The sequence below is a fragment of the Rhinichthys klamathensis genome, unplaced genomic scaffold (genome assembly GCF_029890125.1).
Source record: "Rhinichthys klamathensis goyatoka isolate OS25496 unplaced genomic scaffold, OSU_Roscu_1.1 h1tg000111l_1, whole genome shotgun sequence".
Classification (NCBI taxonomy): domain Eukaryota; kingdom Metazoa; phylum Chordata; class Actinopteri; order Cypriniformes; family Leuciscidae; genus Rhinichthys; species Rhinichthys klamathensis.
In genome coordinates, this window is record NW_026606649.1 from 708,387 (window position 1) to 1,285,102 (window position 576,716).

General features: G+C 38.5%; 2 protein-coding genes and 1 long non-coding RNA gene across 5 annotated transcripts; all 3 read right to left on the minus strand.

The window, feature by feature from the left end:
• Positions 1–26,534: 26,534 nt before the first annotated feature.
• LOC130087791 (male-specific lethal 3 homolog) lies at positions 26,535–301,136 on the minus strand. 3 transcript variants are annotated; one of them, XM_056254269.1, is made up of 14 exons: positions 300,878–301,136; positions 300,082–300,164; positions 299,782–299,877; positions 291,965–292,065; positions 291,727–291,824; positions 235,645–235,773; positions 234,509–234,669; positions 126,179–126,337; positions 79,616–79,926; positions 46,927–46,983; positions 34,709–34,821; positions 31,121–31,220; positions 30,953–31,037; positions 26,535–27,268 (listed from the first exon to the last, which is right to left on the minus strand). In XM_056254269.1, exons 1-14 carry the CDS (start codon positions 300,974–300,976, stop codon positions 27,169–27,171), a joined length of 1,692 nt encoding a protein of 563 aa, XP_056110244.1. In that variant the 5' UTR covers positions 300,977–301,136; the 3' UTR covers positions 26,535–27,168. The 3 variants fall into 3 exon arrangements, with proteins under 3 accessions (XP_056110244.1, XP_056110245.1, XP_056110246.1); XM_056254270.1 differs by lacking the exon at positions 46,927–46,983 and having other exon boundaries at positions 300,878–301,134; XM_056254271.1 differs by lacking the exons at positions 299,782–299,877; positions 300,082–300,164.
• A 2,609-nt stretch (positions 301,137–303,745) lies between these two features.
• Positions 303,746–304,515, minus strand: LOC130087792 (uncharacterized). Its single transcript, XR_008807393.1, has 3 exons — positions 304,398–304,515; positions 304,178–304,265; positions 303,746–304,084 (listed from the first exon to the last, which is right to left on the minus strand). It is a non-coding gene; the product is annotated as an uncharacterized LOC130087792 (long non-coding RNA).
• Positions 304,516–313,807: 9,292 nt separating this feature from the next.
• LOC130087729 (zinc finger CCCH domain-containing protein 13-like) lies at positions 313,808–314,762 on the minus strand. Its single transcript, XM_056254213.1, has 3 exons — positions 314,422–314,762; positions 313,992–314,311; positions 313,808–313,884 (listed from the first exon to the last, which is right to left on the minus strand). Exons 1-3 carry the CDS (start codon positions 314,718–314,720, stop codon positions 313,808–313,810), a joined length of 696 nt encoding a protein of 231 aa, XP_056110188.1. The 5' UTR covers positions 314,721–314,762.
• Between the last annotated feature and the right edge of the window lie 261,954 nt (positions 314,763–576,716).

Genomic DNA, 576,716 nt, shown 5'->3' on the forward strand with positions numbered 1-576,716 from the left:
ACCCCGTACACACTGTTGTAGTAAATTGAGCACGCGTGATTGTTGCATAAAGATTATGCTTGAATTTTATCCATAGCCTTTGCAAGGGACGGGTAACGTTAGTCCTCAGATGTGATTGCTTTACAATAATGTGGTACAGGCGCTCTTAACAAATCTGTCAGAATCTATTTACATATTGTAAATGTTTACTACATCTATGGAAGGATCTGGAAGTGTTTTGTTCATTATCGTTTTATGTCGACTTAAACTATTTGTATTGTTTTTAATTACTTTGTCTTTGCATAAAAATACTTCTTGATGTTAAACACCACGGGATATAATTTAAAATGTATGTTTGTCAAAAGAAAAATCATCTGTATTTTAAACACCGCTTTTCTCAAAACATTGTGTCAGACGTATTTGCTATCATTATGCTCTTGGTCAAAAGAACCAATGGCTTTGTGAAAGTACACATCTTGTCTCTGAAAATGTGTGCAAATTTCTAAAAGATACAACATACCCCTTTAGAACTTGAAGAACTAAAATGGGTGAGTTTCACATATTTTGTTTTGACTGTAAATGTATAAACCATTGTGCTATCTTCAAGTGCTAGGAATTATCTTTTCAGAAAAAGATGACTTTCAATAAATTACAGTTATTGGCCATTAGTCTGTGTGTGTGTGTGTGCGGTGTGTTTGTAAATGTATAAAATTGTTTAATTTAAATAGACAAATGATAGAAACTTGAATAAATTACTGATTTTATTGAGAGAAAAAAAATCGTAATAAATAAATAAAACTACCACGTTTAAGTTGAAAATTAACTATAATGCACATATACAAGTATGTTTGTGCGTGACATGGAGTTGCATAGTTTTCATTTAGGATACTTTTTTCATACGCGACGCACTCATATACAAATAGCCTACGTATACATAACTTTACATACACCGCATGCTAAGATACTCGAAAGAGTATTCGGCCATCCACCTCCCAAGTTTCATAAAAAATCATCCCAAACACCTCACCTGTTGTCTACCGCTTGAATCACTATGTTTTTGTTCGTTCTTTCTTTTATTATTTACGCTGTCCAAAACACCCTGTCCTGTTGCGCTCCGTATCTCTCTCTGTTCAACATTCAAATCCTTCCGCGACCCCGCTCTGCCAGAAAGCTGGCGTCATTTGCTGGCGGAAAGCCTGGAATTACCGTAATAAGCCGTATATTGTCGAATGCATCCATTTGAAATGTTTTGATAGTGGAAAAGGCTAAACAGTTACGGTAGCAGGAATACTGCTTGCTGTTGTGTGTCGATGGACAAAATACTGCTTACATATCTTTGTATAAATTAGATCTAAGACGACAAAGCACAGTTTTGCATTAAAAATGTAAAGTTTTTGAGCAGATACTGTTAAGTAAAATCCCCATTTAAAGATAAACTTTATTCAAAGCTATTCATTTAGATTGTATAGGCTACCAAATGTAACAATTTAGTCTCATCTAATTATGGTCTTATGTGTGGCATTGGTGATTCGTTGTGTCATTGGTGTTACTGTCTTTTCTGTCATGTTAATGTCACATGTGACATGATAATAATTTTACATCCATTTAATTCTGATGCTCTCAAAGTTAAGATTTAAAGGAATGCATCATCAGTGCAGATTAACTAACATCATTCAGGCATACTTTTAACAAACCTGATCAAAATAAATAAAACATAATCTCCTTATTTGTTGCACTAATATTATGTTCTGTGACTCTGACTACATGTGCTGAAAAAAATAGAAATAATATTTCATAAAACCTTTAATATTATCAAAGAAGTAAGGTATCACTAGTCAGTGTCAGAATGGTATGCCCACATGCATACTTTAAATAAATGCACAAAAATATAAAAAATCGTTAAGATGTCATTTATGTGTATTCATAAAAGTCAGAGGGTGTTCTAATGTGTAAGTTTAAATGTTAGAAAAATATACCTGCTCTTCAGGGGTGAGGTGTCAAGAAAAACAGGATGGGGACAACTCCCCAGGAAATAAGGACAATTTATCTTATCATCACAATCAATGGATAAGAGTAGGCTATATAATATGTAACTTTGCGACCATTTTGTTTTGACTTTTTCCTGAAGATGCCGGTATAAACATCTAATTGTATTGATCTTACAGCCTGGTCCATGTGAAGTGTCAAAAGGGCCCCATTTTGGGGTCTCCCCGCCAGACAGGAATCCTTCAGATCAGAAGATTTGGTTGGAGACAGTTGTGGTCTTTGATTGTAAAACACCATGTGGCCGCACTATCTTTTAATTGCTTGATGTTTTCTGAAACAAACTTCTAATGCTATTACCTAGCATAAGATAGCAGCTACACAGAGAGGAAGGGGCGGACCATTGCCCCGGACATGATAGAAGCGATCTTCATTTTCAACTTAGCAAACGGAGAGCAAACACCTCAGAAATTCAAGGATCTGTGATTTTAACCAGAGCCAAAAAGACCTCCTAATTTCACCAATGGTAGGTACACTTCAACATACGTTTAAAACTAGTTTTAAATACTTAATAAAATGTCATCTTATTTCGTATAAACACTGTTTTATATGTTTTTTTATCTGTGTAAGGCAGTATATTGTTGTGCATTAGATTAAAATGCTTATACTTTATAATTTAATATCTTATTTCAAATAATATGACCTCTTATTCACTATATTATATGTTTTATTTATCTGTGTAAGGTCGTATTTCGTGTGTATTAGATTCAAGTTTGTATACTCGGTAATTTAACAGTTTGTTTAAAATAATATGTTTCACTAATTTATATGTTTTATTTATCTATGTAAGTCAGTATATTGCAGACAACATAGTGGTCAGTGAAGTGAAGATGCAATAGAATATTGGAACCTAGGAACCTGTATTAGATTAAAATGTGCATACTTGGTAATTTAACAACTTATTTAATATAACATCAACTATTATTCGCTATTTTATGTTTTATTTATCTATGTAAGGCAGTATTTCGTGGTGTATTAGAATAAAATACGTAATAATTTAGAATCTTATTTCATATAATATCAACTATTATTCACTATTTTATTTATCGGTGTATAAGAAAGTATATTGTGCGTATTATATTAAAATGATTATATACCTGATAATTAGCATCTTATTTCAAATAGTACAAACTATTTTCACTATTTTATGTTTTATTTAACTTTGTAAAACCATATATTGTGGATAATTTAACCTCTTATTATATATTATATAACCATAATAATGTGAACTATAATTCATTACTATTATATAACTAATATTATATAACTATTATTCATCACTATTATTTATCCGTGTAAGCCAGTATTTTGTGGTGTATTAGATTAAAATACTTGATAATTTAACTTTATTTCATATAATATCAGTTATTATTCACTATTTTATTTATTGGTGTAAAACAGCATATTGTGATGTATTATATTGTGTTGTATTAGATTAAAATACATGATAATTTAACATCTTATTTCACATAATATCCCCTATTATTTAAAATTGTATATGTTTTATTAAACTGCGTAAGACCCTATACCACTGATGTATAGATTAAAATGCTTATAGTCAATTCGACATATTGTTTCAAATAATGAACTGTTATTCACTGTTTTATTTAAGACAGTATATTGGGGTGTATTTGATTAAAATGCTTATAGTCAATTCAACATCTTACTTCATTTAATAACTAATTCATGTGTTTTATTCGAGCACAGTGCTTTTCATTTCTTAAAACTGTTTGGGATATTTCATCTGCTCAGAAAGACTTAAGAATCCGCAACAATATTCAGACGCATAAAGGATAGCTAATTAAGTTCAGCACATGTTAAACCTTACTTTAAATGTGTAATAAAATTAATCACTATTTATGTGCTTTATTCAAGCACAATGCTATTTCTTTAAACTCATTTTTGTGACATTTCATCTGATCAAGTTCAAAGCACTTTATTTGTCCCCAAGGGGAAATTTGATCAGAAAGGTTTAAGAGTCTGTGACTAACCAGATAGACGCATAAATACCTCCTCATTAATTTCCAGAGTTGTTTTAAAACTTTGCTTTAAAATATATAATGAAGTTTTATTGTATAAGCTTTTATTTGTCATCAATGCTATTTCTTTAACCTCTTAACCTTCTCCAGAGCGTCGGCGCACTGAAGCGTTTTTTTTTTTATTTAGTTCAAATATACTATCAGATTTAATGTTATACCTTGACAAACTATACATCATTAAAAAGATATAAGACTCAAGATTCAGTATTTGACCACTATTGTATTCTGAGAAACTTATAGTGACAGTTATGTCTTAATTTGTGTCAGGAGTTATGAAATGAAAAAAATGAGTCGATACCTTTAATATGAATTATGAGCGTCAGCCGGTCCATTCATAAAAAACACTCCGTGCTGTCGTCATGACAGCGATTCACAAAACAACGTCCCTGAGGGCTTTTAGCTCAACAATGTGCAGATGTGGAGAAATATTGATATATTCTCATAGATTCACATCATATTTCTATAGACAGGAATAATATTTATTGAATTTATACCCAAATGCGTCGATGTAATCATAATGATCGCTTCTTACTGAGATGTGCTGTGTTTTCCATTCATACCAATAGCATGGGGGCGCTATTATGTCCAATAAAAGTCCATATATGGATCATGAAGAAGACACATAGTCATGTGACATTCCAGGACGTCACTGAGTGATACAGAAAGTACAGAGATCGCTGTAACATGCAGATAAAGATGTTTTGAAGACAATAAACATGATTGCAATGATATTTGAGTTACCTGTGTTCTTCAAGCCATGCCAGGTATTTCATAATAATAGATTATATTTATAATGTAATGCTAATCGATATAGATTTCATCATCGTTCAGAACACTAAATAATACATTTTCTGTCTGATTTTTTTTTATCTGAAGCCAAGTTAGATCACAGAAGATTATTTAAAACACTAGACTTGCGTTATATAGTGAGTTTGGAGCGCAAACATAGTTTTAATCTCATAAATGGTCGTGTATTGATGGTGTGCTAAGCTAACATGCTAGCGAGCCCAGGCGCACCTGCCACGAGCAGTTATTGTTTTATGATTTTTTTCTAAATAGGAATGCTTACTGAAATGTTTCAGTGCATTTGATACCAGTTTCAAATATTTAGTGAGAACTTTGATAAAAGAAATTAGGGTTTGAAACCCTATGAATAGCTTGTGAATAGCCAGTCGTTAGTAGCTATAATGCAGACAAAAGAAATGCATATTTAGAGCCATAATAACCAGTCTGGAGAGGTGTAAATGTGTGCAGGGGAGACTGAGACTGAATGGGGCACCACAAAACAATAGAGACAATAGACTGAATAGATGACTCAGAAGATGACTAAACATCAGTTTGCTAATAGAGTCTAATCAAAATAAAGTAATTTGACATGATCTTGAAAAACATTTAACTAAATACAGAGCTTTATACTTATCATTTTCAGATTTTAAATATAAAATGGTCAGACATGTGGCTTTAGCTGCAGTGCATTTCTAGATTGCTCCAGGGCCAACTTCAATTTTATTTTCATGAAGATGTTTCATAAAAATAAATTTCTAATAACTTTACAAAACTTTGAAGCTATTTAAAATTGTTTTTTTTCATTATGACAATAATTAATTCTACATTTACAATAAACAACCAGGTGTCAGCTTTCAAATGAGATCATACTTGTGCTTTTAGTGCAAAGGATTCATGAACTGTATCTGTTTCAGTTTGTGTATGTCATTTCTGGGGATTTTTCAAAAGTGGGCTTGAAGCTTAACAGGTTAAACTCATTTTGTTTCATTCTCCTCAGCAGGCAATATGGATGATGCAGTGCCGGCTGAAAATCCGTGTCAGACCTCTTCATGTTCATAATTTCGGTGTTCTGTGAACATTATCCTGATATAATAAAAACTTTCCCTGAAAACATTCCTCTCAGTCACACCAAGCAAATTGCCCCGTCATAAACACACACACACACACACACACACACACACCATTCCTCAGTCACACAGCCATAAACTCCGGAAACACATGGTCGGGGTCAAAAGTTCACATACCATCTGGTGGTCATAAACCCCCATCCCTGCTACACATCCTGTCATAAATATTTCATAATCATATTCATAATCATAAATCATAACCTGTCATAAAAATCATATTTATATTTTTGACACAAGCTCCCTCATATATACTACTGTGCTATCATTCTTTGGACTAAATATGAAGTCACACTAGGAGGTTGTTCTGTGCATGATAATCCATAAAGCAGTTCCTTTTAGGGAGGTAGCAGAAAGCTACATCACAGTTGTGACACTTCACAGGAGAATTCCGGTGACACACCTTACATTTGCGTCTACCTGCCCTGCTGTCGTTGGTGATGTGCACGGGACTGTGACACCCACAAAAAGTATGAGAAGGAGGGTCAAAAACCTTGCTTTTGGTGGGATGTCCTGTCAGCTCCTGTCTCTTTCTTCCGTTCTTTCCTCTTGAACTTCTGGATGCAGCTGAAGATGTTGCAGCCACACACGGACGCTTTCATGTTGTCCAGAGGCCTCTGGTACCCTCGCATCATCTGAAGTTTCGTCACTGTTGAATTACACAAAAAGGATTAGAAATACACCTAACATAACTGATTATCTTACACATAATTAAATATTATTGCCTTTTCAAATCTGAAATTCAAACAATCATTCACATACAGCAATCTACCTCTACACCCACTCTATTGTTGCCCTGATTGCACATTTACACTACCAGCTTACAGATTTTATATTCAAAAATAATTCACATACAGCAATTCTCCTCCATACCCACTCTATTGTTGCCCTGATTGCACATTTACACTACCAGCTTACAGATTTTTTTATTCAAAAGATCATTCACATACAGCAATTCTCCTCCATACCCACTCTATTGTTGCCCTGATTGCACATTTACACTACCAGCTTACAGATTTTTTTATTCAAAAGATCATTCGCTTACAGCAATTCTCCTCCATACCCACTCTATTGTTGCCCTGATTGCACATTTACACTACCAGTTTACAGATTTTATATTCAAAAAATAATTCACATACAGCAATTCTCCTCCATACTATTGTTGCTCTGATTGCACATTTACACTACCAGCTAATAATGCAGACTGTAATCAGACAATAATAATGCCCTCAAATGCTTTTTTTTTTTATCTCACTAAACATTACTTTACTTGCTTCACGTTATTTGCTTACCACAAAGTGCTGGGCTGTCTCTTTCTTCCGTTCTTTCCTCTTGAACTTCTGGAGGCAGCTGAAGATGTTGCAGCCACACACGGACGCTTTCATGTTGTCCAGAGGGGTTTCTGGTACCCTCGCATCTTCTGAAGTTTCGTCACTGTTTAATTACACAAAAAGGATTAGAAATACACCTAACACAACTGATTACCTTACACACATATAATTACATTTTCTTCTCTGAAAAGTTTGGTTTTGTAAACTTCGTCTTGCGTTCTAACTTACACACAAAACAATAGCCTATAGCTAACATTACATGTCATAGAGTAATATGTTCAATGTTGTACAGGGTTTCTTCTAATTCAGCGCTTGAATCACAACGAATTTTCACTGTTTTTCAATGTACTTATAAGCCGCAATAGTGCAGAAAATCAAAACGAAAAAGCAATATTATACAAAGTCACTAAAATGTTTAGACACTTACCGATCTGAAACTGATCGAGTCCTTCCAAAAACATATCCTCTTCTTCAAAGTCGACACTGGCTAACGTTACAGCACTCTCTTCTGAATATTCCACGCTTTCTTCATCACTGCTTCGCAGAAATTCCTCCAATGCAGCAGCAGGAGAAAATAACTTCTTTCCCCGACGTGAACGCATTGCAGCAGGCTAATGTACACAGAGCGAGCGCGAGTGCTACTGTGCTAGCGCGAGCAGGTGACCTCTGTGCGTCATGACTGTCACGTGTGCGTAAATTTCCAGGGAAGCAAATGGTTGCGCACACAAAGGAACACTGTTATAAACGCGAGATTATGCAAATCAGCACATGTGCGTATTCGTTATGGCATAGGCTTTCACTTTGGATGACAACACAACAGTTTCCATTGCTATTGGTTTATTTTTTACCACACATATTTGCATTATGCATGATCATACGTCACCAAAAGCGTCTGACATCCTTCAATTCTTTCTAAAATTACATGGCCAGTTTTTATCGGACATCTTTTGGACCGATCTCATTCATTTCCAGACACTCTACTAAAAACACTGATATGTTATGTTTCATTGAATAATGCGCTAGATGTGGATAGTTCGTCGAATAAACGGGACAACGCCCTCGTGATTAGCAAATTTCAGGATGTAAACAATAGAAGTTCTATGGATATTTTTAACAGTTTGCATATTTTTGGACAAATTTTTACCATGGACATCATATACTGGACTCTTCCCATGGTAAAAAGATCGATGTCATCATTATTCTGCCAAGCATTACATTTCAACAACACAAAAAAGGTGAGCCCCCCCCCCCCCCCCCCCCCCTCCCCCTCCTCTTCATAGTTGTATCACATTGTTTATGTTGATAAAGAATAACAAAAACCGGTTGCAAAGTTATCTTGATTGTATAATGCTTATAACGAGACGAATATACAGTGTCGTATCTTTCAAACAATGTATTGGTTAACCTTATTACTTGACAAAATGATATTGTAAACACGCGATCAATGTAAACAATGTAAAATTTGGGATCACCAGTGATCCCTGCGGCTCAAGGGGTTTTAAGTCACTACTGTTAACTACTAAGGAAGATGTGTTAACTAATCAGTATGTAAAAGAATGTTATGATTGTGTTAAGTATCAGTTAGTTAATCAATAACTAATTAATTCTGGCATACTTCCTGAAGAACTAATATTAACTATGGTTCAAGAAAAATAACTATGAAGTAACTACTAATGACCAGTCATACACAGTACTTGTCACGGCTGGTACAAAAAAGGTGCGAGGACTCAAGTGCAGGAGAATGATCTTTATTTACAAAAGAAAACAAACACAAAACAAAACCCATGAGGGGGAAAACACAACTAATAAATACAAAACAACAACAGAACCTGAAACGTGCTGGATGATCACGGGGAACGGAAAACATTAGACAACGTACCGACACAGAATGCAAACAAGAGGGGACTTAAAAAGGGAAACTAATCAGGAGGGAACAGGTGGATGAACTCAAACAATAATCAGATAACAAGGGGGAGGGATCAGACAACGACACGAGCACATGGCCCAAAATAACAAAACACCAATGTGCAGCACAAGACAGGACAGGCATGTGACATTACCCCCTCCCTACGGAGCGGCTACCAGATGCTCCATAAGACCAGGACGGGACGGTAGGGACAGACCAGAATGGAACAGGAGGGACAGACCAGGGCGGGACAGGAGGGACAGACCAGGGCGGGACAAGAGGGACAGACCAGGGCGGGACAGAAGGAACAGACCAGGGTGGGACAGGAGGAACAAAACGTTTAGGTTTGGGAGGCCAGGGCGGCTCGCAGAGTTCGGGGGGCCAGGGTGGAGCAGGCTGTGCAGATGGCCAGGGCGGAGACTTTCCCTCGGGCGGCCAGGGCGGGACAGGAACAGGCACCCGCTGCTCAGGAACAGACCCCGGCTCAGGAACAGGCCCCGGCTCAGGAACAGACCCCGGCTCAGGAACAGACACCGGCTCAGGAACAGGAACAATCTCTGGATCGGCAGACGTGACGTGAACAGTCTCTGGATAGGCAGACGTGACGTGAACAGTCTCTGGATCGGCAGACGTGACGTGAACAGTCTCTGGATCGGCAGACGTGACGTGAACAGTCTCTGGATAGGCAGACGTGACGTGAATAGTCTCTGGATCGGCAGACGTGACGTGAACAGTCTCTGGATCGGCAGACGTGACGTGAACCGTCTCTGGATCAGCAGACGTGACGTGTCTCTGGGGTGGCGCCGGCAGGGCGAGCAGCTCGAGCGGGGCCGGCAGAGCGAAGCAGCTCGGGCGGGGCTGGCAGAGCAGGGCGCCTGGGCGGCGCGGGCAGAGCAGGGCGACTGGGCGGCGCAGGTAGAGAAGGGCGCCTGGGCGGCGCGTCAGGGATGGCAGTCATCCTCGGGATGGTCTCTGGGTTAGGAGCCACCAGACAAGTCGTTGAGGAGACCTTTCTCCTCCTCCGTCTCCGGATCACCGGACTCGGGACCACCGGACTCGGGACCACCGGACTCGGGACCACCGAACTCGGGACCACCGGAACTGGGACCACCGGACTCGGGACCACCGGACTCGGGACCACCGGAACTGGGACCACCGGAACAAGGTCCACCGGAACAGTCACAGAGGGAGTCTTCCTTCTCCTCCTCCGATTCGGGACCACCGGAACAGGGACCACCGGAACAGGGACCACCGGACTCGGGACCACCTCCATGGCAATTCTCTTCTGATGACGAATGAGACCCTCCACCATCGCCTCAAAACTTTTGACTAATGGATGTTGTCGCCTAGAGTTTTTGCTTCAAAATGATCTGAAAATCATCCTGCCTAATCATTCACATAAAATACATTGATTTAAATTTTGTAAGACGTGGGGGCGTGATTCACACCTGAGAAGACAATGACCTGCATAATGACCCGCATAATGAGCTGTATAATGAGCCTTTCATTCAGGTGTGTCACTGAGCCACAAGAAAGAATGCAAGGACTGGGGCTGCGTTCCTGTCCACTTTTAGACACGCATTTGCGAACTTCCCTAAGCACTTCCCCTCGGGGGAATCCCTGCTGCCATTTTGAAGTGCGTTCCACTTCGTGAAGTGGACGAGGGAAGTTTATATGAACAGACACTTGTTCCCTCGATTTTGACAGAGGGAGCGAGTCTACTTCATATGTTCACTTCAGGCAGCTCCATATACCACAATGCAACACAATTGTGACGTCACCGCAGATCTTGTCTAATCACCACCACCACAAACAACTCTGATATATTAATTATATATATTTTTAATTTAAAACAACCCAAACACACCTATATACATTTGGATGCTGCATTAAACAAATTCTTAAAGGAAAAAAAAAATTAAATAATAAATCAACTCCATGGCTGATCAAGGGCTTAGGACGTTCCAATTCAGCCAATTGCAGTTTCCGCCAGTAGTGGGCACTCGTACAACATAAGCAATGACGTACATCCGAGTGAACAAGACGGAGGGAAGTTAGCGAGTGAAGGGCATGACAATTTTGGACTGGAACGCAGCCAATATATATATATATATATAGATATATACCAATTTTGTAGTATGTAATATACATATATATATTACATACTACAAAATTGGTTCACAGTTGGAAACATCTCAATTTTTTTTTCACTTGTATTTTTGCTTGCAAATTGTATAATATCCAAGGTACAGTGGTGAACAGTAACGAAGTAAATGTAATTCGTTACTGTACTTAAGTAGCTTTTTTGCGTATCTGTACTTTACTCAAGTATTTCAATTTTGGGAGACTTTTACTTTAACTCCACTACATTTCAAAGTCAAATATCTTACTTTTCAAACGAGCCACCAATCACAGTACAGCGCGCGCGCTTTGTTTTGAACTTTCCTTGGCGTATCTACTAAGCGCGAACCAGAGCCGTTAAATATGAGAGTTGTGAACATAGATGGTTTTGACAGTGATCTCGCCGCCGCGCGGTCACGTTATTCGTGTAGCTCTCAATAGTTCCAAACAAATCGCGTTGACAATGATTTTAAGCGGGACAGAGAGCAGCAGCTATTATTGCAGCAATTATTGGTAAGTATTGACGCATAATGACTGTACATTGCTTACGTTGCCACTAAAATGACTTGCATATTATAGCTTTTTTTTCTGGGGAGTAGCCTAGCAGAAACACTGCATTAATACGTTTTTGTGTTTTATTTTGGAGGGAAATTGGCTGCTCCCATAACATAGAATATATATATATATATATATATATATATATATATATATATACACTCACCGGCCACTTTATTAGGTACACCTGTCCAACTGCTCGTTAACACTTAATTTCTAAGCAGCCAATCACATGGCGGCAACTCAGTGCATTTAGGCATGTAGACATGGTCAAGACAATCTCCTGCAGTTCAAACCGAGCATCAGTATGGGGAAGAAAGGTGATTTGAGTGACTTTGAACGTGGCATGATTGTTGGTGCCAGAAGGGCTGGTCTGAGTATTTCAGAAACTGCTAATCTACTGGGATTTTCACGCACAACCATCTCTAGGGTTTACAGAGAATGGTCCGAAAAAGAAAAAACATCCAGTGAGCGGCAGTTCTGTGGGCGGAAATGCCTTGTTGATGCCAGAGGTCAGAGGAGAATGGCCAGACTGGTTCGAGCTGATAGAAGGGCAACAGTGACTGAAATAACCACTCGTTACAACCGAGGTATGCAGCAAAGCATTTGTGAAGCCACAACACGCACAACCTTGAGGCGGATGGGCTACAACAGCAGAAGACTCCACCGGGTACCACTCATCTCCACTACAAATAGGAAAAAGAGGCTACAATTTGCAAGAGCTCACCAAAATTGAACAGTTGAAGACTGGAAAAATGTTGCCTGGTCTGATGAGTCTCGATTTCTGTTGAGACATTCAGATGTTAGAGTCAGAATTTGGCGTAAACAGAATGAGAACATGGAACCATCATGCCTTGTTACCACTGTGCAGGCTGGTGGTGGTGGTGTAATGGTGTAGGGGGTGTTTTCCTGGCACACTTTAGGCCCCTTAGTGCCAATTGGGCATCGTTTAAATGCCACGGCCTACCTGAGCATTGTTTCTGACCATGTCCATCCCTTTATGGCCACCATGTACCCATCCTCTGATGGCTACTTCCACCATGTCACAAAGCTCTAATCATTTCAAATTGGTTTCTTGAACATGACAATGAGTTCACTGTACTAAAATGGCCTCCACAGTCACCAGATCTCAACCCAATAGAGCATCTTTGGGATGTGGTGGAACGGGAGATTCGCATCATGGATGTGCAGCCGACAAATCTGCGGCAACTGTGTGATGCCATCATGTCAATATGGGACCAAACTCCCTGAGGAATGCTTCCAGCACCTTGTTGAATCTATGCCACGAAGAATTGAGGCAGTTCTGAAGGCAAAAGGGGGTCCAACCCGTTACTAGCATGGGGTACCTTATAAAGTGGCCGGTGAGTGTATATGTATATATGTGTGTGTGTGTGTGTGTGTGTGTGTGTTTGTTTTTGTGATAAATGAGGACACAAATGTGTATAATGACATGCATATTACACTGGTATTACAACTTACACGTGATATATGAGGACATTGCATGTGTCCTCATATTTCAAATAGCTTAAAAAACATAAAAAACAATGGGTTTTTTTTTATGTAAAAATGCAGCATGTCTCCTGTGATGGGTAGGTTTAGGGATAGGGGCAGTGTAGGGGGATAGAATATACAGTTTGTCCAGTATAAAAGTCATTACGCCTATGGAATGTCCTCATATATCACAAAAACAAAGCTGTGTGTGTGTGTGTGTGTGTGTATATATATATATATATATATTTAATGGCGTTGTGCAGGTTTATGTGAATGTATCATAACATTAAGATGTTAATAATTATGACCATAGGTGCTGGATATATATATATATATATATCAGACTAATTAATGTCATTTCATTAATAGATTGGTGTGCCAAGAGTGACATTAGTCTTCACTTAGACTGAGTTAAGCAAGAGTCTTGTGACAAATTATAATAGGACATTATAGCCATAAAAAAATCAAAGTACTTGGATACTTAAGTACATTTGAAGGCAAATACTTTTGTACTTTTACTCAAGTGAATGTTTAAAGGCAGCACTTCTACTTTTACTTGAGTAATATTTTACCTTGAGTATCTTTACTTTTACTCAAGTACATGGTATGTGTACTTCGTCCACCACTGCCAAGGTAAACATTTCTAGTAATTGTGTAGTTAATTCACATACTGTATTTTCAGAAAGTTTTGGATATGTATCCTCTCCCCAAATTTGTCACTAATAAAACACAATAAAAAATTATTTAAAGAGAAGGCTTATAAGAATTTGTTCTTTTAAGAATTTTATCTTTTAAGAATTTGTTTACATCTACCTCGTAAATATATTCTTTGCTATTTTATTAAAAAGGTTACAATTACAACAACAATTAAAATTGTCAAGTGTAATCTTTCTTTGTAAAAACTAAAGTATACATTTTATCATATGTATTTCAAAGTTAAGGATTCATTAGTTTGAATAAAGCCTACATTAGAACAAACAATATAATAACATCTTAGTTGATGACTTTATTTTTGACAAAACATATATTTAACATATGAGCAGAAATTGGCGAAAAAAAGCTTATTTGATGTGGCAGTATTCTATTTTACAGTAAAAACTTTATAATCTATCCAAAACTAGTCAACGAAATGTTGTCTTTCATATTTCGTCTGTAACATAGGCATATCGTTGCGATCTCATGAAAGTGCGTATCTATAGTACGAATTCAATTTCTCGTAACATTTATATGCCAAAAATAGTTTTTGCGTGCATATGATACCAGTTTACGCGTGCATATGATACGCACTTTATGGCGTGTAATACACACGCACTCCACACCCCAATCCTACCCAAGGGGTTTACAGTGCGTATAATTTGCACGCAAAAACTATTTTTGGCGTATAAATGGTACGAGAAATTAAATTCGTGCTTTAGATACACACTTTCATGAGATCGTGTTGTTTTTATGATATTAGGCATATAAATGTTAATTTGCAGTTTAATATGTTGCTTATACAAAGACATTTTATTTCAACATATTTCAGTCGATTTTTACTCATCTCAGTATAGTAATATAAAGGTAAAAGCTGTTCATTCATTCATACACAGATGCGATTCATATTTAAACAGTCTTTTTGCGGTTTACATACACTATTCCATATCGCGATTTGAACAAAGCACTTAATAATAAAAAAATTACTATTCACAATCCTCAGATGGTTCCGTTGCTCCTAGAAATTAATTTAAACCAGCACTTTAAATCATGCGCCGACGCGTTTGCCGACCCCAGAGGGTTAAATCATACTTATTTGACCGTTATCAGTTTGTAGCAGTAAATGAAGAGATGTCTTATCGATCACAAGTTCAGTATGGCGTACCACAAGGCTCAGTACTAGGACCGTTGCTGTTCACTCTGTACATGCTACCCTTAGGAGATATTATACATTAGGAAGCATGGCATTAGTTTTCACTGTTATGCTGATGATACTCAGCTCTATATTTCTTCACGCCCTGACGAAACTTAACAATTCACAAAATTAACGGAATGCATTGCTGATATAACAAAATGGATGACTAGCAACTTCCTACTACTTAATTCTGAAAAAAACAGAGATTCTAATTATTGGACAAAAAACTTCCTCACGTAATAACCTAGAATACTGTCTAACATTTGATGGCTGCTCTGTCAAGTCTTCGTCGTTGGTTAGGAACCTGGGTGTGCTCTTTGATACCAACCTTTCATTTGAAAGTCACGTGTCTAGCATCTGTAAAACCGCATTTTTTTATCTTAAAAATATATCTAAATTGCGTCCGACTGCTTGCGGTAAATCCTTTTCCTATGTAACACCTCCTTTTAACAAAGATGAAACATCTGAGGGGGATCAACAGAATTCGACTGGTACCGAAATTTCAAACCACTTCACTCAACAAATATTATTTTCCTATTTTATTTCCCATGTACATATAATTGCCCACAATAATAATAAAGAATAGAATGACACCACCAGTCTTTGTCTCTGTGTAAATGATACAATTATAAACACAACTTATCGTCAGTGTCCAGTCTTTAGAAGGGTTGAACTGATGATGGTGAAGAGATATTTGAGATCGACGCAATGATATAAATCCAATAATCCAGTATGAGAATGAGATGAAGGTGTCAATGGCCTTTGATGCCTCGCTACAGCGTGGTGATATCCTACGGATTCCTACTCCTCTCTTCCAGGAGACGTATAGATCATCAGATCATCCAAAACAATGCAGGATAATAAGTGTGGTTTGAAACAATGGTGACAAGTGGTTAATTATGAAAAGTCCTTTCTACAAAAAGAAAAACAGCTAACATAAGACTTATTCATGACAATAACACCAACATTTTTGATTAGAAGACACATTTAGAACATACTCACGTTTGAGCTTAAACTCCCTGAGTTCTCAAACCAGGACTTCAAATGTATCAGCAGATAGCATTTAGATGAACCATGCGGTTTCCCTCTACCAAACTGAACTGACTTCTTCATTGCTTACCAGGCTTATATCTAGCAGGCCCCACTCACTAGTGCCCCCAAACGGGTTTTAGTGGTACTACCACTTGACCCAGGTAATTTCCCAGGCAATAGTCAGAAAATAAACTATAAAAAACTCAGGTAACATTTAAACTGTTACATACCCCTCCCCGTGGTCTAAAAATTTGACTCATGGTAAATTTTTAAATTCTGGGTATGATAAGTGTCTACCTGAACAGGATCAGACAACATGGCTACCTTGTAGTTTACAGGTCCTAGCTTTTTCACAATCTTAGCTGGGCCTTTCCATTTAGGTGAGATCTTAGCCATGAAAGCATCATCTGCACTAGAAAGAGGGTGTGTTCGCACCCAAACAAAATCCCCCTCATTGAAGTTTTGAGCTCTTCTCTTGAGGTCGTAGTACTTTTTTTGTTTAGTTTGTGCCTTCTCTACATTCTCTCTTACTGACTCGTACAGAACCTTTTGGCGTTCCAGGAGACTGTAAGCTGGTTGGTCCGGATCTGGTGGATTCTGTAAGGCTCTCTGCAGAGGACCTTTAAGTTGTCGGCCTAGGGCTATCTCAGCAGGTGAATACCCGGTACTCTCATGCCATGCGGTATTTAGTGCAAATCTGAACTCACATAACCACTGATCCCAGGTACGGTGGTTTTGGTCGACGTACGTGGCAATCATAGTTTTCAAATTACGATTGACCCGTTCAGTGAGGTTTGACTGAGGATGGTATGCGGTGGTGAGTTTTTGTGTTACTTGCCATTGCTTACATAACTGGGCTAAGAGGTTTGAGGTGAATTGTGCACCTCTATCAGACACGATGAAGGCTGGTGTTCCCCATCTTGTGAAAACCTCCTCTATGAGAATTCGCACAATGGTTGTAGCTTTAGCAGCTCTCATTGGGAAAACCTCTACCCACTTAGTGAAATAGTCCACTATAACCAGAAGATAATTATTCTGGCGAGTGCTTCGTGGAAATGGTCCCATGATGTCCATTCCCAGCATATAACCAGGTTCAACTAGTGGTACACTTTGTAAGCCCCCAGCAGGTTTTAAGTTAGTCGGTTTGTGTTGCTGACATTTCTGACAATTCTTGCAGTGTTGCCATACATCTGTACGAATTGAGGGCCAATAGGCGAACTCTAAAAGTCTCATCAATGTCTTAAATTTACCCAAGTGCCCACTCAGAGGATTGTCATGTGCATAAGTTAAAATTGCTTCCTTCAACTTTGCAGGAATGACAACTTGGATTCTCTGACCTTCTTTGGAGTCTGGTACACTCCTAAATAAAACTGCGTTCTTGAAAACATAGTGTGTTCTCTTCAAGTCAGTGGATTTCTGGTTTTCGGCTTTAACCATCAATTCTTGACACTCTGGGTCTAGTTTCTGTTCTGCTGCAATTTGTGCCAAATCCACTGGCAGATCACATGTGACAGATGAGTGCAACAACACAGCTGGTGACTCAGCTGCATACCTTCGGGACAATACGTCAGGCACATTGTCCTCTCCGATACCGTACAGTAAAGTGATACCCTTGTAGTCTGATCGTCCATCTTTCCAGTCTGGACGAGGGTTTTGGATGTTGGAAAAGCCAGACTAAGGATGCATGATCAGTGATCACCTCAAAAGCTCTACCCTCTAGGTAATGGTGCCACTTCTCTACAGCCCACACTACCGCTAGACATTCCTTTTCTGATGTCGAATAGGACTTCTCTGCACCTCTGAGCAAACGGGATGCGTATGCAATTACTCTCTCTTGGCCATCCACCTCCTGTGTTAACACAGCTCCTAAGCCCACATCACTTGCGTCAGTCTGTACTTTAAAAGAAGCCTCGAAATTAGGTGTGGTTAAAACAGGAGCCTTAGTGAGTTCATCTTTAATAAGCTCAAACGAACATTGGCACTCATTAGTCCACTTCCACTTCGCCTCTTTTTTCTTCAGTGCGTGCAATGGTGCTGTTTTACTAGAAAAATCAGGGATAAAACGATGGTACCAAGCTGCTAGACCCAGAAATCGCTGAACCTCTTTTAAGTTCTTAGGAGTGGGAAATGTCCTGATCGCATCCACTTTATCTACATTCATCTTAACTCCATCTGCAGTGATAGTATGTCCTAGATAGTCCAGTGAAGAACAGATGAACTTACATTTTGTGAGGTTGAGCGTGAGACCGGCGATGTGTAAACTCTGGAACACCTGCTCGAGATGGTGCATGTGAGACTGGATGTCTGGTGAGTATATAATGATGTCGTCGATATAGACCATGCAATATTTGTTCTTGTGCTCTCTCAGAACTTGCTCCATCAACCGTTGGAAAGATGCTGCGGCGTTTTTAAGGCCAAAGGGAAGACACAAGAATTCATATAACCCTGAAGCAGTAATGAAAGCGGTCTTTTCCATACTTGCAGAATCCATTTCAACTTGCCAGTATCCGCTCTTTAAATCCAGCGTGCTGAACACCTTGGCTCCTTGGAGAGAATCAAGAATATCCGTGATTTGAGGCATCGGATACGCGTCGAGGTGTGTCTTTGCATTCAGTCCACGGTAATCAATGCAAAACCGGGATCCTCCATCTTTCTTATCCACTACCACCACAGGTGAAGCCCACGGAGACGTAGAAGGTTTGATGATTTTTAATTGAAGCAACTCCTTAATTTGCTCTTCAATGAAATCATTCTTCACTTTCGAAGCTCTGTACGGTCTCTTTCTTATAGGAAGTTCGTCAATAGTTTTAATATCGTGCTTGATCAGGCTTGTACGTCCTAGATTTGTGGTACAAACTGAAGGCCAATCACACAAGAGAGCTTTCAATTGACTCTTTACCTTGACTGCAGCATGAGAGTTTTCCACGACTTGGTCGATTAACTTCGACTTCTCATCGCACCCCAACTCATCTTTTCCTTGGGCAGCATAAAATCGTACAGCAGGGTGCTCGTGCATTTTATTAAAACACATTGGATGACTAGAGTTAGTATCAGGCAGGCATATACGTGAGACATTAAAATCGATGGTGACCTTGGCTTCTCTAAGGAAATTCAAACCTAAGATGATAGGCACTGCCAAATCTTCATCATTCATCACATAGAATGTGACCTCATGTTTTGATCCGTACATCTCACATTCCCAGAGTACTTTACCCTGAGCTTTTTGACTCTGGCCATTAGCCAGCATGAATGTCTGAGCGCTACTGGTCAAAAGCTCATCCTTTCTCTTTAGTCTCCGCCATACTTTCTGCTGCATCAAAGAAAAAGTGCTTCCCGTATCAATCACGGCATTGAAGAATGAGTGATTTAAAACCAAAGGCGCCTGCAGTACATTGTTACACTGAGAGCCAGCAGCAGGATCCATCAGCATCAAGCGATTAGGCTGATTTTTTCCACCAGCAGAACTCTTCTTCTGTTCCTCACCTCTCTCTTGACTCCATCTTCTCTTATTCTCAGTCCAGTCCTTCTCTATTTGGGTCCCGAGACGAACCAGCTCATCAATAGTTTTCACCGTTCCCCTCAACAGTGACGCCAACCGTGGATTGCAGTTTCTTAATGTTGCCTGCACTAATTCGACTTCAGGCAACAAAGGGTTAATCTTTAGCGACATCGCTCTATAATTAAAAGCAAAGTCTCTCACAGATTCGTCGACTCTCTGTCGATAATTTGCCAATTTCTGTGCAGCTACTTCCTTGTGGTCTTCGTTCAAAAATGAAAACAGGAATTTCTCTTTGAATGAATCCCAATCTCTAATATGCGGTTTCTCTGCTCTCCACCAGCTCTTAGCGGTTCCCTTAAGACTCACGGACAATGCAGCCAACACCTCTTCGTGGGACATGGGTCTCAATTCATTATACTCTTCAAAGCGATCTATAAATTCAATGGGCTCTTCTGAAATCAAATTACTAAAGGTAGGTAAATCCATTTTAACAGCAGAAGGATGAGATGTTGAAGAAAGATGTGTTACTTGCCTCGACGTATCTTGTGGTATTGAACTAATCTTAGAGGAGGCGTGAAATTTTCGTTGAGAAGTATCTGTGCTGAAATGAACCGGAGTTGACATGGCCGGTTGGATAGTCTTGAACCGCTGCTCCAGCTGGTTATCACGTCGTTTCAAACAATCCACCATGCTCTTAGCTAGATCATCAATTTTGCCATAGCATTGTTGGTGAATTCGATCTATCTCTTTCTTAAGATGATAATTCATTCTGTCTTCATATGCTCTCAGTTCCATGCTCAAAGTCTCTGAGGTAACGAAGTTACTGATTCTGTGTTCAAGATCATGAAGGTGCTCTTCTATACTACTCATTCGTTGGCCTCTTTCATTACTGCCAAATTGTAACTCATCTTCTTGGAAATCCTGAGGCGGAGGTGGTAAGGGTAAGTCCCTAGTTTTATCATCTTGTTCAATTCTCAGGTCTGGTGACTCAGCTCTACTTTCTCTTTCTTCCTCTGTATCTAAATACAATTCGCTAAAAGTATCTATCAAATTTGTCACTGGATCCCTACGCTGAACGAAAGCTTCATCAGAAAAATCAGTGATATGCTCTCTTTCTTCCATAGCAGATGATAGTAAGGAATATTTGTTTGTGAAGGGCTTTCAGTACCGTCGAAATTTATTTTTAAATACAAGGAATCCCGCAAAAGTTCAAGCGGGTCCCTGTTCGGGCGCCATCTGTAACACCTCCTTTTAACAAAGATGAAACATCTGAGGGGGATCAACAGAATTCGACTGGTACCGAAATTTCAAACCACTTCACTCAACAAATATTATTTTCCTATTTTATTTCCCATGTACATATAATTGCCCACAATAATAATAAAGAATAGAATGACACCACCAGTCTTTGTCTCTGTGTAAATGATACAATTATAAACACAACTTATCGTCAGTGTCCAGTCTTTAGAAGGGTTGAACTGATGATGGTGAAGAGATATTTGAGATCGACGCAATGATATAAATCCAATAATCCAGTATGAGAATGAGATGAAGGTGTCAATGGCCTTTGATGCCTCGCTACAGCGTGGTGATATCCTACGGATTCCTACTCCTCTCTTCCAGGAGACGTATAGATCATCAGATCATCCAAAACAATGCAGGATAATAAGTGTGGTTTGAAACAATGGTGACAAGTGGTTAATTATGAAAAGTCCTTTCTACAAAAAGAAAAACAGCTAACATAAGACTTATTCATGACAATAACACCAACATTTTTGATTAGAAGACACATTTAGAACATACTCACGTTTGAGCTTAAACTCCCTGAGTTCTCAAACCAGGACTTCAAATGTATCAGCAGATAGCATTTAGATGAACCATGCGGTTTCCCTCTACCAAACTGAACTGACTTCTTCATTGCTTACCAGGCTTATATCTAGCAGGCCCCACTCACTAGTGCCCCCAAACGGGTTTTAGTGGTACTACCACTTGACCCAGGTAATTTCCCAGGCAATAGTCAGAAAATAAACTATAAAAAACTCAGGTAACATTTAAACTGTTACACCTATTTAGCACCAAAACTTTGGAACAATCTTCCTAACATTGTCCGGGAAGCAAACACACTCTCTCAGTTCAAATCTAGACTAAAAACACATCTCTTTGGCCTAGCATACACATAACACATTATAGACTTTTATAATTCAATTTAGGCTGCATAGTTTAGATCAGCCGGAACCGGGAACACTCCCCACAAATCCTGATGTACTTGTTACATCATAAGGATGGCGTCTATGCTAATATTAGTCTCTCTGTTTATCCAAGGTTTACCGCAGATGGTGGACCTGCACCTGGACCCATCCATGACGCATCCCTGAAGTGCCAGCCTCATCAGCCCTGTGAAGGCCTCATCAACACGACAGCCATCGGCACTGATCCTCAACAAACTTGTCTCCATACCGGCGTGATGACTCCGACTTCCAACCAGATGGAACTGGATTAATTTTCTGAATGTTCTGATCCAATCTGACTGATCCAATAATCATACACTGTTTGCTAATTGGCCAGAGGAGAACTGGCCCCCCGACTAAGCCTGGGTTCTCCCAAGGTTTTTTTCTCCATTTTGTCACCTGATGGAGTTTTGGTTCCTTGCCACTGTTGCCTTGGCTTTTGGCTTGCTTAGTTGGGGACATTTAATATTCAACTATATTATTGATCTGCCTTACTTAAGGTGGACGATGACGCAATTTTCTTCTAGAAACAAACTTTGTTGTATTAATTTTTATGTTATCACTGTGAAGCTGCTTTGATACAATCTGCATTGTAAAAAGAGCTATATAAATAAAGGTGACTTGACTTGACTACACAGGATGGTTTAGGTGTGAGTAGTGCCAACTAGTCCTGTGAACGTCTTAAGAACTCAGCTATTCTAAATAGTTTAGAGACTCATCTTGCTCACCTCTCTACATGTCAACGTGAGGATGTGATAAGTCTAATTAATAGATATAAAACTGTTTTTATAAAACTACTATGCTGTTTTCAGATGTTCCCAGCCAAACTACGGTCATTTGTCATGACATTGATGTCGAAAACTCCCCACCTGTCAAACAACACCCTTATCGGGTTAACCACCAAAAGCGTGAGTTAATGAAAGTGGAGGTGCAGTATTTATTGCAACATGATTTTGCTCAGCCCAGTCAAAGCCCCTGGAGCTCACCCTGTCTGCTGGTACCGAAGTCTGATGCTACGTATTGATTCTGTACAGACTATCGCAAAGTTAAGTCTTACCAAGCCAGACTCCTTCCCATTACCTCAGATTGAGGATTGCATGGACCAAGTTGGTGCGGCTCGTTACATTACCAAACTTTACTAGAATAAAATGCAGTGTGCCTTTTAACAAGTCATGCATTTATCAAAAATGAACATCAAAACTATACGTGTGTTCAGCTATAGATACACAAATACATGAATGAAAATACATGTTTTTCGTGTTCTTTATTCTTGTTCTTCAAAGTTCTTTAATGACGAGTTAGTTGTATAACGATGAGTTTTAAATAAATAAATACATGTACTGCAATCATTGAATCAATGAACTTTATAGATTTTACCTTTCACTTACATCTGTTCAAAGATTTTCTTTGAGAGTCATGCATCGTGGGGGGAAAAAAAGCAGTGAATGCTGGATTCATCCTTGTGCCTCAACTTTTCCTCTTCCATCGCTTGAAGAAGACTTACACCATCCTGAAATGAGGGTGATACTCAAACCACTCTTGCACCAGTGCTGAATGGTGAAATTGGACATTGTCCCACACAACTACACAATTTCGCTCGATTTGCTCTTGATCACCCTGCAAAAAGTGAATTTCATTGAGGGAGTTTAAAAAAATTAGGATCCTTTCTATGTTGTGCCGCCCCAACACAGCGTTGTGTGCCACAACACCAGTGGATTGCAGCACTTGCTGTCCAGGGACATTGACTGTGGCACAATGTTTATTTTGGGCTGAACTCTCTGTCCAGCTTCTCTCAAGCAAAGACTATCATTTGTGACATGGACAATTAAGGCTCTGATTTGAGCTGGATGGCGAGATGGATCAATCAGAATCAAGTATTCCACAGAGCCGTGTAATAATCCCAGATAACAACCGCTGAAAACAGAAAACACAGGCTCATCTGGGTTACTGAAGTCAGCAGCGCTTGTTAGGAACGTTTTTTCTTTGTGGAAGTTTTGCATTTGGTGAGCTAATAAAATATTAAAACTCTGTACACGAAATATTGATTTGATTGTTTTAATTATGACATCCAATATCGTGGACTCGCTCTCTCTTGTTTCACACAAACGCAGATGCTGCCATTTTGTGACTATTGTTTTGTGCACTGTTGGACTACAAGATACAAACAGGTATAATTTTAAAACAGTTTAATCTGAAATCAATACCTCTTATCTCCATAATTATTTATGTGGCGAAATACTGTGTGGTATAACTGTGTACAGTATCTCTTAAATGTCCGGCGTCTAGTTTGAACTTGCCGCGCTAGCAACTGCTCTCTCCGCGGAAGCTTTGCGTTTAAAGACCTAATAAAATATTTCAATATTTCGTGACTAATTATTTACTAATGTGGCAAGTAGCTGTGTAATAAGCGGGATAATGTACATCCAGCCGGTGTGCGTCCCCCTGTTCGGGGGTTTATTCTGAGATAACAACCGGCTGGATGTACATTATCCCTTACACATTATAGATTCAGAAAAGGGTGAAGATCTCAACAACTTTACAAATAAAATGTCTCATCATGAACTCAAACATTTCTACCATTGTGACAAATGTAAGACCACTAGAGTCTCTAGGTAAGGTGAAAACTATGAGCACAGTATATGATGTTGTTGAGGTTTCTTCTGAGTCTTTAAAGGAGACAACTGGAGTGATCTAGTTTCTCTAGCAAAAGGAGACAAATATATTTTCTAGTGTGTTTAGAAAATGTGCTGCATATTGGGCATTGAAGAAAAAATCAAACTAGTAACCCTTAATATTCTGAAATGTATAATGGTTTTTAAATTATAGTTTCAGTATTTACAATATTAGGAATATTCTTATTTATTTAATTCTTTCAACCTCTGAGCAATAAAATATTCTTGAAAGAGTCTTGAAAGAGACGACAGTAAGACTATAAAGAGATGTTGTATGTTTCTTCTACCACATTCTCAGTTTTAACTTCTTGTCTCTCAAATATTTCTCGTGTCTCATTTGTGTCTACTTTTATTTCTCCTAAGCAATTTTAGGAGAAACATTTGAGACGCTGTTGATACTAAAATGAGAAATATATTGAGAAATACAACTAAGTTTCCTGAGCTTAACCCTTGTCCTTCCCTCACGTTTTGTAACACATATTTCCCCTTAAATTATACTTTTTTTTCTGTCCAGAAAGCTTATTTAATTTAATTTAGATAACATTTTTTCTATTTTATAATGCAGTCCTTTTTGGAGATTTTTTGTTATTTTTTATTTTAATTACCTTTAAATTACTAGATTTGATTAATAAATAATAAATAAATGGTACTTTAAGCACATTCCTCACATTCTAACTTAAATTCAAAATAACACATTTTCATGCAAACCCTTTTAATTCAGCTCAAAATATCTTACATTGCCGACATCTTTGCCGACCTCTTGTGGAGAAAAAATAATATAACATGATATTTCATGACTCTAGCCACTAGATGGCCTTATATTTTTTAAATTTCAACCACAAAACTCTAGTCTAATCCATTCCTTTTCTTTTTGTGTGTATTCGTGGTTCAAGTGCGACAAAAGTCCTAGGGTCTTGCCCTCTGATAAACACTAAAACATTTTTAAAAGGTTAAAAAGAGCAACCTCTGAGCAACAAAATATGGCAAGACAATAAAAAGTTGTTCAATGTTTCTTCTACCACAATCTCAGTTTTGACTCTTTTTCTCTCAAATATTTCTTGCATGTGTCTGTATCATTTGTGTCTATTTGTATTTCTCCTAAGGAATTTTAGGAGAAACATCTGAAATGTTGTTGATACTAAAATGAAAAATACATGAGAATCACAACTAAGTCTCCTGAGCTTAGGAAAAGCAACCACTGAGCAATACATTTTTCCTCTGGGTATGCTTGGAAAAACATCCCACTGATGAAGGGTTGAACTCGAAAACGTTTTGCTCACCTTGCACCTTTTGCACTTTATTTGTGGCCTCTGGACAATAAACTCGAGTTTTTTGGCCTATTTTTCATGTGCTTATTTTGTCCTTTTTGAATTTTGAGTTACCTTGGATACCTTGATCTACTCTCTGCAACGAGTTTGTTCATTCATCTGGTTTGGACTAGTGTTTGGAGCTACGCTTTTCCATTCTCTTAAGAGAGTTTTGTACGTAATATTTACAGACACTAGTGATTATACAAATAGTTTACCTGTGAGATTTTCAAGGTTTGAAATGAATGCCAGTGAAGTAAGCAACAAAGCAGTATTTTTCTTACAACAGTGACTAGTTTAGAGGTCTTTTAAACACTGTAAACAAAAGTTTGAATAATGTATTGGTTAATAAACTGAGAAATTAAGCACCACCAAGTGACATTGACAGATAATCTATGACACCATGGAAAACAAATACACAGAAAGAGGAAAAAATGGGAATAATGAGACTATAATAACTTAATCATAATAAATGGGGGTGAAAAAACCCTCTATATTGTTTAAACCCAGTCTTATCCTATTTTTACACAAAAGAGATGAAAACTTTTTAATAAGAAGAACTTTATACAGATTAATTTACATAAAGAAAATATCATATCATTTTGAGTGTGATCACTGATAATTGCATTGTTGTCATTCAAATTCATAATTCAAAGAATTATATATAATTTATAACAAAGTTACTACAACAATTCTGTGTGGCAAAAATGGAGAAATGTAATAAACATCTTATGCTGCTTTTGTTTAGTTGCCGGTTTAAGCACATTCAGAGGGAGGAGAGGTAAAGCACAAGATAGAAGACAACTGCAGCAAAATAAGGAAGACAAAAGCAAAATAGTCAATTGTTCAGTTTTAGATGGAAAAAAATCAAGAGCACAAGAGGTACTGGTGGCTTCATATAGCATTAAAATCTATGAAACAAGAAAATGTTTCATCATTTTTGTGAGACTGAATTCAAAATGCTTTATAAAAAAAAATAAAAAAAAAGATTGTCAAGAAAGCTTTGCCATAAATCAACTGAACATGTAAAAATGGATCAGAGGAAACACTCCAGGGAAATTGTTAGGATTTACAAGTAGAAAGAAAAAAAGCTCAACATTCAGTATTAGGGAGTACCAGAAGTTCAGGGGAGCACAGTACAGAAGAAACTCTCTCCCCAAGGGATTTTTAGAAGACTGAGCGTGGTTGCTTCATGCTGTAATGGGCTTCAGTTGCAGACACATATGCAGACTCTGGAAAGAAGTCCTCATGAAACTCTGCCAAAAACCTGAAAAAAGGAAGCAGCATATGTAAACTCGATAACACCACTACTACTACTACTAATAACAGTTTTCAGGTGAAAGTTAAGACACATTAATTACATTCTCCCAGCCTGCAAGGGTGAGACTGTAACAGATCAACCACGTTCTGGGTCTCAGAGAGGCAGAAGACAAACAGACATTTGCAACAAAGTTAAGCTCAGGAGAGCAAATCTTTACTTCAAGTTTCCTTTGTTTGAGAGTTCCAGATTGTTAAGGACCTAATTTCAGGGCCTCATCTGTGTGTTCCAGATTTTAGGACCCTTTGGTGTTCCAGGAGATCAGCATCCCACAGATCTTCATGTTCAAGGCTTTTTGGTATCACTTTACCAAACCTCTTTCCAGAGAAAATGGTTGCATATTATCAGTATATTATTTTCTAATTTACATTAGAGAGCATATGTCGTTCAGTAATATTCTTAGGATTGCATGCTGCAACCGCCTCCTTCAAATCCCACCAGAGATTTTCTATGGGGTTCAAATCAGATGACTGTGATGGCCAGCATTGGCCACTGTCTTCCAGAATCTTCCAGGACTTCTTCTGCAACCAAGCCTGGGTGGTTCCTCACTGACGGCACAACGTTTTCTCCTAGGATTTCCTGATATACAAAAATGAATCCATCTTGCCTTCCACATGCTGCAGGTTTCCAGTGCCAGAGGATGCAAAGCAGCCCCAGAGCATCACAGAGTCACCACCACGCTTGACTGTAGGCAGAGTGTTGAACCAGAACCAGGAAGTATGACCATATGGTCCCATATAGCCCCGTTCTGTCAAAACTGCATTGGCTCCCTATTAAACATCGTATACATTTTTAAATATTGCTGATTACTTACAAAGCATTAAATGGTTTAGCTCCCCAGTACTTGAGCAAGCTCTTAACGCATTATAGTCCTTCACGTCTATTGGAATCTCAAAATTCCGGCCAGTTGATAATACCTAGAATATCAAAATCAAATGCTGGCAATAGATCCTTTTCCTATTTAGCACCTAAACTTTGGAACAGTCTTCCTAACATTGTTCGGGAAGCAGACACACTCTGTCAGCTTCAATCTAGACTAAAAACACATCTCTTTGACCCAACATACACATAACACATTATAAACTTCTATAATTCAATGTTAGGCTGCATAGATTAGGTCAGCCGGAACCAAGAACACTTCCCATAAATCCTGATGTACTCGTTGCATCATAAGAAGAATGGCGTCTACTCTAATATTAGTCTCTGTTTATCCCGAGGTTTACCGCAGTCCGCCAGATCCAGGCCATATCCAGATCTGATGAAGGACCTACGCCTGGACACGATGACAACGCAGTCCTGACGTGTCAACTAGTCTCTCCCCTGTGAATTCCTCCTTCCCTTCCCTTTACCTCTGTACAGATAAAACGTTGTCAAAATTATTCCGGTTCGCATGGATGTGCGGAAGTGACAAAAATTCTGTTTTATGAATTTTTAAGGCCAGACAAGTCATTTGGTGAGGTCAATTTGTAAAGAAAGACTATGCGCCTGTGCACATATATATTCAAACGCGCATACCTATAGACTGAACACGTGATATGCATGTACACGTCGTCAGCGTTTTCACAGGTTCGCGTTTTTGAAGCTTGCAACATGGTGCAACTAATGAAGCCCTTGATTAGTTGTATCAGGTGTGCTCGAGACAACACCTGTTTTGCAGATTTGTGTAGTTGTGAGGGTCAAGTCAAGTCATCCTCATTTATATAGCGCTTTTAACAATGTAGATTGTTTCAAAGCAGCTTTACAGAGATAAACTTAATATAATTTAAGGTAACACAGATTGGTTTGGTTTTATAGCGGTTCTTGAATAATGTTATTTTCCAGCTAAAGTTAGTTTTGATTGATTCACTTCCGGTGAAATGATCATTTGTTATTAAAATTAGGTGCCGCTAAGATGACACCGTTCTCTCTAAACAGACTTTAAACGCGAACCTGTGATAAGCGCTGATAGCGTTCACATGCGCATTAAGAATTGGTTCTATAGTTATGTGCGTTTGAATATATGTGCGCAGGTTTGTAATTCCCTACAAACCATGCCTAAACAAACTACTTGTCTTGCCTATAAATTTTGATACAGAATTTTATTTTATTTGATCACTTCTGGGTTGGTACGTGAACCCTAATTTCCACAACGCTTTATCTGTATAGTGAAAAAGGGATTCTCCATAGGGAGAGGCTAGTTGGCACTTCAGCACTGCGTTGTCATCGGTCCAGGCGAAGGTCCTTCGTCAGATCTGAAAACGGCCTGGATCCGGCAGGCAGCGGGAAAACCTCGGGATAAACAAAGACACTAAAATTAGCATAGATGCTATTCTTCTTATGATGTAACGAGTACATCAGGATTTAAGGGAAGTGTTCCCAGTTCCGGCTGACCTAACCTATGCAGCCTAACATTGAATTATAGAAGTCGATAATGTATTATGTGAATGCTAGGTCAAAGAGATGTGTTTTTAGTCTAGCTTTGACCTGACAGAGTGTGTCTGCTTCCCGGACAATGGTAGGAAGACTGCTCCAAAGTTTTGGTGCTAAATAGGAAAAGGATCTACCGCCAGCAGTCGATTTTGATATTCTAGGTATTATTAACTGGCCGGAACTTTGAGATCACAATAGACGTGAAGGACTATAATGCGTTAAGAGCTCGCTCAAGCATTGCGGAGCTAAACCATTTAGAGCTTTGTAAGTAATAATCAGCAATATTTTGAAATGTATACGATGTTTAATAGGCAGCCAATGCAGTGTTGACAGAACCGGGCTAATATGGTCATACTTCCTGGTTCTGGTAAGAACTCGAGCTGCAGCGTTTTGAACTAGCTGTAGTTTGTTTGGTATCGTGTAAAACAGCCCCTTTAAATTAAATCAGAATGATATGACACTACATGCTGTTACCAATTAAGTTAATATTAGGTTACATTGTTGTGTGAAGTCTGAATGACTGTCTTTATGAGTGAGTCATGAATCATTACTCAACAAATTTGTTAAAACAACACTGTTTGTGACTAAAAACACTAGTGACTTTTTGCTTACTTGTGTCCTAATTTATGTATGCACTCTATTTGTGATGATAAAGTACATACTTTTAGGTGCGTAGAAGAAGAGTATGCAATGAAGTGATGAAGCACAGTCAGTCTCACGCACTATAGCCATTTTTTATTCATGTTTGTAGTTTCCAACTGAAATATCACAAATTCTCATTTGGGTTTGTGATCAATGCTAGCCGCTAGAATGTGCAATCAAGGAATCTGCAATCTCACTAACTTATATAGCAATGTCCCAAATTGTACGGATGGAGCAACATTTTTAATTTCCCTGTAAATTTGATAGTTGGAAAGTACCCCTAGTCCTAACTTTGTTGACTTGGGCTTCATTGAGAATCATATTTCTATGGCTATGTCTTAGATGTCTTCTTATAAATTTTAGTAGATAGGACACAAGTTGAAATATAACTTGTATTAGAACTATAATCAATATTTGTTTTATCCATCTCGCCTGTGTGTTCTCTATTAAGTGATTAGCAAGAACACCTTGAAACTACAAAAAAATGATTTACAACTACCTCTCACACATTTCACTTAGATAAAGTATTTATGTGCATTCAAGTTAATCATGTGCATGCAATTCTTAAAAAAAATTCTGCACCTGAGGAAAAGCTCAAAGTGTTTCACTAGTGCCCTCAGGTTCTTTTCTGGTATATGCATCTTCCTCAGGATTTCTGGAAGTTTCACTAAAACAAAAAGGCATAAATAAATAAATTAAATAAATAAATAAATAATTTAACACTTTTGAACATAAGAAGCTGATATTCACCAAATAGCCGAAGCAGGTGCTGAGAGCCATAGAGGTAAGAGGGAGGTGGAAGCTGGTCGCTCTGGGGGTAGTTATCCGGTGTCAGTCTCCAGCTCAGAACCTAAAGAAAACGAAAGACAACATAGAGGTGAGCCAATTTAAAGGATTACTTCACCTCAAAATTAAAAATTTCCTGACAATTTACTCACCCCAATGCCATCCAAGATGTTCATGTCTTTCTTTCTTCAGTGGAAAATAAATTCTGTCTTTTGAGGAAAACATTTCAGGATTTTTCTCCACACAATGGACTTCAATGGTAACCAAATTGTTGAAGTCCAAATCAATGCAGTTTGAAAGGGCTTTGAAGTGCTTCAAAGGGCTCTTTTTTTTATTGACAAGAAAGCAACATACAAAACTCTCGTAGGGGAAAGAGAGCTTCAAAGAGCTCTGCACGATCCCAGCTGAGGAATAGGGTCTTATCTAGCGAAACGATCGGTCATTTTCTAAAAAAATAAAAATGTATATACTTTTTAACCATAATTGTTCGTCTTGTGCTGGTCTGCGACGCGCCAGGCATTATGTTGGAAAGGTCACGCAGGACGTAGGCGGAAGTACCGCCCCGTTGTTTTAAACATCCAGGATACGCACACGAAAGGACCATTTTAAACAATAAACTGACACAAAAACATAAATATGTCATTCAACATACAATAAAATTGAACAATCCTCCTTCTCCACGCTTGTAAACAATGGGGCGGTACTTCCGCCTACGTCCAGCGTGACCTTTCCAACGTGATTACGTAATGCCTGGTGCGTCGCAGACCAGCACAAGACGAACAATTGTGGTTAAAAAGTATTTACATTTTTTTTTTTTTTGTGAAAATGACCGACCATTTAGCTAGATAAGACCCTATTCCTCAGCTGGGATCGTGCAGTGCCCTTTGAAACACTTCAAAGCCCTTTGAAACTGCATTGATTTGGACTTCAACAATTTGGTTACCGTTGAAGTCCATTGTGTGGAGAAAAATCCTGAAATGTTTTCCTCAAAAGACTTAATTTCTTTTCCACTGAAGAAAGAAAGACATGAACATCTTGGATGGCATTGGGGTGAGTAAATTATCAGGAAATTTTCATTTTGAGGTGAACTAATCCTTTAATGAGCTAATTCTGTAAATGAGATTACAGGCATACAAGCAGTATTGCACCAGATCATGATAAGAACAGGTCCTACATCTCTAACAGTGCGAATATACACAAAGATAATGTTTAAAACTGTACAGAGAATCAGTGCAGCTAGGCTGATCACAACCTTAAAATCAATAGCAGAGAAATTTTCAATGCCAATTTTGACACCACAGCAAAATCAAATATTCTACTCAACAGATGTCAACTATCTTGGGAGTTTGCAGTGCTGCTGTTTTGGTGATTTTAGTGGGGATTCAGACTCCCCTCTGTTAAATGCATGCATCAAATGTCTGAACCTGTGGTTCCTTTTGTGGGAGCATGATTACCATTGCAACATTTTAATCAGTATAATAAAATGATACATAGTTGTGATGCAATACTTGCCAACCACAAGCCATTTACCACACACTTTATTAACTTTTCTGTCACCTACTGTTTAAAAACCCCAAATCCAGAAAGATTATGGGCACCCACATTCACAGTCTGTTTGTAGTGAAATCAAGAAAAAAAAAGGTTTTGACAAAGGCTTTTGACACTCCGCTTTGCTATCTTTCCAGAGCTTGCTTAATATTTGCACTTTAAGACAGTGACATTTAAATTTATATGTATTTTCAAATATTTGTGCCATTTTTTTTTACTTGTGTATTATTTAAACTATCAATTCAATTTATTAAATGTTCATGATAATCAAAAAATGACTTGTGCTACTTTAAAGCCTAAGTTGGTGTTTAATACCAGGTGAGAAAAAACATTAATCTTGGTTGGCCAATTCAGATCATCAGATCACCAAAAACACATCCAATGCCAAGTGATTTTTGACAAGTCTTTTAATACCCCTTTAAGACAGGAACTGCACCACCATAAATAAACAATAATACAAAAACAAATTCAGGATTAAGTTTTTATTAAAGATGAATTGTATTTGTTTTATCAAGTCATTTAATTCATTTATTTTCCTATTATTACATGTATTTTTCTATATATATATTTTTTTCTGCAGGTTTGGCCCTCCATAGCCCTGCATTCCTGTGCTCGGGATGTTTCTGGGCTGCAACCTTTGGCCAGTGAGTGTGTCGCTCCAGCCAAAAACGGAATGCAGCGCTTGTAAGGGTGGGAATTTTTCTTCTGTGTCTAAAGCTTGGGAAGCCCCTCTAAGTTATCCTGTTTCGACACAAAAACCATTAGCTAATGTTGCAATTGCTTTGTTGACTGCTGTCTGTTACAGAAAAAAAAAATGCTATTTATGCATGATAAACAGTACTTGAAAAAATATTTTCAACATAGCTCATCACTCATCTTCCCACTGGCATTCTCTTGAGTCGGTCGAGCTGCATGTGTAACTAATATCAGGGAGAGCGCATGTTCTTCTGGCGGTGTTCCACCCACAAGGAGGGGTCACGTTTGAATGTTGTGTTTACAAACAGTAACTGAAAATTTGTGCATAGTGCACCTTTAAAGGAATAAAAGAGCATTGGATGAGTGCAAGTTAGAAATAACAGTTTAATTCTCTCTTTCTCGCCTATGCTCTTCAATACCCTGCACTAGGGATGCTCAGGGATGTTCTTCGAACATACATTTCCAACAGAATGGCCACTGTATGTAACCATCCACTAATTAAAAGTCTCAAAATTGTATTATCATTTACTACATTTTCATTATTAATAGTGATCTATGTACTAGCTCTGTGGAAATTAATTTATTATTTCAGTAATCTATCAATCTATCTATTATTTGTCATTTGATACCTCAGGTTTTTATGGCTCATATAGTAGGATATAGCAGAAAATGGAGCTCATACTCAAGGGAAAAAAAAACACCTCAGTTTTATTCAGAGGCAGAATCTGAGCAAAAATATGCAATTGGTGCAGTGTCTGATATTTAAATGGTCTCAAAGTAAAATTAACTAATGATAGCTTTATGTAAAAATAAATGAGATCAGTAAAATTATACTTAAATGCTTAGTTTCAAAACTATACATATACAACTTATACAAAACAAGGACATATAAACAAGTATTCAGTATCTGTATTGGGTATTAAAAATCAATCTCTAATATCATCTCTAATATACAATTAAACTTACATTGCAATAATAACTTATTATTTAACTTATAACTTCAAATATATCTGTCAGATTAGTATTTCATGGAAATTTTAAACTTTTCCCAGGTTAAACACGTAAAAAACAAATCTATTAATACAATTGTTATTTTCCTATAATTTTGTTATAAACACATTCATTCCATTTGCCATATATATATATATATATATATATATATATATATATATATATATTTAAATAAACAAGTGCAGTATGTGTTTGTCAGATTCAGATTTTAAATCAGATTTTAAGTCTAATAGGGTCTTTTTACTATTGACAGTAAAGCAAGACTTGAGGGTTCTTGCACCTGGGTTTAGGACTCACTTCATTTAGTTCGTAGTTCCTCTGGGTTTCCAGCCCTGAGAAAAGCCCTCCAGTGTAATCCTTGCTCGGTGTCAATGGTAAAGGAGAGGAGGAGCCACTGTGAACAGGAGTCCCTGTATAAGTAGTAGAGAAACATATGCAATTTTAAGGTTTAAAAAAAAAATATGCATTGCAATTATGGGCACCGAAGACCATATTTAAATCTCTGGGGCTGACGACTGCACCGGCGCGGTTTGGTGGATTGTTTTCACATAGCAGTGAAATCGACTTATGGTCATACATACTGTATAAAAGCAATATATCATTCGAAACTGTAAAGGGTCTACTTACAAAACATTGTGCTTTTGTAAAATAAAGAAAACAAACAGGGTTTACTTTCTGACATCTCTGTCTCCGTGAACTTTTTTCTGGAGGACATCACAAATTAAACAAAACTCAGCGAATACTTGTCACACAGACATGATCAATATATCTAATAGGGGTGTAACAATACATCGATATGGATCGATACATCGATCAAAAGTCTAACGATACGATGCATCGATGCCACACATAAAATATCGATTATACGGTACCTTTATTTTGACACTCTCCACATCCTCACGTAATTTTTCTCAGCTGAAATAGACGCCTGACAAGATTGACTGAACCCTTTGTCACAAAAGCCGGTATTTTCCACTGTCAAGGCATGGCGAGTTCATCTTTTACAGCAGAAACGACAAGCACCCTTGTTTGTGAAACAGTGCGCAGTATTCAGGTCAGGTGACAAGCCTGCTAGTCACTTTGAAAAGACGCGCTAGCTGAGAGGAGTTTCGTCAAAGCTGATTAAAAGTGATCGAGGATGGATTTCAACGAACTTGATGAACCTGTGATATCTTCTTCGGGGCATAAAAGGATATAAGATCTGAAACTTTTTCACGGAATCTTGCTAAAACGGCAGGTTAGTGGTGAGGGAAAAGCTCTCTGTATCGCGTGTACGTTATTCACAACAACAAAGTTTGACAGGCGTCTAGATGTCAGCTGAGGAGATTAACATTACAAAGATTAAGTGTTTTATTAAGTATCGTAGCAATTACTAGGCTTTGTTTAACTCTGAAACATGAAATGTGGAGTTATCTGCTTTTGCCACACACAAAAAATATATAGCTATAGCCTATATATAAAAAAAAATACTTTCAATGCACTTTAATTTAATAATTTACCTGTATTTTTTTTTTTGTTATTATTACTTAATCAAAACAACCTCTTCTGTTAGTTCATTTGCAAAAACAGATAACTCTGTTTTTACTTGTAACTTGTAACAAACAACTTGTAAATGTCCCAATTGGGAGAGGGTGTGCAATTTTCAAAGAGTTTAATTAAACTTTCATATATTTTTAGATGCATTTGTGAGTTAATAAACGTAACTGGTTGTGTAAACTTGGCACATAATATCTAAATATCGATAAATCGATTGATAACCCTGAATCGAATCGAATCGTAATCGTATCGCGGAATTTTTTGAGGTATCGGCAATAATCGTATCGCTGGCTGCGAGAATCGATATCGTATCGTATCGTGATGAACTGTCCGATTTACACCCCTAATATCTAAACACATTTAATAGTCTACATTTAAAATATCCAATTCAAAACGAAAACAAATATTCTCGGTTTATGTAATCTGAATGGAAAGAGAGAGAGAGATGTCAGTCGTTATGTCTCATTTTGTAGTCTCATTATCCGCTAATTTGTACATGCCTACTGACAGCGCGCACTATTCATGCAGTAATGATCTGAGGAGATCAATGCAAACAGAGTCAATGCCCACATCTACTCGATAAAACGCATACAACTTTCATCAGATTTATTTACTTTACATCATTTTGGGATGCGGTGAGGAATAATCCTGAAAGAATTCACCTCAGAAGAAGAGCGCGGCGTTTTTTTTTTTTTTTTTTTTTTTTTTTTTACATAAACATGTACATATTGACTAGTTTGGCTTTTCCCAAATTGCTATACAGACAGAGATGAGTGAAATCGACTGAAATATGTTGAAATATAAAGTGTCTTTGTTACAGTGTCTTTGTAATCAAATTTATTCAACCCCCATTGCAAATCAGGTTTATTGGCAAAATTTACAGACTTTCAGCTGTTTGGAATGAACAAATCATACAAAAGTAATTTAAATATCTCAACACAACAAATGTTTCAAGTGGTTTCCCCAAATTCAACTGAAAATGCAACTTTTAAAGCTGCAGTCCGTAGCTTTTTTGGGTTAAAAATTATCCAAAATAAATTTGAGAAAATACATAACCAGCCAGTGTTCAAAACTATCTGCTTGCCTTAGCTCGATTCAAAATGGTAAGCTTGTAATAATGTTTAATTCCAGTGGTACTGGTGGATTTCCGCATTACGTCACATCTGTACACATAAAGAAGGAGTCTCGGCTAGTAGGCTATAATGCGAGTGAGGATGTTGGAGGTGGAGATTTATAGCCTTTTCTCACAGCACTTGATATAATTAAACTTATCAATTTGATGGCAGATCCAGAAAGGTTCAAACGACAATCACCAGTGACAACTGGAGATTCACCCGCTGTAAAATGCAAAAGACTTCGTTCGGACTTCGGAGTGGCTACAGAAAAAAAGAGACTGCAACCGGACCCATGCGAAAACAAGGATACATATCGGAAGGACATTACATGTAGTCACACAATGCTGATGTTGTTAACATTAACAATTTGAGAACAAAGTATAATTTGCACGGTTTTACGTGATATGATAAGCGATTGTTAGATTTAATCAGCGCGATTTACTGCAATGTCAGAACCAGAACAAAAGTGGATGTTTGTTACTTGTTCAGATGACATTTTCCGGTAAAAATTATTATGTTGGTCATACTTCCAAAAAGAATAATCTGTGATTCTGAATGCCAGTATCTACAACGGCGCGGCGACTGACAGCCGCACAACATTGGATTCATCTGCGCTGTGCCGTGTCGAGGTGCAACTCACGTAAAGTTGATAATTCCGCGAATAACTGCAATTGCAGATTTCGAACAGAGATGGCTACAAAGAGTAAAATAAAAACTGCGGACTGCAGCTTTAATGACTTCTGCAGTAGGGGTGGGTGATATAGCCTCAAAATTATAACACGATATTTCAAGAATATTTGCGATAATATTTATGACAATATAGGGAATTTTTTTTTTTTTTTTTACATTTATCTCACCTAAATGTTTGCTCACTCACTGAGTTTATACAATGGGGTAATTTTGTTGTTAAGAGTTCACACAACAAAAGGAAGCTTGATTTCAATCTTTGAATTCAATTTTAAAAAGTAGCAACAATTTATACAAAATAATAAAGATACAAATAAAGAGAAATAAAAAGAAAAGTTTTTGGGTAGGTCTAACACTAGTATTCAGAAATACTACAGAAACTGAATAAAGTAATCAAATGTAAAATAACACTGATAGTCTTTTAGTCCTGACTAAATTAAATACATAGCTTTAATTGTAAGGAATCAGAATTAATAGCTTATCTTTTGTTGTTTTGACGGCAACACTAATGACAGACACATATAAGTGCACGGACTGTTTTCATTATACTGTCTGTCCAGTGTCACGTTTTATGCTTATTTAAGACATAACCGATTGTGTTTACGATTATACTAACCAAGACCAGAATTGTGACACAATTTTGCGTGTTTTTTTTCCCAGTTAACCCTCTGGGGTTATACATCATTCGATCCTGTTAAGTGTCTATTTTTTTTGTGTATACTCACAATAAAAACAAAGTGCTCTGCTTTTTGTCAAATAAAGAAAAATAAACATGATGCGCGTTCTGCCTTCTCTCTGTCAGTGAAGTCCATTCTGAAACGCATCCGAAAACTGAACTGTAACTAAGTAAATACTTTATGAAGCTGAAATTCTCTTCTTTTAAATGAAGTAATTTATATAAAAAACACATTTTCTCATTTTATGTAATCTGTACGAAAAGAGAGAGATGATAGTCGTTCTCGTCTCAGGTCATTAAAGTTAATTTGACCACGCCCACGGAGCGCACGCTCTATTCAAACACAAATGCTCTGAGGCGATCCACGCCCACACATCAGCTGGATAACCAACCGAAAGAGACTCATATTTACGACGCTGTGAGGAATAATACTTAATAATCTTAATAATACTAGGAAAAACTAGGAATAATCTTAATAATAATCCTGCAAAAAATTACCTCAGAAGTGCAGGTAGTTTCATTTTGAGGAGCAACGGATCCAGCTGAGGAATAGGTAGGCTACATTCTTTATTTTCAAGTGCTTTGTTCTAATCGCGATATGAAATAGTGTCTGTAAACAAAAAGACTGTTTGAATATGAATCACATTTTTGTGTGTGAATGAATGAACAGCTTTTACCTAACTATATTCCAATACTGAGATGATTAAAAATCGACTGAAATATGTTGAAATAAAATATTTTTGTATAAGCAACGTATTAAACTGCAAATTAACATTTATGCCCTAATCATAAAAACGATATGTTACATATGAAAGACAAGATGTCGTTTTTACTGTAAAATACTGCCACATCAAATAAGCTTGTTTGCTAAGATGTTATTATAGTGTTTGTTCGATTGTAGGCTATATTCAAACTAATTAATCCGCAACTGTGAAATATGTATGATAAAATGTATACTTTAGTTTATACAAAGAAAGATTACATTTGAAATATAGTTAATTTTAATTGTTGTTGTAATTGTAACCTTTTTATTAAAATAGCAAAAATATATGTACATATAAATAAATCTTAGGTAAATCTTAAAAGCTCAATATAAGCCTCCTCTTTAAATTATTTGTATTGTGTTTTATTAGTGACACATTTGGGATATATTCCCAAACTTTCTGTAAATACAGTATGAGAATTAACTGCACAATTACTAGAAATGTTTACATTTGATATTATACAATTTGCAAGCACAATTTGAAAAATAAAGAAATAATTGGAACTGTGAACCAATTTTGTATTATATAGGCCTATATATATATATATATATATATATATATATATATATATATTGTCATTGCATTCTTGTGGCTCAGTGACACACCTGAATGAAAGGCTCATTAGTATGCAGCCCCATTATGCGCTCATAATGCGGGCCCATTGTCTTCTCAGGTGTGAATCACAGCAGGTCACACCCCTGCGCATATTGCCTTTCCAAACAAAAAGTGTCATTTTTAAATTTAAACCAATCTATTGTTTAATGTGAATGATTAGGCAGGATGATTTTCAGATCATTTTGAAGAAAAAACTCTAGGCGACAACATCCATTAGTCAAAAGTCTTGTGGACACATATTTAGTATGTGTTTTGTGGCCTTATTTCAGAAACTTTAAGTTTTAGTTTTTTCAATAACCACGCATAAACAATATTCTCTCAAAAATACAAACATGTACATACATGTTGCTCACATATTATGGTAGCCCTGTTTGTGCTAAATAGAGTGTAATTACACCTTTGCCAGTCATTTGTTTATAAGCAACTGAAAAAAGCACAAATGTCAGAGTATGTCAAAACATCTCAAGGACCCCAAAAACACCTTAGACCCCAGAGAGTTAAAGCGATATAATCCGAGAAAAATAACTTTTGTTACTCGCAAGCTGTTTGTGAGGCGGCTTTATGCATGTACGCGAGTACTGGATAGTTTAAAATCGCTTGAATCTTTAAACTGATCAAACTTAAAAAGACGTGAAAATTATAAACTTTAGTTATGATGCACTGCTGGGCCGATTATGCAAGTGACAATTCCGTCATGTCCCGACTCCTAAACACAAGAGTCTAGTATTGCTGCTTGCAGCGCGCTTGACGCTTGCCTTGTGCAACCCATTTTGAGAGTGAGAGAGAGAAGGACGGTGTTGAGACAGGTGTTGTTGTTGTGCGCGCTAGGGAACGTAAATGCCACATACGTCATCGCGTCGCTATATCATTGATATTGCGATATGACACTTTTTATCATGTAAAAATTTATACCGGTGTTATAGTGGACGGAATGCTATGGCACACCCCTATTCTGGAGTCTCAAAATTATTTAACCCCCTGAATAGAATCCCCTTACAACAGCACAAATCTGCAAAACAGGTGTACAACACATGAAATACCAAAACTGGTTAGGTTTGTGGAGTGTCACGTTTGATTGTATGTTAGAAATATTGCTAAGTCAAAAGAATGGTCCAAAAAGTTAAGAGAAGGGAAAGGTCATTACCCTTCACAAACAATGAACAGGATACAAAAAGATAGCGAAGGCACTAAATGTTCCTAGAGACACCCTTGGAATCATAGTTTGCAAGTTTAAAGTTAAAGGAACAGTGGTTACACTACCTGGGTGGGGCAGAAAAAGGAAGCAATCAACGGCTGCAACCAGATTCTGAGAAGGCGGGTTCAGAAAAAAACATTGAGTGACTGCAAAAGACCTGCTGCAAGACAATGAGGTTTCAGCTTGCACAGTAAGGTGCGTACTAAACGCAGATGGTCTCCATGCCAGAACTCCAAGACTACACCACTACTGACCCAAAAGCACAAGAAAAGTCAGCTCCAATTTGCTCAAAATAATATAAATAAGCCACAGAAGTGGGTTTGAAGTTTGGGATTCTGTTCTGTGGAGCAATGGAACTTTTCGGCCCTATGGATCAGCGGTGTGTCTGGAGCAAGAAGAATGAAGCATATGCTGAAAAAACACTGCCTACAGTCAAGCATGGTGGTGGCTCAGTGATGCTTTGATGCTCTGGCACTGGAAACCTGCAGCGTGTGGAAGGCAAGATGGATTCATTTTTGTATATCAGGAAATCCTAGGAGAAAACGTTGTGCCGTCAGTGAGGAACCACCAAGGCTTGGTTGCAGAAGAAGTCCTGGAAGATTCTGGAAGACAGTGGCCAATGCTGGCCATCACAGTCACCTGATTTGAACCCCATAGAAAATCTCTGGTGGAATTTGAAGGAGGCGGTGGCAGCATGCAATCCTAAGAATATTACTGAACGACATATGCTCTCAATGAAAAATGCGGAACAGTTAGTTCATGCATTCATGACCTCAAGGCTAGATTATTGTAATGCTACTACTGGGTGGTTGACCTGCACGCTTAATAAACAAACTCCAGCTCCAACTGGTCCAGAACCCAGCAGCTAGAGTTCCTACTAGAACCAGTAAGTATGACCATATTAGTTGGGGACCTGTAATGCTGCCTGAATCATAATCATGCACTGTTCGTTTATAGGCCAGAGAAGAACTGGCCCCCCGACTGAGCCTGGTTTCTCCCAAGGTTTTTTCTCTCCATTCTGTCACCTGATGGAGTTTTGGTTCTTTGCCACTGTCGCCTTTGGCTTTTGGCTTGCTTAGTTGGGGACACTTAACACCCTGGGGTCGGCGGTCGCGCCGGCGCGACCAGCTTGCTTTTTTTCTTATCAGTGCAAAAGAGACTGCATAACTCCGTCGATGTTTGTCATATAGGCAAGTGTTATACATCATTCAAAACTGTTAAATGTCTTCTTTTATTTGTGTTCACTAATAATAAAAACGAAACGTGTTTTTCATAAAATAAAGAAAATAAACATGATGCGCGTTCTGCCATCTCTTTCAATGTGAAGTTCATTCTGAAATGCGACAGAAAATAATCTGTAACTCAGCGAATGCTGGCCACACTGACATGAGACATGTCTTTACAAAGCTTGAAGTCTCTATTTATAAATGATGTAAATCATATCAAAAACAAGTATTCTCTGTTTAAGTAATCCGTATGAAAGCAACGAGATGTACAGTTTCTCATTATCTCTAATGTGACCACACCCACGCGCGCACGAGCAATTGACACGCAAATCGGCCACGTGAATGAACGCAGACCTGTAAACACCCTCATTACCTCAACAACAAAGAATCAGAGACTTCAGTACTCATCTGCTTTTCATCGAGTTTGGAAGACTGTGTTTGTGCTGTGCAGTTTACCTTGGATTTACCTCAGAAGAATTAGAAGAACGCGATTTGAAGATGAAAAAGATGTTTAAGGTAAGAAATTTCCACTCATAATAGTAAGCATGTTATTGTTGCATAAACTTCACATTGTAGCTAGTTAAACTGGTGCTAGACCAAAATGTATGTATATATATTTTTTTTTTATGGCACAAAGGTGTGTGACTGTTCAAGTCTCTGTCTTTAGATCAGTGTGTTCAATAATGTGCCTTTTTGTCCTTTGTTGTGTATCTTTGAATTAAGGTGTGTTGTAAATAAATTCAAACAATCAAAAAGCCATTCTTTTTAAAATCTCTACTCATTCTTTGTTCTGTTCCCACCTGATAGGGCCATTATGAGAGGGTCTTTGTCTTTCTTAGGTGTGAAACACATCAATATTCATGAAGATTATTCCTCGCCCACACCTCCTCGCATAAAGCTTTCTTACACAAAACATGTCTTACAAATTTTAAATCAATATATTGTTTTATCTGAATGAGTATGCAGGATGATGTTCACATAGTTTTGAAGCAAATATTCTAGGCTACGTGATACAATTTTCAAAAGTCTTGTGAAGAAATAATCAGTATGGGTTTCATGACCTTATTTCAGTGACAATATTTTTAAATCTTTTCACAAACTACACATAATCATCATTATCTCAAAACTACAAACTTTTACATACATGCTGCTGACATATTATTGTAGCAGCGTTTGTGCTGGATACAGTGTAATCAGACTTTAGCCATGAAAATGTCACAAGTAACAGAAATAAGCACAAATGTCAGAGCATGTCAGAACACCTCAAGGGCCCAGAAAACACCTCAGACACCTCAGGGTTAAAGGTGCTGTATGTAATTTTTTTACTCTACTAAAGCATAAAAATACCATAATATGTTTGCAGATATTTAGGAAACATTCCAAGTTCACATACTCGTTTCTCTGAAAAACAGTTCTATAGCCAGTTATTAGGGCCCAAGCCCTGAAAGGGCGCAGAGCCCTATTGTTCTTCTAAGTATTATTAGGGCCCAAGGCCCTTGAAAAGACGAAGGCCCTATTGTTTTCCTTAGGATTATTTTTTTTCTATTATTAGGGCCCAAGCCCTGAAAGGGCGCAGAGCCCTACTGTTCTTCTAAGGATTATTTGTTATTAGGGCTCAAGCCCTGAAAGGGCGAAGGCCCTATTGTTTTCCTAGGGATTATTTATTATTAGGGCCCAAGCCCTGAAAGGGCGAAGGCCCTATTGTTTTCCTTAGGATTATTATTATTATTAGGGCCCAAGCCCTAAAAGGGCGCAGAGCCCTATTTTTCTTCTAAGGATTATTAGGGCCCAAGCCTTGAAAAGGCGAAGGCCCTATTGTTTTCCTTAGGATTATTAGGGCCCAAGCCTTGAAAAGGCGACGGCCCTATTGGTTTCCTTAAAAATAGTATATATGTTTATACATGTGTGTATATATGTATATTAGTGCTGTCAAAGGAATAAAATATTTAATCGTGATTAAGCGCATTAATGTCATAGTTAACTCATGATTAATCGCAATTAATCGCACATTTTTATCTATTCTAAATGTCTCTTGATTTCTTTTTGTCCCATTATTTTTTCTAATTTTAATGCTCTTATCAACATGAAAAAGTGGATCGGCTTGCTTTGTGCAAATGTTTTTTATTGAAAACAACATTGGCATATACTGTGTTCAATTTCACACTAACATTCTCACTTGGAGCAAATAATCTCTCACAGAATGTAACACTGTCCATCAATAAAAGGGTGAAAGAAATACTGACGAGGTCCTGATATTGACGAGGGGGCGGAGAATTCGCATCAGCTGTGTGTGTGTGTGTGTGTGTGTGTGTGCTTGGCCATCAAGTGGTATTTCAGACTGGACGTGCTGCGATGATGATAGCTCAGTTCACAACGACAAAACACACAGATCTTTGGTCTTGTCAATGTAACCATTTGGCAACTTTTTAAAGTAAACTTTCAATTCAGAATCTTATTGGCATCCATTTCGGCGCATCGCACTCGTCATCCACTCAAAACGTAACTACTATTTGGCCGGCTCGCAACAAGTGTGTTTCCGGTCTAGCTAGATCCGGTGCTTTCAGACAGGACGCGGAATGTGCGGCGCAGTGTTAATTTTGTCATTAAATTTTGATTTAGTTTTAGTCTTAGTCTTTTGACTAAAATGCCATTTAGTTTTAGTCATATTTTAGTCATCTGAATTGTTTTAGTTTTAGTCTAGTTTTAGTCGACGAAATACAATAACATTTTAGTCGACTAAATCTACAGTAGATTTAGTCGACTAAAATATAATGGGTTTAGTTCAATTGTAAATGCGTTAATTTAGAATTTCTCTAAAATGGCCAAACCCATATACTCCCGGAGAAAACATCTATTAACCTATTAATATGAATGATTTTTAAGTTTGAACATGCAATACAGATACAGATTTAACTGCTGTTACTTAAAAAATATCTTAAAATGAAATAAAACCACTTTTCCTAAAGTACAACACAGTCTTCTTTACAATGAATGATATATTCATTCCTTATAACTACTTACACATCATTCTTTATTCTTTCAAGCAGACATATTTATTTGTATGAATTAAATATAATTAATCCTTATTAAAGCTATTAACAAACAGTGAATGCTTTTCTCTTTTTCTTTTGTTGCTTGATCAAAATTAAGGACACGGACCGCATTCGGTTTATTGCCACTGTCACTTTAAGACGTCGGATCATGTCCAATGACATGCGGATACAATTGCACTGATGCACATCCGACACACTCACAGTTTAAGACATAACCAGCATAGTTTACATGAATACTCTCCAAAAAGGACATTTAGACATACTGTTGTGTATTTCTCCATTCAGACACGAAAGAGAGCTCAATTCAGTAGCCTACTCGCGCGCTGTAGGTGTTTTGTGCATGACTGCACGCTTCGGGTTAGGTGTGTGCGCACAGAAAACCGCACCAAATAGAGCTCTTTTTTGCATCGTCACTCTTATTCAGAGATCTATATGTCTGCTCTACTCATTCTCCCAGACGTTCACATTTTTTAACGTTTTATGACCGCGGGGTAGATCACGTTACAGTAGCCTACAAATGTGCGCATCTACCACACACGCAGGACATCAGTTCTGACGGATCGCTTCCCAAATCGTCACTATCTAACATTTTCGTCTAGTTTTTATTCGTTGACGAAAATGTCAATAGATTTTCGTCATAGTCTTTGTCATTCAAAACTAGGTTTTATTTAGTTATCGTCTCGTTTTCGTCTGTGAAAAAATGTCGTTGACGAATAATTTTCGTCGTTATTTTCGTCAACGAAATTAACACTGGTGCGGCGCTACGTCAGTTTTCAAAACTTTTTGGATGACAAAACGTTTCTATTGGCCGCCCTGGTAATCGTCACAGCGGCAAAAGTTGAACTATTTTGAACTTTGACCGCGGTGTGCGCACCGCTGCGCTTGCGCTTTGGTCGACAAAGCAACGAAACCCATGCCGCGTCCTGTTGCAAAAGCATGTGAAAAAACTACAAAGTTTGTTAGGCCAAAAAGACCGTTAATCGCGCGATAAAAAAATGTATCGCGTTAAAATGGGTTTGCGTTAACGCCGTTAATAACGCGTTTAACTGACAGCCCTAATGTATTTATATATATATATACACTCACCTAAAGGATTATTAGGAACACCTGTTCAATTTCTCATTAATGCAAATATCTAATCAACCAATCACATGGCAGTTGCTTCAATGCATTTAGGGGTGTGGTCCTGGTCAAGACAATCTCCTGAACTCCAAACTGAATTTCAGAATGGGAAAGAAAGGTGATTTAAGCAATTTTGAGCGTGGCATGGTTGTTGGTGCCAGACGGGCCGGTCTGAGTATTTCACAATCTGCTCAGTTACTGGGATTTTCACGCACAACCATTTCTAGGGTTTACAAAGAATGGTGTGAAAAGAGAAAAACATCCAGTATGCGGCAGTCCTGTGGGCGAAAATGCCTTGTTGATGCTAGAGGTCAGAGTAGAAGGGGCCGACTGATTCAAGCTGATAGAAAAGCAACTTTGACTGAAATAAACACTTGTTACAACCAAGGTATGCAGCAAAAAATTTTGTGAAGCCACAACATGCACAACCTTGAGGCGGATGGGCTACAACAGCAGAAGACCCCACCGGGTACCACTCATCTCCACTACAAATAGAAAAAAGAGGCTACAATTTGCAAGAGCTCACCAAAATTGGACAGTTGAAGCCTGGAAAAATGTTGCCTGGTCTGATGAGTCTCGATTTCTGTTGAGACATTCAGATGGTAGAGTCAGAATTTGGCGTAAACAGAATGAGATCATGGATCCATCATGTCTTGTTACCACTGTGCAGGCTGGTGGTGGTGGTGTAATGGTGTGGGGGATGTTTTCTTGGCACACTTTAGGCCCCTTAGTGCCAATTGGGCATCGTTTAAATGCCACGGCCTACCTGAGCATTGTTTCTGACCATGTCCATCCCTTTATGGCCACCATGTACCCATCCTCTGATGGCTACTTCCAGCAGGATAATGCACCATGTCACAAAGCTCGAATCATTTCAAATTGGTTTCTTGAACATGACAATGAGTTCACTGTACTAAAATGGCCCCCACAGTCACCAGATCTCAACCCAATAGAGCATCTTTGGGATGTGGTGGAACGGGAGCTTCGTGCCCTGGATGTGCATCCCACAAATCTCCATCAACTGCAAGATGCTATCCTATCAATATGGGCCAACATTTCTAAAGAATGCTTTCAGCACCTTGTTGAATCAATGCCACGTAGAATTAAGGCAGTTCTGAAGGCGAAAGGGGGTCAAACACAGTATTAGTATGGTGTTCCTAATAATCCTTTAGGTGAGTGTATATTAGGGATGCACCGAATATTCGGCCACCGAAAAATTTCGTCCCAAAATGGCCCAAAAGTGCATTTTCGGTTTTCGGCCGAAAGACTTTTATCACCGAAACAATACGGCCGAAATGTTGTGATGATGCAAACAGAAACCGCGACCTGCACGTGCTTGTCTGAAGCAACATGACTGCGGTGTGTATGTATTTCAGTATATCTGAACCTTTTTACAGTCTATGATCCGAACCCGCGAGGAGACAGAAGTCTTGGTTATACTTTTGCCTGCCTTCGCAGCGCGAGTCTCCACAGACAGCGCGCGCACCTCTCCAAACGGTCGAGGCGTTTATACTTGACATGCTCGCCGCTGTACTATTCTTTGAAACGACAGTGAAACGACAGGGGGCGACTCAAGTAACTGTCCTCTAACCATCAGGAATCGGTGAGAAGAAGAAAGATAAACACGTGACAATGTTTATTTTTTAGTATACCACCACCAATACAAAAATCATCATGTAAAACCCAGTAAACCCTGAGATTATTACTTGTGACATTACAAAAAAATATGTATATGGAACATGTATGTATACAACCAAATTAACGCTCTCTTAAATATTTTCTAATTTCACTAAACATATTTCATTAAGTTTCATGTACATTTGTATTAAACATGGACCTTTGTTCATTAAAAAGGCTTTTTATGCTATTTTATGCTCATTTTTTAAAATGTAAGCAACTAATTTAAACGTGCAAACTGGGTGCTGGTGTGATGAGAAGTTCGTGCTCGGCTTTGTTTTTATGAGAGAACATTTAATTTTAAAACCTTTCTGCAGGCCAGTAGATTATTATTTAATGTACACATGAGTGGGGTCAAGTTAAACATTTTAGTTTGAATTTTATTTTATACTGTGCATTGTTGCAATGTGCTAAATAAATATTTGCATAATTTGTAATTGATTTATTCTTTGAAAATTTTATTTTAATTTATGCAATTGCAATGCCTTGATTTTAGTAAAGTTTGTACACAGTCATAGCCATAAATGCAATGGCACTAATAATTGGCATAATTTCTTTCAGTGTTTCGATTTTCGGCCTTGGTTTCCTCTTTTTCGGTTTTCGGTTTCGGCCAAGAATGTTCATTTCGGTGCATCCCTAATATATATATATTATATACTAATATGGCGCTATAACTTTGACTCACAATAGTCACATCCATGTGATCGGCTTCTTACAACTAACACACTGCTGAAGTTTCATCAAGATCAGTTAATGTATGCAGAAGTTATAACACACTTCCTGTTTCACGTTTCTCGCCATAATTTCGTTTCCTCGCCATGGCCAAACCGTTCGAGATATCAAAAATCTGCTGGCAATTTTTCATCCTCAATGTCTTGACTTCACGCTGACCGAGTTTCGTGGCATTTGGATCAATTCTCTAGGGAGGAGTACTTTAAATTCCATTGCATGCGTTTTCCAAACAACCCTAAATAGCCGTCTTCCTGCTGGGCTGGCGTAAAACTTAGAGCAAAAAATGGAAAACGACACGAAAGTGGAAAAATGTTGCCTGGTCTGATGAGTCTCAATTTCTGTTGAGACATTCAGATGGTAGAGTCAGAATTTGGTGTAAACAGAATGAGAACATGGATCTATCATGCCTTGTTACTACTTGTGCAGGCTGGTGGTGGTGGTGTAATGGTGTGGGGGATGTTTTCTTGGCACACTTTAGGCCCCTTAGTGCCAATTGGGCATCGTTTAAATGCCACGGCCTACCTGAGCATTGTTTCTGACCATGTCCATCCCTTTATGGCCACCATGTACCCATCCTCTGATGGCTACTAAAATGGCCCCCACAGTCACCAGATCTCGACCCAATAGAGCATCTAATGCACCATAATGCACCATGTCACAAAGCTCGAATCATTTCAAATTGGTTTCTTGAACATGACAATGAGTTCACTGTACTAAAATGGCCCCCACAGTCACCAGATCTCAACCCAATAGAGCATCTTTGGGATGTGGTGGAACGGGAGCTTCGTGCCCTGGATGTGCATCCCACAAATCTCCATCAACTGCAAGATGCTATCCTATCAATATGGGCCAACATTTCTAAAGAATGCTTTCAGCACCTTGTTGAATCAATGCCACGTAGAATTAAGGCAGTTCTGAAGGCGAAAGGGGGTCAAACACAGTATTCGTATGGTGTTCCTAATAATCCTTTAGGTGAGTGTGTATATATATTAGTGCTGGGCAACGATTAACATTTTTAATCGTGATTAATCGCATGATTTTCTTGCGATTAATCGAGACTGATCCTCGGCTCGCTGTTTGTGAGTTTCCAATATTTAAATAGTTATCAGGACATCAACAGAAGGGAATTCACATTGCAGAGCATCCCCGCTAAACTACACGCAGGCACATCAGGTAAAGTTATGTATAATTTTAATTTAGGTTAAAAAGACTACAGCTGCACAGAAGCTGTTGCAGCTGTAGCTGAGTTGAGCTGCACAGTTCAACGGCACAGAAGCCGTTGCCATGTTACTATCCATAGAGCGCCTGTCATTCACTCGCGGAGTGCTGTCTCCCTTTCTGTTCACCTGAGAGAACCTGCCAAAGCCTCTCTCCACTGCTGGTTTGGGTGGGTTATTTGCTGGCTGACCAACATCCCACCCCTCCTGTGATCCATGGTTTGACTGTAGGCCTATGTCCTATTCAGAGCCAGTGTGCAACGGACTTTCAAAATAAAAAACTAAAAAAAACTGCGTTAACGTGCGATAAAAAAATTGTCGGCATTAATTAATAAATGCGTTAACGCGATAATAACGCGTTAACTTGCCCAGCCCTAATATATATATATATATAAAAGAATCCGGTGGCACCGCCACCCTGGTGCCTTTAGGGTTATTGTGCACGACGTGCAAAAACGTAACCCTGCTTTGACTGTCGAAAAAGAAGTGTGCTGTAGAGCTTGCATCAATGTGGCCTAGGGTCGGAACGGTACACAGAAGTCACGGTTCGGTCCATACCTCGGTTCAGACATCACGGTTCGGTACGATTTTGGTACAATGGAGGGAAAAGCAAAACAAAAATGCAGAAGGCATTTTTATAAATGTCTTAAGCCTTGTATTTTTTAAATAGGTTTTATTAATAAAGGCATATAACCAGTTTATTTGTAGTCCACTGACAATAGTTTTATACAATTAGTTTATTAATTAAATTAATAAAAAGACCTTGAGATATGTTTGGTAATTGTACCTGAATGAATTTAAAATTAATTTGCTATATTTCAGATCAATATATTTGTTTTCCTTAATTTTAATTAACCCTAACTTTATTATCATCTGAATTCTAAATAATTGATTTCTGTATAAAATAATACTACCATTAAAAACACATTTGATTTTCTTTATTAATCAATGTAGAATGTGTAACTTAAAAATAAACAGATTAGTGCTGGACTCGAGGACAAGAAATGAAAACCAATGCGATATGATGAATGTCCAAAAGATGGCACCCACAGACTGTTTTGATGGATAAATATGTTTTGCTTTTAAAACTCGCTCTGTGTGTGTGTGTGTGTGTGTGTTTGGTTGGGTGACAGTTGTAGGTTACAGTTTGACAAGAGTTTAGAGTGTGACAGAAGCACAATGTTGTGTTTTATTGCGAGTGTACACAAATATAAGTAAACACTTAGCAGTTTGAATGATGTCCTGTATGAACAAAATGACGGAGTATGTTTTTATGTTTCCACTGTTCGATCGCGCCCGCGCCTCTCTCTCTCTCTCACACAGACACACACACACACAGTTCGATCGCGCCCACGCCTCTCTCTCTCTCTCTCTCTCACACACACACACACACAGTTCGATCGCGCCCGCACCTCTCTCTCTCGTGCGCGCGACACGTATGCACACACTCCAGCATTGCAATCTTGACATCGCAGCCTGTTAATTATGCTGCGTTCACACCAAACGCGAATAGAGCAATATTTATCGCTATTTAGAGTTTTATTTATTTATTTTTATACCGTGTATTCTCAGTGCAAATTCGTGCACCGAACCGTGACGCCCGTACCGTTTCGGTTCAATACGAATACATGTACCGTTCCACCCCTAATGTGGCCTCTGCAAAAGTGCGCATCGAGGGCACATATCAACCACAAAGTATGCGTGAGCAACCTTCTGAAACCTAAAATAAAAAATGAGACACCCTATGGTCTCATGGATTTAACGGACACATGAAATAAGTACACATGACTGAAAATTCATATAAAGTGTGCCATTTGGGACAGTGCCTATGATCGTGAACCACAATAGCCACTTATATGGATTTTGCCCGGCCATCATTTCCCATGTTTGATTTCTGTATTTGACCGATTGTTTACCATTGCTGACTACTTTCTGCCTGCCCCGATCTGGATTGTTTATTGGACTCTGATTCTTGCTGCCTGCCTCGGCCCTTTGCCTGTCAACCTGGTTTGTCTCTGCCTTTTCTGTTCTGCCCTGTTTGCCATTGCTCACCCTTCCTATCTTGACCATTCTTAATAAAAAGCTGCAAATGGATCCCCCTGGCCTGACCCTGCCTCGATACAACACATATGCTGCACCTGTTCGCTATCTGCCAAACGGCTCTGGTAGTACCGCTTCAGCACTGATGATGTAGAAATAGTGCGCTCTGGTTGGTCTGGATTTTTTATTTTATACAGAAATAAGTTATTTATAATTCAGATGAGAATAAAGTTAGTGTTGATTAAAATGAAGGAAAACATTGATTGTATTGATCTGAAATATAGCACAATAATTTTAAATTCATTTAGGTTCAATTACCAAACATACAATCTTAATTTAATTTAAAGCAAACAATACATTTAAAAGATATAGGCCATGAGACGGGACCCCAAATTTGGGCTACCGGTACCATTTTGAGGGATTAAATTTCTTTTTGATTTTCATGAAGGTATACATCTCTAGTGTTGGAAAATGTGTGATAGCATCCGATCCATGGTAGCTTTCATTAGAAATCAACACTTATATCATCCTACCTCAAGGTAAGGTGTTCAGTGACTACAAGAGAGAAAAATTTATCCTTTTATAATTTAAAAAATTTATTAAAAATTTTATAATTTTTTTATTATAAAAATTTATAAAAATTTATAAAAATTTTATACAATTTAAAAATGTAAAATTTATTTAAAGATAAATTCATTTATCCTTTTTCTTGACATGTTTGAAAATCGTCCTCCGTAATCAAAAACTACCTTGAATCTAATGCTATCACACATTTTTCAAATACAGGGTAATATACCTACACAAAAATCACCATTCGGTTTAATCCCTCAAAATGGTACCAATCAACCCTCTGTCTCACGGCCTAATATGGGTTATATGAATATTTTGAAAAAAATAAAAATAAATATATATATATATATATATACACATATATATAAATATCCAAAAAGACAAGGCCTTAAACTTGAACAAGGGTTAAACTCTTGTCACTAACAGACACCAAGGCACACAAACACACACACAGATTAAAAGCAAAAAAATATTTATCCAACCCCATTTAAAAACAGTCTGTGAGTGCCATCTTTTGGACATTCATCATATTGCATAGGTTTTTATTCCTTGTCCTCAAACAGAGCACTGATTTGTTTATTTTATTTTATACAAAAAATTACAATTCTGATGAGAATAGTGTTAGTGTTGATTAAAATTTTAAGGAAAACATATATATTGATCTAATATATATAGCACATATATATAAGGCTATAATGAACAGGCTTGCAATGTCAAGATTGCAATGCTGGAATGTGTGTGTGTGTGTGTGTGTGTGTGTGGGTGGGTGGGTGTGGCGCGGGCACGATTGAACAGTGTTACACATAAAGACATACTCCGTCATTTTGTTCATACAGGACATCATTCAAACTGCAAAGTGTTTACTTATATTTGTGTACATTCGCAATAAAACACAACATTGTGTTTTTGTAAAATAAATTCATCAATACGTCCCCCGAAATGGCGCTAATTTTAAAATTAAACTAAAATGCTCACGGCTGCACGGGCATTCATAACTGTGACCGCCCACGGCGAGGAACGAGCAGAACAGAGGGAACGTTTTTTAGTTCATTCCTACTTCCACAGGAATTAATTGAAAACTCTCGCTCTACTCCGCACCATTATTAATGTCTTGTGCGGACGTCCGTATTTTACTTTCGCTTTCAAGTTAGCGATTTAAAAGCCCCCAGCGGTGTCACACGTTGATTAACCAGTGGGAAAATATTCCCATAGTCACATCCCTAATATATTTATATATAAATCCATTAGGCCTACCTGATTTTGAACACAAGAGGGCAGTATAACACTATGTATAATTTTTTTTGTTTAACCAAATAGCACTAAATAGCCTTGTTTTAAACTTTCATACTTCTTGAATTGAAAAAAATAATAAAATGGGTTTAGTTCTAATATTTGTATAATTTTCTAAAAAAATAAATGGTGTATAATTACATTTTAGAAAGATATGAGACATTTCCTGATTCTTTTTTTGACATTACTTTAATCCCTCACCATAGCAAAACCGTTTGAGATATTCAATATCCATTCACAATTTAGCATCTTTAATGTATTTTCATCATGTTGAAAAAGTGGCGTGAATAAAATAAACTACTTAGGAGGAGTAGCTAAAACTCAGAATCTGAAATCCACATTCAAACCAAAATATCTGACTTCCTGTTGGTCATAGCTAATGACTGTAAATTAGAAAGTTGTCTGGCTCGAGGAGCACAATATACTTGCCAAGCTTTGTTACTGTAGAAGAAACTAACCCCCCCACTTTTGTCAAAAGCATTTAGAAAGTGACACACTTCCTGCTGCCAGTTGGTGGCACTATAACTTTGACTCACAATAGTTACATCCATCTGATTGGCCTCTTACCACGAACACACTGCTGAAGTTTCATCAAGATCAGTTAATGTATGCAGAAGTTATAACACTTCGTGTTTCTCTTTTCTCGCTATAAATTCGTTCCCTCGCCACGGCCAAACCGTTCGAGATATCAAAAATCCGTCCACACTTTAGCATCCTCAATGTATTGACCTCAAGCTAACCGAGTTTGGTGGCAATTGGATGAATTGCCTTGGAGGAGAAGTTAAAATTCCAATGCAAGCGTTCTCCAAACAACCCATAATCTGGAAACAAGACAAGGGACCATATTGCTCCGGTACTTGAATCTTTACACTGGCTCCCTGTCAGATTCCGTGTTGATTTTAAAATCTTAATGCTTACTTATAAGGCCTTGCATGGACTGACACCTCATTATCTAACTGAACTTTTAACACCCTACACACCAGCACGTGATCTCCGCTCTTTGGAAGCTGGCCTTTTAATTGTTCCGCATACCCGACTAAAATCCATGGGTGATAGGGCCTTCTCATCGAATGCTCCAAAACTTTGGAATTCCCTGCCTATTGAGATTAGGCAAGCCAAATCTCTTAGTGTTTTTAAAACATCACTTAAAACTTATTTGTTTAGGGTAGCTTTTACATAATTGTTTATAATTGTCTTATTATTATTATTATTAATCCTATATTTTCATAATGTTTTTATTTTTTTGCATTTTATTACGTTTTTCTGTCAGAAATCCATAGTTTGTTTAATTTTATGTTTTATGTTTTTATTCTTGTGAAGCGCTTTGAGATACTTTTTAAAGGCGCTATATAAAATAAAGTTTATTATTATTATTAATTCCAGGGGCATGCGTTTCCAAACAACCCATAATAGCCGACTTCCTGTTGGGCTGGCGTGAAACTTAGAGCACGAAAATTGTTTGGCCTGATGAGATTTATACGTGTACCGAGTTTCAAAATAATTCATGCAAGCGTGTTTGAAATATGGATCAAGTTTTCAGACCCCGTTCAAGGGGGCGCTGTTGAGCCCCCCTGCCACGCCCGGGTACCAGCTTCAGCCCGGCCCTGATGGCCTTGGGTTCTGCCCTGTGTGCAAAGTTTCAAGAGTTTTCGAGCATGTTAAGGCCCCTAAAAAATGAAACTTTTTTCCGAAAACCAAGTTTTCGGACCACGTTCAAGGGGGCGCTGTTGAGCCCCCCTGCCACACCCGGGTACCAGCTTCAGCCCGGCCCTGATGGCCGCGGGTGCTGACCCGTGTGCAAAGTTTCAAGAGTTTGAGCACGTTAAGAGCCCCAAAAGTGCCCAAATAGTCGTAAGAAATAATAATAATAAATATAGCTGCGAGCAGCGATTACGGGCCCAAGCCGGTGGCACCGCAACCCCGGTGCCTTTAGTTACCTAAAGGCACCGGGGTGGCGGTGCCGCCAGCTTTGGCCCTTCATCGCTGCTCGCAGCTATATATATATATATATATATATATATATATATAAAAAGCCGGTGGCACCGCCACCCTGGTGCCTTTAGGGTTATTGTGCACGATGTGACACAAAATATCTGCTCGCTATCTGCCGAACGGCTCTGGTAGTTCCGCTTCAGCACTGATGATGTTGTAGAAATAGTGCGCTCTGGTTGGTCTGGATTATTCGGAATTTTGTATTTTATACAGAAATAAGTTATTTATAATTCAGATGAGAATAAAGTTAGTGTTGATTAAAATGAAGGAAAACAAATATATTGATCTGAAATATAGCACATTAATTTTAAATTTATTTAGGTTCAATTACCAAACATACAATCTTAATTTATTTTAAAGCAAACAATACATTTAAAAGAGATGGGTTGCATGCACTTTTTTTTAATAAATAAAAGATATATATCCAAAAAGACAAGGCCTTAAAGGGTTAAACTCTTGTCACTGTAACAGACACAATCTCTCTCTCTCTCTCTCACACACACACACACACGTCAAGTCACTTACATTTTAGATGCAATATTGAATAAGCAGAAAAATCGGATTTTCTGCTCTGAAAATATAAATAAGCATAAAAATTGAATAAGCACTTTGAATATTCTAAACAGAATAAGCACTAGTCGCTAATGAATAAGTACTAGTACTTAATGGAATAGATACTAGTATCTAAAAAATAAGTACTAGTAGCATGAAATAGAGACTAGTAGGTTAAAATGATTAAATGTTAAAACGGCTTGCCATATTGGCTCAGAGAGAGAGAAAGAGAAAATGACCTTTTAGATACTAGTACCTATTAATAGATACCAGTACTTATTCATTAGCTACTAATACGTATTCAAAAGAATATCTAAAGAATAAGCACTAGTATCTAAAGAATAGGCACTAGTACTAAAGAATAAGCACTAGTCGCTAATGAATAAGTACTAGTACTTAATGGAATAGATACTAGTATCTAAAAAATAAGTACTAGTAGCATTAAAATAGAGACTAGTAGGTTAAAATGATTAAATGTTAAAACGGCTTGCCATATTGGCTCAGAGAGAGAGAGAGAGAGGCTCACCATATTCAAACCAAAATATCTGACTTCCTCTTGGTCTGAGCTAATTACGGTAAATTAGAAAGTTGTCCGGCTCGAAGAGTACAATATACATATCGAGTTTTGTTACTGTAGATACAACTAACCCCCCCACTTTTGTCAAAAGCATTTAGAAAGTGACACTTCCTGCTGCCAGTTGGTGGCGCTATAACTTTGACTCACAATAGTTACATCCATCTGATTGGCCTCTTACCACGAACACACTGCTGAAGTTTCATCAAGATCAGTTAATGTATGCAGAAGTTATAACACTTCGTGTTTCTCTTTTCTCGCCATAAATGTTTCCTCGCCACGGCCAAACCGTTCGAGATATCAAAAATCCGTCCGCAATTTAGCATCTTCAATGTGTTGACCTCAAGCTGACCGAGTTTGGCGGTAAACGGATGCAATCTCTAGGAGAAGTACTTCAAATTCCAGAGCAAGCGTTCTCCAAACAACCCATAATAGCCGACTTCCTGTTGGGCTGGCGTAAAACTTGACCGAGGGAAAGTTGTTCGGCCCGATGAAATCTATGTGTACTGAGTTTCATATTAATTCATGCAAGCGTGTTTGATCTATGGACCAAGTTTTGGGGACCCCGTTCAAGGGGGCGCTGTTGAGCCCCCCTGCCACGCCCGGCTACCAGCTTCAGCCCGGCCCTGATGGCCGTGGGTTCTGACCTGTGTGCAAAGTTTCAAGAGTTTTTAAGCATGTTAAGGGCCCCAAAAGCCCCTGAAACCTTGAACACCATTAAAATAATAGTCAAATTCCCCAAACCCCCCACACACAGAGACAGAGGGAGAGGGAGGGAGAAAATTCTCCTGAAAATCACATTCAAACCAAAATATCTGACTTCGTGTTTTTCGGAGCTAATGACTGTCAATTAGAAAGTTGTCCGGCTCGAGGAGAACAATATACATACCGATTTTTGTTACTGTAGGTAAAACTAATACCCCATTTTTGACTAAAGGTGGCGCTACTGAGCCCCTCACCACGCCCGTTTCTGAAACTTTGCACATGTCTACTAGCTAATAAATGAGATGTGTCTGTCGAGTTTCATGCAATTTCAAGCATGGCAAGAGTCTCAAAAGCATCAAACAAGAATATTAAAGTTGGATGCGTTGCCATGGCAACATTATCTTAGATATTAAATAATCCTTTCACAGGTCTACATCTGGCGTGTGTTTACATTATACAGATGAAGTTTGAAGCAAATCGGGTAAAAATAAGAGGGTGATTTCAAAGCATTTTGAAAGTGACACACTTCCTGCTGCCAGTTGGTGGCGCTATAACTTTGACTCACAATAGTCACATCCATGTGATCGGCCTCTTACAGCGAACACACTGCTGAAGTTTCATCAAGATCAGTTAATGTATGCTGAAGTTATAACACACTTCCTGTTTCCATTATTCGCTATAAATTCGTTTCCTCGCCACGACCAAACCGTTCGAGATATCAAAAATCCCCTGGCAATTTTTCATCCTCAATGTCTTGACTTCATGCACACCAAGTTTGGCGATGATCAAAGGAATTCCCTAGGAGAAGTGTTTCAAATTCCTGAGCATGCGTTTCCAAACAACCCTAAATAGCCGACTTCCTGTTGGGCTGGCGTAAAACTCAGAGCGCGAAAGTTGTTCGGCCCGGTGAGATCTATAAGTGTACTGAGTTTCAGATTATTACATGCAAGCGTGTTTGATATATGGACAAGTGTTCAAACCCCATTCCAGGGGGCGCTGTCGAGCCCCCCTGCCACGCCCGGGTACCAGCTTCAGCCCGGCCCTGATGGCCGTGGGTTCTGACCCGTGTGCAAAGTTTCAAGAGTTTTCGAGCACGTTAAGGGCCCCAAAAGTGCCCGAAAGGTAGTAAAATAATAATAAATATATATATATATATAAATATAGCTGCGAGCAGCGATTACGGGCCCAAGCCGGTGGCACCGCAACCCCGGTGCCTTTAGTTACCTAAAGGCACCGGGGTGGCGGTGCCGCCGGCTTTGGCCCTTCATCGCTGCTCGCAGCTATATTTATATATATATATATATATAAAGCCGGTGGCACCGCCACCCTGGTGCCTTTAGGGTTATTGTGCACGACGTGACACAAAATATCTGCTCGCTATCTGCCGAACGGCTCTGGTAGTTCTGCTTCAACACTGATGATGTTGTAGAAATAGTGCGCTCTGGTTGGTCTGGATTATTCGGGATTTTTTATTTTATACAGAAATAAGTTATTTATAATTCAGATGAGAATAAAGTTAGTGTTGATTAAAATGAAGGAAAACAAATATATTTATCTGAAATATAGCACATTAGTTTTAAATTTATTTAGGTTCAATTACCAAACATACAATCTTAATTTAATTTAAAGCAAACAATACATTTAAAATATATGGCGTGTATGCACTTTTTTTTTTATAAAAAAAAAAAAAGATATATATCCAAAAAGACAAGGCCTTAAAGGGTTAAACTCTTGTCACTGTAACAGACACAATGTCTCTCTCTCACACACACACACACACACACACGTCAAGTCACTTACATTTTAGATGCAATATTGAATAAGCAGAAAAATCGGATTTTCTGCTCTGAAAATATAAATAAGCTTAAAAATTGAATAAGCACTTTGAATATTCTAAACAGAATAAGCACTGGTCGCTAATGTATAAGTACTAGTACTTAATGGAATAGATACTAGTATCTAAAAAATAAGTACTAGTAGCATGAAAATAGAGACTAGTAGGTTAAAATGATTAAATGTTAAAACGGCTTGCCATATTGGCTCAGAGAGAGAGAGAGAGAGAGAGAGAGAGAGAGAGAGAGAGAGAGAGAGAGAGAGAGAGAGAGAGAGAGAGAGAGAGAGAGAAAATTACCTTTTAGATACTAGTACCTATTAATAGATACTAGTATTTAGGCTCTAGATCCACTCCGAAAGTCACTTCGTGATCATTTAACCGCTTCATTTGAGAAAAACTATCATTATGACATAAACAAACAAACTCAAAATGTCTTCACGGCAACCCGTCAAAATAAAAGTTCGGTTTAACTTGACAGAAATATATTACCGGTGTACAGTAGAATTTAGATATGTCCCAATGTAATAATACTAACACTAATCCAAATAAATTATCATCAAAACTGAATTTAAGGAATAATCCATGTTTTAATTTTAACAGTAAAGCTCATTGTGCAGCACGTTATTTGACAAAAAGTTTATTTAATTTCATATGATTAAAATTGATGATAAATGATAAAATTTGTGTTTTATGTCTTCATTTTATTACCAGAAAAAACACAACACAGAATTAGTGTGACATTTTTTTTCATATATTTTTTTAAATATTGTATACGTTTAATGATTCATAATACACTATTTCAATTAATTAGACATGCTTTTTGATTGCTAAAAAATTTACACCACGTATTCGTAATACACCTGCTCCGCAACACTAGCAGTTCCCCCAATCCCCCACCCCCCCCCCCTGAAAAAAAATCCTAGGGGAAACACTGGGCATTCATAACGGTGCGCGTCCATGGCGACGAGCGAGCAGAGCTGAGCGAACGTTTAGTTAATTTATTCATTCGAGCGCTCTGCAAGCGCCACCATTATCAATGTGGACGTCCGTATTTAAAAGCTCTCGATCCTCAGTCACATACCAAATATGTATATAATTTTGAACACAAGAGGGCAGTATGGCCCTATGTATGAGTTGGTGTTTAAACTAAACTATCACTCAAAGAGCCCCTTCCCCCTTCCCCCTTCCCCCCACAGACACACACACACACACACAAACAGAATGGCAGGGGGACAAGAAATCCATTCAAACTACAATATCTGACTTTCTGTTGCTCTGAGCTAATGACTTTAAATTAGAAAGTCGATTGGCTTGATGAGAACAATATGTGTGGCAAGTTTTGTAACTGTAGGTAAAACGAGCAAAGTTATAACACACTTTATGTGTCCTTTTTTAGTCATAAAATTAATTTCCTCGCCACGGCCAAACCGTTCGAGATATCAAAAATCCCTCCGGAATTTAGCATCATCAATGTCTTGACGTCATGCTGACCGAGTTTGCTTGAAATCCGATCAATTCCCAAGGAGAATTAAATAGAATTTCAGGGGTATGCGTTTCCAAACAAACCATGATAGCCGGCTTCCTGTTGGGATGTCGTAAAACTTAGAGCACGAAAGTTGTTCAACCCAATGAGATCTATAAGTGTACCGAGTTTCATATTATTACATGCAAGTGTCTTTGATTTATGGACAAGTGTTCGAATCCCAGTCCAGGGGGCGCTGTCGGTCCGCCCTGCCACGCCCGGGTACCAGCTTCAGTCCGGCCCTGATGGCCACGGGTTCTGACCCGTGTGCAAAGTTTCAAGAGTTTTAGAGGATGTTAAGGGCCCCAAAAGCCCCCAAAACCTTGATCAACAATAATTAAAAGCTTTGTCACTCAAACAGACACATCCCCCTCCCCCCACAGACACAGAGGTATGCAGAGAGAGGGAGAGAGTGACAGAGATTACTCCAAAACATCCCATTCAAACCAAAATATCTGACTTCCTGTTGTTCGGAACCAAAATCTGTAAATTAGAAAGTTGTCCGGCTTGATCTGAACAATATGCCTACCGAGTTTTAAGATTGCAGGTAAAACTATGAAACTAACCCTCTCACTTTTGTCAAAAGGTGGCGCTACTGAGTCCCTGCACCACGCCCGTTCCTGAAACTTTGCACATGTCTACTGGCTAATATATGTGACATGTCTGTCGAGTTTCATGCAATTTCAAGCATGCTAAGAGTCTCAAAAGCCTCAAAAAAGAATTTTGAAGTTTGATGTGTTGCCACGGTAACAGTATCAAAGATATCAAGAATCCATTCACAGGTCTACATCTGGCGTATGTTTACATTATAGTAGTGAAGTTTGAAGCAAATCGGGTAAAAATAAGAGGGTGCTTTCAAAGCATTTTGAAAGTGACACACTTCCTGCTGCCAGTTGGTGGCGCTATAACTTTGACTCACAAAAGTCACATCCATGTGATCGGCCTCTTACAGCGAACACACTGCTGAAGTTTCATCAAGATCAGTTAATGTATGTAGAAGTTATAACACACTTCCTGTTTCACGTTTCTCGCCATAATTTCGTTTCCTCGCCACGGCCAAACCGTTCGAGATATCAAAAATCCCCTCGCAATTTTTCATCCTCAATGTCTTGAGTTCATGCTGACCGAGTTTCGTGGCATTTCTTTGAATTCTCTAGGAGAAGTACTTTAAATTCCATTGCATGCGTTTTACAAACAACCCTAAATAGCCGACTTCCTGTTGGGCTGGGGTAAAAAGTAAGAGCATGAAGTATATATGAACCGATGAGATCTATATGTGTACCGAGTTTCATATTCTTACATACAAGCGTGTTTGATTTATGGACCAAGTTTTCGGAGCCCATTCCAGGGGGCGCTGTCGAGCCCCCCTGCCACGCCCGGGTACCATCTTCACCCCGACCCTGATGGCCGCGGGTTCTGACCCGTGTGCAAAGTTTCAAGAGTTTTCGTGCACGTTAAGAGCCCCAAAAGTGCCCGAATAGTCGTAAGAAAAATAAAAGAGGAGAAAAAAAAAAAAAATAATCCTAAGGAAAACAATAGGGCCTTCGCCTTTTCAAGGCTTGGGCCCTAATAAGTCGGAAGAAGAATAATAATAATCCTTAGGAAAACAATAGGGCCTTCGCCTTTTCAAGGCTTGGGCCCTAATAAAAAAAAAAATATATATATATATATATATAAAATATAGCTGCGAGCAGCGATTACGGGCCCAAGCCGGTGGCACCGCAACCCCGGTGCCTTTAGTTACCTAAAGGCACCGGAGTGGCGGTTCCGCCGGCTTTGGCCCTTCATCGCTGCTCGCAGCTATATTTATATATATATATATATATTAGAGCTGGGGCTTTAACGCGTTAATTAAGATTAATTAATTACAGACTTTAACGCGTTAAGATTAATTAATTACACAAAAAAATTTTTACGCATTTTAATCACACTTATTTTTGCACCGCGGAACGCTTCTCACTGGGTGAGTTTCGGCGGACCGATTATACTGGAGCACCAACTAGCATTCATGACTTCAGACAACAACAAACCACAGTGAACATGAACGAAGAAGCTGACGAGACCGCTTTGGTTGGCCCCGTGGATGGGAAATTTTGTTATAAAAAACGAACGGATGGAAGCGTCGATAAGAGCATGGTTGTGTGCAAGCTATGCAACAAGGAATTCGCATATCACCGCAGCACATCGAGCCTCAAGTAACGTGATCACCTCAATGCAAAACATACAATTGCACTGGTCTGCTGGACTTAGTTGAACAAAAATAAACAATATTTTGTTGCTTAAGCTTATGTATTCAGTCATTTTTCAATGGTATACTAAAAATCCATAAAATCCAAAAATTACTTCTCACTGTTCTCAGTTCAAATATTTATGCAATTAAAATGCGATTAATTTCGATTAATTAATTACAAAGCCTCTAATTAATTAGATTATTTTTTTAATCGAGTCCCGGCCCTAATATATATATATATATAAATAAAAACAAGCCGGTGGCACCGCCACCCCGGTGCCTTTAGGGTTACTGTGCATGACGGGCAATAACGTAACCCCTCTTTGACTGTTGAGAAGATGTGTGCTGTAGAGCTTGCATTGGTGTGGGCTCTGCAAAAGTGTGCATTGAGGGCACATATCAACCACAAAGTATGTGTGATCAACCTTCTGAAACCTAAAATGAAAAATGAGACACCCTACGGTCTCATGGACTTAATGGACACATGAAATAAGTACACAAGATTGAAAGTTATATGAAGTGTGCCACTTTGTTTAAAGCTTTGTTCAATTTATATTGTTAATCATTTGACACAACAAATGGATAAAGTATTATTTTAACTTTTAATACTCATCCATTATACAACTAACTTTTTTTCACAGACCAAACACAACATAATTTTGGTTTATCGTATATTCGTGTTCGAAGGTGTCATGCTCCTCGTACGTTCACAAAAAAAATGTACGAAGTATGAGCGCAGTGCTTTCCATCTTGAGACTCAGCGGGGAGCGCGCTCTGGACTACCACGAAGTGCTGAAGGCGCCTGCGAAGTATTGGCATTCTACCAGCTATATATATATATATATTTTTTTTTTTTTTTTTTTTTTTATATTCATATGACCCATATCTTTTAAATGTATTGTTTGCTTAAAATTAAATTAAGATTGTATGTTTGGTAATGGAACCTAAATGAATTTAAAATGAATGTGCTATATTTCAGATCAATATATTTTTTTCCTACCCAACAGAGAAATCCCCCTCCCCACACAGACACACAGACACACACACACACACAGAATGGCAGGGTGCACTCTCTCAGTCAGAGAGAGACAGAGAGAGACAAAATCCACATTCAAACCACAATATCTGACTTTCTGTTGGTCGGAGCTAATGACTGTAAACTAGAAAGTTGTTTGGCTTGACGAGAACAATATACATGCCAAGTTTTGTAACTGTCGGTAAAACTAACTAAGTTATAACACACTTTATGTGTCCTTTTTTAGTCATAAAATTCATTTCCTCGCCACGGCCAAACCGTTCGAGATATCAAAAATCCGTCCGCAATTTAGCATCCTCAATGTCTTGACTTCATGCACACCGAGTTTGGTGGTGATTGAAGGAATTTCCTAGGAGGAATACATCAAATTACAAAGCATGCATTTTCCAAACAACCCATAACAGCCGAATTCCTGTTGGGCTGGCATGAAACTTAGAGCACGAAAGTTGTTTGGCCTGATGAGATTTATAAGTGTCCCGAGTTAAAGGTAGTAAAATAATAATAATAATAATAAAAATAAAAAGAAGAATAATCCTAAGGAAAACAATAGGGCCTTCGCCTTTTCAAGGCTTGGGCCCTAATAATAATCCTAAGGAAAACAATAGGGCCTTCGCCTTTTCAAGGCTTGGGCCCCAATAATAAAAAGAAGAAGAATCCTAAGGAAAACAATAGGGCCTTCGCCTTTTCAAGGCTTTGGCCCTAATAATAATCCTAAGGAAAACAATAGGGCCTTCGCCTTTTCAAGGCTTGGGCCCTAATAATAATAATCCTAAGGAAAACAATAGGGCCTTCGCCTTTTCAAGGCTTGGGCCCTAATAAGAAGAAATATAGCTGCGAGCAGCGATTACGGGCCCAAGCCGGTGGCACCACCACCCTGGTGCCTTTAGGTACGCCCTGATTTGAGCGTAGTCATTAGCAGCGAGGGGAGATAAACAGCAGATGCGCTGATGCAGCTCAGCTGAGTGATCGCTGATGAGACCGTGTTGTCGGCCAATAGCGTTAGCAGCATCTTGACTACCTGGCCTGCCAGAACTGACGCTGACGCTCAATTTATTTTCCTTTTTAATGCAGGCCAAATCACACAGCAGTGAAATGGTTTATCTAGCCCCCCTCCCCCCCTCACACACACACACTCACACACTGTTTAAAAGCAAAACATATTTATCCAACCTCATTTAAAAACAGTCTGTCGGTGCCATCTTTTGGACATTTATCTTATTGCATTGGTTTTCCTTTCTTGTCCTAAAACAGAGCACTAATCTTGTTATTTTTTACACATGCAACATTGATTAAGTATTATTAAGTGATAAGAATTTATTAAGATACAGAAATAAATTATTTATAATTCAGATGAGAATAAAGTTAGTGTTAGTTAAAATTTTAGGAAAATAAATATATTGATCTGAAATATAGCACATTAATTTTAAATCCATTCAGCTTCAATTACATAGGAATTCATTCGAATTCATGCGCCATCATTATCTTATTAAAGGTGACCTATAATTCAAAATTGAATTTACCTTGGTATAGTCAAATAACAAGAGTTCAGTGCATGGACATGACATAGAGTGAATCTCAAACTGGACTGTTTTCACGTTCTCATTTAATTCACGTTTATGAAAAACACCCCTGAAAAACGGTCGGTTCTCCACACAATACCGACTGTGACGCAATAGTCGGGATCATTAATATGTACGCCTCCAAATATTTGCATAATGCCAGCCCTCAATGCCAGGCGGAACTGCGCAGCCGAAGCATGGCAGTTGCTCAGTGTGGATGTACACATGAACACAAAAGTATTTTTTAGTTCCTTCATCTGAGCCTCTGAAGAAACAATGGGTTCATTTTATTTTCTCTGGAAATTTTCAAACATTTCACCGACTGTTTCCTCAACTTGGGCCAATACAGAGCTGGCCTCGGATCGAGCTACCAAGCAACACTTTCTGATGTGTAATTGTTCAAGTTCAGACAGGTAATCTTTCTCTCAAAATCGTTCAATACTGTTTATGCATCAGTAAGTCAAGCCAGTGACTAAAATATCAGCTTCACATCGTTTCTTTTAGTAGGATGAAAATAATCGTATTTAAATTGTGAACAAATTATATACAGAAAGCAATCAAAGAACAATCTTTCCACACAGCGCGGGTTTATCTGGACACTTGCCAAACTCGTTATGAAATCAATGACGCACGTTACTGCACAACGAAGCTCTTACTGTATTTACATCATCGTGTTTGCATTGGTGAAAGCAGAGAGAGAGCAGAAACTGCTTTGCAATGATAAGATCTTCATTCTCGCGATCAACACACTGTCATCTGCTCAATGCTCATCACGGCAACATTTTATGTGATGGGAATAGATCTAAATACTTTAAAAACATCTCACGATTCGTTAATCTCGATAGCTGTTATAGTAAAAACGTATAATAGCAGTTGTAAAAGTATTCGGGAAAGAGTTTCACATGTAATGCGTACTAGCTATTTCATATGCAAGCATGTCAGCCAATCACAGCAGTGGCCGCGGTTACACTGAATCCCACAGCAGACACGCCCCTTCAAACAGAGTGTTCAAATCAGAGGCTAAAAGCAGGCTAGGAAAAATGCCATTTATTTCTAAATTATGATTATTTTTTATCTAAAAAACATACTAACATTATAAGGGTAACCCAGGAAACATTATAAAATAATAAAAAAAAACATTCTAGGGCACCTTTAAGGCTATAATGAACAGGTTTGCGATGTCAAGATTGCAGTGCTGGAATGTGTGTGTGTGTGTGTGTGTGTGTGTGTGTGAGTGTGTGCGTGGGTGTGGCGCGGGCGCGATTGAACAGTGTTACACATAAAAACATACTCCGTCATTTTCTTCATACAGGACATCATTCAAACTGCACGGCCAAACCGTTCGAGATATCAAAAATCCGCTGGCAATTTTTCATCCTCAATGTCTTACACGCTGACCGAGTTTCGTGGCATTTGGATCAATTCTCTAGGAGAAGTACTTTAAATTCCATTGCATGCGTTTTCTAAACAACCCTTAATAGCCGACTTCCTGTTGGGCTGGGGTAAAAAGCAAGAGTACAAAAGTTGTTCGTCCCGATGAGATCTATATGTGTACCGAGTTTCATATTATTACATGCAAGCGTGTTTCATTTATGGACCAAGTTTTCAGACCCCGTTCAAGGGGGCGCTGTTGAGCCCCCCTGCCACGCCCGGGAACCAGCTTCAACCCGGCCCTGATGGCTGCGGGTTCTGACCTGTGTGCAAAGTTTCAAGAGTTTTCGAGCACGTTAAGAGCCCCAAAAGTGCCCGGATAATCGTAAGAAAAATAATAATAAATATAGCTGCGAGCAGCGATTACGGGCCCAAGCCGGTGGCAACGCCGGCTTTGGCCCTTCATCACTGCTCGCAGCTATATTTATATATATATACTGTATATAGCACATATATATAAGGCTATAATGAACAGGCTTGCGATGTCAAGATTGCAATGCTGGAATGTGTGTGTGTGTGTGTGGGTGGGTGTGGTGCGGGCGCGATTGAACAGTGTTACACATAAAAACATACTCCGTCATTTTCTTCATACAGGACATCAATCAAACTGCAAAGTGTTTACTTATATTTGTGGACACTCGCAATGAAACACAACATTGTGTCCATCAATACGTCCCCCGAAATGGCGCTAATTTTAAAATTAAACTAAAATGCTCACGGCTGCACAGGCATTCATAACTGTGCGCGCCCACGGCGAGGGACGAGCAGAACAGAGGGAACGTTTTTTAGTTCATTCCTACTTCCACAGGAATTAATTGAAAACTCTCGCTCTACTCCGCACCATTATAAATGTCTTGTGCGGACGTCCGTATTTTACTTTCGCTTTCAGGTTAGCGATTTAAAAGCCCCCAGCGGTGTCACACGTTGATTAACCGGTGGGAAAATACTCCCATAGTCACATCCCTAATATTTTTATATATAAATCCAATAGGCCTACCTGATTCTGAACACAAGAGGGCAGTATAGCACTATGTATGATTTTTTTGTTTAACCAAATAGCACTAAATAGGGTGTTTTAAACTTTTTCATACTTCTTGAATTGAAAAAAATAATAAAATGGGTTTAGTTCTAATATTTTTATGATTTTATATAAAAATAAATGGTGTATAATTACATTTTAGAAAGATATGAGACATTTCCTGGTTCTTTTTTTGACATTACTTTAATCCCTCACCATAGCAAAACTGTTTGAGGTATTCAATATCCGTTCACAATTTAGCATCTTTAATGTATTTTCATCATGTTGAAAAAGTTTGGTGGGAATAAAATAAACCACTTAAGAGGAGTGAGTAAAAATGTAGAGGCTGGTTTTGCAAAACATCCACATTTAGACCAAAATAGCCGACTTCCTTTTAGGCTGGCTTAACACTTAGAGCACGAACGTTGTTTGGCCCGATGAGCTCTATATGTGTACCGAGTTTCATATTATTACATGCAATGGACCAAGTTAATTTAATTAATAAACTAATTATATAAAACTATTGTCAATGGATTACAAAAAAAAAAAAACTGGTTCTATGCCTTTACTTTATTAATAAAGTAAAGACATTTATTTTCCTTTTTAATGCAGAAACTCCACACAGCAGTGAAACAGTTAAACTAGCCCCCCTCCCCACAAACACACAAACACACAGACACACACACACACACACACACACACACACACACACACACACACACACAGACACAGAGACAGACAGAGAGAGGGGGAGAGAAAATGCTTGAAAAATATGATATCTCGAACGGTTTGGCCGTGGCAAGGAAACGAAATTATGGCGAATAATGGAAACAGGAAGTGTGTTATAACTTCAGCATACATTAACTGATCTTGATGAAACTTCAGCAGTGTGTTCGCTGTAAGAGGCCGATCACATGGATCGATGTGACTATTGTGAGTCAAAGTTATAGCGGCAGCAGGAAGTGTGTCACTTTCAAAATGCTTTGAAATCACCCTCTTATTTTTAACCGATTGCTTCAAACTTCACCTGTATAATGTAAACACACGCCAGATGTAGACCTGTGAAAGGATTATTTAATATCTAAGATAATGTTGCCATGGCAACGCATCAAACTTTAATATTCTTTTTTGATGCTTTTGAGACTCTTAGCATGCTTGAAATTGCATGAAACTCGACAGACACATCTCATTTATTAGCAAGTAGACATGTGCCAAGTTTCAGAAACGGGTGTGGTGAGGGGCTCAGTAGCACCACCTTTAGTCAAAAATGGGGTATTAGTTTTACCTACAGTAACAAAAATTGGTATGTATATTGTTCTCCTCGAGCCGGACAACTTTATAATTTACAGTCATTAGCTCCGACCAACAGGAAGTCAGATATTTTGGTTTGAATGTGATTTTCAGGAGAATTTTCTCCCTCTCTCCCTCTCCCCTCTGTCTCTGTGTGTGTGGGGGGTTTGGGGAATTTGTCTATTGCCTTTAATGGTTTTCAAGGTTTTAGGGACTTTTGGGGCCCTTAACGTGCTCGAAAACTCTTGACACACAGGTCAGAGCCCACGGCCATCAGGGCCGGGCTGAAGCTGGTACCCGAGCGTGGCAGAACAGGGTCCTTGAACTCAGTACACATATAGATCTCATCGGGACGAACAACTTTCTCTCGGTCAAGTTTTACGCAAGCACGACCGGAAGTCGGATATTATGGGTTGTTTGGAGAACGCTTGCTCTGGAATTTTAACTTGATTAACTGGAATTTGACTGATAACCCAGGGTAGTTATCAGTCAAATAAATTTTTTACTTTGTTTATATAGTTTTTTTTTTTTACCCAACAAACATAAGGGTACAAACAAAAAAATCAAGTGCAAATACAAATACAAAAATAAGATGGTTCTTAATGATCACCCTTTATTAAATGTATGAACACAGAAACCCCCTGTTAACAGGTTAATGTCACGTTTCCCATTTCATGACTAGTAAAATAATCGCAGCTAGATAAATAATCGGGCTAGATTAACCATTTCACTGCTGTGTGGTTTGGCCTGCATTAAAAAGGAAAATAAATGTCGTATTTTTAAAATAAGTTTTATTAATAAAGTAAAGGCATATAACCAGTTTAATTGTAGTGCATTGACAATAGTTTTATATAATTAGTTTATTAATTAAATTAACTTGGTCCATAAACTTGGTCTGAAAATTTGGTCCATAAATCAAACACACTTGCATGTAATAATATGAAACCGTGCTCTAAGTTTTAAGCCAGCCCAACAGGAAGTCGGCTATTTTGGTCTAAATGTGGATGTTTTGCAAAACCAGCCTCTACATTTTTACTCACTCCTCTTAAGTGGTTTATTTTATTCCCACCAAACTTTTTCAACATGATGAAAATACATTAAAGATGCTAAATTGTGAACGGATATTGAATATCTCAAACGGTTTTGCTATGGTGAGGGATTAAAGTAATGTAAACAAAAATCAGGAAATGTCTCATATCTTTCTAAAATGTAATTATACACCATTTATTTTTATATAAAATTATACAAATATTAGAACTAAACCCATTTTATTCTTTTTTTTTCAATTCAAGAAGTATGAAAAAGTTTAAAACAGGCTATTTAGTGCTATTTGGTTAAACAAAAAATCATACATAGGGCTATACTGCCCTCTTGTGTCCAAAATGATATCAACATAGTACATAAAACTATTTTATCAGGTATGCCTATTGTATTTATATATAAATATATTAGGTATGTGGCTGTGAGGATATTTTCCCACCGGTTAATCGACGTTTGACACTGGCGAGGGCTTTTAAATCGCTAACATAAAAGTGAAAGTAAAGTACGGACGTTCGCACGGACATTGATAATGGTGGCGCTCGCAGAGCGCTCGAATGAATTCCTATGGAAGTAGAAATTGACTAAACGTTCGCTCAGCTCTGCTCGCTCCTCGCCATGGACGCGCACCGTTATGAATGCTAGTGCAGCCGCATACATTTTAGTGTCACTTTAAAATTAGTGCAATATCGGGGGCCAATTGCTTGAATTGTGAGTTCAATAGTCTATTATTTTTCACGGAAAACACAACAACAAAAGAGTACAATGACAGATTCGCTTAAATAGGTGCTTTTACACAAAATAGCCTATTCCGTCATCATCTTTTCAGTCAGCTCTTCACTCTCGTGATAAATGAAATTTGACTCCTGTTGCTGATCTTTGCTGCAACTTTCGTTCAGCTCACAATTTAGTAAGCAAACACGTTCAGGTTTTAATTGTAGTGATTAAATGATTTTATTATACACACACACACATCAAATTGACGGTGGCGGGCAATGGTATATTTAAATCTGCATAATGTAATATCTGCAGGGCACCCCTAGTCTAGTCTTATTAAATGTATGCTTCATCTTTCATTTTTAATTTGTAAATTTGATCAACAAATTCAATTATTTAGAATAATAAGACACTATAGGGCTGTTACCCTAGGTAGGGCTGATCAAATTAAATCGTTTACACTGAAAAATAACAATGCATTAAATAATGTTATGAGATTGTTTTAAATATGAGTTAATTAACTATCGTTGGAAAGAATGATACTTTTAAACATAACACTAAACCGTCATTAGGTGTCGCCAGGCACCATTGATTCATTCATTCAAACGATTCGTTCGAACGACTGAGTCATTCATGAATGAAACAGATGTTTATGGATTGGTCATTGAATCTTTGAGTCAACCGATTCGTTCAAAATGCTGGATCATTCGGTAATGAGAAAACACGTTGCTGTGAGATGCGCGATGGTTCTACTGTGATAATTGTTTAACTATTTTCGCTGCTGAAACAGAAAAAAAGTCAATATTGCATCTAAAATGTAAGTGACTTGACTTGTGTGTGTCTGTGTGTGTGTGTGTGTGTGATTGTGTCTGTTACAGTGACAAGAGTTTAACCCTTGTTAAAGTTTAAGGCCTTGTCTTTTTGGATATATATCTTTTTTTTTATTACAAAATATGCATACAACCCATATATTTTAAATGTATTGTTTGCTTTAAATTAAATTAAGATTGTATGTTTGGTAATTGAACCTGAATGTATTTAAAGGGTAACTAAACCCCTGGTCAGAGCCTGACTCCACCCACTGGCAATATTTGAAAAATGCTTGAAAAGTGGGCAGAGCCCAGCGGAAAGGGGGGGGGGGGGGGGGGCGTGCACCTGAGACAGGTCTCTCTGTAGGCAAGGGCGTGGTTAGCTGGTGCCTGCTTACATCACAGGGCACCACAACTGTCAGTAGGAAAATTCAACTGCAGTAGCCACCGTTCAACCTGAAGAGGGCAGCACTCAGACGTTTTTACACCATATATTGTAGAATTAAAACACTTTATACCCAAATGTCAAAAAATTTACTTGAATCAATGAACAGCATTAATAAAGCCCCAGTCTTACAGATCATTAACTAAAAAAAGTTGTTTTAGGGTTTAGTTACCCTTTAAAATGAATGTGCTATATTTCAGATTAATATATTTGTTTTCCTTAAAATTTGAACTAACACTAACTTTATTCTCATCTGAATTATAAATAATTTATTTCTGTATAAAATAAAAACACATTTGATTTTTCTTTTTTAATCAATGTAGAATGTGTAACTGAAAAATAAACAGATTAGGGCTCTGTTCGAGCTATATGGGGAGGCTGCAGACCTGGAGGCGGCAGATATACGCCCCCGGCAGTTTTACGCCCCTGGCAGTTTTACGTCCCTGACAGTTTTACGCCCCTGTTGTTCCTGATGCGTCCAGTAGGGGGATATACTGCGAAATAACATATTAAATCGACTCTTACACATTAATAACCCGTCCATAGACTTGACCATTTTTTTGTTCATTTAAATATAAACGTTACAGTGTAGATCTGCACGGATTAAAATATCTGTAGCTATTCAGTTGGGCTTCACTCTCTTCACTCAGCCTACAGAAGACTATGTGTTTTTGTGAATTGAAAAATAAAAAATACACAGTTGGATCAACTATGTCAACTTCCACATGTAATAACCTAGAATACTGTCTAACACTTGATGGCTGCTCTGTTAAGTCTTCGTCGTCGGTTAGGAACCTGGGTGTGCTCTTTGATACCAATCTTTCATTTGAAAATCACGTGTCTAGTATCTGTAAAACCGCAATTTTCCATCTTAAAAATATATCTAAATTACGCCATATGCTCTCATTGACAAATGCGGAACAATTAGTTCATGCATTCATGACATCAAGACTAGATTCTTGTAATGCTCTGCTGGGTGGTTGCCTTGCACGCTTAATAAACAAACTACAGCTAGTTCAAAACGCAGCAGCTCGAGTTCTTACCAGAACCAGGAAATATGACCATATTAGCCCGGTTCTGTCAACACTGCATTGGCTGCCTATTAAACATCGTATACATTTTAAAATATTGCTGATTACTTACAAAACACTAAATGGTTTAGCTCCGCAGTACTTGAGCGAGCTCTTAACGCATTATAGTCCTTCACGCCTATTGCGTTCTCGAAATTCCGGCCAGTTGATAATACCTAGAATATCAAAATCGACTGCTGGCGGTAGATCCTTTTCCTATTTAGCACCAAAACTCTCGAACAATCTTCCTAACATTGTCCGGGAAACAGACACACTCTGTCAGTTCAAATCTAGACTAAAAACACATCTCTTTGGCCTAGCATTCACATAACACACTACAGACTTCCTTAATTCAAAATTAGGCTGCATAGTTTAGATCAGCCAGAACCGTAAATCCTGATGTACTTGGTACATCATAAGAAGGATGGCGTCTACGCTAATATTAGTCTCTCTGTTTATTCCGAGGGACCCTCTATGGTGGACCTGCACCTGGACCCATCCCAACTCATCCTGAAGTGCCAGCCTCATCAGCCCTGTGAAGGCCTCATCGACACGACAGCCATCGACACTGATCCTCAACAACTCGTCTCCATACCGGCGTGATTACTTCGACTTCCAACCAGATGGAAATGGATAAATACTCTAAATGTTCCGATCCAATCTGACTTGTAATGCTGCCCGAATCATACACTGTTCCTTCGTTGGCCAGAGGAGAACTGGCCCCCGACTGAGTCTGGGTTCTCCCAAGATTTTTTTCTCCATTCTGTCACCTGATGGAGTTTTGGTTCCTTGCCACTGTTGCCTTGGCTTTTGGCTTGCTTAGTTGGGGACATTTAATATTCAACAATATTATTGATCTGCCTTACTTAAGGTGGACGTTGATGCAATTTTCTTCTAGAAACAAACTTTGTTGTATTCTTTTCATGTTATCACTGTAAAGCTGCTTTGATACAATCTGTATTGTAAAAAGCGCTATATAAATAAAGGTGACTTGACTTGACTTATGGCAAGTATATGACCTACTCCAGTTATAGACCTATTCACCGTAGGTTTTTATATGGAAGACTGAGTGAAATATGTTGTTGTGAATTTATAGTTACATTTAAATATTAATCAAATTTAGCCCATTAGACATACAGTATACCGTGTAATCATATGGATCCTTGATTAGCTGTACTATTCTCTATTGGTCGTCATACAGCTAAAAAACAGTGCCCTACACAGCATTTTATGAAGACAAACACAATTTATCCCTTTTCTAAAATTCCAAGGGCCATTTAAAAGAAAGACACAATATTGTTGTTCACAATTAGTTTTTTATTAACACCATTTATGAATTATGATGACTCCCCTATGGTTTGCCCCTCTTCTTTAACTATTTTTTAAAAGGACATCCATGGTGATTTTATTTGTGTGTGTGTGTGTGCGCAGAATTGATGTCAGGTGAGTGTGGATTGCATCAATTTGCTCCTGATCTTTAAAGTACAACGGCACAGGCACTTGTTGGTGGAACAATAGTGGAAAAATTGTCAAGCCACTTTGATTTATTTTGGCCACCAATGATGGACTGTGCAGAGAAAATTGAAAATGACATTAAAACCATGTCCATGATGTATGTCTCTGTAAGTTGTTTATTTTGTAAGTAGTAAAAAAAAAGATGGGTGTTTATAAGTTTAGAGAGAGATTTTCATTTTCTTATAGCTAAAGCAAACACACACCTTTATGAGATGCAAGTTTAAAATAATTTGGTAAAGACAGAGTATGATAAAACCCACATTAAATGCACATACCCTACATTTTAGTCCAGACAAGTAAGCTATTTTAAGAAAAAATGTATTTTAAGATATAAATTATATAATTAGATCATTTCATTTATAAGAAACAACTCAAACCAGAATTTACATTCAAACCATATTGGAAAAGTTTTTAATGTGGGTTTTATCATGTGATGTTGGAAATAATCAAAATATTTGAGTGAGTGTGCAGTTCAACTCTTTACTTGGAGAGAGAGATTTACATACAAAATGTGTCTTTTGTGTGTTCACACCATAGACTGTAAAAAAAACAAGTTCATATATTTCCAATATCTACTGTAATGTTGCCCCAGAAACCATGTGGAGTAGGCTATGTTTTAATGCAAGGAGTAAACAGGGTCTTACCAGAAGAGCCCATCTCACGGCAAGCTAAAGACAGGCAACAAAAGAAAATTAAAAAGAAAATGAATTTTAAAGTGAGTCGAGAAGACTAGGGGCAGCTAAACCTACATGTGGTAAGCTAAGTTTAAGCCAGATAGAACATAAACCTGACCGTCAAGAACTTTTTGTCTCTCGAAATAAATTATAGACCCATCCATTCATATAGAAATTAATTGATATCTACCTACCAAGCTAATCGTTTATAAATAATAAATGTTGCATCATTGCTAAACAACAATAACTTTAGCAGATTATTTAACATACAAATTACAGAATCTATCATTTTTTGTCAGATTTTCATTCTAACGATAAAATCTTGATTATACGGTATTATTACTTTTTCTTTTGGGCAATATTCATCTTCATAAAGACAGAACCATTCAATGATCCTGATTTAAGAATATTCCCCTCTGATATAAAGTCCCCTTTTTCTTCTTTTAAGAAAATGTCAAAACCTTTAAACTCAAAGGTTTCTAAAATAAATAATATCATTGAGTCTGTTGTAAAGAACCTTTCATTTTTTATATTGACAAAATGTAAAATTGTATTGATTTGTGTAGCCTTGTTCAATCTCTTCTGATGTCCCCCTTGTTTGTTTTTTGTTTTGTTTTTTCTCTTCTCACTGTTAATGTCTTGTATCCTTTCATTTGCAATACAAAATTAATTAATTAATTAATTAATTAATTAATTAATTAAAAAAAAGATTATTTAACATAACTCAATTCGTGTCACTGTACAGCTTCCCCCTACTGGACGCACCAGGAACAACAGGGGCGTAAAACTGTCAGGGGCGTAAAACTGCCAGGGGCGTATATCTGCCGACTCCAGGTCGTAGCCTCCCCTTACTCTGTTCGAGGACAAGAAATGAAAACCAATGCAATATGATGAATGTCCAAAAGATGGCAACGACAGACTGTTTTTAAATGAGGTTGGATAAATATTTTTTGCTTTTAAACTGTGTGTGTGTGTGTGTGTGTGTGTGTGTGTGTGTGTGTGTGTGTGTGTGTGTAAGAGATTTTGGTTGGGTGACAGTTGCAGACCTGCCAACCCGTACGCATTTTGTGTAGCGGATACGCATTTTGACCTCAAAGTACGTTGGTACGATTTGTCACTCTAAACTACGCAAAAATCTGGTGATGCTTCTGTGCACGCGCAGTCCTCAAATCAAGCAACAGAAAAATTCGACCAATCATAGCGCTGGGTTCATTCCCCAAATAGCAAGCGGGTATGATTGACAGATGCTTAAGGCCTATCATTAAAAAGAGACTGAAAATCGACAGCAATAAAGAATCCCGCTCGATCCCGCTTCCACTCCCACGGCGCGCCGTCTGACTGAGTTCATAAGCGAGGACAGTAGTCACAGTACTTCTGACTCCTGAAGGTAAACGGGCTGGGGTGGATGTGGAAAGTTGAAATATTGTTTTTAGTTAACTTAATCTGGATTCGATGATCACACGTGAGTGATCGCAATCGCATGGGTTGTCTTAAAATAGTCTGTCATTCATGGTCACTCAGATAAGGGGAAAACATCTAGCCTGGGTTTCCCCATACTGCCTTTGCGCAGCGCGATTTTATTCACGCTGCAAGGCAGTATGGATACCATGGTCCAGATTTTCGCCTCATCTAGGGAACCAATCACAGAACGGGGAGGGAGCAGCAAGACGATGACGACACACTGAAGCAGTTTGTTTATATCTATGGATCCAACATGGCAGGAGACGCAAAGTTACCTTTCGATGCAGCCTTAATTAGATAGTGTTCTAAGTAGTTTCATGGTAGTTTCGTGTACACATAAATCTCTGACCCATCGTCGTCTTCCTCGTCGAATTTCTGTCACTCTACATACGTCATCTGGTATAATTGAAATGATTGGCTATGAGCTACGTACAGGCGCATTTGATAGACATTCGTAGCACCCAATAAACGGCTCTGGGCATTCGTAAACCACGCCTCAAATACGAGAATTCTCAATGATACGTGGTCTGGCGTTAGCCAGGCTAGAAAACATCATTCAGCCATGCGAATTATAAAATGCTTAAGTAATACTGAACAATAAATCGCTATGGCTTAGTGATTATGAAAGTTCTGTGATTTGTGGATTACTGAAGCGCGAGTCTGGAGAAACAGGCGTTTATTTATTAGCTAATTCTCAGTGTTGAGAAACGTAGCCTGCATGTTACGTTATTGTGTTAAAAATAACTAAAGTAGGCTACCTAATTATGTTACATATTTATTTTGTATGAACTAGCGCGTTAGTTACTTATGGATTAAAAAGTACCATTGTATCAGAACTGCGCAAGCTCAAACACTGACGCACGCACACAGAGAGAAGATAATTGTAAAATCAAAATTGACGGGCAAAGTTTAAATTTTGTTCTTGGTTGTGTTTTTTTCTGTCAAAATGTCAGAAAGCATTTTTGTATTATCCATCCGTGTTTTTAAAATTCGTTAAATGACGGACGTTTTACTATTAACACAGCCCCATGTCGGATTCGTCTAAAGTGATTCGTTTTGCTATTATTGGCCCTGTGACAGGACTCCTGTCTATTCATTGTCAACTGTTTTCTATAAGTATGTATATAACGTTTATTCAGCTAATGCGTGTCCTGTTTAAAATGTGCAATGTTCAAATGCAAAGACAGCACATCACAAACTAAAGCCCTTTTTTCCTGTGGGATTTACTATCATATTTGGATATTGCCATGGAATAATAAATTAAGTAGCACTATCTTAAATGTACACATCTATTTGTTGTTGTTTTTTACTGTTTTCTAGGGATTTCTTAATTTTAGACTAGTTGACCAGCACACATTATATGCAATGCAAGTTAAATTTTAAAACTTTAGAAGTCAAAACTAGAATTATGGAGATAGGGATGTGTTTGTGTGTTTTGCATTGTCTCAAAAAATTAAAATTGTCTCAATTTTGATACTTTTGCAAGTACTGATAGTGTGCGGGACTTTTTCTTTTTTGATTTTAGACTGGCTTTTTGGTCTTTTCTCCTACAGACCTATCTATTACCTGCAGGTGTGCAAGGGTAATTGTTAATTAAATTTATTTTTTACGAAAACTTAAAAACTGTTAAAGACAGACCTAATGGAAGTAGACCTACTGTAACTATTGTATCATTGTTAATCGATAGTCTATAAGTTTGTTAACATTATTTCAACTTGTTTTTTAAAGAATACATATATTTTTATTTATTAGAATTATATTTTACTTATTTATTATATTATACTTTTTTTTATATATAGAATGCTGTTGTCACTCCTGCAAACTCCCATATTTACAAATAATTATTTGAAAACTATCATTTTTGTGCAGCCAGTAACTTGGCCCCTGGGCCTGTGCCCATGGAAGCCTGCGTTAATGCGACCCTGGTCTCAACAGGTAAATGTAAGTGTCATTCAATAAAAGGTCCAACATATTAAGAATACTTTAAGCTGTGTTGCTATGTGTCATGAGAGTAAGCAACTAAGTAGCTAACACTGTCTAGAGCGAACGCGAGCGTCTTACTTATAATAAACCCATCCAACGTATCTGCATCAGGCACTTTTTTTTTTTTTTACTTTCTTAACGCACCAGGTTACATTAGTTTAATTGGAAATAACTTAAAATTGCGCACAGAGTTACAGCTAAGAAATGAAACCGGACACAGAAAGTGTGACTCACTCTTCTCTAGGTTGAGGAAGAACTTGGGTAGTGGAGTTTGCACCTCAGTAAGCCTTCGCTTTGGTTGCGGAGAGGCATTGCTGCTGCCTCCACCCCCAGCTTCTGCTGCCCGATCCCCTCCGGATGTATTGCGCGTTGAACGACGCAAGGATTGTGTGGCATCGGAATCCAGGTAGCCACAGCGTCTGCGCTTAGGCGGTGTTGCCATAATGACAGGGACACAGGATGTTTCGCTCAGAGCTGCTTGGCTGTCTGTGGACTGGGGGGTGGAAGGATTCTGTCCAGGGCTGGGGGAACGTTCTCGAAGATTCCTTTAATAAAAATGTAAATTATGAATAATCTTATCTGATCTTAGATTCTAAAAAAGAAAAAAAGATGTAACATTAATTAAAGCTTTTAAACATTCTGACTGTTGCATGCATTCTATGATAATGCAAAATATCTAAAGCATAAACATGCAAAAGAACACTCTGAATTTCAACGGAGTCAAACAGAGAAGGTAACAGAGATGACCCACAACTTCTGGCATATGCAGGGGTAGACATGTAGGTATTAGGATATTCAATTTGAGCATCATTATAGACTTGACACTTTCTTTTATACAGCAGGGTTTTAGGATATTTTGTTGATCCAGTTTTCAAATGGTGGATATGTTCGTTAAATTATTCAAACAATTAATTTCAAGTGACTCCTGACTATAGTCAGCAATATGAATAGCTATAAATATATACATATACAGGTCCTTCTCAAAAAATTAGCATATTGTGATAAAGTTCATTATTTTCCATAATGTAATGATAAAAATTAAACTTTCAGATATTTTAGATTCAGTGCACACCAACTGAAATATTTCAGGTCTTTTATTGTTTTAATACTGATGATTTTGGCATACAGCTCATGAAAACCCAAAATTCCTGTCTCAAAAAATTAGCATATTTCATCCGACCAATAAAAGAAGTGTTTTTAATACAAAAAAAAAAAGTCAACCTTCAAATAATTATGTTCAGTTATGCACTCAATAGTCAATACTTGGTCGGGAATCCTTTTGCAGAAATGACTGCTTCAATGCGGCGTGGCATGGAGGCAATCAGCCTGTGGCACTGCTGAGGTGTTATGGAGGCCCAGGATGCTTCGATAGCGGCCTTAAGCTCATCCAGAGTGTTGGGTCTTGCGTGTCTCAACTTTCTCTTCACAATATCCCACAGATTCTCTATGGGGTTCAGGTCAGGAGAGCTGGCAGGCCAATTGAGCACAGTAATACCATGGTCAGTAAACCATTTACCAGTGGTTTTGGCACTGTGAGCAGGTGCCAGGTCGTGCTGAAAAATGAAATCTTCATCTCCATAAAGCTTTTCAGCAGATGGAAGCATGAAGTGCTCCAAAATCTCCTGATAGCTAGCTGCATTGACCCTGCCCTTGATAAAACACAGTGCACCAACACCAGCAGCTAACATGGCACCCCAGACCATCACTGACTGTGGGTACTTGACACTGGACTTCAGGCATTTTGGCATTTCCTTCTCCCCAGTCTTCCTCCAGACTCTGGCACCTTGATTTCCGAATGACATGCAAAACTGAGCAACAGTCCAGTGCTGCTTCTCTGTAGCCCAGGTCAGGCGCTTCTGCCGCTGTTTCTGGTTCAAAAGTGGCTTGACCTGGGGAATGCGGCACCTGTAGCCCATTTCCTGCACACGCCTGTGCACGGTGGCTCTGGATGTTTCTACTCCAGACTCAGTCCACTGCTTCCGCAGGTCCCCCAAGGTCTGGAATCGGTCCTTCTCCACAATCTTCCTCAGGGTCCGGTCACCTCTTCTCGTTGTGCAGCGTTTTTTGCCACACTTTTTCCTTCCCACAGACTTCCCACTGAGGTGACTTGATACAGCACTCTGGGAACAGCCTATTTGTTCAGAAATTTCTTTCTGTCTTACCCTCTTGCTTGAGGGTGTCAATGATGGCCTTCTGGACAGCAGTCAGGTCGGCAGTCTTACCCATGATTGCGGTTTTGAGTAATGAAACAGGCTGGGAGTTTTTAAAAGCCTCAGGAATCTTTTGCAGGTGTTTAGAGTTAATTAGTTGATTCAGATGATTCGGTTAATAGCTTGTTTAGAGACCCTTTTCATGATATGCTAATTTTTTGAGACAGGAATTTTGGGTTTTCATGAGCTGTATGCCAAAATCATCAGTATTAAAACAATAAAAGACCTGAAATATTTCAGTTGGTGTGCAATGAATCTAAAATATATGAAAGTTTAATTTTTATCATTACATTATGGAAAATAATGAACTTTATCACAATATGCTAATTTTTTGAGAAGGACCTGTATATATATATATATCTAAGCTATATGAAAGTTAGACTGCTATTATCAAACTACAGCTACTTTTTTCCCTGATAACAGTGGAAAGAACTTAAAATACTCTGTCATTTTTGGTCATACAGACAAGAAAAACATCATTCAAAATGGTCTGTACTTTTATTTGTGTATACAATAACAACTGAACTTTGTGCTTTTGCAAAATAAAGACGTCAAACAGCTTTCTCAGCCATCTGTCTCCGTGAACTTCTTTTTGGAATATGGCACAAGTGAATACTTGCCACACAGACATGAGAAATATGTCTATAGACAAATGTTGAAATCTGTAATGTTTACACCCACGTGCAGCGCAGGCTATTCATTCGCTAATCATCTGTGTGAGCCAGGCGAACATGTAAAAGCTCCATCACCTCAATAATCAAAACATCAAGCTTCATCAGGTTCATCTACTTTTAATTGTTTTTGGATGAAAAGACATTGAGGAATAAGCCTTGAATTTACCCCAGTAGTAGAACCCGATGTGACATGCAGCATGATACATAATATCAGAAGCAACTTATTCTTACTTATATTAGTTAACATGTTATTTTGACATAAACTTGTACACATTTTACTAGTTAGGCTTTTCCCAAACTATATTGTCCAACTTAAAATGTGTGAAATTGAGTGAAACATGTTAAAATATTAAATAGATAGGCAGATAGGCAACCTTTCATTGCATCTATATGTCATATGAAGCAAGGGTGTTTTTTCTATAATATAATATAAAACATAATACAATATAAAAGCAATTAAGGTTTTTACACTGTAATATGATGAATGTTACAGTCTAAGGCCGGCTACACACAGCACAATTTTCAAAATCTTCTCACACTACACTACACTGTACCATTTAACTGTTGTGTGCACATTACATGACGAATAGGCAGCAGGGGGTCACACATTAAACAACATTTCAATAGGAAGAATCGCTGACAACTCTGTCTGGTCTACAATCTACATTTCACAACCAAACACCTGGGAGAAGTGATACAGGAAATAATGTAAGATCACAAACTTCTTGCGTGCTACCATTTTTAACAGGAAAAAAATCCAGTTTGAATCTGTGTATCACGCTTTTTTTTTTTTTTTTTTTTGAAAAATGAATGATAAGTAGTACTTAAAGCTGCAGTCCGTAGCCTTTTTGGGGTTAAAAATTATCCAAAATACATATTTGAGAAAATACATAAGCCAGTGTTCAAAACTATCTGCTTGCCTTAGCTCGATTCAAAACGGTAAGCTTGTAATAATGTTTTTAATTCCAGTGGTACTGGTGGATTTCCGTGGGAGATTCCGTGGGAGATTCACCCGCTGTAAAATGCAAAAGACTTCACTTGGACTTCGGAGTGGCTACAGAAAAAAAGAGACTGCAACCGGCCCATGCGAAAACAAGGATACATATTGGAAGGACATTACATGCAGTCACGCAATGCTTACGTTGTTAACATTAACAATTTGAGAACAAAGTATAATTTGCACGGTTTTGCGTGATATGATAACTTATAAGCGATTGTTAGATTTAATCAGCGCGATTTACTGCAATGTCAGAACCAGAACAAAAGTGGATGTTTCTTACTAGTTCAGTGAAAATTCTTATGTTGGTCATATTTCCAAAAAGAATAATCTGATTCAGAATGCCAGTATCCACACTGGCGCGGTGACTGACAGCCTCACAGTCTCCTCAAACATTGTGTTCATCCGCGCTTTGCCGTGTCGAGGGTGTTGAAGTACAACTCACGTAAGGTTGATAATTCCACGAATTACTGCAATTGCAGATTTCGAACAGAGATGGAGACAAAGAGGAAAAACGCCGGACTGCAGCTTTAAACAAGTAGAAAATTTTGAAAATGCTGCCTTTTTCATTTTTTTTTTTATTAAAAAACAAAAAAGCTGTTCAAGGTTAGAAAAATTAATAAACTTGAAATAATATAATAATAAGCTTGAATATTCAATCTCTATATGTAGGCAGGAATGAAACGACAGGATCATTCGCTGATGATCAAACCGTGCCATCATCAGTTGTTTCTCAGTTACATGCAACAGAATGATAGTCATCCGCTGCTACAGTTTTACGGTTCTTAAACCATTTATTGCAACTACATTTAATCTCTTTCTCACTGAAGAACCAGACTAACGAATGGTTTTACACAAACTCTACTGTGCCTAGACAGGGCTTTCTTCTGTGTAGACATAGGTTCACTATGGCTAACTACAAGTACCAGAGAAATAGGGTAATATAGGTGTTTATTTTAGAAATATGAATGTACCTCGCATCTGCTCCCGTACATTACCCAATAGTCTACTTCTGCTCACACTTGCCCATTTAATGTCAGAGAATGGTGACATTTAATTAAGTTGCAATTGCGGATGCAAATGAGTCATAAATAATCCCATGCAACCCGTGCTGTATATCCCAAGTGTTCTGAAGGTAGAGTTTGGAGAGAAACAAACGGAAAATGTAATTTATTAAGTGAAAATCTTGGCGTTGCAGTCCCTGTGTACATTCATGTGCACAGTAGTTTGCGGCGCTCTCAAGCGCATCTGTCGCTCAGCGACAACGGCTTCTAGCTCTAGCTCCCGAAAGACTACTTCCTCCGCTGGAAGGTCCATGGCGGGCGTGGGCTCAGGCTCTGGATTCACGGTGGGCTTTGGCTCTGGCTCTAGGTCTCTAGTGGGCTTTGGCTCTGGCTGTAGGTCTCTGGTGGGCTTTGGCTCTTGGCCCATGGTGAGCTGGGTGTTTGTATTGGGACGGCCTCTAGATGGATGGGTCCTGGAACTCGAGGAGTGGGCATGCTGGTGGTGATGACAAAGTCCTCTTTGATCACCCCCACCGTCATGGAAGAAGCCACAGCGCCTAATCGATCATCAATAGTAGCTGGCCGTCGAGCTCACTCCAAAAGCAGCTCTTAAGGGTGTTATTACAGAACACACAATGACAAAGGTCCAAGAACTCCTCAACATAATCCTCCAGAGGACGTCCATCCTGGAGTACATCCATTAAACAGTCCACTGGGTAAAGGGAAGCAGCTGGGTAGCAATCTATTAATAGTTCTGTTAAAAGTTTGGTGTTCTGTCATGTAGAGTTGGAGAGGAAGATGGAGGTGAGGAAATGGATTGCTTGCCACTTAAAGGGATAGTTCACTTTGAAATTAATTTTTGGTATGTTTTAGCTTACCTCAAGGGCATCCAAGATGTAAGTGTCTTTGTTTCTGCAGTAGTTTCAATTTTGATATTTTTAGGTCAAACCGTTCTTGTCTGTCAGTTATATAATGCAGGTCTATGGTCACCACCTCAAAGAGCATGCACAGAGAAGTCCAAATTAAACATGATTTAATGACTCGTAAATGTAAGTACACATTGATGGCCTAAGACACGAAACGAGCGGTTTGTGTGAGAAAACGAACAGCATTTATATAGTTTTTACCTCTTGTAACTTCGGTCTGCGCAAGCGCCGGAAGTGATCTCTCACGTGTGTACGTCACTCATTGTTTACACAGAGATTTCGGAAGTGTTACCTTTCACTGTGAAGATCTAAACATATTTAGATATACAGGAAATCGCAATGGGAGACGATTTCGATATATCAACAGACAACGTTGAATTTTTTCAGAGAGATCACTTCCGGCGCTATCCGGCGCTTGCGCAGACCGAAGCACCCGCGCCCTCAGATCACTTGGACGTGGCTGTGGTTACAAGAGGTAAAAACGATATAAATACTGTTCGTTTTCTCACACAAACCGCTCGTTTCGTGTCTTAGGCCATCAAAGTGTACTTACATTTACGAGTCATTAATCATGTTTAATTTGGACTTCTCTGTGCATGCTCTTTGAGGTGGTGACCATAGACCTGCATTATATGACTGACAGACAATAACGGTTTGACCTAAAAATATCAAAATTGAAACTACTGCGAAACAAAGACACCTACATCTTGGATGCCCTTGAGGTAAGCTAAAACATTCCAAAAATTAATTTCAAAGTGAATTATCCCTTTAAGGTACTTAAAACAAAATAAATGAAAGAGGGTAATCCAGAGGTCTTCAACCCTGCTCCTGGAGGCCCACTGTCCTGCAGAATTTATCTCTGACCCTAATCAAACACACCTGAAGCTGCTAATCAAGCTCTTTAGGATTGCACAAGCAAAAGCAGGTTGGATATAAACTTTGCAGGGCAGTGGGCCTCCAGGAGCAGGGTTGAAGACCTATGGGGTAATCCAAACAAGAGGAAATCCAAACAGCAACGCAACAGCTTTCACACATATGGTAAGACAACACTGAACAAGAAACTGTGCATGACAATCTGTAACCATGACAACTGATGAGTGATAGGAACACAGGAAACTGAAGGCACCATTTGAAAACAAGGAAGGTTAACTAATAATTAACTAGAATACAGGCAAACACAGAGACAAAGAAAACCATGACTAGAATTAAACAAAAGACAATGAAACTAAACAATCCTGACAGCATCATTTTGATTTTGATTTTAATAAAACACAAGGCCTACACTTTAAACCTCAGGTGAGTATGTATGTATTTTTATACAATCTCTTTTGTGCTCCAGTTAACAGTTAGAATGGACATAGGTTCTTGCATGAACATTATAGTACAAATAATGTAGGCCTATAATATACCCAAGGCAATTTATTATTCAGTATTAGTAGACTGTCTGCTTAATATCTGCAAACTCTTTATTGTGATGGTCCCCCAACAGACATTCTACTGACTAAGTTGCCAAGTAACTTGGCAACTACGTCAACTTGTTCTAGCCCTAACCCCACCAGTCTACTAATAATCGACTAACACTCTAATGAGAGTTAGTATACATGTAGGTGCAACGTAACTTGTAATAGAATACTCAATATGTAATAGAATGTGTTAAAGAGACCATCAACATAAAGTTAAACCTAGTTTATGTCTTGATTCATTTCATTTATATTGATTTTGGTAACACTTTCTATGAAGCTTATATTTATAATACATTTGTTACGTATGGGTTGTGGGAAATGGAGCGAGGACTCAAGTGCAGAGGAGAAGTTGTGTTTAATTAAGTAAAACATAAATCAAACAACCAAAACAAAGAAATACAGGTCTCATGAACTAATTACAGAATCCAGGAACATGGCACAGCAGGCAAAGAACAAACACAACTCAAAACTCAGGTAACATTAAAAAACGAACGAGCACCAGACAGCAAACACAGGGAGACTAAATAGGAAGGCAAACAAGGAGGGAAACGAGGGAAAGCAGGTGGGACAAATAAACCAATAACGAGGTAACAAGATGGGAGGGGCTAGAACATCGACAAGAGCACGTGGCACACAGAAATCACATGATGGCCATGTGCTCACCACCAACAAGACCATAACATAAACACAAGACCAGGCATGTCACAGCTCTGGCACAAAACCAAGAATAACCAGAACTGTAGTGACAGAACCGTGACACTACCTCCCCTCTAAAGGAACGCCACCTGGCGTTCCTAAAGAGAGACATAAAACGAGACAGGAACACCAGATAGACACAACCCAAAAACACCACAACACGAAACCAAAACAAATATCAAAAGTGAGGGAGCAAACAGGGAGCAAAAAATAAATAAAAATTCACAAAAGTCCAAAAACTTGGCCAGGGAGGGATGGGAGGGTTAAGCCAAGGACCCTCAAGCTTTTCAGGAGTCCTGGCAAGGATCACGGTGGACCAGGCTGTGCACGGTGGCCAAGATGAGCAGGCAGACCATCGGACAGCCAGGACAAAACAGACAGTCCATCGGGCGGCCAAGGCGGAGACAACCCCTCGGGCGGCCACGGCGGAGACGCCGGCTCAGGAACAGACACTGGATCAGGAATCGACACCAGCTCAGGAACAGGCACCGGCCTTGGAACAGACCCCGGCTCAGGGACAGGCTTCGGATCAGCGACAGACACCAGAACAGACACAGCCACAAAAACAGAAACAAACACAGGGACAGAAACAAACATTGGTTCAGGAACAGACAACGGCTCAGAAACAGGAACCATCTCAGGCCAAACAGACAGGACATGAACAGTCTCTAACTGGGCAGATGGGGTGTGAACAATCTCTGACTGGGCAGACGTGACGTGAACTGTCTCTGGAACCGTAGACCTGACCTGAACAGATTCACGCTTGATGGATGGCGCCGTCAGAGCGAGGCGCTTGGGTGGCGCCGTCAGGGCAGGGCGCTTGAGTGGCGCCGTCAGGGCGAGCAGCTTGGGCGGGGCCGTCAAGGCGAGCAGCTTGGGCGGGGCCGGCAAGGCGAGCAGCTTGGGCGGGGCCGGCAAGGCGAGCAGCTTGGGCGGGGCCGGCAAGGCGAGCAGCTTGGGCGGGGCCGGCAAGGCGAAACGCCTGGGCGGCGAGTCAGGGATGACAGTTACCTCCGGGATGGTCTCTGGGTTAGGAACCACCGGACCAGTTGTTGAAGAGGCCTTTCTTCTCCTCCGTCTCCGGACCACCGGACTCGGAACCACCGGAACTGGGACCACCGGCACAGGGACCCCCAAAAACGATTCCTCCCGGACCACCGGGTTAGAGACTACTGAAGACGAGTCCTCCCGGACCACAAGGCTTGAGACCCCCGAACTTGGGTCCTCCTGGACCATCGAAGATGGGTTCTCCCATCTCACAGAACCAGGAGGATCTATAAGACGTTCTAAGAGTCTTATGAACTCCTTAAACGAAAATTCCCCCAGATCTCTCATAATCTCAAAAGGGATTGGGTCATCAAGGGCATGGTTAAAAAGATCCTTCAAAGCTGCATCACCAAGATTTAATCCCTCTGCCGCTGCAGAAAATTTCTGGGCAAAGTCGCACACCTTTGCCTCCAGTTGCCGAAGAGAGATCAACTCCTTAAATCTCACCATCCGTTCATATGAAGGACATGACAATGGGAGAACAGGTGACCCCCTCGACCTCTTCCTCCGCTGAGTCCTCTTCATGGCTCGTTCGTTCTGTTACGTATGGGTTGTGGGAAATGGAGCGAGGACTCAAGTGCAGAGGAGAAGTTGTGTTTAAGTAAAACATAAATCAAACAACCAAAACAAAGAAATACAGGTCTCATGAACTAATTACAGAATCCAGGAACATGGCACAGCAGGCAAAGAACAAACACAACTCAAAACTCAGGTAACATTAAACAACGAACGAGCACCAGACAGCAAACACAGGGAGACTAAATAGGAAGGCAAACAAGGAGGGAAACGAGGGAAAGCAGGTGGGACAAATAAACCAATAACGAGGTAACAAGATGGGAGGGGCTAGAACATCGACAAGAGCACATGGCACACAGAAATCACATGATGGCCATGTGCTCACCACCAACAAGACCATAACATAAACACAAGACCAGGCATGTCACAGCTCTGGCACAAAACCAAGAATAACCAGAACTGTAGTGACAGAACCGTGACAACATTAAAAGAGTTTTCTTAATGCATTGTAATACATGCATAATGCCTTATTAACAACCTTATAATATGTTGTATCACCTTATTAATAATCATAACAACAGTTACAATATATAATAATACTTACCTATTTGCAGTTATGACTTTTAAGAGTACAATGCATCATAGCACCAGATGAAGCCTGCATTTATAATGCATGAAAAGGTTATTCTTTATGCATTATAATGCATGCACAATGCCTTATAAACAACCTTATAATGTGTTGTTTCATCTCATTAATAATCGTAACAACAGTAATATTACTTACCTATTTGTGGTTATTTCTATTAACAGTATGATGATTTATAACACATTTAACATTTTATTCACTTAAGTTATAATGGATTATATATCCCATAGTTTCGTATCTTATACTTTTCCAAGTCTCATATACAATGAACTGCGTTACAGTGACTATTTACCAAGAATATTGTCGGATCATGGCCCTTTACTTATATCAATGGAACATTCTCCGGAATTTCCGAATTGTAAGCTTGGCAATTTAGCATTGAGCTTCATAAATAATAATATAGACAACTTTATGATTACAAACAGGAACTCAGCTTCTTCGGGAATAATTTGGGAGGCTATGAAAGCATTCTTACGGAGTCAAATCATCTATTCTTCCAGTAAGAAAAAACAATATCAAAAAAGGTTACAATTACTCGAAAAATAAATTAACAATGGAAAGAGAACATTTTCAGACTAAAGATGCTAAGCTGGTTCAACAACTGCAATCTAATGACATCTAAAGAAGCTGAAAATGCGCTTCTCGGATCACGACAGAAATATTATGAACATGGGGATAAGATTGGAAAAGTGTTAGCATGGCAAATAAGAAGAAATTAGTAAAACTATAACTACAATACATTCGTCAGAAAATAAAAGTATTAAACACCCTAAATTAATTCGCCTTTGGCTAAGCCACACCCTAGAATGTAGATTGACCAATCACAGCGCAGCCAAGAACGAGCTCCCACAGAGGTCCGACACTTTTTCACAGCGCTCCATTGACTTTAACACAGGCGTCTCATATTTTTGGTCTCGGCAGGCTCTTACCGTCGTAGTTTTATCAAAAATATGGTTAAACGTTGTGCCTGGGGCATTTGTAACACAGATACGCGTTTCCCAGAGAGGTTGGAGGGGGGTGTGCGTTTTTTTCCCTTCCCAAAACCGAAGTCAAATCCTGACAAGTGTCGTCTAGCATACGCTGCTAATAAATACAACGTTATACTCGCGTAGTCCGTTTGCTTTGTAATAACGATTATAGAAGTGAATAGAGACCTACCCAGCTTTGCATGAACAGTGTTGCTCCTTGATATTGTTAGTCCCAGCCTCTGTCTCGATTAGTAGGATATGCGGTGGTTCATTTTGACTGTGACCGGTATGCTTTTGCCTCTATTTTGGATGCCTTGTTGTTCCTTGCGTTTCACCTGTATGTCGTGAATAAAGCCTTCGAACGTATATTGTAGCCCCTTTTGCCTACTTCTATTGGACACTTTATTTGCTGCTTTATAAAAGTTTGATAAAATTTCAGCAGGAGGAGCTGTCACAGCATAAGCCATGTTGATACCAGAGCCCAGATGAAGTTTGTTTGTCGGACGTAGCAACAGTAACTAAGGGGGGGCGGGGCTTAGCCAAAGGCGAATTAACCAGGAATTCTTAGATTTTTATAAATGGCTGTATAAATTTATTATATTTTTTACAAACTCTTCCGACTATCCCCAAAAAGTTTTTTTTTTTATAATCGTAATAGTTCGGTTAAACTTATTTGGAATAATAAAGCTCCGAGAGTTAAATTTAAGACATTACATATGGCATTTAAAAAAAGGAGGATTACAACTCCCAGATTTTTGCTTTATTTCTGGGCAGCACAAATGAGAGCAGCATGGTTTTGGCAGCTGAATAGTACATCCCCACCTCCATTAATACAAATTGAAAAATATCATGAAGGAGAAATACCTCTCGAAAAAGGCTTTATTCATCCCCCTGACTTGTGTTACGAAGGAGGTTAATAACCCATTTATTAGACACACTTGCAAATTGGGACTTGAGATCAAGAAAACATTTAAATGGCTATTACCAGTATATAACAATACTCAGCGCAACCCGGCTCTTTCTGAAGTACTAAAAGATGCGATAACACAATATTGGTTGAAAAGGGGCATTCAAGTGTTTGGAGATTTACAGTAGTCCACGTATGAATAGCCCACACTGTGCATGGGTGTGGCCACATTACAGATAATGAGCAGAGACGTGAGAAACTGTACCTCTCGTTCGTTTCATATGGATTACATAAACGGAATATTTGTTTTTCGATATGACTTCATTTAAAAGTAGATACTTCAAGCTTTCAAAAGACATATCTCTCATGTCTGTGTGGCAAGTATTCACTGAGTTTCAGTTTATTTTTGTGACTCGTTTTGGAAAGATGTTCACGGAGACAGTGACTGCAGATAGCGCATTTATTTTCTTTATTTTACAGAAGCACATAGTTTTGTTGTTATTGTGGGTGTACACAAAAGTAGACCCTTTACAGTTTCTAATGATGTCTTTCAAAAATGTCTGACCAAAAATTTTGTATTTTAACCCTTCTGGGGTCTGAGGTGTATTCTTGGCCCTGTAGGTGTTTTGACATTCCCTGATATTTGTGCTTATTTCTGTTACTTATAACATTTTCATGGCAAAAGTCTGATTACACTGTATGCAGCACAAACTCTGCTACAATAATATGTGAGAAGCATGTATGTAAAAGTTTATAGTTTTGAGAAAATAACATTTATGCATGGCAAGTGAAAAAAATATTTTTAAGTCATTGAAATAAGGCCATAAAACCTAAAGCCATACTGAATATTTTTTAGAACTGGGTCTTGTAGCCTAGAATTATTGCTTCAAACTGATGCGAAAATCATCCTTTTCCACTCATTCGCATAAAACAACATGTTTTGTGTCAGAAAGGCTGTATGCAAAGAGGCATGACTGATCATAAATATAGATTAGTTTCACACATGGAAAGAAAGAAAAAAACCTCCCCCTAATGACCCTATCTGTTGAACAGGATTGTGCAGGAACTAGAAGAAAGAATGTAAGATTAAAAGAATGTTTATTTTTATTTTTATTTACAACACAACATAATCACAATATATTTATACTAGGGCTGTCAAATGATTAATCGTGATTAATCACATCCAAAATAAAAGTTTTTTTTACATAATATATGTGGGTGCACTGTGTATAATTATTTTATATATATAAATACACACACATGCTTGTATATATTTAAGAAATATTTTCATGTATATACTGTATATAGATTTATATATAAATTATATTATATATAAATATAAATATTTTATATATAAATAATATTTTTTTCTTAAATATACATGCATGTGTGTGTATTTATATATATACAAAATAATTATACACAGTGCACCCACATATATTATGTAAAAAAAACTTTTATTTTGGATGTGATTAATCGTGATTAATCATTTGACAGCCCTAATTTATACATAAAGGACAAAAAAGGGACATTATTGAGCACACTGATCTAAACACTGAGACTTGAACAGTCACACACCTTTGTGCCATTCCTTAAACAGTTCCTGTTCAAAATACCTGGCATTTCCAAGGTGCTTGCTTTTTCTTTTGCCATGCACTGAAGAAAAAACTGCCCTGCCATTAGTAGTCAGTGATGGAGCTTATTTTACCACGTTCATGTAGAATATCAGTCCACTGTAGTTGAACAGCTTGCTGATGTTGGTACAGCGCTCTCAGATTAAAATAGTTTGAAGAGACTTGCGTGAAAGTTTGAATCAGCAGGACTCATCAGTGGATTCTGGTCCCTGTAAAAAAACAACAACAGCAAAACAACTGTGAACATGCTGATATCAGGAGCAACTAGGGATGCACACTTTGGGGGGAAAAATCGAATTGTGATTTTTTTTTTTTTTTTTTTTTAACTGTTAAAACTGTGATTTAAAATTCACAATTTGGCCCACAAATTTTGTGCTTAAATATCAATATGACTAATATAATTATGATTGTTATTAGAACTAAAAAAAATTTAAAAGAATATTACTGTAGTAATAACACCATTTTATTATTGAAAATACTATAAAATACTATAAGTTCTGCCCCATTCTGTGAGAAGCCAAATCAGTTATTTCAAACTGGTTGCCATGAAAATGTTGTTCCTTTTGTATGCAATGATGTGATTTTTTTATTTTATTTTTTTTATTTGACATTGCATTATTTTATTTTTTTCCAATATATCATTATTGTGAATTCTTTTGGCCACAATAATCGTGTAGTGAAAATGTGATATTGTGACAGCCCTAGAGTCATATGACATTTAGATCCAGAGAAAGGTTGCCTATCTGCCTATATATTTCATATTTCAACATGTTTCCCTCGATTTCACACATTTCAGTCTGACAATACAGTAGTCAACATTTGAAGTGGATCAAAACCTTTAATCAAAGTTATACATGAATTTTGAACCATACCCGCTCTTGTCTTAGGACAACTTTGATGAACTTTTTTGATCCAATGTTGACTACTGTAGTTTGAGAAAAGCCCAAGAAGTAACATGAGTACAAGTTTATGTAAAAATAACAAGTTAACTAAAGTACGTAAGAATAAATGACTTACTCGTTAGAAATTATATCCTCCGCTGGATCAATCTGCGCATCTGAAGGAGCTCTTCTGAGGTAAACTCAAGGCTTATTCCTCACAGTCCCTCTTCTTCCAAAAATGATGAAAAGTAGATAAACTAAATGCTTTGTTTGATCAAGGTGATGGGAGGTGTTTACATGTTCATCTGGCTCATACAGATAGTTACTGTAAGAATAGCCTGCGCTGTGCGTGGGTGTGACCACATTACAGATAATGAGCTCAGATGGGAAAGGCTGTAAGCACTTGCGTTGGTTTCATATGGACTACATAATCAGAGAATATGTTTTCAATTTAAATTAGTTCAATTAAAAGTAGACATTTCAATGTCTGTGGCAAGTCTTGAGTTTAGATTCATTTTTGAGACACGCTCCAGAAAGTAGTTTATGGAGACAGAGACAGCTGAAAGCGCACCCTGTTTGTTTTCTATATTTTACAAAAGCACAAATTTTTGTTGTTATTGTGAGTGTGCACAAATAAAAGACACTTTACAGTTTTGAATGATGGTTTGCTCTTATCTGTATCGCCAAAAATGACATCAATGTAAGTCTATGGGATTTTTTTTTATTTAACACCCATAATGTGCTGGGCACATTGCCATTCAAGTCCACTCCCAATCCTATTGAATAGGCCTGACCAGAGTCAAATACTGCCTTGCTTGAGTAGGAAATACTCCTTAGTATTGTGTTGTGGCTGGAAAAACAACATACAAACAAAGTATGACAATGATAATCTCAGGTACTGATTATGTGCTTTATTTAATGTTTTAAGAATTTAATGTGAGCTTGAATATCATTTTGCATGGCCTTTATAGACATACTGGAAACAACAATAGATAATTCATCTGAGATCTTGAAAATATTTGAAAGGAAACAAGAATGTCCAAACTGCCAACAAGGTGAACAAACAAGAGTATATTACAAAGATTGTTTCAGAATGTTAATAATGTTAAAATGGTGTCATATTTATTAATTTGATTATGCACTTATCCATATTGTTGCGAGTGCCGTGTACTAGAGGTCTGCTACCCGACCCGAGCCCGACGGGTCCCGAAAAATGTGCGGGTTTCGGGTCGGGTTCGGGTTAATGTTAATGAACAGCCTCGGGTTCGGGTCGGGTTCGGGTTTAACTAAGAAAAACGAAATAGGCTATATATAGTTTGCGTGCCGTGTGCTTTGCCTGCTTGCTGTGTTGTGGTGACCGGCACGCGCGAGAGAGAAAGTATAGGCTACGTCCGCAGATGTGCAATATGTGCATACAGGCTCTCTCTCTCAAATATAATGATATATGAATATAATATTTTTAATTATTTGTTTTATTTTATCATATCATTTATATCACAAAACTGTTTTGCGCATGTGCTACCGCTCTCGCGCGCTATTTCAGTCACAATACAAACAGCCGACGACAACAAGCAAACCATGAGTCTGATAAAGCAAAAAATTACTTGGTAAGTTTTTTCTCTTACTGCTGTGCTGCCTGCTGATAGGGCCGCTGCGCCTACATGTATTTGTTTAATATGTCAAGCAATCATTAAATACAACATAGCATATTGCAAAAATGGTATTGCTGTGAGAAACAGAATGGACCTCGGGTTCGGGTCGGGTTCGGGCTTAATATGTAAATGTAATTGTCGGGTCGGGTCGGGTCGGGTTAAATGATCGCGGGTACGGGCCGGGTTCGGGCTTCAGTTTAAAGCCCGTGCAGACCTCTACCGTGTACCTGCAAAGAGAGATTGCCCACATTCTCTTCTGATTGGCTGTGATTTCTGATTGATTTTGTCAGGTCTCTTAAGCCGGGGACACACTTAACAGTAAGGGCCGATTATGAATGTAATTTGATACTTACGACTGATCATGGCCAACGCGCCGAGTCGCATTCAGTCGGTGTTAAAAATCTGCTACAGTCGATGGAAACAGTCTGTAAGTGTGTTCAGTCAGTCTTAGAATGTTTCAGCTAGTCGTTAATGTTTCCCCGGCATTAGTCGCATCACGTCTGGTGTGGACAGACAAACTGCTTGTCACTGGAATCTAATTGCATCGCATCTGGTTAGAACATGGTGTAGTGCTGTTTAAAGAGTATACAAAATACAATATATAGGTGTATCACTGATAAACCTATATATTGTATTTTGTCTACTCAGGTCTACTCAGGTTTATCAGTGATAAACCTATTCTTACGATAACTGTTCTGTTAATTATCCTCTGTTGATTCAACTGCCCATGAACAGGGACACAAAAATGCTATCAATCTAACTTTACTGACATTTTTGAACCGGAACAAAAACTTGAACTAATTGCACTGGATAATGACAATACAGTCTTCTGTCGAGCAGCTTTTGAAGTTGTGTATGTAGATGTAATGTATAAAGCACTATATAAATGTGAAAAAGGAGTGGTATCAACTCTACTTTGTATTGCGTTACTTTAGCTAGTAACACTTTTAACACTTTAAGCTGGCTGTTATTTAACCTCCTTTAAAAAAACTTGATCCTAAAGAATTAGTTAATTACACAGACCGATCTTGAATCTACCTTTTCTGTAAAAAATACTAGAAAAGACAGTATCCTCACAACTTTGCTCCTTTTTTAGAAAGAAATGGTATCTGCGAGGATTTCCCGTCAGGATTTAGACCAGCTCAGAGTTACAAATGATTTGCACTTATCATCCGATCGTGGTTGTATTCCTCTATTAGTGTTACTGGACCTTAGTGCTGCATGTAAGTATAGACCACAACATTCTCTTTAGAATAGACTCAAAAATTACGTTGACATTAGTGTTATTGCATTGGCATGGTTCAAATTATACTGATCTGACCGTTACCAATTTGTAGCAGTAAATGAAGAAGTGTCATTTCAATCACAAGCTCAGTATAGAGTAAAGCAAGCCTCAGTACTAGGACCGTTGCTTTTCACCCTTTACATGTTACCCTTAGAAAGTAACATTAGGAAGCATGGCATTAGTTTTCAGTTACGCTGATGATACTCAGCTCTATATTTCTTCGCACCCTGATGAAACATACCCATACACAAAATTAACGGAATTCACAAAATTAACAGAATGCATAGTTGATATAAAAAAATTGGATAACTAGTTATTTCCTCCAACTTAATTCTGAAAAAACAGAGATTCTAATTATTGGACCAAAAACTCCACACATAATAACCTAGAGTATTGTCTAACACTTGATGGCTGCTCTGTAAAGTCTTCGTCGTCATCCTTTAGGAACCTGGGTGTGCTCTTTGATACCAATCTTTAATTTGAAAGCCAAATAAGCATCTGTAAAACCACATTTTTCCATCTTAAATTATATCTCAAGGCTAGATTTGAGGTCTAATGCTCTTCTAGCTGGTTGCCCTGCACGCTTAAACTCCAGCTGGTCCAAAATGCAGCAGCCCGGTTCTGTCAACACTGCATTGGCTCCCTAGTCAAGTCAAGTCATCTTCATTTATATAGCACTTTTAACAAAGGATTGTTCCAAAGCGGCTTTACAGTGATAATAGGAAATTAAAGTAACAGAGATTGTTTTGGTTTTATAGCAGCTCTAGAATAAAGTTATTTTCCAGCTAAAGTTTCACTTCCGTTGCAACGATCATTAGTTATTAACTTAGGAGCCGCTAACACAACACTGTTTTAACAGAAAACTCTTAATCTCTCTACGCAAACTTCAAAAACGCGAACGATGATGGCGCACACACGCGTATTAAGAGCCCACTCCACAGGTATGCGCGTTTGAATATATGTGCGCAGGCATGTAGTCTTTTCCTTAAAAAAACAACCCTCAACAAACTACTTGTCTGGCCTTAAAATTCGGCCTTAATACTTCGGCGTAGCCACGTGAACTGGAACTATCCCCACAACACTTTATCTGTAGAGAGGTAAGGGATGGGAAGGATGCCTTCACAGGGGAGGAACTAGTTGACACTTCAGGACTGCATTGTCGTCGCGTCCAGAAGCAGGTCCTTCATCAGATCTGGATACGGCGACTGCGGTAAACCTCAGGATAAACAGAGAGACTAATATTAGTGTAGATGCCATTCTTCTTATGATGTAACAAGTACATCAGGATTTATGGGAAGTGTTCCCGGTTCCGGCTGACCTAATCTGTGCAGCGTAAATTGAATTATAGACGTCTATAGTGTGTTATGTGTATGCTAGGTCAAAGAGATGTGTTTTTAGTCTAGATTTGAACTGACAGAGTGTGTCTGCTTCCCGGACAATGTTAGGAAGACTGTTCCAAAGTTTTGGTGCTAATAGGAAAAGGATCTACCGCCAGCAGTCGATTTTAAAATTCTAGGTATTATCAACTGGCCGGAATTTTGAGATCGCAATAGACGTGAAGGACTATAATGCGTTAAGAGCTCGCTCAAGTACTGCGGAGCTAAACCATTTAGTGCTTTGTAAGTAATCAGCAATATTTTAAAATTTATATGATGTTTAATAGGGAGCCAATGCAGTGTTGACAGAACCGGGCTAATATGGTCATACTTCCTGGTTCTGGTAAGAACTCGAGCTGCTGCGTTTTGGACCCGCTGTAATTTGTTTATTAAGCATGCAGGGCAACCACCCATAATAGCATTACAATAATCTAGCCTTGATGTATAACTAATTGTTCCACATTTGTCAATGAGAGTATATGACGTAATTTAGATATACAGTCGTGGTCAGAATTAATGGCACCCCTGGTAAATATGATCATCGTGGATTCTATCAAATATCAACAGATAAAAAATCAAAACCTGACGCCTTTTGCTAGAAATCTTATAATGGGCCGTGGTTGGATCTTCCATCAGGACAACGATCCAAAACAAACATCAAAATCAACACAAAAATTTGTTATGGAGCACAAAATGAAGCTTCTGACCGTCCCAGTTCCCTGTCTGATGAGTGGAGTGAACTGAAGAGAAGCACCACCAACGTGGATCTGGGAATCTCATTTGCAGAGATTCTGTATGGAGGAATGGTCTCTGATCTCTTGTCAGTTGTTCTCCAAACTCATCAGGCATTATAGGAGAAAACTCAGAGGTGTTATCTGGTCAAAAGGAGATAACAAAAGGTATTTAATAAAAGGGTGCCAATAGTTGTGGCCAACGTGTTTTGGAGAAAAACATTTATTTCATAATGTGATTTTCCCCACTTTCAATTCTTTTACTTCAATGAAAGTTTCGATTTTTGGCAATTTTTTGAATGAAAGATCAAAAGGATAAACGATGCAGATTTATTTTTTACAGCCAGTTTTGATCATATTTACCAGGGGTGCCATTAATTCTGAGCACGTCTGTATTTTTAAGATGAAAAAATGTGGTTTTACAGATACTATTCACGTGACTTTCAAATGAAAGATTGCTATCAAAGAGCACACCCAGGTTCCTAACCAAAGACTTGACTGTCACTATTCCTGTCTTGTGTTTTCCTTGTCTTGTGTGGACTTTTGTTATTTCCTGTTCTGTGCCATGTTTTGTAGTCCTTTATAGTTTTTCTTGTTTATTAGTCTCTCCAGGTATTTCTAATTAGCCCCGCCCCCTTGTTATCTTGTTTGTCTGTGTATTTAAACCTCTGTGCTTCAGTTGTTAGTTGTCGGTCGTTGTTGCTTGTAGCGTTTTCCATGTTCCTGTCCTGAGTTCCGTGTTCCTGTCCTGAGTTCCGTGTTCCTTTGTATGACCTGTTCACTTTATTAAAATAGTGCTTGCTTTTGGATTCTCTCTCTGCTTCGTCCTTGCCACATCATTACAGAACGACCGACCAAATATGAATCCAGCTGCACTAAAGGGGAATCTCCAGCCAAGTAGGCGACGCCTGATCCTTATTCCGAAGATGGCCGGCGCCGAGCCAGTGTCTATGGACAAGATGGCCGCCGCCGAACCAGTGTCTCCTGACAAGATGGCCGCTGCCGAGACCGACCTGCCGGAGCTTATTCCTGCCGAGCCTTCGTTTCATGTCAGCCCTGTCGAGCCTGAGCTTCACGTCGGCCCTGTCGAGCCTGAGCTTTACGTCAGCCCTGTCAAGCCTGAGCTCCACATCAGCCCTGTAGAGCCTTCACCACTGGTTCCGTCCAGTCCAGAGCCTTCACCGCTGGTTCCGTCCAGTCCAGGGCCTTCACCGCTGGTCCCATCCAGTCCTGCCGAGCCTGCACTTCACGTCAGTCCTGCCGAGCCTGCGCTGCTTCACGTCAGTCCTGCCGAGCCTGAGCTGCTTCACGTCAGTCCTGCCGAGCCTGCACTTCACGTCAGTCCAGCTGAGCCTACGCATCACGCCAGGGCCATCGAACCTGAGACTGTTCACGTCGCGCCTGCCGCACAAGAAACTGTTCACGTCGTGCCTGCCGCACAAGAAACTGTTCACGTCGTGCCCGCAGCACAAGAGAATGTTCACGTCGTGCCTGCCGCACAAGAAACTGTTCACGTCCCGTCTGCCGAGCCAGAGACTGTTCACGTCACGTCTGCCGATCCAGAGACTGTTCACGTCACGTCTGCCGATCCAGAGACCGTTCACGTCACGTCTGCCGATCCAGAGACTGTTCACATCACTTCCGCCGAGCCAGTGTCTCCGGACAAGATGGCCGCCTCCGAGCCAGTGTCTCCGGACAAGATGGCCGCCGCCGAGCCAGTGTCTCCGAACAAGATGGCCGCCGCCGAGCCAGTGTCTCCGGACAAGATGGCCGCCGCCACGCAGTCTGTTCCTGTTCCCGAGCCGGTTCCTGTTCCCGAACTGGTGTCTGTTCCTGCTATGATTCCGTAGCTGCCCCCAAGAAAATTTTGGGGGGAGGCAGTAGGTCCCGCTTTGGGACCATGGAGGCCGCACCGCCCTGGTCTCCTTAACTGCCGGTTCCACCGTGGCCGCCTGAGGGGTCTTCTCCACCATGGCCGCCCGAAGGGTCTTCTCCACCGCAGAGATGCTCACAAGTCTCTGAGCTAGAGTCCAAGTCAAGTCTCAAGTCTCTGATCTAGAGTCCAAGTCAAGTCTCAAGTCTCTGAGCTAGAGTCCAAGTCAAGTCTCAAGTCTCTTGTGGTTATAAGTGTTCATTTTAAATAAACGTAGAGCAAGCTAATCAGTGTCTGCTCGTTTATACAATAAGTTGTCCCCCCGTCACATTTGACTCACGTCATAACCGTCATCACCAAATCTGAAACCGGCACACCCCTATACTCAAGCGAAAAAATGTGCGGAATCTCTCTCAGCCGCGTGCGGCTTGTGATTTCCCCGCCGCCATCACTTGCATGTAATGTGCACTGCCTATGCAACTAATCATAGCTTATAAACTACTGTAAGTCAACACATCCCAGACTCTCAAACCAGTGTAACGTTATAACTAAATGAAACTGTAACGTTACATGATCAACAATAATCCTGTAACCTGTTTGTAGACAACGGGCAGCCAGCGGCACGTAAATGATTAACGTTGCGTTAATCGACCACCACAAGTTTGGCAATTAAACAAACACTCATTTATATTTCATAAGGAAGACAGTCGGAGTTAACCTCCCGTAACGTTAGGTAGCTAAAGCAATAAGCAAGCTAACGGTAGATGGTCAATGCTGAGCTAAACATATTTACTCACCTATCAGGGTGCGTTTTCAGATGCCTGATAAAATTAGATGTGGTAGAGTCAGAATCTTTTATCGTGATACTGCATATTTTGCATTGAGCGCTTCTTTTGAGCGTGTCTTGTTTGAAGTTTTTGAACCCAAAGCTAACGATGAATGGCACAGCAGCGGCCGGTGCAGTCGATATTTTTGTTTGTTATCCTCTCATGTGTGGTCGCGCTTGCGCTGCCAGCAATAGGCCACGTAGTACGTGGTTACGTAGGCAGGTTATAGGTAACGGAGGGAGGGGGATAACAGCGAGCTCATCAGACGTTTCCTAAAAATAAACATTGAGTCCCGCAGCTCGAGTCCGAGTCGAGTCTGAAGTCTTTCGAGGACGAGTCTCAAGTCGAGTCTGAAGTCACTGTGTGTGCGACTTAAGTCGCACTCGAGTCCGAGTCTCAAACTCGAGTCCCCATCTCTGCTCCACCGTGGCCGCCCGAAGGGTCGTCTCCACCAGGGCCGGGAAAAAAATGAAATGTCTGACAAAATTAAATCTCTCCGGTCAAATTGTCCGATTAAAATTGCCTAATAATCCTGCCCCCCTAACACAATCTGAATTTGAGAATGAGCCTAAAATGTATAAAGCAAAAATACACCGACCTTTGGCTATGTTATAAAGGAACAGGCTCTACCGTTTGAATGTTATTAACCCTCTGGGGTCTGAGGTGTTTTTGGGGCCCTTGAGATGTTTTGACATGCCCTGACATTTGTGCTTATTTTAGCTACTTAAAACATACCATTTGCCAACATATAAATTTGCTGTATTCAGCACAAACTCTGCTACAATAATATGTGAGCAAAATGGATGTACATGTTTGCATTTTATAGAAAAAAAATATTATGCGTGGTTAGTACGTTTTGGGAAAAAAAAAATTCACCGCAATAAGGACATTTAACACATACTGAATAGTTGTCCACAAGACTTTTGAGTTACTGTTCTTGTAGGCTAGAATTTTTACTTCAAAATGAAGTGAAAATCATTCTGACCACTCTTTCACAAACAACAATATAACGATTTAAATTTCTTACGTCAGTTTTTGGTCAGCACTGCTGTATGCGTGGGAGTGTGAATGGCCATGAATATTAATGTGATTTACACCTGGGTGGGAAGACTAAAGACACTCCCCCAATTGCCCATCAAGGTGCTGTGAGGCAGCCTGAACTAAGAATGATTCACTGATGAATAAAAAGTTAAAAAGAACAGCATTTATTCAAAATAGAAATCTTTCCTAAGAACGTAAAGACTTAAAGTCATTCCTATCACTTAACACATCCTTTCAAAAAAACAAACATAAAAAGACCAAACTTGTTTTTTTTTATAAAAAAAATAATTATTCAAAGAATCATAAAAAAAACTATTACAGGTTAAAAAAATTAAGCAGCACAACTGTTTCCAACATTGATTTAAAAAAAAAAATCATATCAGAATGATTTCTGAAGGCTGATGGTTAGTTAGGTAAGTTAGCGGTACATCTCACTGATGCTGACATCTGTCCATTTATATTTGCTGCCTTTTGCAGTTGCCTTGGCAGCCTGGGTAATAGACTAACCAAAACTGAACATTTATATATAAAAAATATATTGTATTTAGACAGTATCACATATTTGCATAGGCGTCGATTTCGGTGGGGGCGGTGGGTATGCATCCCCACCAGATTTCGTCATGAGTCATTTTGTACCCACCACTTTTAGAAACATTGAGGCACGGATGTACCTAATACAAATAAAACATCTCCAGTTAACTAGCAGAGCATTCATTTAGTCCGCTCTTAAATAAGAGATCTAGCGCTAAAATGTTTTGTTTTTGAACTCAAGCTAAGCGCTCGTGTCCGCTGCTATCAGTGTCATTGATACAGTGTTCTCTTGTGGCGGCGCGCGCGCAGTCTTCACTCGGACGCGCTCTTCAATCTATCGCCGTTGCGGCGGACACTATTCATTCCGGTGAAATCACAAAATAAAATGCACACAAACGTGTGTCTGATATAGACTGTAACCACTGATGAACATATTCGGTTTTGATGAGAGAAAAAAAACTATACCGAGGGCGGATTACAATCCGTAACCTCTGACACGCTTGGCAAAAGATCTGCCACTAGACCACTGAAGTACTCAAGCAAAACTTGCGGATCGATATATTTCACTAAATCATTATAAGCTAAGCAGTTATTCAAAAAGTTTACACGAGCGTATAGGTAATATTTCCTATATCAAGAGCTAGGCAAAATATAGTCTGAAAATTCATTTGAGCTCTATGATCAGAAAAGGAATTATATAACACTAAACAACTTACTCCGAGCTTGTATCCTCGGCGGGGTCAATTTGTTCTTCAAAATGCAGCCGATCGTCGTGAGTTTCAAATTCCTCTGAGGAAAAGGTGAATTTTTCCCTGCTGTCCATAATCATCTGAAGGAGTAGCGTGCTGCCATCCTCAAAACTTGATGAACTATCAGTGATTCTGATGAAGAAAGTTACTTCGTGTTGTTATGGCATTGATCGGGGGTGTGCCGCGTGTGCGATGCATAAATCGCCTATTTACCATGTGAAAAGCTCTGGGGGCGTGGCGGCCTCAGCTAATTAAAGATAATGAAGGGAGAACGAAAAAACTGTACCTCTCCTTGGTTTCAAACGGATTACATAAACTGGAAATACTTTTTTTTTTTATAAATTACTTCATTTAAAAGAAGATAATTTCAGCTTTATAAAGATACATCTCTCGTATCTCTGTGACAAGTATTGACAGAGTTACATTTTTCGGACGCGTTTCAGAATGGACTTTACTGACAGAGAGAAGGCAAAACGCGCATCATGTTTATTTTTCTTTATTTGATGAAAAGCACAACACTTTGTTTTTATTGTGAGTACCCACAAAAAAAATAGACACTTAACAGGATCTAATGATGTACAACACTTATATGTAAGATCAAAATCAACAGAGTCATTTGATTCTCTTTTGCACTGATAAGGAAAAAAATCGAGCTCGTTGCGCCGGCGCGACGGCCGACCCCAGAGGGTTAAACAACATCGCATGCTGCATTTCAAATAAAGCGCACGCCTAAAACGGCTGTAATATAGACAAACAACGAATGATTGAGTGAGACGTTTCAAATATGGCCAGGCCCAGGCAGACTAGCCTTAAAAGCTTTTTTCAGAGGCCAGACGCGACGGACGATGGTGAATCAGGAACGCCTGAAGCGTCAGATGTCCAGAGCCAGACAGCTCCACCACCACCAGAGAAAAAGCCAAAGTGTAGGGCACATCGGTCGGAATGGAGTGACAAGTTCCCATGGCTAAGATGTGAGGTAGTTGATGGTAACGAAAAAAATTTCTGTTCGCACTGCGAAAAGGCAGGATGACGCAACGGATTCACAAGAGGGTCGAATAATTTGAGAATGTCTGCTCTCATTGAACATAGTCGGAGCAATGACCATGTTGCGGCGCTCAATTTAACGCCACAGCAGGTTGCGATGAAAGGCCACTGTGACAAGGCCACGGAAACTTCTAAGAAAAAACTATGCTCTCAGCTCAAAATTGTATTCCACATGGCAAAACATGATCTCCCATCTAACCATTTTGTAGCACAGACTGAGCTACTGCAAGCTCTCGAGGCTCCAGATTTTGTCACCACCGATGGCATTTATTGCCACAGCGACTCTGTGGATGATATGGAGAGGGCATTAGAACACATCGTGGTGGAACAGATCCGTGAAAAACTGAAAAACAGTGACTTCATTGGAATAATAATTGACGAAACTGTAAATATCACTGTGAACAAAAAGTTAATCATATCTAAAGCTGGAAATAAAAGGAAAGGTGGAGACATGCTTTCTTGGAAATTATGATGTGGACTCCGGGACCGCAAGATGCATTTATGATCGCGTTGTTGCGGTGCTTCGCGAAATGGATATAGCACTGTCCCGTGTCATTGGCCTGGGTTCAGATGGTGCAAGTGTAATGATGGGAAGGCATGGTGGGATGGGTGCTTTGTTTAAGCAAGCGAATCCCTTTTCTATCCAGGTGCACTGCGTTGCCCACAGGGCTGCACTTGCTGCGCTGGACGCAGCGAAAGCTGTGGAAAACATCAGAGCTTACAAAAACACGATCTCCTCAGTGTACTCCTTCTACAGACACTCTGCCACCAGAACATCCTGGCTCCGCCAATTACCAGCTGCACTCAGTGATGAGGACATGGTCAGCCTCAAGCAGCCGTGCGCAGTCCGCTGGCTATCCCTACACAGGGCTGTGGAGGCCATGAAGCACAACTGGGCAGCTGTGGCCATGGAACTTCATGAAGAGGCCGTGGGAGGAAATGCCCAAGCACAAGGGCTGCTTGGTCAAATCCAGACCTACAGCTTTATAGCCCTGACTCACGCACTGGCCGATCTACTACCAGTGATGACAAAACTGAATTTAGTTTTTCAGAAAGACAACGTCAATCTTTCCAGCATCCAACCAATAGTGCAAGCATCTGTCGCGGCATTTACACAGTTACGAGATGTCCCAGGTCCAGAAGAGGAGACATTCCAGGCGAGCTATAAAGACGGCACATACAAGGATGTCAAAGTGACCAATTCAAGCGACCGCTCCATTCAAGTTTTCAAAAAAGCCAGGGAACGCCATGTTCAACATCTGATAGATGCCTTGCAAGATCGGTTCCCCGAGGATTGTATGGATCTACTTCACTGCCTCGATGCCCTTCTGAACCCCTCTAGATATCCGCAGACACATAGTGGTAAGTAGGATGTGTTGATTTATAATACGGGTCATTCTACAGAAACGTCCCCTTTTGGTATGGCAAGATGTCTTCATTTATTTATTTTTCTAACATTTAAACTTACACGACATTATTAGATTACTAAAAATTTTAAATATAAATAAAAAGGTATATTTTTGTGCATTTATTTAAAGATGGCATGTACCTTTTTGTGTCACTGCGGTGTTACCTTACTTTGGCAATTTCAAAGGTTTTTATCAAATATTATTTCTAATTTTTTTCAGCATAATGTAGTCAGAGTTACCTAATAATAATAATAATACAACAAATAAGGAGATTATGTTTTATTTATTTTAATCAGGTTTGTTAAAAGTGCTTGAATGAGGTTAGTTCGTTTGCAAGTTCAGAATTAAATGGATGTAAAATTATTATTGTCACATGTGACATTGTATTTAATGTGACAGAATTGTTTTTATATTTTATAGTATAAATATAATATCAAATATATTTGATAGTTATGTATACATTATTGTATTTTAAATGGTGTAAAAGAAGGTGTAATTTTTCAAATAACATGGTTTTATTTTAAAATGTAAAGAAATTGTAACCCTAAAGTGTTTAAGTGTAATATTTTTGTAAAGGCTAGGGACAGAAAAATGGACATTTCCATGGAATGGCCCATACAGGCCTATTTAGGCTATAATAAGCGCAGCATTCTTTTGTAGGCCTATAATTCTAATATCGTTCTCACCTATTATATTATCGTATAGCTCTTCAAGAATATGCAGAACCAGCGATCAGAAGGGTTATTTCCCATTTTACAAGCATTGAGTCTGCGGACACCGCTCCTCTTATCGATGCCGTAAGCCTGCGACGTGATGCGACGTCAAAGCGAAGTCGCCTTGCGGAGAACAAGGTTACGCGGCTTATGCGCATTGCAAGTTGTGGAGAGACACTGGGAAGTTTTGATTTTAAGTCGGCAGCTGCACATTTCAGCACTACAAAACAGCGTAAAAAGTAGCCTAAAATGACACGAGACAGTGTTATAGGCCTAGTCATTTGTTTGTTCCAGTTAATTTGACAAGCAGTCATTTCACGGTGGCCAATTTAAATGTTACCAGCTAAATGAGATGCTACTGAGAGTGTATATGATTAAGTTCGCTTGAGTAAAAACAATAGGCTACTATTCAGATATTGTATGTGGGGAAGGGGGATTGGTTTGTTAAACTAATGTGAAACCATAGTAAAAACTATTGGCGTTGATTGACGTCAATCGGACGTTCATGTTTTCATGGTTTCCGTCTATTTGAAAGTTAGGCTAATAAACATGTTGCATTCTATACGGCCTGATTATGTCATTTTTTAAGTTACATAGCCTGCCTCCAGTTTTCCTCAACTTGACTAATTAAGAGGCGATATTTGACCGGCATATCATCAAAATGTCCGTTAAACTAAACCTCTGCCGGTCACTTTGACCGGCACCATTTTTTTCTAGCGGAAACTCTGCCCTGGTCCCCTGAACTGCCTGGTCCACCCTGGTCACCCGAACTATCTGGTCCGCCCTGGCCGCCTGAAGGGTCCTCTCCGCCCTGGCCGCCTGAAGGGTCGCTCTTTTCCGCCCCTTTTCCGCTCCACGGGCCTGGCCCTCCACCCCGCCCCCGGGTCCGCCTCCGCTCCTCCTGGACTGTTTTCATGAGGAGCGTCTGGAATCCGCTCCTTAAGTGGGGGGCTATGTCACGATTCCTGTCTTGTGTTTTTCTTGTCTTGTGTGGACTTTTGTTATTTCCTGTTCTGTGCCATGTTTTGTAGTCCTTTGTAGTTTTTCTTGTTTATTAGTCTCTCCAGGTGATTATAATTAGCCCCGCCCCCTTGTTATCTTGTTTAGCTTGTTTGTCTGTGTATTTAAACCTCTGTGCTTTAGTTGTTAGTTGTCGGTCGTTGTTGCTTGTAGCGTTCTCCATGTTCCTGTCCTGAGTTCCTTTGTATGACCTGTTCACTTTATTAAAATAGTGCTTGCTTTTGGATTCTCTCTCTGCTTCGTCCTTGCCGCATCATTACATTGACAGAGGAGCCATTAAGTGTTAAACCGTATTCTAAGTTATTGCGTGAGGAAGTTTTTTGTCCAATAATTAGAATCTCTGTTTTTTCAGAATTAAGTAGTAGGAAATTACTAGTCATCCATTTTTTTATATCAGCTATGCATTCCGTTAATTTTGTGAATTGGTAAGTTTCATTAGGACGTGAAGAAATATAGAGCTGAGTATCATCAGCATAACAGTGAAAACTAATTCCATGCTTCCTAATGATATCTCCTAAGGGTAGCATGTACAGGGTGAACAGCAACGGCCCTAGTACTGAGCCTTGTGGTACGCAATACTGATAAGACATCTCATCATTTACTGCTACAAACTGATAACGGTCAGATAAGTATGATTTAATCCATGCTAATACAATTCCACTAATGCCAACATAATTTTTAAATCTATTTAAAAGAAAGTTGTGGTCAATAGTATCAAATGCAGCACTAAGATGCAGTAACACCAATAGCGAGATACAACCACGATCGGATGAAAAGAGCAAATCATTTGTGACTCTAATGAGAGCTGTCTCGGTACTATGGTACGGTCTAAATCCTGACTGAAATTCCTCGCAGATATAATTTCTTTCTAAAAAGGAACATAGTTGTGAGGATTACTGCCTTTTCTAGTATCTTTGACAGAAAAGGTAGATTCGAGATCGGCCTGTAATTGACTAATTCTCTAGGATCAAGTTGTGTTTTTTTAACAAGTGGTTTAATCAAAGCCAGCTTAAAAGTTTTTGGTACGTATCCTAGTGACAAAGATGAATTGATGATATTGAGAAGAGGATCTATGACCTCTGGAAGCATCTCTTTCAATAGCTTAGTCGGTATAGGGTCTAACATGTTGTCGATTTAGATGATTTAACCCTCTGGGGTCGGCGGTATCGCCGGCGATACCAGCTCACTTTTTTTCTTATAAGTGCAAAAGAGACTCAAAATACTCTGCTGATTTTGATCTTACATATAAGTGTTATACATCATTCGATCCTGTTAAGTGTCTATTTTTTTTGTGTATACTCACAATAAAAACAAAGTGTTCTGCTTTTTGTCAAATAAAGAAAAATAAACATGATGCGCGTTCTGCCTTCTCTCTGTCAGTGAAGTCCATTCTGAAACGCGTCCGAAAACTGAACTGTAACTAAGTAAATACTTCTCTTTATGAAGCTGAAATTCTCTTCTTTTAAATGAAGTAATTTATATAAAAAACAACTATTCTCAGTTTATGTAATCTGTATGAAAAGAGAGAGATGTCAGTCTTTTTCCTTTCACCTAATTATAGCTTATTAAGTGTTAATGTGACATGCCCACGGAGAGAGCGCGCTATTCAAACGCAAATGTTGAGGCAAGCCATGAAAATGCCCACATCAGCTGGATAAAACATCCAGTTTAATAAGAATCTTGTACTTTACCTCGTCTTGCTACGCTGTGAGGAATAATACTATCGTAATAATCCTGGAAAAGTTACCTCAGAAGTGCTGGTAGTTTCATTTCGAGGAGCATCCTAATTCAACTGATGCAGTAAGTTCTTTATTCTTAAAGTCGGCATGAAACGGAAGTTATGATTGTCATTTTTTCCTTGTTGTGACTTATATCCGAGTGAAACGGCTTCTGAAATTAGAAAAAAAATGTAAAGCGGGGCTTGATTTCGTCCTTCGGGAATTGATTGGATCGTTGGAGGTTGGGCGTTGCAAACAAAATGGAGGCAGATTTGAATGCCAGTTTACATTCAGTTGTGGAGGATTTCTCTCCACCGGACTTCCCCACCGTTACCCTCCCATGAAGGATTTTTTATTGAGGAGCCCGGCGACGAGAACGAGGACGAGCAGCTAAATTTTCAGGCAGGAATCAGCCCATATTTATACGAGCCTCCTGCGAACTGATAGGTTTTCTGAGAGGCGGTGCACCGATAGCCGCACCCTCATCGGCTCTGGCCGCACCCTTTCGCCATGGCACGTGACCGAAAGAGAAGAGAGGTCGTTTCGAGGGGGGAGGGAAGGGTAATGTATTTGATTAAAGATTATAAGGGTACATGAATTTAAAAAAAATAATGAAGTGCACAGACAAATAATTTATAATAAACACTACAATATTACATATAAAAAGAAGATTTGTCAAATTTGATTTCATGCCGACTTTAAGTGCTTTGTTCTAATCGTGTTATTGAATAGTGTCTGTAAACTGAATAAAGACTGTTTAAATATGAATTGTGTGTCTGTGTGTGAATGAATGAATGAACGGCACAGACACGCGCGCACTGTGCCGTTCATTCACTCTCGCTCCTACATTATTTTACATGAACACATCCAAACTATATTGCTATAGCCTACTGAGATTTGTTCTAATCACGATATAGAATAGTATCTGTAAAACCAAAAAGACTGTTTAAATATGAATCGGGTGTCTGTGTGTGTGAATGAACGAACGCACAGATGCGCACTATTACAGACGAAATATAAAAGACAATATTTCGTTGACTAGTTTTGGATAGATTACAAAGTTTTTACTAATAAATACAGGTCCTTCTCAAAAAATTAGCATATTGTGATAAAGTTCATTATTTTCCATAATGTAATGATAAAAATTAAACTTTCATATATTTTAGATTCATTGCACACCAACTGAAATATTTCAGGTCTTTTATTGTTTTAATACGGATGATTTTGGCATACAGCTCATGAAAACCCAAAATTCCTATCTAAAAAAATTAACATATCATGAAAAGGGTCTCTAAACGAGCTATTAACCTAATCATCTGAATCAACTAATTAACTCTAAACACCTGCAAAAGATTCCTGAGGCTTTTAAAAACTCCCAGCCTGTTTCATTACTCAAAACCGCAATCATGGGTAAGACTGCCGACCTGACTGCTGTCCAGAAGGCCATCATTGACACCCTCAAGCAAGAGGGTAAGACACAGAAAGAAATTTCTGAACAAATAGGCTGTTCCCAGAGTGCTGTATCAAGGCACCTCAGTGGGAAGTCTGTGGGAAGGAAAAAGTGTGGCAAAAAACGCTGCACAACGAGAAGAGGTGACCGGACCCTGAGGAAGATTGTGGAGAAGGACCGATTCCAGACCTTGGGGGACCTGCGGAAGCAGTGGACTGAGTCTGGAGTAGAAACATCCAGAGCCACCGTGCACAGGCGTGTGCAGGAAATGGGCTACAGGTGCCGCATTCCCCAGGTCAAGCCACTTTTGAACCAGAAACAGCGGCAGAAGCGCCTGACCTGGGCTACAGAGAAGCAGCACTGGACTGTTGCTCAGTTTTGCATGTCATTCGGAAATCAAGGTGCCAGAGTCTGGAGGAAGACTGGGGAGAAGGAAATGCCAAAATGCCTGAAGTCCAGTGTCAAGTACCCACAGTCAGTGATGGTCTGGGGTGCCATGTCAGCTGCTGGTGTTGGTCCACTGTGTTTTATAAAGGGCAGGGTCAATGCAGCTAGCTATCAGGAGATTTTGGAGCACTTCATGCTTCCATCTGCTGAAAAGCTTTATGGAGATGAAGATTTCATTTTTCAGCACGACCTGGCACCTGCTCACAGTGCCAAAACCACTGGTTAATGGTTTACTGACCATGGTATTACTGTGCTCAATTGGCCTGCCAACTCTCCTGACATGAACCCCATAGAGAATCTGTGGGATATTGTGAAGAGAAAGTTGAGAGACGCAAGACCCAACACTCTGGATGAGCTTAAGGCCGCTATCGAAGCATCCTGGGCCTCCATAACACCTCAGCAGTGCCACAGGCTGATTGCCTCCATGCCACGCCGCATTGAAGCAGTCATTTCTGCAAAAGGATTCCCGACCAAGTATTGACTATTGAGTGCATAACTGAACATAATTATTTGAAGGTTGACTTTTTTTTTTTTGTATTAAAAACACTTCTTTTATTGGTCGGATGAAATATGCTAATTTTTTTAGGCAGGAATTTTGGGTTTTCATGAGCTGTATGCCAAAATCATCAGTATTAAAACAATAAAAGACCTGAAATATTTCAGTTGGTGTGCAATGAATCTAAAATATATGAAAGTTTAATTTTTATCATTACATTATGGAAAATAATGAACTTTATCACAATATGCTAATTTTTTGAGAAGGACCTGTAGACATCAAATAAGCTTTTGTTAGACAGTTTCTGCTCATTTGTTAAATATATAGTATGTTTTGTCAAAAATAAACTAATCAACTGTTACAGTGTTTGTTCCAATGCAAGCTAAATCAAAATAATGAATCCTTAACTTTGAAATATGTATGATAAAATGTATTGGCCTACTTTAAAAAATAATACTTTATATGGAAAAAGAAAATTTTCTTTTCAAGATGTTTCCAACTCTAAATTTGAACCAGTTCTATAGAATGGCCCATATAACCTATTTGACCAGGATTTGTTTCCAGGTATGACTAAAAAATGTGCTTTTGACTTTCATTTATATTTTGATTTTATATATATATATATATATATATATATATATATATATATATATATATATATATATATATATATAGTCCTTGCATTCTTTCTTGTGTGAAACACCTGAATGAAAGGCTCATTATTATGCGGGTCTTTGTCTTCTCAGGTGAGAACCACCTAATTATTCATGAGGGGGTTGGGCCGTTCACGCCCATTCGCATATTGCCTTTCCAAACAAAAAAATGTTTTTCACAATTTAAAACAATCTATTGTTTTATGTGAATGATTAGGCAGGATGATTTTCAGATCATTTTGAAGCAAAAACTCTAGGCGACAACATCCATTAGTCAAAAGTCTTGTGGACACATATTTAGTATGTATTTTGTGGCCTTATTTCAGAAACTTTCATTTTTAGTTTTTTTCAATAACCATGCATAAACAATATTCTCTCAAAAATACAAACATGTACATACATGCTGCTAACATTATGGTAGCCCTGTTTGTGCTAAATAGAGTGTAATTTCACCTGTGCCATTAATATGTTTATAAGCAACTGAAAAAAGCACAAATGTCAGGGCATGTCAAAACATCTCAGGGACCCCAAAAACACCTTAGACCCCAGAGGGTTATTGAGTTTAGACAATTCTTCCTCTCCTATAGCAATGAATGAATCGAATTTTTCCTTAGGGAGACTACAATGCACTTCCTGATGCGATACTGTAGTAGACGGTTGCATAGTTATAATTTTTTCCCTAATATTATCAATCTTGTAAGTAAAGAAGTTCATAAAGTTATTACTGCTGTGCTGCTTGGAAGCTTCTGGGCTTGAAGCTTTATTTTTCGTTAGTTTAGTAACTGTTTCAAATAAATACCTGGGGTTTTGTTTATTTTCTTCTAATAGGGTTGAAAAATAAGAAGATCTAGCAGCTTTTAAGGCCTCTCTGTATGCCCTGAGGATGGTCTTTTGACCGAAAGCTTGGTCTATTAAATTTGCTTTAAGGATTTGAGTTTATTTATTAAGGCCTCTCTGTATGCAATCGAGCTCTCCTTCCATGAAATTGTAAGGACTGGGCTAAAAGGGTGAATCTGAAAGGACTAAATACATCCTGCTAAAGACCCAAAAAGCCTGGAATGTAAATTTACACACACACACACAGCCACACACACACACGCACGCATCCCCCACAAGTGAAGCCTGCTCAGGACAGAGCGTGGTTTCCTGTTACGAGACACTTGTATGACTGACTTGTAATTTGATGTTCAAAGAGAAAGAAACTTCTTTTCTTTAAAAGACATTTAACCCGATATATTCGATGTGTTTTTATGTGTGTCCATTTGCCCATGTCACATTGTAATGACTATAATTTGTCCGTAACTTAAAAGTGAATTATAAATACCCTAGGTGTATTTTTAATGTAAATGTTTACCTATAACAGTCGTGTTTGATATCGTAAAAATGCCCTGGACTTGACTCAGCCAGATATATGTATGAACACACCGTAAAAGGTATGATTATGTGCATAACACGTCTCTGCAGTAGAAATGACCCTTCCTAACACAGGTCATAATTTAATTAGACAAGCAGTCTGACAAGACAAAGAGAAATAAAACCCAAAGTCCCGCCTGTAAACTTCCAACCCTCTAACTGGCCAAGCCAACAGGAAGCGGCTGGATTTCTCCAAAAGTGATAAATGACGCTTCTCCCCTTCGCTCGCTCTCTTCCTCCCGTGTCCTCGTGTCATGATGTAACGTCTCGCCTCCGGGCGAGTTCTTCGCCTTTCTTTTATTTGTTTCTAGTTTAGTTTGTGTTTTCAGTTGTAGATAAGTCTCTATGTTTAATTCCAATCGACGATTGAAAAGAAAACCCCGTGACATATCTCTTCAGCAAATCCATCTACAAGGGACCTTTAAACGAGCGCGCGCTCGCTTTGAAGGAGAAACACGCGCACGTGACCGCGTGACGCGCCGGACCGAGCGAAGCACGCGCTTCTTCGCCAGCCATGCAAAGATGTAACGTTAACTCCGCGTGATTTCCCCGTAGAGATCTCTATTTTCTTTGGTAATGTTACCTCCAAGACTTTAAACCTCTGTTCAACACGCGCGCCAAGCAGCACCACGTGATGCTTCCACACGAAGGACTCCGTTCACGCATGCGGCCAAACAGGGCCGTACAGGAATGCCTCGACACAGAGACCATAACCTAACTTGTGCAAGTATAATCTCTTTATAGAGCTTCTAAGAAGCTTTAAGATGATGTTTCGTGTTGTAATCGGAGAGGTGAATGTCTTAGGAGCAATCCTGCCAATGTTCTCTTTCCTCCCTTTCTCTCTCTCTCTCTTTCTCTCTCTCTCTCTCTCTCTTTCTCTCTCTCTCTCTCTCTCTCTCTTACTCGCTCACGCGTGCAAGTTATCCATTGTCCAAACTTTACGCATTTCTCGTTCATTGATGTCTTATTGTATTGTTCGTTGGTGTCTTATTGTATTGTTCATTGATGTCTATGTGTTTGTAAATACATATATATCCCGTGTAACCGTAGTAAATACATAAGTAGTCATGCCTTTATTAAATCCATTATATTCATTTTGATTGATGTTACTGTGTCTGCTCATACTCCAGGTCTCTGAAATGACTAGAACAAGCTACGGCTTTAGAAATTAAAGATACTTTGAAGAGTATGTGTTTATAGGGCAGAAAACCCAGTTCTTCTGGCCAGAGAATTGCGTTTCCTGAAATCCTATGAAGTAAGATGATATGTGGGATTACCCCAATATTAATCTGACAATTGAGCTAATTAAATTTTACCTATCTGTAAAACGTGATCTATGCAATCAACTTGTAGTTAAAATGCAAGGATACACGTATGCATGCAGGTAAAATGACAGATCCTCCCTTAGAGGGAGATTAAATTTAATGTAAGACTGATCTAATCCAAACTTGTATGAATAATTATTAATTACCAATTATTAATTAATTTATGCAAATTCCCCACGGATTAGATCCGCCCTGAATCCTTACAAAATGCAAAATACCTCTAGTTTAGTTTTCTTCCAGTTTCGCTCCATTTTTCTGGCTGCTCTCTTAAGGGCCTGAGTGTGCTCATTATACCATGGCGTTGGACAATTTTCTTTAAGCGCAACGGAGCAAAGTGCTGGAAAAGAGAGAGTTAAATGTTTCTGTCGCAATATCGAGTTCTTCTAAGCTATCTGGGATGCTGAGATGATGAAACTGATCATGAAGATTATTAATAAAGCAATCTTTAGTGGCAGAAGTGATAGGTCTAACATATTTGTAACACGGAGTCGGCTTTGCAGCCATGGCTAAATGAAGTTTACATGAGACTAGATAATGATCTGAGATGTCATCGCTCTGCTGCAGAATTTCAACAGCATCAACATTGATTCCATGTGATAATATTAGATCTAGAGTATGATTACAACAATGAGTAGGTCCTGACACGTGTTGTCTAACTCCAATAGAGTTAAGAATGTCTTTAACCCCCTGGGGTCGGCTATCGTGCCGGCGCGATTGTCTCGCTTTTTTTCTTATCAGTGCAAAAGAGACTCAAAATACTCTGTTGATTTTGATCTTACATATAAGTGTTATACATCTTTCGATCCTGTTAAGTGTCTATTATTTTTCTGTATACTCACAATAAAAACAAAGTGTTGTGCTTTTTGTCAAATAAAGAAAAATAAACATGATGCGAGTTTTGCCATCTCTCTGTCAGTGCAGTCCATTCTGAAACGCGTCCTAAAATTAACTATAACTCTGCAAATACTTGTCATACAGGCACGAGAGATTTTTCTTTATGAAGCTTGAATTATCTTCTTTTCAATGAAGTAATTTATATAAAAAACAAATATTCTCAGTTTATGTAATCTGTATGAAAAGAGAGTGATTTCAGTATTTTTTCCCCAGCTCATTACACTTCATTACGCGTTAATGTGACACGCCCACGGAGGACGCGCGCTATTCAAAAGCAAATGTTGAGGCAAGCCATGACAACGCCCACATCAGCTGTTCCACCGCGGCGGTAAAATGTGGGGTGTATTTGCTGCCTTATACCGCTAAGAGGCGCTACAATCATAGACTCTGAAAAGTGTTCATTTATTCTCTCTATTGCGTAATCTGCTGCCGCGCCGCGGCTCATTCAGAGCGATTGGAAGCTGGTAGCAGATGAATTCAAGTGAAACGTAGTTAAAATAATTAATAATCACAATACTGAAATTAGGCTACTAAAATTAAATTGAATAAATAATGAAAACATTTCAACATAAAACATTGCAATAAAACCATTTAGGCTACATCAATGAGGCTTTCCAAGAGCATAAGACGTTAACTTTAACAGCGTGCAGACGGTAGCTCAGTGATCAACACAACAACACGAGCTTCGAGGAGCTTCAATCGACCCGAGATTGAATCTCAATATTGCATACATGTTTTTAACCGATGTTGGCCGACAGCGTTTATATTTTACCACCTTGATGCTTAAATAGGTAACTGTTTATAACCGTTTACTTATTTAAAGTCAAGAGTTTTGTTTAATTATCATTACAACATACATTTGCTACATTCCTGTAGAACCGCAGCTGCTGCACAAACGACAAAACTGATGAAGGAAGATTGTCAGCCGATTGCATCAGAAAATGAAAATGAAGAAGCTTGTCTTTAGTCTGCTAAATTATTGTGTAATGTAAAAGAACACTAAAATTACTTAAGTTTGAAACCAAGTTCGAACATTTCAAGGTTTAAATAAAGTGTCGGGACAGTTTTTAAAAAAAAAATTAAAACAGGGTTGCATCGAGTTTAGAGTTTATTTCTTTAGCGATGCAAAATAAGAAACACTAGGCTAATCTTATTCTTGCGACATTTTAAATTTGTATTGCCAAAGAAATTACAGCTAAATTAAACAATTAAAACAGTACAAAACGAAAATTGTCCAACGCAACATAGCCTAATTAAATTAAAAACATGCGTTTTTCTTTGCCTCTCTCGCGCTGGATCTCTTTTTTAGCAAGTTTATTTAGTCTCCCTCGCTGCGCGCGCCGGGTTTCTCTCGAAATTAAACATTTAAAAACATGTAAAAACACATCATACAGCTGATAATTCTGTATATGTCGCTGCGTGTCAGCCATACAAATCACGAAAAAAAATATTTAGCCTTTAATTGTTGCTTCAAAGACACAGCATGCCTTGTTGAATTCACCTTACAATAACTTCAATTGAAATTTTGTGTAAAAAAAAAACTTTAAATAGACTACAATAAATAAACTACAATATTTATAATTTAATAAGATATGGGGCCTACATTTGGACACATCGAGAAATGTATCCTTACAATAATTTTGCCTGCTCATCGGCTGGTTATCCGACACTCTCCATATGAAAGAGGAACATTAACACCTATTGTCCAGCACTGAACTGTCCCTCCAACCCCCCCAACAGGCTATCTGAGTCTGACTTAACACAAAGAGAAGTCGCAATTCACACTTGAATCGCTATTCTAGACAGTGTTGATAATGAAGGAATTAAATGATTTAAGTTACATGTAGCCTAGTGATATTTATGTCATAAAAGTTTATTAAATATTTCATTATTTCAATAATTGATGAAATAAAACTGGTTTGGGCCAGCCTTTTCCAAGCAAAACTAAATATAATCTGAAAAAACGCATGTTAATGTGTTGTCATGAACAAAATGTTCAACTCAATATTAAATTCTACAGGGATCTTTGGATCCTTACAACCAGGCATGCAATTAATTAATTTTTTTTTGTATTATTCAAATAAATATCGAACCACGGTGCTTCGTGGTAATGCTGCTAAATTAAATAACATTTATAGAATAATTATGAACTTAAATGAAACAGTATCGCAACATTTCGACAAATAAATTATTTGATCTGTTTTTACATTTTAATTCAGGGCGATCTAGCCTACATAATTAGAGCGAGATTTTCACCCTTGTCTTGTCATTTTCTCATTGGGAAGCGCTTACATTGCATGTTTGAGTAGATCCTCTGTACCTCTCGTTTTCATATGAATTAGAATTACATAATCAGATAACATTTATTAGCCTAAATATTTAGACATTTAAAGGCTTTAGACATAGCCGATTTCTTATCGTGACTGAGCTGAAGTGGCTTTTGGTTCATTTTTGTGACGCGCAGTTCCCGGAGACAGAGACGACAGATAAACTTTTGTCGTTAGCCTAATAATATGAATACAAGTTTACAGTTTTGAACGATGTAAGCAACTCTACTCTTATCTGTATGACCAAAAAATTACGGAGTCGCCTATTAAGCTATTTTAGCTGTAATGAGAAAAATAAATTAATCTAAATGAACGCGCCGCCGCGTTTGTCGAACACTAACTCAACATGCCAGAATAAAACCCGACTTTAGAAAAATGCATTGGGCCACTCGGCGTGGTGTGCCAAAACACTTATAAACTTCAATATTTCATTCAAAATAATCTCAAAACGCTTTGTGAAATTTGAAAAGCCGTGCATGCATTAAGGCCACTTGAACTAATGAACAACTGAAACGCTGGTTTTGATTTTATTGTTTGTCGTTTAAACGTGCCTGTTGCATATCTCTATTTTATATATTTGATATTGGTGAAGTAGCCTATAGCATTGATTACTGTGGAGGGAGGGGTGTGGGGATTAAAATAATTCAGCAGAAGCAGGGATGTTTAGACCAGAAGGAAATCCCCGTCCCCCCTGGCAAATCACACTTTACTTAAAACCATGTTTTTAAAAAAACTCTAGGTTGTTAGCCTGTGAGTGTAGGCCTATAGCCTACTACATGAATAAAAGTAGACCTTTTACCGTTTTAAAAGATTATCTTATCTGTATGACCAACAATTACGGAGTAGGCTATAGCCTATTAAGTTCTTAGCTGTTATGAGAAAAATAAATTCAAATGAACGCACCGCCGCGTTTGTCAAACTCTAATTCAACATGCCAGAATAAAGCCAGATTTTAGAATAATGCATAGCGCCACTCGGCGTGGTGTGCCAAAATATCCTAATTATAAACTTCAATATTTCATTCAAAACCATATCAAAACGCTTTGTGACATTTTAAAAAGCTGTGAATGTATTAAGGCCACTGGAACCAGGATTGTAACTGAAACGCGCTGCATGTCTCAATACAGGAGCAGAAGCGCTGGTTCAGATTGTATTGTTTGTTGTTTAAACGTGCATGTTGCATATTTAAAAATATTTGTTTAAAAATAAATGTTTATTGTAGGCTTATTTGGAAATTACCATAACTTGTAGTATTTCATCCTTACTGTTAATTGCCCCACTTACGTTTTGCTAAATGTCCCTTTGCGCCACCTGGCGGTCATTTCGCGAACGACTTTGAAATGCGACTGGTTTATTTTTACGGCGGTGGATTTGCCGCGGCGGTAATAGGCATTCTGGTTGACTACCTAACTGTACATTAGTAAACGTTATTTTTATATGAACACATCCAAACTATATTGCTATAGCCTACTGAGATTTCTTCTAATCGCGATATACTAGTGTATGTAATGACAACATTTCGTTGACTAATTTTGGATAGATTATAAAGTTTTTAGGCTATAAAATAGACATCAAATAAGCTTTTGTTTCTGCTCATATGTTAAATATATAGTATGTTTTGTCACAAATAAACTAATCAACTGTTATAGTGTTTGTTCCAATGCAAGCTATATCAAAATAATGAATCCTTAACTTTGAAATATGTATGATAAAATGTATTGGCCTACTTTAAAAAATAATACTTTATAAGACATTTATGGAAAAAGACAATTTTATTTTCAAGATGTTTCCAACTCAAACTTTGAACCAATTCTGTAGAATGGCCCATATAGCCTATTTGACTAGGATTTGTTTCCAGGTATGACTAAAAATGTGCTTTTGGCTTTCATTTATATTTTGATTGTTTGTATATATATATATATATATATATATATATATATATATATATATATACAGTATATACAGTATATATATATATATATATATATATATATATATATATATTTATTTATTTATATATTGTCCTTGCATTCTTTCTTGTGTGACACCCCTGAATGAAAGGCTCATTAGTATGCAGTCTGCTCAGGTGAGAACCACTTAACTATTCATGATAGGGGTTGGGCCGTTCACGCCCATCCGCATATTGCCTTTGCAAACAAAAAAATGTTTTTCACAATTTAAAACAATCTATTGTTTTATGTGAATGATTAGACAGGATGATTTTCAGATCATTTTGAAGCCTAAACTCTAGGCGACAACATCCATTAGTCAAAAGTCTTGTGGACACATATTTAGTGTGTGTTTTGTGCCCTTATTTCAGAAACTTTCATTTTTAGTTTTTTCAATAACCATGCATAAACAATATTCTCTCAAAAATACAAACATGTACATACATGCTGCTAACATATTATGGTAGCCCTGTTTGTGCTAAATAGAGTGTAATTTCACCAGTGCCATTAATATGTTTCTAAGCAACTGAAAAAAGCACAAATGTCAGGGCATGTCAAAACATCTCAAGGACCCCAAAAACACCTCAGACCCCAGAGGGTTAAATGCCAATCCAGATGGATCATTATTTACATGTATATTAAAATCGCCAACAATTAGGACTTTATCTGCAGCCAGTACTAACTCTGATAGAAAGTCAGCAAATTCTTAGATAAAGTCTGTATGGTGCCCTGGTGGCCTGTATACAGTAGCCAGCACAAATCTCAAACGTGATTTATCATTTACACTATATATTGTTACATTAAGCACCAACACTTCTAGACTACTTAGTAGTTGAAACTTGAAACTAGACTTCTTAGTAATTTTGAAAGTATTACTATAAATTAGAGCAACACCTCCCCCTTTGCCTTTCAGACGAGGTTCATGTTTATAACCGTAATCTTGTGGGGTGGACTCATTTAAAGTAATGTAATCGTTTAGTTTTAGCCAGGTTTCTGTCAAACACAGCACTTCTGGGTTATAGTCTGTAATCATATCATTAACAATAAGTGCTTTTGAAGTAAGGGATCGAATATTCAGCAACCCAAGCTTTATCATTTGCTCATTTGTATTATATTTGTTTTTTATTTGTTGAACATCAATTACATTTTTAACCTTAAATGGGTTTGGAAATTTTTTGTATTTCCTAATTCGGGGAACAGACACAGTCTCTCTATGATGATATCTAGGTAAAAGAGTCTCTATGTGATGGGATTTATCTGACCTCAGTGACATGAGACAGCTAGCAAATGTTCGGTTTAGCCAGTCTGTCTGCTTCCTGACCTGAGCCCCAATTCATGTTTGAGCTCTAAGACTATGTGCCATATTACTAGAGAGAAGAGCAGCACCATCCCAGGAGGGATGAATACCATCTCTTTTCAACAGGTCAGGTCTGCCCCAAAAACTATTTCAAAATTGTCTATAAATTCTATATTATTTTGCGGACACCACTTAGACAGCCAGCCATTGAGTGAGGACAGTCTACTAACTATCTCATCACTCCTGCGAACAGGAAGGGGGCCAGAGCAAATTACAGTGCCTGACATCATACTTGCGAGTTCACACACCTCTTTAACATTAATTTTGGTGATCTCCGACTGGCGGAGTCGAACATCATTAGTGCCGACGTGAATAATAATCTTAGAGAATTTACGATTAGCATTAGCCAGAACTTTTAAATTTGCTTTGATGTCAGGCGCTCTGGCTCCCGGCAAACATGTGACTATGGTGGCTGGTGTCTCTATTTTCACGTTCTGTGTAATAGAATCGCCAATAACTAGGGCACATTCAACAGGATTCACAGTGGGTGTTTCACTAAGAGGGGAGAATCTATTTGAAGTTGTAATCGGAACGGAAAAGCGGTGTTTTGTCCCCCGACTACAGCGCCTCACAGTCACCCAATTGTCCTGCTGCACGGGTTCTACTTCAGCCGGAACCGAACAATGTACAGAGTTCACTAAGCTAGTTGGATCCAAAGCAGTATCTAAAGCCGTATCTAAAGCCCTTGCACTCTTACAATTAACCTCAATTAAAGTTTGGATGCGTGTCTCTAGTTCTGAAATCTTCTCCGTCAGCCTGACTATCTACCTGCATTTATCACATGTAAATCCTATGCTGACAGAGAAGACTGTGCTATACATGTTACATGAAGTGCAAGTGACAATAAGCGGAGAAGATGACATAACTCACCGTGTTTGTTGACTGATCCTACTTACCACAGCTTTGATGGATTTGTAAAAAGCGCGAGCGAAAATGAATAAATAAATAAAGAGCGCACGGATGGCACGCTAATAGGCTATCGAATTACTAGCGTGTTGTGCTAGCAGCAACGATTTAGATTGAAGCTAGCGATGTCAGGTTAATATGTCATGTTGAGTAAGTTATATTTAGCAGTATAAACAACAGGGAATGATAGTAAATAATGATTCAAAACAGAAATATATATACGAAGCTACAGCGCAAACCAACTTAGCAGAGCAGCAAGGCAGGCTATTAAACATTGCATTAGGGGTGTAACGGTACACAAAAATCACGGTTCGGTACGTACCTCGGTTTTAAAGTCACGGTTCGGTACATTTTCGATACAGCAAAAAGTAAGAAATGCCAAAGAAATTTCCTATTTGTTAAAAGAAAAAATATTTTTTAAATAAGTGTGAGTTTTCCTACATCTTGAAACTTTCAGGTTTATAAATGGGTGTCATCTTTGAAGGATGAACAAATAATGTTTTGGTCATCACATTAAAAATAACATTTACATATATGAAGAGTTCAGATGCAAAAGCCATTTGAAATTTTCTTCTAGAATGATCATTTTTATCAAGCTTGTATATTTAAGTTCAGTAATTTCACTTAAATGGCAATGAAGATTACCTGTTAATTGTCATTTGAGTGAAATTACTGAACTTAAATATACAAGCTTCATAAAAATGATCATTCTAGAAGAAAATTTCAAATGGCACTTAGAGGCTTTTGCATCTGAACTCTTCATATATTTATTTATATAATATTTGAGTTTTGAAGTGCTGGAAAAAGATGTGTGAAGTACTTGAAAGCATTTCACTATTCCAGCCAAACTGGTTACAGTTAGTGTTACTATATTAAATCCATGGTGAATGTTGCTGGTCTGTGGACGTAAAGTATTACTAGTTCATTCACGGCACAATGTTTCTCCTGGTGTCCACGTCAGCGCTGTTTGATCTAATAGAGATTTATGGTTAATAACGGAGAAATGTGAATGCTTCTCACTAGATCTGTGTTATTACTGATAGCGATGTTATTACTTCAGTGGCGAATTCAAATGTTTTCTTTACTGGATCTTAGCGCTGTGTTGTAACAGTGTCGCTTGATCGAGATCGGCTCGCGCTGCACAGATGTTGCTGGTCCGAACTGATAAATGGTCCGTTAAGCACAATATAATGAGTAGCGCAGTTTCGTTCCGCTTTCATTACGCTTGCCATTTGATGTTGCGCAACGTTGTGGTGGTCGCGCCAGCGCGAATTTTGTCGGCAGGAAAAATGGTCCAAGGAATCGTTCAGTTTGTATGCGTACCGAACCGGAAGCCTCGAACCGAAACGGTTCAATACGAATACATGTACCGTTACACCCCTACATCGCATACATTTTAAAATCTTGCTAATTACTTACAAACCACAAAATGGTTTACCTCCTCATTACTTGAGCAAAGTCTTGACGCGTAATAGTCCTTCAAGTGTATTGCAATCTCAAAATTCTGGCCAGTTAATAATACCTAGAATATCAAAATCAACTGCAGGCGGTAGATCCTTTTCCTATTTAGCACCTAAACTCTGGAAGCAGACACACTCTGTCAGTTTAAATCTAGACTAAAACACATCTCTTTAACCTGGCATACTCATAACACCTGATCAATTCTACTGTATTATTCAAATCAGTTAAATTATTGTTAGACTGCATAAATTAGGTCAACCGGAACTGGGAACACTTCCTATAACACCCAATGTACTTGTTACATTGTAAGAAGAATGGCAACTACGCTAATACTAGTCTGTCTGTCTTATCCCAAGGTTATCGTAGTCAGCCGGATCGGGTCCGTTTCCAGATCAGATGGTGGACCTGCACCTAGACATGACCAAAACGCAGCCCTGAATGCGAGCAGAGACCGTGTCAACTAGACGATCCCCTGTGAAGACCTCGTCGAAATTACAGCCATCGGCACAGATCCTCAGCAGAGACCACCAGAACCAGACAGGTCCTCCGCACAGACCCTATGGCCAGCTTCGGCTCCATACCGGCGTGAAGAATCGCTCTTCAAGCAAAAGGAACTGGATGAATATTTGAATGCTACCGATCCCAATCTGAATTCTGACTTGTGAATGCAGCCTGAATCATAATGACACCGTTTTCATTCGTTGGCCAGAGAATTGCCCCCCACCTGAGCCTGGTTTCTCCTAAGGGTTTTTTTCTCCATATTGATTTTCTCCTGATGGAGTTTGGGTTCCTTGCCACTGTCGCCTCCGACTTGCTCAGTTGGGGACACTAAATATTCAACAATATTATTGATCTGACTGTACTAACGCTGTTGTATAAGAACTGAACTGAGCTGGAGAATGACACATTTTTTTTGCAGAACTGCTTTATAGATAAAATGAACTAATTTAATAATTGATGATTTTTACAGCCGAAATGCATATTTTTAACTGTTATCACTGTAAAGCTGCTTTGAAACAATCTGTATTGTATAAAGCGCTATATAAATAAAGGTGACTTACTGTACAGTGAGACATAACTAAGGTGACAAGACATTTGTATTAACTACTGAAAATCTGGAATCATGGCAACCCCAGATCATAGTATAAATGAGTTCAATCCAAGATCCTGTACAACACTGGTTTTCAATCCTGGTCCTGGGGACCCACCACTCGGCACATTTTGTATGTTTTTTATTCTGACACACTTCACAGTTAATTGAACTCTCACCTATTCACCTAATGAGCTGATGATCTGAATCAGGTGTTAAATAAAATACATATAAATTGTGCGAAGCAGTGGATACCCAGGACCAGGATTGAAAACCACTGCTGTACAGTGATTTTTGCATTACTTTAGTTGCATCAAGTTATTTAAAAAAAAAACAAAAAAAACATAGTATTTTAATTTCCTTTAATTTGATAAAACATTTGTGAACCATAAAAAAGTAATAAAAAAAACATTAAATTTGGAACTAAATTAAATTAAGTCATTTAAAAACAAAATTATGTCTTAAGTACATTTTATGAAGTTAACTCTTACCTACTAGTGCAGGCTGCGCTGTCAGTAATTGGCTGGAAGAACTTGGAGGAGCTGATTTTTTTGAACTGAGCTTGTTCGTTTGGGTACAGTAGGATCAATGGAAGGGTAAAGTCGAATGTGATCCTCAAACCATCCACCATTTCTTTACAGAGCTCCTCACTGTAATGGAAGAACAAAGAAAGGCCATTTAGCTTCAAGATCTGAGTAATTTCTGTAAAATTTCAAGTAGACTTGTATCAAATGGCATCTCTTCACATAAGAGGTTAGAAAGACAAATGTATGCATCTGGATAGAATGAGAAGCCGTACTGTATGGGTCATGGGTGAGGGGGGTTTTCACGACGTGAATAGCATCAGTAAACCGCAACAATGTTCCCCACGCTAGGAACATTTCCCTAACAATATCGGGCGACTACTGAATTGTCCCTAGCATTAATTTTGATCAAACAATTAAAATATATTTATATGCAGCCACTGTTGTTGTAATTTTGGCCACATCTGAAATGGGTCATACCATTGACATTACCTGAGGAGTCAAAGTAAATACGTTAGTAAGCTGCATGCTCTCTTTCAAGACCATGCATTTAATGCATGAACAGAGAACATAAGGCAAGTGTTTAAACATGTGTACAGTTCAGTTGAATGATAAAAGTTACCTTCTTTAGCTTTATGTTGTTAAACTCAATGTACGAGGCTAACTGTTAAAAATCAAATTAAAAACAACACTGAAAAAAACTCAATTAAAAACAATGAAATAAAAGCGTGAGGTTTATCTGTTAAACCCCAAGTGGTCGGCTGGTTTCTTATCAGTGCGAAAGAGACTCAAAATACTCCATCGATTTTGGTAATAGAGATAAGTGTTGTACATCATTCAAATTTATTTATTGTACACACAATAAAAACAAAATATTGAGCTTTTTGCAAAATAAAGAAAAAAAAAACATGATGCGGGATCTGCCATCTCTCTCTCAATGAAGTCGATTCTGATACACATCAGAAAATGAACTGTAACTTAGCGAATTCTTGTCACACAAACATGTGACCTGTCTAAATGTTCCGATCCAATCTGACTTGTAATGCTGCCCGAATCATACACTGTTCCTTCATTGGCCAGAGGAGAACTGGCCCCCTACTGAGTCTGGGTTCTCCCAAGGTTTTTTCTCCATTCTGTCACCTGATGGAGTTTTGGTTCCTTGCCACTGTTGCCTTGGATTTTGGCTTGCTTAGTTGGGGACATTTAATTTTCAACAATATTATTGATCTGCCTTACTTAACCACTTCAGCACGGCATAACTCTGAAAAAGCCGAGACTCTCAGCAATCCATAGACACGTCGATCATGCCTCTAGACCATTCAGGGACCGAGATATCATATGACAAACTGGAGGAGGCGGGACCTCATCTTGATATGTCAGCGGGTGCTAGTGGTCATCGCAGACGAGTAGGAGTTGAGTTCGGGATAGTTTGGTGGTTTGGACAGTGTTTTTTCGAGTTATTGCGTGCTTTTTACAACTGGTTGGAGTGTTTTGTCTTTGGACAATGGCTTCAAGGAAGGTTTTAGTCGGCGTGGAGGCTGTTTTGGCGGAGCTTGATCGAGAGAGCGACACTGAAACTTGCAGCAATGCAAGTTTTGACATTGTTAGACAAGCTGCTTACAACTCTGGTGAAGATCCAGAATTTGAGTAAGTACACATTTCGAACTTATAAACGTTATATTTGTGTATTTCATGAACGAATGCATGCAACAATTGTACAAAATATCCATGCAACAGACATCGATAAATATCACAACCCATGCACGCTCTAATTCAATGTAGCATGGGTGGTTTTGCTAACGCATGTGCGTTTTTTTTTTTGTCGCGTAAATGTTTGTGCATGTATATTTGAGATTTATTTTGCACCCAAAAACATATGCATGCAATAATAAACGAGCATAACCATGCATATATTCATGCCATAGGTCAAATATGCTTGGGAGCTTTTGCTAAGTTTTTTTGTGCTGTTTGGTGCACACATGTGCTAAAGTTTTTTTTTCTTTCTTCATATTTGTAGTTTTGCACGTGGTGTTAATCAATTCCAATGGTTGCATGGAATGTTACCAGGTGTTGCTCATCAGTTGTATTGATGCTTGCAGGTGTGTCATGTATCAATAAAACTGATGAATAAATGCCTGGAAAAATACAAATCTGCATGTAACATGTTTAGCACATGTGGGCACCAAAAGCACATGCATCACTTACATGCATGCACATATTTTTTCATCAATTGCATTGATGCATGCGTGTGTGAATATGTGTCAAAAAGCAAATGCTCACAAGCTTATTTGAACTATGGCATATATCTATATCTTTTTACATTTTATTATCTATACATGAAATGCATTCTACATGTTTCTGTCACATTCATATTTTAATTGGTGCATGCATGAGTTGTGCTCCTTTTATTTTTGCACACATGTATTTGTGTATCTTATGTGAATATGCAAATTATAATCTTGTATCTGTTATGTGCATATGTGAATTATTTTTGTGTGTAATATTAGCATGCATTTCTGAATACAATGTGGATTTATAAATTTGTTTTGTTTTGCAGTCTGGACAGTGGTGATGAGTGGCAGCCAGATCTGCTATGCACCAGCAGCAAGGAGGTTGTTTGCCCACCTCACACCTCCAAGACCCCCACACCCTCTGTTGGTGATTCTGTGAGGCGGCCACAGAGAGCTGGAACTCCCAGCAAGCAGACCAGAGGGAGGGCTCATTCTGTACGGGGGACGAAAAGGTCAGCAAGTGCAATGTCAGAGGATGGTGGCACAGAAAGGTGGAATGACTGCAGTGTGGAGGATGAGGTTCCAGCGCTACCAAATTTCCTTCCAAAAAGAAACCCAGGAGCACAGCTTGTAATGGACCGGATCTATTCCCCGTTGGAGCTCTTCCAGCTCTTCTTCACAGGCTCTGTGGTGGAAACCATTGTGATGAATACCAACAGCTTTGCACAAATGAGGTCGGAGGCTGGAAAACGTTTCCTTTGGTTGCCTTTGGATGCACACAAACTGTATTCGTACGTGGCACTTGTCATCTACATGGGGCTCCTCGGTGCAAAGAACATCATTGATTACTGGTCTGGTAAAGAAATTTACCGCTTACCCTTCCCAAAATCGGTCATGTCCAGGTCCAGATTTCAGGCCATTTCTTGGAACCTGCATCTTTGCGATCCTGAGGATGATCGAGACAACTCTAGAAAAAAGGGGACTGAAACCTACGACCGACTTTTCAAGATCAAGCCCCTGTACAACGACATCGTCTCGGCATGCAAGATGTATTTCCATCCAGACAGACAGCTAGCAGTGGACGAGAGGATGGTGGCTTCAAGGGCGCGAATCGGCATCAAGCAGTACATGAAAGACAAACCGACCAAGTGGGGCTACAAACTATACGTGCTGGCTGATTCTGCCTGTGGTTACACGTGGAACTTCTTTGTCTATGAAGGCAAGTCTTCCCCGGCCACTGGAAAAGGGCTCAGTTATGATTCTGTCATGCAGCTCCTGGATCTGTCACTTCTCGGCAAAGGCTACCAGCTTTTTATGGACAATTTCTACACGAGCCCATGCCTTTTGATGGACTTGCTCTCAAAGAAGACTCTAGCGTGTGGCACTATACGCACCAACCGGCGGGGCTTCCCCAAAACCAAGGTAAATGACATCAGCCGCAGAGACCAAAGGGGAACCATTCGATGGCTCCGAGACGGGAAGCTTCTGTTTGTAAAGTGGATGGACACGCGAGAGGTGACAATGTGTTCTACAATGCACAAGGCATATGACGGTGATGAGGTCCTCAGGCGTGTCAAGAATCCCGAAGGTGTATGGGAAAGGCACAGAGTCCCGATTCCAGCGGCAGTGAAGGACTACAACAAACATATGGGAGGTGTGGACCTGTCAGATGCCCTCATTGGGTACTATAATGTCCTGCACAAAACGACGAAATGGTACAAGACTTTTTTTTTTTCATTTTGTTGACATTGCGGTGGTAAACAGTTTTATTCTTTACCAGCACCTCTGCAAATCTCAGAACAAAAGTCCTCTCAGCCAGAAGGAGTTTAGAGAGAGACTTGTGTCTGAGCTGGCCACACAGTCCAGCACTTCAGATGCCCCAGAGCTGCCCGCATCCACATCGCATGCTCCAGAGCCGCCCGCTTCCTCATCGCATGCCCCAGAGCCGCCCGCATCCACATCGCATGCCCCAGAGCCGCCCGCTTCCTCATCGCATGCCCCAGAGCCGCCCGCATCCACATCACATGCCCCAGAGCCATCTACATCTGCCACATCAGCAGGTGAGCAATGTTGGCCGGAGTACTTTGGGTCAGATGCCGCAAGTGGGAGGAGAGTTTGTGCTTTGTGCAAACTTTCAGGGCTTAAAGTAAAGACTCCTATGTACTGTACGAAGTGCAATGTACCATTGTGCTTGGTGCCATCAAGAAACTGTTTTAGAAAATGGCACACTGATGGACACTGTAAAATATAATGTCTTGGTGTGCTGTTTCGTCAACAGTTGCAACACTTCAACGGTTGCAATAAAAAAAAAAAACTACAAGTTGGGCTTGTTTCTCTATCTTCTATTGTATATTGTGTTTTTGCACATTTTAGTTTATATTTGTGTATAATAAAATACAAGAAATGCTACTTTCTCATACCTCACTCATTTTTCTAATATATTACATGACATGGGTTAAGTTAGGTGATAAAGTGTTCATTCTCTTGTTAAGTGTGACATGGTAAAAATAGTATTTTATAGATAAGTCTGCTTTTGTAATAAGTGCAATAATTTGGGTTTATGGAGTAAACGTGGAGACTTGACTAATTTCCAAAACTTTGTAGGATTATTTAAATTTTGATTTATTGTAGACAGATAATAATCACGTTTTGCACTTTTGATTAATTTTGTGCATTTATTTCGTAAAGCTCTGTAGGAAATCCAATCTAAAGAATTGTTTGATTTCTTTGCCTTAGCCCAAGCAGCATTCCTCTGTTTGATAAAAGTAGAAACAGTATCTTTAAACCAAGGGTTATCTTTACCACTTATCCTAAATTATATTAATGTTAATACAATAGTTGCTATGATCCTGTTATCAGTATGCTCACAGATGTTTTTTTTCTTTCTTTTATCTCACAGATTTGAGAATCATAGTGACCAGATACTGGACCACATTGGACATATTCTGCATAAATATGGTGAAGGTGAGCTCACTGACTGGAAGCAGGAACATTTTTTTTCTTTCAGTGCATAGAAACACCAAACACCTTGGAAATGCCAGCTATGTGATGTGATTCATGTATGTGATTTCTTTTGTCCTCACATTTTTTTTTTGAGGCAATTGTCTTCTCAGGTGTGAATCTCAGCATTATACAGGATTATTCACGCCTCCACACATATTGTCTTTCTAAACAAAAAATGTCTTACAAAATTTAAATCAATACATGTGAATGAGTAGGCAGGATGATTTTCACATAATTTTGAAGCAAAAACTCTAGGCTAAAAAATTTAGTTTTCAAAAGTCATGTGGACACATTTAGTATGTGTTTTGTGGCCTTATTTCAGAGAACATTGTTTTAGTTTTTTCCAATAACCACGCATAAACGTTATTCTCTCAAGAATACAAACATGTACATACATGTTTCTCACATATTATACAAATAGCATGCTTAGTGAAATAAATAAAGATGGGTTAAAGATGGGTAGAGGGCCTAAGAGCATGAGGCTACGAAAAGCCCACACCCCCCAGGGGGATCCTGAGAGATGAAAAGCTGGTTGCTCCTTCTTAAAGAGCTAGTCCTGTCCAAGTAAACCCGCAAGGCACGTATAGGACACAAAGCGCTCAACCTCTGATCCTCAGTGGAGGAGAAAGGAGGTGGGTGAAAAGCGGAAAGCTCAATCACCTCGCATGTGAACGGTGGGAAGCATTTTGGCATAAAGGCCGGGTTGGGCCTGAGAAAACCCTAATGTCTCCTAAGAGAGAATTTAGTGCACGAGAAATGAACAGAGTGCATGCAAATCACTGACACGTTTGGCTGACATCAAGCCCAGGAGCAGAGAAAGACAGAAGCTTCAGGGAAATATTTCCTAGGGGCTCAAAAGTCTGTTAAGACAAAGCCTCCAGTACCATGGAGAGGTCCCACACTGGAACCACTCTTCTAGTGACTGGAAGAGATCGGCGAGCGCCCATTCATAAATCTATGAATAAGGGGGTGTTGCCCCACCGTAGCGCCGTCAAACCCAACATGACATGCAGCAATAGCCGCTAAATAGACCTTAATAGTAGAAAAATATTTTCCACCATCCATAAGGTCTTGCATAAAAAAACAAAATATCAGAAAGAGAACACTGATATGACACCAGCCAGTACCCCCTTAAAGGGATAGTTCACCCAAAAATGCAAATTAGCCTATGATTTACTCAACCTCAAGTCATCCTAGGAGTATATGACATTCTTCTTTCAGACGAATACAATCGGAGTTATATTAAAAAAATGTCCTGGCTCTTTCAAGCTTTATAATGGCAGTGAATGGACGTATATTTCCATCAAAGTCCATCCATGATAAAAGTGCTACACACTGCTCTGGGGGGTTAATAAAGGCTTTCTGAAATGAAGCGATGCGTTCGTGTAAGAAAAATATCCATATTTAAAACTTTATCCACTAAAAATACTAGCTTCCGGCAGACGGCCTACGCAAGTCGACTTACACTAAAAGAGTAACACTTGATGATTTATAACGTAGGATGTAGGAGTAGCGCAAGCTTTGACGCCTTTCGCGGTTCAAACTAACAGGGCTGGGCAACAAACTCAAGCTCCCTCCAACATTTCTCTTTAAAAATTGTCGTTTTAGACTTCCAATTCGTGACTGGTGTTTTGCTTTGCTCTATCCTCTGCGCTTCCGCGTTCGTCATTATGTTGTGCGTCAAGGTCAAGGGTTACTCTTTCGCCATAAATCAATGCGTATGGCCGTCTGCCGGAAGCTAGTTATTTTAGCCGGTAAAGTTTTAAATATGGATATTTTTCACTGCCATTATAAAGCTTGGAAGAGCCAGGACATTTTTTAATATAACTCTGATTGTATTCGTCTGAAAGAAGAACCTAGGATGGCTTGAGGGTGAGTAAATCATGGGGTCATTTTAATTTTTGGGTGAACTATTCTCACCCAAAAATTAACACCACTCCTCAAACACCACTTACAATCATAAAGGGTCCATATTGAAGAGGCATTAGCATTCTGAAAAGTAGCAATAACTGGGGGGGGGGACGAATGGGCCAGTGTGTCCATGTTGAGGGGGGCATCCTTGTCCCGTAGCAAGAACAACAAGTTATAGGGTGGACATATCACATATCACAGCTTGTTTTCACCAGTAGCAGTCAACCACGGCAGTGGAGATTACAGTAAAAATCCTATCAATTACATTTTTAAAAATCACATTCGCATGACTAAATATTGTAGTCAAAAGCCAATGTAAGCATTTGTTGTTTAGAACACTTTCAAACAGAACAGTAAATGTCAAAATTGTATTCTGTGCCTCCTTTTCCATGGACCGTAGTTACATTCCACGTGTGTTTTATGAATATTTTGTTTTTGTTTACTTTTTTCGCTGCCCCTGTCTTTCTCTTCCCCGCTGTTTCTGCATTCAGTTTCTAGGTTCACAAACACTGGCCAACATAACTGTCAATCATAATGTGATGACATGACGCTCGACCAATCCACTGAGGGGCAAGCTGGATAAAAGTCCTTGATTTCCACTGCTTGAGTAGTGAGCCAGATCAGTGTCAGCCCTTGTTCACTCACTAATCCTCACTTGCCTTCAGTCGAGCCTCATATTTCAGTCAGTGATGATTAGGGATGGGTACCAAAACCCGGTATTAAACTGGCCCCGGTGCTAAATTATGAAAGACAGTAGTATCGACAAGCTCTGACGCTATCGGTTCTGCTTTCGGTACTGGAGAAATTAAGAAAATATATTTCCTGTTAATTATTGCTTAATAAACATTATCTTGCACATTTTCTCTCATCAACCAATTTGCGATAATATTAAGACATTTGTCTGCATATTCGTTATTCACAAAGTTCCAGAAGTCAGATCTCTCATGCTCGAAGGCTGTCTATGAAGGTATATTTGGTGCAAATCAACTGAACGCCTGTGGCAGTTGTAGTTGCATTTGTAGTTGTAGAGAATATCCACACGTGTGTATCAGTAAATTTGAAGTCACAGAGATAAATGTTTTAAGAGTTGCAAACTTGTAGACTTTTTTTCTCTTTCACAAACACAACACAACAGTTACACCTTCTCAAATTCTTCATTGCAGGTGCACAAATCCTATTCTACAAATCACAAATTAAGAAACTCGTATGCTCACATTTTTGCTAGTTGCTGCAGTGAATATGGTGCAAAACGCATTCAGACACCTGCATCAAAAAATGTGAAGTCACAGAGAAATTTTGCTTATCCGCAAATCTGTATGTGAATTCATCCAATGAGAGTTGCACACTTGTAGAATATTTTCTCACAAATATCTTGTATATTTTTCTAGCACAACACAAGTACATAACTACAGCTGCTTGAATCTGCTGCAACGAATCTCAAACACTGTTTTTCGCTTTCAAGTGACAAGTTTCGCGCGCTCTCCCTTTTGCACCGTGAAATGTGGAGTTGAGTTGTGCATCTGTAGAGGCAGTGGACGGGGCCTACATGAATATTCATGAGTTTCCCGGGCATGCGCGTGGAACTGCTCATTTTAGTTCACGCTCCTCATTTCTCAGCAGGTTTAATGGATTATTTCCAAAAAGGTAAATATAGTTTCAGTGCGAACTTAAACTACAATTGTGTATCTTTTCGTGAAGTTCATAATGTTTTTATTAATTTGCACGTTTTGTGCATTCGTCAATGACTGAATGACTGTAGGCATTCACTTCGTGTAGGCCTATATAAAGCACAGCAAACTTCAACTCGTCGTATAAATTGCACCTTGCGAAGCTTCAAAGCAACACTAAGTAAGATTTTTTACCTTAAAATAATGTTTCCAAAATCGTTTCAGTGGTTCATTAAGTCGTAACAGGGTGAAAGGCACTTCTGGATTCGCTTTGCGGTCCTATATCTGCTATAACCACGCTATGTAAGATTGCCAGATCGGGTCGCGTGATTGTTCTTAAATTCTTGTTCATTTAAATAAGCCAAATCATTTAAGCCCACACACAAGCATGAATGTGTGCTTTAATACTTAAGTACAATTTGGATTAAACAAAATTGTATGGACAAAAGTGGATAAATTACATTTGGTACTAGTGTTGTCAAAAAACTCGGTACTTCGGTACCAAGTCGGTACTAAAAAAAATTAACGGTTACGGTACCAGCTTTTCTAGGTACCGAGTACCGGGTTAATCCGGTTCTTGATGCGCTGTCCGAAAGGTGCAGAGTTGCGTCCTCTTCATAAAAACACTGAGACATGGCGACCGGCGGTGCTGCTAATGCGTTGGCTCTGAATCCACTTGTTGACAAGAAAGGAGGAAAGAGCCACATAGGGAAATATGTTGAATTAGGCTAATGTCACGTTGCCATTAAGGGCCGTTCACACGTTCACATAGCACGTTTTTTGCGCGTGCAAATTTCAAATGTAGGCGCGCGGGAAGCGCGCTCATAATAGAAGCGACGTGCGAGCTTGTTTTTCCAGGCGCGTCACTGTTTATGGTTGCATAGCGGAGACACGCGAGAGCGAGCGCTTGTGGAGAGAAGGAGAAAGCGGTGCAAACTGCGCTCTCCGTGATGACGAAGGAGTATCAGCAAAGAATTAATTGATTTCTAGCCCTTGCATTAGAAATCAGCTACAGCGTTCTCAAGTTTTGAAGACAGGCAAGAGTGACATTTTTGGCAGTTTTGGATTAAATAAAAGTAGGCTACAGTTAATAAAACATGTTTTATCTCCTGTATAGTTTGGTAACACTACAATAAGATATTCATTAACATTACTTAATGTGTTAACATCAACACATTGAGTGAACAATATATTTTTACAACAATAATTAATGTTTGTGAATGTTATTTAATACAAACACTTGATTGTTCATGTTTGTTCACTTCATTCATTGTGCATTAAATAATGTTAACAGATAAAACTTTTGATTTTAAAAATGTATTAGTATATTTTTAAATTAACCCCAAGGACAATAATTGCTATGTATATAACTATGGTTTATTGTTAGGTCATTTTATCTAATGTTATCTAACAAATAGAATCTTATTTTAAAGTGTTTAATACTACAGTTTCCATCTTTGTAACTGTGATATACACTTTAATATATGTAAATTTTATCTAAATTGGTACCGAGAACCGTGGATTTTCACTGGTATTGGTACCGAATACTGAAATTTTGGTACCGTGACAACACTATTTGGTACAATTAGGTTACTGTAAATGAGGGAAAAAAAACAATTAACATTCTTTTACGGAATATAATAAGCAACCAATTTGATGTTCTAAAAAAATTATATTTACAAATATACATACTGGCAAAATAATGTAACACTCTTTTTTTAATGTTTTGGTTGCAAGGTGTGCTTGTGCTGGTTTTGATATAATAATATATACACTACTGTTCAAAAGTTTGGTATTAGTAAGGTTCTAGGTAGGGTACCAAGACATTTATCAGAAAAACAGTAATATTGCGAAATATTTTTATCAACTGTTTTCTATTTTAATGTTTTAAAAAAATGATTGTGATGGCAGAGCTCATTACTCTAGATTGCAGTGTCACACAACGCTTCAGAAATCATTCTAATACTGATTTGCTGCTCAAGAAACATTTCTGATTATGATCACAGTTGAAAATGGTGGTGCTGCATAACGTGGAAATAATTATGGAGCATATGTTTTCAGGATTGTTTATGAATAGCAAGTACAAAAGAACAAAATTTATTTAAAATGATCATTTTTTTTGTAACATTATAAATGTCTTTGCTGTCATTTGTGATCAATTTAAGGCATCCTTGACCTTGCCTGCTATAAAAGTATAATTTTTTTAAACCATAGTGATTCCAAACTTTTGTCATGCAAATCTTAAGTGATGAAAATGCCAGATGTGGTGAGGCACATGTGTGCCAACCTTAAATAACCACATGAAACCGTTTGTTAATCTGTGTTTGTTTTATTCTAGTGGCAGTCACATGAAAGGTGCACATTCCATGGTGACTGTTATCAAATTAGAACATACAAGGTGAAATGGAGCAAACAATGTTTTAATACATGTGCATATCCCTTTGTCTTACCGGTTCCTGGAAATGCCTAGTAGGAGGGGCCGCGAACAGGAAACCAACTATATATCATCCTGAAGGGGCGAAGTTGGTCTATTAAGAGAATTTAGACATAAAACTCATGAATGTTTGAGTGTAAAGGTTTACTAAATGATAATGTAACTGCTTATAGATAGACATTGTCAATGTATAGTTGGTAAGCTGGACAATGCTTTGTGAACTATGAAAGATATAGTTAATAACTGATGAAGAGTTATGATTGGTCCGTTTGAAAATGAAGGAGGAGATTTAAAATTATAAAAGAACAGATGAAATGTTTGGGGGGAAAAAAGGGCTGTTTGGTTGGATCAGTAGCCAACTGTGTAACTTACACTTTCAATGAGCTTGTTTTAGTTATTTTTGTTTTGTTTTGTGTATTGTTTTTCTTTGGGATGAGTTGTACTCTGAACAAATTATTTTGTTAATTTGTTTTCCCGCTGAATTTCTGAGTAACTTGGATTTACAAAGGACATTTTGCTTGGACTGTTGCTGCACTTTTTTTTTGGAATTTGTAGCACCCTGAAATTAAATGATAATTTTCCATGGACATTTTTGAAGTTTTTCCATTTTTTGCTGCTTGTTTAGCCAACACACTGACCGTCCTCACAACAAATGGTGTCAGAAGTGGGATAGTTGTCTTTGGGGAGTAACTGGCAGTAGAAGAGGGAAGTGTCAAAACCCCAAGATGTCGACTAGAGAACATGGAGATCCTCAAAGGATTACCCGAGCTCACCCAAAACTGTTTTCAGAAGGGGAGGAGGACACTGTTGAAGATCAGCTGGGTGATTTGGAGTTGGCAGCTGGGGCATCTGAGGAAGCTGGGACGGACTTTTTTTCTGTGGGGAATGTTCAATATCCTGAGACTGAACCGGTGGTAAGACCCAAGACCAGTAAAGTTAGCACACCTGGAGATGATGCAGAGCGTGTCATGGTGGGTCAAGATTTTCTTTTTGACATGAGGAACTTTATGCAGCAACAACAAAGGAATGAAAAAATACTGTTTGATGAATTGAGTGGGTTGAAGTCTGCTATTTTTCAGAAACCTAAGAGAGACTGGGAATCAATCGAACAGTTAAGTCAACATACTGATTACCCCTTACCTACACCCAGAATGCTTCCGCAGGCCTCAAGAAGAAGAGCGTTGCTTCCAGAACCTCCTCAAGCTCAACCGGAAGACCATGTGACGACTGGGTCACCGCCACCGGTACCATTTATTAGACGCCATCATGAACCTCGAATTCCTGATTTCGTAGAGGGTGAGGATGTGGAGAGTTTTTTTGTGCGGTTCGAATGCATTGCTAGAACATGGGGATGGCACATTGATGAGTGGGCAGTACCAGTAACTTTATTGATAGGCAAAGCTTTGGAGGCCTATGCGGGCATGGACGAACTACGTTCCGGTTCCTATGATGACATCAAGGCTGCGGTCCTGTCCAAATACAACGTGACTGAGGAGACATATCGTCTGCGTTTCCGAAGCCTTATGATACCAACTGGAGAGAATGTGAGGGAGACTTACAATCGCATAAAAGGCTTGTATAAGAGGTGAATGCGACCCGAAACAAAGAGCAAGGAACAGGTGGGAGAAACCATTATCTTGGAACAGTATTTGCGAGTGTTGCGTCCCGAAGTGAGAGTTTGGGTCAAAGAAAACCAACCACAGACTGGTGAGGAAGCTGCAAGGCTGGCTGAAAGGTACATGGCTGCTCATCGAGAGCTACCACGAACCAACAAAGGTACTGTGACTATGGGGAAGGGAAAATTGGAGGAACCTGTTGATAAGACTGTGGGACTGTCAGGGAAACATTCTAATGTAACATTCATTTGTTTCTATTGTCAACAACCAGGACATAAGGCGTCTCTTTGTACCTTAAGAAAGCCCAAAATGACTAACATGTGTTAGTAACATGTTCCCAGGAATGAGTGCTTTGGTGAAGCAGTAAAACCTACAGAGAAACATAGCCACCTTATAACGGCCTGTTCAGGCCTTGGGTCGATACAGGTAGTACACAAACTTTGGTGAAAACTGACTTGTTGAATTGTGAGATGCTGAACTACAAAGATACAGTATGTTTGGGGTGTGTACATGGGGATGAAAGAATCTATCCTACTGCTGATGTCTCTGTAGTGATAGAAGAACAAGCATACCTGTTAAGAGTGGGGGTGGTTGAGAAAACTATCATAAGGCACGAAGATAATGCAATGTGCTTACTAAACATAAAGATAAGAACCGCCCACCATTGTTTTTTTATGTTTTTTATACCAAAATGCTGAATATAATATGAAAGGTTGGTGCGTTTTACAGTGGTTTTAAGCACGCCCCCTCCCTTCCACTAGGCTGGGCGTGACGTCATAAAAGGTACTCCAAGCTTTTACTGTCTATGCTCCAGGCCTGGAGTTACGTTATATTGGAGACCTAGCTAGCAAAAATGGTTAACTATTGTGTTTGTGCGGGATGTACAAATACATCAAAAACTGGGGAGAGGCTCCACAAGTTCCCCAAGGACCAACGGCTGATTCGTGCCTGTAAGTGTTAGCATAACTTACCCGAGGTAGAGCTTAGATCAGGCCCAAAAAAATCAAGCAAGACCCTACCCGAGCCCGCTGTGTCCGAGCCCGGTCCGGCCCTGCCCGACACATTAACTGTAATTATGAGCCCGGTTTAAACCAGACTATTTTTTAATACGTGGGTCGTTATAACTGACGTTCTCAACTACTTTCTATATTACTTTCTCCCGCCCGCAACATTTATGTTTTGTCCCGCTCCCACCCGCAAAAAGACTTTTTTTCTGTACCTCCAAATACTTTCAAGTTAGCCTACTTGTCGCCACCATACACATCAGCATACATGCTCCTGATCACTGTTATAACATAAAAGCAAGCGGGCTACTGCGTGCATAGTCTGGCATGACTGCGCGCAAAGTGCGCTCCCATAATAATTCCTAAAAAGCTGACATCAGTTCATCGCGATCTCACACATCTCTGTTATTATCAATGAATCTTTCATAATATATACACTATGTTTGTTATAATTAGAGGATTTGCCAGCATACAGAATTCAGCACTGAACAAAAAGTCAGTTTTGAGCGGTGAGGGGAGTCCATCGTAAATGCTTCTGATTGGCCATTATTGCGTTCAAGAAATCAACACATATGTCTGTGATTGGCTACATCGCTCAACGCTGCAGACATGTTAGAAATAGAAACTCTGCCTGTAAACCGTTTCTATTTTGTTTTAGTTGTTCTTATTGCTTTTCTGCAACAGATGAATAAAAATGTATTCGTTTTTATGTTTTATTCATAGATATTCTAGTTTGCGGGTGTCCCGCGAATTGTTTTATTCTCCCTCAACCAGCACACACAGAGTGAGTGCATTACCGCCCGCGCTCCCTTTTATGACGTCATCACCCAGTTACGGTAAAAAACATGCTACCTTTGAAGAAATCCCAATAAATGTTACTTTAACGCATTTTAAGACAGAAATTTTTACATATATACACATTGAGCACTTTAATTTACACATTAATTGGTTGTGGTGGTTAACCTGCAATTTACACTTTAACATCCAAAATGTGTGCAGTGGTTACACGGTCCCAGACCAAGGGTTTACAACCCCTTCCTAATGCTGATGCTGATTTATTTTCTTCTGTAGGAAAGAAAAAAAAAAGTAGAAGACAGAGGCGATAAGAAAAGCATAGAGGGAAGGAAAAGATACAAGGGAGCATCCCCAGTTTTACCGACCACCCTGGATCTGAGATGATTAACGACCGTTGGCAGGTCCCTGATAATTTTAGGGAGTTACAAAAAGCAGACGCTGGTCTCCAACCCCTGTTTCAAAAAGTGTGTGAGGTAGATGGCAACGCTGTGGGAGTAACAAAGGTGGGGGGGACAGGTACATTTTAAAGAACAATCTTTTGTACCTGGACGATATGGAGATCCCTAGACTAGTTCTACCCAAGGCTCTACATCAGATGATTTTACATCTGGGGCATACCATTCCTTGGTCAGGGCATCTAGGCCAACAGAAAACATACGAACGGGTTAGTCAACGATTTTATTGGCCAAGAATGTATCAAGATGTGCAGGAATACTGTAAAACTTGTACTGAATGTCAAAGGGTAGCGCCAATTCGGAACGCTGATAGAAGTTTTCTGCAACCTCTGCCTATTATTGGAACTCCATTTGATCGTATAGGGATGGATATAATAGGTCCATTGGTAAAGAGTAGTTCGGGCCATCAATTTGCATTGGTGATCTGTGATTATGCTACCAGATATCCGGAGGTGTATCCCTTGCGTTCAATCCAAGTTAAGCACATTGTGAGATGTTTGGTTGATTTGATTTCAAGGGTTGGAGTTCCTTCTGAAATTATCACTGATCAGGGAACAAATTGTATGGCTAAATTGATGAAGCTACTGTACAAACAACTAGGCATTAAGGGAATCAGAACTACACCATTTCACCCTCAAACAGATGGTTTGGTAGAACGATTCAATGGTACATTAAAAAACATGCTTAAGAAGTTTGTTGATGAGTCTGGAAGGGATTGGCATAAATGGCTTCCTTTCATACTTTTTGCCTATAGAGAGGTTCCTCAATGCTCAACCGATTTCTCCCCATTTGAACTTCTGTTTGGCAGTCAAGTTCGTGGTCCCCTGGACGTGCTCAAAGAGGGATGGACAGCAGAGGAACCAGCCCAGTGCAGTATCGCCTCATATATATTACAGATGAGGGACAAGTTGGAGAACTTTAGGACTCTGGCTAAAGAGAATTTATCTGTTGCCCAGAAAAGGCAAAAGGTATGGTACGATACACATACCAGGGAAAGGGACTTGGAACCGGGACAGAAGGTTCTGGTACTGCTTCCATCAGGTACCAGTAAATTGTTGGCCAAGTGGCAGGGTCCGTATGTCGTGACACGAAAACTGGGCCCAGTAACCTATGAGATCTTGTGTCCCGAAAGGAAGACTAAACAGGTCCTACATGTTAATCTTCTGAGGGAATTCAAGGAGAGGGTGTCTGATCTTAATGGTCCTGCAGATGTTAAAGAACAAGCGATGATGGTGAGGGCCATAGTGGAGGAAGAGGATGAAACCGATATGGAACCAGTGCAATCACCGGAAAAGGCTCCAGGATGGTCGGCACATTTGAATAACCCTCAGCAACAACAAGAACTAACTGAGGTACTTCAAACATTTCCCTCTCTTTTCCAGGAAAGACCAGGCCATACCGAGATCCTCACACACAAGATCATCTTGAAAGACACTGCTCCTGTTCGACAAAAACCCTATCGAGTCCCAGAGAAGATGGTAGGACGGTTAAAGAGTGAGATTGAGGCCATGTTGGAAATGGGGATTATAGAACCGTCCAACAGTGGTCAAGTCCCATACTACTCGTCCCTAAAAAGGATGGAGGAATCCGGTTCTGCACTGACTTCAGAAAATTAAACAGTGTATCTTGTTTTGACTCTTATCCAATGCCTCGTATTGACGAGTTGATCGAGAGACTGGGTAAAGCATCCTTTATGACTACTTTAGATCTGTGTAAAGGATATTGGCAAGTGCCCCTTGACCCGTCTTGCAAGCCCTTCACTGCCTTTCGATTTCCCACAGGGTTATATCAGTATACAGTTATGCCCTTTGGGTTACATGGAGCACCGGCCACGTTCCAAAGATTGATGGATCGCGTACTTGCGGGATGTGAGCAGTATGCAGCCGCATATTTCGATGACGTGGTGGTATACAGTGGGTCTTGGCAAGAACACTTACAACATCTTGCAGATATTCTGAGGAGGCTTCAGGGAGCTGGGCTCACGATTAACACCACCAAATGTTCATGGGCTCGGACAGAAGTGAAGTATTTGGGCTATTTACTGGGGCATGGCCAGATCAAACCACAAGTGGAAAAGTTACAGGCCATCCAAAACATTACTCGGCCCCAAACGAAAAAACAGGTGAGGTCTTTTCTGGGGTTAATTGGTTGGTACCGCAGGTTTATTCCCCATTTTGCATCACGTTTTGCAGAGTCCTAATTTCTCTAAGAGATTTATTGTACAGGTAGACGCCTCTGATGTGGGCTTGGGAGCGGTACTAGTCCAAGGAGAGGCTCACGATGAGAGACCAGTGTTATTTCTGAGCAGAAAACTCTTTGAAAGAGAGCGGAAATACTCAACCATTGAGAAGGAAGGTCTTGCCGTTAAGTGGGCTGTGGACTCCCTGCGGTACTACTTGCTTGGGCGTGAATTCACATTAAGAACTGATCATCGTGCACTGAAATGGATGCAAACCATGCAGAACAGTAATTCAAGGATACTGCGCTGATGTCTGGCTCTGCAGCCTTATGTCTTTTCAATTGAGCACTGTACAGGTAAAAAAAAAACTTATCGCTGACTATTTATCCCGTTTGCCTAATTTAGACCATCCAGAGGGGTGAAGGGGAGAAAATGTGGTGAGGCACATATGTGCCAACCTTAAATAACGTACTCGGTTACTAACGTAACCTCTGTTCTCTCTAGAGAGGGAACGAGTACTGCGTAATATCTTACGCTATGGGGAAAACCTCTTTTCCACGAGATATCGAAGCCAAAAATTATCCTTAATTTTTAATCAATGCAAAACGCTTTGCGGCAGCATGCAGACATAGGCGAGGCAGCTCGCGCGCCTATTGGCTGCCCTGCGGCAAAAGCAGCAGCCTATCGAGAGCGGCTCTGCGTGACGTCATGACCAATGGGGGCACTTCGCGCCCACTTCGTCACGTCCCGCCAGAAAGGGCGTGGTCTTGCCCTATAAAAGCAGGTCGATAGGCTGATACAAACTGGTTTTCATCGCTGAAGCGAACCAGAGCGTATTTTAAGCACGGCAAGATACGCAGTACTCGTTCCCTCTCTAGAGAGAACAAAGGTTACGTTAGTAACCGAGTACGTTCTCTTACGAGAGTATCTCTCGTACTGCGTAATATCTTACGCTATGGGGAACACAGTGTAACACGCCATGCATACAGGGATCCAACACCAAAGTCCCAAGGGCAGAAGCCCGGGGCGCATATAGTGCATAATCACCATAGACTCACAGAGAGTGAAGGAAGAGGGGCTAGAAGCATCATTCCTTATACAGTAGCATCCAGAGGAGCTAATCAGATAAATATTATCCCACGCAGCCAGGGTGAATAGCTTTCAGCCTAAACCGGGTGGCCATACTTGTGTCAACACTCTTGGAGCTGCTGTATCGGTCAGTGAGCGATACACAGGCCAAACTCAGCATCTGGGCCGGCACAGCGGGGCAGATAGCACTGAGTTCTAGACCGCCAAAAGCTTAGCTTGTAAGGCGGGAACCTCCAGGTTATAGTATTTTATAAATGTAGACGGCGAGGCCCAGCCCGCGGCCGTACAGATATCTTGCAGGGTAATCCCGCTAGACCATGCCCACGAAGAGGCCACGCCTCTCGTGGAGTGCGCTCTGACACCCAGGGGCCACTGCAGGCCCTTAGAGGTGTAAGCCAGCGCTATGGCATCGACTATCCATCTGGATAGGCTCTGTTTTGATGCGGCAAGTCCCTTAGAACGCCCGCCAAACAAAACGAAAAGCTGCTCAGTCTGTCTAAAACCAGACGAGCGGGACACATAAGCTCTTAGTGCCCTGACAGGGCAAAGGAGACTCGCGTCCTTCTCCTCATTGAGAACCGGAAGGGCGGACAGGGAAATCACCTGGGCCCTAAACGGTGTGTTGAGGGATTTTGGCACGTACCCGTGCCTAGGTTTGAGTATGACCTTTGAGTCATTAGGCCCAAACTCCATACAGGACGCGCTTACCGAAAGTCCCCTACGCGCTTCATTGAAGCGAGAGCCATAAGAAACATCGTTTTGAAAGACAGATGTTTCATGTCTGACAAATGGATTGGCTCGAATGGGGCACCTTTCATGGCTTCCAAAACCGTGGAAAGGTCCCACATCGGGACTGAAGGGGGCCTGGGAGGGTTCAATCTCCGAGCTCCCCTGAGGAAGCGCACGACTAAGTCGTTCCCTCCCCAGTGACTGGCCAGACACCGGTTTTGCAAACGTTGCTATGGCCGCCACGTATACTTTGAGCGTGGATGGGGTTCTACCCTTATCCAGCAGTTCTTGAAGGAAGGAAAGCACTTCCGTAACCCCGCAGTCTACGGGTGAAAAGCCCTGAGCTTGACACCAAGCAGAGAACACAGACCATTTCGAGGAGTAGAGCCGTCTAGTACGAGCAGCACTGGGCATCCGTTTTTCCTGATTCGTTCCAACACTTGAGGCAGGAGCGAGACAGGGGGAAAAGCATATAAGGGAACGCGGGGCCAGACGTGGGCCAGCGCATCCTTGCTCTTCGAGAAAAAGTTCGGACAATGAGCGTTTTCGTGGGACGCGAACAGGTCCACCTGCGCTCTGCCGAACGTTTCCCACAGCAGTTGGATCATCTGCGGGTGCAGCGACCATTCCCCTGCAGGGACATTGTTTCTGGACAGTCTGTCTGGTCCCACATTCAGGTGACCAGGCACATGCGCTGCTCTCAGCGAGAGCAGGTTGTGCTGAGCACAGACCAGAAGGCGTTCCGTCAACCTGTAAAGGTTTCGGGACCTGATGCCACCCTGGCGATTTATGTATGCCACCACTGACATGTTGTTCAACCGGACCAGGACGTGGTGGTCTTTTATCTGGGGACCGAAGCACCGTAGCGCTTTGTCGACTGCTATCATTTCCAAGCAGGTTTATGTGAAGGAGCTTTTCCCGTTCTGACCACAGGCCAGCGAACGGTCTGCCCTTGAGCAGCGCTCCCCATCCCGAGGTGGAGGTGTCCGTAGACACCACCTGCACACTCGAGGAGGTCCCCAGACTCACACCTGACTGATACCAGTCGGTTACTTTCCAAGGTTCCAGAGCTGAAACACACTTTAGATCGACCCTGAGGCGAAACAGACCAGCGGTCCATGCCCGGGGCGGAACTCGCGCTTTCAACCACATCTGCAGCGGGCGCATGCGAAGCAGGCCCAGCTGGAGTACAGAGGCTGCTGAGGCCATCAGGCCCAGCATTTTCTGAAACCTTTTGAGCGGGACTATAGAGCCGTGGCGGAAGGATTTCACGACGCGCTGAATGTCTAGTCCGCGCTCCAGTGACAGGCGTGCTGTCATGGATAGGACTGACTGGGGGACAGTGAGCTCTTCGCCCAATTGACTGTGAGACCCAGATTCTCGAGGTGCTCGAGTAATGTGGCCCTGTGTTCTATGAGCTCTGAGTGAGATCGAGCTAGAATCAGCCAATCGTCCAAGTAGTTCAAAACTTGCATGCCCCGGAGTCTTAGGGGTGCGAGAGCCACATCCATGCACTTCGTGAATGTACGGGACAGGCCGAACGCCTGGCCCTCGAAGGCGAATCTCAAGAATCGCCTGTGATGGGACGCTATTTGTATCTGGAAATAGGCGTCTTTCAGATCTATTGACATAAACCAGTCCCCTTGGCAAACTTGCGCGAGGATTTTCCTGGTGGTAAGCATTTTGAAGTGTAACGTATAACGGCGGGGACGTCGAGCGAATTGTAGCGAATAGCCTCTCTTTATAGTGTTCAGCACCCATTCTGATACCCTGAGGAGCTTTGACCACACATCTGTGTGAATAGCTAGAGGTAGAATGAAATCCGGGCTCTGGCCGCGGCATGACAGCGGCTCAAAAGCCTTGGTGTGCTGAGAACTCAACGCTGTGTTTACAGCGTGCGAGGCGGGGGGCGCGCTGATCACAGCGGGCAGCCTGGCCGCGCTCAGCTTCTCTATGACTGGTAGTGCAGAGAAAGCGAGCGGGGCGAACCCCTTGGGATTCAGCGTGTCTGTGAGAGAATGTGGGCGCGGGATGGCGGGCACATTTACTGCACTGAGAACACTGTCGGCTCGTGCCGATTGAATGTGTGTTAGTTTCGTTTTTACAGAAACCAAGGGACACGCATCGTGTAGTGTAAGCGGGCACTGTGATATGGGCGCGTTCACTACATTGTTTGCACAATCGACATGAGTCGATTTTATTTGTGCTAGCCCTGCACCGTGGCGGGCTGTGTCTGGGTGTGGGAATGGGCACTGGGACGTGGGCATTCTTACAACACTCATAACACCATCGGCCGTGGCCGGAACACCAGAAAATGCACTCTTTATTGGATTTATCTGGGTAGCCGTAAAAACGGCTTTTGTGTGCAGGCAAGCGGGCTCTGGAGCTAGCTTGCTCACTGCAAAATGCACTGGAACAGCCACATTGCTTGGAACTGAACGAGCGAGAAGTTTTGGTGGAAAACCGGCCGCAGCGGGATTTGAACACCGTCGCTTTCCTAGAGAGGCTAGGAAGGCTTTGAGACCTCGGTCTTGATCTCAATCCTTGGCCGGGGCCCGCGCTGAGGGGGGCGGCGTCCAGCAGAGCGAGAGCGCGGTCTTTGGTCTCGGGCGGCGGGTGGTGCAGGCTGCGGCTGAGAGCTTCGGGCAGACGGTTGTTTCGGGCGGCCCGTAGCGGAGCTCGAGCGCTTCGGCAGGAAGTGCTTCATAGCCCGCGATGTTTTCTGCACCTTGACGAATCTGTCCGCGAAATCTTTGACGGCAGATCCGAAAAGGCCCGCTGGCGAAATGGGTGCGTCGAGGAACACGGAGCGCTTAGCTTCCGTCGTCTCGGACAGCGTCAGCCACAAATGTCTCTCAGCCACGGTGAGAGAGGCCATATTCCGCCCAACGGCCTGTGCGGCGGCTTTTGCAGCGCGTAGAGTGAGGTCTGTAGCGCTTAAGTCCGCCACGCAGATCGCTCCCGGTCCTTCCTCGTCCAATTTTTGGAGAAGGTCGGCTTGGAAGATGTGCAGGACAGCCATTGTGTGCAGCGCTGAAACTGCTTGCCCGGCGGCGGTGTAAGCGCGTCCGTGCATGGCTGACGTCACTCAGCAGGCTTTGGATGGTAGCGCCGTCTGAGCGCGCCGTCCAGCGGAGGGCGGGAAAAGATGAGACGCTACAGCTACTTCCACAGGAGGAATGGAAAGGTATCATCTATCTTTCGCACCGTCCACAGAGGAGAATGCAGCAGAGACAGAGGTACGCAGCCTGGTGGAGAAGGGGGCGTTCCACGATTTCGTGACTTCCTCGTGAAGTTCAGGGAGGAAGGGCGCGGATCTCGACCGTGACGGGGCTTCGTCCTTTCTGAGAAAGCGACCGTCAAGTCTGTTGCGCGGTGGTGGCACAGGAGCCTCCCAGTCGAAGCCGATGTTATCCACGGCTTGAGAGAGCAGACGCATCAGCTCAGTTTCAATGCCGGCTCGTCTCCCAGAGGGCTGGCGGGTAGCAGGGGGGAGGTCCACAGAGCTCGCCCAATCCTCACTGTCCAATGCCAGGAGAGAACATGCCTCGGTAGGTTCGTCGAGCTCAAAGGCGGACACGGTGGCTGTTGTCCATCTGTGAGCGACTCGAGCGATGCCAGCGAAGCTGGCGGGCGAACCGGCGAGCTTTGGCGGGCAGGAGAGAGCTCGGGGGCGCGCTGAGCACGGCGCTTCTTGCGGCGCGGTACCACAGCGGGCAGAAGTGCAGGCTCTGAGAAGGATGCCAGGCGAGTCCTCAGAGTCACCATAGGCAACAGCTCGCAATGAGGGCATCCGCCGTCAGCGAGCGCGAGAGCCGCGTGATCTTCACCCAGGCAGGACACGCAGATGACATGGCGGTCCTCGGCGCTGAGTTGGGCTCGGCACGAGCCACAGGAAGGCATCTTGAAAAAGACGCAGCTCTTTTAGAATTTTTGGAGAAGTGTTAGTTGCAGCGGCGAACAAACACTCTCAGCAGAGTAAAGGATATAGGCGCCGGAAAGCGCAGCAGGTACGGCGGCTGAAGGCGGAGAGGTGAAGGCCAGCGGCTTCAGACTCAAGCTCGTCCCGCTGAAAGGCTTGCGTCGACGGCGCGGCTTCTCACACCGGATCCAGCGATGCGTGAGCTTCGCTTGAAGAGATGAAAATCAGTTTGTATCAGCCTATCGACCTGCTTTTATAGGGCAAGACCACGCCCTTTCTGGCGGGACGTGACGAAGTGGGCGCGAAGTGCCCCCATTGGTCATGACGTCACGCAGAGCCGCTCTCGATAGGCTGCTGCTTTTGCCGCAGGGCAGCCAATAGGCGCGCGAGCTGCCTCGCCTATGTCTGCATGCTGCCGCAAAGCGTTTTGCATTGATTAAAAATTAAGGATAATTTTTGGCTTCAATATCTCGTGGAAAAGAGGTTTTCCCCATAGCGTAAGATATTACGCAGTACGAGAGATACTCTCGTAAGAGAACCACATGAAACCGTTTGTTAATCTGTGTTTGTTTTATTCTAGTGGCATTCACATGAAAGGTGCACATTCCATGGTGACTGTTATCAAAGTAGAACATACAAGGAGAAATGGAGCAAACAATGTTTTAATACATGTGCATATCCCTTTGTCTTACCGGTTCCTGGAAATGCCTAGTAGGAGGGGCCGCGAACAGGAAACCAACTATATATCATCCTGAAGGGGCGGAGTTGGTCTATTAAGAGAATTTAGACATAAAACTCATTTTATTTATTTATTTATATTTATATAGCGCCTTTAACCAAGGCGCTGAACAATTTTTAAACTAAACGGTACATTGAAAAGAAAAGATTGAGAAAGATGGTACGGTTATTAGGTAAGGTTGAGTAAGTAGAGTGAAGCTACAGTGAGGACAGAGGCTAGAGCAAAGTTTGGCAAGCAGTAGGTCCTGACCGGAGGTTAGGGCCTAGGGCAAACAGTGGGATGGGCTAGTGTGAAAAGATGAGTTTTAAGGGAGGCGCGAAAACTGCGTAGTGTAGGGGACTGTTTAATGTGTAGTGGGAGTTCATTCCAATGAAGGGGAGCCAGAAGGGAAAAGGAACAGAAACGGGATTGGGCACAGGGCAAGGATGGGACCGAGAGGGACAGCAGAGATTGAGAACGTAAGGGACGGGAGGGAACATAGTAGGTGATAAGTGCAGCCAGATAGGGTGGGGCAAGACCATGAAGGGATTTGTAGACTAGGGTAAGGAATTTAAATAGGCAGCGATAATAAACAGGGAGCCAGTGAAGCTGGTGGAGAAGAGGGGAGGTGTGAGAGGAGAGGGGAAGGTTGAATTTATAGATATAGATGGGGCGTATTTTGCGGATGTTGAATAGGTGAAATCGACAGCTGCGTGTAGTGGCTGAAATATGATCAGCAAGGGAGAGGGACGCGTCAAAGATGACGCCGAGGTTGCGAGCAGAATTAACTGGGATGATATGATACGGGCAGAGGCGTTTTGAATTTGCTGTAGTGGTGTGAAGGCGTAGGAGGGAAGGCCGAGAAGAAGGGAGTTGCAGTAATCAAGGCAGGTGAAAATGAGAGTATGAACCAGAAGTTTAGTGGCAGAGAAAGATATAGAGGGGCGTATTTTGCGGATGTTGAATAGCTGAAATATGATCAGCAAGGGAGAGGGACGCGTCAAAGATGACGCCGAGGTTGCGAGCAGAATTAATCAGGATGAGTGACAGGGGAGGGAATGAGATGGTTGGGATAGGAGGGGGGGGGGGGGGGGGGGAACGAGAGGGGAAGAAAAGGATTTCAGTTTTTGATGGGTTGATAAGGAGGTAGTGGCGTGCCATCCAAGATTGTATAGCAGTCAAGCAAGAAGTTATACGAGCAGAAAGGTCAGGGGTGAAGGAAGGGAAGGAAAATAAAATTTGGGTGTCATCAGCAAAGAAATGGTGAGGAAAATTAAATGAAGAGATTAGAGCTTCGAGAGGCGAGGTGTATAGAGAGAATAACAATGGTCCGAGGACAGAACCCTGGGGAACACCAACAGACAGAGGGGAAGGGGGAGAAGTGGAGCTGTTGAAAGCAACAGCAGAGGTGCGGGAAGATAGGTATGAGTGGAGCCAGCTAAGGGGTGTTCCAGAAATGCCGAGGTTGGAAAGGGTGGAAAGGAGAATGGGATGATCGACTGTGTCGAAGGCAGAGGAGAGGTCGAGGAGAATGAGGATAGAAAAGAGGCCAGTGTGGGAGGAGTTGGCCAGATAATTCTGGACAGTGAGGAGAGCAGTCTCCGTGGAATGGGAAGGACGGAAACCGGATTGGAATCGGGGGTAGAGGGAGTTGGCGGAAATGTATTGAGATAGACGTACGTGAACTAGACGCTCAAGAGGTTTTGAAAAATACGGTAGGAGAGAGATTGGGCGGTAGTTGGCAGGGCGGGCAGGGTGGAGAGTGTTTTTTTTTAACAGAGGAATGATGATAGCTGATTTAAAAGCAGCAGGGCAGATACCGGTAGACAGGGAGGAGTTAAAGAGGGAGACTAGATAGGGGAGGATAAGAGGGAGTATAGGGGGTAGGAGGGAAGCAGGGACAGGATCCAGGGGGGAAGAGGTTGGGTGGGCCTTTGGGGGCATTAGAAGTAATCGGAGGTAAAGTGGGAAGCTGGGGATGGGGCAAAGTCTGGAGGTGTAGGCGAATAGTGCTGATTTTATTTGTGAAATGGTGAGAGAAATCACTGGCAGTGAGCGTTGAGGGAACTGAAGATTAGGGTGAAGATGGGGGACGGAGTAGTGTATTTAGGGTTAACTCTCTGGGGTCGGCGGTCTCGCCGGCGATACCAGCTCACTTTTTTCCTTATCAGTGCAAAAGAGACTCAAATTACTCTGTTAATTTTGATCTTACATATAAGTGTTGTACATCATTCGATCCTGTTAAGTTTGTATTTTTTTTGTGGAACCTCATAATAAAAACAAAGTGTTGTGCTTTTCGCCTAATAAAGAAAAATAAACATGATGCGCGTTCTGCGTTCTCTCTGTCAGTGAAGTCCATTCTGAAACGCGTCCGAAAAATCATCTGTAACTCTGCAAATACTCAGTCAAACAGTTATACAGGCACACAGGCATGAAGCCTGAATTATCTTCTTTTAAATGAAGTAATTTATATAAAAAATATTTTTTCTTATTTTATGTAATCTGTACGAAAAGAGAGAGATGATAGTCGTTCTCGTCTCAGCTCATTAAAGTTAATTTGACCACGCCCACGGAGCGCGCGCTCTATTCAAACACAAATGCTCTGAGGCGATCCACGCCCACATCAGCTGGATAACCCCCTGAAAGAGACTCATATTTACGACGCTGTGAGGAATAATAGTACTATATTAATAATAATCCTGGAAAAAATTACCTCAGAAGTAGGCTACAGGTAGTTTCATTTGGAGGAGCAACGGATCCAGCCGAGGAAATAGGTACATTCTTTATTTTCAAGTGCTTTGTGCTAATCGCGATATGGAATAGTGTCTGTAAACAAAAAGACTGTTTGAATCGCGTTTTTGTGTGTGAATGAATGAACAGCTTTTACCAAACTATATTCCAATACTGAGATGACTAAAAATCGACTGAAATATGTTGAAATAAAATATTTTTGTATAAGCAACGTATTAAACTGCAAATTAACATTTATATGTCCTAATCATAAAAACGATATGTTACATATGAAAGACAAGATGTCGTTTTTACTGTAAAATACTGCCACATCAAATAAGCTTGTTTGCTAAGATGTTATTATAGTGTTTGTTCGATTGTAGGCTGTATTCAAACTAATTAATCCGCAACTGTGAAATATGTATGATAAAATGTATACTTTAGTATATAATACAAAGAAAGATTAGGCTACATTTGAAATATAGTTAAAATTTTAATTGTTGTTGTAATTGTAACCTTTTTATTAAAATAGCAAAAATATATGTAGGCTACATATAAATAAATCTTAGGTAAATCTTAAAAGCTCAATATAAGCCTCCTCTTTAAATTATTTGTATTGTGTTTTATTAGTGACACATTTGGGATACATTCCCAAACTTTCTGTAAAAACAGTATGATAATTAACTGCACAATTACTAGAAATTTTTACATTTGATATTATACAATTTGCAAGCACAATTTGAAAAATAAATAAATAATTGGAACTGTGAACCAATTTTGTATTATATAGGCATATATATATATATATATATATATATATATATATATTGTCATTGCATTCTTGTGGCTCAGTGACACACCTGAATGAAAGGGTCATTAGTATGCAGCCCCATTATGCGCTCATTATGCGGGCCCATTGTCTTCTCAGGTGTGAATCACAGCAGGTCACACCCCTGCGCATATTGCCTTTCCAAACAAAAAGTGTCATTTTTAAATTTAAACCAATCTATTGTTTTATGTGAATGATAAGGCAGAATGATTTTCAGATCATTTTGAAGAAAAAACTCTAGGCGACAACATCCATTAGTCAAAAGTCTTGTGGACACATATTTAGTATGTGTTTTGTGGCCTTATTTCAGAAACTTTAAGTTTTAGTTTTTTCAATAACCACGCATAAACAATATTCTCTCAAAAATACAAAAATGTACATACATGTTAACACATTATGGTAGCCCTGTGTGTGCTAAATAGAGTGTAATTACACCTTTGCCAGTAATATGTTTATAAGCAACTGAAAAAAGCACAAATGTCAGAGTATGTCAAAACATCTCAAGGACCCCAAAAACACCTTGGACCCCAGAGGGTTAAGAAAAGCTGCTGGGGATGGGGAGCCAGAGCTGATGAGAGTTTGGAAGTAGTCGTGTTTGGCTAGTTCCAGAGCAGAGAGGAAATTGGAAAGGAGGGAATGATAGGTTTGCAGGTTCAGAGGTGAGGGAGAGGATTTCCAGAGTCGCTCAGCCCGGCACAATGAACGTCGATCTGTTTTAAGGGAAAGAGTGAGCCATGGTTGGGAAGGCCTATGCGATGGAAAATAATGACATAGAGGGGATAGGGAATTGAGGGAAGAGGATAGTGCACTAGATAAGGTGGAAGAGGCTAAGTCCGGGTGAAGGGAAGCAACGAAGAGGAAAGGGAAATCAGGGAACTGGTATCTAGAGTACGGAGATTACGACGAAGGACAGGGAGCAAGGTTGGCAAAATGGGGGGAGAAGTGGAGGGTAGGGAGAGGGTGAGGGAAAGGAGGAGATGATCAGAGGGGGGTCGTGGAGCAGTTATGGTGGATGATGTTGCCTTACAATCAGAAAGGAAGATAAGGTCAAGGGTATTACCAGAGGTGTGTGTAGGGGGCGAAGGGAGAAGCGAGAGGTTAAATGAGTTAGTGAGGGGGAGAAGGGCAGAAGCAATGGGGGAGCAATGTAGATGGAGGTTGAAATCACCTAGGAGAATGAATGGGTGGGGGAGGGGTGGGGGAGGAGTAGGATGGAGGAGAGGAGGCTGTCTAGATGGTCAAAGAATGCGGAGGGAGGGCCAGGGGGACGATAGATGACAAGGAAGGTAATGTGGTGGGGGGAGGTAAAGGAGTTAAGTTGGTACTCAAAAGAGGGGAAGGTGGTAATAATTGGGGAAGAAGGTGCAGGGGTCCAGGAGGGGGGTGTAAGAAGGCCAATACCGCCGCCTATACCAGCTGGGTGAGGGGTATGGTAGAATATGGTGGCTGGGGAGGTGAGGGCAGCAGGGGTGGCCGTTGTTGAGTGGCGAGATCCAAGTTTCAGTGAGCGCCAGGACATCAAAGTGGAAGGATAGGAAGGCATCTAAGGTGGCTGCGGGTTCGTTGCAGACTGAGCGTGCATTCCAGAGACCCAGTTTGATTAGGGAGGGATGGGGAGGGGGTTCAGGGATTTGAGAGGTCAGGTGATAGGGAAGGGGAGGTTTTGCTGAAGGGGAAAGGTGAACCAGGTTGGAGGGAATGAAGCGACGGAGGTTGGTCACTTTGTGGCGTGGAGAGATTGGAAGGATGGGGATGTGAAAACTAAGGACGGTACTGGGAGGCATGAGGGGTTCTGAGGTAAGGACCGAGGAGGAGTAGTGATCAAAGTGGCTCAGGTTGTGAGGGGCAGTGAAAACTTGAGTGAGGAAAAAAAATGATAAAGGAAAGGGGAGGGGAAGGGGGGTAAGGGAGGGACATGGGTGAAGGACTCGCTCTCACAGAGACCAAAAAATGATGAAAACCGGAATTCTCTCACTTAAACAGGAACAGGGGGCGGGGATAACTCGGGGGGAAAGAAGGAAGAGAAGTGGTGAGGCAGACTCACTCAAACTGAGTCTGGGCATTAATTACAGTCTCTAAACTGGTAAAAAAAAAAAAAAAAGGACAAGGCAGATCAAGACACGGACGAGCACCCGCTGCCGATGATGTGAATGCCTGCTCCGCCTTAAACAGGTTAGAAACTTCAACACAGGAACGGCAGGACAAAAACGGCAGACAGCAGGTAGTTGTGATGAGATTGTATGTCGAATAAGCGCTACGTGGCGAGCTTAGGTGTACACACCCGCTCCGCCTCCAGCAGGCCAGAAGCCCCAACACAGGAACCCCAGGACACAAGAAAGCAGACGGTAGACAGCAGGCAGTTATGGTGAGTTTGAACGTTGAACGAGCGCTACACGGCGAGCCCGGATGTAAACAGCGACCCAGTCGCAGCCCGAAGAGGTGAATGCCTGTTCCACCTCCAACAGGCGAGGAACTCTGACACAGGAACGCCAGGACACAAAAAACAGATGCAGATAGCAAACAGCCACGGTGAGTTTGAATATCGAATGGGCGCTACACGGCAAGCTTGGATGTAAACAGGTAATTGTAGTGTGTATGAGTGTAGTAGTTCCATGAAAAGTGTACCAGTCTCTGTGATCAGCGTTGGTAGATTTGTACAGCAGAGACGATCTGTCTACGGAAGAAACGGGCTTCCATATCATCGCATTCCAGCAGAAACATGATGTTGCTCATTGTTTGTTGTAAAACAGATGAATCAGATGCCTTGTCTGCGGCCGCTCGGCTCGGCGAAACATTACCAAACATTACTCATGAATGTTTGAGTGTGAAGGTTTACTAAATGATAATGTAACTGCTTATAGATAGACATTGTCAATGTATAGTTGGTAAGCTGGACAATGCTTTGTGAACTATGAAAGATATAGTTAATAACTGATGAAGAGTTATGATTGGTCCGATTGAAAATGAAGGAGGAGATTTAAAATTATAAAAGAACAGATGAAATGTTTGGGGGGAAAAAAAGGCTGTTTGGTTGGATCAGTAGCCAACTGTGTAACTTACACTTTCAATGAGCTTGTTTTAGTTCTTTTTGTTTTGTGTTTTGTTTTTCTTTGGGATGAGTTGTACTCTGAACAAATTATTTTGTTAATTTGAGTAACTTGGATTTACAAAGGACATTTTGCTTGGACTGTGTTGCACTTTTTTTTTGGAATTTGTGGCACCCTGAAATTAAATGATAATTTTCCATGGACATTTTTGAAGTTTTTCCATTTTTTTGCTGCTTGTTTAGCCAACACACTGACCGTCCTCACAACACCAGAATGTCATGTTTTAACATTGATCCAACAAAGGTTTAAAGGTTCCATTTTTCAAGAGTTTAAGTAAGAAGTGCCTCTAATTGAAGCCCAATTAAGAACATACGTGTTTATGGAACTTTATGACTTTTAAAACATATTGAAAGTGTTTGTTGTGCAACAAAATAGACCATGCATTTGTATCAATGATAATCATTGTGTATCATCCAGGCACACAGTGCAACACATAAGGTCAAAGAAAGAACATGACAAAGAGAAACATCAGTGTAGGGTGCAAAATATTTATTTGGACACTGATATGGTAGTGGAGTTATTTCCCAGAAATTATTGCCAGAGATGACACAGTTTTAAAGCATCATAAGGTCAAAATAAATAAATTAAATGGTAATGTATGGGATGAATATAGTATCAAAATGATTAACATGCAAGAACAATTATCAATGAACTTGATTAATGTTGCAGAAATGTTTTACTATCCACAACCAAATGCCTTTCAACTTGCGTGTGCAAAATTCAAAATTGAATGAAAGGTGTTGCAATTTGGACAAAGAGACATTTTTGTGAATACAAATGTTTTCTTTTGTATTAGTGTATCATAATTTGCGCATGCAACAAAGAAGATGTGCATGTGTGGATCAGGTGACGCGCATGCATTCATTGACGTCTTTTCTGAGTCAATCTCATTTGATTCATTTGGATTTTGAGACTTTCTTTTCGCGGTTTTTAAGCATTTCACAACCCACACACAAACAACTACAAATAAATATATGAAGGTAAATTAGTAGCAAAACTCGAGCACGTAGATGTGAATTTGAGAACTTGTACAATAAATATTCGTACGTGTACGCGAACATTTACACTCACAGCTCCGATGTGAAAACCTGTAAAATAAAAATCTGAACTTGAACGCTGAGATTTTCACTCGCAGACAATAGTCACAAACCTGTATTCTGAATTTGAAGCTGCAGACAAGTAGTCACAAATGTGTAAAATGCCATTCACAAAGATACAACGACAGACACAAACTTGTAATACAAATTTGCACTTCTTCTAACATTCAAATTCACAGTACAACCTCAAATTGGCACTTGCAACTTCTCAAATCTGTCACTGCAAGTTCAAAGTTTGCACCTTGACTTTTGCTACTCTTTTCGCGATATATGAGGTGCAAAACTGATTTGTGCACTTGTAACTCAGTAGTGACGAGAGAGAAAAGGGGCCGGGAGCGGGGATGTTCAAAGGAGCCGTTTTATTGGTTTGCGCCTAGCCAATGAAATGGGACTTCTATTGTACGCGATGATGTCACGAAACCCGCCTCCTCGTGGATGTTCTGAAACGCTAACATGGCTTAAAGGGATACTTCACCTCTGGAAAGATGAATATGTATTTAAAATGGGTCATTTATGTAGAAGAAATGTGAAATAATTTTTTAATTTGGAGCTTTCTAGACTGAGAAAAGCCAGAAAATGTATTTTTGGCTTATGTGGATGAAAGACAACAACTCCCAGAATGCACTTGCTTCACTGCCCTAGGAGGCCAAGCCTACCGGTAACGGAGCGCAGTAGTTAAACAACAAGTCTAGGCTACTAGTGAGTCTCCGTGATGACTCTGCCCGGGATTTCGAGATCGCCCAAAATGTCCAGGATTCAGCTTTTGCGTTCTACAGTCGTCATTCATTATGTTTACTGTGGCGAGCAGGACGTATGGGATGATTTTAGTATCAAAATGATTAACACGTGCAAGCACACTTATCAATGAACTTGATACATGTTGCAGAAATGTTTTATCCATGCCTTTCAACTTGTGTGTGCAAAATTCAAAATTGAATGAATGTGAAGCAATTTGTACAAATAGAGACATTTTTGTGAATACAAATGTTTTCCTTTGTATTAGTGTATCATAATTTGCACATGCAACACAGAAGACGTGCATGTGTGGATCAGGTGACGCGCGTGCATTCATTGACTCGATTCATTGAGTCGATCCTATTTGATTCATTTGGATTTTGAGACTTTCATTTCGCGGGTTTCGCCTTGCACGATCCACACACAGCTGTCTGAGAAAAGCTGCTACCACTAGATGGCAGTATTCTGCTAAAACAGACAACGGCAGCATAATCAAGCGTTCTTCCGCATTTAAGACGCTTAATGAGAGTGATATTGAAGCACCAAATTTAGTACACAACAATATAGGCCTACCCTATTAATAAAGCATACTTTATAGAGGCAAACATTACGTCAGATTATGAACAACACCCATAGAAAACCATTATAAAACGCTTAACGTGCAATCGCGCGTTGCATGTTCAGTAAGGTGTATTGGCTACTGAGTTTAAATATCACCGTCTTACTGCATTGACGTTAAGCTTTTTCTTTATAATATGCTCTATGGGAGGAAAACTATATAGCCTACAGACAAGAGACTACATGAACGCAACGCACGGCGTTTCAAGTTAATACAATTTTCCTTCCTGTTAAAAAAAGGTGAAATTTCGCAGTTGCGTTCATATTATATACTTATTTTTATCTGACTACACATTGTGTACATAGTATACAAGCAGGAATTTGAAAATGTCTGTTTTTAAATATTAAAGACGATTTTCGCAGTAGGCTACATTTGTTTTCCCTTGACCCTTAAGCCATAGGCTATAGTCTTACTATAGCACGATGAGTTTTAACAATATGCAACCATTGTATATCGACATGAAATATTAATTGAAAATCAACTGGCGTAGCGGGCCTGTAGCTGCATATTTCTACACGAGAATGCTTTGACGCGCTAACCACAGCTCATGATGCACAAGGGAACGTCTGCCAATTCCACTAACTGCGTTAAAACCACTGATCTATAATGTCATTCTATATAGATCAGTGGTTAAAACGTATAATTTGTTTTAATTCAAATTACTTTTTAAATTTAATAACAGACATTTTCAAATTCCAAAGCTCGTAGAAGGTTTCTGTAAGACTGACTTACAAGTAAAATTTGGACAATATTTCCCTTCATGTAGCCTGTATTCTGCAGAAAAATACTGTAATTCACCAAAAGGGTTTTTTCATGTTCAAAATGGTTGTAGTATGTTCAGTGACTAGACTGGCTTACTACAGGTGAAGATGCCCCAATAACTCCCTTCATGTAGCCTATTTAGTAAACAATTATTATTTTATAAAAAAATTACTGTAATTAACCAAACGGGTTTTTGGTGACTTACTACAAGTGAATAATGTAAAATTTCACCTGACTTGTCACTAGGAACGTACTACAACCTTTGGAACATGAATAGAAAAACAATTTACAGTAAATTAAAAAATTGTAGGCTACTGTTCAATCGAGATATTGGCTGGACATAGTACAGTAACAGTAGGCTAAGTCAGTCTGCCCACTAGACTTCCAAGGTTATAATATAACCTTGGAAATATGTTCATTTGAATGAATGACTGGACGTTTATATTTTTTTGACTGTGAGTGGAGTTTGCAGATGGTCCCTTTATAAAATGAGGCGAATATCAAACTTCACTGCACTCTCGGACCGGTTGCTCTCCCATTCACATGCAAAGTTAAACGCAACTGCAGAATTTTTATTTCATGTTAAGCTTTTTCTTTTTAACAGGCTCGGGAAGGAAAATGTTATTAACTTGAAACGCCGTACATATTGCGTTCATGTAGTCTCTTGTCTGTAGGCTATATAGTTTTCCTCCCATAGAGCATATTATAAAGAAAAAGCTTAACGTCAATGCAGTAAGACGGTGATATTTAAACTCAGTAGCCAATACACCTTACTGAACATGCAACGCGCGATTGCACGTTAAGCGTTTTATAATGGTTTTCTATGGGTGTTGTTCATAATCTGACGTAATGTTTGCCTCTATAAAGTATGCTTTATTAATAGGGTAGGCCTATATTGTTGTGTACTAAATTTGGTGCTTCAATATCACTCTCATTAAGCGTCTTAAATGCGGAAGAACGCTTGATTATGCTGCCGTTGTCTGTTTTAGCAGAATACTGCCATCTAGTGGTAGCAGCTTTTCTCAGACAGCTGTGTGTGGATCGTGCAAGGCGAAACCCGCGAAATGAAAGTCTCAAAATCCAAATGAATCAAATAGGATCGACTCAATGAATCGAGTCAATGAATGCACGCGCGTCACCTGATCCACACATGCACGTCTTCTGTGTTGCATGTGCAAATTATGATACACTAATACAAAGGAAAACATTTGTATTCACAAAAATGTCTCTATTTGTACAAATTGCTTCACATTCATTCAATTTTGAATTTTGCACACACAAGTTGAAAGGCATGGATAAAACATTTCTGCAACATGTATCAAGTTCATTGATAAGTGTGCTTGCACGTGTTAATCATTTTGATACTAAAATCATCCCATAAGGACGAGGCTAGGGCCGCGGGAGAACGGCGCGAGGCCGGTGGCGTGATTACTGATGAGAAACACCTGTGAGACGCACCGGTCTCGTATCTCTCACGGAGGAGCGGGAATTTTCTTAGCAATGTTAAAACGCACATCAACCGATCACTTGTTTAGCGTTCATGTAAACACTACATTCAGATTCACCAATCGGAATGAATTCAGTTAGATTGAAACAAAAGGTGTGCATGTAAACAATGAATGGCAACTGCAGAAAGCAAAAGCTGAATCCCGGATATTTTGTACGATCTCGACAGCCGGACATGTCTGGGAAAAAGAGGATGAACGGTAACCCCTACTACTCAGCTTTCTCCTACTAAGTTACTCAGCTTTCTCCACAGAACAAGAGCCTGCTATCTTTGCTTCCAAAAAAGATGTCTGACACTATGTGTACATTCTGTGAGTGAGATCCCGCCCTCTATGGGCGGGTTGAAAACATGCGGAACAGCTCCTTCTACTGGCTGTAGTCTTTAGCCTCTGGCCAAAAAATCCTCCGATGACGCAAAATGACGATTTTTGCGTCATCGAAGGATTTTTTCCAGACAAAATATACATAAATATCTCATCTCAGGGGGATATGAGGGTGGAAAGCACGGTAATTTGAAAATACTACAGGTTTTCTACTAATACAAAGCTTAATGCTAAATCCTGAAGTATCCCTTGAATGCATTAGACCAGGGGTCTCAAACTCAACTTAACTGGGGGCCGCTGGAGGTAGAGTCTGGGTCAGGCTGGGCCGCATCAAGTATTCCACAAAAAATAGTATTCAAGTATTCCAAAAAAGGAGCACAACTGATCCAATCTTCATGAGCTGTCCTTCTGACAGTTGAAGTTCATTTTCCTTATACACAAAATCTTTGTGATACTTCATTTTACAAACATTCTTTTTCTTTTCCTTATAACACATATTTGTGATACTTATATTTGCTTATGTCCTTTTTATTTTCTTTATACAACACATGATATTGAATGTTTTTTTGGAAGGCACATTTCCTTTTATTATACTTAGAAAAACGATTATTGCTTTTGAAATACAAATATTTGCAGTCATGTCTGCCCGTCTTAGGGCCTGTTCACATATCGCGTCTTTTGCGCGCTCAAGTTCGTTATTTCAAATGTAGGTGCGCGGTATGCGCGCTCATAATGGAAGTGACGCGGTCGTGGTGCGATGCGCTCGTTTTTTCCAAGCGCGTGCGCGCCGCATCGAGATAAAAACATCTCAACTTTTCAGAATGTCGCAAGCGCACCGTAGCTTAGCAACGACAGACGCCTACGGAGCGCAACCGCCCTAGCGCTTTGGAAAAAGGAGAACGCGGCGCGCCTAGCGTTTTCTACGCGTTTTTGGGCGCTAAATGTGAATTCAGCCTTATTTAATTATTTATACACATGTATAGTGTCTCAGGCAAATTACTGACTTTGCACAAATCAAAGCAAACCTTCTTATCAACCTGCTGGACACATATTGCAAGCGCAAAATGATTATTCTCACATTGTTTTAGAGCAGGGGTCTCCAACACGTCGCTCGCGAGCTACCAGTAGCTCGTGGCATGTTCACATATCGCGCTCACATATTTTGCTTGCTCAAGTTCGTTATTTCAAATGTAGGCCCGCGGCAAGCGCGCTCATAAGCGACGCGCTCATTTTTTCCAGGCGCAGTAAGTTTGTACTTCGCGGTTGTCTATGACAACTATTGACAACAAACCCACCTTAAGCTGTCATGAGACTATCTATGGTAGCCCATAAGGGGCCGCACTAACATTAAACTTTAATGTCAAGTAGGGGGCCACAAAATATCACCCCGCGGGCCATTTGCCGTGAGTTTGAGACCACTGCATTAGACTGATTTAAAAGACATAAATGATATTATCAAACTTAGTAAACACCATACTAATAATGCATACTACAGAAAAACAGATGAGCACAGACTATGACGAAAGAAAGCAAATTTGTGTTCAGTGCAAATAAACAAGCTGCCTGTGTTTTATTAATAATGTATAACGAATTGTGGGGTTTTTTTTATAACTATTGGTCCATTAAGCCTCATTAAGCGTTTTCTTGGTTTTCTATGAGAAGAAAATGCTTAACGTACAATTAAACGAGTTGCGTTCATATTCTGCTCAATTGCTTTTCTGTATGCTTTATTTATGGTGTTTCCTGAGTTTGGTCTTTTAATACCACTGTCTTAATTTAACGTGTTGAGTTCATATTCTGTGCTCATCTGCTTTTCTGTAGTATGCATTATTGTGTTTACTAAGTTTGATAATATCATTCATTTCTTTTAAATCAGTCTAATGCATTAAGCCATGTTAGCGTTTCAGAACATCCACGAGGAGCCGGGTTTCGTGACATCATCGCGTACAATAGAAGTCCCATTTCATTGGCTAGGCGCCAACCAATAAAACGGCTCCCTTGAACACCCCCACGCTCCCGCCCCCTTTTCTCTCTCTCGCCACTACTGAGTTACAAGTGCACAAATCAGTTTTGCACCTCATATATTGCGAAAAGAGTAGCTAAAGTCAAGGCGCGAAATTTGAACTTGCAGTGACAGATTTGAGAAGTTGCAAGTGCCAATTTGAGGTTGTACTGCGAATTTGAATGTTAAAAGAAGTGCAAATTTGTATTACAAGTTTGTGTCTGTCGTTGTATCTTTGTGAATGGCATTTTACACATTTGTGACTACTTGTCTGCAGCTTCAAATTCAGAATACAGGTTTGTGACTATTGTCTGCGAGTGCAAATATCAGCGTTCAAGTTCAGATTTTTATTTTACAGGTATTCACATCGGAGCTGTGAGTGTAAATGTTTGCGTACACGTACGAATATTTATTGTACAAGTTTTCAAATTCACATCTACGTGCTCTCGAGTTTTGCTACTAATTTACCTTCATATGAATAGGCCTGGTGCTAATTATTAATGTGTGCACAATTACTCATCTATTTGACAAATTCACAAATGTGCATCACTACATTTAAACTAATACAATAAAACGAATCGGTTACCTAACGTAACCTCGGTTCTCTCTAGAAGAGGGAACGAGTATTGCGTAAGCTAGCTTACGCTGCGGGAAAGATTCATCTTTGCTGAGATATTGAAGCCAAAAAATTATTTCATAATTTGTATCCATACACAACGCAGTTCCTCTGCGGCAGACCTAGAGCAGGCTAGCTAGCAGCTCATTGGTTCGCTCAGAGAGAACTGCTTAAGCCTATGGGAGAGCGGGGCTGAACCCGCTTCCAATGAGAGGCGCCCGCGCGCTCATTGCGTCATGGCCCGCCAGAATGGGCGTGGTCATGGTGTATATAACAGTCTCTCCCAGGCTTATATGTTGATTTCAGCGTGAAGCGAAACGCTAGTAGCGCAAGCACGGCCGGGAACGCAATACTCGTTCCCTCTTCTAGAGAGAACCGAGGTTACGTTAGGTAACCGATTCGTTCTCTTACGAGAGGTTCTCTCGTATTGCGTAAGCTAGCTTACGCTGCGGGAACACCTGGCCAACGCCGTGCGCGTTATGAATCCACTCATGAATCCCAGGGTGATACCGGGGGATTTTTAACGTGGAGTGAATGTATTATGAGGCCGGCAGAGCGGGCACATGAAGTGTATACATAAGCATGTATGAGGCCGGCAGAGCGGGCACATGAAGTGTATAAGCATTTAAGGAGAGCACAAGGGGCGAACCGGTTGTGTGAGGGACTCCCAGTAATGCAGCTTCTTAGGGAGCTGGTCGTTTAGACAGCTAGTAATTTTGCCTGCAAGGCGGGAACTTCCAAGTTGTAAAATCTGACAAAAGTGGACGGGGAGGCCACACAAATGTCATGAATGGAAATTCCACAGGACCATGCCCACGATGAGGCCATGCCTCTAGTGGAGTGCGCCCTGATGCCCAGAGGGCAGGGCAGGCATTTAGATGCGTAAGCAGAGGCGATAGCGTCTACTATCCATCTAGACAGTGTCTGTTTAGAGGCGGCCAGACCTTTTGTGCGCCCCCCAAACGACACGAAAAGCTGCTCAGCGCGTCTGAACGCGGCAGCGCGCGTAGTGTACAATCTCAGAGCCCGCACCGGGCAGAGGAGATTGGCGTCGCGCTCACTATCGGATGAAGGCAGAGCCGATAGGGAAATAATCTGAGCCCTGAACGGGGTACCAATCGCCTTCGGGACATAACCATGTCTAGGTTTGAGAATGACAACAGAATCATTCGGACCAAACTCGAGACACGCGGCGCTGGATGAGAGCGCGTGAAGATCCCCCACGCGTTTTACTGAGGACAGAGCCGTCAGAAAAACGGTTTTGAGCGAGAGGTATTTTAGGTCCACAGACTCGAGCGGTTCGAACGGGGGTGCTTTCATAGCTTCGAGAACTATAGAAAGATCCCAGATAGGAACCGAAGGGGGGCGCGGAGGGTTCATCCTCTTAGCTCCCCTGAGGAAGCGGATGACTAACTCGTCTTTGCCCAGGGACTGAGCGCGTCGGGGTTCAGAGAACGCCGCGACGGCTGCCACGTAAACCTTGAGAGTGGAGGGGGACCTGCCCTTGTCCAGCATCTCTTGAAGGAAAACAAGCAAAGACGGCACCTCGCATGACCGTGGGTCCAGATGTTTGTCGGTGCACCATTTTGAGAACACAGACCATTTAGACGCATAGAGCCTTCTCGTGGAAGGTGCTCTAGCCTGTATGATAGTGTTTCTTACTCCTTCTGGCAAATCAACGAATAGTCGTTGATCACCCATGCATGTAGCGCCCAGCGCCGTGGATGGGGGTGCCAGATCGTGCCGCGAGCCTGAGAGAGGAGATCTGCTCTGACTGGGATGGGCCACGGGGCTGTCTGCGACAGCTGAGTGAGCTCCGGAACCCAATTCTGACTCTCCCAATGCGGGGCTATGAGGAGCACCGAGTGGCGTGTGTCCCTGATCCTCTGAATTACCTGTGGTAGCAGAGCGATCGGAGGGAAAGCATAGAGCGGGCGGCAAGGCCATTCCTGGGCTAGCGCGTCCTCGCTCCTTGAGAAAAATATTGGGCAGTGAGCGTTCTCTTCTGACGCGAAGAGGTCCACCGCTGCTCTGCCGAATAGCCGCCACAGTATTTGGACCGTTTGTGTGTTCAGGGACCATTCTCCTGAGGAGATGAGGTTCCTGGACAGTATGTCTGGACCGTCGTTCAGATGGCCCGGCACATGCGTCGCTCTGAGCGAGAGCAGGCGGCTCTGAGACCAAACTAAAATGCGGTGTGTCAGTAGGAAGAGATTCCTGGACCTGACACCGCCCTGACGGTTGAGATAGGAGACCACAGCCATGTTGTCCGAACGGATCAGGACCTGGTGTCCCCGAATGAGCGAGAGGAAGCGCGAAAGCGCGTTCTCGACCGCAAGCATTTCCAGACAGTTTATGTGTAAAGGGCTTTCCTGTGTCGACCAATGGCCGAAGGCCGGTGAGCCCTCGCAGACTGCACCCCAACCCGTGTTGGATGCATCTGTCGAGATGACTTTTCGGCGAGAAAAGGTCCCCATCGTGACGCCCTGTCGAAACCATTCTGCTACTGTCCATGGCTGCAGCGCCGTGAGACATGTCTGCGTAACTCTGATCAGCTGGCGGCCCGTGTTCCACGCGCGGTGGGGTACACGGCTGTTTAACCAAAGCCTAAGCGGACGCATGTGCAGAAGGCCCAGCTGAAGTACAGCGGAGGCTGAGGCCATGTAACCCAGCATCCTTTGAAAAGTTTTCAGAGGTGAGCGGGTGCCCATCTGAAACGAGGCGGCCAGTCGCTGTACACAGTTGACAGAGAGGCCCAGCGTTTTCAGATGGTCGAGGAGAACTGCGCGGTGCGACAGAAGCTCCGTCTGTGATTGGGCCAAAATCAGCCAGTCGTCCAGATAATTCAATATGCGCAGCCCCTGGCTCCGCAGGGGGGCGAGCGCCGTATCCATGCACTTCGTAAATGTGCGGGGCGCCAGAGATAAGCCGAACGGGAGAACGGCATATTGATAAACATGACCCTCGAAGGCGAAACGTAAGAATGGCCTGTGACGGGGATTTATCTGGATCTGAAAATAGGCGTCTTTCAGGTCTAGAGAGATGAACCAGTCCCCCTGGCGCACCTGCGCGAGGAGTTTCCTGGTAGTGAGCATCTTGAACGGTCTCTTCATGAGCACTTTGTTCAAAGACCTGAGATCTAAAATCGGTCTGAGGCCGCCGTCTTTCTTGGGAACCAGAAAATAACGGCCGTAAAACCCCGACTCGGTCATAGATGGTGGGACTCTCTCTATGGCGCCCTTTTGCAACAGCGTCGCAATTTCTGAGCGGAGCGTGCCGGCGGCCAGCGGGTTGACAGTAGATTCGAGCCGCGCGCACGCACGAGGCGGGCGGCGGCGAAACTGTAGCAGATAGCCGTTCTTTATAATGCTTAGTACCCACGGGGAAATGCCTGGAATGGCTTCCCACGCTTTGGAGCATGCGGCTAGTGGCCGAATGGCTATATCGCCCTGATTGCTGCACATAGCGGGCTGGACACAGTGTGTGGGCGCGCTTTGAATGTGTGTGGCAACGGGATTTGCACTCAGAGAGGAGTCTATGGGCCGTGAAACAGAGCGAGCAGAGAGGGGACACGCGCACGAGCTCGTGGGCGTGTTTATGTTCTCTGATATTAGAGCGGGCTGTGCCCGTTTCATGTGATGGGGCTCTGATAGAGAAACGGGATATGTTATGCTTGTGTGTATGGGTGAGCACATGATTGTGGGCACATTTTCTACACAACTGGCAAATTTTCTCTTTGAGATTTCTCTGGGTAGCCGTAAAAACGGCTTTTTGTCGCTCGCAAGCGGGCTGGGACACCGGCTTGTTTGTGGCGGTCAACACTACAGCAGTCGGCGAAATAACGGGGACTGGCAGAGGGCGAAGCTTTGACGGCGGTCCGGCCGCAGCGGGAGAGCACCGTCGTTTTCTTAACTTTGCTAGGCAGACTTCTGATGATCAGGCTTCAGCGTGATCTTAGGTCGCGGGCCTCGTGGGGGCGGCGGTCTGCGGCGGCTGTCAGAGCGAGAGCGAGGGCGGCCGCCCTGTCTGCGCTGGGCTGTTTGAGTCTGCGGAGGGGGGCGCTGTGCTGGAGCTCTGGCAGCCAGAGCGGCCCGCGGAAGAGCTAGCGCGGCGGGGCAGAAACAAATTCATCGCCTGAGTAGCTTTCTGGACCTCAGAGAGGACCTCAGAGAGTTAAGAAATGCGGCGCGCTCAGAATCTCCCATGTCGGCGAGCGTGAGCCATAAGTGTCTCTCGGCAACACAAAGGCTGGCCATGCATCTCCCCAGAGCTTGTGCGGCGGCTTTAGTGGCGCGAAGGGCAAGGTCCGTAGCACTTCTCAGATCCGTGACAGCGGGGGAGGGGTTTCTACCGCCTTCGGCCCACTCACGGAGAATATCGCTCTGTAATACTTGGAGGACAGACATAGAATGTAGCGCTGCGGCGGCCTGACCGGCGGCGGCGTAGGCGCGAGCATGAAAGCTCGAGGTCGCTCTGCAAGCTTTCGAAGGAAGCGTGGGGGAAGAGCGCCATCTAGCAGAGGGCGGGCAGAGGTGTGCGGCGACCAAGTCCTCGACGGGCGGCATGGCTGAGTAACCTTTTTCGGTGGCTCCGTCCACCGAGCGCAGCGAGGCGGATATATCAGAGCGGTTTCTAGCCGAGAGCGGAGGAATGGAGCGGCCCGGTTGCACGCGGGGGTCGAGCGCCGATGAAAAAAGCTGCCGTCCATCCGGTTCGGGGCCTGCTCGGGTGGAGGAGACCACTCGAGACCGAGGCGTTCGACGGCCTGTGAGAGGAGGTGCATTAGTTCCTCCTCTATCCCGGCGCGGATCCCCGCCGATTCTCTCGTGGATCCGAGAGATGACCATTCTTCACTGTCTGATGCGAGCAGTGAACAGGAGTCCTTCTCCTCCGCGGCGTCATCGGAAGCGACAGAGCGGCCACTCGGCGGCAACTGTATGTCCGGCAGGGGCGGGGAGGGAGAGCGGGAAGCGGGAGGCGGCGGCGGCGGCCCGCATTGTTCCGCTGGGGGCTCCGGCGGCCTCTGGGAGCGGCGTTTCTTCTTACGCGGCGAAGAGGAAGGCGGCGCGGGAGCGGATTTTGCTGCCAGAAGTCGTGCCCGCAGGGACGACAACGGCAGGCTCTCACAGAAGTCGCATCCTCCATCCGCGAGGGCGAGTTCTGCGTGCTCGAGTCCCAGGCAGAGAGCGCAGATGACATGGCGGTCTCCGTCCTCGAGACGAGCGCGGCAAGAGCCGCAGGAAAAACGAGACATCTTTAAAAAGACGCTCGGCTCTTTTAGATATAATGGAGAAAAGAGAAAGGATACAGTCGTCGGATGGCGCTAGCTTGCAGGGCGGCTGAAGGTGGCGAAGACGGCCGGCTTCTTCAGGGTCCGGGAGCTCGCTAGAGAGATGCCTTCTCGACGGCGACGGCTTTTCTCAGCCGTAGGCTCCCATAGGCTTAAGCAGTTCTCTCTGAGCGAACCAATGAGCTGCTAGCTAGCCTGCTCTAGGTCTGCCGCAGAGGAACTGCGTTGTGTATGGATACAAATTATGAAATATTTTTTTGGCTTCAATATCTCAGCAAAGATGAATCTTTCCCGCAGCGTAAGCTAGCTTACGCTATACGTGAGAACCTCTCGTAAGAGAACTTGTTTGTGCAAAATCCAGAATCACATGAATGTGCAGAATTTTGTACAAATAGAGACATAGTTGTTAATACAAAACCTCGATTTTGTATTAATATAGCTCAGAATTTCCACATGCAACAAGTAAGATGTGCATTTGTGGATCAGGTGACACGCGTGCATTCATTGACTCGTTTCTGAGTCGATCCTATTTGATTAATTTGGATTTTGAGACTTTCATTTCGCCGGTTTAGCCTTCCACGATCCACACACACTGTCTGAGAAAACCTGCTACCACTAGATGGCAGTAGCTGCTAAAACAGACAATGGCAGCGTAATCGAGCGTTCTTCCCAAGGGGGTAATCCACCAGCCGGAAACTGAAGTCTGCCTGGGGGCCGCCATTGGCTACCAAGCCTTCACCTGCTGTTAGCATTCCATTGACTCCCATTCATTTTGGCGTCACTTTGACAGCGAATAACTTTACATCTGAGGCATTTAAAGACTCCATTTGTCCATTGTTTATTTATTACGCTTAATGTGGGTGATATTGAAGCACCAAATTTAGTACACAATGTAGGCCTACCTTATTAATAAAGTATACTTTGTATAGGCAAACAGATTAAATCAGATTATGAACAACACCCATATAAAACCATTATAAAACGCTTAACGTGCAATAGCGTGTTACATGTTCAATAAGATGTATAGGCTACTGAGTTTTAATATCACTGTCTTACTGCATTAACATTAAGCTTTTTCTTTATAATAATAGGCTCTATGGGAGCAAAACTATATAGCCTACAGACAAGAGCCTATATATAACGCAACGCGCAAAGTTTCACGTTAATGGCATTTTCCTTCCTGAGCCTGTTAAAAAAAAAACGTGAAATTTCGCAGTTGCGTTCATATTATAGGCTTATTTTTATCTGACTACATTGTATACATATTATACAAGCTTTGGAATTTGAAAAAAATTCTTTTTTAAATGTTAAAAGTCGATTTTCGCAAGACATTTGTTTTCCCTTGACCCTTGCCACTGTTATATAGAGTCTTACAAATACACTAATAGCACGATACGATTTAACAATATGCAACCATTGTATATCGACAAGAGATATTAATTGAAAATCACCTAGCTGTGTATAGCTGCATATTTATGCATGGGCTTTGATGCGCTAATCACGGCGCATGATGCATAAGGTGCAATAACGCATGATGCAATAACCTCTGCCAATTCCACTAACTGCGTTAAAACATATACATTTGTTTTATTAAAATTACTTTTAATATTTTAAAACAGACATTTTCCAAATTCCAAAGCTCATAGAAGGTTCCTGTAAGACTTACTAGTAAAATTTTGACAATACTTCCCTTCATGTATGTAGCCTATAGGCTATATATTTGCAGAAAAAAATTCTGTAATTCACCAAAAGGGTTTTGTTCAAAATGGTTGTAGTATATAGTGACTAGACTGACTTACTACAGGTGAAATTGTCCCAATACCTCCCTCTAAAAAACGATTAGTTGGCTGAACAACCATTACTTATAAAAGTAATTAGATTAAACACAAAAAATTAAGTATTCATAACTTTTCAACCTCTACTTAACATATTTAGTGTGTGTAACACAAAAATATAAGTTACTAGGTGTTCACCTAGTAAATGTATGCATAAATAAAATGAAAAAACATAAGTCATGTCAACTACTATAATAATTGCTTAAAAATTAAGTAAATCGAGCATAACATTTTAAGTAACTATACGAGCCACGTGATATGCAATTTCCTGTGATGCCTTTCCAGCCAAAAATTGGAGCAACAAAAAAATACAACAAAAATCAGTTATAGTATTAAATATTATTCCAGTGTAAATCAGCTGTTTTCTGTGTGAATATATAGTAAAGTGTAATTTATTCCTGTGATCAAAGCTGAATTTTCAGCATCACCAGTGTCAGTGTCTTCAGTGTCAAATGATCCTTCACAAATCAGTATAATATGAGGATTTGATGCTCAAGAAACATTTATTATTATTATCAATGTTGAAACAGTTGTTGGTCTGTCAGTTGTACAGTTTTTTTTAAATTTTTTTTAGGATTCTTTGATGAATAGGAAGTTCAAAAGACTTTTGTAACATTATAAATGTCTTTACTGTCACTTTCGATCAAATTAATTATTCCTTGATAAATAAAAGTATTGATTTCTTTCCTCCAAAAAATAAAAATAAAATTCTCACTGACCCCAAACTTTTGAACGGTAGTGTAGTTGTCATTTATTATATGCAGGCTATGAGTTTTCGGATAAAAAAAAAAAAAAGTACTTTGCATATTTACAAATTCCCATATTCTATTCTCTAATATCTATAAATGGATCGCGGGAAAGGGGGGCGGCCAGGCCTTGGGCGCCGGTTAGCCTACTTTTGGTAACGTTCGTTAACATACAAATATTAAATTCGAAAACACATTGGCTACAGCTCCGTGTGCACGATTTACCATTAAATAATGGCGATCTTGATTCAAACACAATATTATTCCTAAATGACAGTGACAACCCTGTCTATTAAACCTTCAAAATTATTTTCAAAATAAGTAAATACCCTTTAAAAGTTTAGCTTCAAACAAAGATTGTAGATCTTTATTTACCGTTTGGCTATTCCAGTAGTGACTGTTAAAATGTTTTTGAAGAGATTCGTTCAAAACCTCTGGACAAAAGTCTTCATTAATTAACTTTAATTAAACTGTTTTGTTTAAATTAATAGATAGCATTTAATAGACTTTAATAGACATTTTTATATTTATAGGCATTTAATAATGGACTAATTTGTAACATTTAATTATTGTTTTTTTCTTTTTAGATAGATTTTTGATAACCAGAAAAAAAAATGTATATATATATATACACACACACTACCAGTAAGATTGTTTAATGTTTTTAAAAGAAGTCTCTTCTGCCCACCAAGCCTTCATTTTTTTTTTTTTTTTTTTTACAATTTAAAACAACTGTTTTCTATTTGAATATATTTTAAGATGCAATTTAAAAGTTTTGGGTCAATTAGAACTTTTTTTTTTTTGAAAGAAATAAAATAAATTAATACTTTTATCCAGCAAGTGTGCATTAAATTGATAAAACGTGAGAGTATATACATTTATAATGTTGCAAATGTAAGAGGCTGTAAGAGATTTATTTTATTTTAAAATATAAAGGTACATTTCTTTCTCATTCTGTGTTTCAATGCAATGTATTTTTTTGCAACAGTCTGAACAATAACAAGTGATGTTGCAAGTACATTTTTTTTTTTTTATATACTCATGGGAACGAAGAGGAACTGGGAACTCTCACATTGAGGATCATCACGGAAGGTGGCTCAGCAGATGATCCTTTACAGACTGCGGTAACGCTGGAAGGCATAGAGGTGATGAGTCACGAACGCTGTGCTAAGTGAGCTGGTCGATAGGAATTGCGTTTGTGAAACTAATTACATGGAAATGCATGAATTATATCTGTTTATTAAAATAGTTTCTTCCGGAAACAACGGACCATATTATGAGATTCCAAGCCACAGTTCATCTCACTTAGCACGGCGTTCGTGGCTCGACTGGTCGAGACTGTTTTCCAAGATGGCTCCTGCCTGTATAGGTGTAATGTACTGTCTTTATAAAGTATCTTATTAAACTGTCTGTACACTTACAAAGTTCTCAATGCTTTGGTTTGCATGTAGGGACCCTCATTATGCTACCGTGTTAATGTGGGGCTATTTTGAGCCTTGTTAGTGGTATTAACTAGCGATTTACTTTTGCTTATTCTATGCCCATATACTAGTGTTATAACAGGGTTCCTGCACACGTTTGAAAGTCAAATTTAAGGCTTTTTAAGACCTTTTTAAGACCTTAAGAAATCAAAATTAATACCGTACATTAGGGCTGTGCAGTATTGACAAAAATATATCTTGATATTTTCAACGTTTTGTTGATAATAATTAGATGATATTTTACTGATTGTGTTTTTGTGCTAGTGCCATGGCTGGTTTAGGTCTGTTGTTGACAGCTGACTCACGAAGATATTCATATTTTTCATATTCTATGCAGTGGTCAGTTCACAGCAGTGACAGAAATTAATATTTTAATTAAGGGGCAATATTTGCCACCTTAAATTGATTTTTTCAGGGGCATTTTCACCTATATATGGAAATTTTTTCTAAACTTATTTAGAGTTATGCATCACCTTTAATGTCAAATACTATCATTCAAATTAAATTATACAGTAATTATACAATAATATTTAATTATATAATAATCATACAGTACCACTGTTACCAGTCAAATTAAATCATTCAATCAAAATCCATCTTTGCAGTGCAGACTGCAGAGGTGACAGAAGCGGCATCAGAAGTGGCATTAATATATTTACACTCCATTTACAACTGCATAAATAAAGCTATGAGATATATAGCCTATTTTTAAATCAATATTCAATATTTAAATATGAATTGATTTCTAATTTTAACATTTTATTTAAAGGGTACTTTAAATATGAAACCGCAGCGGCAAATCACTGTTGTGAGTAAGTGAGTTGAGGGAGTCATTCATTCAACCGATTCGTTCAAACGGCTGATTCATTCCCAGTAGCACCTCAATGGTCCACATGAGATCCACGGGGAGGAGTCGGATCAAGATCCAAGGGGTGGAGATGGGTAGGATTAGGGGTGGGTTTAGGGATTAGGGGTGGGTTTAGGGATCAGGGGGCGGAGATGGGTAGGTTTAGGTATATGTAAGGTGGGAGGAGTTGGATTTGGATCCGACTCCTCCCCGTGGATTTCATGTACTGCATTGAGAACCATCTCTTCGTTCGGGAAAGAAGCAAGTGATTCGTTCAAAACGCGGATTTCAGTCAAGAAATCATCGCTGTCGGTTGCATTGAGACTCTGCTACGGTTTCATTTTGAAATTATAGTCGGCGAAATAAAGGGAAAACAAACAATATTGACAATATTGTGTCTAAAAAGTAACTCAATGTTAACTTATTGTTAATTTAACTGTTGTATAACATAAATATCACACTTGGAATTGTGCACGGGAAAACGGCACTCTTTCTGATGTGATATAAGAACATAATATGATATAAATATAAGACAAAAACTAATTTGGGGACATAACAGTTACACTGCACACATCACGCAGTGAAAGCACGAGACAAATGCGATGTCAGCTCGCAGTGCCTCGTACATTGTTAAAACAATGATTACAATATCATAATAGACAATACACATCGCACACCATACGCATAAAGAATGAACTTACAACTGAACTGACATTTACGACCTTTCTTCTCCTTCTCTCCTCTCGCGTGCAGGAGACAGTTATGCTGCCGCGACTCGCGAGTGACGCGAAATGTCACGTGAATAAGCAAATCCACAAAGATAGAATAATAAAATTTTAAAAAATACGTACGCTAATTAGATAGTTTTAATTTGGAAAGCTTTTAGATATGTCTAAGTCAAAGTGTCATCTAAAATTTAAGACCTTTCATAAGTAAAAATAAGACTTTATAAGACTTTTTATGGTCTTAAATTTTAAAAAATCTAATTTAAGACTTTTTAAGACTTTTTAAGAATCCGCGGGAACCCTGGTTATAAGCTAATCTGTTTTTAGAGATAAAACTCTACATTCGATTATCAACGAAACGCATCCCAGAGAACGATCAACTCTGTAACCATGTGTTAATTACCCCTAGGTTCATTTTTCACCATAATTGTCCTTTAAGAGGTTTTTTGTATGTTCCAAAAGTAAATGTTGGAAAAATTTAAATCTTTTGAGAAGTGTTGCAAAGATGAAAAAAGGACCTGTTAAAAGTGATTTTCCATTTGTCGATTTGCCACATTTTGTTACATTTCATGTGTGGTTTCAGGCTTTCAAGCCTTTGGCAAAAAATAAATAAATAATAAAGTTAAATGCTTTATTGTGTGTGATTTGCATGTTTAATTTATTTTAAGACATTGAATGTACTGGAGCAGTGCAGTAAGCAGACCAATAGCTGAAGATCTAAAAGAAGTTAAAATGGTTGGTTCAACTCATTTAATTGTCTTATTTTTATATATAAATGAGCTTAAATGTTAAGTTAACAGAACTATGATTTGTTTTGATCTCACATGGCCTGCACTGTGTTGGATTTACTTAAAAAGTATGATGCAAAAATGGTGCATATACATTTTAAGTAATCCCAACTTGGAATAATTTTACATAAAATAAACAAGAAAACCTTTGTTATATGTACTTAAATATTTGAGTTCACGTAACATTCTTTACTTATATTTTTAAGTAAAGAATGTTACGTGAACTCAAATATTTAAGTAAAGAATGTTACGTGAACTCAAATATTTATGTAACGTGATGCATATATTTTTAAGTACATATAACAAAGGTTTTCTTGTTTATTTTATGTAAAATTATTCCAAGTTGGGATTACTTAAAAAGTATGATGCAAAAATGGTGCATATATATTTTAAGTAAATCCAACACATCATTTTTTAGAGTAGTAAACAATTATTTATTATAAGTAAACAAAAATAAAATGTAGGCTACTGTTCAATCGAGCAGTGGTGTAGTCTACGTCAGTGGTTCCCAACCTTTTATTGTCTGAGACCCCCTTTTTCCCAAGAAAATATTTTAGGGCCCCCCTTCACATTTAATGTTATTAATATTATCGCTCTTGTAAGCTTGCAGCAAGGATGACAAAATATGTTTTTTTCAAACAAACGGTATTCTTATGCACAAATAATAGCCTATAATATTGAAAATACAATAACAAAAACATAAGTAGGCCCTTTGTAATTTAAAAACGTAAGCCTAGGAGAAGCCTAAAAATTGGCCCTATTGGTGAAAAAAATATTCACACTGGTGTGTAGGTAAAAAAAAAAAAGAAAGAATATAGGCTATTACTAAATGACTGTTGTCTGGGGCCTCAGTACTTGCATGTTATTTGTGAGGCTTTATCAATGTGAGGCTTTATTTTTTACGCTTTTGGCGAGCGATTAGAAACTTGCATTTATTAACAGAATAATGCATCTTTCGGAAGAACATTGTAGCCGGAACTACATCTCTCTGTGTACGTCTATGACGAGTCACGCAGGTACTGGGCTACTCCGCAGCGGCAGCAATCCGAACCAGTGTAAAATAGTCCCAATGTAAACACTTATTATAGGTGTACCATAGTGGTTCAGGATAAGACAAAAACACGGACTGGAAAATGGACTCGCTCATTATATACATTTTGTAAATTTTGAACAGAAAAAAAGTTAAGGACTTTAATTTAATGCTCATTGCTCAAAACCTTTCAAAATATGACGCGACCCCCCACAGAGCTCGCTGAGGCCCACTTGTGGGCCGCGACCCCCCTGTTGGGAACCGATGGTCTACGTGATACGCAGGTATACGCCGTATACCCACTAGGAAAGGCCAAGGATTTCCGTATACCCACTTTAAAAAGCGTGAGGATACGCAACAACTTCGTTTTGTGACAGAACTTTCACACTTTCATTCATAAATTCATCCCGTCTGTGTTTGCGAAGCGACACGGATCGAATCGCGGAATCCACTCACAAATGGAACTTACTGTATAAAGCAGAACGTCACGGAATTTGGCCATTTTTTGAACGAATAAATCAAAAGTAGGGCTGTACAATGAATCAAATCTCGTTATGGACTAGTGTCTGTGAATATTAAAGCTCAAAGAGACAGCAATTGTTCTACGCGTCTCTGGGAATAAGCGCTCAATGTGTGCTCTACTACACACACACTGAAGCACGCGTGACGCTCGTGGTGTTTTCAGCTTTTCACTGTAGGAGGACATGATGTAGGCTACACATGTGCACTTCATTGCAGAGCTGCTATGAGAGTCACTTCACGAGAATTTCACCATTTCATTTGATAAAACTATAGTCATTCATTTGTATCATATACACACAGAAACTGTAATGTCTTTATGACAACCTGTCAAAATAAAAGTTCGGTAGAACTTGAATAAATTATAACAGCAATATTACTATTGCACAGTAGAGTATACTTCAATTAGGCCTAATAATAATAATAGTTTATTAAAACACACAGATACTCAAATGTCTACAACCCACCAAAATAAAAGATCGGTCTAACTCAAAAAAATTATGAAAGAAATTGCACAGTAAAATGTACTTTAAAAAAATAATTATAATAATGAAATCTATTAAAACGTTATTTTAAAAAGGAATATCACACAAGTTTTCATACATGTTTTAATTTAAACAGTAAACTTGCCAAAACAATAACACCATTTCTTTCAAAAACACCATTTCTAAAAGTAAATTTGTATTTGTGCCTATAATAGTGCGTTCACACCAGACGCGAATAGAGCGTCTGGTGCGAGTGATTTCAATGTTAAGTCAATGCAAAGACGCGTAAAAAAATTCAATAAAAAAATTTAGTTTTCAAATCTGTAATAGTATTTGTTTTTGTAGACAACCTTTAGCAAAAATTCCGAATGAGGCGTAGAGCGCGGCGCGGTGCGGTAGACGCGAATACACCTTGTTCGTGCGAATTGAGCGTCTGGCGCGTTACGCGCGAATGGTGCATTTTGTGCATTCACGCGTTTGACGCGAATTCGCGTCTGCCGTCCGAGTTTAATTTTTTTTTAACTTTGGCGTCAATTCGCGCCACATTAACCAATCAGGAGCCTGCTTGCTGCTGTCACGTGGTGAAGTGACGTGATAAACGGGGACAGGCCCGCTTTTCAGTTTATAATATTATTTTATATGTTTGGCCTCAATAGATTATTTTATATGTTTGGCCTCAATAACTTATTTTGTAATATGACAATGCCTGGTGTGGTTCTAATGCACAACAAAGCAAATATCACATAAAAACTTGATTTCAATATATGAGACATTCATTTTGTATTGAATGCTATTTTTTCTGTATCTAATCTAGATTATATGAAACATTATTATTCTAATGTAAAGACAACCAACATACTTTAGTGCATAAGAACATAATTCGTGTCTGGACAGTGTTGTGTGAGAGAAAAACAATCACAGGACAGGTTATACTTTTGGAGGCTGGCTCAATTTATCATCAAAATAAAAATAAATGACAGATTAGGTGAGTGAGGGCGAGGGTGATCCTCGCTCCGATGTGGGACAACAGGTCATCAAGCTGGGCGCGGGACAGGCGGAAGTACCGCTGACAGCGGCCGTCATCCAGGCGCAGCTCCTGCTGGAGCAAATGGTGAGACTCGCCAAACTGGGATCGCCTCTGAAGGGTCCGGTGGACCCAAATACGGCGACGATGATCCCAACGCCGCTGTTCTGCTCTCCAGAGCAAATACAGAGAGGTGACTCTCTCGATGAATGCTCGATCAACATCTTGTAAAAAAGATAGCCGCCAACGGGTTTCGGATTTCGCCTCCGACTGGAATGAATGGATTCAAATTGTTCAAGCGTATAACTAGACGTGGTAGGCGCGAATTTGACGCGCTATTCGGGTCTGATGTGAACGCAGCATAATGTTTTTTTTTTTTAATTTGGAAAATTGTCAGCTGATAAAACCTGTGCATCAGGACCATATTCATATAACATCTAAGGCTAAATGTAGCTCTTAAAGCTGCTGTAGGTAACTTTTGAAAAAATGTATTTGCTAAAACTGTCATTATGTCCTGACAGTAGAATATGAGACAGATAATCTGTGTAAAAATCAAGCTCCTCTGGCTCCTCCCAGTGGTCCTATTGCCATTTGCAAGAAATACACGCTCCCGGTCAGAAACAACCAATCAGAGCCAGGAGGCATGTCTTAGCAGTGTCAATCATGCTCGTGTACGCGCTGATCACACCCCTCTCTTGCACAGCGCATCGCGCGAGCCGTCGTTCAAACTCAAGATTGCCGGCGTGCTGCAGCTGTGCTTATGACGGAGAAACAACCTAAACTGCCAATTCTCGAGTGACACCTGCTCATAAAACAAAGAGGTAAATGGAAAAAGACTGATGACGATAAACAAGCGAAAAAGAAAGAATTACACAGAGCCCATTGACTCGGTGTCAAAACTCTAGCCGCATAACATGTAGATAAAATGTCACGCACTCTGCTAAGCAACAATTGAAACCTGCTAATTCACTGGCTTGTCATGTTGCTGAAATAATGTACTAGCACACCTTATCTAGCATTATATATCGCTAGAATAATTACTTACATACTGTAACGTTAGTTACCATTATATTAACGTTATCTTACTAGCTATTTATAACTTATAGAAAGAGTGCAACGTTATAAAGTTACATGTAGGCTATTGGAAGATACATAATGATTTGAGGACCAAGTTTGTAGTCAAAGTATGGGCAGGCCATAGTCAATGTAAAGCATATTATTGACGTTTAGTCCCTATTAGTGAATGTGCCATATAACTTTTTATCCGCTGTTATCGGTGGCCCTGTTTACTAGCCTGCGCGTTCACGACAGGCTTCGCTGTGGAGGACGAGCTGTGGAGGGAGGGCTGTAGCGCAGCAGAGAGCAAGGGGGTGGGACCTGTAAGTTGTGCTTGTTCAAATTTTCAGGCTAAGTCAACGTTTTCTCAAAACTCCCTACTGCAGCTTTAACTGGCTGAGTTAGATGGCGATTAACAGTAGAACATCAGTTCAGTCTCCCCAGCTGTAAATGTCAAAGTATACTCACTACAAAAAACTAGACTACACCACTGCAATCGAGATATTGGCTGGACATACAGTAAGTCAGTCTGCCCACTAGGCATTTACTATAACCTTGTAAGTATCATTTATTTGAATGATTGGACGTTTATACTTTTTGACTGTGAGTGGAATTTGCAGATGGTCCCTTTAGAAAATGAGGCGAATATCAAACCTAAAACTTACTTTACTGCGCTCTTGGACCGGTTGCTCTCCCCTACACATGCAAAGTTAGGTGCAACTACGAATTTCCTTTTTAACAGGCTCAGGAAGGAAAATGCCATTAACGTGAAACTTTTCGCGTCGCGTTATACTGTATATAGGCTCTTGTCTGTAGGGTAAATAGTTTTCCTCCCATAGAGCCTATTATTATAAAGAAAAAGCTTAATGTTAATGCAGTAAGACGGTGATATTAAAACTCTGTAGCCTATACACCTTATTGAACATGCAACGCTCTATTGCACGTTAACCCTCTGGGGTCGGCAATCACGCCGGCGTGATCTGCTCGCTTTTTTTTCTTATCAGTGCAAAAGAGACTCAAAATACTCGGTTGATTTTGATCTTACATTTAAGTGTTATACATCATTAGATCCTGTTAAGTTTCTATTTTTTTTTGTGGATACTCACAATAAAAACAAAGTGTTGTGCTTTTCACCAAATAAAGAAAAACAAACATGATGCGAGTTCTGCGTTCTCTCTGTCAGTGAAGTCCATTCTGAAACGCGTCCTAAGATTAACTGTAACTCCGCGATTACTTGTCACACAGGCACGAGAGATTTTTCTTTATGAAGCTTGAATTCTCTTCTTTTAAATGAAGTAATTTATATAAAAAACAAATATTCTCAGTTTATGCAATCTGTATGAAAAGAGAGTGCTGTCAGTATTTTTTTTCCCAGCTCATTACACTTCATTACGCGTTAATCTGACACGCCCACAGAGGACGCGCGCTATTCAAACGCAAATGTCGAGGCAAGCCATGACAATGCCCACATCAGCCGTTCCACCGCAGCGGTAAAATGTGTGGTGTATTTGCTGCCTTTTACCGCTAAGAGGCGCTACAATCATAGACTCTGAAAAGTGTTAGTTTATTCCGGTTTATTCTCTCTAATGCGTAATCTGCTGCCGCAGATCTGCTGGCTGATTCAGAGCGATTGAAAGCTGGTAGCAGATGAATTCAACAAGTGAAATGTAGTTAAAATAATTCATAATCACAATACCGAAATTAGGCTACTGAAATGTAATTGAATAAATAATGAAAGCATTTCAACATAAAACATTCCAATAAAAACATTTAGGCTACATCAAAGAGGCTTTACAACTTTAACAGCGTACAGACGGTAGCTCAGTGATCAACTCAACAACACGAGTTTCGAGGAGCTTCAATCGACCCGAGATCGAATCTCGCATAGGCCTACATGTTGTTAACCGATGTTGTCCTACAGCGTTTATATTTTACCACCTTCATGCTTAAATAGGTAACTGTTTATAACTGTTTACTAATTTAAAGTCAAGAGTTTTGTTTGATTATCATTACAACATAAATTTGCTACATTCCTGTAGAACCGCAGCCGCTGCACAAACGACAAAAACTGATGAAGGAAGATTGTCAGCCGATTGCATCAGAAAATGAAAATGAAGAAGCTTGTCTTTAGTCTGCTAAATTATTGTGTAATGTAAAAGAACACTAAAATTACTTAAGTTTGAAACCAATTTCGGACATTTCAAGGTTTAAATAAAGTGTCGGGACAGTTTTTTAAAATTTAAAACATGGGTTGCATCGGGTTTAGAGTTTATTTATTTTGCGATGCAAAATAAGAAACACTAGGCTAATCTTATTCTTGCGACATTTTAAATTTGTATTGCCAAAGAAATTACAGCTAAATTAAACAATTAAAACCGTACAAAACGAAAATTGTCCAAAGAAACATAATTAAATTAAAAACATGCGTTTTTCTTTGTCTCTCTCGAGCTGGATCTCTTTTTAACAAGTTTATTTAGTCTCCCTCGCTGCGCACGCCGGGTCTCTCTCGAAATTAAACATTTCAGGGTAAAAACACATCATACAGCTGATAATACTGTATATGTCGCTGCGTGTCAGCCATACAAATCAAGAAAAAATTATTTAGCCTTTAATTGTTGCTTCAAAGACACAGCATGCCTTGTTGAATTCACCTTACAATAACTTCAATTGAAATTTTGTGTGAAAATTTTTTTTTAAATAGGCTACAATAAATAAACTACAATATTTATAATTTAATAAGATATGGGGCCTACATTTGGACACAGATTTATCCTTACAATCATTTTGCCTGCTCATCAGGCTGGCTATCCGACACTCTCCATATGAAAGAGGAACATTAACACCTTTGTCCAGCAACTGTCCCTCCAACCCCCCACGGGCTATCGGAGTCTGAGGCTGACTTAACACAAAGAGAAGTCGCAATTCACACTTAAATCGCTATTCTAGACAGTGTTGATAATGAAGGAATTAAATGATTTAAGTTACATGTAGCCTAGTGATATTTCTGTCATAAAAGTTTATTACTAAATATTTCATTATTTCAATAATTGATGAAATGAAACTGGTTTGGGGCAGCTTTTTCCAAGCAAAACTAAATATAATCTGAAAAAAACGCTTGTTAATTTGTTGTCATGAACAAAATGTTCAACTCAATATTAAAGTCTACAGGGATCTTTGGATCCTTACAACCAGGCATGCAATTTGTGAATTAAGTTTTTATTTTATTTTGTATTATTCAAATAAATATCGAAACACGGTGCTTCGTGGTAATGCTGCTAAATTAAATAACATTTATAGAATAATTATGAACTTAAATGAAACAATATCGCAACATTTCGACAAATACATTATTTGATCTGTTTTTACATTTTTAATTCAGGGCGATTTAGCCTACATTTAATTAGAGCGAGATTTTCACCCTTGTCTTGTCATTTTCTCATTGGGAAGCGCTTACATTACATGTTTGAGTAGATCCTCTGTACCTCTCGTTTTCATATGGATTAGCCTACATAATCAGATAACATTTATTAGCCTAAATATTTAGACATTTAAAGGCTTTAGACATAGCCGATTTCTTATCGTGACTGAGCTGAAGTGGCTTTCGGTTCATTTTTGTGACGCGCAGTTCCCGGAGACAGAGACGACAGATATGCTGTTTTTGTCGTTAGCCTAATATGAATAAAAGTTTACAGTTTTGAACGACGTAAGCTACTCTACTCTTATCTGTATGACCAAAAAATTACGGAGTCGCCTATTAAGTTATTTTTAGCTGTAATAATGAGATAAATAAATTAATCTAAATGAACACGCCGCCGCATTTGTCGAACACTATCTCACCATGCCAGAATAAAACCCGACTTTAGAAAAATGCATAGTGCCACTCGGCGTGGTGTGCCAAAACACTTAATTATAAACTTCAATATTTCATTCAAAATAATCTCAACACGCTTTGTGAAATTTTGAAAAGCCGTGCATGCATTAAGGCCACTGGAACTAATGAACAACTGAAACGCTGGTTTTGATTTTATTGTTTGTCGTTTAAACGTGCCTGTTGCATATCTCTATTTTATATATTTTCATATTGGTGAAGTAGCCTATAGCATTGATTAGCTGTGGAGGGAGGGGTGTGGGGATTCAAATAATTCAGCAGAAGCAGGGATGTTTAGACCAGAAGGAAATCCCAGTCCCCCCTGGCAAATCACACTTTACTTAAAACCATGTTTTTAAAAACTCTAGGTTGTAGGGAACAGACCTCTCTGCCATGCGCGTGCACGGTTTGGAGCACAATATCTGTCTCGCATGCACGCTCGCTCTAGATAGATTACGGGATATTTTAACTAATTTGCGGTATAACTAGTCGATCACGAGTGGCTCAACAGGTAGATCTATAGATAAACTATATCTTTCAGGAATTTGACCGACCGGGTTGACACTTCAGCGTGAGAAATCGGGGGTGTGGCGTGAGAGCCTGGAATAAATAAACAAAAAATATATATAGCCTATATATATATATATAGGCTATATATAATTTATTTTTTTACAGAACTGCTTTTGAAATTACGATTGGTAGCCTATTATTATACAGATGCAAAGTCGTTCTGTTGGATACTATTTTGTTCCTTAGTGTAAAATGGAAATGCATGATAATTGTATTTTATAAATATAAGCAAAAAAAAAAAAACTGTATGGTGTAACAGAGTTTTAGAGCTAGACAAATCTCTCTGCAATAATAAATATAAAATTTACAGAAGACCATGTTTGTGCGGGATTTGAACCCGTGTCATCTTGATGATGAACCGTAAGTTCTACCGCTCGGCAATGAATTTTCTTACTGAGCAATACCCAAACGTTTGGTTCTCACATGAGCGAGAAAACGTTTTGTCTTTAGCCTGTGAGTGTAGGCCTACTTTAGCCTTTTACAGTTTTAAAAGATTATATCTTATCTGTATGACCAACAATTTGTTGTAGGCTTATTTGGAAATTACCATAACTTGTAGTATTTCATCCTTAGGCTACTGTTAATAGACATTAGCCCCACTTACGTTTTGCTAAATGTCCCTTTGCGCCACCTGGCGGTCATTTCGCGTACGACTTTGAAATGCGACTGTTTTATTTTTACCGCGGTGGATGGCTAAAAATGGTATGTGGATGGCTAAAAGGTGTGACTAAAAATGTGCTTTTGGCTTTCATTTATATATATATATATATATATATATATATATATATATATATGTGTGTGTGTGTGTGTGTGTGTATAAATATTTATTTATTTTTATATATATTGTCCTTGCATTCTTGTGTGACACCCCTGAATGAAAGGCTCATTAGTATGCAGTCTGCTCAGGTGAGAACTGCCTAATTATTCATGAGGGGGTTGGGCCGTTCCGCCCATCCGCATATTGCCTTTGCAAACAAAAAAATATTTTTCACAATTTAAAACAATCTATTGTTTTATGTGAATGATTAGGCAGAATGATTTTCAGATCAATTTGAAGCAAATACTCTAGGCGACAACATCCACTAGTCAAAAGTCTTGTGGACAGATATTTAGTATGTTATTTGTGGCCTTATATTAGAAACTTTATTTTTTAGTTTTTTCAATAACCACGCATAAACAATATTCTCTCAAAAATACAAACATGTACATACATGTTGCTCACATATTATGGTAGCCCTGTGTGTGCTATATAGAGTGTAATTTCACCTGTGCCATTAATATGTTTATAAGCAACTGAAAAAAGCACAAATGTCAGAGCATGCCAAAACATCTCAAGGACCCCGAAAACACCTCAGACCCCAGAGGGTTAAGCGTTTTATAATGGTTTTCTATAGGTGTTGTTCATAATCTGATTTAATCTGTTTGCCTATACAAAGTATACTTTATTAATAAGGTAGGCCTACATTGTGTACTAAATTTGGTGCTTCAATATCACTCACATTAAGCGTCTTAAATGGGGAAGAACGCTCGATTACGCTGCCGTTGTCTGTTTTAGCAGCTACTGCCATCTAGTGGTAGCAGGTTTTCTCAGACAGTGTGTGTGGATCGTGCAAGGCTAAACCGGCGAAATGAAAGTCAAAATCCAAATTAAATCAAATAGGATCGACTCAGAAACGAGTCAATGAAGAAATGAGTCACCTGATCCACAAATGCACATCTTACTTGTTGCATGCGCAAATTCTGTATTAACAACTATGTCTCTATTTGTACAAAATGCTGCACATTCATGTGATTCTGGATTTTGCGCACACACAAGTTGTATTGTATTAGTTTAAATGTAGTGACGCACACATTAATAACTAGCACCAGGCCTATTCATTTGTAGTTGTTTGTGTGTGGGTTGTGAAATGCTTAAAAACAGCGAAAAGAAAGTCTCAAAATCCAAATGAATCAAATGAGATTGATTGAGATTGACGTCAATGAATGCATGCGTCAACTGATCCACACATGCACATCTTCTTTGTTGCATGCGCAAATTATGATACACTAATACAAAAGAAAACATTTGTATTCACAAAAATGTCTCTATTTGTCCAAATTGCAACATTCATTCAATTTTGAATTTTGCACACGCAAGTTGAAAAGCATTTGGTTGTGGATAGTAAAACATTTCAGCAACATTAATCAAGTTCATTGATAATTGTGCTTGCACTCGATAATCATTTTGATACTATATTCATCCCATAGTAATGGTTCATGTATTTAGGAATATTCTATATCTGCTCTTCTGTTGGAAATAAATGTTGCTGCAATCATTCAAAATCACAATTTTTTTTTATATTTTTTTATTGCAGTGACATTCAACAAATGATAACAAAAGACAGTTTTAAAGCATTGCAATGTACAAAGGAAAAGCACAACGAAATGAACGAGTTGACGTTTGCTGTGTTTTATATAGGCCAACACGAAGTGAATGCCTGCAATCATTCAGTCATTAACGAATGCAAAAAACGTGCAAACTAATAAAAACATGATGAACTATGAAATGATGCACAATTTTATTTTAAGTTCGCGCTGAAACTATATTTACCTTTTTTGAAATAATCCATTAAACCTGCTGTAAGAAATTGTAGTCTGCCTCGACCCAGATTCCACTCCAAAGTATATTTTAGAATAAGCTCATCCCCAAAATGGCTTAATTATCATAGAGATGAAGGAAGTGAAGTTATATTGTTTCTTCACCATTTGGGTTGATCACATCCTGAGCAAATGGTCATCATCAATTGTAGAATGGGAATGGGTGTGGGACACAGAGAACCTTCTCAGACAATGGGGTGTCTCAACTTCATTTGCATGTCACCACTATGTAATTAATCCCACCCAGTTGAAATGCATACAAACTACAATGTAAGATTCCCTTAGTTTAATTTAAGTTCCAATACAAAAGAATATAAACTGAGAAAGTTATGTACATTGTGTTTTACATTTTAAGGTTATGATGATGATGATATCACCTGTTAAGCATGAGAGTCCTGCCAGTCCTGTTCTCTCTATTGTAAGTTAAATGAATCAGATTACTGAGACTCTTTGTCTTTAATGGCTCTGGGAGCCCCTGGCTCAGTCGTTGAAATAGTTAGGCTGATTGGATTATCATCAAGATATGTGAATGAGACTGTTATGCTAATGAGATCAGGACTGGGGAAATGGGCTGACTCCTGTACTTCATTTACATGCTGAGGGGGAAGACGAATGTAATACAGTATAAAATGTTTGAGATGAGATTATTTCGGGGTTCATTCTGACGCCGGGTTCACCGGCGTCAGGTGCTTCGTGTACCTTGCCACTGCTATGCTGTAATAAACTTCATTTTTGAGATCTTCGACGTCCACATCATTTTTTCTTACATTGGCGAGCCACCCATCGAGGAATTTCCAACAAAAAAGTGGGGAAAGGTAAGAAAAAAATGTTTTTTTCCTTCATTTATGCTGTTTTTTGTCAGGGAACCCCCTCGTTTTAAAAATTTTAAGGACAGAAGAGAACTTGGTTATTCAGTATTAGCAGGAGAAGTTATTAAGCCTATTCTGTACGATTTTGTTTAAGATTCTAACGGAACTGAATCAGCCTGAAGCAGTGTGGTGGCAGAGTTGTATTGGAATTGTTGTTTCTAAAGTAATTGAAACAAAGTGCTTAAGTGTAAAGTTTCTAAAGTAACTGAACGAACGAATGAATGAACGAATCATTCGTTGAACGAAACGCGCTCTGTAGCGCTGTTTGTTCGCTGTCGGCTACGGTAGATTCATGACGTCACAATATGTCGACCTTCATAGAAGGGGGTGCCCGCGGTTATGTAGATATAAATGTCTCATTCTAAGGTAATAAAAACATAACGGTTCATTGAGTAAGGTCTTTATACACCACTGAACACATAGTTATGGATCTATTATTGCATTTCTGTCAATAGATCCTCAGAAATATTACACATTGCACCTTTAAGTGTAAAGTTTCTAAAGTAACTGAAACTTGGTGTTGGTCTCTTATAATTCTGTTAAGATTCTAAAGTAATTGAATCAACCCGAAGTAGTGTGGTGGCAGAATTATATTAGATCAGTTGTTTCTAAAGTAACCGAAACAAAAGTGTATGCAGCCTACTTGAAACCGATTGTGAAGTTGTAATGATTCTGAGGAAATTCTAAAGTAATTGAATAAGACCCAACGCAGTGTGGTCACAGAATTATTTCACAACGATTGTGTTTTATAGTGTAGATTAGTGAGTCTGACACCGTGGCTCTGTGAAATTTAAAACAAGAACCCGAAGCAGTGTGGTTTTGCCCGACCTACTGTGGCAGTGTTTTAAATTAGATAAATATTGTTTAAGCCCGAAGTATAAGTTGTTTTAAGAAAATAACAAAACCCGACGTAGTGTGGTTTTGTCTGGCATACTCTGACAGTGTTACATTTCTTAACTGTTTTGTGTAATGAAATTTAAGGCCCAATGGATTGTGGCCATGGTTAAGTTTAGAAGCCTCAGGTAGTGTGGCTATTTTGTTAATTTGCGTCCGAAGTACTGGAGCTGTGAATAATTAGACTAACGGATATCTTAAAGGAACTAGATAACGTGTAATTATTTAAATCAGACTTTGTGAATAACTATTAGATCACGAGATACTGTAAAGCCCGATAAAACTTTTAAAAATGGAAGAAATTATTGTGAAATACAACGCTAAACATGGTTCTCAGGAAATGTTTGATGGAATAGAGAATATTGTTGATTAACCATTTAAGAGGACTATCTCTAAGTTTGAAAAGCAACATGACTGTAGCTCAGTCACAAGCAGATGCTGATGCAAATTAGAATTAGTTTTATGATAGGTAACACATTTTAGAAAAAGGTTTACTATCAAAAGTGGGGTGATTATGATTTATGGAACATGTTTTATTAGCATTGCTATGTAGTTGTAATTTATAATAAATGTTTTAATGGCATTATGTTTAGAAATAATTTTAAAAACAAAACATTACCGATGTTAGATGTTTTGAGATGAAACTTCTGTGACTTTGATGTTTGAATGTGAAAAGATGATTGTGGGGGAAAGGGGGGCAACCTCTTCTTTTGATCATTGTTTCAGATATAAGCATCGAGATGTTTGTCTGAAATGTGTCTCAGGAGAAAGATGATATGGTCGTTTGAAGGACGAGAAGGAAGTAGAACCAGTGGAGCCAGGGGATTTCTCAAAAAAAAGAACAGAATACAGAGATTTCCAGATCTGCAAGATCCAGAACTCCAGGCCTAAAAGACCTGGAAACCCTGAGACCCACCATGGGATGGATGGAACTGATGAAGAGGCACAGACTCGAACAACACCAGTGACTGCTTCTTCTAGAAGGACTTATGGTCCATGTGAAAAAGAATGGACAATGACAAGAGAAACAAGAGGACATTTCAGAAACAAACCATTTCAGAGACTACAGACAGCAGTCTTTCCACATAGAGGGAAAACAAGTGGATAAAGGATGTCCACACTGAGAAAATGGACACAAAACACATGACAAAATGAAAAACCACACACACATTGTATTGTCTATTGATTGTTGATTGTTTCAGTTATCAAAACTAAAACAATATGCTAACATCACTGATACACATTGTGAGCCCAACAAGGCCTTGCAGAAAAAGACAAGATTTTGGCAAAACAAATGCATGATGGACACTTAGATATTGCCTTTTCTGGTTTAATTTGGAATGTAACCTTTAAAACGGCTGTATGTGTATGTATGTATCTTATTATTTGCCAATGCATTATGTTATGTGTTCTATGTTTATATTGTTTCTATATGTATATTGTTATATTGTTTCTTCACCATTTGGGTTGATCATATCCTGAGAAAATGCACTCAAAAAAATAATTCATTGGATGAACATGATTTAATCATGCCACATATATTCCATCTAAACAAACCAAGGTAAGTCAACCAACCTTTATCATGTTATTTGAAAACAAAATAGATGCGTTGGTTAAATATTAGTGCTGCACGATTAATCGAATCGCAATCGTAATCGCGATGTCAAACCTATGCGATTATATAACGCAAAATGCCGCGATTTTATATGAACACAGCATCTCTTCTTTTTTGTCATCCTTTGACTAGTGTTACATGATCCCGCTCTTATGCGTGCAAATGCCTTAAAACCATTTTGCACGACAAGAAGTCAAAAGAGAGCGCGCTGCCTGTGAATGTCCTGACTGTGACTCACAGAAAGACGCGCGCAAGATTCATGCGCATGCACAGACCGCGTGCCAGAATACAGTTCTCTTTCGAGCTTGAACGAACAATAACACACACAATTATGCCAAAATGTCGTTTTGTCGATTATCTTCATAACATAAGAGCAGTCTTATGATGGCCGTGAAGAGTTGTGCTTGTGAGAGAATGAGGCGCGTGTGAGATCCATAGACAGTATAAGAAATGGACAGAGCCATCTCATTGGAACTCAGTTGAGACAGTTGAAGCCCATTTTTAGCGATTTTTGAGCACTTCCGTTCCTGACGCGCAGACTCAAACCGACTCAAACTAAGCTTGATGACGTGAGCAACCTGTCTGACAGACGTGAATCTTCTAGTAGCTGTGCGTGAAAATTGCCAACGTTAATCTTGCAGAGACGGGGAACTTGAGCAAAGAGTTCTTTGGCGTGAGTGAGCAGGAGTAAGTATTCCGTTGCTTTTATGGACTCATTATCTATGGGCTTCTCTCTTGACGGGACGTCCCCCCGATTGCCTGCGAGCTTCTCCTCCTGTCTGTACGGTAATTTCTGTACAGCGCGACAGAGAGTCGAGTGGTTATGACGCAATCGTTAGCCTATTTTTACTAAAACTGTTTCTACGGGGCCATAATGTAACATAGAAGGTAATGGAGCCCTTTATACATTGTCGTGTTTCTTTAGAAATAAACAATGGACAAATGGAGTCTTTAAACGCCTCAGATGTAAAGTTATTCGCTGTCAAAGTGACGCCAAAATGAATGGTAGTCAATGGAAATGCTAACGCAAGTGAAGTTCTGCTACAAGATGGCGGTACCCGGCCGGCTCCAACTTCCGGTCGATGGATTACCCCCTTGGTGAGATCCGCATCTCGGCAACGGCTGCTCTTAAAGGGCCAGCAGCGAATAAAGCGTTCCGTCAGTAAAGTTAATCAAAGAACAAAGGGAACAGAAAATTACTCACTGCTCTTGACTAAAGAAGTTTTGTAGGTTTAATAAGGATTAGTCTATATATATAATTTATAATTCATGCAGCGCAGACTGTTTGATAACTTTATTCAATTTCTGTATATAAATCTGTATATAAATCCTCAATCCTACCTGTTAAGGCAGGAAGGGCACAGGTAAATATGGCATTTATTATGGGTTTATGTGAGGATTGTTTGAAGTTCACTTAATTTAAAAGCTGTTATTTTTTTTAAGCCTAATAAATATTTTAAAAGTTGATAGCTTTCAATTGTATTGATGGAATCACTGTAATGTTGGATGGCTATAATTAACGTTTAAAATGTGGGGGGTGTCCTCATTTTTATCCAGAAATCAATGGTTTATTGATCATTATAGGTGTTATCAATCATTTAGTTGTTGTTGCTAGTTTGACTTGAGAAATACACATTAATACACAGAATGATCACTAATCTGTGTGTGTGCATTTTACTTTAGAACCAAGCAAGTTGACTCATGAAACCATTTGTTTATTATATCGCAATCGCATATCGCAATCGCAATATTGACCTCATTAATCGCAATATGACATTTTCCCCAAATCGTGCAGCCCTAATTATTAGGAACACCTGTTCAATTTCTCATTAATGCAATTATCTAATCAACCAATCACATGGCAGTTGCTTCAATGCATTTAGGGGTGTGGTCCTGGTCAAGACAATCTCCTGAACTCCAAACTGAATGTCAGAATGGGAAAGAAAGGTGATTTAAGCAATTTTGAGCGTGGCATGGTTGTTGTTCCCAGACGGGCCGGTCTGAGTATTTCACAATCTGCTCAGTTACTGAGATTTTCACGCACAACCATTTCTAGGGTTTACAAAGAATGGTGTGAAAAGGGAAAAACATCCAGTATGCGGCAGTCCTGTGGGCGAAAATGCCTTGTTGATGCTAGAGGTCAGAGGAGAATGGGCCGACTGATTCAAGCTGATAGAAGAGCAACTTTGACTGAAATAACCACTCGTTACAACCGAGGTATGCAGCAAAGCATTTGTGAAGCCACAACACGCACAACCTTGAGGCGGATGGGCTTCAACAGCAGAAGACCCCACCGGGTACCACTCATCTCCATAACAAATAGGAAAAAGAGGCTACAGTTTGCAAGAGCTCACCAAAATTGGACAGTTGAAGACTGGAAAAATGTTGCCTGGTCTGATGAGTCTCGATTTCTGTTGAGAGATTCAGATGGTAGAGTCAGAATTTGGCGTAAACAGAATGAGAACATGGATCCATCATGCCTTGTTACCACTGTGCAGGCTGGTGGTGTAATGGTGTGGGGGATGTTTTCTTGGCACACTTTAGGCCCCTTAGTGCCAATTGGGCATCGTTTAAATGCCACGGCCTACCTGAGCATTGTTTCTGACCATGTCCATCCCTTTATGGCCACCATGTACCCATCCTCTGATGGCTACTTCCAGCAGGCTAATGCATCATGTCAACAAAGCTCGAATCATTTCAAATTGGTTTCTTGAACATGACAATGAGTTCACTGTACTAAAATGGCCCCCACAGTCACCAGATCTCAACCCAATAGAGCATCTTTGGGATGTGGTGGAACGGGAGCTTCGTGCCCTGGATGTACATCCCACAAATCTCCAACAACTGCAAGATGCTATCCTATCAATATGGGCCAACATTTCTAAAGAATGCTTTCAGCACCTTGTTGAATCAATGCCACGTAGAATTAAGGCAGTTCTGAAGGCGAAAGGGGGTCAAACACAGTATTAGTATGGTGTTCCTAATAATCCTTTAGGTGAATGTATATATATATATATATATATATATATATTATACATATATATATAAAATCAAAATATAAATGAAAGTCAAAAGCACATTTTTAGTCATACCTGGAAACTAGGGGTGGGTGGTATGACCAAAATTCTATTTCACGGTATGACTAATTTTATTTCATGGTAACGATATATTTCACGATATAGTTATTTATATATGTAGTTATTCTCGAAAAATCGACAAAAAGGGCTTTGTATAGTAAATAAACCCAAATACTTTAGAAATGAAAAGTACTTCACATTGTTTTCTGTTTCTCTTATTTGGTAAATTATTTCTTTGGTAAACTATTTAGATAGCCAAATATAAACAAAACACACTCATCAACTTTTAGATGAACTGCCCCCAACTGATTGATATTAAATACAACTCATAGGTGCAATTAAACTTTAAATAAAGTGTTTCTGAATAATTTTTCAATCTCATGTTATATGCTTTACTTCATATCAGTTTAGGCCTATAATATCTGAATATTTTATATTGAACTATTCTATTCATGATAAATTAGTTATTTCCTTTTAATTTTGTAGGATAGTAATACTAGTTATGTTTAAATGTGTTCCCCGGTACATTTTTGCCATGTCTGCTTATAGGCTACACTGCATTTTTAAGGGGCTTGTTTTGCTCTTTTTGTGATATCTGGCAACCCGTCACCCTGCGCTTTAATCAATAGAAGTTCAGAAGTGACTAGAAGGAGAGCAGCAGTTTGAAAACCGAACAGCAGCTACTGTTAGTGTTGACAAAGTAGCCTAGTTTAAATTATACACACCTTGTAACTGCGTCATTATTTGACCATAGCCCGGTGAACACCGCGCTCCCTCAGTGCGTGTGCACGCGCGCGTCTTCTGCATCAGTAAAATGCGATCGGTTAATTTGAGTGTCAAGCTGTAATCACGTATCGAATCAAAGGAAGATTTTATCAGCTGGTTCGGTGGCCAATTGTTTGGAGTTAGAAATATATAACTCGCGATGCATATTTAGTAATTTTGCCTCAGATAGGCTACACATTCACTTTAACAAGCAGGTTGTTCATTACCACGGGCGGCAAACTGTTTGCGTGTTTAAAAACTATACATAAGAGACGGAAAGATGCAGATAACTATACATTATTTAAGGTTATTTCTATTCGTTACGATATTGATATATGAACTGTTGTTGTCCAGCTTTCCCCGTTGCGAGCGTGCACTCCTCTAATCTGTAGCCTGGGTGCTGCACTGCTCTTAACTGCTGCGCCTTCCCCCCCGAAAATATCATGTTAACAACAACAACAACCCTTTAGAAAATGTAATTCCTTTGTGGATCCTCTTGATCTGATTTCTCCGTGTTTCTTTTTACAATTCGCTGTGTTTCAGTCTCACGCACGTTGCACGCGAGTTAACCACGCCCACTTATTTGCATGTCGCGGTATACACGGAATAAAAAAATCTGTTACGGTTGACATTTTCTACCGCGGTAACGATATATACCGTCATACCGCCCAGCCCTACTGGAAACAGTGACGTGCGGTGATGTCTTAAAGAGGCTAGGCACTGAGTTATGAAAGCCAGATTACCTGATTTTTTGTTTAGGCTAATAATACGTAATAACAGTAAACGTTACGCACAAACGCAGCATAACAAGAAATGTACAAATCAGGATGTATATCGTGTACTCTCACAGTCTCTCTCTCTCTCTCACACACACACACACACCACACACATGCAAGCCCACGCGGCACAGGCAAACACCGGTAGTTAATGTCCACTCCAGCATCAGAATACAACCATTCTTAATCCTTAATTTTTGCACAGCGGCCAATTATGTCTGTCAGCAAAAGTAAAATCACACACTGCTCAATTGAATATGAAGGCAAATGGCTTGCATTAATTCAACCACATTTATCAATTCAATATTAAGCCCAAAATAGTTTTTGATTCACCAGTAGATTATTTGTACATAAAATCCATCCGCCGCTCTTTCCTCGTAAAGACGTCGATCACAACTTTGTAAAACTCATCTTTACGGCCTTCAGTTGCTGCACTAGTCCATCTAAGGCTGGCGTAGACCTCCCTCTTGCTATTAACTCAGATTTTGAATTAAAATCGAGCTTGAAAAAATTTCTTAACTCTGTGATCACGACCGTGCTGTCATTTTGACTTTGAATTTGGCGGGGATTAGGCTTAGGCCAGCTGTGGTGTAATGACGTTAGCTACGCAAATGTGTCCAGTAATATCTCGATTTTAATTGGTCCATGTCTGATATGTAACGTAGATGGGTACGCATAGCATATTTACGTCCAAAGGCACAGCAGAGTTGTGCTTTTTGCCGTACATGTTAAAGAATACAGGATCGAAGTGTGCATGCGCAACATGGGTTTTTCGCTTGTCGTCTGCAATGAATGGACCGTAAAAGCACTGCTTATTCTACCATTTGTTTTTTATTTGATTATGCGTAACTGCTACATTTGTCATCGTAATGTCTAAACAATTGGAATAACACCCATATTGCATATATAAATCACAAGAATAAACAGTAAAAATACAAATACAAGTTTATTATTTAATAAACATTTTTATTTTTGAATTTTGGCAGGGTAGGCAGTGCCTAGTTTGCCTACCCAGACCGCACGTCACTGCCTGGAAACAAATCCTGTTCAAATAGATTATATGGGCCATTCTATAGAATTGGTTCAAAGTTAGAGTTGGAAACATCTTGAAAAGAAAATTGTCTTTTTCCATAAATCTCTTATAAATTATTATTTTTAGGCCAATACATTTTATCATACATATTTCAAAGTTAAAGCTGCAGTCCGTAGCTTTTTTTGGGTTAAAAATGATCCAAAATACATATTTGAGAAAATACATAACCAGCCAGTGTTCAAAACTATCTGCTTGCCGTAGCTCGATTCAAAGCGGTAAGCTTGTAATAATGTTTTTAATTCCAGTGGTCCTGGTGGATTTCCACGGGAGATTCGAGCATGTCTTTGCGTCATTACGTCACATCTGTACACATAAAGGAGGAGTCTCGGCTAGTAGGCTATATTGCGTGTGAGGATGTTGGAGGTGGAGATTTATAGCCTTTTCTCACAGCACTTGATATAATTAAACTTATCCATTTGATGGTGGATCCAGAAAGGTTCAAACGACAATCACCAGTGACAACAGATTCACCCGCTGTAAAATGCAAAAGACTTTGTTCGGACTTTGGAGTGACTACAAGAAGAGACTGCAACCGGCCCATGCGAAAACAAGGATAAATATCGGAAGGACATTACATGTAGTCACACAATGCTTGCTTATGTTGTTAATAGGGGTGTCGCAATATACCGGTGTTGACGATAATCGTGATATTCAAAGCATGAAAGCACCTTTTAACACAATACCCAGATATTCGAAAGACGGGTAATTCCCAAATGATATTTGCTTACATTGATAGACATCTTTAAAAAGAGCAGCTAAGCCCCCGCCTCTCTTACCCGCTCTGCAAACACTCATAAAAGTAAAGTTAGGAGGGGATGATTCATTGAGGACGGTTGCACTGCTGCTGTCTTCTAGCCAAGTTTCATTTAGAAACATAAAGTCCAGGTTATATGTGGTTATTAAGTCGTTGACTAGAAGTGATTTATTTTTAAGTGAGCGGATGTTTAAAAGTGCTAACTTAACAGTCTTACTTTTTGTCCCCACAGCGATTTTAGTTTGGCGTGTAATAGGCACCAGATTAGATGGGTTTGCTGTACGGCTTTTGAAGGCCTTAGATTTTCTATCATGTAATTGAACAGCAATAGAGAAAGATTCATGCACACTGGGTTCCCGCTTGTTTTGTAAACATTTAAGAAAGTTACTGTTATCATAGTGGGGACCCGAAACGTATCACTGAGAGCTGGTATCTGTTGTTTTTGGTTCACCTCGAGCCGCTGGAGGGTGTCAGCCCTGGCGCTGTGGCAGAGGCCGAAGAGCTCTCACAGGAGGAGGGGGAGGGCGAGCAAGGCCCGCAGGCTTTGGTGGTTGTGGGGCCTGCCGTTTTTTGGTTGACATCTGGGGGCTTGCAGCAAAAGAGTGGGATAGTTTGGTTCCAGCATACACCAGTTGTTCCATTTTCTCTGAGAAGCACAGAAGTGGAGTTGCTGGAGAGAGGGATAACGTGTCTGGTGAGAGGGGCTGTTGCTCTGGTGCTATCAGAGGCTGTAGTATGCTGTCCTGGATTTCCTGGCTGTTTTCCAGAAAGTCGTCCTTGGGTGCTGAATCTTCTAGCAGTAGGGCTGGGTATCGTTCAAAATCTTTCGATCCGGTGCCAATTTCGATACCTCAGTTTCGATACCGGTTCCTAACGATACTTTTTTCGATACCAATTTTATTAAGATTACATAACACATTACCTCAGAAAAAACTTTGGTTTTATTTTTTTCAGTTTGACTCATGCTCCTTAGCCAGTGCACAAAGGGACAAAAACCGTTTTGTAAAGAGCTCATGCTCACCAAAGCTGATAAAAAAAAATAAAAAAAATACAGTAAAACTTGTAATATTGTGAAATAGTATTACAATTTAAAATCTTATTTGAATATATTTCAAAATGAAATGTATTGAAATGAATTGAATTCAAAGCTGAATTTTCAAAATCATTACTTCAGTGTCACATGACCCTTCAGAAATATGAAAACAGTTTGCTGCTTAATATTTTGGAAAATATGATAAATTTTTTCATGATTCTTTGATGAATAAAAAATTCAAAAGAACATAATTTATTTAAAAACGAAATATCTTGTAACATTACACATGTTTTAATGTCACCTTTGATAACTTTAATGCATCCTTGCTGAAAAGAAATTCTGACTAACCAACACATTTTTGGACGGCAGTGTACATTCAGTAGGTTATTATTTATTGCAATATAAACACTGTCAGAGTGGTCAACAAGGTATTTCTTCCTTTACCAATCGAAGAGGAGCAACTTTTATGTTTACTCTGTGCACTATCAAGGTCTTCATCATATTTGTCGTGGACGTGGTACCGGTCTTTGCAATTATTTTACCGCATAGGCCAGTACCACGCGCTGCTGGCATCGAGCCTGGAGAAATGTACCTACACTTTTGATCGACTTTTCCACATCTTTAAGGTATTATGTGTGTGTGCTCGCGTTTCATGAATATGTGTGCGGAGAGTTTGTGTGTGTGTGTGTGTGTGCTCGCGTCTCAGTGCTCGCATGAGTCGTGTCTAATAATAAGTATGCGTGCGGAGAGTTTGTGAGTCCACGCGCGCGTCTCATATGACTATGTGCGCGGAGAGTTCTGCGCGTCTCGTTTGTGTAAAGTTTGCGTGTATGTGCATTTCATATGTATTTGTTTGAACACTGACGTTGACGAGTTAACTCCGTAGGTATCGAAATCTGGAACCGAACAACATGTCATTTTTCGATACTCGATAGTATCGAGGCAATTCGATCGATACCTAAAAAGTATCGAACTCGGTACCCAGCCCTATCTAGCAGTTCTAGTATGTCACAGTCTGTCTGTGGTGAGCGCTGTGGGCAGGGCTCAGCTGAGATTGTGTCCGTGAGCAGAGGTTGTTGTGGCTGAGTGGTGTTATCATTGTCCTTGTGTGATGTGTCAACCGCATGTCCATTCAGGTGCTGAAGTGAAGTCCTGTGGTCATTCATACTGTGTCCAGGTGTGTGTGTGCCATTCAGGTTGAGTGGATTGGCACACACTGCAGAAGGATGATGGAGGGAGAAGTAGATATTGTCCTTTAGCACTCTTGAACCAAGTTTGTTTGGGTGGAGCCCATCCTGTTGAAACAATTGCCTCTGACTCCAGAAAAGATTGAAGTTGTCAATGAAGTTCACTCCTTTTATATTGCAGGTTTTTTGCAGCCATGTGTTGAGCCCAAGCAACCGTGAAAACCTGTTTGTTCCTCTTGCTGGGAGTGGTCCACTGATGAATGTCTGAACTTTCAGTCTTTTCAGTGTTTCAAAAAGTTCATTGAAATCCTTCTTAAGGAGTTCTGACTGCTCTTTATGAATATCATTCTTCCCCACATGAATGATGAGTCGATTTGCAGTCTTATGTTTCATCAGAATGTTCTGAAGTTCCCTATTTACATCAGAAGTTGTTGCTTGTGGAAGGCAGCATGTAGTTGTGTCCCTGCTAATAATGTTTCTGATTATGGAGTCACCCACTATCAGAGTCCTGGGCTCGGCTGCGCTCTGAGCTGAGTGCCGCTGTCTGCTCGACCTTGAGCGCCAGTTAGCAGTGTTAGCTACTGGCTTATTCAGTCTGTGTTTGATCACATTCATCACATTCAGGGATTCCTCGTTCATTAATACTTCAAATCTGTTCTCAAGATGTATAGGCGCTGGTAGGAGACCAGTGTTTGCAATCCTTGTCAGAGCCGTATCTGGGGTAGAGGATGCTACTGCGGCAATGTGTGATGCTCGTGACAATCTGATGTCTCGAGTGCTTTTGGGTCTCGCTCCCTGTTTGTGCCATCGATTTGTAAGTCGATCGGCTTGTTTCTCTACACTCAGTATGGCTTGTATTGGAGCACTAGATTCATGGGACTCACCGGCTGTATGCTGAGGGCGTCCATGATGAAGCTCTGTTGTGTGTTCCGTCTGGTTTGGTGGTCCCACAAGTAACTTTGTTTCAAGAACTGCAATCCTTTGTAAAAGTCTCTGGCAGTTAGTGCAGCAAGTAGATTCCAGAAGAGGCATTTTCTCTTATCCTTATGAATGTAGGCAGTTGTGTTTTCTCTTCCCCGGAATGCAAGCTTTCAGTGGGAGGCTGGTCGGAGAAAATAATTCTGCTTTTTTCTAGTAATCAGGCGTTTGAGCACTGTGCTGATTTGCTGAAGTTAAAATTAGGTGATAAAAGGAAATAAAATATAAAAATATAAACACGATAGAGCAATAAAAAATATAAAAGCGATAGAGCAAAGCGCGGAGCAGTAAGCAAGAGCGTCCGTACAGTAGCTGAGCAGGAAGTAATGTAGCAGTAAAGTAATGAGCAGTAAAGTAAATACTCCAGCGCGAGTACCTGGTTGACGTCTCAGCTGTATTGCACCCGCTGACACTATCAAACAAGAAGACGCAGCCCGGGCCGCACTGCTCCTCTGAGAAGAACGCGTCGTCTGAGCGAGAGAGTGAAACACTCTGTCCACACCCGAAAAAAGTAAGCTCGCCTGAATGGGAGTTCTTCGGCTCAAAAGAAAACAGCACTTTAAAGGGGGTCGCACACCGGACGAGAAGCGCAGGGCCACGTCTTTAAAATTCGAACACATTTTCTCTTCGAGTGTACACACACCGGCGGTGCCATTCGGCGTCTGTCCGCGGCGCCCAGCAACGGCTCTTGTTCAAAATCCTGCCGCGACACAGAGCGCCATTTACATAGTTTTATATTAAATTTACATTATATTTGTCGCAAATCATCCTTCACCCTGTGCTGCAATGTACATTTAGTTTTACATTCATTTACAGAAATCAGCTGCTTGAATGAAAATTGCTGATGTTATCGGATTTTCAGGTAATATTCTCAATTCATTCAGTTAATGGATGCTCTGAGTCTAAAGGTAAAGTGTTCAGATCACAGACTCAGCAACTATTGTATTTAATATCACAGTACAATCATAACATAGTACAGACATTTTCTTAATTTCATAATCTCCTTAAACATAAGAATACTGCTGGCCATAAACTGAGAAAGTGCGCGTCTGGTGTGCGATACCTCGAGTTGTCCTACACGCGACGCGGCGCTGCAGAATGTGTAGCCACCAACCTTTTTACCATCTCTGTGTCCATCACCCTGCGGATTACGCAATTTTACAGAGAATACATTGCGATTATTTTACTAGTCATGGAATGGGAAACGTGACATTAACATGTTAACAGGGGGTTTCTGTGTTCATACATTTAATAAAGGGTGATCTTATTTTTGTATTTGCCCTTGATTTTTTTGTTTGTAGTACCCTTATGTTTGTTGGGTAAAAAAGAAAAACTATATAAACAAAGTAAAAATTAATTTGACTGATAACTCCCCCCCTCCCCCCTCCCCCCTCCCCCCTCCCTTATATATTCTATAGATATCGCGATATATCGATATCGTGAATTATTTTGGCCACAATAACCGTGGTGTGAAAAATCTAACATCGTGACAGCCCTAGTTGTTAACATTAACAATTTGAGAACAAAGTATAATTTGCACGGTTTTGCGTGATATGATAACTTATAAGCGATTGTTAGATTTAATCAGCACGATTTACTGCAATGTCAGAACCAGAACAAAGGTGGATGTTTCTTACTAGTTCAGATGACATTTTCCGGTGAAAATTTTTATGTTGGTCATACTTCCAAAAAGAATAATCTGTGATTCTGAATGCCATTATCCACACGGGCGCGGTGACTGACAGCCTCACAGTCTCCTCAGACATTGTGTTCATCCGCGCTGTGCCGGGTCGAGGGTGTTGAACTACAACTCATGTAAAGTTGATAATTCCGCGAATGACTGCAATTGCAGATTTCGAACAGAGATGGCGACAAAGAGGGAAAACGCCGGACTGCAGCTTTAAGGATTCGTTATTTTGATATAGCCTAGCTTGCATTGGAACAAACACTATAACAGTTGATTAGTTTATTTTTGACAAAACATACTATATATTTAACATATGAGCAGTAACTGTCTAACAAAAACTTATTTGATGTCTATTTAGAGTAAAAACTTTATAATCTATCCAAAACTAGTCAACGAAATGTTGTCATTACAGACACTATTCTATATCGCGATTAGAACAAATCTCAGTAGGCTATAGCAATATAGTTTGGATGTGTTCATGTAAAAATAACGTTTACTAATGTAGGAGCGAGAGTGAATGAACGCACAGATGCGATGTACAGCTGTAGTAAACAACATCGCGTGCGTGCGTCTGTGCCATTCATTCATTCACACACAGACACGCAATTCATATTTAAACAGTCTTTGTGCAGTTTACAGACACTACAAAAGCAAAGCACTTAAGAATAAATAACTTAATACATCAGCTGAATCCGTTGCTCCTCGAAATGAAACTACCAGCACTTCTGAGGTAACTTTTCCAGGATTATTACGATAGTATTATTCCTCACAGCGCAGCAAGACGAGGTAAAGTACAAGATTCTTATTAAACTGGATGTTTTATCCAGCTGATGTGGGCTTTTGCATGGCTTACCTCAACATTTGCATTTGAATAGCGCGCGCTCTCAGTGGGCGTGGTCACATTAACACGTCATACGCTATAATTAGCTGAAAGGAAAAAGTCTGACATCTCTCTTTTCATACAGATTACATAAACTGAGAATATTTATTTTTTATATAAATTACTTCATTTAAAAGAAGAGAATTTCAGCTTCATAACGAAAAATCTTTCGTGCCGGTGTGACAAGTATTTACTTAGTTACAGTTCATTTTCGGACGCGTTTCAGAATGAACTTCACTGACAGAGAGAAGGCAAAATTCGCATCATGTTTATTTTTCTTTATTTGACAAAAAGCAGAACACTTTGTTTTTATTGTGAGTATCCACAAAAAAATAGACACTTAACAGGATCTAATGATGTACAACACTTATATGTAAGATCAAAATCAACAGAGTAATTTGAGTCTCTTTTGCACTGCTAAGGAAAAAAGTGAGCTCGTCGCGCCGGCGCGATAGCCGACCCCAGAGGGTTAAATTAAAGAAAATAGTCCAACGCCATGGTACAACGAGCACACTCTGGCCTTTAAGAGAACATCCAGAATACTGGAGCGCAACTGGAAGAAACCAAAACCAGTTTTTTTGCATTTCGTGGAGAGAGCACAATTGCGTATAGAAAGGCCTTAAAGGGATAGTTCACCCAAAAATGAAAATTAGCCCATGATTTACTCACCCTTAAGCCATCCTAAGTGTATATGACATTCTTCTTTCAGACGAATATAATCGGAGTTATATTAAAAAATGTCCTGTCTCCTCCAAGCTTTATAATGAGAATAAATGGCTGGAGAAAATTTGAAGCCCAAAAAAGTGCATCCATCCATTGTAGAAGTAATCCATAGCTCCGGAGGGGGGGGCGGGTTGGTTGGGGGTTTGGGGGGGGGATGCCTTCTGAAGTAAAGCCATGCGTTTGTGTTAGGAAAATAATATATAATCTATAAATCACCAGCTTCCGACAGACGGCCGTACTCATCGATTTACGGTGGAAAACTAACCCCTGACCCGACGTAATGACGAACGTAAGCTCAGAGGAAAGAGCAAAACAAAACACCGGTCGCAAATTAGCCATTTTGAAGAGAAATGTCGGAGGATTTCTATATAATATAAGAGGAGCTTCAGTTTGTTGCACAGCTTCAGTTTTTTGTTAAACCGCGAGAGGCGTCTAAGCTTACAATAATCCTACATCATACATGCGCCACGAGTTACTCTTGTAGCGCATGCGTACGGTCATCTGGCAGAAGCTAGTTATTTTAGATTATAAAGTTGTATGTATGGTATGGGCTTCAAATTTTTTTCACTCCCATTATAAAGCTTGGAAGAGCCAGGACATTTCTGTAGGGTATCTGGACTGTGTCTGTTGGGACTCATTCAAATTCTACATGTGAAAAGCTTTTAACATTTGACTCGCGTCTAGTAATTCACCAGCAAGCGCCAGAAAGTCTGTTCCTAATGGCGTTCATTGACACTTTCATAGCGAACGTGAGTTAAAACAAAAACACCCATAAAACCAGCGATGAGCCAGCTTCACACAGACGTTATCATCGCAAAACCTTCCCCCTTTCCGGCAAGAAGGAACGTTGTGCACACACACACACACAGCCAGGGGTTCAAGCCTCAAAGAGATCGCTATCTCCTCAGAGCCAGGCCAGGCGGCCAGGAAGCTCACTCCAAAACGCACACACGTAAACAGACATTCCTTCATAGAAATCTGTAACTTGACTAATTCTGAAAAGAATACGATATATTCCTGCATACCCATGTGTTTTATTGTCATTTTAGTATAATCATGACTTCTCTAGATGTGTTAGACAAACTCTGAATGCCTATATTCATGCATATGAATGTAACCTTGCTTTCCTTTCTTATTTGCATGCTTCGCTTGGTATCATTGGAATCCTCGCGGCCTCCTCCAGTCAAAAATGCATCTTAGGTTATGATACAATATATTACACTATACTTTCCATTCTTGAGAGTAGAAATGATGCGCGTCATGACTCTGACCACCCTTGTCATAAAACATGTAAATGAACGAGCCTTGACAATTTACGTCAAAGACCTTTAAGCCTTCTTTGAAAGTGCGCGCTCCGGACCATCCGCAGACCATGTGACGCACCGACGGAACACACACGACACGAGGCCGCTCACCTACGCAGCCGTGTTCAGCAACATAAGAGAACCATATATGCAAGTATATTCGTGTTATCGAGCTTTCAGAGCATTAAGATTGTGTTTTTCCGTGTTGTCTCTCAAAGGTTGTAAGGTCTGCAATTTGCCACTGATCCTTCGAGATTCTCTCTCTCTCTCATTCTCTCTCTCTCTTTATTTATGCATTCTCCTTTCATTGTCGTTGTGTTATTGTCTGTAAATACATTTTATTCCTTGTAACGTTAGTAACTGTAACGTAGTTTCCATTTATTAAAATACATTATATTAATTTGATTGACTGTCTCTTGCTCATATACAAGTCCCTTTAATGTACGATCCAAAGCTACGTGCTTTACAAATTTATTGATACTTAAAAAGGTATTGTTATAGAACAGGAAAGTTAATCCTCGTGGCCAGGAAAGTTAATCCTCGTGGCCAGAGGAAGCTTCTATTGAAAGTCTATAAAGTAGGATAATTTTGTGAGGTTTGATGGAGATCGAATGATCGGGTTTGCTGGACAAGCAGATGATTTGATCATAAATTAATCCCCTTAAAGATTATCCCGACAATCGATCTATGATAGACATAATTGATATATTAATATTTAATTATAATCTGTTTTGATTAAGTATTGATATACAATTGAGCTAATTTTAACCTGTCTGTAAAATATAGGCTACATATGCAATTAATTATAATCCTTTGTGGTTAATTGTCTAGGTACGAATATGAATGCAGATGCAGGGAACGTATTATCCCTTTTTGGGAGATTTAATAATGTAAAGTTTATCTGGTTCAAACCCGTATGAATAATTATTAATTATTGAATACATATTCCCCAAATTGACCAGAGAGACTCTACATTTCTTAATATAACTACGATGGTATTCGTCTGAAAGAAGAATGTTGTGTACACCTTGGATGAGTAAATCATGAGCTAATTTTCCTTTTTGGGTGAACTAACCCTTTAAAAACTGCTAGATCTGCTTATTTTCATCCCTCCTAGAGGAAAACGAACACAACCCAAGGTATTTATTTGAAACAGTGGCTAAATTAACGAGAAATAAAGCTTCAACCCCAGACGTTTCCAAGCAGCACAGCAATAATGACTTTATGAACTTTTTACTTACAAGATTGAAAATATTAGAGAGAAAATTATAACTATGCAACCGACTACTACAGTATTAATCAGACAGTGCATGTAGTCTCCAGGAGGAAAAATTGTTTTCATTCATTGCTATAGGAGAGGAAGAATTGTCTAAATTCGTTAAATCATCTAAATCAACAACATGAACGTTAGGCCCTATACCAGGGGGTTGGCAATTAAGTTTGGCATCGGGCCAAAAAAAATGTTGCCACTAGATGGCGGCCCAGAACATTGTCAAAGGATCATTTAAGAAATTAATTTAAAAATGCAACTAGAATTGCCTGTTACAGACTGTTTGACAGTGTCTTTTGTAACTGGTAGTAAGTAGAGATGCACCGATTGATCGGCTGGTGACCGGAATCGGCCGATTTTCACGTGATCAGCCTTGATCGGCGACCGGCCGGTCAGTCTGACATAATCCGATTTTATGCCGGTCAAATGCACTCTGGCACCGCATGATTGCGCAACATCCGCATTACACGGGCACACGGAATGCGCACATGTAGGAAACCTCATGAATTACGGCTGTTTCTCACCGCAAGCGGGAGCAGCGCGTTTTTTTGTTTTGTTTGGCGTGCATGTAAATCAATGAGTGCATTCACACCGGGAGCCGGAGAAGCGCGTGAGCGTCGAGCAGGGGCGTCGCGTGAGCAACAGTGAAGCGCGGGTTTCGGCGCCGATCGAGTCCATTTTTGCTGCTGAATGCACACTTTTGATGGACAAAATAAATATGATTTCATCCAAAAAGTGCCCAAAATGCACAGAATTTGCATGTCTGGTGTGTTTTAACAAGAACTGAAGTAGGCTAGGCTATGTCAGAAAGAAAATGAAGAGACAAAAATATTTATAGAAAATTTACCCATTTAAACTTGTTTTTATTATTTCCCAATCGTTTCCCTGCACATGCTCCACTGTTTAGCTTGGCTGGACATGTGTCAGATGAGAGAAGAACTGTTTGAGAAATATAACTTACCATTGATGTACAAGTGATTGCAATAGGCCTGTGTGTGTGTGTGAGAGAGAAATATCTTTATACTGCAAGGCTATATTTATTTTATTTTTATTTGTTATTTATATATTATTTTATTGTCATTACCTGTTTTCAGACAGAAGTTTAGTTTGCTAAATATCAAATTGTTTTAGTTGGATATTGGATGTGAAAAGGAAATGGTTCTTCCATAACACTGCACTTTAGATGTGTGTGAATTTCCCACACCAGGAGTAATTTATATAGTTCTATTTTATAGCGATTATCTGTTCAAAAAAAATGTTCTATGCAAAATGTTCTATTAAAGAGAAGATAGAAAATAAATATTTGTGTGTGCTGTAAAGTGGTTTGAAAAAATGAAATCGGAATCGGCTAAAATTGGTATCGGCAGGTCAAACTCAAGGAAAAATCGGAATCGGCCTAGAAAATTGTAATCGGTGCATCTCTAGTAGTAAGCTGTTACTCTGTGTTAAATCCTGTAGTAAGACAGTCATTAACAAAAAGCCACATTTGTGTGGCGGTGTCCGGGTTTTACACTGGATAAATTAATAAAGCAGTAGTGACAATTAACCTGGCAAGTATAGCAGACCTGCCAACCTAGAAGAAATTTTTCTATTTTTCAAATCTTTGAGTACACACATATGTGGGAGATGCGGAATGGATAAAAATAACTAAAAAAATAAAAGAGGACTTGAATAAGCCCATTAATGACATGTTTGAGTCATGCTCTTAACGAACAATGTTTTATTTCCTCTTCCCATATTGTGAATAATAAATGTGTATCATTTTAATTTGCTTGTAACAAAATGGTAGCCTAACTTATTGTAATAATTATTTGACGTAGCCTACTTTTACACTCAGAATTATTCCTTGGCATTCTCACGTACTAAACTGAATTTTTTTTAATTGTTTGTGTGCTGGAGGTAAGCTATTATTTTGTGTGCAGAGTGATGTTAACATTTAAGCTAGCTGGTGAGAGAAAATGGCACCATCAAAGAGTCTAAAGAGGAAAGTTGACAGCGAAAATGGGACATACAAAGAAGAATGGAAAGACAACTATGCATTCATCCTACCTAGTTTTGTGAATGCAAAGCCGGTGTGTCTTATCTGCAACGAAGCGATCCACAGACTCTTTTGAATGTCTTTCAGAACTTTTCAAATTAAAAGCTCTTAATTCAAATTAAAAAGAAAACATTGCTGCAAAAACGTTCTTGTACTTTTATTTTGAAGGCAAAATCACTAAAGATTAAGTGATTGTGAGTAACTGTTGCTGTCATGACAGATCTATTTCAGAACCAGCCGCTATCAAAATAATCTGGCTGGTTGTATCTATCTATTAGTGTTTCCTTTTTGGATGTACCCGTTACATCATAAGAAGAATGGCATCTACGCTAATGTTAGTCTTTCTGCTTATTCCGAGGTTCACTGTAATCAGCTGGATCCAGGCCGTATCCAGATCAGATGGTGGACCTGCTCCTAGACACGACCACAACGCATGATGTAATCAGCCGGATCTGGGCCGTATCCAGACCAGATGGAGGACCTGCGCCTAGACACGACCACAACGCATCCCTGAAGTGTCAGCAGAGATTGTGTCAACCAGACTCTCCCCTGTGAAGGCCTCATCGACACGACAGCCATAAGCACTGATCCACAACAAACTCATCCCATGCCGGCGTGACTCCGATCTTCAACCAGATGGAACTGGATATTATTCCAATCAGACTTCTGACCTATAATGCTGCCTGAATCATAATCATACACTGTTCATTCATTGGCCAGAGGAGAACTGGCCCCCCCGACTGAGCCTGGGTTCTCCCAAGGTTTTTTTCTGCACTCTACAACCTGATGGAGTTTTGGTTCCTTGCCACTGTCGCCTTTTTTCCACCTTTGCAGCCATTGGCTTGGCTTGCTTAGTTCGGAACATTAAATTTAACATTTAATTGAATATTCAACAATAATATTGATCTGCCTGCATTGACACTATTATACAAGAACTGAACTGAGCTGGACGATGACATCATGGTTTACTCCAGAGCGGCTATATAAATTAACTAAATTAATAACTTATTTAAAACAAAAATGAAACATCACTGAACTTACTTAAGCTGGACTGTGATTTTCTTCTGGAAACAAACTTTTTTGCATGATTTTCCTGTTATCTCTGTAAAGCTGCTTTGAAACAATCTGTATTGTAAAAAGCGCTATATAAATAAATTTGACCGTTATCAGTTTGTAGTAGTAAACGAAGAGATGTAATATCGATCACAAGTTCAGTATGGAGTACCACTAGGCTCAGTACTTTTGTATATTTCTTCACGCCCTGACGAAACTTACCAATTCACAAAATTAACAGAATGCATAGCTGATATAAAAACCTGTATGACTAGTAATTTCCTACTACTAAATTCTGAAAAAAAAAAAGAGATTCTAATTATTGGACCAAAAACCTCTGCACGTAATAACATAGAATACTGTCTAACACTTGATGCCTGCTCTGTCAAGTCTTCGTCGTCGGTTAGGAACCTGCGTGTGCTCTTTGATACCAATCTTTCATTTCAAAGTCACATTTCTAGTATCTGTAAAACCACATTCTTCCATCTTAAAAATATATCTAAATTACGACATATGCTCTCAATGACAAATGCGGAAAACAATTAGTTAATGCGTTCATGACATCAAGGCTAGATTATTGTAATGCTCTTATGGGTGGTTGCCCTGTACGCATAATAAACAACCTACAACTGGTTCAAAACGCAGCAGCTAGAGTTCTTAGCAGAACCAGGAAGTATGACCATATTAGCCCCGTTCTGTCAACACTGCATTGGCTCCCTATTAAATATCGTATAAATTTTAAAATATTGTTGATTACTTACAAACCACTTAATGGTTTAGCTCCCCAGTACTTGAGCGAGCTCTTAACACATTATAGTCCTTCACATCTATTGTGATCTCAAAATTATGGCCAGTTAATAATACCTAGAATATCAAAATCGACTGCGGCCAGTAGATACTTTTCCTATTTAGCACCTAAACTTTGGAACAGTCTTCCTAACATTGTCCAGGAAGCAGACACACTCTGTCAGTTTAAATCTAGACTAAAAACACATCTCTTTAACCTAGCATACACATAACATATTATCAACTTCTATAATTCAATGTTAGGCTGAATAAACTAGGTCAGCCGGAACCGGAAACACTTCCCATAACACCTGATGTACTCGTTACATCATAAGAAGAACGGCGTCTACGCTAATATTAGTCTCTCTGTTTATCCCGACGTTTACCGTAGTCCGCCAGATCAAGATCTGATGAAGGACCTGCCCCTGGACACGACGACAACGCAGCCCTGAAGTGTCAACTAGTCTCTACCCTGTGAAGGCCTCCTTCCCTTCCCTTTACCTCTGAACAGAAAAAAACTTTATCAAAATGATTCCAGTTCGCAAGGAAGCAACTAAAAATCCTGTATTATGCAGGCCAGACAAGTAATTATTTGGTGAGGTCAATTTTTAAGAAAGACTATGCGCCTGCGCACATATATATTCAAATGTGCATACCTAAACACATAATATGCATGTGCACGCCATTACCGTTTTCATAGATTCACGTTTTTGAATTTTACACGGAGATGATATAGTTTTTCTTACGTTCTTCTTTTCGTAAGCGGCCCCTAAGTTAAAATGAATGATCTTTGCAACGGAAGTGAATCAATCAAAAACTAACTTTAGCTGGACAATAACTTTATTCTAGAGCTGCTGTAAAGCGAAAACAATCTCGGTTACTTTAATATCCTATTATCACTGTAAAGCTGCTTTGAAACAATCTATATTGTTAAAAGCACTATATAATTGAAGGTGACTTGACTTCTAATTTTGTTAATTTGTGTCCTCATAGTAATATTCTCATATCTACAGGTAGTACTTTCTCCATTAGTTAGGTCAAGTGATTGCCTCCCATATTTTTGGTTGTGGTTAGTGTAGTTTACTTAAAGTGTTAAATACGCTGAAGATTTCGGTTTTGTTTCCAATTTTCTTTTTTGGTAGATAGTTTAGAGGGTGTGGGTATTGAGTTATGAATCATTTGGTTTTGATCCTTTCTTTGATTTGGTAACACTCGTTTCCTTTTCTTTCTCTATGTTCATACTTATTTTATTTCTATTGTGTAAATTATTCACTCTGCGTTTTAGCTAAGAAATTTTTATTTCTTACATTATTGTATGTTATTCTGTGTCGCTGACTGTTTCTGTTTATTGCACATACTGAAGCAAAAATATCTCACATAAATGTTAAGCAATCATCGGTTTACAACATCAAAGCACGTAACACTGTGCTTTATAGTGAAGTAGGCTACTAATACCCTGTATTTAATACAAATTAATTTAATTCTTAATTAGGGCTGTCAAATGATTAATCGTGATTAATCACATCCAAAATAAAAGTTTTTTTTTTACATAATATATGTGGGTGCACTGTGCATAATTATTTTATATATATAAATACACACACATGCTTGTATATATTTAAGAAATATTTTCATGTATATACTGTATATAGATTTATATATAATTTATATTATATATAAATATAAATATTTTATATATAAATAATCTTTTTTTCTTAAATATACATGCATGTGTGTGTATTTATATATATTCAAAATAATTATACACAGTGCACCCACATATATTATGTAAAAAAAACTTTTATTTTGGATGTGATTAATCGTGATTAATCATTTGACAGCCCTATTCTTAATATCTCATGTCATTTTCTCCTTGCAATAAAATAAAAAAACTATAGTAAATGTGAATTATATAGGCTACATATTTGCATGGGAGTGTTAAGAGTGATCGCCTAGTTTCTTATACTTAAATGAGTAGGTTTTCCCAATGTTGTGACCACATTAGCCAATTTGTCACAAATTAAAACATTTGAAATGTAAAGTTTGCTGATCAAGCAAACAGGTCTGTGGATGATGCAGTCCACATGGGACTGCACTACATACTGCAAAATCTGGACAAACCAGACACTTATGTGAGGATCCTGTTTGTGGAGACTATCATTCCAGATATCCTCCAAACTAAACTAACTCAGCTCTCTGTACCCACCTCCATCTGTCAGTGGATCATCAACTTCCTGACAGACAGACAAGCTGGGAAAAGTCTCATCCAACACCCACACGATCAGCACTGGCACCCCCCAGGGATGTGTGCTCCCCCCACTGCTCTTCTCCCTGTACAGCAACGACTGCACCGCCAAAGATCCCAGTCAAGCTCCTGAAGTTCGCAGACGACGTCACACTTATCGGCCTCCAGGACAGTGACGAGTCTGCCTACAGACAGGAGGTTAAAGAGCTGGCTGTCTGGTGCAGTCACAACAACAAGCTTTTTTTCTTATCAGTGCAAAATAGACTCAAAATACTCTGTTGATTTTGATCTTACATATAAGTGTTATACATCATTCAAAACTGTTAAATGTCGTCTTTTATTTGTGTACACTCATAATAAAAACAAAATGTTGTGTTTTTCGTAAAATAAAGAAAATAAACATGATGCGCGTTCTGCCGTCTCTCTCAATGTGAAGTTCATTCTGAAACGCGACAGAAGATGATCTGTAACTCAACGAATGTTTGTCACATAGACTTGAAACGTATGTCTTTACAACGCTTGGAGTCTCTTTTTTTAAATGATGTAAATGATATCAAAAACAAATATTCTATGTTTAAGTTATCCGTATGAAAGCAGCGACATTTACAGTTTCTCAAACGCGTCCTAATTAAATCTAATGTGACCACACCCACACAAGCAACAGCTGTTCATATGCAAATGAGCCACGCGGAGGAACGCGAAACTGTTAACGCCCTCTTCACCTCAAAACAAAGAATCGGAGACTAGACCAACTTACTCCTCTCTGCTTTTCATCGAGTTTGGATGTGTTTGTGCTGTGTTGTTTCATTAGGATTTACCTCAGAAGAATTAGAAGAACGCGATTTGAAGATGAGAAGATTTTTAACCCTCTGGGGTCGGCGGTATCGCCGGCGATACCAGCTCACTTTTTTCCTTATCAGTGCAAAAGAGACACAAATTACTCTGTTGATTTTGATCTTACATATAAGTGTTATACATCATACGATCCTGTTAAGTTTGTATTTTTTTGTGGAACCTCACAATAAAAACAAAGTGTTGTGCTTTTCGCCAAATAAAGAAAAATAAACATGATGCGCGTTCTGCGTTCTCTCTGTCAGTGAAGTCCATTCTGAAACGCGTCCGAAAAATGAACTGTAACTAAGTCAATACTTGCCACAGAGACACGAGAGATGTGTCTTTTTAAAGCTTCTATTCTCTTCTTTTAAATGAAGTAATTTATTAAATAAATAAATAAATATTTCCAGTTTATGTAATCCGTTTGAAACCAAGGAGAGGTACAGTTTTTTCGTTCTCCCTTTATTATTTTTAATGAGCCGAGGCCGCCACGCCCCTAGCGCTTTTCACATGGTAAATAGGTGATCTAACGTTATGCATAGCACACGCCCAGCGATCAATGGCATAAAAACACGAAGTTTCTTCACTGATAGATTCATTGCGTTTTGAGGATGGCACGGTACTCCGACAAAGAGGCCCTTCAGATGATTCTGGACAGCGAGGAAGAATTCACTTTTCCTCAGAGGAAGATTAGCCTACAACTCGGACGAGGAACGGCTGCATTTTGAAGAACGAATTGATCCCGCGCCGAGGATAGGCCTACAAGTTCGGAGTAAGTTGTTTAGTGTTTTATAATTTATTTTCTGATCGTATAGAGCTCAAATGAATTTTCAGACTATATTTTGCCTAGCTTTTGACATCTTACAGAAAAGATTGCCTCACAATATCCCTAACATTCGCTCGTGTAAACTTTTTAAATGTGATATTACTCTAAACATATTTGTATATTAAATATATAGTTTTGATTAGCTTATGACACTGATTATCATGCTAAAATACTGCCTTATGCGTTATGTATTTTGTTTGCGAATAACTGCATGTTTAGGTATAGCCTATTGATTTAGTGAAATATATTTCAGCCTCCGGTAAAATATGTGATACTGTCTAAATACAATATATTTTTTATATAAAAATGTTGAGTTTTGGTAAGCCTATGACACTACTTATGCTAAAATAGTGCCTTATGCGTAATGTAGCCTATTTTGTTTGCGAATAACTGCTTAGGTTATATAACGAGAAATATATTTCAGGCTCCGGTAAAGAGGTCTAAATACAATATATTTTTTATATAATTAAATGTTCAGTTTTGGTTATGACACTATATCATGCGTAAATAACTGAATACAGGTGTAAATGTTTGAAATGTAGTGATGTGTCGTTCGCGAACGATCCGTTCACTGCGTGTAGTCCTATCACTAAATGCGAGCGGTCTATATGGGCCATCAACAGATATTTCTCCGTCCCATGGCCCATCAACAGATATATACATATATTGTGCATCCATACCCATTAATTGTCCATCAGTTTACTTTGGATAATGTATGCTAACAGTTTTTTTTTTAGGAATGTGTCTGCATCATGCTCTCCTTAGCCAGCACCTCGCAGAGGGACACGCAGGTGTCGTTCAGTTCTCAGTGCGATCGAGAATCATACTGAGTAAGTGCACAAACGTAATATTTTACAGATGAAATTTAGCCTAATTGTGTTTACATCGTCATAATGTAGGCTACCTATTCTTGTGTGAAATTACAAAAAAAAAATATCCATGGCAATTAGTGATTGATAATGAAAATAATACAGTTTATTTGATTGTGTTATCAGCATGCTCATGCTTTTTTCTTTTTTATAACAGATGTGACAATGAACACGTCCATCCACCAGTTCCGAAGAGAGCCAAGGCAAACAAGCAGGCAAGCAACAGGCAGTCCACTTTTTTACATATAAAAAAAAACAAGTTTGGTCTTTTTATGTTTTGTTTTTTTAAAGGATGTGTTAAGTGATAGTAATGACTTTAAGTCTTTACGTTCTTAGGAAAGAATTCTATTTTGAATAAATTTTGTTCTTTTTAACTTTTTATTCATCAGTGAATCATTCTTAGTTCAGGCTGCCTCACAGCACCTTGATGGGCCATTGGGGGAGTGTCTTGTCTTCCCACCCAGGTGTAAATCACATTAATATTCATGGCCATTCACACTCCCACGCATACAGCAGTGCTGACCAAAAACTGACGTAAGAAATTTAAATCATTATATTGTTGTTTGTGAAAGAGTGGTCAGAATGATTTTCACTTCATTTTGAAGTAAAAATTCTAGCCTACAAGAATAGTAACTCAAAAGTCTTGTGGACAACTATTCAGTATGTGTTAAATGGCCTTATTGCGGTGACATTTTTTTCCCCAAAACGTACTAACCACGCATAATTTTTTTTTTTCTATAAAATGCAAACATGTACATCCATTTTGCTCACATATTATTGTAGCAGAGTTTGCGCTGAATAAAGCAAATTTATATGTTGGCAAATGATATGTTTTAAGTAGCTGAAATAAGCACAAATGTCAGGGCATGTCAAAACATCTCAAGGGCCCCAAAAACACCTCAGACCCCAGAGGGTTAAGGTAAGACATGTTAAACTGGTGCCAGACTAAAATGTACGTTATGAAATGAGATTGGAGTAAAATGCCTAATGTCGTACATGTATGTGTATCTATATGTAGACAGAAACATGTTGAAATGTGAACTAGACTGGTAGGAAACCTTTCAATGCTAAATGTATACCACACAAGGATATTTTTATGTTCGATAATAAAACAGCATGATAAAAGTAGGCTCGCGAGTGTTTACTCTAACATGGTGAATATTATAATGTTTAGACCCGTATTTACTGTTTAATACTGTGTTTGTGGATATCTGCTCAAACCCCAGATGTATAATATGTTAACAATAATGTTTAATAGTTTGGAGCGGCTCGATCGCTTCAGTAAATGTTCTCTGCACGCGCTGTGAGTTTGAGTCCGTTTGAAAGCAAAACGCGACAAACATTAGGCTTTATGTTTTTACTCCAAATGTTTCCATTCGTTATGATGTTATGAAATGAGATGTGTGTGTGTGTGTGTGTGTGTGTGTGTGTGTGTGTGTGTGTGTGTGTGTGTGTGTGTGTGTGTGTGTGTGTGTGTGTGTGTGTGTGTGTGTGTGTGTGTGTGTGTGTGTGTGTGTGTGTGTGTGTGTGTGTGTGTGTGCGTATTTTTTACATTTTAAAAAGCAATTTTAACCAGAAAGATCTAAAATGTATTCCCAAAATCGTGCTGCCCTATAGTTTCTCTGGAAATCAGCATGTTCACAGCTGGTGGTTTTTTTTTTTTTTTTTTTTTTTATACAGGGACCAGATGAGTCCTGCTGACTTCAACATTCACATGAGTCTCCTACATGAACATGGTAAAGTGAAAAATCAAACACCTTTGAAATGACAGGTATGTTCTATGTTTCAATGGCACAAAGGTGTGTGACTTCAAGTCTCTGTCTTTAGATCTGTCTCTGTTCAATAATGTGCTCTTTTTGCCATTTGTTGTGTATCTTTGGATTATGTTGTGTTGTAAATAAATCCAAACAATCAAAAAGCCATTATTTTTTAAGTCTCTCCTCATTCTTTGTGCAAGGCTCCTCAAAATGATAGCACCGTATAGGGCCATTAGGGGAGGGTCTTTGTCTTTCTCAGGTGTGAAACACTCAATATTAATGAGTGGTTAACGCCTCCCCGCATAAAGCTTTCTTACACAAAACATGTCTTTCAAATTTTAAATCATTATAATGTTTTATCTGAATGAGTAGGCAGGATGATTTTCACATAGTTTTGGAGCAAATATTCTAGGCTACGTGATACAATTTTCAAAAGTCTTGTGAAGAAATAATTAGAATGGGTTTCATGACCTTATTTCAGTTACTTTTTTTTTTTTTTTTTTTCACAAACCACGCATAAACGTCATTATCTTAAAACTACAAACTTTTACATACATGCTGCTGACATATTATTGTAGCAGAGTTTTTGCTGAATACAGTGTAATCAGACTTTAGCCATGACAATGTCACAAGTAACAGAAATAGGCACAAATGTCAGAGCTTGTCAGAACACCTCCAGGACCCAGAAAACACCTCAGACCCCAGAGGGTTAAGAGAAACACCCCAGCACTCCCCCACTCACCATCATGAGCAGCCCTGTAGGTGCAGTGGAATCATTCAGGTTCCTGGGCACCACCATCTCAAAGGACCTGAAGTGGGAGTTCCACATAGACTTTGTGCAATACAGAACACTATTTATACTTATTAACATTATTTATAGCACACCATACCTCATATTTACATTTCCTTGCATTTGTATTTAACATATGTACATTCATATATTATTGTCTATTTTTTATCTTTTATATATTTACATTTTTTATTCCCTTATTATATTTTAATTATCTGTCAGAAGCTTCTGTCACCAAGACAAAATTTATTGTATGTATAAACATACTTGGCAGTAAAGCTGTTTCTGATTCTGAGTTTACTTACTTAGTTTATTTATAAAGCAAAATTTATAATAACTGCAGTTGCCCAAAGTGCTGTACAAAGATAAAAATAAATAAAACTGGACATACAGAGGTAAATTCAAAGTACACACAGAATTCAATGTAAAACATCCCTCAATACCCAGTAGAATTAAAAGCCTGAGATAATAAATTAGTTTTTAACAGAAAGATATAGTAGGAGCTGCTCTAACGTGCAGGGATAAAAGATTCCACAGTCTAGGTGCAGCTACCGAAAAGGCCCAGCTACCCCCAAGTTTTAATCTAGACCTATAGGAACAGTTAAAAGCAGCTGATCAGAGGACCTCAGAGATTTAGTAGATGTGTTCCGTTTTAGAAGGTCTGCGAGGTAAGGTGGCGCAAACCCATTTAATGATTTAAAAATAAAATAATAAAATAAAAGCCTAAATTCTATTCGGGAACGTACGTGCAACCAATGAAGGGAAATGTTTTTGCGTACCAGCCACCATCCTAGCGGCTGCATTTTGAACTACCTGCAAACGCGACAGCGCTGTCTGACTGACTCCTATATAAAGAGAATTACAATAATCAAGCCTTGAAAAAATTAAGGCACGAATGACTTTCTCAATTTAAACAATCAGTTTTGGACACTGCAAGTCCTTCGGATGAGACGTTAAACTGAGGTCCTAACTCTCTGTGGTCATTAAAAATACCATGGCAAAAAAAAAAAAAAAAAAAACACAAGAAGTCAAAACTGATCGGATCTGGTACCAAAACTACTGGCAGAGTAATAAATATATAGCTTATTGAATTACAAAAAAAAAAAAAAAAAAAAAAAACCTGTAATGCTGTGTTGGCTGACATTGCCTTGCAACATACTATATTGTTACTACAAATTATATCTTTTATGTTTTTTTTTTTTTGTTTTTTTTTTTACAATTTTGGCTACTACTATTGTGGATGTAATATCTGTTCACAAAATTTGTTTTGCTGTTTTTTTTTCTTTTTTTTTTCAGCCAATATACCCAATTGTTGAATGTCTTTACTAAGATTTCAGGTACCATCCAAATGTAAGGAAATGTTATAATTACTGTAATAAAAACTTAAATAAAAAAATAAAAAAATAATAATAAAAAAATCCTATGGCACTTCTCGTAAAAAGTAGGGGTGTAACCCGGTGTCCTGGCCAAATTCCATCCATTGGGCCTTGCCAATCATGGCCTCCTAATAATCCCCATCCATTGAATTGGCTCCATCACTCTCTCTCCTCTCCACCTGTAGCTGGTGTGTGGTGAGCGCACTGGCGCCGTTGTACTGTGGCTGCCGTCGCATCATCCAAGTGACACTGGTGGTGGTTGAGGAGAGATCCCCTGATATCATTGTAAAGCACTTTGGTTGTACAGTAGTACATATGAAAGCGCTATATATAGCCTCATTTATTCACTTATTCTATATATATATATATATATATATATATATATATATATATATATATATATATATATATATATATATATATATATATATATATATATATATTAGTGGTGGGCCGTTATCGACTCTTATCGGGCGATAAACAAAATATTGCCGTTAATCTATTCTCAAAGTTGGGATGGGAGCTGGGTCTATACTACACAAGTTATGATGACTTTCACCTTGATATTTTAGCGCAGATGTATACCTAGCCGAATTGCACTGTAGGGGGCATTTAATACCAATATATTGAAACGTCTGTTTATCCATTCTCCCTTAATAAAGGAGTCCAGACATTAGAAAAATATCAGTCTATGCGTTTTATATTTAATACGAGGGAAATACACATCCGTAACGGACGTGACACAAAAAAACTTAAACTTTTAGGTGGCAAAAGTACAAAAAGTAATACTACCCAGCAGATGAAGAAGGGTTGGCTCTCCACAGAACATAAAATATTACTTTTGTCTTATTTTTCGTGTACTCATTTATGAGGGAAACACAATGTTACGTGACAGTTCTCCGTTACGGACGTGACCGCTCTGAAAGCGGCACTGAGAGACTGCTTTAAAGCAACACTAAGTAAGATTTTTTACCTTAAAATAATGTTTCCAAAATCGTTTCAGTGGTTCATTAAGTCGTAACAGGGTGAAAGGCACTTCTGGATTCGCTTTGCGGTCCTATATCTGCTATAACCACGCTATGTAAGATTGCCAGATCGGGTCGCGTTTCTGTAGTTCTAATGAGACATAAGAAAACTACAAATTTGACTTGCTTTACGTCAAGCGTTACAATAGTCATTATTTTGTTTTTCTTCGTTTCTGATGTCGCAATACATCATACTTTCATGAAATCATGCAACATACTCTACCTTGTCTGTGGACATCGTTCATTCCAAAGCCGGTGCTGGATAAACAACGAGCGTGCTTGCGACAGTAGGCTGCGGTAGGCTAAATTATTTACGACAGCGGTAATGGACAATTCCGTTTCCAACCTTTAGGGCGACCGCAGAGGAAAAGTCACTTGGTGTTGCTTTAAAACTTTCACAGAGACATCAAACAAACAAAGCACAAAGCCTTTCATTAAGGTGAATTTCGTTTTGTATTAATTGTATCTTAATTTTAATCAATGTTTCATCAACCAATTGCCTGGATTTAATAAATAAGAAGTAAATATAGCAGACAATAGATAATCACGACACGGAGGCACCGGCGCGTGAACTGGAGCTCGTCTTATGAGTCATAAATTAACCAAAACACAGCGTATAAGGTAGGCCTACTTGCCTCAGGAGTACAGTGGGTGGCGTGAGGTGCGAATGAATAATGCAGAGAATAGTTACGAAAATGGAGAGAAAATATAAATCGGGCGCATTAAAAAGAAAAGAACGAGATAGTCTTTGGGTTTTATTTAACATAAGCTACTTGGCTCAACAAGTGACACATTATTACATATGCATTCATCAGATATTTTACGGGGGTTTTTTTACGGTTTTAATTTTAAAATGACTTGGTAGCAGAGGGCCCCATGATGAAGCTCTGCCCCCACTGTACTGAGAGTCTAGCTCCGCCCCTGCCCATCTTACAAACTACCTGCAAGGTTATTTATTTGGGTAGCACACATATTCTGAATGCCTTCAGCAGAATTCAAATGAGCCATTTTAATTTAGATTAATTCCAAGATTACAGTGAGATTAATCTAGATTAAAAAAAATTAATCTATGCCCACCACTAATATATATATAAATATATATATATATATATATATATATATATAGCCTCATTTATTCATTCAAGTCAAAACTGCACCTTTGCATTTGAACAGAACAATAAGTCACATCTGCTATACAGAACCTCTAGCCTGTGCTGAGTTCGACCAATCTTCAATAGTCATCTTCACAAAAGGTTGACATGTAAATTAATATATATATATAGGCCTAACATATCTCATTAAATGAGTTGCGGGAAGAGGTTTTATTGACCTAGCACAGGACCTAATAAATGTGGGGGATTCCAATGGTCTCATCTCAGGGGAAAGTGTGCAAAAAAGTCTCTGTGTGGGCCCTCGATGAAAAGAAGTTGGACTACAGACAACGGGGCAAACATTAATTGATGTAGGCTACAGTTCAATACTAGGCCTGTCACGATATCAGATTGTTCACTAAACTGTAATAGTGGCCAAAAGAATTGTATATCATGATATCTATAGAAATCTTGAAAAAAAGAAAGAAAAAAAAAGCTATCAGTCAATTTGAAATAACAAATAAATAGTTTAATAGTATTTTAAACAGTGATAAAGGCTATGTCAATTGGCATTGCATTATAAATATACATTATCCTTATGAAAATTCCAGAGATGGGTTGAAGAACACAGATAAACCATAATGCTGTCGCAATGGTGCGTTAATTTTCTTCATGCTTAATCAGTCACAATGTCTCTATCTACGTTTTATTCAGCTTCAGTGAAGGATTTCCTGGAACTTATTGCTCATCATGAGTCTCACTTGTGGACTTTCTGTGTGAGGCCCTCAAGTGTCGAGTATGAATTAAACATAAAATACATCTCAATTTATTTATAAAGCACAATTAAAAACAACCACAGTTGACCAATGTGCTGTACAATGTTCTAAAACCAAAAACTATGAATAAAAAACTAGGGATGGCCCGATACCGATACTGGCATCGGGCCGATACTGTCCTAATATACTCGTACTCGTACTCATAAAAATTCGCCGATACCACGCACCGATACCACGTACATTTTGCAAAACGAAACTGGCCGCCGCGAGTGCTTTGTCGAGGTGAACTGAGGCATAGGAAAGTATAATGTCGGCGGTTTGGGCTCATTTCAAGATAAGGGATGATGACAACAGCAAGGCAGACTGTGAGTTATGTTCAGCTAAGGTGTCGAGAGGAGGGAAAGAAAGTACATCGTTTAACACCAGCAATCTAATTAAACATCTGAAGACGCATCATAGATCTGATGGCCGAGCGCGCGCGCGGGCGGTAATGCACTCACTCTGTGTGTGCGGGTTACGGGAGAATAAAACGATTCGCGGGACTCCCGCAAACTAGAAATATCTATGAATAAAACATAAAAACTAAAAGATTTTTATTCATCTCTTGCAGAAAAGCAACAAGAACAACTACAACAAAATAGAAACGATTTACAGGCCAGAGTTTCTATTCATAACATGGTTACAGCGTTGAGCGATGTAGCCAATCACAGACATATGTGTTGATTTCTGGAACGCAATGGCCAATCAGAAGCATTTAAGATAGACTCCCCTCACTGCTCAAAACGGACTTTTTTGTTCAGTGCTGAATTCTGTATGCTGGCAAATCCTCTAATTATAACAAACAAAGTGTGGATATTATGAAAGATTGATTGTGCAGTCAGCTTCATTGATAATAACAGAGATGTGTGAGATCGCGATGAACTGTCAGCTTTTAGGATTTATTAAGGGAGCGCACTTTGCGCGCATTCAGTCATGCCAGACAATGCACGCAGTAGCCTGCTTGCTTTTATGTTAAATTAACAGTGGTTTGTGTGTTAATACATTTATTATTTTACTAATTTTTATTTATTTTTAGACTTGTTAAAACAAGCAGAGAAGAAAATAAAAACAGTCTTCTAACCTCTGTTCTAAAATAGTCGTCTTCTTTTCTGGGAGCCTATTACTTTTGCGGTAGAAATATCGGTATCGGTACTCGGTATCGGCAAGTACACAAATGTAAATACTCGTACTCGTATCGGTTTGAAAAAAAATGGTATCGGGCCATCCCTATAAAAAACAACAACAGACAACAAGGGACATCACAAGTTATAGGCTACAGAGAAGAGATACGTTTTTCATTTTAATTTAAACACATGTAAAGTTGGTGCAGTACTAATATGAATCGGTAAACTTGTTTACATGTGAGAGTTTAGCGCTCCATAATGCTCACATCGTCCTATTTTGGGTAACAATAGAAAAATACGGCTCTCTAAAGATATTTGAAGTAAACACGAAAATCCCTGTGTTTTTATCCGAAATGCACTTTTGGACTAAAATCCCAGAGGGATGTTAACCCTCTGGGGTCGGCAATCACGCCAGTGTGATCTGCTCGCTTTTTTTCTTATGAGTGCAAAACAACCTCAAAATACTCTGTTGATTTTGATCTTACATATAAGTGTTACACATCATTCAAAACTGTTAAATGTCTTTTATTTGTGTACACTCATAATAAAAATAAAAAGGTTGTGTTTTTCGTAAAATAAAGAAAATAAACATGATGCGCGTTCTCCCGTCTCTCTCAATGTGAAGTTCATTCTGAAACGTGACAAAAAGACCTATAACTCAGCGAATGCTTGTCACTGTGACATGAAACATGTCTTTACAAAGCTTGAAGTCTCCATTTTTAAATGATGTAAATCATATCAAAAACAAATATTCTCTGTTTAAGTAATTCGTATGAAAGCAACGACATGTACAGTTTCTCCAGCCCGAGCTGATTAGCGCTAATGTGACCACACCCACGCGCGCAAGAGCTGTTCACATGCAAATGATCCACGCAGAGGAACGCAGAGCTGTTACCGCCCTCATCACCTCAAAACAAAGAATCAGCGACTTCAGTACTGCTCTGCTTTTCATCGAGTTTGGAAGACTGTGTTTGTGCTGTGCTGTTTACCTTGGATTTACCTCAGAAGAATTAGAAGTACACGATTTGATTATGAGAACGATTTTTAAGGTAAGACATTAAGTAGCATGTTATTGTTGCATAAACTTTACATTGTAGCTACTAGTTAAACTGGTGCCAGACTAAAATGTACGTTATGAAATATGATTGGAGTAAAAACATGAAGCCTAATGCTAAATGTATATAGGCCTACATGTGCGACACGAGAATGTTTTATGTTCGATATTTAAACACAGCACGATATAACAGTCGGCTCGTATGAGTGTTTATTCATGGTGAATATTGTAATGTTTAGACCCGTGTTTACTGTTAAATACTGTGTTTGTGGATATCTGCTCACCCGTAGATATGTATAATATGGTAAGAATAATGTTTCATAGTTTGGAGTGGCTCGATCGCTTCAGTAAATGTCCTCTGCACGCGCTGTGAGTTTGAGTCACTCGCGCTGTGGGTTTGAAAAGCAAAACGCACCAAACATTAGGCTTCATGTTTTTACTCCAATCTCATTTCATAACGTCGTAACGTATGGAAACGTTTGAAGTAACATGATAATCCATATATTTTTCTTTTAGTGTAGTGTTACTGAAGTGTTCCTTTTTAACGATTTATAGGCTGCCTGCTATCTAGGCTATTGTTAATATTTTATATAGCCTTACACGTATATGCCTACAAGGCACAACAAACTTGGTGTTCATATATATATATATATATATATATATATATATATATATATAGTGTATCTATTTAGTAAACTTCATAATTTTAACCAGAAAAATCTAAAATGTATTCCCAAAATCGTGCAGCCCTATAGTTTCTCTTGATATCAGCATGTTCACAGGTGGGTTTTTTTTATCTAAAAAATTATTTTTAAAGGGACCAGATGCCACTGATGAATCCTGCTGACTTAAACATTCACATGAGTCTCTGTACATGAACATGGTAAAGTGAAAAATCAAACACCTTGGAGATGACATGTGTAGCCTACTATGTTTTAGGAATGGCACAAAAGTGTGTGACTGACCAAGTCTCTGTCTTTAGATCAGTGTGTTTACTAATGTGCTTTTTTGTCATTTGTTGTGTATCTTTGGATTATGTTGTGTTGTAAATAAATCCAAACAATCTAAAAGCCATTCTTTTTTAAGTCTCTCCTCATTCTTTGTGCAAGGCTCCTCATAATGATATCACCTAATAGGGCCATTAGGGGAGAGTCTTTGTCCTTCTCAGGTGTGAAACACTAAATATTAATGGATGGAACAAATTTTAAATCAATATATTGTCTTATCTGAATGAGTAGTCAGGATGATTTTCACAGTTTTGAAGCAAATATTCTAGGCCACGTGATACAATTTCCAAAAGTCTTGTGAAGAAATAATTAGTATGGGTTTCATGACCTTATTTCAGTGACAATGTTTTTTTTTTTTTACAAACCATGCATAAACGTCATTATCTCAAAACTAAAAACTTTTACATACATGCTGCTGACATATTACTATAGCAGAGTTTGTGCTGAATACAGTGTAATCAGACTTTAGCCATGAAAATGTCACAAGTATCATAAAAAAGCACAAAGGTCAGAGCATGTCAGAACACCTCCAGGACCCAGAAAACACCTCAGACCCCAGAGGGTTAATATAATAAAACAGAAAGGCATCAGCAGTTAACAGGTTAAAGAAACATTTCCTGTTTCCCGGACTAGCAAAATAATGACAACTTATTCTCTATAGAGTGGCCAAATCTGCAGGATAACGGACGCTTTGCCCCCTTTTGCACTCACTGTTGATCAGCAAGTCCTGCAGATTTCGCGGAATCCAAAAACATTTCCACACTGGCGAGGAAAGTTTCTTGAAGTGCGGGTAGAGTGTCTCGTCTGTCATATCCGATGACATGCTGTAACGCGGCAGTAGCAGCTGATTGCTGTGTGTGTCTGCTTGTGTTACATGACATGTGGCAACCAGCGTTAAGGTGCAATACCGACACCTACTGTACGCTGGAATGTCAACCAGATACTGTCAAATTATCATACATGTACTATTCATTTTAAATGTCCAGTTAACGCCAATGCCGGTATATTGCAACACCCCCAATTAACACAACAACGATATATCATCTTTTAATCACGGTTCGTTTCGGAGCAAATCCTGAATAGTTTTGGATGAGTGGCAACACCAGCATCTAATTCCAAGCTGGCAGGATATCGCTGTCCTTGAGTTTGTGAATGCGGCCTTAAACCCATGGCTAAGTTTACAGACCTGCTGTATGGCAAGAGCTATGCAGAGCTATGTTACTTCGGACATCAAGCGAGAAGTATGAACCAGCTACCTTACAAAAACGTTTGGCAAAGACCTGCTACTAGAAGAAAAAATTAGCGCAGAAAATGGTAAAACTATTTTGTGCTACAACAAAATTTTCATAACTACGATAATAAATTAGAATAGTATAAGGTACACCAGTTTGCTACACCAATTGGACTGTCTTTGTATAGCTAAAATAATGAAGCGACTGACACCGGAAGATGTGCACATTCAAGTGCTGCCTGGATTACTCGTTGGCCAGCGGAGAACTGACCCCCGACTGAGCCTGGGTTCTCCCAAGGTTTTTTTTCTCCATTCTGTCACCTGATGGAGTTTTGGTTCCTTGTCACTGTTGCCTTGGCTTTTGGCTTGCTTAGTTGGGGACATTTAATATTCAACTATATTATTGATCTGCCTTAAGGTGGACGATGACGCAATTTTCTTCTAGAAACAAACTTTGTTTTATTTTCATTTTATCACTGTGAAGCTGCTTTGATACAATCTGTATTGTAAAAAGCGCTATATAAACAAAGGTGACTTGACTTAAGTTACAAATTCAGGGTACCTACTAGGGCTGGGCGATAAAACGGTATCGAAATTTATTGATGGTACACCATTGTCGGTAAAGATATAAACATTTTTCGACATAGCGCTCGATATTATCATTAAAATGCGCACGCATCGCCCGTAGATCTTAAACAGCCTATCAGATGTTTTGATAAATCAGCGTGCTACCATTGACAATCAAACAACCAATAATATTTAAACAGCCAGGTTGCGTTGCTCTCGTGTTCGTTGAGTCACCGTATTCACATCCCAATATCTCTTACAGTTTTAGAGGTTTGTATCGTTCTAGGGGTTTAACGATACACGTATTGGTATTGAACCATTCGGTACGAGGCTTTAAATGTGATGACCAAAACATTATTTGTTTATCCTTCAAAGAATACCCCTATTTATAAAACTAAAAGTTTCAAGATATAGTAAAACTCACACTCATTTAAAAATAATTTTTCCTTTAATAATTCTTTTTTTTTTTAAATCAAGGAAATTTCTCTGGCATTTCTTTCTTTTTGCTGTATCGAAAATGTACCGAACCGTGAAACGTCTCAGGTTACGACTGTAACCATAGTTCCCTGAGATAGGGAACGAGACGATGCGATGATGACGCTTTGGGAACGCCTCCAGCGTGAATGCGTCTGAAGCATCTATGTGTCTGAAGCATCTATGTCAACTAGTCCAATGGAAAGAATGAGCGTCACGGGTGGGTGACGTCATGACCAGGAAGAGATAAAGCGCATCCGGTGCAAACCGGCATTAGCTTCGAAAATTGCCAAAGTAAGTCAATCGCAGGGATGCAGGAAGTATGGCAGGGCGACGCATCGTCTCGTTCCCTATCTAAGGGAACTATGGTTACAATCGTAACCTGAAACGTTCCCTTTAGAGGGAACTCGCGATGCGTCGATGACGCTTTGGGAACGAGAATACCCAAATCGCCAGACTTTCAAGTACCTGAGTGTCAGCCTGTTGTCAACTAAACACTAAGCACCTGGGACCCTGGGGCAGCATCCAGGTCCAAGCTGTAAAACCTCACGAACGTGAGCGGTGAGGACCAGCCCGCCGAATCACAAACGTCTTGGAGAGAAACCCCAAATAATAAGGCTTTAGAGGCCGCCATACCCCTCGTAGAGTGAGCTCTGACCGCCAAAGGACACGGCTGGTCAGAGTACTCGTAAGCAAGTGAAATAGCCTTGACTATCCACTTACTGACTGTCTACTTAGAAGCAGGAAGACCTTTCTTGGGTGATCCAAAACAAACAAATAGCTGGTCGGATTTTCTCCGCGGAAAAGTCCGATGAACATAAGTGTCTAGTGCTCGCACTGGACACAAGAGGTTCAGCTTTTCCTGGTCCGAAGAGGTAAAAGGAGGAGGACAGAAAGCCTGCAGCACAATAGGCCTCGGAATCATGGTCGCCACCTTAGGGACGTATCCCTGTTTTGGATATAAGAATGCCTTGACCATCCCTGGTACAAACTCAAGGCAAGTGGGGGAAACCGAAAGGGCCTGAAGGTCTCTGACTCTTTTGAGGGACGAAATAGCTAGCAGAAAGATGGTCTTAAAAGTAAGACATTTTTCTGAAACCGAATCTAAGGGCTCGAATGGAGCCCGAGAGAGGCCTTCTAAAACTATTGCAAGGTCCCAAGCCGGCACCCTAGTGCGAGTTGCAGGCCTCAGCCTCAATGTGTCACGAAGGAAACGTGTGATCAGGGGGTCTCGACCCAACGATGTACCACCCACCAGGGCGTGGAAAGCCGCTATGGCCTTGAGCGTGGATGGACATAAACCTGACGTAAAGAGCTCTTGCAGAAAATCAAGTACTGTGTTCACTGAACGGTTAACTGGATCCCACTGACGCTGCTGACACCAAGAAGTGAAAACTCTCCATTTTAGTGCATAAAGTTTCCTCGTAGCGGGAGCTCTGGAGCTTACAATGGTCTCAACAACCTCGGTTGAGAGACCACTCTCTATGAGTTGGACCCCCTCAGGGGTCAAACCCACAGTTTCCAAATCCCCTGCCGGGGGTGCGATCCAAATCCCCTGCCCCCGCCTGAGACGGAAGGTCTCTCCTGATCGGGATCTCCAAGGGAGAGCCGTCGAGGAGAAGAATTAGGTCTGAAAACCAAATTCAGCTCGGCCAGTGTGGTGCTACTAGCAGTAGGCTTATTCCATCCTGGCGGATTAGCTCCCATTTTCTGCCCCCCTGGAATATACACTGCCCTCAGAGAGCGTATTTTCCTGAGGGGCCAAAAATAAGAGGCCAGCAGCATGTTGCCTGTCCAGAGCAACACATGATGGCCCCTCAGGTCTGGGAGGAGATGTCTCAACGCATTGAAGACGACCATCATCTCTAGGCAATTCATGGGTCAAGAGAGATGATGACTCCTCCACAAACCCTGGGCTGAGCGGCCTTCCAATGCCGCTCCCCAGCCGGTGAGGGAAGCATCTGTCGAGATAGCAACTCGATGGCAAAGAACTCCCAACACCGGAACCTGGGACAAGAACCAGTGTTTCCTCCATATAACCAAGGCGCGGGGATACTGCCGCGTGATCTTGATCGTACGGAGTGGGTTTCCCCTCGGGGAGAACCCTCTGGTCCTGAGCCACCACTGCAAAGGTCTCACGTACAGCAGGCCAAAGGGTATCACATTGGACGCTGCTGCCCTGAGGCCTAACAGTCTCTCGGACTGTTTCACAGTGCGTGACTGGCCTAGCCTTAGCTCTTTTGTGGCAGTAAGGATAACAGCTACACGAGCAGGCGACAGAACGGCTCACATCGTGACTGAATCCCAAACCACTCCAAGAAAAGTGGTCCTCTGTACTGGAGAAAGCACACTCTTCTTGGTATTGAGCCTCAACCCCAACCTTTGCATATGAGCGAGGACGACATCTTGATGCCGAACCGCTAACTGTTCTGATTCCGCTAGAATCAGCCCGTCGTCTATGCAATTCAGAATGCGTATGCACTGCAGCCTGGACGGGGCCAGAGCTGCATCTACGCACTTCATGAATGTGTGGGATGATAGAGCTAGACCGAAAGGAAGTGCCTGATACTGGTGTTCTTTGCCCCTGAAAGAAAACCTCAGGAACCTCCTGTGCTGAGGGAGGATGGAGATATGAAAGTATGAGTCTTTCAGATCTATCGTGACAAACCAGTCCTCGGATCTGGTTTAAGACACAATCTGTTTGAGTGTCGGCAACATGGACTTGAGTTCCAGCACCGAACACTCCCAACAGAAGATGATTTAGAAAATGACGTAGCTCACCATCCTGTTTTGGAAAAATGAGATAACGGCTGTAAAGATCCGACGCAATGTCGGGTGAGTACACCTGCTCTATAGCTTTCTTTGCTAACAGGGCCTTTACCTCTTGCTCCATTACCAGAGCCTGCTCGGGATGCACTAACGTGAGCAACACCCCGTTGTAGCCTGGAGTAGGGCTGTGTTGAAAAAAATCGATTCACCAATTCTGAATCGATTTTCATATTAATTTCTAAAGATCGATCCGTAACTCAGAGGATCGATTTAATAATAGGCTTACATTTTCCCCGTGAACTTTAACTTGCCGCGACTGGGAGATCCCTGTATGCGCATTGAAAGGCTTTCACTCAGCGCGCACACTGTTACAACAACGGGCTTTGAGTGAGTCATTCGTTCATTCAACGAACACGTTCAAAAAAGCTGATTCATTAAAAGAGATGTAATGAAACAAGGTGTTAATTATTTTTAACTTTGAGTTCCACTTTTCAAGGCTCAGCTGAGCAGCAATGCGTCGCATGGGTAACGCTGAAGCTGATGCTTCACTTATTAGAGACCAATATGGCATTGATTCAATGCGTGACTCGCTGATTTTATTTCCCCGCGGCTTCCTCGCGCAGTGGAATGCTGACCAGCGCTGCTCCTGTCGGGCATTTATGGTAAATACCCGTGACGTGAACGTTAAAAGGATGATACGACAAATATTTCGCTTTCCTTTGACACGGCAACCTTTTTCACGAATACATATGACTTCAGAGACAGACGCAGGTAATCGCACGCGCTCTGCCGATCTCTCTCATTCACTGTCTGTGCGAAGCCTCTGTAGGCTACACATCACCACGATAAACAGTCTTGTTTGTTATCATTATGAACTTGTTTAACATTTAATACACATGCATGAAGTTCAAAACAAGCAGTTAAATGTCTATAATAGCCTAATAGTATCAATATGTTGCATAACTACAGTCCTGTAATTCAGGTAACAGCTCATTCACTGTCTGTGCGAAGCCTCTGTAGGCTACACATCACCACGATAAACAGTCTTGTTTGTTATCATTATGAACTTGTTTAACATTTAATACACATGCATGAAGTTCAAAACAAGCAGTTAAATGTCTATAATAGCCTAATAGTATCAATATGTTGCATAACTACAGTCCTGTAATTCAGGTAACAGCTGGAAAAAACAAAAACACTTATCTAAATCTCGAAAATCGGATCAGATCGGATCGGATCGAATCGAATAATGATAATCGATTCAAGATCTTGAGAATCGGAATCGAATCGATTCTTGAAATTTGAATCGAAACCCAGCTCTAGCCTGGAGGACGAGAACCAAACTGGAATCTGCCTCTTGCTACTAACTGCAGGACCCATAGAGATATATTTGGCAGTAGCTTCCGCGCTGCCAGAAAATCTACCAAGGAAACTAGCCCCTCGAGGCTGGCCTCTGGTGTAGTTGAGACCAGTTTTCGAACCCCCCTCAGAGGGTGCGAGTCTGACGCAATGTCGAGTTGATACTGCGCCAAAGGCTCGCTGGAGACCGCTGCGCCCCGAAGCACAAAGGGTGGCGGGGTTGGCAGAATGGTCTCGTGAGGACACCGAGATGGAAAATTCAGTGTTTCCCACTGTATAATGAGGTGTACACCGTCCCATCCTGGTTGGGGCTGCCCTCACTGGTCTGACGCCGGTGGCGCCATTTCTTTTGAGCCGAAGCCTTCTCGGCGTGAAGAACGGCCCTCGGAATCGGCTTCTGCTGCGAAGGCTTTGGCTGCTGTGGTGCGTATGAGAAACTAGACAGCTGAGCTGCTCACGCCTAGCAGCCCCAGGGGGTTGGACATAGCGAGGGAGAGATATTTTAACCGCCTCTGACTGAAATTTGGCCTCCTGGAGACTCTTGACGACCGAAATAACCACATAGCCGAAGAGACCAGAAGGATTCAGTGTTTCCCCTAGAAATTTTTCCAGCAGCCATCACATGCCGGAGGTTGTCACCAAGCCGAGCGCGGGGGGGTCCGGGGGCATGCACCTCTGGAAGAATTTTTTTTTAAATAACCCCTTAAACCATGACTTCTGGCAAGTTTTGTGGATAGAAATGGACATTTTGAGACATACAAATATGACATATCATCAACAGATTCAAGGCATGATTATTGCAGCACGTACCTTGAACTGGTCACAAACAGAAACCTACATTTTATAATTTTAGACAGGATTATTCATATCTTTTGTGTTCATTTTCAGCTATAAGGTAGAAATTGATAGGGGAAAAATTAAACGGCACAACCCAGAAAAATTATTATAAAAATTTACTAATACATTTTTAAAATCAAAAGTTATATCTGTTAACATTATTTAATGCACAATGAATGAAGTGAACAAACATGAACAATCAAGTGTTTGTATTAAGTAACATTCACAAACATTAATTCATGTTGAAAAAATATATTGTTCACTCAATGTGTTGATGTTAGATAACGCATTAAGTAATGTTAATGAATGGTATCTTATTGTAGTGTTACCAAACTATGCAAGATATAAAACGCGTTTTTATTTGACTTAACTGTACTTTTATTTAATCCAAAACTCATATTTAATTTTAAAAGGGCTTTTTAAACCTGCCAAGAGTTATCCAGGCAAGAATAAGCCTAGAACTGCTTTTCTGACTCACTAATATTAATGACATAAATAGGGATGCACCGATACCATAGACCGTAAAAGAAGATACTGATACCAGTACTCGGGTGTCGGTCCGATAATGTGCTCATGTAGACTATTCGTACTCGTAAAACTACCCCGATACAACCGCACCCGAGTCCACTTTAGGAGCCGTTCACATATCGCGTTTTTTGCGCGCAAATTCGTTATTTCAATTCTAAGGTTATTCAATTACGTTATTTCAATTCCAATTCTAAGGCAAGCGGGCTCTAGAAACGACGCGGCGAGATGAAAACCATAGATGAAAACATCTCAACAGGTCATGTGACAAAAAACAATCGATCAGCCTCGGCCTTTCCGTAACAACATCGAAAGCTCGGCCGAACAGCTGATCATAGCAGCACAGGGCGGCTTTTTATTTCTCATCTCCATAATATATCTAGTAGTAAAGCTAATGCAAGGGCTAGAAATCAATCAATTCTTTGCTGATACTTCCTCGTCCTCATGGAGACCGCAGTTCGCACCGCTTTATTCTTTACAAAAGCGCTTGGCGTCTGTCGTTGCTATGCAACCATGAATGAGCGCGCTTGCCGCGCCTACATTTGAAATAACGAATTTGCACGCGCAAAAAACGCACTGTGTGAACGGCCCCTTATGGCAACGTGACATTAGCCTAATCGAAAATATTTCCATATGTGGCTCTTTCCTCCTTTCTTGTCAACAAGTGGATTCAGAGCCACCGCATTAGCAGCGCCGGCGGTCGTTTTTAGGTGTGTCTCAGTGTTTTTAGGTGTGTAAGTAAATGAAGTGAATGTCGTGATGTTACTGATCATGTGAAGATTTTGCGGCGGCGCTGCGCCGCTCTGAATACATGGTAGGGGAAACACTGGGATTGATGGGAGCATCAAGAAAAAAAGCTGTATCTTTCTCCTTGATCTCCGTCAAATTGAGCCAGAGGTGTCTCTCAGTGGCCACAAGGGCTGCCATAGACCGCCCGATTGCTCTGGCGGTCTCCTTAATAGCCCTGAGAGATAAATCTGTGGCCCGACGAAGTTCTCGAACCCCATCGGGCTTATCTACCTCACTTATGTCCAAATCCCCCAGCAGGTCAGCCTGATATGCTTGTAACACTGCCATAGTGTGTATGCAGGCTCCGGCTTGACCCACTGCCGTATATGCTTTTCCCTCTAGATTAGAAGTAGTTTTCTTTAATGGTTTAGTGAGAAAATCCGGCACCTTCAGGGACGATGCTGAACCGGGACACAGATAGCTCGCAAGCGTCTGTTCTACCTGGGACATTGCCCCATATCCATACTCTCTCAAACCCCTAATATCTGAATATACATGAACTTGGGGGCTGATACAAGATGAGTAAGGTTTTTCCCATGATCTAGACAGCTCGCTGTGCAGATCAGGAAAAAATGGAAGGCGCCGTGATGGGGGTGAACCAATAGAGGGACGAGCACACCTTTTATCTGCTGGCCATTCAATATTTAATTTATTTACAGCCTTAGTAATCACCTCCAGAGCATATGAGCGGAGTGGAGCGGTGAGAATCTCAGCTCCTCGCTCACGGAACTGTTCACCCCTCCGCTCCGCCGCTCAAAGCCACATCAGGCCGCTCCGCTCATTATCGCTCAGCGCTCAACGCAGTTTGCTTCGCGCTCCACTCAAATCGCCGCCCCCCCTCCCTCCCTCCCCCTCCAGCACTTTCAAGTGTTACTTGTGCGGCAATAAAGTAATGTACACAATATGAAATGATTCATGATTTGTTTTTTAATAAAAGGTCAATTTTCTTTTTTTCCAAAAATTCCAGCACATTTCAAACCCTGAAAACATAACAGTTTAAATCAAGCATTTTCAAAACTCTGAACAAACCCTGTAAATCCCTTGTCATATGTAGGATTGTGGGAAATCTGGAACCTATCCCATTGTCTCAGGCCAAAAACAGGGAGCCGAAGCCTGGATGGATGACGAGTGTACCATTATGTATATGACAAAAAAAATGGCTACAACTTACTTCCTCTCAGGTGGCATATAGTGTAGGCTCATATTGGTCTGCGTGGAGCTCTGAGGGTGCCGATAGCGCTCATTAGCTGAGAAAGCTGCATTTAGGGTGAAGTGTTTCACATAGGACTCCAGAATGTTTACTACATTCATCAGGCATGGAAGCTTCACCAGCTGTTGTCAATGAAACAAAATTAAATAATAATTTTTGTTAACATTAGACAATGCCCTTAAAGGAGATTCAAAAGAGAATTTTGCAATCAAGAAACCAAAGAAAATCTAAACTTACTGGTAGACCAAGAGATATGCTGTGGTGTTTCCATTTTAATCATATTAATTTGAGACATTAAATCAAGTTCTGGTCAAAGGCTGCACGATTAATCGAAATCGAACCGAAATCACGATTTGGCTTAGTGTGATTATGAAATCGCAAAGGCTGTGTTAGTAAAGAGCGGCTCTGTGATCAGTAGTAAATGCTGCTCGATCTCTGAAAGCACTGCAAGTGCGAGTCGCATGCATTTGAAAAAGCAACGTGCCTTTGAACGTGAACATAACGTGCATTTGAAAAAGCAACACGCGCCAAACATCTTCCCAAACTTGTTATGTGAAGCATTTATAAACCTGTTGTCCAACAAAAGACAATGTTTAATAACGTGTTTGAAAATGTGGAATTTCTGCTCGAGGGCGCCCTCTGGCTCCCAGTATGAATTAAACCGACGTGTGTTTAGCACTGTTCTCATTTTAGTTATTTGAGAGACTTTAGTCTGTTTTTTTTTTGTTTTGTTTTTATAGTTTTGATGGTTTGATTACCCAAATTAATATTTGTTTTGCCATACGTCTGTTCTAGAGACATTTTGTTACACATTTACTTATTGATTATTTTGCCTTGTCTGTTTTAGAGACATGTTACAGCTTTTTGATAAAGCTCTAATTGGTTTCCTTTGGAAATATGTTTCAAATTCACACTGAATGCATTTATGAATGTAAAGCGTGTCTGTGCGTGTCAAAATCGTGATTAAAATCGAAATCGCAAAATTGATCAAAGAAATCTTGATAGGTTTTTTTCGGTCCATATCGCACAGCCCTATTCTGGTTTGCATTGAATCATGCTCTTTTATGTACATGTTACCGAAGGAGTAACAGGCATACCTTCTTTCTTTTGTTGATATAGTAACAGTCATCCTCCAGCTTCTTCTTGAGAACATCAGGGATGTCAATGTTTATAGTGATGCTCTTGTCTTCACTCTCCCTTTTGGTCTGCGGCTCTTGCTCTTCCCTCTGTGTAAAAGCATAGTATTAAGGTTAGAAGATCATATGTGTAATTCCATGTTCCAAGTCATGCAAATCCAGATTACAAATAATAAACATAAAGTAGTGTCTGGACCAATTAGATGGACAATTATTCATTAGATTTTATTAATGATCTAGCAAGCCCTTTGTGACTTAGCTAGCATGACACCGTTCTAACAGAAAACACATAACACGCTCCGGCCCGCTCATTCGCACAACTACAGTTTCTGGTGGCTCGAGTACGCAAACCTTGAAATAGGTTCCAAAGTGCAAGCCTTGAAAAATTATGGGGGAAAAAAAGTTCTCTGCGCAAGCTTCAAAAACACGAACCTCTGAAAATGCTGACGGTGTGCACATGCGTATTACGCGTTTAGTCTATAGGTATGCGCGTTTGAAAATATATGTGCGCAGCCGTGTAGTCTTTCTTTACAAATTGACCTCAACAAATCACTTGTCTGGCCTTAAAAATATATAATACAGAATTTATCGCTTCCGCGTAGCCATGTGAACGGAAAATTATTTTGACAATGTTTTATCTGTACAGAGGTAAAGGGAAGGGAAGGAGGCCTTCACAGGGGAGAGACTAGTTGACACTTCAGGACTGCGTTGTCGTGTCCAGGCGCATGTCCTTCATGAGGTCTGGATACGGCCTGGATCTGGCGGACTGCGGTAAACCTCGGGATAAACAGAGAGACTAATATTAGCGTAGACGCCATTCTTCTTATGATGTAAAGAATACATCAGGATTTATGGGAAGTGTTCCCGGTTCTGGTTGACCTAATCTATGCAGCCTAACATTGAATTATAGAAGTTGATAATGTGTTATGTGTATGCTAGGTCAAAGAGATGTGTTTTTAGTCTAGATTTAAACTGACAGACTGTATCTGCTTCCCAAACAGTTACAATTTTAGGAAGACTGTTCCAAAGTTTTGGTGTTAAATAGGAAAAGGATCTACAATTACAATACAATTAGGATTAGCAATAGATGTGAAGGACTATAATGCGTTAAGAGCTCGCTCAAGTACTGGGGAGCTAAACCATTTAGTGCTTTGTATGATTTTTAAAATATTGCTGATTACTTACAATGTTTAATAGGGAGCCAACGCAGTGTTGACAGAACCGGGCTAATATGGTCATATTTCCTGGTTCTGGTAATAATTCTAGCTGCTGCGTTTTGGACAAGCTGTAGTTTGTTTATTCAGCATGCAGGGCAACCACCCATAAGAGCATTAAAATAATCTAGCCTTGATGTCATGAACTCATGAACTAATTGTTTTCCGCATTTGTCATTGAGAGCATATGACGTAATTTAGATATATTTTTAAGATGGAAGAATGCGGTTTTACAGATACTAGAAACGTGACATTCAAATGAAAGATTGGTATCAAAGAGCACACCCAGGTTCCTAACCAACGACGAAGACTTGACAGAGCAGCCATCAAGTGTTAGACAGTATTCTATGTTATTACATGAGGACGTTTTTTTTCCAATAATTAGAAATTCTGTTTTTTTTAGAATTAAGTAGTAGGAAATTACTAGTCATCCAGTTTTTTATATCAGCTATGCATTCCGTTAATTTTGTGAATTGGTAAGTTTTGTCAGGGCGTGAAGAAATATAGAGCTGAGTATCATCAGTATAACAGTGAAAACTAATGCCATGCTTCCTAATGATACCTCCCAAGGGTAGCATGTCCTAGTGAACAGTGAACAGCATCGGTCCTAGTACGGAGCCTTGTGGTACTACATATTGAACTTGTGATCGATAAGACATCTACTCATTTACTGCTACAAACTGATAACGGTCAGATAAGTATGATTTAAACCATGCAATTCCACTAATGCCAACATCATTTTCGAGTCTATTTAAAAGAATGTTGTGGTCAATAGTATCAAATGCAGCACTAAGATCGAGTAACACTAATAGAGAGATACAACCACGATCGGATGATAAGAGCAAATAATTTGTGACTCTAATGAGAGCTGTCTCAGTACTATGGTATGGTCTAAATCCTGACTGGAAATCCTTGCAGATGCCATTTCTTTCTAAAAAGGAACATAGGTATGAGGATACTGCCTTTTCTAGTATCTTTGACAAAAAGGTAGATTCGAGATCGGCATGTAATTGACTAATTCTGTAGGATCAAGTTGAGGTTTTTTAACAAGCGGTTTAATCATAGCCAGCTGAAAAGTTTTTGGTACGTATCCTAATGACAAAGATGAATTAATGATATTAAGAAGAGGATGTGATGGATTTTGAAACTGTATATTAAACTAACCATGTTTCTAACATCTAACCTTATTTCTCTTTTAGGCCTAACATTTCTAACACTCTGAATCACAATGTACTAAGACGTTCTGTTCTTCGGCTAAATGCATGTGTCCCCTTTGGCGAAAACTCATGACTTTGGTTGTGTGAGTGTATAAATAACAAATATGGGAAATGAAACTAGACAGATGTCTAGTTTCATAACTTGTGATCATGAAGTAATCACAGAAACAGAGTTTGTTTTACCTGGTAACAGAAGGGTTTGCATATGAAGAACCAATCAAATTGTAGGGAAATTATGTAATGCATCATGGCATTGGTGCCATACCTCTATTCTATAAAAATTGTTGTATCCGTGTTTTCTGGTGGGATTCTCTCTGTTAGACTTGGCCGATGTCGACTGTAGACGGGCTAGAGTATAAATATTATAGGACGTAGTTAGGTTTAGGGAAAAATCTACCACAAGGATCTATGACCTCCAGAAGCATCTCTTTCAATAGCTTAGTCGGTATAGGGTCTAACATGTTGTCCAAAAGGACTGGAAACATCCAGCCCAACAGCGGCACCGTGGGGCCTTTGCCCCGGTGCGCAAGACCTGTTGTAACTTTACGCCCTGTTGTAACGGTCTGGAGAGAGGACTCTTTCGACACAGCTGAAGTTTGTCCTCAGTCAACCAACTTCAACACCATCGAACTACTGAACCATCAAGACTTTCTTCTGAGACTGCATCCGGAGGCTCGTTCAATGGCTATGGCATTGTAAATATACTAAAATAAACAGAGGTTCAGTGTAAGCTGTAGACCCCTTGTTACGAAGGTGTTTGAGCAAAAAAAACTGATGGCTCTGTTCAGGTGGTTAACTGACTCTTCTGCATAGCTTCATTACCCTGTCTCCGTTTTAGCTTCATTCAGTCATTTTCACTTTCCATTTTACCCATGTATGTGTGATTGTGTGTATGCGTTTGTTTATATTACTTTTGTGTCTGTGATTTTTGTGAAACTTTTGTGTTTTGAAAAAGTTTTGATTCTGGTCACTGCTTGAAAATCAAAGACCCTTTAACGATCACAGCAACTTGCTAAGAAAGTTATTTTTATGTGGCCATGAAAAATATTATTTCTGAGAGATGATTGAAGATTGATACTGAGTGATTGCTGGATGAACAGGTTAACTGATTGTAATAATAATTCTATTAATTATTTATATTTCCATTTTGAGCTAATTTGCTACAATGTTAATATAATACTTTTTGTGCGCAAAAAACAAACAAAAATAACGACTTTATTCAACTATTCATTTCCTTCCCTGTGGGCCTTGAGATTTCAACTGTTTCATGACAGTTTAACAGCATCCCTCCACCACCCCATAACCTCACTCTAAGGCTGGTTGTCTATCCCAGTCAAAGGGGGGATAAATTACTATATCGCATAAATTACTTTATCTGATTTCATGTACGTGTGAACTCACAGGAATTTTTTGCATGCTAACGCATTACAATTTCTTAATTGGCCTAATGTCCAATTTAATGCATCCTCAGTGGTGGTGGAGAAACCATGACATGAAATGGGCTGATGGCACAATATTGTCTATGCTAAGTTTAATGGTTTCTCGTGCGCACACAAAAGTCTGATTAATTTTTTTAGGTCCTTTTAGGAGGCTCTGTAATACGGTGCTAAGAATATCATGAGAAGAGACTCAAAACGCTTATAACCTGCCACAATCATTCAGTTGTGTTTGACAATCACTAAAGAATCATTAAACAGCTGCCATGAAAACACACTTCTTGTATGATGAATTTACATTTACATTTTCTTTTATACAATACTAAATTATAGAAAACTAAAGGGGCAATAGTCTGGAAATGCAAATATTTTTCCATACTTTGCCTTCTTTTTTCCATATTTTTCCAAACTGCGTAGGAACCCTGCTATAAGACTGTCTATTGTCTACCTTCACCATGATCCTAAAATTTGGGTTCAATTCAGTTCAACAGCTCCAACAGTTCTCCTCACGAAATTAATTTCAAACTAATTAGATAAAAACACAGTAGAAATAATTAGCATCACCAAACAAACAGTGTAGTTGACAGCGGGGCTGTGGGTAGATGATATTATATATATTATATATGTGGGTAGCAGCATCTGTTGTCATCCATGCTTGTTTCGGTGCAGGATCTAACAGTTGAGTTCGCAGAATGTCCCGTCGTGACTCGGGTTTGTGCACCTCTATGACTTTCAAAGAATAGAATATGCTCCAGTCGACAGAAATTCTTTAAGTGTGTTGAGTTTAGTCTTAAAATGTTTCAAATAGTCGTTAAGTGTGTTCCCAGCTTAAAACACTCACATATGTAACAACATTTTCATGCTAGGCGACTATTGCCGGGGACACACTTAACGACTAGCTGAAACAGTCTAAAACTGAACTGAACACACTTACAGACAGTTTACAACGACTAGAGCAGATCTTAAACACCGACTGTGAACAACGACCAAACGCAACTGTCTCGGTGCGTTTGGGTATGATCAGTCGTAAGTATCAAATTACATTCATAATCGGCCTTGCAGTTGTTAAAGGGTAACTCTTGCCAAAATTGAACCTACACTGTAAAAAAAAAAAGTTTTCACATAAATATACTGTATTATTTTACAGATATTTTCTGTTTTTTTTAACATTACATGTAAATGTCATTAAAATACAGAAAAAAACTTTTATTAAAAACATTAACCATAAAATAAAAGTAATAATCTGTAAATTCATATAAAGAGAAATTATAGTTTTTTTACAGGATTATTCTTTTGTTTAATTGGCTTGAATGTTAAATTACATTCAATTCTATGTAAAAAGACAAAAAAAATCGCTTATTTAAAATTAAGACAACTATGTGTTTTTTTACTGTGAAACCTTAAATTTAAGGTAAATACATGTAAAAAAAACAATCGTAAAAAAACGGTAAAAAGTCTGGCAGCAAAGTTGCCAAACACTTACCGTCAAATTACAGTAAAAAACCATAATTACGGAATAATTCTGTTTTTTAAAATACAGATATTTACTGTAAACATTTTCTGTATTTTTACAGTTCCACTGCTGTAGAATGAAAAGAATCTCATTAAAAAAAATGTCTGTAGAACATTAAACAAATGAATAAATCTGCATATAAACTGGAAATTATTGCAGGAATACCTTACAATTATACAATTAAAGAAGTCTTCTGTTTTTACACAGTATTCTTTGGTAAATTCATAACATTATCAATTACATCCACAAGAACTCCCCGTCAAAGTACAGATTTTTAGATGTAAAACACGTACTTTTCACATTAATGTATAGGTTTACTTTGAATAAACTTACTTTTATAGTAATTAAACGCAACTATCCAATATATCTACATACTTTTAATTCAAGGAGTTCACTTTATATAAACATTGTTTTATAGTAAATAAAAGCAACTATCCAATATATCTACATTACTTTACCATTAATGTATAGGGTTAGGGTTATAGGTTAGCACCTCACACCTATCAAATACAGGGTAAATGTAAAACTTCCAAGTCCCCTGCCACCAATGCAGATATTTTTCAGAAGCAAAGATCAACTTTGCTGGCCACATCAGCTTAAGATTCAACAAGTGCAGATACAAGAGTGATAGATAAAAAATATATACATAAAATAAAAATACAGCTATGTAGGCTATACCTTTCATGCAGATATGCTGTAAATAAAAATTGAACATAATAATTACTGTGTGTTATACTACAGAAACAGATCTAAAAATATTGCCTTGAAAGATGGATGAATACAGTAGGAGATATTGTTGCACAGTGTAACTAAATATACAGTTATTGTACATGAAATAATTGAGCTTAAGTTTAATATAAAATTAAATCAAGAATAGTCAGTGATTGTTTATGCATCCTATATCCAGTGTTTCTACTGTCAGGTACCACTGACTCAGTGTTTACAATTCTGAAGTGTTCTGTAACAATTTCATAAGTGGCAGAGAAAAAATTGAGTGGCAACATTTTCAGACCCCACCCCGTGCACTGTAGCTGCTGCTGTCTGGTGCTGCAGCCTCAAGTCTCGGATCATCATGCTTTGGGACAGTTTTTCCGCAAGACAACCAGGCTCAAGAATGCTGGACACTAACCTCCTAATGCCTGTCTGCCTGTTGGTGTGAAAGGACTCTTGAATCTTGTGTGCTGATATGTCCTCTTTTGGCTTGGCTTTTAAGGGTGACATTGTCCTTTTTGTCTGTTTGAAATGCTGCCCTGACAGTGATTTTCTGACCATATACTATATTGACACGTATCTCATATGCTTATTTGAGAAGAAAATATGTGATTCAATTTAAAAGTAAAGGCTGTAAATCCACTTTAAAAACGTTGAAGCATTAAGACACAAAGTCAATCTATATTCAACAAAATTCAAGGCCCTCACTGCAGTGAAATCATTAGGCCACTCCACAATTTTCTCGGTTGATGGGAACAAACCGCCATGAATAAAGCTTTACAATGGGGTGCTATATATTTTTAATTTACAATAGGTGAGCAATGTGTGAAAGACAAGGAATTTATTCTGGGGCTCGAGTTCAACCAAGGCTCTTGTAGCATAAACTTGAGCTTTGGTAAACTGGGGGTGAAGGAATTGAAGACATTAAAATGGTTGAAACATTACACAACGTGTAAACAAACATCCTAATTGTTTTTCTAGTCTCTGTGCTTTAGATATCAAGAAAGTGCGCGCAGATTCAAATAATTGAATGTTGTACAATCATTGGACGAATCGTATACGCCAGAGGCAATCTCGACCAATGATATTGTTAGACTTTGGGAGGGGGATACGTCATAACTTCGTGCGAAGCAGTAGAGAGCCTGGATAAAGTATGGAACATTTCCACGATATCGGCATTCAGCTTTCACTAAAGGTAGATTAATATACCCAGCCGGCACATGACCGACCTTCAACGTTGAAATATGATTGAAATAATGCCAGTCGTTGAAACAACGTTTAATGCTAAATGGTTAAAAAAGGGTTAACAAAAACACTTTCTAAATCAACGTTTAATTTTTTACAAGATCTGTACGTTGAAACAACGTAATGTTTTCAACAACATACATAAATATCTGCCTTTTAACATATTATTATGATAATTCATTAGCATTTAATGATTTTTCTGATTTTCATAACAGTTCTTCAATGTTTATGTTAAAATATAAGTATTATCATTAACAATAATAGTTTCACCCTCAACAGAGCAGTGCAGCAGAAACCTTTTGCTTTATGTGATTTTGTGTGAATTTACAATTTTGTATGCTTGCCAATTTTGTCTGCTTGCCTAACAGTTTACATTGCATTATTACACTGTCATGTCATTTGACCAATTAATTAAATAATAATACAGACTGCAACTCGCGCAAACTATTGCTATTTTGTTATTGGTTGTTTCTCCGTTTTACTTTGAGCATGATTGGTTAATCTGTCTGTCTTCCAGGAAACTGTCCAATGAGAATGTGCGCGGCTCTGCGCGCCTATTTTAAGTTTGAAAATACGTCCGTTACTCTCGGTTGGTGTGAGCAGCTGCTGTTTGCGTTGATTACTCGGCCAGACCTGGATTATTTTATATCTGCCTGTTGAATTCTTAAATTCTGAGCGAATTTTAGTTGCTATGTCAATGAAGAACAAAAGCTGGAATATGAACAGAGGAAGGGGTCGTACGTGGTCTGTTGGCGATATCAGGTAAGAAAACATTTTTCAGTCCTTAACAGTCTAACGTTTAGGGACACAGGTAATTTAACTGTCATAGGCTTACTGCAACCTCATAAGATAAATAAGTTATCTCTGTGTGTGTTTTTGTACTGCTTCACTATTAACGTAGCGATATTAGCACGTATTTCAATGTGTTAGTAACTTAGTACCATCTAACATTGCTGTGTTTTGTTGTTGGTAAGTTAACATGAGGTAAAAAAGCGTGGGAATGAGTAAAGTGATAAAACGAATCGGTTACCTAACGTAACCTCGGTTCTCTCTAGATGAGGGAACGAGTATTGCGTAAGCTAGCTTACGCTGCGGGAAAGATTCATCTTTTCGGAGAAATTGAAGCCAAAAATGATCCTATAATTTTGTATCCATTGTCAACGCAGTTCAGCTGCAGCAGACCATGAGCAGGCTAGCTAGCAGCTCATTGGCTCGCTCACAGGGAACTGCTTAAGCCTATGAGCTCCCCTGAGGAAGCGGATGACTAAGCCATCTTTGCCCAGTGACTGGCCGCGCCGAGGTTCAGCGAACGCCGCGACGGCTGCCACATACACCTTGAGAGTGGATGGGGACCTGCCCTTGTCCAGCATCTCTTGGAGAAAAACTAGCAAGGAAGGAACCTCGCATGACCGTGGGTCCAAGTTTCTGTCGGTGCACCACTTAGAGAACACAGACCATTTAGACGCATAGAGCCTTCTAGTAGAAGCCGCTCTAGCCTGCATGATCGTGTTTAAAACTCCTTCTGGCAAAGCAACGGGTAGTCGTTGATCACCCACGCATGAAGCGCCCAGCGCTCTGGGTGGGGATGCCAGATCGTGCCGCGAGCTTGGGAGAGGAGATCTGTTCTGACTGGAATGGGCCACGGGGCTGTCTGTGACAGCTGAGTGAGCTCCGGAAACCAAGTCTGATCTTTTCTGAGAAATTGAAGCCAAAAATTATCCTATAATTTTGTATCCATTGTCAACGCAGTTCAGCTGCAGCAGACCATGACCAGGCTAGCTAGCAGCTCATTGGCTCGCTCACAGGGAACTGCTTAAGCCTATGAGGAGACACGAATGAACTCTCGGCCAATGAGAGTCTGACCTGCTCTCATTGCGTCAGAGCCCGCCGAAACACAAGCACGGCCAGGAACGCAATACTCGTTCCCTCATCTAGAGAGAACCGAGGTTACGTTAGGTAACCGATTCGTTCTCTTACGAGAGGTTCTCTCGTATTGCGTAAGCTAGCTTACGCTGCGGGAACACCTGGTCAACGCCGTGCGTGCTAAGCATCCACTATGAGTCCCAGGGGGGACCCCGGGGAACCCTTATGAGTGGGAATAAAATATGTACATGTGACAAAGGCCAGCGGAGCGGGCCGGGGATTGTGAAGTACATAAGCACATGATAAGGAGGGAAAGAGCGAAACTGGTCTGAGTGAATAACTCCCTATAGTGCAGCTCAACCAGAAGAGCTGTAACATACTAGACTGCTAGTAGTTTAGCCTGCAAGGCGGGAACTTCCAGATTGTAAAATCTGATAAAGGTGGAGGGGGAAGCCCATCCCGCTGCCACACAAATATCATGAATGGAAATTCCGCTGGACCATGCCCACGATGAGGCCATGCCTCTAGTGGAATGGGCCCTGATGCCCAGAGGGCATGGCAGGTCTTTTGACGCGTATGCGGCTGCAATGGCATCAACTATCCATCTGGACAGAGTCTGTTTCGAGGCGGCCAACCCTTTGGTGCGCCCACCGAACGAAAAAAAAAGCTGCTCAGCTCGTCTGACCGGAGCAGTGCGAGTAAAGTATAATCTCAGGGACCTGACCGGACACAGGAGATTAGAGTCAGATTCGCTATCGGATGCAGGCAGAGCCGATAGGGAAATAACTTGTGCCCTGAATGGGGTACCAATCGCTTTTGGGACATAACCATGTCTAGGTTTGAGAACGACTAAGGAGTCATTGGGCCCAAACTCCAGACAGGAAGCGCTACTGGACAGCGCGTGAAGGTCTCCCACACGCTTCACTGACGCGAGCGCGAGCAGAAAAATGGTTTTGAGCGAAAGGTATTTGAGATCCACGGTGTTTAACGGTTCGAATGGGGGGGCTTTCATAGCTTCGAGAACTATAGAAAGGTCCTAAATCGGCACCGACGGGGGGCGTGAGGGGTTCATCCTTCTAGCTCCCCTGAGGAAGCGGATGACTAAGCCATCAAGCCATTTCAGCGAACGCCGCGACGGCTGCCACATACACCTTGAGAGTGGATGGGGACCTGCCCTTGTCCAGCATCTCTTGGAGAAAAACTAGCAAGGAAGGAACCTCGCATGACCGTGGGTCCAAGTTTCTGTCGGTGCACCACTTAGAGAACATAGACCATTTAGACGCATAGAGCCTTCTAGTAGAAGCCGCTCTAGCCTGCATGATCGTGTTTAAAACTCCTTCTGGCAAAGCAACGGGTAGTCGTTGATAACCCACGCATGAAGCGCCCAGCGCTCTGGGTGGGGATGCCAGATCGTGCCGCGAGCTTGGGAGAGGAGATCTGTTCTGACTGGAATGGGCCACGGGGCTGTCTGTGACAGCTGAGTGAGCTCCGGAAACCAAGTCTGACCCTCCCAACGCGGGGCTATGAGGAGCACCGAGTGGCGTGTTTCCCTGATTCTCTGAAGCACCTGCGGTAGCAGAGAAACCGGAGGGAATGCATAAAGCGGGCGGCTGGGCCAGGTCTGGGCTAGCGCGTCCTCGCCTTTTGAGAAAAATATTGGGCAGTGGGTGTTTTCTTCTGAGGCGAAGAGTTCCACCTCTGCTCTGCCGAATATTCGCCACAGCTTTTGGACTGTAAGAGTGTGCAGGGACCATTCGCCGGGGGGAATGGGGTTCCTGGACAGACTGTCTGGACCGTCGTTCAGATGGCCCGGCACGTGCGTCGCTCTGAGCGAGAGCAGGTGACACTGGGACCAAACTAGGATGCGTTCTGTCAGCCGGAAGAGATTTCTGGATCTGACTCCGCCCTGACGGTTTAGATAGGAGACCACGGCCATATTGTCCGAACGGATCAGCACATGGTGACCATGAATGCGCGGCAGAAAACGCGTGAGCGCGTTCTCGACCGCCAGCATCTCCAAACAGTTTATGTGGAGGAGACTCTCCTGAGCTGACCAGGGGCCGAAGGCCGGTGAGCCCTCGCAGACCGCACCCCAACCCGTGTTGGATGCGTCTGTCGAAATGACTTTTCGGCGAGAAAAGGTCCCCATGGAAACGCCCCGCTGAAACCATTCTGTCATGGTCCATGGCTGCAGAGCTGTGATACAGGTCTGCGTTACCTTTATCAGCTGGCGGCCCGTGGTCCACGCGCGGTGAGACACACGGCTCTTCAACCAGAACTGAAGCGGGCGCATGCGCAGTAACCCCAGCTGGAGCACTGCGGAGGCTGAGGCCATGTACCCCAGCGCCTTCTGAAAAGTTTTCAGAGGTGTGAGTCTGTTCATCTGAAAAGATGCGGCGAGACGCTGAACACGGCGCGCGCGCTGTGTAGACAGACGAGCCGTCATTGAGACCGAGTCTAGCTCTATACCCAAGAAGGAGATAGTCTGACTGGGTTGAAGTGCGCTCTTTGTCCAGTTGACAGAGAGGCCCAAACTTTTCAGATGGTCGAGGAGAACTGTACGATGAGACAGTAGCTCTCTCTGTGATTGTGCCAAAATCAGCCAGTCGTCCAAATAGTTCAGTATTCGCAGCCCCTGACTCCGCAGGGGGGCGAGCGCCGCATCCATGCACTTCGTAAACGTGCGGGGTGCTAGGGATAGGCCGAACGGGAGGACGGTGTATTGATAAACCTGGCCTTCGAAGGCGAAACGTAAGAATGGCCTGTGAAGGGGATTTATCTGAATCTGAAAGTAAGCATCTTTCAGATCTAGTGAAATGAACCAGTCCCCCTGGCGCACATGCGCGAGGAGTTTTCTGATAGTGAGCATTTTGAACGGTCTCTTCATGAGAACTTTGTTCAGAAATCTGAGGTCTAAGATTGGTCTGAGGCCGCCGTCTTTCTTTGGAACCAGAAAATAACGGCCGTAAAACCCGGACTCGCTCATAGATAGAGGGACTCTCTCTATAGCCCTTTTGCACAATAGTTTTGCTATCTCTGAACGGAGCAGAGTCACTGCTTCTGGGTTCACAATAGTTTCTAGCCGCGCTCGGAAACGTGGAGGGCGGCGGTGAAACTGTAAGCGATAGCCTAGCCTTATTGTGTTTAGCACCCACTGGGAAATTCCCGGAATAGCTTCCCACGCTTTGAAGCGTAACGCTAAGGGGTGAATGGCTACATGGTCCCCGTTGCTGCACACAGCGGGCCGCGCGGGCGCGCTCATCGTGTTTATGACAGCGGGACTTACACTCAGAGATGAGTTTAAGGGCCGTGTAACAGAGTGAGCAGAGGTGGGACGCGCACACGGGCTCGTGGGCGCGCTTATGCACTCTGAAACTCGAGCGGGTTGGAACGGCTTTATGAGAGTGGGCTCTGTGAGACACACGGGAACTGAAATGCTTTTGTGTATGAGTGAACAAAGTGTTGTGGGCACATTTTCTACACGTGAGGCTTTTATGCTCTTTTTGAGATTTCTCTGGGTCGCCGTGATAACGGCGTTTGTGCTCATGCAAGCGGGAAAGGGAACCGGCTTGGTAATGGCGGGGTACACTGCTGTAGTAGCCGCGTGAGCGGGGACTAACAGAGGGCGAAACTTTGACGGCGGTCCGGCCTCGGCGGGAGAGCACCGTCTTTTTCTCAGCTGTGCTAGGCAGACTTTGAGTGATCAGGTTTCAGCGTGATCCTGGACCGAGGCCCACGGGGAGGCGGCGGTCTGTGGCGGCTGTCAGAGCGAGAACGAGGGCGGCCGCCCTGGCGTCGCTGAGAAGTCTGACTGTGCTGAGCTGGGCGCTGGGGTGGGGCTCGTGCAGGAGGCTGGTCACGTGAGCGGCCTGCAGAGGAGCTAGCGCGACGAGGCAGAAAAAGATTCATGGCCTGGGAGGCTTTCTGCACTTCGGAGAAACGGTCAACGATACCCGTGACAGCAGATCCGAAGAGGCCGGATGGAGAGAGCGGGGCGTTGAGAAAAGCGGCGCGCTCGGAATCTCCCATGTCGGCGAGCGTGAGCCACAAATGTCTTTCAGACACGCAAATGGCGGCCATACATTTCCCCAGGGCTTGAGCAGCAGACTTTGTAGCGCGAAGGGCAATGTCCGTGGCGCTCCTCAAATCCGCGACTGAGGGGGGATTTTTTCCGCTCTCGTCCCACTCACGCAGTAAATCACCCTGTAGAATCTGGAGGACGGTCATGGAGTGAAGTGCAGAGGCTGCTTGGCCGGCGGCTGAGTAAGCGCGGGCGTGGAAGCTCGAAGTCGCTCTGCAGGCTTTAGAAGGAAGCACAGGTGATGAGCGCCATCTCGTGGAGGGCGGGCACAGATGTGCGGCGACCAGGTCCTCTACAGGGGGAATGGAAAGATAGCCCTTTTCTGCGGCTCCGTCCACAACGCGAAGCGGGGCGGAAGAGTCGGAGCGAGTTCTGGCAGAGAGCGGGGCATTCCAGGACTTTGTGAGTTCCGCGTGCAGTTCGGGCAAGAAGGGCGCTGCCCGTTTAGTGACGGGAGTCGAGCGCTGGCGGAAATAGCTGCAGTCCATACGGTTGATGGTCTGCTCGGGGGGAGGAGACCAATCGAGCCCGAGGCGTTCGACGGCCTGTGAGAGGAGGCGCACTAATTCCTCCTCGATTCCAGCGCGGGTCCCAGAGGATTCTCGGGCCGAAGAGGCGTGAGAACCGGACCATTCCTCACTGTCTGAAGCGAGAAGCGAACATGTCTCCTTGATGTCCGCGGCGTCGTCGGAGCCGACAGAGCGGCCACTCGGCGGCAACTGTATGTCCGGAAGCGGCGGAGAAGGAGAGCGGGAGGCGACAGGCTCCGGCGGGATGAACGCTTCTGGCTGGGGTTCCGGCGGCCTCTGCGAGCGGCGTTTCTTCTTACGCGGCGAAGTCAGAGGCGGCGCGGAAGCAACTTTAGTGGCCTGAAGTCGAGCCCGCAGGGTCGACAACGGCATCTCCTCGCAGAGATCGCAGCCGCCATCGGCGAGGGTGAGCTCGGCGTGCTCCAATCCGAGGCAGAGAGCGCAGATGACGTGGCGGTCTCCAGTCTCGAGGGGAGCGCGGCAAGAACCGCAGGAGGAAAAACGAGACATCTTTACAAAGACGCTCGGCTCTTTTAGATACACACACACAAAACAAGAAGCTTTTGGTAAAAGGATATGAATCCGTCGGATGGCGCTAGCTTGCAGGACGGCTGAAGGTGGCGAAGACGGCCGGCTTCCTCAGTCTCCCAGATGCTCGCTAGAAGGTGCCTTTTCCACGAAGGCGGCTTCTCTCAGGATCAGCAGATGCGTGTAGCCTCGCTGAAGAGATGAAAATCAGAGTTTGCAGCCTGAGAGGCGAATTTATACTCTCTGGCCACGCCCGTTTCGGCGGGCTCTGACGCAATGAGAGCAGGTCAGACTCTCATTGGCCGAGAGTTCATTCGTGTCTCCTCATAGGCTTAAGCAGTTCCCTGTGAGCGAGCCAATGAGCTGCTAGCTAGCCTGCTCATGGTCTGCTGCAGCTGAACTGCGTTGACAATGGATACAAAATTATAGGATAATTTTTGGCTTCAATTTCTCAGAAAAGATGAATCTTTCCCGCAGCGTAAGCTAGCTTACGCAATACGAGAGAACCTCTCGTAAGAGAACCGTCATTTATTCGTTAGAAGTATGTTTACATAACCTCTTCAAACACTGATAACATATTGAAAAGATATTTGTTTACTTTATTTTTTAGATCAAGCATTGGAATAAGATGTTTATCGGGGGAGAACACCCAACAGAAAGACCCATTCACCAACTAACGTTACAGTAAGTCAATTTTACCCACGTTCTGTTCGAAAACCTACACTGGGATAGTATTAAATGTGATTTTCATACTGTTACTGATGGAAAGTCTGAGTAACTGTCTGTCCTTTTGTCTTTCTTCTGCTGAAGTGGCGCACTGAAAGGGGAGATTCGTGTCACCTTCATCAGTCCTTTCTTTAATCACTGGAAACATTAAGGGAAAGACCCTCAGATGCAGGTAAAATTATTTGATGGGGTTAGGGTTATTTGATTTTGGTGTACCAACTGGCATTTTTTGTGTGTGTGCTTCCCTTTCTATGATACACATTTCTGACGGGATTGCCATGCTTTATGTGTATGTTTACATTTTTAATCATGTAACAACTAACAGTCTCAAAGATGACATTACTCAAAGATAACATTTTTACAATTGAAATAAATTTCATATACATAATATATATATATATATATATATTTATGTTTCCTCACAATGTCAAATGTGCTTGTTAAGTGCGGCAGCTTTTATACATTTTACAATTTTAATATGCAAGTTAACATTATGTCGAGTCAGCAGGGCTAACGTTGAAACTCGCCGTTTGTTACATTATGTATTAACCTTATAAAAGTCTGTCTAGCTTTAGCAAATGTAACATTATGCTGGTCCTAATAAAGTTAAACCGTTATTAACGTTAGCCCTGAATGTGAAACATGCATCAGCCATCATAACATTAACGTTAAATACCTTTGGTTGACTAACATTAATTTAATAACGTTAGCTGTTAACTTAACGTTACATCTTACAAGTTACTGTTGCCTCATGCAAACACGTAACAGTAGGGGTGTGAAGGTTATTATATAACCGTGAGACCGACGGTTATAGTTGAACACCGTCATTAGAACTCTATAACCGCCAAAACCGTTATTCAAATATTTTTTACAAACATTTTTTATCATAGAGAATGTTTAAATACTATTATCAGCTTACGAGGGAAACAGAGGTGGAGAGTTAGTGGTGCTTCGGAGGCTGAGTGCTGGAGATGATTCGGGAGAGGTCTGTGCACCTTTACCGATCAGAGCGCGCGCTGACACGGAGTAAAGCCTTGTTTATACTCGACGCGTCCGTTTCTTTTACGGTCTATGGTCCGCGCGCACCTTGCAAAAATGACGCGTTGGGTGCGCAAGACCCCATTTCACTTGGCTGTGTGCACGGGGTTTTTTGTAACAGTGCGCACGGCGCCGCATCCGAGGATGAACGACTTCATTGCAAAGTTTTTTTTTGTTAAGGTTTTGTTTACTGTGCAATGAACGTGCTTTGTTTTAAATAAATCACACAAAGTTTGTTTTTTTTCTTAAGGATTTGTTTACTGTGTGTGATTCATTTAATGGAAAGCATATTCACTTCTAGTCGTCTTGCTGTTAAATTTAAATAAACGTAGAGCAAGTAGCTAATCAGTGTCTGCTCGTTTATTCAAACTAAGTTGTCCTATAACAGACGAACGTCGCAACGCATACAGTTCAATTTTCATTCAAGCTCCAAACTGCAATTATTGTTAAGGGGCAACCAAATGGCTCTGCTCTGGCGATTTTTACAAGCATGATACATCTTATCTATTTTTCAGGACAATGCCTGGTGAGAGCCACTACAGAGGATCATAGCCATCGTTGGAATTTTGAAAGGACGTGGGTCAATCTGCCAAATGAACTTTTTTAGCATGCACATTCACATCTGTATATTAATACTGATTATATATTAACTTTGTTTGTTACTGGAAAGAACTTAGCTTCTGAACTAAGAACAAAGAACTTTTTGACTGAAGGACTTGACCGTATTTTATGTGCATTTTAGCCTATGTGCATTTTAAAGTAAACCCCATGCCGTAATGGAAAAAGTATGTACATATATTGGACAGTTGCTTGTAATTGCTATCAAATATTGTTTACATAAAATAAACATGTGCATTTTTACATATATTGGAGAAATGCTTGTAATTACTGTCTATTAATGTGTATATAAAGTGAACCCATACATTGAGTAAATGTCATGTTGATATATTGGAAAGTTGATTTTAATTAGTATAAAGCAATGTTTATATAAAGTATACCTCACACATTGATGTTAAAAGTATATAGAAGGTAAAGCCCCATACATTAAAGGTACAAATATGTAGAAATATTGGAGAGTTGCCTGTAATTATTGTCAAATAATGTTTATATAAAAGTAAACCCCCTTATTTAAATGGTAAACATGTAGAAATATTGGAGAGTTGCTTGTTATTACTGTCAAATAATCTTTATATAAAGTAGCACACTGTATTTAAATGGTACAAATATGTAGAAATATTGGAGAGTTGCTTGTTATTACTGTCAAATAATCTTTATATAAAGTAAACCTGCATACATTAATGGTAAAAGCTTGTAAATTTATTGGAGATGTGTAATTGTGTAATTACTGTCAAATAATGTTTTAATAAAGCAATAACTGTTAAAAATATGTTTCTGAAACTTAATATCACAGGATAAAACCAATATTTAACAGGAATTTACTGTAAATAGATTGAATAATGACATAAAATAAAAGTTTAAATCGATCAATATACTGGTATTAGGGTATCTGAAGGTAATTATACATCATTTTCTGTGTGTTTTACATAGAAAAGTCTTTACTTTGACAAGGAGTTCTTGTAGATGGATTGGATTATCCTAAAAATATACCAAATAATACTGTATTAAAACAGAAGTCTTTGTTTTAATTATGTAATTTTAAGGTATTTCTGCAATATTTGTAAGTTTTTATACAGATTTATACATTCGTTTAACATTCAACAGATATTTTTTTATGAGATTTTTTCTTTCTTTCTACAGCAGTTTGACTGTAAAAATACAGAAAATGTTTACGGTAAATATCCGTTTTCAAAAAACAACATTTTTCTGTAAAATAATTTAAGTTTTTTTACTGTAATTTGACGGTAAGTGGTTGGCAACTTTGCTGCCAGACTTTTTACCGTTATTTTACGGAAAAAATTTTTACAGTGTAGGCTCTTTTTGTTAATATAGTCGATCTTTTGTGTAAAAGCATAATTAGAATGGAAACGCCACTTTTAAGATTGACCGTATTTTTGTTTTAGGTCAAATTGTCTTTTGAATGGGAGTGCATGGGGCACTTCTATGATAGCATCAAAATCGCTTTTTTTAAAACACTAAGAAGGCTCGACACAACATAAAACTGTGGTCAAAGTATCACCAGGGGCTCTACACATGAACTTGAGCATTGACTACATTGTTTGTGTACACAAAGTTTACTAAAAAGAAACTAGGGATTGACCTACACTCACCTAAAGGATTATTAGGAACACCATACTAATACTGTGTTTGACCCCCTTTCGCCTTCAGAACTGCCTTAATTCTACGTGGCATTGATTCAACAAGGTGCTGAAAGCATTCTTTAAAAATGTTGGCCCATATTGATAGGATAGCATCTTGCAGTTGATGGAGATTTGTGGGATGCACATCCAGGGCACGAAGCTCCCGTTCCACCACATCCCAAAGATGCTCTATTGGGTTGAGATCTGGTGACTGTGGGGGCCATTTTAGTACAGTGAACTCATTGTCATGTTCAAGAAACCAATTTGAAATGATTCGAGCTTTGTGACATGGTGCATGATCCTGCTGGAAGTAGCCATCAGAGGATGGGTACATGGTGGCCATAAAGGGATGGACAAGGTCAGAAACAATGCTCAAGTAGGCCGTGGCATTTAAACAATGCCCAATTGGCACTAAGGGGCCTAAAGTGTGCCAAGAAAACATCCCCCACACCATTACACCACCACCACCACCAGCCTGCACAGTGGTAACAAGGCATGATGGATCCATGTTCGCATTCTGTTTACGCCAAATTCTGACTCTACCATCTGAATGTCTCAACAGAAATCGAGACTCATCAGACCAGGCAACATTTTTCCAGTCTTCAACTGTCCAATTTTGGTGAGCTCTTGCAAATTGTAACCTCTTTTTCCTATTTGTAGTGGAGATGAGTGGTACCCGGTGGGGTCTTCTGCTGTTGTAGCCCATCCACCTCAAGGTTGTGCGTGTTGTGGCTTCACAAATGCTTTGCTGCATACCTCGGTTGTAACGAGTGGTTATTTCAGTCAAAGTTGCTCTTCTATCAGCTTGAATCAGTCGGCCCATTCTCCTCTGACCTCTAGCATCAACAAGGCATTTTCGCCCACAGGACTGCCGCATACTGGATGTTTTTCCCTTTTCACACCATTCTTTGTAAATCCTAGAAATGGTTGTGAGTGAAAATCCCAGTAACTGAGCAGATTGTGAAATACTCAGACCGGCCCGTCTGGCACCAACAACCATGCCACGCTCAAAATCGCTTAAATCACCTTTCTTTCCCATTCTGACATTCAGTTTGGAGTTCAGGAGATTGTCTTGTAGGGGTGTAACGGTACATGTATTCGTATTGAACCGTTTCGGTACGAGGCTTCCGGTTCGGTACGCATACAAACCGAACGATTCCTTGGACCATTTTTCCTGGCGACAAAATCCACGCTGGCGCGACCACCACAACGTTGCGCAACATCAAATGGCAAACATAATGAAAGCGGAACGAAACTGCGCTACTCATTATATTGTGCTTTACGGACTGTTTATCAGTTCGGACCAGCAACATCTGTGCAGCGCGAGCCGATCTTTATCAAGCGACACTGTTACTACTTACTACACAGCGCTAAGAGATCCAGTGAAGAAAACATTTGAATTCGCCACTGAAGTAATAACATCGCTGCGACATCTAGTGAGAAGCGTTCAAATTTCTCCGTTATTAACCGTAGATCTCTATTAGATCAAACAGCGCTGACGTGGAAACCAGAAACATTGTGCCGTGAATGATCTAGTTATAGGCTTTAAGTCCACAGATCAGCAACATTCACCATGGATTTAATATAGTAACACTAACTGTAACCATGGAAGTTTGGCTGGAAATGCTTTCAAGTACTTCACACATCTTTTTCCAGCACTTCAAAACTCAAATATTATATATATAAATATAGGCCTATATTCAAATGTTATTTTTAATGTGATGACCAAAACATTATTTGTTCATCCTTCAAAGATTACCCCCATTTATAAACCTGAAAGTTTCAAGATGTAGGAAAACTCCAACTTATTTAAAAATATTTTTTCTTTTAATAAATAGGAAATTTCTCTGGCATTTCTTTCTTTTTGCTGTATCGAAAATGTACCGAACCGTGACACCACTGTATCGTATCGAACCGTGAATTTTGTGAACCGTTACACCCCTATTGTCTTGACCAGGACCACACCCAGGGTTCGTACAGACTCTGTCAAATGAAATTCCAGGACTTTCAAGGACTTTTCAAGCACTACTTTTTTGGATTTCAAGGACTTCAATCGGCACTTATCAAACAATATCTTGATTATTATTTTTACTTATTGATGTTTCAATTCAGAGAGGTGAATCCATTGACCAGCGCTGTCAGGCATGGGAAATCGCCTTAACCATTGAAAGGATATTGAAACTGATTTTTCCCCCCATTAATATATATGATTGACCTGAAGAATGAAAGTTGTATTATATACTTATCATATACTTAATATCATGCTCATAGCAATGAGAAATAGCTCTATATCTCAGACGGGCTGCAGCGTTGATTTAGCGTGAAACAATTGTATTTTTTCAACAATAAAAAAAAAAAAAAAATCACAATATTTTGAATTAGGGATGGACCGATACCACTTTTTGCAGAACGAGATACCGATACTATAACCGATCCCTGAATTTTCACTGTATTTGTAATTTTTAAATGTATTAGTAATAATCATATTAGTTGGCTTAATTTGTTCATCAAATATATATTTCTTTCAATTATTTGCATGCTTAATTAAGCCTGCTAAAATGCATTGTATGAGCTTTTGTTACTGTACATTCTATTGCTCTATCATATTTTATATTTCATTGAATAGCACAGCACATATTTAGACTAGAGCAGCTCCAGAAATGTCAGTGCTGAGAATTGGGTCAGTGGTACAAATGTTTAGACACCAGTGAAATTATTTATTTCCAAATCCAATTTTGATACTACAACAAAAACTGCCAGCCTAATTAATGTGAATTTAAAACATTATTAAAAGGTAAGCAGTCAGCAACAAAATAAGAACGAATAATCAACTTACAAATAAATACAATAGAACAAAGAAAGGCTACAAATTACTGGATGAATTAAATATAGATGGATCTTTTGAAAGTTGAAAAGGGTAGACTATTTAGTCAAGAGCAGTGAGAAATTTATTTGTCCATTCATTGTTTGATTAACATTAAAACAGCAGTGGGTTTATTGAAGTGCTGCCCCTTTAAGACCGAACGCACGGACCCCATGGCTACGTTCACTTGATATACCTGACTTTGTTTGCTAACTTATTGACTGCAAACGTCCAGTAATAATGTAGGGAATCACTCGTTATACATAAATCAGGTAACAGGTCATGTTTTACTTTACTTGATTTAGTTGTCATCCAAATAACACGTGCTGAGTGAACGATTTAGCAATCAAGAGCATTCAACAGAACTGCGCTCTCTCTTGTCAGTTAACGTTAATAATAAGCTAGTACATGCCTTGTTTTATTTTCTTTGCCATTGACATCCAACTAAACTACAAACCTTCCACTGATGTCTGTTTAAAGAGATGTGCTCGACCAGCTCGCGTGTCTGTGCTGCTGCGCGCTCAATCCACTGTGCGGTTTTCTCTGATGATCAGCTCGCGCACCACAGCTATGCGTTACTATACACACGCTGCCTGGTAACGTTAGGCCTATCGGTTATTGGTATCGGAGCATTTTTATGAGTACATGAGCTCGGTATTGGTGCACCCCTATAATAATTCAAGCACTTTTCAAGTACCTCTTCAAAAATATGGCTGTTTTCAAGGGTTTTCCAGGACTTAAATTTCAAAAAGTCAAATTCAAGTACTTCAAGCACTTTAAGCACCTTGTACGAACCCATGCATTGAAGCAACTGCTATGTGATTGGTTGATTAGATAATTGCATTAATGAGAAATTGAACAGGTGTTCCTAATAATCCTTTAGGTGAGTGTATATGAATTTTTTAGTGCCGATGCCGATTTTTTTTCATCAGCCTTAGCCGATGACCGATACGGGCTGCCGATTTTCTTGAGCCGATATTTGGAGCCGATACTGCTTTTGCTCCCTCAATTTACATCATAAAAATTACACAATGATGATAACAAATGTTACAAGTCTCAATTTAAAAAAGAAACATTTATTGAACTTTTTATTGAAAAATATTTTCAATAAAAATATTAATATTAAAAATAATATTGAAAAACTTTTTATATAAAAACAATAATTTAACAAATAGTAAAAACAGGTGAGGTAGAACAAGTAAGAACAAGTAGATAAACAATATTTAACAAATATTAAAAACGTGAGGTAGAACAAGTAAAAAAAGTTCAGTGCTGAAAATACTGAAAATAATAATTTAAAGCATAATTAAAATTCTGAAAAATTCTGAAAATATTTAAGCATAAATAAAATAATTACACTATTGCACACAGTAGCAACAAGCAAGCAGCATAATAAAGTGCACACTGTACTATACTTAAAAGTAACCAACTATTTACAACCTAGTCATTTAATGCTTAGGCCTAGGTTTTAGTGCACTTAACTTAATCTCTTGTAGAGCAAATGGCTTTCCTAAGAATATAAGGAAAATGTGCCCACTGAGTGAGACAGACACACACCAACTTCTGATTGGTAGCTGACGCTGACTGAAAAATTCAACCACCATTGAACGATAACGTCAGCAAACGGCTCTAAACACAAGGCATACACGCCGCACTTATGTCTGGTACATGATAAACTTTAACACGAATTAATATTCAACTACGTATAAAACATATCTCATCATTAAAGCTCTTCTTGCGCTCTGATATCACTGTGATGGCAACTCCACCCAGCTCAGGAAGAGAGGGAGAGACACACACACCACACGCGTCCAAGCCAGGTGGTCGCTGAATAAAACTCCCGAAAAAATACCACGGAACAACGTCGGCATTACTTAATCCTATGACCAGTGTTCATACGGATAGCCTACAACTTAGCTATTTGCAGCTCCCTAAATACAAAGGCAAGCAGTTTTATAGACGAGGCATTCGGCATTCGCGTTTTCCATTTGGACCCACAAACTTCCTTAGCTATAGTTGAAAGCACATATAGAGCAACGTGTTTCCACTTTCAAAGTGTATAGCAATATTTTCAGCTAAGTCAAACAAAGTCTTTTTTTAGAAGAAAAAAAAAATCTGTATCACTGAATCATTTCATTATTATATGAGGATCCTTTTTCAAATACAAGGTCAATATTGATTTTTCACAAACGACAACAAATTATCCGTGAATTTATATGGAACTAAGCTTTAGAAGCTTTCCATCTTTACTCTCCTCCCTGTTATGTTGCATTCGGAGATTCGGACTATTTTTGACTGACAAAATGCCGGCGGCCGTAAACACCAATTGATAAAGTGAGTAGTACAAAATCTTTCTTTAGTAAACTTTGTGTACACAAACAATGTAGTCAATGCTCAAGTTCATGTGTCGAGCCCCTGGTGATACTTCGAGCACAGTTTTATGTTGTGTCGAGCCTTCTTAGTGTTTTAAAAAAAGCGATTTTGATGCTATCATAGAAGTGCCCCATGCACTCCCATTCAAAAAGCAATTTGACCTGAAACGAAAATACGGTCAATCTTAAAAGTGGCGTTTCCATTCTAATTATACTTTTACATGAAAGTTTGACTCGGGTATATTTGCCAAAATTGAACCTAGGCTCTTTTTGTTAGAGTTACACTTTAAGTGTGTCCCCGGCTTAAATAATGTCTATCATTAGCCATTGGCTAATACATTGTTAGATTTCACTGGCCAGTGTTTGAGTTCGACGCCAAGTACAGTATAAGTTTAGCACATATGTTTTCACTCGCCTTGTCTTGAACACTGACTGAGTGTTTGAGAGTTTTGCTCTCCATCAAGCGCAAAATTTCAATTCAACAATGGATGCGCAGAGCATTTGAAGTCCAGTAAACTAGTGTGAAGGCGCACAACTTGTTGTCGATTAGCTGAGAACGCTTAGTGTTTCTCTCAGACACGCAAGAGAGAGCGTGCGCACACACAGTAAGAGTCTCATATACCATGTAGAATTGATGGGCCACATGTAAATGATATTCTCATTCGGAATTAATCGGCCTTTAAGAACAACCAAAGCAAGCCAACGCCAGTTTCTCTTGTAGTGGGCGGAACAAATGCGCAAACAGCAATCTCATTGGCTAGCACTCCCCTATTATCGTCCCCGTTTTGATTTTAGCATATCAGCTCGAGCGAACGCAAATAACGTAATTAATATTCTCCAATCCTTAGTGCGTTTTATACTGTTATTAGTTGAAGAATTAGTAGTAGTAGTAGTATCATCTTATCAGTATTAGGGATGAAATGATTACTGGTTTCAAGATACACAACAATAAAATGTCCTGGCGGTTAGTCTTATGGTTTAAAATTTTATTATCATTAAAAATGTTTGATTATCGTGATTTTGAAAACTTGCAGTAAATCCTGTCCAGCATCAGTCTGACGCAGAAGCAGCAAACAACGTTGGTTTTTTTTACGCGATAACATGGCGGAAAGCAGTGACAGTGCTCTGGAGATTTAGTCTAGGAAATAACTGGACACAAAAAAAAAATTGTTTTGAGTTTAAATATTTTATTATCTCACTTAACGCGAAGCTTCTGCGAAGAAAGGTTCACAGCAAGTGGCTTTGAGCCAAGACGAACGAACAAGTTCAAAGACTATTAACTAAGTGTGAAATTTAAGGAATAATGTATATTCATTGTACACTTATTACACAGATTTTAACTTAAATAAATTACAGGGACATGAAATATTGAATTGAGATTAATGTTTTAAAATCTTACCCGTTTATAAATCAATTTTGTACAGTGTATAAAACAATCTTCCAGACAAGATGATCACCACAACAATATTATAGTAATACTAAAGTTCTCTGATTTCATTTTCAATGCAATCAAAAACTAAGACGCAAGATGGCAAGTTGCATTTGAATGAAACAAGAGAGCATGTCCGCGGTACATGGATGTGCGCTGTGCTATAATGCATTGCTATTGACGACGGTCATTATAAGGAAGGAAATGTCGCCAAACAGAATCTTGCTTTAAGAAAAGTGCATAAAGCTGCTTATTTTATTTATATGATTTTCTCATATAAATTAGGGATGTCCCGATACCACTTTTTCACTTCCGATACCGATACCGATGCTGCAGCTTTGGCTATTTGCCGATACCAATCCGATATTTTTATTTTATTCTTGAACTAATACTAATTATCTTAGCCCTGTATTATTATTATTGTCTAACCTGTATTATGACTGACATTTGACGAATTGCTTTGTTCCTTTTTTGGATAAAAGCGTCTTCTAGCCTAAATGTAGGCTAATAATAATAATGACAATTATTATTTGCGTTTATAACTATAAATGAGTTAACTTAAGACAGTAATATGTTTATCTTAAAATAATTTATTAATGTTATATTTTTATATAACCTAACATTTTACAGTTTTTGAAATGTTTTTGTTTTAGGCTTTTTTGTAAAAGTCTTTTTTTCCTTATTATATTATACTGAGCTTTTTCCTCCCCAAAAAAAATGGACTTATTGAAATTATCCATTTTGAAAAATAATGTTTAAACACAATGGTATCCCGTGCATCCCGCACCTAAACAGCTGGCCTGGTTGAATCAGCCGGCACAGACAAATCCGTGAGTAGCTACAGTTTACGGTTTATAAACTGAGGAGACGGATTGCAAAGCCGTGGGGTTTTTTTCACAGGTGACTTCCCGGGCTCAGTAGGCTATTATCTAAATGTTCCAGATTCCATATGCATATTCATCCACGTGATACCATGTTTAACAGTACAATACATTAGATACAATACAATACATCTACATTGCTAAAAATGGCTGATAGGCTTTATTGTGCATTATTTGACCAGAAATATTTTCTCAGACCATGAGTTCTGCTGTTAACATGAGTTCTGCTGTTAACCGACAGCGAAGATAAATAAAATTTTGTAAATTTAGATATTAACTTTGTTTTACCATTAGAGTGAAATAATAGTAATAATAATTTTAAAAAAGTAATATTTCACCTCATTATAATTGGCCCCCCCTGGACATACAAGCATAGGCATGTGCCTAGAATGCCTATGCATAAATCCGGCCCTTCCAAAAGTGCATAGGCTACATTTAGAAAAATACTGATAAACATTTGTATGTTTACATCACATTACTTTAGAAAGAATAAGCATTTCAATATATTTTCCTCAAAGCTATGTGATCTGAGGAGGTTTGATCTATCTCGCCCGTCGTACTATATTATTATCCTTTCAGCCAGAGTAACAGAGAGAGCTCATTGATGGAAAACAGGAGCTATGATGCTTTTGGTTCAACAGTGGAAATGCACATCTAATCAAACATCTTTAAAGGAGAACTGAAAATGGATGTCATAGAGAAGTATGACAACAAAGTACCCAAATCCAAGAGTGCAAAGCTGGTTGCATCATACCAAAAAGACTTGAGGTTGTAACTGCTACTAAAAGTGCTTCGATTAAGGACTGAGAATGTGACTGCATCTTAAGGCTGTAACAAAACAAAACAAGATATAAAAGGTTTGAAATACTTTTTTCTTTAAGAAAAGTAGGCATGTTCCCCCCCAACACTCTCCCCGGTCAATGCTCCGACAACAGCCCAGACATGGAGCTACTTCAGCCATCAGTTCAGAGAAGCACTTTTAAACAGTAGCACTTTCTATTTCTATTTCGAAATGTTTTATTTTGCTTAAAATGTTTTAGTTTGGCAGCTCAGTGAAGCACTTTAAAAAAAAAAATGTTAAAGATTTTTATATACAGTATAATTGTGCTTCAAAAAAAAAAAAAGTATTTACCTACCCTTATTCTGGTTTAAAATCATTTACATAAGGGGCGCTAGTGAGCAGGCGATGGAATAGAACGTTTTTGGCTGAGCTCCTACCTAATGTTTATCTAATTTTGTATTAAAAGCAACATATCTTCTGTAATTATCCCCAGCGCGATTTATAAGGTATTCCTGAACAGACAGTGTGCAATGAATGAGCCTCGGAAAGAGTGATGGCCTCTAAGCTTCGAAAATATAAATACAGAGGATCCTGCAGTTCTAGGCCCAATAATTCCTCCACGCAGAGTTCAGCTTCTGACCGTTCCCACACACCGAATTCACCAGACATGACCGATATGGAAGAACTGAAGTCGCAGATCCTGATATCCTTAAAAGCAGATATTTCCGCTGTGATAAGAACTGAACTTAACCCTCTGGGGACCAAGGGGTTTTTGGGGCCCTTGGGATGTTTTGACATGCACTGACATTTGTGCTTTTTTCAGTTATTTATAAACATGTTAATGGCAAAGGTGTAAATTTACTCTATTTAGCACAAACAGGGCTACCATAATATGTGAGCAACATGTATGTACATGTTTGTATTTTTGAGAGAATGTTATTTATGCATGGTTATTGAAAAAACTAAAACTAAAAGTTTCTGAAATAAGGCCACAAAACACATATTGATTATTTCTTCACAAGACTTTTGAAAATTGTATCACATAGTCTAGAATATTTGCTCCAAAACTATGTGAGAATCATCCTGACTACTCATTCAGATAAGTCAATAAAGTCTTTTAGAATGTGTATGACGTGTTTAGTGTCAGAAAGCTTTATGCGAGGAGGCGTGATCTGTCATTAATATGTATGGCATTTCACACCTGAGAAAGACAAAGACCCTCCCATAATGGCCCTATTAGGTGCTATCAGGCCCTATCATTATGAGGAGCCTTGCACAAAGAATGAGGAGATTTAAAAAAGAATGGCTTTTAGATTGTTTGGATTTATTTACAACACAACATAATCCAAAGATACACAACAAAGGACAAAAAAGCACAATAGTAAACACACTGATCTAAAGACAGAGGCTTGAACAGTCACACAACATTGTCCCATTCCTGAAACATAGTACATACCTGTCATTTCCAAGGTGTTTGATTTTTCATTTTACCATGCTCATGTACAGTCTCCTGTGAATGTTGAAGTCAGCAGGACTCATCAGTGGCATCTCGTTCCTGTAAAAAATAAAATAAACACCTGTGAACATGCTGATATCAAGAGAAACTATATGGCTGCACGACTTTGGGCATGCATTGTAGATTTTTCTGGTTAAAATTGCTTTTTAATTATATATACACACACACACACTGCTTAGAATAAGTGAACACACCCATGCTAAAGTTGACTAAAAAGAGGAATAAAAAATCTTAATGCCTTAATAAAAAAAAAATGAGGAAAACTCCAACCTTTAGGGACATGAACAATGTCCCTGAATTCTTTGTGAATGAATAATGTATCGCAAATAATTAAATGTTCTTCTTTAAAATACAGGGTGCATACGTCTGGACACTTCTATCACACACCCTTCACCATATAGACATGGTTTTATTTCAGTTAGTTAATAATAATAACAATAGCCTAGCATGCGGCCTATAAATCGTTAAAAAGGAAAACTTCAGTACACTAGAAAAAAATATATGGATACGTTTACTTCAAATGTTTCCATTCGTTACAAACACAGTATTTAACAGTAAACATGTTTCTAAACATTATAATATTCACCATATTAGAGTAAACACTGATACTAGCCTAACATAAAGCTGTGTTTTATTAAACATAAAAACATCCTCGTGTCGTACATGACAAATACATTTCCTGCCTGTCTAGGCTATAGTTCATATTTCAACATGTTTCTGTCGATTTCATAAATTTTAGTCTAGCAACAGTTCAACTGGAATGTCAAGTGTATGCAACAATAACAATAATTAATATAATTCCTAATACATTTCTTACCTTACATCTTTCTTGTCTTCAAATCGCGTTCTTCTTCTGATGTAACTAAATCCAATGTAAGATCACTGCGTGTCTTCCGAACTCGACGAAAAGCAGAGGACTGATTAAGTTTGGTGCTTTGTTTTTGAGGTAATGAGCGCGTTCGCGTTCCTTCATGGAGATTTGCATATCAGTCTCTTTTGCGGGCGTGGGCGTGGTCAAATTAAAAATAATGAGCAAGCGTTTGAGAAACTGGAAATCTTGTTAGTTTTATACAAATTACTTAAACAGAGAAAATTTGTTTTCGTTTTGAATCAGATCATTTAAAAGTACAAACTTAAATGATTATAAAGATATACATTTCAGGCCTGGGTGAATAGTATTAGCTGAGTTTTGTTTAAGTTTAAGAGACGTGCTCCAGAAAAAAAGTTCACGGAGAAGGGGAGGCAGAACGCACACCCTGTTTATTTTCTTTATTTTTACAAAAGCACAATATATTATTTCGATTGTATGTGGGCACATAAAAAAGTAGACATTTAACAGTTTATTTTCTCATATTTCTTAACTCTATATGACCAGAAATGATGGTAGTACTTTAAGTCTATTTTTCTGCTATGTGAAAAAAAAACGAGCAAAACGCACGGGTGCGTTCTTGGTCCCCAGAGGGTTAAGAACTCTCTCGCTGACGATTTCAACTTTTTAAAGAGCGAGCTGCAAGCTGTCAGAACGGAAATTGCAAACAATGCGACGCTAATGCGGACTGACATTGAACAAATGAAAACTACCATTAAAGATATGGAAGGCAGTATGTCAACGTGGACGGATGAAGTGAACGAACTACAAGCCGTGGTGAGTACTTTAAAATCGGAACTGAAAGAGCTGCGAGACAAATCCGAGGACATGGAGGGGAGGATGCGGAGGTGCAATATTCTAATCGTGGGTGTCGCGGAGGGACCGGGATCAGCTTCCACGCAGTCAGTCTCTAAATTACTATCCGAGGTGCTGAAACTGGATAAAGAAGTTCTGGTAGACCGCTCGCATCGCCGTCTAAGACCATTGATTCTTGAAGGAAAGCCACGGGTGATAGTAGCAAAGCTACACTATTATCAGGATTGCGTTGAGGTCCTGCGTCTAGCATGCAGCCAAGCTCCGCTCCAGTTGAATGGCAATTCCATCTCAATATTCCCGGATTACACTGCCAGTATTGCCAAAGCACGGGCCGCATTCACGGACGTCAGGAAACTATTACGAGAGCAACGAGGTGTTCGATATGGCCTACTGTTTCCTGCTCAATTACGGATCACTTACAACGGCGTGGATAGAGAATTCCTGGACCCGGATAAAGCCATGGCCTACGTTAAGAAGTATATCGTCGCTGGGGATGACACGGAATGTAACTGAAGATTTTTCCCTCTACAATATGAACCCGGTGGGAAGTTAATTGCTTAGTTACCTGTTGTGATGCAGTTATGTTAAATTCCTGATTCTGACTTGTGGTGACTGTTGTCATTTATGTTATTGTTTCAGTCAGGACAAATTGGGTGGGGGCTCTGCTTAGGCTATTTTAGTTTGGTTTAAGAGCTACCCGGATAAGCACATAATGTGTAGACTCAATTTTGGGGGGTTCCTGGTTCATCATGTTCATGTCGATGACAAAGGTAGGGGTAATGTCAGACCATTTTATTTTATTTTATTTTTTCTTAAAAGTGTATGGACTAATATTGAAGTCAATGTACATCAGGATATTGTAACATTGTACTGTTCTCAGCTCCATATGACCAATATTAATATGGCTTCTCAGGTAAATGGTTGTTCAGTTAAACTGGTGAGTTGGAATGTTAGATTTCTCAACCACCCAGTAAAACGTAAAAAGGTGTTTGCTCATTTAAAAGATCTTAAGACTGATATTGCATTCCTTCAGGAGACGCATTTACGCATCTCTGACCACTGCCGGCTTAGAAATAAGTGGGTGGGCCAGACTTTTCATTCCAACTTTAAATCTAAGGCTAAAGGTGTGGCGATAGTTCTCAGTAAAAATATACACTTTGTGGTGACAAATATTGAGTCCGATCCGGATGGGCGCTTCCTAATCGTGGTGGGACATTTTTATGGGCTCCCTGTTATTTTAGCCAATGTTTACGCCCCAAATTGGGATGATCACCTTTTCTTTAGTAATTTTTTCTCAAAGTTGCCGAATATGGTAACGCATCATCTTATCCTCGGTGGTGACTTTAACTGCGTCCTTTCCTCCACTCTGGATTGTAGCGCATCCAGAACGGTTTCAATGTCTAAATCAGCGCATACGATACAGAATTTCCCTAAAACATTTCGAGATTTCGTAACCCTATCACCCAGGCCTATTCCTTTTTTTCTCCGGTACGCAACTCCTATTCACGAATAGATTATTTTATCATAGACAAGCCTTTTATCGTCAGTCATAAAATGCGATTACGAAGCCATAATCATTTCAGACCACGGGCCACTGGCTATGACGGTGCGTATTGCTACAAAAGAACCAAACTACCATCCGTGTATATTCAATTCCACTCTCCTCTCAGACGAGACATTTGTGAGTTATATTGCCTCTGAAATAGATTCCTTTCTTAGTGTAAATATGACTCCTGGAATGGCTGTGTCAACTGTATGGGAAGCATTGAAGGCATACTTGAGAGGTCAAATTATTTCGTTTTGTGCAGGTCAGAATAAAATCAGAAAGGATCAATTAAAGAAATTGACAGATCAGATATTAGAATAGCTCGACTCTTTAAATAGCTGTTCGCCATCTCCAGCAAGACTCAAACAACGTATGTTGTTACAAACTGAATTCAATTTGCTGGCAACTAAACAAGCAGAATACCTTATTTCCAAATTGAGGTGTAATTATTATGAGTACGGGGAAAAGGCTGGGAAACTTCTGGCTCATCAGTTGCGACAGCAATCAGCTCATCATATTATCTCTGAGATACGTGATGAACAAGGCCTGAAGCACATGAATAGTACAGAGGTTAATTCCTGTTTTTATAAATTTTATCAGGCGTTATACTCCTCAGATCCACCCTCTGACCTGTTGACTTTAGAAGGTTTTTTTAGAAAACTTGATACACCATTGATAGACCCTGAAAAAGCTGCGCATCTTGACTCACCAATTACAATTTTAGAAATAGAAGCAGCAATCAGAGGTATGCAGACCCCAGGTCCCGATGGATATCCAACTGAATTCTTTAAAAAAAATATCTCTACTCAACTTTCCCCATTATTACTATCTGTCTAGGGATGCGCGGTATACCGGTACTGCAAAAATACCGGTATATATTATATTTCAAACGGTACAATATCATAATTTTGTTCAATTCGGTATTTGATGCGCTGCTGTTTCGAAGTTCACCGCTAGGCGGCAGGGCGCTACCTAAACTGACGCGGGTCATGCGACACCGGCAAACGGTGACAACGGAGGAAGACAATGGATCGAACAAAGCTCATTCGAATTTCTACACGCCCGAAATTAATAAATAGAGAGAGCAGTATGAGTGAAATAAGGCATTACTTTGCCTACAAATGTAATGAGAAAAGTAAAGAAACAGATCTCAATGCACCACTCTGCAAACGGGGAGGCAACACATCAAATCTGCCGAAGCACTTGACTTGTCAGTTGCTCATCTTGACCTGATCTTGACTTGTTCAAAGAGTTCAATAAAAGTCTAAATTAAATCTCTGAACACTGAACAGCGCACATACATAAGAGCTTATCAATTATATATGATACGGTATTACACGAAAGCTCAAATCTGCTTGCATGACACCGACACGCTAGAATCAATTAAGTTTAGGTCTCTCTCATCATTTTTGCACTTTCAAACAAACATATATTAATTGAATTTGAATGAATAAAGAATAAAAATTTGAATAATATTAATTTTAGTATTAGTGATAGTAAAATGAATGGCATATTAGTGCCGCTCTGGCGCGAGAGAGAGAGAGAGAGAGAGAGAGAGAGAGAGAGAGAGAGAGAGAGAGAGAGAGAGAGAGAGAGAGAGAGAGAGAGAGAGAGAGAGAGAGAGAGAGCGAGAGAGAGGAATAGTAGTAATAGGAATATTACTAATATTACAATTAAGCTACATTTGTCAACATTCATTAGGTAACCTGACCTAACAGTATTATAGCATTTATTAATCTATATCAATCAGTAATTAAATGACCTAGAAAATTAAATATACTAATACAGGTTTAGCATGTTAACATTACTTTATGCAATGCATTAATATGAACCCAAACAGTAACCAAACCAAGATGAATAAATGCAATAAATGTTGATAATTCTCTGTTGATGCATGACAGCTAATGGTTTACATGTCATTTCATTATTCTATTATTATTATTATTATTATTATTATTATATGTTAATCTATTATTTAACCTACTGTATGTTCCCTGACTGAATTATTATTATTTTTTACATTTTGATACCTTTTCTTTGCACATTTGGTAGTGGAGAATTTCAAGCAGCGTTTTTTAAGTGTCACTTAAATTTTGAGACCGTTTTTTTTTTAACCTGTGGTATCGATTTAGTATCGATACCGAGGTATTAGGTTCTGGTATCGTACCGAAGCCAAAATTGTGGTATCGAGCCATCCCTATATCTGTCTTTGAAGAATCTTTGTTATCTCACTCTCTACCATGTACTATGCGTCAAGCAGTTATTTCTCTGATTCTTAAAAAGGAGAAGGACCCCTTAGAATGTAGCTCATACCGCCCGATTTCACTTTTGAATACTGACACTAAGATCTTAGCCAAGGTCCTGGCCTGACGAATGGAAGATGTTCTCCCAGCGGTCATCTCACCTGACCAAACGGGCTTTATTAAAAGTCGATATTCCTTCTTTAATACCCGACGTCTTGCAAATATCATGTATAGCTCTTCTCCGACTAATACTTCAGAAGTTATTCTATCGCTTGACGCTGAAAAGGCGTTTGACCGGGTGAGATGGGATTTTCTCTTCGTTACTCTTAAAAAGTTTGGTTTCGGATCCAACTTTATATCTTTGATTAAACTTTTATATCCAGCCCCATTGGCTGCGGTACGTACTAACAATAACATATCACCTTTTTTTGAGCTAAAGCGCGGTACAAGGCAGGGCTGTCCCCTATCGCCACTCCACTTTGCAATTGCAATTGAACCCTACTAACAGGGACGTGCACAGGGGGGTTGCTCAGGTTGCCCGGGCAACTGCCCATATGCCCTTCTCACTCAAGTTGCCCTTCCGAGAAAAAAATTCAATCGTACAATGGATGCAGAATTTCACGTAGGCCTAGATTAAAAAAAAAAAAATCGCAAAGCCTCATTTACTTCCATTCGGGCACCGAAAGTGAAAGTCAGTATGAAGGGCAAACGCTGCACGCGACCATAGACTGCACGCGACCGGCGTAGGGCCACGCAAATTACTTAAGGCCACGCCTCCATCTCGTGTCATAGTCATGGCGCCGTCAAATGTGTAGCTACAACATCCACGACAAAATGAAGCGAAACTATCCTTCTGGTCACGAAAAGAGGAAGAAGAAAAAAACCATGAGAGTGAATTGCGGGAACAACAATCAGGTAAACTTGTGTTCTCTCCTCTCTAAGTTTGATGTCAGCAAAGTTTGATGTTTTTCGGTCTTGCTAACCTAGCTGGGCAGGCAGTGCATCTCTTGCATCACTTTGTGGCTGACAAAAGTGAGAGTAAAATACAATTATTTATTACGTTTGATTTTGATAAACGACAAAGTGCAACGGTGTTTGTTTACTGCAGCTCGGAAAACATAACCGCGTCGCGTGTGTTATCGTGCGTTCATAATGCGCGTTGCCGAAATGAAACTCGCATTTTTCAAGCAGAAATATGTGGAGACCAGACATACTGTACAATACATGCACGTAAATGATGGCACTCCCAATCAAAGTACACATTATACTTTTAAAACAAGACACTGGTTATCTAGTCTCAGTGTAGTTAAAAACTCTAAACAACTGCACTAATTATGCAAGATAGAAAGCAATGTATTGACAATTTGACATTGATTGACTATTGATTTATAGGCTATATTGAATTAAAAATGTTGATTAGCTGGGCATACTGGTCAAAATGGATGCACATCCCTCAGTAAATAATAACCATAAATCAAGAATTGCTTCAACATGCATAATACAAAATTAAAAAAATCATACTGATGCCGAAAATGCCCAGGCTGTAGAAAGAACCAAAGTTAATCCCAAAAGCCAAAGCTCAGGGTTATAATTTATTATTTTCTTCTTATTTATGTTTACGTTAATATTCACTTACTTAATAATATTCACTTATTATCTTAACATTCTATAGAAAATACTCTATTCAATAAATACTGTGTGTTTGAACCTCATTCTGTTCTATATTGTTGTACTTATTCTTTGACTGTTTTGTTTAAAGAAGGGAGGATTGTATGGGAGCGCTGAAGTGTCAGGTGTGATTGTGGCAATGGCAAATGGTTTACATAGCTCACGACATCACAGGTCAGGTAGATGCCCCTTAGCAGAATTTTGCTTAGGGCCCCAGGGAGGTCAGGATCGGCACTGGGTGTAGCAGTCGATTCTGTTCCTTACCGGAATTCCTGTTCCCTTTACGCAATCATACTACAAATCATGCGTAGTTGCCCAGATGAGCAAAAAGCACAATTGAATGTACGGGAAGCCAAAAGGTTAAAAAAGGATTGTGTTTTTTCCGAAATCTAAGCGTTTTTTTTTTTTATTAGAAGCGAGTTTTTCCCCATCTGTCAAGAATTCAATCCAGATTATTTATTAAAAAAAAATTTTTTTAAAAATTAAAAACACTAAACAATAATATGAGGAACTCTTTTTCTCATGTGTATTTTGGTGACATTTAACATATTGTTAATACATTTTGTATACTGTTTACAAAGTTGCATATCATAAACCTGTCATCTTTGACGTTTGCAATCTTTATAAATAATAATAAGACCATAATATGAGGCATTGCGTTTGGACATAAACACGGTCAGATAAGGCAATTTGTATGGGCAAAATTCAACTGAATATATTCCTTCATATAGCCCGTGAGTTTTGGGGGTAGTGCCCTTTTTTCAGGTCAGAGCAACTGCCCCACAAAATTCCTGTGCACGTCCCTGCCTACTAATATCAAGGGGATGTGGAGGGGGAATCTAGAGCACAAAGTATCTCTATATGCGGACGATATGTTGTTGTACATTTCTGACCCATCCTCGAGTCTTCCAAATTTATTAAATTTACTTAATGAATTTGGTCAGCTATCTGGTTATAAAGTTAATTATCAAAAGAGTAAACTAATGCCAATTGGCTCCATGATTTCAGATGTGCTCTCTTCTTCAATCCCTTTTAAGATCACTACGACAAAGTTTAAATATGTGGGGGTCTGGTTTACACAGAACTTTATAAAGCCAACTATCAACCTCTTTTAGCTAGTCTGAAGCAGGATTTTGAAAGGTGGGACTCCTTGTACCTTTTCCTAGGTGGAAGGATTAACATCATTAAGATGACTGTTTTGCCCAAGTTTTTATATTTTCCAATGTTTACCAATTTTTCTCACAAAATCTTTTTTTTGTAATTTAAATACTCAAATTATAAAAAGACAAAAAGTCCAGGGTGCTCAAGGAGTTCAAAAAAAGTATTAGAAGGTGCTCTTTGGGGTCGAGAGTTCAATGTCATGTAGAAAAGGGAATCCAAGGCACTCTTCTTTAGAAAATTAAAAAGCCTTTATTAAACTGGCTCTATCATGATTAACTACGGAGCCCCTAAAGGGACGTGGTGGTGGAAATTTTTTTAGGATGGGAGATTTTTTTTTTTTTCAATCTTTTGCGTTCCCTCGCAAAACTTTTGCGTTCCCTCGCAAAACTTTTGCGTTCCCTCGCAAAGATATTTGCGTTCCCACGCAAAATGTTTGCGTTCCCTCGCAAAGTTATTTGCGTTCCCACGCAAAAGTTTTGCGTTCCCTCGCAAAGATATTTGCGTTCACACGCAAAACCTGTTGGCAGCTCGGACAGACACTTCCTGTTTAATGTCCCGCTGGCAGTGTTTCAGAGCTCCGTACGTTAATGGAGCGTTTCATAGTGTTTGAACTTGGACTCTAATATAAAGAAATGCGGTCAGTGCTTAACTCAATGTGTTCAGTGAAGTTGGCAATATATTCACATGCTATTCGAACTTCCCGGATCAATATTCTTGAGCTAAACGTTGTTAAAACACAAACGACACCTATTTACAATCACAGTAACCTAGACAACGAGATACAACCCAATTCTCCTCAAAACGAGCTTTATAATATAAATGGATCTCTATGAGCACGCAGGCGGCTGAGTCCGAAGGGACCATCTGCAAAGTGCAATATAACCCCAAAAACGACTACAGCATCAACTCATAGTCAAAAATATAAAAAATAGTCACTAACTTCAATGTTACAAACCACCTAATTCAGTTTACACATCAATGGTAAACTCACTGGTCATACTGCACTGCTTCTGCACATTTTATATTATATAAAAAAAATATTTAATAACTTCACTGTAACACAACAAATTTAGTTCACACATCAGTGCTCTAATGTTGGTTATACAACACTTAGTTTGGGAAGTAATTGCACATAAAAAAATAAGTAGGCCTATTCTTTACACAAATTATATTGGTAGGCTACTGTACGCAGCTAACATAATAGTTACAACCATAGCTTTTGCATTATATTTGCTTACTGAATTTGATGGCATTACACTGTAGCCTATAACAGTGTGAAGTTACTGAATATTTTTTCTAAAAAGGGTAAAGTTATTGGAACTGAATTTGGTGACAGTAGCCTACATTCTATCACAGTGAAGCTATTGAATATGTTAAATCATATAAAATGTGCAGAAGGGTTTTGGGATTTGCACTTTGCAGACGGTCCCTTATTCGGACTTGTCTCGCCGGTTAAAGACATTTATATTATAAAGCTCGTTTTGAGGAGAATTGGGTTGTATCTTGTTGTCTAGGTTACTGTGATTGTAAATAGGTGTCGTTTGTGTTTTAACAACGTTTAGCTCAAGAATATCCGGGAAGTTCGAATAGCATGTGAATATATTGCCAACTTCACTGAACACATTGAGTTAAGCACTGACCGCATTTCTTTATATTAGAGTCCAAGTTCAAACACTATGAAACGCTCCATTAACGTACCGAGCTCTGAAACACTGCCAGCGGGACATTAAACAGGAAGTGTCTGTCCGAGCTGCCAACAGGTTTTGCGTGGGAACGCAAATATCTTTGCGAGGGAACGCAAAACTTTTGCGTGGGAACGCAAATATCTTTGCGAGGGAACGCAAAAGTTTCTCGGGGGAACGCAAAAATTTTGCGAGGGAACGCAAAAGATTGAAAAAAAAAAATCTCCCATCCTAAAAATTTTTCCACCACCACGTCCCTTTAGGGGCTCCGTAATTAACCCTAGTAGTTTAACGATTGATAATTAAGTATAGTGGAAATTATACAGGTTAAGTTAATTAAACGCAATACAATAGTACATAGTGTTTTGGTGGTAAAAGAAATATATGTGTGTTTACTTGAACAAAAAATATTTGGGTAAAAAGAACAATGCCACAAAACCATTTTTTTGAGTGAAGTCGATAGTTTAAAATCGAGTTTTCTTTTGCCAGAACTATGTTCATTAGGTCAACTACTGACGTAACATCAGATGGAGTCAATGAGTTTATATATAAAAAAAAAAACATTTTGAGGACCCTTTGGCCAGAGATATGTTAAATAGGTTAAATGTGGACTACAGTATGGCTGATATAACATCATTATCATTATATACATACATCATTATTAGGGGTGGTTAATCTGTCTGATTTCCCGATTCGATTCGATTACGATTATTGAAGTCCCGATTCGATTACAGTCGATTTTCGATTATTAACGATTCTCGATTAGCGATTATTGATTTTCCATTTCACAACAGTAAACGAAAATACACTACAAAGTGTTTGCAGTATTAAAAAAAGTCAGCTGCTGAATTACTTAACTCTTTTATTGAGTAACAACAACTCAAAGCACTTTCTGTGTCGTGTAGTTATAACTTCAGAATTATTTGTATGTAGCTTATGTTCTGTAGAACACAGAAATGAATACATCACATTGTGTTGTGACTCATCAAGTTGAACTAAACAATAACAAATAAATGAAAGGCTTATTTCCTTTAGGAAGTAGATCAGAACCAACATACTGTAGAAATTGGACAATTTTCTTCTAGAAAGACAAGGTGTTGTAGCAAGCAACGCTCGTTAGGCCGGAGACACACTGGCTGCGTGGCGTGAGCGTGGCGTTTCTGTTGCGTGTCTGTCAGCTGCGTCGCGTTTTCTGTGTCTTTGCACACCAGAGTGACATAGAGGGACAGTCTACATTTGGGTTAGCGGTGTGTTAATCCTTACTACAACAATTTCAACTCTTGCCTCTTGCCTTTACGACAACAATTTCAACTGTTATCACACATCTTCCAAAATCCGAAAAATAGGGAAGTGGGCTGTCTGTTTATTTCAATAACATTTACAAATTTTGTGTAGCTTTAAAGAGCCTATATTTAGCCTGATGGTGGACCGTCACTCAGAAGACACACTATGTTGTTATTGTAGCCTATTATCTTTATATCCTCCTGAGGCCCAGAACGTTTTTTTCAAAAGTTTTTTTTCTTCTTCATGTAATCACATTGTTAAGAGCATAAGAAACAAATGGAAAAAAAAGAGATATTTTATTCATATGTTATGCTATGACCTCTGTAGTGAACACCAGGACTCGATTGTTTAAAAAATAAAAATGACATAAATTTGTATATAGGCAAAAATAATGGCAATATTTGAAAATCGATAATTATTATTATTTGTTTTATTATATTGATATCTGAATTTATATCAAAACTTAGACTTTCAAACATCAAAATGTAATTTATTAATATGTATTCGTGTACAAAATGACATATAAACATCGTTTCCTATTCTATTTTGCCTGGAAACGCTTCCAACACGCTTGCGTGTCGCGTGAAAAATAGGCGTCGGTTCTATTTCTAGCATGCACGCGTTTTCCGCGCGGCTCATGCAGGCAGTGTGCAAGCTCTAACCTGTTAACATCGGAGCCGAAATAAAAACGGACACACCACGCAGCTGAGACGCTCACGCCACGCAGCCAGTGTGTCTCCGGCACACCTGCTCTCACTCGCTCTGGCTGCCGTTAGACGCGCTTGCTACTGGAACTGGGCGCGTTCGTGACGTTCAACTTCCGGTATACATTTTTTTACAAAATAAAATAATGCACAATTTTTTTTTTATAATAAAAAATCGATTTTTGAAAATGTAATAATCGATTCATACTCGTCCATAACATACTCGCGATTAATCAATAATCGATTTTTTTCACCACCCCTAATCATTATATATAGAATGTTCAAGATCAAGTACTTTTTTTTGTACTTTTTTGTACTCAGAAAGAGTCTTTGAGAACAAACAGTAAGTTGACTTTCGCCCTTTGGCCAGAAATATTTTCAATGGGCCAAATACAGGCTAGGCTGGCTGATGTAATATCGGAAGTAGACTATGAGAATGTGTAGAAAGTTCAAAATCGAGTACTCTGTGGCCAGAAATATGTTAATTAGGTAAAATATGGACTACTTTATGGCTGACCTAACATCCGAAGGAGTCCATAAGTTTATATATATATAAAATAAAAATAAAAACATTTTGAGGAACCATTGGCCATAAATATGTTCAATAGATCAGACACGCACTTTTGTATGGCTGATGTAACTTCAGATGAAGACAATCAGTATGTGTGGAAAGTTCAAGATTGAGGACTCTTTACCAAGAAATATGTTCAGTACGTTCAAATTGGACTACTGTATGTCTGATGTAACACCAGGAATCATTATGTAAAGATTGTTCAAGATCTACCTACAGTAGGTCAAATATATACGACTGTATGGCTTAATTAACATGAGAATAAGTCTATGAGAATATATTTCATGTTGCCTTTTGACAACCCTTTGGCCAGAAATATGTTCAGTAGGTCAATTTCGGACTTTTGTATGGCTTATGTAACATCAGAAGAAGTGAATGAGAATGAATAGAAAGTTCACAATCGAGTGGACAACTCTCTCACTGATTTAACATCAGAAAGAGTCTATGATGTGGTAATATGTAGTAAGTTGAGGATATGTAATATGTTTAGCAGGTCAAATATTGACAACTGTCTGGCTGATTTAATATTAGAAGGAGTCTATGAGTTTATATTGTAAAAAACCTTTTGAGGACCCTTTTGCCAGAAATATGGACCTTTAGATCAGATATGGACCTTTGTATGGCTGATGTAACATCAGAAGAAATCAATCAGTATGTGTAGAAAGTACTTAAATGTATAACTAACTCAGTCCGATGTGCATTGAAGAAATAACATTTGTGCTGTTGCATTGTATTGCATAAACTATCAAACATTCCTCTGGGCAATGAAAAAACAACACGTGTGCTTTCGCCAATACATATGTGGCCTTACGTAACTACGCCACTCCCACTTATCTGAAAGGTGTGGGAGAACCTATTTACCCACCAGACTTAGACTTTCCCCACGCTAGTGTCAATCAAAATGAGACGAGCTTTAGGCGGATGTGCAAACGCAATACAAAGAGTTTATTGATAGTCACATTAAAATTGTATTTATTACCAATATTACTAGGTCAAAAACTATGACCATCACATATAGCGACTTATAGGAAGCAAATGGGCAGCACACAGATCCTGGTGCAAAACGGGGAACCACTTTTTTTCTTTTAGAACAACCAATTTATTCTATAAGCCTATTATGCTACAACTTCCACAGCAAACCGTGACAGCAACGCATCAACATGGGTGTCTCCCCCTACTTACCACAGCATTCCCAATCAGAATCACAGCAACAAAGTGGTCCCCTTATCACATCCAAGAAGTGCCCGCTGCTCCCCTCGAATCCTGGGTCAAAGCATAGGCTGGAACTTGCCCATATACATAAATTAATAATGCACATGAATAACAACCCAGAGTGGGTACTTTTGTAGTTCATTACCGCACAATATTGCACAATGCCCAATCCCAAAAGGGAAGAAAAACACTTTACAACTGCCCTCTTAAAAAGAGGAAGTGCACTCCTGTCTTAACACTGATACTTCATTGACAGGACATGATACAAAAGCTAACACACATAATAATTCACAGTATGGGAAAACAGTGGCTAAAATGACAAAATCCATAATCAATCAACGGGCCTCGAGGCCAAAGGGCTTCTAATGTGCGCGACTACGTCACTGAAGCCAAATCCCGGGAGATCACGGGTTTTGCGAGGAGATCCGCCCAAGCACACACTACCAGTTCAGCATTTGCGATGCAGCTCCCAAAGCTTATCCTGATGGGGAGACAGTATCCACAAGAACGGTTAGTAATGCTTCTGTTCAGTCGCCAGTTACGTTCAGTGCTACAACCGATGTTGTGTTTGTATGTTGCCGCTGATTCGGGCCACTCCCCAAACTCACTGCACACCAGTGTACTAATCCAACATGTACTCACTGAAAATTTCCACTCCTGTCCACTCCCCCTGCCTGACAGCTGATTCCAATGCGCTATTCTACCTCAACGGACGTCATCATTTATACTGCGTGACTCTGGGTAATGAAGTCCCACTGGCTACACATACTTTAAACAACTTATTTCACTTTTTTATGAAGGAAAATCAGCGAAAAAATCGGCTGCCGGAAGCCCTGCCATATTAGGATGGACCTGTCATTTCTTGGCAGCCAATCAGTATCGTCAAAAGTAGTAGCAATCAATCACATGTAACTGGAAGTCAAGCGACAATGGTGGCGCCGGCGATAAGAACATTTTAAAACTTTTAAAAACTTTCTAGCTAGGCTTTTTCAAGCCAACTTAAAGTATGTCTACGAACTTTACCATCTAGTTCAGGATTGTGGCCTATCATTCTGATTTCAGAACAACATATACAAAGCATGTTTCAACAGTTACAGCTGCTTCATTAAACAAAGACAGAATGTATTAAAGTAGTACTGCAAATGTAAAACTGAACTTAAATGATAGCAAAATATGATTTTAAATAAAGGTAATCGATGGGACAAAGTTCTTTTTCTTCTTCTTTTAGACAGGACTTCCATTATTTAAGTTTAAATGTTGTATATTTAATACGTATTAAGAATATATTAAAAAAAATATACAATATGATTACATAGGCATTTCTTTCTGTATGTATATATTTAATCATTTAACAAACATGTACACTCATTCATAAATTATATTTATACACGTCAAAAGTCATAATGTATATATTATATTTAATTTTAATAGGCTTTATATTATATTTCGCTGCGTGTCATCCGCACCAATAACAAAAAAAAAAAAAAAAAACTATAACAAATTATTTAGCCTTTGTTGCTTCAAAGAAAAATAATGACTTTTGGAATTCACCTTATAAGACTGCAATAAAACGACTGCTGCTCACTCGCATTCGTTTCTAGCTGGTGTGAACGCGTTTCGTCAACAGTTTAGGTTTGTTGGCCAGATTGTTGACAATCATAGGCTACACACTGCTCAAACATTTTAAACCTGGATTGAACACTCCAATTGATTTTATGAAAATTGTATGTATTTTCCAACTCCTTCCATTGTGCAACGAAGACATGCTGTGGCATTGCACAGGTCTTGCAGATCAAGCGTTGTGCATTGAAGAATAACATAGAAATAATCTGCACTTTGCTGCATTGCAATGCATTCAAGAACTAACTCATTCCGTAGTGCATTGAAGGGATGTGCAATGCAATCTGCCCTTGCATTGCACATACGATCAAGCATTGTGCATTGAAGAATAACATATAAGTGATATGCACATAGTTGCATTGCAATGCATATTCAAGAACTAACTCATTCTGTAGTGCATTAAAGGGATATGCAATGCAATCTACTCTTGCATTGCATGCACATACGACCATACGATCACATAGGATCAAGCGTCATTGCTTATAAGTAATATGCACTTTGTTGCTTTGCTATGCATTCTAGAACTAACTCATTCCGTAATGCATTGAAGGGATGTGCAATGCAATCTGCTCTTGCAATGCATTGCACATACGATCAAGCGTTGTGCATTGAAGAATAACACATAAGTAATATCTTGCATTGCAATGCATTCAAAGACTAATTCATTACACGCAGAAGACAATATTCCTCCGCCCAGGCGAGCATCCACCAAGAAAAGGTGTTAACACGAATTCTCGCCCAGGACAACTGGAAGCTGCTAGGGACTGGAAGATGCTGGCTGATCAACGGCTTATTTTTCCACCTGAGATTGCCACCACTAACCTACGACCAGATATTGTTTTGTGGTCTGGATCAGCACGCATTGTTCGACTGAAAGAGTTAACAGTGCCATGGGAGGATGCGGTAGATGAGGCATATGAGAGGAAGAAACTGCGGTATGCTCATCTGGCCACTGAAGCAGAACAGCGAGGATGGAGAGTCCAGGTTTATCCAGTGGAAGTGGGTTGTCGAGGTTTTGTGGCACACTCTACAACCCGGTTCCTCAGAGACTTGAAAAAGCGTTGTGCATTGATGAGTTATAATATGGAAATTCAATGTGAAAGCACATACATGTAGTTTTATGCATTTTCCTTTGTGCAATGAGGACGTGCTGTGGCATTGCACAATTCTTGCACGATCAAGCGTTGTGCATTGCAACAAAGTGCATATTGCTTATATGTTATTCTTCAGAGTAAAGCATTCAAGGACTAACTCATTCCGAAGTGCATTGAAGAGATGTGCAATGAAATCTGCTCATATTGCTCATACAGCTCATACACATGCGATCAAGCGTTGTGCGTTAAAAAATTCCATATAAGTAATATGCACATTGTTGCATTGCAATGCATATTCAAGAACTAACTCATTCCGTAGTGCATTAAAGGGATATGCAATGGAATCTACTCTTGCATTGATCACATACGATCATACGATCACATACGATCAAGCGTCATTACTTATTATATGTAATATGCACTTTGTTGATTTGCAATGTATTCAAGAACCTTTCCGAAAAAGATTCCGTAACGCATTGAAGGGATGTGCAATGCAATCTGCTCTTGCATTGCACTGCACATACGATCAAGCGTTGTGCATTGAAGAATAACATAGAAGTAATATGCACTTTGTTGCATTGTAATGCATTCAAGAACCTACTCACCTACTCAGCGGCACAACCAGCCTTCTTCAGGGTATATTTTCCAAACAAACAATTTCCTCATTTATAGATGCTAATTGGGAACACCTGATTGGCAAATAGCCTGCACATACAGAGAAGGTCCACTAGGAGATAGTACAAAAAAAAAAAAAAAACATCACAGAAAAGGGCTGAAATCTATTTCTTCATTTAAACCAGGATATACTGTGGCCTGTAATTCATATATATAAAATGTTTCTCTCTGTAGAAGTAATTTTAATCGGTCACCACCCCGAATACTCTTTTTGATTGTTTCTAAACCCTCAACCATTAGACCTTCTGGGTTGTTATTGTGCACGTTTTGGAAGTGTTTTGCCATAGGATAATCTAAATTGGCTTTTCTAATGGCATTCTTATGCTCAGCTACTCTGTCTTTAAGACGTCTCTTGGTCCGGCCTACATAAAAGCATCCACATATGCATGATAACCTATATATCACGAAAGTGGTATTGCAATTAATGAATGTCTTTATGTCATACTTTTTATCTGTCTTAAAATTAAAGAATTCTTTACATACTTTAATATTAGAGCAATGATTACAAGACCCACATTTGTAAACTCCTTTTAAATGTGTGTTAAGCCAAGTGGTCTGTTTTTCGGCAGGAAGATGGCTAGATACTAGCCTATCTCGTAGAGTTGGAGCCCTCTTGAAACTTATTTTTGGAGATGCAGAAAATACTTCTCTAAGAACAGGATCACTCTTAATAAGATTCCAATTATAATGTATAATTCTTTTTATGGAATTGGCCAAGGAGCTATATTCTGTCACAAAATAGGCCTGATTTTGTAAAGCGGACGGTTTTTTCTTCGTCTGGAATAACTCTGGTCTAGAGATGGCCTGGGCTTTCTTATAAGCATTTTGTATAATTTCTGTATGATAGCCCCTTTCTAAAAATCGGTTGGACAGAATTTTAGCTTGCACTTCATATTCGTTATCTGTATCACAAATCCGTCTAAGACGTTGAAACTGGCCAAAAGGTATGTTATTCTTTAGCCAATTTGGATGGAAACTATCTGCTTTTAACATGGTGTTCCTATCAATTGTTTTGCGATATACAGTAGTGTGGAGTTTCCCATCTTTACCAATAGAAATGGTTAGATCTAAGAAGTTAATAGTCGTTTTGGAATGTTCCATACACAATTTTATATTCCTATCATTATTGTTCAAGTACTCATAAAATTGTAGCAATTCATCAAAAGAACCTCCCCAAATCATAAGAATATCATCAATATACCTCCCCCACCATTTAATCTTGTCAATATACCTGTGTGGATAGACGAGATCACTCTCCCACAAACCTAAAAAAAGGTTAGCATAGTTGGGGGCAAAACATGCACCCATCGCAGTGCCCCGAACTTGAATATACATTTGGTCCTGGAAAAGGAAAACATTGTTCTTAAGTGTCCATTCGGTAAGCTGAACGATGAACTCGGAGGGAGGCAAAGAGTCTGTAGGTCCATTGGTCAGGAAATGTTGTAAAGCTTTTAGTCCATCATTGTGAGCAATATTTGTATAAAGAGATTCCACATCCAATGTGACTAGGAAACAGTCATCAGGAACTTTCATATCATTTAATACCTTCAACACATGAGTGGTATCCTGTATATAGGAAGGAAGTTGTTGAACCAATGGCTTAATATGAAAGTCTATAAATTGTGAAGCTGGTTCTGTAAGGGACCCATTGGACGATATGATAGGCCTGCCTGGAGGAGATTCAAGAGACTTATGGATCTTTGGGAGCATGTAGAAAGTAGGTATTCTAGGATGTTGACATAGGAGGAAATCATGCTCCTGTTTAGAAATCCATCCAGCATCCTTAGCCGTGAGCAACAAAACTTTTAATTGATCTCTTGTGTCGTCTATTGGATTCGTTGATAGTAATCTTGATTATTAAGTTGTCGCAAGGCTTCTTCAACATATTTGTCTCTGTCCATTATTACCACTGCTCCTCCTTAATCAGCAGGTTTTATGATTAACGACTCATTCTTTGTTAAATGATCTATTGCAGATTTCTGGGATTTGGTCAAGTTTTCCCTACTTCTTTTATTTGATGCTAAGAATAGTCTTTCAATATCATAATCCACCTTCTTTGTAAAAGCAGTCAAAGTCACATTCGAGACTGGAGGCATGAAATATGATTTTGGTCTAAAAGAAGATCTTTGTTCTGTGCAGTCATTTCTCTGATTATATTGATGATACCAAACTTTAAGGTGAAGGCTTCGGTAGAATCTAAATAGATCCACCTTGGTGTTAAACGCATTGGTATGGTAAGTGGGAGAAAAGGAAAGTCCTTTAGACAACACACTCACTTGGTCAGGAGTAAGAGATGTTTTTGATAGGTTAAAGCTGCCGTCGGCAACATTTTTTTGATCATATTCAGTGAAATCGACACTATAATCTGACAGAACAACATAAATAAAGTCCGACATCCCAAGTCTCCCGGAAGTTCCGGGAGTCTCCCGCATATCGATAGCGGCTCCCTGATGCCCGCAAATTAGTTAAAATCTCCCGGAATCAAGAGCGCGCGAGCAAGAGCTGTTAGACTGTGCTCCAAACCGTGTAGCGCACGACACGACAGAGAGGGAGAGAGCGAGAGACTTTGCGTGTGTGTGTGCCGCGCGTGTGTGCATCAAGAAGTGCATGTAAGACAGAGAGCATCCTGATTGGCCTGTTTTGGTAAGTCAACCAATCATTGTCAGTGTGGGCGGGCTTTTATCTCTTCTCCCGCGGAACCTATCAGTTCAGTGTATCTAGACACAGGAGCGGCATCATGGCAGAGGGAGAGTGCCCCAAAAAGCGAAAATATAAGACACATTTTACGCCAGACTACACGAAAGTGTACCCCTGTCTTATAAGAGTGAAACATAATGACAGTCTTGCACGCTGTACAGTTTGTAACAGTGACTTCAGCATTGCCCATGGCGATGATTGTAAAAGACATGTTGAGGTGAGTTAAACAAGTTTCATTTCATGTGCATGTTATTCAGGCCGGCTAGTTACCTAGGCTACATGAAAACAATAAACTCCTTAGACCTGTTTAAAGTTGCAATGGAATATAAATAAAAGCATTTTACATAAATAGTATGAGCAGTTTATATTAAAAGTAATCTACATAATTAACAAATAATTGCATAGACCTATAGCCTAAAGAAATGATATATTATGCTTTTAGATCTTTTAGGGACCACAACATGTTAGGGAGGCTAAGCGCAGGGAAGGCTGCTCCAATATATCCCAGTTCTTCCATTCAGATAGGCAAGGTCTCACTGAGAAGGTGACTACAGCTGAGGTGTATTTCACATCTTTTATTGTGGAACATAACCTGCCGTTCCATGTGTGTAGGCACACAGGCAAGTTATTTAAGAAAATGTTTCCAGACTCTGAGATTGCAAAACATTTTGCCTGCTCTTCCACTAAGACGGCAGCTATGATGAACCTGGCACTGGAACCTGAATGTTCAGAGGATTTGTACAAGTTAATCCAGACAGAAAAAAGGCCATACAGTATTATGGTTGATGAAAGCAATGACATCATGTGTGAGAAGGAGTGTGCCATTTTAGTCAGGTACTACAGTGAAGCACAGGATAAGGTGACAGTTGGATTTGTAGACATGCCAGTGTGCAATGATGCCAAAGCTGCCAACATATTCAACTGCATTGCATCATCCATGCATGACAAAGGCCTTGAATGGTCTAATTGCGTAGGATTCAGCAGTGACAACTGCAATGTCATGATTGGTAAAAACAACTCCGTCTTATCAAGAGTGAAAGCACAGGCACCATATATATACAGTGTTGGCTGTCCAAGTCACTTGGTTAACATATGTGCCAAAACTGCTGCTAAAGAGCTCTCAATGTCACCTGAGGAATTGCTAATTGACATCTACTACTACTTTGAGAAAAGTTCAAAAAGAAGAGAAGACCTTAAGCAGTTTCAGGACTTTTGCAATGTAGCCCAGCAGAGAGTACAAAAGCACTGTCCAACACGTTGGCTTTCTTTGGGAAAAGGTTTGGACCATCTGCTCAACCAATGGCCAGCCTTTAGTTCTTATTTTGAATCGCATAGTGAGAATCAGAAGTCCTGTGACATTCAGAAGAGGTTGACAGACCCCACTATGAAACTTTACACTTGTTTTCTCCACAATGTCACACAGTGCTTTGATAAATTTAATTTGATTTTTCAAAACAAGGCACCAGTTCATTTCAAGTTAAATGACAGTGTGGAAGAACTCCTGCATGACATAGCAAGCAGATTTATTGTTCCAAAGGTATTGAGAGAACTGAAATTGCAGGAGATAGATGTGAGCAACCCTGAAATTCACTGTCCAGATGAAGAACTCTTTGTTGGGTTCTTGGCGAGGAGGCATTTGCTAAGTGAGGAAGCACTCTCCACTCACAAGACAAAGCAATTCTTCAAAGATGCCAGAGCATTTTATGTCAGAAGCTTTCAAAAAGTAAAGGAAAAGTTCCCAATAAGAGACCAGATCTTGACAAATCTGCCAGTGGTCAATCCAGAGAACCAAAATGATGTGAAACCAGAGCAAATTTTGACTTTGGCAGAGAGATTTCCAAATGTGATGAAGGCAGATGCCAGAGAACAACTCAATTTAGAAATCCTGGATTATGTCTCAACTAACCTGGAAACACTGGTGCCAAATTACAAGAATTTACCAGTCGATGAGTTCTGGGGGAAGCTGTCCAAAGTAAGATCTGTGAGCTCAGGGCAGTTGAGATTCAGGGAGATCTGTCAGCTGATGAAGGTGCTATTGGTGCTGCCAAATTCTAACTGTGATGTGGAAAGGGCATTCAGCATTGTGCGTCACATCAAGACAGAATTTAGGAGTCAGATGTTTTACCAAACACTTGGGAATCTGATGTCTTGCAAGATAAACAAATTCATTGACACAGAGTGCTATGATGTTAATGTTTCTGGGAAGTTGCTAAAATCTGCGAAGCAAGCAGCAACAAAGTACAACGAAAGCAAGGAACAAAAGTAAAAGGCATTGGATGTAGGAAATAGGCCTACATGTAGGCTACATTTGGCGCTTATGTAAATAGTTAATTAATTTTTCTGTTATATTAAACTTTATTTCGGTATACAAGTAAACTCCTGTTCTGTGGTGATATGTCGGGGGAGGGATACCTCCCTGAAATGACTTGTTGCAGGTTGGGATGTCTGTAAAGTGGTTTTAGAAAAAACCCAGAGCTTCTAACTCCACCTGGAGGTTGTTATTTGTTTTGCAAAAATCCACAGCTCCCGGTTCATCATGTCCAATCAGCGCAGGGGGGTGTGAGATCTGACTGTCAATCACAGATCGGGCACACGCCACCCCTCGCGCACGTTACAATCACATGCACACGCCTGAAGTTCGCGGAAGTTCGCGCAGTAACGAAGAGTGATGGCGGAAAATCAAGTAAGCTCATTTAGAGTATAAATGACGTTAGCAATTGCAATCTATCGGTATATTAGCCAGGACAGCATACCTCCAAATACTCCATGGTGTTGATGGATGCTGATGAGACGGGCGCGTTCCAGGGCTCTCAAGTTTTGAAGACAGGTAAGAGTGACACCCAGCCGACGGGGGGTTGGATACATTTTTGTCATTGGTTGTTGCGTTAAATCTTACCCAGATACAATAGTGCTATTTTCTGATTGGCTATTGTGTAGCTCGACGAACAACACCAGAGGAAACGCGCTTGATTCATGCCGGTTCCACAGTGAGAGCGGCGCGCTGCGGCATATTAAATATATTACAAATAGTTTTTCAGCGTGAGAAATACAATGTGTGGCGGGAGAGCGTGACAAAAGACCGAAATGAGTGACACTTGAGAGCCCTGGCGTTCACTGAAAATCTGGTGCACACGCACTGACGAGCATGAACTGGGTGGGAGGGTATCCGTTGATAGTGGGGGAGGGGCATGAGAGTTGTAAACATTCAAAATTTTCCTAAATCCACTCAATCTGCCAGACTTGCCGACTGGAGCTTTAATTACCGTCTGTTCTTGTTCCGGTCCCTGAGAATCCATGGTTGTTGTCTCGGTTGTTGTCTTTGTCCTTGACCGTTTTCTGCCTCTCCTTGTTTTCTTCTTTTTATGTTGGGTTTGATGTGTTTGGGTCTTACGTCCAAAAAATCAGACGTGGTGGAAGCAGCTGGTGAAGACATGTTAGAGATCGAAGTGGATTCTTCATCACTAGTAGTAAAATTACCCTTACAGAACCAGCTTCACAATTTATAGACTTTCATATTAAGCCATTGGTTCAACAACTTCCTTCCTATATACAGGATACCACTCATGTGTTGAAGGTATTAAATGATATGAAAGTTCCTGATGACTGTTTCCTAGTCACATTGGATGTGGAATCTCTTTATACAAATATTGCTCACAATGATGGACTAAAAGCTTTACAACATTTCCTGACCAATGGACCTACAGACTCTTTGCCTCCCTCCGAGTTCATCGTTCAGCTTACCGAATGGACACTTAAGAACAATGTTTTCCTTTTCCAGGACCAAATGTATATTCAAGTTCGGGGCACTGCGATGGGTGCATGTTTTGCCCCCAACTATGCTAACCTTTTTTTAGGTTTGTGGGAGAGTGATCTCGTCTATCCACACAGGTATATTGACAAGATTAAATGGTGGGGGAGGTATATTGATGATATTCTTATGATTTGGGGAGGTTCTTTTGATGAATTGCTACAATTTTATGAGTACTTGAACAATAATGATAGGAATATAAAATTGTGTATGGAACATTCCAAAACGACTATTAACTTCTTAGATCTAACCATTTCTATTGGTAAAGATGGGAAACTCCACACTACTGTATATCGCAAAACAATTGATAGGAACACCATGTTAAAAGCAGATAGTTTCCATCCAAATTGGCTAAAGAATAACATACCTTTTGGCCAGTTTCAACGTCTTAGACGGATTTGTGATACAGATAACGAATATGAAGTGCAAGCTAAAATTCTGTCCAACCGATTTTTAGAAAGGGGCTATCATACAGAAATTATACAAAATGCTTATAAGAAAGCCCAGGCCATCTCTAGACCAGAGTTATTCCAGAAGAAGAAAAAACCGTCCGCTTTACAAAATCAGGCCTATTTTGTGACAGAATATAGCTCCTTGGCCAATTCCATAAAAAGAATTATACATTCTAATTGGAATCTTATTAAGAGTGATCCTGTTCTTAGAGAAGTATTTTCTGCATCTCCAAAAATAAGTTTCAAGAGGGCTCCAACTCTACGAGATAGGCTAGTATCTAGCCATCTTCCTGCCGAAAAACAGACCACTTGGCTTAACACACATTTAAAAGGAGTTTACAAATGTGGGTCTTGTAATCATTGCTCTAATATTAAAGCATGTAAAGAATTCTTTAATTTTAAGACAGATAAAAAGTATGACATAAAGACATTCATTAATTGCAATACCACTTTCGTGATATATAGGTTATCATGCATATGTGGATGCTTTTATGTAGGCCGGACCAAGAGACGTCTTAAAGACAGAGTAGCTGAGCATAAGAATGCCATTAGAAAAGCCAATTTAGATTATCCTATGGCAAAACACTTCCAAAACTTGCACAATAACAACCCAGAAGGTCTAATGGTTGAGGGTTTAGAAACAATCAAAAAGAGTATTCGGGGTGGTGACCGATTAAAATTACTTCTACAGAGAGAAACATTTTATATATATGAATTACAGGCCACAGTATATCCTGGTTTAAATGAAGAAATAGATTTCAGCCCTTTTCTGTGATGTTTTTTTTTTTTTTTGTACTATCTCCTAGTGGACCTTCTCTGTATGTGCAGGCTATTTGCCAATCAGGTGTTCCCAATTAGCATCTATAAATGAGGAAATTGTTTGTTTGGAAAATATACCCTGAAGAAGGCTGGTTGTGCCGCTACGCGTGGGTTGTATTTTCCCCCACATGTTTTAATAATTTTTTCAATCATGATAGAGCCAGTTTAATAAAGGCTTTTTAATTTTCTAAAGAAGAGTGCCTTGGATTCCCTTTTCTACATGACACTCAAATTATAAGTTTTATTTGGAATAAAAAACACCCTAGGGCAATGGATAAAATATTACAAAGACCCCGCAGCTTAGGTGGTCTTGCCCTGCCGAACTTTCTATATTACTACTGGTCGGTGAATATCAGGGCAATTCTATACTTATTGGGGGAAGATGAGAAAGCCAGCTGGGCACAGATGAAGAAATCATCCATTTGATATAACCCTCTGTCAGTATTAAGCTGCCACTGGCACACTCTCCCCAGTTGTACTACAAGCTATAAAAATCTGGTATCAGTTTAGACGTAATTTTGCACTTAACAACCTTCCGCTTGCCTCACCTGTTGGACAGAACCACATATTTACTCTTATGACAGATGCAGCGTTTGATATATGGTCATAAAATGGCATTAGGTCATTACAGGATTTGTATTTGAATGACACATTTGCCTCCTTCGAACAGTTAGTCCAAAAATTTGCTATTCCTAATACACATTTTTTTAGGTACCGGTATCTACAACTTAGAAGCTTTGTGTCATTGAATTCAAACTGTTTCCCTTGCTGTCCCGCTCAATCTCTCATTGATTCTATTCTCGAGTACAGGTGTGGAGTAAAACAGTCCATAAGTAAAGTCTATGGACTACTCAATCTACACAATCTGACTGCCTTAGAATCTTTAAAACAAAAATGGGAAAAAGAAATTGAGGATCAAATATCAGACGATGTTTGGCAGGAAGCAATCCAGAGAATACACTCATCCTCTATAAGTCTCAGGCACACGATTGTCCAGTTTAAAATTGTACATTGTCTTCATTGGTCTCAGGACAGATCGGCTAAATTTAAAAGTGATGTAGACCCTACTTGTGATCGATGTAAACAAGCTCCTGCTACTTTATATCACATGTTTTGGTCATGTCCGAAATTGCTAGAATACTGGGGCCCAATTTTTGAGACCTTTTCTAAAAATGTTTGGTAAATTCATCGCTCCAGCCATGTCGACAGCAATATTTGGAGTTGTTAGTCAAGATTATAATCTAAGCAGATCCCAGTCTGATGTTATTGTTTTCTGTTCACTTCTTGCCAGAAGGCTAATTTTGTACAAATGGAAAGACTCTTCACCTCCAACATATGGACATTGGATTAAAGATGTGATGTATAACATACAATTGGAAAAGCTGCGATGTTCTATGAAAGGGTCAAATAAGAGATTTTTCATCACTTGGCAACCGTTGCTGACCTTTGTGGAGAACACTTCTGCTAAATAATTATTCTGAATGTACATGTTTGTATATTATTATTATTGTGTTTTTATTTATTTTACTTTTATTTTATTTATTATTCTTTTTTTAAGTTCTTTTTTTTCTTATCTGGTCTGACTGTTACATGGGGTTGGGTGGGAGGGGGGGGTCCTTATCTGTTGTGTATAATGTATATTTTTCATAATCTTTTAGTAAAATAAAAAATAAACATTGAGGAAAAAAAATAAATTTACATAATATATATGATTGTATATGGAGCGTGATAAAAGGTGACCTTGAAATTGTAGCGTTAAAGGTGACGCAATTGAAATTGTAGCGTTAGGCGCACCAGTCCAACCAAGGCAAAAAGTTAGTCTGGAGACCTGTTTACAGTCCGAAAAGCCCATTGGAAGTCGAGAGTTTCACACGGAGCGTCTACAATAATGCAAGCACCTGTGACCCTAGTAGGCAGAAATTTCGATTCTAACCCTTTAACCTGATTTCGCTTCTCTATTTTGTGATCAGATCAAGTCGCTAAACTCCGGGAAAGTTCAGTCCAACGATCCAGTATGTGAATTCATTCAAACAATCAGTCCAAAACAGTGCTAATGTTAAAAAAAAAGGCTGATTAAACAGGCTGATTAAATCAGAGATGGCAGAGAATTAAGACTCCCATTGCATTTTCAATGAGTTATTCATTCCATTGTGTGTTTTGCTTTAAAGCACAAGCTCTGTCATATTCTGTGAATGTTTCTGAAGAGTGCGAGCCCTCATGCGTGAAATACAGACAGAACAGAATGTCAAAACATCCCACAACTGTATGGCCAGATGATACGCAAACTACGTTTCTCGGCTGGATAAAGAAAAGCAGCGTCTCGCTAGCAATCAAGGTGAAGGCGATTACGGTGACATACAGAGTCGTACAGTAAGCACGTCGTAGTACATTATATCGATGCGCAAACAAACCGTGTATGTCAAGGTACTTTTATTGTCTCCCGTAGGAGAAATTTGTCTTGGATGAGAGAACTGCTGCAACACCAACCCACCAAAAACATCCATCATTCAAACATTAATATCCATTCCACACAAAACATTCTTCCCTGAACTAAATAAAAACACTATTCTTAAATAAAGAAAATAAAAAGATTTTAGTTCATAAATTACCTAAAAAGCATGCAACTCCTATATTTAGTTTACGTCTAATCCGCCAACAATACATGAAGTTGTATCACCACCTTACTGGAGTTGCTTATTAAATCAGTTTTGTCGACAATGGAACAAACAAATGTTTGTAAATCAATCCAAGTAAATTATTGAATAAATTAGTCAATAAACAAGTAGACTTGTGGAAAAACCTTACAGACACTTAACCAAAAAATATAAATTAAATGGTTATGGTTGGATAATGGATTTGTGTGATGTAATGCAATTCAGGACCAGCTGTCTATAATATGCTTAAATTATGCAATCTCTTACCATATTGTTTAAATCCTCAGAATCAGATGAGTCACTCTCACTTAAAGACGCCTGGTCTGAAACGTCTTCGTCACTATCATCAGATGGTGAGATCAAAGCTGTAAAACATATCAAAAAGGGAGAACAGGTTGAAAATTCAGAACAATAGAGGATTTTTGGTTTACATTTTACAAAATCGTTTTTGTTTGAATGCAGGTGGGTACACTCAAACAACCTTTAGTAAACATTAAATACTCACAAGCATCATCACTCTTCTCCTTTTCCTCTTCAGTCAGGGTCTTCAAGATTGGGTTAACACCTGGCAGACGACAACGTCGCTTCTTCCATCCCTTTTTCCTCCTGTGCAGAAAAATAAATAAATTTTAAAAAAAAACAATATACTGATTTTGCTGCATCAAATTGACCTCAAGCAGTCACAATATCAGTACGCTTACATGGACAACAACAATATTCCGATATTAAGCCGATTGACAATACTCTGATTAAGAAACTACCATGTAAACAGCGATTTCGGATTAACTTAATCCAGCTAAAGTCATACTTGAAGTAAACACAAATCAAATTAAGACGTGGAGTATTCCTATTAGTCGCATTATCGAAGTGCATTATAGACATGTACGCACCTTAAATCACACTATTAACGTTGTGTGGAAGTTTTCGCCGCATTTTGTGACAGGACACATACACACAAAGTACCGTTTGACGGCAGACAAGCATGGCTTCAAGCAAGGCGGCAGATTTTTGGTCCGAGCGGGAAACGATGGTAATGTTAAGAATTCTGAAAGAATACAAAAGAATGAAAGTATAGAGGAGGCCTGTTGCTGAAGAATTTGTATCGGCCTATGTCTATTTGCACGTATAGCATGGCAAATAATTAACTGCACTTGAAGCTTTAGTAAAATTAAAAATGAAACACCCAAAACTGTATATGGTACCATTAAAGAAGACGAACTGTATGTTGATACACGAAATTCTGGAGGGTACGTCGGACGGTGTACCATGGGAACGTAATGACGTGTGCCATAAATCGATCTATGTTCTGCAACATGTAAAAAGGGAACATGAAAGGAATATTCTAAAAGCAACTCGTGTAAACACCTTAATCAGAATATTGTCTTATTCAGAATAAGGTCAATAATTAGATTACTGCTGTCCATGTAAACATAACAAATATGATGAACTAGAACAGGCATCCTCAAATAACGGTCTGATCTTTCCATTTCCATTCTGTGCGCGTTGATTCTCTCTCCCGCTAAAGCACCACATAAAGAGCTGCAAATGACAGTTATTTTGACAGTAGCAGAAACACAGTGAGCGGTAAAATAGATTTATACTTTCGCTAAAACACTGCAGAAAACAAAAATGCTGCAAATACAATTATTTTCATGTCATTTATATTTATTTTCATCTGTACATATACACACACTCAGGCCATTCAAATACGTTTTTTGACAAGACTTTTTTTTTTTACATCTACATTTATCATTATTATTCAGCAAGTTAAGAGCATTTCACAATAAACTACGTAATAATTGGGAAAAGTATTTGTAGATGGCAAGGAAAGACTATTAAAACTTTGAAATTTCTAGTAACCTTTGTTTTCGGCTCATTATGAGGGCATTTTGATTATTATGCACATTGTTTGTTTGTTTTTAATAGATACTTAACGCAAAATATAATAACGGTCCAGACTTCTTAAGAGGAAAACCCTGAACCTTCATACAGTGTCTTTTCTTTCACATGGCCTTACATATGTCTCTAAATTAAAAAATAAAATAAATCAGCCTTACCTTTTAATATTCATATATAATAAGGCTCAATTAAAGTTTTTTTTTATAAATTCTCAAACACCACTGCTTTGGAACTAATATCCTCATCTTTGATGACTATTTTGATTGTTTATTATTATTTTTCTTTAAAAAAAATTTTTACGTTTATTTGAATAGGGACAAGTATGTTACATAAGCTCATGTTCAATACTACAACATTTTAGTAGTAAGGTCCCTAGTGGGCCTTTACATAAAATTAAACAATACATAGTTAAAATAAACATAATAATACAGTAGAACACAATATAAACGCAGCGGACAGTCAGTGGTCACATTTCTGACCTCTGATTAAAGAGTCTTTAAGTTTCTATTTGAAAAGGACCCAGTTTGACTCTCCTTTCAGTTCAGTGGGTAAACAATTCCAGGTTTTAGTGCCTTGTACAGAGAAAGCTGATTGTCCAAATGAAGTATTACATTTCGGGATCTGACAGTTCCCTTTCTGAGCTCCTCTAGTCCTTGAACCCACAGCCCTGAGAGCAATTATGCATGTAGAACTATGCAGTGATCTTCTCGCATTTGACCTCTGAGACCTGCTGGATCTTATGCTCATTTATCCGTAAATTTAGTTCTTCTGATATGGACTTAAATCTTGAGGCAAAGCAAACAGACATAGTCTTTTTAACATTCAATGTCAGACCTGCATTTTGAAACCACACCGCCACATTTTGCAGGTATTTTGCCAGTTCATCAGAAACTGCATGCACACATCAGAAACCCTCGCACATAAACCACTGCATCGTCAGCGTACACCTGAAATCCTGCTGTAGGACATAGGAAATCCTGCTGTGAAATCCTGCTGTAGGAGTCCTACAGCATACACAATTTTTTCTAACACCTTTGAAAATACAGGTAAGATACTTACGGGTCGATAATTGCATGCCTGGTCAGGTGTTCCTGACTTAAATAATGGCATAACTTTTGCCTGTTTCCAAGGTGTGGGGAATTGTCCGCTCTGAATAGACAAATTGATCAAGTGTGTCAGCGGCTTTACAAAAGTGTTTTTATTTTGTTTCAAAAAGACTGAATTTATGTGAAAAAGATCCTTACTATAACTGTTGTTAACTGAATTTATAGCTTCAAGCTCTTTTGTTTCATTGGTCTGCTGAAGTGAGAATGGAGAATATTGGATTATTGATTGTTTACTGAATTTTAGTTGCTGTTCTGCATTAACTTGTTGCACCAGTTCTTCCACTGACGAAACAAAAAACGTATTAAATTCCAGTGCTGTTTGTTTACTGTGCCTAATCTGCCTACCTCCATTTCTAAGCTCATGGATGATCTTTGATTTGCCTGACGGTTTCACAATACCATTTATTTGCTTCCACATTATGAGAGGGCTTCCCTTGGCTTCTATTATTGTTGTAATGTAGTACTCCGCTTTTGCTTTTCTTATATTTTTAGTGACTCGATTTCTTAGACTTTTAAAAATATTTATATCACTACTTTCAGGGCCAGATCTCTTTCTTTCATTAGTTTTCTCAACTCCTTATTAATCCAGGGTAGTGTTCTCTTTTTCAAATGCTTTTGATTTTTAAGAAACTTAGAAATGATCCCTTCAACCTTGTTCATTACCTCTTTACAGCAGCTATGCACATCATCATTGTCCATAGTTGTGCTCCAGTCAAGAGCATTTAATTCATTATCGACAGCAGGAAAATCACGCTTTAGAATGGTCAGTATATTTGACTGTGTTTTGTTTATATTTAGCAGACGTTTTTTTGATAATTTTCGGGCAACGAAAATCATGTTATGGTCAGACAAACCAGTTAGAAAATTATATGATTTCAAAATCCGATCATCCTTGTTCGAAAAAATTAGGTCTATTTGTGTCCTAGAAGATTTTGAGATCCTTGTGGCACCCTTAATTATTTGGGTGAAATCAAATTTAGTCATTAAGGTTTGAGTTTTTTCCTTTTACCAGAATTAGACCAATCTATATTAAAATCACCTAGTACAATAATTTCGGACTTATGGGCCACCAATTTCATCAATTTACTCAACTCATCATAAAATACATCTTTAGAAGAGGGAGGATCATATAAAACCACAATTTTAAAATGCATACTTGATGATAATGAGATTTCTACACAAATATATTCAATATTTAATTCATGATCAAAAGTGACTTCTGTGCATGTCATGTTATCTCTTAAATAAAGTGCCACTCCTCCTCCTCTTCCAGTTTTCCTGTCATTTCTATAACATTTGTAACCTGGGATATTGATTAAACCAGTTTTAATCCCACTATGAAGCCATGTTTCACTCAGGCCTAAAAAGTGTAAATTCATTAACAGCGTTTAACCTCATCATGCTTTGGCAACAGGCTCCTAATGTTGAAATGCGCTCCAAAAATGGCCTTAGGTTTACTTTTGCTGTCCCATAAAATTTTCGCATGGTTCACAGTGGAAAAAAACTGGTAAGATTCGCGTTTACTCACTGCTTTTAAAAATGTATCAGGCATCGGTCCTTCATTCCGATATGGATAACAATGATTTCCCAAATCCTTCTGCGCTTGCATCTCTGTGGTGCTGGACAATGTTCCACCGTCAAGGCTGGACAACCTTGCCACTGGAACAGGGCACACGCGCAATAGTAAGTCCTCCTCCAATAGAATTCTCCTCTCCTCATGCACTGGAAAATGTAGCGCCGATTCAGCCCCGCTCACCGGCGCCAGTCCCCTTGCACGCTCCTCTCTGGGCTCCGGGGCACAGCCTCCCTCTGGCAACAACGCACCCATCGCGGAAAGGAGAACATCCACAGCTGTGTTTGAGACGCGGAAAGACGGCGTACCCAGCCGGGCGGTGTCCCTCACCTCCAGTGTGGACCGAGCTGCAATAGCGGCCGAAGGACTTGGTGTCCGCGAGATGTCGCCGTGCGCAACAGGACCCGGATTGAGGTGAATGTCACCGGCTAACAACATTAGCAGACATAGCACTTTAGTAGTTTTTGTCCAATCGGCTAGCATCTTTTTCTTTCGAGTATATGGTATGTCTGGTTTAGTGATGCGAACGGTTCTTGCAACCCCGTTATCTAAGATTGCAGTGAAGATGATAAATTGACCGTGTCCATATCCAAACTTGTTTGTACTTTGGAGGTACTGGGATCCTTCAAACGACTCTTCTGCTAAAATGTTCGCTTTGTTGTACATTTGCACCGTCGAAAGCAACAGCACTCCGCCGCAAAACCCAAGTAAAATAAAAACGTTTACCAACTTTAAATTGTGATGAGAGAAGTGGCGTTTTCCCTTGCTTAGGAGAGCTTTCTTGCGTCTTACGCTCCATTGTGTTTTGGGTAGGCATGGCTGGCTTTTCTTCAAAATGTTTAGAAGAGTAGGCACCACCAATACTTTATAAAACAACACAAGCAACACGGAGCCCAACAAACCGTAGTCCCATGCATTATTTTGATATGTACCAACTCCTTCAGTCTGCCAAACCACCTCATGCGCCATCTTCCCCCTCCATCTATTTACCTTTTATAAACTTGCAATGTAGACTGCAGTCTCTGGGTCCACTGTGTTTTAATGATTCATTAAAGATGAATCACTGTCTGATCATCTGGGATATTAGTATGGAGACAAAGGCTATTGGCATCTGATACGAGCATGATGTCAGACTTAGCTCTAAAGTAGTACTTTGTACTTTTACAAAGTACTACTGTTGCCCAAATGGAAATTTATAACAATTACAAAAAAGTATTGTCCGTCTGGACAATACTCTGCTGGGAAGGAAATATAGAGACCGGACTTCTTGGAACTTTAATTGAATACCCCTGAACTAGAAGTTTAAATGTCATACTGTGTATTATTTGTTCACCCAGAAAAATTAAAAATCTGTCATTAATTACTCACCCTCATGTCGTTCCAATCCAAACCCATAAGATCTTCGTTCATCTTCGAAACACAAATTAAGATATTTTTGATGAAATCCGAGAGCTCTCTCATCGCTTCATAACATTAAAGGACAACTCCGGCGCAAAATGAACCTTTGATCTAATAACACAATGGTACCTGGTCGACCGTTCTCTGAGATTTGTTTTCATGATAATCGAATGTAAAGAGTTTTATCTCTAAAAAATGTTTAGCGTATAACGCTAGTATATAGGGCATAGAGTAATGAAAAATAAAAATCGCTAGTTAATACCACTAACAAGGCTCAAAATAGCCCCACACTAACACGGTAACATAATGAGGGTCCCTACATGCAGACCGAAGCATTAAAAACTTTGTAAGTGTACAGACAGTTTAATAAGAAGATCTTTTATAAAGACAGTCCACTTCGCGTATACAGGAAGGAGCCATCTTTGGAAAACAGTCTCGACCAGTCGAACCACAAACGCTGTGGCAAGTGAGCTGGTCGATCGGAATTACGTTTGTGAAATCGAATTACATGGAAATGCATGAATTATATCTGTTTAAGTCTGCACTGGCTGGGGAGAGGGAGGGCAAGAGGTTTTTCGGTCATTCATGCAGATCATTGAGCAAGACTTACAGCTGGCGATGCAAACTAAAATCACGCAATATTTGCTCTATATATCAGAAATAATTGCACCGATTTAAAACATAACTTGTCTAGTGCACTTACTCAGTGGATAACTGTCCATATGGTCCCTCCGGTATCGGGTCGCCGCCTCCAATTTATTTTCGGGACATGGAAAAAAGTTAAGTACAGCCTTGTTTATCAGAGCGGGGAAATCTTCAGACTGTACAAAACAATGCGTCTCTTGGTTGTCGCGAATCAACAGGTCCCGCTCCGTGCAACACAGGCACTCCTGTTCGGTGTCCATAGCTTCACAATGTCAGCAGGTACACCACTAGTTTCCCGAAGTACGAGGCTGTGTTGCGGCATTGACCACCGGTAGCTCTCTCTCTCTCGTAGCCCTTTCACGGAGCTCCTGCAGCTCTTCGTCAGTATATTCCGGCTCGAAAAAAGATAAGACCGTCCATCAAACATAAACGATTCGTCGGTTGAATAATCCGCCATCTCTTTAGTGTGTATTTTAAGTCTCCTTTTTAAATTATTTTTATTTATTTATTTTAAATAAATAAAAAGTCTCTTTTAATTATTTTTATTTATTTATTATTTTATTATTTTCTCTGTTGCGTTCAGTGCTTCTCTTATGCGCTCAGTGCTTTCTTCCGGAAACAACGGATCATTTGAGATTACAAGTCACAGTTCAGCTCACTTGGCACGGCGTTCGTGGTTCGACTGGTCCGAGACTGTTTTCCAAATATGGCTCCTGCCTGTAAACGCGAAGTGGACTGTCTTTATTAAAAATCTTCTTATTAAACTGTCTGTACACTTACAAAGTTCTCAATGCTTCGGTTTGCATGTAGGGACCCTCATTATGCTACCGTGTTAGTGTGGGGCTATTTTGAGCCTTGTTAGTGGTTTTAACTAGCAATTTTTATTTTCCATTACTCTATGCCCTATACACTAGCGTTATACGCTAAACAGTTTTTAGAGATAAAACTCTTTACATTCGATTATCATGAAAACAAATCTCAGAGAACGGTCGACTAGGTACCAAGGTGTTAATTAGACCAAAGGTTCATTTTGCGCCGGAGTTGTCCTTTAAGGTTGAACCACTGGAGTCACATGAACTATTTTAACGATGTCTTAGCTACCTTGCTGGGCCCTGAAAGTGGTAATTAAATTGCTGTCTATAGAGGGGTCATAGAGCTCTCGGATTTCATAAAAAATATCTTAATTCATGTTCCGAAGATGAACGGGTCTTACGGGTTTGGAACAACATGAGGGTGAGTAATTAATGAAAGAAATTTTATTTTTGGGTGAAAACACCAAAAATGCTCAATAAATAAGGATTACTTTTGAGATGTTTTTATGTACATTATAGCTTAAAATTTTTGGATGGGTGGACTTTCAATGGAAGGACAATCTGGAATCTGTTTCAAGGTGAACAAAAGTCTAATGGGTTTAGAAAAAGGTGTAAATGAGGGTGAGTGAAATTTAAGTGTCAATTTAATTTTTTTAATTAACTAACCCTTTAAAGCTAGTAGATTTCTAAAACCAGCAACAACTTAATTTTCATTGTATGGGGTATTTAAAGCCAGATACCCATTGTACCATGGTAGTATGCCAGATTTGATTATGCTATTATATTATTATTATTCATAAAGGAAGTCAATCAATTGTGTTTGAATTACCAGACAAAACATTTTGCATAACTGAACAATGCGAACAAGCAGCGGCTCATTGAAACTCACATGCGAGCCAAAGCTTTGCGTGCCAGTTTACGTTGTAATGTGCGATTATTGTCAGAATCTCTGAGCACATGATCCTCTGCAGCCCAGCGATCCCAACTGCAAAACAGCAAAACAACACATGCTTCAGTATACGGATTCGCTGCATTGACAACATTGAAAGTGGCAAACATTAACATTACCGCTAAAATGTCAAATACTCACAATAATGTTAAAACCAATGAAAAAAACACTGTCCCGCTAAAATGTCAAATAATTAGCTATACACAAATGTTAAAAGCCAAAAATGCGACCTCTTCTTACCTTCTGTTCCAACCACTAAAATGAATCAGATACTTTGGGACCCTTTTTCCCTTGTCATCTTTTACTGTTGCTATGTCAACAACCTGAAATGCAAACGCAAACACAAATTCAAATTTAATACTCCCACACGATAGAATGCGGAACCGTATATATATATCATCTTACATTTTCTGGCTAGTGAGGATTCATTCATCCTATGCCCTTCCCCCAGTTTGCCACCGCAGCAGCCTGTGCGGCGCATAATGCTGACGTCACAACTGTTGCTAAGTTGGTTGAGTTTAATTGTGTGCACGCAATTTTATTTCAGTTGATATTAGGTGTTACTAGCGTAACGCGGATACTTTAAATGTAGTTCATTTTATTGAAATGTTTTTGCTTGATCGGGCATGATTAAAGAGAATGGTGAGGCCTCGCATAGGGCGGATGCAGCGCTACTAGCTACTTCAGCGAGCTAACGTGCTATAACTTTTCCTGTTTCTTAACCACGCAACGCCATGGACTTTTAATAATATAAATCCGTTTAACGCACACTATGATCGATATAGATATAGATATATATAGATATATATATATATATACAGCCAGTGTATATACACATGTTATTAAAGTTGATTATATGGGTGATACTTAGAAACTGCAATAGCAATCCGCTCCAGTTTCACTACTGTGCCGAAAAATGAATTTGAGGAAATGTGGGGGGAAAAGGAACATCCATACATGCGAGAAGCTGTATTGCCTGCAACACACCAAAACAAGCTGTTAAAAGGCTAATGTGTAGCAACATGATCTTATTTACCTTTGCATCGTAGAGCACCTTGGCCTTGGATGGGTCAGGTTCAAAACAGAGAACTTTTTCTCCTTTATGGAATTTAAATTTCATTCCCCAAGAGTTCATTTGTTCATCGTGGCGAACAAGAGAAGACTCTGAAGCCCCGCTCCTTAACCCGTTGCATACCTCGTTGAGGAAGATAGAGAGAGCTGTGCGCCAAAAAAAAAAAAAAAAACTTAAATGACGTTTATTTATGTTCACGCTCGGATGGGAAGTCCCTATTTAAAAGTTCCGAAATATGTAAAATGACTAGGGGGCCGGTTGCATAAACATAGCCATTATGTTAAGACACTGCTGCGTTCGAAACCGCATACTCAATGAGTAGGTAGGCTACTTAATTTCAAGAAGTACTTACTTAACGAGCGCTAAAAGAGTAGGTACTTTATAGCAAAATCTCGTTGAGTATGAATGCGAACCGGACATCTGCCATGTTGACGTTATCATGTGACCTACTACGACGCGTTATCACAAGCGCAACAACTTAAAATATATGAACGACACGTTTAATTCATCTATCTATAAATATCTTGATATTGATGAAACTTGCTCATTTTGTGGTAGAATTGTTGAAGAAACAGCTGCCCATTTATTTTGTGAATACATAGGGTTGATTTAAGTTGTTATATTTTAAACCCTACCAATGTGACCCACAGTTTTATCCTTATAACGATATCATTTTTATTAAGAAACCCCAAAGTCGTCATCTCTCATATGTTGTTAATTTCTTTATTTTATACCCAAAAAGTTTCTCCTTTAAGTTTTCCTCTTTTTCTTGATGAATTTACCTCTCGTTTCATCCCTCAGACTTATAACAACAACAAAAAAACTTCTTCTTTTTATGTATTATGAAGAACTATTTAAAGATATTTAGCCTTGTTATTGCTCTTTTTTCCTGTATAAATATATTATGATGTACACAAACCAATGATCTTTATGTTTTCTGTTTTGTCATTATGATTGTTAGATACAACTATGGTATCTTGTATGTAATAAGTTTATAAGTTTAAATTATATGAGCGACAGGTGCACTAACATTTCATAACATCAGTAACTCGACAGCACAACCTAGAACAGTTTTCCTCTGCGTTTGTAATGTCTGCACAAAGGAGATGGGCAGCTGCTCGAAGATCTCTCCTTTGGAGAAAACTACGGTGGCCGAGACAGCTCAACGCGCTGCAACTGAAGCAAATACATGCAAATAGAAAAAAACGCGTGCAAATAGAAAAAACACATGCAAATAGAAAAAACACATGCAAATAGAAAAAAACGCGTGCAAATAGAAAAAAACACCTGCAAATTAAAAAAAAAACATCTTGCATCAGTTTCACAACACATGTGTGCTCCAAATCCAGAAACGCGCTGCAAAAGTTCACAACACAACCAAATACATAAACACAGACCACAACGGAAATGTTTCCAGGGGAACCAAATAAGTGACGAACCCGGCTGGGACGTGCTTACTGCTCGTGAGCGTCTCTGTGCCCTACTCCCTTCGAAGGGCAGACGGCAGAGCCCTTAAAGTGGGACTTTGGAGTGAGCAGGGCTCTAGTGTGCCATTATAGCCGTGTGGAACGCACTTGATGAAGGAGCAACTAAAGACAACGTAATTCCTCATTATTTTCACCTGGGATGTTCCCATGACAACGCAGCACGGCGTCCATCAGCTGAAGAGCTGGTCTTACGACAGAAATATAATGCTGTTAACATAACGGTTGCAAATACATTTGTATTTTTACTTTTTTTTTTAAATATGCGTTATATATCTGTGTGTCTCAACTTTAAAATTTTGGACCCTACATTACCTAACATTTCCTACGAAACTTTTCTTTATGAAAATGTAAACATAACATGAAACAATTTGTACAGTGTAACTGATGTATAGATAAATATCTTTCCTTCATGTTTTTCTTCTTTATCTTTTTATTTATTTATTTTAGTTTCCAATTCATTGTTCTTTTCTCATTTGTATTCTGATGACATTGAACATATTGTTAATACATTTTGTACATTGTATACAAGTTGTATGTCATAAAAAAAAATTAATCTCTGTATGTTTTGCACAAATAAATAAATAAAGTAGAATTTTAAGCTGTAAGCACCAGCACGCATAGATTTATGGATATCTATCTATGCCAGCTCGGCCCAGCCGGGTTCGTCACTTATTTGGTTCCCCTGGAAACATTTCCGTTGTGGTCCATGTTATTTGCAGCGCGTTTATGTATTTGTGTTGTGAGCTTTTGCAGCGCGTTTCTGTATTTGGTGGTGTTGTGAGTATTTGGAGCACACGTGTGTTGTGAAACTGATGAAGATGTTTTCTTAATTTGCGGGTGTTTTTTTTTTTATTTGCATGTGTTTTTTTCTATTTGCACACGTTTTTTTTCTATTTGCATGCGTTTTTTCTATTTGTATGTGTTTTCTTCTGTTGCAGCGTGTCGGCCACCGTAGGAAAACTGTTGATTTTATACTCAAAAAATGAAAGTATCACTCCTTAAAAATTAATATTACCTCAGAATGAATTGCATTGTTAGCCCACCCCAAAACTTAAACAAAATAATATTAAATGCTGACCAATACTTAATTATATTACTTTTTTATATACTAAAAATGATATAATTTAATAAAACAAGCAAACTGTAATTTGTTTTGTCATATGACATAGTTATGCATGAATACATTTATATTGATAAATGCAGTGAAACATCTCAATTGTCAGTCAAGCAATGAATTAATGCACACATTAATTAAATAATTATATTTTATATGACAACAATAAGAAACATGAATAAATGAGTAAAAGAACAAATAAAAGTAACCATCACAATAAACAAATGCATATACAAGTCAACAACACATGAAACAAAGCTTTATTCAAACTACAAGCATGTATTTACAGGCACTGAACCCCACATCCTACTGCCATCTCAACACAGCGGTTCCCATTCTGCGGCTTTATTCTGATGAATTCACCAGAGGTGAGCCGTGCCTTCGTGCCAGAGCTTGTTGCTGTGCTGCGCTGCGCTTCACAATCTGAGGCAATAAGGGCAGATGGAGCGATAGAGGGTCTCATAAGGGCAGATGGAGAGATGGAGGGTCTCATCCATGGCACCACTTCCAGGATTCAGCTCTGGGCTCCTCATCCTCAGTGCTCACACCAGTCTGCAGACATTTCAGATCCTACAAAAATGCACAAACATTATACAAAAGCAGTAATTTTAACAGCACAATGTCATTTGATTTATGTATTAAAAATAACAAAAATGACCTTACTTTATATTTGAGTAAAATCCCTAAAACCTTTTTTTCCCAACAAATGCTGCCATCATCTTTCCTTGCAGGTCCTGCTCCACCACAAAAGCTCTGCAGCAAATGCACAGAAATCAAGAACCAGAAAAGTGTTGTAATTTCTCCGTTTGAAATTACAATAATTCAAATAAACTACAACTTAAGATTTAATAGATTTTGTTATCCATTTCTGTAGTATACTCACTCAAAGCCTTTGATGACAGCATTCAGCATCATGACCCTCTCTCCATCGGATAAACACACGCGTGTTCTTCTGTCCCTGTAACATCCTGACAAGATTCACATTACCTCTGTGATTTATGAGCTCAACACTACATTTACATGCTGAGGTTGTAGCTGATGTGTTAACTCACTTTTTAACCAACTTAAATGTTCCTCAATTTATCAACAGTAATAAGGGACAAATAAAATGTATAACATGCTTAGTTACTTTATAGATTTGTTTATTTACCTTATTTACAGCACATTTGTCTAATGTAAACAGTGTTGACAACAGTGAATTATCCTACATAATAGCACACATAACGTATCACTCAGATGTCTTTTTCATGTTGTGATGTGCTCATCTGCAATACTTATACAATATTTTCCTTTCAGATGTCAAGTCAAGTCAAGTCATCTTCATTTATATAGCACTTTTAACAATGGATTGTTTCAAAGCAGCTTTACAGAGATAAACATAATTTAAGGTAACAGAGATTGTTTTGGCTTTATAGCGGTTCTTGAATAATGTTATTTCCAGCTAAAGTTAATTTTGATTGATTCACCTCCGTCGAAATGATCAGACTTTAAACGCGAACCTGTGATTAACGCTGACGGCGGCCGCGTTCACATGCACATTCAGAATTGATTCTATAGTTATGTGCTTTTGAAAATATGTGCGCAGGTTTGTAATTCCATACAACCCATGCCTAAACAAACTACTTGTCTTGCCTATAAATTTTGAAACAGAATTTTGTTTTATTATTATTATATAGATGTAAATAGACATTTTAAATAAGCGTGTTTAAGATGTATATGGTTAAGTAAATCCACGTTAGAGACATTACGTGTGCTTACTGGAGCTCCCCTGTACTGCGGTAAAGTTGGTTTCATATTCTCACATTCGGACTTTGTTTTTCAATAGATTTCCAACAGTGGATGCAAAAGTGTAAACGTAAGTTAAATAATATTATTGGCATGTGTGACCATCAGCTACGATGATGACGAAGAACAGGTGGGTGATTGAGGGAGTGAGTTCAGGTGTGGAGACAAGAAGGATTCTGGGAAGTGTAGTGAAGACGAAGACAGACTGGTGCAGACGAAGACTGTGACATTACTCCCCCCTCCCGGTAGGCGTGACCTCACGCCGTGGAACAACAGGGGAGGGGGGGTGGGCGCCCTGAAGGCTGATCAGGGCGTAGCAGGAAGCCTCCAGGGCGGAGCCGGCTGTGCAGGCGGCCAGGGCAGAGCTGGCAGATCAGGGGACCAGGTCGGAGCAGGCTGCCAGGCGCCCCTTCGGGTGGCCATGGCGGAGACGCCCCTTCGGGTGGCCATGGCGGAGACGACCCTTCGGGCGGCTACGGCGGTGAAGACTCTTCTGGTGGCCACGGTGGAGAGGATCTTTCTGGTCGCCGTGGACCCTTGAGTGGCCACGGCGAGGGCGTATGGGGACAGGCTTTGGAACAGGCTCAGGGACCGGCTCTGGGGCAGGGACTGAGACAGGCTCAGGAACAGGCTGGGCAGACGGGACGTGAACATTCTCTGGCTGGGCAGATGGGACGTGGACAGTCTCTGGCTGGGCAGATGGGACGTGGACAGTCTCTGGCTGGGCAGACGGGACGTGGACAGTCTCTGGCTGGGCAGACGGGACGTGGACAGTCTCTGACGGGGAGCGCAGGCTCGGCAGGGCTGACGGGGAGCGCAGGCTCTGGACTGGATGGAACCAGCGGTGAAGGCTCTGTGCTGGACGGGACCAGCGGTGAAGGCTCTGGGCTGGACGGGACCAGCGGTGAAGGCTCTGGGCTGGACGGGACCAGCGGTGAAGGCTCTGGGCTGGACGGGACCAGCGGTGAAGGCTCTGGGCTGGACGGGACCAGCGGTGAAGGCTCTGGGCTGGACGGGACCAGCGGTGAAGGCTCTGGGCTGGACGGGACCAGCGGTGATGACATGGCGTGCCATGGGAGAAAGCTCTCCAGACATCTGGAGAGTGCCTCTCTCCAGTCCAGACCGGAGAGATCTGGAAGCTCCCTGGGATCAACCGCCTTAGCCCCCAGCCGGTAACACGCCTTAATCGCCTCACTATCCAGAGAGCAGGATGCAGCGAGAGGAACAAAATTCCAGGTAAAATGGAACAGATCACGGCTATCCAGAGCCAAAGCCACGATCTGTCCAGCGAGCTCCCAGCTCATGATAAGGTCCGTTCTTCTGTTAATTCTTGGTCGGTTCTTCTGTCACGGTGTGGTGTTGGAGGAAGACAAGGCAAGAAGGCAGAAGGTCCAGTATAAACTTCTTTACTTAATATAGCTTCAGGGTAGCTACAGACAGGCAGGTAACATTCACACACAATAACATAATCAAGAAACGACAGGACAGACTGGGCAGAAGGAAACTAAAGACAGATACAAACTAACAATAACGAGGTAATGACAGGTGACACGGATGATGATGACGAAGAACAGGTGGGTGATTGAGGGAGTGAGTTCAGGTGTGGAGACAAGAAGGATTCTGGGAAGTGTAGTGAAGATGAAGACAGACTGGTGCAGACGAAGACTGTGACACCTTACTGTATACTATTATCAAATAGGTTTTACTGTAATTCACCGTAAGTATTTTTTCGTGTTCCAAATGGTGTAGTGCTTTCCTAGTGACCAGACTGACTTACTACAGGTGACATTTTGACAATACCTCCCTTACTGTATGGACAGTTATCAAATGTTTATTAATAAAATTACTGTAATTTCCCTAAAGTTTTCTTTTCATGTTTCAAAGGGTGTAGTGCTTTCCTAGTGACCAGACTGACTTACTACAGGTGAGATTTTGACAATACCTCCCTTACTGTATGTACAATAATCAAATATGTTTATGAAACAATTACTGTAATTCCCCTAAAGCATTCTTTTCATGTTTCAAAGGTAGTACTTTCCTAGTGACCAGACTGACTTACTCCAGGTGAAATTTTGACAATAACTCCGTTACTGTATATACTATTATCAAATAGGTTTATGAAAAAATTACTGTAATTCACTGTAAGTATTTTTTCGTGTTCCAAAGGGTGTAGTGCTTTCCTAGTGACCAGACTGACTTACTACAGGTGACATTTTGACAATACCTCCCTTACTTTACGTACAATAATCAAATATGTTTATGAAACAAATAACTGTAATTCCCCTAAAGTATTTTTGCATGTTCCAAAGGTTGGAGAATGTTCCTAGTGATCAGACTAACTTACTAAAGGTTACATTTTACTAATACCTGCCTTACTGTAAGTACAGTACATACACATTTTTATGAAAAAATTACTGTAATTCACCTTAAAGGTGCATTGCGCAGCATTTCATGTTAAAAATACCCGTTTTTCTAACCCACATGCTTAAACAATTGCCTGATGGGCTGAATGAGCCCTTCTCTGATCACTGCGATTGCCTCTATAATCCTGTACAGTAAAATAAATAAGAGGGATTCGGGACGGAATTTGAGACTGGGCGTGACGTCATGCGCGTTCACGCTCACCTGGCTATGTCTGGCAGGTTTGTGTATTCGCCGCCATTCTCCGTATCAGCGAAGACAACTCGAGCGACAAAACTTTAGTCAACTTTCGACAAAAGTAGAAGATGGATTCTAAGAGACCGGCTTGTAGTTCATTTCAAACCCCAACGCAAACTCCACGTAAGACAAAGAAAAGAAAACTTTTGTCTAGTGCCACCAAAAGGGCCAAATTGGAGTCAGACAGGCGTCGGAATAAGACGAGAGTCAACATCGGGAAGGCTTTCAGCAAATGGAGAGATCTCCGGTCTGCTCTAGGGCTCAAACGGGATCCTCAGTTGGCTTTTACAAAATAATAACTTATATTGTTCATGAACGTGTTTCCATAATAATACAATCATAAGTGGATACAGTAAACACATAAAACAGTTCAACATGGAGATAGATGGAAACAAAAACCAAAGTTTTCTACTACCCCCGTTTTCCCCTCACACATAAGTGTGTAATTTACTCAAATGCCTTTCCTTTCATATATTTAAAATGACTTGCAGATTTATAACTTTATTACCTCTGATGACATTATGACTGTAAACAAAAGATTTGTGCGGCTGATGCTCCTTTGGTTATGAACAGCTCGTGCTCGTGCAAGCGTGCGTGTGCGTGTGGTCCATGAGCCTGCACACCTCTGGTTGCAGTTTCGCTTGTTGCCAGAGGGGGCATAGTTCTGCAAAAACTCAGAGACTCGCGCAATGCACCTTTAAGGGTTTCTTCATGTTCCAAAGGTTATAGTATGTTCCTAGTGATCACTCTATTCAATTAATTTTGATAAATGTATTAGGGAAAAGCAGGTATTAGAACTACTGTTCCTGGTACAACACATTCGTTCATTGATTAAAAAAGATTTTAGCTTAATCATATTTTCAACGTTATAAATAAGCAACAATCATACTGTAATGATTTAAATCTGGAATCCACTGCTGCTTCAATGTATATCTAATGAGTGATTATAATCAAGGTATTAATCAATATTTTTCTTCTAAATATCAAATGAGTTGAATGACTTCTTTAGGCTTATGAGATTGTACTTTGTTATAGAAATTACCAGTGTGATTATCAAAAATGTTATTTCATGTATTCTCTAATGTCTGTATTGAATATCTTGAGAGGTGCACTGTAAAACCCAACAAGTTAAGCTAACTCATTTCATTTGAGACCGATTACCTCAATTCAATAAAAACAAACAAAAATAAACAACAACAAAACATTTATAAAAACAATAGTTATGAGTACTCTGAACTTATTTTAATCAAGTCCACTAAAACAAGGATATTTCTTAATACATAATTAAACTTTACACTGCATTCAAATATCTTATATAGGTGAAACTTCACTATATTGAGTAAAAACAGTGAAATTACAAAATTGTATTTAATAGCTGCTAGCTCACAATATCACACACAAAGTCAAATCCTTTAAGTTAAGCTAACTCATTACATTTGAGGACACCGATTACCTTAATTTAATTTTAAAAACTAAAAGAAGATATACATTGCAGTCAATCAGTTAAGCGATTAATTAAGTGACTAATTAAGTGATGATTGAGCATTAGTGATGAACACCTGCTGTTAACAAGCAAAATCACTGAAGGAAAGAAAAACTTTAGATGCAAATGAGCTGCTGCTCCCAGCACAGGGGGCGGAGCCTCAAGAGGTTCTGTCCTTTTACCTCAAACAAACATGCACTGAAAATTACAAAAACATTTAGGCTTTTATTGTCAAACCAGAGTCAGACATAGATGGAGAGACACAAGAAGAAGTGACACAGGTTTAGAAGGTGATGATTTATTGAGTTTCGTTTAATGTCTTCATATTGGAGATTAGCAGTTGTTTTAGTTGGACTCTTGACCCTTGCAAATAAGTTTGTCTTTGACTGCTGTAACCCATGTGATTATAAAACACATTTGTTATGGCTCAAAAGAAAGTATGATCAGGTGTCAATGGTTGTTCTTTGATGATGAAAATCATTTTTTAGTGGCTTGATTCACTGATCTTTTACCTAGTCTAATCTCTGTTTAAACAGGTGATGTATTAATAGTTGTCTATTTATTTAAATTAGACCTGAAGATCTATTGTTGTGACAATCAGATTTTAAAAACATCTATGTTGCAGTGTTGTGACCATCAGATAAAATGAATGATTTTACAAACAGTTTGTGCACAAAAAGTTTTCATCTATGGCATTATTAAGACTAACACAGGCATCAATAATCAGCATATGAATCTCAACAATGGTGACTATTAAAAAGTGATTCATGGACTTCCGGTTTAAGCATGGCGTGAGTAGACGCACGTGAGTGTCGCTCCCGACCTCTTTCGTTCATTTAGTCATTTTTTTCGATATTTATTCACTACAATCGACTATCTGGCACCTGATACTACTTGAAATAACGGTCGAGCAAAAATGACAAGTAGAAAGCAACTTCGGAATAAAACTGGCGACAAAGACGGTGAAGCTTCGAGCAAGACCGACGATATGGCGCCATCCCCTGAGGGCTTAACGGCTTTACCTGAAGATCTCGAAAGGCTTCGGTCAGTGCTTCTTTCTGATATGAAGTTAAAGGTTCCCTGACATGAAATTTTCGCTTTCTGAGGTTTTTTAACATTAATATGAGTTCCCCTAGCCTGTATATGGTCCCCCAGTGGCTAGAAATTTCAATCGGTGTAAACCGAGCTTTGGCTATCTTTCTCTGCCTTTAAGAAAAGAAAGCTCAGACGGGCTGATCTTGAATCTCCTCCGTATGATGTCATACGAAGGAAAGGTAACCTCCCCTTTCTCTGCTTGCCCCCCCCCCCCCCCAGAGCAATCGTGCGCGAGCACGATTTGAGTTTTTCCTCGAGAGATATCATGACTTGCAAACGAGCAAAGCATGGCAGTTGATCAGTGTTCGGATGTACAAATGAACACAAAAGTATTTTTTAGTTCCTTCATCCGAGCCTCTGAAGAAACAATGGGTTAATTTTATTTTCTCTGGAAATGCGGCGACACACCTTCCCAAAGTTTTGTATGGTCCAAACATTTCACCGACGACTGTTTCCCCAACTTGGGCCAATACAGAGCTGGCCTCGATGAACGTCTGAAAATAAATCGATCGAGGTACCATGCAACAATTTCTGATGTGTAGCCTAATTGTTCAAGTTCAGAGAGGTAATCTTTCTCTCAAAATCGTTCAATACTAATTTATGCATAAGTCAAGCCAGTGACTAAAATAGGTCATTCCTGTTATGCGGTGACATTTTGGCTTCATAAGTGTTGGGAAAAAAAGGACATGATTTTCATGTTTTTAGCATTCTACCAAAATAGTGACATGTTTAACTATAAGGAATACATATTGGTCAAGCTCAGGGACTCTGAAAATAATAATTATGGGTAGATTGTTCAGACACTGTCCATGAAAATATTCCACCCTGTTAGGGACATATACATAGTTATCACAACATGTTAATAATGGAAATGTTAAACAATAATGAGCTTTTCTTGGATAGTATATGTCCCTTATGCCATCTTAGATTATTTATTTTTTTCTTGAAACAAGCAAAACAATTTTTGATGAATAGAATATGTCTTGATTATTAAAAACTGGTACTTTTTGTGGCCATTTTTGCAAATAGGATGGTAAATAATAATAAAAATTGGCTCAAAAACATATACATGCTGTTAGTGCTCCTCACCTCACAAAATAAGACAAAAGTATGCCAAACATTTAATATTGCTGTCAAATTATTATTTAAAATAACTTGTCTAACAGGGTGGAAAGGAGCATAACAGGGTGGAACACCAGTGTTAACAGGTTCAGTGGATGAGCCTTTTGTCATTGTCCTGCATGGTTTGCCATTGGTAATGTGTGGAACTGCACCTATATAATATTGTTTCAAAACAATTTTTTTAAAAATCCAAATTTCCTTTGGGGGAGGGACACAAAAAATAGCTATGTGGTTCCTTATCACAATCAATCATGGGGGAAAAACAATTCTCTCTTCAGATGGCTAGAGAAATATTTACAAATTAGAGAAGACAGACATAATAAATTACATTTTTATTTATTTATATTTGATTAAAAATAAAGATGCCATAATTCATTTGAATTAACTAGATTAACAAACAAATAAAAAATTCATCACAAGAAGGAACAGTAATGGACAGTGATGCCCTTTGTGGTGTTTTGGCTACATCAACTGGATTAACAAACAAACTTAAAAAAAACATTACAAGAAGGAACAAAGATGCCATTTTTTGTGTGGTTTTGCTACACTTGTTCTTTAAGGTACCTCCATGTTTCTTGATCTACCTGTAAAGACCTTTTATTGAGGGCCTGCGGTTCTTTCATCGGGCACACTATCTGATTGTCAGCATACCAGCTGATGTCTTTTCTGACCCGGCCAGAAGAATTTATTGATGCCATTGCGATGCATGCAGTTGACCTCTATGTTGTGATCCTCTTCATTCATGATGATGCCAGGGTAGTGGTCATCATCATATTTGACCATACACCAACTGCCAACATGGTCAATAGTAATGACCTCTGGTCGCCACGAAGTTGTTGGAACCTTTGCTTTTAAAATAAGTCCCACATCAGCATGAAGGGTTGCCTCCTTGAGACTGAAGCATGGACAGTCCATGACTCCCTGCTCTCTTTGGCAGAGACAGGTTATGTCTCTGTACTGGATTTTCCCTGGCAAGGTACTGATCACCTGATGGACCTTCATGGTTCCCTTCACGGCAGTTAAGGGGGGCACCTAAAAAATAAAAAAATAAAATAGACAAATGACAAAGACATGAGTTACCATTTTACCATTGTGTTCACTGTCCAGGGCAAATCCCAATACAATCTCTTAAATATGAAGAAGGAAAATATCTGCACATTAATAAAATATAAATAACAAAACCTGGAGAGATATTTTCAGGTGAGTATTACAATGCTTCATTTGTTGTTAATTTATTTTCTCAAGTGAGTATTATACTTAATTCTTTTTTCTCAAGTAAATGTGGAATTCTTTTATTTGTTTTTCTGAGGTGAGTATACAATTGTCCATATTCTGTTTTCTTAAGTTTGTATTAAATAAATTTTCATTGTTTCCTCATATTTCCTATTGTTTTTGGTTTTTGTCCTACTGTTTTTTTGAGTTTGGTATTTTTTACATTGAACTGAGTAGAATAATTTTCATACTGTTCTTCTCAGTTGAAAATAAAGACAAAAATACCACGATGAAATTACACTTACCAACAGCATTTCCTTCACCTTTTCCTACACACTGTTCTCACTGACAAAGAACAGCTCCACAACCGATTCCTGGAGTTTAAGCTTGTTAGAGCACCTCTGCTCTAACAACTGCTCTAGATGTTGCTTTAATTTTATCATTTTTCCCTGGAATTGAACAACAACAACATCCTCAGTCTTGGTCAGTTCTTTTTTGACAGTTATTATCGCCTTCTTCTCCTTATCGGATGTGGATGTCTCGGTTGACCACTGATTGAGTTAAATGGCATTGTTGGAGGCAGGTCACACCATGGTCACAGCAGTAGTGCTGCAACTTAAACATTCGCCGTATGCACAGGCTTTTGAGTCAGGGTTGCACACTGTCGCATCAGCCATCTCTTCAAGGTTTTTGGAGGATAAAAGCCCACATTTGAAAAGGGTGCTGGCCATGAACCCGATATTTTCATGGGTTTTACATAGACAGGTTTTCCTGTCACTTTCAGTGGGTATTACAACCCAAAATGGCCTAAGGGTACAGAAAAGCGAATATGACACCTGGTCCCTATTTTCAGATTGGAACTTCCTGTGTAGGTTTTTTATTGTGTCAGTCAGCAGCCTCTTCTGCATCTTTTTTTCTTTTGGGTGACTGTTTCTTTTTTACCCGTTGTCATTCGGCTGACGTCCTCCCTCAAGAAGAATGATACCACCTTCTCTCTTGCAGTTGCTGTACCTTGCTGTCCACTGAAACAAGGAGATGTCACCCTGCAATCTTGCTCTCTTCTGAGAATATCCAAGGGTCTTCTGAGCAAGCCTCTGTAACCTATTTTTTTTATTATCTTGCCTGTGGTGGCCTTTGCAATAATCTGCTTCTCTCTTTCTCTTCTTGTGTTCTTGTATTTGTTCTTCAGTTCTTCAATGATAGAGGCTTGTAACAGAAGTTTTCTGCGTGTGCTAGGATCAACAAAATCCGGCAAAATTTTGGCAAGTTGTGCACGAGGGGATTGGCCATCACTGTTTGTCTTTGTTTGACTCCGTTGCCACCTCTTCTTGTATTTCTCTTTTTTTGCTTTTTCTTTAACAAGGGCCACTTTAAGCTTTTCAATGTCTCTTTGGAATCTTTTTTTATTTCTACTTTTCTGGCGTTGACCTTGCTGTCTTTGCCTAAAACCCAAGAATACAACACAATTAATATGCAATTCTTTTCTGCATGAAACAATAGAACTTACTTTAAACTTTTACCAATAACTCCATCCAAATACAGATTTCCTGACCTTGAGTACTCTGCCACTGGTTCTAATTCAGGAGGTAAAGTAGTTGCTGGGGGAGAGGGTATCGCTGGCCTGGCCTTTTTTCTGGCTTTCGTCTCTCTTTTCCTTTCCCTCCATTTTTTCCGTTGGGCACGCTTTTCGTGCTCGCTGAGGTCTGCCACTCGTTTCTTTTTCCCTGTCTCTCTGTCTCGCTGCCATTTCTCTCTCTCTTTCTGCAAATACATTTCTCTCCTTTCAGGATCTGCATCTCTCTTTTCCCTGTAGCGACGCTGCATCTCAGCTGGAGTAATTGGTGCTGCCATTTCCTAACAAATATTGTTATATTGTAATAATTTCACTGTTACTAATCACTGATACTAATATCTTTTTGGTGCTGAATAGAACCCTTTTTATAAGGTTTCAAGTAGAACTGTGCTTTGAAAGTTCTATGTAGGACCTAGTGATGTTTAATAGCCTTTTTAATAACAGTGTAGGTTTCCACTGAATGAAGCCTTAGCTTGACGCTTTATCCACTGCCTTCGTCCACATCCACTTCAATAAATCCACAGGACAACTCGTGAAAAATATATCCGTTTACTTGGTTATCAACAAAACATCAGCACAGGAAAATTACATAAAATAAAATGATTAATTAAAGAGAAAGAAAGGTAAAGGTCAAAAAACTGTGTGGCTCCACTCTCTGCTTGCCTGACTGTTCACACAGATAACTTCACTAACTCTCCTCACTAACTCTCGCGAGATTATTCCCAGCACTTAAAGGTGCATGCAGTTAAAGATAAAAAATGCTATGATAATCCTCTGTTCCCAAAATATCACCAATGTAATATAAAATACACTCTAAATTATCCACACACATTTTAGATAATTACACAATTAACTCCTTGCATTACTGTAAATATTAACTGCATCAAACTGTAAATACTGTAAATATTCACTTCAATTTTCTCCACATAAAATGAATCATGCAAATTACTGTTTAACGCATAAATTAAATTATTTATCAATTAACTGTATTTAGGCTCCAACAAACAGTTTATTTTCATTATATCTTTATATTATTATTACAATTTGAAAGTAACAATTTTGACAAATTTTAAGAAATAAATAATTTACCAATTGAGAGTACGTTGACAGTCTGTCATGAACTCCAGAAAATCAGTTATGATGTGGCTTTGACAGTTACAGATTTGAAAAGCAAAAAGGCGGGGGAAAAGAACTTTAAACTCTAATGGAAAGAACCATCTCAGCATAGAATGGCATACTACATATAAATAACCTTTATATAACCATCTTTGATGCTGAGTGCTCAACATGATCAACATTTAGCTAGCTAACCTTCTACAGATGAACAGAACTTTTATAACTATGTCAGATTTGTTTGTACATTTTTTTGATTGGACAAACATTCTCCATAACATAGCCTAACAGGGTGGAACTTTTAAGGACAAGCAGGATAATATTTCAAAAACTAAAAAAAAAGTTAGGAGTGAGAGTTGAAGCTTACCTCAGTTTGTACAGTTGAATTCCAGCAGATAAAAGAAATGAAGTCACTTCTTGAAAATGGTCTCAATGAAATTGCAGTCGGATTTGGAAGGCAAAAAAGTACATACTAACAGGGTGGAAGACGACTTTAGGGACGCAGTAATTGAAGAAAATTTTAAGAAAAAGATTTATATTTTCACATGATTTATATGTATGATTAGAGGCAATTTAGCCTAACATAATTTTAAAATATTTTGAGGTTTTTGTCATTTCATGGTTTATATTTCTTGCAGAAGTTGATTACTGTGCACTGAGGACATGATATAATTGAATGCATACATCAATTAAAATAGTGTAAAATACAAAATAGTATTTTTAATGTTTATTATCTCTGTTTAAATGGTAAAGAATACTTAAAGCTGCAGTCCGTAGCTTTTTTGGGGATAAAAATGATCCAAAATACATATTTGAGAAAATACATAACCAGCCAGTGTTCAAAACTATCTGCTTGCCGTAGCTCGATTCAAAGCGGTAAGCTTGTAATAATGTTTTTAATTCCAGTGGTACTGGTGGATTTCCGCGGGAGATTCGAGCATGTCTTTGCGTCATTACGTCACATCTGTACACATAAAGAAGGAGTCTCGGCTAGTAGGCTATATTGCGTGTGAGGATGTTGGAGGTGGAGATTTATAGCCTTTTCTCACTGCACTTGATATAATTAAACTTATCAATTTGATGGCGGATCCAGAAAGGTTCAAACGACAATCACCAGTGACAACAGATTCACCCGCTGTAAAATGCAAAAGACTTTGTTCGGACTTCGGAGTGGCTACAGAAAAAAAAAAAGACTGCAACCGGACCCATGCGAAAACAAGGATACATATCGGAAGGAGTCACCCAATGCTGTACATGTAGTCCATGTAGTCACGCAATGCTGATGTTGTTAACATTAACAATTTGAGAACAAAGTATAATTTGCACGGTTTTGCGTGATATGATAACTTATAAGCAATTGTTAGATTTAATCAGTGCGATTTACTGCAATGTCAGAACCAGAACAAAGGTGGATGTTTCTTACTAGTTCAGATGACATTTTCCGGTGAAAATTCTTATGTTGGTCATACTTCCAAAAATAATAATTTGTGATTCTGAAGGACATTATCCACACCGACTCAGTGACTGACAGCCTCACACTCTCCTCAGACATTGTGTTCCTCCGCGCTGTGAGGTGTCGAGGGTGTTGAAGTACAACTCACGTAAAGTTGATTATTCCGCGAATGACTGCAATTGCAGATTTCGAACAGAGATGGCGACAAAGAGGAAAAACGCCGGACTGCAGCTTTAAATCTACAATTTAAGCCATTTATTATAATGTGACTCATTTTAGAGAAAATATGAGTAAATAAATCATTGGGGTAGGACAAGTCGCCTCATACCAGGAATGACACAAATATCAACTTCACATCGTTTCTTTTAGTAGGATGAAAATAATCTTATTTAAATTGTGAACAAATTATACAGAAAGCGATCAAAGAACAATCTTTCCACACAGCGCGAGTTTATCTGGACAACTCATTATGAAATCAATGACGCACGTTACACTGCACAACAAAGCTCTTACTGTATGTACATCATCGTGTTTGCATTGGTGAAAGCATTAGAGAGAGTGCAGAAACTGCATTGCAATGATAAGATCTTCATTCTCGCGATCAACAGACTGTCATCTGCTTGCTCAATGCTCATCACAGGAACATTTTATGTGATGGGAATAGATCTAAATACTTTAAAAACTTCTCACAATTCGTTAATCTCGATAGCTGGAATAGTAAAAATGTATAATAGCTGTAGTAAAAGTATTCGAGAGAGTTTCACATGTAATACGTAGCTATTTCATATGCAAGCATGTCAGCCAATTACAGCAGTGGCTGGTTACACTGAATCCCACAGCAGACACGCCCCTTCAAACAGAGAGTTCAAATCAGAGGCTAAAATCAGGCTAGGAAAAATGCCTTTTATTTCTAAATTATGACTATTTTTGATCTAAAAAACATACTAACATTATAAGGGCAACCCAGGAAACATTATAAAATAATAAAATAACTCCATGTCAGGGGACCTTTAAATCATATTACGAAGCTCATGACAAACGACTTCGCGAGGTTGAAGATGGCCTAAATGACTACAGTGATAGGCTGGTAAAAAGTTGAGGCTTCAATGGATGCGCTACTGAAAGAGAACGTATCACTGAAGGAAAAGCTGGACGACCTCAAAAATCGCTCATGGAGATCTAATATGAGAGTTGTGGGCATTCCCGAAAAGTTGGAACGACAAGACCCGATTAAATTTATAAATGATTTTTTTAAGGAAAGTACTGGGGAAAGAATTCTTCACAAGTCCTCTTGTTCTTTCTCGAGTCATCGAGTCGGACCCAACCCAACCAACGATGCAAGGGCCAATCAGACCAAACCCAGAGTGTTTCTGGTTCTTTTTCACTACTTCCAGGACAAGCATCGCATCCTCAGATTCAGTAAGCAACAGCGAGAGTTGCTCTTTCACGGACGCCGGGTGTTTTTCCACGAGGATTTCAGCGCTGAGCTGGGGAAGAAGCGAGCGGTGTTCAAAGACGTGAAGTCTCGGCTCTACGAAAAGGGAGTCAGATTTGGTCTCTTGTACCCTGCAAGGCTCTAGCCTGACTGCGTCAGACTTCGTACTTCCGCTCTATTTCAGTTCGCTTCTGTACTCAGTCTGAGACATCGACATGTCTCTCAGTTTTCCTCCGGCCTGAAAACAGCCGGCCAATCAACGAACAGAGGGCTGAGAGCCGTGACGTAGATGCTAAGCACCGAGTTTAAGATTGTATTTTAGGTTAGGGAAATCGAAAACGACCGCGGCTATGGAGACACGGGATACAATTCGCTCTATTGTGGAGAATATTCCCGGCATTTGCAAACTGAAGCCCGAACAAGAAGAGTGTTTGTTAAACATTTTGAATGGAGGTGATGTTGTGACCCTACTCCCGACAGGTTTTGGGAAAAGTTTAATTTATCAACTATTACCGATCGTCAGCGAGAAACTGGGCAGGCCAAAGGCCGGCAAGGCAATAGTTGTGATTGTGTCCCCCTTGGTTGCACTCATGGAGGATCAGGTTAAGGAGGCAGCAAAACTCGGTCAGCCCTGTTCACTCCGGTATTTTGCCCGATGGTTTCATTTTCGCATCATACATGTGTTTACAGTGGAAGTTCGATGCGGCTGAGCTGGCGAATAACACATGTCATAACCAAACGTTATGTGATTGGCTTACGGGTAACCAATGATTTTATACTTCAGACAATCACCCCCCCCCCCACCCCCCACCCCCCTGCGAGAAAGAAAACACTTTTCAATTATGCCATTCCAGACTCTGTCTACGAAGCAAAGCAAAGTAGCAGAGTTTGGTATTACCAGGCTAGCAAGGCTGGACTTATGGTTATAAAATCGTACATTCCTTTTCTCCCCTTTTTTTCTTTCTTTCTCTTTTTTTAAATTATATTTATTTGTTTATTTATTTATTTTTCGGCAGGATAGCATATAATTTTTGACACCGTTTTGATCCTAGTTTTATAAGGGGGCTACACTTATATTGTACATGACTTAACTTGTTGGTTCGCATTCTTTGGAAGTTTTTCGTTATGTTTTATCTGTGATCATCCTCAGTTGGGGAATTAGATCTAGGAATAGTATGTTGGGGGTTGGGAGGGAGGGGCGGTTGGCAGGATTGTTTACTTCTGGTTTCTTGTATCTTATTTTTGTCATTTACAATTCATGGCTACAATTTGCTTTAGATTAAAACCCATGCATGCTTTTAATTTATGTATCATACAGTTAATATTGGTGGTGATGGCGTTGGTGGTGATGGCGCAGTGGATAAGTCACATGCCTTTGGTGTGAGAGACCCGGGTTTGAGTCCACTGCGAGACACCAATGTGTCCCTGAGCAAGACACCTAACCCCTAGTTGCTCCAGAGGCGTGCGACCTCTGACATATATAGCAATTGTAAGTCGCTTTGGATAAAAGCGTCAGCTAAATGAATAAATGTAATATAGGTGATGAAGATAGAGGTCACCCTTTGAGACTTATGACATGGAATGTCAGGGGTTTAAATGGTCCTGTTAAAAGAGCTAAGGTTTTCTCCCATCTTAAATCTTTCAAACCAGATATATTGTTTTTACAAGAAACACATTTAAGACTCGGTGACCACAATATAATTCGTAAGATATGGGTTAGTCAAATTTTTCATTCCAAATTTAATAGCAGATCAAGAGGTGTGGCAATTTTAATTAATAAGAGAGTACAGTTGATACCTTCTGACACAATCTGTGACCCTAATGGTCTTTACATTATTGTATCTGGGTCTCTTTTTCAAGTCCCAGTGGTTTTATTTAATGTTTACACTCCCAATTGCAAATAGTCTCCTAACGATAATTCCCAAGCTTGAAACACATCATTTGTTATTTGCTGGGGATTTAAATTGTGTTTTCGATCCTCAGCTGGATAGATCCAGCACTTGTAGTAATGTTTCTGATATGGCAATGGCCTTTTCTTTATTTATGCAACAGAATGGCTGTGTAGATCCTTGGAGATTCTTAAACCCGTTGACTAGACAATTCTCCTTTTATTCCCATGTCCATCATTCCTTTTCTAGACTAGATTATTTTTTTGTAGACAACTTGTTTATATCAATGGTCAAGAAAGTTGACTACTCAGCTATAGTTGTATCCGATCATGTACCTGTGGTGCTGGACCTGCACTTCCCTTTGAACATCAGAGAACGACCAATCTGGGCATTTAATCCATTATTGCTATCCAATGATAAGTTCTGTAACTTTGTCTCATCTAGTATAGATTATTTTCTGGAATACAATAAAATAGATAGAGTGTCTTACTCATTACTTTGGGAGACTTTAAAGGCTTACTTGAGGGGTCAAATAATTTCTTATACATCGTATGCTAACAAAGAACACTTTCACAATCCATATTAGATTTAGACAGACAGTATTCTGAATCTCCCACAGCTAAATTACATAAAAAAAGAGTTGACTTGCAGACAAAGTTTAATTTTTTATCCACTTCTCATGCAGAACAATTAATAATGAGGATGCATGGTCTTTACTATTGTGACGATCGGCAGCTGTAGTGCTCTCGAGAGCCTCTGGAGGACACTCTCTCTTTATGTTATGTTTCATTATGGACTCTTTATGTTTTATTATGTTCAGCTGTGTTTCATTATTGGTTATTGAGTTCCTGATTTAAGCCCTGTGTTTCTGCCCTGTCTTTGTGAGTTGTTATATGTTTCAGGATTAACGTGAGTGTTGGTTTCCCAGTGTAAAGATTCTTGTTCCACGTTCTGAGTCTCTGTTTGAGTTTATAGTTTGTTTAAATAAAGCGTGTACACTGCGTTTGGATCCAGCCTCCTATCTGCCTTCACCGCATCACGTTACAGAACAAATCACCAAGACATGGATCCAGCAGTTGTCAGCAACCGGGCTCTGGGAGAATACCTGTCGACGTTATTGCAAGAGGGCCAGTCCGTCCAAAGGTACGCGAAGGATTTTCTGTCCATTTGCCATCTGGGAGCGCTAGATGATATCCAGCTCATGGGCCTGTTTTTGAACGGGCTGGATTATGACATCGCTCGATGGATGCCGCGGGACCTTACCAACTGGACTCTTGACCGGTATATCGTTCAGGCTTGTTCCTTGGAAGACCTCTTCTCCATTACAGGCTTGTTTTACTCGACACCTTCCGAGTTCACATTACCCGCGAAGCCCTCGTCGTCGTCTTCGCCGCTGGTCGAGCCCGAGCTTCACGTGAGCCCCGCCGAGCCCGCACTTCTCGTCTGCCCAGCCGAGCCCGAGCTTCACGTGAGCCCCGACGAGCCCGAGCTTGACGTGAGCCCAGACGAGCCCGCACTTCACGTCTGCCCCGCCGAGCCTGCGCCTCATGTGAGCCCTGCCGAATCCAGTGAGTCAAATGCCGAGTCAAGTGAATCCAGTGAGTCAAATGCCGAGTCAAGTGAATCCAGTGAGTCAAATGCCGAGTCAAGTGAATCCAGTGAGTCAAATGCCAAGTCAAGTGAATCCAGTGAGTCAAGTGCGTCGTCTTCTGAGTCTTCTGAGTCTTCTGCCGCCGAATCAAGTGAGTCAAGTGCCGCCGAGTCAAGCGAGTCAAGTGAACCGAATCCCGAGTCAAGTGAACCGAATCCCGAGTCAAGTGAACCGAATCCCGAGTCAAGTGAACCGAATCCCGAGTCAAGTGAGTCAAGCCCAGTGACGCGTCGTCGCAGAAGGAGGAGGAGGACTCGTTTGCCTCGCCAGGCTCCAAAGGGCGTTCCCAGACTCCTCGCCCTGCCGGCCCCGCCTCTGCGCCTCGCCCTGCCGGCCCCGCCTCTGCGCCTCCCCCTGCCTGCGCCCTTCGGGCTCCGGGAGGCCTTTCCTAAACCCGTGGATTTCCCCAAGTATTTTTTGGGGGGGGGGCCAAGGGTCCGGTGAAGAGACCATGAAGGCTGCGCCGCCATGGTCGTCTGCAGGGGCTTCACCACCCTGGTCTTCGCCTCATCCTGCTCCGCCCTGGTCTCCGTCTGAGTCTGCTCCGTCCTGGTACCCTTCCAAGTGTGTTCAACCCTGGTCTCCTGTCAAGTGTGTTTCTTAAACAATCTGGATATTCCTACTTTGCAATCAGATAGGGCAGTAGATTTAGCACGTGACCTCGAGATTGAAGAAATTAGTAAGACCATTATGGCAATGAAGAGTGGTAAGTCCCCAGGCCTTGATGGGTATCCTATTGATTTTTATAAAAAATTTAAGGAGAAACTTGCACCAATTCTTTTTGATGTTTTTAAAGAATCGTTGGACGCAGGCTCCCTACCTCCAACTTTTCCTCAAGCATCTATTACACTCCTTAAAAAAGATAAAGACTCTACCCAGTGTGAATCGTATCGTCCTATATCTCTTTTAAACACCGACATTAAAATTTTAGCTAAAGTATTGGCATTTCGTTTAGAACATGTCCTCCCTTCGATAATCTCAGACGATCAAACTCTTTATTTGATGATGACACAGATAGATAGTCCAAAGTCCAGACAGACAGGTTAGTGGCGCAGGGACTCCGATGGTCAGATGACAAGTGCAGCGTGCAGTGGTGGTGGTGGTGAAAATCCAACGACGAACAGTAATCCAACATCCAAAGAACAAGAACCGGAACAGGAGAAGCCCACGACTGAATGACAATGGGAACACACACACACCGGGAACCACAAACAACGATCTGACAAAGGAGATGAGAAGTTGATGAGAATATATACACATGAATTGATAGACTGCAGCTGGTGATGGATAATGGGTGATTGCTGACGAGCGCTGATGAGCGGCCACGCCCCTCTAATCAGCGCACACACATACAACAACAGAAACACGAGACAAGAAGCAGACATAGGATTTACCAACCGTGACAGTACCCCCTTCCCTAGGAACGCCTCTTGGCGTTCCCAGACTCCCTTACCTGCCGATTGTAATCATCGATAAGGGAGTGATCCAGGATGTCTCTAGCCGGTACCCAACTTCTCTCCTCCGGACCGTAACCTTCCCAGTCCACCAAGTACTGGAATCCGCGCCCCCTCCGTCTCGAGTCCAGAACACGATTGACCGAATAAGTAGGTTCCCCGTCTACGAGACGTGGCGGGGGGGGGGGGGGGGACCGGGACAGGCGGATTAATACGAGCAAAAAATACGGGTTTAATTTTGGATACGTGAAAGACGGGATGAATCCTCCTGTACACTGGAGGAAGATTAAGGCGGACTGTCACCGGACTAATGATTTTAGTGACAGAGAACGGGCCAATAAATTTAGGTGCGAGCTTATTTGAAACGGAGCGGAGAGGAATGTCCTTGGTAGAAAGCCACACTTTAGAACCGACGACGTATACGGGAGGCCTCCGCCGGTGGCGACTTGGTGTAGAGTCTCACGGGCTCTAGTCCAAGTGCGGTGACACCTCTGGACAAAGGCGTGGGCGGAGGGGACCGCGACTTCGGATTCCAGACTAGGAAAAATTGGTGGCTGGTAACCTACACTACACTCAAATGGTGATAGGCCCGTGGATGACACTGGCAACGTGTTGTGGGCGTACTCCACCATAGACAGTTGCTGACTCCAGGAGGAAGGATTCTTGGACACTAAACATCGCAACGTTCTCTCCAAATCTTGGTTGGCTCGCTCAGTTTGACCATTGCTCTGGGGATGGAACCCAGAGGACAGACTGACAGTCGCCCCCAGAAGTTTACAAAACTCTCGCCAAAATTTGGACACAAATTGGGGTCCTCTGTCAGAAACCACGTCTGTCGGGAGGCCATGAAGCCGAAAGACGTGGTCAACGACAATCAACGCTGTCTCCTTGGCTGAAGGTAATTTGGGCAAGGGAATGAAATGGGCCGCCTTCGAGAACCGGTCCACCACGGTCAAAACTACCGTGTGACCCTGGGAGGGTGGGAGGGCGGTGATAAAATCTAGCGCGATATGGGACCAGGGTCTCGAAGGCACCGGCAGCGGTTGGAGTAACCCATCTGGAGGTTGATTGGAAGTCTTACCCGTGGCACAAACTGAGCAAGCCAATACAAAACTGCGAACGTCACGAGCCATGAGAGGCCACCAGAATCGTTGCTTAACCAAAAACATAGTACGATTGACTCCTGGATGACAAGCCACATTGGAACAGTGTCCCCACTGAATGACGCTGGACCGTAAACTCTCCGGCATAAACAAACGGTTCGGTGGGCAACGAGTCGGAGGCATTACCCCTTCTAAGGCCTTCTTGACCTTCGATTCGACCTCCCATGTGAGTGTAGAGATGAATAGATTCTCTGGTAAAATGCACTCGGGAGTAGACGGGCGATCGGAACGGTCAAAAATGCGCGATAAAGAATCGGGTTTGATGTTTTTGGAACCCGGGCGGTACGAGAGAGTAAAGTCAAAACGTCCGAAAAAAAGAGCCCACCGAGACTGCCTGGAATTAAGTCTTTTAGCAGTACGAATGTATTCCAGATTCTTGTGGTCGGTCCAGATGATTAAAGGTACCCCAGACCCTTCTAACCAGTGGCGCCACTCCTCCAATGCTAGCTTGACCGCCAAGAACTCTCTGTTGCCAATGTCATAATTGCTTTCGGCAGGGGATAAACGATGCGAAAAAAACGCGCAAGGGTGCATCTTGTCGTCTGAAGGAGAGCGCTGGGATAACACTGCACCTACCCCCACCTCTGACGCATCGACCTCCACCACGAACTGACGTGATGGATCAGGGGTTATCAGGATGGGGGCTGAAACGAAGCAACCCTTCAGTTTGGCAAACGCAGCTTCAACGTTGTTCTGGGGGAGGTCAAGGCAGTCAGAGGCGCGGCTAGTCGGCTGAAATTGCTAATAAAACGCTGGTAAAAATTGGCGAACCCCAGAAACCTCAGTAGGGCCTTACGGGAATCTGGACTTGGCCAATTCACCACAGCCTTAACCTTGTCAGGATCCATGCGCATTCCCTCAACCGAGATGATGTGACCTAGAAAAGGAACAGACTGTGCATGAAAAACGCATTTCTCTGCCTTGACAAAAAGCCCATTCTCTAGCAACCTCTGAAGCACTTGTCGAACATGTTGCATGTGTTCCTGGAGAGACGATGAAAAAAATCAATATATCATCCAGGTAAACATATATGAATTCATCGACCATGTCTCGCAACACGTCATTGACAAGTGCTTGGAAGACCGCTGGGGAGTTGGAAAGGCCGAATGGCATAACCAAATATTCAAAGTGCCCCCTAGGGGTGTTAAAAGCGGTCTTCCACTCATCCCCCTCCCTGATGCGGACCAAATGATAAGCATTCCTTAAATCCAGTTTCTTGAAGATAGATGCTCCTTGCAACCTCTCGAAAGCTGAAGACATCAACGGCAAAGGATAAGTATTCTTTACCGTGATGTTGTTCAACCCCCGGTAATCAATACAAGGTCGCAACGATCCATCTTTCTTCCCCACAAAAAAGAACCCCGCCCCCACTGGAGAAGAGGAAGGGCGGATGAATCCCGTTGCTAGAGAATCAGAAATGTATTTCTCCATGACCTCTCTCTCTGGGACAGAGAGTGAATATAACTTGCCCTTATGCGGAGACGTACCTGGCAGTCATAGGGACGATGTGGAGGAAGAGAATCAGCCCGAGACTTACTGAACACCTCCTTCAGATCCCGATACTCCGTGGGCACGTTTGATAAATCTACTGTCTCCCCCTGTAACACATGAACAGAAACAGACGGACAGGCAGACACAAGACAGGACTTATGACAAAAACTGCTCCACGCTGCCACCGATTTGAGTTGCCAGTCTATTTTGGGGTTGTGACGGCTGAGCCATGGGTGACCAAGAACGATGGGTGCTAGTGGAGTGTCCAGAATGTAAAAGGAGATGGTCTCAGAATGATTGCCAGATGTGATGAGGGTGATGTCTTCGGTGATCAGTGAAATCGTGGGGAGTCTTTGGCCATTGAGGGCGTGAACATCGATCTGGTGTGAAAGGGGTTTGAGGGGAATTTGAAATCTTAGTGCAAATGAACGGTCCATGAAATTACCCTCTGCCCCTGAGTCCAGTAGTGCCCGACAATCGTGGAGGTGAGTTGACCATCGGAGCCTTACCGGAAGGAAGGTAGATGTCGATGAGGTCTTCTCGGCAGAGATCCCACCCGACAGTAGCCTCATACTTACTGCCGGGCTGGGCCTTTTTAATGGACAATTGTCAGCGAAATGTCCAGCTCCACCACAGTACAGACAAAGGCCCAGGGATCTCCGCCTCTCCTTCTCCTCCCGGGAAAGCCGGGCTCGACCCACCTGCATGGGCTCTTGATCGTAGACGGGGCTGACCGCGCCTTCGCCTCCTGAACGCTGCCCCTCGCTCCCTCCAGAAGAGCGGTCCGGTTGGAAACGTTTGTTGACTCGAGACAGCCGTGCGTCCACTCTCATAGCCAGCGCGATGAGGTCATTGAGTCCGGTGGGCAGGTCCAGGGCGTAGATTTCCTTCTGGACGCGGTCAGCCAGCCCATGCAGGAACATGTCCCACTGCGCCTCCTCGTTCCATCGGCTCTCGGCTGCCAGGGTTCGGAAATCAACAGAAAAGTCAGATACGGACCTCTCTCCTTGACGAAGTTCCGCCAGCACCCTAGCAGCCTCTCTTCCTGACGCGGCCCGGTCAAAGACCCGCCGCATCTCTTCGGAGAGCCTTTGGAACGAGGAACAGCATTCGTCTTGGTTCTCCCACACCGCCGTTCCCCATAGCGCCGCTTTCCCAGTCAGAAGCGTCAGCACGAATGCCACCTTGGTCTGTTCTTTGTGAAATGTTCTGGGTTGTAGGGAGAAATGCATAGAACATCTGGTTAAAAATGCTCGACAGAAGTTCGCTTCACCTGAGTATGGCTCGGGGACCGGAAGACGAGGCTCTGACTGCGATGGGTCCGCTGGTGTTGATGGAGGAATCGGCGGTGGGGGTGGCGCGGTGGGAACACGAAGATGTTGAACCTGTTGGGTGAGCCCGGACACCTGCGCCACTAAAGCCTGGACAGTGCGAGCAGTATCGTTGAGATTATTTTCTTGAGTGTCCATTCGTTGAATACTGCTACTCACAAATGCATCCAGTGAGCTCGAGGAGTCTTCTGCTGCTTCCATGCTTTGGTCAGATCGTTCTGTCATAATTAATCAGACGGAAGCAAATGCAGTTAAACTCTTTATTTGATGATGACACAGATAGATAGTCCAAAGTCCAGACAGACAGGTTAGTGGCGCAGGGACTCCGATGGTCAGATGACAAGTGCAGCGTGCAGTAGTGATGTTACGTATGACACTGAAGCTTCGATGTGCGTATCGCGAAAGCGAAGCAATTTCTATTGAAGCCCCGTGTGTGTATTGGTTTCCCAGAGGTCACGTGATCGATGACAAACGAAGCCTCACTTTCTGTCCAATCACGTGCGCGTTTCGCTTTGGGTGTCAGAAGGCTCGAAGGTCCTTGTTGGCTCAGTCTGGTTGATGGGATTGTGAGGAGACTAGAGTGCTGTACTTTGAAAGTTTATCAATACATTACATTTAAATAACCAAAACTACTTATTATTTTTTTGTTATTGTTGTGTATTTTTGTTTTTGTAAGATCGTTGCACTTTTGGTGTTTTTTTTTAGGTAATTTAGTGTTGGTATTTGGGTGTTTGGTGAAGGGTTTGTATTTACAGCAATGGCAACAGCCAAAAAAAGGAAGACTTCCCCTAACTGGGAATATTTTGAGCTTATAGCTTCCAATGAATGCATTTCTAAAAAATAAATATTTATTTATTTATTATTATTTTATTTTGTATCATTGTATTGTATAATTGTTGTCTTATATTCAGTCAATGTACATGTAGTCACTCCCAACAAAAAAAATGTATCCTCACACTTCTGAGGTGGAAACCTTTGTCTTCTGTTGGACAGTGCTGTAGAACAGCGCAAACAAAGCTCAAATGACACTTCTGATGCGATCCTAGAAGTGGATAAATACCTTATAGAGACAAACATACAAAGAGCTGAAGATCCACTTGAATACTGGAGAATGCAGAAACATGTCTCCCATCTATATACATTGGCATTACAGAATAATTAATTTCTATCACCTTTCTGTCATTCCTACAGTTACATAAGCACTATCACTGCCAAGTCTCAGATGAACAGATGATCCTATCACACAATGTCCTTATTCACTATATGTGTGTGTGTGTGTGTGTGTAGAGAGAGAGAGAGAGAGAGAGAGAGAGAGTAGGCCTACATTAGATCTTAATAAATAATATGCTCATTTTATATTTTATTGTCACACTTTAATGGGTAAAATAATTTATTTAATAATGAACAAATCAAACACAAACGTGTAAGGCTTTTTATTTGTACACATAACATTGAAACTATGGAGTGTGTTGTGGTTGCTTCATCTGACAGAGAAAGGCTTCTGGCTGCTTTATTTTAAATAAGCACCAGATGGCGCTGTTCTTGACACTCTCGAAGCTTTGAATCTTTTCCCGGAACAGTCAGGGGAAAGCCTCATTGCTTCACGAGGCTTCATTTCCCCATCCCTAGCGTGCAGTGGTGGTGGTGGTGAAAATCCAACGACGAACAGTAATCCAACATCCAAAGAACAAGAACCGGAACAGGAGAAGCACACGACTGAATGACAATGGGAATATTTTTATGTCTTGGATCCAATTAATATATCATTCCCCTTCGGCATCATTTTGGACTAATTATTCTCGATCAGACTTTTTCCCATTAACACGAGGGACCCGTCAGGGATGCCCACTGTCCCCACTTCTTTTTGAAATTGTGATTGAACCTCTTTCAATAGCTTTGAAAACAGCCACAGCGTTCCAGGGGGTTAGGAGGGGGGTATTGAACATCGTGTGTCTTTATACGCCGATGACCTTTTGCTTTACATTAGTGACCCCATATCTAGTTGTCCTTTAATTCTATCATTATTAGGTCGGTTTGGTACCTTTTCGGGATATAAATTAAATTTCCAAAAAAGTGAATGTTTCCCCATTGATGATTTGGCATTACAAATTCAACAAGAATCATTACCCTTTCGTTTTTCTCCAAATGGCTTTAAATATCTTGTAATTCACATGACACGCTCCTTTTCTTCTTTGTTTAAAGCCAATTATAACGCTCTGTTCAAAGAAGTAAAAGCTGAGTTAGAAAGGTGGTGTAGTCTTCCCCTTACTTTGAAGAATAAATTCAGTGAAAATGACAATTCTTCCCAAGTTCCTTTATTTGTTTCAGTCCCTACAGTTTTTTTTTTTTTTTGCCCAAATCCTTTTTCCGTTCAATTAATCAAACTATATCCTCTTTCATTTGGTAAAATAAGATCCCCAGAGTTAACAAACATATTCTTCAGGGGACCCGTGATGCAGGTGGTTTAGGCCTCCCAAGTTTCACTCAATATTACTGGGCATCAAATATTCAGAAAATATTATTTTGGCTTCATTGCCCAGAAACAAATTGGTGTTTAATTGAAGCACAAACATGTCACGTTTCCTCCCTCCCTGCTTTAGTGTATTCTTCCCTACCTTTGAAAGCTTCTCGATTCACATCCAACCCTGTAGTACTTTCTACTCTTAGGATCTTTAATCAGTTTCGCTGTCACTATAAATTTACATCAGCATCAGTTTTGGGTCCTATTTACAAAAATAATTTATTCCCTCCCTCTACAACAGACTCATCATTTAGACAGTGGGTAACTTCCATCAAAGATTTATATACTGAAGGTTTATTTAACAGTTTCGAGAACCTCTGCAGACTGTCACAAAGCCATTTTTTTAGATACCTTCAGATTCGTAATTTTGTTAAGAACAAATTTCCACCTTTCCCTGATTTTCCTCCTACCTCGCCCTTAGATAGTCTTACTCTCAATTTTAATAATAAAGTATCGATTTCCATATTATATTCCCAGCTCATGTCTTTGAAAGGGTAAAATCTGGATAAAATTAAATCCAAATGGGAAGGTGAACTGGGCATAATGTTGTCTGAGGCTCTTTGGAGGGAGGCGTGTAAAAGAGTTCACTCATCATCATCCTGTCTTAGGTTAGGGCTCATACAATTTAACGTGCTTCACAGGGTTCACTTGAGCAAGGAATGGTTAGCGAAAATATATCCTGGGTTAGATGCAGCCTGTGATAGATGCTCTTTCTCTCCAGCCAGTCTGACACATACATTTTGGTCTTGCTCCTCTCTAAATAATTACTGGGAATTGGTTTTTAAAACTATCAGTGAGGCTCTTGAGGTGACACTGCGGCCTTGTTCCTCAATAGCTATTTTTGGATCTCCCAGTGACACTATAACAATTACCTTAACTGCAACCCAGAGGGACATCATTGCATTTACTTCTTTATTGGCCCGCAGAAGAATCTTGTTAAGTTGGAAATCCCCTACCCCTCCATCTGCAACAGTTTGGCTAGAAGATGTGATGTTCTTTTTAAAATTAGAAAAGATAAAATTTACATTAAAGGGATCTGTGGACAGATTTTATTTGAAATGGGAACCTATTTTGTCATATTTTAAAAATCTGGCAAAATTACCCAGTTAACCTATTTTCCATGTATCTCTCTCTTTACATCTTGTTGTGTCGTTGTATTTGCTGCTTTGACCTCAGTGTAGTTTGTCTCACAGAATGGCAAAATTATTATTATTGTCATTTTTTCTTCTCTCTCTTTTATGTATGCATTTATACTGTAATAGTGATACTTTTATCATGATTACTTTTGTTTTGGTTGGTATGCATGGGTACATGCCTTGAAAAGGTGTAGTGACATAATGGTTATATTTTGACTTTGTAACCAGACGTATTGTGTTCTGTTGTATTCAAGCTGCCCAGGGATGTTTTGGGGGTGAGGGGGGTTATCAGACATTTACATCGATAGTCTGGCGTTATAATTTATTTGCTTTTGGTGTACAGTGGAGTGGGTAAAACTGTTTTTAATGGCAGGCTAGCAGTTACCGTTGACTCGCGCTAGCCTAGCACCGGCGAACTATGTAACTCGAACGACTGGATGAAAATTTTAAAAAACTGTCTCCACTGATAAATAACACTAAGGCTAACTTGGAAATGAGGCCCGATGTCCAAAATTCTGAACCACCCCTTTAAAGTGGTCCGCCATCGCCCCCTAGTGGTCCGCGAAAAGATGACCTAAACTAGGCAAGTGTTTACAAAATTGTCACTTATTTAACCATTTCGCACGTACGATCACACCGGTGTGATCAGTCTTGGCTGGTCCCTGGAGCGTACGATCACACCGGTGTGATTAGAACGGTCAGTGCATCACGTGATCAACTGCTAAATTCAAATGTGCTTTCGCGCGTTGGCTGGCGCTGAGCCAGAGACGGGCGCACTCAGTGCTGTCATATATCACAACTATTCAGTGTTTTCAACCACATAATGTTTATTTTAGGTTTCAGACATTTAAATACACATAAGTACTAGCAAAACAATGATTTTGAGTTTGTAAAATACACACTGATGTCTATGGAAGCGGCAATAATAATCCTTTCCATTACAAAAAGACGACACGTTTTATTCATATCAGATACACATTGTGTAAGTAGCTTTACATTTTACCCTATTCTTCTCCCAGTTCACCGGCCACTTAAGGCCTCATTATGCTTCTGCGTCAACTCCACGGCGTAGCTACGCCGTCACTCCTACGGCGTCGTGGCCGTTTTATGGTTCTGCGTCAGGTTGCGTTGCATCGAGGTGCATTTGCTCGCATGAGGAGGTTTTTCAGGGAATTCGAAAAAGGAATTTTTAGCAAAACTGCAATGGAAGGTTTTGCGCATTTACAGTCACCTGACGCGGTGTGTTTGGGGTCCGTGTCCGCAAATAATAATAATAATTATCATCATTATTATAACATTTATTAGGCTACATAGGCCTATATAGAAGACGCTTTTATCCAAAAAAGGAACAAAGCAATTCGTCACATCTCATTCAAAATACAGGTTGGACAATAATAATACGGGGCTAAGATTATCAGAAATAAACACAAGATTTTGACGCATATCCAAGTGTTTGTGCGGAGCGCGCACTGGATGGCAGGGATAGGCGCACTGGCGCGAACACTTGCATTTTCCTACAGTGGAAACAACTTAAAATACTCGATCATTTCTGGTCATACAGAAAATAATAATACATTATTCGCAACTACTTTTATTTGCGTAAACTCACAATAACAAGAAAGCGTTGTGGTTTTGTAAAATAAAATAAAACAATCAGGCGCGCTTTCATGGTCTCCGTGAACTGAAGCGCGAGAACTGAAACAAAATAAAGCCTATAGGGTAAAGCTTGAAATGTCCACTTTAAAACGAACAAATTCGAATCGAAAGCTAATACCTTCTGATTATGTAGGCTAATCCGTATGAAAGGTGCATTTCTCTCTAAAGGTGCATCCGGAGATGGAGATATGTTTTTAGCCGACATTGATTTATTAAACAATAGTTTATTAATAAACAATTAAAATGCCTCGTTATTTTTTCAGACACATTTATTATAGCCTATAACTCACCTATAAATCACCTTTCTGTAGGCTGTGGTTATGGTCTTCTCATTCAGCACTGCGGGGAAAATATAATTTCCAGGTTCTAATTTGGCCTTAGAAAACCAGTAAAATCTAAATTTTTTCCATATTCATTTGTGAATATTTTAAATGTTAAATAGCAAAATGATAAAGGAGCAAAAAATCATAAACAAATAGGCTATCTTAAAATTCGTCGATATTTTTTTATTTTTATTTTTTCGCAGCATTTGGTGCACAGTTCAAATTCAAATTTTGGTGTTTAACTTTGCGTTTTAAAATACAACAACCGTTCATTTTTCGTTTTGCAATTACGGGTTAAATAAGGGAAAACGAATGGACACAAAAGTAGGCTACACTGACCGTTTGGAATTAATACGAGACAGAGTTCTTTATTAAATTCATAAAAGAAACAATAATTACAGGAATAGCCTACTGGACTCTAAACCTCAAAGAAATGCCACAATCAAGACCTCGGAGCAGAAATGAGGGAGAACTCCGTGTCTTTCCCTGCCATCAATGCTTGGATAACACACCACGTCTCCTTCCATTAATAGCCTAATAATAATGTCTGTGGTGGCTAGTGACACAAGGTATAGGCTACATGTTGGTTTTGGAAACATTGGACCCGAAGCCTGTATGTTAAATGATGCCTCATCCGCATCATTCTTAATTGTTTTGTATTGTTTTTACATTTATATCTGTACTGTGTTGTCTCTATGGACCTCTGTGTCTTGAATAAAAGTTGATATAGGCTATAACGTTAAACCAACGTCCGTTACCATGATTTTTGGAATGGCTTATGGCGAGAGGAAAAAAAAGACGTTTTAGTCGGATAACATCGGTTAATGGAAACGCCGTCATTTCGCAATAGTTTTTTATCTACATATAGAAACAAATCGCAAAAGTTTTGCGCAAATCTGTAATGGAAACGCGCCTAATGGCGAGCGAAAGAGAGAGAATGTTGTTGCAGCTGGAGCTAATCGACGCTGAACAACAAATGATTTTATTGCAAATGTTTAATCGCAGAAGAATCAAACGTTCCTCAACTTGATATCGTTAAAACAAACAGTGCAGTGGTCACTTTAAAAATGGCGGTATAGCGGGAGGGGGAAACCGGAAAAGCTTCACTCCCGAAATGATGTATCTGACCAATCACAGCCCTTGTGGTCTGCGTCGCCTCGACGCGTAGTTACAATTTTTTGGAGGTGCACGTCGAGCTACGGCGGAGGGGTCGGAGAGGGGTTCGCGGCGACGCAGAGAGGTCTGCGGGGGTACGCCGTCAATTCGACGCAGAAGCATAAAACGAATCGGTTACCTAACGTAACCTCGGTTCTCTCTAGAAGAGGGAACGAGTATTGCGTAAGCTAGCTTACGCTGCGGGAAAGATTCATCTTTGCTGAGATATTGAAGCCAAAAAAATTATTTCATAATTTTGTATCCATACACAACGCAGTTCCTCTGCGGCAGACCTAGAGCGGGCTAGCTAGCAGCTCATTGGTTCGCTCAGAGAGAACTGCTTAAGCCTATGGGAGAGCGGGGCTGAACCCGCTTCCAATGAGAGGCGCCCGCGCTCTCATTGCGTCATGACCCGCCAGAATGGGCGTGGCCATGGTGTATATAAGGCGCTCTCCCAGGCTTATATGTTGATTTATTTCAGCGTGAAGCGAAACGCTAGTAGCGCAAGCACGGCCGGGAACGCAATACTCGTTCCCTCTTCTAGAGAGAACCGAGGTTACGTTAGGTAACCGATTCGTTCTCTTACGAGAGGTTCTCTCGTATTGCGTAAGCTAGCTTACGCTGCGGGAACACCTGGCCAACGCCGTGCGCGCTACGAATCCACTCATGAAAAACCCAGGGATATACCGGGGGAATTTCTTAACGTGGAGTGAATGTACAAAGAGGCCGCAGAGCGGGCTCATGAAGTGTACACATAAGCATGTATGGGGCCAGCAGAGCGGGCACATGAAGTGTATAAGCATTACAGGAGAGCACAAGGGGCGAACCGGTTGTGAGGGACCTCCAGAAATGCAGCTTCTTAGAGAGCTGTTCGTCAGACAGCTAGTAATTTTGCCTGCAAGGCGGGAACTTCCAAGTTATAAAACCTGACAAAAGTGGACGGGGAGGCCCATCCCGCGGCCACACAAATGTCATGAATGGAAATTCCACAGGACCATGCCCACGATGAGGCCATGCCTCTAGTGGAGTGCGCCCTGATGCCCAGAGGGCAGGGCAGGCATTTAGATGCGTAAGCAGAGGCGATAGCGTCCACTATCCATCTAGACAGTGTCTGTTTTGAGGCGGCCAGACCCTTGGTGCGCCCCCCAAACGACACGAAAAGCTGCTCAGCGCGTCTGAACGCGGCAGCGCGCGTAGTGTACAATCTCAGAGCCCGCACCGGACAAAGGAGATTGGCATCGCGCTCACTATCGGATGAAGGCAGAGCCGATAGGGAGATAATCTGAGCCCTGAACGGGGTACCAATCGCCTTCGGGACATAGCCATGCCTAGGTTTGAGAATGACAATCGAATCATTCGGTCCAAACTCAAGACACGCGGCGCTGGATGAGAGCGCGTGAAGATCCCCAACGCGTTTAACTGAGGACAGAGCCGTCAGGAAAACGGTTTTGAGCGAGAGGTATTTCAGATCCACAGACTCGAGCGGTTCGAACGGGGGTGCTTTCATAGCTTCAAGGACTATAGAAAGATCCCAAACCGGAACCGACGGGGGCCGCGGAGGGTTAATCCTCTTAGCTCCCCTGAGGAAGCGGATGACTAACTCGTCTTTGCCCAATGACTGAGCGCGTCGGGGTTCCGCGAACGCCGCGACAGCTGCCACATAAACCTTGAGAGTGGAGGGGGACCTGCCCTTGTCCAGCATCTCTTGAAGGAAAACAAGCAAAGACGGCACCTCGCACGACCGTGGGTCCAGCTGTTTGTCGGTGCACCATTTTGAGAACACAGACCATTTAGACGCATAGAGCCTTCTCGTGGAAGGTGCTCTAGCCTGTATGACAGTGTTTCTTACTCCCTCTGGCAAATCAACGAATAGTCGTTGATCACCCATGCATGCAGCGCCCAGCGCTGTGGATGGGGGTGCCAGATCGTGCCGCGAGCTTGAGAGAGGAGATCTGCTCTGACTGGGATGGGCCACGGGGCTGTCTGTGACAGCTGCGTGAGCTCCGGAACCCAATTCTGACTCTCCCAACGCGGGGCTATGAGGAGCACCGAGTGGCGTGTGTCCCTGATCCTCTGAATTACCTGTGGTAACAGAGCGATCGGAGGGAATGCATAGAGCGGGCGGCGAGGCCATTCCTGGGCTAGCGCGTCCTCGCTCTTCGAGAAATATATTGGGCAGTGAGCGTTCTCTTCTGACGCGAAGAGGTCTACTTCTGCTCTGCCGAATAGTCGCCACAGTAACTGGACCGTCTGTGAGTTCAGGGACCATTCTCCTGTGGAGATGAGGTTCCTGGACAGTATGTCTGGACCGTCGTTCAGATGGCCCGGCACGTGCGTCGCTCTGAGCGAGAGCAGGCGGCTCTGAGACCAAACTAGAATGCGGTGCGTCAGTCGACAGAGATTTCTGGATCTGACACCGCCCTGACGGTTGAGATAGGAGACCACGGCCATATTGTCCGAACGGATCAGGACGTGGTGTCCCTGGATGCGCGGGAGAAAGTGCGAGAGCGCGTTCTCGACCGCCAGCATTTCCAGACAGTTTATATGTAATGGGCTTTCCTGAATCGACCAGTGGCCGAAGGCCGGTGAGCCCTCGCAGACTGCACCCCAACCCGTGTTGGATGCATCTGTCGAGATGACTTTTCGGCAGGAAAAGGTCCCCATCGTGACGCCTAGACGAAACCATTCTGCTACTGTCCATGGCTGCAGCGCCGTGAGACACGTTTGCGTAACCCTGATCAGCTGGCGACCCGTGTTCCACGCGCGGTGGGGTACACGGCTGTTCAACCAGAACTGAAGCGGGCGCATGTGCAGAAGGCCCAGCTGAAGTACAGCGGAGGCTGAGGCCATGTAACCCAGCATCCTCTGAAAAGTTTTCAGAGGCCTGCGGGTGCCCATCTGGAACGAGGCGGCTAGACGCTGAACACTGCGCGCGCGCTGTGTAGACAGGCGAGCCGTCATCGTGACCGAGTCCAAATCTATTCCTAGGAAGGAAATCGATTGACTGGGATGAAGGGAGCTCTTTGTCCAATTGACAGAGAGGCCCAGCGTTTCCAAATGGTCGAGGAGAACTGCGCGGTGCGACAGAAGCTCCGTCTGTGATTGGGCCAAAATCAGCCAGTCGTCCAGATAATTCAGAATGCGCAGCCCCTGGCTTCGCAGGGGGGCGAGCGCCGTATCCATGCACTTCGTGAATGTACGGGGCGCCAGAGATAAGCCGAACGGGAGAACGGCGTATTGATAAACAAGACCCTCGAAGGCGAAACGTAAGAATGGCCTGTGACGGGGATTTATCTGGATCTGAAAATAGGCGTCTTTCAGGTCTAGAGATATGAACCAGTCCCCTTGGCGCACCTGCGCGAGGAGTTTCCTGGTAGTGAGCATCTTGAACGGTCTCTTCATGAGCGCTTTGTTCAAAGACCTGAGATCTAAGATCGGTCTGAGGCCGCCGTCTTTCTTGGGAACCAGAAAATAACGGCCGTAAAACCCCGACTCGGTCATAGATGGTGGGACTCTCTCTATCGCGCCCTTTTGCAACAGCGTCGCAATTTCTGAGCGGAGCGTGCCGGCGGCCAGCGGGCTGACAGAAGATTCGAGCTGCGCGCGCGCACGAGGCGGGCGGCGGCGAAACTGTAGCAGGTAGCCGTTCTTTATAATGCTTAACACCCACGGGGAAATGCCTGGAATGGCTTCCCACGCTTTGGAGCATGCGGCTAGTGGCCGAATGGCTGTATTGCCCTGATTGCTGCACATAGCGGGCTGGACACAGTGTGTGGGCGCGCTTTGAATGTGTGTGGCAACGGGATTTGCACTCAGAGAGGAGTCTATGGGCCGTGACACAGAGCGAGCAGAGAGGGGACACGTGCACGAGCTCGTGGGCGTGTTTATGTTCTCTGATATTAGAGCGGGCTGTGCCCGTTTCATGTGATGGGGCTCTGATAGAGACACGGGATATGTTATGCTTGTGTGTATGGGTGAACACATGATTGTGGGCACATTTTCTACACAACTGGCAAAATTTCTCTTTTTGAGATTTCTCTGGGTAGCCGTAAAAACGGCTTTTTGTCGCTCGCAAGCGGGCTGGGACACCGGCTTGTTTGTGGCGGTCAACACTACAGCAGTCGGCGAAATAACGGGGACTGGCAGAGGGCGAAGCTTTGACGGCGGTCCGGCCGCGGCGGGAGAGCACCGTCGTTTTCTTGACATTGTTAGGCAGACTTCTGATGATCAGGCTTCAGCGTGATCTTGGGTCGCGGGCCACGGGGGGGCGGCGGTCTGCGGCGGCTGTCAGAGCGAGAGCGAGGGCGAGGGCGGCCGCTCTGACTGCGCTGAGTTGTTTGAGTCTGCGGAGGGGGGCGCTGTGATGGGGCTCTGGCGGAGGGCTCGTGAGAGCGGCCCGCTGAAGAGCTAGCGCGGCGGGGTAGAAACAAGTTCATCGCCTGAGAAGCTTTCTGTACTTCAGAAAAGCGATCGACAATTCCCGTGACGGCAGATCCAAACAGGCCCGTCGGGGAGAGGGGCGCGTTGAGAAACGCGGCGCGCTCAGAATCTCCCATGTCGGCGAGCGTGAGCCATAAGTGTCTCTCAGCAACACAAAGGCTGGCCATGCATTTCCCCAGAGCTTGTGCGGCGGCTTTAGTGGCGCGAAGGGCGAGATCCGTAGCACTTCTCAAATCCGTGACGGCGGGGGGGGGGTTTTCTACCGCCTTCGGCCCATTCACGGAGAATATCGCTCTGTAACACTTGGAGGACAGACATAGAGTGAAGCGCAGCGGCGGCCTGACCGGCGGCGGCGTAAGCGCGAGCATGAAGCTCGAGGTCGCTCTGCAAGCCTTCGAAGGAAGCGTGGGTGAAGAACGCCATCTAGCGGAGGGCGGGCAGAGGTGTGTGGCGACCAAGTCCTCGACGGGCGGCATGGCTGCATAGCCTTTCTCGGCGGCTCCGTCCACCGAGCGCAGCGAGGCGGATACATCGGAGCGATTTCTAGCCGAGAGCGGTGCATTCCAGGATTTTGTCAGCTCTGCGTGAAGTTCAGGCAGGAATGGAGCGGCCCGGGTGCACGCGGGGGTCGAGCGCCGATGAAAAAAGCTACCGTCCATTCGGTTCGGGGCCTGCTCGGGTGGAGGAGACCACTCGAGACTAGGGTTGGGTATCGTTTGGGTTTTATCCGATTCCAGTACCTACTCGGTATTTTTTAAACGGTTCCGGTGCTTAAACGGTTCTTAAATCGGTACTTAAGAAAATGAAACCGCACACACTTTATCAAAAAATAATACCCTTTAATTTACAGGGCCAAACTGGACACAATATTAACTTAAATCTTTAAACAATATAAATACAAGTAACATATGGTAATAATAAAACCAATATAAAATAAAAATTCATATTTACATAATATCAAATGAAACAATATTGTATCAAACAATGTAATAATACTGGAGATTAATAGAGATTACTAGCAGGCAGAGCTGCCAACTCTCACGCATTGACCGTGAGACTCACGCAAATGACCCTTTTCACACAGAAAAATCGCGGACAAAGAGGACACGGACAGACAAGACCGAGAAGGTTACTTTTGATATGGAACAAATCCACAGCTGTCAGATTCTGTCAATATTTTTACGAGATTCACACAATAAATAACGTTTTGGCTCTTTGAAATGTGACAGATCGCTGTAGCGCGTCAGTTCAAACGGCACGTGATACAGCAGCCTACTTAGCTACGCAGCGTTGAGTGAACCTATGAAAGAGAACATCTCTGGTTACTGGTGTAACATATCTCTCAATAGGGAACGAGACGCTGCCAAGCTCCTCGCGCTGCCGACCAGCTTCCTTTTTCGGCAAAGAAATCTGAGGAGCAGATGGCGCGCGCGCGCCAACATAGTATGACGACGTAAGTGCGTCGATGCGGCGCCCGCGCCATCAGCCAATGAATTGGCTTGATTCTATATGGGATTCAGACTATCGGCACACCCAGAGGGCGTTCTGACACGTAATTTTACACGTGAAATGCAGCCAAACCTTGCGAGAAAGAGCGCGCTTGCGAGACAGAAGAGACTGTGCTCCAAACTGTGTAGCACACGCACGGCGGAGAGAGAGAGAGAGCGAGAGACCTTTTGTGTGTGCGTGTGTGCCTAATGAAGTTAGGCACCGAAATCAGGCACCGAAATTTTCGTTCTTATTCGGTCTGGTTACTACCGTTTACGTCGGAACCGGTTCCCTATTGGCACCGAGTTTCGGTACCCAACCCTACTCGAGACCGAGGCGTTCGACGGCCTGTGAGAGGAGGCGCATCAGCTCCTCTTCTATCCCGGCGCGGGTCCCCGTCGACTCTCTCGCGGATCCGAGAGATGACCAGTCTTCACTGTCAGAAGCGAGCAGTGAACAGGAGTCCTTCTCCTCCGCGGCGTCATCGGAAACAACAGAGCGGCCACTCGGCGGCAACTGAATGTCCGGCAGGGGCGGGGAGGGAGAGCGGGAAGCGGGAGGCGGCGGCGGCGGCCCGCATGTTTCCGCTGGGGGCTCCGGCGGCCTTTGAGAGCGGCGTTTCTTTTTACGCGGCGAGAGAATAGGCGGCGCGGGAGCGGTTTTCACTGCCAGAAGTCGTGCCCGCAGGGACGATAACGGCAGGCTTTCACAGAGGTCGCATCCTCCATCAGCGAGGGCGAGTTCTGCATGCTCGAGTCCCAAGCAGAGAGCGCAGATGACATGGCGGTCTCCGTCCTCGAGACGAGCGCGGCAAGAGCCGCAGGAAAAACGAGACATCTTTAAAAAGACGCTCGGCTCTTTTAGAAATAGAGAAAGGATACAATCGTCGGATGGCCTAGCTTGCTGGGCGGCTGAAGGTGGCGAAGACGGCCGGCTTCTTCAGGGTCCTTGAGCTCGCTAGAGGATGCCTTCTTCGACGGCGATGGCTTTTCTCAGGAACAGCAGAAGCGTGCAGCTTGCTGAAGATGAAATGAATCAACATATAAGCCTGGGAGAGCGCCTTATATACACCATGGCCACGCCCATTCTGGCGGGTCATGACGCAATGAGAGCGCGGGCGCCTCTCATTGGAAGCGGGTTCAGCCCCGCTCTCCCATAGGCTTAAGCAGTTCTCTCTGAGCGAACCAATGAGCTGCTAGCTAGCCCGCTCTAGGTCTGCCGCAGAGGAACTGCGTTGTGTATGGATACAAAATTATGAAATAATTTTTTTGGCTTCAATATCTCAGCAAAGATGAATCTTTCCCGCAGCGTAAGCTAGCTTACGCAATACGAGAGAACCTCTCGTAAGAGAACAGGCTTTACTTGCATGTATTTCGTGAGAAGTTGAGGAATTGTCGCGTTGTAAACTAACATGGCGCCGCCCATTGCACATACACAGCTTAACTAACGCGATCCGTTATACAGGTGTTTAAACAACAAAACACATCCACTTGCACATATTTGACAATCGGAATATCAGTGTTTCATGTTATAGCTAATACATTTGTGAATATTTTGAATAAAAAAGGAAAAATGACATAAAAGCAGATCATCATTCATTCAGCGCTGTGTTGTGGTTGCGCTGTGTCACGTGACAAGCAATGACGCGTCACCATGGAAACATTAAAGTGACACACGAAACTCTGATAACAGTTCTTGCCATTCTGTTTTAATCACGTAAAAATGGATCGATGGCTAAACCAAAGAGGAGTCAAAAGAAAAGATCAAGCGTCCACTGAAAGCAGCAATGTAACAAGCTCTCAATACAAGAAGGCAATAGTCTTGTGGACATTGCATCAGATGGAGGTCTCAAAATGTCATTCAAACAACAGCTCTTAACCATAACAGACTTCTGGGCTCAGCTCCTTCCTGAACATCCAAAGCTTGCAGAATCTGCCCTCAAAGTGCTCATGCCCTTCCCAACTACATACAACTGTGAAGTTGGGTTTTCCACACTGGTTGGTTTGAAAACAAAACAGCGCAACAGACTAAACGTGGAGCCTAGTATGAAACTGAAATTCTCCTCTTTGGAGCCAGACATTCAGAAACTGATGTGTGAGAAGCAGCACCACTCGTCTCATTAATATTCACGTTAAGTTTTAGATGGAAATCTCAAAATATAAAATCTAAAGATCTATTAGTTTTGTAATGTACTAGTTTTTGTTCCATGTGTAAAATCCCAGTAATTTCAGTGATTTTGGACATTAAGGGGAACATTTTTTTCAGCATTTTATTGTTACCATAGTTACAACCATAGACTTCGTATACCCACCACCTCAGTTTTAAACTAATGGCTCTTTGGAATGACATTAAGTGGGACCTAGGCTGTAACTGTATGTTTAATTGCAGTTTTTTTCCACATGTGCAGTTTGTTGTTCATATTAAGCTGCAGCTCATTTCACATTTACTTTTTCAAATGAAATAAAATTCATATAATAATTTCTGATCATATTATTGCATTTGTGTTTGAATAATTAGTTTTTGACATATTAAACTTAAATTTAGCGTATCCTTACAATTTTGTTGTTTTTTGGGGGCGTGTTAGAGTGGGATTTTGTTAGGTGGTCCTCAGAAAAAAATTGGAAGATAAAGTGGTCCTTGGGCTGAAAAAGTTTGAGAAACACTGCTATAGGGGAATTACAGTAATTGTTTCATAAACATATTTGATTATTGTACGTACAGTAAGGGAGGTATTCTCAAAATTTCACCTGGAGTAAGTCAGTCTGGTCACTAGGAAAGTATTACACCCTTTGAAACATGAAAAAATACTTATGGTGAATTACATTATTTTTTTCATAAACCTTTTTGATAATAGTATATACAGTAAGGGAAGTATTGTAAAAATCTCACCTAAGTCAGTCTGGTCACTAGGAAAGTACTGCACCCTTTGAAACATGAAAAGAATGCTATAGGGGAATTACAGTAATTTTTTTTAATAAACATTTGATAATTGTACGTACAGTATTGGAGGTATTGTCAAAATTTCACCTGTAGTAAGTCAGTCAGGTCACTAGGAAAGGGTCCTAGTGTACCCTTTGAAACATGAAAAGAATTCTTTAGGGGAATTACAGTATTTTTTTTAATAAACATTTGATTGTTGTACGTACAGTAAGGGAGGTATTGCCCCTGTAATAAGTCAGTCTGGTCACTATGAACATACTTAAAACATTTGGAAGAAGGAAAACCCCTTTTGGTAAATTCCTTAAATTTTTCACACAAAAAAATAGTTTACTGTAAATACAGTAAGGGTGGTATTGGCAAAATATCACCTGTAGTAAGTCAGTCTGGTCACTCAGAACATTCTACAACATTTGGAACATCCCTTTGGTGAGCTACCGTAAGTTTTAAATAAAAATATTTGTGTACTGTACGTACAAGACTGTCCCTAAAGCAGCCTAGGTGAATATGCAGCAAATATCAAACCTAAAACTAACTTTACCCTGCTTGGCAACTTTACTTTTTAGGAAAACTCGACTATGTTCGTGTGACATGGCGCTGTCCATGTATGTGGTACTGAAGATCCTACATGATCCTACCTACCTTAAGATTTCTTTAACTTAATTTTCAATAACTTTTCAGTGGAGTGGTTACCCAAGTTAAACACTTGAATGTTATTAAGCACTCTCCAAAGAACAAACTACACCATGGGGATTGGCATATTTATTGCATTTAGTTGACTGTGAAATGCAGCAATATATACACCTCAAAAATCTTATATAGTGGAACAAACAGCTCCAAAACTTGTTAAAAGTGCACTATTGCTGCAGTACATTAAGTGTGCTAGTTGAGTAAAGTTGGCAATAAATTCACAGGTTTGAACTTCACGGATCAATAACTCGTGAGTTAATCATAACATTGTTTTAATAATGTTTAATTATTTTCCTCAAAACGAGCTTTCCTTCACAAATCCTATTCTACAAATCACAAACCCTCAGGTGCTCTTCGGTAATTTCTGACCGAAAAACTTTGTTTTGAATTTTTAAAAATCACAGCTTCATCGGAATGTTACGAAACTTGGTGACTTTTATGGCATTAAGTTAGGTATGTGAACACACAAAAACATTGAGGTCATGATCCGAGCAGGCTAAGCCCCTGTTTACACGAGAACGCTCGCGGGTGAAAACGTAAAAATATTTTATCAGATGTGCCTTTCGTTTACACGGCGACGGCGTTTTTGGGGCTTAAAAACGCAAAAAAGTGAAACCACCCTCCAGAGTGGAAATCTTAAAAATGCTCCACCGTCGCATTCCCGTCTAAAGGGTAAAAAAAGCAAAAGTCTGCTAGCTAGACAGTGAAGGCACAGATCTGAGTGCTCACGGTGGCTTTCGTCGCGTACGCGTTTACGTCACAGGCATGCGCCATTACAGGGAAATAACCATAGACAGTAAAAGAAATGGACACAGCGACCCCGTTGATTTCAACCAAGCGTGCCCCACAAGCCCTCAAGAGTGAAGCCAAAACGTCTCGATCGCCCCCCGGTGACCGGTCCTAGTATAGGTCATAAGCCCCGCCTCCCCATGTTATTCAACGGGACCAACTAAATAATTAAATTACACTTCACATATCTTTTTTCTAAAGATAGTTTCTGTCATTTAGTGTAGTTTCTATCACGTTGATGTAATTTCAAGTGTTTGTTTTTAAATAAGTTAGTTTTTAGTTAGTTATTTGATGCTATAAAAACGGTGCTGTGACATCATGATTGACAGCTGTGATTGACAGCTTCTCTGTGCGAAGTAGTCACTGAAGTACTAACGGACTTTTTTTCATAATGTTGACTATGTGGTTAGTAGTTGTATTTATCTTATTTTAACGAGGTACTGCAATCAGCAGACATCATTGGAGCGGAACGGAGCAGTCAAGGCCACTTAAGAAAAGTGCAGGGGCGTGTGCTTATGATTGATTCAGCGAGAGTGGGGGCGGGGCCTTGATTTCGCGGCTTTACTTCCTGCTCATGACTGCGCATGACTGGTCCCGAAAACGCTACTGCGCAGACTCAAGTTCCAATATGTCAGCGCCATATCGGGACGCTGGCGGCTTCAGTTCTCTCCAATGGAAAAGAGCGAAGGGGCGTCGTCCATCTTTTTTTACAGTCTATGATTTCAACGGAGAGAGTTGAAGCCCAACATGGGCACTCACTTCCTGATAGCCAAGCGTTCTGCGCAGGCTCAAACTGAGCTTGACGACGTAGTTGTCACGTGAGCAACCGTTCTGACCTTCTAGTAGCTGTGCCGGGACAAATCTGAATTGAAATCTGAAACAAATCTGTTGTTGAAATATTTTGTCCCATTGCTTTTATTAAGTCTCTATCTATGGGCTTCTCCCTTGACTTTATGCCTCCATGTCCACTCGATTGCCTTATAGACAGTAAACGATTGCCTACGAGCTTCTACTTCTGTCTATACGGTAATTTCTCTACTGTGCGACAGAGCGTCCCGTGGTTATGACGCAATCGTTAGCCTATTTTTACAAGAATGGCTTCTACGGGGCCATAACGTAAGATACAAAGTAATGGAGCCTTTTAAACATTGTCGTGTTTCTTTAGAAATAAATAATGGACAAATGGAGTCTTTGGACGCCTCAGATGTAAAGTTATTCACTGTCAAAGTGACGCCAAAATGAATGGGAGTCAATGGGATGCTAACAGCAGGTGATAGCCAGCTACAATGGCGGCCCCCGGAGGCAGCTTCAACTTCCGGCTGATGGATTACCCCCTTGGAAATAACAATTACAGCAATAACTCCACCTCCTCGTCTGTCCAGACAAAATAGGCTTTATGCCAAAGCTTCATACTTCCTGAACTTCAGCCAGCCCTTTGTTTCCTGTCTGTCATTATTGGACAAACTGATTAATCCAGGTGTGCCTGATTATTGTTACTGAGGCCAGGCACACCTGGATTAATCAGTTTGTCCAATAATGACAGACAGGAAACAAAGGGCTGGCTGAAGTTCAGGAAGTATGAAGCTGTGGCATAAAGCCAATTCTCAGCTTTTGCTGTTCGCTTCAATATTATGAAGCTGGAGACTCGGAGCCTGCATCTACAGTCCCCCACCCAGAGTCCCGCATTCTCAGACCCCTTGTTTTTCGAGACAGCGCCTCCTGCTGTTCGGAAGATCGTATAACACCCCCACCCAGAGTCCCGCGTTCTCAGCAATATTATCTCGTCTAAACCAGGACTTTGTCTAAACGCAGAATAAAAAGTGATAACGCAACACCACTTTTGCGTTTTCTCTTCAGATCGTTTCCGTGTAAACATAGCCAAGTGGTCGTAAAAAAAATAGTGCCTTTTGTGCTCTTTGAAATGACCGACCATAGGAAATTAATGGGAAATTGACAAAAACACAAAAATTCTGATAATCTTTGTGTGTACAATCTACAAATCGGCCACAATGCAGAAAAAAAGTCACTCTAAAACAAGAGTGCAAAACAGACACACCCACCACACACACACACATACAAATGTCACCGGGTGAGACAAATAGGAACCTTAAAACCTGCATCGGGGAGCGACTTCCGGTGTAACACCGGGCCGGTTCCGGTGACATGTCATGGCCGCCGGCGTTGACGTGCGCCAGATGTGGACACCAAGGCCGTTATCGGTGAGCACATGCGGGAAGAGTTTGAAGACATAGGTTGTGGGTTCTTGGTGCTTGTGTTTTCACGTTGGGTTCCCCTTGGTGTTCTTGTTAGTGGACAGCGGGAAGCAGCAACCGCAGCGAATACAAGTGTGGGGATGTTTACACATTGAAGACGGGTGAGTGACTGGCATATGGAACTGAGAGAACAGAGTGATTAAGTGCAGCGCTGAAGATCCATGCTGTTATCAAGGAGAGAAGTTAAGTACACTTTTCATCAACGTACGAAAGGGTGATGTTGTGAAGATTTACCAAGAACATTCTGAATACTGACTTGCGCTGGCTGGCAGTGTGTGTTGTTTCTCTCGTTGTGAGTCTCAGAGACCAAGGAAGGAACTGGGCTTTATAGAATCGCTCTTGAAACCTGATACCCCCGTGTGAAAAGCCATCTGTGGATTGTCTGACCCTGCAAAGATGGAGTGAAGGCCTGTTGTTCACGGGAGGTGATGTGGCATTGCAGTGTCTGAAAGTGTGAAGTTCCCAACCACCTGATGCTACATTGGAGAAAGGAGAAGCTCGGCCTGGTGTGCTGAGAGTCTGCTGACTGCTGCGTTCGATCTGCTGCCGTTCTATGAACTGAGAGATCCTGTGAACCATTATTCTGAAGGAGAGTCTGCTGACTGCAGCGTCCGATCTGCTGCCGTTCTACGAGCTGAGAGTTCCTGTGAACCATTGTTCTGAAGGAGAGTCTGTTGACGGCTGTGTTCGATCTGCCGCCGTTCTACGAGCCGAGAGATCCTGTGAACCATTGCTCTGAAGGAAGGTCTGCTGACTGCTGCGTCCGATCTGCTACTGTTTGAGGAACCGAGAAAGCTTGCTAACCGCTGCCCCGTAATCGGGAGGAGGATTTGCTTGCTACTGTCACCCACCTGTTGTCCTCCGGTGGACGGCAGAGATCTGGTCCTCTGAGGCGGCGTTCCGCCTCCGCCATCCTGCAAGGAAAGAGAGTGCACGGCTGTGCCAACGTTACGAGCCAAAAACCCATTCTCTGCTGCTTGCCTTCCGCTGTCATCCGTCACAGACCCTCTTGACCTCCCTCTGGCCAGAGTTCCCCTTGTCGGAGGCCCATGTGGGCTCCCTGGAGTGAAGTAAAGGAACCCGGAGTCATTCCAATGCTGTTTTAAGTGCTATTAATTAATAAATAAAAAGAAGAGATTTTATATTACCTGTTGTCTTGCCTGATTGGTGTCTTTGGTGTCGGCTCCTCCGGAGTGTGGTTATTGACCCTTGGCCTTGGGAAACGGTTAGACAAAAACACTTTTACACACATACACACCAATGAATTGTGATTTTAAAAAAATCTGTTTTGAATTTTTAAAAATGATAGCTTCATCTGAATGTTACGAAACTTACAAAAAAAATGAACGCATGATTCGAGCAGGCTAAGTGGTCGTACAAAAATTTGTCACACTTGTGCTCTTCAGTCAAAAATGACCGACCATAGGAATGAACGGGAAATTGACAAAAACACAAAAATTCTCTACAAATCGGCCACGATGCAGAAGAAAAAGTGCTCAGCAATGAAGGGGTGAAACTCTAAAACATCAATAGTGAAAAACATAACATAATTTATAATTATAATGAATATATACACTCACCGGCCACTTTATTAGGTACCCCATGCTAGTAACGGGTTGGACCCCCTTTTGCCTTCAGAACTGCCTCAATTCTTCGTGGCATAGATTCAACAAGGTGCTGGAAGCATTCCTCAGGGAGTTTGGTCCATATTGACATGATGGCATCACACAGTTGCCGCAGATTTGTCGGCTGCACATCCATGATGCGAATCTCCCGTTCCACCACATCCCAAAGATCCTCTATTGGATTGAGATCTGGTGACTGTGGAGGCCATTTTAGTACAGTGAACTCATTGTCATGTTCAAGAAAACCAATTTGAAATGATTCGAGCTTTGTGACATGGTGCATTATCCTGCTGGAAGTAGCCATCAGAGGATGGGTACATGGTGGCCATAAAGGGATGGACATGGTCAGAAACAATGCTCAGGTAGGCCGTGGCATTTAAACGATGCCCAATTGGCACTAAGGGGCCTAAAGTGTGCCAAGAAAACATCCCCCACACCATTACACCACCACCACCAGCCTGCTCAGTGGTAATAAGGCATGATGGATCCATGTTCTCATTCTGTTTACGCCAAATTCTGACTCTACCATCTGAATGTCTCAACAGAAATCGAGACTCATCAGACCAGGCAACATTTTTCCAGTCTTCAACTGTCCAATTTTGGTGTGCTCTTGCAAATTGTAGCCTCTTTTTCCTATTTGTAGTGGAGATGAGTGGTACCCGGTGGGGTCTTCTGCTGTTGTAGCCCATCTGCCTCAAAGTTCGACGTACTGTGCGTTCAGAGATGCTCTTCTGCCCACCTTGGTTGTAACGGGTGGTTATTTGAGTCACTGTTGCCCTTCTATCAGCTCGAACCAGTCTGGCCATTCTCCTCTGACCTCTGGCATCAACAAGGCATTTCCGCCCACAGAACTGCTGCTCACTGGATGTTTTTTCTTTTTCGGACCATTCTCTGTAAACCCTAGAGATGGTTGTGCGTGAAAATCCCAGTAGATTAGCAGTTTCTGAAATACTCAGACCAGCCCTTCTGGCACCAACAATCATGCCACGTTCAAAGTCACTCAAATCACCTTTCTTCCCCATACTGATGCTCGGTTTGAACTGCAGGAGATTGTCTTGACCATGTCTACATGCCTAAATGCACTGAGTTGCCGCCATGTGATTGGCTGCTTAGAAATTAAGTGTTAACGAGCAGTTGGACAGGTGTACCTAATAAAGTGGCCGGTGAGTGTATATATATATATATATATAATTAATATAATTATAATTTAAATTATTAAAATATAATTTAATGTTTAAATTATAAATAATAATAAGCTTTGATAAAGTATTAATGTTTATTTTTGTAATTTTTTTATTGAATTGTAATGTTACCTGTAACAAAATGCTTTCTCTGTATTCAGGTTTGACTGTAGTAATAATGCAAAAACGTGTACACTTCACATCAAACTTATTTTACATTTTTTTATAAACCTTGGCAAAACGTATTATTTGAGAATTAAAAAAATATATACATTCAAATCCACATCTTAAAAGGAGGTAATTTGGTCCAAAAACAACTAGAGAATTCGCAAGCCTCTCCATCGAGAGCTATACAGGCTCAATTTTTATCTATTATTATCAAAGTGGTAACACCATGCAATGGCATGTTTTATTTAATTTTCTATAAACAGATGGAGCTAATCTGTCTTTAACACATGGATTTAAAAGGCCTATCTCTATATTAATCTGAAATACTGCAATAATTGAAGTAATAGTTGTAAAAATTTGTAAAAAAAAAAAAAAAAAAAAAAATTATTTTCAATGGCAAAAATGGACCATAAATATTGCATAAATTTGAATAAGTAACTTAAAATTTTCTCAAAATACAAAATTAAAAAGAAAGAATATTATAGAACAAAAATAAATTGCATTGGTTTTACTGGGATGGAAGAAAGTTTAATTTTTAGGTGTCCGGTCACTTCTGACCGGGAAGATAACAAAAGGTGCACCTAAATGAAGAGCACCTGAGGGTTAAGAAACTCGTATGCTCACATTTTTGCTACAGTTTGCTGCAGTGAATATGGTGCAAAACGCATTTACACACCCGCATCAAAAAATGTGAAGTCGTGCTTTTCCTTTGTACATTGCAATGCTTTAAAACTGTCTTTTGTTATCATTTGTTGAATGTCACTGCAATAAAAAATATTAACTTTTTTTACAAACAAAATATAAATTTACAAAAAAATATAAAGGTTTAAGGTTAAACTTTTACTGTAAAACCAAAAATTCCAGACCACCTGAATGATTACAGCAACACTTATTTCGAACAGAAGAGCAGATATAGAATATTCCTAAATACATGAACCATTACCGTTTAATTTATTTATTGCTAAGCTCTTTTGATACGTTACCTTTGAAGCTTTAAAACTGTGTCATCTCTGGCAATAATCTCTGGGAAATAACTCCACAACCATATCAGTGTCCAAATAAACATTTTGCACCCTACACTGATGTTTCTCTTTGTCATGTTCTTTCTTTGACCTTATGTGTTGCACTGTGTGCCTGGATGATACACAATGATGATCATTGATACAAATGCATGATCTATTTTGTTGCACAACAAACACAACATGTTTTAAAAGTCATAAAGTTCCATAAACATGTATGTTCTTAATTGTGCTTCAATTAGAGGCACTTCTGACTTGAACTCTTGAAAAATGAAACATTTAAACTTTGTTGGATCGATGTTAAAACATAACATTCTGGCATTTTCATCACTTAAGATTTGCATTACAAAAGTTTGGAATCACTATGATTTTAAAAAAATTCTACTTTTATAGCAGGCAAGGTCAAGGATGCCTTAAATTGATCACAAATGACAGCAAAGACATTTATAATGTTACAAAAAAATTATAATTTTAATTTTGTTCTTTTGTACTTGCTGTTCATAAACTATCCTGAAAACACATGCTCCATAATGATTTCCACTTCATTAAGCAGCACAACCATTTTCAACTGTGATCATAATCAGAAATATTTCTTGAGCAGCAAATCAGTATTGGAATGATTTCTGAAGAGTCGTGTGACACTGCAATCTAGAGTAATGAGCACATCACAATCATTTTTTTAAACATTAAAATAGAAAACAGTTGATAAAAATATTTCACAATATTACTGTTTTTCAGATAAATGTAGTCTTGGTACCCTAGAACCTTACTAATACCAAACTTTTGAACAGTAGTGTATATATTATTATATCAAAAGCAGCACAAGCACACCTTGCAACCAAAACATTAAAAAAAATAGTGTTACATTATTTTGCCAGTATGTATATTTGTGAATATATTTTTTTTAGAACATCAAATTGGTTGCTGCAAAATGTATGTGCAATGCAATGCAACAGCACGTCTTCATTGCAAAAAGGAACGAGTTAGTTTTGTATGCATTGCGACAGCTCATGTGATGTTTTCTCGTCAGTGCAAAAATAAATTAGTTGATGCCAATCCAATGTCATCTCTTCATCTCTTCAGTTAACTGAACTTAACTCTTCAGGTAACTTGAGTTAGTTTTTTAATACATTGTAATGCAACAAAGTGCATATTACTTCAATGCACAATGCTTGGTCGAATGTGCAATGCAACAGCACGTCTTCGTTGCACAAAGCAGCACATTATCTTGATGCTGTGGAATATCCTTGCAGCACTAAAGTCGAGTTACTACTATATTAGGCAATAATTTCACAACCTTTAATAATAAACACACTGATGAATAATGCATCATCTCACCTGTAGGCTAAAAACCCTTTATAAAAATAAAAATATTAAAATAATTGTGTAGGCTACTGTAAATACATGAGGGGAGGTATTGGCACAATTTCACCTGTAGTAAGTCAGTCTTACCAATAGTAACCTTCTACAAGCTTTGGAATTTGAAAATGTCTGTTTTTAAATTTTAAAAGTACTTTTAAATAATAAATTATAGGCTACGTTTACCGCAGTTGGTGGAATTGCCAGACGTTCCCATGCGCTGTGGAAGCGCGTCAAAGTATTCTCAGGTATGAATATGCAGCTATAGCGCACGTAGGGGATTTTGAATTAATATTCATGTCGATATACAATGGTTACATACTGTTAAAACTAATCCTGCTATTGATATCTTTGTAAGACTGCCGATCATAGAACAGTGTAAAGGGAAAACAAATGTCCGGTGATTGTCAATGCTGAACCTAACTTTACCACGCTCAGCCACCATACATACGTGCATATGTGCATTTCACGCATTTGTAATGGTTCGCGTTCAGGGAGGTTTGGATGGGGGGGCACAGTAACTCATGAATGCCCTTGGTGCCGGCCCTGGAGAGAAGTGTTACTAAGTGCTAATGTGGATTTCTGCCTAGATATGTAATAAACATTCAGCAAAAGAAAACCTCAAGATGTTTATTATAGATAAAGTAAGACAGAAACTTTTTCCTCATGCTGTAGGCAAAGGCAAGCGCGTTTCAAATCAGTGCTTCTCCCGGGAGACTAGCGCTAAATTAATCCCCTATTTACTCATCTGCATTTGTGAGAAAATCTGCCTGGACGCATTTGTGAGAAAATCTGCCCGGACACATTTGTAAGAAAATCGAGCCGAGAGATCTCACAATCATAACAGACAGATATGCATTTGTATGCACTAGATTTGGTATTTGTTCAAAGGTTACATGCAATTTGTAGGATGGTTTGTATTTGTGAAATATTATCAAGGATCATTTATTTATATTTGTAAAAGACAATATTGGTTACTCCACTACATTTTCGCTCAAATTGACCTTTGTTTTTGCAAATTGCTTTCTGTTTGTTTGCGAGTCGAGTTTTCCTTTGCAAAGCAGATCGAGTTTGTTTGCGAGCCGATTTTTCCTTTGCAAAGCAGATCGAGTTTGTTTGCAAAAAGCTGGATTTGTTTGTTTAATTTTGGCACAAAATTCGCTCCATACAATGCATTCAAGAACTAACACATTCCGTAGTGCAATGAAGGGATGTGCAATGCAATCTGCTCTTATGTTGCATTACATGTGCGATCAAGCCTTGTGCATTGAAGAATAACTTAGAAGTAATATGCACTTTGTTGCATTGCAATGCATTCAAGAACTAACTCATTCCTTAGTGCATTGGTGAGATGACATTTGTGTTGTTTCATTGTATCCTAACTTATTTCTCTGTGAAATGAAAAGAAAATACATAAAACAACATATGTGCTTTCACATCAAATTTCCGTTCTATAACTAACTCGTTCCTTTGTGCAACGAAGACGTGCTGTTCAAGCATTTTGCATTGAAGAATAACATCTAAGTAGTATGTACTTTGCTGCATTGCAATGCATCCAAGAACTAAATCATTCCGTAGTGCATTGAAGGGATTGGCAAGGCAATCTGCTGTTGCATTGCATTGCACGTACAATCAAGCGTTGTGCATTGAAGAATAAAATATAAGGGATTTGCAATGCAATCTGCTCTTGCATTGCACTGGACATACGATCAAGTGTTGTGCATTGAAGAATAACATCTAAGTAGTATGTACTTTGTTGCATTGCAATGCATCCAAGAACTTATTCATTCCGTAGTGCATTGAAGGGATGTGCAATGCAATCTGCTGATCAAGCGTTGTGCATTGAAGAATAAAATATAAGTAATCTGCACTGCATTGAAATGCATTCAAAGGACTAACTCATTCTGTAGTGCATTGAAGGGAGGTGCAATGCAATCTGCGGTTGCATTGCATTGCACATACGATCAAGCGTTGTGCATTGAAGAATAACATAGAAGTAATATGCACTTTGTTGCATTGAAATGCATTCAAGAACTAACTCATTCCGTAGAGCATTGAAGAGATGTGCAATTCAACCTGCTCGTGCATTGCATTGCACATACGATCAAGCGTTGTGCACTGAAGATAACATAGTAATCTGCACTTTGTTGCATTGCAATGCATTCAAGAACTAACTCATAATCAAATCCGTAGTGCATTGAAGGGATGTGCAATGCAATCTACTCTTGCATTAAGATCAAGCGTTGTGCATCCCTGCAATGCATTCAAGACCTAACTCATTCCGTAGTGCATTGATGAGATGATATTTGTCTTGTTTCATTGTATTGCATAAAATGTCTAACTTATTCCTCTGTGCAATGAAAAGAAAATACATAAAACAACATATGTGGTTTCACATCGAATTTCCGTTCATAACTATCTCGTTCCTTTGTGCAACGAAGACGTGCTGTTGCATTGCATTGCACCTACAATCAAGCGTTGTGCACTGAAGAATAACATAATTAATATGCACATTGTTGCATTGCAATGCATATTCAAGAACTAACTCATTCCTTAGTGCATTGAAGGGATCTGCAATGCAATCTGCACAAGCATTATGCATTGAAGAATAACACATAAGTAATATGCCCTTTGTTGCATTGCAATACATTCAAGAACTAACTCATTCCGTAGTGCATTGAAGGGATGTGCAAAGCAATCTGCACAAGCGTTGTGCATTGAAGATTAACACATAAGTAATATGCACATTGTTGCATTGCAATGCATTCAAGAACTAACTCATTCCGTAGTGCATTTTAGAGATGTGCAATTCAACCTGCTCTTGCATATTTATGCATATACGATCAAGCGTTGTGCATTGAAGAATAACATCTAAGTAGTATGTACTTTGTTGCATTGCAATGCATCCAAGAACTTATTCATTCCGTAGTGCATTGAAGGGATGTGCAATGCAATCTGCTGTTGCATTGCATTGCACGTACAATCAAGCGTTGTGCATTGAAGAATAAAATATAAGTAATCTGCACTGCATTGAAATGCATTCATAGACTAACTCATTCCTGTAGTGCATTGAAAGGATGTGCAATGCATCCTGCTCTTGCATTGCATTGCACATACGATCAAGCGTTGTGCATTTAAGAATAACATAGAAGTAATCTGCACTTTGTTGCATTGCAATGCATTTAAGAACTAACTCATTCCGTAGTGCATTGAAGGGATGTGCGATGCAAGTCTGCAGTTACATTAAATTGCAGATAGGATCAAGCGTTGTGCATTGAAGAATATCTTTGAAGAATATAACATAAGTAATATGTACTTTGTTGCATTGAACTAACTCATTCCGTAGTGTAATGAAGAGATAACATTTGTGTTGTTTCATTGCATTGCATAAAATATCTAATTTGTTCCTATGTGCAATGAACAGAAAATACACAAAACAACTTTGTTAATGGTCATAAAGCGCGAGATAAGATGCAAGTACTGTGGCTAAACATTTCATAATTGACAGCTGTTTTAAGACAGAATTGTTAAATAGCCAACAAAAAAAATCAGGCAAAATAATACAATTTTGACTGATTTCACAATTTTTAATTGAAAATAGATGTGTGAAGTTCACTCTCTCTGGGAATCTAAGCTGAAAGCTCTGCCATCATATGTTGCTTTTTTAATTTTTGCTTCATTGGACGCGTGCGAAATGACTAAATTAGTGATTATGTCTACACTGAACGAGTCTGTCGTTTTCATATCTTGTCTCATCTGTGTAAAATCACAGATCTAATTACCTTGTGGCATTTTGTCCTCGACAATGTTAATAAAGGCCCAGCTTGTAATAAACATTTTGCAAAAGAAAACCTCAAGGTGTTTATTATAAATGAAGTACAATTTGTAGGATGGTTTTATTTTTTTTGTGAAATATTATCAAGGATCATTTATTTATATTTGTAAAACACAATATTGGTTACTCCACTGCATTTTCGCTCAAATTGACCTTTGTTTTTGCAAATTCCTTTCTGTTTGTTTGCGAACCGATTTTTCCTTTACAAAGCAGATCGAGTTTGTTTGCAAAATGCTGGATTTGTTTGTTTAATTTTGGCACATAATTCGCTCCATAGCATTGTAATGCAACAGTGCATATTATTCATGTGTTATTCTTCAATGCACAACGCTTGATCGTACGTGCAATGCAATGCAAGAGCAGATTGCATTGCAAATCCCTTCATTTCTGCAATGCAATGCAATCGTATCTGCAATGCAAGAGAAAGTTTCAATGCACTACGGAATGAGTTAGTTCTTGAATGCATTGCAATACAACAATTTCAGATTACGTAAATTTTATTCTTCAATGCACAACGCTTGGTCATACGTGCAATGCAATGCAAGAGCAGATTGCCTTGCCAATCCCTTCAATGCACTACGGAATGATTTAGTTCTTGGATGCATTGCAATGCAGCAAAGTCCATACTACTTAGATGTTATTCTTCAATGTGCAACGCTTGATCATATGTGCAATGCAATGCAACAGCTGATTTCATTGCATATCTCTTCAATGCACTACAGAATGAGTTAGTCCTTGAATGCATTGCAATGCAACAAATGTGCATATTCTTTAATGCAAAATGCTTGATCGTATATATGCAATGCAATGCAACAGCACGTCTTCGTTGCACAAAGGAACGAGTAAGTTATAGAACGGAAATTCGATGTGAAAGGACATATGTTGTTTTATGTATTTTCTTTTCTTTTCACAGAGAAATAAGTTATGCAATACAATGAAACAACACAAATGTCATCTCACCAATGCACTACGGAATGAGTTAGTTCTTGAATGCATTGCAATGCAACAAAGTGCAGATTACTTCTATGTTATTCTTCAATGCACAACGCATGATCGCATGTACAATGAAATAAAACAACAGATTTCATTGCACTTCTCTTCAAAGCACATTGGAATGAGTTAGTTCTTGAAAGTATTGCAATGCAACAAAGTGCAGATTACTTCAAAAACATTCAGAAACATTCCTCAGAAACATTCTTCAATGCACAACGCTTAATCGTATGTGCAATGCAATGCAACAGCAGATTTCATTGCACATCTCTTCAATGCACTTCGGAATGAGTTAGTCCTTGAAAGCATTCCTCTGCAACAAAGTGCATATTACTTATTGTTATTCTTCAATCCACAACTCTTGATCGTATATGCAATGCAATGCTAGAGCAGATTGCATTGCACATCCCTTCAATGCATTACGGAATGAGTTAGTTCTTGAATGCATTGCAATGCAACAAAGTGCATATTACTTATGTTATTCTTCAATGCACAACGCTTGATCGTGCAAGACCTGTGCATCGTCTTCGTTGCACAATGGAAGGAGTTGGAAAATAAATAAAACTACATATATGTGCTTACATATTGAATTTCCATATTATAACTACCTCCTTCCTTTGTGCAATGAAAAGAAAATACATAAAACTACATATGTGCTTTCTCATTGAATTTCCATTTCATTGAACTTTTCATTGCACAGAGGAATAAGTTTGATAGTTTATGCAATGCAATGCAACGCTGTCTTTGTTGCACAAAGGAAAGAGTTAGTTATTGTATGCATTGTATAGCGACAGCTCATGTGATGTTTTCCCTTCAGTTCACAAATAAATTAGTTGTATGCCAATCCAATGCAAAAACAAATATGTTGTGGGTTGTTTTCAACAGCTAATGCAATGATTTTCCTTCATAAAAAAGTGAAAAAAGTTTTTTAAAGTATGCAATGCATTGGCGAAAGCACACGTGTTTTCTTTTTATTGCCCAGAGGAATAAGTTTGATAGTTTATTTAATACAAAGTTATACATTTAAGTAATTTCTGCACATACTGATTGATTGACTTCTTCTGATGTTACATCAGCCATATAAAGGTCCATATCTGATCTAAAGGTCCATATTTCTGGCCAAAGGGTCCTCAAAAGGTTTTTTACAATATAAACTCATAGACTCCTTCTAATGTTAAATCAGCCAGACAGTTGTCAATATTTGACCTGCTAAACATATTACATATCTTCAAATTACTACATATTACTACATATCCTCATAGACTCTTTCTGATGTTAAATCAGCGAGAGAGTTGTCCATATTTCTGGACACATATCTGGCCAAACAGTACTCGATTGTGAACTTTCTATACATTCTCATTCACTTCTTCTGATGTTACATCAGCCATACAAAAGTCCGAAATTGACCCACTGAACATATTTCTGGCCAAAGGGTTGTCAAAAGGCAACATGAAATATATTCTCATAGACTTATTCTGATGTTAATTAAGCCATACATATTTGTATATATTTATATATTTGTATAAATATATATATTCGTATATATTTGACCTACTGTAGGTCAAACTCAATCTTGAATAATCTTTACATAATGACTCCTTCTGGTGTTACATCAGACATACAGTAGTCCAATTTGAACCTACTGTTCGTGTCTGATCTATTGAACATATTTATGGCCAATGGTTCCTCAAAATGTTTTTTTTATTATATATAAACATGGACTCCTTCTGATGTTAGGTCAGCCATAAAGTAGTCCATATTTTACCTAATTAACATATTTCTGGCCACAGAGTACTCGATTTTGAACTTTTACAAATTCTCATATCCTACTTCTGATGTTACATCAGCCAGCCTGTATTTGGACCATTGAAAATATTTCTGGCTAAAGTCAACTTACTATTTATTCTCAAAGTCTCTTTCTGACGTTAAATCAGCCAGACAGTAGTCCATATTTGACCTACTGTATATATTTCTGGCCAAAAAAAACTTGATCTTGAACATTCTATATATAATGACTCCTTATGATGTTACTTCAGCCATATAAAAGTCCAAATCTGACCTATTGAACATATCTCTTGCCAAAGGGTCCTCAAAATGTTTTTTTTTTTATATATAAACTCATTGACTCCTCCTGATGTTACGTCATTAGTCCATATTTGACCTAATGAACATATTTCTGGCAAAAGAAAACTCGATTTTGAACTATATACACATTCTCATTGACTACACCTGATTATTATACATCAGCCAGCCTGTATGGCAACTCACTATATTTTTCTCAAAAACTCTATCTGATGACTCCTTCTGGTGTTACATCAGACATACAGTATTCCAATTTAAACCTACTGAACATATTTCTTGGTAAAGAGTCCTCAATCTTGAACTTTCCACACATACTGATTGACTTCATCTGAAGTTACCTCAGCCATACAAAAGTCTGATCTATTGAACATATTTCTGGCCAAAGGGTCCTCAAAATGTTTTTTTTTTTTACTATATAAACTTATGGACTCCTTCTGATGTTAGGTCAGCCAGACAATATTTAACCTACCGAACATATTCCTGGCAGGGGAGATCTTAAACATTCTATACATTTTCATTGACGCTGTCTGATGTTATCTCATCCATACAGTAGTCCCTATCTGATCTATTGAAGATATCTCTGGACAACGGGTCCTCAAAATGTTTTTTTTATATATATATATATATATAAACTCATAGACTCATTCGGATGTTACTTCAGTCCATATTTAACCTATTGAACATTTTTTCTGGCCAGAGAGTACTCGATATTGAATTCTACACATCTTGAACATTCTATACAAACTCATAGACTCCTTCCAATGTTAAATCAGTCCATATTTGACCTGCTGACCATATTTCTGGCCAAAAAGTACTCGATATTGAATTTTCTACACATTCTCATTGACTTCTTCTGATGTTACGTCAGTCAGCCTATTTTTGACCCATTGAAAATATTTCTGGCCAAGGGTATCTTACTATATATTGTCATAGGCTGTTTCTGATGTTAAATCAGCCAGAGAGTAGTCCAAATTTGACCCACTGAATATTTTTCTGGTCAACAAGTACTTGAGCTTAAACATTCTAAAGATAATGATTCCTGATTTTCAAGTCCGTAATTGACCTGGTGAACATATTTCTGGTAAAAGTGTTGTCAAAAGGAAACATACTATATATTCTAATAGACTGTTTGTGATGTTAAATCAGCCAGATAGTAGTCCATATTTGACCTACTGTACATATTTCTGGAAAAAGAGTACTCGATCTTGAACATTCTATACCTACTGATTGACTCCTTCTGATGTTACTTCAGCCATACAAAAGTCCAAATCTGACCTATTGAACATATTTCTGGCCAAAGGGTCCCCAAAAGATAACTTTTTACCGGTATATATTCTCATGGACTCTTTCTGATGTTACATCAGCCAGACAGTAGTCCATATTTGACCTAATGAACATATTTCTGACCAAAGAGCACTTGATCCTGAATGTTCTGTGTAAACTCATTGACTCCTTCCGATGTTACATCAGCCACATAGTAGTCTATATAATACCTACATATGATGTAAACACAGCCACACAGTAGTCCATATAATACCTACTGAATATGTTTCTGGACAAAAAATACGTGATCCTGAGCATTCTATACATAATGACTCTTATGATGTCACCACTAGTCATACAGTGGTCCATATATGATATATTTAACAGTCCGTAATTGACCTACTGAAAATTTTTCTGGCCAAAGGGTTGTCAAAAGGCAACATAAAATATATTCTCATTGACTTTATTTGACTCATATTTGACCCATTGTATATAGATCTTGAACATTCTTTACGTAATGACTCCTTCTGATGTCATGTCAGCCATACAGAAGTCCATATTTAACCTGCTGAACATATTTTTTTGCTAAAGAGTCCTCAATCTTGAACTTTCAACACACATCCTTCTGATGTTATTTAAGCCATACAAAAGTCCATATATGATCTATTGAACATATCTCTGGCCAAAAAGGTCCGTATAAGGTTTTTTACAATATAAACTCATAGACTCCTTCTGATGTTAAATCAGCAAGATAGTTTTCCATATGTGACCTGCTAAATATATTTCTTGTCAAAAAGTAATTGATCTTGGACAATTTGGCCAGAAATATGTTGAGCAGGTTAAAAATGGACTATTGTATGACTGATGTAACATCAGAAGTATTCAATGAAAGTAGAAAGTTCAAGATTAAGGACTCTTTGGCAAGAAATATATTCAGCAGGTCAAATATGGACAACTCTCTGGCTCGTTTAACATCAGAAGGAGCATTTAAGTATGTATAGAATGATAAAGATTGAGTACTCTTGGGCTAGAAATATGTTCAGCAGGTCAAATATGGACAACTCTGTGGCTTATTTAACATCAGAAAGAGTCTCTGAGAATATATGGTACTTTTGAGGACCCTTTGAAAAAAGATATGTTCAATAGATCAGATATGGACTACTTGGCTGTATTAACATCAGAAGAAGTCAACATAAGAAGTCATTATGTATAGAATGTTCAAGATCAAGTACTCTTGGGCCAGAAAAATGTTCATTAGGTCAAATATAGACTACTGGATATGAGTCTATGAGAATATATAATATATTGCCTTTTGACAACCCTTTGGCCAGAAAGGTTCAGTAGGTCAAATATGGACTACTGTCTCGCTGATCAGGAGTCTGTGAGTTTATACATTTAAGAAAAACTTTTGAGGACACTTTGACCATATGTTCAATAGATCATATATAGTCTGTTTTATGACTGATGTAACATCAGAAGGAGGCAAAGAGTATGTACAAAATGTTTAAGATCGAGTACTCATTGGCGAGACATATGTTCAGTAGGTTAACTATGGACTCAGAAGGAGTCTATGAGTTTATATAGTAAAAAAACATTTTGAGGATCCTTTGAGATATGTTCAATAGATCATAAATTGACTATTGTATGACTGATGTATTTGATGTATTGCATCAGAGTATTCGATGAAAGTAGAAAGTTCAAGATTGAGGACTCTTTTGCCAGAAAAATGTTCAGCAGGTCAAATATGGACAACTCTCTGGCTGATTTAACATCAGAAAGACTCTATGAGAATATATGGTACGTTACATTTTGGGGACCCTTTGGCCAGAAATATGTTCAATGGGACTACTTTACGAGTATGCAGTATGCAGAGAATGTTTAAGATATTGTACTCTTTGGCCAGAAATATATTCAGCAAGTCAAATATGGACTACTGTCTGGCTGATTTAACATCAGAAGGAGGCAATGAGTATGTATAAAATTTTTAAGATCGAGAACTCTTTGGGCAAAAATATGTTCAGTAGGTTAAAAATCTACAACAATATGGCTGAGGTAATATTAGAAGGAGTCTATGAGTTTATATAATAAAAATATTTTGAGGATCCTTAGGCGAGAGATATGTTCAATAGATCGTATATGGACCATTGTATGATTGATGTAACATCAGAAGGATTCAATGAAAGAAGAAAATTCAAGAATGAGGACTCTTTGGCCAGAATTATGTTCAGTAGGTCAAATATGGACAACTCTCTGGCTGATTTAACATCAGAAAGAGTCAGATACATATATGGTAAGTTTACTTATGGGGACCTTTGGCCAGAAATATTTTCACTGGGTCAAATATAGGCTGGCTGAAGTAACATCAGAAGTAGTCAATAAGAATGTGTATAATGTTCAATATCTAGGACTCTTTGGCCATGAGTATGTTCTGCAGATCAAATATGGAATACTCTCTGGCTGATTGAGTCTATGAAAATATATGCTGTTACTTTATGGGGACCCTTTGAACAAAGATGTGTTCAATAGATCAGATATGTACAACTGTATGGCTGAGGTAACATCAGAAGGAGTCATTATGTACAGAATGTTCAAGATCAAGTACTCTTTGGGCAGAAAAAATGTCCTTAGGTAAAATATTGACTGCTGTCTGGCTGATGTAACATCAGAATGAGTTAAACATGGACTAATGTCTGGCTGATTTAACGTCAGAAAAAGTGTATGAGAATATATAATATGTTGCCTTTTGACAACCCTTTGGCCATAAATATGTTCAGTAGGTCAATTATGGACTTGTGTATGGCTGACAAAACATTAGAAGAAGTGAATCGAGGACCTTTTGGCCACATATATGTTCAGTAGGTCAAATATGGACTACTCTTTTGGCTCGGATAAAATGAGGAGTCAATATGTATAGAATGTTCAAGATCAAGTACTTTTTGGCAAGAAAAATATTCAGTTGATATTATATGGACTACACTTTGGCTGATGTATAACATCAAAAGGAGTTTGTATAGAAAGAGCCTATGAGAATATATTGTAAGTTACCTTTTTGGCATCAGTTGTCGATGAGAATGAGCATAAAGTTCAAGACCAAGAACCCTTTGGCAAGAAATATGACCATGGACTACTGTATGGCAGTAATGTATGGTATCTTTTGTTGAGCATTTGGCCAGAAATATGTTCAATGGGTCAAATATAGTCTGGCTGACGTGACATCAGAAAAAGTCAATGAGAATGTGTAGAAAGTAAGTTCAGCAGGTCAGATATGGACTACTATCTGGCTGATTCAACATCAAAAGGAGTTTATGACTTTATATAACAAAAACCTTTTGAGGACCCTTTGGCCAGAGATATGTTCAACAGATCAGATATGGACTTTTGTATGGCTGATGTAAAATCAGAAGTCAATCAGATTTTACATCAGCCATACAAAAGTCCATATCGGATCTATTGAACATTTCTCTGGCCAATGGGTCCTCAAAAGGTTATTTTCTATGTAAACTTGAACTTTCTATACATTCTCATTTACTCCGTCTGGTGTTAACGTCAGCCAGACAGTAGTTTATATTTGACCTACTAAACATATTTCTGGCCAACGAATCCTTGAACATTAACACTTCCCATACTAATTTATATAGAATTCCATGCATGCAGAATTCCAAATGTGACCTACTGAACATATTTCTGGCCAAAGAGTCCTACATCCTGAACATTCTACACATACAGTAGTCCATATTTAACTAACAGAAAATATTTCTGGCCAAAGCATCCTTGAACATTAACATTGATTCCATCTGATTCCATTAGCCATGCAGTAATCCATTTTTTACAATTTCCTGGCCAAAGAGTACTCGAAATTGAACTTTCTACTCATTCTCATTGACTACTGCTGATGCTTCTGTCAGCCAGCCTTTATTTGACCCATTGAAAATGTTTCTGTCCAAAGGTTCCTCAAAAGTTAAATTACTATATTTGACCTATTGGACATATTTCTTGATCATGACATTTTTCTTTACAAATGGACTCCTGATCTAAAGATCTAAAGTAGTCAATATCTGACCTTTGAAGATATTTCTGACTAAAGAGTCCTTGAACATTAACTCACTTTACATTCACATTGACCTCCTGATGTTACATCAGCTAGACAGTACTTCATATTTGACTTACTAAATATATTTCTGATCAAAGATTACTCAATCTTGAACTTTCTATACATATCCATTGACTCCTGATGTTACTTCAGCATTGCAGTATTGCATTCGTATCTGACCTATCGAACATATTTCTGACCCGAGTTCTCACTCTTGCATGCATTACAATTTAACAGTTGCATAGCTTTTATTTTATTCTACTATGCACAAAGTTTGATCGTGTTCAATGCAACGCAAATATATTAATCTCTTCGTTGTACAACGGTAGTTAATGATTGCATTGAATTTTAAAGCAACAGCTCATATAATATTTTCTTGTCTAGTATACAAAATAATAAGTTAGTTGTATGCAAAAAAAATGTTGGCATTTCAACAGCTAATGCAATGATTTTCCTTTATACACAAATTAATAAGTTAGTTGTAGTACGCAATGCAATGCCATGCAATGTCAAATGTTATCTTTTCATTTCACAGAGGAATACGTTAAATCTGTTTATGTGATGCAATGCAACTAGTTATCTCTAAATGCATATTGAAACGAGTTAGATCTTGTAGGCATTGCAATTCAACAGGTGTACAGAAGATTGATAGTTTAAATATTATTCTTCAGTGAACAACGTTAGATCGTGTGCAATGCTTTAAAAAAGAACAACGTTAGATCTTGTATACATTGTAAAGCGACAGCGCATTTGATGTGTCCTCGTCAGTAAAAAATAAATAATTAGTTGTATGCAATGCAATGCGAAAACAAATAGGTTGTGGGTTGTCTCTCAGCAGCTAATGCAATGATTTTCCTTGATACACAAATTAAGAAGTAAGTTATAGTAAGGATATAGCACAGAGGAATAAGTTAGATATTTAATGCAATGCAATGTAACAACAGAAATGTTATCTCTTCAACGCACAACGCTTATAGTTGTGCATTGATAGTATGTGCAATGCAACACAAGTCTTTGTTGCAAAAAGGAACGAGTTAGTTAAAGTATGCATTGTAATGCAACAGTACATATTACTCATGTGTTATTCTTCAATGCACAACGCTTGATCGTATCTGCATTACAATGCAAGAGAAAGTTGCATTGCAAATCTCTTCAATGCACTACTGAATGAGTAGGTTCTTGAATGCATTACAATGCAACAAAGTGCATATTACTTCTATGTTATTCTTCAATGCACAACGCTTGATCGTATGTGCAGTGCAATGCAAGAGCAGATTGCATTGCACATCCCTTCAATGCGTTACGGAATCTTTTACGGAAAGGTTCTTGAATGCATTGCAAAGCAACAAAGTGCATATTACATATAATAAGTAATGACGCTTGATCGTATGTGATCGTATGATCGTATGTGATCAATGCAAGAGTAGATTCCATTGCATATCCCTTTAATGCACTACGGAATGAGTTAGTTCTTGAATATGCATTGCAATGCAACAATGTGCATATTACTTATATGGAATTTTTTAACGCACAACGCTTGATCGCATGTGTATGAGCTGTATGAGCAATATGAGCAGATTTCATTGCACATCTCTTCAATGCACTTCGGAATGAGTTAGTCCTTGAATGCTTTACTCTGAAGAATAACATATAAGCAATATGCACTTTGTTGCAATGCACAACGCTTGATCGTGCAAGAATTGTGCAATGCCACAGCACGTCCTCATTGCACAAAGGAAAATGCATAAAACTACATGTATGTGCTTTCACATTGAATTTCCATATTATAACTCATCAATGCACAACGCTTTTTCAAGTCTCTGAGGAACCGGGTTGTAGAGTGTGCCACAAAACCTCGACAACCCACTTCCACTGGATAAACCTGGACTCTCCATCCTCGCTGTTCTGCTTCAGTGGCCAGATGAGCATACCGCAGTTTCTTCCTCTCATATGCCTCATCTACCGCATCCTCCCATGGCACTGTTAACTCTTTCAGTCGAACAATGCGTGCTGATCCAGACCACAAAACAATATCTGGTCGTAGGTTAGTGGTGGCAATCTCAGGTGGAAAAATAAGCCGTTGATCAGCCAGCATCTTCCAGTCCCTAGCAGCTTCCAGTTGTCCTGGGCGAGAATTCGTGTTAACACCTTTTCTTGGTGGATGCTCGCCTGGGCGGAGGAATATTGTCTTCTGCGTGTAATGAGTTAGTCCTTGAATGCATTGCAATGCAAGATATTACTTATGTGTTATTCTTCAATGCACAACGCTTGATCGTATGTGCAATGCATTGCAAGAGCAGATTGCATTGCACATCCCTTCAATGCATTACGGAATGAGTTAGTTCTAGAATGCATAGCAAAGCAACAAAGTGCATATTACTTATAAGCAATGACGCTTGATCGTATGTGATCGTATGGTCGTATGTGCATGCAATGCAAGAGTAGATTGCATTGCATATCCCTTTAATGCACTACAGAATGAGTTAGTTCTTGAATATGCATTGCAATGCAACTATGTGCATATCACTTATATGTTATTCTTCAATGCACAATGCTTGATCGTATGTGCAATGCAAGGGCAGATTGCATTGCACATCCCTTCAATGCACTACGGAATGAGTTAGTTCTTGAATGCATTGCAATGCAGCAAAGTGCAGATTATTTCTATGTTATTCTTCAATGCACAACGCTTGATCTGCAAGACCTGTGCAATGCCACAGCATGTCTTCGTTGCACAATGGAAGGAGTTGGAAAATACATAAAACTACATATATGTGCTTACACATTGAATTTCCATTTCAATTAACTTTTCATTGCACAGAGGAATAAGTTTGATAGTTTATGCAATGCAATGCAACGCTGTCTTCGTTGCACAAAGGAAAGAGTTAGTTATTGTATGCTTTGTAAAGCGAAAGCTCATGTGATGTTTTCTCTTCAGTTCACAAATAAATTAGTTGTATGCCAATCCAATGCAAAAATGAATATGTTGTGGGTTGTTTTCAACAGCTAATGCAATGATTTTCCTTCATAAAAAAGTGAAATAAGTTTTTTAAAGTATGTATTGGCGAAAGCACACGTGTTGTTTTTTCATTGCCCAGAGGAATGTTTGATAGTTTATGCAATTACAATGCAACAGCACAAATGTTATTTCTTCAATGCACATCGGACTGAGTTAGTTATACATTTAAGTACTTTCTACACATACTGATTGACTTCTTCTGATGTTACATCAGCCATACAAAGGTCCATATCTGATCTAAAGATCCATATTTCTGGCCAAAGGGTCCTCAAAAGGTTTTTTACAATATAAACTCAAAGACTCCTTCTAATATTAAATCAGCCAGACAGTTGTCAATATTTGACCTGCTAAACATATTACATATCCTCAACTTACTACATATTACCACATATCCTCATAGACTCTTTCTGATGTTAAATCAGTGAGAGAGTTGTCCACTCGATTGTGAACTTTCTATTCATTCTCATTCACTTCTTCTGATGTTACATCAGCCATACAAAAGTCCGAAATTGACCTACTGAACATATTTCTGGCCAAAGGGTTGTCAAAAGGCAACATGAAATATATTCTCATAGACTTATTCTCATGTTAATTAAGCCATACATTCGTATATATTTGACCTACTGTAGGTAGATCTTGAACAATCTTTACATAATGACTCCTGGTGTTACATCAGACATCCAGTAGTCCAATTTGAACCTACTGAACATATTTCTTGGTAAAGAGTCCTCAATCTTGAACTTTCCACACATACTGATTGTCTTCATCTGAAGTTACATCAGCCATGCAAAAGTGCGTGTCTGATCTATTGAACATATTTATGGCCAATGGTTCCTCAAAATGTTTTTATTTTTATTTTATATATATATATATAAACTTATGGACTCCTTCGGATGTTAGGTCAGCCATAAAGTAGTCCATATTTTACCTAATTAACATATTTCTGGCCACAGAGTACTCGATTTTGAACTTTCTACACATTCTCATAGTCTACTTCCGATATTACATCAGCCAGCCTGTATTTGGCCCATTGAAAATATTTCTGGCCAAAGGGTCAACTTACTGTTTGTTCTCAAAGACTCTTTCTGAGTACAAAAAAGTACAAAAAAAAGTACTTGATCTTGAACATTCTATATATAATGATGTATGCATTTAATGATAATGATGTTATATCAGCCATACTGTAGTCCACATTTAACCTATTTAACATATCTCTGGCCAAAGGGTCCTCAAAATGTTTTTGTTTTTTTATATATAAACTCATTGACTCCATCTGATGTTACGTCAGTAGTTGACCTAATGAACATAGTTCTGGCAAAAGAAAACGTACTCGGTTACTAACGTAACCTCGGTTCTCTCTAGAGAGGGAACGAGTACTGCATAATAGCTTTACGCTAGGGGAAAAACTCTTTTCCACGAGATATTGAAGCCAAAAATTATCCTTAATTTTTTATTAATGTAAAACGCTTTGCAGCAGCAAGCAGACATAGGCGAAACAGCTCGCGCGCCTATTGGTTGCTCTGCAGCAAATGCAGCAGCCTATCGAGAGAGACTCTGCGTGACGTAATGACCAATGGGGGCAATTCGCGCCCATATCGTCACGTCCCGCCAGAAGGGGCGTGGTCTCACCCTATAAATATGCTCGTTAGGCTGGTACAAGCTGGTTTTTATCGCTGAAGCGAACCAGAGCGTATTCCAAGCACGGCAAGATACGCAGTACTCGCTCCCTCTCTAGAGAGAACCGAGGTTACGTTAGTAACCGAGTACGTTCTCTTACGAGAGTATCTCTCGTACTGCGTAATAGCTTTACGCTAGGGGAACACAATGCAACACGGCGTGCGTACAGGGATCCAACACCAAAGTCACGAGGGCCGAAGCCCAGGGCTCATGTAGTGCATAATCACCATAAACTCACATAGAGTGGAGGAAGAGAGGCTGGAAGCGTCATTCCCTATAAAAAAGCACCCAGCGGGGCTATCATATGACAATAAAACGCGCAGCCAGGGTGAAAGCTTTCAGCCTGATCTGGGTGGCCATACGTGTGTCAACACTCATGGGGCTGCAGTAAACTCAGCATCTGGGCCGCACAGCGGGGCAGATAGCACTGAATTTTAGACCGCCAAAAGCTTAGCTTGTAAGGCGGGTACCTCCAGGTTATAGTATTTTATAAATGTAGACGGCGAGGCCCAGCCCGCGGCTGTACAGATATCTTGCAGGGAAACCCCGCTCGACCAAGCCCACGAAGAGGCCACGCCTCTCGTGGAGTGCGCTCTGACACCCAAGGGGCACTGTAGGCCCTTTGCAGAGTAAGCGAGCGCAATGGCATCCACTATCCATCTGGATAGGCTCTGTTTTGAGGCGGCGAGTCCCTTGGAACGCCCGCCAAACAAAACAAAAAGCTGCTCCGTCTGTCTGAAAACAGACGAGCGTGACACATAAGCTCTCAATGCCCTGACGGGGCAAAGGAGACTCGCATCCTCCTCCTCACTGAGAACCGGAAGGGCGGACAGGGAAATTACCTGGGCCCTGAACGGTGTATTGAGGGATTTCGGGACATACCCGTGCTTAGGTTTGAGAATGACCTTCGAGTCATTAGGCCCAAACTCCATACACGACGCGCTTACTGAAAGCGCCTGCAAGTCCCCTATGCGCTTCACTGAAGCGAGAGCCATGAGAAACACTGTTTTGAACGACAGGTGTTTCATGTCCACCAGCTGGATTGGCTCGAACGGGGCGCCTTTCATGGCCTCCAGGACCGTGGAAAGGTCCCACGTCGGGACTGAAGGGGGCCTGGGAGGGTTCAGCCTCCGAGCTCCCCTAAGGAAACGCACGACTAAGTCGTTTTTCCCCAGCGGCTGGCCAGACACCGGTTTTGCAAACGTTGCTATGGCCGCCACATATACTTTGAGCGTGGATGGGGTCCTGCCCTTATCCAGTAGCTCTTGAAGGAAGGAAAGCACTTCCGAAACCCCGCATTCCACAGGTGAAAAGCTCCGGGCTTGACACCATGCAGAGAAAACAGACCATTTCGAGGAGTAGAGCCGCCTGGTAGACGGAGCTCTAGCCTGCGCGATCGTGTTTAACACTCCCTCCGGGAGGCTAGAGGGTACCCGTTGATAGCCCATGCGTGCAGGGACCACAACTCCGGGCGAGGGTGCCAAATCGAGCCCTCCGCCTGAGAGAGGAGATCTCTCCTCAATGGTACAGGCCATGGGGCAGTGCTGGTCAGCTGCATCAGGGCAGGGAACCACGTCTGGTTTGTCCAGAGCGGAGCTACGAGCAGCACTGGGCATCCGTTCTCCCTGATTCGTTCCAAGACCTGAGGCAGGAGCGAGACAGGAGGAAAAGCATACAGGGGGCAGCGGGGCCAAACATGAGAAAAAGCCTTGCTTTTCGAGAAAAACTCCGGGCAATGAGCGTTTTCGTGGGACGCGAACAGGTCCACCTGTGCTCTGCCGAACGTTTTCCACAGCAGCTGGACCGTCTGCGGGTGCAGCGACCATTCCCCTGCTGGAACATTGTTCCTGGACAGTCTGTCTGGTCCCACATTCAGGTGACCAGGCACGTGCGCTGCTCTCAGTGAGAGCAGGTTGTGCTGAGCCCAAACCAAGAGGCGATCCGTCAGCCTGTGAAGGTTTCGTGACCTTACGCCGCCCTGGCGATTTATGTACGCCACCACTGACATGTTGTCCGACCGGACCAAGACGTGGTGGCCTGTTAACTGGGGACAAAAACGCCGTAGCGCTTTGTCGACTGCTATCATCTCCAAGCAGTTTATGTGAAGGAGCTTTTCCCGTTCTGACCACAGGCCAGCTAGCGGTCTGCCCTCGAGCAGTGCTCCCCACCCCGAGGTGGAGGCGTCTGTAGACACCACCTTCACACTCGAAGCGGTCCCCAGACTCACACCTGACTGGTACCAGTCTGTTATTTTCCAAGGTTCCAGAGCTGAAACACACTGAAGGTCGACCCTGAGGCGAAACAGACTGCCCTGGGTGGAACCCGCGCTTTCAGCCACATCTGCAGTGGGCGCATGCGGAGCAAGCCCAACTGGAGTACAGAGGCTGCTGAGGCCATCAGCCCCAGCATTTTCTGAAACCTTTTGAGCGGAACTGTCGCGCCGCGGCGGAAGGATTTCGCAACGCGCTGAATATTTAGCCCGCGCTCTGGTGACAGGCGTGCTGTCATGGACAGCGAGTCCAACACGGTTCCCAGAAAGGAAATTTTCTGACTGGGAGACAGTGAGCCCTTCGCCCAATTGACTGTGAGGCCCAGCTCCTCGAGGTGCTCGAGTAATGCGGCCCTGTGTTCTATGAGCTCCGATCGTGATCGAGCTAGAATCAGCCAATCGTCCAAGTAGTTCAGGGCTCGCATGCCCTGAAGTCTCAGGGGTGCGAGCGCCGCGTCCATGCACTTCGTAAATGTACGAGGTGCTAGGGACAGGCCGAACGGCAGGACTGTGTATTGATATGCCTGGCCCTCGAAGGCGAATCTCAAGAATCGCCTGTGATGGGACGCTATTTGTATTTGGAAATAGGCGTCTTTCAGATCTATCGACATAAACCAGTCCCCGTGGCGCACTTGCGCGAGGATTTTCCTGGTCGTAAGCATTCTGAACTGGCATTTCACAAGCACTCTGTTCAGCTGTCGTAGATCTAAAATGGGTCTGAGACCCCCATCCTTTTTCGGTACCAGAAAATATCTGCTGTATAGGCCCCCTTCGCTCTGAGCCTGAGATAAAGGTTCTATAGCCCCTTTGCTCAGTAGTTTCGCTATCTCGGCACGAAGTAGATGAGACACTTCGTTTTTCACCGTAGTTTCGACACGCGCCGTTTAACGGCGCGGGCGTCGAGCGAATTGTAGCGAATAGCCTCTCTTTATAGTGTTCAGCACCCATTCTGATACCCCGGGAAGCTTTGACCACGCATCTGCGTGAATAGCTAGAGGCAGAATGAAATCCGGGCTCTGGTCGCGGCAAAACGGCAGCTCGAGAGCCCGGGCATACTGGGAACACAACACCGTGTTTACAGCGTTCGAGGCGGGGGGTGCGCTGATCACAGCGGGCGGCCTGGCCGCGCTCAGCTTTTTTATGGCAGATTGTGCAGAAAAAGCGAGCGGGGGAGATCCCGTAGGAATCGGCGTGTCTGTGAGAAAATGTGGGCGCGGGGCTGCGGGCACATTTATTACACTGAAAACATTGTCGGTCATGGCCGACTGAATGTGTGTTGGTTTCGTTTTTACAGAAACCAAGGGACACGCAGCATGTAGTGTGAGCGGGCATGGTGACATGGGCGCGTTTACTACGTTGTTTGCACAATCGACCTGAGTCGATTTTATTTGTGCTAGCCCTGCACCGTGGCGGGCTGTGTCTGGGTGAGGGAATGGGCACTGGGTGGGCATTCTTACAACACTCATAACACCATCGGCCGTGGCCGGAACACCAGAAAATGCACTCTTTATTGGATTTATCTGGGTTAGCCGTAAAAACGGCTTTTGTGCGCAGGCAAACGGGCTGAGACACCGGCTGGCTCACTGCGAAATACACTGGGACAGTCGCAATGTTTGGAACTGACCGAGCGAGAAGTTTTGGTGGAAATCCGGCCGCAGCGGGATCTGAACACCGTCGCTTTCCTAGAATGGCTAGGAAGATTTTGAGGCCTCGGGCTTGATCTCAATCCTCGGCCGGGGCCCGCGCTGAGGGGGGCGGCGTCCAGCAGAGCGAGAGCGCGGTCTTTGGTCTCGGGCGTGGCGGCGCTGCGAAGCGGCGGCGGCGGGCGGTGCAGGCTGCGGCTGAGAACTGCGAGCAGACGGCTGTTTTGAGCGGCCTGCAGCGGAGCTCGAGCGCTTCGGAAGGAAGTGCTTCATGGCCTGCGAAGTCTTTTGCACCTCCATGAATCTGTCCGCGAAATCTTTGACGGCAGATCCGAAAAGGCCCGCTGGTGAAATGGGCGCGTCGAGGAACACAGAGCGCTCGGCTTCCGTCATCTCGGACAGCGTCAGCCATAAGTGTCTCTCAGCCACGGTGAGAGAGGCCATGTTTCGTCCTATGGCCTGCGCAGCGGCTTTAGCAGAGCGAAGAGCGAGGTCTGTAGCGCTTCTCAGGTCCGCCACGCTGATCGCTCCGGGTCCTTCCTCGTCCAATTTAAGGAGAAGGTCGGCCTGGAAGATCTGCAGGATAGCCATAGTGTGCAGCGCTGAAACTGCTTGCCCGGCGGCGGTGTAAGCGCGTCCGTGCATGGCTGACGTCACTCGGCAGGCTTTAGATGGCAGCGTCGTGTGAGCACAGGAGGAACGGAAAGGTATCCTCTGTCCTTCGCGCCATCCACCGAGGAGAAAGCAGCAGAGGCAGAGGTACGCAGCCTGGCGGAGAAGGGGGCGTTCCACGATTTAGTCACTTCCTCGTGAAGTTCCGGGAGGAAGGGCGCGGGCCTTGACTTTGACGGAGCCTCGTCATTTCCGAGAAAGCGTCCGTCCAGTCTGTTGCGCGGCGGTTGCGCGGGCGCCTCCCAATCGAGGCCGATGCTTTCCACGGCCTGAGAGAGCAGACGCATCAGCTCAGTCTCAATGCCGGCTCTCTTACCAGTGGTCTGGCGGGAAACGCTAGCGGAGGGGAGGTCCACGGAGCTCGCCCAATCCTCGCTATCGGATGCCAGAAGAGAACACGCCTCGGTGGGTTCGTCAAACTCGTGGATGGACGCGGCGGCAGGCGGCGGCCGTTGTCCGTCAGTGAGCGACTCGAGCGAAGCCGGCGAAGCTGGCGGGCGAACCGGCGAGCTTTGGCGGGCTGGAGAAAGCTCGGGAGCGCGCTGGGCGCGGCGCTTCTTGCGGCGCGGCACCACGGCGGGCTGCGGTGAAGGCTCGGAGAATGATGCCAGGCGAGTCCTCAGAGTCACCATAGGCAAAAACTCGCAATGAGGGCATCCGCCGTCAGCGAGCGCGAGAGCCGCGTGATCCTCACCCAGGCAGGAAACACAGATGACGTGCCGGTCTCCATCGCTGAGCGGGGCGCGGCACGAGCCACAGGAAGGCATCTTTAAAAAGACGCAGCTCTTTTGTGAGAGAAGTGTGAGTCGCGTCAAGTAAGCGAGCAAACACTCTCAGCAGAGTAAAGATACACAGAGTATAAAAAGGATATAGAACGCCGGAAAGCGCAGCAGGTACGGCAGTTGAAGGCGGCGAGGCCAGCGACTCCAGAGCTCGTCCCGCTGAAAGGCTTGCTTCGACGGCGCGGCTTCTCACTCCGGATCCAGCGATGCGTGTGCGTCGCTGAAGAGATAAAAATCAGCTTGTACCAGCCTAACGAGCATATTTATAGGGTGAGACCACGCCCCTTCTGGCGGGACGTGACGATATGGGCGCGAATTGCCCCCATTGGTCATTACGTCACGCAGAGTCTCTCTCGATAGGCTGCTGCATTTGCTGCAGAGCAACCAATAGGCGCGCGAGCTGTTTCGCCTATGTCTGCTTGCTGCTGCAAAGCGTTTTACATTAATAAAAAATTAAGGATAATTTTTGGCTTCAATATCTCGTGGAAAAGAGTTTTTCCCCTAGCGTAAAGCTATTACGCAGTACGAGAGATACTCTCGTAAGAGAACTCGATTTTAAACTATCGTCTTCACTCAAAAAAATGGTTTCTTTTTACCCAAATATTTTTTGTTCAAGTAAACACACATATATTTCTTTTACCACCAAAACACTATGTACTATTGTATTGCGTTTAATTAACTTAACCTGTATAATTTCCACTATACTTAATTATCAATCGTTAAACTACTAGGGTTTAATTTTGCAATTCAAAAAAATCAGGATGTGACGATTTCCAACGTATTGAATGAAGATGGCTTGTGAAGAAGGTGGCAAGGTGCATGGCCTGGGAGAAAATATAAAGTTAATCTAAAGGCAAAGTTTTTCATTTCTGTTAGAGTTTCGGAAAGTCTTTTCTGGAATGCTTTAAATATATTGCAATAAAAGAATATTGTTCAAATTGCTTCAAATTAGTTTATGCAACACAATAGCTATACATTTTGCCCAAACTTAATTTGATTGTGTTCAATCTGCTTAAATATGTAAAATTAAAGTTTACTTAATCCGTTTGGGTTGGATTACATGAATGATTTGTGTTGCGTTAACTGAAACTGGGCGGTGCTTGTTAGTTCCCAGCATGCTTTGCATATACCTGAATTAAGAGAGAATAAATGTTGAAATTAAGTGATATTTTATGTGTTTTTGAGAAAATTAGGAAAGGGGAAGATCATAAATGGACTATTGTATGACTGATGTAACATCAGAATTATTCAATGAAAGTAGAAAGTTCAAGATTAAGGACTCTTTGGCCAGAAATATATTCAGCAGGTCAAATATGGACAGCTCTGTGGCTTATTTAACATCAGAAAGAGTCTCTGAGAATATATGGTACTTTTGAGGACCCTTTGAAAAAAGATATGTTCAATAGATTAGATATGGACTACTTGTCTGTGGTAACATCAGAAGGAGTCATTATGTATAGAATGTTCAAGATCAAATACTCTTTGGCCAGAAAAATGTTCATTAATTGCAATGTCATAAAGGGCAAATTACTTATGGGTCATTCTTCAATGCACAACGCTTGTGCAGATTGCATTGCACATCCCTTCAATGCACTACGGAATGAGTTAGTTCTTGAATATGCGTTGCAATGCAACAAAGTGCATATTACTTATATGTTATTCTTCAATGCACAACGTTTGATCGTATCTGCAATGCAATGCCACAGCAAGTCTTCGTTGCACAAAGGAACGAGTTAGTTATAGTATGGAAATTCAATGTGAAAGCATATGTTGTTTTATGTATTTTCTTTTCATTGCACAGAGAATAGATGGATAGTTAGATATTTAAGGCAATTCAATGAAACAACACAAATGTTATCTCTTCAATCCACTACAGAATGAGTTAGTCCTTGAATGCATTGCAATGCAACAAAGTGCATTGCTTCCAGTTGTCCTGGGCGAGAATTGGTGTTAACACCTTTTCTTGGTGGTTGCTCGCCTGGGCGGAGGAATATTGTCTTCTGCGTGTAATGAGTTAGTCCTTGAATGCATTGCAATGCAAGATATTACTTATGTGTTATTCTTCAATGCACAACGCTTGATCGTATGTGCAATGCATTGCAAGAGCAGAATGCATTGCACATCCCTTCAATGCATTACGGAATGAGTTAGTTCTTGAATGCATTGCAATGCAACAAAGTGCATATTACTTATTATAAGCAACAGGGGCGTTTCTAGGATTTAAAAACATCAGGGGCTGAACCTGAAACATCAGGGGCTGGGGTGGGTAAGAAGATAACATGATTCGATACAGAGAATAATGTATATTGCAGGCCTATACGCAGGGGGCAACCTGGTTAAGAAAAAAACATCCCTGGCACTGTAACCACACCAGCCCACATTACCACCATAGATTACCACACATTCACGCACATTCAAATGTGAGGTATTTAGGGGGGTTCGGGGGCATACTCCCCTGAGAAAATTTGGATTTCTCAGACCTACATGTGTGCATTTTAAGGTGTTTGAAGGTCATAAAAATTGGATAACAATAGCTTTAAAAGCATGTCAGTGGGCAGTAGCATAAATTATTTGTCAAGCAGATAACAGATTCTTAAAGTAACACCAGGTTACTTTTGCTCTCGGGGTGGGGTCCCCCTACAGTTGGAAACAGTATTGTCCTCTAGACCTCTACTACTGTCGTAAACTCTGTCATCCTACATGCACGTGCAATTGTTGACAACCGTGATAGCCCTGAACACTGTAGGAGGAGGTCACATGCAGGTGTTCTGCTTGCGTCGCGTGTGAAATGTCTTCATCCCAGGTACAGTGGCATATATTTCAGCATGTCATATGAATATAATTTCATGGGTTTTATTTTTTTTTCTAACGACAAATGATCGTGATGATCGCGTTTACAAGCCAGCGTCATTATAGTAGCCTAGTCTATTGGTTACTGTTTTACTGAATCTATATGATACTTCAATGCAATGTTTGAGTGGTAGATAATAACCATATATCGTCAATATTATAATATCAAGCTACCATAAATGAATCTGCAAATTTTACAAATCGATTTGCATTATAGCTTGAGGCAAGACAAATAAACAAATATCACAGACATGTTAGGTATCCTAAAATATGATTTTGTACATCTTATATATTTACTTGCAAGAATGTAGCCTCTACCAAACTTGTGCACGCCGTTTAGACACAGGCTTTCATTTGATTTTTTTTTTTTTTTTTACCAAGTCCGCATCGGTCGGGCACCCCTCCTCCTTCAGCTCACGTCAGCGAGAAAATGCTGGCCCAATGTTGATCCTCGTTCTGCCTTTAACGCGATCACTTTCTCTTTTTCTCTTTTTGCTTTGCTCCGATAAAACCTTTGCTTTCTTGTTTTTCTGTGCTGCTTCAGCCATGACTATAACATTTGGCTCGCACGTCCGATTTTAAGGAAGTGGGGGTGGTGGTGGAAGTGACGTATATGCCGTAAAGCAGTCGAATTTTGTAGTTCTCTTTGTTCCCGAAACCCGAAGTTTAAAAGTACGATTAAAAAACGCTACAGACCCCGTCAGGCTATGGCAGACGTGTCATTCAACCTATTGTAAGTCGATGTACCATCACAAGAGACTTGGAAGTATATTATGAAGGTTGAAAAGTTACCTAGTGCTGCTTTGAATATGAGAATGAGGATAAATGTTGAAATGAATGATCCACACTTGCAGAAATGCAGAATGTTTCTGCTTATTGTTGACAATACACAATCACATATTCCAAACAGGAATGGCCTAAAATGAGAAATCTTTCAAGGATTATTTTGCATAGATGTTACATTTCAATCAAACACCAGTGCAATCTTTTTGTGTCCAGAGGCAAATGAGCAATTTATATACTAGCATTAAAGATTGGTTTCAGCAACTTGGTTTCTTTCTTAAGTTAATCAATGTTTTTGGCACTAATCAGTTCAATTAAAGTTCAATTGTTCACTCATAAAGACAGTCACTTGTCGCCACCTACTGGCTTAATGATGCAAGTTGGGCAAACACAGACAAGCGGAGTGATACAAACGGTGAAAAGGCTGATACTGGTGAAATATTCGAACACATTCGAGGACCATACAAATATATACTTATACATTTTATAAATATATATTTATACTTATGAATTGAGCTTATATTTTCTGTAATTAGCAAAGAACATCTGTGTTAAATAGGAATATATTGTAATAATGTTAATCAAGCTGACTAAAATCACATGACTGCGCAGCAGTTAACAATAAAAAGTTGTTAATCTCCATTTTCAGTGTATGTTTCATTTAAAAAAAAAACGGATTAAAAGCCGTTTAGATCGCGAGATGAGAAAAGTAACATCGGTTGCTAGGTATCAGACAGAAAAGTTGATGCTAGCGATGTTAGGATTTCCTAACCTGAAATAAGATAGGATGAAGCAAGATAGGATTCCTAAAGTTATTTAGTATTTGCTTCGGTAATACCAATTGGGGAAAATCCTATCTTAGACTCTTCCTGTAATACGGCCCCTGATATCTAGCTATCCATCTGAGGGGAATAACGTTAATTTACACATCGTGTTTCAATCTCCCAATCAGATGTATAAGTTAGGCTACTTCAGCTACATTCTTCACGAGAAACGGATCATGGCTCACAAAATAGATTAGCTATAGGCGAAATAGTAAGGTCCCAGGTACTTTATATATACAGTAAGTTACATGTTCTGCATTAATACCACAGTGAGTACAGGGCTAACTTATGTAAGTTAGACCAGGGTTTGCTAAAGAGCCTTCACCGACCTGAGCTTAATGATGAGGGAACGGCGCCAGTAGATAACTCTTCTTGCCTCTCATCCGCCTCGTATCGTTCATGACTCCTTATTTTACTTTTAAAAAAAGTGTCTAATGTCCATAATAGCTACCACCAGAAGCCAAAAACAACAATGACACTCAAGCCCTAAAGCTGTAAGTTAACCGATGGTTCTTTCTTTCAGGCTCTCTCTCTCTCCTCTGGTGCGCATTCTAAATGCAAGCATGCTGTAACCATAGTAACCATAATAACTTTGATCTGCTTGAACACATTTTAATCGTCTTTAATACATGATTCCGAAGGATAGATTAAAAGACACGGTCAACTTTTTTAAATAAATACAAAATTATTAAAAAAAAAAATAATAATTATCAATAAATTAAATTTTTTAGATCCGGGGCTATAAAGAAAACATCCGGGGCTGAAGCCCCGGATGCCCATGTCTAACGACGCGCCTGATAAGCAATGACGCTTGATCGTATGTGATCGTATGGTCGTATGTGCATGCAATGCAAGAGTAGATTGCATTGCATATCCCTTTAATGCACTACAGAATGAGTTAGTTCTTGAATATGCATTGCAATGCAACTATGTGCATATCACTTATATGTTATTCTTCAATGCACAATGCTTGATCGTATGTGCAATGCAAGGGCAGATTGCATTGCACATCCCTTCAATGCACTACGGAATGAGTTAGTTCTTGAATGCATTGCAATGCAGCAAAGTGCAGATTATTTCTATGTTATTCTTCAATGCACAACGCTTGATCTGCAAGACCTGTGCAATGCCACAGCATGTCTTCGTTGCACAATGGAAGGAGTTGGAAAATACATAAAACTTCATATATGTGCTTACACATTGAATTTCCATTTCAATTAACTTTTCATTGCACAGAGGAATAAGTTTGATAGTTTATGCAATGCAATGCAACGCTGTCTTCGTTGCACAAAGGAAAGAGTTAGTTATTGTATGCTTTGTAAAGCGACAGCTCATGTGATGTTTTCTCTTCAGTTCACAAATAAATTAGTTGTATGCCAATCCAATGCAAAAACGAATATGTTGTGGGTTGTTTTCAACAGCTAATGCAATGATTTTCCTTCATAAAAAAGTGAAATAAGTTTTTTAAAGTATGTATTGGCGAAAGCACACGTGTTGTTTTTTCATTGCCCAGAGGAATGTTTGTTTGACAGTTTATGCAATACATGCAACAGCACAAATGTTATTTCTTCAATGCACATCGGACTGAGTTAGTTATACATTTAAGTACTTTCTACACATACTGATTGACTTCTTCTGATGTTACATCAGCCATACAAAGGTCCATATCTGATCTAAAGGTCCATATTTCTGGCCAAAGGGTCCTCAAAAGGTTTTTTACAATATAAACTCAAAGACTCCTTCTAATATTAAATCAGCCAGACAGTTGTCAATATTTGACCTGCTAAACATATTACATATCCTCAACTTACTACATATTACCACATATCCTCATTGACTCTTTCTGATGTTAAATCAGTGAGAGAGTTGTCCACTCGATTGTGAACTTTCTATTCATTCTCATTCACTTCTTCTGATGTTACATCAGCCATACAAAAGTCCGAAATTGACCTACTGAACATATTTCTGGCCAAAGGGTTGTCAAAAGGCAACATGAAATATATTCTCATAGACTTATTCTCATGTTAATTAAGCCATACATTCGTATATATTTGACCTACTGTAGGTAGATCTTGAACAATCTTTACATAATGACTCCTGGTGTTACATCAGACATCCAGTAGTCCAATTTGAACCTACTGAACATATTTCTTGGTAAAGAGTCCTCAATCTTGAACTTTCCACACATACTGATTGTCTTCATCTGAAGTTACATCAGCCATACAAAAGTGCGTGTCTGATCTATTGAACATATTTATGGCCAATGGTTCCTCAAAATGTTTTTATTTTTATTTTATTTTATATATATATATATATAAACTTATGGACTCCTTCGGATGTTAGGTCAGCCATAAAGTAGTCCATATTTTACCTAATTAACATATTTCTGGCCACAGAGTACTCGATTTTGAACTTTCTACACATTCTCATAGTCTACTTCCGATATTACATCAGCCAGCCTGTATTTGGCCCATTGAAAATATTTCTGGCCAAAGGGTCCCCGAAAGTCAACTTACTGTTTGTTCTCAAAGACTCTTTCTGAGTACAAAAAAGTACAAAAAAAAGTACTTGATCTTGACCATTCTATATATAATGATGTATGCATATAATGATAATGATGTTATATCAGCCATACTGTAGTCCACATTTAACCTATTTAACATATCTCTGGCCAAAGGGTCCTCAAAATGTTTTTGTTTTTTTATATATAAACTCATTGACTCCATCTGATGTTACGTCAGTAGTTGACCTAATGAACATAGTTATGGCAAAAGAAAACTCGATTTTAAACTATCGACTTCACTCACAAAAATGGTTTTGTGGCATTGTTCTTTTTACCCAAATATTTTTTGTTCAAGTAAACACACATATATTTCTTTTACCACCAAAACACTATGTACTATTGTATTGCGTTTAATTAACTTAACCTGTATAATTTCCACTATACTTAATTATCAATCGTTAAACTACTAGGGTTTAATTTTGCAATTCAAAAAAATCCGGATGTGACGATTTCCAACGTATTGAATGAAGATGGCTTGTGAAGAAGGTGCAAGGTGCATGGCCTCGGAGAAAATATAAAGTTAATCTAAAGGCAAAGTTTTTCATTTCTGTTAGAGTTTCGGAAAGTCTTTTCTGGAATGCTTTAAATATATTGCAATAAAAAAATATTGTTCAAATTGCTTCAAATTAGTTTATGCAACACAATAGCTATACATTTTGCCCAAACTTAATTTGATTGTGTTCAATCTGCTTAAATATGTAAAATTAAAGTTTACTTAATCCGTTTGGGTTGGATTACATGAATGATTTGTGTTGCATTAACTGAAACTGGGCGGTGCTTGTTAGTTCCCAGCATGCTTTGCATATACCTGAATTAAGAGAGAATAAATGTTGAAATTAAGTGATATTTTATGTGTTTTTGAGAAAATTAGGAAAGGGGAAGACTTTATAGTGTGTAATTGTGTTTAATGGTCAATTACATTGAAATTATTAGAACCATTTAAATTAAAATTTAACAGATTTAAGTTACAGGGAAGCAATTCCATTGATTTGTTTGGACATTACTATTTCACATAGATTCTCTCTCATTCAGCTGTTTTGTCACAAACACAAGGAGCTTACATAGATTCAAAATAATTTGATCGTGTTCAACCACTGTCGATAATTTTATTAAGTTAAAGAGTATTTTTTTTGAGTCAGCCAACCTGTATTTGACCCATTGCAAAAAAGATTCTGGCCAAAGGGTCCCCAAAAGGCAACTTACTATATATTCTCAAAGACTCTATCTGATGTTAAATCAGCCAGACAGTAGTCCATATTTAACCTATTGAACATATCTCTGGCCTAAGGGTCCTCAAAATGTTTTTATTTTTTTAATTTATAAACTCATTGACTCCTGATGTTTCGTCAGCCATACAGTAGTCCATCCTTGACCTAACAAACATATTTCTGGCCAAAGAGTACTCGATATTGAACTTTCTAGATATTTTCATTGACTACTTCTGATGTTACGTCAGCCAGCCTGTATTTGACCCTTGGAAAAACATTCTGGCCAAAGGGTCAACAAAAGGCAACTTACTATATATACTCGTAGACTCCTTCTGTTGGTAAATCAGCCATACATTTGTCCATATTTGTCCTGCTGAATATATTTCTGACCAAAGTGTCCTCGATATTGAACTTTCTACACATTCTCATTGACTACTTCTGATGTTACATCAGCCAGCCTATATTTTGCCCATCTAAAATATTTCTGGCCAAAGGGCAACTTACTACATATTCCCATAGACTCTTTCTGATGTTAAATCATCCAGACAGTAGTCCATTTATGACCTGCTCAATATATTTCTGGCGAGAAAGTACTTGATCTGAACATTCTATACAGACTGATTGACTACTTCTGAAGTTACATCAGCCATACAAAAGTCCATATCTGATCTTTTAAACATATCTCTGGCCAAAGGGTCCTTAAAATGTGTTTTTACTATATAAACTCATAGACTCCTTCTGATGTTAGGTCAGCTATACAGTAGTCCATATTTGACATAATGAACATATTTCTGGCCAAAAAGTACTCGATATAGAACTTTCAACACATTTGCATTGACTACTTCTGATGTTACATTAGCCAACCTATATTTGACCCATTGAAAAAAATTCTAGCCAAAGGGTCCCCAAAAGGTAACACTATATATTCCCATAGACTCTATCTGATGTTAAATTATCCAGGCAGTAGTCCATTTTTGACCTGCTGAATATAATTTTGGCCAAAAAGTACTTGATCTCGAACATTCTATATATAATGACTCCTTCAGATGTTACCTCAGCCAAAGAGTAGTCCATATTTAAAATAATAAACATATTTCTGGCCAGACAGTAATCGATCATGAACTTTCTATACATTCTCATTCCCTTCTTCTGATGTTACGTCAGCCATACAGTAGTCCATTTTTTGACCTACTGAACATATTTCTGGCCAAAAGGTTGTCAAAAGGCAACATGAAATGTACTCTCATAGACTTATTCTGATGTTAATTAAGCCATACCCCTTACGAAACAAAAATATATTGCAGTATATTGGAAAATATCATGTGATATATTAGGCAATATATTTCCATTTATGGGATTTAATATTTATATTTTCCAATATATTGCAATATATGCATAGACCATATATGTATATATATTGATACATATAAAACAAATATATTGCAATCAAGACCAAAAAAGTCACTATATTTTTACATATAATAGTTTGTCTTTATATGCTTTAATATACTGCAATATATGTGCTATATATATATATATACTGTAGTTTTACGGAATTTCACTGTTTTATTTTGCAGATTTTTCATTTATATTTATATAATATTACATATTAATTAATAGATTAGCATTTATATCCTTTTATCCTTACGGAACAAAAATATATGGGAATATACTGCAAAATATAATGCGATATATAACATAATACATTTCCATATATTGGAAACAAGTGCTTATATTTTCAATGTACTGAAATATATGCATTAATCATGTATACATATAAAATATTTATTAATGAAAACAAAAATAGTATTACATGTAATATTCACAGTTTTATCCTTTATTGTGTACATTATTGCACATACATGTTCCCATATACATGTTAATGTATATTCACATTCATGAAATGAGTTACAACATATTTCTAGTTCCCAGCATGCTTTGCTTCTGACTGGTAAAGGAGAGCAAATGTTAAAATTAAGTGTTATTTAAATTAAGTGTTTTGCTCAATATTAATATAGTGGGAGATCTGTTAGTGTTTTCATGTTCTATTATTTTGGAATTTAAAATGTTTTCTGGTATGTCTGAGTTTTTGGGGTCACCATTGTGCTGAAGAGTAGAGCCTGTGGTTATGTTGACGATTGGCTTAAGACCATTAAGAGTAGACTGTAATTACTATATTTGAATAATAATTACTTTGAGCACGATATTAAGTGGTTTAAAGGTTTGCACATATATTGCAGGTTGCATATTTATTAAGTATTCATACATTTTAGATGTTACATGTATTTATCTCCATATATGTACATGCATTATATGTGCATATTCACATATATGTACACATATATTGTGCATACATTTTACAATATATATGTACATATATTTCCATATAATTTTACATATATTCTACCATATATTAAACATACATGTGACACTATATCTTTACATATATTATCAATACATTTTGCCATAAAAATCGGAATACATTTGGATATTTATAAATATAAAATTGCATATATTTTACGATATATAAACACATATATTATATATTCATGCTCAATATATTGCAATATATGGAAAGCGGCAATCGTTTGTATATTTTGCAATATATTGCAATATATTACATGAATATATAATATATTGTATAATATATTTATCAGTAATATATTATTCCATGTATTTCCAATATATAATATATTGGAAAATAATATATTACAATATATTTCAAGTAATATATTGGTAAATATATTTTCCTTTCGTAAGGAAAAAAAAAAAAAGTCCATATTTGACCTACTATATATATTTCTGGCCAAAAAGTACTTGATCTTGAACATTCTATATATAATGACTCCTTATGATGTTACATCAGCCATACAGTAGTCCACATTTAACCTATTGAACATATCTCTTGCCAAAGGGTCCTCAAAAGGTTGTTTTTTTACTATATAAACTCATTGACTCCTTCTGATGTTACGTCAGTAGTCCATATTTGACCTAATCAACATATTTCTGGCAAAAGAAAACTCAATTTTGAACTATCTACACATTCTCATTGACTACATCTGATTATACATCAGCCAGCCTGTATTTGACCCATTGTAAAAAAATTCTGGCCAAAGGGTCCCCAAAAGGCAGCTTACTATATATTCTCAAAGACTCTATCTGATGTTAAATCACCAGACAGTAGTCCATATTTGACCTACTGAATATATTTCTGGTCAAAAAGTACTTGATCTTGAACATTCTATATATAATGACTCCTTATGCGTCATCCACATAGTCCACATTTAACCTATTGAACATATTTCTGTCCAAATGGTCCTCAAAATGTTTTTGTTTTTTTACTATATAAACTCATTGACTCCTTTTGATGTTACGTCAGTAGTCCATATTTGACCTAATGAACATATTTCTGGCAAAAGAAAACTCGATTTTGAACTATCTACACATTTTCATTGACTACATCTGATGGCCGGAAATATGTAATTAGGTAAAATATGGACTACTGTATGGCTGACCTAACATCAGAAGGAGTCCATAAGTTTATATAGTAAAAAACAAACATTTTGAGGACCCTTTGGCCAGAAATATGTTCAATAGATCAGACTTTTGTATGGCTGAGGTAACTTCAGATGAAGTCAATCAGTATGTGTGGAAAGTTCAAGATTGAGGACTCTTTACCAAGAATTATGTTCAGTAGGTTCAAATTGGACTACTGTATGTCTGATGTAACACCAGAAGGAGTCATTATGTAAAGATTGTTCAAGATCGAGTACTCGTGGGCAATGTTTCATTTACAATACATCAGCCAGCCTGTATTTCACCCATTGTAAAACAAATCTGGCTAAAGGGTCCCCAAAAGGCAGCTTACTATATATTCTCAAAGACTCTATCTGATGTTAAATCAGCCAGACAGCAGTCCATATTTGACCTACTGAATATATTTCTGGTCAAAAAGTACTTGATCTTGAACATTCTATATAGTGACTCCTTCTGATGTTACCTCAGCCATACAGTAGTCTATATTTAACCTATTGAACATATCTCTGGACAAAGGGTCCTCAAAATGTTTTTGTTTTTTTACTATATAAACTCATTGACTCCTTCTGATGTTTCGTCAGCCAAACAGTTGTCCATATTTGTCCTGCTGAACATGTTTATGGCCATAGAGTACTCGATATTAAATTTTCTAGATATTCTCATTGACTACTTCTGATGTTACGTCAGCCAGCCTATATTTGACCCAATGAAAACAAAAGTCAACTTACTACATATACTCGTAGACTCCGTCTGTTGTTAAAGCAGCCATACAGTTGTCCATATTTGTCCTGCTGAACATATTTATGGCCAAAGAGTACTCGATATGGAATTTTCTACATATTCTCATTGACTACTTCTGATGTTACATCAGCCAGGCTATATTTTGGCCCATAGAAAATATTTTTAGCCAAAGGGTGCCCAAAAGGCAACTTACTTTATATTCTCAAAGACTCTTTCTGATGTTAAATCAGCCAGACAGTTGTCCATATTTGACCTGCTAAACATATTTCTGACCAAAGTGTCCTCGATATTGAACTTTCTACACATTCTCATTGACTACTTCTGATGCTACATCAGCCAGCCTATATGTTGCCCATCTAAAATATTTCTGGCCAAAGGGCAACTTACTACATATTCTCATAGACTCTTTCTGATGTTAAATCATCCAGACAGTAGTCCATTTATGACCTGCTGAATATATTTCTGGCCACAAAGTACTTGATCTTGAACATTCTATATATAATGAGTCCTTCGGATGTTACCTCAGCCATAGAGAAGTCCATAATTAAAATTATAAACATATTTCTGGCCAGAAAGTACTCGATCATGAACTTTCTATTCGTTCTTATTCACTCCTTCTGATGTTACGTCAGCCATACAGTAGTCCATTTTTTGACCTACTGAACATATATCTGCCCAAACAGTACTCGATCATGAACTTTCTATACATTCTCATTCACTTCTTCTGAGTAGTCCATTTTTTGACCTACTGAACATATTTCTGGCCAAAGGGTTGTCAAAAGGCAACATGAAATATATTCTCATAGACTTATTCTGATGTTAATTAAGCCATACAGTCGTATATATTTGACCTAGTGTATATCTTTTTTGGTCCAAGAGTACTCGATCTTGAACAATCTTTACATAATGACTCCTTCTGGTGTTACATCAGACATACAGTAGTCCAATTTGAACCTACTGAACATATTTCTTGGTAAAGAGTCCTCAATCTTGAACTTTCCACACATACTGATTGACTCCATCTGAAGTTACATCAGCCATACAAAATTCTGTATCTGATCTATTGAACATATTTCTGGCCAAAAAGTACTCGATATAGAACTTTCAACACATTTGCATTGACTACTTCTGATGTTACGTCAGCCAACCTATATTTGACCCATTGCAAAAAAATTCTGGCCAAAGGGTCCCCAAAAGGTAACTTACTTTCCCTTTCGTTGTCACTCCGAGTTCCGTCGGATGACGACGAATGGGGTTTCGCTTAGAAAGCCAATCGACTTCGAATACTTCAAAACGAGCCAATGGCAAAGAAATGCCATGGGTCTGCGGAATTTGCATAGCGTAGCACCGCCCCACCTCGTGGGTATTTAAGGAGCACGCTGGCAGCAAACCGGCATGTTTTCGCTTCGGAGCCAAGGTGATCCTTCGTTCCACAAGCCATTCCTGAATTTGTCAGTTCTTCAAACGAGCAAGATTCTCTGGTGTTGGTGTGACGGCGATCTTCGGCGAGCGCGCACTTCCTGCGTATCTGTCTGTGGTTCGACAGCGAGTGTGTTTCTCCCCGAGCGCTTCAACACAATCAGGTTTCTATTCTCACAAAAGCGCTTGCACGTGGCACGTCTTTTTAAAGATGCCTCGCCCGTGCACTTCTGGTTGCGGTAGGCTGGTTGACGACTCTGATGGGCACGAGTGGTGCATAGTGTGTTTGGGCATTGATCACGCTAGAGCAGCACTCGTGGATGACTCATGTTCTCTCTGTGGGAACATGACCATCGCAGCATTACGGTCAAGACTCGGTGATCTCGCAAGAGTGAGGGTCCCCTCATCCACACCCCGATCTACTGACTCTAGAAATAGAGCTAGTACTTCGGCTGGTGGCCAGGGTGATCTGAGGGTGACGGTTTGGAACCAAGCGCCGACTATCAGTCCGTGCCCAGCCGCACCCTCTCCAATGCTGCAACCCGTGAGTGCTCAGGGGATTCCGGCGAGATCATCTTCGGGTGTCCCGCGGGTTTCCTTTGGCGCTCCAGAGGAAGATGCCATGTCTATTGCAGCATCACAAGGTGGGTCGGAGTCTGCTGGAAGTGAAGACTCATCACAGCTGCCGCCTTCGGGTGTGACTACAGTTGTGCCAGAGTCAGATCCAGAGATGACGGCCATGCTGTCTCGAGCCGCCACGAGCATCGGGTTAGAGTGGAACCCTCCGCCCTGTCCCGAGCGCTCGCGGCTGGATGACTGGTATTTGGGTCAGGCTGCGGACCCCCGTCCGCGTCAGGCCCCGATACCTTTCTTCCCGGACGTGCATGATGAGATCTCGAAGTCCTGGAAGACTCCCATGTCTTCCCGTGACCGCTCGATGATCTCATCCGCCTTTCCTCCCCTCGATGAGGCCGCTGCCCGTGGGTACACTGGGCTTCCCCCGGTCGAACGCTCTGTTGCGATGCAACTTTGTCCTCAGAGCGCTTCGTCTCGTGGTGAGCCAAAGTACCCATCCAAAGCCTGTAGGTATTCGTCTACGTTAGTGGCGAAGTCCTACAGAGCTGCGGGACAGGCAGCCACCTCTTTGCATGCCATGGCCATTCTGCAGGTCTACCAGGCCCAGATGCTCAGGGACATGCACGAGGGTAGGACGGACCCAGGGCTCTTCAATGAGCTGCGCGCCGCCACCGACCTTGCTCTCCGAGCGACGAAGGTGACCGCGCGCTCCCTGGGTTTGGTGATGTCCACAGCCGTGGTCCAGGAGAGACATCTATGGCTTAATCTTGCCGATATGAAGGATGCCGAGCGGTCCCGGCTGCTCGACACCCCCATATCGCAAGATGGCCTTTTCGGCGGTGCAGTCGAGGACTTTGCCCAACAGTTCTCGACTGCGCAGAAACAGACTGAGGCTATTAAGCATATTCTGCCCCGACGGCCCGCTGCTGCCTCCACCCAGCCGACCGGGCAGAGTACTCAGTCTGTTCGCCGCCGAGGGCGCCCTCCTGCGACTCCCGCCCCTCCCGCCCGGCCCAAGCAGCAGCCTCCACCCGGGCCCGGTCGCGGAGGAAGTCGCAAGAAGGCGCCCCAGCCCTCTCCAGCCCCGCCCCCCGCTAAACGCCGGGCCAAGCGGCGCTCCTGAGACGGGCTGCTCAGGGATGACGTGTGTTTCTCAGGAGGTGGTAGCAGGACCACTCCTTCCCCCGGTGGAGGGCCGGGGGAGAATCTTTTGTTCTCCACTCCCCGCTGCTCACCCACGGGTGGGCAGCACCCTAATGTGGTTAAAGAAAGAAATAACACGTTCATCCCTGAGCACACAGAGTTCTTGGACGACACGGTGCGCCGCCCCCGGGCCGTGCACCCCTCGTCCTCCTCTGTCCCAGAGCCGGATGACAGTGCGCGCCGTCTCCGGACCGTACCACTCTCATCCCCCTCTGTCGCCAGACCCCTGGCAGAGCAGACCCCCGTGGAACGTTCGTCCTTCCCTGGTCTCCTCTGTCAGGGCGCGGTTCATGACTGCACCCCCACATCGGGCCGCTATGCCGTCCACGTCTGGGTCAGTCATACCGCCTCGCTGCCCCACCGACGGGAAGTCTGTGGTTCACATGACCCCGCTGGTTCAGTCCTTGGGAGCTTGGTTAGAGCTTCCCAACCTGTCCCGCTGGGTCGCACGAACGATCAGGCTCGGCTACGCGATTCAGTTCGCGCAGTCTCCTCCCCGCTTCAGGGGAGTCCGCTCCACTATGGTCGGTGGCAATGCCCCTATCATGAGAGCGGAGGTTGCTACCCTGCTGGCGAAGGGTGCGATCGAGACTGTCCCTCCAGCCGAAATGAGGTCCGGGTTTTACAGCCCCTACTTCATTGTTCCGAAGAAAACCGGTGGGTTACGGCCAATCCTGGACCTGCGCGTATTGAACCGCTCCCTTCACAGGCTGCCGTTCAAGATGCTCACCGCCAAACGCGTTTTCGAATGTGTGCGGCACCAGGATTGGTTTGCAGCGATCGACCTGAAGGACGCCTACTTTCATGTCTCCATTCTCCCTCGACACAGACCGTTCCTACGGTTTGCTTTCGAGGGACAGGCATATCAGTACGCAGTTCTCCCATTCGGGCTAGCCCTGTCCCCTCGCGTCTTCACGAAGGTCGTCGAGGCAGCCCTTGTTCCCCTCCGGGAACACGGGGTTCGCATTCTGAACTATCTCGACGACTGGCTGATTCTAGCTCACTCTCGAGATCAGCTTTGCGAACACAGGGATTTGGTACTCCGCCATGTAGCCCGTTTGGGCCTTCGGGTCAACTGGGAGAAGAGCAAACTTTGCCCCGTGCAGAGGATCTCTTTTCTCGGTATGGAGATCGACTCGGTCGCCATGTCCGCGCAGCTTACGAGCGAGCGCGCGCAGTCACTGCTGACTTGCCTGAGACAGTTCGAGGGCAAGAGTGCGGTTCCACTGAAACTTTTTCAGAGGCTCCTGGGGCATATGGCATCTGCAGCCGCGGCAACGCCGCTCGGATTGCTTCATATGAGACCGCTTCAGCTTTGGCTTCGCGACCGAGTCCCGAGGTGGGCATGGCAACACGGCACGCTCCGAGTACCAGTTACTCCGACCTGCTGTCAGACCTTCACCCCGTGGGGGAACCTCAGCTTTCTACGGGCAGGAGTGCCTCTGGAACGAGCTTCCCGGCATGTTGTTGTAACGACAGATGCCTCCACCACGGGCTGGGGTGCCATGTGCAATGGACGTGCTGCCGCGGGCTCCTGGACAGGACCCCACCGCTTATGGCACATCAATTGCCTCGAGTTGCAGGCTGTACGTCTTGCTCTGCGCCGCTTCCGGGCCGTGCTCAAGAATCAACACGTACTAGTCCGAACAGACAATACCGCCACTGTAGCGTACATCAACCGTCAAGGTGGTCTGCGCTCCCGCCGTATGTCGCAACTCGCCCGCCACCTCCTCTTTTGGAGTCAGAAGCATCTGAGGTCGCTTCGAGCCATTTACATCCCTGGAGCCCTGAACTGTGCAGCCGACGAGCTGTCACGGCTTCAGCCCCTCCCCGGAGATTGGCGACTCCATCCCCAGACGGTTCAGCTGATTTGGGACCAGTTCGGGGACGCACAGATAGATCTGTTTGCCTCTCACGACTCGACCCATTGCGCCCAGTATTATTCCCTGACCGAGGGCACGCTCGGCACGGATGCTCTGGCGCACAGCTGGCCGCGGGGCCGCAAATATGCGTTTCCCCCAGTGAGCCTTCTTGCGCAACTCCTGCGCAAGGTCAGGACGAGGAGCAGGTCACTCTGGTCGCGCCGTACTGGCCCACCCGGACCTGGTTCTCCGAACTTGTACTCCTCGCGACAGCACCTCCTTGGCCGATTCCTCTGAGGAAGGACCTCCTTTCTCAGGGACGGGGCACCCTATGGCACCCTCGTCCCGATCTTTGGAACCTCCACGTGTGGCTCCTGGACGGGACGAGGCAGGTTTGAGTACCCTGCCACCAGCGGTGGCGGCTACCATCACTTCCGCTAGAGCGTCGTCCACGAGACACCTCTACGCGTTGAAGTGGAACCTCTTCGTCAGCTGGTGCTCTTCTCGCCGAGAAGAGCCCCGGAGTTGTTCGATCAGTGTTGTGCTTTCCTTTCTTCAAGAAGGGTTGGAGCGAAGGCTGTCTCCCTCCACCCTTAAGGTCTATGTAGCCGCTATTGCCGCACAGCATGACCTTATAGAAGGTAAGTCTTTGGGGAAACATGACCTGATCATCAGGTTCCTGAGAGGAGCGAGGAGACTGAATCCTCCTCGTCCTCCTCTCGTACCCTCTTGGGACCTCGCAGTGGTCCTAGCTGCCCTGCGCAGTGCTCCCTTTGAGCCTTTGCAGTCAGTCGAGCTAAACTTCCTATCTATGAAGACAGCGCTTCTGACTGCATTGGCCTCCGTTAAGAGGGTGGGGGACCTGCACGCATTCTCCGTTGACGAAGCGTGCCTAGAATTCGGGCCGGGCTATTCTCACGTGATCCTGAGACCCCGGCTTGGATATGTGCCCAAGGTTCCTTCCACTCCCCTTCGGGACCAGGTGGTGAACCTGCAAGCGCTGCCCCGGGAGGAGGCAGACCCAGCCTTGGCACTGCTCTGTCCAGTACGTGCGCTCCGCATCTACGTAGACAGGACGCAGTGTTTCAGGACCTCAGACCAGCTCTTTGTCTGTTATGGTGGGAAGCTGAAGGGAAAGGCTCTCTCCAAGCAAAGGTTGTCTCACTGGATAGTGGACGCCATTGCTTTGGCATACCAGCAGCAAGGTCGACCGTGCCCCCTTGGTGTGACTGCCCACTCCACCCGGAGTGTGGCATCCTCTTGGGCTCTAGCGCATGGCGCCTCGCTAACAGACATCTGCAGAGCTGCAGGCTGGGCGACACCTAACACATTCGCCAGATTCTACGATCTCCGAGTGGAGCCTGTGTCCTCTCATGTACTCGCTTCAACCAGCTAGTACTGGACCCGCTCAGGTGTCTTCGCTTGCTCGCCATTCCACTCTACGGACTGGATACGTGCGATATTCTCCTCAGGTGAGCTTCTCCGAAAGCCCTGAGTTCCTCCAGCACTCCTGACGTCGGCGCCAGTGTCTCTTGCCTGCGCGTCGGCTAGGTGCCTCCCGTGTGCATGGTACCTCCCGGAGCTACCCCCACATGTGTATTCCCACTGTAAGCCTCTCTGAGCATGTGTCTTTCCCTTGGCAAGCCACCTTGCCACCCCTGGGGTTGAAATATTCCACCTGCGGCTGGATACCCCAGTGATTCCCCATATGCATCCCTCGGGTCATATGTGTATTTCTAAGTCCCCCCCTCTGGGTTGGCAGTAATTGCATACTTCCCTAAGACCTGGGATATGCTCCCCAGTGTACCTTGGTATTCCTGTGTTAAATAGGAGTCCTTCGTCCGTGCTAGTCTCACGACAGGGATCTCAGATTTACGCAGGGCACTGGAAGACAGCTGGGAAGGTGGCGTGATTAGACTGGTATCCCCATTCGTCGTCATCCGACGGAACTCGGAGTGACAACGAAAGGGAACGTCTCGGTTACGGATGTAACCCTCGTTCCCTGAGTAGGGAACGGAGACGTTCCGTCTGTCTGCCACTTCCGCTGTGCCGCGAGGATCGCCTGACCTCAGTCTTGGCTCCTCAGCGAAGAAAACATGCCGGTTTGCTGCCAGCGTGCTCCTTAAATACCCACGAGGTGGGGCGGTGCTACGCTATGCAAATTCCGCAGACCCATGGCATTTCTTTGCCATTGGCTCGTTTTGAAGTATTCGAAGTCGATTGGCTTTCTAAGCGAAACCCCATTCGTCGTCATCCGACGGAACGTCTCCGTTCCCTACTCAGGGAACGAGGGTTACATCCGTAACCGAGACGATATATTCTCATAGACTCTTTCTGATGTTAAATCATCCAGGCAGTAGTCCATTTTTGACCTGCTGAATATATTTTTGGCCAAAAAGTACTTGATCTCGAACATTCTATATATAATGACTCCTTCGAATGTTACCTCAGCCAAAGAGTAGTCCATATTTAAAATAATAAACATATTTTTGGCCAGACAGTACTCGATTATGAACTTTCTATTCATTCTTATTCACTCCCTCTGATGTTACGTCAGCTAAACAGTAGTTCATATTCGACCTACTGAACATATATCTGGCCTAGTACTCGATCATGAACTTTCTATACATTCTCATTCCCTTTTCTGATGTTACGTCAGCCATACACACGTCCGTAATTGACCTACTGAACATATTTCTGGCCCAAAAGGATTCGATCTTGAACAAACTTTACATAATGACTCCTGGTGTCACAATAGACATACAGTAGTCCATATTCACCCTACTGAACATATATATCTTGCTAAAGAGTCGTCAATCTTGAACTTTCTACACATACTGATTGACTTCGTATGAAGTTACATCCGCCATACAAAAGCCAGACAGTTGTCTATATTTGACCTACTGAACATATTTCAGGCCAAAGAGTCCTCGATATTGAACTTTTTACACATTCTCATTGAGTACATCTGATGTTACATCAGCCAGCCTATTTTTGGCCCATTGAAAATGTTTCTGGCCAAAGGGTCCCCAAAAGGCACTTACTATATATTCTCATAGACTCTTTCTGATGTTACCTCAGCCAGACAGTAGTCCATATTTAACCTACTGAACATATTCCTGGCAGGGGAGATCTTAAACATTCTATACATTCTCATTGACGCTGTCTGATGTTATCCATACAGTAGTCCCTATCTGATCTCTTGAAGATATATCTGGACAAAGGGTCCTCAAAATGTTTGTTTTTTTTATATAAACTCATAGACTCATTCTGATGTTACTTCAGCCGTACAGTAGTCCATATTACGTCAGTCAGCCTATTTTTGACCCATTGAAAATATTATCTCTGAGAATATATGGTACTTTTGAGGACCCTTTGAAAAAAGATATGTTCAATAGATCAGATGTGGACTCAGATGTGGAGCCGCTCAGAAATGACTGAACAGATTTTTTTATTCATCTTTGTTAAAAAGTTATGATGTCGCAAACTTAACAAGGTCGACCCAAAATTGGTTCAGAAGCTATAGCTCGGCCAAAGTTTGATCAATCAAAACGAAAATTGTTACACTTCATCGGAAGCATGTTCTGAGGTCCCATGCCAAAGTTGGGAATAGCGCCACCTACGGGTCATGAGATATGACAAATTGTTATTTTGGCCAATAACTTTTGAACAGTTTGTCAGAAAATCATAATTGTGGTATCTATGGATTCCTTGCATCATGCCAAATCCGTGGATATCGATTTTGCCATGATGGGATGTACCACATGTCCGCCATTTTGAATTTTGTCATAACTTGCAATATCTTTTAAACTATTTGAAATTTCTTCACCAAATTTGGTATGGATGATCATTAGCATGGCCCGAAGATACCTGAGAAGTTTGATCACAGCGCCACCTAGTGTTCCAGAGATATCATTGTTTTTTGAAAAAACGCTTATAACTTTTGCTAACATTGCTTGAAATTTGATTTCTTTATGTCAATATATTCCTTCGCTTATGCCAATTTCAACGATATCTCATATGCTATTTTTCAACAATGTGACTGGCCGCCATATTGGAGCGAATGTAAAACAGTTTTTTCGCTACTCCTCCTTCAAAATTTGTCCAATTTTCTCCAAACATGTGCTCAAATGATCTTCGGACCGAGCCGCACAGAAGTACTGTTCCCGATTTTTTTGCTATACTGGAAAAAAAAAAGTTATGATGTCGCAAATTTAACAAGTTCGACCCAACATTGGTTCAGAGGCTGTAACTTGTGAACAGTTTGTCACAAAATCATAAAATTGGTGTCTATCGATTCCTTGCGTCATGCCGAATCCGAGGATATCTATTTTGCCAAGATTGGATGTACCACGTCATAAGCTACATTAGCATTGAGCTAGCTTAGCATGCTAATCTGGATAACATGTCATGGAACTTTTTTGTGAACTCATTCTCACACTGAAACCTCTCCTCAGCAGGCTGGTGAACACGCATGAGTGATTAGCTCAACGTGTTACACCACGGATCTCGATGCTTAGCGTTGTGGGTTCGCAACTCAGTGTGACACGTGCCCAGACCGCATGAGGTACTGTGGCAGGAAAAGATGTGGAAGTTGCGTCTGTTCCAGGCATTGTGCCTAAGAATGATCTCATCTGAAGCTGTCACATACAACATGCAATTATTTTACGTAAAATTGTTCTTCTTCACCCAGAATGGTTGTCAGTGGCAGCCATATGAACCACAAGTAGGAAAATGTGCACACATGTAATGGTAATGAGTAGTAATCTGACCAATTTTGGATCATTTAATCAAACTTTTTAAATACAATATGCTCTGCATTTTCTTCAAAATACTTCATTTTGACCTGATTCTCTCCTGAAACTATTGAATTTCAACAGCTGTGCAAATGTGTGTTGGCCAAGTGGCGCAATGTGATGAGTGACAAACACCTGACCCAGATATTATGAGTTTGATTATCATGTTATACAACTTCAAAAGATTGTGTAATGTTATGTAATTTGGAGCCAGTTGCTGCAGTTCTACCTTTAACAACTCAAGTCTCCAAAAAAATAGAACTAACCACTGTGTATGACTACCATGCTGTGTAAAAAAAAGGTTATAGCTTTGAAGAAATTCTAATAATTTAATATGTAGCAACTGTTTAACAATGGGAATTTTGATTTGAACAATTGGTAAGTTGAATAAGTTTTCAAATTAAATACAAATATGTCAAACATGGTCAAAAGGTGCTTGGCCCCGCAATCACTGCTTGCAGTTCTTGTTTTTTATTGAATTTGTCATGAAGATGAGACCATTTCCTCCTTTAATGTAGGCTTACTAAATAATCTTGATATAAAAAAAGGGAGGGGGGTGCCCTTTTTTAGTTTCAGCACATGCCCCTCAAAAGGTCTGTGCACGGCCCTGGATGCAACTACTGTTGTCTCTAAATGCATATCGAAACGATTTAGATCTTGTAGACATTGCAAGGCAACAGGCTTAAGTATTATTCTTCAGTGAACAAAGTTAGATCGTGTGTGCAAAGCAATGCTTTAAAAAATGGATATAGCACAGAGGAATAAGTTAGATATTTAATGCAATGCAATGTAACAACAGAATTGTTACCTCTTCAATGCATAACGCTTGATCGTATCTGCATTACAATGCAAGAGAAAGTTGCATTGCACATATCTTCAATGCACTACGGAATGAGTTAGTTCTTGTGAATGCATTGCAATGCAACAAAGTCCATATGTATGACTTATGTCATTCTTCAATGCACAACGCTTGATCGTATGTGCAATGCAATGCAAGATCAGATTGCATTGCAAATCCCTTCAATGCACTACTGAAAATGAGTAGGTTGTTGAATGCATTGCAATGCAACAAAGTACATATTACTTATATGTTATTCTTCAATGCATAACGCTTGATCGTATCTGCATTACAATGCAAGAGAAAGTTGCATTGCACATATCTTCAATGCACTACGGAATGAGTTAGTTCTTGAATGCATTGGAATGCAACAAAGTCCATATTACTTATATGTCATTCTTCAATGCACAACACTTGAGAGTATGTGCAATGCAATGGAACACACGTCTTCGTTGCAAAAAAGGAACGAGTTAGTTAAAGTATGGAAATTCAATGAGAAAACGTTATTTTATGTGTTTTCTTTTCATTGCACAGAAGAATAAGTTAGACATTTTACGCAATGCAATGAAACAACACAAATGTCATCTCTCAGTGCACTACGGAATAATTTAGTTCTTGAATGCATTTTAATGCAACATGCATATTACTCATGTGTTATTCTTCAATGCACAATGCTTGATCGTATTTGCATTGCAAGGCAAGAGCAGGTTGGATTGCACATCTCTTCAATGCACTACGGAATTAGTTAGTTCTTGAATGCATTGCAATGTCATAAAGGGCACATTACTTATGGGTCATTCTTCAATGCACAACGCTTGTGCAGATTGCATTGCACATCCCTTCAATGCACTACGGAATGAGTTAGTTCTTGAATATGCGTTGCAATGCAACAAAGTGCATATTACTTATATGTTATTCTTCAATGCACAACGTTTGATCGTATCTGCAATGCAATGCCACAGCAAGTCTTCGTTGCACAAAGGAACGAGTTAGTTATAGTATGGAAATTCAATGTGAAAGCATATGTTGTTTTATGTATTTTCTTTTCATTGCACAGAGAATAGATGGATAGATAGATATTTAAGGCAATTCAATGAAACAACACAAATGTTATCTCTTCAATCCACTACAGAATGAGTTAGTCCTTGAATGCATTGCAATGCAACAAAGTGCATTGCTTCCAGTTGTCCTGGGCGAGAATTGGTGTTAACACCTTTTCTTGGTGGTTGCTCGCCTGGGCGGAGGAATATTGTCTTCTGCGTGTAATGAGTTAGTCCTTGAATGCATTGCAATGCAAGATATTACTTATGTGTTATTCTTCAATGCACAACACTTGATCGTATGTGCAATGCATTGCAAGAGCAGAATGCATTGCACATCCCTTCAATGCATTACGGAATGAGTTAGTTCTTGAATGCATTGCAATGCAACAAAGTGCATATTACTTATTATAAGCAATGACGCTTGATCGTATGTGATCGTATGGTCGTATGTGCATGCAATGCAAGAGTAGATTGCATTGCATATCCCTTTAATGCACTACAGAATGAGTTAGTTCTTGAATATGCATTGCAATGCAACTATGTGCATATCACTTATATGTTATTCTTCACTGCACAATGCTTGATCGTATGTGCAATGCAAGGGCAGATTGCATTGCACATCCCTTCAATGCACTACGGAATGAGTTAGTTCTTGAATGCATTGCAATGCAGCAAAGTGCATATCACTTATATGTTATTCTTCACTGCACAATGCTTGATCGTATGTGCAATGCAAGGGCAGATTGCATTGCATATCCCTTTAATGCACTACAGAATGAGTTAGTTCTTGAATATGCATTGCAATGCAACTATGTGCATATCACTTATATGTTATTCTTCACTGCACAATGCTTGATCGTATGTGCAATGCAAGGGCAGATTGCATTGCACATCCCTTCAATGCACTACGGAATGAGTTAGTTCTTGAATGCATTGCAATGCAGCAAAGTGCAGATTATTTCTATGTTATTCTTCAATGCACAACGCTTGATCTGCAAGACCTGTGCAATGCCACAGCATGTCTTCGTTGCACAATGGAAGGAGTTGGAAAATACATAAAGCTAAATAAATGTGCTTACACATTAAATTTCCATTTCAATTAACTTTTCATTGCACAGAGGAATAAGTTTGATAGTTTATGCAATGCAATGCAACGCTGTCTTCGTTGCACAAAGGAAAGAGTTAGTTATTGCATGCTTTGTAAAGCGACAGCTCATGTGATGTTTTCTCTTCAGTTCACAAATAAATTAGTTGTATGCCAATCCAATGCAAAAACAAATATGTTGTGGGTTGTTTTCAACAGCTAATGCAATGATTTTCCTTCATAAAAAAGTGAAATAAGTTTTTTAAAGTATGTATTGGCGAAAGCACACGTGTTGTTTTTTCATTGCCCAGAGGAATGTTTGATAGTTTATGCAATACATGCAACAGCACAAATGTTATTTCTTCAATGCACATCGGACTGAGTTAGTTATACATTTAAGTACTTTCTACACATACTGATTGACTTCTTCTGATGTTACATCAGCCATACAAAGGTCCATATCTGATCTAAAGGTCCATATTTCTGGCCAAAGGGTCCTCAAAAGGTTTTTTACAATATAAACTCAAAGACTCCTTCTAATATTAAATCAGCCAGACAGTTGTCAATATTTGACCTGCTAAACATATTACATATCCTCAACTTACTACATATTACCACATATCCTCATAGACTCTTTCTGATGTTAAATCAGTGAGAGAGTTGTCCACTCGATTGTGAACTTTCTATTCATTCTCATTCACTTCTTCTGATGTTACATCAGCCATACAAAAGTCCGAAATTGACCTACTGAACATATTTCTGGCCAAAGGGTTGTCAAAAGGCAACATGAAATATATTCTCATAGACTTATTCTCATGTTAATTAAGCCATACATTCGTATATATTTGACCTACTGTAGGTAGATCTTGAACAATCTTTACATAATGACTCCTGGTGTTACATCAGACATCCAGTAGTCCAATTTGAACCTACTGAACATATTTCTTGGTAAAGAGTCCTCAATCTTGAACTTTCCACACATACTGATTGTCTTCATCTGAAGTTACATCAGCCATACAAAAGTGCGTGTCTGATCTATTGAACATATTTAAGGCCAATGGTTCCTCAAAATGTTTTTATTTTTATTTTATATATATATATATATATAAACTTATGGACTCCTTCGGATGTTAGGTCAGCCATAAAGTAGTCCATATTTTACCTAATTAACATATTTCTGGCCACAGAGTACTCGATTTTGAACTTTCTACACATTCTCATAGTCTACTTCCGATATTACATCAGCCAGCCTGTATTTGGCCCATTGAAAATATTTCTGGCCAAAGGGTCCCCGAAAGTCAACTTACTGTTTGTTCTCAAAGACTCTTTCTGAGTACAAAAAAGTACAAAAAAAAGTACTTGATCTTGAACATTCTATATATAATGATGTATGCATATAATGATAATGATGTTATATCAGCCATACTGTAGTCCACATTTAACCTATTTAACATATCTCTGGCCAAAGGGTCCTCAAAATGTTTTTGTTTTTTTATATATAAACTCATTGACTCCATCTGATGTTACGTCAGTAGTTGACCTAATGAACATAGTTCTGGCAAAAGAAAACTCGATTTTAAACTATCGACTTCACTCACAAAAATGGTTTTGTGGCATTGTTCTTTTTACCCAAATATTTTTTGTTCAAGTAAACACACATATATTTCTTTTACCACCAAAACACTATGTACTATTGTATTGCGTTTAATTAACTTAACCTGTATAATTTCCACTATACTTAATTATCAATCGTTAAACCACTAGGGTTTAATTTTGCAATTCAAAAAAATCCGGATGTGACGATTTCCAACGTATTGAATGAAGATGGCTTGTGAAGAAGGTGGCAAGGTGCATGGCCTCGGAGAAAATATAAAGTTAATCTAAAGGCAAAGTTTTTCATTTCTGTTAGAGTTTCGGAAAGTCTTTTCTGGAATGCTTTAAATATATTGCAATAAAAAAATATTGTTCAAATTGCTTCAAATTAGTTTATGCAACACAATAGCTATACATTTTGCCCAAACTTAATTTGATTGTGTTCAATCTGCTTAAATATGTAAAATTAAAGTTTACTTAATCCGTTTGGGTTGGATTACATGAATGATTTGTGTTGCATTAACTGAAACTGGGCGGTGCTTGTTAGTTCCCAGCATGCTTTGCATATACCTGAATTAAGAGAGAATAAATGTTGAAATTAAGTGATATTTTATGTGTTTTTGAGAAAATTAGGAAAGGGGAAGACTTTATAGTGTGTAATTGTGTTTAATGTTCAATTACATTGAAATTATTAGAACCATTTAAATTAAAATTTAACAGATTTAAGTTACAGGGAAGCAATTCCATTGATTTGTTTGGACATTACTATTTCACATAGATTCTCTCTCATTCAGCTGTTTTGTCACAAACACAAGGAGCTTACATAGATACAAAATAATTTGATTGTGTTCAACCACTGTCGATAATTTTATTAAGTTAAAGAGTATTTTTTTTGAGTCAGCCAACCTGTATTTGACCCATTGCAAAAAAGATTCTGGCCAAAGGGTCCCCAAAAGGCAACTTACTATATATTCTCAAAGACTCTATCTGATGTTAAATCAGCCAGACAGTAGTCCATATTTAACCTATTGAACATATCTCTGGCCTAAGGGTCCTCAAAATGTTTTTATTTTTTTAATTTATAAACTCATTGACTCCTGATGTTTCGTCAGCCATACAGTAGTCCATCCTTGACCTAACAAACATATTTCTGGCCAAAGAGTACTCGATATTGAACTTTCTAGATATTTTCATTGACTACTTCTGATGTTACGTCAGCCAGCCTGTATTTGACCCTTGGAAAAACATTCTGGCCAAAGGGTCAACAAAAGGCAACTTACTATATATACTCGTAGACTCCTTCTGTTGTTAAATCAGCCATACATTTGTCCATATTTGTCCTGCTGAATATATTTATGGCCAAAGAGTACTCGATATGGAATTTTCTACACATTCTCATTGACTACTTCTGATGTTACATCAGCCAGGCTTTATTTTGGCCCATTGAAAATATTTTTAGCCAAAGGGTGCCCAAAAGGCAACACTATATTCTCAAAGACTCGTTCTGATGTTAAATCAGACAGACAGTTGTCCATATTTGACCTGCTAAACATATTTCTGACCAAAGTGTCCTCGATATTGAACTTTCTACACATTCTCATTGACTACTTCTGATGTTACATCAGCCAGCCTATATTTTGCCCATCTAAAATATTTCTGGCCAAAGGGCAACTTACTACATATTCCCATAGACTCTTTCTGATGTTAAATCATCCAGACAGTAGTCCATTTATGACCTGCTCAATATATTTCTGGCCAGAAAGTACTTGATCTGAACATTCTATACAGACTGATTGACTTCTTCTGAAGTTACATCAGCCATACAAAAGTCCATATCTGATCTTTTAAACATATCTCTGGCCAAAGGGTCCTTAAAATGTGTTTTTACTATATAAACTCATAGACTCCTTCTGATGTTAGGTCAGCTATACAGTAGTCCATATTTGACATAATGAACATATTTCTGGCCAAAAAGTACTCGATATAGAACTTTCAACACATTTGCATTGACTACTTCTGATGTTACATTAGCCAACCTATATTTGACCCATTGAAAAAAATTCTAGCCAAAGGGTCCCCAAAAGGTAACACTATATATTCCCATAGACTCTATCTGATGTTAAATTATCCAGGCAGTAGTCCATTTTTGACCTGCTGAATATAATTTTGGCCAAAAAGTACTTGATCTCGAACATTCTATATATAATGACTCCTTCAGATGTTACCTCAGCCAAAGAGTAGTCCATATTTAAAATAATAAACATATTTCTGGCCAGACAGTACTCGATCATGAACTTTCTATACATTCTCATTCCCTTCTTCTGATGTTACGTCAGCCATACAGTAGTCCATTTTTTGACCTACTGAACACATTTCTGGCCAAAAGGTTGTCAAAAGGCAGAATGAAATGTACTCTCATAGACTTATTCTGATGTTAATTAAGCCATACCCCTTACGAAACAAAAATATATTGCAGTATATTGGAAAATATCATGTGATATATTAGGCAATATATTTCCATATATGGGATTTAATATTTATATTTTCCAATATATTGCAATATATGCATAGACCATATATGTATATATATTGATACATATAAAACAAATATATTGCAATCAAGACCAAAAAAGTCACTATATTTTTACATATAATAGTTTGTCTTTATATGCTTTAATATACTGCAATATATGTGCTATGTATATATATATACTGTAGTTTTACGGAATTTTACTGTTTTATTTTGCAGATTTTTCATTTATATTTATATAATATTACATATTAATTAATAGATTAACATGTATATCCTTTTATCCTTACGGAACAAAAATATATGGGAATATACTGCAAAATATAATGCGATATATAACATAATACATTTCCATATATTGGAAACAAGTGCTTATATTTTCAATATACTGAAATATATGCATTGATCATGTATGGCTATGTATTAATACATATAAAATATTTATTAATGAAAACAAAAATAGTATTACATGTAATATTCACAGTTTTATCCTTTATTGTGTACATTATTGCACATACATGTTCCCATATACATGTTAATGTATATTCACATTCATGAAATGAGTTACAACATATTTCTAGTTCCCAGCATGCTTTGCTTCTGACTGGTAAAGGAGAGCAAATGTTAAAATTAAGTGTTATTTAATGTGTTTTGCTCAATATTAATATAGTGGGAGATCTGTTAGTGTTTCATGTTCTATTATTTTGGAATTTAAAATGTTTTCTGGTATGTCTGAGTTTTTGGGGTCACCATTGTGCTGAAGAGTAGAGCCTGTGGTTATGTTGACGATTGGCTTAAGACCATTAAGAGTAGACTGTAATTACTATATTTGAATAATAATTACTTTGAGCACGAAATTAAGTGGTTTAAAGGTTTGCACATATATTGCAGGTTGCATATTTATTAAGTATTCATATATTTTAGATGTTACATGTATTTATCTCCATATATGTACATGCATTATATGTGCATATTCACATATATGTACACATATATTGTGCATACATTTTACAATATATATGTACATATATTTCCATATAATTTTACATATATTTAAAATATATTCAACCATATATTAAACATACATGTGACACTATATCTTTACATATATTATCAATACATTTTGCCATATAAATCGGAATACATTTGGATATTTATAAATATAAAATTGCATATATTTTACGATATATAAACACATATATTATATATTCATGCTCAATATATTGCAATATGTGGAAAGCGGCAATCATTTGTATATTTTGCAATATATTGCAATATATTACATGAATATATAATATATTGCAAAATATATTTATCATTAATATATTATTCCATGTATTTCCAATATATAATATATTGGAAAATAATATATTACAATATATTTCAAGTAATATATTGGTAAATATATTTTCCTTTCGTAAGGGGGAAAAAAAAAGTCCATATTTGACCTACTATATATATTTCTGGCCAAAAAGTACTTGATCTTGAACATTCTATATATAATGACTCCTTATGATGTTACATCACCCATACAGTAGTCCACATTTAACCTATTGAACATATCTCTTGCCAAAGGGTCCTCAAAAGGTTGTTTTTTTACTATATAAACTCATTGACTCCTTCTGATGTTACGTCAGTAGTCCATATTTGACCTAATGAACATATTTCTGGCAAAAGAAAACTCAATTTTGAACTATCTACACATTCTCATTGACTACATCTGATTATACATCAGCCAGCCTGTATTTGACCCATTGTAAAAAAAATCTGGCCAAAGGGTCCCCAAAAGGCAGCTTACTATATATTCTCAAAGACTCTATCTGATGTTAAATCACCAGACAGTAGTCCATATTTGACCTACTGAATATATTTCTGGTCAAAAAGTACTTGATCTTGAACATTCTATATATAATGACTCCTTATGATGTTACGTCATCCACATAGTCCACATTTAACCTATTGAACATATTTCTCTCCAAATGGTCCTCAAAATGTTTTTGTTTTTTTACTATATAAACTCATTGACTCCTTTTCATGTTACGTCAGTAGTCCATATTTGACCTAATGAACATATTTCTGGCAAAAGAAAACTCGATTTTGAACTATCTACACATTTTCATTGACTACATCTGATGGCCGAAAATATGTAATTAGGTAAAATATGGACTACTGTATGGCTGACCTAACATCAGAAGGAGTCCATAAGTTTATATAGTAAAAAACAAACATTTTGAGGACCCTTTGGCCAGAAATATGTTCAATAGATCAGACTTTTGTATGGCTGAGGTAACTTCAGATGAAGTCAATCAGTATGTGTGGAAAGTTCAAGATTGAGGACTCTTTACCAAGAATTATGTTCAGTAGGTTCAAATTGGACTACTGTATGTCTGATGTAACACCAGAAGGAGTCATTATGTAAAGATTGTTCAAGATCGAGTACTCGTGGGCAATGTTTCATTTACAATACATCAGCCAGCCTGTAAAACAAATCTGGCTAAAGGGTCCCCAAAAGGCAGCTTACTATATATTCTCAAAGACTCTATCTGATGTTAAATCAGCCAGACAGCAGTCCATATTTGACCTACTGAATATATTTCTGGTCAAAAAGTACTTGATCTTGAACATTCTATATAGTGACTCCTTCTGATGTTACCTCAGCCATACAGTACTCTATATTTAACCTATTGAACATATCTCTGGACAAAGGGTCCTCAAAATGTTTTTTTTTTTTTTACTATATCAACTCATTGACTCCTTCTGATGTTTCGTCAGCCAAACAGTTGTCCATATTTGTCCTGCTGAACATGTTTATGGCCATAGAGTACTCGATATTAAATTTTCTAGATATTCTCATTGACTACTTCTGATGTTACGTCAGCCAGCCTTTATTTGACCCAATAAAAACAAAAGTCAACTTACTATATATACTAGTAGACTCCGTCTGTTGTTAAAGCAGCCATACAGTTGTCCATATTTGTCCTGCTGAACATGTTTATGGCCAAAGAGTACTCGATATGGAATTTTCTACATATTCTCATTGACTACTTCTGATGTTACATCAGCCAGGCTATATTTTGGCCCATAGAAAATATTTTTAGCCAAAGGGTGCCCAAAAGGCAACTTACTTTATATTCTCAAAGACTCTTTCTGATGTTAAATCAGCCAGACAGTTGTCCATATTTGACCTGCTAAACATATTTCTGACCAAAGTGTCCTCGATATTGAACTTTCTACACATTCTCATTGACTACTTCTGATGCTACATCAGCCAGCCTATATGTTGCCCATCTAAAATATTTCTGGCCAAAGGGCAACTTACTACATATTCTCATAGACTCTTTCTGATGTTAAATCATCCAGACAGTAGTCCATTTATGACCTGCTGAATATATTTCTGGCCACAAAGTACTTGATCTTGAACATTCTATATATAATGAGTCCTTTGGATGTTACCTCAGCCATAGAGAAGTCCATAATTAAAATTATAAACATATTTCTGGCCAGAAAGTACTCGATCATGAACTTTCTATTCGTTCTTATTCACTCCTTCTGATGTTACGTCAGCCATACAGTAGTCCATTTTTTGACCTACTGAACATATATCTGCCCAAACAGTACTCGATCATGAACTTTCTATACATTCTCATTCACTTCTTCTGAGTAGTCCATTTTTTGACCTACTGAACATATTTCTGGCCAAAGGGTTGTCAAAAGGCAACATGAAATATATACTCATAGACTTATTCTGATGTTAATTAAGCCATACAGTCGTATATATTTGACCTAGTGTATATCTTTTTTGGTCCAAGAGTACTCGATCTTGAACAATCTTTACATAATGACTCCTTCTGGTGTTACATCAGACATACAGTAGTCCAATTTGAACCTACTGAACATATTTCTTGGTAAAGAGTCCTCAATCTTGAACTTTCCACACATAATGATTGACTCCATCTGAAGTTACATCAGCCATACAAAAGTCTGTATCTGATCTATTGAACATATTTCTGGCCAAAAAGTACTCGATATAGAACTTTCAACACATTTGCATTGACTACTTCTGATGTTACGTCAGCCAACCTATATTTGACCCATTGCAAAAAAATTCTGGCCAAAGGGTCCCCAAAAGGTAACTTACTATATATTCTCATAGACTCTTTCTGATGTTAAATCATCCAGGCAGTAGTCCATTTTTGACCTGCTGAATATATTTTTGGCCAAAAAGTACTTGATCTCGAACATTCTATATATAATGACTCCTTCGAATGTTACCTCAGCCAAAGAGTAGTCCATATTTAAAATAATAAACATATTTTTGGCCAGACAGTACTCGATTATGAACTTTCTATTCATTCTTATTCACTCCCTCTGATGTTACGTCAGCTAAACAGTAGTTCATATTCGACCTACTGAACATATATCTGGCCAAACAGTACTCGATCATGAACTTTCTATACATTCTCATTCCCTTTTTCTGATGTTACGTCAGCCATACACACGTCCGTAATTGACCTACTGAACATATTTCTGGCCCAAAAGGATTCGATCTTGAACAAACTTTACATAATGACTCCTGGTGTCACAATAGACATACAGTAGTCCATATTCACCCTACTGAACATATATATCTTGCTAAAGAGTCGTCAATCTTGAACTTTCTACACATACTGATTGACTTTGTATGAAGTTACATCCGCCATACAAAAGCCAGACAGTTGTCTATATTTGACCTACTGAACATATTTCTGGCCAAAGAGTCCTCGATATTGAACTTTTTACACATTCTCATTGAGTACATCTGATGTTACATCAGCCAGCCTATTTTTGGCCCATTGAAAATGTTTCTGGCCAAAGGGTCCCCAAAAGGCACTTACTATATATTCTCATAGACTCTTTCTGATGTTACCTCAGCCAGACAGTAGTCCATATTTAACCTACTGAACATATTCCTGGCAGGGGAGATCTTAAACATTCTATACATTCTCATTGACGCTGTCTGATGTTATCTCATCCATACAGTAGTCCCTATCTGATCTCTTGAAGATATATCTGGACAAAGGGTCCTCAAAATGTTTTTTTTTTTTAAATATAAACTCATAGACTCATTCTGATGTTACTTCAGCCGTACAGTAGTCCATATTACGTCAGTCAGCCTATTTTTGACCCATTGAAAATATTATCTCTGAGAATATATGGTACTTTTGAGGACCCTTTGAAAAAAGATATGTTCAATAGATCAGATGTGGACTACTTGTCTGTGGTAACATCAGAAGGAGTCATTATGTATAGAAAGTTCAAGATCGAGGACTCTCTGGCAGAAAAATGTTCGGCAGGTCAAATATGGACTACTGTCTGGCTGATCAGGAGTCTGTGAGTTTATATATTTAAGAAAAACTTTTCAGGAGCCTTTGTCCAGATATATGTTCAATAGATCATAAATGGACTATTGTATGACTGATGTAACATCAGAATTATTCAATGAAAGTAGAAAGTTCAAGATTAAGGACTCTTTGGCCAGAAATATATTCATCAGGTCAAATATGGACAGCTCTGTGGCTTATTTAACATCAGAAAGAGTCTCTGAGTTTTGAGCTCTGAGTTATGGTACTTTTGAGGACCCTTTGAAAAAAGATATGTTCAATAGATTATATATGGACTACTTGTCTGTGGCAATATCAGAAGGAGTCATTATGTATAGAATGTTCAAGATCAGATACTCTTTGGCCAGAAAAATGTTCATTAGGTCAAATATAGACTACTGGCTATGAGTCTATGAGAATATATAATATATTGCCTTTTGGCAACCCTTTGGCCAGAAAGGTTCAGTAGGTCAATAACGGACTTCTGATTGGCTGACGTAACATAAGATGGAGTCAGTTTAGAAAGTTCAAGATCGAGGACTCTCTGGCAGTCTGGCTGATCAGGAGTCTGTGAGTTTATATATTTAAGAAAAACTTTTCAGGAGCCTTTGTCCAGAGATATGTTCAATAGATCATAAATGGACTATTGTATGACTGATGTAGCATCAGATTATTCGATGAAAGTAGAAAGTTCAAGATTGAGGACTCTTTTGCCAGAAAAATGTTCAGCAGGTCAAATATGGACAACTCTCTGGCTGATTTAACATCAGAAAGAGTCTATGAGAATATATGGTACGTTACATTTTGGGGATCCTTTGGCCAGAAATATGTTCAATGGGACTACTTTATGACTGATGTAACATCAGGAGTCAACGAGTATGCAGAGAATGTTTAAGATATTGTACTCTTTGGCCAGAAATATATTCAGCAAGTCAAATATGGACTACTGTCTGGCTGATTTAACATCAGAAGGAGGCAATGAGTATGTATAACATTTTTAAGATCGAGAACTCTTTGGGCAGAAATATGTTCAGTAGGTTAAAAATCTGCAACAGTATGGCTGAGGTAATATCAGAAGGAGTCTATGAGTTTATATAATAAAAATATTTTGAGGATCCTTAGGCGAGAGATATGTTCAATAGATCGTATATGGACCATTGTATGATTGATGTAACCAGAAGGATTCAATGAAAGTAGAGATTTCAAGAATGAGGACTCTTTGGCCAGAAATATGTTCAGTAGGTGAGGCCTGTAGCTTTTATTTTATATTACTATGCACAAAGTTTGATCGTGTTCAATGCAATGCAGCAGCAAATATATTAATCTCTCTGTTGCACAACGGTAGTTAATGATTGCATTGAATTTGAAAGCAACAGCTCATATAATATCTAGATTTCTTGTCTAGTATACAAAAGAATAAGTTAGTTGTATGCAAAAAAATATGGTGTGGGTTGTCATTAATGATTTTCCTTTATGCAAAAATTAATAAGTTAGTAGGCAAGTAGGTAGTACGCAATGCAATACGAAAGCACATTGTAATGTGTTATCTTTTCATTTCACAGAGAATACGTTAATTCTGTTTATGTGATGCGATGCAACTACTGTTGTCTCTAAATGCATATCGAAACGATTTAGATCTTGTAGACATTGCAAGGCAACAGGCTTAAGTATTATTCTTCAGTGAAAAAAGTTAGATCGTGTGTGCAAAGCAATGCTTTAAAAAATGGATATAGCACAGAGGAATAAGTTAGATATTTAATGCAATGCAATGTAACAACAGAATTGTTACCTCTTCAATGCATAACGCTTGATCGTATCTGCATTACAATGCAAGAGAAAGTTGCATTGCACATATCTTCAATGCACTACGGAATGAGTTAGTTCTTGTGAATGCATTGCAATGCAACAAAGTCCATATGTATGACTTATGTCATTCTTCAATGCACAACGCTTGATCGTATGTGCAATGCAATGCAAGATCAGATTGCATTGCAAATCCCTTCAATGCACTACTGAAAATGAGTAGGTTGTTGAATGCATTGCAATGCAACAAAGTACATATTACTTATATGTTATTCTTCAATGCATAACGCTTGATCGTATCTGCATTACAATGCAAGAGAAAGTTGCATTGCACATATCTTCAATGCACTACGGAATGAGTTAGTTCTTGAATGCATTGGAATGCAACAAAGTCCATATTACTTATATGTCATTCTTCAATGCACAACACTTGAGAGTATGTGCAATGCAATGGAACACACGTCTTCGTTGCAAAAAAGGAACGAGTTAGTTAAAGTATGGAAATTCAATGAGAAAACGTTATTTTATGTGTTTTCTTTTCATTGCACAGAAGAATAAGTTAGACATTTTACGCAATGCAATGAAACAACACAAATGTCATCTCTCAGTGCACTACGGAATAATTTAGTTCTTGAATGCATTTTAATGCAACATGCATATTACTCATGTGTTATTCTTCAATGCACAATGCTTGATCGTATTTGCATTGCAAGGCAAGAGCAGGTTGGATTGCACATCTCTTCAATGCACTACGGAATTAGTTAGTTCTTGAATGCATTGCAATGTCATAAAGGGCACATTACTTATGGGTCATTCTTCAATGCACAACGCTTGTGCAGATTGCATTGCACATCCCTTCAATGCACTACGGAATGAGTTAGTTCTTGAATATGCGTTGCAATGCAACAAAGTGCATATTACTTATATGTTATTCTTCAATGCACAACGTTTGATCGTATCTGCAATGCAATGCCACAGCAAGTCTTCGTTGCACAAAGGAACGAGTTAGTTATAGTATGGAAATTCAATGTGAAAGCATATGTTGTTTTATGTATTTTCTTTTCATTGCACAGAGAATAGATGGATAGTTAGATATTTAAGGCAATTCAATGAAACAACACAAATGTTATCTCTTCAATCCACTACAGAATGAGTTAGTCCTTGAATGCATTGCAATGCAACAAAGTGCATTGCTTCCAGTTGTCCTGGGCGAGAATTGGTGTTAACACCTTTTCTTGGTGGTTGCTCGCCTGGGCGGAGGAATATTGTCTTCTGCGTGTAATGAGTTAGTCCTTGAATGCATTGCAATGCAAGATATTACTTATGTGTTATTCTACAACGCTTGATCGTATGTGCAATGCATTGCAAGAGCAGAATGCATTGCACATCCCTTCAATGCATTACGGAATGAGTTAGTTCTTGAATGCATTGCAATGCAACAAAGTGCATATTACTTATTATAAGCAATGACGCTTGATCGTATGTGATCGTATGGTCGTATGTGCATGCAATGCAAGAGTAGATTGCATTGCATATCCCTTTAATGCACTACAGAATGAGTTAGTTCTTGAATATGCATTGCAATGCAACTATGTGCATATCACTTATATGTTATTCTTCACTGCACAATGCTTGATCGTATGTGCAATGCAAGGGCAGATTGCATTGCACATGCCTTCAATGCACTACGGAATGAGTTAGTTCTTGAATGCATTGCAATGCAGCAAAGTGCAGATTATTTCTATGTTATTCTTCAATGCACAACGCTTGATCTGCAAGACCTGTGCAATGCCACAGCATGTCTTCGTTGCACAATGGAAGGAGTTGGAAAATACATAAAACTACATATATGTGCTTACACATTAAATTTCCATTTCAATTAACTTTTCATTGCACAGAGGAATAAGTTTGATAGTTTATGCAATGCAATGCAACGCTGTCTTCGTTGCAAAAAGGAAAGAGTTAGTTATTGTATGCTTTGTAAAGTGACAGCTCATGTGATGTTTTCTCTTCAGTTCACAAATAAATTAGTTGTATGCCAATCCAATGCAAAAACGAATATGTTGTGGGTTGTTTTCAACAGCTAATGCAATGATTTTCCTTCATAAAAAAGTGAAATAAGTTTTTTAAAGTATGTATTGGCGAAAGCACACGTGTTGTTTTTTCATTGCCCAGAGGAATGTTTGATAGTTTATGCAATACAATGCAACAGCACAAATGTTATTTCTTCAATGCACATCGGACTGAGTTCACGAGTTCACACTTACATCAATTAAACAGAGTAAAGATTATGCGTATTTGGCGTGCTGTCCGGGGGGAGGGCTCCGAGCTCGGAATTTTGCCCGAACCCAGAGTACTCCCCCCGTTGTTGTAAGAGTATTAGGACTATGAGTGAGGAGATGGGGTGGTGGAGGGATGCTGTTAAACTGTCAATGAACGGAGGTAAGTTTGCTGTATATATACACAGCGCTTAACTCGTTGATTAAGCACCACTCGTGTCTAATTAGGTTTGATTATCTGAATGTGCTCCACGTGTGTTTAATTAGGTTTAATTATCTGAACGTGCTCCTCCCGAACTTTGTTAATAAAACATCATTTAGTTATACATTTAAGTACTTTCTACACATACTGATTGACTTCTTCTGATGTTACATCAGCCATACAAAGGTCCATATCTGATATAAAGGTCCATATTTCTGGCCAAAGGGTCCTCAAAAGGTTTTTTACAATATAAACTCAAAGACTCCTTCTAATATTAAATCAGCCAGACAGTTGTCAATATTTGACCTGCTAAACATATTACATATCCTCAACTTACTACATATTACCACATATCCTCATAGACTCTTTCTGATGTTAAATCAGTGAGAGAGTTGTCCACTCGATTGTGAACTTTCTATTCATTCTCATTCACTTCTTCTGATGTTACATCAGCCATACAAAAGTCCGAAATTGACCTACTGAACAAATTTCTGGCCAAAGGGTTGTCAAAAGGCAACATGAAATATATTCTCATAGACTTATTCTCATGTTAATTAAGCCATACATTCGTATATATTTGACCTACTGTAGGTAGATCTTGAACAATCTTTACATAATGACTCCTGGTGTTACATCAGACATACAGTAGTCCAATTTGAACCTACTGAACATATTCCTTGGTAAAGAGTCCTCAATCTTGAACTTTCCACACATACTGATTGTCTTCATCTGAAGTTACATCAGCCATACAAAAGTGCGTGTCTGATCTATTGAACATATTTATGGCCAATGGTTCCTCAAAATGTTTTTATTTTTATTTTATATATATATATATATATAAACTTATGGACTTCTTCGGATGTTAGGTCAGCCATAAAGTAGTCCATATTTTATCTAATTAACATGTTTTTGGCCACAGAGTACTCGATTTTGAACTTTCTACACATTCTCATAGTCTACTTCCGATATTACATCAGCCAGCCTGTATTTGGCCCATTGAAAATATTTCTGGCCAAAGGGTCAACTTACTGTTTGTTCTCAAAGACTCTTTCTGAGTACAAAAAAGTACAAAAAAAAGTACTTGATCTTGAACATTCTATATATAATGATGTATGCATATAATGATAATGATGTTATATCAGCCATACTGTAGTCCACATTTAACCTATTTAACATATCTCTGGCCAAAGGGTCCTCAAAATGTTTTTGTTTTTTTATATATAAACTCATTGACTCCATCTGATGTTACGTCAGTAGTTTACCTAATGAACATAGTTCTGGCAAAAGAAAACTCGATTTTAAACTATCGACTTCACTCAAAAAAATGGTTTTGTGGCATTGTTCTTTTTACCCAAATATTTTTTGTTCAAGTAAACACACATATATTTCTTTTACCACCAAAACACGATGTACTATTGTATTGCGTTTAATTAACTTAACCTGTATAATTTCCACTATACTTAATTATCAATCGTTAAACTACTAGGGTTTAATTTTGCAATTCAAAAAAATCCGGATGGCTTGTGAAGAAGGTGGCAAGGTGCATGGCCTCGGAGAAAATATAAAGTTAATCTAAAGGCAAAGTTTTTCATTTCTGTTAGAGTTTCGGAAAGTCTTTTCTGGAATGCTTTAAATATATTGCAATAAAAAAATATTGTTCAAATTGCTTCAAATTAGCTTATGCAACACAATAGCTATACATTTTGCCCAAACTTAATTTGATTGTGTTCAATCTGCTTAAATATGTAAAATTAAAGTTTACTTAATCCGTTTGGGTTGGATTACATGAATGATTTGTGTTGCATTAACTGAAACTGGGTTACTGAAACTGAAAGCTTGTTAGTTCCCAGCATGCTTTGCATATACCTGAATTAAGAGAGAATAAATGTTGAAATTAAGTGATATTTTATGTGTTTTTGAGAAAATTAGGAAAGGGGAAGACTTTATAGTGTGTAATTGTGTTTAATGTTCAATTACATTGAAATTATTAGAACCATTTAAATTAAAATTTAACAGATTTAAGTTACAGGGAAGCAATTCCATTGATTTGTTTGGACATTACTATTTCACATAGATTCTCTCTCATTCAGCTGTTTTGTCACAAACACAAGGAGCTTACATAGATTCAAAATAATTTGATTGTGTTCAACCACTGTCGATAATTTTATTAAGTTAAAGAGTATTTTTTTTGAGTCAGCCAACCTGTATTTGACCCATTGCAAAAAAGATTCTGGCCAAAGGGTGCCCAAAAGGCAACACTATATTCTCAAAGACTCGTTCTGATGTTAAATCAGACAGACAGTTGTCCATATTTGACCTGCTAAACATATTTCTGACCAAAGTGTCCTCGATATTGAACTTTCTACACATTCTCATTGACTACTTCTGATGTTACATCAGCCAGCCTATATTTTGCCCATCTAAAATATTTCTGGCCAAAGGGCAACTTACTACATATTCCCATAGACTCTTTCTGATGTTAAATCATCCAGACAGTAGTCCATTTATGACCTGCTCAATATATTTCTGGCCAGAAAGTACTTGATCTGAACATTCTATACAGACTGATTGACTTCTTCTGAAGTTACAAAAGTCCATATCTGATCTTTTAAACATATCTCTGGCCAAAGGGTCCTTAAAATGTGTTTTTACTATATAAACTCATAGACTCCTTCTGATGTTAGGTCAGCTATACAGTAGTCCATATTTGACATAATGAACATATTTCTGGCCAAAAAGTACTCGATATAGAACTTTCAACACATTTGCATTGACTACTTCTGATGTTACATTAGCCAACCTATATTTGACCCATTGAAAAAAATTCTAGCCAAAGGGTCCCCAAAAGGTAACACTATATATTCCCATAGACTCTATCTGATGTTAAATTATCCAGGCAGTAGTCCATTTTTGACCTGCTGAATATAATTTTGGCCAAAAAGTACTTGATCTCGAACATTCTATATATAATGACTCCTTCAGATGTTACCTCAGCCAAAGAGTAGTCCATATTTAAAATAATAAACATATTTCTGGCCAGACAGTACTCGATCATGAACTTTCTATACATTCTCATTCCCTTCTTCTGATGTTACGTCAGCCATACAGTAGTCCATTTTTTGACCTACTGAACATATTTCTGGCCAAAAGGTTGTCAAAAGGCAACATGAAATGTACTCTCATAGACTTATTCTGATGTTAATTAAGCCATACCCCTTACGAAACAAAAATATATTGCAGTATATTGGAAAATATCATGTGATATATTAGGCAATATATTTCCATATATGGGATTTAATATTTATATTTTCCAATATATTGCAATATATGCATAGACCATATATGTATATATATTGATACATATAAAACAAATATATTGCAATCAAGACCAAAAAAGTCACTATATTTTTACATATAATAGTTTGTCTTTATATGCTTTAATATACTGCAATATATGTGCTATATATATATATATATACTGTAGTTTTACGGAATTTTACTGTTTTATTTTGCAGATTTTTCATTTATATTTATATAATATTACATATTAATTAATAGATTAGCATTTATATTCTTTTATCCTTACGGAACAAAAATATATGGGAATATACTGCAAAATATAATGCGATATATAACATAATACATTTCCATATATTGGAAACAAGTGCTTATATTTTCAATATACTGAAATATATGCATTGATCATGTATGGCTATGTATTAATACATATAAAATATTTATTAATGAAAACAAAAATAGTATTACATGTAATATTCACAGTTTTATCCTTTATTGTGTACATTATTGCACATACATGTTCCCATATACATGTTAATGTATATTCACATTCATGAAATGAGTTACAACATATTTCTAGTTCCCAGCATGCTTTGCTTCTGACTGGTAAAGGAGAGCAAATGTTAAAATTAAGTGTTATTTAATGTGTTTTGCTCAATATTAATATAGTGGGAGATCTGTTAGTGTTTCATGTTCTATTATTTTGGAATTTAAAATGTTTTCTGGTATGTCTGAGTTTTTGGGGTCACCATTGTGCTGAAGAGTAGAGCCTGTGGTTATTTTGACGATTGGCTTAAGACCATTAAGAGTAGACTGTAATTACTATATTTGAATAATAATTACTTTGAGCACGATATTAAGTGGTTTAAAGGTTTGCACATATATTGCAGGTTGCATATTTATTAAGTATTCATATATTTTAGATGTTACATGTATTTATCTCCATATATGTACATGCATTATATGTGCATATTCACATATATGTACACATATATTTTGCATACATTTTACAATATATATGTACATATATTTCCATATAATTTTACATATATTTAAAATATATTCAACCATATATTAAACATACATGTGACACTATATCTTTACATATATTATCAATACATTTTGCCATATAAATTGGAATACATTTGGATATTTATAAATATAAAATTGCATATATTTTACGATATATAAACACATATATTATATATTCATGCTCAATATATTGCAATATATGGAAAGCGGCAATCATTTGTATATTTTGCAATATATTGCAATATATTACATGAATATATAATATATTGTATAATATATTTATCATTAATATATTATTCCATGTATTTCCAATATATAATATATTGGAAAATAATATATTACAATATATTTCAAGTAATATATTGGTAAATATATTTTCCTTTCGTAAGGGAAAAAAAAAAGTCCATATTTGACCTACTATATATATTTCTGGCCAAAAAGTACTTGATCTTGAACATTCTATATATAATGACTCCTTATGATGTTACATCAGCCATAGAGTAGTCCACATTTAACCTATTGAACATATCTCTTGCCAAAGGGTCCTCAAAAGGTTGTTTTTTTACTATATAAACTCATTGACTCCTTCTGATGTTACGTCAGTAGTCCATATTTGACCTAATGAACATATTTCTGGCAAAAGAAAACTCAATTTTGAACTATCTACACATTCTCATTGACTACATCTGATTATACATCAGCCAGCCTGTATTTGACCCATTGTAAAAAAATTCTGGCCAAAGGGTCCCCAAAAGGCAGCTTACTATATATTCTCAAAGACTCTATCTGATGTTAAATCACCAGACAGTAGTCCATATTTGACCTACTGAATATATTTCTGGTCAAAAAGTACTTGATCTTGAACATTCTATATATAATGACTCCTTATCATGTTACGTCATCCACATAGTCCACATTTAACCTATTGAACATATTTCTGTCCAAATGGTCCTCAAAATGTTTTTGTTTTTTTACTATATAAACTCATTGACTCCTTCTGATGTTATGTCAGTAGTCCATATTTGACCTAATGAACATATTTCTGGAAAAAGAAAACTCGATTTTGAACTATCTACACATTTTCATTGACTACATCTGATGGCCGGAAATATGTAATTAGGTAAAATATGTATGGCTGACCTAACATCAGAAGGAGTCCATAAGTTTATATAGTAAAAAACTAACATTTTGAGGACCCTTTGGCCAGAAATATGTTCAATAGATCAGACTTTTGTATGGCTGAGGTAACTTTATTTGTACCTTCATTTGTATGAAGTCAATCAGTATGTGTGGAAAGTTCAAGATTGAGGACTCTTTACCAAGAATTATGTTCAGTAGGTTCAAATTGGACTACTGTATGTCTGATGTAACACCAGAAGGAGTCATTATGTAAAGATTGTTCAAGATCGAGTACTCGTGGGCAATGTTTCATTTACTATACATCAGTCAGCCTGTATTTCACCCATTGTAAAAAAAATCTGGCTAAAGGGTCCCCAAAAGGCAGCTTACTATATATTCTCAAAGACTCTATCTGATGTTACCTCAGCCATACAGTAGTCTATATTTAACCTATTAAACATATCTCTGGACAAAGGGTCCTCAAAATGTTTTTATTTTTTTAATTTATAAACTCATTGACTCCTTCTGATGTTTCGTCAGCCATACAGTAGTCCATATTTGACCTAATGAACATATTTCTGGCCAAAGAGTACTCGATATTGAACTTTCTATACATTCTCATTCACTTCTTCTGAGTAGTCCATTTTTTGACCTACTGAACATATTTCTGGCCAAAGGGTTGTCAAAAGGCAACATGAAATATATTCTCATAGACTTATTCTGATGTTAATTAAGCCATACAGTCGTATATATTTGACCTAGTGTATATCTTTTTTGGTCCAAGAGTGCTCGATCTTGAACAATCTTTACATAATGACTCCTTCTGGTGTTACATCAGACATACAGTAGTCCAATTTGAACCTACTGAACATATTTCTTGGTAAAGAGTCCTCAATCTTGAACTTTCCACACATACTGATTGACTTCGTATGAAGTTACATCCGCCATACAAAAGCCAGACAGTTGTCTGTATTTGACCTACTGAACATATTTCTGGCCAAAGAGTCCTCGATATTGAACTTTTTACACATTCTCATTGAGTACATCTGATGTTACATCAGCCAGCCTATTTTTGGCCCATTGAAAATGTTTCTGGCCAAAGGGTCCCCAAAAGGCACTTACTATATATTCTCATAGACTCTTTCTGATGTTACCTCAGCCAGACAGTAGTCCATATTTAACCTACTGAACATATTCCTGGCAGGGGAGATCTTAAACATTCTCATTGACGCTGTCTGATGTTATCTCATCCATACAGTAGTCCCTATCTGATCTATTGAAGATATATCTGGACAAAAGGTCCTCAAAATGTTTTTTTTTTAAATATAAACTCATAGACTCATTCTGATGTTACTTCAGCCGTACAGTAGTCCATATTACGTCAGTCAGCCTATTTTTGACCCATTGAAAATATTATCTCTGAGAATATATGGTACTTTTGAGGACCCTTTGAAAAAAGGTTCAATAGATCAGATATGGACTACTTGTCTGTGGTAACATCAGAAGGAGTCATTATGTATAGAAAGTTCAAGATCGAGGACTCTCTGGCAGAAAAATGTTCGACAGGTCAAATATGGTCTACTGTCTGGCTGATCAGGAGTCTGTGAGTTTATATATTTAAGAAAAACTTTTCAGGACCCTTTGTCCAGAGATATGTTCAATAGATCATAAATGGACTATTGTATGACTGATGTAACATCAGAATTATTCAATGAAAGTAGAAAGTTCAAGATTAAGGACTCTTTGGCCAGAAATATATTCAGCAGGTCAAATATGGACAGCTCTGTGGCTTATTTAACATCAGAAAGAGTCTCTGAGAATATATGGTACTTTTGAGGACCCTTTGAAAAAAGATATGTTCAATAGATTAGATATGGACTACTTGTCTGTGGTAACATCAGAAGGAGTCATTATGTATAGAATGTTCAAGATCAAATACTCTTTGGCCAGAAAAATGTTCATTAGGTCAAATATAGACTACTGGCTATGAGTCTATGAGAATATATAATATATTGCCTTTTGACAACCCTTTGGTCAGAAAGGTTCAGTAGGTCAATAACGGACTTCTGATTGGCTGACGTAACATAAGATGGAGTCGATGTGTGGACGAAGTGCTGGGAACTTATCCTTTAATAGCGACGTCTCACCACATGAATATTAAAATTGTAATGAATGCACTGTCCCTCGCGCTATTCGTATAACAAGTTACTTTTTTTTTTGCGTCAGATATCAACGCAGAGAGAGAGAATAAAGACAGTAGAGCTGCACCATTAATCTTTAAACGATCTCGATTCAAACACCCACGCGATCTTATTCCTAAATGACAAAAACTTCACACCGGGACATTCAAATAAGTTTGCGCTGTCGCTGACGCAGAGAGAGCAGTTCTACATGAAACATCTAGCTTTGCTTTCAGTCTTTTCAACAACACAGTATCGATATTTCTGTGTTAAAAATATTCAAATGATCACAGAAGTACTGAGATAAAAGTTTATAGTTCGAGAATAAACACTGATGTCTACTGTAGCAACCAAAACAGTTAATCACCTTTTGAAAGTCGCTTCAAATAACGAAAATTCGCTTCAGAATTTACAATGTTCAGTAGGTGAGGCCTGTAGCTTTTATTTTATTCTACTATGCACAAAGTTTGATCGTGTTCAATGCAATGCAGCAGCAAATATATTAATCTCTCTGTTGCACAACGGTAGTTAATGATTGCATTGAATTTGAAAGCAACAGCTCATATAATATCTAGATTTCTTGTCTAGTATACAAAAGAATAAGTTAGTTGTATGCAAAAAAAATATGGTGTGGGTTTTCATTAATGATTTTCCTTTATGCACAAATTAATAAGTTAGTTGTAGTACGCAATGCAATGCGAAGCACATTGTCATGTGTTATCTTTTCATTTCACAGAGAATACGTTAATTCTGTTTATGTGATGCGATGCAACTACTGTTATCTCTAAATGCATATCGAAACGATTTAGATCTTGTAGACATTGCAAGGCAACAGGCTTAAGTATTATTCTTCAGTGAACAAAGTTTGTGCAAAGCAATGCTTTAAAAAAATGGATATAGCACAGAGGAATAAGTTAGATATTTAATGCAATGCAATGTAACAACAGAATTGTTACCTCTTCAATGCATAACGCTTGATCGTATCTGCATTACAATGCAAGAGAAAGTTGCATTGCACAAATCTTCAATGCACTACGGAATGAGTTAGTTCTTGTGAAATCATTGCAATGCAACAAAGTCCATATGTATGACTTATGTCATTCTTCAATGCACAACGCTTGATCGTATGTGCAATAAAGATGAAAGATCAGATTGCATTGCACATCCCTTCAATGCACTACTGAAAATGAGTAGGTTGTTGAATGCATTGCAATGCAACAAAGTACATATTACTTATATGTAATTATTCAATGCATAACGCTTGATCGTATCTGCATTACAATGCAAGAGAAAGTTGCATTGCACATATCTTCAATGCACGGAATGAGTTAGTTCTTGAATGCATTGGAATGCAACAAAGTCCATATTACTTATATGTCATTCTTCAATGCACAACACTTGAGAGTATGTGCAATGCAATGGAACACACGTTCCATTGTTCCATCGTTGCAAAAAAGGAACGAGTTAGTTAAAGTATGGAAATTCAATGAGAAAACGTTATTTTCTGTGTTTTCTTTTCATTGCACAGAGGAATAAGTTAGACATTTTACGCAATGCAATGAAACAACACAAATGTCATCTCTCAGTGCACTACGGAATAATTTAGTTCTTGAATGCATTTTAATGCAACATGCATATTACTCATGTGTTATTCTTCAATGCACAATGCTTGATCGTATTTGCATTGCAAGGCAAGAGCAGGTTGAATTGCACATCTCTAAAATCCACTACGGAATGAGTTAGTTCTTGAATGCATTTTAAAGCAACGTGCATATTTCTCATGTGTTATTCTTCAATGACAACGCTTGATCGTATCTGAAATGCAATACAAGACCCTATTGCATTGCAAATCCCTTCAAAGCACTACTGAATTAGTATGTTCTTGAATGCGTTTCAATGCAGCAAAGTGCAGGTTACTTATATGTTATTCTTCAATGCACAACGCTTGATCGTATGTGCAATGCAATGCAAGAGCAGGTTGGATTGCACATCTCTTCAATGCACTACGGAATTAATTAGTTCTTGAATGCATTGCAATGTCATAAGGGGCACATTACTTATGGGTCATTCTTCAATGCACAACGCTTGTGCAGATTGCATTGCACATCCCTTCAATGCACTACGGAATGAGTTAGTTCTTGAATATGCGTTGCAATGCAACAAAGTGCATATTACTTATATGTTATTCTTCAATGCACAACGTTTGATCGTATCTGCAATGCAATGCCACAGCAAGTCTTCGTTGCACAAAGGAACGAGTTAGTTATAGTATGGAAATTCAATGTGAAAGCATATGTTGTTTTATGTATTTTCTTTTCATTGCACAGAGAATAGATGGATAGTTAGATATTTAAGGCAATTCAATGAAACAACACAAATGTTATCTCTTCAATCCACTACAGAATGAGTTAGTCCTTGAATGCATTGCAATGCAACAAAGTGCATTGCTTCCAGTTGTCCTGGGCGAGAATTGGTGTTAACACCTTTTCTTGGTGGTTGCTCGCCTGGGCGGAGGAATATTGTCTTCTGCGTGTAATGAGTTAGTCCTTGAATGCATTGCAATGCAAGATATTACTTATGTGTTATTCTTCAATGCACAACGCTTGATCATATGTGCAATGCATTGCAAGAGCAGAATGCATTGCACATCCCTTCAATGCATTACGGAATGAGTTAGTTCTTGAATGCATTGCAATGCAACAAAGTGCATATTACTTATTATAAGCAATGACGCTTGATCGTATGTGATCGTATGGTCGTATGTGCATGCAATGCAAGAGTAGATTGCATTGCATATCCCTTTAATGCACTACAGAATGAGTTAGTTCTTGAATATGCATTGCAATGCAACTATGTGGTTGCTCGCCTGGGCGGAGGAATATTGTCTTCTGCGTGTAATGAGTTAGTCCTTGAATGTATTGCAATGCAAGATATTACTTATATGTTATTCTTCAATGCACAATGCTTGATCGTATGTGCAATGCAAGGGCAGATTGCATTGCACATCCATTCAATGCACTACGGAATGAGTTAGTTCTTGAATGCATTGCAATGCAGCAAAGTGCAGATTATTTTTATGTTATTCTTCAATGCACAACGCTTGATCTGCAAGACCTGTGCAATGCCACAGCATGTCTTCGTTGCACAATGGAAGGAGTTGGAAAATACATAAAACTACATATATGTGCTTACACATTGAATTTCCATATTATAACTAACTCCATTTGTGCAATGAAAAGAAAATACATAAAACTACATATGTGCTTTCTCATTGAATTTCCATTTCAATGAACTTTTCATTGCACAGAGGAATAAGTTTGATAGTTTATGCAATGCAATGCAACGCTGTCTTCGTTGCACAAAGGAAAGAGTTAGTTATTGTATGCTTTGTAAAGCGACAGCTCATGTGATGTTTTCTCTTCAGTTCACAAATAAATTAGTTGAATGCCAATCCAATGCAAAAACGAATATGTTGTGGGTTGTTTTCAACAGCTAATGCAATGATTTTCCTTCATAAAAAAGTGAAATAAGTTTTTTAAAGTATGTATTGGCGAAAGCACACGTGTTGTTTTTTCATTGCCCAGAGGAATGTTTGATAGTTTATGCAATGGAACACACGTCTTCGTTGCAAAAAAGGAATGAGTTAGTTAAAGTATGGAAATTCAATGAGAAAACGTTATTTTATGTGTTTTCTTTTCATTGCACAGAGGAATAAGTTAGACATTTTACGCAATGCAATGAAACAACACAAATGTCATCTCTCAGTGCACTACGGAATAATTTAGTTCTTGAATGCATTTTAATGCAACATGCATATTACTCATGTGTTATTCTTCAATGCAAGGCAAGAGCAGGTTGGATTGCACATGTCTTCAATGCACTACGGAATTAGTTAGTTCTTGAATGCATTGCAATGTCATAAAGGGCACATTACTTATGGGTCATTCTTCAATGCACAACGCTTGTGCAGATTGCATTGCACATCCCTTCAATGCACTACGGAATGAGTTAGTTCTTGAATATGCGTTGCAATGCAACAAAGTGCATATTACTTATATGTTATTCTTCAATGCACAACGTTTGATCGTATCTGCAATGCAATGCCACAGCAAGTCTTCGTTGCACAAAGGAACGAGTTAGTTATAGTATGGAAATTCAATATGAAAGCATATGTTGTTTTATGTATTTTCTTTTCATTGCACAGAGAATAGATGGATAGTTAGATATTTAATGCAATTCAATGAAACAACACAAATGTTATCTCTTCAATCCACTACAGAATGAGTTAGTCCTTGAATGCATTGCAATGCAACAAAGTGCATTGCTTCCAGTTGTCCTGGGCGAGAATTGGTGTTTTCTTGGTGGTTGCTCGCCTGGGCGGAGGAATATTGTCTTCTGCGTGTAATGAGTTAGTCCTTGAATGCATTGCAATGCAAGATATTACTTATGTATTATTCTTCAATGCACAACGCTTGATCGTATGTGCAATGCATTGCAAGAGCAGAATGCATTGCACATCCCTTCAATGCATTACGGAATGAGTTAGTTCTTGAATGCATTGCAATGCAACAAAGTGCATATTACTTATATGTTATTCTTCAATGCACAATGCTTGATCGTATGTGCAATGCAAGGGCAGATTGCATTGCACATCCCTTCAATGCACTACGGAATGAGTTAGTTGTTGAATGCATTGCAATGCAGCAAAGTGCAGATTATTTCTATGTTATTCTTCAATGCACAACGCTTGATCTGCAAGACCTGTGCAATGCCACAGCATGTCTTCGTTGCACAATGGAAGGAGTTGGAAAATACATAAAACTACATATATGTGCTTACACATTGACTTTCCATTTCAATGAACTTTTCATTGCACAGAGGAATAAGTTTGATAGTTTATGCAATGCAATGCAACGCTGTCTTCGTTGCACAAAGGAAAGAGTTAGTTATTGTATGCTTTGTAAAGCGACAGCTCATGTGATGTTTTCTCTTCAGTTCACAAATAAATTAGTTGTATGCCAATCCAATGCAAAAACGAATATGTTGTGGGTTGTTTTCAACAGCTAATGCAATGATTTTCCTTCATAAAAAAGTGAAATAAGTTTTTTAAAGTATGTATTGGCGAAAGCACACGTGTTGTTTTTTCATTGCCCAGAGGAATGTTTGATAGTTTATGCAATACAATGCAACAGCACAAATGTTATTTCTTCAATGCACATCGGACTGAGTTAGTTATACATTTAAGTACTTTCTACACATACTAATTGACTTCTTCTGATGTTACATCAGCCATACAAAGGTCCATATCTGATCTAAAGGCCCATATTTCTGGCCAAAGGGTCCTCAAAAGGTTTTTTACAATATAAACTCAAAGACTCCTTCTAATATTAAATCAGCCAGACAGTTGTCAATATTTGACCTGCTAAAAATATTACATATCCTCAACTTACTACATATTACCACATATCCTCATAGACTCTTTCTGATGTTAAATCAGTGAGAGAGTTGTCCACTCGATTGTGAACTTTCTATTCATTCTCATTCACTTCTTCTGATGTTACATCAGCCATACAAAAGTCCGAAATTGACCTACTGAACATATTTCTGGCCAAAGGGTTGTCAAAAGGCAACATGAAATATATTCTCATAGACTTATTCTCATGTTAATTAAGCCATACATTTGTATATATTTGACCTACTGTAGGTAGATCTTGAACAATCTTTACATAATGACTCCTGGTGTTACATCAGACATACAGTAGTCCAATTTGAACCTACTGAACATATTTCTTGGTAAAGAGTCCTCAATCTTGAACTTTCCACACATACTGATTGTCTTCATCTGAAGTTACATCAGCCATACAAAAGTGCGTGTCTGATCTATTGAACATATTTATGGCCAATGGTTCCTCAAAATGTTTTTATTTTTATTTTATATATATATATATATATATAAACTTATGGACTCCTTCGGATGTTAGGTCAGCCATAAAGTAGTCCATATTTTACCTAATTAACATATTTCTGGCCACAGAGTACTCGATTTTGAACTTTCTACACATTCTCATAGTCTACTTCCGATATTACATCAGCCAGCCTGTATTTGGCCCATTGAAAATATTTCTGGCCAAAGGGTCAACTTACTGTTTGTTCTCAAAGACTCTTTCTGAGTACAAAAAAGTAAAAAAAAAAGTACTTGATCTTGAACATTCTATATATATGTATGTTATAATGATGTATGCATATAATGATAATGATGTTATATCAGCCATACTGTAGTCCACATTTAACCTATTTACCATATCTCTGGCCAAAGGGTCCTCAAAATGTTTTTGTTTTTTTATATATAAACTCATTGACTCCATCTGATGACCTAATGAACATAGTTCTGGCAAAAGAAAACTCGATTTTAAACTATCGACTTCACTCAAAAAAATGGTTTTGTGGCATTGTTCTTTTTACCCAAATATTTTTTGTTCAAGTAAACACACATATATTTCTTTTACCACCAAAACACTATGTACTATTTGTGGCGAGCAGGACGAGGCCGAGTGACATGAGAGCGGCGCGAGGCCGGTGGCGTGAGTGGTAATGAGCGACACCTGTGAGACGCACCGGTCTCGCATCTCTCACGGAGGAACGGAGGCATAAAGGAGGAGCGACGACGGTGAAGATCGAGAGAGGAACAGGCCTTATTTTATGTTGTGTTTTTTGTGGCCAGCAGTCGTCCGTGAGGGGCTGCTGGTTTTACTTTCATTTTGTATTTGTTTATTTATTAAAATCATTGAACGTTCGCCGGTTCCCGCCTCCTTCTTCCCATAACAACGAACCCCGTTACATTGGTGCCGAAACCCGGGAGGAAGGAGGGACACGCTGTCGGAGAGCCCTCGCTGCTGAGGGGGATCGCGGTGCTGAGGAGGTCGGGTAGCACGAGGGAGCCATGGCCGCCGATTGTTGCCCGAGGCGATGGTGCTGGAGCAATGTAATAGCAGGTGGGACAGGGACCTCGCTGCCGTGCTCCTGGGTCGAGGAGGGGTGCCTGCTGTCCGAGAGGGAGCGGAGGAGTCGCTCCCGTTCGCCGTGGGCCGGAGCCTGTTGCCGTCGGCCTTGATGGGGGCGGAGCAGGGAACGGAGGACTCGCTGCCGGCTGCCCTCGACCGGAGGAGCCATCGCCGTCCGCCAGGAGGCGGAGGAGTGTCGAACCTTTCCCCAACGGATGTCCAGTACCATCGCATGGCACCGCGAGTGAGTCTCTCAGCTGGCTGAGGACCGAGCGGCAGTGTGTCCGGGAACCGGACCATGATTTTTTTTCTTTCTCCTCTCTCCCCTCTCTCGTATCTGTCGCTCCTCATGCTTCCGTCTCCTGTTCTCTCGCCTCGTCTATCCATACCCCCAGGTGCCACGGCCACCGTGATCGGTTCGGGGGGGGGGGGGGGGGGGGGGGGAAGTAGAGCGCAGTCTCGTGGGTACCCCCCGGCCTGCGAGGGGCGATGGGGGTATGTGGCGAGCAGGACGAGGCCGAGTGACGTGAGAGCGGCGCGAGGCCGGTGGCGTGAGTGGTAATGAGCGACACCTGTGAGACGCACCGGTCTCGCATCTCTCACGGAGGAGCGGAGGCATAAAGGAGGAGCGACGACGGTGAAGATCGAGAGAGGAACAGGCCTTATTTTATGTTGTGTTTTGTTTCTGTGGCCAGCAGTCGTCCGTGAGGGGCTGCTGGTTTTACTTTCATTTTGTATTTGTTTATTTATTAAAATCATTGAACGTTCGCCGGTTCCCGCCTCCTTCTTCCCATAACAACTAACCCGTTACACTATTGTATTGCGTTTAATTAACTTAACCTGTATAATTTCCACTATACTTAATTATCAATCGTTAAACTACTAGGGTTTAATTTTGCAATTCAAAAAAATCCGGATGGCTTGTGAAGAAGGTGGCAAGGTGCATGGCCTCGGAGAAAATATAAAGTTAATCTAAAGGCAAAGTTTTTCATTTCTGTTAGAGTTTCGGAAAGTCTTTTCTGGAATGCTTTAAATATATTGCAATAAAAAAATATTGTTCAAATTGCTTCAAATTAGCTTATGCAACACAATAGCTATACATTTTGCCCAAACTTAATTTGATTGTGTTCAATCTGCTTAAATATGTAAAATTAAAGTTTACTTAATCCGTTTGGGTTGGATTACATGAATGATTTGTGTTGCATTAACTGAAACTGGGCGGTGCTTGTTAGTTCCCAGCATGCTTTGCATATACCTGAATTAAGAGAGAATAAATGTTGAAATTAAGTGATATTTTATGTGTTTTTGAGAAAATTAGGAAAGGGGAAGACTTTATAGTGTGTAATTGTGTTTAATGTTCAATTACATTGAAATTATTAGAACCATTTAAATTAAAATTTAACAGATTTAAGTTACAGGGAAGCAATTCCATTGATTTGTTTGGACATTACTATTTCACATAGATTCTCTCTCATTCAGCTGTTTTGTCACAAACACAAGGAGCTTACATAGATTCAAAATAATTTGATTGTGTTCAACCACTGTCGATAATTTTATTAAGTTAAAGAGTATTTTTTTTGAGTCAGCCAACCTGTATTTGACCCATTGCAAAAAAGATTCTGGCCAAAGGGTCCCCAAAAGGCAACTTACTATATATTCTCAAAGACTCTATCTGATGTTAAATCAGCCAGACAGTAGTCCATATTTAACCTATTGAACATATCTCTGGCCTAAGGGTCCTCAAAATGTTTTTATTTTTTTAATTTATAAACTCATTGACTCCTGATGTTTCGTCAGCCATACAGTAGTCCATCCTTGACCTAACAAACATATTTCTGGCCAAAGAGTACTCGATATTGAACTTTCTAGATATTTTCATTGACTACTTCTGATGTTACGTCAGCCAGCCTGTATTTGACCCTTGGAAAAACATTCTGGCCAAAGGGTCAACAAAAGGCAACTTACTATATATACTCGTAGACTCCTTCTGTTGTTAAATCAGCCATACATTTGTCCATATTTGTCCTGCTGAATATATTTATGGCCAAAGAGTACTCGATATGGAATTTTCTACACATTCTCATTGACTACTTCTGATGTTACATCAGCCAGGCTTTATTTTGGCCCATTGAAAATATTTTTAGCCAAAGGGTGCCCAAAAGGCAACACTATATTCTCAAAGACTCGTTCTGATGTTAAATCAGACAGACAGTTGTCCATATTTGACCTGCTAAACATATTTCTGACCAAAGTGTCCTCGATATTGAACTTTCTACACATTCTCATTGACTACTTCTGATGTTACATCAGCCAGCCTATATTTTGCCCATCTAAAATATTTCTGGCCAAAGGGCAACTTACTACATATTCCCATAGACTCTTTCTGATGTTAAATCATCCAGACAGTAGTCCATTTATGACCTGCTCAATATATTTCTGGCCAGAAAGTACTTGATCTGAACATTCTATACAGACTGATTGACTTATTGTGAAGTTACATCAGCCATACAAAAGTCCATATCTGATCTTTTAAACATATCTCTGGCCAAAGGGTCCTTAAAATGTTTTTTTACTATATAAACTCATAGACTCCTTCTGATGTTAGGTCAGCTATAGAGTAGTCCATATTTGACATAATGAACATATTTCTGGCCAAAAAGTACTCGATATAGAACTTTCAACACATTTGCATTGACTACTTCTGATGTTACATTAGCCAACCTATATTTGACCCATTGCAAAAAATTCTAGCCAAAGGGTCCCCAAAAGGTAACACTATATATTCCCATAGACTCTATCTGATGTTAAATTATCCAGGCAGTAGTCCATTTTTGACCTGCTGAATATAATTTTGGCCAAAAAGTACTTGATCTCGAACATTCTATATATAATGACTCCTTCAGATGTTACCTCAGCCAAAGAGTAGTCCATATTTAAAATAATAAACATATTTCTGGCCAGACAGTACTCGATCATGAACTTTCTATACATTCTCATTCCCTTCTTCTGATGTTACGTCAGCCATACAGTAGTCCATTTTTTGACCTACTGAACATATTTCTGGCCAAAAGGTTGTCAAAAGGCAACATGAAATGTACTCTCATAGACTTATTCTGATGTTAATTAAGCCATACCCCTTACGAAACAAAAATATATTGCAGTATATTGGAAAATATCATGTGATATATATTAGGCAATATATTTCCATATATGGGATTTAATATTTATATTTTCCAATATATTGCAATATATGCATAGACCATATATGTATATATATTGATACATATAAAACAAATATATTGCAATCAAGACCAAAAAAGTCACTATATTTTTACATATAATAGTTTGTCTTTATATGCTTTAATATACTGCAATATATGTGCTATATATATATATATACTGTAGTTTTACGGAATTTTACTGTTTTATTTTGCAGATTTTTCATTTATATTTATATAATATTACATATTAATTAATAGATTAGCATTTATATCCTTTTATCCTTACGGAACAAAAATATATGGGAATATACTGCAAAATATAATGCGATATATAACATAATACATTTCCATATATTGGAAACAAGTGCTTATATTTTCAATGTACTGAAATATATGCATTGATCATGTATACATATAAAATATTTATTAATGAAAACAAAAATAGTATTACATGTAATATTCACAGTTTTATCCTTTATTGTGTACATTATTGCACATACATGTTCCCATATACATGTTAATGTATATTCACATTCATGAAATGAGTTACAACATATTTCTAGTTCCCAGCATGCTTTGCTTCTGACTGGTAAAGGAGAGCAAATGTTAAAATTAAGTGTTATTTAATGTGTTTTGCTCAATATTAATATAGTGGGAGATCTGTTAGTGTTTTCATGTTCTATTATTTTGGAATTTAAAATGTTTTCTGGTATGTCTGAGTTTTTGGGGTCACCATTGTGCTGAAGAGTAGAGCCTGTGGTTATGTTGACGATTGGCTTAAGACCATTAAGAGTAGACTGTAATTACTATATTTGAATAATAATTACTTTGAGCACGATATTAAGTGGTTTAAAGGTTTGCACATATATTGCAGGTTGCATATTTATTAAGTATTCATATATTTTAGATGTTACATGTATTTATCTCCATATATGTACATGCATTATATGTGCATATTCACATATATGTACACATATATTGTGCATACATTTTACAATATATATGTACATATATTTCCATATAATTTTACATATATTCTACCATATATTAAACATACATGTGACACTATATCTTTACATATATTATCAATACATTTTGCCATATAAATCGGAATACATTTGGATATTTATAAATATAAAATTGCATATAATTTACGATATATAAACACATATATTATATATTCATGCTCAATATATTGCAATATATGGAAAGCGGCAATCATTTGTATATTTTGCAATATATTGCAATATATTACATGAATATATAATATATTGTATAATATATTTATCAGTAATATATTATTCCATGTATTTCCAATATATAATATATTGGAAAATAATATATTACAATATATTTCAAGTAATATATTGGTAAATATATTTTCCTTTCGTAAGGAAAAAAAAAAAAAGTCCATATTTGACCTACTATATATATTTCTGGCCAAAAAGTACTTGATCATGAACATTTTATATATAATGACTCCTTATGATGTTACATCAGCCATACAGTAGTCTGCATTTAACCTATTGAACATATCTCTTGCCAAAGGGTCCTCAAAAGGTTGTTTTTTTACTATATAAACTCATTGACTCCTTCTGATGTTACGTCAGTAGTCCATATTTGACCTAATGAACATATTTCTGGCAAAAGAAAACTCAATTTTGAACTATCTACACATTCTCATTGACTACATCTGATTATACATCAGCCAGCCTGTATTTGACCCATTGTAAAAAAATTCTGGCCAAAGGGTCCCCAAAAGGCAGCTTACTATATATTCTCAAAGACTCTATCTGATGTTAAATCACCAGACAGTAGTCCATATTTGACCTACTGAATATATTTCTGGTCAAAAAGTACTTGATCTTGAACATTCTATATATAATGACTCCTTATGCGTCATCCACATAGTCCACATTTAACCTATTGAACATATTTCTGTCCAAATGGTCCTCAAAATGTTTTTGTTTTTTTACTATATAAACTCATTGACTCCTTTTGATGTTACGTCAGTAGTCCATATTTGACCTAATGAACATATTTCTGGCAAAAGAAAACTCGATTTTGAACTATCTACACATTTTCATTGACTACATCTGATGGCCGGAAATATGTAATTAGGTAAAATATGGACTACTGTATGGCTGACCTAACATCAGAAGGAGTCCATAAGTTTATATAGTAAAAAACAAACATTTTGAGGACCCTTTGGCCAGAAATATGTTCAATAGATCAGACTTTTGTATGGCTGAGGTAACTTCAGATGAAGTCAATCAGTATGTGTGGAAAGTTCAAGATTGAGGACTCTTTACCAAGAATTATGTTCAGTAGGTTCAAATTGGACTACTGTATGTCTGATGTAACACCAGAAGGAGTCATTATGTAAAGATTGTTCAAAATCGAGTACTCGTGGGCAATGTTTCATTTACAATACATCAGCCAGCCTGTATTTCACCCATTGTAAAAAAAATCTGGCTAAAGGGTCCCCAAAAGGCAGCTTACTATATATTCTCAAAGACTCTATCTGATGTTAAATCAGCCAGACAGCAGTCCATATTTGACCTACTGAATATATTTCTGGTCAAAAAGTACTTGATCTTGAACATTCTATATAGTGACTCCTTCTGATGTTACCTCAGCCATACAGTAGTCTATATTTAACCTATTGAACATATCTCTGGACAAAGGGTCCTCAAAATGTTTTTTTTTTTTACTATATAAACTCATTGACTCCTTCTGATGTTTCGTCAGCCAAACAGTTGTCCATATTTGTCCTGCTGAACATGTTTATGGCCATAGAGTACTCGATATTAAATTTTCTAGATATTCTCATTGACTACTTCTGATGTTACGTCAGCCAGCCTATATTTGACCCAATGAAAACAAAAGTCAACTTACTATATATACTCGTAGACTCCGTCTGTTGTTAAAGCAGCCACACAGTTGTCCATATTTGTCCTGCTGAACATATTTATGGCCAAAGAGTACTCGATATGGAATTTTCTACATATTCTCATTGACTACTTCTGATGTTACATCAGCCAGGCTATATTTTGGCCCATAGAAAATATTTTTAGCCAAAGGGTGCCCAAAAGGCAACTTACTTTATATTCTCAAAGACTCTTTCTGATGTTAAATCAGCCAGACAGTTGTCCATATTTGACCTGCTAAACATATTTCTGACCAAAGTGTCCTCGATATTGAACTTTCTACACATTCTCATTGACTACTTCTGATGCTACATCAGCCAGCCTATATGTTGCCCATCTAAAATATTTCTGGCCAAAGGGCAACTTACTACATATTCTCATAGACTCTTTCTGATGTTAAATCATCCAGACAGTAGTCCATTTATGACCTGCTGAATATATTTCTGGCCACAAAGTACTTGATCTTGAACATTCTATATATAACGAGTCCTTCGGATGTTACCTCAGCCATAGAGAAGTCCATAATTAAAATTATAAACATATTTCTGGCCAGAAAGTACTCGATCATGAACTTTCTATTCGTTCTTATTCACTCCTTCTGATGTTACGTCAGCCATAGAGTAGTCCATTTTTTGACCTACTGAACATATATCTGCCCAAACAGTACTCGATCATGAACTTTCTATACATTCTCATTCACTTCTTCTGAGTAGTCCATTTTTTGACCTACTGAACATATTTCTGGCCAAAGGGTTGTCAAAAGGCAACATGAAATATATTCTCATAGACTTATTCTGATGTTAATTAAGCCATACAGTAGTATATATTTGACCTAGTGTATATCTTTTTTGGTCCAAGAGTACTCGATCTTGAACAATCTTTACATAATGACTCCTTCTGGTGTTACATCAGACATACAGTAGTCCAATTTGAACCTACTGAACATATTTCTTGGTAAAGAGTCCTCAATCTTGAACTTTCCACACATACTGATTGACTCCATCTGAAGTTACATCAGCCATACAAAAGTCTGTATCTGATCTATTGAACATATTTCTGGCCAAAAAGTACTCGATATAGAACTTTCAACACATTTGCATTGACTACTTCTGATGTTACGTCAGCCAACCTATATTTGACCCATTGAAAAAAATTCTGGCCAAAGGGTCCCCAAAAGGTAACTTACTATATATTCTCATAGACTCTTTCTGATGTTAAATCATCCAGGCAGTAGTCCATTTTTGACCTGCTGAATATATTTTTGGCCAAAAAGTACTTGATCTCGAACATTCTATATATAATGACTCCTTCGAATGTTACCTCAGCCAAAGAGTAGTCCATATTTAAAATAATAAACATATTTTTGGCCAGACAGTACTCGATAATGAACTTTCTATTCATTCTTATTCACTCCCTCTGATGTTATGTCAGCTAAACAGTAGTTCATATTCGACCTACTGAACATATATCTGGCCAAACAGTACTCGATCATGAACTTTCTATACATTCTCATTCCCTTTTTCTGATGTTACGTCAGCCATACACACGTCCGTAATTGACCTACTGAACATATTTCTGGCCCAAAAGGATTTCGATCTTGAACAAACTTTACATAATGACTCCTGGTGTCACAATAGACATACAGTAGTCCATATTCACCCTACTGAACATATATATCTTGCTAAAGAGTCGTCAATCTTGAACTTTCTACACATACTGATTGACTTCGTATGAAGTTACATCCGTCATACAAAAGCCAGACAGTTGTCTATATTTGACCTACTGAACATATTTCTGGCCAAAGAGTCCTCGATATTAAACTTTTTACACATTCTCATTGAGTACATCTGATGTTACATCAGCCAGCCTATTTTTGGCCCATTGAAAATGTTTCTGGCCAAAGGGTCCCCAAAAGGCACTTACTATATATTCTCATAGACTCTTTCTGATGTTACCTCAGCCAGACAGTAGTCCATATTTAACCTACTGAACATATTCCTGGCAGGGGAGATCTTAAACATTCTATACATTCTCATTGACGCTGTCTGATGTTATCTCATCCATACAGTAGTCCCTATCTGATCTATTGAAGATATATCTGGACAAAGGGTCCTCAAAATGTTTTTTTTTAAATATAAACTCATAGACTCATTCTGATGTTACTTCAGCCGTACAGTAGTCCATATTACGTCAGTCAGCCTATTTTTGACCCATTGAAAATATTATCTCTGAGAATATATGGTACTTTTGAGGACCCTTTGAAAAAAGATATGTTCAATAGATCAGATATGGACTACTTGTCTGTGGTAACATCAGAAGGAGTCATTATGTATAGAAAGTTCAAGATCGAGGACTCTCTGGCAGAAAAATGTTCGGCAGGTCAAATATGGACTACTGTCTGGCTGATCAGGAGTCTGTGAGTTTATATATTTAAGAAAAACTTTTCAGGAGCCTTTGTCCAGAGATATGTTCAATAGATCATAAATGGACTATTGTATGACTGATGTAACATCAGAATTATTCAATGAAAGTAGAAAGTTCAAGATTAAGGACTCTTTGGCCAGAAATATATTCATCAGGTCAAATATGGACAGCTCTGTGGCTTATTTAACATCAGAAAGAGTCTCTGAGTTTTGAGCTCTGAGTTATGGTACTTTTGAGGACCCTTTGAAAAAAGATATGTTCAATAGATTATATATGGACTACTTGTCTGTGGCAACATCAGAAGGAGTCATTATGTATAGAATGTTCAAGATCAAATACTCTTTGGCTAGAAAAATGTTCATTAGGTCAAATATAGACTACTGGCTATGAGTCTATGAGAATATATAATATATTGCCTTTTGGCAACCCTTTGGCCAGAAAGGTTCAGTAGGTCAATAACGGACTTCTGATTGGCTGACGTAACATAAGATGGAGTCAATGAGTAGTTTAGAAAGTTCAAGATCGAGGACTCTCTGGCAGTCTGGCTGATCAGGAGTCTGTGAGTTTATATATTTAAGAAAAACTTTTCAGTAGCTTTTGTCCAGAGATATGTTCAATAGATCATAAATGGACTATTGTATGACTGATGTAGCATCAGATTATTCGATGAAAGGAAGAAGTTCAAGATTGAGGACTCTTTTGCCAGAAAAATGTTCAGCAGGTCAAATATGGACAACTCTCTGGCTGATTTAACATCAGAAAGAGTCTATGAGAATATATGGTACGTTACATTTTGGGGATCCTTTGGCCAGAAATATGTTCAATGGGACTACTTTATGACTGATGTAACATCAGGAGTCAACGAGTATGCAGAGAATGTTTAAGATATTGTACTCTTTGGCCAGAAATATATTCAGCAAGTCAAATATGGACTACTGTCTGGCTGATTTAACATCAGAAGGAGGCAATGAGTATGTATAACATTTTTAAGATCGAGAACTCTTTGGGCAGAAATATGTTCAGTAGGTTAAAAATCTGCAACAGTATGGCTGAGGTAATATCAGGAGTCTATGAGTTTATATAATAAAAATATTTTGAGGATCCTTAGGCGAGAGATATGTTCAATAGATCGTATATGGACCATTGTTTGATTGATGTAACCAGAAGGATTCAATGAAAGTAGAGATTTCAAGAATGAGGACTCTTTGGCCAGAAATATGTTCAGTAGGTGAGGCCTGTAGCTTTTATTTTATTCTACTATGCACAAAGTTTGATCGTGTTCAATGCAATGCAGCAGCAAATATATTAATCTCTCTGTTGCACAACGGTAGTTAATGATTGCATTGAATTTGAAAGCAACAGTTCATATAATATCTAGATTTCTTGTCTAGTATACAAAAGAATAAGTTAGTTGTATGCAAAAAAATATGGTGTGGGTTGTCATTAATGATTTTCCTTTATGCACAAATTAATAAGTTAGTAGGCAAGTAGGTAGTACGCAATGCAATGCGAAAGCACATTGTCATGTGTTATCTTTTCATTTCACAGAGAATACGTTAATTCTGTTTATGTGATGCGATGCAACTACTGTTATCTCTAAATGCATATCGAAACGATTTAGATCTTGTAGACATTGCAAGGCAACAGGCTTAAGTATTATTCTTCAGTGAACAAAGTTAGATCGTGTGTGCAAAGCAATGCTTTAAAAAATGGATATAGCACAGAGGAATAAGTTAGATATTTAATGCAATGTAATGTAACAACAGAATTGTTACCTCTTCAATGCATAACGCTTGATCGTATCTGCATTACAATGCAAGAGAAAGTTGCATTGCACATATCTTCAATGCACTACGGAATGAGTTAGTTCTTGTGAATGCATTGCAATGCAACAAAGTCCATATGTATGACTTATGTCATTCTTCAATGCACAACGCTTGATCGTATGTGCAATGCAATGCAAGATCAGATTGCATTGCAAATCCCTTCAATGCACTACTGAAAATGAGTAGGTTGTTGAATGCATTGCAATGCAACAAAGTACATATTACTTATATGTTATTCTTCAATGCATAACGCTTGATCGTATCTGCATTACAATGCAAGAGAAAGTTGCATTGCACATATCTTCAATGCACTACGGAATGAGTTAGTTCTTGAATGCATTGGAATGCAACAAAGTCCATATTACTTATATGTCATTCTTCAATGCACAACACTTGAGAGTATGTGCAATGCAATGGAACACACGTCTTCGTTGCAAAAAAGGAACGAGTTAGTTAAAGTATGGAAATTCAATGAGAAAACGTTATTTTATGTGTTTTCTTTTCATTGCACAGAAGAATAAGTTAGACATTTTACGCAATGCAATGAAACAACACAAATGTCATCTCTCAGTGCACTACGGAATAATTTAGTTCTTGAATGCATTTTAATGCAACATGCATATTACTCATGTGTTATTCTTCAATGCACAATGCTTGATCGTATTTGCATTGCAAGGCAAGAGCAGGTTGGATTGCACATCTCTTCAATGCACTACGGAATTAGTTAGTTCTTGAATGCATTGCAATGTCATAAAGGGCACATTACTTATGGGTCATTCTTCAATGCACAACGCTTGTGCAGATTGCATTGCACATCCCTTCAATGCACTACGGAATGAGTTAGTTCTTGAATATGCGTTGCAATGCAACAAAGTGCATATTACTTATATGTTATTCTTCAATGCACAACGTTTGATCGTATCTGCAATGCAATGCCACAGCAAGTCTTCGTTGCACAAAGGAACGAGTTAGTTATAGTATGGAAATTCAATGTGAAAACATATGTTGTTTTATGTATTTTCTTTTCATTGCACAGAGAATAGATGGATAGTTAGATATTTAAGGCAATTCAATGAAACAACACAAATGTTATCTCTTCAATCCACTACAGAATGAGTTAGTCCTTGAATGCATTGCAATGCAACAAAGTGCATTGCTTCCAGTTGTCCTGGGCGAGAATTGGTGTTAACACCTTTTCTTGGTGGTTGCTCGCCTGGGCGGAGGAATATTGTCTTCTGCGTGTAATGAGTTAGTCCTTGAATGCATTGCACTGCAAGATATTACTTATGTGTTATTCTTCAATGCACAACGCTTGATCGTATGTGCAATGCATTGCAAGAGCAGAATGCATTGCACATCCCTTCAATGCATTACGGAATGAGTTAGTTCTTGAATGCATTGCAATGCAACAAAGTGCATATTACTTATTATAAGCAATGACGCTTGATCGTATGTGATCGTATGGTCGTATGTGCATGCAATGCAAGAGTAGATTGCATTGCATATCCCTTTAATGCACTACAGAATGAGTTAGTTCTTGAATATGCATTGCAATGCAACTATGTGCATATCACTTATATGTTATTCTTCAATGCACAATGCTTGATCGTATGTGCAATGCAAGGGCAGATTGCAGTGCACATCCCTTCAATGCACTACGGAATGAGTTAGTTCCTGAATGCATTGCAATGCAGCAAAGTGCAGATTATTTCTATGTTATTCTTCAATGCACAACGCTTGATCTGCAAGACCTGTGCAATGCCACAGCATGTCTTCGTTGCACAATGGAAGGAGTTGGAAAATACATAAAACTACATATATGTGCTTACACATTGAATTTCCATTTCAATTAACTTTTCATTGCACAGAGGAATAAGTTTGATAGTTTATGCAATGCAATGCAACGCTGTCTTCGTTGCACAAAGGAAAGAGTTAGTTATTGTATGCTTTGTAAAGCGACAGCTCATGTGATGTTTTCTCTTCAGTTCACAAATAAATTAGTTGTATGCCAATCCAATGCAAAAACGAATATGTTGTGGGTTGTTTTCAACAGCTAATGCAATGATTTTCCTTCATAAAAAAGTGAAATAAGTTTTTTAAAGTATGTATTGGCGAAAGCACACGTGTTGTTTTTTCATTGCCCAGAGGAATGTTTGATAGTTTATGCAATGGAACACACGTCTTCGTTGCAAAAAAGGAACGAGTTAGTTAAAGTATGGAAATTCAATGAGAAAACGTTATTTTATGTGTTTTCTTTTCATTGCACAGAGAAATAAGTTAGACATTTTACGCAATGCAATGAAACAACACAAATGTCATCTCTCAGTGCACTACGGAATAATTTAGTTCTTGAATGCATTTTAATGCAACATGCATATTACTCATGTGTTATTCTTCAATGCACAATGCTTGATCGTATTTGCATTGCAAGGCAAGAGCAGGTTGGATTGCACATCTCTTCAATGCACTACGGAATTAGTTAGTTCTTGAATGCATTGCAATGTCATAAAGGGCACATTACTTATGGGTCATTCTTCAATGCACAACGCTTGTGCAGATTGCATTGCACATCCCTTCAATGCACTACGGAATGAGTTAGTTCTTGAATATGCGTTGCAATGCAACAAAGTGCATATTACTTATATGTTATTCTTCAATGCACAACGTTTGATCGTATCTGCAATGCAATGCCACAGCAAGTCTTCGTTGCACAAAGGAACGAGTTAGTTATAGTATGGAAATTCAATGTGAAAGCATATGTTGTTTTATGTATTTTCTTTTCATTGCACAGAGAATAGATGGATAGTTAGATATTTAAGGCAATTCAATGAAACAACACAAATGTTATCTCTTCAATCCACTACAGAATGAGTTAGTCCTTGAATGCATTGCAATGCAACAAAGTGCATTGCTTCCAGTTGTCCTGGGCGAGAATTGGTGTTAACACCTTTTCTTGGTGGTTGCTCGCCTGGGCGGAGGAATATTGTCTTCTGCGTGTAATGAGTTAGTCCTTGAATGCATTGCAATGCAAGATATTACTTATGTGTTATTCTTCAATGCACAACGCTTGATCGTATGTGCAATGCATTGCAAGAGCAGAATGCATTGCACATCCCTTCAATGCATTACGGAATGAGTTAGTTCTTGAATGCATTGCAATGCAACAAAGTGCATATTACTTATTATAAGCAATGACGCTTGATCGTATGTGATCGTATGGTCGTATGTGCATGCAATGAAGGAGTAGATTGCATTGCATATCCCTTTAATGCACTACAGAATGAGTTAGTTCTTGAATATGCATTGCAATGCAACTATGTGCATATCACTTATATGTTATTCTTCAATGCACAATGCTTGATCGTATGTGCAATGCAAGGGCAGATTGCATTGCACATCCCTTCAATGCACTACGGAATGAGTTAGTTCTTGAATGCATTGCAATGCAGCAAAGTGCAGATTATTTCTATGTTATTCTTCAATGCACAACGCTTGATCTGCAAGACCTGTGCAATGCCACAGCATGTCTTCGTTGCACAATGGAAGGAGTTGGAAAATACATAAAACTACATATATGTGCTTACACATTGAATTTCCATTTTAATTAACTTTTCATTGCACAGAGGAATAAGTTTGATAGTTTATGCAATGCAATGCAACGCTGTCTTCGTTGCACAAAGGAAAGAGTTAGTTATTGTATGCTTTGTAAAGCGACAGCTCATGTGATGTTTTCTCTTCAGTTCACAAATAAATTAGTTGTATGCCAATCCAATGCAAAAACGAATATGTTGTGGGTTGTTTTCAACAGCTAATGCAATGATTTTCCTTCATAAAAAAGTGAAATAAGTTTTTTAAAGTATGTATTGGCGAAAGCACACGTGTTGTTTTTTCATTGCCCAGAGGAATGTTTGATAGTTTATGCAATACAATGCAACAGCACAAATGTTATTTCTTCAATGCACATCGGACTGAGTTAGTTATACATTTAAGTACTTTCTACACATACTGATTGACTTCTTCTAATGTTACATCAGCCATACAAAGGTCCATATCTGATCTAAAGGTCCATATTTCTGACCAAAGGGTCCTCAAAAGGTTTTTTACAATATAAACTCAAAGACTCCTTCTAATATTAAATCAGCCAGACAGTTGTCAATATTTGACCTGCTAAACATATTACATATCCTCAACTTACTACATATTACCACATATCCTCATAGACTCTTTCTGATGTTAAATCAGTGAGAGAGTTGTCCACTCGATTGTGAACTTTCTATTCATTCTCATTCACTTCTTCTGATGTTACATCAGCCATACAAAAGTCCGAAATTGACCTACTGAACATATTTCTGGCCAAAGGGTTGTCAAAAGGCAACATGAAATATATTCTCATAGACTTATTCTCATGTTAATTAAGCCATACATTCGTATATATTTGACCTACTGTAGGTAGATCTTGAACAATCTTTACATAATGACTCCTGGTGTTACATCAGACATACAGTAGTCCAATTTGAACCTACTGAACATATTTCTTGGTAAAGAGTCCTCAATCTTGAACTTTCCACACATACTGATTGTCTTCATCTGAAGTTACATCAGCCATACAAAAGTGCGTGTCTGATCTATTGAACATATTTATGGCCAATGGTTCCTCAAAATGTTTTTATTTTTATTTTATATATATATATAAACTTATGGACTCCTTCGGATGTTAGGTCAGCCATAAAGTAGTCCATATTTTACCTAATTAACATATTTCTGGCCACAGAGTACTCGATTTTGAACTTTCTACACATTCTCATAGTCTACTTCCGATATTACATCAGCCAGCCTGTATTTGGCCCATTGAAAAAATATTTCTGGCCAAAGGGTCAACTTACTGTTTGTTCTCAAAGACTCTTTCTGAGTACAAAAAAGGACAAAAAAAAGTACTTGATCTTGAACATTCTATATATAATGATGTATGCATATAATGATAATGATGTTATATCAGCCATACTGTAGTCCACATTTAACCTATTTAACATATCTCTGGCCAAAGGGTCCTCAAAATGTTTTTGTTTTTTTATATATAAACTCATTGACTCCATCTGATGTTACGTCAGTAGTTGACCTAATGAACATAGTTCTGGCAAAAGAAAACTCGATTTTAAACTATCGACTTAAACTATCGACTAACCCAAAAAAATGGTTTTGTGGCATTGTTCTTTTTACCCAAATATTTTTTGTTCAAGTAAACACACATATATTTCTTTTACCACCAAAACACTATGTACTATTGTATTGCGTTTAATTTACTTAACCTGTATAATTTCCACTATACTTAATTATCAATCGTTAAACTACTAGGGTTTAATTTTGCAATTCAAAAAAATCCGGATGGCTTGTGAAGAAGGTGGCAAGGTGCATGGCCTCGGAGAAAATATAAAGTTAATCTAAAGGCAAAGTTTTTCATTTCTGTTAGAGTTTCGGAAAGTCTTTTCTGGAATGCTTTAAATATATTGCAATAAAAAAATATTGTTCAAATTGCTTCAAATTAGCTTATGCAACACAATAGCTATACATTTTGCCCAAACTTAATTTGATTGTGTTCAATCTGCTTAAATATGTAAAATTAAAGTTTACTTAATCCGTTTGGGTTGGATTACATGAATGATTTGTGTTGCATTAACTGAAACTGGGCGGTGCTTGTTAGTTCCCAGCATGCTTTGCATATACCTGAATTAAGAGAGAATAAATGTTGAAATTAAGTGATATTTTATGTGTTTTTGAGAAAATTAGGAAAGGGGAAGACTTTATAGTGTGTAATTGTGTTTAATGTTCAATTACATTGAAATTATTAGAACCATTTAAATTAAAATTTAACAGATTTAAGTTACAGGGAAGCAATTCCATTGATTTGTTTGGACATTACTATTTCACATAGATTCTCTCTCATTCAGCTGTTTTGTCACAAACACAAGGAGCTTACATAGATTCAAAATAATTTGATTGTGTTCAACCACTGTCGATAATTTTATTAAGTTAAAGAGTATTTTTTTTGAGTCAGCCAACCTGTATTTGACCCATTGCAAAAAAGATTCTGGCCAAAGGGTCCCCAAAAGGCAACTTACTATATATTCTCAAAGACTCTATCTGATGTTAAATCAGCCAGACAGTAGTCCATATTTAACCTATTGAACATATCTCTGGCCTAAGGGTCCTCAAAATGTTTTTATTTTTTTAATTTATAAACTCATTGACTCCTGATGTTTCGTCAGCCATACAGTAGTCCATCCTTGACCTAACAAACATATTTCTGGCCAAAGAGTACTCGATATTGAACTTTCTAGATATTTTCATTGACTTCTTCTGATGTTACGTCAGCCAGCCTGTATTTGACCCTTGGAAAAACATTCTGGCCAAAGGGTCAACAAAAGGCAACTTACTATATATACTCGTAGACTCCTTCTGTTGTTAAATCAGCCATACATTTGTCCATATTTGTCCTGCTGAATATATTTATGGCCAAAGAGTACTCGATATGGAATTTTCTACACATTCTCATTGACTACTTCTAATGTTACATCAGCCAGGCTTTATTTTGGCCCATTGAAAATATTTTTAGCCAAAGGGTGCCCAAAAGGCAACACAATATTCTCAAAGACTCGTTCTGATGTTAAATCAGACAGACAGTTGTCCATATTTGACCTGCTAAACATATTTCTGACCAAAGTGTCTTCGATATTGAACTTTCTACACATTCTCATTGACTACTTCTGATGTTACATCAGCCAGCCTATATTTTGCCCATCTAAAATATTTCTGGCCAAAGGGCAACTTACTACATATTCCCATAGACTCTTTCTGATGTTAAATCATCCAGACAGTAGTCCATTTATGACCTGCTCAATATATTTCTGGCCAGAAAGTACTTGATCTGAACATTCTATACAGACTGATTGACTTCTTCTGAAGTTACATCAGCCATACAAAAGTCCATATCTGATCTTTTAAAAATATCTCTGGCCAAAGGGTCCTTAAAATGTGTTTTTACTATATAAACTCATAGACTCCTTCTGATGTTAGGTCAGCTATACAGTAGTCCATATTTGACATAATGAACATATTTCTGGCCAAAAAGTACTCGATATAGAACTTTCAACACATTTGCATTGACTATTTCTGATGTTACATTAGCCAACCTATATTTGACCCATTGAAAAAAATTCTAGCCAAAGGGTCCCCAAAAGGTAACACTATATATTCCCATAGACTCTATCTGATGTTAAATTATCCAGGCAGTAGTCCATTTTTGACCTGCTGAATATAATTTTGGCCAAAAAGTACTTGATCTCGAACATTCTATATATAATGACTCCTTCAGATGTTACCTCAGCCAAAGAGTAGTCCATATTTAAAATAATAAACATATTTCTGGCCAGACAGTACTCGATCATGAACTTTCTATACATTCTCATTCCCTTCTTCTGATGTTACGTCAGCCATACAGTAGTCAATTTTTTGACCTACTGAACATATTTCTGGCCAAAAGGTTGTCAAAAGGAAACATGAAATGTACTCTCATAGACTTATTCTGATGTTAATTAAGCCATACCCCTTACGAAACAAAAATATATTGCAGTATATTGGAAAATATCATGTGATATATTAGGCAATATATTTCCATATATGGGATTTAATATTTATATTTTCCAATATATTGCAATATATGCATAGACCATATATGTATATATATTGATACATATAAAACAAATATATTGCAATCAAGACCAAAAAAGTCACTATATTTTTACATATAATAGTTTGTCTTTATATGCTTTAATATAGTTTTACGGAATTTTACTGTTTTATTTTGCAGATTTTTCATTTATATTTATATAATATTACATATTAATTAATAGATTAGCATTTATATCCTTTTATCCTTACGGAACAAAAATATATGGGAATATACTGCAAAATATAATGCGATATATAACATAATACATTTCCATATATTGGAAACAAGTGCTTATATTTTCAATATACTGAAATATATGCATTGATCATGTATACATATAAAATATTTATTAATGAAAACAAAAATAGTATTACATGTAATATTCACAGTTTTATCCTTTATTGTGTACATTATTGCACATACATGTTCCCATATACATGTTAATGTATATTCACATTCATGAAATGAGTTACAACATATTTCTAGTTCCCAGCATGCTTTGCTTCTGACTGGTAAAGGAGAGCAAATGTTAAAATTAAGTGTTTTTTAATGTGTTTTGCTCAATATTAATATAGTGGGAGATCTGTTAGTGTTTTCATGTTCTATTATTTTGGAATTTAAAATGTTTTCTGGTATGTCTGAGTTTTTGGGGTCACCATTGTGCTGAAGAGTAGAGCCTGTGGTTATGTTGACGATTGGCTTAAGACCATTAAGATTAGACTGTAATTACTATATTTGAATAATAATTACTTTGAGCACGATATTAAGTGGTTTAAAAGTTTGCACATATATTGCAGGTTGCATATTTATTAAGTATTCATATATTTTAGATGTTACATGTATTTATCTCCATATATGTACATGCATTATTATGTGCATATTCACATATATGTACACATATATTGTGCATACATTTTACAATATATATGTATATATATTTCCATATAATTTTACATATATTTAAAATATATTCTACCATATATTAAACATACATGTGACACTATATCTTTACATATATTATCAATACATTTTGCCATATAAATCGGAATACATTTGGATATTTATAAATATAAAATTGCATAAATTTTACGATATATAAACACATATATTATATATTCATGCTCAATATATTGCAATATATGGAAAGCGGCAATCATTTGTATATTTTGCAATATATTGCAATATATTACATGAATATATAATATATTGTATAATATATTTATCAGTAATATATTATTCCATGTATTTCCAATATATAATATATTGGAAAATAATATATTACAATATATTTCAAGTAATATATTGGTAAATATATTTTCCTTTCGTAAGGGGAAAAAAAAAAGTCCATATTTGACCTACTATATATATTTCTGGTCAAAAAGTACTTGATCTTGAACATTCTATATATAATGACTCCTTATGATGTTACATCAGCCATACAGTAGTCCACATTTAACCTATTGAACATATCTCTTGCCAAAGGGTCCTCAAAAGGTTGTTTTTTTACTATATAAACTCATTGACTCCTTCTGATGTTACGTCAGTAGTCCATATTTGACCTAATGAACATATTTCTGGCAAAAGAAAACTCAATTTTGAACTATCTACACATTCTCATTGACTACATCTGATTATACATCAGCCAGCCTGTATTTGACCCATTGTAAAAAAATTCTGGCCAAAGGGTCCCCAAAAGGCAGCTTACTATATATTCTCAAAGACTCTATCTGATGTTAAATCACCAGACAGTAGTCCATATTTGACCTACTGAATATATTTCTGGTCAAAAAGTACTTGATCTTGAACATTCTATATATAATGACTCCTTATGCGTCATCCACATAGTCCACATTTAACCTACTGAACATATTTCTGTCCAAATGGTCCTCAAAATGTTTTTGTTTTTTTACTATATAAACTCATTGACTCCTTTTGATGTTACGTCAGTAGTCCATATTTGACCTAATGAACATATTTCTGGCAAAAGAAAACTCGATTTTGAACTATCTACACATTTTATTGACTACATCTGATGGCCGGAAATATGTAATTAGGTAAAATATGGACTACTGTATGGCTGACCTAACATCAGAAGGAGTCCATAAGTTTATATAGTAAAAAACAAACATTTTGAGGACCCTTTGGCCAGAAATATGTTCAATAGATCAGACTTTTGTATGGCTGAGGTAACTTCAGATGAAGTCAATCAGTATGTGTGGAAAGTTCAAGATTGAGGACTCTTTACCAAGAATTATGTTCAGTAGGTTCAAATTGGACTACTGTATGTCTGATGTAACACCAGAAGGAGTCATTATGTAAAGATTGTTCAAGATCGAGTACTCGTGGGCAATGTTTCATTTACAATACATCAGCCAGCCTGTATTTCACCCATTGTAAAAAAAATCTGGCTAAAGGGTCCCCAAAAGGCAGCTTACTACATATTCTCAAAGACTCTATCTGATGTTAAATCAGCCAGACAGCAGTCCATATTTGACCTACTGAATATATTTCTGGTCAAAAAGTACTTGATCTTGAACATTCTATATAGTGACTCCTTCTGATGTTACCTCAGCCATACAGTAGTCTATATTTAACCTATTGAACATATCTCTGGACAAAGGGTCCTCAAAATGTTTTTTTTTTTTTACTATATAAACTCATTGACTCCTTCTGATGTTTCGTCAACCAAACAGTTGTCCATATTTGTCCTGCTGAACATGTTTATGGCCATAGAGTACTCGATATTACATTTTCTAGATATTCTCATACTTCTGATGTTACGTCAGCCAGCCTATATTTGACCCAATGAAAACAAAAGTCAACTTACTATATATACTCGTAGACTCCGTCTGTTGTTAAAGCAGCCATTCAGTTGTCCATATTTGTCCTGCTGAACATATTTATGGCCAAAGAGTACTCGATATGGAATTTTCTACATATTTTCATTGACTACTTCTGATGTTACATCAGCCAAGCTATATTTTGGCCCATAGAAAATATTTTTAGCCAAAGGGTGCCCAAAAGGCAACTTACTTTATATTCTCAAAGACTCTTTCTGATGTTAAATCAGCCAGACAGTTGTCCATATTTGACCTGCTAAACATATTTCTGACCAAAGTGTCCTCGATATTGAACTTTCTACACATTCTCATTGACTACTTCTGATGCTACATCAGCCAGCCTATATGTTGCCCATCTAAAATATTTCTGGCCAAAGGGCAACTTACTACATATTCTCATAGACTCTTTCTGATGTTAAATCATCCAGACAGTAGTCCATTTATGACCTGCTGAATATATTTCTGGCCACAAAGTACTTGATCTTGAACATTCTATATATAATGAGTCCTTCGGATGTTACCTCAGCCATAGAGAAGTCCATAATTAAAATTATAAACATATTTCTGGCCAGAAAGTACTCGATCATGAACTTTCTATTCGTTCTTATTCACTCCTTCTGATGTTACGTCAGCCATACAGTAGTCCATTTTTTGACCTACTGAACATATATCTGCCCAAACAGTCCTCGATCATGAACTTTCTATACATTCTCATTCACTTCTTCTGAGTAGTCCATTTTTTGACCTACTGAACATATTTCTGGCCAAAGGGTTGTCAAAAGGCAACATGAAATATATTCTCATAGACTTATTCTGATGTTAATTAAGCCATACAGTCGTATATATTTGACCTAGTGTATATCTTTTTTGGTCCAAGAGTACTCGATCTTGAACAATCTTTACATAATGACTCCTTCTGGTGTTACATCAGACATACAGTAGTCCAATTTGAACCTACTGAACATATTTCTTGGTAAAGAGTCCTCAATCTTGAACTTTCCACACATACTGATTGACTCCATCTGAAGTTACATCAGCCATACAAAAGTCTGTATCTGATCTATTGAACATATTTCTGGCCAAAAAGTACTCGATATAGAACTTTCAACACATTTGCATTGACTACTTCTGATGTTACGTCAGCCAACCTATATTTGACCCATTGCAAAAAAATTCTGGCCAAAGGGTCCCCAAAAGGTAACTTACTATATATTCTCATAGACTCTTTCTGATGTTAAATCATCCAGGCAGTAGTCCATTTTTGACCTGCTGAATATATTTTTGGCCAAAAAGTACTTGATCTCGAACATTCTATATATAATGACTCCTTCGAATGTTCCCTCAGCCAAAGAGTAGTCCATATTTAAAATAATAAACATATTTTTGGCCAGACAGTACTCGATTATGAACTTTCTATTCATTCTTATTCACTCCCTCTGATGTTACGTCAGCTAAACAGTATTTCATATTCGACCTACTGAACATATATCTGGCCAAACAGTACTCGATCATGAACTTTCTATACATTCTCATTCCCTTTTTCTGATGTTACGTCAGCCATACACACGTCCGTAATTGACCTACTGAACATATTTCTGGCCCAAAAGGATTTCGATCTTGAACAAACTTTACATAATGACTCCTGGTGTCACAATAGACATACAGTAGTCCATATTCACCCTACTGAACATATATATCTTGCTAAAGAGTCGTCAATCTTGAACTTTCTACACATACTGATTGACTTCGTATGAAGTTACATCCGTCATACAAAAGCCAGACAGTTGTCTATATTTGACCTACTGAACATATTTCTGGCCAAAGAGTCCTCGATATTGAACTTTTTACACATTCTCATTGAGTACATCTGATGTTACATCAGCCAGCCTATTTTTGGCCCATTGAAAATGTTTCTGGCCAAAGGGTCCCCAAAAGGCACTTACTATATATTCCCATAGACCCTTTCTGATGTTACCTCAGCCAGACAGTAGTCCATATTTAACCTACTAAACATATTCCTGGCAGGGGAGATCTTAAACATCCCTTTTTGATCTATTGAAGATATATCTGGACAAAGGGTCCTCAAAATGTTTTTTTTTTAATATAAACTCATAGACTCATTCTGATGTTACTTCAGCCGTACAGTAGTCCATATTACGTCAGTCAGCCTATTTTTGACCCATTGAAAATATTATCTCTGAGAATATATGGTACTTTTGAGGACCCTTTGAAAAAAGGTTCAATAGATCAGATATGGACTACTTGTCTGTGGTAACATCAGAAGGAGTCATTATGTATAGAAAGTTCAAGATCGAGGACTCTCTGGCAGAAAAATGTTCGACAGGTCAAATATGGACTACTGTCTGGCTGATCAGGAGTCTGTGAGTTTATATATTTAAGAAAAACTTTTCAGGAGCCTTTGTCCAGAGATATGTTCAATAGATCATAAATGGACTATTGTATGACTGATGTAACATCAGAATTATTCAATGAAAGTAGAAAGTTCAAGATTAAGGACTCTTTGGCCAGAAATATATTCATCAGGTCAAATATGGACAGCTCTGTGGCTTATTTAACATCAGAAAGAGTCTCTGAGTTTTGAGCTCTGAGTTATGGTACTTTTGAGGACCCTTTGAAAAAAGATATGTTCAATAGATTATATATGGACTACTTGTCTGTGGCAACATCAGAAGGAGTCATTATGTATAGAATGTTCAAGATCAAATACTCTTTGGCCAGAAAAATGTTCATTAGGTCAAATATAGACTACTGGCTATGAGTCTATGAGAATATATAATATATTGCCTTTTGGCAACCCTTTGGCCAGAAAGGTTCAGTAGGTCAATAACGGACTTCTGATTGGCTGACGTAACATAAGATGGAGTCAATGAGTAGTTTAGAAAGTTCAAGATCGAGGACTCTCTGGCAGTCTGGCTGATCAGGTGTCTGTGAGTTTATATATTTAAGAAAAACTTTTCAGGAGCCTTTGTCCAGAGATATGTTCAATAGATCATAAATGGACTATTGTATGACAGATGTAGCATCAGATTATTCGATGAAAGTAGAAAGTTCAAGATTGAGGACTCTTTTGCCAGAAAAATGTTCAGCAGGTCAAATATGGACAACTCTCTGGCTGATTTAACATCAGAAAGAGTCTATGAGAATATATGGTACGTTACATTTTGGGGATCCTTTGGCCAGAAATATGTTCAATGGGACTACTTTATGACTGATATAACATCAGGAGTCAACGAGTATGCAGAGAATGTTTAAGATATTGTACTCTTTGGCCAGAAATATATTCAGCAAGTCAAATATGGACTACTGTCTGGCTGATTTAACATCAGAAGGAGGCAATGAGTATGTATAACATTTTTAAGATCGAGAACTCTTTGGGCAGAAATATGTTCAGTAGGTTAAAAATCTGCAACAGTATGGCTGAGGTAATATCAGAAGGAGTCTATGAGTTTTATAATAAAAATATTTTGAGGATCCTTAGGCGAGAGATATGTTCAATAGATCGTATATGGACCATTGTATGATTGATGTAACCAGAAGGATTCAATGAAAGTAGAGATTTCAAGAATGAGGACTCTTTGGCCAGATATATGTTCAGTAGGTGAGGCCTGTAGCTTTTATTTTATTCTACTATGCACAAAGTTTGATCGTGTTCAATGCAATGCAGCAGCAAATATATTAATCTCTCTGTTGCACAACGGTAGTTAATGATTGCATTGAATTTGAAAGCAACAGCTCATATAATATCTAGATTTCTTGTCTAGTATACAAAAGAATAAGTTAGTTGTATGCAAAAAAATATGGTGTGGGTTGTCATTAATGATTTTCCTTTATGCACAAATTAATAAGTTAGTAAGTAGGTAGTACGCAATGCAATGCGAAAGCACATTGTCATGTGTTATCTTTTCATTTCACAGAGAATACGTTAATTCTGTTTATGTGATGCGATGCAACTACTGTTATCTCTAAATGCATATCGAAACGATTTAGATCTTGTAGACATTGCAAGGCAAGAGGCTTAAGTATTATTCTTCAGTGAACAAAGTTAGATCGTGTGTGCAAAGCAATGCTTTAAAAAATGGATATAGCACAGAGGAATAAGTTAGATATTTAATGCAATGCAATGTAACAACAGAATTGTTACCTCTTCAATGCATAACGCTTGATCGTATCTGCATTACAATGCAAGAGAAAGTTGCATTGCACATATCTTCAATGCACTACGGAATGAGTTAGTTCTTGTGAATGCATTAGAATGCAACAAAGTCCATATTACTTATATGTCATTCTTCAATGCACAACACTTGAGAGTATGTGCAATGCAATGGAACACACGTCTTCGTTGCAAAAAAGGAACGAGTTAGTTAAAGTATGGAAATTCAATGAGAAAACGTTATTTTATGTGTTTTCTTTTCATTGCACAGAAGAATAAGTTAGACATTTTACGCAATGCAATGAAACAACACAAATGTCATCTCTCAGTGCACTACGGAATAATTTAGTTCTTGAATGCATTTTAATGCAACATGCATATTACTCATGTGTTATTCTTCAATGCACAATGCTTGATCGTATTTGCATTGCAAGGCAAGAGCAGGTTGGATTGCACATCTCTTCAATGCACTACGGAATTAGTTAGTTCTTGAATGCATTGCAATGTCATAAAGGGCACATTACTTATGGGTCATTCTTCAATGCACAACGCTTGTGCAGATTGCATTGCACATCCCTTCAATGCACTACGGAATGAGTTAGTTCTTGAATATGCGTTGCAATGCAACAAAGTGCATATTACTTATATGTTATTCTTCAATGCACAACGTTTGATCGTATCTGCAATGCAATGCCACAGCAAGTCTTCGTTGCACAAAGGAACGAGTTAGTTATAGTATGGAAATTCAATGTGAAAACATATGTTGTTTTATGTATTTTTTTTTCATTGCACAGAGAATAGATGGATAGTTAGATATTTAAGGCAATTCAATGAAACAACACAAATGTTATCTCTTCAATCCACTACAGAATGAGTTAGTCCTTGAATGCATTGCAATGCAACAAAGTGCATTGCTTCCAGTTGTCCTGGGCGAGAATTGGTGTTAACACCTTTTCTTGGTGGTTGCTCGCCTGGGCGGAGGAATATTGTCTTCTGCGTGTAATGAGTTAGTCCTTGAATGCATTGCACTGCAAGATATTACTTATGTGTTATTCTTCAATGCACAACGCTTGATCGTATGTGCAATGCATTGCAAGAGCAGAATGCATTGCACATCCCTTCAATGCATTACGGAATGAGTTAGTTCTTGAATGCATTGCAATGCAACAAAGTGCATATTACTTATTATAAGCAATGACGCTTGATCGTATGTGATCGTATGGTCGTATGTGCATGCAATGCAAGAGTAGATTGCATTGCATATCCCTTTAATGCACTACAGAATGAGTTAGTTCTTGAATATGCATTGCAATGCAACTATGTGCATATCACTTATATGTTATTCTTCAATGCACAATGCTTGATCGTATTTGCATTGCAAGGCAAGAGCAGGTTGGATTGCACATCTCTTCAATGCACTACGGAATTAGTTAGTTCTTGAATGCATTGCAATGTCATAAAGGGCACATTACTTATGGGTCATTCTTCAATGCACAACGCTTGTGCAGATTGCATTGCACATCCCTTCAATGCACTACGGAATGAGTTAGTTCTTGAATATGCGTTGCAATGCAACAAAGTGCATATTACTTATATGTTATTCTTCAATGCACAACGTTTGATCGTATCTGCAATGCAATGCCACAGCAAGTCTTCGTTGCACAAAGGAACGAGTTAGTTATAGTATGGAAATTCAATGTGAAAGCATATGTTGTTTTATGTATTTTCTTTTCATTGCACAGAGAATAGATGGATAGTTAGATATTTAAGGCAATTCAATGAAACAACACAAATGTTATCTCTTCAATCCACTACAGAATGAGTTAGTCCTTGAATGCATTGCAATGCAACAAAGTGCATTGCTTCCAGTTGTCCTGGGCGAGAATTGGTGTTAACACCTTTTCTTGGTGGTTGCTCGCCTGGGCGGAGGAATATTGTCTTCTGCGTGTAATGAGTTAGTCCTTGAATGCATTGCAATGCAAGATATTACTTATGTGTTATTCTTCAATGCACAACGCTTGATCGTATGTGCAATGCATTGCAAGAGCAGAATGCATTGCACATCCCTTCAATGCATTACGGAATGAGTTAGTTCTTGAATGCATTGCAATGCAACAAAGTGCATATTACTTATTATAAGCAATGACGCTTGATCGTATGTGATCGTATGGTCGTATGTGCATGCAATGCAAGAGTAGATTGCATTGCATATCCCTTTAATGCACTACAGAATGAGTTAGTTCTTGAATATGCATTGCAATGCAACTATGTGCATATCACTTATATGTTATTCTTCAATGCACAATGCTTGATCGTATGTGCAATGCAAGGGCAGATTGCATTGCACATCCCTTCAATGCACTACGGAATGAGTTAGTTCTTGAATGCATTGCAATGCAGCAAAGTGCAGATTATTTCTATGTTATTCTTCAATGCACAACGCTTGATCTGCAAGACCTGTGCAATGCCACAGCATGTCTTCGTTGCACAATGGAAGGAGTTGGAAAATACATAAAACTACATATATGTGCTTACACATTGAATTTCCATTTCAATTAACTTTTCATTGCACAGAGGAATAAGTTTGATAGTTTATGCAATGCAATGCAACGCTGTCTTCGTTGCACAAAGGAAAGAGTTAGTTATTGTATGCTTTGTAAAGCGACAGCTCATGTGATGTTTTCTCTTCAGTTCACAAATAAATTAGTTGTATGCCAATCCAATGCAAAAACGAATATGTTGTGGGTTGTTTTCAACAGCTAATGCAATGATTTTCCTTCATAAAAAAGTGAAATAAGTTTTTTAAAGTATGTATTGGCGAAAGCACACGTGTTGTTTTTTCATTGCCCAGAGGAATGTTTGATAGTTTATGCAATACAATGCAACAGCACAAATGTTATTTCTTCAATGCACATCGGACTGAGTTAGTTATACATTTAAGTACTTTCTACACATACTGATTGACTTCTTCTGATGTTACATCAGCCATACAAAGGTCCATATCTGATCTAAAGGTCCATATTTCTGACCAAAGGGTCCTCAAAAGGTTTTTTACAATATAAACTCAAAGACTCCTTCTAATATTAAATCAGCCAGACAGTTGTCAATATTTGACCTGCTAAACATATTACATATCCTCAACTTACTACATATTACCACATATCCTCATAGACTCTTTCTGATGTTAAATCAGTGAGAGAGTTGTCCACTCGATTGTGAACTTTCTATTCATTCTCATTCACTTCTTCTGATGTTACATCAGCCATACAAAAGTCCGAAATTGACCTACTGAACATATTTCTGGCCAAAGGGTTGTCAAAAGGCAACATGAAATATATTCTCATAGACTTATTCTCATGTTAATTAAGCCATACATTCGTATATATTTGACCTACTGTAGGTAGATCTTGAACAATCTTTACATAATGACTCCTGGTGTTACATCAGACATACAGTAGTCCAATTTGAACCTACTGAACATATTTCTTGGTAAAGAGTCCTCAATCTTGAACTTTCCACACATACTGATTGTCTTCATCTGAAGTTACATCAGCCATACAAAAGTGCGTGTCTGATCTATTGAACATATTTATGGCCAATGGTTCCTCAAAATGTTTTTATTTTTATTTTATATATATATATATATATAAACTTATGGACTCCTTCGGATGTTAGGTCAGCCATAAAGTAGTCCATATTTTATCTAATTAACATATTTCTGGCCACAGAGTACTCGATTTTGAACTTTCTACACATTCTCATAGTCTACTTCCGATATTACATCAGCCAGCCTGTATTTGGCCCATTGAAAATATTTCTGGCCAAAGGGTCAACTTACTGTTTGTTCTCAAAGACTCTTTCTGAGTACAAAAAAGTACAAAAAAAAGTACTTGATCTTGAACATTCTATATATAATGATGTATGCATATAATGATAATGATGTTATATCAGCCATACTGTAGTCCACATTTAACCTGTTTAACATATCTCATTTAAATTTTTTTGTTTTTTTTTATATATAAACTCATTGACTCCATCTGATGTTACGTCAGTAGTTGACCTAATGAACATAGTTCTGGCAAAAGAAAACTCGATTTTAAACTATCGACTTGAAAATGGTTTTGTGGCATTGTTCTTTTTACCCAAATATTTTTTGTTCAAGTAAACACACATATATTTCTTTTACCACCAAAACACTATGTACTATTGTATTGCGTTTAATTAACTTAACCTGTATAATTTCCACTATACTTAATTATCAATCGTTAAACTACTAGGGTTTAATTTTGCAATTCAAAAAAATCCGGATGGCTTGTGAAGAAGGTGGCAAGGTGCATGGCCTCGGAGAAAATATAAAGTTAATCTAAAGGCAAAGTTTTTCATTTCTGTTAGAGTTTCGGAAAGTCTTTTCTGGAATGCTTTAAATATATTGCAATAAAAAAATATTGTTCAAATTGCTTCAAATTAGCTTATGCAACACAATAGCTATACATTTTGCCCAAACTTAATTTGATTGTGTTCAATCTGCTTAAATATGTAAAATTAAAGTTTACTTAATCCGTTTGGGTTGGATTACATGAATGATTTGTGTTGCATTAACTGAAACTGGGCGGTGCTTGTTAGTTCCCAGCATGCTTTGCATATACCTGAATTAAGAGAGAATAAATGTTGAAATTAAGTGATATTTTATGTGTTTTTGAGAAAATTAGGAAAGGGGAAGACTTTATAGTGTGTAATTGTGTTTAATGTTCAATTACATTGAAATTATTAGAACCATTTAAATTAAAATTTAACAGATTTAAGTTACAGGGAAGCAATTCCATTGATTTGTTTGGACATTACTATTTCACATAGATTCTCTCTCATTCAGCTGTTTTGTCACAAACACAAGGAGCTTACATAGATTCAAAATAATTTGATTGTGTTCAACCACTGTCGATAATTTTATTAAGTTAAAGAGTATTTTTTTTGAGTCAGCCAACCTGTATTTGACCCATTGCAAAAAAGATTCTGGCCAAAGGGTCCCCAAAAGGCAACTTGCTATATATTCTCAAAGACTCTATCTGATGTTAAATCAGCCAGACAGTAGTCCATATTTAACCTATTGAACATATCTCTGGCCTAAGGGTCCTCAAAATGTTTTTATTTTTTTAATTTATAAACTCATTGACTCCTGATGTTTCGTCAGCCATACAGTAGTCCATCCTTGACCTAACAAACATATTTCTGGCCAAAGAGTACTCGATATTGAACTTTCTAGATATTTTCATTGACTACTTCTGATGTTACGTCAGCCAGCCTGTATTTGACCCTTGGAAAAACATTCTGGCCAAAGGGTCAACAAAAGGCAACTTACTATATATACTCGTAGACTCCTTCTGTTGTTAAATCAGCCATACATTTGTCCATATTTGTCCTGCTGAATATATTTATGGCCAAAGAGTACTCGATTTGGAATTTTCTACACATTCTCATTGACTACTTCTGATGTTACATCAGCCAGGCTTTATTTTGGCCCATTGAAAATATTTTTAGCCAAAGGGTGCCCAAAAGGCAACACTATATTCTCAAAGACTCGTTCTGATGTTAAATCAGACAGACAGTTGTCCATATTTGACCTGCTAAACATATTTCTGACCAAAGTGTCCTCGATATTGAACTTTCTACACATTCTCATTGACTACTTCTGATGTTACATCAGCCAGCCTATATTTTGCCTATCTAAAATATTTCTGGCCAAAGGGCAACTTACTACATATTCCCATAGACTCTTTCTGATGTTAAATCATCCAGACAGTAGTCCATTTATGACCTGCTCAATATATTTCTGGCCAGAAAGTACTTGATCTGAACATTCTATACAGACTGATTGACTTCTTCTGAAGTTACATCAGCCATACAAAAGTCCATATTTGATCTTTTAAACATATCTCTGGCCAAAGGGTCCTTAAAATGTGTTTTTACTATATAAACTCATAGACTCCTTCTGATGTTAGGCCAGCTATACAGTAGTCCATATTTGACATAATGAACATATTTCTGGCCAAAAAGTACTCGATATAGAACTTTCAACACATTTGCATTGACTACTTCTGATGTTACATTAGCCAACCTATATTTGACCCATTGAAAAAAATTCTAGCCAAAGGGTCCCCAAAAGGTAACACTATATATTCCCATAGACTCTCTCTGATGTTAAATTATCCAGGCAGTAGTCCATTTTTGACCTGCTGAATATAATTTTGGCCAAAAAGTACTTGATCTCGAACATTCTATATATAATGACTCCTTCAGATGTTACCTCAGCCAAAGAGTAGTCCATATTTAAAATAATAAACATATTTCTGGCCAGACAGTACTCGATCATGAACTTTCTATACATTCTCATTCCCTTCTTCTGATGTTACGTCAGCCATACAGTAGTCCATTTTTTGACCTACTGAACATATTTCTGGCCAAAATGTTGTCAAAAGGCAACATGAAATGTACTCTCATAGACTTATTCTGATGTTAATTAAGCCATACCCCTTACGAAACAAAAATATATTGCAGTATATTGGAAAATATCATGTGATATATTAGGCAATATATTTCCAAATATGGGATTTAATATTTATATTTTCCAATATATTGCAATATATGCATAGACCATATATGTATATATATTGATACATATAAAACAAATATATTGCAATCAAGACCAAAAAAAGTCACTATATTTTTACATATAATAGTTTGTCTTAATATGCTTTAATATACTGCAATATATGTGCTATATATATATATACTGTAGTTTTACGGAATTTTACTGTTTTATTTTGCAGATTTTTCATTTATATTTATATAATATTACATATTAATTAATAGATTAGCATTTATATTCTTATATTCATATATATTCTTTTTTAACGGAACAAAAATATATGGGAATATACTGCAAAATATAATGCGATATATAACATAATACATTTCCATATATTGGAAACAAGTGCTTATATTTTCAATATACTGAAATATATGCATTGATCATGTATGGTTATGTATTAATACATATAAAATATTTATTAATGAAAACAAAAATAGTATTACATGTAATATTCACAGTTTTATCCTTTATTGTGTACATTATTGCACATACATGTTCCCATATACATGGGAACATGTATGTACATTATTGCACATACATGTTCCCATATACATGTTAATGTATATTCACATTCATGAAATGAGTTACAACATATTTCTAGTTCCCAGCATGCTTTGCTTCTGACTGGTAAAGGAGAGCAAATGTTAAAATTAAGTGTTATTTAATGTGTTTTGCTCAATATTAATATAGTGGGAGATCTGTTAGTGTTTCATGTTCTATTATTTTGGAATTTAAAATGTTTTCTGGTATGTCTGAGTTTTTGGGGTCACCATTGTGCTGAAGAGTAGAGCCTGTGGTTATGTTGACGATTGGCTTAAGACCATTAAGAGTAGACTGTAATTACTATATTTGAATAATAATTACTTTGAGCACGATATTAAGTGGTTTAAAGGTTTGCACATATATTGCAGGTTGCATATTTATTAAGTATTCATATATTTTTGATGTTACATGTATTTATCTCGAGTACATATGTACATGCATTATATGTGCATATTCACATATATGTACACATATATTGTGCAGACATTTTACAATATATATATACATATATTTCCATATAATTTTACATATATTCTACCATATATTAAACATACATGTGACACTATATCTTTACATATATTATCAATACATTTTGCCATATAAATCGGAATACATTTGGATATTTATAAATATAAAATTGCATATATTTTACGATATATAAACACATATATTATATATTCATGCTCAATATATTGCAATATATGGAAAGCGGCAATCATTTGTATATTTTGCAATATATTGCAATATATTACATGAATATATAATATATTGTACAATATATTTATCATTAATATATTACTCCATGTATTTCCAATATATAATATATTGGAAAATAATATATTACAATATATTTCAAGTAATATATTGGTAAATATATTTTCCTTTCGTAAGGGGAAAAAAAAAAGTCCATATTTGACCTACTATATATATTTCTGGCCAAAAAGTACTTGATCTTGAACATTCTATATATAATGACTCCTTATGATGTTACATCAGCCATACAGTAGTCCACATTTAACCTATTGAACATATCTCTTGCCAAAGGGTCCTCAAAAGGTTGTTTTTTTTACTATATAAACTCATTGACTCCTTCTGATGTTACGTCAGTAGTCCATATTTGACCTAATGAACATATTTCTGGCAAAAGAAAACTCAATTTTGAACTATCTACACATTCTCATTGACTACATCTGATTATACATCAGCCAGCCTGTATTTGACCCATTGTAAAAAAATTCTGGCCAAAGGGTCCCCAAAAGGCAGCTTACTATATATTCTCAAAGACTCTATCTGATGTTAAATCACCAGACAGTAGTCCATATTTGACCTACTGAATATATTTCTGGTCAAAAAGTACTTGATCTTGAACATTCTATATATAATGACTCCTTATGATGTTACATCATCCACATAGTCCACATTTAACCTATTGAACATATTTCTGTCCAAATGGTCCTCAAAATGTTTTTGTTTTTTTACTATATAAACTCATTGACTCCTTTTGATGTTACGTCAGTAGTCCATATTTGACCTAATGAACATATTTCTGGCAAAAGAAAACTCGATTTTGAACTATCTACACATTTTCATTGACTACATCTGATGGCCGGAAATATGTAATTAGGTAAAATATGGACTACTGTATGGCTGACCTAACATCAGAAGGAGTCCATAAGTTTATATAGTAAAAAACAAACATTTTGAGGACCCTTTGGCCAGAAATATGTTCAATAGATCAGACTTTTGTATGGCTGAGGTAACTTCAGATGAAGTCAATCAGTATGTGTGGAAAGTTCAAGATTGAGGACTCTTTACCAAGAATTATGTTCAGTAGGTTCAAATTGGACTACTGTATGTCTGATGTAACACCAGAAGGAGTCATTATTTAAAGATTGTTCAAGATCGAGTACTCGTGGGCAATGTTTCATTTACAATACATCAGTCAGCCTGTATTTCACCCATTGTAAAAAAAATCTGGCTAAAGGGTCCCCAAAAGGCAGCTTACTATATATTCTCAAAGACTCTATCTGATGTTACCTCAGCCATACAGTAGTCTATATTTAACCTATTAAACATATCTCTGGACAAAGGGTCCTCAAAATGTTTTTATTTTTTTAATTTATAAACTCATTGACTCCTTCTGATGTTTCGTCAGCCATACAGTAGTCCATATTTGACCTAATGAACATATTTCTGGCCAAAGAGTACTCGATATTGAACTTTCTAGATATTTTCATTGACTACTTCTGATGTTACGTCAGCCATCCTGTATTTGACCCTTGGAAAAACATTCTGGCCAAAGGGTCAACAAAAGGCAGCTTACTATATATTCTCGAAGACTCTATCTGATGTTAAATCACCAGACAGTAGTCCATATTTGACCTACTGAATATATTTCTGGTCAAAAAGTACTTGATCTTGAACATTCTATATATAATGACTCCTTCTGATGTTACATCATCCACATAGTCCACATTTAACCTATTAACATATTTCTGTCCAAAAGGTCCTCAAAATGTTTTTTTTTTTTTTTTTACTATATAAACTCATTGACTCCTTTTGATGTTACGTCAGTAGTCCGTATTTGACCTAATGAACATATTTCTGGCAAAAGAAAACTCGATTTTGAACTATCTACACATTTTCATTGACTACATCTGATGGCCGGAAATATGTAATTAGGTAAAATATGGACTACTGTATGGCTGACCTAACATCAGAAGGACTCCATAAGTTTATATAGTAAAAAACAAACATTTTGAGGACCCTTTGGCCAGAAATATGTTCAATAGATCAGACTTTTGTATGGCTGAGGTAACTTCAGATGAAGTCAATCAGTATGTGTGGAAAGTTCAAGATTGAGGACTCTTTACCAAGAATTATGTTCAGTAAGTTCAAATTGGACTACTGCATGTCTGATGTAACACCAGAAGGAGTCATTATGTAAAGATTGTTCAAGATCGAGTACTCGTGGGCAATGTTTCATTTACAATGCATCAGCCAGCCTGTATTTCAACCATTGTAAAAAAATTCTGGCTAAAGGGTCCCCAAAAGGCAGCTTACTATATATTCTCAAAGACTCTATCTGATGTTAAATCAGCCAGACAGCAGTCCATATTTGACCTACTAAATATATTTCTGGTCAAAAAGTACTTGATCTTGAACATTCTATATAGTGACTCCTTCTGATGTTACCTCAGCCATACAGTAGTCTATATTTAACCTATTGAACATATCTCTGGACAAAGGGTCCTCAAAATGTTTTTTTTTTTTACTATATAAACTCATTGACTCCTTCTGATGTTTCGTCAGCCAAACAGTTGTCCATATTTGTCCTGCTGAACATGTTTATGGCCATAGAGTACTCGATATTAAACTTTCTAGATATTCTCATTGACTACTTCTGATGTTACGTCAGCCAGCCTATATTTGACCCAATGAAAACAAAAGTCAACTTACTATATATACTCGTAGACTCCGTCTGTTGTTAAAGCAGCCATACAGTTGTCCATATTTGTCCTGCTGAACATATTTATGGCCAAAGAGTACTCGATATGGAATTTTCTACATATTCTCATTGACTACTTCTGATGTTACATCAGCCAGGCTATATTTTGGCCCATAGAAAATATTTTTAGCCAAAGGGTGCCCAAAAGGCAACTTACTTTATATTCTCAAAGACTCTTTCTGATGTTAAATCAGCCAGACAGTTGTCCATATTTGACCTGCTAAACATATTTCTGACCAAAGTGTCCTCGATATTGAACTTTCTACACATTCTCATTGACTACTTCTGATGCTACATCAGCCAGCCTATATGTTGCCCATCTAAAATATTTCTGGCCAAAGGGCAACTTACTACATATTCTCATAGACTCTTTCTGATGTTAAATCATCCAGACAGTAGTCCATTTATGACCTGCTGAATATATTTCTGGCCACAAAGTACTTGATCTTGAACATTCTATATATTATGAGTCCTTCGGATGTTACCTCAGCCATAGAGTAGTCCATAATTAAAATTATAAACATATTTCTGGCCAGAAAGTACCCGATCATGAACTTTCTATTCATTCTTATTCACTCCTTCTGATGTTACGTCAGCCATACAGTAGTCCATTTTTTGACCTTCTGAACATATATCTGCCCAAACAGTACTCGATCATGAACTTTCTATACATTCTCATTCACTTCTTCTGAGTAGTCCATTTTTTGACCTACTGAACATATTTCTGGCCAAAGGGTTGTCAAAAGGCAACATGAAATATATTCTCATAGACTTATTCTGATGTTAATTAAGCCATACAGTCGTATATATTTGACCTAGTGTATATCTTTTTTGGTCCAAGAGTACTCGATCTTGAACAATCTTTACATAATGACTCCTTCTGGTGTTACATCAGACATACAGTAGTCCAATTTGAACCTACTGAACATATTTCTTGGTAAAGAGTCCTCAATCTTGAACTTTCCACACATACTGATTGACTTCGTATGAAGTTACATCCGCCATACAAAAGCCAGACAGTTGTCTGTATTTGACCTACTGAACATATTTCTGGCCAAAGAGTCCTCGATATTGAACTTTTTACACATTCTCATTGAGTACATCTGATGTTACATCAGCCAGCCTATTTTTGGCCCATTGAAAATGTTTCTGGCCAAAGGGTCCCCAAAAGGCACTTACTATATATTCTCATAGACTCTTTCTGATGTTACCTCAGCCAGACAGTAGTCCATATTTAACCTACTGAACATATTCCTGGCAGGGGAGATCTTAAACATTCTCATTGACGCTGTCTGATGTTATCTCATCCATACAGTAGTCCCTATCTGATCTATTGAAGATATATCTGGACAAAAGGTCCTCAAAATGTTTGTTTTTTTAAATATAAACTCATAGGGAACTCATTCTGATGTTACTTCAGCCGTACAGTAGTCCATATTAAGTCAGTCAGCCTATTTTTGACCCATTGAAAATATTATCTCTGAGAATATATGGTACTTTTGAGGACCCTTTGAAAAAAGGTTCAATAGATCAGATATGGACTACTTGTCTGTGGTAACATCAGAAGGAGTCATTATGTATAGAAAGTTCAAGATCGAGGACTCTCTGGCAGAAAAATGTTCGACAGGTCAAATATGGACTACTGTCTGGCTGATCAGGAGTCTGTGAGTTTATATATTTAAGAAAAACTTTTCAGGACCCTTTGTCCAGAGATATGTTCAATAGATCATAAATGGACTATTGTATGACTGATGTAACATCAGAATTATTCAATGAAAGTAGAAAGTTCAAGATTAAGGACTCTTTGGCCAGAAATATATTCAGCAGGTCAAATATGGACAGCTCTGTGGCTTATTTAACATCAGAAAGAGTCTCTGAGAATATATGGTACTTTTGAGGACCCTTTGAAAAAAGATATGTTCAATAGATTAGATATGGACTACTTGTCTGTGGTAATATCAGAAGGAGTCATTATGTATAGAATGTTCAAGATCAAATACTCTTTGGCCAGAAAAATGTTCATTAGGTCAAATATAGACTACTGGCTATGAGTCTATGAGAATATATAATATATTGCCTTTTGACAACCCTTTGGCCAGAAAGGTTCAGTAGGTCAATAACGGACTTCTGATTGGCTGACGTAACATAAGATGGAGTCGATGTGTGGACGAAGTGCTGGGAACTTATCCTTTAATAGTGACGTCTCACCACATGAATATTAAAATTGTAATGAATGCACTGTCCCTCGCGCTATTCGTATAACAAGTTACTTTTTTTTTTGCGTCAGATATCAACGCAGAGAGAGAGAATAAAGACAGTAGAGCTGCACCATTAATCTTTAAACGATCTCGATTCAAACACCCACGCGATCTTATTCCTAAATGACAAAAACTTCACACCGGGACATTCAAATAAGTTTGCGCTGTCGCTGACGCAGAGAGAGCAGTTCTACATGAAACAGCTAGCTTTGCTTTCAGTCTTTTCAACAACACAGTATCGATATTTCTGTGTTAAAAATATTCAAATGATCACAGAAGTACTGAGATAAAAGTTTATAGTTCGAGAGTAAACACTGATGTCTACTGTAGCAACCAAAACAGTTAATCACCTTTTGAAAGTCCCTTCAAATAACGAAAATTCGCTTCAGAATTTACAATGTTCAGTAGGTGATGCCTGTAGCTTTTATTTTATTCTACTATGCACAAAGTTTGATCGTGTTCAATGCAATGCAGCAGCAAATATATTAATCTCTCTGTTGCACAACGGTAGTTAATGATTGCATTGAATTTGAAAGCAACAGCTCATATAATATCTAGATTTCTTGTCTAGTATACAAAAGAATAAGTTAGTTGTATGCAAAAAAAATATGGTGTGGGTTTTCATTAATGATTTTCCTTTATGCACAAATTAATAAGTTAGTTGTAGTACGCAATGCAATGCGAAGCACATTGTCATGTGTTATCTTTTCATTTCACAGAGAATACGTTAATTCTGTTTATGTGATATCGCATCACATAAACAGCAACTACTGTTATCTCTAAATGCATATCGAAACGATTTAGATCTTGTAGACATTGCAAGGCAACAGGCTTAAGTATTATTCTTCAGTGAACAAAGTTTGTGCAAAGCAATGCTTTAAAAAATGGATATAGCACAGAGGAATAAGTTAGATATTTAATGCAATGCAATGTAACAACAGAATTGTTACCTCTTCAATGCATAACGCTTGATCGTATCTGCATTACAATGCAAGAGAAAGTTGCATTGCACATATCTTCAATGCACTACGGAATGAGTTAGTTCTTGTGAAAGCATTGCAATGCAACAAAGTCCATATGTATGACTTATGTCATTCTTCAATGCTTGATCGTATGTGCAATAAAGATGCAAGATCAGATTGCATTGCACATCCCTTCAATGCACTACTGAAAATGAGTAGGTTGTTGAATGCATTGCAATGCAACAAAGTACATATTACTTATATGTAATTATTCAATGCATAACGCTTGATCGTATCTGCATTACAATACAAGAGAAAGTTGCATTGCACATATCTTCAATGCACTATGGAATGAGTTAGTTCTTGAATGCATTGGAATGCAACAAAGTCCATATTACTTATATGTCATTCTTCGATGCACAACACTTGAGAGTATGTGCAATGCAATGGAACACACGTTCCATTGTTCCATCGTTGCAAAAAAGGAACGAGTTAGTTAAAGTATGGAAATTCAATGAGAAAACGTTATTTTCTGTGTTTTCTTTTCATTGCACAGAGGAATAAGTTAGACATTTTACGCAATGCAATGAAACAACACAAATGTCATCTCTCAGTGCACTACGGAATAATTTAGTTCTTGAATGCATTTTAATGCAACATGCATATTACTCATGTGTTATTCTTCAATGCACAATGCTTGATCGTATTTGCATTGCAAGGCAAGAGCAGGTTGAATTGCACATCTCTAAAATCCACTAAGGAATGAGTTAGTTCTTGAATGCATTTTAAAGCAACGTGCATATTTCTCATGTGTTATTCTTCAATGACAACGCTTGATCGTATCTGAAATGCAATACAAGACCCTATTGCATTGCAAATCCCTTCAAAGCACTACTGAATTAGTATGTTCTTGAATGCGTTTCAATGCAGCAAAGTGCAGGTTACTTATATGTTATTCTTCAATGCACAACGCTTGATCGTATGTGCATTGCAAGGCAAGAGCAGGTTGGATTGCACATCTCTTCAATGCACTACGGAATTAGTTAGTTCTTGAATGCATTGCAATGTCATAAAGGGCACATTACTTATGGGTCATTCTTCAATGCACAACGCTTGTGCAGATTGCATTGCACATCCCTTCAATGCACTACGGAATGAGTTAGTTCTTGAATATGCGTTGCAATGCAACAAAGTGCATATTACTTATATGTTATTCTTCAATGCACAACGTTTGATCGTATCTGCAATGCAATGCCACAGCAAGTCTTCGTTGCACAAAGGAACGAGTTAGTTATAGTATGGAAATTCAATGTGAAAGCATATGTTGTTTTATGTATTTTCTTTTCATTGCACAGAGAATAGATGGATAGTTAGATATTTAAGGCAATTCAATGAAACAACACAAATGTTATCTCTTCAATCCACTACAGAATGAGTTAGTCCTTGAATGCATTGCAATGCAACAAAGTGCTTATTTGCTTATTTCTTCAATGCACATCGGACTGAGTTAGTTATACATTTAAGTACTTTCTACACATACTGATTGACTTCTTCTGATGTTACATCAGCCATACAAAGGTCCTTATCTGATCTAAAGGTCCATATTTCTGACCAAAGGGTCCTCAAAAGGTTTTTTACAATATAAACTCAAAGACTCCTTCTAATATTAAATCAGCCAGACAGTTGTCAATATTTGACCTGCTAAACATATTACATATCCTCAACTTACTACATATTACCACATATCCTCATAGACTCTTTCTGATGTTAAATCAGTGAGAGAGTTGTCCACTCGATTGTGAACTTTCTATTCATTCTCATTCACTTCTTCTGATGTTACATCAGCCATACAAAAGTCCGAAATTGACCTACTGAACATATTTCTGGCCAAAGGGTTGTCAAAAGGCAACATGAAATATATTCTCATAGACTTATTCTCATGTTAATTAAGCCATACATTCGTATATATTTGACCTACTGTAGGTAGATCTTGAACAATCTTTACATAATGACTCCTGGTGTTACATCAGACATACAGTAGTCCAATTTGAACCTACTGAACATATTTCTTGGTAAAGAGTCCTCAATCTTGAACTTTCCACACATACTGATTGTCTTCATCTGAAGTTACATCAGCCATACAAAAGTGCGTGTCTGATCTATTGAACATATTTATGGCCAATGGTTCCTCAAAATGTTTTTATTTTTATTTTATATATATATATAAACTTATGGACTCCTTCGGATGTTAGGTCAGCCATAAAGTAGTCCATATTTTACCTAATTAACATATTTCTGGCCACAGAGTACTCGATTTTGAACTTTCTACACATTCTCATAGTCTACTTCCGATATTACATCAGCCAGCCTGTATTTGGCCCATTGAAAATATTTCTGGCCAAAGGGTCAACTTACTGTTTGTTCTCAAAGACTCTTTCTGAGTACAAAAAAGTACAAAAAAAAGTACTTGATCTTGAACATTCTATATATAATGATGTATGCATATAATGATAATGATGTTATATCAGCCATACTGTAGTCCACATTTAACCTATTTAACATATCTCTGGCCAAAGGGTCCTCAAAATGTTTTTGTTTTTTTTATATATAAACTCATTGACTCCATCTGATGTTACGTCAGTAGTTGACCTAATGAACATAGTTCTGGCAAAAGAAAACTCGATTTTAAACTATCGACTTCACTCAAAAAAATGGTTTTGTGGCATTGTTCTTTTTACCCAAATATTTTTTGTTCAAGTAAACACACATATATTTCTTTTACCACCAAAACACTATGTACTATTGTATTGCGTTTAATTAACTTAACCTGTATAATTTCCACTATACTTAATTATCAATCGTTAAACTACTAGGGTTTAATTTTGCAATTCAAAAAAATCCGGATGGCTTGTGAAGAAGGTGGCAAGGTGCATGGCCTCGGAGAAAATATAAAGTTAATCTAAAGGCAAAGTTTTTCATTTCTGTTAGAGTTTCGGAAAGTCTTTTCTGGAATGCTTTAAATATATTGCAATAAAAAAATATTGTTCAAATTGCTTCAAATTAGCTTATGCAACACAATAGCTATACATTTTGCCCAAACTTAATTTGATTGTGTTCAATCTGCTTAAATATGTAAAATTAAAGTTTACTTAATCCGTTTGGGTTGGATTACATGAATGATTTGTGTTGCATTAACTGAAACTGGGCGGTGCTTGTTAGTTCCCAGCATGCTTTGCATATACCTGAATTAAGAGAGAATAAATGTTGAAATTAAGTGATATTTTATGTGTTTTTGAGAAAATTAGGAAAGGGGAAGACTTTATAGTGTGTAATTGTGTTTAATGTTCAATTACATTGAAATTATTAGAACCATTTAAATTAAAATTTAACAGATTTAAGTTACAGGGAAGCAATTCCATTGATTTGTTTGGACATTACTATTTCACATAGATTCTCTCTCATTCAGCTGTTTTGTCACAAACACAAGGAGCTTACATAGATTCAAAATAATTTGATTGTGTTCAACCACTGTCGATAATTTTATTAAGTTAAAGAGTATTTTTTTTGAGTCAGCCAACCTGTATTTGACCCATTGCAAAAAAGATTCTGGCCAAAGGGTCCCCAAAAGGCAACTTACTATATATTCTCAAAGACTCTATCTGATGTTAAATCAGCCAGACAGTAGTCCATATTTAACCTATTGAACATATCTCTGGCCTAAGGGTCCTCAAAATGTTTTTATTTTTTTAATTTATAAACTCATTGACTCCTGATGTTTCGTCAGCCATACAGTAGTCCATCCTTGACCTAACAAACATATTTCTGGCCAAAGAGTACTCGATATTGAACTTTCTAGATATTTTCATTGACTACTTCTGATGTTACGTCAGCCAGCCTGTATTTGACCCTTGGAAAAACATTCTGGCCAAAGGGTCAACAAAAGGCAACTTACTATATATACTCGTAGACTCCTTCTGTTGTTAAATCAGCCATACATTTGTCCATATTTGTCCTGCTGAATATATTTATGGCCAAAGAGTACTCGATATGGAATTTTCTACACATTCTCATTGACTACTTCTGATGTTACATCAGCCAGGCTTTATTTTGGCCCATTGAAAATATTTTTAGCCAAAGGGTGCCCAAAAGGCAACACTATATTCTCAAAGACTCGTTCTGATGTTAAATCAGACAGACAGTTGTCCATATTTGACCTGCTAAACATATTTCTGACCAAAGTGTCCTCGATATTGAACTTTCTACACATTCTCATTGACTACTTCTGATGTTACATCAGCCAGCCTATATTTTGCCCATCTAAAATATTTCTGGCCAAAGGGCAACTTACTACATATTCCCATAGACTCTTTCTGATGTTAAATCATCCAGACAGTAGTCCATTTATGACCTGCTCAATATATTTCTGCCCAGAAAGTACTTGATCTGAACATTCTATACAGACTGATTGACTTATTGTGAAGTTACATCAGCCATACAAAAGTCCATATCTGATCTTTTAAACATATCTCTGGCCAAAGGGTCCTTAAAATGTTTTTTTACTATATAAACTCATAGACTCCTTCTGATGTTAGGTCAGCTATAGAGTAGTCCATATTTGACATAATGAACATATTTCTGGCCAAAAAGTACTCGATATAGAACTTTCAACACATTTGCATTATTTACTTCTGATGTTACATTAGCCAACCTATATTTGACCCATTGCAAAAAATTCTAGCCAAAGGGTCCCCAAAAGGTAACACTATATATTCCCATAGACTCTATCTGATGTTAAATTATCCAGGCAGTAGTCCATTTTTGACCTGCTGAATATAATTTTGGCCAAAAAGTACTTGATCTCGAACATTCTATATATAATGACTCCTTCAGATGTTACCTCAGCCAAAGAGTAGTCCATATTTAAAATAATAAACATATTTCTGGCCAGACAGTACTCGATCATGAACTTTCTATACATTCTCATTCCCTTCTTCTGATGTTACGTCAGCCATACAGTAGTCCATTTTTTGACCTACTGAACATATTTCTGGCCAAAAGGTTGTCAAAAGGCAACATGAAATGTACTCTCATAGACTTATTCTGATGTTAATTAAGCCATACCCCTTACGAAACAAAAATATATTGCAGTATATTGGAAAATATCAGGCAATATATTTACATATATGGGATTTAATATTTATATTTTCCAATATATTGCAATATATGCATAGACCATATATGTATATATATTGATACATATAAAACAAATATATTGCAATCAAGACCAAAAAAGTCACTATATTTTTACATATAATAGTTTGTCTTTATATGCTTTAATATAGTTTTACGGAATTTTACTGTTTTATTTTGCAGATTTTTCATTTATATTTATATAATATTACATATTAATTAATAGATTAGCATTTATATCCTTTTATCCTTACGGAACAAAAATATATGGGAATATACTGCAAAATATAATGCGATATATAACATAATACATTTCCATATATTGGAAACAAGTGCTTATATTTTCAATATACTGAAATATATGCATTGATCATGTATACATATAAAATATTTATTAATGAAAACAAAAATAGTATTACATGTAATATTCACAGTTTTATCCTTTATTGTGTACATTATTGCACATACATGTTCCCATATACATGTTAATGTATATTCACATTCATGAAATGAGTTACAACATATTTCTAGTTCCCAGCATGCTTTGCTTCTGACTGGTAAAGGAGAGCAAATGTTAAAATTAAGTGTTTTTTAATGTGTTTTGCTCAATATTAATATAGTGGGAGATCTGTTAGTGTTTTCATGTTCTATTATTTTGGAATTTAAAATGTTTTCTGGTATGTCTGAGTTTTTGGGGTCACCATTGTGCTGAAGAGTAGAGCCTGTGGTTATGTTGACGATTGGCTTAAGACCATTAAGATTAGACTGTAATTACTATATTTGAATAATAATTACTTTGAGCACGATATTAAGTGGTTTAAAAGTTTGCACATATATTGCAGGTTGCATATTTATTAAGTATTCATATATTTTAGATGTTACATGTATTTATCTCCATATATGTACATGCATTATATGTGCATATTCACATATATGTACACATATATTGTGCATACATTTTACAATATATATGTATATATATTTCCATATAATTTTACATATATTTAAAATATATTCTACCATATATTAAACATACATGTGACACTATATCTTTACATATATTATCAATACATTTTGCCATATAAATCGGAATACATTTGGATATTTATAAATATAAAATTGCATAAATTTTACGATATATAAACACATATATTATATATTCATGCTCAATATATTGCAATATATGGAAAGCGGCAATCATTTGTATATTTTGCAATATATTGCAATATATTACATGAATATATAATATATTGTATAATATATTTATCAGTAATATATTATTCCATGTATTTCCAATATATAATATATTGGAAAATAATATATTACAATATATTTCAAGTAATATATTGGTAAATATATTTTCCTTTCGTAAGGGGAAAAAAAAAAAGTCCATATTTGACCTACTATATATATTTCTGGCCAAAAAGTACTTGATCTTGAACATTTTATATATAATGACTCCTTATGATGTTACATCAGCCATACAGTAGTCCACATTTAACCTATTGAACATATCTCTTGCCAAAGGGTCCTCAAAAGGTTGTTTTTTTACTATATAAACTCATTGACTCCTTCTGATGTTACGTCAGTAGTCCATATTTGACCTAATGAACATATTTCTGGCAAAAGAAAACTCAATTTTGAACTATCTACACATTCTCATTGACTACATCTGATTATACATCAGCCAGCCTGTATTTGACCCATTGTAAAAAAATTCTGGCCAAAGGGTCCCCAAAAGGCAGCTTACTATATATTCTCAAAGACTCTATCTGATGTTAAATCACCAGACAGTAGTCCATATTTGACCTACTGAATATATTTCTGGTCAAAAAGTACTTGATCTTGAACATTCTATATATAATGACTCCTTATGCGTCATCCACATAGTCCACATTTAACCTACTGAACATATTTCTGTCCAAATGGTCCTCAAAATGTTTTTGTTTTTTTACTATATAAACTCATTGACTCCTTTTGATGTTACGTCAGTAGTCCATATTTGACCTAATGAACATATTTCTGGCAAAAGAAAACTCGATTTTGAACTATCTACACATTTTATTGACTACATCTGATGGCCGGAAATATGTAATTAGGTAAAATATGGACTACTGTATGGCTGACCTAACATCAGAAGGAGTCCCTAAGTTTATATAGTAAAAAACAAACATTTTGAGGACCCTTTGGCCAGAAATATGTTCAATAGATCAGACTTTTGTATGGCTGAGGTAACTTCAGATGAAGTCAATCAGTATGTGTGGAAAGTTCAAGATTGAGGACTCTTTACCAAGAATTATGTTCAGTAGGTTCAAATTGGACTACTGTATGTCTGATGTAACACCAGAAGGAGTCATTATGTAAAGATTGTTCAAGATCGAGTACTCGTGGGCAATGTTTCATTTACAATACATCAGCCAGCCTGTATTTCACCCATTGTAAAAAAAATCTGGCTAAAGGGTCCCCAAAAGGCAGCTTACTACATATTCTCAAAGACTCTATCTGATGTTAAATCAGCCAGACAGCAGTCCATATTTGACCTACTGAATATATTTCTGGTCAAAAAGTACTTGATCTTGAACATTCTATATAGTGACTCCTTCTGATGTTACCTCAGCCATACAGTAGTCTATATTTAACCTATTGAACATATCTCTGGACAAAGGGTCCTCAAAATGTTTTTTTTTTTTTACTATATAAACTCATTGACTCCTTCTGATGTTTCGTCAACCAAACAGTTGTCCATATTTGTCCTGCTGAACATGTTTATGGCCATAGAGTACTCGATATTACATTTTCTAGATATTCTCATACTTCTGATGTTACGTCAGCCAGCCTATATTTGACCCAATGAAAACAAAAGTCAACTTACTATATATACTCGTAGACTCCGTCTGTTGTTAAAGCAGCCATTCAGTTGTCCATATTTGTCCTGCTGAACATATTTATGGCCAAAGAGTACTCGATATGGAATTTTCTACATATTTTCATTGACTACTTCTGATGTTACATCAGCCAAGCTATATTTTGGCCCATAGAAAATATTTTTAGCCAAAGGGTGCCCAAAAGGCAACTTACTTTATATTCTCAAAGACTCTTTCTGATGTTAAATCAGCCAGACAGTTGTCCATATTTGACCTGCTAAACATATTTCTGACCAAAGTGTCCTCGATATTGAACTTTCTACACATTCTCATTGACTACTTCTGATGCTACATCAGCCAGCCTATATGTTGCCCATCTAAAATATTTCTGGCCAAAGGGCAACTTACTACATATTCTCATAGACTCTTTCTGATGTTAAATCATCCAGACAGTAGTCCATTTATGACCTGCTGAATATATTTCTGGCCACAAAGTACTTGATCTTGAACATTCTATATATAATGAGTCCTTCGGATGTTACCTCAGCCATAGAGAAGTCCATAATTAAAATTATAAACATATTTCTGGCCAGAAAGTACTCGATCATGAACTTTCTATTCGTTCTTATTCACTCCTTCTGATGTTACGTCAGCCATACAGTAGTCCATTTTTTGACCTACTGAACATATATCTGCCCAAACAGTACTCGATCATGAACTTTCTATACATTCTCATTCACTTCTTCTGAGTAGTCCATTTTTTGACCTACTGAACATATTTCTGGCCAAAGGGTTGTCAAAAGGCAACATGAAATATATTCTCATAGACTTATTCTGATGTTAATTAAGCCATACAGTCGTATATATTTGACCTAGTGTATATCTTTTTTGGTCCAAGAGTACTCGATCTTGAACAATCTTTACATAATGACTCCTTCTGGTGTTACATCAGACATACAGTAGTCCAATTTGAACCTACTGAACATATTTCTTGGTAAAGAGTCCTCAATCTTGAACTTTCCACACATACTGATTGACTCCATCTGAAGTTACATCAGCCATACAAAAGTCTGTATCTGATCTATTGAACATATTTCTGGCCAAAAAGTACTCGATATAGAACTTTCAACACATTTGCATTGACTACTTCTGATGTTACGTCAGCCAACCTATATTTGACCCATTGCAAAAAAATTCTGGCCAAAGGGTCCCCAAAAGGTAACTTACTATATATTCTCATAGACTCTTTCTGATGTTAAATCATCCAGGCAGTAGTCCATTTTTGACCTGCTGAATATATTTTTGGCCAAAAAGTACTTGATCTCGAACATTCTATATATAATGACTCCTTCGAATGTTCCCTCAGCCAAAGAGTAGTCCATATTTAAAATAATAAACATATTTTTGGCCAGACAGTACTCGATTATGAACTTTCTATTCATTCTTATTCACTCCCTCTGATGTTACGTCAGCTAAACAGTAGTTCATATTCGACCTACTGAACATATATCTGGCCAAACAGTACTCGATCATGAACTTTCTATACATTCTCATTCCCTTTTTCTGATGTTACGTCAGCCATACACACGTCCGTAATTGACCTACTGAACATATTTCTGGCCCAAAAGGATTTCGATCTTGAACAAACTTTACATAATGACTCCTGGTGTCACAATAGACATACAGTAGTCCATATTCACCCTACTGAACATATATATCTTGCTAAAGAGTCGTCAATCTTGAACTTTCTACACATACTGATTGACTTCGTATGAAGTTACATCCGTCATACAAAAGCCAGACAGTTGTCTATATTTGACCTACTGAACATATTTCTGGCCAAAGAGTCCTCGATATTGAACTTTTTACACATTCTCATTGAGTACATCTGATGTTACATCAGCCAGCCTATTTTTGGCCCATTGAAAATGTTTCTGGCCAAAGGGTCCCCAAAAGGCACTTACTATATATTCCCATAGACCCTTTCTGATGTTACCTCAGCCAGACAGTAGTCCATATTTAACCTACTAAACATATTCCTGGCAGGGGAGATCTTAAACATCCCTATCTGATCTATTGAAGATATATCTGGACAAAGGGTCCTCAAAATGTTTTTTTTTTAAATATAAACTCATAGACTCATTCTGATGTTACTTCAGCCGTACAGTAGTCCATATTACGTCAGTCAGCCTATTTTTGACCCATTGAAAATATTATCTCTGAGAATATATGGTACTTTTGAGGACCCTTTGAAAAAAGGTTCAATAGATCAGATATGGACTACTTGTCTGTGGTAACATCAGAAGGAGTCATTATGTATAGAAAGTTCAAGATCGAGGACTCTCTGGCAGAAAAATGTTCGACAGGTCAAATATGGACTACTGTCTGGCTGATCAGGAGTCTGTGAGTTTAAATATTTAAGAAAAACTTTTCAGGAGCCTTTGTCCAGAGATATGTTCAATAGATCATAAATGGACTATTGTATGACTGATGTAACATCAGAATTATTCAATGAAAGTAGAAAGTTCAAGATTAAGGACTCTTTGGCCAGAAATATATTCATCAGGTCAAATATGGACAGCTCTGTGGCTTATTTAACATCAGAAAGAGTCTCTGAGTTTTGAGCTCTGAGTTATGGTACTTTTGAGGACCCTTTGAAAAAAGATATGTTCAATAGATTATATATGGACTACTTGTCTGTGGCAACATCAGAAGGAGTCATTATGTATAGAATGTTCAAGATCAAATACTCTTTGGCCAGAAAAATGTTCATTAGGTCAAATATAGACTACTGGCTATGAGTCTATGAGAATATATAATATATTGCCTTTTGGCAACCCTTTGGCCAGAAAGGTTCAGTAGGTCAATAACGGACTTCTGATTGGCTGACGTAACATAAGATGGAGTCAATGAGTAGTTTAGAAAGTTCAAGATCGAGGACTCTCTGGCAGTCTGGCTGATCAGGTGTCTGTGAGTTTATATATTTAAGAAAAACTTTTCAGGAGCCTTTGTCCAGAGATATGTTCAATAGATCATAAATGGACTATTGTAAGACAGATGTAGCATCAGATTATTCGATGAAAGTAGAAAGTTCAAGATTGAGGACTCTTTTGCCAGAAAAATGTTCAGCAGGTCAAATATGGACAACTCTCTGGCTGATTTAACATCAGAAAGAGTCTATGAGAATATATGGTACGTTACATTTTGGGGATCCTTTGGCCAGAAATATGTTCAATGGGACTACTTTATGACTGATATAACATCAGGAGTCAACGAGTATGCAGAGAATGTTTAAGATATTGTACTCTTTGGCCAGAAATATATTCAGCAAGTCAAATATGGACTACTGTCTGGCTGATTTAACATCAGAAGGAGGCAATGAGTATGTATAACATTTTTAAGATCGAGAACTCTTTGGGCAGAAATATGTTCAGTAGGTTAAAAATCTGCAACAGTATGGCTGAGGTAATATCAGAAGGAGTCTATGACTTTTATAATAAAAATATTTTGAGGATCCTTAGGCGAGAGATATGTTCAATAGATCGTATATGGACCATTGTATGATTGATGTAACCAGAAGGATTCAATGAAAGTAGAGATTTCAAGAATGAGGACTCTTTGGCCAGAAATATGTTCAGTAGGTGAGGCCTGTAGCTTTTATTTTATTCTACTATGCACAAAGTTTGATCGTGTTCAATGCAATGCAGCAGCAAATATATTAATCTCTCTGTTGCACAACGGTAGTTAATGATTGCATTGAATTTGAAAGCAACAGCTCATATAATATCTAGATTTCTTGTCTAGTATACAAAAGAATAAGTTAGTTGTATGCAAAAAAATATGGTGTGGGTTGTCATTAATGATTTTCCTTTATGCACAAATTAATAAGTTAGTAGGCAAGTAGGTAGTACGCAATGCAATGCGAAAGCACATTGTCATGTGTTATCTTTTCATTTCACAGAGAATACGTTAATTCTGTTTATGTGATGCGATGCAACTACTGTTATCTCTAAATGCATATCGAAACGATTTAGATCTTGTAGACATTGCAAGGCAAGAGGCTTAAGTATTATTCTTCAGTGAACAAAGTTAGATCGTGTGTGCAAAGCAATGCTTTAAAAAATGGATATAGCACAGAGGAATAAGTTAGATATTTAATGCAATGCAATGTAACAACAGAATTGTTACCTCTTCAATGCATAACGCTTGATCGTATCTGCATTACAATGCAAGAGAAAGTTGCATTGCACATATCTTCAATGCACTACGGAATGAGTTAGTTCTTGTGAATGCATTAGAATGCAACAAAGTCCATATTACTTATATGTCATTCTTCAATGCACAACACTTTAGAGTATGTGCAATGCAATGGAACACACGTCTTCGTTGCAAAAAAGGAACGAGTTAGTTAAAGTATGGAAATTCAATGAGAAAACGTTATTTTATGTGTTTTCTTTTCATTGCACAGAAGAATAAGTTAGACATTTTACGCAATGCAATGAAACAACACAAATGTCATCTCTCAGTGCACTACGGAATAATTTAGTTCTTGAATGCATTTTAATGCAACATGCATATTACTCATGTGTTATTCTTCAATGCACAATGCTTGATCGTATTTGCATTGCAAGGCAAGAGCAGGTTGGATTGCACATCTCTTCAATGCACTACGGAATTAGTTAGTTCTTGAATGCATTGCAATGTCATAAAGGGCACATTACTTATGGGTCATTCTTCAATGCACAACGCTTGTGCAGATTGCATTGCACATCCCTTCAATGCACTACGGAATGAGTTAGTTCTTGAATATGCGTTGCAATGCAACAAAGTGCATATTACTTATGGGTCATTCTTCAATGCACAACGTTTGATCGTATCTGCAATGCAATGCCACAGCAAGTCTTCGTTGCACAAAGGAACGAGTTAGTTATAGTATGGAAATTCAATGTGAAAACATATGTTGTTTTATGTATTTTCTTTTCATTGCACAGAGAATAGATGGATAGTTAGATATTTAAGGCAATTCAATGAAACAACACAAATGTTATCTCTTCAATCCACTACAGAATGAGTTAGTCCTTGAATGCATTGCAATGCAACAAAGTGCATTGCTTCCAGTTGTCCTGGGCGAGAATTGGTGTTAACACCTTTTCTTGGTGGTTGCTCGCCTGGGCGGAGGAATATTGTCTTCTGCGTGTAATGAGTTAGTCCTTGAAAGCATTGCACTGCAAGATATTACTTATGTGTTATTCTTCAATGCACAACGCTTGATCGTATGTGCAATGCATTGCAAGAGCAGAATGCATTGCACATCCCTTCAATGCATTACGGAATGAGTTAGTTCTTGAATGCATTGCAATGCAACAAAGTGCATATTACTTATTATAAGCAATGACGCTTGAACGTATGTGATCGTATGGTCGTATGTGCATGCAATGCAAGAGTAGATTGCATTGCATATCCCTTTAATGCACTACAGAATGAGTTAGTTCTTGAATATGCATTGCAATGCAACTATGTGCATATCACTTATATGTTATTCTTCAATGCACAATGCTTGATCGTATGTGCAATGCAAGGGCAGATTGCATTGCACATCCCTTCAATGCACTACGGAATGAGTTAATTCTTGAATGCATTGCAATGCAGCAAAGTGCAGATTATTTCTGTTATTCTTCAATGCACAATGCTTGATCTGCAAGACCTGTGCAATGCCACAGCATGTCTTCGTTGCACAATGGAAGGAGTTGGAAAATACATAAAACTACATATATGTGCTTACACATTGAATTTCCATTTCAATTAACTTTTCATTGCACAGAGGAATAAGTTTGATAGTTTATGCAATGCAATGCAACGCTGTCTTCGTTGCACAAAGGAAAGAGTTAGTTATTGTATGCTTTGTAAAGCGACAGCTCATGTGATGTTTTCTCTTCAGTTCACAAATAAATTAGTTGTATGCCAATCCAATGCAAAAACGAATATGTTGTGGGTTGTTTTCAACAGCTAATGCAATGATTTTCCTTCATAAAAAAGTGAAATAAGTTTTTTAAAGTATGTATTGGCGAAAGCACACGTGTTGTTTTTTCATTGCCCAGAGGAATGTTTGATAGTTTATGCAATGGAACACACGTCTTCGTTGCAAAAAAGGAACGAGTTAGTTAAAGTATGGAAATTCAATGAGAAAACGTTATTTTATGTGTTTTCTTTTCATTGCACAGAGGAATAAGTTAGACATTTTACGCAATGCAATGAAACAACACAAATGTCATCTCTCAGTGCACTACGGAATAATTTAGTTCTTGAATGCATTTTAATGCAACATGCATATTACTCATGTGTTATTCTTCAATGCACAATGCTTGATCGTATTTGCATTGCAAGGCAAGAGCAGGTTGGATTGCACATCTCTTCAATGCACTACGGAATTAGTTAGTTCTTGAATGCATTGCAATGTCATAAAGGGCACATTACTTATGGGTCATTCTTCAATGCACAACGCTTGTGCAGATTGCATTGCACATCCCTTCAATGCACTACGGAATGAGTTAGTTCTTGAATATGCGTTGCAATGCAACAAAGTGCATATTACTTATATGTTATTCTTCAATGCACAACGTTTGATCGTATCTGCAATGCAATGCCACAGCAAGTCTTCGTTGCACAAAGGAACGAGTTAGTTATAGTATGGAAATTAAATGTAACAGCATATGTTGTTTTATGTATTTTCTTTTCATTGCACAGAGAATAGATGGATAGTTAGATATTTAAGGCAATTCAATGAAACAACACAAATGTTATCTCTTCAATCCACTACAGAATGAGTTAGTCCTTGAATGCATTGCAATGCAACAAAGTGCATTGCTTCCAGTTGTCCTGGGCGAGAATTGGTGTTAACACCTTTTCTTGGTGGTTGCTCGCCTGGGCGGAGGAATATTGTCTTCTGCGTGTAATGAGTTAGTCCTTGAATGCATTGCAATGCAAGATATTACTTATGTGTTATTCTTCAATGCACAACGCTTGATCGTATGTGCAATACATTGCAAGAGCAGAATGCATTGCACATCCCTTCAATGCATTACGGAATGAGTTAGTTCTTGAATGCATTGCAATGCAACAAAGTGCATATTACTTATTATAAGCAATGACGCTTGATCGTATGTGATCGTATGGTCGTATGTGCATGCAATGAAGGAGTAGATTGCATTGCATATCCCTTTAATGCACTACAGAATGAGTTAGTTCTTGAATATGCATTGCAATGCAACTATGTGCATATCACTTATATGTTATTCTTCAATGCACAATGCTTGATCGTATGTGCAATGCAAGGGCAGATTGCATTGCACATCCCTTCAATGCACTACGGAATGAGTTAGTTCTTGAATGCATTGCAATGCAGCAAAGTGCAGATTATTTCTATGTTATTCTTCAATGCACAACGCTTGATCTGCAAGACCTGTGCAATGCCACAGCATGTCTTCGTTGCACAATGGAAGGAGTTGGAAAATACATAAAACTACATATATGTGCTTACACATTGAATTTCCATTTCAATTAACTTTTCATTGCACAGAGGAATAAGTTTGATAGTTTATGCAATGCAATGCAACGCTGTCTTCGTTGCACAAAGGAAAGAGTTAGTTATTGTATGCTTTGTAAAGCGACAGCTCATGTGATGTTTTCTCTTCAGTTCACAAATAAATTAGTTGTATGCCAATCCAATGCAAAAACGAATATGTTGTGGGTTGTTTTCAACAGCTAATGCAATGATTTTCCTTCATAAAAAAGTGAAATAAGTTTTTTAAAGTATGTATTGGCGAAAGCACACGTGTTGTTTTTTCATTGCCCAGAGGAATGTTTGATAGTTTATGCAATACAATGCAACAGCACAAATGTTATTTCTTCAATGCACATCGGACTGAGTTAGTTATACATTTAAGTACTTTCTACACATACTGATTGACTTCTTCTGATGTTACATCAGCCATACAAAGGTCCATATCTGATCTAAAGGTCCATATTTCTGACCAAAGGGTCCTCAAAAGGTTTTTTACAATATAAACTCAAAGACTCCTTCTAATATTAAATCAGCCAGACAGTTGTCAATATTTGACCTGCTAAACATATTACATATCCTCAACTTACTACATATTACCACATATCCTCATAGACTCTTTCTGATGTTAAATCAGTGAGAGAGTTGTCCACTCGATTGTGAACTTTCTATTAATTCTCATTCACTTCTTCTGATGTTACATCAGCCATACAAAAGTCCGAAATTGACCTACTGAACATATTTCTGGCCAAAGGGTTGTCAAAAGGCAACATGAAATATATTCTCATAGACTTATTCTCATGTTAATTAAGCCATACATTCGTATATATTTGACCTACTGTAGGTAGATCTTGAACAATCTTTACATAATGACTCCTGGTGTTACATCAGACATACAGTAGTCCAATTTGAACCTACTGAACATATTTCTTGGTAAAGAGTCCTCAATCTTGAACTTTCCACACATACTGATTGTCTTCATCTGAAGTTACATCAGCCATACAAAAGTGCGTGTCTGATCTATTGAACATATTTATGGCCAATGGTTCCTCAAAATGTTTTTATTTTTATTTTATATATATATATAAACTTATGGACTCCTTCGGATGTTAGGTCAGCCATAAAGTAGTCCATATTTTACCTAATTAACATATTTCTGGCCACAGAGTACTCGATTTTGAACTTTCTACACATTCTCATAGTCTACTTCCGATATTACATCAGCCAGCCTGTATTTGGCCCATTGAAAATATTTCTGGCCAAAGGGTCAACTTACTGTTTGTTCTCAAAGACTCTTTCTGAGTACAAAAAAGTACAAAAAAAAGTACTTGATCTTGAACATTCTATATATAATGATGTATGCATATAATGATAATGATGTTATATCAGCCATACTGTAGTCCACATTTAACCTATTTAACATATCTCTGGCCAAAGGGTCCTCAAAATGTTTTTGTTTTTTTTATATATAAACTCATTGACTCCATCTGATGTTACGTCAGTAGTTGACCTAATGAACATAGTTCTGGCAAAAGAAAACTCGATTTTAAACTATCGACTTCACTCAAAAAAATGGTTTTGTGGCATTGTTCTTTTTACCCAAATATTTTTTGTTCAAGTAAACACACATATATTTCTTTTACCACCAAAACACTATGTACTATTGTATTGCGTTTAATTAACTTAACCTGTATAATTTCCACTATACTTAATTATCAATCGTTAAACTACTAGGGTTTAATTTTGCAATTCAAAAAAATCCGGATGGCTTGTGAAGAAGGTGGCAAGGTGCATGGCCTCGGAGAAAATATAAAGTTAATCTAAAGGCAAAGTTTTTCATTTCTGTTAGAGTTTCGGAAAGTCTTTTCTGGAATGCTTTAAATATATTGCAATAAAAAAATATTGTTCAAATTGCTTCAAATTAGCTTATGCAACACAATAGCTATACATTTTGCCCAAACTTAATTTGATTGTGTTCAATCTGCTTAAATATGTAAAATTAAAGTTTACTTAATCCGTTTGGGTTGGATTACATGAATGATTTGTGTTGCATTAACTGAAACTGGGCGGTGCTTGTTAGTTCCCAGCATGCTTTGCATATACCTGAATTAAGAGAGAATAAATGTTGAAATTAAGTGATATTTTATGTGTTTTTGAGAAAATTAGGAAAGGGGAAGACTTTATAGTGTGTAATTGTGTTTAATGTTCAATTACATTGAAATTATTAGAACCATTTAAATTAAAATTTAACAGATTTAAGTTACAGGGAAGCAATTCCATTGATTTGTTTGGACATTACTATTTCACATAGATTCTCTCTCATTCAGCTGTTTTGTCACAAACACAAGGAGCTTACATAGATTCAAAATAATTTGATTGTGTTCAACCACTGTCGATAATTTTATTAAGTTAAAGAGTATTTTTTTTGAGTCAGCCAACCTGTATTTGACCCATTGCAAAAAAGATTCTGGCCAAAGGGTCCCCAAAAGGCAACTTACTATATATTCTCAAAGACTCTATCTGATGTTAAATCAGCCAGACAGTAGTCCATATTTAACCTATTGAACATATCTCTGGCCTAAGGGTCCTCAAAATGTTTTTATTTTTTTAATTTATAAACTCATTGACTCCTGATGTTTCGTCAGCCATACAGTAGTCCATCCTTGACCTAACAAACATATTTCTGGCCAAAGAGTACTCGATATTGAACTTTCTAGATATTTTCATTGACTACTTCTGATGTTACGTCAGCCAGCCTGTATTTGACCCTTGGAAAAACATTCTGGCCAAAGGGTCAACAAAAGGCAACTTACTATATATACTCGTAGACTCCTTCTGTTGTTAAATCAGCCATACATTTGTCCATATTTGTCCTGCTGAATATATTTATGGCCAAAGAGTACTCGATATGGAATTTTCTACACATTCTCATTGACTACTTCTGATGTTACATCAGCCAGGCTTTATTTTGGCCCATTGAAAATATTTTTAGCCAAAGGGTGCCCAAAAGGCAACACTATATTCTCAAAGACTCGTTCTGATGTTAAATCAGACAGACAGTTGTCCATATTTGACCTGCTAAACATATTTCTGACCAAAGTGTCCTCGATATTGAACTTTCTACACATTCTCATTGACTACTTCTGATGTTACATCAGCCAGCCTATATTTTGCCCATCTAAAATATTTCTGGCCAAAGGGCAACTTACTACATATTCCCATAGACTCTTTCTGATGTTAAATCATCCAGACAGTAGTCCATTTATGACCTGCTCAATATATTTCTGCCCAGAAAGTACTTGATCTGAACATTCTATACAGACTGATTGACTTATTGTGAAGTTACATCAGCCATACAAAAGTCCATATCTGATCTTTTAAACATATCTCTGGCCAAAGGGTCCTTAAAATGTTTTTTTACTATATAAACTCATAGACTCCTTCTGATGTTAGGTCAGCTATAGAGTAGTCCATATTTGACATAATGAACATATTTCTGGCCAAAAAGTACTCGATATAGAACTTTCAACACATTTGCATTATTTACTTCTGATGTTACATTAGCCAACCTATATTTGACCCATTGCAAAAAATTCTAGCCAAAGGGTCCCCAAAAGGTAACACTATATATTCCCATAGACTCTATCTGATGTTAAATTATCCAGGCAGTAGTCCATTTTTGACCTGCTGAATATAATTTTGGCCAAAAAGTACTTGATCTCGAACATTCTATATATAATGACTCCTTCAGATGTTACCTCAGCCAAAGAGTAGTCCATATTTAAAATAATAAACATATTTCTGGCCAGACAGTACTCGATCATGAACTTTCTATACATTCTCATTCCCTTCTTCTGATGTTACGTCAGCCATACAGTAGTCCATTTTTTGACCTACTGAACATATTTCTGGCCAAAAGGTTGTCAAAAGGCAACATGAAATGTACTCTCATAGACTTATTCTGATGTTAATTAAGCCATACCCCTTACGAAACAAAAATATATTGCAGTATATTGGAAAATATCAGGCAATATATTTCCATATATGGGATTTAATATTTATATTTTCCAATATATTGCAATATATGCATAGACCATATATGTATATATATTGATACATATAAAACAAATATATTGCAATCAAGACCAAAAAAGTCACTATATTTTTACATATAATAGTTTGTCTTTATATGCTTTAATATAGTTTTACGGAATTTTACTGTTTTATTTTGCAGATTTTTCATTTATATTTATATAATATTACATATTAATTAATAGATTAGCATTTATATCCTTTTATCCTTACGGAACAAAAATATATGGGAATATACTGCAAAATATAATGCGATATATAACATAATACATTTCCATATATTGGAAACAAGTGCTTATATTTTCAATATACTGAAATATATGCATTGATCATGTATACATATAAAATATTTATTAATGAAAACAAAAATAGTATTACATGTAATATTCACAGTTTTATCCTTTATTGTGTACATTATTGCACATACATGTTCCCATGTATGTGCAATAATAATATGTTAATGTATATTCACATTCATGAAATGAGTTACAACATATTTCTAGTTCCCAGCATGCTTTGCTTCTGACTGGTAAAGGAGAGCAAATGTTAAAATTAAGTGTTTTTTAATGTGTTTTGCTCAATATTAATATAGTGGGAGATCTGTTAGTGTTTTCATGTTCTATTATTTTGGAATTTAAAATGTTTTCTGGTATGTCTGAGTTTTTGGGGTCACCATTGTGCTGAAGAGTAGAGCCTGTGGTTATGTTGACGATTGGCTTAAGACCATTAAGATTAGACTGTAATTACTATATTTGAATAATAATTACTTTGAGCACGATATTAAGTGGTTTAAAAGTTTGCACATATATTGCAGGTTGCATATTTATTAAGTATTCATATATTTTAGATGTTACATGTATTTATCTCCATATATGTACATGCATTATATGTGCATATTCACATATATGTACACATATATTGTGCATACATTTTACAATATATATGTATATATATTTCCATATAATTTTACATATATTTAAAATATATTCTACCATATATTAAACATACATGTGACACTGTATCTTTACATATATTATCAATACATTTTGCCATATAAATCGGAATACATTTGGATATTTATAAATATAAAATTGCATAAATTTTACGATATATAAACACATATATTATATATTCATGCTCAATATATTGCAATATATGGAAAGCGGCAATCATTTGTATATTTTGCAATATATTGCAATATATTACATGAATATATAATATATTGTATAATATATTTATCATTAATATATTACTCCATGTATTTCCAATATATAATATATTGGAAAATAATATATTACAATATATTTCAAGTAATATATTGGTAAATATATTTTCCTTTCGTAAGGGAAAAAAAAAAAAGTCCATATTTGACCTACTATATATATTTCTGGCCAAAAAGTACTTGATCTTGAACATTCTATATATAATGACTCCTTATGATGTTACATCAGCCATACAGTAGTCCACATTTAACCTATTGAACATATCTCTTGCCAAAGGGTCCTCAAAAGGTTGTTTTTTTACTATATAAACTCGTTGACTCCTTCTGATGTTACGTCAGTAGTCCATATTTGACCTAATGAACATATTTCTGGCAAAAGAAAACTCAATTTTGAACTATCTACACATTCTCATTGACTACATCTGATTATACATCAGCCAGCCTGTATTTGACCCATTGTAAAAAAATTCTGGCCAAAGGGTCCCCAAAAGGCAGCTTACTATATATTCTCAAAGACTCTATCTGATGTTAAATCACCAGACAGTAGTCCATATTTGACCTACTGAATATATTTCTGGTCAAAAAGTACTTGATCTTGAACATTTTATATATAATGACTCCTTATGCGTCATCCACATAGTCCACATTTAACCTACTGAACATATTTCTGTCCAAATGGTCCTCAAAATGTTTTTGTTTTTTTACTATATAAACTCATTGACTCCTTTTGATGTTACGTCAGTAGTCCATATTTGACCTAATGAACATATTTCTGGCAAAAGAAAACTCGATTTTGAACTATCTACACATTTTCATTGACTACATCTGATGGCCGGAAATATGTAATTAGGTAAAATATGGACTACTGTATGGCTGACCTAACATCAGAAGGAGTCCATAAGTTTATATAGTAAAAAACAAACATTTTGAGGACCCTTTGGCCAGAAATATGTTCAATAGATCAGACTTTTGTATGGCTGAGGTAACTTCAGATGAAGTCAATCAGTATGTGTGGAAAGTTCAAGATTGAGGACTCTTTACCAAGAATTATGTTCAGTAGGTTCAAATTGGACTACTGTATGTCTGATGTAACACCAGAAGGAGTCATTATGTAATTTCTTGAAGATTGTTCAAGATCGAGTACTCGTGGGCAATGTTTCATTTACAATACATCAGCCAGCCTGTATTTCACCCATTGTAAAAAAAATCTGGCTAAAGGGTCCCCAAAAGGCAGCTTACTACATATTCTCAAAGACTCTATCTGATGTTAAATCAGCCAGACAGCAGTCCATATTTGACCTACTGAATATATTTCTGGTCAAAAAGTACTTGATCTTGAACATTCTATATAGTGACTCCTTCTGATGTTACCTCAGCCATACAGTAGTCTATATTTAACCTATTGAACATATCTCTGGACAAAGGGTCCTCAAAATGTTTTTTTTTTTTACTATATAAACTCATTGACTCCTTCTGATGTTTCGTCAACCAAACAGTTGTCCATATTTGTCCTGCTGAACATGTTTATGGCCATAGAGTACTCGATATTACATTTTCTAGATATTCTCATACTTCTGATGTTACGTCAGCCAGCCTATATTTGACCCAATGAAAACAAAAGTCAACTTACTATATATACTCGTAGACTCCGTCTGTTGTTAAAGCAGCCATTCAGTTGTCCATATTTGTCCTGCTGAACATATTTATGGCCAAAGAGTACTCGATATGGAATTTTCTACATATTTTCATTGACTACTTCTGATGTTACATCAGCCAAGCTATATTTTGGCCCATAGAAAATATTTTTAGCCAAAGGGTGCCCAAAAGGCAACTTACTTTATATTCTCAAAGACTCTTTCTGATGTTAAATCAGCCAGACAGTTGTCCATATTTGACCTGCTGAATATATTTCTGGCCAAAGGGTTGTCAAAAGGCAACATGAAATATATTCTCATAGACTTATTCTGATGTTAATTAAGCCATACAGTCGTATATATTTGACCTAGTGTATATCTTTTTTGGTCCAAGAGTACTCGATCTTGAACAATCTTTACATAATGACTCCTTCTGGTGTTACATCAGACATACAGTAGTCCAATTTGAACCTACTGAACATATTTCTTGGTAAAGAGTCCTCAATCTTGAACTTTCCACACATACTGATTGACTCCATCTGAAGTTACATCAGCCATACAAAAGTCTGTATCTGATCTATTGAACATATTTCTGGCCAAAAAGTACTCGATATAGAACTTTCAACACATTTGCATTGACTACTTCTGATGTTACGTCAGCCAACCTATATTTGACCCATTGCAAAAAAATTCTGGCCAAAGGGTCCCCAAAAGGTAACTTACTATATATTCTCATAGACTCTTTCTGATGTTAAATCATCCAGGCAGTAGTCCATTTTTGACCTGCTGAATATATTTTTGGCCAAAAAGTACTTGATCTCGAACATTCTATATATAATGACTCCTTCGAATGTTCCCTCAGCCAAAGAGTAGTCCATATTTAAAATAATAAACATATTTTTGGCCAGACAGTACTCGATTATGAACTTTCTATTCATTCTTATTCACTCCCTCTGATGTTACGTCAGCTAAACAGTAGTTCATATTCGACCTACTGAACATATATCTGGCCAAACAGTACTCGATCATGAACTTTCTATACATTCTCATTCCCTTTTTCTGATGTTACGTCAGCCATACACACGTCCGTAATTGACCTACTGAACATATTTCTGGCCCAAAAGGATTTCGATCTTGAACAAACTTTACATAATGACTCCTGGTGTCACAATAGACATACAGTAGTCCATATTCACCCTACTGAACATATATATCTTGCTAAAGAGTCGTCAATCTTGAACTTTCTACACATACTGATTGACTTCGTATGAAGTTACATCCGTCATACAAAAGCCAGACAGTTGTCTATATTTGACCTACTGAACATATTTCTGGCCAAAGAGTCCTCGATATTGAACTTTTTACACATTCTCATTGAGTACATCTGATGTTACATCAGCCAGCCTATTTTTGGCCCATTGAAAATGTTTCTGGCCAAAGGGTCCCCAAAAGGCACTTACTATATATTCCCATAGACCCTTTCTGATGTTAAATCAGCCAGACAGTAGTCCATATTTAACCTACTAAACATATTCCTGGCAGGGGAGATCTTAAACATCCCTATCTGATCTATTGAAGATATATCTGGACAAAGGGTCCTCAAAATGTTTTTTTTTTAATATAAAATCATAGACTCATTCTGATGTTACTTCAGCCGTACAGTAGTCCATATTACGTCAGTCAGCCTATTTTTGACCCATTGAAAATATTATCTCTGAGAATATATGGTACTTTTGAGGACCCTTTGAAAAAAGGTTCAATAGATCAGATATGGACTACTTGTCTGTGGTAACATCAGAAGGAGTCATTATGTATAGAAAGTTCAAGATCGAGGACTCTCTGGCAGAAAAATGTTCGACAGGTCAAATATGGACTACTGTCTGGCTGATCAGGAGTCTGTGAGTTTATATATTTAAGAAAAACTTTTCAGGAGCCTTTGTCCAGAGATATGTTCAATAGATCATAAATGGACTATTGTATGACTGATGTAACATCAGAATTATTCAATGAAAGTAGAAAGTTCAAGATTAAGGACTCTTTGGCCAGAAATATATTCATCAGGTCAAATATGGACAGCTCTGTGGCTTATTTAACATCAGAAAGAGTCTCTGAGTTTTGAGCTCTGAGTTATGGTACTTTTGAGGACCCTTTGAAAAAAGATATGTTCAATAGATTATATATGGACTACTTGTCTGTGGCAACATCAGAAGGAGTCATTATGTATAGAATGTTCAAGATCAAATACTCTTTGGCCAGAAAAATGTTCATTAGGTCAAATATAGACTACTGGCTATGAGTCTATGAGAATATATAATATATTGCCTTTTGGCAACCCTTTGGCCAGAAAGGTTCAGTAGGTCAATAACGGACTTCTGATTGGCTGACGTAACATAAGAAGGAGTCAATGAGTAGTTTAGAAAGTTCAAGATCGAGGACTCTCTGGCAGTCTGGCTGATCAGGTGTCTGTGAGTTTATATATTTAAGAAAAACTTTTCAGGAGCCTTTGTCCAGAGATATGTTCAATAGATCATAAATGGACTATTGTATGACAGATGTAGCATCAGATTATTCGATGAAAGTAGAAAGTTCAAGATTGAGGACTCTTTTGCCAGAAAAATGTTCAGCAGGTCAAATATGGACAACTCTCTGGCTGATTTAACATCAGAAAGAGTCTATGAGAATATATGGTACGTTACATTTTGGGGATCCTTTGGCCAGAAATATGTTCAATGGGACTACTTTATGACTGATATAACATCAGGAGTCAACGAGTATGCAGAGAATGTTTAAGATATTGTACTCTTTGGCCAGAAATATATTCAGCAAGTCAAATATGGACTACTGTCTGGCTGATTTAACATCAGAAGGAGGCAATGAGTATGTATAACATTTTTAAGATCGAGAACTCTTTGGGCAGAAATATGTTCAGTAGGTTAAAAATCTGCAACAGTATGGCTGAGGTAATATCAGAAGGAGTCTATGAGTTTTATAATAAAAATATTTTGAGGATCCTTAGGCGAGAGATATGTTCAATAGATCGTATATGGACCATTGTATGATTGATGTAACCAGAAGGATTCAATGAAAGTAGAGATTTCAAGAATGAGGACTCTTTGGCCAGAAAAATGTTCAGTAGGTGAGGCCTGTAGCTTTTATTTTATTCTACTATGCACAAAGTTTGATCGTGTTCAATGCAATGCAGCAGCAAATATATTAATCTCTCTGTTGCACAACGGTAGTTAATGATTGCATTGAATTTGAAAGCAACAGCTCATATAATATCTAGATTTCTTGTCTAGTATACAAAAGAATAAGTTAGTTGTATGCAAAAAAATATGGTGTGGGTTGTCATTAATGATTTTCCTTTATGCACAAATTAATAAGTTAGTAGGCAAGTAGGTAGTACGCAATGCAATGCGAAAGCACATTGTCATGTGTTATCTTTTCATTTCACAGAGAATACGTTAATTCTGTTTATGTGATGCGATGCAACTACTGTTATCTCTAAATGCATATCGAAACGATTTAGATCTTGTAGACATTGCAAGGCAAGAGGCTTAAGTATTATTCTTCAGTGAACAAAGTTAGATCGTGTGTGCAAAGCAATGCTTTAAAAAATGGATATAGCACAGAGGAATAAGTTAGATATTTAATGCAATGCAATGTAACAACAGAATTGTTACCTCTTCAATGCATAACGCTTGATCGTATCTGCATTACAATGCAAGAGAAAGTTGCATTGCACATATCTTCAATGCACTACGGAATGAGTTAGTTCTTGTGAATGCATTAGAATGCAACAAAGTCCATATTACTTATATGTCATTCTTCAATGCACAACACTTGAGAGTATGTGCAATGCAATGGAACACACGTCTTCGTTGCAAAAAAGGAACGAGTTAGTTAAAGTATGGAAATTCAATGAGAAAACGTTATTTTATGTGTTTTCTTTTCATTGCACAGAAGAATAAGTTAGACATTTTACGCAATGCAATGAAACAACACAAATGTCATCTCTCAGTGCACTACGGAATAATTTAGTTCTTGAATGCATTTTAATGCAACATGCATATTACTCATGTGTTATTCTTCAATGCACAATGCTTGATCGTATTTGCATTGCAAGGCAAGAGCAGGTTGGATTGCACATCTCTTCAATGCACTACGGAATTAGTTAGTTCTTGAATGCATTGCAATGTCATAAAGGGCACATTACTTATGGGTCATTCTTCAATGCACAACGCTTGTGCAGATTGCATTGCACATCCCTTCAATGCACTACGGAATGAGTTAGTTCTTGAATATGCGTTGCAATGCAACAAAGTGCATATTACTTATATGTTATTCTTCAATGCACAACGTTTGATCGTATCTGCAATGCAATGCCACAGCAAGTCTTCGTTGCACAAAGGAACGAGTTAGTTATAGTATGGAAATTCAATGTGAAAGCATATGTTGTTTTATGTATTTTCTTTTCATTGCACAGAGAATAGATGGATAGTTAGATATTTAAGGCAATTCAATGAAACAACACAAATGTTATCTCTTCAATCCACTACAGAATGAGTTAGTCCTTGAATGCATTGCAATGCAACAAAGTGCATTGCTTCCAGTTGTCCTGGGCGAGAATTGGTGTTAACACCTTTTCTTGGTGGTTGCTCGCCTGGGCGGAGGAATATTGTCTTCTGCGTGTAATGAGTTAGTCCTTGAATGCATTGCACTGCAAGATATTACTTATGTGTTATTCTTCAATGCACAACGCTTGATCGTATGTGCAATGCATTGCAAGAGCAGAATGCATTGCACATCCCTTCAATGCATTACGGAATGAGTTAGTTCTTGAATGCATTGCAATGCAACAAAGTGCATATTACTTATTATAAGCAATGACGCTTGATCGTATGTGATCGTATGGTCGTATGTGCATGCAATGCAAGAGTAGATTGCATTGCATATCCCTTTAATGCACTACAGAATGAGTTAGTTCTTGAATATGCATTGCAATGCAACTATGTGCATATCACTTATATGTTATTCTTCAATGCACAATGCTTGATCGTATGTGCAATGCAAGGGCAGATTGCAGTGCACATCCCTTCAATGCACTACGGAATGAGTTAGTTCCTGAATGCATTGCAATGCAGCAAAGTGCAGATTATTTCTATGTTATTCTTCAATGCACAACGCTTGATCTGCAAGACCTGTGCAATGCCACAGCATGTCTTCGTTGCACAATGGAAGGAGTTGGAAAATACATAAAACTACATATATGTGCTTACACATTGAATTTCCATTTCAATTAACTTTTCATTGCACAGAGGAATAAGTTTGATAGTTTATGCAATGCAATGCAACGCTGTCTTCGTTGCACAAAGGAAAGAGTTAGTTATTGTATGCTTTGTAAAGCGACAGCTCATGTGATGTTTTCTCTTCAGTTCACAAATAAATTAGTTGTATGCCAATCCAATGCAAAAACGAATATGTTGTGGGTTGTTTTCAACAGCTAATGCAATGATTTTCCTTCATAAAAAAGTGAAATAAGTTTTTTAAAGTATGTATTGGCGAAAGCACACGTGTTGTTTTTTCATTGCCCAGAGGAATGTTTGATAGTTTATGAATGGAACACACGTCTTCGTTGCAAAAAAGGAACGAGTTAGTTAAAGTATGGAAATTCAATGAGAAAACGTTATTTTATGTGTTTTCTTTTCATTGCACAGAGGAATAAGTTAGACATTTTACGCAATGCAATGAAACAACACAAATGTCATCTCTCAGTGCACTACGGAATAATTTAGTTCTTGAATGCATTTTAATGCAACATGCATATTACTCATGTGTTATTCTTCAATGCACAATGCTTGATCGTATTTGCATTGCAAGGCAAGAGCAGGTTGGATTGCACATCTCTTCAATGCACTACGGAATTAGTTAGTTCTTGAATGCATTGCAATGTCATAAAGGGCACATTACTTATGGGTCATTCTTCAATGCACAACGCTTGTGCAGATTGCATTGCACATCCCTTCAATGCACTACGGAATGAGTTAGTTCTTGAATATGCGTTGCAATGCAACAAAGTGCATATTACTTATATGTTATTCTTCAATGCACAACGTTTGATCGTATCTGCAATGCAATGCCACAGCAAGTCTTCGTTGCACAAAGGAACGAGTTAGTTATAGTATGGAAATTCAATGTGAAAGCATATGTTGTTTTATGTATTTTCTTTTCATTGCACAGAGAATAGATGGATAGTTAGATATTTAAGGCAATTCAATGAAACAACACAAATGTTATCTCTTCAATCCACTACAGAATGAGTTAGTCCTTGAATGCATTGCAATGCAACAAAGTGCATTGCTTCCAGTTGTCCTGGGCGAGAATTGGTGTTAACACCTTTTCTTGGTGGTTGCTCGCCTGGTCGGAGGAATATTGTCTTCTGCGTGTAATGAGTTAGTCCTTGAATGCATTGCAATGCAAGATATTACTTATGTGTTATTCTTCAATGCACAACGCTTGATCGTATGTGCAATGCATTGCAAGAGCAGAATGCATTGCACATCCCTTCAATGCATTACGGAATGAGTTAGTTCTTGAATGCATTGCAATGCAACAAAGTGCATATTACTTATTATAAGCAATGACGCTTGATCGTATGTGATCGTATGGTCGTATGTGCATGCAATGCAAGAGTAGATTGCATTGCATATCCCTTTAATGCACTACAGAATGAGTTAGTTCTTGAATATGCATTGCAATGCAACTACGTGCATATCACTTCTATGTTATTCTTCAATGCACAATGCTTGATCGTATGTGCAATGCAAGGGCAGATTGCATTGCACATCCCTTCAATGCACTACGGTACTGAGTTAGTTCTTGAATGCATTGCAATGCAGCAAAGTGCAGATTATTTCTATGTTATTCTTCAATGCACAACGCTTGATCTGCAAGACCTGTGCAATGCCACAGCATGTCTTCGTTGCACAATGGAAGGAGTTGGAAAATACAAAAGGCAACATGAAATATATTCTCATAGACTTATTCTCATGTTAATTAAGCCATACATTCGTATATATTTGACCTACTGTAGGTAGATCTTGAACAATCTTTACATAATGACTCCTGGTGTTACATCAGACATACAGTAGTCCAATTTGAACCTACTGAACATATTCCTTGGTAAAGAGTCCTCAATCTTGAACTTTCCACACATACTGATTGTCTTCATCTGAAGTTACATCAGCCATACAAAAGTGCGTGTCTGATCTATTGAACATATTTATGGCCAATGGTTCCTCAAAATGTTTTTATTTTTATTTTATATATATATATAAACTTATGGACTCCTTCGGATGTTAGGTCAGCCATAAAGTAGTCCATATTTTACCTAATTAACATATTTCTGGCCACAGAGTACTCGATTTTGAACTTTCTACACATTCTCATAGTCTACTTCCGATATTACATCAGCCAGCCTGTATTTGGCCCATTGAAAATATTTCTGGCCAAAGGGTCAACTTACTGTTTGTTCTCAAAGACTCTTTCTGAGTACAAAAAAGTACAAAAAAAAGTACTTGATCTTGAACATTCTATATATAATGATGTATGCATATAATGATAATGATGTTATATCAGCCATACTGTAGTCCACATTTAACCTATTTAACATATCTCTGGCCAAAGGGTCCTCAAAATGTTTTTGTTTTTTTATATATAAACTCATTGACTCCATCTGATGTTACGTCAGTAGTTGACCTAATGAACATAGTTCTGGCAAAAGAAAACTCGATTTTAAACTATCGACTTCACTCAAAAAAATGGTTTTGTGGCATTGTTCTTTTTACCCAAATATTTTTTGTTCAAGTAAACACACATATATTTCTTTTACCACCAAAACACTATGTACTATTGTATTGCGTTTAATTAACTTAACCTGTATAATTTCCACTATACTTAATTATCAATCGTTAAACTACTAGGGTTTAATTTTGCAATTCAAAAAAATCCGGATGGCTTGTGAAGAAGGTGGCAAGGTGCATGGCCTCGGAGAAAATATAAAGTTAATCTAAAGGCAAAGTTTTTCATTTCTGTTAGAGTTTCGGAAAGTCTTTTCTGGAATGCTTTAAATATATTGCAATAAAAAAATATTGTTCAAATTGCTTCAAATTAGCTTATGCAACACAATAGCTATACATTTTGCCCAAACTTAATTTGATTGTGTTCAATCTGCTTAAATATGTAAAATTAAAGTTTACTTAATCCGTTTGGGTTGGATTACATGAATGATTTGTGTTGCATTAACTGAAACTGGGCGGTGCTTGTTAGTTTCCAGCATGCTTTGCATATACCTGAATTAAGAGAGAATAAATGTTGAAATTAAGTGATATTTTATGTGTTTTTGAGAAAATTAGGAAAGGGGAAGACTTTATAGTGTGTAATTGTGTTTAATGTTCAATTACATTGAAATTATTAGAACCATTTAAATTAAAATTTAACAGATTTAAGTTACAGGGAAGCAATTCCATTGATTTGTTTGGACATTACTATTTCACATAGATTCTCTCTCATTCAGCTGTTTTGTCACAAACACAAGGAGCTTACATAGATTCAAAATAATTTGATTGTGTTCAACCACTGTCGATAATTTTATTAAGTTAAAGAGTATTTTTTTTGAGTCAGCCAACCTGTATTTGACCCATTGCAAAAAAGATTCTGGCCAAAGGGTCCCCAAAAGGCAACTTACTATATATTCTCAAAGACTCTATCTGATGTTAAATCAGCCAGACAGTAGTCCATATTTAACCTATTGAACATATCTCTGGCCTAAGGGTCCTCAAAATGTTTTTATTTTTTTAATTTATAAACTCATTGACTCCTGATGTTTCGTCAGCCATACAGTAGTCCATCCTTGACCTAACAAACATATTTCTGGCCAAAGAGTACTCGATATTGAACTTTCTAGATATTTTCATTGACTACTTCTGATGTTACGTCAGCCAGCCTGTATTTGACCCTTGGAAAAACATTCTGGCCAAAGGGTCAACAAAAGGCAACTTACTATATATACTCGTAGACTCCTTCTGTTGTTAAATCAGCCATACATTTGTCCATATTTGTCCTGCTGAATATATTTATGGCCAAAGAGTACTCGATATGGAATTTTCTACATTGACTACTTCTGATATTACATCAGCCAGGCTTTATTTTGGCCCATTGAAAATATTTTTAGCCAAAGGGTGCCCAAAAGGCAACACTATATTCTCAAAGACTCGTTCTGATGTTAAATCAGACAGACAGTTGTCCATATTTGACCTGCTAAACATATTTCTGACCAAAGTGTCCTCGATATTGAACTTTCTACACATTCTCATTGACTACTTCTGATGTTACATCAGCCAGCCTATATTTTGCCCATCTAAAATATTTCTGGCCAAAGGGCAACTTACTACATATTCCCATAGACTCTTTCTGATGTTAAATCATCCAGACAGTAGTCCATTTATGACCTGCTCAATATATTTCTGGCCAGAAAGTACTTGATCTGAACATTCTATACAGACTGATTGACTTCTTCTGAAGTTACATCAGCCATACAAAAGTCCATATCTGATCTTTTAATAATATCTCTGGCCAAAGGGTCCTTAAAATGTGTTTTTACTATATAAACTCATAGACTCCTTCTGATGTTAGGTCAGCTATACAGTAGTCCATATTTGACATAATGAACATATTTCTGGCCAAAAAGTACTCGATATAGAACTTTCAACACATTTGCATTATTTACTTCTGATGTTACATTAGCCAACCTATATTTGACCCATTGAAAAAAATTCTAGCCAAAGGGTCCCCAAAAGGTAACACTGTATATTCCCATAGACTCTATCTGATGTTAAATTATCCAGGCAGTAGTCCATTTTTGACCTGCTGAATATAATTTTGGCCAAAAAGTACTTGATCTCGAACATTCTATATATAATGACTCCTTCAGATGTTACCTCAGCCAAAGAGTAGTCCATATTTAAAATAATAAACATATTTCTGGCCAGACAGTACTCGATCATGAACTCTATACATTCTCATTCCCTTCTTCTGATGTTACGTCAGCCATACAGTAGTCCATTTTTTGACCTACTGAACATATTTCTGGCCAAAAGGTTGTCAAAAGGCAACATGAAATGTACTCTCATAGACTTATTCTGATGTTAATTAAGCCATACCCCTTACGAAACAAAAATATATTGCAGTATATTGGAAAATATCATGTGATATATTAGGCAATATATTTCCATATATGGGATTTAATATTTATATTTTCCAATATATTGCAATATATGCATAGACCATATATGTATATATATTGATACATATAAAACAAATATATTGCAATCAAGACCAAAAAAGTCACTATATTTTTACATATAATAGTTTGTCTTTATATGCTTTAATATAGTTTTACGGAATTTTACTGTTTTATTTTGCAGATTTTTCATTTATATTTATATAATATTACATATTAATTAATAGATTAGCATTTATATCCTTTTATCCTTACGGAACAAAAATATATGGGAATATACTGCAAAATATAATGCGATATATAACATAATACATTTCCATATATTGGAAACAAGTGCTTATATTTTCAATATACTGAAATATATGCATTGATCATGTATACATATAAAATATTTATTAATGAAAACAAAAATAGTATTACATGTAATATTCACAGTTTTATCCTTTATTGTGTACATTATTGCACATACATGTTCCCATATACATGTTAATGTATATTCACATTCATGAAATGAGTTACAACATATTTCTAGTTCCCAGCATGCTTTGCTTCTGACTGGTAAAGGAGAGCAAATGTTAAAATTAAGTGTTTTTTAATGTGGTTTGCTCAATATTAATATAGTGGGAGATCTGTTAGTGTTTTCATGTTCTATTATTTTGGAATTTAAAATGTTTTCTGGTATGTCTGAGTTTTTGGGGTCACCATTGTGCTGAAGAGTAGAGCCTGTGGTTATGTTGACGATTGGCTTAAGACCATTAAGATTAGACTGTAATTACTATATTTGAATAATAATTACTTTGAGCACGATATTAAGTGGTTTAAAAGTTTGCACATATATTGCAGGTTGCATATTTATTAAGTATTCATATATTTTAGATGTTACATGTATTTATCTCCATATATGTACATGCATTATATGTGCATATTCACATATATGTACACATATATTGTGCATACATTTTACAATATATATGTATATATATTTCCATATAATTTTACATATATTTAAAATATATTCTACCATATATTAAACATACATGTGACACTATATCTTTACATATATTATCAATACATTTTGCCATATAAATCGGAATACATTTGGATATTTATAAATATAAAATTGCATAAATTTTACGATATATAAACACATATATTATATATTCATGCTCAATATATTGCAATATATGGAAAGCGGCAATCATTTGTATATTTTGCAATATATTGCAATATATTACATGAATATATAATATATTGTATAATATATTTATCATTAATATATTACTCCATGTATTTCCAATATATAATATATTGGAAAATAATATATTACAATATATTTCAAGTAATATATTGGTAAATATATTTTCCTTTCGTAAGGGGGAAAAAAAAAAGTCCATATTTGACCTACTATATATATTTCTGGCCAAAAAGTACTTGATCTTGAACATTCTATATATAATGACTCCTTATGATGTTACATCAGCCATACAGTAGTCCACATTTAACCTATTGAACATATCTCTTGCCAAAGGGTCCTCAAAAGGTTGTTTTTTTACTATATAAACTCATTGACTCCTTCTGATGTTACGTCAGTAGTCCATATTTGACCTAATGAACATATTTCTGGCAAAAGAAAACTCAATTTTGAACTATCTACACATTCTCATTGACTACATCTGATTATACATCAGCCAGCCTGTATTTGACCCATTGTAAAAAAATTCTGGCCAAAGGGTCCCCAAAAGGCAGCTTACTATATATTCTCAAAGACTCTATCTGATGTTAAATCACCAGACAGTAGTCCATATTTGACCTACTGAATATATTTCTGGTCAAAAAGTACTTGATCTTGAACATTTTATATATAATGACTCCTTATGCGTCATCCACATAGTCCACATTTAACCTACTGAACATATTTCTGTCCAAATGGTCCTCAAAATGTTTTTGTTTTTTTACTATATAAACTCATTGACTCCTTTTGATGTTACGTCAGTAGTCCATATTTGACCTAATGAACATATTTCTGGCAAAAGAAAACTCGATTTTGAACTATCTACACATTTTCATTGACTACATCTGATGGCCGGAAATATGTAATTAGGTAAAATATGGACTACTGTATGGCTGACCTAACATCAGAAGGAGTCCATAAGTTTATATAGTAAAAAACAAACATTTTGAGGACCCTTTGGCCAGAAATATGTTCAATAGATCAGACTTTTGTATGGCTGAGGTAACTTCAGATGAAGTCAATCAGTATGTGTGGAAAGTTCAAGATTGAGGACTCTTTACCAAGAATTATGTTCAGTAGGTTCAAATTGGACTACTGTATGTCTGATGTAACACCAGAAGGAGTCATTATGTAATTTCTTGAAGATTGTTCAAGATCGAGTACTCGTGGGCAATGTTTCATTTACAATACATCAGCCAGCCTGTATTTCACCCATTGTAAAAAAAATCTGGCTAAAGGGTCCCCAAAAGGCAGCTTACTACATATTCTCAAAGACTCTATCTGATGTTAAATCAGCCAGACAGCAGTCCATATTTGACCTACTGAATATATTTCTGGTCAAAAAGTACTTGATCTTGAACATTCTATATAGTGACTCCTTCTGATGTTACCTCAGCCATACAGTAGTCTATATTTAACCTATTGAACATATCTCTGGACAAAGGGTCCTCAAAATGTTTTTTTTTTTTTACTATATAAACTCATTGACTCCTTCTGATGTTTCGTCAACCAAACAGTTGTCCATATTTGTCCTGCTGAACATGTTTATGGCCATAGAGTACTCGATATTACATTTTCTAGATATTCTCATACTTCTGATGTTACGTCAGCCAGCCTATATTTGACCCAATGAAAACAAAAGTCAACTTACTATATATACTCGTAGACTCCGTCTGTTGTTAAAGCAGCCATTCAGTTGTCCATATTTGTCCTGCTGAACATATTTATGGCCAAAGAGTACTCGATATGGAATTTTCTACATATTTTCATTGACTACTTCTGATGTTACATCAGCCAAGCTATATTTTGGCCCATAGAAAATATTTTTAGCCAAAGGGTGCCCAAAAGGCAACTTACTTTATATTCTCAAAGACTCTTTCTGATGTTAAATCAGCCAGACAGTTGTCCATATTTGACCTGCTGAATATATTTCTGGCCAAAGGGTTGTCAAAAGGCAACATGAAATATATTCTCATAGACTTATTCTGATGTTAATTAAGCCATACAGTCGTATATATTTGACCTAGTGTATATCTTTTTTGGTCCAAGAGTACTCGATCTTGAACAATCTTTACATAATGACTCCTTCTGGTGTTACATCAGACATACAGTAGTCCAATTTGAACCTACTGAACATATTTCTTGGTAAAGAGTCCTCAATCTTGAACTTTCCACACATACTGATTGACTCCATCTGAAGTTACATCAGCCATACAAAAGTCTGTATCTGATCTATTGAACATATTTCTGGCCAAAAAGTACTCGATATAGAACTTTCAACACATTTGCATTGACTACTTCTGATGTTACGTCAGCCAACCTATATTTGACCCATTGCAAAAAAATTCTGGCCAAAGGGTCCCCAAAAGGTAACTTACTATATATTCTCATAGACTCTTTCTGATGTTAAATCATCCAGGCAGTAGTCCATTTTTGACCTGCTGAATATATTTTTGGCCAAAAAGTACTTGATCTCGAACATTCTATATATAATGACTCCTTCGAATGTTCCCTCAGCCAAAGAGTAGTCCATATTTAAAATAATAAACATATTTTTGGCCAGACAGTACTCGATTATGAACTTTCTATTCATTCTTATTCACTCCCTCTGATGTTACGTCAGCTAAACAGTAGTTCATATTCGACCTACTGAACATATATCTGGCCAAACAGTACTCGATCATGAACTTTCTATACATTCTCATTCCCTTTTTCTGATGTTACGTCAGCCATACACACGTCCGTAATTGACCTACTGAACATATTTCTGGCCCAAAAGGATTTCGATCTTGAACAAACTTTACATAATGACTCCTGGTGTCACAATAGACATACAGTAGTCCATATTCACCCTACTGAACATATATATCTTGCTAAAGAGTCGTCAATCTTGAACTTTCTACACATACTGATTGACTTCGTATGAAGTTACATCCGTCATACAAAAGCCAGACAGTTGTCTATATTTGACCTACTGAACATATTTCTGGCCAAAGAGTCCTCGATATTGAACTTTTTACACATTCTCATTGAGTACATCTGATGTTACATCAGCCAGCCTATTTTTGGCCCATTGAAAATGTTTCTGGCCAAAGGGTCCCCAAAAGGCACTTACTATATATTCCCATAGACCCTTTCTGATGTTACCTCAGCCAGACAGTAGTCCATATTTAACCTACTAAACATATTCCTGGCAGGGGAGATCTTAAACATCCCTATCTGATCTATTGAAGATATATCTGGACAAAGGGTCCTCAAAATGTTTTTTTTTAAATATAAACTCATAGACTCATTCTGATGTTACTTCAGCCGTACAGTAGTCCATATTACGTCAGTCAGCCTATTTTTGACCCATTGAAAATATTATCTCTGAGAATATATGGTACTTTTGAGGACCCTTTGAAAAAAGGTTCAATAGATCAGATATGGACTACTTGTCTGTGGTAACATCAGAAGGAGTCATTATGTATAGAAAGTTCAAGATCGAGGACTCTCTGGCAGAAAAATGTTCGACAGGTCAAATATGGACTACTGTCTGGCTGATCAGGAGTCTGTGAGTTTATATATTTAAGAAAAACTTTTCAGGAGCCTTTGTCCAGAGATATGTTCAATAGATCATAAATGGACTATTGTATGACTGATGTAACATCAGAATTATTCAATGAAAGTAGAAAGTTCAAGATTAAGGACTCTTTGGCCAGAAATATATTCATCAGGTCAAATATGGACAGCTCTGTGGCTTATTTAACATCAGAAAGAGTCTCTGAGTTTTGAGCTCTGAGTTATGGTACTTTTGAGGACCCTTTGAAAAAAGATATGTTCAATAGATTATATATGGACTACTTGTCTGTGGCAACATCAGAAGGAGTCATTATGTATAGAATGTTCAAGATCAAATACTCTTTGGCCAGAAAAATGTTCATTAGGTCAAATATAGACTACTGGCTATGAGTCTATGAGAATATATAATATATTGCCTTTTGGCAACCCTTTGGCCAGAAAGGTTCAGTAGGTCAATAACGGACTTCTGATTGGCTGACGTAACATAAGAAGGAGTCAATGAGTAGTTTAGAAAGTTCAAGATCGAGGACTCTCTGGCAGTCTGGCTGATCAGGTGTCTGTGAGTTTATATATTTAAGAAAAACTTTTCAGGAGCCTTTGTCCAGAGATATGTTCAATAGATCATAAATGGACTATTGTATGACAGATGTAGCATCAGATTATTCGATGAAAGTAGAAAGTTCAAGATTGAGGACTCTTTTGCCAGAAAAATGTTCAGCAGGTCAAATATGGACAACTCTCTGGCTGATTTAACATCAGAAAGAGTCTATGAGAATATATGGTACGTTACATTTTGGGGATCCTTTGGCCAGAAATATGTTCAATGGGACTACTTTATGACTGATATAACATCAGGAGTCAACGAGTATGCAGAGAATGTTTAAGATATTGTACTCTTTGGCCAGAAATATATTCAGCAAGTCAAATATGGACTACTGTCTGGCTGATTTAACATCAGAAGGAGGCAATGAGTATGTATAACATTTTTAAGATCGAGAACTCTTTGGGCAGAAATATGTTCAGTAGGTTAAAAATCTGCAACAGTATGGCTGAGGTAATATCAGAAGGAGTCTATGAGTTTTATAATAAAAATATTTTGAGGATCCTTAGGCGAGAGATATGTTCAATAGATCGTATATGGACCATTGTATGATTGATGTAACCAGAAGGATTCAATGAAAGTAGAGATTTCAAGAATGAGGACTCTTTGGCCAGAAAAATGTTCAGTAGGTGAGGCCTGTAGCTTTTATTTTATTCTACTATGCACAAAGTTTGATCGTGTTCAATGCAATGCAGCAGCAAATATATTAATCTCTCTGTTGCACAACGGTAGTTAATGATTGCATTGAATTTGAAAGCAACAGCTCATATAATATCTAGATTTCTTGTCTAGTATACAAAAGAATAAGTTAGTTGTATGCAAAAAAATATGGTGTGGGTTGTCATTAATGATTTTCCTTTATGCACAAATTAATAAGTTAGTAGGCAAGTAGGTAGTACGCAATGCAATGCGAAAGCACATTGTCATGTGTTATCTTTTCATTTCACAGAGAATACGTTAATTCTGTTTATGTGATGCGATGCAACTACTGTTATCTCTAAATGCATATCGAAACGATTTAGATCTTGTAGACATTGCAAGGCAAGAGGCTTAAGTATTATTCTTCAGTGAACAAAGTTAGATCGTGTGTGCAAAGCAATGCTTTAAAAAATGGATATAGCACAGAGGAATAAGTTAGATATTTAATGCAATGCAATGTAACAACAGAATTGTTACCTCTTCAATGCATAACGCTTGATCGTATCTGCATTACAATGCAAGAGAAAGTTGCATTGCACATATCTTCAATGCACTACGGAATGAGTTAGTTCTTGTGAATGCATTAGAATGCAACAAAGTCCATATTACTTATATGTCATTCTTCAATGCACAACACTTGAGAGTATGTGCAATGCAATGGAACACACGTCTTCGTTGCAAAAAAGGAACGAGTTAGTTAAAGTATGGAAATTCAATGAGAAAACGTTATTTTATGTGTTTTCTTTTCATTGCACAGAAGAATAAGTTAGACATTTTACGCAATGCAATGAAACAACACAAATGTCATCTCTCAGTGCACTACGGAATAATTTAGTTCTTGAATGCATTTTAATGCAACATGCATATTACTCATGTGTTATTCTTCAATGCACAATGCTTGATCGTATTTGCATTGCAAGGCAAGAGCAGGTTGGATTGCACATCTCTTCAATGCACTACGGAATTAGTTAGTTCTTGAATGCATTGCAATGTCATAAAGGGCACATTACTTATGGGTCATTCTTCAATGCACAACGCTTGTGCAGATTGCATTGCACATCCCTTCAATGCACTACGGAATGAGTTAGTTCTTGAATATGCGTTGCAATGCAACAAAGTGCATATTACTTATATGTTATTCTTCAATGCACAACGTTTGATCGTATCTGCAATGCAATGCCACAGCAAGTCTTCGTTGCACAAAGGAACGAGTTAGTTATAGTATGGAAATTCAATGTGAAAGCATATGTTGTTTTATGTATTTTCTTTTCATTGCACAGAGAATAGATGGATAGTTAGATATTTAAGGCAATTCAATGAAACAACACAAATGTTATCTCTTCAATCCACTACAGAATGAGTTAGTCCTTGAATGCATTGCAATGCAACAAAGTGCATTGCTTCCAGTTGTCCTGGGCGAGAATTGGTGTTAACACCTTTTCTTGGTGGTTGCTCGCCTGGGCGGAGGAATATTGTCTTCTGCGTGTAATGAGTTAGTCCTTGAATGCATTGCAATGCAAGATATTACTTATGTGTTATTCTTCAATGCACAACGCTTGATCGTATGTGCAATGCATTGCAAGAGCAGAATGCATTGCACATCCCTTCAATGCATTACGGAATGAGTTAGTTCTTGAATGCATTGCAATGCAACAAAGTGCATATTACTTATTATAAGCAATGACGCTTGATCGTATGTGATCGTATGGTCGTATGTGCATGCAATGCAAGAGTAGATTGCATTGCATATCCCTTTAATGCACTACAGAATGAGTTAGTTCTTGAATATGCATTGCAATGCAACTATGTGCATATCACTTATATGTTATTCTTCAATGCACAATGCTTGATCGTATGTGCAATGCAAGGGCAGATTGCATTGCACATCCCTTCAATGCACTACGGAATGAGTTAGTTCTTGAATGCCTTGCAATGCAGCAAAGTGCAGATTATTTCTATGTTATTCTTCAATGCACAACGCTTGATCTGCAAGACCTGTGCAATGCCACAGCATGTCCTCGTTGCACAATGGAAGGAGTTGGAAAATACATAAAACTACATATATGTGCTTACACATTGAATTTCCATTTCAATTAACTTTTCATTGCACAGAGGAATAAGTTTGATAGTTTATGCAATGCAATGCAACGCTGTCTTCGTTGCACAAAGGAAAGAGTTAGTTATTGTATGCTTTGTAAAGCGACAGCTCATGTGATGTTTTCTCTTCAGTTCACAAATAAATTAGTTGTATGCCAATCCAATGCAAAAACGAATATGTTGTGGGTTGTTTTCAACAGCTAATGCAATGATTTTCCTTCATAAAAAAGTGAAATAAGTTTTTTAAAGTATGTATTGGCGTTGTTTATGCAATACAATACAACAGCACAAATGTTATTTCTTCAATGCACATCGGACTGAGTTAGTTATACATTTAAGTACTTTCTACACATACTGATTGACTTCTTCTGATGTTACATCAGCCATACAAAGGTCCATATCTGTTCTAAAGGTCCATATTTCTGGCCAAAGGGTCCTCAAAAGGTTTTTTACAATATAAACTCAAAGACTCCTTCTAATATTAAATCAGCCAGACAGTTGTCAATATTTGACCTGCTAAACATATTACATATCCTCAACTTACTACATATTACCACATATCCTCATAGACTCTTTCTGATGTTAAATCAGTAAGAGAGTTGTCCACTCGATTGTGAACTTTCTATTAATTCTCATTCACTTCTTCTGATGTTACATCAGCCATACAAAAGTCCGAAATTGACCTACTGAACATATTTCTGGCCAAAGGGTTGTCAAAAGGCAACATGAAATATATTCTCATAGACTTATTCTCATGTTAATTAAGCCATACATTCGTATATATTTGACCTACTGTAGGTAGATCTTGAACAATCTTTACATAATGACTCCTGGTGTTACATCAGACATGCAGTAGTCCAATTTGAACCTACTGAACATATTTCTTGGTAAAGAGTCCTCAATCTTGAACTTTCCACACATACTGATTGTCTTCATCTGAAGTTACATCAGCCATACAAAAGTGCGTGTCTGATCTATTGAACATATTTATGGCCAATGGTTCCTCAAAATGTTTTTATTTTTATTTTATATATATATATATATAAACTTATGGACTCCTTCGGATGTTAGGTCAGCCATAAAGTAGTCCATATTTTATCTAATTAACATATTTCTGGCCACAGAGTACTCGATTTTGAACTTTCTACACATTCTCATAGTCTACTTCCGATATTACATCAGCCAGCCTGTATTTGGCCCATTGAAAATATTTCTGGCCAAAGGGTCAACTTACTGTTTGTTCTCAAAGACTCTTTCTGAGTACAAAAAAGTACAAAAAAAAGTACTTGATCTTGAACATTCTATATATAATGATGTATGCATATAATGATAATGATGTTATATCAGCCATACTGTAGTCCACATTTAACCTGTTTAACATATCTCATTTAATTTTTTTTTTGTTTTTTTATATATAAACTCATTGATTCCATCTGATGTTACGTCAGTAGTTGACCTAATGAACATAGTTCTGGCAAAAGAAAACTCGATTTTAAACTATCGACTTAAACTATCGACTAACCCAAAAAAATGGTTTTGTGGCATTGTTCTTTTTACCCAAATATTTTTTGTTCAAGTAAACACACATATATTTCTTTTACCACCAAAACACTATGTACTATTGTATTGCGTTTAATTAACTTAACCTGTATAATTTCCACTATACTTAATTATCAATCGTTAAACTACTAGGGTTTAATTTTGCAATTCAAAAAAATCCGGATGGCTTGTGAAGAAGGTGGCAAGGTGCATGGCCTCGGAGAAAATATAAAGTTAATCTAAAGGCAAAGTTTTTCATTTCTGTTAGAGTTTCGGAAAGTCTTTTCTGGAATGCTTTAAATATATTGCAATAAAAAAATATTGTTCAAATTGCTTCAAATTAGCTTATGCAACACAATAGCTATACATTTTGCCCAAACTTAATTTGATTGTGTTCAATCCTTAAATATGTAAAATTAAAGTTTACTTAATCCGTTTGGGTTGGATTACATGAATGATTTGTGTTGCATTAACTGAAACTGGGCGGTGCTTGTTAGTTCCCAGCATGCTTTGCATATACCTGAATTAAGAGAGAATAAATGTTGAAATTAAGTGATATTTTATGTGTTTTTGAGAAAATTAGGAAAGGGGAAGACTTTATAGTGTGTAATTGTGTTTAATGTTCAATTACATTGAAATTATTAGAACCATTTAAATTAAAATTTAACAGATTTAAGTTACAGGGAAGCAATTCCATTGATTTGTTTGGACATTACTATTTCACATAGATTCTCTCTCATTCAGCTGTTTTGTCACAAACACAAGGAGCTTACATAGATTCAAAATAATTTGATTGTGTTCAACCACTGTCGATAATTTTATTAAGTTAAAGAGTATTTTTTTTGAGTCAGCCAACCTGTATTTGACCCATTGCAAAAAAGATTCTGGCCAAAGGGTCCCCAAAAGGCAACTTGCTATATATTCTCAAAGACTCTATCTGATGTTAAATCAGCCAGACAGTAGTCCATATTTAACCTATTGAACATATCTCTGGCCTAAGGGTCCTCAAAATGTTTTTATTTTTTTAATTTATAAACTCATTGACTCCTGATGTTTCGTCAGCCATACAGTAGTCCATCCTTGACCTAACAAACATATTTCTGGCCAAAGAGTACTCGATATTGAACTTTCTAGATATTTTCATTGACTACTTCTGATGTTACGTCAGCCAGCCTGTATTTGACCCTTGGAAAAACATTCTGGCCAAAGGGTCAACAAAAGGCAACTTACTATATATACTCGTAGACTCCTTCTGTTGTTAAATCAGCCATACATTTGTCCATATTTGTCCTGCTGAATATATTTATGGCCAAAGAGTACTCGATATGGAATTTTCTACACATTCTCATTGACTACTTCTGATGTTACATCAGCCAGGCTTTATTTTGGCCCATTGAAAATATTTTTAGCCAAAGGGTGCCCAAAAGGCAACACTATATTCTCAAAGACTCGTTCTGATGTTAAATCAGACAGACAGTTGTCCATATTTGACCTGCTAAACATATTTCTGACCAAAGTGTCCTCGATATTGAACTTTCTACACATTCTCATTGACTACTTCTGATGTTACATCAGCCAGCCTATATTTTGCCTATCTAAAATATTTCTGGCCAAAGGGCAACTTACTACATATTCCCATAGACTCTTTCTGATGTTAAATCATCCAGACAGTAGTCCATTTATGACCTGCTCAATATATTTCTGGCCAGAAAGTACTTGATCTGAACATTCTATACAGACTGATTGACTTCTTCTGAAGTTACATCAGCCATACAAAAGTCCATATTTGATCTTTTAAACATATCTCTGGCCAAAGGGTCCTTAAAATGTGTTTTTACTATATAAACTCATAGACTCCTTCTGATGTTAGGTCAGCTATACAGTAGTCCATATTTGACATAATGAACATATTTCTGGCCAAAAAGTACTCGATATAGAACTTTCAACACATTTGCATTGACTACTTCTGATGTTACATTAGCCAACCTATATTTGACCCATTGAAAAAAATTCTAGCCAAAGGGTCCCCAAAAGGTAACACTATATATTCCCATAGACTCTATCTGATGTTAAATTATCCAGGCAGTAGTCCATTTTTGACCTGCTGAATATAATTTTGGCCAAAAAGTACTTGATCTCGAACATTCTATATATAATGACTCCTTCAGATGTTACCTCAGCCAAAGAGTAGTCCATATTTAAAATAATAAACATATTTCTGGCCAGACAGTACTCGATCATGAACTTTCTATACATTCTCATTCCCTTCTTCTGATGTTACGTCAGCCATACAGTAGTCCATTTTTTGACCTACTGAACATATTTCTGGCCAAAATGTTGTCAAAAGGCAACATGAAATGTACTCTCATAGACTTATTCTGATGTTAATTAAGCCATACCCCTTACGAAACAAAAATATATTGCAGTATATTGGAAAATATCATGTGATATATTAGGCAATATATTTCCATATATGGGATTTAATATTTATATTTTCCAATATATTGCAATATATGCATAGACCATATATGTATATATATTGATACATATAAAACAAATATATTGCAATCAAGACCAAAAAAAGTCACTATATTTTTACATATAATAGTTTGTCTTAATATGCTTTAATATACTGCAATATATGTGCTATATATATATATACTGTAGTTTTACGGAATTTTACTGTTTTATTTTGCAGATTTTTCATTTATATTTATATAATATTACATATTAATTAATAGATTAGCATTTATATTCTTTTATCCTTACGGAACAAAAATATATGGGAATATACTGCAAAATATAATGCGATATATAACATAATACATTTCCATATATTGGAAACAAGTGCTTATATTTTCAAAATACTGAAATATATGCATTGATCATGTATGGTTATGTATTAATACATATAAAATATTTATTAATGAAAACAAAAATAGTATTACATGTAATATTCACAGTTTTATCCTTTATTGTGTACATTATTGCACATACATGTTCCCATATACATGGGAACATGTATGTACATTATTGCACATACATGTTCCCATATACATGTTAATGTATATTCACATTCATGAAATGAGTTACAACATATTTCTAGTTCCCAGCATGCTTTGCTTCTGACTGGTAAAGGAGAGCAAATTTTAAAATTAAGTGTTATTTAATGTGTTTTGCTCAATATTAATATAGTGGGAGATCTGTTAGTGTTTCATGTTCTATTATTTTGGAATTTAAAATGTTTTCTGGTATGTCTGAGTTTTTGGGGTCACCATTGTGCTGAAGAGTAGAGCCTGTGGTTATGTTGACGATTGGCTTAAGACCATTAAGAGTAGACTGTAATTACTATATTTGAATAATAATTACTTTGAGCACGATATTAAGTGGTTTAAAGGTTTGCACATATATTGCAGGTTGCATATTTATTAAGTATTCATATATTTTTGATGTTACATGTATTTATCTCGAGTACATATGTACATGCATTATATGTGCATATTCACATATATGTACACATATATTGTGCATACATTTTACAATATATATATACATATATTTCCATATAATTTTACATATATTCTACCATATATTAAACATACATGTGACACTATATCTTTACATATATTATCAATACATTTTGCCATATAAATCGGAATACATTTGGATATTTATAAATAGAAAATTGCATATATTTTACGATATATAAACACATATATTATATATTCATGCTCAATATATTGCAATATATGGAAAGCGGCAATCTTTTGTATATTTTGCAAAATAAAGCAATATATTACATGAATATATAATATATTGTACAATATATTTATCATTAATATATTACTCCATGTATTTCCAATATATAATATATTGGAAAATAATATATTACAATATATTTCAAGTAATATATTGGTAAATATATTTTCCTTTCGTAAGGGGGAAAAAAAAAGTCCATATTTGACCTACTATATATATTTCTGGCCAAAAAGTACTTGATCTTGAACATTCTATATATAATGACTCCTTATGATGTTACATCAGCCATACAGTAGTCCACATTTAACCTATTGAACATATCTCTTGCCAAAGGGTCCTCAAAAGGTTGTTTTTTTTACTATATAAACTCATTGACTCCTTCTGATGTTACGTCAGTAGTCCATATTTGACCTAATGAACATATTTCTGGCAAAAGAAAACTCAATTTTGAACTATCTACACATTCTCATTGACTACATCTGATTATACATCAGCCAGCCTGTATTTGACCCATTGTAAAAAAATTCTGGCCAAAGGGTCCCCAAAAGGCAGCTTACTATATATTCTCAAAGACTCTATCTGATGTTAAATCACCAGACAGTAGTCCATATTTGACCTACTGAATATATTTCTGGTCAAAAAGTACTTGATCTTGAACATTCTATATATAATGACTCCTTATGATGTTACATCATCCACATAGTCCACATTTAACCTATTGAACATATTTCTGTCCAAATGGTCCTCAAAATGTTTTTGTTTTTTTACTATATAAACTCATTGACTCCTTTTGATGTTACGTCAGTAGTCCATATTTGACCTAATGAACATATTTCTGGCAAAAGAAAACTCGATTTTGAACTATCTACACATTTTCATTGACTACATCTGATGGCCGGAAATATGTAATTAGGTAAAATATGGACTACTGTATGGCTGACCTAACATCAGAAGGAGTCCATAAGTTTATATAGTAAAAAACAAACATTTTGAGGACCCTTTGGCCAGAAATATGTTCAATAGATCAGACTTTTGTATGGCTGAGGTAACTTCAGATGAAGTCAATCAGTATGTGTGGAAAGTTCAAGATTGAGGACTCTTTACCAAGAATTATGTTCAGTAGGTTCAAATTGGACTACTGTATGTCTGATGTAACACCAGAAGGAGTCATTATGTAAAGATTGTTCAAGATCGAGTACTCGTGGGCAATGTTTCATTTACAATACATCAGTCAGCCTGTATTTCACCCATTGTAAAAAAAATCTGGCTAAAGGGTCCCCAAAAGGCAGCTTACTATATATTCTCAAAGACTCTATCTGATGTTACCTCAGCCATACAGTAGTCTATATTTAACCTATTAAACATATCTCTGGACAAAGGGTCCTCAAAATGTTTTTATTTTTTTAATTTATAAACTTATTGACTCCTTCTGATGTTTCGTCAGCCATACAGTAGTCCATATTTGACCTAATGAACATATTTCTGGCCAAAGAGTACTCGATATTGAACTTTCTAGATATTTTCATTGACTACTTCTGATGTTACGTCAGCCATCCTGTATTTGACCCTTGGAAAAACATTCTGGCCAAAGGGTCAACAAAAGGCAGCTTACTATATATTCTCGAAGACTCTATCTGATGTTAAATCACCAGACAGTAGTCCATATTTGACCTACTGAATATATTTCTGGTCAAAAAGTACTTGATCTTGAACATTCTATATATAATGACTCCTTCTGATGTTACATCATCCACATAGTCCACATTTAACCTATTGAACATATTTCTGTCCAAAAGGTCCTCAAAATTTTTTTTTTTTTTTTTTTACTATATAAACTCATTGACTCCTTTTGATGTTACGTCAGTAGTCCGTATTTGACCTAATGAACATATTTCTGGCAAAAGAAAACTCGATTTTGAACTATCTACACATTTTCATTGACTACATCTGATGGCCGGAAATATGTAATTAGGTAAAATATGGACTACTGTATGGCTGACCTAACATCAGAAGGACTCCATAAGTTTATATAGTAAAAAACAAACATTTTGAGGACCCTTTGGCCAGAAATATGTTCAATAGATCAGACTTTTGTATGGCTGAGGTAACTTCAGATGAAGTCAATCAGTATGTGTGGAAAGTTCAAGATTGAGGACTCTTTACCAAGAATTATGTTCAGTAAGTTCAAATTGGACTACTGTATGTCTGATGTAACACCAGAAGGAGTCATTATGTAAAGATTGTTCAAGATCGAGTACTCGTGGGCAATGTTTCATTAACAATGCATCAGCCAGCCTGTATTTCAACCATTGTAAAAAAATTCTGGCTAAAGGGTCCCCAAAAGGCAGCTTACTATATATTCTCAAAGACTCTATCTGATGTTAAATCAGCCAGACAGCAGTCCATATTTGACCTACTGAATATATTTCTGGTCAAAAAGTACTTGATCTTGAACATTCTATATAGTGACTCCTTCTGATGTTACCTCAGCCTCAGTAGTCTATATTTAACCTATTGAACATATCTCTGGACAAAGGGTCCTCAAAATGTTTTTTTTTTTTACTATATAAACTCATTGACTCCTTCTGATGTTTCGTCAGCCAAACAGTTGTCCATATTTGTCCTGCTGAACATGTTTATGGCCATAGAGTACTCGATATTAAACTTTCTAGATATTCTCATTGACTACTTCTGATGTTACGTCAGCCAGCCTATATTTGACCCAATGAAAACAAAAGTCAACTTACTATATATACTCGTAGACTCCGTCTGTTGTTAAAGCAGCCATACAGTTGTCCATATTTGTCCTGCTGAACATATTTATGGCCAAAGAGTACTCGATATGGAATTTTCTACATATTCTCATTGACTACTTCTGATGTTACATCAGCCAGGCTATATTTTGGCCCATAGAAAATATTTTTAGCCAAAGGGTGCCCAAAAGGCAACTTACTTTATATTCTCAAAGACTCTTTCTGATGTTAAATCAGCCAGACAGTTGTCCATATTTGACCTGCTAAACATATTTCTGACCAAAGTGTCCTCGATATTGAACTTTCTACACATTCTCATTGACTACTTCTGATGCTACATCAGCCAGCCTATATGTTGCCCATCTAAAATATTTCTGGCCAAAGGGCAACTTACTACATATTCTCATAGACTCTTTCTGATGTTAAATCATCCAGACAGTAGTCCATTTATGACCTGCTGAATATATTTCTGGCCACAAAGTACTTGATCTTGAACATTCTATATATAATGAGTCCTTCGGATGTTACCTCAGCCATAGAGTAGTCCATAATTAAAATTATAAACATATTTCTGGCCAGAAAGTACCCGATCATGAACTTTCTATTCATTCTTATTCACTCCTTCTGATGTTACGTCAGCCATACAGTAGTCCATTTTTTGACTTTCTGAACATATATCTGCCCAAACAGTACTCGATCATGAACTTTCTATACATTCTCATTCACTTCTTCTGAGTAGTCCATTTTTTTACCTACTGAACATATTTCTGGCCAAAGGGTTGTCAAAAGGCAACATGAAATATATTCTCATAGACTTATTCTGATGTTAATTAAGCCATACAGTCGTATATATTTGACCTAGTGTATATCTTTTTTGGTCCAAGAGTACTCGATCTTGAACAATCTTTACATAATGACTCCTTCTGGTGTTACATCAGACATACAGTAGTCCAATTTGAACCTACTGAACATATTTCTTGGTAAAGAGTCCTCAATCTTGAACTTTCCACACATACTGATTGACTTCGTATGAAGTTACATCCGCCATACAAAAGCCAGACAGTTGTCTATATTTGACCTACTGAACATATTTCTGGCCAAAGAGTCCTCGATATTGAACTTTTTACACATTCTCATTGTGTACATCTGATGTTACATCAGCCAGCCTATTTTTGGCCCATTGAAAATGTTTCTGGCCAAAGGGTCCCCAAAAGGCACTTACTATATATTCTCATAGACTCTTTCTGATGTTACCTCAGCCAGACAGTAGTCCATATTTAACCTACTGAACATATTCCTGGCAGGGGAGATCTTAAACATTCTCATTGACGCTGTCTGATGTTATCTCATCCATACAGTAGTCCCTATCTGATCTATTGAAGATATATCTGGACAAAAGGTCCTCAAAATGTTTTTTTTTTTAAATATAAACTCATAGGGAACTCATTCTGATGTTACTTCAGCCGTACAGTAGTCCATATTAAGTCAGTCAGCCTATTTTTGACCCATTGAAAATATTATCTCTGAGAATATATGGTACTTTTGAGGACCCTTTGAAAAAAGGTTCAATAGATCAGATATGGATTACTTGTCTGTGGTAACATCAGAAGGAGTCATTATGTATAGAAAGTTCAAGATCGAGGACTCTCTGGCAGAAAAATGTTCGACAGGTCAAATATGGACTACTGTCTGGCTGATCAGGAGTCTGTGAGTTTATATATTTAAGAAAAACTTTTCAGGACCCTTTGTCCAGAGATATGTTCAATAGATCATAAATGGACTATTGTATGACTGATGTAACATCAGAATTATTCAATGAAAGTAGAAAGTTCAAGATTAAGGACTCTTTGGCCAGAAATATATTCAGCAGGTCAAATATGGACAGCTCTGTGGCTTATTTAACATCAGAAAGAGTCTCTGAGAATATATGGTACTTTTGAGGACCCTTTGAAAAAAGATATGTTCAATAGATTAGATATGGACTACTTGTCTGTGGTAACATCAGAAGGAGTCATTATGTATAGAATGTTCAAGATCAAATACTCTTTGGCCAGAAAAATGTTCATTAGGTCAAATATAGACTACTGGCTATGAGTCTATGAGAATATATAATATATTGCCTTTTGACAACCCTTTGGCCAGAAAGGTTCAGTAGGTCAATAACGGACTTCTGATTGGCTGACGTAACATAAGATGGAGTCGATGTGTGGACGAAGTGCTGGGAACTTATCCTTTAATAGCGACGTCTCACCACATGAATATTAAAATTGTAATGAATGCACTGTCCCTCGCGCTATTCGTATAACAAGTTACTTTTTTTTTTTGCGTCAGATATCAACGCAGAGAGAGAGAATAAAGACAGTAGAGCTGCACCATTAATCTTTAAACGATCTCGATTCAAACACCCACGCGATCTTTTTCCTAAATGACAAAAACTTCACACCGGGACATTCAAATAAGTTTGCGCTGTCGCTGACGCAGAGAGAGCAGTTCTACATGAAACAGCTAGCTTTGCTTTCAGTCTTTTCAACAACACAGTATCGATATTTCTGTGTTAAAAATATTCAAATGATCACAGAAGTACTGAGATAAAAGTTTATAGTTCGAGAATAAACACTGATGTCTACTGTAGCAACCAAAACAGTTAATCACCTTTTGAAAGTCGCTTCAAATAACGAAAATTCGCTTCAGAATTTACAATGTTCAGTAGGTGATGCCTGTAGCTTTTATTTTATTCTACTATGCACAAAGTTTGATCGTGTTCAATGCAATGCAGCAGCAAATATATTAATCTCTCTGTTGCACAACGGTAGTTAATGATTGCATTGAATTTGAAAGCAACAGCTCATATAATATCAAGATTTCTTGTCTAGTATACAAAAGAATAAGTTAGTTGTATGCAAAAAAAATATGGTGTGGGTTTTCATTAATGATTTTCCTTTATGCACAAATTAATAAGTTAGTTGTAGTACGCAATGCAATGCGAAGCACATTGTCATGTGTTATCTTTTCATTTCACAGAGAATACGTTAATTCTGTTTATGTGATATCGCATCACATAAACAGCAACTACTGTTATCTCTAAATGCATATCGAAACGATTTAGATCTTGTAGACATTGCAAGGCAACAGGCTTAAGTATTATTCTTCAGTGAACAAAGTTTGTGCAAAGCAATGCTTTAAAAAATGGATATAGCACAGAGGAATAAGTTAGATATTTAATGCAATGCAATGTAACAACAGAATTGTTACCTCTTCAATGCATAACGCTTGATCGTATCTGCATTACAATGCAAGAGAAAGTTGCATTGCACATATCTTCAATGCACTACGGAATGAGTTAGTTCTTGTGAAAGCATTGCAATGCAACAAAGTCCATATGTATGACTTATGTCATTCTTCAATGCACAACGCTTGATCGTATGTGCAATAAAGATGCAAGATCAGATTGCATTGCACATCCCTTCAATGCACTACTGAAAATGAGTAGGTTGTTGAATGCATTGCAATGCAACAAAGTACATATTACTTATATGTAATTATTCAATGCATAACGCTTGATCGTATCTGCATTACAATGCAAGAGAAAGTTGCATTGCACATATCTTCAATGCACTATGGAATGAGTTAGTTCTTGAATGCATTGGAATGCAACAAAGTCCATATTACTTATATGTCATTCTTCAATGCACAACACTTGAGAGTATGTGCAATGCAATGGAACACACGTTCCATTGTTCCATCATTGCAAAAAAGGAACGAGTTAGTTAAAGTATGGAAATTCAATGAGAAAACGTTATTTTCTGTGTTTTCTTTTCATTGCACAGAGGAATAAGTTAGACATTTTACGCAATGCAATGAAACAACACAAATGTCATCTCTCAGTGCACTACGGAATAATTTAGTTCTTGAATGCATTTTAATGCAACATGCATATTACTCATGTGTTATTCTTCAATGCACAATGCTTGATCGTATTTGCATTGCAAGGCAAGAGCAGGTTGAATTGCACATCTCTAAAATCCACTAAGGAATGAGTTAGTTCTTGAATGCATTTTAAAGCAACGTGCATATTTCTCATGTGTTATTCTTCAATGACAACGCTTGATCGTATCTGAAATGCAATACAAGACCCTATTGCATTGCAAATCCCTTCAAAGCACTACTGAATTAGTATGTTCTTGAATGCGTTTCAATGCAGCAAAGTGCAGGTTACTTATGTGTTATTCTTCAATGCACAACGCTTGATCGTATGTGCATTGCAAGGCAAGAGCAGGTTGGATTGCACATCTCTTCAATGCACTACGGAATTAGTTAGTTCTTGAATGCATTGCAATGTCATAAAGGGCACATTACTTATGGGTCATTCTTCAATGCACAACGCTTGTGCAGATTGCATTGCACATCCCTTCAATGCACTACGGAATTAGTTAGTTCTTGAATATGCGTTGCAATACAACAAAGTGCATATTACTTATATGTTATTCTTCAATGCACAACGTTTGATCGTATCTGCAATGCAATGCCACAGCAAGTCTTCGTTGCACAAAGGAACGAGTTAGTTATAGTATGGAAATTCAATGTGAAAGCATATGTTGTTTTATGTATTTTCTTTTCATTGCACAGAGAATAGATGGATAGTTAGATATTTAAGGCAATTCAATGAAACAACACAAATGTTATCTCTTCAATCCACTACAGAATGAGTTAGTCCTTGAATGCATTGCAATGCAACAAAGTGCATTGCTTCCAGTTGTCCTGGGCGAGAATTGGTGTTAACACCTTTTCTTGGTGGTTGCTCGCCTAGGCGGAGGAATATTGTCTTCTGCGTGTAATGAGTTAGTCCTTGAATGCATTGCAATGCAAGATATTACTTATGTGTTATTCTTCAATGCACAACGCTTGATCGTATGTGCAATGCATTGCAAGAGCAGAATGCATTGCACATCCCTTCAATGCATTACGGAATGAGTTAGTTCTTGAATGCATTGCAATGCAACAAAGTGCATATTACTTATTATAAGCAATGATGCTTGATCGTATGTGATCGTATGGTCGTATGTGCATGCAATGCAAGAGTAGATTGCATTGCATATCCCTTTAATGCACTACAGAATGAGTTAGTTCTTGAATATGCATTGCAATGCAACTATGTGCATATCACTTATATGTTATTCTTCAATGCACAATGCTTGATCGTATGTGCAATGCAAGGGCAGATTGCATTGCACATCCCTTCAATGCACTATGGAATGAGTTAGTTCTTGAATGCATTGCAATGCAGAAAAGTGCAGATTGTTTCTATGTTATTCTTCAATGCACAACGCTTGATCTGCAAGACCTGTGCAATGCCACAGCATGTCTTCGTTGCACAATGGAAGGAGTTGGAAAATACATAAAACTACATATATGTGCTTACACATTGAATTTCCATTTCAATTAACTTTTCATTGCACAGAGGAATAAGTTTGATAGTTTATGCAATGCAATGCAACGCTGTCTTCGTTGCACAAAGGAAAGAGTTAGTTATTGTATGCTTTGTAAAGCGACAGCTCATGTGATGTTTTCTCTTCAGTTCACAAATAAATTAGTTGTATGCCAATCCAATGCAAAAACGAATATGTTGTGGGTTGTTTTCAACAGCTAATGCAATGATTTTCCTTCATAAAAAAGTGAAATAAGTTTTTTAAAGTATGTATTGGCGAAAGCACACGTGTTGTTTTTTCATTGCCCAGAGGAATGTTTGATAGTTTATGCAATACAATGCAACACCACAAATGTTATTTCTTCAATGCACATCGGACTGAGTTAGTTATACATTTAAGTACTTTCTACACATACTGATTGACTTCTTCTGATGTTACATCAGCCATACAAAGGTCCATATCTGATCTAAAGGTCCATATTTCTGGCCAAAGGGTCCTCAAAAGGTTTTTACAATATAAACTCAAAGACTCCTTCTAATATTAAATCAGCCAGACAGTTGTCAATATTTGACCTGCTAAACATATTACATATCCTCAACTTACTACATATTACCACATATCCTCATAGACTCTTTCTGATGTTAAATCAGTGAGAGAGTTGTCCACTCGGTTGTGAACTTTCTATTAATTCTCATTCACTTCTTCTGATGTTTCATCCGCCATACAAAAGTCCGAAATTGACCTACTGAACATATTTCTGGCCAAAGGGTTGTCAAAAGGCAACATGAAATATATTCTCATAGACTTATTCTCATGTTAATTAAGCCATACATTCGTATATATTTGACCTACTGTAGGTAGATCTTGAACAATCTTTACATAATGACTCCTGGTGTTACATCAGACATACAGTAGTCCAATTTGAACCTACTGAACATATTTCTTGGTAAAGAGTCCTCAATCTTGAACTTTCCACACATACTGATTGTCTTCATCTGAAGTTACATCAGCCATACAAAAGTGCGTGTCGGATCTATTGAACATATTTATGGCCAATGGTTCCTCAAAATGTTTTTATTTTTATTTTATATATATATATATATAAACTTATGGACTCCTTCGGATGTTAGGTCAGCCATAAAGTAGTCCATATTTTATCTAATTAACATATTTCTGGCCACAGAGTACTCGATTTTGAACTTTCTACACATTCTCATAGTCTACTTCCGATATTACATCAGCCAGCCTGTATTTGGCCCATTGAAAATATTTCTGGCCAAAGGGTCAACTTACTGTTTGGTCTCAAAGACTCTTTCTGACTACAAAAAAGTACAAAAAAAAGTACTTGATCTTGAACATTCTATATATAATGATGTATGCATATAATGATAATGATGTTATATCAGCCATACTGTAGTCCACATTTAACCTATTTAACATATCTCTGGCCAAAGGGTCCTCAAAATGTTTTTGTTTTTTTATATATATAAAAAAACAAATTGACTCATTGACTCCATCTGATGTTACGTCAGTAGTTGACCTAATGAACATAGTTCTGGCAAAAGAAAACTCGATTTTAAACTATCGACTTCACTCAAAAAAATGGTTTTGTGGCATTGTTCTTTTTGCCCAAATATTTTTTGTTCAAGTAAACACACATATATTTCTTTTACCACCAAAACACTATGTACTATTGTATTGCGTTTAATTAACTTAACCTGTATAATTTCCACTATACTTAATTATCAATCGTTAAACTACTAGGGTTTAATTTTGCAATTCAAAAAAATCCGGATGGCTTGTGAAGAAGGTGGCAAGGTGCATGGCCTCGGAGAAAATATAAAGTTAATCTAAAGGCAAAGTTTTTCATTTCTGTTAGAGTTTCGGAAAGTCTTTTCTGGAATGCTTTAAATATATTGCAATAAAAAAATATTGTTCAAATTGCTTCAAATTAGCTTATGCAACACAATAGCTATACATTTTGCCCAAACTTAATTTGATTGTGTTCAATCTGCTTAAATATGTAAAATTAAAGTTTACTTAATCCGTTTGGGTTGGATTACATGAATGATTTGTGTTGCATTAACTGAAACTGGGCGGTGCTTGTTAGTTCCCAGCATGCTTTGCATATACCTGAATTAAGAGAGAATAAATGTTGAAATTAAGTGATATTTTATGTTTTTGAGAAAATTAGGAAAGGGGAAGACTTTATAGTGTGTAATTGTGTTTAATGTTCAATTACATTGAAATTATTAGAACCATTTAAATTAAAATTTAACAGATTTAAGTTACAGGGAAGCAATTCCATTGATTTGTTTGGACATTACTATTTCACATAGATTCTCTCTCATTCAGCTGTTTTGTCACAACACAAGGAGCTTACATAGATTCAAAATAATTTGATTGTGTTCAACCACTGTCGATAATTTTATTAAGTTAAAGAGTATTTTTTTTTAGTCAGCCAACCTGTAATTTGACCCATTGCAAAAAAGATTCTGGCCAAAGGGTCCCCAAAAGGCAACTTACTATATATTCTCAAAGACTCTATCTGATGTTAAATCAGCCAGACAGTAGTCCATAATTAACCTATTGAACATATCTCTGGCCTAAGGGTCCTCAAAATGTTTTTATTTTTTTAATTTATAAACTCATTGACTCCTGATGTTTCGTCAGCCATACAGTAGTCCATCCTTGACCTAACAAACATATTTCTGGCCAAAGAGTACTCGATATTGAACTTTCTAGATATTTTCATTGACTACTTCTGATGTTACGTCAGCCAGCCTGTATTTGACCCTTGGAAAAACATTCTGGCCAAAGGGTCAACAAAAGGCAACTTACTATATATACTCGTAAACTCCTTCTGTTGTTAAATCAGCCATACATTTGTCCATATTTGTCCTGCTGAATACATTTATGGCCAAAGAGTACTCGATATGGAATTTTCTACACATTCTCATTGACTACTTCTGATGTTACATCAGCCAGGCTTTATTTTGGCCCATTGAAAATATTTTTAGCCAAAGGGTGCCCAAAAGGCAACACTATATTCTCAAAGACTCGTTCTGATGTTAAATCAGACAGACAGTTGTCCATATTTAACCTGCTAAACATATTTCTGACCAAAGTGTCCTCGATATTGAACTTTCTACACATTCTCATTGACTACTTCTGATGTTACATCAGCCAGCCTATATTTTGCCCATCTAAAATATTTCTGGCCAAAGGGCAACTTACTACATATTCCCATAGACTCTTTCTGATGTTAAATCATCCAGACAGTAGTCCATTTATGACCTGCTCAATATATTTCTGGCCAGAAAGTACTTGATCTGAACATTCTATACAGACTGATTGACTTCTTCTGAAGTTACATCAGCCATACAAAAGTCCATATCTGATCTTTTAAACATATCTCTGGCCAAAGGGTCCTTAAAATGTGTTTTTACTATATAAACTCATAGACTCCTTCTGATGTTAGGTCAGCTATACCGTAGTCCATATTTGACATAATGAACATATTTCTGGCCAAAAAGTACTCGATATAGAACTTTCAACACATTTGCATTGACTACTTCTGATGTTACATTAGCCAACCTATATTTGACCCATTGAAAAAAATTCTAGCCAAAGGGTCCCCAAAAGGTAACACTGTATATTCCCATAGACTCTATCTGATGTTAAATTATCCAGGCAGTAGTCCATTTTTGACCTGCTGAATATAATTTTGGCCAAAAAGTACTTGATCTCGAACATTCTATATATAATGACTCCTTCAGATGTTACCTCAGCCAAAGAGTAGTCCATATTTAAAATAATAAACATATTTCTGGCCAGACAGTACTCGATCATGAACTTTCTATACATTCTCATTCCCTTCTTCTGATGTTACGTCAGCCATACAGAAGTCCATTTTTTGACCTACTGAACATATTTCTGGCCAAAAGGTTGTCAAAAGGCAACTTGAAATGTACTCTCATAGACTTATTCTGATGTTAATTAAGCCATACCCCTTACGAAACAAAAATATATTGCAGTATATTGGAAAATATCATGTGATATATTAGGCAATATATTTCCATATATGGGATTTAATATTTATATTTTCCAATATATTGCAATATATGCATAGACCATATATGTATATATATTGATACATATAAAACAAATATATTGCAATCAAGACCAAAAAAGTCACTATATTTTTACATATAATAGGTTGTCTTTATATGCTTTAATATACTGCAATATGTGTGCTATATATATATATATATACTGTAGTTTTACGGAATTTTACTGTTCTATTTTGCAGATTTTTCATTTATAATTATATAATATTACATATTAATTAATAGATTAGCATTTATATCCTTTTATCCTTACGGAACAAAAATATATGGGAATATACTGCAAAATATAATGCGATATATAACATAATACATTTCCATATATTGGAAACAAGTGCTTATATTTTCAATATACTGAAATATATGCATTGATCATGTATGGCTATGTATTAATACATATAAAATATTTATTAATGAAAACAAAAATAGTATTACATGTAATATTCACAGTTTTATCCTTTATTGTGTACATTATTGCACATACATGTTCCCATATACATGTTAATGTATATTCACATTCATGAAATGAGTTACAACATATTTCTAGTTCCCAGCATGCTTTGCTTCTGACTGGTAAAGGAGAGCAAATGTTAAAATCAAGTGTTATTTAATGTGTTTTGCTCAATATTAATATAGTGGGAGATCTGTTACTGTTTCATGTTCTATTATTTTGGAATTTAAAATGTTTTCTGGTATGTCTGAGTTTTTGGGGTCACCATTGTGCTGAAGAGTAGAGCCTGTGGTTATGTTGACGATTGGCTTGAGACCATTAAGAGTAGACTTTAATTACTATATTTGAATAATAATTACTTTGAGCACGATATTAAGTGGTTTAAAGGTTTGCACATATATTGCAGGTTGCATATTTATTAAGTATTCATATATTTTAGATGTTACATGTATTTATCTCCATATATGTACATGCATTATATGTGCATATTCACATATATGTACACATATATTGTGCATACATTTTACAATATATATGTACATATATTTCCATATAATTTTGACATATATTCTACCATATATTAAACATACATGTGACACTATATCTTTACATATATTATCAATACATTTTGCCATATAAATCGGAATACATTTGGATATTTATAAATATAAAATTGCATATATTTTACGATATATAAACACATATATTATATATTCATGCTCAATATATTGCAATATATGGAAAGCGGCAATCATTTGTATATTTTGCAATATATTGCAATATATTACATGAATATATAATATATTGTATAATATATTTATCATTAACATATTATTCCATGTATTTCCAATATATAATATATTGGAAAATAATATATTACAATATATTTCGAGTAATATATTGGTAAATATATTTTCCTTTCGTAAGGGAAAAAAAAAAGTCCATATTTGACCTACTATATATATTTCTGGCCAAAAAGTACTTGATCTTGAACATTCTATATATAATGACTCCTTATGATGTTACATCAGCCATACAGTAGTCCACATTTAACCTATTGAACATATCTCTTGCCAAAGGGTCCTCAAAAGGTTGTTTTTTTACTATATAAACTCATTGACTCCTTCTGATGTTACGTCAGTAGTCCATATTTGACCTAATGAACATATTTCTGGCAAAAGAAAACTCAATTTTGAACTATCTACACATTCTCATTGACTACATCTGATTATACATCAGCCAGCCTGTATTTGACCCATTGTAAAAAAAATTCTGGCCAAAGGGTCCCCAAAAGGCAGCTTACTATATATTCTCAAAGACTCTATCTGATGTTAAATCACCAGACAGTAGTCCATATTTGACCTACTGAATATATTTCTGGTCAAAAAGTACTTGATCTTGAACATTCTATATATAATGACTATATATAGAAGTCTTATGATGTTACGTCATCCACATAGTCCACATTTAACCTATTGAACATATTTCTGTCCAAATGGTCCTCAAAATGTTTTTGTTTTTTTACTATATAAACTCATTGACTCCTTTTGATGTTACGTCAGTAGTCCATATTTGACCTAATGAACATATTTCTGGCAAAAGAAAACTCGATTTTGAACTATCTACACATTTTCATTGACTACATCTGATGGCCGGAAATATGTAATTAGGTAAAATATGGACTACTGTATGGCTGACCTAACATCAGAAGGAGTCCATAAGTTTATATAGTAAAAAACAAACATTTTGTGGACCCTTTGGCCAGAAATATGTTCAATAGATCAGACTTTTGTATGGCTGAGGTAACTTCAGATGAAGTCAATCAGTATGTGTGGAAAGTTCAAGATTGAGGACTCTTTACCAAGAATTATGTTCAGTAGGTTCAAATTGGACTACTGTATGTCTGATGTAACACCAGAAGGAGTCATTATGTAAAGATTGTTCAAGATCGAGTACTCGTGGGCAATGTTTCATTTACAATACATCAGCCAGCCTGTATTTCACCCATTGTAAAAAAAATCTGGCTAAAGGGTCCCCAAAAGGCAGCTTACTATATATTCTCAAAGACTCTATCTGATGTTAAATCAGCCAGACAGCAGTCCATATTTGACCTACTGAATATATTTCTGGTCAAAAAGTACTTGATCTTGAACATTCTATATAGTGACTCCTTCTGATGTTACCTCAGCCATACAGTAGTCTATATTTAACCTATTGAACATATCTATGGACAAAGGGTCCTCAAAATGTTTTTTTTTTTTACTATATAAACTCATTGACTCCTTCTGATGTTTCGTCAGCCAAACAGTTGTCCATATTTGTCCTGCTGAACATGTTTATGGCCATAGAGTACTCGATATTAAATTTTCTAGATATTCTCATTGACTACTTCTGATGTTACGTCAGCCAGCCTATATTTAACCCAATGAAAACAAAAGTCAACTTACTATATATACTCGTAGACTCCGTCTGTTGTTAAAGCAGCCATACAGTTGTCCATATTTGTCCTGCTGAACATATTTATGGCCAAAGAGTACTCGATATGGAATTTTCTACATATTCTCATTGACTACTTCTGATGTTACATCAGCCAGGCTATATTTTGGTCCATAGAAAATATTTTTAGCCAAAGGGTGCCCAAAAGGCAACTTACTTTATATTCTCAAAGACTCTTTCTGATGTTAAATCAGCCAGACAGTTGTCCATATTTGACCTGCTAAACATATTTCTGACCAAAGTGTCCTCGATATTGAACTTTCTACACATTCTCATTGACTACTTCTGATGCTACATCAGCCAGCCTATATGTTGCCCATCTAAAATATTTCTGGCCAAAGGGCAACTTACTACATATTCTCATAGACTCTTTCTGATGTTAAATCATCCAGACAGTAGTCCATTTATGACCTGCTGAATATATTTCTGGCCACAAAGTACTTGATCTTGAACATTCTATATATAATGAGTCCTTCGGATGTTACCTCAGCCATAGAGAAGTCCATAATTAAAATTATAAACATATTTCTGGCCAGAAAGTACTCGATCATGAACTTTCTATTCGTTCTTATTCACTCCTTTTGATGTTACGTCAGCCATACAGTAGTCCATTTTTTGACCTACTGAACATATATCTGCCCAAACAGTACTCGATCATGAACTTTCTATACATTCTCATTCACTTCTTCTGAGTAGTCCATTTTTTGACCTACTGAACATATTTCTGGCCAAAGGGTTGTCAAAAGGCAACATGAAATATATTCTCATAGACTTATTCTGATGTTAATTAAGCCATACAGTCGTATATATTTGACCTAGTGTATATCTTTTTTGGTCCAAGAGTACTCGATCTTGAACAATCTTTACATAATGACTCCTTCTGGTGTTACATCAGAAAGACAGTAGTCCAATTTGAACCTACTGAACATATTTCTTGGTAAAGAGTCCTCAATCTTGAACTTTCCACACATACTGATTGACTCCATCTGAAGTTACATCAGCCATACAAAAGTCTGTATCTGATCTATTGAACATATTTCTGGCCAAAAAGTACTCGATATAGAACTTTCAACACATTTGCATTGACTACTTCTGATGTTACGTCAGCCAACCTATATTTGACCCATTGCAAAAAAATTCTGGCCAAAGGGTCCCCAAAAGGTAACTTACTATATATTCTCATAGACTCTTTCTGATGTTAAATCATCCAGGCAGTAGTCCATTTTTGACCTGCTGAATATATTTTTGGCCAAAAAGTACTTGATCTCGAACATTCTATATATAATGACTCCTTCGAATGTTACCTCAGCCAAAGAGTAGTCCATATTTAAAATAATAAACATATTTTTGGCCAAACAGTACTCGATCATGAACTTTCTATACATTCTCATTCCCTTTTTCTGATGTTACGTCAGCCATACACACGTCCGTAATTGACCTACTGAACATATTTCTGGCCCAAAAGGATTCGATCTTGAACAAACTTTACATAATGACTCCTGGTGTCACAATAGACATACAGTAGTCCATATTCACCCTACTGAACATATATATCTTGCTAAAGAGTCGTCAATCTTGAACTTTCTACACATACTGATTGACTTTGTATGAAGTTACATCCGCCATACAAAAGCCAGACAGTTGTCTATATTTGACCTACTGAACATATTTCTGGCCAAAGAGTCCTCGATATTGAACTTTTTACACATTCTCATTGAGTACATCTGATGTTACATCAGCCAGCCTATTTTTGGCCCATTGAAAATGTTTCTGGCCAAAGGGTCCCCAAAAGGCACTTACTATATATTCTCATAGACTCTTTCTGATGTTACCTCAGCCAGACAGCAACCTACTGAACATATTCCTGGCAGGGGAGATCTTAAACATTCTATACATTCTCATTGACGCTGTCTGATGTTATCTCATCCATACAGTAGTCCCTATCTGATCTCTTGAAGATATATCTGGACAAAGGGTCCTCAAAATGTTTTTTTTTTAAAATATAAACTCATAGACTCATTCTGATGTTACTTCAGCCGTACAGTAGTCCATATTACGTCAGTCAGCCTATTTTTGACCCATTGAAAATATTATCTCTGAGAATATATGGTACTTTTGAGGACCCTTTGAAAAAAGATATGTTCAATAGATCAGATATGGACTACTTGTCTGTGGTAACACCAGAAGGAGTCATTTTGTATAGAAAGTTCAAGATCGAGGACTCTCTGGCAGAAAAATGTTCGGCAGGTCAAATATGGACTACTGTCTGGCTGATCAGGAGTCTGTGAGTTTATATATTTAAGAAAAACTTTTCAGGAGCCTTTGTCCAGAGATATGTTCAATAGATCATAAATGGACTATTGTATGACTGATGTAACATCAGAATTATTCAATGAAAGTAGAAAGTTCAAGATTAAGGACTCTTTGGCCAGAAATATATTCATCAGGTCAAATATGGACAGCTCTGTACCCTTTGATTTAACATCAGAAAGAGTCTCTGAGTTTTGAGCTCTGAGTTATGGTACTTTTGAGGACCCTTTGAAAAAAGATATGTTCAATAGATTATATATGGACTACTTGTCTGTGGCAACATCAGAAGGAGTCATTATGTATAGAATGTTCAAGATCAAATACTCTTTGGCCAGAAAAATGTTCATTAGGTCAAATATAGACTACTGGCTATGAGTCTATGAGAATATATAATATATTGCCTTTTGGCAACCCTTTGGCCAGAAAGGTTCAGTAGGTCAATAACGGACTTCTGATTGGCTGACGTAACATAAGATGGAGTCAATGAGTAGTTTAGAAAGTTCAAGATCGAGGACTCTCTGGCAGTCTGGCTGATCAGGAGTCTGTGAGTTTATATATTTAAGAAAAACTTTTCAGGAGCCTTTGTCAAGAGATATGTTCAATAGATCATAAATGGACTATTGTATGACTGATGTAGCATCAGATTATTCGATGAAAGTAGAAAGTTCAAGATTGAGGACTCTTTTGCCAGAAAAACGTTCAGCAGGTCAAATATGGACAACTCTCTGGCTGATTTAACATCAGAAAGAGTCTATGAGAATATATGGTACGTTACATTTTGGGGATCCTTTGGCCAGAAATATGTTCAATGGGACTACTTTATGACTGATGTAACATCAGGAGTCAACGAGTATGCAAAGAATGTTTAAAATATTGTACTCTTTGGCCAGAAATATATTCAGCAAGTCAAATATGGACTACTGTCTGGCTGATTTAACATCAGAAGGAGGCAATGAGTATGTATAACATTTTTAAGATCGAGAACTCTTTGGGCAGAAATATGTTCAGTAGGTTAAAAATCTGCAACAGTAATATCAGAAGGAGTCTATGAGTTTATATAATAAAAATATTTTGAGGATCCTTAGGCGAGAGATATGTTCAATAGATCGTATATGGACCATTGTATGATTGATGTAACCAGAAGGATTCAATGAAAGTAGAGATTTCAAGAATGAGGACTCTTTGGCCAGAAATATGTTCAGTAGGTGAGGCCTGTAGCTTTTATTTTATTCTACTATGCACAAAGTTTGATCGTGTTCAATGCAATGCAGCAGCAAATATATTAATCTCTCTGTTGCACAACGGTAGTTAATGATTGCATTGAATTTGAAAGCAACAGCTCATATAATATCCAGATTTCTTGTCTAGTATACAAAAGAATAAGTTAGTTGTATGCAAAAAAATATGGTGTGGGTTGTCATTAATGATTTTCCTTTATGCACAAATTAATAAGTTAGTAGGCAAGTAAGTAGTACGCAATGCAATGCGAAAGCACATTGTCATGTGTTATCTTTTCATTTCACAGAGAATACGTTAATTCTGTTTATGTGATGCGATGCAACTACTATTATCTCTAAATGCATATCGAAACGATTTAGATCTTGTAGACATTGCAAGGCAACAGGCTTAAGTATTATTCTTCAGTGAACAAAGTTAGATCGTGTGTGCAAAGCAATGCTTTAAAAAATGGATATAGCACAGAGGAATAAGTTAGATATTTAATGCAATGCAATGTAACAACAGAATTGTTACCTCTTCAATGCATTACAATGCAATCTGCATTACAATGCAAGAGAAAGTTGCATTGCACATATCTTCAATGCACTACGGAATGAGTTAGTTCTTGTGAATGCATTGCAATGCAACAAAGTCCATATGTATGACTTATGTCATTCTTCAATGCACAACGCTTGATCGTATGTGCAATGCAATGCAAGATCAGATTGCATTGCAAATCCCTTCAATGCACTACTGAAAATGAGTATGTTGTTGAATGCATTGCAATGCAACAAAGTACATATTACTTATATGTTATTCTTCAATGTATAACGCTTGATCGTATCTGCATTACAATGCAAGAGAAAGTTGCATTGCACATATCTTCAATGCACTACGGAATGAGTTAGTTCTTGAATGCATTGGAATGCAACAAAGTCCATATTACTTATATGTCATTATTCAATGCACAACACTTGAGAGTATGTGCAATGCAATGGAACACACGTCTTCGTTGCAAAAAAGGAACGAGTTAGTTAAAGTATGGAAATTCAATGAGAAAACGTTATTTTATGTGTTTTCTTTTCATTGCACAGAAGAATAAGTTAGACATTTTACGCAATGCAATGAAACAACACAAATGTCATCTCTCAGTGCACTACGGAATAATTTAGTTCTTGAATGCATTTTAATGCAACATGCATATTACTCATGTGTTATTCTTCAATGCACAATGCTTGATCGTATTTGCATTGCAAGGCAAGAGCAGGTTGGATTGCACATCTCTTCAATGCACTACGGAATTAGTTAGTTCTTGAATGCATTGCAATGTCATAAAGGGCACATTACTTATGGGTCATTCTTCAATGCACAACGTTTGATCGTATCTGCAATGCAATGCCACAGCAAGTCTTCGTTGCACAAAGGAACGAGTTAGTTATAGTATGGAAATTCAATGTGAAAGCATATGTTGTTTTATGTATTTTCTTTTCATTGCACAGAGAATAGATGGATAGTTAGATATTTAAGGCAATTCAATGAAACAACACAAATGTTATCTCTTCAATCCACTACAGAATGAGTTAGTCCTTGAATGCATTGCAATGCAACAAAGTGCATTGCTTCCAGTTGTCCTGGGCGAGAATTGGTGTTAACACCTTTTCTTGGTGGTTGCTCGCCTGGGCGGAGGAATATTGTCTTCTGCGTGTAATGAGTTAGTCCTTGAATGCATTGCAATGCAAGATATTACTTATGTGTTATTCTTCAATGCACAACGCTTGATCGTATGTGCAATGCATTGCAAGAGCAGAATGCATTGCACATCCCTTCAATGCATTACGGAATGAGTTAGTTCTTGAATGCATTGCAATGCAACAAAGTGCATATTACTTATAAGCAATGACGCTTGATCGTATGTGATCGTATGGTCGTATGTGCATGCAATGCAAGAGTAGATTGCATTGCATATCCCTTTAATGCACTACAGAATGAGTTAGTTCTTGAATATGCATTGCAATGCAACTATGTGCATATCACTTATATGTTATTCTTCAATGCACAATGCTTGATCGTATGTGCAATGCAAGGGCAGATTGCATTGCACATCCCTTCAATGCACTACGGAATGAGTTAGTTCTTGAATGCATTGCAATGCAGCAAAGTGCAGATTATTTCTATGTTATTCTTCAATGCACAACGCTTGATCTGCAAGACCTGTGCAATGCCACAGCATGTCTTCGTTGCACAATGGAAGGAGTTGGAAAATACATAAAACTACATATATGTGCTTACACATTGAATTTCCATTTCAATTAAATTTTCATTGCACAGAGGAATAAGTTTGATAGTTTATGCAATGCAATGCAACGCTGTCTTCGTTGCACAAAAGGAAAGAGTTAGTTATTGTATGCTTTGTAAAGCGACAGCTCATGTGATGTTTTCTCTTCAGTTCACAAATAAATTAGTTGTATGCCAATCCAATGCAAAAACGAATATGTTGTGGGTTGTTTTCAACAGCTAATGCAATGATTTTCCTTCATAAAAAAGTGAAATAAGTTTTTTAAAGTATGTATTGGCGAAAGCACACGTGTTGTTTTTTCATTGCCCAGAGGAATGTTTGATAGTTTATGCAATACAATGCAACAGCACAAATGTTATTTCTTCAATGCACATCGGACTGAGTTAGTTATACATTTAAGTACTTTCTACACATACTGATTGACTTCTTCTGATGTTACATCAGCCATACAAAGGTCCATATCTGATCTAAAGGTCCATATTTCTGGCCAAAGGGTCCTCAAAAGGTTTTTTACAATATAAACTCAAAGACTCCTTCTAATATTAAATCAGCCAGACAGTTGTCAATATTTGACCTGCTAAACATATTACATATCCTCAACTTACTACATATTACCACATATCCTCATAGACTCTTTCTGATGTTAAATCAGTGAGAGAGTTGTCCACTCGATTGTGAACTTTCTATTAATTCTCATTCACTTCTTCTGATGTTACATCAGCCATACAAAAGTCCGAAATTGACCTACTGAACATATTTCGGGCCAAAGGGTTGTCAAAAGGCAACATGAAATATATTCTCATAGACTTATTCTCATGTTAATTAAGCCATACATTCGTATATATTTGACCTACTGTAGGTAGATCTTGAACAATCTTTACATAATGACTCCTGGTGTTACATCAGACATACAGTAGTCCAATTTGAACCTACTGAACATATTTCTTGGTAAAGAGTCCTCAATCTTGAACTTTCCACACATACTGATTGTCTTCATCTGAAGTTACATCAGCCATACAAAAGTGCGTGTCTGATCTATTGAACATATTTATGGCCAATGGTTCCTCAAAATGTTTTAATTTTAATTTTATATATATATATATATATATATATAAACTTATGGACTCCTTCGGATGTTAGGTCAGCCATAAAGTAGTCCATATTTTATCTAATTAACATATTTCTGGCCACAGAGTACTCGATTTTGAACTTTCTACACATTCTCATAGTCTACTTCCGACTATGCCAAGCCTGTATTTGGCCCATTGAAAATATTTCTGGCCAAAGGGTCAACTTACTGTTTGTTCTCAAAGACTCTTTCTGAGTACAAAAAAGTACAAAAAAAAGTACTTGATCTTGAACATTCTATATATAATGATGTATGCATATAATGATAATGATGTTATATCAGCCATACTGTAGTCCACATTTAACCTATTTAACATATCTCTGGCCAAAGGGTCCTCAAAATGTTTTTGTTTTTTTTATATATAAACTCATTGACTCCATCTGATGTTACGTCAGTAGTTGACCTAATGAACATAGTTCTGGCAAAAGAAAACTCGATTTTAAACTATCGACTTCACTCAAAAAAATGGTTTTGTGGCATTGTTCTTTTTACCCAAATATTTTTTGTACAAGTAAACACACATATATTTCTTTTACCACCAAAACACTATGTACTATTGTATTGCGTTTAATTAACTTAACCTGTATAATTTCCACTATACTTAATTATCAATCGTTAAACTACTAGGGTTTAATTTTGCAATTCAAAAAAATCCGGATGGCTTGTGAAGAAGGTGGCAAGGTGCATGGCCTCGGAGAAAATATAAAGTTAATCTAAAGGCAAAGTTTTTCATTTCTGTTAGAGTTTCGGAAAGTCTTTTCTGGAATGCTTTAAATATATTGCAATAAAAAAATATTGTTCAAATTGCTTCAAATTAGCTTATGCAACACAATAGCTATACATTTTGCCCAAACTTAATTTGATTGTGTTCAATCTGCTTAAATATGTAAAATTAAAGTTTACTTAATCCGTTTGGGTTGGATTACATGAATGATTTGTGTTGCATTAACTGAAACTGGGCGGTGCTTGTTAGTTCCCAGCATGCTTTGCATATACCTGAATTAAGAGAGAATAAATGTTGAAATTAAGTGATATTTTATGTGTTTTTGAGAAAATTAGGAAAGGGGAAGACTTTTTAGTGTGTAATTGTGTTTAATGTTCAATTACATTGAAATTATTAGAACCATTTAAATTAAAATTGAACAGATTTAAGTTACAGGGAAGCAATTCCATTGATTTGTTTGGACATTACTATTTCACATAGATTCTCTCTCATTCAGCTGTTTTGTCACAAACACAAGGAGCTTACATAGATTCAAAATAATTTGATTGTGTTCAACCACTGTCGATAATTTTATTAAGTTAAAGAGTATTTTTTTTGAGTCAGCCAACCTGTATTTGACCCATTGCAAAAAAGATTCTGGCCAAAGGGTCCCCAAAAGGCAACTTACTATATATTCTCAAAGACTCTATCTGATGTTAAATCAGCCAGACAGTAGTCCATATTTAACCTATTGAACATATCTCTGGCCTAAGGGTCCTCAAAATGTTTTAATTTTTTTAATTTATAAACTCATTGACTCCTGATGTTTCGTCAGCCATAGTCCATCCTTGACCTAACAAACATATTTCTGGCCAAAGAGTACTCGATATTGAACTTTCTAGATATTTTCATTGACTACTTCTGATGTTACGTCAGCCAGCCTGTATTTGACCCTTGGAAAAACATTCTGGCCAAAGGGTCAACAAAAGGCAACTTACTATACTCGTAGACTCCTTCTGTTGTTAAATCAGCCATACATTTGTCCATATTTGTCCTGCTGAATATATTTATGGCCAAAGAGTACTCGAAATGGAATTTTCTACACATTCTCATTGACTACTTCTGATGTTACATCAGCCAGGCTTTGTTTTGGCCCATTGAAAATATTTTTAGCCAAAGGGTGCCCAAAAGGCAACACTATATTCTCAAAGACTCGTTCTGATGTTAAATCAGACAGACAGTTGTCCATATTTGACCTGCTAAACATATTTCTGACCAAAGTGTCCTCGATATTGAACTTTCTACACATTCTCATTGACTACTTCTGATGTTACATCAGCCAGCCTATATTTTGCCCATCTAAAATATTTCTGGCCAAAGGGCAACTTACTACATATTCCCATAGACTCTTTCTGATGTTAAATCATCCAGACAGTAGTCCATTTATGACCTGCTCAATATATTTCTGGCCAGAAAGTACTTGATCTGAACATTCTATACAGACTGATTGACTTCTTCTGAAGTTACATCAGCCATACAAAAGTCCATATCTGATCTTTTAAACATATCTCTGGCCAAAGGGTCCTTAAAATGTGTTTTTACTATATAAACTCATAGACTCCTTCTGATGTTAGGTCAGCTATACAGTAGTCCATATTTGACATAATGAACATATTTCTGGCCAAAAAGTACTCGATATAGAACTTTCAACACATTTGCATTGACTACTTCTGATGTTACATTAGCCAACCTATATTTGACCCATTGAAAAAAATTCTAGCCAAAGGGTCCCCAAAAGGTAACACTATATATTCCCATAGACTCTATCTGATGTTAAATTATCCAGGCAGTAGTCCATTTTTGACCTGCTGAATATAATTTTGGCCAAAAAGTACTTGATCTCAAACATTCTATATATAATGACTCCTTCAGATGTTACCTCAGCCAAAGAGTAGTCCATATTTAAAATAATAAACATATTTCTGGCCAGACAGTACTCGATCATGAACTTTCTATACATTCTCATTCCCTTCTTCTGATGTTACGTCAGCCATACAGTAGTCCATTTTTTGACATACTGAACATATTTCTGGCCAAAATGTTGTCAAAAGGCAACATGAAATGTACTCTCATAGACTTATTCTGATGTTAATTAAGCCATACCCCTTACGAAACAAAAATATATTGCAGTATATTGGAAAATATCATGTGATATATTAGGCAATATATTTCCATATATGGGATTTAATATTTATATTTTCCAATATATTGCAATATATGCATAGACCATATATGTATATATATTGATACATATAAAACAAATATATTGCAATCAAGACCAAAAAAGTCACTATATTTTTACATATAATAGTTTGTCTTTATATGCTTTAATATACTGCAATATATGTGCTATATATATATATATACTGTAGTTTTACGGAATTTTACTGTTTTATTTTGCAGATTTTTCATTTATATTTATATAATATTACATATTAATTAATAGATTAGCATTTATATCCTTTTATCCTTACGGAACAAAAATATATGGGAATATACTGCAAAATATAATGCGATATATAACATAATACATTTCCATATATTGGAAACAAGTGCTTATATTTTCAATATACTGAAATATATGCATTGATCATGTATACATATAAAATATTTATTAATGAAAACAAAAATAGTATTACATGTAATATTCACAGTTTTATCCTTTATTGTGTACATTATTGCACATACATGTTCCCATATACATGTTAATGTATATTCACATTCATGAAATGAGTTACAACATATTTCTAGTTCCCAGCATGCTTTGCTTCTGACTGGTAAAGGAGAGCAAATGTTAAAATTAAGTGTTATTTAATGTGTTTTGCTCAATATTAATATAGTGGGAGATCTGTTAGTGTTTTCATGTTCTATTATTTTGGAATTTAAAATGTTTTCTGGTATGTCTGAGTTTTTGGGGTCACCATTGTGCTGAAGAGTAGAGCCTGTGGTTATGTTGACGATTGGCTTAAGACCATTAAGAGTAGACTGTAATTACTATATTTGAATAATAATTACTTTGAGCACGATATTAAGTGGTTTAAAGGTTTGCACATATATTGCAGGTTGCATATTTATTAAGTATTCATATATTTTAGATGTTAGATGTATTTATCTCCATATATGTATTATATGTGCATATTTACATATATGTACACATATATTGTGCATACATTTTACAATATATATGTACATATATTTCCATATAATTTTACATATATTTAAAATATATTCTACCATATATTAAACATACATGTGACACTATATCTTTACATATATTATCAATATATTTTGCCATATAAATCGGAATACATTTGGATATTTATAAATATAAAATTGCATATATTTTACGATATATAAACACATATATTATATATTCATGCTCAATATATTGCAATATATGGAAAGCGGCAATCATTTGTATATTTTGCAATATATTGCAATATATTACATAATTATATAATATATTGTATAATATATTTATCAGTAATATATTATTCCATGTATTTCCAATATATAATATATTGGAAAATAATATATTACAATATATTTCAAGTAATATATTGGTAAATATATTTTCCTTTCGTAAGGGAAAAAAAAAAAGTCCATATTTGACCTACTATATATATTTCTGGCCAAAAAGTACTTGATCTTGAACATTCTATATATAATGACTCCTTATGATGTTACATCAGCCATACAGTAGTCCACATTTAACCTATTGAACATATCTCTTGCCAAAGGGTCCTCAAAAGGTTGTTTTTTTACTATATAAACTCATTGACTCCTTCTGATGTTACGTCAGTAGTCCATATTTGACCTAATGAACATATTTCTGGCAAAAGAAAACTCAATTTTGAACTATCTACACATTCTCATTGACTACATCTGATTATACATCAGCCAGCCTGTATTTGACCCATTGTAAAAAAATTCTGGCCAAAGGGTCCCCAAAAGGCAGCTTACTATATATTCTCAAAGACTCTATCTGATGTTAAATCACCAGACAGTAGTCCATATTTGACCTACTGAATATATTTCTGGTCAAAAAGTACTTGATCTTGAACATTCTATATATAATGACTCCTTATGATGTTACGTCATCCACATAGTCCACATTTAACCTATTGCACATATTTCTGTCCAAATGGTCCTCAAAATGTTTTTGTTTTTTTACTATATAAACTCATTGACTCCTTTTGATGTTACGTCAGTAGTCCATATTTGACCTAATGAACATATTTCTGGCAAAAGAAAACTCGATTTTGAACTATCTACACATTTTCATTGACTACATCTGATGGCCGGAAATATGTAATTAGGTAAAATATGGACTACTGTATGGCTGACCTAACATCAGAAGGAGTCCATAAGTTTATATAGTAAAAAACAAACATTTTGAGGACCCTTTGGCCAGAAATATGGTCAATAGATCAGACTTTTGTATGGCTGAGGTAACTTCAGATGAAGTCAATCAGTATGTGTGGAAAGTTCAAGATTGAGGACTCTTTACCAAGAATTATGTTCAGTAGGTTCAAATTGGACTACTGTATGTCTGATGTAACACCAGAAGGAGTCATTATGTAAAGATTGTTCAAGATCGAGTACTCGTGGGCAATGTTTCATTTACAATACATCAGTCAGCCTGTATTTCACCCATTGTAAAAAAAATCTGGCTAAAGGGTCCCCAAAAGGCAGCTTACTATGTATTCTCAAAGACTCTATCTGATGTTACCTCAGCCATACAGTAGTCTATATTTAACCTATTAAACATATCTCTGGACAAAGGGTCCTCAAAATGTTTTTATTTTTTTAATTTATAAACTCATTGACTCCTTCTGATGTTTCGTCAGCCATACAGTAGTCCATATTTGACCTAACATATTTCTGGCCAAAGAGTACTCGATATTGAACTTTCTAGATATTTTCATTGACTACTTCTGATGTTACGTCAGCCAGCCTGTATTTGACCCTTGGAAAAACATTCTGGCCAAAGGGTCAACAAAAGGCAGCTTACTATATATTCTCAAAGACTCTATCTGATGTTAAATCACCAGACAGTAGTCCATATTTGACCTACTGAATATATTTCTGGTCAAAAAGTACTTGATCTTGAACATTCTATATATAATGACTCCTTATGATGTTACATCATCCACATAGTCCACATTTAACCTATTGAACATATTTCTGTCCAAAAGGTCCTCAAAATGTTTTTTTTGTTTTTTTTTACTATATAAACTCATTGACTCCTTTTGATGTTACGTCAGTAGTCCGTATTTGACCTAATGAACATATTTCTGGCAAAAGAAAACTCGATTTTGAACTATCTACACATTTTCATTGACTACATCTGATGGCCGGAAATATGTAATTAGGTAAAATATGGACTACTGTATGGCTGACCTAACATCAGAAGGACTCCATAAGTTTATATAGTAAAAAACAAACATTTTGAGGACCCTTTGGCCAGAAATATGTTCAATAGATCAGACTTTTGTATGGCTGAGGTAACTTCAGATGAAGTCAATCAGTATGTGTGGAAAGTTCAAGATTGAGGACTCTTTACCAAAAATTTTGTTCAGTAGGTTCAAATTGGACTACTGTATGTCTGATGTAACACCAGAAGGAGTCATTATGTAAAGATTGTTCAAGATCGAGTACTCGTGGGCAATGTTTCATTTACAATACATCAGCCAGCCTGTATTTCACCCATTGTAAAAAAATTCTGGCTAAAGGGTCCCCAAAAGGCAGCTTACTATATATTCTCAAAGACTCTATCTGATGTTAAATCAGCCAGACAGCAGTCCATATTTGACCTACTGAATATATTTCTGGTCAAATAGTACTTGATCTTGAGCATTCTATATAGTGACTCCTTCTGATGTTACCTCAGCCATACAGTAGTCTATATTTAACCTATTGAACATATCTCTGGACAAGGGGGCCTCTAAATGTTTTTATTTTTTTAATTTATAAACTCATTGACTCCTTCTGATGTTTCGTCAGCCATACAGTAGTCCATATTTGACCTAACATATTTCTGGCCAAAGAGTACTCGATATTGAACTTTCTAGATATTTTCATTGACTACTTCTGATGTTACGTCAGCCAGCCTGTATTTGACCCTTGGAAAAACATTCTGGCCAAAGGGTCAACAAAAGGCAGCTTACTATATATTCTCAAAGACTCTATCTGATGTTAAATCACCAGACAGTAGTCCATATTTGACCTACTGAATATATTTCTGGTCAAAAAGTACTTGATCTTGAACATTCTATATATAATGACTCCTTATGATGTTACATCATCCACATAGTCCACATTTAACCTATTGAACATATTTCTGTCCAAAAGGTCCTCAAAATGTTTTTTTTGTTTTTTTTTACTATATAAACTCATTGACTCCTTTTGATGTTACGTCAGTAGTCCGTATTTGACCTAATGAACATATTTCTGGCAAAAGAAAACTCGATTTTGAACTATCTACACATTTTCATTGACTACATCTGATGGCCGGAAATATGTAATTAGGTAAAATATGGACTACTGTATGGCTGACCTAACATCAGAAAGACTCCATAAGTTTATATAGTAAAAAACAAACATTTTGAGGACCCTTTGGCCAGAAATATGTTCAATAGATCAGACTTTTGTATGGCTGAGGTAACTTCAGATGAAGTCAATCAGTATGTGTGGAAAGTTCAAGATTGAGGACTCTTTACCAAGAATTATGTTCAGTAGGTTCAAATTGGACTACTGTATGTCTGATGTAACACCAGAAGGAGTCATTATGTAAAGATTGTTCAAGATCGAGTACTTGTGGGCAATGTTTCATTTACAATACATCAGCCAGCCTGTATTTCACCCATTGTAAAAAAATTCTGGCTAAAGGGTCCCCAAAAGGCAGCTTACTATATATTCTCAAAGACTCTATCTGATGTTAAATCAGCCAGACAGCAGTCCATATTTGACCTACTGAATATATTTCTGGTCAAAAAGTACTTGATCTTGAACATTCTATATAGTGACTCCTTCTGATGTTACCTCAGCCATACAGTAGTCTATATTTAACCTATTGAACATATCTCTGGACAAAGGGTCCTCAAAATGTTTTTTTTTTTTTTACTATATAAACTCATTGACTCCTTCTGATGTTTCGTCAGCCAAACAGTTGTCCATATTTGTCCTGCTGAACATGTTTATGGCCATAGAGTACTCGATATTAAACTTTCTAGATATTCTCATTGACTACTTCTGATGTTACGTCAGCCAGCCTATATTTGACCCAATGAAAACAAAAGTCAACTTACTATATATACCATACAGTAGTCAGCCTCAGCCATACAGTAGTCTATATTTAACCTATTGAACATATCTCTGGACAAAGGGTCCTCAAAATGTTTTTTTTTTTACTATATAAACTCATTGACTCCTTCTGATGTTTCGTCAGCCAAACAGTTGTCCATATTTGTCCTGCTGAACATGTTTATGGCCATAGAGTACTCGATATTAAACTTTCTAGATATTCTCATTGACTACTTCTGATGTTACGTCAGCCAGCCTATATTTGACCCAATGAAAACAAAAGTCAACTTACTATACTTACTATACAGACTCCGTCTGTTGTTAAAGCAGCCATACAGCTGTCCATATTTGTCCTGCTGAACATATTTATGGCCAAAGAGTACTCGATATGGAATTTTCTACATATTCTCATTGACTACTTCTGATGTTACATCAGCCAGGCTATATTTTGGCCCATAGAAAATATTTTTAGCCAAAGGGTGCCCAAAAGGCAACTTACTTTATATTCTCAAAGACTCTTTCTGATGTTAAATCAGCCAGACAGTTGTCCATATTTGACCTGCTAAACATATTTCTGACCAAAGTGTCCTCGATATTGAACTTTCTACACATTCTCATTGACTACTTCTGATGCTACATCAGCCAGCCTATATGTTGCCCATCTAAAATATTTCTGGCCAAAGGGCAACTTACTACATATTCTCATAGACTCTTTCTGATGTTAAATCATCCAGACAGTAGTCCATTTATGACCTGCTGAATATATTTCTGGCCACAAAGTACTTGATCTTGAACATTCTATATATAATGAGTCCTTCGGATGTTACCTCAGCCATAGAGTAGTCCATAATTAAAATTATAAACATATTTCTGGCCAGAAAGTATCCGATCATGAACTTTCTATTCATTCTTATTCACTCCTTCTGATGTTACGTCAGCCATACAGTAGTCCATTTTTTGACCTACTGAACATATATTTGCCCAAACAGTACTCGATCATGAACTTTCTATACATTCTCATTCACTTCTTCTGAGTAGTCCATTTTTTGACCTACTGAACATATTTCTGGCCAAAGGGTTGTCAAAAGGCAACATGAAATATATTCTCATAGACTTATTCTGATGTTAATTAAGCCATACAGTCGTATATATTTGACCTAGTGTATATCTTTTTTGGTCCAAGAGTACTCGATCTTGAACAATCTTTACATAATGACTCCTTCTGGTGTTACATCAGACATACAGTAGTCCAATTTGAACCTACTGAACATATTTCTTGGTAAAGAGTCCTCAATCTTGAACTTTCCACACATACTGATTGACTTCGTATGAAGTTACATCCGCCAGACAGTTGTCTATATTTGACCTACTGAACATATTTCTGGCCAAAGAGTCCTCGATATTGAACTTTTTACACATTCTCATTGAGTACATCTGATGTTACATCAGCCAGCCTATTTTTGGCCCATTGAAAATGTTTCTGGCCAAAGGGTCCCCAAAAGGCACTTACTATATATTCTCATAGACTCTTTCTGATGTTACCTCAGCCAGACAGTAGTCCATATTTAACCTACTGAACATATTCCTGGCAGGGGAGATCTTAAACATTCTCATTGACGCTGTCTGATGTTATCTCATCCATACAGTAGTCCCTATCTGATCTATTGAAGATATATCTGGACAAAAGGTCCTCAAATTTTTTTTTTTTTTATATAAACTCATAGACTCATTCTGATTTTACTTCAGCCGTACAGTAGTCCATATTACGTCAGTCAGCCTATTTTTGACCCATTGAAAATATTATCTCTGAGAATATATGGTACTTTTGAGGACCCTTTGAAAAAAGATATGTTCAATAGATTAGATATGGACTACTTGTCTGTGGTAACATCAGAAGGAGTCATTATGTATAGAATGTTCAAGATCAAATACTCTTTGGCCAGAAAAATGTTCATTAGGTCAAATATAGACTACTGGCTATGAGTCTATGAGAATATATAATATATTGCCTTTTGACAACCCTTTGGCCAGAAAGGTTCAGTAGGTCAATAACGGACTTCTGATTGGCTGACGTAACATAAGATGGAGTCGATGTGTGGACGAAGTACTGGGAACTTATCCTTTAATAGCGACGTCTCACCACATGAATATTAAAATTGTAATGAATGCACTGTCCCTCGCGCTATTCGTATAACAAGTTACTTTTTTTTTTTGCGTCAGATATCAACGCAGAGAGAGAGAATAAAGACAGTAGAGCTGCACCATTAATCTTTAAACGATCTCGATTCAAACACTCACGCGATCTTATTCCTAAATGACAAAAACTTCACACCGTGACATTCAAATAAGTTTGCGCTGTCGCTGACGCAGAGAGAGCAGTTCTACATGAAACAGCTAGCTTTGCTTTCAGTCTTTTCAACAACACAGTATCGATATTTCTGTGTTAAAAATATTCAAATGATCACAGAAGTACTGAGATAAAAGTTTATAGTTCGAGAATAAACACTGATGTCTACTGTATAGCAACCAAAACAGTTAATCACCTTTTGAAAGTCGCTTCAAATAACGAAAATTCGCTTCAGAATTTACAATGTTCAGTAGGTGAGGCCTGTAGCTTTTATTTTATTCTACTATGCACAAAGTTTGATCGTGTTCAATGCAATGCAGCAGCAAATATATTAATCTCTCTGTTGCACAACGGTAGTTAATGATTGCATTGAATTTGAAAGCAACAGCTCATATAATATCTAGATTTCTTTGTCTAGTATACAAAATAATAAGTTAGTTGTATGCAAAAAAAATATGGTGTGGGTTTTCATTAATGATTTTCCTTTATGCACAAATTAATAAGTTAGTTGTAGTACGCAATGCAATGCGAAGCACATTGTCATGTGTTATCTTTTCATTTCACAGAGAATACGTTAATTCTGTTTATGTGATGCGATGCAACTACTGTTATCTCTAAATGCATATCGAAACGATTTAGATCTTGTAGACATTGCAAGGCAACAGGCTTAAGTATTATTCTTCAGTGAACAAAGTTTGTGCAAAGCAATGCTTTAAAAAATGGATATAGCACAGAGGAATAAGTTAGATATTTAATGCAATGCAATGTAACAACAGAATTGTTACCTCTTCAATGCATAACGCTTGATCGTATCTGCATTACAATGCAAGAGAAAGTTGCATTGCACATATCTTCAATGCACTACGGAATGAGTTAGTTCTTGTGAAAGCATTGCAATGCAACAAAGTCCATATGTATGACTTATGTCATTCTTCAATGCACAACGCTTATGTGCAATAAAGATGCAAGATCAGATTGCATTGCACATCCCTTCAATGCACTACTGAAAATGAGTAGGTTGTTGAATGCATTGCAATGCAACAAAGTACATATTACTTATATGTAATTATTCAATGCATAACACTTGATCGTATCTGCATTACAATGCAAGAGAAAGTTGCATTGCACATATCTTCAATGCACTACGGAATGAGTTAGTTCTTGAATGCATTGGAATGCAACAAAGTCCATATTACTTATATGTCATTCTTCAATGCACAACACTTGAGAGTATGTGCAATGCAATGGAACACACGTTCCATTGTTCCATCGTTGCAAAAAAGGAACGAGTTAGTTAAAGTATGGAAATTCAATGAGAAAACGTTATTTTCTGTGTTTTCTTTTCATTGCACAGAGGAATAAGTTAGACATTTTACGCAATGCAATGAAACAACACAAATGTCATCTCTCAGTGCACTACGGAATAATTTAGTTCTTGAATGCATTTTAATGCAACATGCATATTACTCATGTGTTATTCTTCAATGCACAATGCTTGATCGTATTTGCATTGCAAGGCAAGAGCAGGTTGAATTGCACATCTCTAAAATGCACTACGGAATGAGTTAGTTCTTGAATGCATTTTAAAGCAACGTGCATATTTCTCATGTGTTATTCTTCAATGACAACGCTTGATCGTATCTGAAATGCAATACAAGACCCTATTGCATTGCAAATCCCTTCAAAGCACTACTGAATTAGTATGTTCTTGAATGCGTTTCAATGCAGCAAAGTCCTGCGGATGAGACGTTAAACCGAGGTCCTGACTCTCTGTGGTCATTAAAAATCCCAGGATGTCTTTCGAAAGAGTAGGGGTGTAACCCCGGCATCCTGGCCAAATCTGCCCATTGGCCTCTGTCCATCATGGCCTCCTTATCATCCCCATATATACTGATTGGCTTCATCACTATCTCCTCTCCACCAGTAAGCTGGTGTGTGGTGAGCGTTCTGGCGCACTATGGCTGCCGTCGCATCATCCAGGTGGATGCTGCACATTGGTGGTGGTTGAGGAGATTCCCCCTTCCTTGTAAAGCGCTTTGAGGTCCCAGATAAAGCGCTATATAAATGTAACAAATTATTATTATTATAAAGTGCAGGTTACTTATATGTTATTCTTCAATGCACAACGCTTGATCGTATGCGCAATGCAATGCAAGAGCAGGTTGGATTGCACATCTCTTCAATGCACTACGGAATTAATTAGTTCTTGAATGCATTGCAATGGCATAAAGGGCACATTACTTATGGGTTATTCTTCAATGCACAACGCTTGTGCAGATTGCATTGCACATCCCTTCAATGCACTACGGAATGAGTTAGTTCTTGAATATGCGTTGCAATGCAACAAAGTGCATATTACTTATATGTTATTCTTCAATGCACAACGTTTGATCGTATCTGCAATGCAATGCCACAGCAAGTCTTCGTTGCACAAAGGAACGAGTTAGTTATAGTATGGAAATTCAATGTGAAAGCATATGTTGTTTTATGTATTTTCTTTTCATTGCACAGAGAATAGATGGATAGTTAGATATTTAATGCAATTCAATGAAACAACACAAATGTTATCTCTTCAATCCACTACAGAATGAGTTAGTCCTTGAATGCATTGCAATGCAACAAAGTGCATTGCTTCCAGTTGTCCTGGGCGAGAATTGGTGTTAACACCTTTTCTTGGTGGTTGCTCGCCTGGGCGGAGGAATATTGTCTTCTGCGTGTAATGAGTTAGTCCTTGAATGCATTGCAATGCAAGATATTACTTATGTGTTATTCTTCAATGCACAACGCTTGATCGTATGTGCAATGCATTGCAAGAGCAGAATGCATTGCACATTCCTTCAATGCATTACGGAATGAGTTAGTTCTTGAATGCATTGCAATGCAACAAAGTGCATATTACTTATTATAAGCAATGACGCTTGATCGTATGTGATCGTATGGTCGTATGTGCATGCAATGCAAGAGTAGATTGCATTGCATATACCTTTAATGCACTACAGAATGAGTTAGTTCTTGAATATGCATTGCAATGCAACTATGTGGTTGCTCGCCTGGGCGGAGGAATATTGTCTTCTGCGTGTAATGAGTTAGTCCTTGAATGCATTGCAATGCAAGATATTACTTATATGTTATTCTTCAATGCACAATGCTTGATCGTATGTGCAATGCAAGGGCAGATTGCATTGCACATCCATTCAATGCACTACGGAATGAGTTAGTTCTTGAATGAATTGCAATGCAGCAAAGTGCAGATTATTTCTATGTTATTCTTCAATGCACAACGCTTGATCTGCAAGACCTGTGCAATGCCACAAGCATGTCTTCGTTGCACAATGGAAGGAGTTGGAAAATACATAAAACTACATATATGTGCTTACACATTGAATTTCCATATTATAACTAACTCCATTTGTGCAAATGAAAAGAAAATACATAAAACTACATATATGCTTTCTCATTGAATTTCCATTTCAATGAACTTTTCATTGCACAGAGGAATAAGTTTGTAGTTTATGCAATGCAATGCAACGCTGTCTTCGTTGCACAAAGGAAAGAGTTAGTTATTGTATGCTTTGTAAAGCGACAGCTCATGTGATGTTTTCTCTTCAGTTCACAAATAAATTAGTTGTATGCCAATCCAATGCAAAAACGAATATGTTGTGGGTTGTTTTCAACAGCTAATGCAATGATTTTCCTTCATAAAAAAGTGAAATAAGTTTTTTAAAGTATGTATTGGCGAAAGCACACGTGTTGTTTTTTCATTGCCCAGAGGAATGTTTGATAGTTTATGCAATGGAACACACGTCTTCGTTGCAAAAAAGGAATGAGTTAGTTAAAGTATGGAAATTCAATGAGAAAACGTTATTTTATGTGTTTTCTTTTCATTGCACAGAGGAATAAGTTAGACATTTTACGCAATGCAATGAAACAACACAAATGTCATCTCTCAGTGCACTACGGAATAATTTAGTTCTTGAATGCATTTTAATGCAACATGCATATTACTCATGTGTTATTCTTCAATGCACAATGCTTGATCGTATTTACATTGCAAGGCAAGAGCAGGTTGGATTGCACATCTCTTCAATGCACTACGGAAATAGTTAGTTCTTGAATGCATTGCAATGTCATAAAGGGCACATTACTTATGGGTCATTCTTCAATGCACAACGCTTGTGCAGATTGCATTGCACATCCCTTCAATGCACTACGGAATGAGTTAGTTCTTGAATATGCGTTGCAATGCAACAAAGTGCATATTACTTATATGTTATTCTTCAATGCACAACGTTTGATCGTATCTGCAATGCAATGCCACAGCAAGCCTTCGTTGCACAAAGGAACGAGTTAGTTATAGTATGGAAATTCAATGTGAAAGCATATGTTGTTTTATGTATTTTCTTTTCATTGCCCAGAGAATATATGGATAGTTAGATATTTAAGGCAATTCAATGAAACAACACAAATGTTATCTCTTCAATCCACTACAGAATGAGTTAGTCCTTGAATGCATTGCAATGCAACAAAGTGCATTGCTTCCAGTTGTCCTGGGCGAGAATTGGTGTTAACACCTTTTCTTGGTGGTTGCTCGCCTGGGCGGAGGAATATTGTCTTCTGCGTGTAATGAGTTAGTCCTTGAATGCATTGCAATGCAAGATATTACTTTTGTGTTATTCTTCAATGCACAACGCTTAATCGTATGTGCAATGCATTGCAAGAGCAGAATGCATTGCACATCCCTTCAATGCATTACGGAATGAGTTAGTTCTTGAATGCATTGCAATGCAACAAAGTGCATATTACTTATTATAAGCAATGACGCTTGATCGTATGTGATCGTATGGTCGTATGTGCATGCAATACAAGAGTAGATTGCATTGCATATCCCTTTAATGCACTACAGAATGAGTTAGTTCTTGAATATGCATTTCAATGCAACTGTGCATATCACTTATGTTATTCTTCAATGCACAATGCTTGATCGTATGTGCAATGCAAGGGCAGATTGCATTGCACATCCCTTCAATGCACTACAGAATGAGTTAGTTCTTGAATGCATTGCAATGCAGCAAAGTGCAGATTATTTCTATGTTATTCTTCAATGCACAACGCTTGATCTGCAAGACATGTGCAATGCCACAGCATGTCTTCGTTGCACAATGGAAGGAGTTGGAAAATACATAAAACTACATATATGTGCTTACACATTGAATTTCCATTTCAATTAACTTTTCATTGCACAGAGGAATACGTTTGATAGTTTATGCAATGCAATGAAACGCTGTCTTCGTTGCACAAAGGAAAGAGTTAGTTATTGTATGCTTTGTAAAGCTTATGCTTATGCTCATGTGATGTTTTCTCTTCAGTTCACAAATAAATTAGTTGTATGCCAATCCAATGCAAAAACGAATATGTTGTGGGTTGTTTTCAACAGCTAATGCAATGATTTTCCTTCATAAAAAAGTGAAATAAGTTTTTTAAAGTATGTATTGGCGAAAGGACACGTGTTGTTTTTTCATTGCCCAGAGGAATGTTTGATAGTTTATGCAATGGAACACACGTCTTCGTTGCAAAAAAGGAACGAGTTAGTTTAAGTATGGAAATTCAATGAGAAAACGTTATTTTATGTGTTTTCTTTTCATTGCACAGAGGAATAAGTTAGACATTTTACGCAATGCAATGAAACAACACAAATGTCATCTCTCAGTGCACTACGGAATAATTTAGTTCTTGAATGCATTTTAATGCAACATGCATATTACTCATGTGTTATTCTTCAATGCACAATGCTTGATCGTATTTGCATTGCAAGGCAAGAGCAGGTTGGATTGCACATCTCTTCAATGCACTACGGAATTAATTAGTTCTTGAATGCATTGCAATGTCATAAAGGGCACATTACTTATGGGTCATTCTTCAATGCACAACGCTTGTGCAGATTGCATTGCACATCCCTTCAATGCACTACGGAATGAGTTAGTTCTTGAATATGCGTTGCAATGCAACAAAGTGCATATTACTTATATGTTATTCTTCAATGCACAACGTTTGATCGTATCTGCAATGCAATGCCACAGCAAGTCTTCGTTGCACAAAGGAACGAGTTAGTTATAATATGGAAATTCAATGTGAAAGCATATGTTGTTTTATGTATTTTCTTTTCATTGCACAGAGAATAGATGGATAGTTAGATATTTAATGCAATTCAATGAAACAACACAAATGTTATCTCTTCAATCCACTACAGAATGAGTTAGTCCTTGAATGCATTGCAATGCAACAAAGTGCATTGCTTCCAGTTGTCCTGGGCGAGAATTGGTGTTAACACCTTTTCTTTGTGGTTGCTCGCCTGGGCGGAGGAATATTGTCTTCTGCGTGTAATGAGTTAGTCCTTGAATGCATTGCAATGCAAGATATTACTTATGTGTTATTCTTCAATGCACAACGCTTGATCGTATGTGCAATGCATTGCAAGAGCAGAATGCATTGCACATCCCTTCAATGCATTACGGAATGAGTTAGTTCTTGAATGCATTGCAATGCAACAAAGTGCATATTACTTATTATAAGCAATGACGCTTGATCGTATGTGATCGTATGGTCGTATGTGCATGCAATGCAAGAGTAGATTGCATTGCATATCCCTTTAATGCACTACAGAATGAGTTAGTTCTTGAATGCATTGCAATGCAGCAAAGTGCAGATTATTTCTATGTTATTCTTCAATGCACAACGCTTGATCTGCAAGACCTGTGCAATGCCACAGCATGTCTTCGTTGCACAATGGAAGGAGTTGGAAAATACCTAAAACTACATATATGTGCTTACACATTGAATTTCCATTTCAATTAACTTTTCATTGCACAGAGGAATAAGTTTGATAGTTTATGCAATGCAATGCAACGCTGTCATCGTTGCACAAAGGAAAGAGTTAGTTATTGTATGCTTTGTAAAGCGACAGCTCATGTGATGTTTTCTCTTCAGTTCACAAATAAATTAGTTGTATGCCAATCCAATGCAAAAACGAATATGTTGTGGGTTGTTTTCAACAGCTAATGCAATGATTTTCCTTCATAAAAAAGTGAAATAAGTTTTTTAAAGTATGTATTGGCGAAAGCACACGTGTTGTTTTTTCATTGCCCAGAGGAATGTTTGATAGTTTATGCAATACAATGCAACAGCACAAATGTTATTTCTTCAATGCACATCGGACTGAGTTAGTTATACATTTAAGTACTTTCTACACATACTGATTGACTTCTTCTGATGTTACATCAGCCATACAAAGGTCCATATCTGATCTAAAGGTCCATATTTCTGGCCAAAGGGTCCTCAAAAGGTTTTTTACAATATAAACTCAAAGACTCCTAATATTAAATCAGCCAGACAGTTGTCAATATTTGACCTGCTAAACATATTACATATCCTCAACTTACTACATATTACCATATATCCTCATAGACTCTTTCTGATGTTAAATCAGTGAGAGAGTTGTCCACTCGATTGTGAACTTTCTATTAATTCTCATTCACTTCTTCTGATGTTACATCAGCCATACAAAAGTCCGAAATTGACCTACTGAACATATTTCTGGCCAAAGGGTTGTCAAAAGGCAACATGAAATATATTCTCATAGACTTATTCTCATGTTAATTAAGCCATACATTCGTATATATTTGACCTACTGTAGGTAGATCTTGAACAATCTTTACATAATGACTCCTGGTGTTACATCAGACATACAGTAGTCCAATTTGAACCTACTGAACATATTTCTTGGTAAAGAGTCCTCAATCTTGAACTTTCCACACATACTGATTGTCTTCATCTGAAGTTACATCAGCCATACAAAAGTCTGTATCTGATCTATTGAACATATTTCTGGCCAAAAAGTACTCGATATAGAACTTTCAACACATTTGCATTGACTACTTCTGATGTTACGTCAGCCAACCTATATTTGACCCATTGAAAAAAATTCTGGCCAAAGGGGACCCAAAAAGTAACTTACTGTCTATTCTCATAGACTCTTTCTGATGTTAAATCATCCAGGCAGTAGTCCATTTTTGACCTGCTGAATATATTTTTGGCCAAAAAGTACTTGATCTCGAACATTCTATATATAATGACTCCTTCGAATGTTACCTCAGCCAAAGAGTAGTCCATATTTAAAATAATAAACATATTTTTGGCCAGACAGTACTCGATTATGAACTTTCTATTCATTCTTATTCACTCCCTCTGATGTTACGTCAGCTAAACAGTAGTTCATATTCGACCTACTGAACATATATCTGGCCATACAGTACTCGATCATGAACTTTCTATTCATTCTCATTCCCTTTTTCTGATGTTACGTCAGCCATACACACGTCCGTAATTGACCTACTGAACATATTTCTGGCCCAAAAGGATTCGATCTTGAACAAACTTTACATAATGACTCCTGGTGTCACAACAGACATACAGTAGTCCATATTCACCCTACTGAACATATATATCTTGCTAAAGAGTCGTCAATGTTGAACTTTCTACACATACTGATTGACTTCGTATGGAGTTACATGCGCCATACAAAAGCCAGACAGTTGTCTGTATTTGACCTACTGAACATATTTCTGGCCAAAGAGTCCTCGATATTGAACTTTTTACACATTCTCATTGAGTACATCTGATGTTACATCAGCCAGCCTATTTTTGGCCCATTGAAAATGTTTCTGGCCAAAGGGTCCCCAAAAGGCACTTACTATATATTCTCATAGACTCTTTCTGATGTTACCTCAGCCAGACAGTAGTCCATATTTAACCTACTGAACATATTCCTGGCAGGGGAGATCTTAAACATTCTATACATTCTCATTGACGCTGTCTGATGTTATCTCATCCATACAGTAGTCCCTATCTGATCTATTGAAGATAGATCTGGACAAAGGGTCCTCAAAATGTTTTTTTTAAAATATAAACTCATAGACTCATTCTGATGTTACTTCAGCCGTACAGTAGTCCATATTACGTCAGTCAGCCTATTTTTGACCCCATGAAAACATTATCTCTGAGAATATGGTACTTTTGAGGACCCTTTGAAAAAAGATATGTTCAATAGATCAGATATGGACTACTTGTCTGTGGTAACATCAGAAGGAGTCATTATGTATAGAAAGTTCAAGATCGAGGACTCTCTGGCAGAAAAATGTTCGGCAGGTCAAATATGGACTACTGTCTGGCTGATCAGGAGTCTGTGAGTTTATATATTTAAGAAAAACTTTTCAGGAGCCTTTGTCCAGAGATATGTTCAATAGATCATAAATGGACTATTGTATGACTGATGTAACATCAGAATTATTCAATGAAAGTAGAAAGTTCAAGATTAAGGACTCTTTGGCCAGAAATATATTCATCAGGTCAAATATGGACAGCTCTGTGGCTTATTTAACATCAGAAAGAGTCTCTGAGAATATATGGTACTTTTGAGGACCCTTTGAAAAAAGATATGTTCAATAGATTAGATATGGACTACTTGTCTGTGGTAACATCAGAAGGAGTCATTATGTATAGAATGTTCAAGATCAAATACTCTTTGGCCAGAAAAATGTTCATTAGGTCAAATATAGACTACTGGCTATGAGTCTATGAGAATATATAATATATTGCCTTTTGAAAACCCTTTGGCCAGAAAGGTTCAGTAGGTCAAGAACGGACTTCTGATTGGCTGACGTAACATAAGATGGAGTCAATGAGTAGTTTAGAAAGTTCAAGATCGAGGACTCTCTGGCAGTCTGGCTGATCAGGAGTCTGTGAGTTTATATATTTAAGAAAAACTTTTCAGGAGCCTTTGTCCAGAGATTTGTTCAATAGATCATAAATGGACTATTGTATGACTGATGTAGCATCAGATTATTCGATGAAAGTAGAAAGTTCAAGATTGAGGACTCTTTTGCCAGAAAAATGTTCAGCAGGTCAAATATGGACAACTCTCTGGCTGATTTAACATCAGAAAGAGTCTATGAGAATATATGGAACGTTACATTTTGGGGATCCTTTGGCCAGAAATATGTTCAATGGGACTACTTTATGACTGATGTAACATCAGGAGTCAACGAATATGCAGAGAATGTTTAAGATATTGTACTCTTTGGCCAGAAATATATTCAGCAAGTCAAATATGGACTACTGTCTGGCTGATTTAACATCAGAAGGAGGCAATGAGTATGTATAACATTTTTAAGATCGAGAACTCTTTGGGCAGAAATATGTTCAGTAGGTTCAAAATCTACAACAGTATGGCTGAGGTAATATCAGAAGGAGTCTATGAGTTTATATAATAAAAATATTTTGAGGATCCTTAGGCGAGAGATATGTTCAATAGATCGTATATGGACCATTGTATGATTGATGTAACCAGAAGGATTCAATGAAAGTAGAGATTTCAAGAATGAGGACTCTTTGGCCAGAAATATGTTCAGTAGGTGAGGCCTCTAGCTTTTATTTTATTCTACTATGCACAAAGTTTGATCGTGTTCAATGCAATGCAGCAGCAAATATATTAATCTCTCTGTTGCACAACGGTAGTTAATGATTGCATTGAATTTGAAAGCAACAGCTCATATAATATCTAGATTTCTTGTCTAGTATACAAAAGAATAAGTTAGTTGTATGCAAAAAAAATATGGTGTGGGTTGTCATTAATGATTTTCCCTTATGCACAAATTAATAAGTTAGTAGGCAAGTAGGTAGTACGCAATGCAATGCGAAATCACATTGTCATGTGTTATCTTTTCATTTCACAGAGAATACGTTAATTCTGTTTATTTGATGCGATTCAACTACTGTTATCTCTAAATGCATATCGAAACGATTTAGATCTTGTAGACATTGCAAGGCAACAGGCTTAAGTATTATTCTTCAGTGAACAAAGTTAGATCGTGTGTGCAAAGCAATGCTTTAAAAAATGGATATAGCACAGAGGAATAAGTTAGATATTTAATGCAATGCAATGTAACAACAGAATTGTTACCTCTTCAATGCATAACGCTTGATCGTATCTGCATTACAATTACAGTTGCATTGCACATATCTTCAATGTACTACGGAATGAGTTAGTTCTTGTGAATGCACTGCAATGCAACAAAGTCCATATGTATGTCATTCTTCAATGCACAACGCTTGATCGTATGTGCAATGCAATGCAAGATCAGATTGCATTGCAAATCCCTTCAATGCACTACTGAAAATGAGTAGGTTGTTGAATGCATTGCAATGCAACAAAGTACATATTACTTATATGTTATTCTTCAATGCATAACGCTTGATCGTATCTGCATTACAATGCAAGAGAAAGTTGCATTGCACATATCTTCAATGCACTACGGAATGAGTTAGTTCTTGAATGCATTGGAATGCAACAAAGTCCATATTACTTATATGTCATTCTTCAATGCACAACACTTGAACATACGCAATGCAATGAAACAACACAAATGTCATCTCTCAGTGCACTACGGAATAATTTAGTTCTTGATCGTATTTGCATTGCAAGGCAAGAGCAGGTTGAATTGCACATCTCTAAAATGCACTACGGAATGAGTTAGTTCTTGAATGCATTTTAAAGCAACGTGCATATTTCTCATGTGTTATTCTTCAATGACAACGCTTGATCGTATGTGAAATGCAATACAAGACCCTATTGCATTGCAAATCCCTTCAAAGCACTACTGAATTAGTATGTTCTTGAATGCATTTCAATGCAGCAAAGTGCAGGTTACTTATATGTTATTCTTCAATGCACAACGCTTGATCGTATTTGCATTGCAAGGCAAGAGCAGGTTGGATTGCACATCTCTTCAATGCACTACGGAATTAGTTAATTATTGAATGCATTGCAATGTCATAATGGGCACATTACTTATGGGTCATTCTTCAATGCACAACGCTTGTGCAGATTGCATTGCACATCCCTTCAATGCACTACGGAATGAGTTAGTTCTTGAATATGCGTTGCAATGCAACAAAGTGCATTTAACTTATATGTTATTCTTCAATGCACAACGTTTAATCGTATCTGCAATGCAATGCCACAGCAAGTCTTCGTTGCACAAAGGAACGAGTTAGTTATAGTATGGAAATTTAATGTGAAAGCATATGTTGTTTTATGTATTTTCTTTTCATTGCACAGAGAATAGATGGATAGTTAGATATTTAATGCAATTCAATGAAACAATACAAATGTTATCTCTTCAATCCACTACAGAATGAGTTAGTCCTTGAATGCATTGCAATGCAACAAAGTGCATTGCTTCCAGTTGTCCTGGGAGAGAATTGGTGTTAACACCTTTTCTTGGTGGTTGCTCGCCTGGGCGGAGGAATATTGTCTTCTGCGTGTAATGAGTTAGTCCTTGAATGCATTGCAATGCAAGATATTACTTATGTGTTATTCTTCAATGCACAACGCTTGATCGTATGTGCAATGCATTGCAAGAGCAGAATGCATTGCACATCCCTTCAATGCATTACGGAATGAGTTAGTTCTTGAATGCATTGCAATGCAACAAAGTGCATATTACTTATTATAAGCAATGACGCTTGATCGTATGTGATCGTATGGTCGTATGTGCATGCAATGCAAGAGTAGATTGCATTGCATATCCCTTTAATGCACTACAGAATGAGTTAGTTCTTGAATATGCATTGCAATGCAACTATGTGCAGATCACTTATATGTTATTCTTCAATGCACAATGCTTGATCGTATGTGCAATGCAAGGGCAGATTGCATTGCACATCCCTTCAATGCACTACGGAATGAGTTAGTTCTTGAATGCATTGCAATGCAGCAAAGTGCAGATTATTTCTGTTATTCTTCAATGCACAACGCTTGATCTGCAAGACCTGTGCAATGCCACAGCATGTCTTCGTTGCACAATGGAAGGAGTTGGAAAATACATAAAACTACATATATGTGCTTACACATTGAATTTCCATTTCAATTAACTTTTCATTGCACAGAGGAATAAGTTTGATAGTTTATGCAATGCAATGCAACGCTGTCTTCGTTGCACAAAGGAAAGAGTTAGTTATTGTATGCTTTGTAAAGCGACAGCTCATGTGATGTTTTCTCTTCAGTTCACAAATAAATTAGTTGTATGCCAATCCAATGCAAAAACGAATATGTTGTGGGTTGTTTTCAACAGCTAATGCAATGATTTTCCTTCATAAAAAAGTGAAATAAGTTTTTTAAAGTATGTATTGGCGAAAGCACACGTGTTGTTTTTTCATTGCCCAGAGGAATGTTTGATAGTTTATGCAATACAATGCAACAGCACAAATGTTATTTCTTCAATGCACATTGGACTGAGTTAGTTATAAATTTAAGTACTTTCTACACATACTGATTGACTTCTTCTGATGTTACATCAGCCATACAAAGGTCCATATCTGATCTAAAGGTCCATATTTCTGGCCAAAGGGTCCTCAAAAGGTTTTTTACAATATAAACTCAAAGACTCCTAATATTAAATCAGCCAGACAGTTGTCAATATTTGACCTGCTAAACATATTACATATCCTCAACTTACTACATATTACCACATATCCTCATAGACTCTTTCTGATGTTAAATCAGTGAGAGAGTTGTCCACTCGATTGTGAACTTTCTATTCATTCTCACTCACTTCTTCTGATGTTACATCAGCCATACAAAAGTCCGAAATTGACCTACTGAACATATTTCTGGCTAAAGGGTTGTCAAAAGGCAACATGAAATATATTCTCATAGACTTATTCTCATGTTAATTAAGCCATACATTCGTATATATTTGACCTACTGTAGGTAGATCTTGAACAATCTTTACATAATGACTCTAATGGTCATTATGTTACATGGTGTTACATGGTGTTACATCAGACATACAGTAGTCCAATTTGAACCTACTGAACATATTTCTTGGTAAAGAGTCCTCAATCTTGAACTTTCCACACATACTGATTGTCTTCATCTGAAGTTACATCAGCCATACAAAAGTGCGTGTCTGATCTATTGAACATATTTATGGCCAATGGTTCCTCAAAATGTTTTTATTTTTATTTTATATATATATATAAACTTATGGACTCCTTCGGATGTTAGGTCAGCCATAAAGTAGTCCATATTTTACCTAATTAACATATTTCTGGCCACAGAGTACTCGATTTTGAACTTTCTACACATTCTCATAGTCTACTTCCGATATTACATCAGCCAGCCTGTATTTGGCCCATTGAAAATATTTCTGGCCAAAGGGTCCCCGAAAGTCAACTTACTGTTTGTTCTCAAAGACTCTTTCTGAGTACAAAAAAAGTACAAAAAAAAGTACTTGATCTTGAACATTCTATATATAATGATGTATGTATATAATGATAATGATGTTATATCAGCCATACTGTAGTCCACATTTAACCTATTTAACATATCTCTGGCCAAAGGGTCCTCAAAATGTTTTTGTTTTTTTATATATAAACTCATTGACTCCATCTGATGTTACGTCAGTAGTTGACCTAATGAACATAGTTCTGGCAAAAGAAAACTCGATTTTAAACTATCGACTTCACTCAAAAAAATGGTTTTGTGGCATTGTTCTTTTTACCCAAATATTTTTTGTTCAAGTAAACACACATATATTTCTTTTACCACCAAAACACTATGTACTATTGTATTGCGTTTAATTAACTTAACCTGTATAATTTCCACTATACTTAATTATCAATCGTTAAACTACTAGGGTTTAATTTTGCAATTCAAAAAAATCCGGATGGCTTGTGAAGAAGGTGGCAAGGTGCATGGCCTCGGAGAAAATATAAAGTTAATCTAAAGGCAAAGTTTTTCATTTCTGTTAGAGTTTCGGAAAGTCTTTTCTGGAATGCTTTAAATATATTGCAATAAAAAAATATTGTTCAAATTGCTTCAAATTAGCTTATGCAACACAATAGCTATACATTTTGCCCAAACTTAATTTGATTGTGTTCAATCTGCTTAAATATGTAAAATTAAAGTTTACTTAATCCGTTTGGGTTGGATTACATGAATGATTTGTGTTGCATTAACTGAAACTGGGCGGTGCTTGTTAGTTCCCAGCATGCTTTGCATATACCTGAATTAAGAGAGAATAAATGTTGAAATTAAGTGATATTTTATGTGTTTTTGAGAAAATTAGGAAAGGGGAAGACTTTATAGTGTGTAATTGTGTTTAATGTTCAATTACATTGAAATTATTAGAACCATTTAAATTAAAACTTAACAGATTTAAGTTACAGGGAAGCAATTCCATTGATTTGTTTGGACATTACTATTTCACATAGATTCTCTCTCATTCAGCTGTTTTGTCACAACACAAGGAGCTTACATAGATTCAAAATAATTTGATTGTGTTCAACCACTGTCGATAATTTTATTAAGTTAAAGAGTATTTTTTTTGAGTCAGCCAACCTGTATTTGACCCATTGCAAAAAAGATTCTGGCCAAAGGGTCCCCAAAAGGCAACTTACTATATATTCTCAAAGACTCTATCTGATGTTAAATCAGCCAGACAGTAGTCCATATTTAACCTATTGAACATATCTCTGGCCTAAGGGTCCTCAAAATGTTTTTATTTTTTTAATTTATAAACTCATTGACTCCTGATGTTTCGTCAGCCATACAGTAGTCCATCCTTGACCTAACAAACATATTTCTGGCCAAAGAGTACTCGATATTGAACTTTCTAGATATTTTCATTGACTACTTCTGATGTTACGTCAGCCAGCCTGTATTTGACCCTTGGAAAAACATTCTGGCCAAAGGGTCAACAAAAGGCAACTTACTATATATACTTGTAGACTCCTTCTGTTGTTAAATCAGCCATACATTTGTCCATATTTGTCCTGCTGAATATATTTATGGCCAAAGAGTACTCGATATGGAATTTTCTACACATTCTCATTGACTACTTCTGATGTTACATCAGCCAGGCCTTATTTTGGCCCATTGAAAATATTTTTAGCCAAAGGGTGCCCAAAAGGCAACACTATATTCTCAAAGACTCGTTCTGATGTTAAATCAGACAGACAGTTGTCCATATTTGACCTGCTAAACATATTTCTGACCAAAGTGTCCTCGATATTGAACTTTCTACACATTCTCATTGACTACTTCTGATGTTACATCAGCCAGCCTATATTTTGCCCATCTAAAATATTTCTGGCCAAAGGGCAACTTACTACATATTCCCATAGACTCTTTCTGATGTTAAATCATCCAGACAGTAGTCCATTTATGACCTGCTCAATATATTTCTGGCCAGAAACTACTTGATCTGAACATTCTATACAGACTGATTGACTTCTTCTGAAGTTACATCAGCCATACAAAAGTCCATATCTGATCTTTTAAACATATCTCTGGCCAAAGGGTCCTTAAAATGTGTTTTACTATATAAACTCATAGACTCCTTCTGATGTTAGGTCAGCTATACAGTAGTCCATATTTGACATAATGAACATATTTCTGGCCAAAAAGTACTCGATATAGAACTTTCAACACATTTGCATTGACTACTTCTGATGTTACATTAGCCAACCTATATTTGACCCATTGAAAAAAATTCTAGCCAAAGGGTCCCCAAAAGGTAACACTATATATTCCCATAGACTCTATCTGATGTTAAATTATCCAGGCAGTAGTCCATTTTTGACCTGCTGAATATAATTTTGGCCAAAAAGTACTTGATCTCGAACATTCTATATATAATGACTCCTTCAGATGTTACCTCAGCCAAAGAGTAGTCCATATTTAAAATAATAAACATATTTCTGGCCAGACAGTACTCGATCATGAACTTTCTATACATTCTCATTCCCTTCTTCTGATGTTACGTCAGCCATACAGTAGTCCATTTTTTGACCTACTGAACATATTTCTGGCCAAAAGGTTGTCAAAAGGCAACATGAAATGTACTCTCATAGACTTATTCTGATGTTAATTAAGCCATACCCCTTACGAAACAAAAATATATTGCAGTATATTGGAAAATATCATGTGATATATTAGGCAATATATTTCCATATATGGGATTTAATATTTATATTTTCCAATATATTGCAATATATGCATAGACCATATATGTATATATATATTGATACATATAAAACAAATATATTGCAATCAAGACCAATAATGTCACTATATTTTTACATATAATAGTTTGTCTTTATATGCTTTAATATACTGCAATATATGTGCTATATATATATATACTGTAGTTTTACGGAATTTTACTGTTTTATTTTGCAGATTTTTCATTTATATTTATATAATATTACAGATTAATTAATAGATTAGCATTTATATCCTTTTATCCTTACGGAACAAAAATATATGGGAATATACTGCAAAATATAATGCGATATATAACATAATACATTTCCATATATTGGAAACAAGTGCTTATATTTTCAATATACTGAAATATATGCATTGATCATGTATGGCTATGTATTAATACATATAAAATATTTATTAATGAAAACAAAAATAGTATTACATGTAATATTCACAGTTTTATCCTTTATTGTGTACATTATTGCACATACATGTTCCCATATACATGTTAATGTATATTCACATTCATGAAATGAGTTACAACATATTTCTAGTTCCCAGCATGCTTTGCTTCTGACTGGTAAAGGAGAGCAAATGTTAAAATTAAGTGTTATTTAATGTGTTTTGCTCAATATTAATATAGTGGGAGATCTGTTAGTGTTTTTTATGTTCTATTATTTTGGAATTTAAAATGTTTTCTGGTATGTCTGAGTTTTTGGGGTCACCATTGTGCTGAAGAGTAGAGCCTGTGGTTATGTTGACGATTGGCTTAAGACCATTAAGAGTAGACTATAATTACTATATCTGAATAATAATTACTTTGAGCACGAAATTAAGTGGTTTAAAGGTTTGCACATATATTGCAGGTTGCATATTTATTAAGTATTCATATATTTTAGATGTTACATGTATTTATCTCCATATATGTACATGCATTATATGTGCATATTCACATATATGTAAACATATATTGTGCATACATTTTACAATATATATGTACATATATTTCCATATAATTTTACATATATTTAAAATATATTCTACCATATATTAAACATACATGTGACACTATATCTTTACATATATTATCAATACATTTTGCCATATAAATCGGAATACATTTGGATATTTATAAATATAAAATTGCATATATTTTACGATATATAAACACATATATTATATATTCATGCTCAATATATTGCAATATATGGAAAGCGGCAATCATTTGTATATTTTGCAATATATTGCAATATATTACATGAATATATAATATATTGTATAATATATTTATCATTAATATATTATTCCATGTATTTCCAATATATAATATATTGGAAAATAATATATTACAATATATTTCAAGTAATATATTGGTAAATATATTTTCCTTTCGTAAGGGTGAAAAAAAAAGTCCATATTTGACCTACTATATATATTTCTGGCCAAAAAGTACTTGATCTTGAACATTCTATATATAATGACTCCTTATGATGTTACATCAGCCATACAGTAGTCCACATTTAACCTATTGAACATATCTCTTGCCAAAGGGTCCTCAAAAGGTTGTTTTTTTACTATATAAACTCATTGACTCCTTCTGATGTTACGTCAGTAGTCCATATTTGACCTAATGAACATATTTCTGGCAAAAGAAAACTCAATTTTGAACTATCTACACATTCTCATTGACTACATCTGATTATACATCAGCCAGCCTGTATTTGACCCATTGTAAAAAAATTCTGGCCAAAGGGTCCCCCAAAAGGCAGCTTACTATATATTCTCAAAGACTCTATCTGATGTTAAATCACCAGACAGTAGTCCATATTTGACCTACTGAATATATTTCTGGTCAAAAAGTACTTGATCTTGAACATTCTATATATAATGACTCCTTATGATGTTACGTCATCCACATAGTCCACATTTAACCTATTGAACATATTTCTGTCCAAATGGTCCTCAAAATGTTTTTGTTTTTTTACTATATAAACTCATTGACTCCTTTTGATGTTACGTCAGTAGTCCATATTTGACCTAATGAACATATTTCTGGCAAAAGAAAACTCGATTTTGAACTATCTACACATTTTCATTGACTACATCTGATGGCCGGAATTATGTAATTAGGTAAAATATGGACTACTGTATGGCTGACCTAACATCAGAAGGAGTCCATAAGTTTATATAGTAAAAAACAAACATTTTGAGGACCCTTTGGCCAGAAATATGTTCAATAGATCAGACTTTTGTATGGCTGAGGTAACTTCAGATGAAGTCAATCAGTATGTGTGGAAAGTTCAAGATTGAGGACTCTTTACCAAGAACTATGTTCAGTAGGTTCAAATTGGACTACTGTATGTCTGATGTAACACCAGAAGGAGTCATTATGTAAAGATTGTTCAAGATCGAGTACTCGTGGGCAATGTTTCATTTACAATACATCAGCCAGCATGTATTTCACCCATTGTAAAAAAAATCTGGCTAAAGGGTCCCCAAAAGGCAGCTTACTATATATTCTCAAAGACTCTATCTGATGTTACCTCAGCCATACAGTAGTCTATATTTAACCTATTAAACATATCTCTGGACAAAGGGTCCTCAAAATGTTTTAATTTTTTTAATTTATAAACTCATTGACTCCTTCTGATGTTTCGTCAGCCATACAGTAGTCCATATTTGACCTAATGAACATATTTCTGGCCAAAGAGTACTCGATATTGAACTTTCTAGATATTTTCATTGACTACTTCTGATGTTACGTCATATATGTTCAATAGGTTAAATGTGGCCAAAGGGTCAACAAAAGGCAGCTTACTATATATTCTCAAAGACTCTATCTGATGTTAAATCACCAGACAGTAGTCCATATTTGACCTACTGAATATATTTCTGGTCAAAAAGTACTTGATCTTGAACATTCTATATATAATGACTCCTTATGATGTTACATCATCCACATAGTCCACATTTAACCTATTGAACATATTTCTGTCCAAAAGGTCCTCAAAATGTTTTTTTGTTTTTTTACTATATAAACTCATTGACTCCTTTTGATGTTACGTCAGTAGTCCGTATTTGACCTAATGAACATATTTCTGGCAAAAGAAAACTCGATTTTGAACTATCTACACATTTTCATTGACTACATCTGATGGCCGGAAATATGTAATTAGGTAAAATATGGACTACTGTATGGCTGACAGAAGGACTCCATAAGTTTATATAGTAAAAAACAAACATTTTGAGGACCCTTTGGCCAGAAATATGTTCAATAGATCAGACTTTTGTATGGCTGAGGTAACTTCAGATGAAGTCAATCACATAGTCCACATTTAACCTATTGAACATATTTCTGTCCAAATGGTCCTCAAAATGTTTTTGTTTTTTTACTATATAAACTCATTGACTCCTTTTGATGTTACGTCAGTAGTCCATATTTGACCTAATGAACATATTTCTGGCAAAAGAAAACTCGATTTTGAACTATCTACACATTTTCATTGACTACATCTGATGGCCGGAAATATGTAGTTAGGCAAAATATGGACTACTGTATGGCTGACCTAACATCAGAAGGAGTCCATAAGTTTATATAGTAAAAAACAAACATTTTGAGGACCCTTTGGCCAGAAATATGTTCAATAGATCAGACTTTTGTATGGCTGAGGTAACTTCAGATGAAGTCAATCAGTATGTGTGGAAAGTTCAAGATTGAGGACTCTTTACCAAGAATTATGTTCAGTAGGTTCAAATTGGACTACTGTATGTCTGATGTAACACCAGAAGGAGTCATTATGTAAAGATTGTTCAAGATCGAGTACTCGTGGGCAATGTTTCATTTACAATACATCAGTCAGCCTGTATTTCACCCATTGTAAAAAAAATCTGGCTAAAGGGTCCCCAAAAGGCAGCTTACTATATATTCTCAAAGACTCTATCTGATGTTACCTCAGCCATACAGTAGTCTATATTTAACCTATTAAACATATCTCTGGACAAAGGGTCCTCAAAATGTTTTTATTTTTTTAATTTATAAACTCATTGACTCCTTCTGATGTTTCGTTAGCCATACAGTAGTCCATATTTGACCTAATGAACATATTTCTGGCCAAAGAGCACTCGATATTGAACTTTCTAGATATTTTCATTACCCGATCTGGCGAAATGAGTCGGAAGTCGCAACGTTCTATTTTAAGATATGGGCCGATTACGTGGAAAAACAATGAAATAATAGTTGTTGTTTTTTTTGCTAATTTCAAAGAACAGACATTCAAAAATAATCTCCCAAAGTTTCGTAGTCCAGATAATTGAGTAAAGGTATTTAAATTGCTATTAAAGTTTACAAAGTTTAACTAAATTCGCTGGAAATGAACATTGCTTTTCTCAACTCCTCTCGTCACCTCTGAGCATTTCCCGGGTATCCCCTAAAACGTCACTATCTCTGCTCTTTAAATGGTGTTACACGTTGTATAGAACCAATCAAAAAGCTTAGAAATCTACACAAATGCTGATCATTTGTCGATGGGAAGCCATTTCGACTGACCGGCACGCGATTGGTCCAGCCACCCTCCTGTCAGACTCGCAGCGAGCGCTCTGTGTAATAAACAAGCTAGCAGGGGTGTATTCCAGAAAGCAGGTTATGTGACATACCCGGGTATGTTTAAGAGTAAGTAAGCGGATAACCTCAACTTTCGGTTCCAAAAACGGAGGTAACTTTCAGGGTATGTTAGTAGTCATAGCAACTCACTCTCTGAACTTAACCTGCTCCGGAGCAGGTTATGTTCCAGGGTTAGTTTGTTTCAGAGAGGTGACAGAGCATGGCGTCCCCTGACCATTTTAATTACATATAGCACTACTTAATCTAACCCTACTTTATACAGTCACAATAATTTTAAATGTTTCTAATTATATAACTTTCAATTTCAGGGTTCCCAAATGTGTTTGGGTGCATTGATGGAACCCACATTCACATTAAAGCTCCTTCCATCAATGAAGGAGACTATGTAAATAGGAAGTCAATGCATATGTGACGGGATTAGGTGATTGACAGCAATATTGGCCTATCAGCAAACGGTACTTTTCATTTAAAGTCTGATTGGTTGTCACCCGGGATGCGTCACGTCCGTTTTCCCCGTTTGTTTGCTCGTGTCCATGGTGGCTGTAGTGCAGCTTTATGTGTTGGTGCTGTTGCCCATTCGCGCTGTCTGGTGGATGTGCTTATTGATCGCCTTGCAGGCGTGATTCCCTGTATCCCATTGTGATATCGATGGGGCATGACTGTGACCAATCCGTGGCTATAAAGTGTGCTATCTGACGTGATATCCTGATGGATTCTCCCTCTCGTTCTCTGCCGAGATTTGTAGTTGCTGCTCTCACGCTGTTAAAGCATTGTGGTTGATACAGCCGCGCCGACGCGATCATCACTATAACAAAGGGGACTGATCGTTCTCTGCCGAGATTTGTAGTTGCTGCTCTCACGCTGTTAAAGCATTGTGGTTGATACAGCCGCGCCGACGCGATCATCACTATAACAAAGGGGACTGATCGTTCTCTGCCGAGATTTGTAGTTGCTGCTCTCACGCTGTTAAAGCGCTGTGGTTGATACAGCCGCGCCGATGCGATCATCACTAACAAGGGGACTGCTCGTTTGATTTTCTTACTGTGTCGTTTTAGTGCCCTGCTTCATATTTTCTTGTTTTGTTCCTTTGATTGAACTTCTTTTCCTTCCCTTTGCTTTAATTAAAAAACTAACGAAGTGGTTATCTGGATGCATGTGATTTTGAGACCATTAATGTCATCTCATTTGTGTGTGTGAACATCTAACGTTACTGAGTTGAAATTTACCTTGTAATAATCTCCAGACTAGCTCTTTGATCTTTTTAGGTTATTGGTTTTCTTTTTCTTATTTTTTGCTTTATTGGTAATGTCTTTATTGCTATTTCTATGTTCATTTGTATAGTTTCTTTGTTTTTATTTTCTACTGCAGTAGCTGGGGTCCCACGGCCGGAGTGCTCTTCTTTTTTGTGGTGGTGGTTCTTCTTTATCGTGTGCAGTGTACACTTGAGTGCGATAGTGCAATTAGACCGCACGGGTGTGTGTGCGTGTGAACGTGTGCCCCGTAAAACCGACAGTGATTCCTCTTCGTTGGGAGCCCCAGCCCTGCTGTTATAATTTAGGTATTTTGCTTTGCAGATATACATTGTTATATTGGTGTGTGTTTGTTTCTTTAATCTGAAGTGGGGTTGTTAGTGTTTGATGTGGGTCTTAGTGTCCAACATTTTTTAATCAATCTTGTATTAATAAATATTTGTATTTTTGTATTGTACTCACGTCTCTTGTCTAACTTTATGAGGGAACCGAACCTGTGTGCTTTACTCAATGTTTAGTATTTTTCCCTGGGGTTAACTCCTAGGGTGGCGTAGTCGGAGTTCTATAGTAATAAATCAACTTGAGCTTGTGTCTCAACCGCACCCACTCGCCACATTCTGGCGTAGTCGGCAGGATCCCTCTTGTATAGTACAGAGACGTGGGTTTTTGTTTTTTTTCTTTTTCTTTCTTTGTGTTTTTGTAGGAACCAAACGAGCAGACCGTGGCAGTCCATTTTTGTGGTTGATCGGCACAAGTCAATCTTGCGTTATATTTGCGGTAAGTGCTTGGGCAGTTGCAAAAATGGAGGATGAATTGCGTGAGTTAAGAGATTTAGTAGCTCAGCTTAAAGCTGATAATGAAAGGCTGCGGCAAGAGCCAGTGTCCGTTGCACAGCCGGGTCCATCTAATGTTGCTATTCCTGTGGCTGCAGATCCCCCACGTATTGGTGCTGATGCATCGGCCCCAGAGCGGTTTGTTTTTGTTCCCCGGGATCGTAAGTGCCCAAAGTTTAGTGGCCGGTCGGGCATTGGCATCAATGAGTGGGTGGAGGAGGCCCAGGCTTGTATGCGGCTTCGCCATCTGTCTACAGCGGATCAGGCATTTTTTTTGTTTGATCATCTGGAGGGAGAAGCGAGGGAGGAGATTCGCTATCGGTCTAGGGATGAGAGGGAGCATCCGGATCAAATTATTCAGGTATTGCGTGATTTGTATGGTTGCACAACGTCTTATGTAGCGCTCCAGGAGTCGTTCTTTTCCAGAAGACAGCAGGAGGGGGAGACATTGGTGGAATTCTCCTTGGCCCTGATGAGTCTTCTGGAAAAAGTTAAAAGTCAGTCGCCTCATGGTATGCCTAATAGTGAAATTTTGCTAAGAGACCAGTTCGTTGAATATGTTAATGATTGCGCTCTTCGACGTGAACTTAAGCAACTAGTGCGTCGTCAATCCACTGCTACCTTGTTCGATATTCGCAGCGAAGCTCTTCGTTGGGAAAGAGAAGGTATGCCTGGTGGGGTGCGCGGTCGAAGTCAGTCTGTCCCATCCGCTTATGGCATTCAATATGGGGTGCAGGGACATCAGCATCGTAATAGCAGTGGTTCAGCGGTGTCAGAAATAAGTGAACTACGGGATATGCTTAGAAAGCAACAGCAACAATTGAACCAGTTAACTCAAGGTATGGCTCAGCTGCAAAATCCCCCGTTACGGTCGCGACCATTTAAGGCTAATTTAATTTGTAGAAGGTGTCAGCAACCTGGTCATTTTGCCAGGGATTGCGAGGGGGAGCGGATATTGGTTCCGCCATCAGCCCGTGTGAATTCTGCTTTAATGAGAGGTGGACAGTCATCGTCTATGCAGCCGTCGGAAAACTAGTTCCCACCGAGTCTCAGGGCTGCAACTTGGTTGGGAAAAAGATAGGCTCCGAAAATGTATCTGGTTCCGATTTTATGTCACGCTTTATGTCTACTTGCCCACAGCTCATAGTATTGATGGGTGGGGTTAAGGTACCTTGCCTGGTGGACACCGGATCCATGGTGTCCACCCTTACTGAAAGTTGGTTTGTGGCTAATTTTGGGTTATGGGGTCAGGAACGGCTTAGGTCGTGTCATTGGTTACAGCTTCGAGCCGCCAACGGCCTTTCAATTCCTTATATTGGTTATCTGGAATTGGATGTGGAGCTTTGTGGCCGAGTGGTTTTGGGTTGCGGTGTGCTGGTGGTCCGAGATCCTCCTGGTGGTGTGTGTGCAGCTGTTCCTGGGGTGTTGGGTATGAACATCCTGAGCTGCTGCTACCAGGAGCTCTTTGGCCAGCATGGCACAGCGCTTTTCAAACTACCCGTGGTGTCACGGGCCCCTAATTCTGTTCTTCAGGCTTTACAATATTGCCATCAGGTTGACGTTCAGTCGGTTTCGGATTGTGGGGGGCGAGTTAAGGTGCGGGGACGTCGGGCGTGTCGCATCTCGGGTGGCACCATGAAATTTGTTGCAGCAACCTGTTCGATGACATATTCGAGCGTTACAGTACTGTTCGAACCACCAGCTTCTGGTTTACCTGCAGGTTTGCTGGCGTCTCCTTCTCTTTTAAGGGTGGATGGTGGTACGGTCTATGTGCCCGTAGTTAATGTTGGTACAATAGATGTAGTGCTGTACGCTAGCACTGTTATTGGTACGGTGAATAAGGTGGATGTGATTAGTTTGCCCCCAGAGGTTACTGAAGTTAAGCCTGTTACAGCCAAAGTGAGTACACAGGTGGTGCAGGTTTCCCTCACTGTACAGGAACAGATAGCTCAGTTCGACTTATCAGTGCTGTCAGAAGAAGAACAGGGTAAGGTCAGGGCACTACTGGAGAAGTATGTGCCTGTGTTCTCTATGAACGATGGGGATCTGGGTTGCACTAATTTGATATCCCATGAGATCCCCTTGTTGGATGACATACCTGTTAGGCAGCGTTTCCGGCGTATTCCTCCATCCGAGTACGAGGTGGTGAAGGCACATATCAATCAATTGTTGGAAACTCAGGTAATTAGAGAGAGCTGTAGTCCTTATGCTTCGCCCATCGTCCTGGTCAAAAAGAAGGATGGTAGTCTGCGCATGTGTGTGGACTACCGTCGCTTAAATTCAAAGACTAGGAAGGATGCGTTCCCTCTACCACGTATTGAGGAGACTTTGGACTCGCTGGCTGGGGCCCGTTGGTTTTCTACCATGGACCTGGCCAGCGGGTACAACCAGGTACCTGTAGCTGAGAGGGACAAATCTAAAACTGCTTTTTGCACTCCTTTTGGCCTATTTGAGTGGAATAGGATGCCATTTGGGTTGTGCAATGCCCCAAGCACCTTCCAGCGATTGATGGAGCGGTTGTTTGGTGACCATCAGTGCCAGTCCCTTCTTTTATATCTTGATGATATTGTTGTCTTTTCCTCCTCGGTGGATCAACATCTTGCTCGGATGGAGGTTGTCCTGAGCCGCTTGCAGGCGGAAGGATTGAAGGCCAAACTATCCAAGTGTGCCTTTTTCAAAAAAGAAGTACATTATTTGGGGCATGTCATCTCTTCCGAAGGAGTATCTACTGATCCCGGGAAGGTAGAGGCAGTTGCTCAATGGGCTTGTCCCACCAGTGTTGCAGAGTTACGCTCATTTTTGGGATTTGCTAGTTATTATCGACGGTTTGTGGAGGGGTTCGCCAAGTTGGCTGCCCCCCTCCACAGGCTGGTGGCTCAGCTGGCAAGCCCGAAGCACCCGAAGCGGGGTGTTCAGGAGTTTGCTGAATCTTGGTCTGAGGAATGTCAGTGTGGCTTTGAGGGGTTGAAAGGTAAGTTAACCACAGCCCCAGTGCTCGCCTATGCCGACTTTTCACTGCCTTTCATTTTGGAGGTAGATGCCAGTCATGGAGGCCTAGGGGCAGTCCTTTCACAGGAGCAACAGGGCAAAGTACGCCCTATAGCTTATGGCAGTCGCAGTCTTAGGCCCACTGAGCGCAATACATCTAACTACAGCTCAATGAAACTGGAGTTTTTGGCGCTCAAGTGGGCCATGACTGAAAAGTTTAGGGAGTACTTGCTGGGCCAGAAATGCACGGTATTTACTGATAACAACCCCCTTAGCTACCTGACTTCTGCGAAATTGGGTGCCATGGAACAGCGTTGGGCTGCCCAATTAGCATCCTTTGATTTTGAGATCAAGTATAGATCAGGGAGAAGCAATCGCAATGCTGACGCATTATCGCGCCAAAACTTTCCGGATTCGGGAGATGTGCAACAGTGGTGTTCAGGTATGGCTGTTCCAGTGGCCTTGCAGCAAGCTGCTCAAGGTGGATTGGTGACCTTGGTTAATCAGGTTACCTCCTTTCCTTGCACTTCCAACAGTGACATGGGTGCTCAGCAGGTAGCAGACCCAGTGATAGGAGAGTTGTTGGTGTTCTGGAGGCGCAAGTTGCCCCCGACTCCGGACGAGCGCAAGAAGCTCTCCAGGTTGGCAATTATTCTGCTCCGGCAATGGGACCGCCTGGTGGAGACTGATGGAGTGCTCTACCGGCATGTGTTTCGCTCAGATGGGGGAGAGGAAATCTTCCAGGTGTTATTGCCGGCAGTTATGAAACACCATGTCTTGACCCAGCTTCACCAACAGCATGGGCACCAGGGGGTAGAGCGTACATTCCAGCTAGTGCGTTAGCGATGCTACTGGCCTGGTATGTCGGCAGATATTGCGCGCTGGTGCCAGGAGTGTGAGCGGTGCCAGTGTGCTAAAGGTGTTCCTTCTGCTCCTGGTAGTTTTATGGGACACTTGTTGGCTGCTCGGCCTAACGACATTGTGGCCTTAGATTTTACAGTGTTGGAGCCCTCGAGGTCTGGCCTTGAGAATGTATTGGTCATGACCGATATTTTCACAAAATATACCTTGGCAGTACCTACTAGAGACCAACGGGCAGAGCCTGTCGCCCAGGTTCTGGTAGTAGAGTGGTTTTGTAAATTCGGAGTGCCAGGTCGCATCCACTCTGACCAAGGTCGGAATTTTGAATCCGTCCTCATTCAACAGCTTTGTTGTCTCTATGGAGTTGAGAAATCGCGTACCTCTCCATATCACCCGGCTGGAAACGGGCAGTGCGAACGTTTCAACAGAACATTACATGATCTGTTGCGCACTTTGCCGCCCTCCAAAAAGGGTGATTGGCCGTTTTGTCTTCCTCAGGTCCTCTTTGCATACAATACTACTCCTCATCAGGCAACCGGGGAGTCTCCATTCCTTTTAATGTTTGGACAGGAACCCAGACTCCCTGTTGATTTCTTACTGGGCAGAGTCCAAGAGCCATTGGCTGGCAGTGTTAATAGGTGGATTCTGGAGCAGCAGGATCGGTTGCAAGTGGCATTTAAGGGTGCTGGTGAACGGTTGGGTGCTGCAGCCGATCGGCGAAAGGCCCGGCATGACTTGCAGGTGAAGGAAGTACCACTGAAGGAGGGTCAGCTGGTATACCTCCGCAATCACAGTGTGAGGGGTAGATGTAAAATCCAGGACCTGTGGAGCTCAGTGGTCTACCAGGTAATGAGGGCACCTAAAGCAGGTGGCGCAGTATATACCATTGCTCCCATTACAGATCTGGGAAAAGTCAAGAATGTGCACCGATCATTGCTAAAGGCTCAGATCTGCCAGGACCTGCCGATTGGGTTGTCTGATAGTCCGGATAGTCCAGTGGCAGAGTCTGTGCAGTCCCTGGAAGAGGGGTGTGATGAGGATTTGTTTGTCTTGGTGACCGAGACACCACAAGTTAGAGGTAGGGCGAGGTTACAGGACATTGTTCCTCCTCCCCCTCAGTCATCTGGTGCTCTGCAAGTTGTGGAGACCTGCGGGGTAACAGAGGGTACTATGGTTGAGATGGGTTTACCATCATTGGTAGTGCCTTCTAACTCACTAGAGGATGGTGAAGTTATGGTGAGAAGGACTGGGCGGAGAACTGCAGGTCAGCACTCTAATAGGCATCACCTTCCTCGAACAGTGGGTACTGGTTCAGTGTCCCGAATAGTGAGTAGTACAGATGGTACCCTGTTTCGGCCTTGGAACTGAGTGTCCCTGGTTGGGAGTTTGTCTGGTTCACCGTCGGGGCGACGTTGCAGAAACTGGTGGTGGAATGTGACGGGATTAGGTGATTGATAGCAATATTGGCCTATCAGCAAACGGTACTTTTCATTTAAAGTCTGATTGGTTGTCACCCGGGATGCGTCACGTCCGTTTTCCCCGTTTGTTTGCTCGTGTCCATGGTGGCTGTAGTGCAGCTTTATGTGTTGGTGCTGTTGCCCATTCGCGCTGTCTGGTGGATGTGCTTATTGATCGCCTTGCAGGCGTGATTCCCTGTATCCCATTGTGATATCGATGGGGCATGACTGTGACCAATCCGTGGCTATAAAGTGTGCTATCTGACGTGATATCCTGATGGATTCTCCCTCTCGTTCTCTGCCGAGATTTGTAGTTGCTGCTCTCACGCTGTTAAAGCATTGTGGTTGATACAGCCGCGCCGACGCGATCATCACTATAACAAAGGGGACTGATCGTTCTCTGCCGAGATTTGTAGTTGCTGCTCTCACGCTGTTAAAGCATTGTGGTTGATACAGCCGCGCCGACGCGATCATCACTATAACAAAGGGGACTGATCGTTCTCTGCCGAGATTTGTAGTTGCTGCTCTCACGCTGTTAAAGCATTGTGGTTGATACAGCCACGCCGACGCGATCATCACTATAACAAAGGGGACTGATCGTTCTCTGCCGAGATTTGTAGTTGCTGCTCTCACGCTGTTAAAGCGCTGTGGTTGATACAGCCGCGCCGATGCGATCATCACTAACAAGGGGACTGCTCGTTTGATTTTCTTACTGTGTCGTTTTAGTGCCCTGCTTCATATTTTCTTGTTTTGTTCCTTTGATTGAACTTCTTTTCCTTCCCTTTGCTTTAATTAAAACAACTAACGAAGTGGTTATCTGGATGCATGTGATTTTGAGACCATTAATGTCATCTCATTTGTGTGTGTGAACATCTAACGTTACTGAGTTGAAATTTACCTTGTAATAATCTCCAGACTAGCTCTTTGATCTTTTTAGGTTATTGGTTTTCTTTTTCTTATTTTTTGCTTTATTGGTAATGTCTTTATTGCTATTTCTATGTTCATTTGTATAGTTTCTTTGTTTTTATTTTCTACTGCAGGAGCTGGGGTCCCACGGCCGGAGTGCTCTTCTTTTTTGTGGTGGTGGTTCTTCTTTATCGTGTGCAGTGTACACTTGAGTGCGATAGTGCAATTAGACCGCACGGGTGTGTGTGCGTGTGAACGTGTGCCCCGTAAAACCGACAGTGATTCCTCTTCGTTGGGAGCCCCAGCCCTGCTGTTATAATTTAGGTATTTTGCTTTGCAGATATACATTGTTATATTGGTGTGTGTTTGTTTCTTTAATCTGAAGTGGGGTTGTTAGTGTTTGATGTGGGTCTTAGTGTCCAACATTTTTTAATCATTCTTGT

Coding starts and splice junctions, on each gene's coding strand:
- LOC130087791 (XM_056254269.1), bottom strand. CDS start 300,976: ATGAACTCTTGGGGAATGAAATTTAAATTCCATAAAGGAGAAAAAGTT. Junction 234,670..235,644: donor ATATCAACAAAAGAAAGAAG/GTATGCCTGTTA, acceptor CATTGACAACAG/CTGGTGAAGCTTCCATGCCT. Junction 31,038..31,120: donor GCACCTGCTTCGGCTATTTG/GTGAATATCAGC, acceptor TTTTTGTTTTAG/TGAAACTTCCAGAAATCCTG.
- LOC130087729 (XM_056254213.1), bottom strand. CDS start 314,720: ATGGCAGCACCAATTACTCCAGCTGAGATGCAGCGTCGCTACAGGGAA. Junction 314,312..314,421: donor CCAGTGGCAGAGTACTCAAG/GTCAGGAAATCT, acceptor CTTGGGTTTTAG/GCAAAGACAGCAAGGTCAAC. Junction 313,885..313,991: donor TATTGCAAAGGCCACCACAG/GCAAGATAATAA, acceptor TTCAGTGGACAG/CAAGGTACAGCAACTGCAAG.